Here is a 552,294-nt window from a genome sequence, read left to right as displayed (position 1 = left end):
CTCCCCTTTTTGGCACTCTGTCCTGCACACTCTACCAACCCCGGCCTCTCTCAACTTCCAAGTCATTCTCCTCAGTTTCAGGAGGTCCCTAGGCTCTGCCTGGGTTTCCTCTCTCCTGCAGTTATAGCCAGGAAACTTTCTTCAGGCAGTAAGTCTGGGCAATCAGAAGACTTACTTCATTTGTTACCACTCTCGCAGATATCACTGTCTTTTGCAACCTCCTATCCAATGACTAAAAATCATTGTTTCATATATTTTCTCTGGGTTTGTCATTTTTTTCAATTGTAATGGTAAATCTAACCTCTTATCCTGGCCAAAAGTAGAAGTCTGAACTCACTTTTAATCAAAGAGTACTGCTAGAAACGAGTGTCCCTGGCGGCTCAGTTGTAAAGAAGCCACCTGCCAATGCAGGAGATGCAGCTTCAATCCTTGGGTTGGAAATATCCTCCTAGAAAGGAAATGGCAACCCACTCCAGTCTTCCTGCCTGGGAAATTCCATGGGCGGAGGAACTTGGGGGGCTACAGGCCATGGGGTAGCAAAAGAGTCAGATACAACTTAGCTACCAAACAACAACTGCTAGAAACACCTTCTAAAAATGATTTCTCTATTTGTCATAGGAATGTTTTTATATTTTATATTTCTCTGCTCCAGATTATAAGGATCCATATGAAAAACTAATTTTAGAATATAATGCAGGAAACATTTACCTGAAAATATTATTTTTCTTCTAAATCATGACTAAGGAGATTAATATAAAAGACCCACTTTTCTTTCTAAGTATCAACTAAGAGATATTTAGTCAAATTTATACCTTAACTGTAGCATCTGTTTTGTATTTTATGGACTATTTTGTTTCAGTGCTATTTCCCCCTTGGTTACATCTATACTAGTTTGCATTTTCTTCGGGCTTTTGTGCCTTTTACTTACATTTGTGTTTTATTATTCTATTAAACACTTTCCCATAAGTTGCCTCAAGTATTTTATGGAAAGACCAGAATACAAAGAAGTAAGCCAAAAATTAAAATAATAGGCTTATATGTGTTGTACCTTGGAAGCATAAGCATGAACAAAGTGGTCTAGATGAATTCTTTATATTAACTTTTCTCCATTGGAGAATAAGACTCAATGAGTTGGTGAAGAGGATAAATGAGGTTGGAAAAAGAGACAAGAAATCTCCAGAGCTTAAGTGCTGTCCACTGAGGAGGGTTCTAGATCAAATGTCATTGTGTAGACCAGTGATATTTGGGGTATTAGAAGGAAAGTGGATGCCTCAGGTTGTGGTTTGGAGAGTGATAAATATACTGAAAAAGAGAAATTAGAGCTGAAGGAAAGGCTTGTTTTTTTCCACAGTTGTTGTAAAGAAAGAACTCTGATCGTCTGTGTTTGATGATACATGTTGTGATACTTGTGTGTGTGTGTGATGCCTGTGGGTATATAACTGTGTCCATCAAAATCTATAAGTTTCAAAGAGGACCAGTAACATTATATCACTTTGAGTCTCTTTGATAAGGATTTAAATAGATCTGTTATGAGAGGAATATAATGTTTTATTAAAATGATTTTTCTGAGTAAACACAATGTAGATAATTTTATGGTGAGTATGAAGACATACCATAAATCATGAAGGTGGTATGTAAAGAACTGAACTTTGAAAAAACTGAACTTGGGAGTTCTTCTCCCAAGTTAATGTTTTATATAGAACACTAGTATTTACAGCACACACTTCTCTGTAGAACTGCTTAATTTTGATCAATACAAATATTTATTTTTATTTACTGTTATTATTTACCATTTTGGTGATGAATTTTAACTACTCTTTGTTGAATGGATTCTGAGACTAGAGTGTTGTAACTTGCTTAGAATAAGAGCTGAGAGCAATAGAGCAATATCAAGACATTATTCACGTTAGGTTGAACTGTATGAAATTGCCAGTCAAAACCTGTCAAATTCAGCAATTCCTATGGTTTAACTTGTAAATCAGTGTTAGGTTTATCTGTTGTGTGTGACACACTACACCCAAACTCTGTGGTTTAAAACAACGACCCTTTCATTATGTTTAGTGATTCTTGGGCTGACTAGGGTTGGCTGCATGGGTTTGGGTTCTGCTGCTTCTTCATGGGTTTGGGTCGGTTGTTGATTAGATTGGAACGTTCACTGTGATTCACCCACATGCCTGACAATTACTGTTGGCTGTCAGCTGGGAACTAGCTGTGGAGGTCAAAGACAACTTTGGCCTTTGCTTTATGTATGGGTTTCTGATACTGGGTTTGGAAGTCCTAGACTTATTGTTTCCATTGCATTCTCTTGGTCAAGGTCAGTCCACAAGGCCAGCCCATGGTTGAGGGTTGGAGGTAGCACCAGGTCCTAATATGTGTGGGAACCTGTATCTACAGAGTGAAGAGGAAATATTGCAGACTGTCTTTGGAGACAAGCTACCACCAAAAAACATTTCTCCAATGAATATAAAAAAGACACGTCAGGGCAATTTTACTCAAAGAAGGACACCATATGTTAAGTGAGTTGTATAACTGTGGATGCTGTTAATTCTTTAGCATGTGCCAAGAAAAATTGTAATGACCAAAAAGGATACTGTGATATGATGAAAATGTCCAAAATCTTTGATGCATAATAAAAAAGGAATAATAAGATGTGTACCCAAATAGCCATAACTCCAGAAAACTGATGCATGGGTAAAGATAGAACTGAGAGGCGAAAACCACTGACTCTGGCCAGGAGAGACAGAAGGACTCAAGCATGACTCCATGAAGAAGGTACTATTTGAAGTGCATCATGAATCAATGGATAAGATGTAGACAAGTCACTGTAAGGAAGGGCAGGGACATTCAAAGTGAAGGGGAAAGGCCTTGTTCATGAAAAAGAGCATTGAAAGGGACCAACAGGATCAGCCCAGCGGTTTAGGAGATTGACACCTCATGTTTGCTTGACATTTTCTCTTTTCTTTTGTATGTGTGTGTATGTGTGCTCAGTCGTGTCTAACTTTTTGCGACATGACTGTGCACACAGACACACACACACAAAGGCATAAACAGAAAATACCAAGCGAACATGAGGTGTCAACCTTCTAAAGCACTGAACAAAGTCCAAACTTCCACGACAGCATTTAAGGCCTCCCACAATTTGTTACAACTCATGTTTCCAACTGCAATTTTTACTGTAATTTTTTTACACTGTCCCATGTTTCTGCCAAATAGATTAACAAAAACAGAATAAGAATTGTGTGTAAAATTTGAAAACATCATAAAAAGCTGAATATTGTGTCTATATGTATATACAGGCTTCCCTGATGGTTCAGTGGTCAAGAATCTTCCTGCCAATGCAGGAAACATAGGTTTGATCCCTGGGTTGAGAAGATCCCCTGGAGAAGGAAGCGGCAACCCAATCCAGTTTTCTTGCCTTGGAAATCCCATGGACAGAGGAGCTTGGCTAGATACAGTCCATGGGGTTTCAAAGAGTTGGATGTGACTTTATATGCATATACACATAGAGTGATGAAAAGAGATCTCAGTGTAACATTGACAGTGGTATTATGGATAATTTTATTTTATTTATACCATATCCATTTTCCAAATTAGAATGTATTACACTTATAGTCAAAAAAGTTATTTTCTAGTGTGTTAACCATGGTGAGTAACTCTTCAAACAGCAAGTAAAAATAGCATCCTACCTGAACTTGAGACTTGGAATTCTCAAAGACCTATAAATATTTAGGGCTCTGTGATCCAGACATGGAGTGAGACAGCTGGTTTGGCTTTCTGAGTGTTTGAGTAATTGCTCTGAAGAGAATAAAAAGGAGAGGAAAGTACTTGAACAACCTTTCACCACTAACTTCCTCTGGAATTTCTAAATAAAGCTTGGAGGGAGGGAAGGTGACATGAAAAGCCTGCACACCGTCACTCCACACTCTCACAGGGATTGGGGAAGGATTCAATCAGAATTGCTTGGCCACACTAAAGTGAAATATTGAGGTTTAAACATCAGAGTACCATGATGATTTCAACAGCTATCCAGGAAACCACAGGTAGGTGCCTTATGCAAATTTTGACTTTATGCCTCAAGAATCATTTGTTCACTCTTTTCCAGTCTGGCATAATTTGCTACTATGGAATCTAATAATACTTAAGCAGATAAAGAAGGATTTAAGGAAATCCTGGGAAAGAAGAAATCTGCCATTTTATTAAATTACTGTGTTTGAGCAAATGAATTTACTAATTCATTTGATTTCCTCAGAAATTTTCAACCAAGTAGCTCTACAATAGTGTCTACATCTTTGATATAAGAAAATTATTCTGCTTTACATCTCTTCCAGTTTCACCCTTGCTAAGCAAACTCTGCTTTTTGGCCTTTCTTCCAGCCATGCAAAGGAGACATGGGTGCTACTAGGATTTATCTGAATAACAGTAGTCCTAATTTTTCAAGCTCTCCAAACAAGTAAAGGAACTTTTGGAGTCTTAAAAGAGTTTTTATAGCTTTATCAGGAAGAGAATGGAGAAACATGATTAATGGTAACAGAAATTCTAGAGGACTATATCTTTCTTTTTCCTGTTTCCTTTTGAAGAAATATATTTTCATGATCTTCCCTGTAGCTCAGACAGTAAAGAATCTGCTTGCAATGCAGGAGACCCAGGTTCGATCCCTGGGTCAGGAAGATCCTTCGGAGAAGGGAACAGCAATCCACTCTAGGATTCTTGCCTGAAGAATCCCATGGACAAAGGAGCTTGGTGAGCTACAGTCCATGGGGTCGCAAAGAATCAGACACAACAGAGCAATAACACTACTAATACTACTACCTTCAGGATCTAAGGATAATGATAGCATAAACCAGCATATTTCTTTTTAGTCAATAAATGACGTCAACATTAATGACATGTCTGGGGAATAAGAACCTAAGTTTTCTTTTGGCAGTGGTCCCATTGCTTCCAGAATTAGGGTGCCTATTTTTCAGGCTGATCAAAGCTGGGGAACAAATCCCTATTTGATGTGTCTGGCACATTTTTAATGGTACCTTTGTAAAAACAACTGATAAGTAATATTTGTTGAGAATTTATGGCATGTCTATCCAGGATTAAGGATCTTCCCTGTAGTTTGGAGGGTAAAGAATCTGCCTGCAATGCAGGAGACCCAGGTTCGATCCCTGGCTCGGGAAGATCCTCTGGAGAAGGGAATGACAATCCACTCCAGTATTCTTGCCTGGAGAATCCCATAGACAGAGGAACCTGGCGGGCTATAGTCCACTGGGTCGCAAAGAGTTGGACACCACTGAGCAACCAGCACTACTACTACTATCCTGGACTGAGTGCTCTCCATGAATTATTTTATCTAACATCCACATTAATCCAGCTAAGTACTGTTATCTGGCCAATAGAAAAACTGAACTGGAATACTTGAGTAGTTTCCCTAAATTCAGTAACTGATAGAGCTATGGTTGACGATGGCTGGTCTGATTCTGGAATTGGCACTGTTGCTCTCTGTACTGTGTTACTGTTAATTCATGCACATGAAATAGACAACTACAGGCTTAGACATCTTTGAAAGACAGATTGAAAGTAACCTTAAAAAGGAAATTTGTCTTAGGTACTCAGTGTGTTATGGGAAGCACGAAGGGCTGATAATACTGTTCACATAAGTTTTTGTTGTGTGCTTTCTGAAGAGAAAAGAATCCCAGCTTACTAATGCTAAATATCCAAGATTATTCAATGGACACTTGACTTCCTTCTGTTGACATTAAAAGAAACTTATGAGTTACTGTGTTGAAACGGCCATCTGTCATCATGAGTGAATTCCTTGAGTGCATGTTTGACTGTTATGTATATTCGTACTTTTTGAATTTGGAAACTGAAAGAAAGAGATTAAAAGTCATCAAGAAAGCAAATGTAAAAGAAAAACGAACAGTTTTGAAAGGCAAAATGAGTGCTTTATAGTGTTCTGTACTAGTGAGAATACGAATTAAAGCTGCCCAAAGAGACCTGGCCTGACACCAAATTGGTGCCATTGCACCAAACAAGCAAAAAAGGCAATAAGATACAGATGGTAAAAACCTAATTAATAAGCATTTAGCGGAAACTGATCACTTTGGAAAAGAGAATCTTAGCCCCAATTTTCGAGTGGTAAGCCAAATAATGACCCCCCCCTCCCAAAAAAAGAGTTCATGTTCTAATATTTGGAACCTATGAATATGGTATTTATATGGTAAAAATGCTTTTGCAGATGTAGTTAATGGTCTTGAGATGGGGGGGATTATCCTAGACTTCAGAAGTGGGTCCAAAGTAATCAGAAAGCTCCCTATAAGAGGGAAACAGGAAGAACAGAGTCATTACTTAAAATTTTTAAATTAATTTCATCTTAGTTTCTTTCTCTCCTAAATTCTTAAAATGGATACTAAGTTCTTTTTAAAATTAATTTCATCTTAGTTTCTTTTTCTTCCCTAATTTCTTAAAATAGATACTAAGTTCTTTTCTCCCTTTTGATTTTTTATTACTTTCTTTCTTTAATAATGAAGTCATCTAAGAATATATATATATGAATGTATATATATATATATGTATGTATGTTTATGCTTTCCCCTGACTCAGTGTTTGTTATTTCTATAGATTTTGGTAGAATATCTTTTTCATTCCTTTCTAGATAGATTGGTTATCTTTTCACTTTTGATTTCTGTTTGATCCAATAATTATCTAGTAGCAACAGTCTTAATTTCTAAGAAATTCCAAATTTTTGTTCATTCTATTGTTAATATTAAGCATTGTCTTAGAAGTTCTAGATAATGCAAAGCAACAAGAATGTAAAATAACTGGTTTCAAAAAGATGAGATCAAGCTATCTGCTTTTGCTGATGATATTTGAAACCCTATTTGAAACTCAAATGAATTTGAGTAAAACCACAAAAATAACAAGCAGTAATGGCAAAATAGCTGGATACAAGATATATATTCAAATATCAATAACTTTTCTTTATCTTAATAATGTGTAAGTGTGCTCAGTCATGTCCGACTCTTTGCAACCCAGTGGACTGTAGCCTGCCAGGCTCCTCTGTCCTTGGGATTTCCCAGGCAAGAATACTGGATTGGGTTGCCATTTCCTTCTCCAGGGAATCTTCCAGACCCAGGGATTACGCTTGCGCCTTCTGCATTGGCAGGCTGATTCTTTATCACTTGAGCCATCAGGGAAGCCTATTTTAATAATAAGGACCTAGAAACCACATCCCAATTGCAAAGAAAAAAACCCCACTAATTCTGGATTATTCTTGATGAATGGAGGTAGATTGCTAAACAGCATGAAAAGGGGAGCTTGACATGGACCTTGTTAAGATTCTAAAGCTTTTAAAATAAAAATGGAGCAGTAATAATCAGAATTTAAAAGGGGAAAGAAAGTTACACCAAACTAGCTTTCATTTTTTTGAAGCCTGTAAATAAAAGGAGTACAATAAATGTGATGAAATCAGAATTTTGGCAAGGGTTTGAGAAAGTTTCTTTAATTATTCGGGGAGGATGTGGAACACTTAGGATAACTGCTTAAATGACTACACAATGTGCTCAGGGTGAAAGGAGCAGTACCTAGAGGAATTCTCACACATGGAAGAATCTCATCTGTGATAGACACATGGATGTATTTCAATCAGTTGTGTGTGAAAAGAAATTTGTCACTAACGCGAAAGGGTAAATCAACATGGATTCAAGATTTTCCATCTGATAATATCTCCCTCATTGGAATTCAGATGGTTTCTGTGAATAGGAGATGAGAGGGAGTTACAATAAGCAGAAGAGAATTATACGGAATCCTTCAACACTCTAACATATCTGGACGTATCCTCGCCAGCATGTTGTATATCTACACATGGCTGCAGACAAATTAGTGAAGGCGTCTACCTTCGTGCGAAGTAGCGTGACACTGACTCCAGCTTCGTGGTTCAGACCTGAGATGAGGCTGAAGCTGAAGCAGGAAGTAACGAATATGTTGATTTCCAGAATAAGGATTTAAAAAGATCCTGATCATCATCATGGAAAAAGTTAGGTAAAAGTTAATAGTAAGTAACATAAAGCCCTATTCCAGCCCATACTGGTCAGAACATAATTGAGACATTTAAAAAATAAATTCTTTCCACCTTTCATTGTAAAATTTGCTGTTGTTCAGTTGCTCAGTTGCGTCTGACTCTTTGTGACCCCGTGGACTGCAGCATGCCAGGCTTCCCTGTCCTTCACCATCTCCTGGAGCTTGTTCAAATTCATGTCCATTGAGTCGGTGATGCCATCCAACCATCTTGTCCTCTGTCATTCCCTTCTTCTCCTGCCTTCAATCTTTCCCAGCATCAGGGTCTTTTTCAATGAGTTGGCTCTTCACATGAGGTGGCCAAAGTATTGGACCTTCAGCTTCAACATCAGTCCTTCCAATGAATATTCAGGGTTGATTTCCTTTAGGATTGATAGCTTTGATCTCCTTGCTGTCCAAGGGACTCTCAAGTGTTCTCCAACACCACAGTTCAAAAGCATCAATTCTTCAGCACTCAGCATTCTTTATGGTCCAACTTTCATATCCATATATGACTACTGAAAAAACCATAGTTTTGACTACGTGGACCCTTGTTGGCAAAGTAATGTCTCTGCTTTTTAATATGCTGTCTAGGTTGGTCATAGCTTTTCTTACAAGGAACAAGCATCTTTTAATTTCATGGCTGCAGTCACCATCTGCAGAGATTTTTGAGCCCAGAAAATAAAGTCTGTCTCTGTTTCCACTATTTCCCTATCTATTTGTCATGAAGTGATGGGACCAGATGTCATGATCTTAGTTTTTTGAATGTTGAGTTTTTAAACCAACTTTTTCACTCTGGTTTCTCTTCAGATCATATAAATCATTGTAAAAGGGGAAGTAATAAAAATGATGCCAATTTCGGGGAAATCACTCAAGTTGGAGATGATGACTAAAGAAATTGGGATATTTAGATTATGAAGAGGGGACTTAGAGATATGAAATGTGCCATCAAATATTTGAAGTACTATTAAAAGGAATGGCAAAATAATAAAAAGAATAAAGTGTTTTTAACTCAGAGGTTGTACTGTTACAGACTTCAGGATTCCTTTTAAACTTGAGATTCTAGGAAATCTACAGTATGACTTTATAATAAACCAGGAAGAGTAGGTTTGGAATGCCCAGGATCTTATATCAAAGCTAAACAACAGAACAGAGCTCAGACTGCTGGGGTCAGTGCCAAAAAGTCTTCCTGTAGTGGTAATTCTAAGGAGGGCATCCAGAGGACAAGCCAAAGGGTTAGTTAACAAACAGGAAAGCTGGACAAACGTCACAGTGATGAGAAGACAGAACTCAAAGAAAATGATGGCAAAGGCAACCAAAAAAGCCAAAAAATCAGGAAGCCATAATCAGAGGGACTGAAATGTACAAGAGAAGTAAAGTAATAGAGCTGATGGTTAAAGTAATGACAAAACAACAAAGCAAGAGTCAGGTGAAGACAAGGACTACTTTTTGTTTTGTGCTGCGTGCTCAGTCCTGTTTGACTCTTTGCAATCCCATAGACCATAGCCCACCAAACTTCTCTGTCCATGGAATTTTCCAGGCAAGAATACCGAAGTGGGTTGCCAGTTCCTTCTCCCGGGGTTCTTCCTGACCCAGGGATTGAACCCATGTCTCCTGAATCAGCAGGGAGATTCTTTACCACTGCACTACCTGGCAAGGATTCAGTTCAGTTCATTTCAGTCGCTCAGTCGTGTCTGACTCTTTGTGACTCCATGGACTGCAGCACACCAGGCCTCCCTGTCTACCACCAACTCCCAGAACTTACTCAAACTCATGTTCATAGAGTCAGTGATGTCATCTAACCATCTCATCCTCTATCATCCCCTTCTCCGCCTGCCTTCAATCTTGCCCAGCATCAGGGTCTTTTGAAATGAGTCAGTTCTTCGCATCAGGTGACCAAAGTACTGGAGTTTCAGCTTCAACATCAGTCCTTCCAATGAATATGCAGGACTGATTTCCTTTAGGATGGACTGGTTGGATCTCCTTGCCGTCCAAAGGGACTCTCAAGAGTCTTCTCCAACACCACAGTTCAAAAGCATCAATTCTTTGGTGCTCAGCTTTCTTTATAGTCCAACTCTCACATCCATACATGACCACTGAAAAAACCATAGCTTTGACTATGTGGACCTGTTTTGGCAAAGTAATGTCTCTGCTTTTTAATATGCTGTCTAGGTTGGTCATAGCTTTTCTTCCAAGGATAAAGCATCTTTTAATTTTATGGCTGAAGTCACCAGCTGCAGTGATTTTGGATCCTCAAAAAAATAAAGTCTCTCACTGTTTTCATTGTTTCCCCATCTATTTTCCATGAAGTGATGGAACTGGATGCCATGATCTTAGTTTTCTGAATGTTGAGTTTTAAGCCAACTTTTTCACTCTCCTCTTTCACTTTCATCAAGAGGCTCTTTAGTTGAAGTTAAATCTTATGACATACCACACTAAGGATGATTTGTGAATGGCACAGAGTAAACACTCAGTAAATGTGAAGTATTTTTAATTGCAACTTTGCCCTGATCCGTTGAACTGGAATCAAATATTTAAAATGGCCAGAACATGCTAAATCAGGACCAGGTTATGGTGGATCTTCAACATCAACCCTACGAGTGTGAACGTTATTCTGCAGGTAAAAGGAAAGACAAAATTATTTGAACTAGGATGTGTCTTGGGAAACTTACTCACTGAGCATTGTGAAAACCAGATGAAAAAGAGGCAGAGTCATTAAGTAAGACTTCTTGCAAAAATATAAAGGAAGTAACGAGGGCCTTAACTAGGGGGTGGTGGGTTGGGAGTGGGGAATATAAGACAGCCTGGAGGAGGAATCTAAGGTCCCATTGCCTAACTACATTACAGATGTGGCTATATATAGAGTCAACATGATCAACAAAAAGATATACCATAATGTAGCTACCCTAATCCAGGATATAACAGAGCAGGTTGAGAATAACCAACCCCATTAAACACTTCACTCAAGCTGATCTCAAACCAAAGGAGACTCTTTTAAAGACTATGAAGTCTCAAGTACTTGAGACGCCAAAGTGGATTTCAGGAGAGTCAAGAGAATGATGCTTGATAACAGTGATTGGAGGAATAAATGAGAGGTAAGGAGATCAAACCAGTCAATCCTAAAGGAAATCAACCATGAACATTCATTGGAAGGACTGTTCCTAAAGCTCCAATACTTTGACGAACCACATGCAAAGAGCCAACTCATTGGAAAAGACCCTTATGTGGGAAAGACTGAAGGCAAAAGGAGAAGGGAGTGGCAAAGGATGAAATGATTAGATAGCATCACTGACTCAATGCACATGAATCCTAGCAGACTCTAGGAGATAGTGGAGGACAGAGGAGCCTGGTGTGCTACAGTCCATGGGGTTGCAAAGAGTAAGACAAGACTTAGCAACTGAACAACAGCAACAAGGAAGTGGAGATGGCAAGTATGTTTTCCAGCAGTCCCCAACCTTTCTGGCACCAGGGACCAGTTTTGTGGAAGACAATTTCTCCATGGACAGGGGTTTCAGTATGATTCAAGTACATTATATTTATTGTATACTTTATTTCTATCATTATTACCTCAGCTCCATCTCAAATCATCAGGCATTAGATCCCAGAAGTTGGGGACCCCTGCTTTAACCTTTTAGAAAGTTTGTTTATGAAAATCTCATTTAAAGATCTCAGAGCCAATACCATCTATTGTGTTTTCATTTCTCTTGATTTAAAAAACTAAGATTGAATTGCTGGGCCATAGAACAGGTATACATTTAACTTTATAAGAAACTGGCAAGCTGTTTCCAAAGTGGGGGTACCATTTCACCCAGCCACCACCAAAATAGAAGAGCTCCTCTTGCTCCCATCCTTGTCAACACTTAGTACTCTTGGTCTTTTTATTTTTAACCATTATAGTAGGTAATGGGAGTGTCGTATCATGGTGATTTTGCTTAGCAGGTCAGAGAAGAGACTTTGAGATGTCTAGTTATCATTAATATATACTCTTTTATAAACTGGTTTCCCCCCCCCACCGCCCAGTCTTCTGCCCATTTAAAAAATCAGGTTGTTTGAATGACAGTGATGGTGGTAATGATAATGACGATGATAGTGATGTTCTGTCAGTGTTCTTTATATAACTTAGAAACAAGTCTTTTCTCATTATATATGTATTTCAGATATTTTCTCCCAGTCTGTGGTTTATATTTTTGTTTTATTATTAGTGTTTCACTGAAAAAAAGAAGTTCTTAACATTTATAAATTACAAATATAAATCTTATATTATGGTTAAGTCTTCTGGAGTTCTAAGAAATCCCTGTGTACCAGAAAATCATGATGACTTCTTATTTTTTTTCCTAGAAGTTTTATAGTGTTACATTTCTAGTTTAGTCCCATCATGTATTTCAAATTAATATTTGTGTATCACATAATGTGAAAGTTTAGATTCATTTTTTCCACACAAATAGCCTATATTACAGCATTATTTGCTGACTTTTCTTTTTCCACTGAATTATCTTGGTGCTTTGTCAAAATCATTTAACTTTTAAAACTGTATGTGTATTTTTATTCTCTCTATGTAGTTCTATTGATCTATTTCTCTCTACTTTTGTCAATACCTCACTACTTTTATTACTACAGCTTTTAAATAAGTTGATAGGTTCAGTCAGTTTGTGTAAGAGATGAAATTTTATTCATCTTTTTAGAGTATATTCGAGGTCCTTTGGATTCACACATAAATTTTAGATTTTGCATATCAGTCTCTTCAAAAAACCAACAACCAAAAAGCTGCTTAGAATTTAAATTGAATAGCCTTGGATCTATACATCAATCTGAGAGGGACTGACATCCTAATAATATTGAGTCTTCCAATCCACATGTTCATAGACATAAAAATGTTTAAAAAATCAAATCCAGCAACATGTAGGAAAAAATCTATCTGTTTCTCCATTTAGTTTTGTCAATTTTTGTTTCATATATTTTGAAATTTTGTTATTAGGGATATAAGCATTTAGGATCATTCTTGATGAATTGAACCTTTTCTCATCAAATAACTTCATCCTTGATTCCCTGTCTTGAAGACTCTTTGATGTTAATAGCAGACTGATGTGACTATATCACACTTAATTTTTTATTGCATATTGTTCTACCCTTTTTTGGGGAGTGGTGATTTTGCTGTTTTTTTTTTTTTTTTAAATTATGTTTTCAATGGAGAAATAACATCATCTATTTACAAAGTAGCTCTTGAAAAGTACAAGTACAGATACTATAAAACAAAGCAAACTGAAGTCATGAGACACTACATACATCATGCAAAAGCAACAGTCTGACCTCCAGGTTATGAAAACTAGAATTAAAAAGTCATTACACCTAAAAGGTCCAAGTTCCCAGCTCTAGTGGCTCAGATGGTAAATATCTACCCACAGTGAAGGAGACCCAGGTTTGATTCCTGGGTCTGGAAGATCCCCTGGAGAAGGGAATGGCTACCCACTCCAATATTCTTGCCTGGAGAATCTCCTCATGGACAGAGGAGCCTGGTGGGCAATACAGTCCATGGGGTTGCAAAGAGTCAGACACAACTGAGCAACTAACACACGCAGAGACGGTCCAAGTTCCCAGCTTGGTAAGACCTGGGTACAGACACGTGAAACGTTTAACAAATTGAATTCTTCTTCCCCAATGTGTAAGCAAAATTACAAAACTAAATCTGTGCCTGGCAATTTCAATCTAACTCTGAAGCCACACGAAACATACAGACATCTTGTAGACTTTACCTGTTACTTAGTCTGATCATCTTTTCTTCTTAAATGTTGGGAGGAAGGGCAAGGTGACTGTGCAGAGCAAAGATATGGGAAGTAGAAATACTGTATACTAGACATTACAAAGCGTGTTGAAAAGAAAGTCTCAATTAACGCATAGTCTAAGGGGGAAAAGATTACACTCCAACTCTGGAAAATTAATTTAGAAGGATAGAGGAAGAGTTGAAGTACTATTATTATTGTGTAGCAACTGCTGCACTATTTCAAAAAATTGCTGCCTTTAAATAAAACCTCAAGCTATATTAGTATTTATAATTGACATCTGGACTGGGTTTATGTTTGCTGCATTGTTTTGGGAATTGGCAATACAAACTGGCATAAAAATTTTTTATTCTGATGATACACTTCTATGTATTTTTTTATTTAGATGTTCATATTGATGGATTTTCATTTTTTCTTGAAGAATTTCCTTTACCATTGGTCTTCAGATTGGGTGGCATTATACATGGTGTACTGTTACGCTTCAGAGAAAGGATAAAAGTACATCTAGTTCAGTCCCTCTGAGGTAGCTGTAACCTTTAAAAATGAAGTGTCAAACCTAGGGTATATATTTGACACTGAATTTTCATCTCTCTACCCTTTTATTTTCAAATTGTTTTTATATTTAGAATATATCCCTTCTAAACTGTACATTGTTCTAACTAGGTCTTGTTTCCTCATGAGTCTTCAATCTCCAGTTTTTAACTATATTAGTTCAATTATAGTTGATGCAATTATTGACATGATTGGGTTTAAATTAATATCATCTCACTCTCTGTTTTTTATTTGTTCCCTTGGTTTGTGGGGTCTTTTTTCTTCTATCTTTCCTTCAGTTGAGAATTGTTTAGAATTTCATTCTATCTCTTCCATTTATGTTTTTAACTATCTCTTTATATTATTATATTTAGAGCTTTCTCTTCTATCTATAATTAATACTATACTATTTGATATATATGTAAGACCCTTATAACAGCACAATTTCAATTTTATCTCTTCCTATCACTTGTGCTATTATTGTCATACATTTCACAATGTATGTTTAAAGCCCCAAAATATGTTCTAAACCTGAAATACACCATTGTTATTTTTAAGAAATTAAGAAGAGAAAGATGACTTTTGTATTTACCCAGATATTTACAATTTCTGGTTCTCTGCCTTCCTTCCTTTCAATTAAGATTTCCATTTTTTATCATTTCCTTTCAGGATGAAAGGCTTCCTTTGAAATTTCTTGTAAAGCCGAGGTGCTGAAAACATTTTTAATCTGCTTTTGATTATCTAAAGTTGCTTTCTTTTTTACATTATTTAAAATTTTTATTGTGATAAAATATACAAAAAGCTTGCCATTTTAACTACCTTAAGAGTATAGTTCAAAGGTATTGATCGCATTCATAATTGAAGCTATCACCACCATGTATTTCCAAACACTTTCATTATCCCAAAAAACACTGTAGCCAAGAATTACGCAAAAACTTCTAGCCACAGGTACCTTTTAATCTACTTTCTGTCCCTATAAATTTGTCTATTATAGATATTTCATACAAATAGGACCATGCATATCTGTCTTTTTTGTCTGGATTATTTCACTTAATATGTCTTCAAGGTTCATCCATGTTGAATAAACATGGATCAGAATTTCATTCCTTTTTATGGCTGAACAATATTTCATTGTATGTATATGATCACTTTTCTTTATCCATTCATCTGTTGGTAGACACTTGAGAAGTTTGTAACTTTTGGCTATTATAAGTAATGCTACAATTAGTATTGATGTGTTGGTATTAGTTGCTCAGTTGTGTCTGAAAGTTGTGTGCTCCAAGTGTCCGACGCCATGGACTGTAGACTGCTAGGTTCTTCTGTCTATGGGTTTTCCCAGGCAAGAATACTAAAGTGGGTTGCCATTTCCTTCTCCACGGGATCTTCCTGACCCAAGGATCAAACTAGGGTCTGCTGCATTGCAGGCAGATTCTTTACCATCTGAGCCACCAGAAGTATTGGTGTATAAATGTTTATTTGAGTCCCTCTTTGAGGTAAGAATGGAATTGCTGGATCATAGCTTATGTTTAGCTTTCTGAAGAAAGATTAAGCTATTTTTTCATAGCAGCTGCAACATATTGCATTCTCACTATCAATATACAAGTGTTCCATTTTCTCCATATTCTCATCATGTGCTATTTTCCTTTAAAAGAAATGATCACCGTCCTAGTAGTTGTGCTGTGCGACCTCACGGTGGTTTTCATTTGCATTTCCCTAATGACGAATGGTGTTGAAAATCTTTTTGTGTGTTTATTGGCCACTTATATATCTTTCTGGGTCGTTTGTTCATTTAAAAATTGGATTGCTTTTTTGTCGTTGTATTGTAGGAGCTTTTACCTATTCTGGATATTAAACCTATCATACACATAATGTGAAAATATTTTCTCCCATTTTGTAGGTTGGTTTTTCACTTTGTTAATCATGCTGTCTGATACACAGAAGTTTTTTTTTTTTTAATTTTGATTAAGTGCAATTTATCTATTTTTGTTGTTGTTATAGCTAAGAATATATTGTCAAATCCAAGTTCATGAAGATTCGCTTTTATATTTTCTCCTAAGAGTTTTACAGTTCTACTTCTTATATTTAGTCATTGATCCATTTTGATTTAATTTTTGTATGTGTGTGAGGCAGGGTTTCAACTTCATTTTTTTATGTATGGTAATTCAGTTGTCCCAACATCATTTGTTGAAGAAACTATTGTTTCTCTATTGAACAGACCTGGCATCTTTATCAAAAACCAATTGACCAGAGGTGTATTGGTGTATTTATGGGCTCTCAATTCTATTCCATTTGTTAATAAGTCTATCCTTATGCCAGTATCATTCTCTTTCAATTACTGTAGCTTTGTAGTCAGTTTGGAAATTAGAAAAGTGTGAAGCATCAGATTTTATTCTTTTATTCAAGATTAGTTTAGCTATTCAGGACCACTTGCAATTCTATATGAACTGGACAATCAGTTTTCCCATTTCTGTAAAAAAAAATCTGTTGGATTTTTTACACAAATTATTTTAAATCTGTTGCTTTCATTTTTGTTATTTAGAATAACTTCCTGAATGTAAAATCCTTAATTGATGTTTTTTTTCCCCCCCTGGTAACATTTTAAAGATGCCATTCAATTGACTTCTATCCTTTCTCAAATTTTCAGACTTCTTCCCCATGTGCTGTTCTTAATCACTCAATTGTGTCAGACTCTTTGAGACCCCATAGTCTGCAACTTGCCAGGCTCCTCTGTCCATGGGGATTCTCCAGGCAAGAATACTGGAGTGGGTTGCCATGCCCTCCTCCAGGTTATCTTACCAACCCAGGGATAGAACCCAGGTCTCCCACATTACAGGCAGATTCTTTATTGTCTGAGCCACCAGGGAAGTCCATAAAATATGGGGGAAAATCTCTTTTGTTCAAATATTAAATTTTTAACTGATTTTTTCATTATTTGAAAAAAAAATTGCTTCTTTTGTTGGGGAGCACAGGCTCTAGGCACACAGGCCTGAGTAGTAGTGGTGCATGGGCTTAGTCGCCCTGCAGCATGTGTAATCTTCTTGGGCCAGGGATTGAGCCCATGTGCCCTGCACTGGCAGGTGGATTCTTATCTACTGTACCACTAGGTAAGTCCTGAAAATGTTAAACTTTTGCATTGTTTCTTACATTGTTTCTCTTACACAGAATCTTTACTCTTCACTGAGAAATCATTCCCATTATCAGCATGCACACATACTTTAGTATCTTTCAATATTAAAACAGCATATATATACACATATATTTAAAATTCTCCTTCCCGACACTTCCCCATACAACAATGGCTCCATTTCTCTGCTCTCTTAACAGCAAAATTCCCTAAAAGAGTAGTCTGTTTTTGCTATTTCCACTTTCTCACCTTCTATTGTCTTTTAACTCACTCCAGTGAGGCCTCTGTACCCAGCCTCTCACATACTGCTCTCCTCATAGTCATCAGTGAGTGACCTGCAAGCTGCCAAATACAAATGTCAGTTCTTGTCCACCTTGACTTTTTGGCACTCCCTTTCTCCTAGAAATACTCTCTCCTTAAGATTCCAGATCCTATGCTTTACTAGTTTTCCTCCTCCCTCACTAGACACTCCCTCTCCATGTCTTTGATGTTAATGTTAATTGCTTAGTCATGTCCAACTCTTTGTGACTCCATGGACTGTAGCCCATGGGGCTCCTCTGTCCATGGGATTCTCCAGGCAAGGATACTGGAGTGGGTTGCCATTTCCTTCTCCAGGGGATCTTCCTGACCCAGGGATCTAACTGCATTGCAGGCAGATTCTTTACTGTCTGCGCTACTAGGGAAGCCCCCATGTCTTTGATGGTTCCTCATTATCTATCCAATTTCTAATTATTGAAGGGGTCCAACACTACTCAGTCCTAAGCTTCTCTTTTCTTTGCTTCTCTCAGTATACATGTATACATAAAGATAGATACATCTCTACATGTATCTTTTTCTTTCTCCCCCTTCACTTCTCCCCTCCTGAAGTCATTCCCAGAAGCAAGAGTTGGCCTGCACAGCCTCCGGAGTGCCAGCCCCTCACTACTGCCCAAATCAGCCCCGCAGCAACCCTGCCCAGTGTCTTAGACCTGAGGCGTGGTGGGACCACACAAGGTGCATGCAGAGCATCTTTCTGGGTTCTCAGGCTCACCTCTGGACATGGACTCTGGGAAAAGGCACTGTGGCCAAGAGGGCAGTAAGTGCCTGTTGGTCAGACTCTCCAAGGAGGTTGCTCTGTCATCTTCACCTCCCCGTCTTAGGATGAAACCCGATGGCTGGTTCTTTAGGTTTGTTTCTCTGTCTGTCTCTCTCTCAGTCTCCCAACAATGCAGCAGAGAGAAAGTAATCTCCCATGGTCTCTCATCTTCCCACACTGGCCCAGACCAGGCCTCCAAGGTCGAAGGCAGAAGTAGTGGCCCTCAGGCCTGCTTTTGGACTTCAGAGACTTTGCATTTCCTCAAGTGAGCAGGAGCGCCAGCACCAGGGAGAGGAGAGGACAAAGGATGCAGGCTTGGGTTCCAGCCAAGCCAAGTGCAGACCAGCAGCTAAAAGAATGTCCCCAAACAGCTGGGGGATGGGGTAAGGGCAGGGGCCAGGCAGGTAGCCAAGAGGAGCGGGTAGCAGAGAGCAGCTAGTAAAGACCACAGAGGCCTTGAGGTTGGCGTGCTCGAGGCCCTAGCTGAAGGTGATGAGAAAGTATATGACCTTGCGGATTTTGGCCAAGTCAGACAAGTGCTCCCTGAACTCCTGGGCCTTGACCTCTTTCCAATCGGTGGCCTAGTAGTCTTCCTTGCACCAGAAGATGGCAGGGGTGTCCAGCAGCTGCTGCATCATGAGGTTGGTGAGGTTCGGTGTCCAGTTCTGGGAGGTGCCCCTGATGGTGACTTTACCCAGCTTGTCCAGCACGACATCCCACTGCTCAAACTGTAGCCTCTGCTACTGGATGAAGTTCACGCGATACTTGAACTCGGCTGGTCTCAGCAGCTTCTTGCCGTCCTGACGCTTCTTCCTGCTTCTGTCCTCGTGCAGCGCACCTGGAGAGAAGCTTCTCTTGATACCCTTACTTCCTAGCAGTCTCAATTAGTTCTCTGTCTTTAAATCCTCTGAGTTGGGAAGATTCCCTGGAGGAGGGCATGGCAACCCACTTCAGTATTCTTGCCTGGAGAATCCTATGGACAGAGGAACCTGGTGGGCTATAGGGTCTCAAAGAGTGGGATGCGACTGAAAGTGACTTAGCAGCATCGTATTCTCAAACTTACAACTATTATATCTGTCATAATAGTTATAATACCCTGCTTGATACCCTTACTTCCTAGCCATCTCAATTAGTCCTCTGGCTTTAAATCCCATCTATGGTCTAATGACTCTCAAATGTGTAACTATTATATCTATTGTCTAAACCACTTTCCTGAGCTCCAGACTCTAGCAAACAGCTGTACTACCTAGTTGCTATGTCCACTTGGCTATTTAACAACCACCTCAAATTGGACATATCCAAAATAGATTCATTTCCTGACTACCTCCCAATTTTCCTCTTTCCTGACATCCCCAAACCTGTTTCTCTCTTAGCAGTTCACAATTTAATCATATTCCATTATCTACCCTGGAAATCATCGTTGGTCTTCCTGTGTATCACGTATGATAAAGCTGGTCCATTAGCATACTCTGTTGGCTTTGTTCGCCAGAGCCTCAATCTGATCACCTTCATCTCTATCACTCTATCCAAGCCACTGTCATCTCACACCTGAACTACTGTAGAAATAGCTTCTTTGATAGTTCTCCTTACTTCAACATTCGTTTCCTTTAAAAATCTATTTCCCTATCAGCAGTCAAAATTCGGAGTAAATTGGCTCACATCACACCCTCTCTTAAAGCCTTCCAATTGCTTCCAGTGCATTTGGAATAAAGTCGTAGTTATGCTGTTAAGGTTCCAAATAATCTGACTCAGTGGCTTCCTCAGCTCTTCCTCCTGACCACTCTACTTCAGCCGTTTTTATCTCCTTAAACTGTGTCAAGCTCGTTTCCACCTTGGCTGTTTGTATGTCCTCTTTGTTCAGCTTGGAACACTCTTCCTTTGGGTCATGTCATAGTTTGTTTTCTCACTTCATTCCAAACTGTCTAAGTCTGGCCTCCTGTGAGCGGCCTTTTCAACGCTCTCTATCTGAAGTAGGTCTTCACACAACAGTACATAGTTCCTCTAACCCTCTGTCCTGCTTATTCTTCATTGCACTTAGTGCTTCCTGGAAATGATACATTTATTGTTTACTTTTGTGCTCTCTCACTAGAATATCAGCTCCTTGCAAATAGGAGCATTGTCTTATTGCTGTATCTCTGGACCCAAAAATAAATGCTCAATAAAGATTTGTTGATTGTATGACTATATTATATATAATTCACCCATTTTTGGTCTAATTATCTACTCACCAATTATGATGAGAAAATAGAATATAAATATCAGAAAAACAAACAACCCAATCAAAAAGTGGGAAAAAGACCTAAACAGACAGTTCTCCAAAGAAGACATACAGATGACTAACAAGCACATGAAAAGTCTCAACATTGCTCATTATTAGAGAAATGCACATCAAAACTACAATGAGATATCACCTCACACAAGTCAGAATGGCCATCATCAAAAAGCCTACAAACAATAAGTCCTGGAGACAGTGTGGAGAAGAGGGAACTCTCTTGCACTGTTGATAGGAATGTAAATTGATACAGCTACTACAGAGGATGGTAGGAAGAGTCCTTAAAAAACTAGGAATAAAACCACCATATGACCCAGCAATCCCACTCCTAGGCATATACCCTGAGGAAACCAAAATTGAAAAAGACACATGTATCCCATTGTTCATTGCAGCACTATTTACAAGCGCTAGACGAAACATGGATGAAACCTAGATGTCTATCGACAGATGAACAGATAAAGAAGTTGTGGTACATATACACAATGGAATATTACTCAGCCTTAGAAAGGAACGCATTTGAGTCAGTTCTGATGAAGTGGATGAACCTAGAACCTATTATACAGAGTGAAGTGAGTCAGAAAGAGAAAGATAAATATCATATTCTAATGCATATTAGAATTCTAATGCATATTCTAATGCGTATTCCATATATATATATATGGAATCTACAAAAATGGTACTGCAGAATTTATTTGCAGGGCAGCAATGGAGAAACAGACATAGAGAATAGACTTATGGACATGGGGAGAGGGGAGGAGAGGGTGAGATATATGGAGAGAATAATATGGACACTTACATTACCATATGTAAAATAGATAGCCAATGGGAATTTGCTGTATGGCCCAGGAAACTCAAACAGGGGCTCTGTATCAATCTAGAGGGGTGGGATGGGGCAGGAGATGGGAGGGAGGTTCAAAAAGAAGGGGATATATGTATACCTATGGCTCAACATGATTTATGTTGAGGTTTCACAGAAAACAAACAAAAATCTGCAATTATCCTTCAATAAAAAAATAAAGAAAAATGAAAGAAAAAAATTCATGTCCATTGAGATTCAGAGATATGAATAGTCATTAACTTTATATATCAAGAAATTGTTAAACATTAACTAAGGGTCAAGTATTTTCATCCCTTTTTCTGTGCCCTGGATCTTGGCCACTCTTGCATCCACCTGTGACCCTCTCTAAATTCAGTATCTTTAAATGTTTCCCTGTCATTTACTCAACTTGTACCTGGCACTGAGAATGGAATCAGACGAGAATATTTTTTGGTAATATAGCAAGGACATCACTTCATCGTTACTCGCTAGTGATTATTTCTCCTAATTTATTTGGACCCATGGGCTTCCCTGGTAGCTCAGACGGTACAGAATTCTCCTGCAACACGGGAGACCTGGGTTCGATCCCTGAGTTGGTCAGATCCCCTGGAGGAGGGCATGGCAACCCACTCCAGTATTCGTGCCTGGAGAATCCCCATGGACAGAAGAGCCTGGTGGGCTACAGTCCATGAGGTTACAAAGAGTCAGACACAACTGAATGACTAAGCACAGCTCAGCACAATTGGACCCATAGAATGTGAGGAGGCAACTGGAGAAGCTCAGACACTATGAAGCTGAATTTGGAATGTTGACTAAAGAAATGCTAGGGCCATAAAGGCAGAAGAGGGCATTCCTGACACAGGTAAAATCTTTTCATGCATGCTCAGTTTTCAGCTGTGTTTCCCAACTATGTCTCTTCCTGTGAGTACAACTCTTTGCAACTACCTCTAGTCAGAAAGAGAAATATAAATATATACTGATGCATATATATGGAATCTAGAAAGATGGTACCAATGAATTTATTTGCAGGGCAGCAGTGGAGAAACAGACATAGAGAACAGACTTATGGACATGGGGAGAGGGGAGGAGAGGGTGAGATATATGGAGAGAATAACATGGAAAACTACATTACCATATGTGAAATAGATCACCAATGGGAATTTGCTGTATGGCTCAGGATACTCTGTATCAACCTAGAAGGGTGGGATGGGGCAGGAGATGGGAGGGAGGTTCAGAAGGGAGGGGATATATGTATACCTATGGCTGATTCATGTTGAGGTTTGACAGAAAACAGCAAAATTCTGTAAAGCAATTATGCTTTGATTAAAAAAATAAGTAAATAAAAAAATAAAATATAAAGGAGCTTTCAAATATCTCCACTGTTGCCATACAGGGTTTTGTTGCATTTATATTCTTAGTTGCTCAACAGTATTGGGAAATATCTTGAAGAACCAACTGATGTACCCTAAGGAATAACTGTGAATTCTTTTTTGCTTTCTGTAGAGAATGCTAATTTCAAGTAGAACTTCCATGAACTTCTTATTTGGCTCTTTGCCCTTCAGATGAAAGGACATAGGGATTCTTTGCTTCTTCAGTTCATGCTGAACTTCTTGTTTTTAGAAATGCTGAACTCATCCTGAAGCCTACCCACTGAGAATTACTTATGTATTACAAAACTTCTAGATCTTACTAAATAAGACTTATTCAGTCTACCCAGTGTGAAAACTCCCTATAGCAGGGATATATTTTACTTACTTTGCATAGTTTTGAATTTAATTTAATTTATTATTTTAAAACTTTCTGTGGTTGTGAATTACTTTTTGCCTCTGTGCCTGTTAATATACTCCACAGTGTTAATTATTAACATTATAAAAGTAAGCATTAGGTTCTAAATATAAATGTCTGATTCACTATAGCTTTTGTGGTATTAATTTTCTTTCCTATGTAAACTATACAGTAGTATCTATGGATATTCTTTTTTTCAGTGTGGCTAATTGGATTTGCACAGTATCATTCCAAAGCTTTTCCATGGGTCTACAGATGAAACTTACATAGTTTAAGAGTTTATATGATTTCACATCATAGCCCCTGTGTTGAAAACATTCTAGCTTTTGAGTCATAATGGTATGTGTGCACCATAATATACCTGTATTTCCCCCTAAAGTTTGATACTTAAATTGGTTATAACTTTTATATATTCTAATTAATATCAAAATAAAATATTATGCATAAATTTTAATCAATAGTTCTTATCATTTATATAGAAGATATTAATAAACTAGAAGTTAAGGGAAATGTCTTAATACATATTACCAAATTGTTTTTCAGAGCAGCTCTACTAAATTAGAATTCTACTAAGATTAGATAAGAGGGCTTATCTCATACTGTTACCAGGACTGTCATTAAAATTTTTTTTTTGGTAAATGTTATCAACAGCAATTATGTCTTATTGTTTTTTTTTTTTTTTGGTCTTATTGTTATTTTATTTTGATTTTTGTATTTTTAGGATACATAATCATTATTATTTTAGTTTTCTTTATAAGTGGTATTGTTATTTTGCCCATCTAGGTATTACAAACTTTTAAAAAATGGATTTTATGATAGCTCTTTTTATCAAAGATATTAACCTTTTTATATTTTTTATACAAATGTATTTCTAGTCAATCTTTATCATATGTACAGTATTACTCCCTTTCATAAAATAAAACACTATATCTCAGTGGATATAGTTGTTACTGGAAGAATAAAATCAGTCTTTTTACTTCTCTCAAATGGAAAATTCTTAATTAAGAAGTTAACTGAGTTTTTATAAACCAGATTAATTTTAAACTGATTCGTATTCTTGACTGGGAAATTCCATGGACAGAGAAGCTAGCGGGCTGTCGTCCTGGGGCCGTAGAGAGTCGAACGTAACTGAGATAGCAGGGCACTGTGGCACAGACAGTAACAGGGACATTGCTCTCCGATGGGTTCTTTTCTTCTCCCACTCAGGCACAAGGAGCCCGTTTTTTTAATTTAAACTTTTTATTTTGTATTGTGCTATGCTGTGCTTAGTCGCTCAGTCGTGTCCGACTCTTTGCGACCCCATGGACCATAGTATCGGGGTACAGCCAATTCACAATATTGTGATAATTTTAGATGAACAGTGAAGGGACTCGGCTGTACACACACACACGACCATTCTCCCCAAACTCCCCCCCCATCTCGGCAGAAGGAGCCCAGTTAGAAAGAGGTTGAGAATGAGGGGGTTTCAGACTGAAAGAAAGCAATTAACTTCCTCCTGCGAAATAATGTGCAATATGAATTCCAAAGTGAAATATACACATAACAAATTTTAAGTCAGTTAAGACTATATTTCTAGTTCTCCTGAATGGTTCACCCAGTAGTCTCTGAGAGTTAGCATTTTACTTTGAATAAATGTGTGCATATGTGAGTTTAGCTGAATACTTACTATATATTAATGAGAATAAACAGATGTCTGAGTCACATAGGCCAGGAAAATCTTGAAAGGGCTAAATTTGGAGTTCCCGCCTAGTTCTCATTCCATCTGGCTTATTGCATGGGGCTCTGTGTGTCAACAGCTATCACTGATTGTCTACTAAGGCATCCTGGGAATAGCTCAATTAAAAAAAAAATTATGGTTACAGTTTCCATTTTCCTTAAAGAAAAAATTCCCTGGTGAAGGTTAGAAGAAGATATTTTTCGAGAGAGCTAAAATGTGGAACTAAGAATTACTGAGTTTTGCCCATGGATGGCATCCCTCTTGCTTTCTGTTTTCCCTAAGCCTTGGAGAAAGTCATATTTAGCATACAGCATTATGCTTTCTCCCTAAGTTCACCACTTCAGTAAAATTTCCAACCCTTGTGGTAGTGTCGTGGAGGATGAGAACCTGAGGTAGTAAAGGGAAACGCAGCCCACTCCAAATAGTCCTTCTGTGGTTAACGTTCAGAGAGCAAACAGCATCCTGTTGAGGCTGGTCTTTAACAACATGAATGTGGTCCAAGCAGAAGCAAAGACATCAGGGTTCTTGCTGACTAATGTTTCCCCAGGAAAGCCTTCATTAAGGAAAATCTGTTCCCCTGCATGTGCTGGTGAGAGGTCACACTTGAGTGATGAGAGAGCAGTTTGTGAGGCTGATAGAGACACTTGGGGTATGTTTGTGCATAGAAAAAGCCTTAATGTGTGTACAGAATTCTCAAGAAATGGTTAACAGAGCAAAAAGTAAGGGTGAGGGAAAGGAAGTCTCTTCCGCTTTTCCATATGTATCTTCTACATTGCTTGTAATTTTTTTTACAATAAGTATTTACTACTTTGGCAATTCAGAAACACATAGTAAATTTAAAATTTTATTTCCTGACCCACCTCCCAGAATATTGGAAATAAAAGCAAAAATAAACAAATGGGACCTAATGAAACTTAAAAGCTTTTGCACAACAAAGGAAACTATAAGCAAGGTGAAAAGACAGCCTTCAGATTGGGAGAAAATAATAGCAAATGAAGAAACAGACAAAGGATTAATCTCAAAAATATACAGTAACTCTTGCAGCTCAATTCCAGAAAAATAAATGACCCAATCAAAAAATGGGCCAAAGAACTAAACAGACATTTCTCCAAAGAAGACATACAGATGGCTAACAAACACATGAAAAGATGCTCAACATCACTCATTATCAGGAAAATGCAAATTAAAACCATAATGAGGTACCATTACACGCCAGTCAGGATGGCTGCTATCAAAATGCCTACAAGTAATAAATGCTGGAGAGGGTGTGAAGAAAAGGGAACCCTCTTACACTGTTGGTGGGAATGCAAACTAGTACAGCCGCTATGGAGAACAGTGTGGAGATTTCTTAAAAAACTGGAAATAGAACTGCCATATGACCCAGCAATCCCACTCCTGGGCATATACACCGAGGAAACCAGAATTGAAAGAGACACATGCACCCCAATGTTCATCGCAGCATTGTTTATAATAGCCAGGACATTGAAGCAACCTAGATGCCCATCAGCAGACGAATGGATAAGGAAGCTGTGGTACATATACACCATGGAATATTACTCGGCCATTAAAAAGAATTCATTTGAATCAGTTCTACTGAGATGGATGAAATTGGAGCCCATTATACAGAGTGAAGTAAGCCAGGAAGATAAAGACCAATATAGTATACTAATGCATATATATGGAATTTAGAAAGATGGTAATGATAACCCTATATGCAAGACAGAAAAAGAGACACAGATGTATAGAACAGACTTTTGGAACTGTGGAAGAAGGCGAGGGTGGGATGATCTGAGAGAACAGCATTGAAGCATGTATATTATCAAACGTGAAACAGATCGGCAGTCCAGGTTGGATGCATGAGACAAGTGCTCTGGGCTGGTGCACTGGGAAGACCCAGAGGGATGGGATGGGGAGGGAGGCGGGAGGGGGGATCGGGATGGGGAATACATGTAAATCCATGGCTGATTCATGTCAATGTATGGCAAAAACCACTACAATATTGTAAAGTAATTAGCCTCCAACTAATAAAAATAATTGGGAAAAAATAAATAAATTAATTAAAAAAATTTATTTCCCTCAGCTTGTTGTCTTCTTTTTAAACTTGCTTTTTATTTACAAAAGTCTTTTGTTTGTTATCTTTATTTTGTGATTTCTTGCGTTGCATTTAAGCCTTCCCTATTCACTGACCAATTAGTATATATTTATGTTTCTGTGACCAACTCTCTGCCTATGGAGAATAACTACAATAAAAACACCATCTGGAGTGTGTCAAGCCATGTATTTGAAAACACTATTAGTACAGAAGGACAAAATGAGGAAGATTTTAAGAAATAAACACTTGTGATGATAATTGATAGGTTTTGGTTGTGCTCCAGTGATCATAGGGCCCTAAAGTCCTGTGAGAAGCTAATGCTCCCCCATGGGAGTATTATGTTAAGGGCAGCCTCAGAAAGTTCTTTGTCACACAAATCGGGGCCCTCCTTGGGAAAAAACTTCTCACTTGCCCAAGTTCCACTTAGAAAGTTGGAACTTAGGGCACTCAGTCTACTGGTAACTGTTTATTATCTACAGCAGAACTCAGAAGTCAGCATAAGAACATGAGAAAAACAACTCTGTTCTAACTATACGCTCTGCAGAGGGACCTTCTATTTCATATGTTTCATTGCAAAATTTATGAGGCTTTCCACATCTGGGAGCAGACTTTTTCCTGCTACTGCTATAACCTTTCCTGTCCTGCTTCTCTTGCCTTCTGTCTTCCTTTCCACAGTTTCCTTTCCATGTTGTTTTGTTGGTTGTTTTTAAATGTGGTGTCCTTTATTCCCTCTCATGTCCAACCCTCTATCCCCAAGTCATTCTTTCCTTTCTGATTTTCTCCCCATGCCCTGTTTTTATTCTGATTCTTTTTCTTTGAAGGTCTTAAAGATTTCTGTTTGAAACAAAGATAGATTTGCAGACAAATCATAGGAGAGAGAGCAATGTTCCTCTGAGGATACATTTCCATATGGAGGAAAAGTAAGGGAGATGGGGAGATTATGCTTTGTACATGTTATGGTCATTTTCTCAGTCAGAGAAATGGTCAGGTTCTCAATCAGAGAACCTTGTACTGTAAGCTCTGCTTGAGTTTCAGTTGTCTCATTTTCACTATCAGCTATACCAAAATAAGTCCTAGCATCATCCTCAGTGACATCACTGATCTCCAGACTACCACCTGCCAGAAATGCCAGTATTTCAGAGTTCTCTGTGTTGAGTGCCTCCTCATTTTTCATCCATCTACTGCTTGCAGTGGGAAGTCCTGAAGAAGCACATGGCAACACTGCACTCTAACCAATGACTCTAAGCAAGAAAGTTGTCTCAAAAATACCAAGTTTGATGCAATCTCAAGATCTGGAAGAATTTTTAATTCAGCTTCATCACTATACTTTGGTGGCCCCCCACTGTCAACTATGCAGTGATAGATTCCCGCATCTCCTTCAGTTGCATTACTGATAACTAGTGTTCCGCTTGAAAGTTTAATAACTCTGTCATCCAGAAGAGGCTGTCTGTGCTGTTCCCACTTCACAAATGGGACCAAATCAGCATTAATCTCACAATTCAGAATTGTACTCTTTCCAACTAAAAAAGATTATTCTGATTCTTATCCACTGATTCCTCATCACCATCATCCTCTCTCTATTTACATAAATTCCCAATATTCTAATTTTACTGTCAGTGTTTATATTATTGTGTGTGTGTGTGTGCATGCTCAGTTGCTTAGTCATGCCCAATTCTTTGCGCCCCTATGGACTGTAGCCCATTAGGCTCCTCCATTCATGGAATTTTCCAAGCAAGAATACTGGAACAGATTGCCATGTCCTCCTCCTGGGGATCTGGCTGACTCAGGGATCAAACCTGAGACTCTTGCATCTCCTTCACTGGCAGGTGGATTCTTTACCACTGAGTCATTCGTATATATTGTTGGGCTCTGGCTAAAATCAAATCTCCTTGGTTATTGTTCAACTGTAGGCTTGGCTAGAGCAGGCACTTTTCACCATCACTTGAAAGCACTTGGAATCATCTGTTAGCTAGAAAGCAGTCCCAGGACCCACTCCCAGTAGCATAGTTGAACTTCCTCCATTCATTATCTGAATGTTCTGATGTTTATTTATATTTATGAAAACTTCTTGTTCTGAAAAATACACCTAGTCCCCCATGGGAACTGACAGCCCTAGCTGATGATTAGTTTGTTCTGCCTGATAATGCTCAAAGTAGAATCATATTTGAAATTTATTGAGTAGTTAGAGTTTGTACCTAAATGATCAAGACATCACTAATTAATCAAAACAGTCCTTGGTTTAAAAAAGCAAAGTCTCTTCTTTAGCCATTTCATTATTTGGCTAGTTTTCCCATGCAAGCTACTCGTCTGTGTGTGCATACACCCAAGTCAACACAGTTTTTACCTTCTTTGCTTTATACACATCAAGGGCTTCCATAAATTGTCTCTGATGGATTTCTGATCCTCATCACATTGTGCTTCTTACTCTAAATGTAACAATGATGGACTTTATAAGGAAAAAAAGCCCTCTATTTCCATCCATCCTCCCTTCCTCAAGATATCATTTTGTCTTTATCTGTGAAACTCAAATAAAACTCTGCCTTCCTGCTCCTCACTTTGAAACCAATCTTAGCACCTTGATGTAACCGAATGGCACATGAACTATTCACTGAGAAAGACTCTGGGGCTTGACAATTGAGACATCTATCTAACTTTTGTTTCACCCTTGTTCTCCTCTTTTCCTTCCCTCCATTTGGGCTTCCCTGGTGGCTCAGATGGTAAAGAATCTGACTGCAATGCAGGAGACCCAGGTTTAATCCCTGGGTTGGGGAGATCCCCTAGAGAAGGGAATAGCAACTCACTCCAGTATTCTTGCCTGGAGAATCCCATGGACAGAGGAAACTGGTGGGATATAGTCCATGGGGTCACAAAGAATTGGACAGTCCTGAGTGACTTCCACTTTCCCTCCATTCAATCTGAATATTTCTTTGCCCAAGAGGAGGCTTTTGATTGGCATTTTCTTTCCTATTTCCTAAACCAGATCTCAAGCCAGAGACTTCAGAGTTAAATTTGGTCCACATATATGTTTTATTAGTTTCATATGGAATGTTTTAAAAACTTGAGCCAACACTTCATACATTTCACAGAGAGATTTGAATTTCTGATGTCTCTTAAAAATTAGACGGTCTCGACACACTGGGCTGCTGTTTTCATGTGTCTAAATAGAGGCTGCAACCTTAGCTCTCACCGCTATCCTTTTCTTGACTTAGGAAACTTCACTCACTTACATCATCTGTCTTGCCGCCGTCAGCATTGCTTGGCTCCTGGATTAAAGCCGTTAAGGCGGTATGCTGGCTGTGCTTGAGAGACACCTTAAAAAAAGATTATTTAATTCACAGGCGGAGAGTGTTTTAAAGAAACACTTTGGACTTGCCCGGTGATACAGTGGATAATAATCTGCCTGCCAATGCAGAGGACACAGGTTCAAGCCCTGGTCCAAGAAGATTCCACATGCCACTAAGAAACCAAGCCCACATGTTGCAAATTCTGGAGCTTGTGCATATAGAATCTGTGCTCCACAACAAGAGAAGCCGCCTCAACGAGAAGCCCAAGCACCACCACTACAGAGTAGCCCCTGCTCACCACAGCTAGAAAAAACCCTCGTGCAGCAATGAAGATACAGCATAACCGAAAATAAAATAAATAAATTAAAAAACATTTATATTAAAATATATATTAAAAAATATTCAACAGATAAGAATCTGCTATGTGTCAGTCAAGTTTTGGTGGTGGGGGTAAAAACAATGAATAAGACAGAAACATTTCTATTCTAGTACAAGGCGCCAACAGACAACTAAACACAGTAACAAGTTACTTTCGAGTAATGATCAGTATATGAAATAATATCTTACATTTATAATTTCATGTAATGATAAGGACAGGAAAGAAACAAAACAAGGTGATAGGATAGAGCATAGTGATGAGGTGGATGGTGGGGCAGCGGGTATTGTAGCTTTGATACTAAGAGAAAGTATCTGAGTGATGATAAACTGGGAGCTGAATATAACATTTAGGGGAGCATCGGCTTCATGAAGTTTGGAAAGGAATATTCTAAGCAGAGGAAACAACAAGTACAAAAACCTTGAGGTGGATGTGAGTTGGACATATTCAAAGGATTTAAGGTTTGAGTGGGTGGGGCTTCAAGAGCAAGAGGAGACGTTGGAGAGGTGAATGGACACCAGATCTTGTAGAGCCTTGGTATCCACAGTGAGGAGTCTGGTCTGATTTCAAGTGCATTGGGAAATTATTGGACATTATTAAGTGTGTGAGCGGCGTAATCAGATTTTCTCCTAAGGAGTAATGTCTTACAGTTTGCAACAGTTGTTGATATTTTTAACTTTTTTTCAGTTGTGAAATATAGCATATATAGAAAAGAATACACAAAACACACATATAGAGTTTAGTGCATAATTATAAAGCAAAGGTCATGTATCTACCATGCAGGCAAGAAATAGAATGCTGCCGATTCCCAGAAGTACCCCAGCACACGGTCCTTCCATGTTTCTCTCCCCTCCAGGCTAACCACAACCCTGAGAGTACTTGTTGCTGCTCAGCAACAGAGTCATGTCCAGTTCTTTGCAACCCCATAGACTGCAGCACGGCAAGTTGCTCTGCCCTTCACTACCTCCCAGAGTTTGCTCAAATTCATGTCTATTGAGTTGGTGATGCTATCTAGCCATCTCATCCTCTGCCACCCCCTTCTCCTTTTGCCTGCAATTTTTCCCAGAATCAGGGTCTTCTGCAAGTGGCCAAGTATTGGAAATTTTCTTTATAGTTTTACCTCTTAGCAATGCACCTCTGTACAATATAGTCTAATGCCAATAAACATTTTGTATAAATACCATTTGATTTCCGCCTTAAGATGGTCAATAAAAATGTCCTCACAGAATTTCTTTCCCAACCAAAAATGAGGAAAATCATTTTTAAAACAGTGGCTTTTGTCACTCACAACAATCAAACAAGGATATAGCCTAAAGTAGGACATTTCAAAAAATGACAACCAAGGGAAAGAAGATAAAATTCTCTAGCAAAATACAAAAACAGAACAAGTCTTAGTTTCTAATACCAATTCTGCCCTCACAAATCTTTCAGTGAGTAGGAAAAATTCTCAGAATACTTACTAATACCTCTAAATATGTAGAGAAATAAAGAGTTGAATATCTTTATCTTTTTCTCTTTTGATTAAGAAATTGTGGCTATAGCTGCTGGGGATGAATGTGTTTAATGGGAAAATGAACATTCAGCACAGAGAAGGCAATGGCACCCCACTCCAGTACTCTTGCCTGGAAAGTCCCATGGTCCGAGGAGCCTGGTGGGCTGCGGTCCATGGGGTCACTAAGAGTTGGACACGACTGAGCGACTTCACTTTCACTTTTCACTTCCATGCATTGGAGAAGGAAATGGCACCCCACTTCAGTGTTCTTGCCTGGGGAATCCCAGGGATGGCGGAGCCTGGTGGGCTGCCGTCTATGGGGTCGCACAGTCGGTCACGACTGAAGCGACTTAGCAGCAGCAGCAGCAGAAGAAGAACATTCAGCAACTATGAGCTTCATGGCTCTTCCCCAGTCCCAGAGGATAAAAGTGGATTAATGCAAGTCAACTGTGTTCATCTCATTCCCCTTAGCAGGGATATGTTTAAGCGTGGACATTTGATATCACCCTAACCAGTAAGATGCAATGGAGAGTTAGGCAATGGAGGAATTATTTATACCAATGATCAAAGAGCCAAGAAGCCATATAAGATGGTGGGACATCCTAGAAGTTACTAACAGCAGAAAGCCACTATTGACTGTATGCTGGGGGCTAAAGAGAGGAAGTGATGGTATTATAGCCCAGAAGTCAGGGCTTTTTGGCAGAAACTAGAACAAGGGTATGGGGTCGTGAGGTGGAAGTTGTCCACTGGGAGGCTGGAGATGCAGACGTTACTGAGGCTCACACACAGGAAGGGTAAACACCCTGGCTTCGCTCTTTTTCCTGCCTTGTGGGCAGCTGCCAATGCAGACAGCAGGCTGCCAGGGGCCCCCCGGAAGGATATCCTGCAGGAATCAGTCCCTCTGTGATACAAAGCAAACAGGGGAAACTAAGACTCAGATTTAAGGATGAACTTCATGAAGAGGATGAGAAAAAGGGGAGAATCATGGATGAATTCCAAGTTTGGGGCTTCCGAGTGTGAGGAAGTGCCATTTTTCTAAGAGGTGGAACATTGAAGAAGTAGCAGTTTGAGGAACTAAACTCAGAAGGTTTGATTTGCCCATATGAAACTTAAGCTGTCTGTTAAATAGCTAAGTAAGTGGGTTCTTGCCCGTTCAATCACATCAGATGTTTACTCTGGACTGGGGAGAAAGCAAAGAGAAAAGGGATAAGAGAAGAGAAAGAGGGGGAAGCAGGAGAAAGAGGAGAAGGAGAGGGAGAGAGCTGTCTGTATTCTCGGGCAGGATACCCAAGGCTTGATTTCTAGCTGTTTACAGAAAAGTGGCTAAAAATGGGAGCACAGGCATCTTAACAAAATAACCTTATTTCCCAGAGCCAAGGGGTGGAATCAGGAGAGGCCTGAAGGGACCATATTGTAAAGAATTGTGGTGTCTCAGCATTATGTGAGTGGACAAATGATCAGATCTAAATAGTCTCTCCTCCCCACACAGTCTCTGCAAATGACGGCACTTCACACACCTGAGATTATGGGGTTTGGAGGGAAGTTACCCAGCAAGGATTAAGGCTAAGTTGTCTGCCACCCAAAACATATGAAGATACAAAAACAGATGTTTAGTTGTATCAGAATTCATGTCTTGCCCTCATGAGACAGTTTGTGGAATGTAAAACTCGCTTACAATGCAATTTCCAAAGACTGGTTTATTCAGTGCAGCTTAACCCATTGGTTGAGCTTGAATAAGATGGTCCAGAACATGAGCCCTTCAAAATCTCCCCCTAGTGGAAAATAAAAGAACAAGCCATACTGATCACCCAGTCTCAACCACTAAATACACCTGCAGGCAAAACTGTGTCCCAAAGACACATACTTGTTCTTGGAAACAGTATAACCTAGTTCCATATTTTAAGAAGAAGCATTTTCCTGACATGTAAGAGAATCTGTACACATCTCTGCCTACAAAAGGAACAGTCCTTCACACATGAAGAAAAGGTATTAGTTGTATCCACTGGCTAGCCATTGTGTTCATCCTCTGGTTTCTAATCTGTTTCAAATTTACCTATCAAAGAGCTGGTAGAAACTGTGAAGTTACAGTTTTCACCACTTTAGGCCCAAGTAGCATTTCCAGGCAAGGCCCAATTGCACTCCATGAGCTGAAGGGAGGAAAAAAGCATTTATTAGTCCTGTGCTTGCAACACCCCAAGTGGTGAATTGGGAGGTATTCGCTCCTCTGGTTACATGCATATGCATACAATTTTGCTAGCTCTCCCAGGTCAATGTCAAAATGAAGCAGAAGGAAAAGAAAAAGAGGAAGAGAAGAAGGGGGGATAAGGAGAAGTTAAACACTGTTTTGGTTTCCATCCTTTCATTTTAAAGCTATGAAAATGAAATTTTGGAAAGCTAAAGATTCCAGAATTTTACAGTCTAATCTCCCTGAGGCTATGATGTAGGCATACTGACAGTCTGCTACCTTTTTACTTTTAATATAAAAAATTGTTTCAGCAATGACTGTTTTGATAATCCAAACTACATACTAAGATTTAGCATGAATTTTTATTAGACAACAAAAGACACTAACCATGTCTTTTGTCTTTTTTTTTTTAACTATATATATATATATGTTTTTTAAAATTCTTAAAAGTACAAACTCTCATCTTCTACTTTTTCTTAGCAAGGAAAACTGGAGCTGGAATTAAATGCATGTATGAGTTGTAACATTAAAATGTTGATGAATCAGCACAGTTTGGGGGCACTTCTTTATATGCTGAACTGATTAAATGACTTCCAGCCATGCTTGCTGTTTAAAACTGTGAATATAGGAATGAAGAGCCATAAACATAAAATAAACTAGAATAGCAGTTAGGATTGCGATAATAGTATGTTCCTAAATACTCTGGCCATGTGTGCAGGCAATATAATCAGCTATCTAATTTTAAAGTTTAATTAGCTGAGTTAAAGCAAACTGTTGATTCTGCACTGCTACAGCAAAATGAGTCAGCCCATATGTTCTCTGTCTCTAGAATATGAGCATGTAAACAGATGTCTACAAGGGGGAAAACTCACAGATGAATGAAAATGAATTTTGGCAGTGACACATTAACATAATTGGCAGTCACTTGGGAAAATATTGACAATGGTAAGTTTTGAGCTCTTCAAAAGAGTAACTTGATCTATCTCAAACTGCAACTGTGGTTGCATAGTGGAGAAGCTTCCTGAACAAGACAGATTTTCTTTTCTTTTTTTAGGTTTACTAATCCAGTGGTCATGTATGGATGTGAGAGTTGGACTGTGAAGAAAGCTGAGAGCCGAAGAATTGATGCTTTTGAACTGTGGTGTTGGAGAAGACTCTTGAGAGTCCCTTGGACTGCAAGGAGATCCAACCAGTCCATCCTAAAGATCAGTCCTGGGTGTTTATTGGAAGGACCGATGCTGAAGCTGAAACTCCAGTACTTTGGCCACCTCATGCGAAGAGTTGACTCATTGGAAAAGACCCTGATGCTGGGAGAGATTGGGGGCAGGAGGAGAAGGCGATGACAGAGGATGAGATGGCTAGATGGCATCACCAACTTGATGGGCATGAGTTTGAGTAAACTCAGGGAGTTGGTGATGGACAGGGAGGCCTGGCGTGCTGTGACTCATGGGGTCACAGAGTCGGACACGACTGAGCGACTGAACTGAACTGAACTGAATACTTTTTAAAAATTTATTGAAGTCTAGTTAGTTTGGGCTTCCCTGGTGGCTCAGTGGTAAAGAATCTGCCTTCCAAGCAGGAGATGCAGGTTCGATTCCTGGGTCAGCAAGATCCCCTGGAGAAGGAAATGGCAACCGATGCCAGTATTCTTGCCTGGAAAATCCCATGGACTGAGAAGCCTGGAGGGTGGGCTACAGTCCATGGGGTTGCAAAGAATCTGACATGACTTAGTGACTAAACAGCAAAGGTAACATACATAATTGATTTACAATGGTGTGCTAATTTCTGCTACATGGCAAAGTGATTCAATTATACCTATATATGTATACATATATATACTTTCCTTTTTATCTTCTTTTCCATCATTGTTTCTCACAGGGTATTAAATGTAGTTCCCTGTGCTATATACAGTAGGACCTTGTTGTTTATCCATCTCATGTGTAATAGCTTGCTACTACTAACCCCAAACTCTCAATCCATTCTCCCCGCCCCCCTCTTGGCAATTACAAATGTGTTCTCTATGTCTGTGAGTCTATTTCATAGATAGTTCCACTTGTGTCCTATTTTGGATTCCTAGATAGATTTTAAATTGGGCCTTTGTGGATGGGAAAAAGATAATATATGGAAGCAAATTTTTCTAGGAATGTGTCCAAAGTAAATGACTATAGATGTGTGTGGTTTTCACATTCTTGCCATATATTTCTTTTTCTTAGCAGCAATTGTGCATGAGTACTGACATTATTGAATTTTCACGCAGCAAGGAAAAAAAGGGTTCTGTTAACCTAAGAGCTAGGAAGCTTATCTATCAAAATCCTGCATGCAGACTGTGCCATCTGTCTTGATGGGCTCTGAATCAGGACACTTCACACAATGCAGAGGGCCTGCTCCAAGGACGGTGGGTGACAGGGAGACAAACAGCAGTGGCCGCACACGGAGCTTACATTCCTAAGACATCAGTGCCAGCACAAGCTCTTTCTACAGTTGCATTGGAGACAAGTGGGAGATGACAGGATGCCCAGAATAGCGGTGCTGCTTACCTAGGTATTTGTGTCAAACTGCTGCAGGAGAACTGTCTGTTTAGTTTCAGTGGAACTCTTGCTAAACTTCAGTTATCAGAGGCACACATTATTCTGATGGGACCACAATGTCTGCCTCTTGCGATCGAGTTATCATCTTGGGCTGGTAACTTAGATACTAAAGGAGAAAACTCTTTCCTTTTACTAGGCAAACATTTTTGAGCGTTTGCTATGTGTCAAGCCTTATACAAGTCACAGGGAATACAGTAATCTCTGAGATATCATAGGTCCTGCTCCCAGTTTAGTAGAAAAGACAGACACATATGAACAGATGAGTTACAACACAATGAAGTCTATACTATAAATGGGAACAACGTGCTCTGCTGGTCCCATAAAGAAGCTGATGAGCTTTGCCTGGGGCAGCTAGGAAAGGCTTTACCAAAGAGCTGATATTTGCACAGGATTTAAAGCGTAAGTGTGCATTTTCTAGATAGAAAAGTAAAAGGAAAGGTGTTATAACCAGCTTCCAAATCACATTGACCTGAAAAGTCATGAGATACTCTGGAAAGGGCGAAGTGTTCTATGATTAACCTCTCAGGTTAATGGGTGAGGTGGAAAATGGGGGAATGAAAGAGGTTCAGAAAGGAAATGTCAGGAAAAGGGGATTCTAGAAGAAAGCTGGGACTGAGTTGAGTTGCAAAGTGTCTTGTACATCAGGCTGCGATGCTTGATTATTTATCCCTTGTGGGTAGTAGGAAACCAACAATTATCTGAAGGATGAAACACAAGTGACTAGATTTATGTTTCAGGATGCAAATTCAGACTATGATGCAGAAAATGAAGCAGAATGAAAGCGATTTTGATGGTATGGAGCTGTGAGGACTTATGTTGTTGTTTTAGTCACTAAGTTGTGTCTGACTCTCTTGCAACTACATGGACTGTGGCCCACCAGACTCCTCCATCCATGGGATTCTCCAGGCAAGAATACTGGAATGGGTCGCCATTTCCTTCTCTGGGGATCTTCCCAATTCAGGGATGGAACCCAGGGGTCGAACCCATGTCTCTTGTATTGGAAGGTGGATTCTTCATTGCTGAACCACTGGTATGGAGCTGTAAGGGCTGGAGTTAAGCAAATGGTGACAAGAACAAAGAAACCATCGTACCTGAGAAAGTTGGTGGAGGTAGTTGCAAAGAGTTGTACTCACAGGAAGAGACATAGTTGGGAAACACAGCTGAAAACTGAGCATGCATGAAAAGATTTTACCTATGTCAAGAATACACTCTTCTGCCTTTATGGCCCTAGCATTTCTTTAGTCGACATTCCAAATTCAGCTTCATAGTGTCTGAGCTTCTCCAGTTGCCTCCTCACATTCTACAGGTCCAGTTGTGCTGTGCTGTGCTTAGTCATTCAGTCATGTCTGACTCTTTGTAACCTCATGGACTGTAGCCCACCAGGCTCTTCTGTCCATGGGGATTCTCCAGGCAAGAATACTGGAATGGGTTGCCATGCCCTCCTCCAGGGGATCTGACCAACTCAGGGATCGAACCCAGGTCTCCCGTGTTGCAGGAGAATTCTGTACCGTCTGAGCTACCAGGGAAGCCCATGGGTCCAAATAAATTAGGAGAAATAATCACTAGCGAGTAACGATGAAGTGATGTCCTTGCTATATTACCAAAAAATATTCTCGTCTGATTCCATTCTCAGTGCCAGGTACAAGTTGAGTAAATGACAGGGAAACATTTAAAGATACTGAATTTAGAGAGGGTCACAGGTGGATGCAAGAGTGGCCAAGATCCAGGGCACAGAAAAAGGGATGAAAATACTTGACCCTTAGTTAATGTTTAACAATTTCTTGATATATAAAGTTAATGACTATTCATATCTCTGAATCTCAATGGACATGAATTTTTTTCTTTCATTTTTCTTAATTTATTTTTTTATTGAAGGGTAATTACAGATTTTTGTTTGTTTTCTGTGAAACCTCAACATAAATCATGTTGAGCCATAGGTATACATATATCCCCTTCTTTTTGAACCTCCCTCCCATCTCCTGCCCCATCCCACCCCTCTAGATTGATACAGAGCCCCTGTTTGAGTTTCCTGGGCCATACAGCAAATTCCCATTGGCTATCTATTTTACATATGGTAATGTAAGTGTCCATATTATTCTCTCCATATATCTTACCCTCTCTTCCCCTCTCCCCATGTCCATAAGTCTATTCTCTATGTCTGTTTCTCCATTGCTGCCCTGCAAATAAATTCTGCAGTACCATTTTTGTAGATACGCATTAGAATACGCATTAGATTCTAATATGCATTAGAATACGATATTTATCTTTCTCTTTCTGACTCACTTCACTCTGTATAATAGGTTCTAGGTTCATCCACTTCATCAGAACTGACTCAAATGCGTTCCTTTCTAAGGCTGAGTAATATTCCATTGTGTATATGTACCACAACTTCTTTATCTGTTCATCTGTCGATAGACATCTAGGTTGCTTCCATGTTCTAGCGCTTGTAAATAGTGCTGCAGTGAACAATGGGATACATGTGTCTTTTTCAATTTTGGTTTCCTCAGGGTATATGCCTAAGAAGTGGGATTGCTGGGTCATATGGTGGTTTTATTCCTAGTTTTTTAAGGACACTTCATACCATCCTCCGTAGTAGCTGTATCAATTTACATTCCTATCAACAGTGCAAAAGAGTTCCCTCTTCTCCACACTGTCTCCAGCATTTATTGTTTGTAGGCTTTTTGATGATGGCCATTCTGACTGGTGTGAGGTGATATCTCATTGTAGTTTTGATATGCATTTCTCTAATAATGAGCAATGTTGAGCATCTTTTCATGTGCTTGTTAGCCATCTGTATGTTTTTGGACAACTGTCTGTTTAGGTCTTTTTCCCACTTTTTGATTGGGTTGTTTGCTTTTCTGGCATTGAATTGTATGAGCTGCTTGTATATTTTGGAAATTAATCCTTTGTCAGTTGTTTCATTTGCTATTATTTTTTCCCATTCTGAGGGTTGTTTTTTTCCACCTTGCTTGTAGTTTCCTTTGCTGTGCAAAAGCTTTTAAGTTTAATCGGGTCCCACTTGTTTACTCTTGTTTTTATTTCTGTTACTCTAGGTGGTAAGTCATAGAGGATCCTGCTTTGATTTATAATATCGAGTGTTCTGCCTATGTTTTCCTCTAAGAATTTTACAGTTTCTGGTCTTACTTTTAAGTCTTTAATCCATTTTGAGTTTATCTTTGTGTATGATGTTAGGAAGCATTCTAATTTCATTCTTTTACATCTAGCTGTCCAGTTTTCCAGGCACCATTTATTGGAGAGGCTGTCTTTGCCCCATTGTATATTCTTGCCCTCTTTGTCAAAAATAAGGTACCTATAGGTGCATGGGTTTATTTCTGGGATTTCTATCTTGTTCCATTGGTCTATATTTCTGTTTTTGTGCCAGTACCATACTGTCTTGATCACTGTAGCTTTGTAGTATAATCTGAAGTCAGGAAAGTGATTCCTCTAGCTCCACTCTTCCTTCTCAAGCTGCTTTGGCTATTTGGGGGTCTTTTATGTTTCCATATGAATTGTGAAATTTTTTTGTTCTAGTTCTGTGAAAAATGCCATTGGTAATTTGATAGAGATCACATTAAATCTGTAGATTGCATTTCATAGTATAGTCATTTTCACAATATTGATTCTTCCTACCCAGGAACATGGAATATCTCTCTGTCTGTTTATGTTGTCTTTGATTTCTTTCATTAGTGTCTTATAATTTTCTGTGCACAGTTCTTTCGTCTCCTTAGGTAAGTTTATTCCTATATATTTAATTCTTTTAGTTGCAATGGTGAACAGGATTGATTCCTTAATTTCTCTTACTGATTTTTCATTTTTTGTATATAGAAATGAAAGTGATTTCTGTATATTGATTTTGCATCCTGCAACTTTGCTAAAATCACTGATTAGCTCTAGTAATTTTCTGATACTATCTTTAGGGTTTTCTTTATACAGTATCATGTCATCTGCAAACAGTGAGAGCTTTACTTTTTCTTTTCTGATCTGGATTCCTTTTATTTATTTTTCTTCTCTGATGACTGTAGCTATGACTTCCAGAACTGTGTTGAATAATAGTGGTGAAAGTGGACACCCTTGTCTTGTTCCTGCTCTTAGGGGGAATGCTTTCAGTTTTTCACCATTGAGAATGTTTGCTGTGGGCTTATCATATATAGTCTTTATGATGTTGAGGTAGATTCCTTCTACGCCCATTTTTTGAAGAGTTTTAATCATAAATGGGTGCTGAATTTTGTCAAAGGCTTTTTCTGCATCTATTGAGATTATCATATGAGTTTTATCTTTCAATTTGTTAATATAGTGTATCACATTGATTGATTTGCACAATCACATTGATGTTGAAGAATCCTTGCATTCCTGGAGTAAACCCAACTTGATCATGGTGTATGAGCTTTTTGATGTGTTGCTGAATTCTGTTTGCTAAAATTTTGTTGAGGATTTTTGCATTTATGTTCATCAGTGACATTGGCCTGTAGTTTTCTTTTTTATGTTGTCTTTGTCTTGTTTTGGTATCAGGGTGATGGTGTCCTTGTAGAATGAGTTTGGAAGTGTTCCTTCCTCTGCAATTTTTTGAAAGAGTTTTAGAAGGCTAGGCATTAGCTCTTCTCTAAATGTTTGATAGACTTCTCCTGTGAAGCCTTCTTGTCCTGGGCTTTTGTTTTTTGGGAGATTTTTGAACACAGCTTCACTTTCAGTGGTTGTAATTGGGTTGTTCACAGTTTATATTTCTTCCTGGTTCAGGCTTGGAAGATTGAACTTTTCTAAGAATCTGTCCATTTCTTCCAGGTTATCTCAATGGACATGAATTCGAACAAACTCTGGGAGAAAGTGAAGGACAGGAAAGCCTGGTGTACTGCAGTCCATGGAGGTCACAAAGAGTTGGATATGACTTACTGACTGAATAACAACAACATCATACCACTGAATACTTGCTATTGTTGCAACTTATGGACAAAGGGGTAAATCTCATAGGAATAGTTTTTATAAAAGGAATTTACTGGCTATATTTACTTAGCTTTGCCATTGGTTTTCTCAGTTTCATACCAGGAAATGTCTGTGTTAGTCATCTTCCCAACAGATACTAAATTCCTGATAAGTATAATCCCTCTGTAGTACACACAATATTGAACCATTACAGACTTTGAAATTAGTCCCATATCTAGCACTTACTCATGTATTTCTTTGGAAAACTTTCTTAAATTATCTGAATCTCAGCTTCTTCTTAGTTGACTTGCTATGATAAATTAATAAGTCAATGTATATAAGGCATACAGCATAATGCCTTGTACATAAAAACAATAAATTGTCAACATCACTAGTTCATGGAGTTCTAGTTCACAATGCTGGATTGCAAGAAAGTTTTCAGAATTCACTGAGAAAATGTATTTTAAGTCCATAGCACAAAATACTTAGAAAAATAAGTGGATTTTTTTTCACCCACAAATTTGAGCTCTTGAGTATAAAAATGTATTTTACATGATGTCTGTCTCCACCACTATGCAGAGTGCATGTTGGGGGAAGTTGTCAAGAGATGTGATTGAGGGTTTGACCCAGGCATTGGAGGCTCCCTATCCTTGCCCTTGGAATGCGTGTTCCACTTGCCTTTGCCACCTCCAGATGCTCCCTCAAGGATACAGCCTTGAGATAATAATGTGCTGATGAGATCATTTGGACTACATATGTGACTGAACTCAGTTAAGTCCTCTACATAAACTTTTTAAAATTCTGGTTGTGGGTATGGAGATCTACTCAATTTGTGGCTGCCTAAGAGTTGGACTGTGAGGAAAGCTGAGCGCCGAAGAATTGATGCTTTTGAACTGTGGTGTTGGAGAAGACTCTGGAGAGTCCCTTGGACTGCAAGAAGATCCAACCAGTCCATCCTAAAGGAGATCAGTCCTGGGTGTTCATTGGAGGGACTGATGCTGAAGCTGAAGCTCCAATACTTTGGCCACCTCATATGAAGAGTTGACTCATTGGAAAAGACCCTGATGCTGGGAGGGGTTGGGGCAGGAGGAGAAGGGGACAACAGAGGATGAGATGGCTGGATGGCATCACCGACTCGATGGGCATGAGTTTGAGTAAACTCCGGGAGTTGGTGATGGACAGGGAAGCCTGGCGTGCTGCGATTCATTGGGTTGCAAAGAGTCGGACACGACTGAACGACTGAACTGAACTGAACTGAAGATATGTCTTCTGTGTGAATTCTGTTGTTTATCAAATCTCCCGCCTAAAACCTGGAGGGATCTACCTCCTTCTTAGGTCTCTACTTGTGCTCTCAGAGGACAGGAATACTGAGTACCAAAACCAGTTTCAGGTTACACCTGGGAAGCACCCCCAGGAGGTTGCAAAGCCACAGTGTGATGACTTGAGTTAAATTTAGAAATTGCAGAGAGCTCACTTCAAAGCATGAACATATTTTAACCACATTATTTTTAGGCCTTTCTATGCTATCTTGTGCATAGAGTCCCATTGAGAAGATATCTGAGAAGTATGTTGTTAGTGGCATGTAGTGCTGAAGCATGCATCTATTAAAGGAATCTTAATGTGAGCTTGAGCCTAGTCAAGATTGTGAGATTGGAGGCAAGTTGTCCAACAATCTCTGTGGTCAGATATGCACTGCCTGAGGTATTTTCCTTCTGTTACATCCAACTAGCAATTTATGTCTTTATTCTGCATGAGTAGAGATGTGTGAAGGTAGTACCAATAAACTTTTAAAGCTCAGTACCTTAAAACAACAAAGAGTAATTCCTTGCTCATGTTTCAAATCCATTTGGGGACAGTGAGGTGGGGATGGATTTAATGCATTCTAGTCACTCAGGGACTCAGGTTGATGGAACAGCCACTATCTTTCTTACAATTATCTATCACCATGCACAAGGAAAGAGTAAGATCTGGAGGGTCTCACTGTGAAAACCAAGAAGTCCAACCCAGAAGTCACCCAGTCCATTTTTCTTATAACTCATTCTGCAGAACTAGTCATGTGGTTTTCTTCCTAACAATAAAGGGCATAGATGTATGAGCCCATCATGAGCCTAGAATGGGGAAGAAATGGGAATATTTGGCAAATAGCTCTAATGACCATCACTATCATTTGGCCTGAAATAGAATTGATTGCCTTGGAATAATGAGCAAGTTTTGCCAATTATAAGACTCTATCTCTTCAAGTCATTTGTATGATTCTGTATGTTCCTTACATTGATTAAACAAACAGACTTCTGAAAGACAGAGAGAAATGAGCCTCCATCCCTCACCTCAGATGAGCTTTCTCAATGCTCCATTAATGTTGACATATTGCAAAGAACTCACAGTATCTCCCCAAGGAACAATTCTGCAGGTAACAAACTTGAAAATAAAATATTGTCTGCTATGCATTGACTGAATATGATACATAAAGAAAAAAATTCTGATTACTCTAACTATTTTTCATTGTTACTAACACCTACTTCTCAATGGTTTCCACAGCTTTTCATATTCCTAAAAATTAATTTTATGAAGGCTAAGATCTTTCTAAGTAGATTCTCTTAGAATCCCAAATGGCCAGAACAAAACAAACAGAACACAGTGCAGGTACCAGAAGTATGAGAAAAGCAGCAGTGCTGTAGAAGCAACCTGTTAGTTCACTAGGAAGAGGAAGGCTGTGTTTATAGCAACTACTTGGAAAATGCACGAGTGCTGACCTTGAGACTTCAGACTTCAGTGTTTGCTGCTCAGTTATGTAAAAACAGCTAATGATTTGTACTTCCCATTCCCCTCTCATTTCAGTATAGAAACAGAATATTTGCTAGTAGAATAACTATTAGTTACAGTCACTTGGAAGTTTTGTCAAATTATGTTGAAATAACATTTTGTAAGGAGAATTAATGGCCTTGGGAACATAGTGATTTACAATAAGCAACTCAGTAATTTCCTAAATTCTCAATATAATACCAAGGAAGAGGGCTGGCCCACTTTAGCTGTCCAATATCTGTGTTCCTTTTAGCAGTTCAATCCAAATGGGCATGGATCCAGTGAAGTCATATCAGATCAAGGTCATTGTCATGAGTGTACTTGATCACTGGGTATCTCGTGACTTTCTTGTAAGATAATTTGATATCACTGACATGTTCTACTTGTATGAGGACATCTTTCCCAGAGCACCTCAGATCTTATGGCTCTAAAAAAATTATGATAATGTTTTCATTACTTCTAATTTTAGTGATTTGGTAAAGTGGTCTAATCTGGTGTGGACTTTTGGGGATATGTGGACAAAGTTTTTATTGAACTATAATATTTGTGAATGGAATGTCTTGCAATTCCATTGAGAAGAAAAATGTTCAGTTGTTGTCATCATGGTGTTTTGTTAATTTTTTGAAACTCGCATGTTACTTAGATACTTTTTTTTTTAAACCTACACAGCACATAATTTATTGAGGCTAAGGAAGCATAGGTTGGGAGAGTGTGATGAATATGCCATCAACATGGGCTTTCCTGGTGGCTGAGAGGCAAAGAACCCACCTGCCAGTGTAAGAGACAAAGCTCAGGTTCCTGGATGGGGCAGATGCCCTGGAGGAGGAAATGGCAACCTGTTCCTGCATTCTCGCCTAGAAAATTCAATGGATACAGGGAGCCTGGCTGGCTACGTCCATGGGGTCACAAAAAACCAGACACAGCTTAGCGACTACACATGTGTACAAAGAGAATAGACCACAAATGTGCAGCTAAATTATACATAATCTTATTTTTGATGTATCAGATATTCAGGAATGTTTTTAGCACCCTTTGCTTTTAAAAATGTGCCTTCAACAAAGGAAACTATAAGCAAGGTGAAAAGACAACCCTCAGATTGGGACAAAATAATAGCAAATGAAGCAACAGACAAAGGATTAATCTCAAAAATATATAAGCAAGACTTGCAGTGCAATTCCAGAAAAATAAATGACCCAATCAAAAAATGGGCCAAAGAACTAAACAGACATTTCTCCAAAGAAGACATACAGATGGCTAACAAACACATGAAAAGATGCTCAATATCACCAATTATCAGAGAAATGCAAATCAAAACCACAATGAGGTACCATTACACGCCAGTCAGGATGGCTGCTATCCAAAAGTCTATAAGCAATAAATGTTGGAGAGGGTGTGGAGAAAAGGGAACCCTCTTACACTGTTGGTGGGAATGCAAACTAGTACAGCTGCTATGGAGAACAGTGTGGAGATTCCTTCAAAAACTGGAAATAGAACTGCCATATGACCCAGCAATCCCACTTCTGGGCATACACACTGAGGAAACCAGATCTGAAAGAGACACGTGCACCCCAATGTTCATCGCAGCACTGTTTATAATAGCCAGGACATGGAAGCAACCTAGATGCCCATCAGCAAACAAATGGATAAGGAAGCTGTGGTACATATACACCATGGAATATTACTCGGCCATTAAAAAGAATTCATTTGAATCAGTTCTACTGAGATGGATGAAACTGGAGCACATTATACAGAGTGAAGTAAGCCAGAAAGATAAAGACCAATATAGTATACTAATGCATATATATGGAATTTAGAAAGATGATAACGATAACCCTATATGCAAAACAGAAAAAGAGACACAGATGTACAGAACAGACTTTTGGACTCTATGGGAGAAGGCGAGGGTGGGATGTTTCGAGAGAACAGCATCGAAACATGTATATCATCAAAACAGATCACCAGCCCAGGCTGGATGCATGAGAGAAGTGCTCGGGCCTGGGGCACTGGGAAGACCCAGAGGGATCGTGTGGAGAGGGAGGTGGGAGGGGGGATTGGGATGGGGAATACATGTAAATCCATGGCTGATTCATGTCAATGTATGGCAAAAACCACTACAATATTGTAAAGTAATTAGCCTCCAACTAATAAAAATAAATGAAACAAAATAATAACAAAAAAATAATAATAAATGGGGAAAAAAAAACCCTAAAAAAAAAAAAAGAATCCATCCACCAGTGCAGGAGACCTGGGTTTGATCCCTGGTCTGGGAAGATTCCGCATGCTTCAGGGCAACTAGGCCTGTGCGCCACAGTTACTGAGCCTGCATGTCCTAGAGCCCCTTCTCCGCAACAGGAGGTGCCACCAAAGTGAGAAGCCCGTGGACCACAAGTAGAGAGCAGGCCGCTCACCAACGCTGGAGAAGGCCTGTGCAGAGCAACGAAGACCCAGCACAGCCAAAAATAAATAAAAACTTTTTAAAAAGAAAAAAAAATTGTGCCTTAATTCAGTCACTTGACTTTAAAACATTGCTCTTATTTTTGTTATCTTTGATGCTCTGACCCTAAATTGTATATTATGATGCAATCTATCAGCAGCAGTCACAGCATATATTTTTTTCAATAGCATAAACCAAAGAGTTAATCAAATATAGTTCAGCACTACAGTTGTGTGCTAAAGGCATTTTAATCACACAATTTCTAAGGCCCAAATTGTCAAGGGCTGCCACATGTTTTCTATTTCAGTTTGGAGTAAATTTGCACTTTTAATTATATGGATCATTTGGGGGCCTTGTTCTTCTATGTTTTGCTTTATTAATAAACTTACAGATAAAGAATTTTTAAGTGTCAAAGATTATATTCAACCAGTCTAGTTTATAATGGAGCCAGTAAGATATGGTAACTGGTTCAAAGGAGAATTGGAAGAGTAGACACATATACAGATAATCAAAACACTGAGATGAATTTGTTAAACTGATGCGGAACTGGTTAATGGCTAAAGTCAATCATCAGCAGACAATCATCCTGCCAGTCACATACATTACTATGGTTTTTCTACAACTTAGAGGATATTTTTCAAAATAAATATTTGCCTCTTTTGTTAAATACACAATTAAAATTCTGAGTTAGTACATATGTTCAAATTTACAAATGACAATTTCAGTGGAAAGCATATTTTATAAATGCCACAAACCAGGCAACATGAATATCTCTCTAAAGAAACGAACAAGTTCAAAAGCATAAGGAAATGTCAGTTCTTTTCCTTTCCATTTTCTAGGGGACTGTAGATGCTTTCATGCAAAAGATAGCACTGAGGGACACTCAGGTACTAACTACCATCGGAGTTTGGTTAGTATAGTGGTCACTGTATCACTTCCTCCAGACACCCTCCTGATCCCTTTTGTGGATATGAAGGCTAAATATAACCAAGTTCAAGGTTGGTAAAATTCAGATAAATAAGAGAAAGCAAATAAAAATAGAAAACAGACCACACAGGAAGATAGAGTGAAAGAAAAGAAACAGAAGGGAGAAAATATGTCCAAGAAGATAAATACTGCTATTATAGTGATGGCAACTGAATAGGAAAACAAGAAATTTTTGACCCATTATGTGTTAAGATTTAAGTGATAATATAATTGTCATAAGAAAAACTCCAAGGACTTGCTAATGTGTATTAAATAATAGTAGGCTATCTATATAAAAATGGTTTTGTAATAAGTTAGTAACTGACATTTACTAAATAAACTTCTAATATGAATGAATTAGAATAAATTTATTAATAACCTAGCTTCTTATAAAACAGAAGTAAAAGTTATATTTGTAGCAGATTTGCTTGGGGGATATTCTGCTTTTTAACATGTTTAGAACTAGTTAAATAAGCAAAAAATAATAATCCTTAAACAAAATCAGGTTAATAAAAGAAAAACTGACAAATAGACCAAATATATTTCAAATATAATTCCATTCTGAAAGAAATTTAGAGTACAAAAATAAAATATTAAGATAAACTTTGAGGTTCTCAGATTGATTTTAAAAAATGTAATGACAGATTTTATATCTTGTAAATATTGCATTAAACATTAACAATATAATTTAACTGGAGAAATTAGTTCTTTATGATCTATCTTTGGTTTTATATTTTGATATTGCTTTCATCTTAATAGTTCTTCAAAACATACATTGCTACAGATGAGATGCAAAAATGAGCCCTCCTGGGTGGAAGAGAAAGGATAATAATTCTTGGGATTTTTGTCATGACTCACACCCTGCAGTCTCAAAATGCTTTTATAGGATTACAATACTCACCTGTGAAATACACCAACTGTACTGCACATGACATCTATGTTATTAGAGGGAATTTGTGAAAAGACAACACAACGCCCAATTTACATATGACACATGAACCTACCCTCCTACTGTGAGATTTGCTTTTTCCCCTTCACATCTGATTGAATGTCAGACTACATTCTCCCTCTTGGAATCAGAATCCCACCCTCTCTGGAGTTGCTCTATACAAACTGGGTTATCTAAACTGAGTTATCAACAGTTCATCAAAGTGTCAGTCACTCAGTTGTGTCTGACTCACTGCAACGCCATGGACTGTAGCCCACTAGGGTCCTCTGTCCATGGGATTTTCCAGGCAAGAATACTGGAGTGGGTTGCCATGTCCTCCTCCAGGGGATCTTCCCAACCCAGGGATCAAACCTGGGTCTCCTGCATTGAAGACAGATTCTTTATAATGTGACCCATCAGGGAAGCCCATAATGAGATAATTCCTGGTTTTTCTATTGGTAGAAATTGTGATGAGGTAATTCTGATTCTGTCTTAATCATTTACCAATTCACAGAGTATCAGAGGCCTAGATATCCAAGAGTCCTGAGGTCTGGAATACAACACAAATATTGAGCTTCTAGAAGGAAGCTTGAGGGACTCTAAGAGAAGTGATGGGTTAATCCACAAGGATAATTCCATAAATATTGCATTTAAACAATATATGTAAAGGAAACAGACTAAGACTGACAATGACGATTATAAAGATGGCATTACTATTTTAAAAGTGGTATGCTTTAGAAACAGCAGTGGAACAATTAATAAAGACAAAAACCACTAATCTTATCACTCACATTTTAAATAAATGAAATCACTTAGTTCTTTCGACAATCATTAAACCCTATATTGCAAAAAGGCTGCCTTGTCTTATATTCTACTGTTCATCCTGTCTTTCCTTGTCTCTCCTCAGCTCACTCTTTCCTCTTTCCTCTTTCACGTTTCACTCCCTATTCTTTTCTCCTCTCTCCCTGCTTCTTCACCCTTTTCTCTGAAACACAAATGTTTTCTCCCATTTGGTTTTGAGGATGTTGTCGAGTATCTTTGTAAGAGGTTAACATGCAGCAGGTGGTCTACTAGCCCCACCCCTGTCACAGCAACAAGCTTCATTCCTGGGGGTGGGGGGCTTCCTCCTACAGAAGGAGGATTCAAATGTCAGCAGCTCTCACAAAGCATATCTTCATCAAATCTGAAGCACTACTATTTCCCCAACTGCCTTAGCTCAGTATGCACCCCCATCCTTAATTTGGGGCACCAATGGTACTTTCCAAATTAACAGGACCCATTGGAACACAGGTAACTTCATGAGATACACATTCAGCTGAAAAGAATATATCTGTTCAGTGTGACCTGCCCTTGAATTCTTACCGATATTCTTGTCTTTTCTTATTTTCTCTCTGCCTTATGATGAGGATACATTCTGTCTGTTTTCTCAGTCCTACTGGTGCATTTGGAATGGCCATTTCTTTCAGAGTAAAACTGGTTCAAGTCCTGATTCCATTACCCATCATGTGTGACCTCAGGTAAGTTACCTTAATGGTACCTAGTTCCTGCAGCTGTAGGGGATTCAATGAGTTCGTACTTGGAAAGTTTTCTGGGTCCAGAATCAATATTCTCTATGGCATTTCACTTCTGATATTGCTGCTAATTAGCTATGAGACCATGAGCAATACTAGCAACCATCCCATGACCCAATTTCATTATCAGTAAAGTCCTTTCCAATTGCAGTGCAAACTGCAAAGCAGTTCATTCATTCAACAGACGTGGATGGAGCAAGTCAGGCACTATGAAGAGCATAGTAAACAAGACAAAAATTGCCCCTGCCTCCCCAAAACTTTTGATCTGATGGGAGAGATTAGGCTACCTGTGTGAAGAGCAGAGCCTATGATTTGGGGAACAACCTTAGTCCAAGGAAGTTTTCCCTGAGGAAATGATATTTAATCTGAGAACTGTAGGTTGAGTAATGTTTAGAACAATAAAATGGCTCTAGATAGAAAGAGCAGTAAATAAAAAGGCTCTGAGATGAAAGGCACTTGGGATATCCTGAGAACTGAAAGAAAGCTAGCAAAGAGGGAGCAGAGTGAGAATGAGGAGGAGTGGAAGGGAGTGAAGCTGGATCCTAGGGACCATTAGTCCTGGAAGCCACCCCACATCAGTAGGAAAAGCAGGAAGTTTACTGTTTAGTTGTACCCTCTGGAGAAGTCTTCAACCCTCGCCTTTCAGGTCATTGGTCCTACCCACTCCAGTATTCTTGCCTGGAGAATCCCAGGGACAGAGGAGCCTGGTGGGCTGCTGTCTATGGGGTCGCACAGAGTCGGACACAACTGAAGCGACTTAGCAGCAGTAGCAGCAGAATTCTAGAAACACCATTGCCAGAGAGGTGGGCAGAGGACAGGTCTGGAGGATTTCAAATTATTGTGGTCTTTACCCTAAGAGCAATGAGCAGTATTAAAGTATTTTAAACAGGAGTATAAAGTGATCAGGTTTTCACTTTAAAATCAATTAACTGCCCTGTAAAGTTTAGGTTGGAGTTGTTCATTCACTACGTCATGTCCAACTCTTTGCAACCCCATGACTACAGCATGCCAGGCTCCCCTATCCTTCACTATCTCCCGGAGCTTTCTCAAACTCTTGTCCATTGACTTAATGATGCCATCCAACCATCTCATCTTCTGTCACCCCTCCTCCTGCCCTCAATCTTTCCCAGCATCAGGATCTTTTCGAATGAATCAGCCCTTTGCATCATGTGGCCAAAGTATTGGAGCTTCAGCTTCATCATGAGTCCTTCCAATGAATAGTCAGGGTTGATTTCCTTTAGGATTGACTGGTTTGATCTCCTTGCTGTCCAGGGGACACTGAAGGAGACCTAAGACCAATTAGCAGTACTGCAAGTAAAAGATGATAGAGGTAGACACGAGGTGGTGGCTGTAAAACTGAGGAGAAGTAGATGGATTACAGATGGATGTATTCAGGAGATTAAAAAAAATTGGGGGTGGAAGATAAGGGATAGAGATGATTTTTAAATATTTTCTGAAACTCCTACAAATACTTATGCTCTGTGAAATTATTCACATTAATTCAACAAACATCTTTTGAGTACTTACTGTGTCTAAGGCGTAGTTCTACCAGAGTACAGTGGTATTATGTTAAACTTAAGGGTAGCAGCCACTGACCTAATTTGAGTTCAATATCAGAAATATCGGTCACCAAGGAATAACATTAAGGAGTTCCATAACCTAGGGCCAGAAGAAGGAAGTAATTTTATTATACCAGTTTGACTGAGGATTAGTGTGGCAAGCAGAAGATGGATGGCTTGTACCAGATAGCTTCTGCTGCACACAGATTCTAAAAATAAAACATGCCTTCTTAAAATAAAAATTTTAAAAAGGCCAGTGACTTCAACTTTTGTCTCATTAATACCCAGATCTAATCAAAATGAGTTAGTCATATGTTGGACTGACTGATGACTGGTTTCAGTTTGGACAGTTTTCATCTTAGTGAGCAAGACTCAGAAGCATTTTATTTGGTGAAAACTGTTAAGCTAAATGGGAGCTTCCCTGGCTTCCCTGGTTCAGACAGTAAAGAATCTGCCTGCAATGCAGGAAACCTCTGTTTGATCCCTGGGTTCAGGAGAGCCCCTCAAGAAGGGAATGGCTACCCACTGAAGTATTCTTGCCTGGAGAATTTTATAACAGAAGAGTCTAGTGGGTCTACAGTCTAAAGAGCCCAGAGTCCATGGGGTCACAAAGAGTCAAACACAACTGAGAGACTAACACACACACATCAAACTAAATATTAATTGTTAATAAGGCAGATTAAAGTAAATATCTCTAACATCTGACTAATCAAATGGAAATCAAAACTTCCAAGTATAAACCAAGCATAATAGCTTGACCCTCTGCTGGGTTTCTAAATGGCCCTCTGTGATCTTCCAGTTGAACCTGTTGCTTTTAAGCTCATTCCAGCAGGCCGATTGGTCTCTTCTAGGGATAAGGCTATATATACAGAGCTCAGGTGCTGGCAGGTTGAGCATTTGACAGCAGCAGTAACTAGATCAACCATGGTCAATGGGAGCCCACATAAGCCCTGCACATCAGCCTTCATCAGTATCAACGTGTCTACTACAAGAGTCCATTGTGCTAGCACAAGAATGATTGGAGACAACAGGATGACGTCAGATGGCTAAGTCATTCTGTCTCCTTGGTAATTTAGTGCCTCTGGGCATTGATATGTGATACAAAGATCTTCACATGTTATGTCCACTTCTTTAGGTCATCCACATGTCTCTTCTCCAGACTTTCTTATCCCTGATCTTCAAGAATTTCTTTTCATAGGCACTTTATATATGCAGCTAATCCACTCACCACTACCCATGAGTCTAAGTATATTCTCATTTTAGGCCACTTTTAAGAAAGAAGAGTTTGCATTCTATAAAGCTCTGCTTGTTGGGAGGACTTACCCTCATGACTGAATTCTGGAGCCAGTCCTCAATAGGATTGTAGTATTCAGCAGTCTTTTTTTTTTTTTTAGCTTGCACTTACACATTGAGTCAACCTATCCATAAACTAAGTTTGGTCTTTTTTGTCCTCCATCAGCTTGTTATAAAGGGATGCCCTGCCCCTCCACTTCCATGGCTATAGATGTAAGGTGAGGGCGAGGGCCCATGAAAGTGCTTAGTGAGAGGTGGGTCTGGGATACTTACTTCTATAGCTTCCTTGTGCCTTCCAGCCAGTGCTATGCCTGCTTCCAGGTACTCCATCTCTATCTTACAGTGACTTGTTGCTGGGCATCCTTGATCTTGGGCTTCCTTGGCGGCTCCAACAGTAAAGAATCTGCCTGCAATATAGGAGACCCAGGTTCGATCCCTGGGTCAGAAAGATCCCCTGAAGAAGGGAATGGCAACCCATTCCAGTATTCTTGCCTAAAGAATTCCATGGACAGAGGAGCTTTGGCCTACAGTTCATGGGGTTGCAAAGAGTTGGACACAACTGAGCAATTAACACTTTCATACGTGATCTTATGACTTTGTAGGTCTGACAAAAGTCAACTTATGAGAAGCAACTCTAGCCAGATGGTTACTTATTGCCTCATGATCAAAGTTTTCCTTTTCCATGTGCCTGGTAGCTTACCAAGAGCTGCTGTCTGAATGATGTGTAATTCTCCCCTGCTCAAGGCATGATTTTGCTTTAGAACCCTGTGTGCTCAGTCACTCAGCTGTGTTCGACTCTGTGACCCCATGGACTCTCTGTACATGGGATTTGGGGATTTTCCAGGAAAAAATATTGGTGTGGATTGCCATTTCCTCCTCCAGGGGATCTTCCTAACACAATGATCAATCCAGCATCTCCTGAATCTCCTGCATTGGCACGTGAATTCTTTACCACTAAGCCACCTGGAAAGCCCCAAAAGATTAGGAATATCCAACCAGGTGAAGAACCAGAACCAGCTGAAGTACTTGCTGAGGGTGAGCAAGAATACTGGAGTGGGTTGCCATTTCTTACTCCAGGGGATCTTCCCAATCCAAGGACCGAACCTTCATCTCCTGTGTCTACTGCAATGGCAGGTGGATTCCTTACCACTAGTGCCACCTGGGAAGCCCCTAGGGAGGCTCATTAAGATTCTCCTAGCTTTAGTGGAATAACTTATCAGACGATCAGACCATAAGTCATATTTTACAACTATCTTTTTCAAACTGAAAGATGCACAAAAGAGGTGAGCTTTTATTATTATTATTATTATTAGATGGGTGCTGGGAGGGACTTGGGGCAGGAGGAGAAGGGGACAGCAGAGGGTGAGATGGCTGGATGGCATCACTGACTCGATGGGCATGAGTTTGAGTAAACTCCGGGAGTTGGTGATGGACAGGGAGGCCTGGTGTGCTGCGATTCATGGGGTCGCAAAGAGTCGGACACAACTGAGCGGCTGAACTGAACTGAACTGAAAACAGATTTCATATTTTATATTTGCATAGGAGCTGGCCACTTTATAATTGGTCATCTTTCAATGGGTAGTCTCAATTAGCACTGAATTTTAATATTTGCACAAATTCATCTTACATAGGTGTCTAATATGTTTATCTCTTCCAAACTCCCCTTTCTAGTCCCATCACTTATTACCAACACCACCACTATCACCATTATACATATTTTCTAAAAGAGATCTGAAAGTATGGTTGTACCTTGATTTTATGCTTCAGCAATTAGAAACTGATTTGTCATTTTTATTTAACATAGCAATTGTCATGACAATTTGATGTTACTGGTTAGGTGGTGTTCATTTCTTTGCATATGTCTGGCATGAAGGTTGCTATGACAGCAGAACAAGGAGCAGAAACCATGAATTCTTAACAGATTGCTGATGCTTATGAAAAAGGGCTTATGGGGCAAACTTTTAGGAAAAGCTCATAGGTTTGATTATGTAAATTGTTGGGTATTTGTAGGAATATAGGCCATGACTATATTACAGAGATATGAAGGCAGTAATCAGTCTGTCATGACCGGTTGAATACCCTTAGCTCTATTCTAGGCTTATGATTTCAAAGTTATTTTGTACAATTTGATGGAATTTCAGTGATTCACTAGTGATTGATCCTTTTTCATGTGGGTCATCAGGATCTCCCTAAGTATTCTTTGAGGATTCTAACACTATGAAATGACAAGAGGAATTTTATTGTGAGTAGGTTTCAAAAAAAGATAATTATTCTAGTGAAGTAGGAATACAGAAAAGAATACCTAAAAAACACAGCAGAAAAAGGAGTTTCTTATTTTATGATGACTCTGAGATTATATTCTGGGCTGATTTCCATATCAGTTAGAATATGAAAAGATGTGTATAATTTGAAGAAAACATGATTTCTCCATAGAAATAAATGGGTTTGGGCCCAAGACTGTTCATTTATAAGGCAGGCCACTTGATTTCTCAAAAAACTACTTTATGTCCTTTTCATGTCACTTAGACTTCACATTCATGTCTCCCTTTTTCCATCAATTACTAATAATAAAAATATGCATTTACTAGATACTGTAAAGTGTGTATGGTAATTAGATATCTTATTTTGATCAGTAGTATCATGGTTCTTAAAATAAATTTTACTTGGTGATCAGGTGTCCCTGGGAAATATTCCAAGGGCATCAAAATTCTGTCATTGACTTCCTATAGAAAACTATGAAGTTTTTACCTTCTATAGTGACTGGCACACGCTGGAAAAAAAAAAAAACAAAACACAAAATAAAAAATTGATGAATGACTGTTCAAATTGTGAGAGTTATTACTATGATACTGAAGCCACCGCAGGGTTTCCCTGGTGGTTCAGTGGTAAAGAATCTGCCTTCTAGTGAAGGCGACATGGGTTCGATCCTTGGTCTGGGATGATTCCACATGCCGCAGAGCAGCTGGGTCCATGGACCACAACTTTTGACACAAGTATTCCACTTGTGCCCTAGACCCCAGGAGCAGCAACTACTGAAGCCCGAGAGTCCTAGAGCCCATGCCGCACAGCAAGAAAAGCCGCCGCAATGAGACGCCGGCGCGCTGCAACCAGAGAGTCGCCTGCACACTGCGGCTGGAGTGGCCTCCGTTCGCCGCCACTATGGGAAAGCCCACACGGTAAGGAAGACCCAGCACAGCAAGCAAAAAGAAAGAAAGAAATAATAAAGTCACTACCAAAGTTATTTTAGCACCTGGTAGCTGCTTATTACTGACTGCAGAAGATCAAGTTTGTAATCTGCTGGCAGACATGATATATGGTTTATGGATAACAAAGTAAAGAGATGCTCCATGATTTTTATATCATACCCTAAGATAAAATAATTTCTAACATAGCTGGACACATAATCATCAGTGCTAAAATAGAATTATTTAAATATAGATAAGTCGTGGTACACTGATATTTTCTGATAATGAAATAAAGTGTCATTAGATTTAATTTTAAAACGCTGTTCCTTGAGGAAGGGCACTGAGGAAATGTCACTATAAATTGTAATGAGCAGATAAATAATTGTGGGCATTCTGAAGAGTCTGGTTAGATGTTTTCAAGGTCAATAGTGATTAAATACATTGTTTGCTGTTGTTGATTTAATGACGTCTAAGGTCATATTAAAACTTGCTACTTTCAATATTCTTTATACAAGAAAATACCTCTTAAAAATCTGTGAGAAATATGTAACCAATGTTGTATTTACTCCCTGGGCTTCCAGCTCACAATGACTATCCTCTGTGACTATGACTCTACCTACCCTAGAGATTCTGGATCCTTCTAGATGACATGGAATTAATGCTGATGAGCATGATGCTCTGGAGTCAGACAGACCTCCCAACTCAACCAGTTACTAGTTGTATGACACCCAAATTACTTGGTTACACTAAATCTTTATTATCTGAAGATAATAATCTGGGAATAATAATTGGACCTACCTAAGAGGATTATTGTGGAGATTAAATGAGATAATACAAATTACATGCTTTATGGGCTTCCTTGGTGGCTCAGATGGTAAAGAATCTGTCTGCAATGCAGGACACCTGGGTTTGATCTGTGGCTAGGGAAGATCCCCTGAAGAATGGAATGGCAACCCACTCCAGTATTCTTGCCTGGAGAATTCCACAGACAGAGGAGCCTGGAAGGCTATAGCCCATGAGGTCGCAAAGAGTTGGACATGATGGAGTGATGAACACACGCATGCTCTATATGCAGTAAATCTCAATAAATAGGAACAATTGTGATCGACATGGTTGATGGCATTGGCTCCTGATGTGTAGAGTTAAGGTACAGCTCACTTTAAATATCAGAGATCTTTTTGTAAACTGTCTCGCCTTGAGCCTTGATTATTAGGAAATAGCATTATAGGCCCATTCCTACAGCCTAAGTGTTCAGACTATACCCTCCATGCAGTTACACACACACACACACACACACACACACATATGTTCCAACAGAAATGAAATAGGAAAGAGAGAATTCTCCATGCAAAATAATAGAACCATGGATGAATAAACGGACGGACCTTGATGCAGTGTTAATAAAGAAACGAGGACCCTGCCCTCTACCTTCTCACTCACTCAGGAGAGCGGAGGTCCTGCCCTCTCACAGAAGATGTCAACCTGCTCTTCCACAGAGCAAAGGAGAAGAGCCTAAAGCCAGGTAGATACTAAACCTCAATGGTACCTAGCTAGTGGGTCCACCTACCAACCAAGCAGACACGCAGAAGTCTGGAAAAAGAAGATGAAGACAGTATAAATAGAGGTAGTGTTGGCAGAAAACGAAGAGAAGTTGCAGCAATTGTTGTTCAGGAAATTAAGATCCTGGCCACAGTGGTCCTTGTACATAAGAGGCAAGCCTGATTCCAATATTCATTAATCAGGAAATCCTGAAAGGACACACTGAAGAAATGCATCAAGTACTTAAGGCTTGTACCAGCGGAGGGATCCTAAAAGAAAAGTAGTCAAAGGAGCCAGAATTGGCTACTGGTAAGAAGGAGAAGATTTGAGAAGAGACTGTTCCTTCAGATCAATTTGTAAATACCTCACTGCTAAGCCTTTGGTAGATGTCAAGTGCATCTACCTTCCGCACACGCACACGCGCACACACACACACACACACACACACACACACACACATTATTTTGCTTGTCATTTCAGAGGATTTATAGAAATCTGGAGACTCCCTCTCCTCCAGTAGATCAGGGTTTGGATGCTGAATCCCTGCTCTTCTGGGACATAAAATGTCTTAGATTTAGTCATTGCTCCCTAGAAACTCACTGTTTCTCATTTTTATATTCTTTACTTTTTTCCATCCTTACTCTGCTTAAGAAATAAATTGTGCAGGATGTTTCCCTAACTGTAATAATAAACCAATGAAAGAACATAAGAAAAACCTTTTTTCTGACTTATTGTGCATGGCCTTCCAGTGGTACATTAGCCAGCGGTAATAATAGCTCAGTGCTCTTTCAGTCAGGATTGGCTTTTCATCTAAAAACTAATTACCACATTGCAAGGGAATAGGTGAATATAAGAACAAAGACAGCAGACAGGCTGAACAGCACCAAATAGTGTGCAAGGAAGGCCGCAGAGTGATACAGAGAGAATTGCAAAAGATAAAGCTTTAAATTTAATTAGAAGATGTGGGAAAGGTTTTTATCATATTCATTAAAGTAAAAGATTCAACACCACCTTGTTATGATTTCTCATATTAAAAATGTGATTCATCACCAGTCGTTTGTGAGGAATACACTAAGAACTAAACTGTTAAACCAAAAAAAAAATAATGACTCAAACCAGTCATAGCATGACATGGCTAATCTTCTGTGTGTTAGGGCTTCTGGTGTGTTTGTTTGGGTGGGCTGGCTAATTTTTCAAGAAAATGTAGGCTCACACATGACCAGTACCAGCTGGCTATAGATCAGGTGTCAGATTACCTGGGAATAACTTTTTAAAGTATACCTAGATGCTTGGGACCCTGTACTCCAATTAAACTAGAACCACTACAGGTAGGGCCTACATTGGCTATGTTTATTGACAATGCCTTAGGCTATTCTAAAGAGTAGCCAGTTATTGACATACATGTATTTATTCTTTTTTAAGGTCTTTTCCCATTTAGGTTATTATAGAATATTGAGCAGCGCTCCCTGTGCTATAGCACAGTAGGTCCTTGTTGGTTATCTATATTATTTTATTTAGAAAGGATTTTATTGGAGTATAACTGCTTTACAGTATTGTGTTAGTTTCTGCTGTACAAGCAAGTGAATCAGAAATATGCAGACACATGTCCCCTCCCTCTTGGACTTTCCTTCCTCCTCACCCCACTTCCCACCCATCTAGATCATCACAGATCTCCCAGTGCTATAAGCATCTTCCCACCAGCTATCTACTTTACACACAGTCGAGTATATTATCTGTTTGAAATTTAGCGGTGTCTACATGTCAGTCCCAATCTGTCCCTCTCCCCTGCCTTCCCCCCAATAACCATAAATCCATTCTCTAAATCTGTGAGTCCACTTCTGTTTTATAAATAAGCTCATTTGTAACATCTTTTTTAGATTCACATATACTTGATATTATATATTTGTCTTTTTCTGTCTGACTTACATTGCTCTTTGCTGTACACCTAGAATTAATACAACATTGTTAACCGACTATTCTCCAATATAAAATAAAATTTTAAAATAATAAATAAATGCTTTTTAAAAAGAAATGATTGAAAAAAAAAAGAAATGATCGTAATTAACTATGACAGTAGCAGAAATTAGCCTGTAGTCTAAATGGTGTTAATTCAGAAATAATTATAGTGAATTATAAGGATTTTCAACTGAATATAAACATGAATGTCTCCAAAAATAGCATAGCCTCACTATTCAGCAAAATGTTCATTTATTAACAAAGTAGACATCTTTCTGTGTTGTTGCTGTTGTTGTTTTCACACTTGTGATGGATGACATAGCTGCCAGGAATTTTTTAAAAGTTATTTAGTTTTGGCTGCGCTGAGTCTTCCTTGTATACAGGCTTTCTCTAGTTGTGGTGAGCCAGGGCGACTCATCAGTGTTATGCACAAGCTTCTCATTGCAGTGGCTTCGCTTGTGGAGGAACACAGGTTCTAGGCATGCAGGCTTTAATCGTCGTTGCTCCCAGGCTCTAGAGCACAGACTCAGTAGTTGTGTTCCACAGGGTCCATTGCTCCGAGTCATGAAGAATCCTCTCGGATTAGGGATCTATCAAACCTGTGTGCCCTGTATCAGCAAGCAGATTCTTAACCACTGGACCACCAGGGAAGTCCCAAGGAAATATTTTAAATGGTAATAATACAAATTTTTTAAGTTAAAACTGTGCATAGCTTAAAGAAAAAAAAAACAAACCAAAAACAAAGGAGTAGAGTTGAGACCCTACTGCAGATCTGCATCAACTTTGGATTTGAAGGCAATCATTTTAATGGTGTCTCTGATTGAAGTCATTGTTTGCCCTTTAGGGAAAATTGTTGTTTTCTCTTTGCTAAGTCATGTCAGAAACTCTTTTTGAGTCCAGGGACCATAACCTGCTAGGCTCCTCTGTCCTTGGAATTTCCCAGGCAAGAATACTGGAGTGGGTTGCTATTTCCTGCTCCAGGGGATTTTCCCTGGATAGAACCTCTGTCTTCTGTATCTCCTGCATTGCAGGCAGATTCTTTACCAGTGACAGGAAAAATGGTGAAAGCTAAATCTAAACATTCCTTGCTTTCGCAATAATTTGAAGATAGATTATTGTCAGTGCTACATCTGCTTTCCTTCTCAGCTTGTCAACTGACGTTGTTTGAGCTTTTCTTTATAGATTCTGCCTCAAAAACATCCCATAGGTTAATCATTCGTCTTGCATATTTGATGTCTAATACAATTAATGGAAAAGGTGTTTTTGTTCAATTTATCATCTTAGAAATATGTCCTGTTATAAAGGCTATTTTTAAACAAAGAGTGTAGTTGAGAGCCTATATGAAGAAATCAGTCTATTTGCAGATAAACAAAGTTTAATCTACTTCAGACAAGTCTCAAACCTTATCTGCATGGGGTTAGATTTTGCAGTTGAAAATGACCTACGAATGACTTGGTATGCAAACAACTCTTGACTTTCTTAGTTTTCTCCCCTCTTCTTTGATTCTATCTACATCCTAGTATAGGCCTCCTTGGTGGCTCAGTGGTAAAGAAAAGTGAAAAGTGAAAGTGAAGTTGCTCAGTCGTGTCCAACTCTTTGGGACCCCATGGACTGTAGCCTACCGGACTTCTCCATCCATAGAATTTTCCAGGCAAGAGTACTGGAGTGGGTTGCCATTCCTTCTCCAGGGGATCTTCCTGACCCAGGGATTGAACCCAGGTCTCTAGCATTGCAGACAGACGCTTTTACTGTCTGAGCCACCAGAGAAGCCCTCAGTGGTAAAGAATCTGCCCCCAGTGCGGGAGATGCAGGAGACACTGGTTTGATCCCTGAGTAGGGAAGATCTCCTGGAGGAGGAAATGGTAATCCACTCCAGTATTCTGGAGTGAACAAAGGAGCCTGGCAGGCTACAGTCTTTGGGGTTGCAGAGAGTCAGACGTGACTTAGTGACTGAACAACACCGTAGTATATTCTTGCTATAGGGTCTGTTTTCTACCATTTTTCATGTCACACATTTAGAAAAATTAATTGTGCTCAATCCTTAGTATTTAGTATCTATTTCCCTTAAATTAGTTTTCCTGTTAGTGCTTCATCTGTTTTCCTTCTCAGCTTATGTCAACTGATGTTGTTTGAGCTTTTCTTTAGATTCTGCCTCAAAAACATCCCATGGGTTAATCGTTCATCTTTGCATACTTGATGTCTAATAGAATTAATGGAAAAGATGTTTTTGTTCAATTTGTGAAGAACAAAGGAATCTATGCTTTAGAGATGTTCAATGATTTGTTCAAATGAAAAATAAAGTTTTAAACTAGAAAGAAGCTATTGTTCCCTACAGCAGCAGTCAGCAAATGAACTAGCAGTTTGCAGTGAACTAAGTTTATAGTCTGAGATTGATAACATTGATAATACATGTAAATGGAGTGTGAATGAAGCATCCCCCTAAGGAGAGGTGTTGTGATGCAAAAAGCATGGGTCTGAGAGTTGTGTGATTTGAATTTGAATTCTAGTCTGTTGCTTGCTAGTTTTGTGGCTTTGGGCAAATTCTTAATCTTTCTGGGTGCACTTGCTTGAAAGAGTGAATGGAAATAGTTCTCCAAGTGAAGGCAGAAGGTCTGGGCTCAAGCTATGTCTCTTCTTGCAGGCTTCGTGACTTAGATCAAGTTACTTAACCTCTCTGAGCCTACTGAGGATAATACCAATCTTCCCTCACTAGGTTGTTGTGAGAAAATAAAGGAAAAAATAAAGAAGGGAACAGGAATTTAGTAAATGTTTGGGGTTATTTTAAAGCATATAGCTTTGTGGCAAATGCAGAATAATAAAAAAACAGGTTTGGAGTCATGGAGAACTGGACAGCTGTATAACTTCTAGTCAATTACCTAACTTCTCTGAATCTGTCATGAGTATAAATAAAGGTATTTTATATATATATATATATATATATATATGTATGTATGTATGTATATATACCACTAAGGAAGTTCCCTACTGGCTCAGTGGTAAGTAACATGCCTGCAAATGCAGGAAACTCAATTTCCATCCCTGGGTCAGCAACATCCCCCAGAGAAGGAAATGATAATCCACTCCAGTATTCTTGCCTGGGAAATCCCATGGACAGAGGAGCCTGGCAGGCTACATTACATGGGAGTCTCAAAGAGTTGGACAACTCCCAGTAACTAAACAACAACAACAACATACAGATCATTACCATTATCCTTGGTCTCAGGTATGTGTGGGAATGAATGAGGTCAAATTAAGAGCATATTTCACAAGCTATTGCCTTCACCTACTTGTTTCTTATAGATCTACCCTTTATGAAGGCAGAGACACTATCTACTCCCCCATTTTGCCCACATACTATTAGGCAAGGCTATAGGACTTCTCATCACTGGCCTGTAAACAGAAGTGACATGTTGTTATGACCACTGAGCTTCTCCTAATGAATACACCCATCTTTTTTTTTGCCTACAAGCTTTCTGGAAGTAAAAGTGAATTTCTAGAAGCACTATCAAATATATCCACTTATCAAGAGGCATCCAGCAGATCCCACTGCCACTTCTTAAGCATCTGCTACCTCCCACCAAAGGTGTCTATAGTTACCTGCAACACACTTCTGCTATATATTGTCACCCTGTTTATTTAACTTATATGCAGAGTACATCATGAGAAATGCTGGGCTAGATGAAGCACAAGCTGGAATCAAGATTGCCAGGAGAAATATCAATAACCTCAGATATGCAGATGACACCACCCTTATGGCAGAAAGTGAAGAGGAACTAAAGAGCCTCTTGATGAAAGTGAAAGAGGAGAGTGAAAAAGTTAGCTTAAAGCTCAACATTCAGAAAACTAAGATCGTGGCATCCGGTCCAATCACTTCATGGGAAATAGATGGGGAAATAGTGGAAACAGTGACAGACTTTATTTTGGGGGTCTCCAAAATCACTGCACATGGTAACTGCAGCCATGAAATTAAAAGATGCTTACTCTTGGAAGAAAAGTTAGGACCAACCTAGACAGCATATTAAAAAGCAGAGACATTAATTTGCCAGCAAAGGTCCACATGGTCAAAGCTATGGTTTTTCCAGTAGTCTTGTATGGATGTGAGAGTTGGACTATAAAGAAAGCTGAGTGCCAAAGAATTGATGCTTTTGAACCATGGTGTTGGAGGAGACTCTTGAGAGTCCCTCAGACTGCAAGGAGATCCAACCAGTCCATCCTAAAGGAAATCAGTCCTGAATATTCATTGGAAGGACTGATGCTGAAGCTGAAACTCCAATACTTTGGCCACCTGATGCGAAGAACTAACTCAATTGAAAAGACCCTGATGCTGGGAAAGATTGAAGGCAGGAAGAGAAGGGGACCAAAGGATGAGATGGTTGGATGGCATCACCGACTCAATGGACCTGAGTTTGGGTAAACTCCGGGAGTTGGTGATGGACAGGGAGGGCTGGCATGCTGCAGTCCATGGGGTCGCAGAGGCGGACACAACTGAGCAACTGAACTGAACTGAACTGACATACTTCTCGGGCTTCCCTGGTGGCTCAGATGGTAAAGAATCTGTCTGCATCACGGGAGACCCCAGTTCAATCCCTGGGTGGAGAAGATCCCCTGGAGAAGCAAATGACTATCCACTCCAGTATTCTTGCCTGGAGAATTCCGTGGACAGAGTAGCCCATGAGGTTGCAAAGAGTCTACACTACTGAGTGACTAACACTTTCACTCACTTCACGTATTTCTCACTCAATGTACTAAAACTATTTGTCAGATGGTGTTAAATAGGAGATATATCTCTCTCCCTCATTTATGTTACACTGCATTAGAAGAGTAGCAATACTTTCTGGTTTTAGTGGAAATGCTCTTTTAGGGCATACTCTGTCTTACTCTCACCTGACTCTCTATCTCCCTGACTCAGACAGGGTCCAAATCACTAAGATGGCAGAGTACGAGGTGCACTCATCTTCTCCGGCTAGAATACCAAAATCACAACTAGCTGCTGAACAACCATCAGGGAATGTTGGAACCCACCAGAAAAAGACACCTGCACATCCAAGGACAAAGGAGAAGCTGCAACAAGAGTCCATGAGCAAGGCATAAATCTAAGTCTCCCAAGGAGTGAGCAAACTCTTCTCTCCTCTTTTCTGACAACAAAGGCTTTGATATTGGGTTAGGCACATGACCTAGTTCCTTCTTTAGTTAGTTGTTTCCTGGGGGGATACTGAGAACCTTCATGAAAATAGATTTGCCCAAATTTATCACCACAGCTGAACTGCTTAAGTGGAGGTACTTAGCGTCAAACGTGACTATCCATTCATGCACATAGAGCATCATGTATGTAAAGTATTTAATGGAGTATTGGGAAACAGAAATTTAATAAAGGGTGGTATCGCTCGTGTCAGAGGGAGTTAAAAGCAGTTATTTTTGCTTAGTCACTCAGTCGTGTCTGACTCTTTGCGACGCCATGGACTGTAGCCTGCCAAGCTTCTCTGACCATGGGGATTTTCCCGGCAAGAATACTGGAGTGGATCACCATTTCCTTCTCCAAGAGGATCTTCCTGACCCAGGGATTGAATCTTCATCTCCTGCAAGTCTCTGTATTGCAGGAGGATTCTTTACTGCTGAGCCATCACCTGCATGGTAAATTTCATTTTCTTGTTTCTAAGTTTTAGAGGCTTTTTTTTCCTCCTCTTTATCTTTATTGTATTCTTTTGTTTCATTGCTGTCAGAGAGTTTGAATAGCTTTTATTCTTATGCAGAGAACTGCAGCCTTTCCTGACTACTGGGTTGGATTTATTTTTACATCTGATAGCATATACGTCAAAGAAGATGATCTCAGAATGTCTCACATCCGGTTCAATTCACCTACTAAGATTTTAAACTTTCTTCTTTTAAAATATTGCTAAGCACAATTGTTAGGGGATTTACTTTCAGTTTTCATCAGATCCAACTCTTCAGACTTTTTGAATTTCAGGAATCAAGGGAACTTCTCAAAACAATTAGATTTTTAAGGCTACAAAAATTTGCAAGGGTTTTGATCTTTCTTTCAAGATGCTTGTCAAGGGGTGTGGTGTGTAGAACTGATTTATTGCTACTAGAAATGAATTGTTTAATTTCCTTTAAATATTATGAAAGGGAACTTTTTCTGATGCTTTTAAGTGATAAAAATCTAAAAACAATATGTCCAGTATAATAAGGATTTGAAGTTACTTTTCCCCCTGTTGAGAGAGTAAACAACTCCATTAACAAGGTGCTGATAAATTAAACTATTAACACCAGTGAAATCTGAAACCCAGTAAGAAAAATGAAATGTTATTTTCCTGGTATTTTTCTGGGTTTCTTTGGTGATTTGAAATTTTATTGCAAAACGAAAGCCTTAATAATAGCATTTTAGAAATAGAAGAAAATATCTTTAACCAAAACATCTATTATATATAAAAGAAGAAGTGGAAGCCCAGAGAATTTACATTACCCAAAGATACAAAGCTGGTTAATGAAAGACTTGATTTCATAGTTTCTTTTTAATGGTATAAAAAAGGCTGTTTACAATAGGCATTGGTTTGTGTTGTAAATATTTATGTCCAGGCAAAATATAAGCAAAAATTTTACAAATATTGCACACGTTACTATCAATCCACACTAAGCCCAGTCTACTTTTTTTGGTCACCATTTGTTACAGCTCCAAAATCCTCTCCTGTTGCCACAGATAAGAAAGGAAAAGAAAAGTGAAAAATACAGTATTAAAACCTGCGTTTATGAGAGAAGTGCTGGGACTCTGTCCAGGAAGTAAAAAAGACATCCTTTTTGTAGAGACTCCATAAGGTCTTGTGCTGTTGATTTGATAGATTTAGTGTTTCACACTATCAAACGAAGAGCATTTGAGTTCATTTCTTCATGTCATCGACAAGTTGCACTTTTTACAGCAGCAGAAACTTTGATCTCCTTACCAAATATGGATATCCAGTTAAAACCTGAAAGGATCCAAGACTAAGGTAAGGAACAAGCTTTACTGATAAAACTGGAATGTTACAATGATTATAACAAGTGTGATGATGTTTATTTGAGTACATTGTTTCCCAGAGATAGAGATCTATGAATCCTTCTCTTGATATGCCCTTCTCCAAATGAACTGAGTAGTTCCTTAGCATCCAATGCATATTTTTTTCTATTATAGAATGCTGTATCAGACGCCTCTTGTGTGCCACTTCAAACACTTCCAGCCTCACCTCTTATTCCAGCCACTGTTGCAGGCTACCTTTCCAATATCTGCCCTAGCCAATTTTGCACAGAAGCAAACTGATAGTTTTCCCTGTGTTGTCTCTTACTTCCTGCTTTGCCTGGAGCTTCTCAGATGAGGAACACCTATGGAAACCTGCTCAATACTTGTATCAGTCAGGGTTCAATCAGGGCAGCAGAGTCCTTAGGAGGTTCTACAGATATTTATAAAAGCAGAGACATCATTTGGTCAACAAAGGTCTGTATAGTTAAAGCTATGGTTTTTCCAGTAGTCACGTAAAGATGTAAGAGCTGGACCATAAAGAAGGCTGAGCACTGAAGAATCGATGCTTTCAAACTGTGGGGCTGGAAAAGACTCTTGAGAGTCCCTTGGACTGCAAGGAGATCAAATCAGTCAATCCTAAAGGAAATCAACCTTGAATATTCATTGGAAGGGCTGATGCTGAAGTCCTACTACTTTGGCCAACTGATACAGAGAGTCAACTCATTGGAAAAGACCTTGATGCTGAGAAAGATTGAGGGCAGGCAAAGGGGGCGACAGAGGATGAGATGGTTGGATGGCATCATCAACTCAATGGATGTGAGTTTGAGCAAGCTTAGGGAGATAGTGAAGGACAGAGAACCCTGGTGTACTGCAGTCCATAGGGTCACAAAGAGTTGGACACTATGAAGTGACTGGACAACAACAGCACAACAATATTTGTTCCAAGGATTTGACCTTATACAATGGTAGATGCTGGTTTTCTGTCATTGTAAGACTGTCGCCTTCAAGTCAGTGGTATTGTTCTACTGTTCTCTTTCTTCCTCACTATTCTGTGAGATCAACAGAGGCAAGATCTTCATCATGTGTTTGATATACTCATTAATGCATCCCCCCACCAAGAAAGGTATCTGGTAAATGAATAGTTGTTACATATATTAAAATGCTTGAATCGATAAACTGGTCTAAAGATCACAATTTAGGGTGGAAATAAACACTACCTTAACAAATGTGTAAACAAGTGGTTTTCCCAACAATAAAAGCTGGAAATGCTCTCCCTTGATGTTTTAAGAAATTATCTGAGAAAAAAAGAGAACCTAGTAAAATTTTCTGGATTTTTGGAAGACATATAGTTCTTCCTAATAAAAGAAATTTAAAACCAACCAAAATAAACAGCATAAAAAATGTAAGGCTGTGTCCGCTAGAAAATCAGCCCTGTTTTTCCACATGGACCAATGCTAGATGGTGTAAAAGAGAAAACGAGTCCAAACACAAAGGATCACTGACCATCAGGGAGGGACACAGAATTGGTCCAGACTGCCCAAACAGACGTCATTCTAGTGTATTTTTCTGCCAGAAAGGCAAAATGAAAACTAAACTTGGTTAGGAAGGAAGTAGAAAACCATGGTGTTCTTGATAGGTTGCTTGAATTGTTCTGCTTTCTCTCCAAAACAAAAGCTTAGTCACCGAGTACCAGGTTCAGTTCAGTTCACTTCACTTCAGTCACTCAGTCGTGTCCGACTCTTTGTGACCCCATGAATCGCAGCACGCCAGGCCTCCCTGTCCATCACCAACTCCCGGAGTTTACTCAAACTCATGCCCATCGAGTCGGTGATGCCATCCAGCCATCTCATCCTCTGTCGTCCCCTTCTCCTCCTGCTCCCAGCCCCTCCCAGCATCAGGGTCTTGTCCAATGAGTTCGCATCTGTTCGCATCAGGTGGCCAAAGTACTGGAGTTTCAGCTTCAGCATCAGTCCTTCCAATGAACACCCAGGACTGATCTCCTTTAGGATGGAGTGGTTGGATCTCCTCGCAGTCCAAGGGACTCTCAAGAGTCTTCTCCAACACCACGGTTCAAAAGCATCAATTTTTTGGTGCTCAGCTTTCTTCACAGTCCAACTCTCACATCCATACATGACCACTGGAAAAACCATAGCCTTGGCTAGACTGACCTTTGTTGGCAAAGTAATATCTCTGCTTTTTAATATGCTGTCTAGGTTGGCCATAACTTTCCTTCCAAGGAGTAAGCATCTTTTTATTTCATGGCTGCAATCACCATCTGCAGTGATTTTGGAGCCCAGAAAAATAAAGTCTGACATTGTTTCCACTGTCTCCCCATCTATTTCCCATGAAGTAATGGGACCAGATACCATGATCTTAGTTTTCTGAATGTTGAGCTAGCTTTAAGCCAACATTTTCACTCTCCTCTTTGACTTTCATCAAGAGGCTTTTTAGTTCCTCTTCACTTTCTGCCATAAGGGTGGTGTCATCTGCATATCTGAGGTTATTGATATTTCTCCTGGCAATCTTGATTCCGGTTTGTGCTTCTTCCAGTCCAGCATTTCTCATGATGTACTCTGCATATAAGTTAAATAAGCAGGGTGACAATATACAGCCTTGACGTACTCCTTTTCCTATTTGGAACCAGTCTGTTGTTCCATGTCCAGTTCTAACTGTTGCTTCAATATGCCAGCAAATTTGGAAAAGTCAGCAGTGGCCACAGAACTGGAAAAGGTCAGTTTTCATTCCAATTCCAAAGAAAGGCAATGCCAAAGAATGCTCAAACTACTGCACAATTGCACTCATCTCACATGCTAGTAAAGTAATGCTCAAAATTCTCCAAGCTAGGCTTCAGCAATACGTGAACCGAGAACTTCCAGATGTTCAAGCTGGTTTTAGGAAAGGCAGAGGAACCAGAGATCAAATTGCCAACATCTGCTGGATCATCGAAAAAGCAAGAGAGTTCCAGAAAAACATCTATTTGTGCTTTATTGACTATGCCAAAGCCTTTGACTGTGTGGATCACAATAAACTGTGGAAAATTCTGAAAGAGATGGGAATACCAGACCACCTGACCTGCCTCTTGAGAAACCTATATGCAGGTCAGGAGTAGCAGGTTACTAGGTAACATTTTCCAGGCCTTGTGGTATGATCAGCAGAGAGGTGTGCTTGGCTAGAGGATAAGTCTTCAGATATGGACAGACCTGATTATTCCAGTCTCTCCCATCAATATGCTGGCACACCCTCTCTGGATAAGGATCATATATAATGCCTCATTTATGATGAATTTGAAGCAGCTTTACCTTGAATTGGGATCATCAGGAAAGAGTCTTAGAGCTTGCTGTATCTGATATGAACTTGGCCTTTGGGCATAGACATGACCACGGCTGAAGATTTCCTAGATGATAAAGAAGAGAAAGAGAATATGAAAGAGGAGAAATTTTACTTCTATTGAGTTCTTTCTAGGTGCCAGGAACCATGCTAAAATCTTAACTTGTATTATTTCATAATGTTCTCTATGAGGTGAATATGGTATTAAACTCAGTTTACAGATGAGGGACGAAGAGCCTGGAATGATGAAGGAAGTTTTCTAAGGTGACACAATAATAATTATGGATCAGAGATTCAAGCACAAGCAGTCTAATTTCAAAACCTCTTTACTTAAATATTTATCTTTTCTAATATTAAAAGTTTAAGAAGTTAAACTAAAATATACATCTGTTGATAAAGCAAATACCTATATGTCACCCTTCCCAGTGAATTTGGAAAATTTTAGGCTTCTATTTCATCATATATCTTTTGTGTCCCCTCGTCTCTCTCCTCCATTTTTAGGACCCCAGTTACATGTATGTAAGACCATCTGATATTATCCCACAGTTCCTGATACTTTGTTTTCTAAAATCACTTTATCTCTCTTCTTTAGTCTAGATAATTTTTATTAACTTTTAAGAGAATTTACTAATTTTTCTGCAGTGATCTATCTGCTGTTAAACACGTCCAATGAAATTTTAACTTCAAACATCACACTTTTCAGTTCTAGAAATTCTAACAATTCTCGAAATTGTTCTTGGTTTTGTTTTAAAGTTCATTTGTGATTAGTCCAACTTATATGCCTCTCTTTCTGTCTTCCTCTTTCTTTTTTTTTTTTACTGATAGTTGAGCTAGCAGTCAATTGAGCTGAATTTTAAGATGCACTTGGTTCACTTTTTGGACTTAATTGGGCAGATCCCTGAACTCTAATTACCACAAGGATGCTAAAGAATGCTAAGGACTACACTTTCACCCCCGCAACACCCACTTGTGTTCTCAGCACAATTTCAGAGTAGGGTTATAGAGAATTATCAGATCTAGCAATTTACTTTGTATATGGGACTTTTCTAGATGTCATCCTGTTTCATTAATGCATTTTGTTATTTAAGGAAAAGGCTCAGCTGATTTATCTTTATTTGTTCTGTTTCTCTAGCCATGACAGGCCAGTTCCTCCATCCATTTAGACATAGAACAGGCACCTCTCTACCCAGGTATATAGGCAACCACAGCTCCCAGATCAGATAAATGTGGCACATATTGCTCTGTAATTTAGTTCTTTTTTTAAAGATTTTTTTTCAATGTAGGCCATTTTTAAAGTCTTTACTGAATTTGTTGCACTATTGTTTCTGTTTTATATTGTTTTGTTTTTTGGCTGAGAAGCCTGTGGGATCTTAACTCCCCAACCGGGGATCAAACCCATACCCCCTGCATTGGAAGGTGAAGTCTTAACCACTGAACCACCAGGGAAGTCCCTGTAATTTAGTTCTTATGGGCTTCCTTATGTCCTTCTCTCTTGCTTGTTGTTGTTTAGTTGCCAAGTCGTGTCTGACTCTCCTTGAACCCATGAACTGCAACATGCCAGGCTTCCCTGTCCTTCACTATCTCCCTGAGTTTGCAAACTCATGTCTAGCTCCATAAAAAAGTGTGATTTTTAAAATTTTACTTGGGTGTTTTTCCTAGTTGTTACTAGGTTCAAAGTTCTTTCCCATCTAACTACAATCTAACTGGAAGTGGAAATCTCCTTAGAAAGTTTCCTAACACTACCTTCCCAGCAACTACTACAGATTACTCTTAGCCGGAATTTGGGATTAAATCCATTTGCCATCTCAGATCCCTGTGTGAAATTTGACACTACAATTCAGAACATCCCAAGGCACTGATATCAATAAGTACTGAAAATTTCTCAAATAAAATTTTTATCCTATGAACTAATTGAGGCATCGGTTTATTTGTATATACTCAATCTTGTTTCAGAAAGTATATGATATTAATATGGTGGTAATTGCTACCATTTATTGAATGTACAAGTCAGGTACTACAATAAATTTCTTTGTATATTTTTAAGTTTATGTAATCCTTATAACAATTGTTAGAATAATGCATTTGTAATAACTATAATGTAAAATATATTATGCTATTTTATATGATTATAGTATTATTATAACCATTTTTTACAGATGAGAAAAAAATTTTAACAGATTTCAGTGAAATTTCATAGACCACACAGAGTTCAGATTTTAGCTTCAGTCTGTTTTAATCACCATGATATTCTAGCTCTTTAAACTCTGGTCATTACAGTCATGTTTGTCCCAGATCACTTTTTCACGGCTTAAACACCAGTCTTCTAGCTGCTGGAACCATCAACCATTGAGGGCTCAAAACTGCATCTCTCCCTAGATACTGTCTTGCTCAGATTATGCCCTTTAGGGAGCAACCAACAGCCAATGACGATCCCCTTGCCTTTAATTCACTAGATTTCTGAAGGTCTATCCCAGCTCGACAACTCATAAAATAGATTGAGGCCTCAGTTGCAATCTCATTCCTGGTCATTTCTACTTCTGTCCAGTCCTGACTTTTCACTTTCTTGTATCTACTGAAAACACTCCTCAGTAAACCCTATGCAGAAGTCTGTTATAGATAGAATGTTTGTCCTCAAAATTCATATGTTGAAACCATAACGCCCAATGAGGTAGTATTTGCAGATAGGAACTTTGGGAGATAATTAGATTTAGATAAGGTCATGAAGGTAGGGCCCTCATGATGGGATTAGTGTCCTTTTAAGAGGAGGCACCAGAGAGCTTGCTTTCTTTCTCTATCATGCAAAGTCATGGTTAGAAAATGGCCATCTGCAAGCCAGGGAGAGAGCTCTCATCAAAAGCCGACATACTGTCACCCTGATCTTGGACTTCCAAACTCCAAAAGTGTGAGGAAATAAATTTCATGCCCTGCCCTCTTGCTCCTTTGTAAAAAATCACTGCTGTCCTCTCTCTCCTTTCGTTAAAAACAAACAAACAAACAAAACTTTATGATGTAATATCCTATATATACAAAGGATATTATGTAACTCTTACTTAGCTTGTAAAGAAAATAATAAAATATGCACCTATCATTCCATTACCCAAACTTAGAACTTTAACATCACAGATGTCATTGAAGTTACCTCTTTGTTCCTTCCTAATTCTATTGATTTCACTCATCCTTATCTAGTCAACCACTATCTTGAGGCTTCTGTTTACTTATAAGCTTTCTACGGTTTCCCCACAAAGTAAACAATATATATTTTTGTTTTTGAAATTCATAAAAGTTGATTCTTATTCACAGATTCCTATCACACTGAATGAATCACGATCAGCATAACTTTGCTGGAATGTGGGTGCCACAAGAGCAAGGACCTTCACCTATTTATTCAACGATGTATCCAAAGTGACTACAATAGGGTCTGGCAGATGGGAGGAGCTCATTCATTTGTAAACTGAGTGAATGAAAATCTGAGACTTCGTTATCGTTACCATCTTTCTAAATTTCATATATATGCATTAGTATACTGTATTGGTGTTTATCTTTCTGGCTTACTTCACTCTGTATAATGGGCTCCAGTTTCATCCATCTCATTAGAACTGATTCAAATGTATTCTTTTTAATGGCTGAGTAATATTCCATTGTGTATATGTACCACAGCTTTCTTATCCATTCGTCTGCTGATGGGCCTCTAGGTTGCTTCCATGTCCTGGCTATTATAAGCAGTGCTGCAATGAACATTGGGGTACACGTGTCTCTTTCAGTTCTGATTTCCTCGGTGTATATGCCCAGGAGTGGGATTGCTGGGTCATATGGCAGTTCTATTTCCAGTTTTTTAAGGAATCTCCACACTGAGACAAGTGCTCAGGGCTGGTGCACTGGGATGACCCAGAGGGACGGGATGGGGAGGGAGGTGGGAGGGGGGTTCAGGATGGGGAACACATGTAAATCCATGGCTGATTAATGTCAATGTATGGCAAAAACCACTACAATATTGTAAAGTAATTAGCCTCCAACTAATAAAAATAAATGAAAAATAAAATAAAATAAACTATTGAACTCTTTAAAAAAAAAAAAAAAGAAAATCTGAGACTTCTCAATAACGCTTGTCCTCCTCACATCTGAAGTTTGGTGGTTAAGTGTAGCTGCTTAACTGATAGACTGGTGATTGTCAGGTACTATTCTTTGTAGCTTTCTATCCCACCTGACATAGATATTTCACTGGCCGAGGCATGAGCAAAGCTATTGTAAAAAAACAAAACACCCATTTCAATAAGTGTTGGTTTCCTTCCTGCTTATCTTACTGCCTCATTATAATTATCCCAAGACAGAAATAATTCTGCAATACAATGAATTTTGCCCCAGTCATAAAAGTTCTAGGATAAGACAAAAAGGTGGATTTCCTTCCTTTTGCTGCTAAATCCCGGGTTCTTCTTGCAAGAATGCTTATTTTGCATTATTTTCTCACTAGTTACTAGAATTGTTACGGTTTTGTGATATATATGCCATTTTTCTCAGTACCATCATTGGCATACTGTATGTATTTTTTATATTTACACTGTATCATTTCCTTGAATCAAATATTTTACTTATACAGAGATCTTCAGAAATTATTTATTTTTTGTTTATGTGTGTTTTGTTTGTTTATTATTACCTTATTTGTTTATTATACATATATCTTTTCTTCTCTATTCCTGGCTTGGAATCTTCTTTGGAATCACACAAATCCTGTGTGATTAAACCTCCAAGATAGGGAATGTTACTAACATTCCTTAAAACGTTTAGTCTTAAAGACATTTAGATGCAATGCAAAGTTCTTTCATGAGAGGAAGAGTTGTGCAGTGGAAGAGAGAATGTTGTTTTGTGATTACAGCAAGTCTTTGAAATAGAAAATTGCTAGTGTTTCTGCAATGTTGCCATGGACAACATTCATTAACAAGGCATTCCCCTACATTCTGTCTGACAATACTGGAAATTCCCTGAGGAATTTCCAAGGAAGCTGAGTGTGATATAAAGGAAAAGAAAACTGAAACCACAGAGCATAATATATGGGGCAAGTACTCAATGAAGTAGAACTGTGCCATTTTCTAAACATCAGCATGTGTTTGGGAGACATCACATGGCTGATTCACGTCAATGTATGGCAAAAACCACTACACTATTGTAAAGTAATTAGCTTCCAACTAATAAACAACAACAAAAAAAAAAAAAAGGGAAAAAAAAAAGAGAGACATCACAGCATTCACTCTTGGACACAAAAATACAGATGGGACACAAGCACCATTGTTCTCAGTGTTGCTTTTTCTTAGTCTATATTTAATGAACAAGTATCTATTGAATACCCATATATGCTTAGCACTGCTTGGGATATTGCAGGGTTTCTGAAGAATAATCTATACAGACCCTGCCCTTTAAGAGCCAACAGTCGAGGAGGAGGAATAAAATTAACACAGTTAAGCCACAAGGCAAAGCAAGTTGGTACTTAATTACTATAAGTGCTAAATGATGAGGTACAGACTGTTGGTACTGTAAAATTAATTGGGAAGGGATACATTGATTGGGAAGGGACAAGGGATGAGCCCCGAGAGTTCCAGTATGTTGTATTTCCCATCTGAGTGGTGTTCTTTTTTACAAATACTTGTTAAACTGTACACATATGTTTTATTTACTTCTGTTTATAATTCACAATAAAATAATAGAGGAGAGAGAAGAAATGAGCTGGATAAATCCTGGAAAAATTGAGACCAAAAACTGTGGAGAAAATAGGACCTAAGGTGAGTTTCAGAACTGGTCCAGAGGAGACCGCAGATGATACAAATCAGATGTAGCAGGGTTGTCAGAGGGTGGGAGAGCAGGTGGGGTGCAGTGAGAAAGGTGGGTGACAGGAGTGGACCTGGGGTTTGAAGGGAGGGTGGGTAGATGGGGAGGTGCAGTAGCTAAAATAAAACTGAACAGTTTGAGGGGTTAGGGGGTTGAAGAAGGACCTTGAAATGGAGGCAGAGGAGTTTGGCCTCCGATGCAGTAGAACATCAATACAATACAGGTTTTAAACTAGATGACATACTGATAACAGAGGATTTTAAGGAAAATTAGTATAGCTGTGGTATGCCTTTTGCGTTAAAATGGGACAGAAGCTGGAATGAGGAAGGGCAGCAGAAATCAAACCATGTGCCTGATGGAGGCCATTTGTCAGCCTCACTGGAGAGAAAGAAGTAGATGTGAGAAATGCTACAGAAGAGGAATGTGAATGACTGGGTAACCGACAGGATAGGGGAATGAGCGGGACAAATTAACCCCATATTTTATAAGCCTGTGGGAATAATGATGTCAATGATAGAATAACCGGCTGAAGAAATTGATTAAGAAAAGAAGGTAATTTGGGTCTTTTAGATGTAGGAATTGAGGCAACAATGACAATTAGGTGGTAGCAATATCCTGCTGCTGCTGCTAAGTCGCTTCAGTCGTGTCCGACTCTGTGCGACCCCATAGATGGCAGCCCACCAGGCTCCTCTGTCCCTGGGATTCTCCAGGCAAGAACACTGGAACGGGTTGCCACTTCCTTCTCCAGTGCATGCATGCCTGCTAAGTTGCTTCAGTCATGTCCGATTCTGTGCAACCCCATGGACAGCAGTCCAGCAGGCCCCTCTGTCCACAGGATTCTCTAGGCAAGAGTACTGGAGTGGGTTGCCATTTCCTTTTCTGTAGCAATAAGGGGACAGAGCAAAAGCACATAGAGAAATATTGATGAGCATTGTCCAGTATAAGCTACCACCACCAGAAATGAATCCTTATCATGTGTTGTATGACATATATTATAAAGTACCTAAACAATGCTTCTCTCACAACAAAGACAAGGCTTAAGGTCACGGTAGTTTCCCCTCCTGGAATGGAGTAGCCAAACCTTTCAGTATTCCTGCCCTATTACCTTTCTGACATGTCTGTGAGTACCTTAGTTTGAAGGCAAGACCTGTGTATTTTATTGGAGGGAAAAGCAGACATTCCAGTTGATGGTGATTTCTGTGCAAAATAATAGTCCTTACCACTTTTTAATTCTTTTCTATTTTATGTCTTTTTAACAAATTTGGAGAATTCTAGTATAGAAAATGCAAATATATAAAACTCCAAAGGACAGACAGAACCAAGGAGGCAGATTTTGATTCAATTATTAAAAGCACTTTCTAAAAATATAAACTACCCATAAATGGAAAAATGCTAAATATATTCTGTCTTTGGGAAATATTTTAGCAAAAGCTTCACTCTCTGTAGCGATTTTATATAAAGGATTTTTACTTTGAGTCAGTGATTAGACTAAAAGACATCCACAACACTTTATTACTTATTTTCTTCTTCTAATATATTGAGGGTAGGTGAGGAACGGTTTGGATAATATCAGTGAATTTGTTCATTTATTCTTGCAAGCAGTTTTTGTACTTTTCCTATGAGACAGGTGCTATGCCCGGCACTGGGGATGCAACAGTGAAATAGACACTGGCCCTGACCTCAGTGAGCTGACAGTCTAATAGTCTAGTAAGAGGTATAGTGAACAGAGTGCTACAGGTTATCATAGAAGTAAATACTTGGAATTCCGGAAATACAGAACTAATTCTTGAGAGATCAAAGAAGACTTTGTGGAGTAAAGAATATATTATTTGAAACATCACATATTATATCAAGTCAGATTATTGAAGATGGAAGAGGTTTAAGTTACTTCCATGAGTCTGCATGCTAAGTTGCTTCAGTTGAGTCTGACTCTTTGCAACTCTATGGACTGTAGCCCACCAGGATCCTCTGTCCATGGGAATTTCCAGGCAAGAATACTGGAGTCAGTTGCCATTCCCTTCTCCAGGGGATCTTCCCGACTCAGAGATCGAATCCACATCTCTTATGTCTCCTTCACTGACAGGTTCTTTACCACTAACACCACCTACTTGCTCAATATTCACTGTTTAAACACAATAATTCAGTTGTAAAGCCTATTGGCAGAAAATAAAGCCTAGAGGAACAAATTTCAACATGACAGTATGAACTGCTATCCCAGAAATGTACTTTGGCTTTCCAGAAAACCCAAATCTGATTAAGACTGAAGTATTTTAAACTATAAATAAAATCCCTGTGTCATGGAGACAGTGAAGTATTTCCTCCACCTGAACATTTCCTGTCTCGGCCACTAGACTGGATTGTTCCATTCTCCCAAGAAGCAGGATGAGGAAGAAGGGCAGGGGAGGTAGTTGCAGCACAAACCAAAAATGAAAGATATCAAGTTCTTGGCGTTTCAACTGCAAATGACCAGTTATAATATACAAGGATTAAATTATTTCCTGGGCATTTTCTCTCCCCAGAGGAAAGAGTTTAAAATTTTTCTGGGTTAAGGAAAGTGTTTGAATGGAGATGGGAAACAAGATTATTAAGATATTGTTCAAAATCTCTAGGAAAATTTCCCAGACCCCACTTCCTCTTGTTGTTTAGTCGCTAAGTTGTGTCCGACACTTTTGTGACATGTAGCAGCTGGCAGGCTACAGTTCATGGGATTTTCCAGGCAAGAATACTGGGGTGGGTTGCCATTTCCTACTCTAGGAGATCTTTCCAACCCAAGGATGGAACCTGTGTCTTCTGCATTGCAGACAGATTCTTTACCACCGAGCCACTGGGGAAATTTTCCACTGGGAAATTTTTTTCTATTCTTTATAGGCCCTAGCACAGTCCTTAAAGGAGGCAGGAGAATCTAAAACTATTCCAGTTCTTTTGAAAAACAAAAATGCAAAATGCTGTGAGAAAAGATGAAAGCGTTAGTCGCTCAGTCATGTCTGACTCTTTGTTACCTATGGACTATACGACGCCAGGTTCCTCTAGTCCATGGAATTCTCCAGGCAATAGTACTGGAATGGGTTGTCATTTCCCTCTCCAAGGGATCTTTCCAACCCAGGATTCAAACCTGGGTCTCCTGCATTGCAGGGAGATTCTTTACCACTTGAGCCACCAGGGAAGCCAGAAAACAGATGGGTCAGAGATCAATAGTTTTCTTTGAATCCTTTAAAGAAATAAAGTACAGCAGAAAAATGCAAAATGAGGGAAGTCAGTTCAAGGAGAGAAGGAACTAGAGTAATATATATTGATAATTTACTGTGTGCCAGGCATTATAATAGGAACAGCATATAACTGCCCAAATCCTTTCAGCAACTCTGTAAAGTAGATTAAGGACCTTTTTGCAGATTAGCCTACAAAGCCTGAGGAGATCAAGTGGTAAGACAAGGTTTAAATTCAGGTTTACCTGATAATAGAATCAAGGTTTTCTTGTAAATGAACGTTAAAGACGAGAATAATAATGAGAATAATAGATGTCTTGAGATCAAAGTTGTGGGATTAGCAATGCCAAAAAGTTATTTATAATACAGTCATAATAATAGCAGCAGTCAGAAAGGAATATGAGGTTAAGGACGTGGTAAGTCAGGGGAGAAAAAGGGGGGAGAAAAGCTAGTATTCTTGATGTCTACCATGTGTCAGGCGCTAAACTAGGCTTTAACCCATTTAACATTCATTTAACCCATTTAAGGGACTAGATCTGATAGAGTGCCTGAAGAACTATGGACAGAGGTTCATGACGTACAGGAGATAGGGATCAAGACCATTCCCAAGAAAAAGAAACGCAAAAAATCAAAATGGCTGTCTGAGGAGGCCTTACAAATAGCTGTGAAAAGAAAAGAAGTGAAAAGCAAAGGAGAAAAGGAAAGATATACCCATTTGAATGCAGAGTTCCAAAGAACAGCAAGGAGAGATAAGAAAGCCTTCCTCAGTGATCAGTGCAAAAAAATAGAGGAAAATAATAGAATGGGAAAGACTCATTTTCTTCAAGAAAATGAGAAATACCAAGGGAACATTTCATGCAAAGATGAGCTCAATAAAGGACAGAAATGGTATGGACCTAACAGAAGCAGAAGATATTAAGAAGAGGTGGCAAGAATACACAGAAGAACTATACAAAAAAGATCTTCATGACCCAGATAATCACAATGGTGTGATCACTGACCTAGAGCCAGACATCCTGGAATGTGAAGTCAGGTCGGCCTTAGGAAGCATCACTACAAACAAAGCAGGTGGAGGTGATGGAAATCCAGTTGAGCTATTTCAAATCCTGAAAGATGATGCTGTGAAAGTGCTGCCTTCAATATGCCAGCCAATTTGGAAAACTCAGTGGTGGCCACGGGACTGGAAAAGGTCAGTTTTCATTCCAATCCTAAAGAAAGGCAATGCCAAAGAATGCTCAAACTACTGCACAATTGCACTCATCTCACACACTAGTAAAGTAATGCTCAAAATTCTCCAAGCCAGGCTTCAGCAATACATGAACCATGAACTTCCAGATATTCTAACCTGCTTTAGAAAAGGCAGAGGAACCAGAGATCAAATTGCCAATATCTGCTGGATCATCGAAAAAGCAAGAGAGTTCCAGAAAAACATCTATTTCTGTGTTATTGACTATGCCAAAACCTTTGACTGTGTGGATCACAACAAACTGTGGAAAATTCTTCAAGAGGTGGGAATACCAGACCACCTGACCTGCCTCTTGAGAAATCTGTATGCAGGTCAAAAAGCAACGGTTAGAACTGGACATGGAACAACAGACTGGTGCCAAATAGGAAAAGGATTATGTCAAGGCTATATATTGTCACCCTGATTATTTAACTTAAATGCAGAATAAATCATGTGAAATGCTGGGCTGATGAAGCACAAGCTGGAATCAAGATCACTGGGAGAAATATCAATAACCTCAGATATGCAGATGATATCACCCTTATGGCAGAAACCAAAGCAGAACTAAAGGGCTTCTTGATGAAAGTGAAAGAAGAGAGTGAAAAAGTTGGTTTAAAGCTCAACATTCAGAAAACTAAGATTATGGCATCCGGTCCCACCACTTCATGGCAAATAGATGGGAAAACAGTGGAAACAGTGACAGACTTTATTTTGGGGGGCTCCAAAATCACTGCAGATGGTGACTGCAGCCATGAAATTAGAAGATGCTTACTCCTTGGAAGGAAAGTTATGAACAACCTAGACAGCATTTTAAAAAGCAGAGACATTATTTTGCCAACAAAGTTCTATCTAGTCAAAGCTATGGTTTTCCCAGTAGTCATGTATGGATGTGAGAGGTGGACTGAGCCAAAGAATGGATGCTTTTGAACTGTGGTGTTGGAGAAGACTCTTGAGTGTCCCTGGGACTGCAAGGAGATCCAACCAGTTCATCCTAAAGGAAATCAGTCCTGAATATTCATTGGAAGGACTGATACTAAAGCTGAAACTCCAATACTTTGGCCACTTGATGCAAAGAACTGACTCATTTGAGAAGATCCGTATGCTGGGAAAGATTGAAGGCGGGAGGAGAAGGAGATGACAGAGGATGAGGTGGTTAGAAAGCATCACTAACTCAATGAACATGAGTTTGAGTAAACTCCGGGAGTTGGTGATGGACAGGGAGGCCTGGCATGCTATAGTCTATGGGGTGGCAAAGAGTCAGACATGACTGAGCTATTGAACTGAACTGAACCCAGCAGCAAGAATCTCAGTGAACAATTATTCTGTGCAGATCTTGTTGGGGTAATAGTTTTAGAAGATATTTACATATGAAGCATTTGTATAGCTGAGTCCCTTTGTTGTTCACCCAAAACTATCACAACATTGTTAATTGATTATACCCAGATACAAAATTTAAAAAAAATATTTTTTAATTCTATGAATTAAAAAACAGCATGTCTATATACAAAATATTAAAGACAAGGCTCCATTTTAGTGTAACTGTACCAAACAGTAATAGCTAATACTAACTGAATGCTTATTATCTGTAAGGTATTATTAATTCATTTAATGCTCAAGAAAATTTTTTGAGGTGAGTATAATGATTATCCACAGTTAATGACTGAGAAACTTGGATTCAGAGAATGCATATCATTTGCTTAACATCAGACAGTTGTGGAGCAATGGAGCTAGGATATGTGTGTAAGCAACTGGCTTCAGTGTCTAGATGCATTACTGATGACCACAGGTCCTTTTACTCATTCATTCAAGTATTGAGTATCTACTGTGTTCACAGGCCTTCATTAGGCCCTCTAAAGAATACAGTAAAGCACAAGATATATTCTCTACTCTAGCTTACAATTTAAACTATATTATAGGTTTAGTTTACCGTTAAAAGATGTGTGTGTGTGCATGTAATCATTCTCATGTCTGAAATTTCCATTGTTGTGATTACCTAAGGCCATTTTAATGATGTTCATGAGATAAAACTCACGTAGGTCACAATATAAAGCTGAATAAAACAGTTACAGCAACTGAGATACGCTGAATTATTTATTTTGGACCTATTCAATATGATTTTATAAAAAGAATCATGTCAATTATAATAAATGGTTAAACATTTGCCTATAGTTATAAGCAAACATATTAGCGAATAGACACTTAAAAAATAATATTTCCTAAACAGTATAAAACAGTAGTAAATAAAACAATGAGGATGTAGCCAGATCCACCAATCTAGCTGCTTGTAATTATAATATACTTAAGGGCTTTGTGTACATATTAACTAATTCATTTAAAATGAGTTTTGAAGAATCACTGAGAACTGGGATTAATGCAAATTATTAGAAACAATAGCACAGCTTCCTAAAAAAGAAAGAAAAAAATCTTTGGTAGTTGCTAAGTTACATTCTTCCATGGATGGTGTTATATTCGGGCTATGTCTTTGAAAACAAAAGTAAATATAAGCAGCTAACCAGGATGGAACATGAACAAACTAGATCTTTAAAAACATGGGTCTAATGATAACCTAATGGCTTCAATATTTTCCATAAAAAAGAGAAAGGGAAATTCTTTTCTGTTCCTGGGTGAGAAGAAGAGAAAGGGAAATTCTCTTCTGTTCCTGGGTGCAGAAGAAATACACTGAAGTCTTGAATAGAAAAATGAAGCTACCGGGCCTTGTGCAAAAAGACTAAGATTGTAGCTTCAATTGTAGCTTCAATAAGAAATACTTTGGTAAGCGGTAACGAGTGCTCAGCAAATTTACAGAACATAAATTTACAGTGAGAACGACTGCATAACTGGGAAACTTCTTTAGAATTTAGCTGCCAGAACAGAACAGCAGCAGCAGGATTTTTTTTTAGGGTTTCCAGGCTTGGGGCAGAAGTCAGGTGGTATTGTGCTCAGTCGTGTCCGACTCTACTACCCCATGGACTGCAGCCCTTCAGTTTCCTCTGTCCATTGAATTTTTCAGGCAAGAATTCTGGATGGGTTGCCATTTCCTTGTCCATCCTCAGGTAGGGTGGGTTCATGGTAAAGAGGCAGAGGAGTTGCATGAGCTATTGAGTCTATTTTAAATGATTAATGACAGATTGAGTGTGACAAGTAAAGAGAAAAAGAGTAGAATGCAATACAATGAGGGGAGCCATAGAAACCTGGCAGATGCTATGAAGTCAAACAAAAATTCTCTTACCTTTTAGTCTTTTCCCAGATCAAACCTAGAAGTCAAATATGTTTCCTCTAGTACAAAAACTTACCAGTGCCTTCAGATATCAGACTAAATTCCTACCACTTTTACTATAGTTGTAATGAGCTTATCAAAATAGGAATCTATATAAAACTCAATAAAAAACTTTGATATATAAATAGAGAATCTAGCAAAATTGCAGAAATGATTTGGTTAAGGTTCCATACCAAAAGCACCAAAGTAAAAAAGAAAACAACAAAAAAAACTGTGAAAGAAAGTGAAAATTTTCTCTAATTATAAAGAAAACTGTCTCAGTATGTCATTTTTCCTCTCAAGTCTGGCAGATGGAGGCTGATCTCTAAAGTCAAATAAACTCTGCTTAAGTTCCAATAACACCCTATGCTAGAAACAGGGAATGTTGGCCAGTTTCTTCACTTCTTCAAGCATCAGTAACCTCATAGGAGTTTACAAGTCAATGTCTATAGAGCATGTTAAGCTTAGTAAATATGTTACTTTACTTTATTCCTGTTTTAATCTGGCAAAAGAAATTTGATTATAAACTATTCTAGTCATTAAAAAATCAATCACAAGTCCTGCTACACAATTAACAATTTTTTAATTTTAAAATTATGAATTACAAGGTAAAAGAATGGAGGAGATGCTGCTCACCAAACTTAGTAATAAGATAGTTCCTCATAAGACTTTTCTTGTATACTTTGCATGAATTTGGATGGGAAAATTCACAATATAAGAAAATAAAGCCATTCCAGTGGCAGGCTTAGTAAACAGGATATTTTAAGGATAAAACTCAGATATGAAAGTCTAATTTTCTTTCTTTTTTAACTCCTTCATTCTGCCAGGTGATAAAAGAACAGTTTAGTCAGAGCCAGGGAAACTTAGAAACTTTGGTTTAAATCCCAACAACTCACTGTTTTTTTGTTTTTTCAAATATTCCTTAGAATAACACCAAATATTTGAGAAAAAATGTACAGGTTATACCTCCTTTAATCTATTCTTCTGATGAATAGCATTCTAGAATTTTCTAAAGTTATATCAGCCTTGAATTCTTGAGATAGTCTGACTTGATCATAATGTATGTAATATTTATTTAGAATTCTTAAATTTATATTCATAAGTAAAGTTGGCCTGCAATTTTTTTCTTTTATAATCCTTGTCTGGTTGCTATCTTGATTATATTGAAGCCACAGAGTATGATAAGCAATATGCCCTCTTTTTTCTATTTTCTGAAAGAGATTTAAAAAGATTAGAATAAACTTTTCTTTGCAAATTTTGTAGAACACATCAATAAAACTATCTGAGATTTAATGTTTCCTTTATGGGAAGATGTACAGTTTCTTTGTCAGTGTTCTTAGTAGGTTGTTGAACTACTTCTAAAAGTTTGTATATTTTTTTCTAAATTTTCAAACTTATTGGCATAAAATTAATCAAAATTATGTTTTATAAATTTCCCTGAATATGAAAATATTTTCTTTCTCCACTGATAACATTGTTTATTTGTGCCATCTTTAATCTTCTTTATCAACCTTGCTGGCAGTTTGTGTATTTTAGTAGTCTTTTCAAAGAACCAAAGACTTTGTAAATCCTATTATATTTTATATTTTTTAAAACATTAATTTGTTTTTAACTTTTATTCCTCCTTCAATTTTTTTCTAAGCTTGCAAGTACAGCTCATTTATTCCTTCCTAATATAAACATTTAAGGTTACATTTTTTTCTAAAAACTACTTTTGCCGGTTCACTCATTATTTTATATGTAATAATTTTGATATTTTTAGTTATAAATATTTGTAATATACAATTTAACTTCTCCTTTCCAAGTATATGAAATTTTTTTTGCATGTCTTTCATTGTTTACTTTTTATTTTAAATTATGTTTAGAGAACATGCTTTGTATAAGAACAATTTGAAATTTGTCAAGCTTTGCCACAAGACTCAGATTGTAGTCAGTTTTTGTAAATAAGCACTGATAAGTATTTAAACAGATATGTCTAGCAAATTTAGACTTTTTGTATTAAAGTTAAGGCTATTTTACCTTCTAGTGAAGGAAGACAGAACTAGATAAATAGACAGGTAAGATATATGGTACAGCAGATAACAGTGTCCTAAGCAGAACTACAAAGCTGAGACGTCTTCCCAGGCAGCGTTAGTGGAAGTGAAACTCTCGCTGTTTGCAGATGACATGATCCTCTACATAGAAAACCCTAAAGACTCTTCCAGAAAATTACTAGAGCTAATTAGCGAATATAGTAAAGTTGCAGGATATAAAATTAGCACACAAAAATCCCTTGCATTCCTATACACTAACAATGAGAAAACAGAAAGAGAGATTAAGGAAACAATGCCATTTACTATTGCAACAAAAAGAATAAAATACTTAGGAGTATATCTACCTAAAGAAACAAAAGACCTATACATAGAAAACTATAAAACACTGATGAAAGAAATCAAAGAGGACACAAACAGATGGAGAAACATACCGTGTTCATGGATTGGAAGAATCAATATTGTCAAAATGGCTATACTACCCAAAGCAATCTATAGATTCATTGCAATCCCTATCAAGCTACCAACGGTATTTTTCACAGAACTAGACCAAAGAATTTCACAATTTGTATGGAAATACAAAAAACCTCGAATAGCCAAAGTAATCTTGAGAAAGAAGAATGGAACTGGAGGAATCAACCTGCCTGACTTCAGACTCTACTACAAAGCCACAGTCATCAAGGCAGTATGGTACTGGCACAAAGACAGAATTATAGATCAATGGAACAGAATAGAAAGCCCAGAGATAAATCCACGAACCTACGGACACCTTATCTTCGACAAAGGAGGCAAGGATATACAGTGGAAAAAAGACAACCTCTTTAACAAGTGGTGCTGGGAAAACTGGTCAACCACTTGTAAAAGAATGAAACTAGAACACTTTCTAACACCATACACAAAAATAAACTCAAAATGGATTAAAGCTCTAAATGTAAGACCAGAAACTATAAAACTCCTAGAGAAGAACATAGGCAAAACACTCTCTGACATAAATCACATCAAGATCCTCTATGACCCACCTCCCAGAATATTGGAAATAAAAGCAAAACTAAACAAATGGGACCTAATGAAACTTAAAAGCTTTTGCACTACAAAGGAAACTATCAGCAAGGTGAAAAGACAGCCTTCAGATTGGGAGAAAATAATAGCAAATGAAGAAACAGACAAAGGATTAATCTCAAAAATACACAAGCAACTCTTGCAGCTCAATTCCAGAAAAATAAATGACCCAATCAAAAAATGGGCCAAAGAACTAAACAGACATTTCTCCAAAGAAGACATACAGATGGCTAACAAACACATGAAAAGATGCTCAATATCACCAATTATCAGAGAAATGCAAATCAAAACCACAATGAGGTACCATTACATGCCAGTCAGGATGGCTGCTATCCAAAAGTCTACAAGCAATAAATGTTGGAGAGGGTGTGGAGAAAAGGGAACCCTCTTACACTGTTGGTGGGAATGCAAACTAGTACAGCCACTATGGAGAACAGTGTGGAGATTTCTTAAAAAACTGGAAATAGAACTGCCACATGACCCAGCAATACCACTTCTGGGCATACACACCAAGGAAACCAGATCTGAAAGAGACACATGCACCCCAATGTTCATTGCAGCACTGTTTATAATAGCCAGGACATGGAAGCAACCTAGATGCCCATCAGCAGACGAATGGATAAGGAAGCTGTGGTACATATACACAATGGAATATTACTCAGCCATTAAAAAGAATTCATTTGAATCAGTTCTAATGAGATGGATGAAACTGGAGCACATTATACAGAGTGAAGTAAGCCAGAAAGATAAAGAACACTACAGCATACTAACACATATATATGGAATCTAGAAAGATGGTAATGATAACCCTATATGCAAAACAGAAAAAGAGACACAGATGTACAGAACAGACTTTTGGACTCTGTGGGAGAAGTCGAGGGTGGGATGTTTCGAGAGAACAGCATTGAAACGTGTATATTATCTATGGTGAAATAGATCACCAGCCCAGGTTGGGTGCATGAGACAGTGCTCTGGCCTGGTGCACTGGGAAGACCCAGAGGGATCAGGTAGAGAGGGAGGGGGGAGGGGGGATCGGGATGGGGAATACATGTAACTCCATGGCTGATTCATGTCAATGTATGACAAAAACCACTACAATATTGTAAAGTAATTAGCCTCCAACTAATAAAAATAAATGAAAAAAATGTATTTGTTGGATAAAAGACAACGTGAAGAGCATAGGGAACTATATTCAATATCCTGTACTAAACCATAATGGAAAAGAATGTGTAAAAGGAAATCACTTTGCTATACAGCAGAAACTAACACAACACTGTAAATCAACTATAATTTAATAAAATAAAATTTAAAAAATTAAAAAAAAAAAAAAAAAAGAACCTGCCTGCCCATGCAGGAGACATAAGAGACAAAGTTTCCATCCCTGGGTCGCGAAGATCCCCTAGAGAAGGAAATGGCAACCCACTCCAGTGTTCTTGCCTGGAGAATTCCACGGACAGAGGAGCCTGGCAGGCTACAGTCCACAGGGTTGCAGAGAGTCGGACTCAGAAGTGACTGAGCACACACACAAGGGAATAGCAGTGTAAAGGGTAGCCTCACTGGGGAGACAACCTGAGGAAGGAGAGGATGCCAGCTCTCCCAGTTTCTGAGGGAAGAAGGGCCTTTCAGGGAGATCAAACAACCAGGGTGGGAGATTAGAATCTGCTTGGTATGTACAAAGAACAACCCAGATCCCCTGTGGCTAAGGCAGCTTGAGTGAGGCCTGGAGGGGGAGGGGGGGGCTAGGAGGTCAAGGAGGCAGGGTGGGACCAGGTTATTTTGGATTTGTAGGCTGCTCTAAGGATTTTGCCTTTTATGTTGAGAGAGCCAGGAAGCCCGTGGAGAACTGCGAGAATTGTGATTTAAATAGGACTGATTTAACTTTTTAAAAGCTCCCTCTGTTGAGGTAGTGGTCAGAGGCTTGATGAAAGAAAAATGAGAAAGCCACATTTACTTCACTTAGTTTCAGCTGTTGAATTTAGTAAGGGAATATTAATCAATATTTGTGGAATGCTAAATGATTGCTTAAGCTTTTCCCTGGAGACGAAGAACCAGATACATCAGAGCTTAACCTAATATACATGTGAGAGATGTTAACTCTCCCAGTGTCATGTAGGGTGCCCCATCTTAGCCAACATGTTTCATCATGACTAATGAGGTGAGAAAGTATGTAGTCAAAATACACAAATTGTTGAAACAAGGCTCAGATAAAAAAATAAATAGCTCTATAAATAAACAAATGTTGAGTTTTTTTTTTAATGTTGAGTTTTAACTGATCTTTCATAAGTATTTAAACAAAGGTATAAAAAAAGTTGTAGTCTTTTAGAAACAACTTTTTAATAATAGGGCCACATTGGCATAGTTAATGGCAAGTGGTAGGTAAATATGACAGGAGCAGGGAGAGAATAAACCCAAATTTAATGGGATATATATTTATATTAATAATGCTATATGGAAACTCATCAGATTTAGCAATCGTCCACTTCTATCTTCAACTCCTCTGGCAGAAAAAAATAAAAGAGCTCTAAAACATTTTAATTGTTGAAGGGAGGGAAATAAAGAGTATGGCTGGCAATGATTTAAAATGAGGGAAACACAATGCATCATTTTGTTTTGGTGGTTTTGAATGAAAGGACCTGTCATATTTTGCATTAAATCTCTAAGTGAACCACATCGCTATCAAGAATGTGGGGTGAGCTGGGTGTGCAGTAGGAGTCAAATTACAAAGGAAAATCTCCATTCTCTTCAGAGAACCTCTTGAAGTTTTAGATAACCCCTTTCTCAACCCTCACATCTTCTTCCAACCAAAGGTGGAGGCATAGGGGAAAGTGGAAGGTTTCCTTGGTAGAAGTCATCTTAGTCGCTCTTCAGTACTCAAGACTGTCTCATGGGAGGTTGGAGACTGAGGGCAAATCACACCCTGTGTCTCGTTCCCTCTCCACAGGCCTTCCTGAACCCATGAGGATAAGCAGGACACTTGGGTTTACGTAAGTCTCAAGAAGAATCTTGAAAGAGACACATCACAACAAAGTAAATCATAGCATCAATTATATGTATTTTTAAGAAACCTGGAGATTTTTTTCAGCACTGCCTCTCTTTACTCCCACCCCTTCTCTTGGAGTCATTAGCATTTTTGGCCTCTAGAAAGGTAGGGAAATGACAAAGCCCTGCTCAGGGCGGTGATTGTCATTAAGCATAGCCTGAGGGGAGCTTCCCTGGTGGCTCAGATGATAAAGAATCTGCCTACAATGCAGGAGACATGGGTTTGATCCCTGGGTCAGGAAGATCCCCTGGAGGTTCATCCTAAAGGAGATCAGTCCTGGGTGTTCTTTGGAAGGACTGATGCTGAAGCTGAAACTCCAATACTTTGGCTACCTCATGCGAAGAGTTGACTCATTGGAAAAGACCTTGATGCTGGGAGGGATTGGGGGCAGGAGGAGAAGGGGGACAACAGAGGATGAGATGGCTGGATGGCATCACTGACTCGATGGACGTAAGTTTGAGTAAACTCCGGGAGTTGGTGATGGACAGGGAGGCCTGGTGTGCTGCGATTCATGGGGTCGCAAAGAGTCGGACACGACTGAGTGATTGAACTGACTGACCCCCTCCAGTATTCCTCCCTGGAGAATTCCATGAACAAAGGACCCTGGCGGGCTATAGTCTACGGGGTCACAAAGAGTTGCATACAACTTAGCGACTGAACAGCAACAACAGCCTGGATATAATATGCTAATGAAGAATATGAGTTCTGGTTTGATGCAACAGTTTTGGATTCTCTTCTATACCGTGTGGGCTTGAACAAATCACTTAATATCTCTGAGCTCTAGTTACCTTAGAAGTTAGTTCAGGATAATGTTGCCTATCTCATGGGGGTTATTTGAGAGTATTAAATAAGAGTATTCTGTAAAGATTGAAGTATTCTGTAAAGATTACAAATGGTCAAGAAATGGTAGATGTTGATATTATTGTTACTAGGACATTTTATTTATTCAATACAAGTTATTAATCAATTATTAATTCGGAAATTATACTCACTGGACTCATTTTAAATTTTGACTCCAAAGCTCAAATGGCTCAAAACTCTGAGAATTCTATCTCATTTCCATGGTTATTTCATTCTCCCTCTCTCCAATTTTGCTATCAAATAACATTCTCCCTTCTGAAATCTCAAATATCTCCCCCTGCTACACACACACTCACACTCGCACTCAACTGATATGCACACTCAGACCTTAGTTCATAAGACAATATGTACATGCTTAGTCGCTCAGTCTAACAAAAACAATAAATGCAATTAAAGTTACCCTTCTTATTGTTTCCAAATCCACTCACCTGCCTATACACCTATTCATAAACTTTGTGCATGCTTAGTCATTAGGACATGTCTGACTCTTTGTGACCCCATGGACTGTAGCCAACCAGGCTCCACTGTCCATGTAATTTCCCAGGCAAGAATGCTGGAGGGGGTTGCCATTTCCTCTTCCAGGGGATCTTCCTGACCCAGGGATTAAACTCGCATCTCCTGTATCTCCTGCGTTGGCAGCCAATTCTTTACCACTTAGACATCTGAGAAGCCATTCATGAACTTTACCTTCCTCCCACTTTTAGTGGAAGAAGTGTTCCTGCTCCTTGGGTGACCCTCTCTGAGTTTGGAGCCCATCCTCTCTGGTCTTCTGAGGACCTCATTCTTGTCTCCTGCATTGGCTACACTTCCTCTAAGAGGATTTCCAGTGCTGGAGTGTCCGAGGCCTCTTTTCTTCTCTACATTATCCACCTGAATGTGTTCACCCAGTCTCATGGCTTTATATATCATCTATGCTCTAGTGACTAACCCCCAGTGTTTCTCATCTCACTAAACATTACCAACACCCACCTCGTTTCTCAGGCTCCAAACCTAAGAGCCCACATCAGATCTGTCTACAAGTCCTGTATAGTTTACCAGCTACCTCCAAATATATCTTAAGTCTAAGAACTTCTTATACCTTCCATTGCTATCACTGGGGTCAAACCACTGTCATTTATCTCTAAATCAGAGCTTTTCAGTCTCAGCACTACTAACATTTTGATCAAATATTTCTTTGTCTTGGGGGCTGTCCTGTGCATTGGAGGCTGTTTAGCAGCATCCTTGGCCTCTACCTACTACACTGCGGTAGCACTCCAGCCCCGTAGCTGTGAAAACCAAAAATCTCTCCAGCACTGCCAAATGCTCTTTGAGGGCTTGGGGATACAAAATCACTCCCAACTGAGACCATTGTTCTATTACTGACAGCACTCTCTTCACTAGACTCCCAGCTCCACCATCGTCCTTCTAAAATCTACACCACACACAGCAGCCAGAGGAATATTATTAAGGTCACAAATCATATTATATCCAGCCCTGGTTCAGTACAGTTCAGTGGCTTCCTCTGTACTTAGAAATCAGCTCGAGCTCTGATGTCATCTTCTTTGGCTCTCACCATCAGTCACTGATCTAAAGTCACTCTGGACTTCTTACTGTCCCTCAAACTTGCCAAGTTAATTCCCATCTCAGGGTCTTTGCCTGTGATGTTTCCTGCTTGAAACTCTCTTCTTATAGATCATATATGGTTATATCTCATCATTCAAGCCATGTCTCAAATGTCTTCTCCTGTTTTCCCTGAACCCCCGATGAAAGAAGTCCCCTAACACTGCCTTTTAGGGCTTCCCTGGTGGCTCAGAGGTGAAGAATCTACCCGCAGTGCAGGAGATGCAAGTTGGATCCCTGGGTCAGGAAGATCCCCTGGAGAAGGAAATGGCAACCCACTCCAGTATTCTTGCCTGGGAAATCCCATGGACAGAGGAGCCTGGTGAGTTACAATCTAGTCAGTCAGTCAGTTCAGTCACTCAGTCGTTTTCGACTCTTTGCGACCCCATGGACTGCAGCACGCCAGGCTTCCCTGTCCATCACCAACTCCCAGAGCTTATTCAAACTCATGTCCATTGAGTCGGTGATGCCATCCAACCATATCATCCTCTGTCATCCCCTTCTCCTCCTGCCTTCAATCTTTCCCAGCATCAGGGTCTTTGCCAGTGAGTCAGTTCTTCACATCAGGTGGCCAAAGTATTGGAGTTTCAGCTTCAGCATCAGTCTTCCAATGAATATTCAGGACTGGTTTCCTTTAGGATGGACTGGTTTGATCTCCTTGCAGTCCAAAGGACTCTCAAGAGTTTTCTCCAATACTACAGTTCAAAAGCATCAATTCTTCAGTGCTCACCTTTTTTTATGGTCCAACTCTCACAACCCATACATGACTACTGGAAAAACCATAGCTTTGACTATACAGACCTTTGTCGGCAGAGATGGCTACAGTCCACGGGAGTTGTAAAAAGTTGGACACAACTAAACAACAACAAAAGCTGCTCCCCACTAAATTACTCCATTTTATTTTCCTTTTCAGTACCAGAATTATACTGTTCATTTATTTTCACCTATTTATTGACTGCTAGCTGAATGTCAGTTCCATGACAGGAGGAACTTTTTTTGGTCTTGCTCACTTCTATGTCCTTAATTTCTTGAAAAGTACCTGACTAAAATAAGCTTTTGGAAAATATTAACTATCAAATTGTTAACTAACTGACTGATTAAATACACGCATGATCCAGGTACTGGGCTTTGGGCTTTGACTAGAAAAATGAAAAATGAGTCACAGTTCCTGCCTTCAAGGAGCTTGGTCCAATGGGAGTGTCAGAGAAATAAAATAATTGCAATACAGAATAGTATAACAGGAAGAAGTTCAAGGATTGTAACAGAATTAATGTCAGAAGCATTTAACTCAGACCTGAGGCAGCCAGAGAATACTTCCCAGAGAGGGTGGCATGAAAGAATGAATTGAAAAGGATGAGTCAAAATGAGCTATGTGAGCAGGTATTGTGGACTAAATAGTGTCCTGCCAGGATTTTATTTGGTAATGCCATACCCCCTGGAGCTCTGCATGTGATTGTATTTAGAGTTAGGGCCTTTAAAGGGGTAATTAAGTCAAGGCCATTAGGTAGAGCCATTAATCCAATCTTAACTGATGTCCTGCTAAGAAAGAAAAGAAAACGTGGACACTCAGAAAGACACCAGGGACGCGTGAGAACAGAGGGAAGATTACGTGAGACCACAATGAGAAGACGGCCGTCTGCAAGTCAAGGAGAGGGACTTCAAAAGAAACAGCCCTGCCGACACCGTGATCTCTGACTTTCAGCCTCTGAAACTGTGATAAAATGTATTCCTGTTGTTCAGGTCACCCAGTCTATGGTACTTGATTATGACTACCTTAGCAAACTGATCCTGTGGGGCTCGGGAAGAAAAGCCCCAGGGGAAGAAAAGCATCTGGGTGTGGAATGGAAGCTAGGTGGCTGCAAGAGGCTGGAGACATAAGCCGGGTGAGTTCTTGGAGCCTAGCTGAGGCACTTGAGCTCCATGGGGGAGGGTCTTGTGAGCACTGAAAAGCCTAGGCAGCCAAATAAGATTTGCCTCTAAGAGAACTTAGATGGTGCCATAATAAAATTTACTAGAGCAATCCTGGAGACCCTAAGAGCAACAGCTGGGCATATGGCTCTGGAATCCAACAGACCAATGTGCCGATCCTGGCTCTGCCACTTAAAAGTCTTGTAAACTTGGGAAATTCCTTCTCTCCCTTTTCTTCTATTTCCTCACGTGTAATTTTAGGCATAATCATTTTTATCCGGTGGGGTGATATGAGGATTAAATAGCTTATACAAAACACTTGGCAGAGTACCAAGTGTAAACATGAATTGTTACTAGTTATTAAAATGTCTAAGGAAATCACAGTAAAATGGAAAAAAAGGGACAAACTTGAGCAGTCTTCAAGATAAGATACTCTGGAAAATTTGGCAGTTATTTTTATGTTTGGGATAAGGAAGATTAAATCAAAAAGAGCTTTAATTTGGGGAGATTTGGATTGCAGTGTCATTCACCTAAATGGGGAACATAAGAGAAGAAGAAGAGAGGGGAAGAGAATAAATTTAATTGGGGGATATATTGAGTCTGAGGGATCCCTGGTATATTTAAGAAGAGTTGTGGATAGTTGAACATAGGGACTTAGGATCAGGAAAGAGCCTTCATCTAAAGATGTAGATTAGATTGACAAGACTATCCATCCAGAGAAAGAACACAGAATGAGAGCAGATATACAGGGTAGTTAGAACTCCAGAGACCCATCCATAGACATAAGATGCAGTAGGATAGGAGGCTAGAAAGGAACCAGAAAGATATGAGAAAAAGAAAGAGGCCAAAGGAAAAAAGAAGTTTTAAAAAGAGAGTTGTCAACAGTACAAAAGCCAAAGAGAAATCAAATGAAGTAAGGACTGAGATACACTCTGGTCAGCGTCCTGCCTGGACACCAGACATGACTTGGGAAAGGATGGTTTTGTGGAAGGACAGGGGTACAAACTTCACTGTAATGGGGCAAGAGAACAAATGGGAGGCTAGGAAGTGAATACTGTGAGCTTTCTGGAGGAAAAGAGAGAAAACTACCTGCAAAAGGAAATTCCTTTTGCTTCCTCTTCCCTCACAATTCCCTATTTTCCATCACCCGAACTTCCCTTTCATCCAGAGATTCTTATTTAATATAATTTTATTTATTTATTTTATTTTGTCTATGCTGGGCAGGGTATAGGCTCAATAGTTGTGGCACACAAGCTTAGTTTCTCTGCAGCATGTGGGATCTTCCCAGATCAGGGATTGAACCCATGTCTCCTGCATTGGCAGGTGGATTATTTATCACTGAGTCACCAGGGAAGCCCTATCCAGAGGTTCTTAACCTTGGGTCCATAAGACCCCTTCAGGTGGGTTATGAATAGAATTTAAGGGGCCTATATATTTAAAAAGGAAAAAAAAATTATGACTTTAATTTTACTAGCCTGAAATTTAGCATTTTCATCAACTATGAATGTAGGCAAAAACTACAAAAGATTAGCAGTGCCTGTGACAGTCAAAAATATATTTTCATATCATATTACAATTGTCACAGATTTCTTAAAATATCATTTACACTCATAATTTTAAGAAATTATGGTAGTTATCAAACCTACTGCTAAATCTTAATAATAAATTGTTTAAGCCTATTTTGAAAACTGTATTTATATGTAATTAGTTTCCTTTGTAATCTTACGTGTTTTTTATGTTCTTTAAAAACATTTTTCCAAGAAGGGATCTGCAGTCTTCCTCAGGTGTCAAAGAATTTTTGGTACTAAAAAGTTAAGACTGCTCTTTGCCACATCTACTGTGAGAACGAGACTTTTCTCAGCAATCAGACTGTCGACCTTCCAGAAAAATGTCGATGTTACTCTGAAGGGACGGACAGTTATTGTGAAGGGCCCCAGAGGCACCCTGTGGAGGGACTTCAATCACATCAGTGTAGAACTGAGTCTCTTTGGAAAGAAAAAGAAGAGGCTCCAGGTTGACAAATGGTGGAGAAACAGAAAGGAATTGGCAACTGTCCACATGATCTGTAGTGATGTACAGAACATGATCAAGGGTGTTACACTGGGTTTCCATTACAAGATGAGGGCTGTGTATGCCCACTTCCCCATCAACTTTTTTATTCAAGAGAATGGTTCTCTTGTTGAGATCAAATTTTGGGGATGAAAAATACATCTGCAGGATTCGGATGACTCCAGGGGTTGCTTGTTCAGTATCTCAAGTCCAGGAAGATGAATTGATTCTTGAAGGAAATGTCATTGAACTTGTGTCAAATTCAGGTGCTTTGATTCAGCAAGCCACCACAGTTAAAAACAAGGATTTCAGAAAATTTTTGGATGGCATCTATGTTTCTTAAAAAGGAACAATTCAGCAAGCTGACTAATAAGATCTGGGTGGTCCGGCTGCAGAAACAGCAAGATGCCAGATTGTTCTAAGGACTCCATTGTGGTATTTTAAAGAGGCAATAAAAACATCTTCGATTTTTTTAAAAAAAGTCAAGCCTTCCTGCTAGTCCATCACAGAAGCCATCTACTGCTCCATTATCCTGTTTTTGGATTCTATATGCTGCTGCCCTTTTTTCAGAAAGCCACAATTGTCCTAAATGTTCATCCAGGGAAAATAGCCATTTGCCTCTATGCACTTTTCTATTGATTCAACTAACTATTGGTCCTTTAACTTTTCACCTGGTTATTGAAAACCACCGTCTTGGAAAAGGCAAAATTGATTCAAGGGTTTAATCACTTATTTGCTTACCACCAACAAACATTTTTGAGTACAAGGTACTATGTTACATACTTGGAGATGCAGTGCTGGTACACTCTTAGTTTGGGGAGTGGTCAAAAGACAAGAGAGATAGACCTTTTACATACACAGTTACAAGACAACATGGCGATTGCTTTATGTAGATCATGGAACATTTTATGGTATAAGATCCCAGAGGAAGGCTTCACACAAGAGATGACATTGACAATAAAGAGAATGCTGTTAAAAGACTGAGTTTGCAAAAACTATGGAAATAATGTTTGTGAAGCTGTTACTCCATTTTCCAGAAATCTTTGAAACATTAAACATAATGAAATAAGAGTGATTTCATTTCTATTTTAATATGTACATTTAATTATCATACTTGATTAGAGTTGAGAAAAAAAGGAGGAAAAGATTGAATATTTCAAACATCCTCCTTCCTTTTAAGGATATGTGTATATATATAGAAAGAGAGGAAAATATATTCATAACCATTACAAATGAAAGCAGCAGGAAAATATTAAGAAAGCATTTTGATATGAAGAATTGTCAGTTTTTCATAGATGAGTGCATGACACCTGCTGGCCATATTATATAATTTCCCTCTCCAAAGGAATGGAGAGTAATAAAGTTGATTAACACTGCTTCCCTGCTTAGGGTTCATATATTAGATTTCCTCTAATCATCCTTAATCAGCAAGTGGAAGATTTTTTTGGAATGGTGAATCTAGTCCTTTTTTTGTTTTGTTTTGTTTTTGTCTTGAGCTCAGGAATGTTTAAAAATTTTGTTTAATTCAATGTCTTTCACTATAAGTTAACTGAAATTTGGAGAAAAGTAATCCTACTCGGGGCTTCCCAGGTGGCTCAGAGGTAAAGAATCCTCCTTCCAAGCAAGAGATATAAGTTTGATCCCGGGGTCAGGAAGATCCCCTGGAGGAGGAAATGGCAACACACTCCAGTATTCTTGCCTGGGAAATCTCATGGACAGAGGAGCCTGGCGGGCTATAGTCCATGGGGTCACAAAGAGTCAGACATGACTTGGCGACCAAGCAGCAGCGATCTGCACTTGAGATCACACACAAGTGGGTTGGCCAGCTAACACTAGCACCGTGGTTTCTGTTCTCCTACATTCCCAGACTAGGCAAACTATTCCAAGGCAAGGTTCAGGTTGTTAACTTCTCTGTCTCTTGTTAGTTGACTCAACTCTTCATGAAGTTTACTATTTATGAAATTATTAAGACATTGTATGTGTCCAATGTCTTTTAATTTTTTAAAAAGTCTGGTTTATTGAGGTAAAATTTACATAAAATTCACCAATTTTAAGTTTGTTGTTTTGTGAGTTTTGATAAGTGTACATAGTACCATTAACACCATCACCATCAAGATCTAGAATATTTTTATCATCCCCCAAATTGTCCTCATGCTCTTTTATAGTCAACCTCTTTGCTACTCCCAGGCTCTGGCACCCAGCGATCTGTTTTCTATCTCTACAGTTTGCCTCTTCCAGAATACTCAGGCATGGAATTACTAGGTTACATGGTAACTGCACATTTATTTCATTAAAAAAAAAACCAAACCTGACTTTTGCTTTATAAAAGTGGTTTTACATGTATTTCTTTACTTTATCCTTATTTTAGCTTTATTCTAGTCAGGTCCCAAAGACAAGACTTTGTTGTATATTTGTTGTAGAAATCTTTTGTACAAAATATAACTTGAGTTCCATGTGTGACAAAAATGCAACAAGAAGCCTCTTTTTACACAGTGTCACGAAATAGCATTTTTAGAAGAGTGGAGAGTTGCATAAAGGAAAGAATACGGCCTTAGAATCATCTGAGGTCTGTCACTTTGACTTTCTGCATAACTTTTCTTTATTAGGCAAATTAACTAACCTCCCCGAACAACAGCTATTGAATCCTGAAAGGTGAGTGAGACAGGTATTTAAGTTGCAGGCTGTTACAAAGATGCATAAGTTCATGTTCATCATAGACATTGCTGTTACTGCCTTTAGATCAACAACTTTTGCTGCAAGCTACATTCTTGAAAACAGATGGTATCACACAATATATATTTTAGGTTTCATCAGGAATTAATGTGTTTCTTCAGGAGCTATAAAAATGTCACCCAGAGACAAATGAGCTTCCTTTGGCTCTAGTGTCTGTGGCATGTGAGTTTTAAAATACTGTTATTCTAATGTTTTGGAGCTTCTCTTGTGGCTCAGATGATAAAGAGTCCGCCTGCACTGTGGGAGACCTGAGGTTTGACCCCTGAGTTGGGAAAACCCCTGGAGAAAGGAATGGCTACCCACACTAGTATTCTTGCTTGGAGAATCCCATGAACAGAGGAACCTGGCAAGCTACAATCCATGGGGTCACAAAGAGTTGAACACGACTGACAGACTAACAGATACACATTCTTATGCTTTACAGATTAGCATTTTGTACTTAATTAAGATCATGTCTTTTATATGTCACTGAGAAATGTTAATGTCACATAAATTATGATGATAATAACAATGTGTTATAACTTACATAATATGATTTACCTAGGCAAGGGCCCATTTTAACTTCATAACTTTTTAAGGATTGGTTTTTTCTCTATAGCTCCACCTAGGAAGATATTCTTAATTAAACACATTGACAGTAGGTTTTTTTAACTGCTATTTTAAGACTGTTTTCACCCAGTTTACTGGCAGGTATTTAATCTGCTTAAAAAAAAAAAAAAAAAAAAGTTACTCAGTTAATTAGGTTGCACTGACATCTGCTGGTAAGACAGAAAATTTCATTAAAATCATGTTTCATTAATTTCAAAGGAACCAGATAGTTTACTTTAGTCTTTAAAACTTGTATTTGCATTTTGGGTTTAACAAGTTAATGGCTGTATATCTGATTCATACTGCAATTTGACTCAAGTGATTTTTCAAGCTGCTGCAAATTTTGAGGGAATCTTCCTAAAGGACGTAGCAACAGATGCTTAGTTATGAAGTAAAATATCTTTTAAGTCATAAATTCTCCCAGTCAGTGTTTGCCACTGAACAATTACATCATCAACTTCTTTTTCATCCCATCATCACGATGATTTCTTTTGATCTGAAAGCAGTACAACAGTAGTGATGTTTATTAAGTTAGTTTTCGCTTTGAGAAAGAATTCCTATGGTGTAGGGAAGGTTGTAAGCTACAGCAGAGCTAAACTTTAGGGGATTTGTTTTCTTGTCAGGAAGTATAACATGATTCCTTTAAAACATACCAATTCAACAATGATTCAGGGTTGCAGAATTTTACAAATGGAAAGAAAATTTCTAATCACTTAATTCACCCATGTCTTTCGTAGATGTGGAAACTGAGCCCCAGATAAATTTACGTAATTCATGACCTATATGAGTCATATTCATGACTATATGTGAAAAGTGTTTCTTAATTCTCTCATTCCAGGATTCTTTCCTATATAAATTGTCTTGACTAGTTGTTTATTGATTGTTGAAACCAAAAATGCTTGAACATACACAAATATGATTATTTGAAAATTTGTACTTAATTTTCTCTAACTAGACATGTATTATGAAAATACATACTGTATTATGTAATATTGTTTTGTAGTTCTTCACAAATATATATTTATTCATAACTTCTTCCTAGAAACTGAAGCTCCACTGTCTAATTCTTCAGATGTGAAAAAAGAAAAAGGCAAGTGGATCAAAAAAAAAAAAAAGAATCAAAAATAAACCTTAATCATGGAAACTTCTGGCTCTTTGATCAGATTTGGGGTCACACAACTATGCAGCAGATGTCTTCAATTCTGTTCAGTTCAGTCGCTCAGTCATGTCCAACTCTTTGCGACCCAATGGACTGCAGCATGCCAGGTCTCCCTGTCCATCACCAACTCCCAGACCTTACTCAAACTCATGTCCTTTGAGGCAGTGATGCCATCCAACCATCTCATCCTCTGTCATCCCCTTCTCCTCCCGCCTTCAATCTTTCCCAGCATCAGGGTCTTTTCAAATGAGTCAGTTCTTCGCATCAGGTGGCCAAAGTATTAGAGTTTCAGCTTCAGCATCAGTCTCTAACAATGAATATTCAGGACTGATTTCCTTTAGGATGGACCGGTTGGAACTCCTTGCAGTCCAAGGGACTCTCAAGAGTCTTCTCCAACACCACAGTTCAAAAGCATCAATTCTTTGGCACTCAGCTTTCTTTATAGTCCAACTCTCACATCCATACATGACTACTGGAAAAACATAGCTTTGACTATGGGGACCTTTGCTGTCAAAGTACTGTCTCTGCTTTTTAATATGCTGTCTAGGTTGGTCCTAACTTTTCTTCCAAGGAGCAAGCGTCTTTTAGTTTCATGGCTGCAGTCACCATGTGCAGTGATTTTGGAGTCCCCCAAAATAAAGTCTGTCACTGTTTCCATTGCTTCCCCATCTATTTTCCATGAAGTGATGGGCCCAGATGCCATAATCTTAGTTTACTGAATGTTGAATTTTAAGCCAAATTTTTCACTTTCCTCTTTCAATTTCAAGAGGCTCTTTAGTTCTTCTTCAGTTTCTGCCATAAGGGTGGTGTCATCTGCATATCTGAGGTTATTGATATTTCTCCCAGCAATCTTGATTCCAGCTGGTGCTTCATCCAGTCCAGTATTTCTCATGATGTACTCTGCAATATAAGTTAAATAAGCAGGGTGACAATATATGGCCTTGATGTACTCCTTTTCCTATTTGGAACCAGTCTGTTGTTCCATGTCCAGTTCTAATCATTGTTTCCTGACCTGCATACAGATTTCTCAGGAGGCAGATCAGGTGGTTCGGTATTCCCGTCTCTTTAAGAATTTTCCAGTTTGTTGCAATCCACACAGTCAAAGGCTTTGGCATGGTCAATAAAGCAGAACTAGATGTTTTTCTGGAACTCTCTAATATAAACATGTTTCCCCCCTTAAGTTTGATCTATAGGCACTGTTATATAAAATTTTAGCAATGCAACTTCCATTGTCATAAAAGTGTCATGTATAAAAATCACCAATCAAATATTCTATAATATGAGGCCATGCACATTTTTCCCTCAACTTCAACACTACTGACATTTGGGGGTGGCTAATTCTTGTGGGGGGAGGGCTGCAGCATCCTTCTTACATCCCAGTAGGCTGCTTCCATTTGTAACAACCAAATGTGTCTTCAGACACTGCTAATGACCCCCATGGGGGAAATGAGCCCAAGTGAAGAACCACTGCTGTAAATTAAAGCTGTTTCCTTCAGATTTATCTTTTTAAACTACTTAAAAGCATTCCGGTCAAAAATATGATCCTTTTTATTTCCGAGTAAAAGAAATGTTCACATGTGAAATAAGAAAGAGCCTCATGTCATCTCTAGTTTAAATACTTCATTTAAATACTTTATTCTGAACCAGAGCTAATGAAATGGGTTCCTTAAATTGTTTTTGATGCTTGCATATTTATTTTTGCTTTTTTATGCTCTAAGGTATAATTTTGACACTGCTAGTCCTACACAGTGTGGTCTTTGAAACCAAAAGCCATTGTTGAGATTCTAGGGCAGGTGTTTTCAGCCTCATTCAGCAGATGAGGAAATTTAGTGGATCCAGGACTCAGTGCACACTTCCAATGAATCAAATGTTCTTTGTGTTTCAGCCACAATAGGTATATTTTTTAAATATTGCAGAGTGAAATCAGAAAGAGAAAAACACATATCTTACATAAATGCATATATGTGGAATCTAGAAAAATGGTAGAGATGAACCTATTTACAAAGCAGAAACAGAGACACGGGCAAAGAGAACTAATGTTTGGACACCAAGAGGAAAGAAGGTGGGTGGGATGAATTGGAAGATTGGGATTGACGTATATACTCCACTGTGTATAAAGTGGACGGTTAATGAGAACCTACTGTGAAGAACAGGGAACTCTATTTGATACTCTGTGGAGACCTAAATGGGAAGGAAACCCCAAAAAAGCAAGGCTATATGTACATGTATAGCTGATTCACTTTGTTGTACAATAGAAATTAATACAACACTGTTAAGCAACTATACTCCAATAAAAATTAAAAAAAAAAGAAGGTACAGGCTTGAAATGTGCAGAGGTGGAGGTTTATTATTTTTTCTCCCAGAGAGAAAGAACGAAAGGATAATAAAAGTAAGAAACTAAAAAAAAAAAAAATTGGGTTTTGTATTGACAGAACCTTCATGAAAGGAGAAGAGGTGGAAGGGGAGAAAGTTGGGGGAACCCTAGCAAAAAAACAAAAACTGGCTTAAGAAATAGCATGGGGGAGAGGATGATCAAATCTCACCATCCAAGTCCTCCTGGGGACCAATGGGATTTGGCACCTTTCTCTTCCTCATCCATGACAGCATTGTCCTCTACTTCATCCCCCCTTCTTGCCACTCCTTCTACCTCCTACCCTGCCCACTGCCACCACATGTATGCATGTAGGTGTGTGTGTGTAGGCCTGTGTGCATGTGCACACAACACACACACACATACACATACTCACTTATCCACTCCAGACTTTGTGGTCAAAGCCCTTGGTATTTTTAAGAGGAACCAGTGTGTTTTTGTTGTTGTTGTTGCTTCTAAGTTTTTGATTCCTGGGACCAGCGAAGAGCCAGCAATTCATTGCCTATACTCCATCCTGGGAGCAAAGAATTTTTGGAAGCACTTCAGAAGATTCCCAAAGTTTATACTGTCCTGGAATCTTTCATCCGACAGTTGATTGCCTGTTTTTCAGCCTTCTCAACATGGAGTTCTTAACATAGCCCAAGTCTTTGCAAATTCTTCAACATTTGAGTATTTTGTGCATGGAAAATGAAATTAAGAATATTTTAAATAATATGCAATGTTGGGAAGTCTGATGAGAAACAGGTGCTCTTGAATGCAGAAATACTGTAGCTATGGGAATGCTTCTGGGGGCATATATATGTATTAAAAACCCTAAAATACAACTACTAAATGGATCCAGGCATTGGACGTTTTAGACTTGATTTTAAAGAAATCATTATAGGTATGCTCAAAGGTATTTGTTCAAGGCAAGGATGCTTGCCCAAATGTTGTTAGAATAATAAGATATTATCTAACAGAATAGCAATATCATTGATTATATAAACTATGGTTTATCCATCCAATGAAATATCAAACAAATCATGCTATTAAAACATATGTCTAGAAAAGTCAGAATAGACACAAAAATGTTTAGTGATTGTTAACGTGGTAGGCTTTTAATTTCTTCTTTATACCATTCTGAATATGCCAAAATTGCTAGAATGAGTATGTACTATCTTAATATGAAGAAGGGTGTTTGAAACAAAGAAAATGAGATGAAAACTGCCGTGGTTATGAACACTGTTATGTAGAAACAATTTCCCGAATATCTCACCTGGTGGATTCAGGGGCCTTTCTGGTAACATAGAATTAACTGCCCTTATTGTCAATGATGGGCTTCCCTGGTGGCTCAGTGGTAAAGAATCCACCTGCAATGCAGGAGATGCAGGTTCAATCCCTGGGTCAGGAAGATTCCCTGGAGGAGGAAGAGTCCATGAGGTCCTAAAAGTCAGACAAGACTAAGCATACACTCATTGTCCATACACATCCCAACAGCTTTCCTTTATTTTTAAATGGGCAAGTCTCTGTGCTTATATTTATACAAGCTATCTCCTTTATTCCTTAAAACAAACCCCTATGTAGATATTATTCTCACTTTTGCAGATGAGGAAACTGAAGCTCCAAGAGGTTAAGTAAGTATGAGATACAGGAAGGCTTTGAGCCCAAGTACTCTACTGGCATACTTAAGCTCTAAACTATGTTGCTTTTCTTATGTAGTTTAAAGCCTGAGCATTGTCTTTGCTCCAGATCATCTGGAGTAAGAATAAGAGGCATGAAGGGAAAATTGTACATGTGTGCTAAGTCGCTTCAGTCATGTCCGACTCTTTGTGATCCTATGGACTGTAGCCTGCTAGGCTCCTCTGTCCATGGGATTCTCCAGGCAAGAATACTGGAGTGGGTTGCCATTTCCTTCTCCAGGGGATCTTCCCGACACAGGAATAGAATCTGTGTCTCTTGTGTCTCCTGCATCGGCAGGCGGGTTCTTTACCACTAGTGCCACCTGTGTAGAAGTTTTGTCCCAATCAATGCAAGAGTCTTTGTAATACAGATTGAACTTCACTTTGTTTTCATATATGCTCTACAACGTCTGAAAAATATATGAGCAAATTGAGTGATGCTGAAGAATAGATGTTTAAGAATAGAAGATGAAAAAATCTGAGAATATTTTCCCACTGGAAAATTTTCTCATGGGGAATGTAGCAGATATCCCTACCTTACTCTAAGCAATATGAGAATATTTGGAAATTTGTGTGAATACAGACAAAAAAAAGCATAAGTCTGCTTAATTAACAAAAACATCTGGGTGGTAAAAGTTTATTTTATTTATCTGTCAATCTCAAGAGGCAAAAAAAAAAAATCACTACCAAGGTTTGACAAAGCAGATAATTAACACTATAGACTTTTAGTGAGGCTTCAAGTTCTACTGGTTTTCTCAGATGGCATTAACACACATACACATGCCCATGGAAAGGAACAATATACACTGAGCTAACTGTACAAGAGATCTCATTGTTGGAACGTTAACCACAATTATTTTCATAGCTGTGCCATTTTGAGACCATTATGGAATATGGGAGAAGGAGGGGGAATAAGAAGAGGAGAATGTGGTAGAAAGAAGCTTAATTAAGTATTCCTTTCCACCAGTAGTGAATTAAGGACCAAACACAGTGTGGAACAGATACTAATTCATGTAACAGAGAGTGGGCAACTTAATAATGAACTGATGCAGGCTCCCTGTGGAATTTCTCTGCTACGACTCAGGTCTTTTATTTTTTTCTACATCTATGTAATTCAAATTTCATCATGATCTCTGAATCTTTTGGCAGCAGGGGCTCGGAGGGGGAATTCAGAATCCAAGAGACTGACTCTGTGTATAACACACACAACATTTTAGTATCCATGAGATAACTGATGCTTTTATAACAATAAAGATCATCAGATAGTAAGGGTTTTAATTTCTGCCTGGTCTTACTGAATCACTCTGTCAGAAGAGTTACTTTACGCATGTTTCTTAAACAATACATCTTTTATATAAAATCTAGAAGTTAATGTACAATCTCAAAGTCAGATTCAGTGCCAAAATGTAGGACCTGAATCTAGTAACACATTAACTCCTTGCTGCATAGAAGTTGCATATAAGAAATACAGGCTGCACTTTTATGTGATCCATGCAGTAAATGTTCAGAAAAGTCAAGCAAACAACTAGACATCATTCAGCTACTAAAGTTAACCCAACCAGTCACAACAGACTTAACCACAGAAAGCGCTGATGGTTGCATCAAAACCATGCTGGGACGAGCTAGTCCTGGAAAGGGCTGGTTGGACGAACCAGAAGAGAAACCCTGATAGTCACAAAATCTCCACTTGTTTTTATATGGGATTGAGACTATTCTCTCCTCACATGGCTTTACCCTACACCACAGTCTTTTGAGAAAGAGGCATTTCAGGCTTCAGATGAAAATAATCATCCTTGAATGAAAAAGCTGAAAAATACTTCTCTGGAGATTTTGATCCTGGAAACGGCTTGCTAAAGGTTCTTAAGAAAAGTGCCAGGAGTCAAAAAACAAAATTGTAGAGCATTATCACGACACTGTAAATCAACTTCAATTTAAAACAAACTGTCGAACAGTCTGAGCATGTAAACAATAAAATTGTTGACCAAGGAATTATATCCATGAAGGAAGACTTATCACAAGACCTATCTGGATAATATCAGCTTCTCGGGTTTTGAAGCACATGTAAATTGTACATCCTAGAAGCCCCATGCATTCTTCCCCTTTGTAGAGACTTCTGGAGTAGAAAAAAAGTTTGTGATGTTGCTTAAAAATAAATAAATAAAAAGACCAACCAGAGCACGAAGAAGCTACTCAAATAACAAGCAGTTCTGAGGTTTGTTTTTGTGTCTGCTTCACTTTCATATTTTACTTTTGTGATTGGCGTATGGAAAACCAAACTGAGAAATCATAATGTTGGAGTATTTTAAGGGCATGCTGTCGTAGATGTTAACAAGCTTGTTTATACAATAAGACCTCTGCAGAAAGTGCTCAGCTCGATGCCACATTCCAGAATAGCCACCGGTAGTTTCCTTTTCTAAATTGGCTATGTTTACAGGTTTCACAAATACCCCTGAAGTCTTCCCAGTGTGCTTGGCGATGATAAAATTCATGGCAATGTCATCACAGTTCTGCGTCTCATCTAACAAAGCATGGACAGTTGCAGGCTGCCTCTGAAAGAGTTCCAGGTATTTGCTGTGGAAGAACGAGGCTCCAATCAGGACCAGGGAGTAATGATCACCATTTCCAAACCCTGGTGTCTGCAGTTCAAAACCTCCATAGCTGTAGATACCAGAGGAGGTAGACACATGCTTTCTGGGAACAAATCCTACAATTTGATCAGGAAATTGCTGAAAATATAAAAAAAAATAATAATTCAGTGTGGCATTTCTTTAGAGCTAAGATGGTGAAAAAGGCAATGATTTATTACAGAAATAATTAAACTGATTTGTCAGTGTTATTTTATTCCTGGCTTCTACATCTCAATTTCCTTTAACTCCAGGCAACTTCATAAATCTATGTCCTGGTAAGTTTAAAGTTCAAATTCCATCATGACCCAAATCTCTTTAAAAAATTTCTGACCTCTCAAATAGTCTCCCAGCGCACACATTATCTGATATTAATAAATTCTAGTCACCAAAGAGTCTGGTTTTCAGAGTTTACTGTAAAAGAAGTTGACTATATGAACAATGCTTATTACAGGAGATTAAGAATATGTGATTATTTTGAAAAACTGTTTTAATCTCTTAGGAGTAAATAAAATTATGGATGTACATGTATCATTTTACTGCTTTTGCATGTTGATTTCAATGTTTTTGAAAGTCACTGTTGGTTTTAAACAATGTTTTGTTTTTATCCCTTTTCTTTTTTAAAAAAAAATACACACACACACATATATATACAGTTGACCCTTAAACAATGCAGGAGTTAAGGGTGCCAACTGACAGTATAATGGAAAATTCATGTATAACTTTATAGTCAGCCTTCAATATCCATGGTTCTGCATCTACAGATTCAACCAACCACGCATCATGTAGTAATATGGTAGGTATTTATTGAAAATATCTGAGTGTAAGTGGACCTGTATGCTTCAAGCTTGTGTTGTTCAAAGGTCAATATGTATAGGTGTGTGTGTATACACACACCTATACATATATATATATATGTATATAGTCGCTTCACTTGTGTCTGACTCTTTGCAACCCTATGGACCATAGCCCGCTGGCTCTTTTGCCCATGGGATTTTCCCAGCAAGAATACGGGAATGGGTTGTTATTTCCTCCTCCAGGGGATCTTCCTGACCCAGGGACCAAATTGGTGTCTCCTGCGTCTTCTATACTGCAGGTGGATTCTTTATTGCTTAGCCACGGGGGAAGTCATATATATATACATATATATATCTCTCTCTATATATAAAGAGATGTGTCAGGATCTATGAAGAAAGGATGGTATTAAAGCAATAATAGTAGGATAAGAATGACTAAAAATAAAACAAAAATCAGCAAAGAAAAGCAGTGAGTCATGGAAAAGAAATATGAACTGAAAAAGGTTTAGTTCAATCTCATAAATACCTCGAGTTTCACTCATTTACTAACAGACACTAAACTAGGGACACACACACACACACAAATCAGTCTGGATTTAATCCCATGTCAAAGAAAGCACAATCTAGGGAGAGTATGATACAGATACGTGAGCTAGGAATCACCACACTGTTGAGAAAGCTGTAAATGCAGCTGAGTAATTCTCAGGACAGCGCTGAGGACAGAGCAACAGGTGTGTTGCTGGGAGGTGAAGGGGAACATCAGGGGCTTGGGAGGATAAACGCTGGGAGGCCTCAGAGACGAGGCACCACTTACATAATCTAGGAGGATGACGGAGATTTCACAGATGGCTAGAGCAGGAAAAGGAAAAGCACTGCAAATGGAGGTCGTGGTTAAGTGCAAAGGCACAGACGTGTGTCCGTTCTAATCCTGCTTGTCTCCGTGCCCCAAATCTCCACACTCCATAGGGCACCAATGGGACCAAACTCTAGGAGTCAGATTATCTTGGGCAATGGATTGAAACTGTTCTTGATAGTTTTATGGATGAAACTTAAAATCATATTTATCCATCTTTAATCATGGTTTACTTGGATTGTTCTAATTAACCGTAGTTCTCATATTTCCCCAAACCTGACATTTTCAGAAAATTGATTTTTTCACCTGAAATAGAAATCTCACAGCTGGAGTATTACATTAGAAATTTTGGCCTGGGAAGCTTTTATTTATGGGGCTGGAAAAATTGCTGATATGGAAAAAATGTGTTGATCAGTACGCTAGGCATGAAGCTGAAAACTGAAGTTTTGAAAATGCTGGTATCTGTAGAGTACTGTGGCCGCTTACCATTAATACCTAATGTTGTCACATCTCAAGTTGCTAATCAAGGAGAGTTACTACAGTGCAAATTAGACCATTTATTGGGTAGCACAGTGTTTAGTTACTGTACAGGCTTCAGAGTATTTGTATGCAGTTCTGCTTTCAGGTACTTATAGTGAAACATGTAAAAGCTGGCTACTATGAACAAATATTCAACAGGAAAAAGGTGTTTTTATAGAATACCAGGCAATTAATGCCTATTTATACCAGCTGGGATTTAAGGGGGGAAAAATCTGCCACCACAATGGTGCATGTATAATTATTATTAATATTAGTTTTTAAACAATGGTCTCAGAATTAAATTTTGTGGATGTAATCAATTATTTCTTTCAAAGGAAGCTCTATGCAGCATTAATACAGAAGTACACTTCTCATTTGAGATACAGGTCTATGGCCTTGTGGAAAAGTGTCTCGTGATTTTAGTCTTTGCTCTGTTCTATACCAGAGCATTTCCTTACTGTTCTTTGGAAGGCAATTCTAGCTCTTCTCCCCAGTATACCAAATATAAATCAAGTATAGATAAAAGGTACCATAACTGTCAGTTAGCTTAACTGAGCTCAGGAAATCTGATTACTTTATGACAAAGTAATCTCCTTTTTAGATAAATACTGTCTATACTAATCTGGGTAACCCCCACATTAAACCATGTTTCTCTGGTTAAACACTAGATCAGACTTAATACTGATGATTTCATAAAGCAAGTAGCAACATTACCTGCCACACAGAAAAAGCGAAAACAAGGTCCTGGGCGCTAATTAGCAAGTCATCATCTACCATTAACACCGCTGAAATGAAAGAAAAAAAATTTAAATCAAACAGTTTGGAAGTAAAGACAGAAGTTGTAAGACACAGTGGTGTCTTTATAGATCATTCAGATGTTGTATTTTCTGAATGAAATCAGTAAATAAAAAATGTATTCTTAAAGATTTATCTAGAAGAAAAAGTTTTTACTTGAACTATAATTGATTTTATAATTTCCAAAGGGGGAGATTATCATGTAGTTATCATCCATTATCCTAGAAACTAATGAACCTATAAATAAATAAAACCAAGGTTCTTTTAAGCAAATTACAAGTTCATGTAACTGCTATGAGTGGGAGGAAAAGAAGGTGGCAAAACACATCAAGCATAAGTTAAATAGCATTTTACTAACTTCTGCGATGCAATAAGATGTAATCATAGCATGTCTTCTTTTACAATATTAATTAACCTCTTTATCACTGTTGCAGGATATATGTGATTTCTTCCCTAGGAGACTGCTTCTTGATATCTGGGAAACTGCCTCTTAAGCTTTTCAAAATGCTTTCTCATGATTAAATTTCCCTATTTTCTCCAGACAATTAAGGTAAGTAGGAGGCCCCAAAGCCACACACGAGTCCCCAGTTCTGGTTAACTGCAGCCCTGTCAGACTAAAAACCCAGCTGCAACTCACCTTTGGTTTCCAGTTCAGGAAAGACCTGGAGTCGATTTCTCATCCTGTTTGTGGTCTGTGCTTTGAAGTTCACAGGGACAGGGTGAGGCCCTAGGGAGTTCCATAACTCCTCTGGTCCCTTCTCCCCAACATTGTTCCATACCACAATCACTTTGTGCAGATATGGTACTGCCTGATAATGATTTAAAAGTCTCAATAAGAGATCTGTTCTGTTGTACGTCTGCATTATGAGAGTAAAGGAATCCTGGGTGGGCTTGCCCTGAGATTTTATTTCCCTACGCAAAGTGAGCATCTTGTCTTCTTTGATATTAGGGAGTAAAGTGGTTAAAGCCCCAGCTACCAGCAGTAACACAAGGATGACCACCAAAGACAGACGAAGCAGGCGAATTCCCATCACTCTTCCTGGGAGCTTGCAGATGTGGCAACACCTGGGGTGGAAATGGAAGTAAAATGCAGAATCTTAGCATTCTTACTAGTTACCATGGTTTTGCCTCTGCTTTTTTAAGGAGAGAAAGGTGAATCACCTTTTAGTTATTCAAGTTCAGTTCCTCCTGCCTTTTTGATTTGGCATAAGACATCAGTCCTGGGTGTTCACTGGAAGGACTGATGCTGAAACTGAAACTCCAACACTTTGGCCACCTGATGCGAAGAGCTGACTCACTGGAAAAGACCCTGATGCTGGGAGGGATTGGGGGCAGGAGGAGCAGGGGACGACAGAGGATGAGATGGCTGGATGGCATCACCGACTTGATGAATTTGAGTTTGAGTAAACTCCGGGAGTTGGTGATGGACAGGGAGGCCTGGCGTGCTGCGATTCATGGGGTCACAAAGAGTCGGACACGACTGAGCGACTGAGCGACTGAACTGACTGAAGACAAAAAAAGTGCAGTGAATAAACCTTCCCTTCCCTGACTGCTTTGCAGTTGCAGACCAAAGAACATCTATACACAGGAAGAATTAAGCAGCATATTTTAAAATTTGCCCTCATTTCGCTACTAAAAATTTGGAACTGAGATTATTTTTTAAAATTGGATTATATTTCCCTTTTGTTGTTGTTGTTGTTTAGTCACTCAGTCATATCTGACTCTTTTGTGATCCCATGGACTGTAGCCCACCAGGCTCCTCTGTTCATGGGATTTCCCAGGCAAGAATACTGCAGTGGATTGCCATTTCCTTCTCCAGGAGATCTTCCCAAGCCAGGGGTCAAACCCACATCTACACTGGCAGGCAGATTCTTTACCACTGAGCCACCTGGGAAGCCCTATATTTCTCTTAGTAACTATAATTAGTATACATTTCTCTTAGTAGTATACTAATTATTTAAATGGCTTCATTGAGATATCACTGACACATAAAATTATATATATTTAAGGTGTACAACTTATTCTAAAATATATATACACACACATATATATATACACACACACACATATATATATATAAACACTTCCGTATACTAAATTTAAACTTAACTTTTGGCAGCAAACTTGTTTCCAAATGAAATTATATGCAGAATGCTAATATATGAATCAGATAACAGTGGTAGGAGCAGCAGCAGCAAACAATTATAATGGTTTATTACTTACTAGATCCTGTACTCTGTGCTTTGCATGCCATCGTATTTGCTTATTTACTCAATAAATTAAATAATTACTGAGCACTATTTTAGCAATGAATAAGAGAGACGATGTCTCTGCTGTTCGTAGCAGAGGAAACAATAGGGAGAGATAAAGTAAATAAAGTCAAAGTTAATTTAGGATAGTGGTAATGAAGAGAATACATCAGAAGGACACCTTGGGGTTTCAGTTGGGCACTTGTAGCTAGGCCATCATTCTGGAGACATTAGATTCCAAACGAAATCTCACTTCACTATCCAAATGATGGGCAACTACTCTTCTGTTTTTCACTGAGGAAACTTGGCAACAGTTCCCCTGATCTTGTTTCACGTTGTGAGGTGTGCGGTGCCACCGTAGAAATAGTTTTTCTCTATATAGGTCAACAAGGACATAGAGAGGTCATATAGACCATGCCTTTAACATCTTTTAAAGCTCACAAGAGCAGGGACTGGAGAATTCTAAAGACGGAAGGAGAACATACTCCATACCGTGCTAGTGCATTGAGTGCTCGGCAAGCAAAGGAAGAACTTATTCATAAGGACAAGGGAATGGTCAATGTCACTCAGCGACTCTCACTTTTCAAAAGCCCAGATTTGAAAAGCAATGTTCCCTTGTAGTAATCTTTTCAGAGAGCTTTCAAGGATATTCTCTCCTGGACTTTGTCTGCAACATGTTCTGTTAAGAAAAGCAATTTTGTGTTTCCCCTTTCATCATGGCCTCACTCTAAGAAATGAATAAAATGGATTATTTTTTAGGTAACCTCAGCTTTACTATGATTATTTGTCAAGGATGGCCACTTTAAGGCTTGAGAGTACAAATGTCTTCATTGTATATAACCTCTCCCTAAAACAATACATACTGTTAATGTGATAAACCAAACAGAAACCATTATAAATTAATAGTCTTGATTCAAAGACCTTAATAATCCTTCTAACGCTGAATCAAAAGCAAGTCTCATTAAACATATTTTCAGTTCTGCATAAAAATGGCTGGTTATAAGCACTCAGAGTTAAGATTCATCTGACAACCACTTTAAAGTGTACCCTGATTGAGATCTTAATGTTCATTTTCTACAGCAGAGTAGGAATAACATATTCTAGAATTTATATAGCAGTGTCTCTAGTCTATAAAGCAGATTCTGGTAACTACCTGCCAGTTTAGTGGAGAAAGAGTAATGAAGATTCATCTATATAGCCTACTATAAATAGACACTGTCAAAGAGAATTCATGAATGACTGTTTCACTTTTACCAATAATATACTTTTAAGTGGGAGTTTTCCTCCATATCCATCATAGAAATTTCCTCTGTCAGATAGCTTCTAACCCCCTATTTTCCTTCTATCAAAAATGTTTTGAGAGTTATGAATAATTTATATCCTTGGAAAGACAATGCAAATATTTCATGCAGTTATACAGACCAATAAAGTTATGTAAAATGTGTAGTCTGTATAGAAGAGTAAGAACTATATAGATTGCAGTGCAAGTGGCATCTCTGTACTTTGAGAACAGATGAAGTCTGGGACTTTATTGTAGATGCACTGGAAACAGCCTTAGAACAGATTGGACAGTGATGACTTCATATAGCTATTTGGATTTCAGTGTATAGCTTTCTTCTGTTCATTGTCTAGAGAAGAATGTATCATCTAAGAGGTCACAGCTTTGAGTTTTAAATGGGGAATATGAGAAAGAATACACCTGGATAAACTCCATCTTAGAAAGAATCAAGAATTAAAATGATTTAACTTAAAAGTATATCTGTAAACCTCCCTGGTGGTCCAGTGGTTAAGAATCTGCCTACCAATGCAGGTGACACAGGTTCGATCCCTGGTCGCGGAAGATCCCACATGCCGGGGAACAACTAAGCCCACTCACCACAATTACTGAGCCTGTGCTGTAGAGCCCGGGAGCCACAGCTACTGAAACTCGAGTGCCCTAGAGCCCGTGCTCCACAACCAGAGAAGCGATGGCAATGAGAAGCCCCTGCACCACAGCTAGAGAGCAGCCCCCACTCACTGCAACTAGAGAAAGCCCCTGCCCAGCAGTGAAGACTCAGGGCAGCCAAAAATAATAAATAAAATTTAAAATGACATCTGTCTGTATTTTTTGAAACCCTGCTTCATTCCAAAAAGGACCTAGATCCCTGATGGCACAGTCCGTGACTCTTTCCACCGTGTTGTGGTAAATTCTGCAAGGATGCGTCATAAACTAGTCTATGAGACTGTCACTAAGGTACCTGTATGATAATATAAATACTAATATTGGTATGTTGATTTTTTTTACAACTTTATTAACATTTATTTCACATATCATAAGCTTCACCCATATAAAGTACACAGCTCAGTAGCTTTCAGTATCTACACAGAATTGTGCAACCAAATCTAATTTTATAACATTTTTAACACTCTGAAAAGAAACCCAAGACCTACTCATTAGCAGTCACCTCTCACCCCCATTTCCCCTCATTCTCTACCCCAGCATCCAGCAAACACTGATCCACTTTCATCTCCATAGTTTGCCTATTCTGGACATTTCCTAAAAAGAGATCATACAATATATGGCCTATGTGTCTGGCTTTTTTCACTTAGCATAAATGTTTTCAAGGTTCACCCATGTCATAGTATATATCCACACTTAATTCTTTTTTTATTGCCAAATAACATTCTATTGTACAGATATACCACAATTTGTTTGTGTTAACAGTTGCTGGACATTTGGGTTGCTTCCACGTTTTGCTATTATGAATACTGCTGTTACACATAATCATGTACATGTTTTTTTGTGAACATATGTTTTCATTTCTTTTGCGCATGTACCTGGGAGAGGAATGGCTGGGTCATTATATAAGAATTTTTAAATATTTGAAAAGTGAGGTAGCTTTTAGAAAACCATTATTTGAAATTTTAAGAAATTTTCTTAAATGTGGACATAAGACAGAGTAGGAAAGTAAATAATACAATGAAACAACAAATTCTCTAGTGTTTGTCTTTAAATGAATGAGGCAATCTGAATTTTCAAAGACCTGCTATTGAGTTATTTACTACATCTTCTACCAGAGTTCCTCAGGAAGAACACTACTGAATGATGAATTCTTTACTGCAGGCTAGTTCCTTGGGATTGAAAAGCAACAATTATCCAGACAAAAGCTGAAAACAAATAGCCAGAGCATAGCATGAACAAAGACTAATTTAGCCAGAGCATGGCATGAATGAAGATTAGTTATGTCCTCTGACTCACGAGATAGAAAAGCAATGAGCAGCGTCACGTCATACACTGAGAAGCTGTCATTTTCATTTTAATGCCACAGATGGTGGAAGAACAGTAACTATTCTGCCATTTCACTATGAGATTTGCCTCATATTGTACAGATTGTTTTCTCCTCTGGCTCATCCTCCAAAATACGCACTTGCCAAAAAAACTGATGATTATAGCATACAGATGCTCAGAAAGGGGCCCTTCACTGCCACGAGATAAAAACAGTCCAAGGTGGAACACAGAGGCTAATTTAGAACCTGGGGTTCCCTTTTGTGAACATGAAAGAATTAGAAGACATCAGCGTACACCTGACGAGCAGTTTCTGGCCAGGCTTACAGCATGCGGGCGATACACATTGTTCCAACTGAGGCAAAGGCACATGTGGCACCCAATTCCAAAAGGACTTTGGTCTCACGGTCCCTAGGGCCAGCAGGCTGACCATGACTCCACACGTTGTACATGCTCTTTTCCACTACAAAACCCGTTCTCCCCACGCCCCAGACCCCTACACCCTGCCCTTCTGCATCCCCTCCTCTGTGAGCGTTGCTCTCACGACTCCCCACCCTCAGTGATCCTGGGGACGGGGAAAGCGGTGCTATCAGCCTTTGTTTCCAGGTGTTACAGCTCTTGACTGAGCCTCCTTTGTGATTCCGACTGTATTGAGGGCCCTTTTTGTCAGGCTCTGCAATTCAGAACAGTGCCTGGCCATTTTTTGAGCAAGGTTCACAATTCTCTATGGTTGAAAAAAGCGAGGGAATCTATATTTAAACAGCCTTAAACTTCACAACGGGACTTCCCTGGTGGCTCGGTGGTAAAGAATCCAACTGCTAAAGCAGGAGATGCAGGGGTTCAGTCCCTCGGTTGGGAAGATCCCCTGGAGAAGGAAATGGCAACCCACTCCCATGTTCCTGTCTGAGAAATCCCACGGACAGAGGAACCTGGTAGTCTGCAGTCCATGGGGTCGCAAAGAGTCAGACACAATGACTAAATAACAACAACAAACTTCACAATGACTAAGAAATGCCTGAAATTTAAAAAAAAAAACTCAAATTAAACGCAAATTAAGATCGAGTCAAGACTTAAGAAACCATTCCTTCTATAAAAGACCTGGGTTATCCCCCATCTGGGGACCAGGGCATGACATGTAATCTAAAGCTCAGGCCACACAAATCACCTTTCTACTTTAAGTTCTGTGGCCAAAACTACTTTATAGATGTCCTAGAACTCTGATTTTTTCAAAGACATTCTTCATTAAAATGCTTTTGAACATCCCTATTTCTATGGAAGTTCTTGGAGAATAAGCTGAATTGCCTTGGAAGAAAAGCATCACTTATTAGATAATATCATCCTTGTAAATTCTGGTAACAATAACCAGAAGCTGTATCCTTAATCTGGCAGCATACATGGCTTAAACAAAGAGACAATAAGATCTTGGATAGCTGAGAAATGAAAGTTTAATTTTTGTTTAGGAACTGAAAAAAACCTAGAGAGACTTCAGGACAATTGACAGAAATAGAAAACTAAGTCAGAACACCACATGTCAGTTCATTATTGCTTAGAGTAAGCCTCTTCCATTAGTTTTAAGCAGCACACACTAGAATTTATTTCATTGAAAAATCCAGAATGCCAGAAATAGTACATGAAAGGTTACTGTTCTTTATGAGTCTTTTCCAGGTGCTAGAGAGTATTCTAAGAAGAGCTTTCACCTTTGTATTTCCCCCTATTCAGGAAATTCATTCTTTTCAGTGTATTTTATAAATGCCATTCAGCTTTCTCATTTTCAACCAATGATATCCTCACCTTCCTAAATGATTTTCCCTCAGTTTTCCTTTTAAGGAACCCATCTATTTATTTTTTATGGTTCTTCTTCTTTTTAAGAAACGCCTTTCTTAATACATAAGCTATATTTTTTTAAAGTCTTTATTGAATTTGTTAAAATATTGCTTCTGTTTTATGTTTTGGGTTTTTGGACATGAGGCATGTGGGATCTTAGCTCCTTGACCAGGGATTGAACCTGTGTTCCCTGTATTGGAAGACAAAATTTTAATCACTGGACCACCAGAGAAGTCCCTAATTCCCATCAGGGAGTCTTAACTCTCATTACTTTTTTCACCAGTCCAAATAATCAAAATAAGTTATTTTGTGTTAATGATATTATTTATATAGGAATAAGAAAGGCAGGAATATGAATAGACTTAAAGTAATAAATAATAAAAGGATCCACATAGTATCACAGATTTACCTTGTGGTTTCACTGTGTTTACAACCAACTGTACAGTGATCTGAACAGATGATTTAGATGCCTACAATCTGGATCTACTGTGTCATGAACTGGCTCTTAGGGTTAAAGTGATTCATCTTTTTTTATCAACAGTAGAACTGACTACAACATATATAGGATCACTGATAGCCAATCTAAGTTCTGTCATTTAGAAGGCTTAAGATTGACCTTTCCTGCCCTTTTGAGTCTAGCGTTCTGAAACAAAATTGCTAAAACATATTGGTAAATAGCTGCATTTACTATAATATCACATTTGAAAAATAAAAGTTGCTGCCACAGGTCATTTCTCATTGCAAGCTGTAAGAAAAAATTTCTGTATTGATCACATTAAAAAGCAAGTCCTCCTCCTGGCAGCCAGGTTGAATGAGTCATTCCCTTACAGGTATATCAGGTTCAAATGAACTCTAAAAAACATGTGTGTGTGTGTGTGTGCGTGCGCACATGCATGTTCATTTGCTAGGCAGTGTCTGATTCTTTGCAATCCCATGGACTGTACTGGGATTTCCAAGACAAGAATACTGGAGTGGGTTGCCATTTCCTCCTACAGGGGATCTTCCTGACCCAGCGATTGAAACCGGGTCTCCTACATTGCAGGAGGATTCTTTACCACTGAGCTACCTAGGAAGCCCATAAAACACAGATAGCAGACACCAAGTACCTGTGTCTCCACTTTCCTCCCCAGTCTTGCCCTGTTATCAGGAGCAAAGGCTGCTTGTCAGTCCTGGCATTTTTGTCCCCTGCTAAGGCATCCTGTACAAAGCATCAAATTGCTTCTCAATACCTCTTCAGGCAGCTACTCTCAATTAACTAGATTTGCTTTCTCATCATTGATTAAAGAGGAAATAGCATATAAATATTATGTAGAAAGTCTTCTTAAAACACTGCCTCCAAAAAAAAAAAAAACACTGCCTCCATCAATCCAGCCATTTGTTACTGAGGCAGAGGCCCTCTCTACCCTCAAAGTGCACAGGTCTCAATTATGCTAGATGAAAGTTTCTTCCAGTCTTGCATCTTCCTCTTGGAATTGCTAATTAACTGTAGCTATCATGATGATAATTATGATGATGATGTTTGAATATGATCAAACTTATGGACATATATCAGAGCAGGAGAAGGAATGGTCTTATTCCTAAGAGAAACATCCACTACTTATAAGGATCCAAGGAGTCAATGCATCCTAAGAAGAAAGCCTAGAAATAGAAAAGCATTTTTAGCTCAGTACAGTGTCATGCAAAATTAGTTCAAGAAATGGGTCAAAAAGAAACCAAGTCTATCTACAAATACATTATTTTTACCATTCCAGAATATTGAAGCTTTTCATTTGCACTCCTCTCTGTTTTAGTCACAGGAAAGTGAAGGGGAGGCAAGATTGCTGGGCGACAGATCCTTGGAATGTTCTACAGAATCCTCTTACTTTTTACACAATACTGGTCTTCAGCAATAAACTCACATTCCAAAATCGTTTCTCAAAGAGAAACAAATTTTATATGTACAGATTATAATTTGTACAGAGCTTTAGATATCAGAACTAAAATCAATGCAATCCGAATTCAGGTGAGCTTCCTAACTTTATTAGAGGAAGGTCAGAATATCCATGGTAGTCCACAAACAAACATTCCTAGGTGCTTACCCAGCCCAGCACTGTCAGACACTAGGGTTGATAGTGAGTAAGACCTCCAATTCCTGCCCTCACAGAACTTACCAGTAGTAACAAAAGTTGTCAGACCTCTTTCCTCTGTGTGTTACCTAACATCTCAAATCTTTAGAGCCACGCGAATTAAAACACATCCACCCCATTTCGTAGATGGGATAGCTGAGCCTGAGAATATTAAATGATGTTTCCTGAGCCACAGAAAGAGTGGAGGGTCTGAACAAACTCCCGCCTCCCCTGTGACCCACCTGGTATTTTCAGCGTTTTCCATGTAGTCTCTGGTTTCAGCTTTGTTCTAGTTTACAGGAATAAACTTTTTACTGACTTTATGTTATAGTCTGGAATACTATTTCAATGGATACGATCTAAGACAGGCAATACGGTATTTTCTAACAGATCCTGGCTCAAGTAAAAACTCTTTATTTCCAAGGAAACAAAAGTACCTCTATAGGAAACATTTTTTTCTCAGATAAAAATATTGGTACTTCACCTATGATCATAGCAGCATTATTCACAAGAGCCAAAAGGTGGAAGCAACCCAATGTCCATTGACCGATAAATGGATAAAAAAATGTGGTATAGACATACAATGAAATATTATTCAGCCTTTAAAATGAAGGAAATTCTGGCACATGTTACAGCATGGATGAACCTTGAGGACATCATGCGCAGTGAAATAAGCCAGTACAAAAGGACAAATACTATGTGATTTCACTTACATGAGGAATCTAGAATAGTCAAATTCAAAGAAACAGAAAAACAGAAGGGTGGCTGCTGGGGACCCGGGGAACAGAGAAATGGAGAGTTGTTTAATGGTTGTAGAGTTTCAGTTTTGCAGGATGAAAACATTCTTGAGATTGACTGCTCAACAAAGTCAATACACTTAACACTACTGAGCTACACACTTAAAAGTGGCTACAATTTTTAAAAAGTAAAAAGAAAATAGTGGTACTTACCTCATTATGGTAAAGTTTTAATTTTTGAAAAATTTTTCCTTATGGCTTCAGTAATTGATAGCAACAGGCTCTCTTGGCACTATTAAGGGAAATCAAAGAATTTCCTGTGATGTTTTTGTCAATCAGGAGGAATTAAAAAAACATGCTTTAATGCCATGGCCCATAGACTTTGAGTTATTTTTAGAACTTAAAATTTTCTATACTGTGTTCTAAAAATCACATGTAGGCGACTAGGTAGATGACATCCTCCTGAGGATAGCTATAGCTATCCTATAGCTAACATTGCTCTATTTTTGTTTTCATCTTTCCCTTAAATATCCAGAAACAATAAATCCATATCATCCTGATGATCTAATGTTTACTCATTTGAAACCAGAACATATATGCCATGCAGAAAGGCCTCCAGACGCAACAACCTGCACTTGTATTCAATTTCTAGCTTTTAAGTGTCTGTAGTTTTATCTATCATCAAAACTCTTTTTTCACTTAAGGTTCATATGGCATTCAATTTGAAGTACTAAAAGAAAAACATAGGGTTTAAAATAGAGTTGCAGGCAAAGGTCAGGATTAATTACTTTACTGAGGAATGACAGATGACATCCTTCCTATTCCTTACTATTGCCCAAAGGGAGTCAGAACTTTGGCTGGAGATGACCTTCTGCCCCTTACTCCTCTTGGCCGTCATTTCTCACAGTCCTCAATTACAAGTCTAAGAAGTTAGAGCTTTCCCCCCCTATATAGTCCACACAGTTAACCTAATACAATTAATTAGTCAATGATCTAAACAGCTATATAAAAGTTCAGGGCAGAAAATCATTCGTTAGTTTAAAAATGTTCATGAATATATCTACCTATTTTATAAATCTTATAAACTCATAATATATGAAGGAATTCAGAGCTGATTAGGCTTACAAGATACTGCATCTATAATGACCACCTGAATAGAGCTGAAGAATCATTTTTGATTTTTCAAACTCATATTCTTTCATGATACAGTTACTGAAGGGACAAAGGAGTGGCTCAGCCTGTATCTAGACTCATCAGGTGACACTTGTTCCTCCTCTCTATACCAAAAGCACCTCTTGTGCACATCTTGGCATCACATAGTTCTAAAATCCTGGACTGATTTGCCCTGTCCTCACATCTGCTTCCTCTTCCCATAAAATTCCTCCATGAACTTTAATTCTCTGATTAGCACAGAGCTTAGCACATAGTAGACACATTAAATGACCATTGAATGAATGAAAGAAAGTAACTATAACTATGATATGACAAGATATATTGGTTAACATATATGGGACAAACATCATTTCAAGATGACAAAACAAGCCAGACGTCATTTTCCACTCATAGAACTTCTCCTGATTTAGTGTCCAATTTATATTCCTAAATTGGAAATTTATATAAACCATTATATTTCTAAGAAATATTTACAACTTAAGTTGGTAATTATGCCATCAAAGAATGTGAAGTGGCATTGCCATTTTTTGAAAGAAGTTCTTTGCAGGAATAGCTATCTTACATTTTTGGGGGTAAGCAGTGTAGGAATTTAGGAGTTCCAGAACCAATGTAAGTGAAATTAAATTTCAGTTTCTCCAGCTTATTTCAAAACTATTTGAAAAATGGTGTCACAGACTTCTCCATAAACCAACTGAACAATTTTTCATCTGTAGCAATACAGTCAAAATGAAGAATTTATTTTCAAAGGCAGAATACAAAAACACAGGGTCAAATTGCAGCTGACCTTGATGAGTTAAGATAATGCTGGAAACGAGTTGCTGAAATTTAGTTATTTCCATACATCTGAACCACCCTCCCCCCCAAGCCCTGTCCCCAGTTACATCATATTGAAATAAAGCAGCTTTGGAGGAAAAACTCAACTGCAGTCGAAATATTTATAATATTTAAATATTAACCTAATTTGTACCCATTTAACCTTTCTCCAGCAGTGCAGTTGAGCAAAATTTAGTCTCTGGCTAATATAAAAGCTTCCTAAAAATATAAATAAATGCTACTAAGTGAAAATATTTCTATGCTTTTCTGTTTAAAATAATGAAATATAGGCCAAGAAAGGCAAAGACAAAATACTCTGTCCAGAACTTAATTTCTGGAATCGAGCTGTTTTTACACAGCAGTTTTAATTAACATGAACATTTTTTTAAAAATTGTAGAATACATACATTATATTTTCAAAAATAAAAACACAGAATTACTACCCCACAAACTCATAAAGTTCCAAGAAAGAGAGCAAAACAGATATACTCTCATTGTAAAAAATTTTTTTAACCAGAGAGCATTTTGCTATTTCCTTACCTCTCGTGCAGAAAAGACTGCAGTGAGACCTAGGCAATTTATTTGCTTGAAGCTTGGTTATCATAAAACGCAAGAGGCGTCTCGCTTGCTCATTTTTTGCTTTTTCTCCAAACCCAGCAGTTTGCATTCACCCGGCGTCATTCGCTGGATTGATAACCTGGATGAAACGCTGTCCACAAAGAGAGAGCCTAAAGCTGGGGACAGTACCGGGTGGCCGCCCCTCCCTTTCAGTGATGCTCCACTTCCTGTTAGATTAAAAGGCTGTTCCCAAGAAGCTCGGTTTTGTAGTTTCTAGCTCACTTCCAAAAGCTAGTCTTCCCCATTTCTCCCTCAACGTAATAACTTTTAATCATTCAGGTGATGGACCACCTGACCTTACCCAAAAAGACACCGAAGAGGAGTTCCGGCGACCATAGGGCCCAGGACTGGTCCGCAGGCTCGCTTCTCCGCGCTCCGCAGCCCTCGTGTCCCACCAGCGAGTCAATTTTCCTTGCGCTTCCCAGAAATGGGCAATGGGGTTCTCACAAGAATCAGAGTCGCGGCTCCGGCCTCTGGGATGACCTGGAAGTAAAGGGGACGTGTACGAACTCGAGTTTGGGGTTAACAACGGATTGAGATGGTCCTGGAATCAGTCAATGCTTTAACCAAATCTCAATTCCAACACGGTCTCGTAGGCACTCCTTTCAAAAAGAGCTCTTTTAAATACATTTAACATTCTTTCGGAAGGTATTTGCCTCCTGCGTGACGTACAGAAAGGTCAGGCGCTGTTTGGAGGCGCGGGGCTGGGTGGATTACTGGATTTGGGTACCCATAGAGTTCACCCAGCAAAACCATCATCATTTGCGCTTCCTATCATTTGCGCTTCCTGCTGACTGGATTCTCAAGCACTGCTACCGAACAAACCGGGATTTGATGCTAATAGATACGGGCAATGGCGAAAGGGCAGGCGCAGGATGCCAGCGCATCCGGGAACAGCAGTAGTCGGAGTGAACGTGAGCGGGCTCTCAACCTTCTGGCCAGCCCACTCCATGGGTGGCCACCTCAGGATTTTCTTCCTGAGTACAGGTGGCGGGACTTCACTCCAAGTCGGCCCTTTAGACCACCTTCAGGATACCACCTCTCTTTGGCCACTGTAAAACTCGCAACTCCGCCCTCGTCGTAAGCCCCGCCCCACTGCGCAAGTCCCGCCCTCGGCCCCGCCTTCCCCCTTTCCCGTCCCAGGACGCGTTGCGCGGCCCGGGCCGGAAGTCGCCCGGTTCTCGGGTGTGTGTCTAGTCTGTCTGGAAGCGGCGCGCGGCCCGGGATAGGCGCTGGGGATTCCCATCTGAAGCGTCACCTGTATCACTACCATCTCCCACGGAGCCACTACGAGAGGGGAGTAGACCCGGCCCTTCGCCGGGCAGAGAAGATGTTGCCTCTGTCCATCAAGGACGATGAATACAAACCACCCAAGTTCAATCTGTTCCGCAAGATCTCAGGCTGGTTTAGGTGCGGGGAACTGTGTTTGCGGGAAGTGGGTGTCCGGCACGAGGGGAGAAGGCCCAAATCTAAAGATAGCCCGAGGTCCAGGGAGGGAGCGACTGGGACACCCTCGTTCGTGTGAGGAAAGGAACGTGTGGACTGGGAGGGTCTTGAAAGGGGACCCAGCCTCCGGATCCGGCACTCCTTTGACTTTCCCCGCTCTTCCCCACTTGTATCATGTCTAGGTCTATCCTGTCGGACAAGACGTCTCGGAACCTGTTTTTCTTCCTGTGCCTGAACCTCTCTTTCGCTTTTGTTGAACTACTCTACGGCATCTGGAGCAACTGGTAACCAAAGGGGGAAAGGGTTGGGGCGGAAGCAGGGGGTGGGGGAGACGAAGTTCTGTTTAGTGCCACGTAGCTCCTCACCCGGAGGCTCAGGTCTTGCCTTTGCCACCACCTATGCTGCTCAGTTTCTTTTTCATATCCACACCCGTCTGGCACGGTTACATTTCTTCAGAGCCGAGGCCATCAGGTGCAGCAGTTAAGATTTAGGTCCCCGCCTCCTTCGCCAAGCACCCCCTCCCCCGCCCCCGACTCCTTCAAACCAGGGTGACAGGTCCCCTCCTCATTTTGACAGATGGAGAGAGTCTTTTGTTTTTGCACACCTTAGCTTTGCCCACTTTCTTGGAATTGGGAGAAATCCTTTTCTTCGCGTTCTGTGGGGTAGTGGTATTAGGAATTGACCATTGAAATTGTGGGAGGGAATACCCGAGATCTTATAGTTAATTTGATACTAGGTCTTGAAACGAGGGAGAGGTTTATAAAGGGGATATCTGGAGAAACATGTTTCATTCTCTTTACTTTTATGCTGAATCTCTCAAGATTTTCTTCTGGTCTTGACTGTGCTAAAAGATCCCACATAGTTTTCTAAAAGCTTTTCGTCTCTTGAGTCGGTGGGTTTTGGTGTCACCTTTGGTTCTTTTTGTTTTTGTTTTTAACTGCTTTGGGAAGAGGTCTATCCAGTTTAACTCCGTGGAAATGCAGCAATGTTATCCAGGTGTTTGCAATTGAATGCTTAAGGTCTTGTAAAATTGTTGAGCTAAGGAAAAGATCATCTCACTTCTAGGTGTATTGATTCTTCTTTAAATATACTTGTCTTATAATAGCCAACACTTCAAAATTTTATGTAAAATTTCAGTTTTTTCTTGGATTCCTTGTAATAGATCTTGGACCCCAAGTTTAAGAACCTATGCCATCTATGCTTTATTTTCTATTAATTTAATAAACTAAATCTCTGTCCTTTAAGGTCCATTTTCAGAGAGAATTGGTGTTTTTCGGTCTTTATTGAGATTGAACAATGACATTAGGTGATACCACCACTTTTTGTGACATGTATATTTTTATATGAAAAGGTAGACTTTTAAATTCAAATGTCAACTCAGTTTTATCAGAACTGCTCAGCAGATTATGCCGGTTATTGGTTTAGTCACCACTTAAGTGTAAAAGGCATATTGAAACATAATAAAATCTCAATGTATGTAATAATCGTTTTTAATCATTTGGGGATCAGATATATGTGTCCTGTAATATTAATACCCTTTGATATGTTGTGCATGTTAAAAGCATTATATTGTCTTAGTTTGTCTTGAAATAATCATACTTTATTATAAATATGTAATATTACATATAATATACAATATAATAAATATGTTCTATTACATATAAATATGCAATATTTATGTTTTACATTTTCCTCTTCCTAATTATGTTATATTGTGTTATATTGTGGCGTACGTGTTGACTGTTGTCAAGGCTCTATATCTTGGTTTGCCTGTGTACAGTTTTGCTATAGTTATGTTATATTACAATACATTTCACTGTGACCTTCCATTGCATAAATTACTAAGTGAGATGTCTTGTTCAAGTGATTCATATTTGAAGTACCTAAACCACCTGTCTATGAAAAGTTAGGTATATAGTAATTCTTTAGATCTGTAGAGATCTGTTGAGGAAATCACTAAGATCATTGTTTTCTAAGCGATTAATCAGTATTCATCAGGCTATAAAGAAAACATCCATGGTGCATGGCTTGTTCTGCCTTCAGGTGGCTTGTTCTTTTGACTTTAGGCCTCTTCTCCAGTTTCCTCCCTTTCTTTGTGTTAAATCTTTGCAGTCTAGCTCTGAACTACTGCCTGTCATGCCTAGATTAATTAGCAGGTACTATGTTAACCTCTATGTCCACAATCATTTATTTTCCCCCAGTGCTAATTTCTATCCGTTGATTGGGAGTACAGATGTGTTCCTATTGAAGCCTTGGTGGCCTTAGAAGTTGCTTGGGCCTTTTCATAATCTGACTTTTTGTCTTACTTTAGACACCACAAATTTGGAGCCCCTTTGTAGACTGATTAGCAGTTTCTTTACATGATGAAATTATCTCTGTTCCTGAAGGTTCAATTAGATTTTAAGTTCCTTGAGTAAATTCCTTACCAGAACTTGTTTTCTGTTTTTGTCATAGGCATTTCTGTGTTCCTTTGTGTTCTGTAAAAGTAGTTTCAAGATGTTGTGAGATGTCAAGAGTTTTTTCCATTATGGAATTAAAAGATAGATAAAACACACTTTCTCTTCATGAATAAAGGTTCATAGAAACATTTGACCTCATTGGAATGAATGTTAAATAGTTTTGGTTCTGATTCAGCACCTTCATTTTAAATAAGAACTTAATTATAGTTGATTTGTATTTTTGATGATGAGACTGTGTCATCAGTGAATAGCTAAGCTCTTTGTATATTTTCCCTTATTAAATATCTAGTACTTTTTACCTTTCCACTAGAATGTAAATGTAAAGTGGAGTCTTTTCTATCTTATTCAGGCACCTTAGTACATGGCACATAATATGTTTAATACATGTTTGCTGAATGAAAGAACAAAGGAATAATTAATGTATGGATTTAGTCTACCAATACTAAACCTGCTAATTACCCTGTTTGGGGCAGGGTTGTGGGGAAGGACATTAAGCCCCTTCTTTCTCTATTATTGGTAGCAAAATGGTAGGAATACCATATGTGATCTTTTCTTCTGTGGTTCTTTTCTTTCTAGCTTTTTATTTTCATTTACTTATTTATTGTTGAGTAATCTTGAGGTAGTATAGTATATATAACAATGTGGTTTTGTACCATCTAGGATTAAATTCTTTCTTCAGTTTTAAGAAAACCCCAAATTAGTGATTGCCTGAGCAAAATAAAGCTTTATTTCCAAAATGGCTGTTACAGTTCCAGCCATCCCTAGCAGCAGAATATCCAGAATGGAGACAAAAAGATAAAAAGTATGTACAGTGTCTTTTAAGGAGACTTATTTGGACACTAGCACACAACACTCTTCACCAGTATTTCAGTGGCTAAACCTTTATCACATTGTTCATGTCTAGTTGTAAATGTCATGTTTTTTCCAGTCAACCAGATGTTCTGAAAGTCATGAATTTTTTACCAATGATGAAAGGAAATATGTAGGCTCAGAAAGTGGGACCTCTTCTACAGGTGGAATAGTATAAAAGGCCCAGGGAGTTTTCTACTTTCCAGAGTAGTAGAAGAGCTTAGAAGCATCAGTTACCCAAGTATTTTCTACTATACAGTGATTTTTTTCCCCCTAGTATCTTAATATAGTTTGCTTTTTTTTTGTTTTAATGCTCTTCTATTTTATGTTTACCTCACTGTTAGAATTTTTAATTTTCAATGATATTTTCTACCAAAGCTGTTAACAACCATTTTCCTCTTAGGCATAGAGGAAACTCATTTAACTCTAAAGATAAATGTCTTTGTATTAGCAAAGTAATTACTTGTTCAAGAAATGTTTTAGGCCCTACTAGTGACTGTTTCTGTCTTACTTCTGTATAATATGTCACAGCATATGTTTGTAAAGTAATTCCTTGGTAAAGAAAATGCTTCCACTAGTAACATTTTTTCTATGGCATTAAAGATTTAAATATCTTGAATTTTTATTGGCTTTTCCCTTCTGAAAAGACATTACTTACCAGGTTACAGTGATGACTTCTTTTGCTTTTGTCTTTTTTTTTTTTTAACTTTAAAAACATAGATTCCTATTCCATTTTGTTGAGAATTCTACCTTACAGGAAGGGGTTATATGGAATGTAGTGGAGTTGTGGGTTTTTCACCATAACTCTCATTAGTTTAACAACTTACACAAATATCAGGATTCTAAGGATTTTCTATTTTCTTGCTAATTAATTGATAGTAAATAGTTTCTCCCTTTCCATCTCATGGAACTCAAGTTGATGATTCCCTGTGTTCGATTTCAAGTTAATATCTAACAGCCACTATAAATATACTGTTAGTTTAGTTACCTGTAGACCTTTAAATTTTTTATTATGGAAAATGTATGTAAAAGTAGAGAGTTCAGTGGACCTCATGTCTCCATCACCCACCTTTAATGTTTATTAACATGTGGCCTATTTTGTTTTCATCTGTTATATCTGTCACCATTGAATTGTTTTAATGCAGATACCAGTTACAGTATGATTTCTTGCATATTAGTAACTACTTCAATTGGGTCTGAAAGAACAGAGTCCCCGTTTTTATAATCCAATGCTATTCTTCAACTTCCTGGTAGCTCAGCTGGTAAAGAATCCACCTGCAATGTAGGAGACCCCAGTTCCGTTCCTGGGTTGGAAGATCCGCTGGAGAAGAGAGAGGTTACCCACTCCAGTATTCTTGGACTTCCCTAGTGGCTCAGATGGTAAAGAATCCACCTGCATTGCGGGAGACCTGGATTCAGTCCCTGGGTTGGGAAGATTCCCTGGAGAAGGGAATGGCTACCTACTCCAGTATTCTGGCCTGGAGAATTCCATGGACAGAGGAGCCTGGTGGGTTACAGTCCATGGGGTTGCAAAGAGTTGGACACACTGAGCGACTTTCACTTCACTTCAGTGCTGTTCTTACCTATAAAAATATATAATTTATTAATGTCAAATGTCCAGTGAGTGAGTGTTCATATGTCCCTTATTGCCTCATAAATTCTGTTTGAAGTTGGTTTTACAAATCAGAATTTAAAATCTATGGTATTTGACTGATATGTCTGTTAAGTCTCAGTTTATCGGTTCTTTCTTCCTTTGTCTTTTTCTTCAATAGACCTTAGATAAAATCCCTTTCATAAGTTTCTTTGGCCAGATGTTCTGTTCACATTTGTTATATTTTGCTTTAGTGATCATATTTCCATTTTTATATCCTAAGAAGTTTTCTTTATTAAAATACCTGTAGAACGTGGTCACTTAAAAAAAGTTTAAAAATATATTTTAATATTTAGTGTTTAAAGATCAGAGCCAAAAACAGGTATGGTGCTTTTAGCAACCAGCTTTTTTAATCAAGTTGCATTTTGTGTGTAAATCATAGCGACTTAAGAATTCTCTCTGCTACCTTTATTTTCTAAGGATTTTGTCCCAGGTAGTTTAAGTGATAATCCATAATCAGAAACATTTGCTGGTTGAAGATGGGCAGTAAAATTGACATTCCTTATGAACACTGTTTTGATATATGATAGGTGAGCAGAGAACTAGAAGCAGACTTATTTCACATGAGTTTTCCTACGTAGATGCAACTAAGTAATTTTTAAATCATGCAGGGTTCACACGCTTATAATCACAATGCTATAAGAGAACATCACTATGGCTGATTCATATCAATGTATGACAAAACCCACTGAAATGTTGTGAAGTAATTAGCCTCCAACTAATAAAAAAATTAAAAAAAAAAAAAAAAAAAGAGAACATCATGTTCTGCCACCTCAAAAGAGGGAGTATTTTTTTCAGGTAGAATCATATTTTATGAAATGTTGGGGGAAAAAAAACATTTTAATGACAAATTTATTTAACGTTTAAATAAAATTAAAATATCATTTTGATGAGTATTAAAATTGCCACACTACATTTAATCATTAGAAAGGAATCTGATTCCTCTAGTATACAGAAGAGGTTTATCATTTTTTTCCCACTATTGAGGCAGTCTTTGGTGTCTATAATATAAATAAATCTGTTATAAAAGAGATGGTGTATATTAATTTTCTAGGGCAGCTGTAACAAAGTACCACAGGCTGGGTGACTTAAACAACAAAAATTTGTTGTCTTGTAGTTCTGGAGCCTAAAAGTCAGAGATTAAGGCATTGTCAGGATTGGTTCCTTCTGAGGTCGATGAGGTCCGTTGCTTTGCTGGCAGTCTTTTGTGTTCCTTGACTTGTTGAAACATCACCTGATCTCTGCCTTATCTTTACTTGGCGATCTCCCTGTGTACATGTCTGTCTTCAGATATCCCTTTTTATAAGGAGAGCATACATAATGGATTTGGGCCCACCTGACTGACTTAATCTCTACGAATTATGTCTGCAGTGACCCTATTTCCAAATAAAGTCACATTCTGAGTTACTGGAGATGAAAGACTTCAACTTAGAAATTTGGGGGAGAATACAGTTCAACCCATAACAAGATTTTAGTAACTATATATGTAGATCAATAAGTCAGTGAATTTTAAAGCTTTTATTTATTTAACATAAATACCTTGCCTTCTTCTATAACTAATTTATAGTCATTTAGAATAAAAGTCATATATACAATAAAACCCTCCAATTAAGAAATAAAAACATTTAAAACTGTATACAGAGAGGAAAAATAAACCTGTTAAATATGTGAAGTGAAGTCAAGTCGCTCAGTTGTGTCTGACTCTTTGCGACCCCATGGATTGTAGCCTACCAGGCTCCTCCCATGGGATTTTCCAGGCAAGAGTACTGGATTGGGTTGCCATTTCCTTCTCCAGAGGATCTTCCCGTCCCAGGGATCGAACCCAGGTCTCCCGCTTTGTAGGCAGATGCTTTACCATCTGAGCCACCAGGAAGTTAAATATGTAGACTACTGTTGTTACTGAAATTGACTTTTGAATTTAGTTATAAAATATCATGAAATCAAGGCACAGTGGGTAAAAATTCTCATTGTCAACTGTATTGTTTTATCAGAATAGAGAGTTTTTGAAACCAAATTTTAAAAATAGCCTACTATATCCTATCAGAACATAGAAAACAAAATTATAAAGTCTTTATTGGTTTTATAACACATTACAAAGATTTTCTTCAAATGGGTCTTCATACCTCAAAATTTAAATTATTATTTTTAGTGTTAGTTCAAGTGTGTAGTTTTAAGTGATCTGTTCAAGGAAAAATCTTAAAATAATAAATCTGAGAGGCTTACTTGATTGGCAAGAGCCTTACTTTTTCCTCCTCAGGTATTGATTTTCTCATTCAGCCTTTTCATTTATTTGTTCACTCATTCTCGTTCTGCTTTGAGTTGGGTTTCAGATGAGTGTAGATAGTACTTAAAACTATTTTATGCATCTCTATATATTTGAATAAAATATACAAGTTTCATGATAAAATTTAAGACATTTTTCAAAATGATTTTTGAGGAACTTGTAAATTTTTGTTCTTTTCTGTGTGTTGAGTAATATGCTTTACTTCAGTTTCTAAGTTTATAATTATCCTAAATTACAAGGAAATTTAAAAACTGCTTTTTCTACTTCAGTGAAGAAGGTTTTTGACTTTTAGTTTGTAGCAGTTAGAACTGAAGAAAGCTCTGACATATATCCAAATATTAAGAGCTATGGATCATGCTGGGACTACTAGATATGAATACTACTATTAATACTACTAGGTATTACTAATAATGCAGTAATTTATTAATAATAATAGAAATAAGGGGAATATCCATGTGGGTTTAGTGTGACAAGCACTGTGTTATGTTTCATAACTATAATTCAATTATAACACTTACGACACTTTTTACTGTTACCTGTTTAAATGGTGCTAAACTGAGGTCCTAAGTAGTTAAGCAAGCTGACAGTCACAGAACTAGTAAACAGTAGAGCTGGAATTTGAACCCAGATAACTCTGACTTCAAAAGTAGTGCTCTTAGCCATTCTGATACTTCTTATTTTTAAAGATTGAACTGCTGATGTGCTTGCTTTCAGAATTTTTCTGTTGACCTGTCTTAAAGTTCCCTGACGATGCTCAGCTCTGTCCAGTCTGTGGTTAAGCCAGTTGGAAGAATTCTTCATCTCTGACACCTTATTTTTTGTTAATTTTTTTTTTTTGGTACTTCCATTTTGCTGAAATTTCTTACTGATTCATGCATTTTTCCCCCACCTTTCCCATAGATCCTTTATTACTTATAGTTCTGATAGTTCCTATGTCTGAGTCAATATTGTTGTCTGGTTCTGCTAACTGCATTATCTCTTCATGAGTTATTTTTCATCCTGTTATTTGTGTTTCTTGAGATTTTTGATCAAAGGCTGGATGTTATGAGTAAAGAGCAGTAGATATTGAGGTACTGAGTAGGAATTGAGTAGGTATTGAGTAGGAATAGGTATGTGTCCTCTGTCAGTCTATTGGCCTTTCACTTCCAGTATTCTTCATATGCATGTGTCGCAGAAGCTCTCTCTTTGTGCTCATGATGCCAAGCTATAGATGGTCATTGACCGGTACTCTGTGTGAGGTTTGAGGTGAGGGCAGAGGGGCATTTATTATCTTGACAAAGCCTCAGTCTTGGGCACGCACTTTGAGCCTGGGCCTAGAGGGTGTGCTTTTCACTTGATTGTTTTTGTTTTTACATTTTTACTCTTCCCTTCATGACTGTGAAAGTCTGTCACGTATATGAGGGTAGTCTTGGGTGAGAGTGAGTTTCTTGCTAGCAGAACATCTGCTGTGTGTTGATACAGAGTCCTCTGCCCAAAAGGATTTCCTGCCCTACCCTCCTCTTTCAGTGTCTTTCTTAAAAGCATGTATAATATGAATCTTTAACATCACAAATAATATGTCACTTCATGTATAAGAACTTTATAATAATACACTTCCATTTCATTCTATCTTTTGTGCTTTAACTGTCATACATTTCTCTTTTATGTAAACCCCACACTATAGTGTTCTTTTCACTTTATACCTGAGGTTAATAAATAAATCTTTCCTCTTGACAGCAGATAGTAAATATTTTAGGCTTTAAGGGTCATAAAATCTCTGTCACAGTTTCTTGATTCTACTGTTATAGCACAGAAATAGCCATAGACAATATATAAACAAATGGGCATAACTGTGTTTCAGCAAAACTTTATTTACCAAAATAGATAGCCTGTGGCCTATAGCTTGTCGACCTTGCCTTAGATTGCCAGATATCTTTTTAAAAAATAGCTTTATTGAGATACAATTCAAATACCTTAAAATTCTCCCATTTATGTTGTACTGGTGAATGGCTTTTAATGTATTTATAGAGTTGTAAAATCATCACAGCAATCCATTTTGGAACACTTATTATTCCAGAAGGAAACTTTAAAGCCCTAGCTATCACCCTCCAATTCCCTTGTCCCCTGATCTGTCCCAGTTCTATGTGATCACTAATCTATTTTCTGTCTCTATGTATTTGCCTGTTCTGAACATTTCATATAAATAGAATCATTTGCATATGATCCTTTGTGATGCTTTATTTCACTTAGCATAATGGCTTCCAGGGTTATCCATGTTCTGCATGTATCAGTATTTCATGTATTTTTATTGTCAAATAATATTTCAGCAATGTGAAAGAATTCTAGTTTCTCCACCAACACTTGTAGTTATTGGACTTTTTTTCCTTAATTTATTACTTTTAATTGAAGGATGATCACAATATTGCGTTAATTTCTGCCATCCATCCACATGAATCAGCCATAGGTATACATGGACTTTTTTATTCTGGTCATCATAGTGGATGTGAAGTTGTTACTTATCATTTTGATTTGCGTTTAATGATGTTGAGTAACTTTCCTAGTGCTGATGGCCATTTGTATGTCTTCTTTGGAGAAATGCCTATTCAGATCCTTTATTCATTTTTTAAAAGTGGATATTTTCTGTCTTTGAAGAGTTTTAAGAATTCTTCATATATTCTGGATACAAGCCTTTTGTCAGGTATATGATAGGCAGATATTTTCTCCCACTTGTACATTGTCATTTCACTTTCTTGATACTGTCCTTTGAAGCATGAAAGTTTTAAAATTTCAATGATGTTCAGTCTGTGTTCTTTTTTTCTTTTATTGCTTATGCTTCTGATATCATATTTAAGAAATCATTGCCTAAGAAATCATTAAGGTTGTGAATGCTTTAGCTCAGAGTTCTCCAACCCCTGGACTTGTCCTAGGCCATGGGCTGTGAAACCAGGCTCAGAGCAGGAGATGAGTGGCTCCCTATTGCTCCTCTTTGCTCACATTACTGCCTGAATCTTCTCTCCCATTGCTCTCATTACCACCTGAACCATGCCTACCCCTTTCCCACTTGTGGAAAAATTGTCTTCCATGAAACCAGTCCCTGGTGCCAAAAAGGTTGAGACTGCTAGTTTAGCTTTTATGTTTAGGTCTTTGATCCATTTTAGGTTAATTATTGTGTATAATATGAAGAAAGGGTCAGAAATAATTATTTTTGCATGTGGACATCCAGTTGTTTCAGCATCATTTGCTGGATACTCTAAATTCTATTCCATTGATCTGTGTATTTATTCTTATCCTAGTACCATATTGTTTTTATTACTGTAGCTTTATAAGTTTTGAAATTGGGAAGTGTGAGTTCTCCAACATGGCTTTTCTCTTTCAGTATTATTTTGGCTATTCTAGATTTCCTGCTTTTCCATGTGAATTTTAAGATCAACTTGTCAGTTTCTCCAAAGAGGTCAGCGGGGATTTTAATAGAGAATAAATTGAATCTGTGGATCAACTGGGGACGTATTGCCAGTTGGCGAAGTATTGCCATCTTAACAGTATTGTCTTACCCATGCTACTGCTGCTGCTGCTAAGTCGCTTCAGTCGTGTCCTACTCTGCGACCCCATAGACAGCAGCCCACCAGGCTCCTCTGTCCACGGGATTCTCTAGGCAAGAATACTGGAGTGGGTTACCATTTCCTTTTCCATGTCTTATCCATAAACATGGATATCTTTCCATTTATTTAGGTCTTCTTTATTTTGTTTAAACAATATTTATAGTTTCCAGAGTATAGCTTTTACACTTTTTTTTTTTGCTAAATTTATTCTTTAGCATTTTTTTTTCTTTAGCATTTTTTGATGCTATTATAAATGGGAATTTTTAAATTTGCATTTTGTGCATCACTAATGCTTAAAATATAATTCATTTTTGTATAATGATCTTGTAGCCTTCAACGTTCCCAAATTGATTTATTAGTTCTAACAGTTTTTAAATTGTCCTTAAGATTTTGCATATGTAAAATCATGCCACCTGCAAATAGAGATAGTTTGTACTCCTTCCCTTCCAGTCTAGGTGCTTTTTATTTCATTGCCTGCCTTGTTATACTTTCTAGTACAATGTTAAATAGAAGTGATGAGGGGACATTTTTTTCTTGTACCTGATCTGTGAGGAAAGCATTCTTGGGGCTTCCTGGATGGCTCAGTGGTAAAGAGTCCACCTGCAATGCAAGAGACACAGGAGATGTGGGTTCGATCCCTGGGGCAGGAAGATCCCCTGGAGGCGGAAATGGCAACCCACCCCCTGAAAAAATCCCGCAGACAGAGGAGCCTTACAGGTTATAGTCCAAAGGGTCCCATATAGTTGAACATGACTGAGCACACACTCACACATTCAATCTTTGGCCATTATAATGATGCTGATGTTAGCTGTGGGTTTTTTGTAGATGCTATTTATCAGTTCAGGAAGTTCCCTCTACTGCAAGTTTGTTGAATGTTTTCATCATAAAAATGTTGGATTTTGTCAGATACTTTCCTGCATCTCTTAAGATGATAGTGTGGTTTTTGTCTCTTTTCCATTGATATGATGTATTATGTTGATTGATTTTCATGTAGTTAACCAACCTTGCATTGTTGGGATTGTGGGTTGTGGGTTGTGGTCTGTACTCTCTTTTTTTTTTGGTGAATTTGATTTGCTAGTGTTTTGTTGAAGATTCTTGTGTGTGTGTGTGTGTTTGCAAAAACTACTGGTTTCTAGTTTCCTGTGATGTCTTTTGTCTGATTTGGGGATCAGTAATACTTACACAATAAATTGGGAAGTATTCCTTCATTTTGTTTTTTTGGAAGAGTTTGTAAGGAATTGATATTTATTGTTCTTTAAATATTTAGTAGGATTTACCAGTGAAGCCATCTGGGCCTAGGCTTTTTTTTGTTGTTGAAAGTTTTAAAAGCATTAGTTTAATCTGCTTACTTGCTATAAATCTGTTTAGACTTTTTTTGACTCAGTTTTGCTAGATTGTTTAGGAGTTTGTATATATCATCTCAGTTACCTAATTTGTTGGCTTATATTTAGTTGTTCATAGTAATTTCTTATAATCTTTATTTCCCCTAAAGTTGGTAATAGTGTGTCACTTTCACTGCTTATTTTGGTAATAATGAGCCCTTTCTCTTTATTCTTGGTCACTTTAGTTAAAGGTTGTGAATTTTACTGATATTTTCAAAGAATCAACTTTAGTTTATTGTTTTATCCTCCTTTTTTCTGTTTTAAAGGTACCTTTTCTGTTTTAAAGTTATTTTGAAAAGTATCTTTTAAAGGTACTAAAAGTTAGAAAAGTTATGTTTAATATTTCTCCACATGTTTATCATTTTCAGTGATCTTTATCATACAAATCTAAGTTTCCATGTGGTATCATATTTGTACTTAAATAACTTTTTATTGTAGTTCAGATCTGCTAGCAATGAATTCTCTTAGTTTTGGTTGTCTGAAAAAGTCTGTTTTGCCTTCATTTTTGAAAGATATTTTACACAATATAGAATTTTAGTTGACATATTTTTTGTTTTTCAATTCTTTAAAGATATTACTTCATTGCATTCTGCCTTGAGTAGTTTCTGATGCAAAATATGCTATTAATCTTTAGCTTTGCTTTTATGTATCCAGTTTTTCTTTCATTTCTTTTTTTTTTTTTTGACTGTTTTCAGAATTTTCTCTTTCTGTTTGGTATTCAGTGATTTGTGAGTTACATAGGCTTTTGCCTTGCTAGGATCTCATTAAGCTTCTTGGATATGGAATTTTTGTTGTTGTTGGTTTGTTTGTTTATTCCATTAATTTTGGAAAACTCTAATCATTTTCTCTTTAAATACTTTTTCTACCTTATTCTTCCCTTTCCATAACTGAGAATCCAAATACATGTATTTTAGTCTGTCTGATCCTTTGACAGATTTTGAATTTTCTCTTTTTTTTCCATTCCTTTTCTTCTTTGTGTTTTACTCTGGATAATGTGGTTTGATCTCACTGATTTTTTTTCCCTGTGTCCTGTCTGCTCAGAAGTCTGTGTATATTATTTTTAATCTTCAATATTATGATATTTAAATTTTTTTTATCATTTCCATTTGATTATTTTCTAGTTTCTATTTCTGATCATAAATTTTCCCCAGCTTTGTAACACATCCTTTAACATATTGATCACATTTTTTAGTTCCTATTACAATATAATCTCTGGGACCTTTCAGATTCTGCTTCTTTTGACTGTTTTAGCTTTTGACAGTAGGTCTTATTACTTTTTTTTCCTTGATCTTGTTAATATGCCTTATAAATATTTATTAAGTGCTATATGTTATATTTAAAAGAACAATAGAGACTGAGGTTAGTAGTTTTATGACCAGAGGTGTGCACATCTTTTTTTTTTCTTTCTTTGGTCAGGCCATTATTAGTGTGGGGGTTTTGAACCCATCTGGTCAATAGTTGAGCTGGGCTATTGTGTTTTGGTATTACTAGTTACCATTCTCAGGTTTCAGCAAGCCTTGCATACCTGCGCCGTGAGGGAGGAGTCTCTGTTTTCTTTCTTGGCTCTCAGAGGTAGATCGCTGTTGTCTTTGCTTCAGGCAAGGCTTCGGTTGGAGATGAGCTTCCCTGGTGGCTCAGAGGGTAAAGCGTCTGCCTGCAATGCTGGAGACCCAGGTTCAATCCCTGGGTTGGGAAGATCCCCTGGAGAAGGAAATGGCAACCCACTCCAGTATTCTTCCCTGGAGAATCCCACAGACGGAGGAGCCTGGTAGGCTACAGTCCATGGGGTCGCAAAGAGTCGGATGCGACTGACTTCACTTCACTTTGGCTGGAGAAGTGGGGGGGGGATGGGTATATGTTTCTCCTTTCGCAGCCTCAGTATTGGGCAGGCCCTTTACCCCTGAGTATAGGAGTGAGTGTTTCAGTGTTCCTGCCCCATTTCTTGTCCCTCTTGCCAGAGTTGTATCAAAAAAAGAAGAAAGGGCCTTGCTCCTATTCTAACCACAGACCTTTGCTTTGTATCAGTGTAAGATCTTGAGCCCAAGCTGGCTTCAGCCTTGCCCCCAGTAACAAATGGCTGTTTTTTCTGTTTCTCTTTCAGTGACCTTTCAGTCGACCTTTGCTAGTCACCAGAGGGTGGGCATATTCCTGCCTTTATTTCAGTAGCAGCTGGGCTTTTCCTTGGGTAGGGGGTTGTGAGGGTGTCTTCTTAGACACTTAAAAATTATCTTAGATATTTTAAAATAAATTATATGTCAGTGTTGTCCTTTTATAAGATTAGTTCCTGATAAGCAGAGGCTGAATCTTAGATTTTTAGAGGATGACTGCTATTTGATTATTATTGTAATATGCCAATGTGTTTGTTCTTTTCCAGCTTAGGTTTGATTTCCGACTCTTTTCACATGTTTTTCGATAGCACTGCCATTTTGGCTGGATTGGCAGCATCTGTTATTTCAAAATGGAGAGATAATGATGCTTTCTCTTATGGGTAAGACTTTTTAAAAACATTTTTATTGAAGTATAAGAAATACAGAAAATAATACATAAATCTCAAGCTCACTTAATTTTCACAGTTGAACACTCTTATGTAATTTGAACCCTTGAAACCCCCTCAGGTCTCCTTCTAGTTCTTTCACACTCACCTTCCACTTTCCTGACTTGGGCTAGTTTTGCCTGTTTTTGGACAGCATATAATTAGAATCTATAATATGTAAATTTTTTGCATCTAAGTTCTTTTGCATCTTGATTTTACCAGAGAATTTCAGGTGAGATTGTTACTAGATAGGGGACTTTCCCAGCTCTTAACCTTTTCTTTCTTTTTTTTTTTTTTTTTTTTTGAGAGAAGAGGAGGAAAAAGAAAAAGTTTCAGAATATGATCATGCTTCTTTATTTTTCATTTTTGGTTGATATTTTGTTTACTTATTGTTTTCAGCTCTGCCTTTATGTAGAATACTTCTCTTACTTTTGCTGAATTCAGACGATTAATCAAATATTAGGAAAGTGTTTTTATGCTGAAGGGACTTGCTCTGAACATCTGGTCTCACTTCTGAGCCTAGTAACCTTAGAGTCAGAGCTTTCTTTATGCCATCTCTGACTGGGGGGAACAATGGGGTTTCCATTATTTGATTTACTCTGCCTGAGTGTTTTCTTTCTTTCTTTTTTTTTTTTTTTGAGTCCAGAACATTTTACAATGTAATTATATATATGTATTGGCAGCACTGGGAACTAACATCTGCTTGTCTCTCTTCCACCTACTTTGTTGTTTCTATTCCCCCCTCACCTGCTTGTTTGATCAGTTGCCCTAGGTGTTTTCCCCTCTTTTTTTTGAGTGCTGTCTCACATTCTTGCCTTTCTTTGCTACCTTTCCTGTTTTCATTCCATCTCTCATTCTTGTCCCCATCCTCCTCCTCATTCTCTCCCCTTTATTTCTCCTAAACCCCCTTCTCTCCTTTTCTGTTCTTTCTAGTTACTTGGGTCTGTGTTCAGGTTTTTTCTCTTCCTCTCCCTTCTACTCTCACTCTTTCTCCTTCCCTCACATCTTTTCTCTTATTTTTTCCTTTCTTCTACTCTGTCCCTCTGTACTATACCACTGTACCCCTCAGGTTCGTTCTTTCTTCCCCACCCCTTATCCGCTTCAGCTGCAGGTTTTTTCCCCTCAGGCTCTCTGTCCTTCTTTCACAGGTTCTCTTCCCTGAGAACTCCCTTTCTTGTGCAGCTTCTCATTCTCCCTCTCCCATGCACATCCACCTTCTTACATGAACTGTCTCTTGTGTCTCTTCTACTTGTAGTCCTCCCCGCTTCCTCTTTCTTTCCGCTTTGCTTTTGTTCTTGAGTAAGCACATACTGCTTGCATGAGCTCTTGTTCTCTTCAAATGTTTATTGAGGATCCACTATGATTTGAATACTGTGTTACTTCTAATGATATCAAAATGAATAAGGTATGACTTCTGCCTCAGAGGAACTTGTAGTCTGATGGGGAAACAGTTCTGTAAAAATACTGTATTAACTAAACATTGTGTGACAAGTGCTAAAAGAGAGATATGTGAAATTCTGTGACAGAACTTTCTGATCTGGGATGTAATCCAGGTGATGTGGTTACTTATAAAGTTATAAAAAGTGAGACAAAAAACAAATTATATTGTTTTTATAGTATAGAGCAAGAGATCCTGTATACAAATCCAAACAGCTTGAAAACTCAGAAAAGAACCTATTTCATGGCACTAGATAATTAAAGATTTTAAAGTATATTTTTAATTATTAAAGAAAGGTTGTATGTGAAATTATCATTTTGTGTTGGAAAATTAGTAATTCATACATATTTTATATAAAAAATCAAATTAGAATATCTTATTAAGCAACATTTCTGGATAGACAGTAACTAAAAATTCTTAATTCTTAGGGTATCCTGTTTTCTATTTAGAATACATAATCTCCTGGTATAAGATGGTTTTTAGAAATGGCTTTGAATACCTTTAGTACCATAGCAGGTTTTACTAATTCCACTTTAACTAAAATATATGAGAGTAATATTCTTGTCACCTTTTAATTTGTTTATCCTGTCTTCTTCTTCTTTGCTCTTTTTTTCTTTTGAGAAGGGAAAAATTAGTGAATAAAAGCTGATGTAACATTTGAAACTGTTAGTAATTGCTATAGTAGTAAGTAGCAACAGTAGAAATATACTGCTGTTTGCCAGTGTATCAAAAAGTCACTGAATAGGCTAAGCCAGTGATGAATCCCCAGATCTCCAATTCAGTATGATCACAGTAGCAGACTGAGTCCAATAGAAGAAACAATAGGAGGAATCTCAGAGGCAGCAAAAGCTTTTCAGTATTTTTTATGTGATGTCACCCTTGTGTCTTGTCACACTCCTAATTTTGAAATAGTAAAGCCAGAATAAAAGTAATACATATCTGATAGATAGGTGGATGCATATGTACATGCTAATATACATATGTACATATACTTGTATATTTTTTGCTTTGGCTAAGGAATACAGGTGTGATCATTCTTAAATAGGTAATACTACATTAATGGATCATACATTTTAATTCCCAGACAGTCTGTTCAAGTAAACACAGTCATTTGAAAAAGCAAGTGTGTCTGGACTTTACAAGTTTTTCTTTTAATCCAGCAATCAAGTTTAGCAAATATATTAAACCTAAATAAATCACTTTAGCCCAACTATTTATCAGAATTTATGGAACACCTATTAAGCATTAGGGACAAAGAGATACCTGAAAACTGGTCTTGCCTTTGATCTTGAAATCTAGTGGAACTCAAGGACAAAAGGCTTTCAATCATGCATTAGCTATGAGATTAGAAGAGTGGGTTAAACGAAAGTGCTTTTTTATTTTGGAGAAGTAACACTGCTGATACAGATAAACTCCTAAGTGTGGATTGTGGAAAGCAGGCAGTAAATTCTTTAAATTTAATAATAAAAAAAAGTATATGCTTTGACAAATAATATATTAATTCACTTATGTGTATTAGAAGGTAGACATATGCTTTATTTCTAAGTATAGATACATATATACTACTTTGAAATGTGCTTTACAGGGCAAACTCTAGCATAACTGTATGGGATATATTTTAAAGAGTTTGTTCTATTTACTTTAAAAATATTTTTGCAGTAAAAATTGTGTTATCTAGAAATTAACATAGAAAGCTTGAAAAAATCATATTTTTGATGCTCATATTACATTGTTTAAGGGCCAGAGTGATTAACTGCTGTTAGCACCCTTTGAATAATGTCTGAACATGTTAAACTGCAAAGTTAAAGTTGTTTCTAATAACTTTAACTAAGCCAAATATAGCTCATGAAAAAATAAAATCTTTCCCCAATGCTTCACACAGGTAGGAAGCAGAAAGTTTCAGAAGTCCATGGAACAAAAGACAGGTATTTTAAAAACAGTTTAATTCAAATTATGTGAAACTAGAATTGATTCTAAAATTTAGGATATCGAAGATTTTTTCTTAAATTTATTCATCTTTAGAAGAAGAGTGATAGAAATATAAATCTCAAGTTGTCTCTGGGATAATTCAGAACTAATTTTATTTTTCCTTCGGATCAAAGCTCTGCTTGCCAGAGATTTGAAAGCTGAAAGATACAAAGCAAAAAGCATAAGGAGTCCTTAGAAAAGAAGGAATTAATAAGTTACAAATGCCCTTTTTCAAGCTCTCTTCCTCAACTTTTTATCTTTGTATCCTTCCTTCTTTGCCCACTTATCTGGTCCTATTCTTTCTTCTCCAGTTGCAGCTTGAGATTTACATTTCTCTGAAACGTCTCTCTAAAACTCCTTACTCTATAAAGGTCTTTTGGTTGGGTTGTAGATATCTCTGTATTTTATGGCATTCTTCTTTAAACATAACTCATAGTAATTAAATTTATTTTCTCAATTTTATGAAATGTACAATAAAAATACTATACTATAAACACTGGGACTTGGTTTGCTACATATAACTGTATAGTATGGCTTAGTACCTCTGAATATATGTAAATTTATGATTTGGTTTTCTTTTAAAGAAATAACTTAATTCAGTTGTTTACTTTGCTCTTCTCTAGGTATGTTAGAGCGGAGGTTCTGGCTGGCTTTGTCAATGGCCTGTTTTTGATCTTCACTGCTTTTTTTATTTTCTCAGAAGGAGTTGAGGTATAGTAGATAATAACTAGAGCCAGTAAATTACATTTCTGTAATGAAAATGTTTACTAACTAAAGATACATGTAATAGAGTTATTTTTTTCACACTATCATTGAGTATTTACTGAGGCCAGTCTTGGGTTGCATAAAGTATTATGTGTATACAAGAGGAACTTATAAAATAATTGGAAAGTTATATGTGAAACTACTTGAAATTGAAAACAAGTAGTAGTGCTTTGTAAGCTGTGAATGATGTTTTGACACTGAAAAGTAAACACACAACAACCCTGGTGGTGAGTTCTGTTGGAAATAGTTCTTAACATAGAATCTGAGGATTTTGCCAATGAATCTTCAGTATTTCGATGTTTAAGACAAATAAAAATTTAAAAGTTAATCAACTTAAAATTATTTATAGTATTTTAAGATTCCAAAGAAGGATGGTTTTAGTCCAAATATTCATGTCTTTAAGTGTACTTACTTAAAAATAATAATTGTTATCTTTTCTGAAATATGTGAGCAATGGTTTTATTTCTGTTAACTGCTTTGGCAGACAATTTTGGAGTGGTTTTAATTCTGAAAATAAAAAAATTTTTTAAATTGCTTTTTATCAGTTGATTAGTCAGAAAATATATCAATACAGTTTGTTTGTATTCTGTGTTTTCTAGAGAGCATTAGCCCCTCCAGATGTGCATCATGAGAGACTGCTTCTTGTTTCAATTCTTGGGTTTGTGGTAAACCTAGTAGGAATATTTGTTTTCAAGCATGGAGGTCATGGACATTCTCATGGCTCTGGTATGATGGTTAGAACCCTTTGTTTCTTCATTTCTGGTTTCTGTCATAATTATTCATTTTTGAAAATTGATGATTTTTTAAAGTCTAACTCTATATTGATTTTTAATAACAAGAACAATATGTTAATTGACTCATGTTAATGTCTTCCTGAACCTTCTTCAACCCTTTTGTGACTTCTCAGAGTTATAGTATCAGTTTGGTGTGGCTACTTCAAGACCTCTGTAGCTCATCTGTTTAGTATGATAACATTTATATAAGGCAAATACCAAAACAACAACACGAATTTAGATATTAAAAAATCATAGTGTATGGGGGTATGAAATTTATAATACAATCTGTCTTTGTGATCCTTCCACCTGGTGTCCATCAGTGTACCTTCTCTTGTTCACAGACACATAAAACTGCATGGTGTGGGTTACTGTGGTTTATTTAAACAGTCTTCTATGGATTGTCATGCTTCCATAGGAAGCATATCTTTATGAACACATGCAAACGTTTCTCCAGAGCTGTGCTGTCCTATATAGTAGTTGTTAGTCAGATGTGACTATTTAAGTTTAAATTATGGTTAATGAAATTTAATAAAATTAAGAATTCAGTTAATGACATTTCAAGTGCTCTTTACCATATTGGATAGCAAATATAGACAATTTCCATCATCACAGAAAGTTCTCTGAATTGAAAGTTTCTCAAATATGAATAGAATTGCTGGAACACAGGATATATAATATTTAGTTTCAATGGACGTTAGCAGCTTGCCCTCCAAATAACTCATTTATATTTACCCCAGCATAAAATGTAAGTACAAGGATTCTTTCACCCGTATCAGAACTTACTATTATGGGTTTAAAACCATTTTGCTGATATTTTGATAAAAATGATATCTCATTTTATTTGTTATTTTCTGGACTAGTAGTGAGGTTGAAAATCTTTTTGTATGTTTTTGCCATCATTCAGATTTTTTCCTCTTCTGGAATTGTCCCTGCCCTCCTTAATACCCCATTTTTCTATTGTCTTATTATTAATCCATTTACAAGCTTTTGTTTATGTATTTTTTTATGCTAATTCTTTGTTTTATGTGTTGCAGATATCTTTTCCTAGTCTGTGGCTTGTCTGTTTAAACTTTTATTTAGGGGTTTTTAATTTGGATATAGTCTAGTTTCTTTCTTTTTTTGGTCTTATATACACTGTGGTGTGTTTTCTGCTTTTTTTTTTAAGGAGTTCCTATCCCTGAGTCATAAAAATATTCTTATTATTTAATACCATGAAAATTTTGGTTTTTGTCCCAACTGCGTTGGTCCTTCATCTATATATATTTTTGTGATGAAGAGTTAGGACTTTTTTTCTCAGTGTGAATAAGCAGTTTTCCAACACCATTTATTAATTTGTTCTTTACCTCACTGATATAAAAGGACACATTTAGCCTAAATTACCTTAAATATCAGATTATTTTTGGCCTTTTCAGAATCACATGGGACTAATTGCTGTAAACTTTATGTTTTAACATCTGGAAGGGTTAGTCTCATCTTTCTCTCTTTTTTTTTTCCTTCCAGAGTTGTTTGGGCCTGTCTTGCTCATTTTGTATTTTTAATCACCTCGTCAGGTTTTATGAAAAATCTTTTTGTGATTTGATTGGGAATGCATTGCCTTTATAATTAATTCTGGAGAATTAACATCTTAAATTTTGAGTCCTCTATTAAATTGTCTTAGTCACTTTGGTTCATTTTTAGGTATTTGAAAAGTTTTTCCTATTAAGAATGAAAACTATTTTTCCTGTTTGTCTTAATTACATAGCCAGAATCTCTATCACAGTGTTTAGAAATAGTTATAGCTTATATCATTGTGTCAACCTGTATAATCACCTGGGTAACTTTTAAAGAAACACTGATGCCCTGATTTAATCCCAGAATATTTACATCAGAATCTCTGGAGGAAGAGACCCCAACATCAGCATGTTTTTAATCTCTCCAGTCAACTTTAATGTGCAATAAAGGTTCAGAACCACTGCATTTAAAAAATGCTACTGAAGTTTTACCAATGAGTCTGGTGTTTGTGGTCTGTTTCTGATAAAACTGTTTTACCAAGTTAAGAATATTTTTTTTCCCTGCATCTATTGAAGTAATCATTTTTTTTCCTGCTTTAGTTAATTTAAAGTTGGTAATTATGTTAAGATTTTTCTCATGAGAAACCGTCTTTTAATTTGAGAGTTAAAACTTAGGTCTGTGATCCATTTTATGTCAATTTTTGTATATGGTATGAAGTATAGTCCAATATCATTTTCTTGTATATAAATGTGTGGCTGTCTGAACAGAATTTTTTTAAAGGATTGTTTTTCCCCATTGAATTGTCTTGGCACCCTTGTCAATAATCAATTGAGAGTTTAGTTCTGGACTCTCAATTCTATTTCGTGAATCTGTATGTCTGTCCTTATACCATTACTATGCAGTTTTGATTAATGCCGCTTTTGGGTATGTTTTGAAATTAAAACGTTTGAATTGACCAACTTTATTCTTTTTTAAGGTTACTTTGGCTATCCTGGGTCCCTTCTTGCATTTCCATTTAAACTTTAGGATCAGTTTGTCAATTTCTGCCCAAAAAGGGCAGCTGGGGCTTTGATAGAAATTGTATTGAATCTTTAGATCAGTTTGGGAATTATTGTCATCTTAACATCTTAAGTCTCCTGATCCATGAACATGGGATGCCCTTCCATTTATTTTTAGCTTCTTTAGTTTCTTACAACGGTGTTTGGTAGTTGTTAGAGTAACTGTGTCACACTTCTTTTGTTAACTTTACCAGTAGGGTTTTTGTTTTTTTTTGGCTGCCACTGTAAGTAGGATTGTTTTCTTAGTTTCTTATTTGGATTGCTCATTGCTAGTATAGGAATATAGCTCATATTTGTATATTGATATTGTGTCCTGCCACATTGTTGAAGTAGTTCATTATCCTAACAGGCTTTTAGTGGAGTGTTTAGAAGTTTCTATATACAAGCATACCTTATTTTATTGAGCTTTGCAGACTCTGCATTTTTTACAGATTGGAGGTTTGTGGCAGCCTTGCATCAAACAATCTAAATGACCTGGCTAGATCCTACAGTTAAATAGAAGTAGTGAGAGTGGACATTCTTTTCTTTCTCCTGATTTTAGGGTGAAAGCATTCAGTATTTCATCATTAAATATGATTTTAGCTGTGTTAGCTATTTTTCAGAAATGCTCCTTATCAGATTGAGGAAGTTTTCTTTTTATTCCTAGTTCAGTTTTCATCATGAAAGGGTATTGGATTTTTTAAATGATTTTTTTCTTCATTTTTAAAGATAATCATTTGGTTCTTTTATTCTATTCATATAGTGTATTAAATTGCTTGGTTTTCAGATATTAAACCACCTTTGCATTCTTAGGATAAATCCCATTTGGCCATGGTTTGTAATCCTTTTGACATATTACTGGATTTGGTTTGCTAGTGTTTTGTTGAAGACTTGTGTGTTTATAGAATACTTTTGTATTTCCCTGGTAGTTCAGATGGTAAAGAGTCTGCCTGCAATGCAGGAGACCTCGGTTCGATTCCTGGGTTGAGAATATCCCCTGGAGAAGGAAATGGCAACCCACTGCAGTTTTCTTGCCTGGAAAATCCCATGGAGGCAGGAACCTGGCGGTCCATGGGATCACAGAGAGTCAGACAAAACTGAGCGACTAACGCTTTCCACACTTGTTGTGTTGGTATTCCTGAGGGATATTTGTCTGCAGTTTTCTTTTAGTATCGTTGGCTGGTGCTGATATCAGGGTAACACTGGCCTTGTATAATGAGTTGGAAAGCATTCCCTTCTCTTCTCTTTTTTGGGAGGCATAGTTGAGGGATATCTAATGAAGTACTGATTCTTTCTAAATGTTTGGCAGAATTTGCTTGTGAAGACCAAGTGTTTCATTGTTGACAGTTTTAAAATTACTAATTCAGTTCTTTTGCTTGTTATAGGTCTATTTGATTTCTGTTTCCTAATGAGTCATTTCAGCAGTTTGTGTGTTTCTAGGAATTTGTCTGTTTCATATAAATGACTTATTAATTATTTTAGATATGTATTAAAAAGTATGTCTTTTCTTTTTCTCAAAGTCAGCAGTGGTTTTAGTAATTTTTACCTTTTTTTTCTTTTTCGTGGTCAGTCTAATTATTTTTTCCTTTTGGTTTTTCTCTATTGCTTTTCTTATCTTTATTTCATTTTATTTCTGCTGTAATGTTTATTATACACTCTTTTCCTTGCTTTTGGATTTAGTTTTTTTCTTTTTCTAATATTTTAAGGTGGAAGATTAGATTATTGATTTGAATTTTTTTTTTTCCCTTTTAGCAGAGGCTTAATAGCTATACATATTTGTCTAAGCATTGCTATAAGTTTGGATATGTCATGTTTTCAGTTTTGTTTATCTCAAAGTATTTTTAAATTTTCCTTGTGATTTCTTCTTTGACCCATTAGTTATTTAGTGGTATCCTTTTTGATTTTCTCATATTTGTGAATTTCCCTAATTTTCTTCAGTTTTTGGTTTCTGATTTAATTCCACTGGGATAAGATGACATACCTGTTATTATTTCAAGTTTTAAAAATGTTTGTTGAGTCTTGTTTCTTATTTTAATGACCTAGCATTTGTCTATTCTAGAGATTCTTCCATGTGCATGTGAGAAGAATGTGTATTCTGCTGTTGTTGGGTGGGATATTCTATAGCTGTCTGTTGGGTATAGTTTGTTCATAGTTGTTCAGTCTTCTTTTGCTTTGTGATCTTCCACCTACTTGTCTATCCATTATTGAAAGTAGGGTATTGAAGTCTTCAAGTAATATTGTAAGTTTTCCAGTTAATTTTTTTAGTTTTTGCTTCATGTATTTTGGAGCTGTGTTGTTCAGTTCATTTATTTCTATAGTCATGGATATCTTCCTGAGGCATAGAATTTGCTAATAACATGTTCTTTTTTTCTCACAGTAATTTCTGGCTTATAGTATTATGATAGCCACTCTGACTCTCTCTGTCTCTGTCTTTTTTAACTGCTTGCATGGCATTGGTATATTTTTCTGTCATTTTACTTGCAACTTATTTATGTCTTTGAATCTACAGTTTGCCCCTTATAGACAGAATATAGCTGAATCATTGTTTTTAGTCCATTTTTTACAGTCTCTGACTTTTGACTAGAGGTTTCAAAAAATTTACATTTCATTTAATTACTACTATGGTAGAATTTACATCTGCCATTTTGATATTTGTTGTCTGAATCTTTTGTCCTTTTTGTTACTCTGATCCTTGATTTTTGTCTTTTAAATTAAATAGATATTTTCTAGTATACCTTTTTAATTCTCTTGTTTCTTTTACTGTATATTATTTTAGTTCTTTTCTTAATTGTTGCCCTGGGGATTATAAACATCATCTTAGTTTAAAACAGATTAATAATAATTTAATAATTCAGATTAATAGTAATTTAATAATATACAAAAACTTTGCTCAGATATACCTCTGTTCCCCAGCTCCCTTATTTATACTACTGTTGTCAGACAAATTACATGTTTTTATGTTATAAGCCCATCAGTACAGTTTTGTAATTATTGCTTTATGCAATTGTCTTCTAAAACATATGGGAGAAGAAACAAGTTGCAAATTAAAAAATACATTTGTCTTCTCTTGCAAGATTACTGTTAACCTGGTGCTCTTTATTTCTTTATGTGGATTTAAATTACTATTTAGTGTCATTTCATTTCATTTGTAGGAAATACTTTTGTTTATGTGGAAGTGTCTGATTGTTCCTTTATGTTTAAAGGAGACTTTAGTTGAATTTAGAATTCTTGATTGAGTCTTCTTCTATTTTAAATTTGTTATCCCATTGTCTTTTGACCTCCCTGACTTTTGTTGTGAAGTCAGCATATAATCTTACTCAAGATCTCTTGTACATAAGTCCTTTTTATCTTGCTATACAATTTTCAAGATTTCTCTTTGATGTTCATTGATTTGACTATGATGTCTTTAGATATGGTTCTGTTTGAGTTTATTCTACTTGAAGTTTCCTGAACTTCTTGAATGTGTAGATAATATTTTTTGTCAAATTTGGGGAGTTTCCATCTATTATTTCTTCAAGTATTTTTTATATTTCTTTTGCTCCCTCTTTTCTCTTTGGGACTTTATTTATAATTAATTTGGTAGACTTGATGTTTTCATAGGTCTCTTAAGATTCCTTTTTCTTGATTTTCTTTTTTCCACCTGTTTTTCAGAGTATATAATCTCTATTGATCTATCTTCAAGGTTACTGTTATTGCAGCCCAAAACTGTGGTTGAGCCCTTGTAAAGTGGATGTTTTATTTCAGTTATATGTTTTTTTAATTCCAGAGTTTCTGTTTGGTTCTTTATTATAACTTCTATCTCTTTATTAATATTCTCTACTTGATGAGTAATCATTATTGTACTTTGATTCTTTAGACGTGATTTCCTTCTTTGACCATGTTTGTAGTAGCTGGTCAAAGTTTTTGTCTATAAAGTCAAAAATCTGAGTCCCCTTCAGGAACATTTTCTGTTGGCTGGTTTTTCTCCTATGTATATGGCATATTTTTCTCTTTCTTTGAATATCTTACTAATTGTTTATTGAATACTGGACCTTTAATAATAAAGTGACATTCAATATCAGTTCAGTCACTTAGTTGTGTCCAACTCTTTGTGACCCTGTGGACTGCAGCATGCCAGGCCTCCCTGTCCATCACCAACTCCTGGAGTTTACTCAAACTCATATCCATTGAGTCAGTGATGCCATCCAACTATCTCATCCTCTGTTGTCCCCTTCTCCAAAATGACATTGGTATCAGATTAATTCACCCTCTCCTCTCAAAGTTTGTTGTTCCTGATACTATTATAGTTATTTATCCTATTGCATGACTTCCTTGTATTGATTCATGTCCTGCAATGTATGTCCATTGAATTCTTGAAGCTGAGCTCTGAATCTGATAGTTACCATGTTGAGAATAAAGATTTTTTTCCAGGGAACTGCCAAGTTTAGGCAAAATATTGAGTGTGACCTGCACATGTTGCTTTTAACAGAGCCTCAGAAGAAATCCGATCTCTTCAGTGTCTGCAAAGCTGCTGACTTTTGGCTAATTTCAGTTGAGCTTAGGCAGGAAGTGGAATGGAACTAACCCCAAGTTAAAACATCAAGACTCTGCTGTCTTACTGAGATTTGGTAGCTTCTTGGGTAGATGATTTTCAGTTCCTTTTGTGGTTTTGGTTAATTATCAGACTTTTGAAAGTTTTTAGTTGTGTTTCCCATATTTTTGTTGTTTTAGGAGAGCTAGCTTGCCAACAACCTCTGTCTACCATTCTGGAAGTTGATCTCCCTATTCATAATTTTTCATATAATGCACTGCTAAGTTTGATTTTAGGGTATTTAGGATTTTTGTAAATAAGTGATATTTTTGAATTAGGTAGCATCCAGTCATTTTCTATACTTGGAAATAGTTTGTAGAAGATGTTTCTATGATGGTGAGGTAGTTCTTAGGTCTGCTATGGAGAAATGATTCCCCATTATTTTGTGCCTTTTTTCCTCTAAGGATTCTACCTGCTTTAATTTTACTGGTCCTTTTACCAAATACAGCCGTTTCCCTGCCTCTGCCTTAATGCAAACCATATGCATATATTATTTTGTTAGTATTATATGTATGATAGTACTGGGCGAAGTTTTGGCCAAGATTTTTGTCCTTGTTCACTGTTTTATCCCCAGTGCCTGGGATGGTACTGTAACATAATGTGTTCCAACTAAGTACTTCTTTTTTTTTTTTTTTATTTATTTTTTCAGTGGGTTTCTGAATGAATGAGCAACATTATCTAATCTCTTTAAATCCCTCTGTGTACTTCTCACTTATTTTTATCACCAGTAGAGTCTGCCACTTCTTACTGTGCTTTTATTTCCTTCCTGAACTCTATACTAAGAACTCAGTATTGTTTTAATGAATCTGTGGGGCTTTCTAGATGGCCCAGTGGTGAAGAATCCGCCTGCCAATGCAGGAGATGTCAGAGACATGGGTTTGATCCCTGGGTCAGGAAGATCCCCTGGAATAGGAAATGGCAACCCACTCCAGTGTTCTTGCCTGGAAAATCCCATGGACAGAGGAGCCCCGCAGACTACAGTCCATGGGGTCACAAAGAGTTGGACACAACTGAGCGACTGAGCATCGTCATTTTAGAACTTTCTACAAATAAATGTTTATTGAACTGAATCTGGTTTTAGCGCTAATTCTTTTCACTAATGTCAGAATTATTGTAACCATTAAGTAATACATTTTTACATACCTTTTGTTCTTACACACTTTGTTTTCAGGCCATGGACACAGCCATTCTCTCTTTAATGGTGCTCTGGATCAGACGCATGGCCATGCAGACCACTGCCACAGTCATGAATTGAAACATGGTGCTGCACATAGCCATGATCATGCTCATGGACATGGACACTTTCACTCTCATGGTGAGTACAGCCAAAATACTTTCAAATGGACAGTTTCTTAAACAGAAAGGGCATAGATTAATTTTTCAAGTTGAAATAATCTGTTAAAAATATTGCAGTCAAGTTCCTTTCTAATAAATTGGACTAAATGGTTTCTAAGACTAGTTTATTTTCAGTATAAAATGAAATTAACTTGGCATAAGGCAGTGAATGTGTGAGTTTATCATAATAAAATGCCACTATTTTAAATGAGTGTCAGTGAATGGGGAGCTATTGCATTTCAGCAGTTTTTTTTTTTTTTTTAAATTATGATAAGGCCTTTTGTGCCATATCTAGGCTTATAGAAATATAATAGTTTTCAATTTTCCACATTTTTATTGTAATTTTAACAGATATCACCGGATATTTATCTCCAGTTCCCTTAGAAGTCTTTATATGTTAACTTATATAGTATTGGATACTAAGTTATAAGGTATTTATCAACTTACTTAACATTTTATTTTAAAATTATGTTTAGTTTATTCACAAAATTTTAGAATATTAATAGAAGCTGCTTGGGTGATACAGTTTGATTAATCTTTAAATAAGTTATATGCTTAAAGATTGTCTGTACTTGCCAGAAAGATAGAATCCTAAAGCTTTCAATCTGAAAAGATGAAGTGGGCTTTAGGGATTGAGTACTAAGCCCCTAATATTTTCAGTCTCTAATATTTGCTATACTTTTGTAACTATTTATTACACTGGTCCGCTTTAACACCTTGCTTTTCTAAGCTCTTTGCTCACATGCATCACAAAATAATTTTGATAAAAACTGTATATTCACATTCTTAAGATGATTTCTAAAAAAAAATTTATTGTTTAATTGCAGAGAATATAATGTGATACTTTTATTTTAGAATGAAACTTATGTATTACTTTATTGAACATAGTCAGTGGACTCTAAATAACTTAGTTATTTGAGACCCACCATCACTTTTAAAAATATTTAAACAATTGTTAATTTTATAACATCCTTTCTCCTTGAATTTTTATTTCTATTCCACTTCCTTTCTAGAATTTTATAAAGTGGAGTATACTTGTGTTAAGGCTTTAATTGGTCATCTGTTATATTTCTTGGCAATATAAAAGATATATTAATTAAAATCTTTTATCTTTTAGGAACTTAAGACAGCATTTAAACATTTCAAATGGAATTATTATAGCTTTTACTAGTATAAAGTCAATTAAAATAATTATGTTTTGATTTTTGATATATATGTAATCATTAAAAAACAGCATTGTATTTGAAATACGTATCTTAATGAGATGATTGAAACTCTTTTTCTCAATTAGTTTATGGATAAATAACTTATTAGCATAAAACAGGTTTTGATATCAATCCTGTTCCTGTTTTCCATCTTTATAATGTAAGTTCTAAGAAACCTTAAATCGAAGGAATTCTGTTACAGCAGTTTCTGTCAATTCTTTGATTACCTTCAGAATTACATTCCAACAGTTATATAGGTTTCATCAAATATTTTTGATGATCTATTAATTGGTAGTTTTATTAGCTAATCTCTGCTTTTTATTAAAAGCAAAGAATTAGAAACTGTGCTACTTATAAAAAGATTTGCCAGCCAATCTTTAGAGTCACTCCCACCAACACTTACCATTGACCCCTTGTTTGTTGTCCTAGAATCTTTCTAATACTCTGGGGAATACACTGTGATAAGCTTTCAGATAGTTGAAAAGTAGCCTTTCTTTGGGAAAAGAAAAGATGTGGAAATGACTAAGACACAAAGAAATTCTAGTAACTAGTAAATAGAAATGCCAGGCCTCAAACAGGGAATCTTGACTTCAAAATCTGCTGTTAACTATTATTCTACCTTCAGTATTTTATAAGCCAGTCTGAGAATGCAAAAGTAATAGGGCCATTATTCCATTTTGCCTGTGAGAACCATTATAGTCTCACTGTGCAGTTCTGTGAACTTTGTATTTATTGGAATGCTGCACTGTGAGTGAAGTGTCACAGGTTTTTTGTTTAAGTGCACCTATCTTAGTGACTTAAACAGCAAAAGTTTATGTCTTGGATTGATTAGGTAGAGGGTAGGGGCTTTGTTCCTCATGGCCATTCAGGAATCCAGGCTCTTCCCATCTTTAGGTAACCCTTGGATTCCACCAGTGGATTATCTGCATCTAGCTGGAGATAGAGTATATAGAAGATCATGTATAGAAGATCTTATGAACTGAGCCTGGAAATAATTTACATCTTGTATTTTCTTTGTTTACGACTCAGTCACATACACCACCTAACTCAAGTGATCCCTAACTCAGGGAGCCTGGGAAATCTAGTTAAGTTGTTTATCAGAGAGGAAGAAGAAATGGGTCTAGTAAGGAGGTAGCCAATATCTGCCACAGAAAACAAATTTTATATCCAAAAGGATTGTCAGATTTTACATAGGTGGGAGTTATTTTATATAACTGTTATATTAGTGTAACTGAATATACGTTTTAAAATAATTATGTCAAAAATGACTGTCGAATCTCTTCAGCGACTGATACTGGGAAAACTGGACAGCTTCATGTAGATCAGTGAGTTAGATGACACTGTCACTCCAACATAAAACTAAACTCAAAGTGGCTTAAAGACTTAAGTATAGGACATGACACCACAAAACTCCTAGAAGAGAACACAGGCAAAGCATTCTCTGACATAAATCGTACCAGTTTTTCTTAGGTCAGACTCCCAGGGCAATAGAAATAAAGACAAAAATAAACAAATGGGACCTAATCAAACTTACAAGCTTTTGCACAGCAAAGGAGACCATAAACAAACTGAAAAGACAACCTACTGACTGGAAGAAAATATTTGAAAATGATGCTACCAAAAAGGGCTCAATTTCCAAAATACAGACAGCTCATACGACTTAATAACATAGAAACAAACAACCCAGTCAAAAAATAGACAAAAGGTCTAAATAGACATTTCTCCAAAGAAGATATACAGATGGCTAATAAGCACATGAAAAGATGCTTAACATCTCTAATTATTAGAGAAATGCAAGTCAAAACTACAACGAGGTACCACCTAACACCAGTCAGAATGATCATCATGAAAAAGTATACAAATAACAAATGCTAAAGAGGATGTGGAGAAAAGGGAACCCTCCTACATTGCTGGCAGGAATGTGAATTGGTGCAGCCACTGTGGCAAATAGTATGGAGGTTCCTTGAAAAACTAAAAATAGAGTTGCCATATGATCTAGCAGTCCCACTCTTGGGCATATATCTGGAGAATGTTGTTGTTCAGTCCTGCAGTTGTGTCCGACTCTGACCCCATGGACTGCAGCATGCTAGGCCTCCCTGTCCCTTATCATCTCCCGGAGTATAACTAATTCAAAAAGATGCACCCCAGCGTTCACAGCAGCAGTATTTACAATAGCCAAGACATGCAAGCAACCTAAATGTCTATCAGTAGATGAATAAATAAAAAAGATATGGTATATATGCACAATGGAATACTATTCAGCCATAAGAGAGAATGAAATGATGCCATTTGCAGCAACGTGAATGGATTTAGGGATTGTCATAATTAAGTCAGAAAGAGGATGATAAATACAATATGGTATTTATCACTTGTATGATAAATCTAAAATATGGGATTAGCAGATACAAACTACTATATATAAAATAAATGAGGTCCTACTGTATGGCACAGGAATATCTTATAATAAACCATAATAGAAAAGAAAAAAAAATGACTGTCTTTATCTGGACTAACTATGTATAGACAGAAATCTCATGCCCTGAACAGGAGACTGATTTTTAGAACAGTTACACTTTCAGCTCTCAGGATTTTTAAGATGACTACATTTTTCTCCCCATGCAGCAGTACCATATTTAGACCAAAATCATTGCATAACCTTATGCTTTTATAATTCTTCTGGCATTGTCACATTGTTCCATCAAAGCTGTAATAAACAAGGGTAGGTCCACTCTTTGTTACTGTGGGCCAAGAACTAGGACTCTGTTAGTCTTAATCAGAAAGCGCATCAGTCGTCCTGATGCTCCCTTGTGACAAATACTGCTGATCATTTACATTGTTACCTGTATTTTTGCTTCGACATTAATGTTGATTAGTGATCTTCCAACTATTTAGTATAAAAATTGCAGTATATTTGTTATTTCTTCATCAAAAAGGCAAAATGAAAAAGTATTTTTATCTCTTCTGTATAAAAATCTTACCCCATTCATCTAGAAGCTATTGGGAAACTGTTTGCCATAGTCCAGTTTTCCTGGAAAATGTCCTGGTTTCATTTCTTGGTCTTCTTATAATATCAAAGGGTAGTTTTGTTTTTTCTGAATTTTCCAACTGTAAAATTGATGTAGCAAACTCTGTAAAGTATGCTATGGATATTAGAAAATTCATAATGTTTTTAATTTACTGGGTTTTTTTAACCAAATTGCCTAACATAATAATTTCCTAAATACTCTGTACTATTGATGCATTTTGAAATTTCCTATGTCTATCTTCATTTAATTACCATATTAAATTTTAAAAATAATTTTGTAGGTCTGATGTGGCTATGTAATCATGCATCCTTCACGATACATTTGAATGAAAAGTACTCTGAATTGCAAAAATTGAATCAGGAATTGAAGACATGTTTTAAAATAATTTAACTTAACTCTCTACAGATGGCCCCTCCTTAAAAGAAACAACAGGACCCAGTAGACAGATTTTACAAGGTATGGCAAGCTATTTGTATATTTCTCAGTTTTATGCAACTGACTTCATAGTTTTGAGCTAGCTGTCGTTTTCCTTTAAGAAAAATGTATAACATAGTATTTGTGTTTAAAATGTTAGCCTTCCTAATTGATTTTTTAATATGTACTATTAGGTATGTTAGCAGATGTTCTTTTAACTGTCACCGAGCTATTTTCTTAACATTTAATAAGAAGATTAAAATATTCAGAAACTAGACTGCTTAAATATATATACTCATGCCATTGACTCTAGTAACACCATAATAGTATGTTTGCCTTTGTAGAACTGTTAAATAATTTTTCTAAAAATAATATTCAGTATGAATTTATGTTGTAGGAAAATTGAGTGCTAAAAATGTAATGCATCCAAATTCAAAAAATGTGTAACACCAAGAGTGAATCCAAATATGAACTATGAACTTTGGGTCATAATGATATGTCATTTTTAACAAATGCACTATTCTGGTGGGGGATGTTGATAATGAGAGGGACTGTGCCTGAGTTGGAACAGTGGATATAAGTGAAATCTCTGTTATCTGCCACTTATTTTGCTGTGAACCTAAAACTGCTCTTAAAAGTAATGTCATATTTTCAAAAAATGTGATGCAAAGAGAGATCTTTTGCATATACGTAAGCATCAAATGGTTAAACGTAAACAGGAGCTTACAGGTTATGTAAAATGATACATTACAAAATTTTACAAGCTAGAGAAGATCTGTCTTGTCCACGAACAATGGCAGTTTCTTTTTTGGGATGTGAACTGATCTTTGGCTCTGGATTTCTATATAGGTTTCATTGTCAAAGTTCCTAATTTCCAGCTGCCCATCTTCCTGCCTTTATTAATTTTTAAAAATATTTATTTATTTATTTTTGGCTGCATCGGGTCTTAGTTGTGGCATGCAGGGTCTTTTCTTGAGGCACTCGGGCTTCTCTAGTTGAGGTGTGTGGGCTTAGTTGCCCTGAGGCATGTGGGAACTTAGTTCCAGACCGGGGATCAAGCCCACATCCTCTGCATTGAAAGGCAGTTTCTTAACCACTGGACCACCAGGGAGGTCCTCTTTGTTAACTTTTGACCACAATTGGACTTTCTCACTGGCTTGTGATCCTATTTCTACTATGCTTATTTTTATTTTCTCCACTATTTTTTTGATATAGCTCTTGCTTTTTATCTTTTCCCTGGGACTATATTCCTTCATCCTGAAGAGTTCATTTTAGGGGGCTTAAATGTGCCTTCTAGTCACCAGTTTTCCTTTTGTGAAATATAAAGAATTGTTTTAGGGCAGCATTTGTTGAAATAACTTATAATCATGCATATGTAATACTATACATTTAGTCTTGATAATGAGTTAAGTTTTAGTTATGGAAATCATCACAAACTGAGAAAAGGGAGGTCAGATTTGCCTTCCTAATTAATTATCTTTTATATAAGCTGTTGTAAAAATGAACTGATATTTTCTGAGTGTCCATTAATGGTGGCTGAAGCAGCCCATAGGATAACTGCCAGATTCAAACACTTTTCCACATAGATACTCACGGGTGAAAACCAAGTTTACTGAATTTTTCAGTTATTTGCTGCATTTTCAGTATGACTTCTGGCTTTTGTATGAGTTAAACATATTAGTTTAGATTTCTTTCTTTAGTAACTTTCTTCTTGAAAACGTTACTGGAAAGTAAGAAGGACATATTTAGTTAAGGACATTTGCTAGTAAAACTGGTTTTTAGGTTAGCAAATAAGATGTAGCCAGGGACTTGCCAATTAAAGGAAAATCAAGAGCAAAGCATTCTTTTCTTTCTCCTTTCAGTGGTTAGAGCTGTTTTCAATTCGGATCCTACCAGAACATTGATTAAAGAATATATAAAGATTTAAAGTCTTTATCATATCACTTCAGAGTTTTGCAGGTTAGGGACCCTCATCCACTTCCATGTGTATTCCTTAAGTTTTATTTTTAAAACTTAAAGTGATCCCAAGACTTGTTAATCTATTTAATTGTTCACTAGTTAAAATTTTCTTAAATAATGTATACTAAACTGAATATTTTGACTTTTTAAATTGTTTTCCTGTCAAATATCAGTTATTAAATGTTCATACATATAGGTTCGTGGGCAGTTAAGAGTATTAGTATCTTACCATTGTAATATTTTTGGAGAAGGGAATGGCAACCCACTCCAGTATTCTTGCCTGGAGAATCCCACAGACAGGAGCCTGGCGGGCTACAGTCTACAGGGTCGCAAAGTGCTGGACATGACTGAGCAATCATCACTTTCACTTTCAGTGTAATAGTTAATTGTTAAAAGTTAAAAATATATTTATATCTTCTTTAAAATATTCAGACTGTTACTTTCTCTTTTTTTTTTTTTTTTTCTTTTTTTTTAAAAAATATGGAACGCTTCACGAATTTGCGTGTCATCCTTGCGCAGGGGCCATGCTAATCTTCTCTGTATCGTTCCAATTTTAGTATATGTGCTGCCGAAGCGAGCACAGACTGTTACTTTCTTTCATATCAGGTTTGAGTTTAGTATGTAACTTTAGTTAACAATACCTTCAGGATAATTAGTTTACCAGCTTATTAGTAGAGTTATGGTCCATAGGAAAATCTTAGTCTCAAAAGGTAATAATTTTAATTACCAGCAGAGGGCTCTGTGTGTACATATGTTTGTAGTTATAAACAGTGTTTTCTTTGATACTTTCAGCCTAATGCAATTTTCTCCTAACAAATTATTAAGTTAACTTCTGGACTCAACCATAAATGAATGTGCACAAAATTTTTTTTTTTAATCAAGTATTTCTTCACTTCTTCATTTATATTATAGCAAAATATTAAGGATCATGAAGAGCAAGTATAACTTACAAGTCAAATATTTTAACTCCTCCTGTTTTTTAAAAAGAAAGATTATTTTAATTCCCAGAGGTACTGTTACTTCTTTACTAAACAGTGAATCAGCATTCATACTGATTTACAAATTGGTATTTAGTTTTTTAATATATAAAACCAAGAATATAGTTTTAAGAAAAATTTACATTTTTAGTTGAACAGAAAATGTGATTTTGATTCTTATTATGCTTTATTTCTAGGTGTATTTTTACACATTCTAGCAGATACACTTGGGAGTATTGGTGTAATTGCCTCTGCCATCATGATGCAGAATTTTGGTCTGATGATAGCAGATCCTATTTGTTCAATCCTGATAGCCATGCTCATAGTTATAAGGTAAGTGTTGGTATGTTACTTTCAGATATTAAAATGAGAGGTGATAAATATCTTACTTAAATTACAGATCTAAATTATTATTATGTTGGGGGTTTTTTGGTCTTCAACAGATTTCTACATAGATTGTTTCTCTTTTCATCTTACTTTTTTTTGTGTTACCTCAAGTTTGATATTTCTTTTTTGTATTTAGTGATTGATCTTCTGTAAATCAAATCAGTAGTAATTTTCTTTAATCCAGCACTGTATTTGTAGAGTAGAACATTAGAAATATAAAATGTATTAATGTTAGAATATTATTCCTTTGACATCTGCATTTTGTACTATCAAGTGTAAAAGAATACTAAAATCTCTTCTAGAACTAGCTTTAATTTATAAATTCACATTATTGTTGTAGAAGTCTTGTAAAAATGCTTACTGAAGTATATTTATGTCCTCTCTCTATCGAGATTATAAATTCTTGAGGAAGGATCTGTCTTTTAGCTCTTTGGCTCTCTATTGCCTGTCATGGTACCAATGTTTATGTAAAAGTGTGATTGTGTATAAATTCTCAATAAGTCTTGTCTGAATTAGAGGATAGTTACTGTCTTTTAAATTTATGTCAATTTATTATTTTAATTTTTATCAGAAAAATGAAACAGTTGTGCCTTTATTTCCCAGTCTTATTTGTATAGATATGTCTTGATTGGACTGATTTTGTCTAGTTTATCCATATGATTTTACTGTTAGTAAAGCTGTCCTTGTAATGATAACAAAGACCTGTTAGCGGGTAGACTATGATGGTTTTTATAGCTTGTAGTTGAATAGAATAGACTTAAAAATTACAATGAAATTATAATCTTATAACTTAGTCATAAATGGAGATTTTTAAGTTTTTTCATAAAAGATAGGATATACATTTTAAACATGCAGCTTATTTTTAAATTTTATTTAAATTATTTGTACTAGGAAGCATCTCTGCTGTGTAAAAATCTTGTATAAAGTTTGAATCTCTTTTCTTCATCTTTGGCAATTTTACTATACTTTCTTGAAAGTTCTTCAGCTTAGATATCACATATTCTATGAAACTTAGCTTCTGATAGATTTGGTTTCTCACATCTATTCCTCTTTATTTACATGTTCAGTGTTCATTTTATTTTGTGTTATAATTCTTGGTTGCTTCTAATACTTCTTAGAGTTGGATCTTAATCTCAACTTTTCTTTGTCTCCAATTTTATATCCTAATTCTATCCTATGTTGCTTGGAAGAGGTTGGCCTATCTGTCTCCTTCTAATTTATTTTCTACACCGTGTCCAAAGTGATCTTTCTTTAATAAAGATTAAGGTACATGGAAAAATTATCTTGCTTTGACTCTTTCCTTGGCTTTCTTGCCCTCAGGATAGTCTGATTCCTTAGTAGGCCTTGAAGTTGGGATTCATTTATCTCTTTAGTCTTTCTCTCACTCTGCCTCAATTTATATCTGTTCTCCAGCCACAGTAAGTAACTGTCAGTTTCCTGGAAACATGTTACGAGCTCTCTGGATTCTGGGGCTTTCTCATCTTTCCTCTCTGCAAAATAAACTGACCTTATATTGAGTGCCCTTCTCACTTTCCATTCACCCTCACAAATGCATAGATCTTTCAGGTTAAATGGCACTTCCTTGAAGAAGCCTTTCTTGATTCCCTGCATCCCAGGAGGGGTTAGGTAAAGCTGTAGCACCACATGCTACTCCTCTTGCAGCATTTACTTAGAGCCTGTCTTATCTTCTCCTTTAAGCTCCATGAGGGCAAACTGTGTGTTCATGGTTGTAAAGTCAGCACCTAACTTTGCCAGGTAAAACTTGATACATTTTTTTATTTGAATCAAAATAAATTTGTGTTGTTCTCAGTCTCAGAGAATGACTTTCTCTAATCCTAAATGGGTAATTCTTACTTAGTTCTAATCCCATTCAGTTGTTCCACCAGAAATATGAACAAATAAATAAATAAACACACACAAGACAAGAAAACCTTTTTTTGTTGTTGTTGAAATATAATACGTTTTAAGCTATACAAATTATTTTCAGCAAATATTTATTAAGTAAGTACCTCTTACCAGGGTAGTGAAAGGACAAGATACTGTTTTGATCTTACATTATAGCAGAAGAGAGAGACACAAATTAATCAATAAACCAATATCAAGTAGTTATTGTGCAGAGAGTTAATATGGGGTTGTAGAGACTGAGATACCACTTTTTTTTCTTTTTGTAAATTAATTTATTTTTTGGAGGCTAATTACTTTATAGTATTGTAGTGTTTTTTGCCATGCACTGACATGAATCAGTCATGGGTGTACATGTGTCCCCCATCCTGAACCCGCATTCCACCTCCCTCCCCATCCCAGCCCTCAGGGTTGTCCCAGTGCACCAGCCCTGAATGCCCTGTCTCATGCATTGAACCTAGATTGGCGATCTATTTCACATATGGTAATATACGTGTTTCAATGCTATCTCTCAAATCATCCCACCCTCGCCTTCTCCCACAGAGTCCAAAAGTCTGTTCTTTACATCTGGGTCTCTTTTGCTATCTTGCATAAAGGGGTCATCGTTACCATCTTTCTAAATTCCATATATATGTGTTAATATACTGTATTGGTGTTTTTCTTTCTGACTTACTTCACTCTGTATAATGGGCTCCAGTTTCATCCATCTCATTAGAACTGATTCAAAAGCATTCTTTTTAATAGCTGAGTAATATTCCATTGTGTATATGTACCACAGCTTTCTTATCCATTCATCTGCTGATGGACATCTAGGTTGTTTCCATGTCCTAGCTGTTGTAAACAGTGAACATTGGGGTACACGTATCTCTTTCAATTCTGGTTTCCTTGGGGTGTACGACCCAGGATTGCTGGGTCATATGGCAGTTCTATTTCCAGCTTTTTAAGGAATCTCCACACTGTTCTCCATAGTGGCTGTTCTAGTTTGCATTTCTACCAACAGTGTAAGAGGGTTCCCTTAAGTTTAATTAGGTCCCATTTGTTTATTTTTGCTTTTATTTCCATTACTCTGGGAGGTGGGTCATAGAGGATCCTGCTGTGATTTATGTCAGAGAGTGTTTTGCCTATGGTTTCATCTAGGAGTTTTATAGTTTCTGGTCTTACATTTAGATCTTTAATCCATTTTGAGTTTATTTTTGTGTACGGTGTTAGAAAGTATTCTAGTTTCATTCTTTTACAAGTGGTTGACCAGTTTTGCGGGCACCACTTGTTGAAGAGATTGTTTTTTCTCCATTGTATATTCTTGCCTCCTTTGTCAAAGATAAGGTGTCCATAGGTGCGTGGCTTTATCTCTGGGCTTTTTGTTTTGTTCCATTGATCTATATTTCTGTCTTTGTGCCAGTATCTTATTGTCTTGATGACTGTAGCTTTGTACTTATAGTCTGAAGTCAGGCAGTTTGATTCTTCCAGTTCCATTCTTCTTTTCAAGATTGCTTTGGCTATTTGAGGCTTTTTGTATTTCCATACAAATTGTGAAATTATTTGTTCTAGTTCTCTGAAAAATACTGTTGGTAGCTTGATAGGGATTGCATTGAATCTATAGATTGCTTTGGTTAGTATACTCATTTTCAGTATATTGTTTCTTCTGATCCGTGAACATGGTATATTTCTCCATCTATTTGTGTCATCTTTGATTTCTTTTATCAGTGTTTTATAGTTGTCTATATATAGGTCTTTTGTTTCTTTAGGTAGATTTATTCCTAAGTATTTTATTTTTTTCGTTGCAATGGTGAATGGAATTGTTTCCTTAATTTCTCTTTTTGTTTTCTCATTGTTAGTGTATAGGAATGCAAGGGATTTCTGTGTGTTAATTTTAAGTCCTGAAACTTTACTGTATTCATTCATAGCTCTAGTAATTTTCTAGTGGTGTCTTTAGGGTTTTCTATGTAGAGGATCATGTCATCTGCAAACAGTGAGAGTTTTACTTCTTCTTTTCCAATCTGGATTCCTTTCATTCCTTTTTCTTCTCTGATTGCTGTGGCTAAAACTTTGAAAACTGTGTTGAATAGTAGTGGTGAGAGTGGGCATCCTTGTCTTGTTCCTGACTTAGGGGAAATGCTTTCACTTTTTCACCATTGAGGATGTTTCCTGTGGTTTTATCATATATGGCTTTTATTATGTTGAGGTATGTACCTTCTATGCCTGCTTTCTGGAGGGTTTTTATCATAAATGGATGTTGAATTTTGTCAAAGGCTTTCTCTGCATCTATTGAGATAACCATATGATTTTTATCTTTAAATTTGTTAATGTAATGTATCACATTGATTGATTTGTGAGTATTGAAGAATTCTTGCATCCCTGGGATAAAGCCCACTTGGTTATGATGTATGATCTTTTTAATATGTTGTTGGAGTCTGCTAGAATTTTGTTGAGGATTTTTTTCATCTATGTTCATCAGTGATATTAGCCTGTAGTTTTCTTTTTTTGTGGCATCTTTATCTGGTTTTGGTATTAGGGTGATGGTGGCCTCACAGAATGAGTTTGGAAGTTTACTTTCCTCTGCAGTTTTCTGGAAGAGTTTGAGTAGGATAGGTGTTAGCTCTTCTCTAAATTTTGGGTAGAATTCACCTGTGAAGCCATCTGGTCCTGGGCTTTTGTTTGTTGGAGGATTTTTGATTACAGTTTCGATTTCTGTGCTTGTGATGGATCTGTTAAGATTTTCTATTCTTCCTGGTTCAGTTTTGGAAGGTTATACTTTTCTAAGAATTCGTCCATTTCTTCCAAGTTGTCCATTTTTTGGGCATATAGTTGCTGATAGTAGTCTCTTATGATCCTTTGTATTTCTGTGTTGTTTGTTGTGAGTTCTCCATTTTCATTTCTAATTTTGTTGATTTGAGACTCCCCCCCCCCCTTTTTTTTTTTTGATGAGTCTGGCTAATGTTTTTTTTTTTACTTTATTTATTTTCTCAAAAACCAGCTTTTAGTTTTGTTGATTTTTTGCTATAGTCTCCTTTGTTTCTTTTTCATTTATTTCTGCCCTAATTTTTATGATTTCTTTCCTTCTACTAACCCCAAGGTTCTTCATTTCTTCTTTTTCTAGTTGCTTTAGGTTTAAAGTTAGGTTATATGACTTTTCTCTTGTTTCTTGAGGTAAGCTTGTATTGCTATGAACCTTCTGTTTAGCACTGCTTTTACTGAATCCCACAGGTTTTGTGTTGTTGTGTTTTCATTTTCATTTGTTTCTATACATATTTTGATTTCTTTTTTGATTTCTTCTGTGATTTGTTGGTTATTCAGAAGTGTGTTGTTTAGCCTCCATAAGTTTGTATTTCTAATAGTTCTTTTCCTGTAGTTGACATCTAATCTTAGCACATTGTGATCAGAAAAGATGCTTGAAATGATTTCAGTTTTTTCTAATTTATCAAGGCTGGATTTATGGCCCAGGATGTGATCTGTCCTGGAGAATGTTCGTTGTACACTTGAGAAAAAGGTGAAATTCATTGTTTTGGGGTGAAATGTCCTGTAGATATCAATTAGGTCTGACTGGTCCATTGTATCATTTAAAGTTTGTGTTTCCTTGCTAATTTTCTGTTTGGTTGATCTATCCATAAGTGTGAGTGGGGTATTACAGTCTCCTACTATTGTTGTGTTACTGTTAATTTCCCCTTTCATGCTTGTTAGCATTTGCCTTCCATATTGTGGTGCTCCTGTGTTGGTTCATATATATTTATAATTGTTATGTCTTCTTGGATTGATCCTTTGATCATTATGTAGTGTCCTTCTTTCTCTCTTTTCACGGCCTTTATTTCAAAGTCTATTTTATCTGATATGAGTATTGCTACTCCTGCTTTCTTTTGGTCTCCATTTGCGTGGAGTATCTTTTTTAAGCCCTTCACTTTCAGTCTGTGTGTGTCCCTTGTTTTGAGGTGGGTCTTGTGTAGACAGCATATATAGGGGTCTTGTTTTTGTATCCATTCAGCCAGTCTTTTTCCTTTGGTTGGGGCATTCAACCGATTTACATTTAAGGTAATTATTGATAAGTATGATCCCTTTGCCATTTACTTTGTTGTTTTGGGTTTGAGTTTATAAACCTTTTCTGTGTTTCCTGTCTGGAGCTTATCCTTTAGCATTTGTTGTAGAGCTGGTTTGGTGGTGCTGAGTTCTCTGAGCTTTTGCTTGTCTGTAAAGTTTTTGATTTCTCCTTCATATTTCTTTTAGGTTTTTCTCTTTAATCACTTTTAGTATGTCCTGCCATTCCCTTCTGGCCTGAAGAGTTGCTATTGATAGATCAGCTGTTATCCTTATGGGAATCCTCTTATGTGTCATTTTTTGCTTTTCCCTTGCTGCTTTTAATATTTGCTCTTTGTGTTTGATCTTTATTAATTTGATTAATATGTGTCTTGGGCTGTTTTGCCTTGGGTTTATCCTGTTTGGGACTCTCTGGGTTTCTTGGACTTGGGTGGCTATTTCCTTTCTCATTTTAAGGGAAGTTTTCAACTATTATATCCTCAAGTATTTTCTGTGGCCTTTCTTTTTGTCTTCTTCTGGAACTCCTATGATTCGGGTGTTGGGGCATTTACCATTGTCCCAGAGGTCTCTGAGGTTGTCCTCATTTCTTTTAATTCTTTTTTCTTTTTTCCTCTCTGCTTCATTTATTTCCACCATTCTACCATCCACTTCACTTATCCTATCTTTTGCCTCAGTTATTCTACTGTTGGTTCCCTCCAGGGTGCCTTTGATCTCAGTTATTGCATTATTCATTATTGATTGACTCTTTTTTATTTCTTCTAGGTCCTTGTTGAACATTTCTTGCATCTTCTCAATTCTTGTATCTAGTCTATTTATCTGTAACTCCATTTTGTTTTCAAGATTTTGGATCATCTTTATGATCATTATACTGAATTCTTTTTCAGGTAGACTCCCTATCTCCTCCTCTTTTGTTTGGTTTGGTGGGCATTTATCATGTTCCTTCACCTGCTGAATATTTCTCTGCCTTTCCATCTTGTTTATATTGCTGTGTTTGGCGCAGCCTTTCTGTATGCTGGGAGTTTGTGCTTCCTCTTTATTGTGGAGGTTGCCTCCTGAGGGTGGGGTTGGACTAGTGGCTTGTCAACGTTTCCTGGTTAGGGAAGCTTGTGTCGGTGTTCTGGTTGGTGGAGCTGGATCTCTTCTCTCTGAAGTGCAATGAAGTGTCCAGTAGTGAGTTTTGAGGTGTCTGTGGGCTTGGTGTGACTTTGGGCAGCCTGTATTTTAAGGCTCAGGGCTATGTTCCTGCGTTTCTGGAGAATTAGTGTGGTTTGTCTTAGTCTGGAACTTCTTGGCTCTTGGGTGGAGCTTGGTTTCAGTGCAGGTATGAAGGCTTTTGGGTGAGCTCTTGTTGATTAATGTTCCCTGGGGTCAGGAGTTTTCTGGTGTTCTCAAGTTTTGGATTTAAGCCTCCTGCCTCTGACTTTCAGTCTTATTCTTACAGTAGCCTCAAGACTTCTCCATCCATACAGCACAGATGATAGAACATCTAAAGATTCTCCACAGTGAGGGATACCCAGAGAGGTTTGCAGAGTTACATGGAGAAGAGAAGAGGGAGGAGGGAGATAGAGGTGACCAGGAGGAGAAGCTGCTGCTGCTGCTTAGTCACTTCAGTCGTTTCCGACTCTGTGCGACCCCATAGATGGCAGCCCACCAGGCTCCGCCGTCCCTGGGATTCTCCAGGCAAGAACACTGGAGTGGGTTGTGATTACCTTCTCCAAGGAGGAGAAGAGGGGGAGTCAAAAGGGGAGAGAACAATCTAGCCAGTAATCAGTTCCCTAAGTGTTCTCCACAGCTTGGAATACCCAGAGAGATTCACAGAGTTAAGCGGAGAAGAGAATCAGGAGGAAGGAGATAGAGGTGACCTGGGGGAGAAAAGGGAGAGTCAAAAGAGGAGAGAGCAATCAAGCCAGTAATCACACCCCTAAGCAAAAATGGGTACTGAAGATTAGATTCTTAAAGGTGCAAAATTGGTAACAAATACCAAAAAGCAAAGAGTAAAAATCTAGAATAGAGGTTACACTCTGAAAAATACAATATTAAAAATAGAAAACAAAATCAATCATAAAAATTATAAAAAAATGTATGTATGAAATTTACTTTAAAAATAGGGCCTTTTTTTTTGCAAGGTAATAGTAGGTTCTAAAAATGAAACTTAAAGGAGTAATAAAGAACTTAAAAATTTAAAAATTTTGAAAACTAAAAAAGATATCTAGGAATTTCTCTGGAGCTGTTGAGGTCAGTGTGGGGTCCATTCAGTTTCGGATAGTTCCTTGTTCCAGCTTATACTTCTCAAGGTCTATAGGCCCCCTCCAATGCTTAGTCAGTGCTAACTACAGGCTTTTAATCTGTTGCACCTGTCACTTCCAGAGTAGTTCCCTCTTCTTTGTTTATTTTCGCTTTCTCTGGTTGCAAGTCTCTTCAGTGTCTAATTTCCGCCCTGTCACAATGGGGCAAACGTGGTCACTTATTTAGGCTCACTTGTTCAGTTGTGCTGTAGGGATGGAGGAACTCTACAAACAAACATCACTGGCGTGTGTGGGGAGCGCGCGGTGTCTGGGTCACACTGGGTTTGCCCCCGCCCATGGTGTGTGTGCTTTCCTGGTCTACACTGCTCAGGCTCCAGGTTGCTCTGCAGGGGAACTCTCCAAAACTGGCCCTGGGTTTCATGCACTTCCTGGATCTAAGCTGCTCAGGTTCAGGTTCTCAGGTACTCCATAAAGGCACGGACTCGGTTGGGCTTGCATTTTGTACCCTTCCCAGGTCCGAGCAGCTCAGGCAACCAGGTGCTTGGTGAGCACACTGTCCTAGGTGGGCTATGCTTCTTAATCACCTCCCCGGTCCTGGCTGCTAGGTTTCCCAGGTGTGCCTCAAGAGTGCCATCTCAGGTGTGCCGTGTGTTTCCTCTGGGGGGCTGATCTCTGGCTGCTCCCGCTCCGGGCAAAGGTCAACCCTCCAGGATCCCAGGAAGACTTGGTTAGCAACTGGGAGTCTGCTCACAGTTTGGTGGAGGATGCCATCTCTGGGGCCGAGATTGCCCCTCATCGTCTGGCTCTGGCTGTTGCCCACCTGGCTCTCTGTCTCCAGCAGGAGGCTGGACTGGTCTGCAGCCGGCTAGCTCTTTGGTATTCGCTCAATCCCTTGTCTGTGAGCAGGTCAGGTTTTGCCTTAGGTTAGAGCTTTTTGTGGGAAAGTTCTCTCTCTCTCTCTTTATTTTCTCTCTCTCTGGCTATCCCACATTTGGGTTGCTATCTCAGGTTAGCTCCCTCAGATTGTCCTCAGGGCATTCAGGCCTAGTCCTTACTAAGCATGCAACCCGTACCTCCCTGTTTAGCCCAACTCTCTGGTGGCAAACGCGTTTCTGGGCTACTTCTCCACTGGGAGTTGAGGTTGGGCACGTATTCTGTGTTTTTTTCTTCCCCCTCCCTGTTTTGATGCCCTCTGAGATTCCAAAACTCCCCACAGACCTGCCGGTGAGAGGGTTTCCTGATGTTTGGAAACCTCCTCCTTCACGACTTGCTCCCTGGGACGGATCTCCGTCCCTAACTCTTTTGTCTCTCCTTTTGTCTTTTATGTTTTGTCCTACCTCCTTCTGAAGAGAATAGGCTGCCTTTCTGGGTGCCTGGTGTCCTCCTCCATCATTCAGAAGTTGTTTTGTGGAAGTTGCTCAGCAGTCAAATGATCTTTTGATGAATTTGTGGGGGAGAAAGTGGTCTCCTCGTCCTGTTTCTCCGCCATCTTAGGACTGCCCCTTCGAGATACCACTTTAGATTGAGTCATAAGGGAAGACTTCTGAAGAGGAAGGGTTTTGAGTCAGAATGTCTAAGAGGGCACTCTAGCCTAAGGAACAGCTACTGTAAAAGCCCTGTAGTGAAAAGAATGTTAGCACTGAAAGGAGGTTGGTATGGCAGAAGTATAGGGAATAAGGGGAGAGTGCTTTGAAATAAAGCTGGGGGAACAGGCCTGGGAAATCAGCCAGGGTTAGGAGTTTGTATTTTTATTTCAGGTGGAGGAGGAAACCATAAGGGGTGGCATTATTTGATTTGTATCATTAAAAACGATTTTGGGAAAAAAAAGATTTTGGCTGCTGTGAAGATAATAGGATTAAAGGGGGAAAGGAGGGCACATAGGCAGATTGGCTAGAAAGCTGTTATAGTGGAACAAATAAGAGGCCTGGGTTCCTTGGTCTAAGGTACTAATAATTGAGGAGGTGGAAAGACTAGCTAAAGTTAGAAAATGCTTTGGGCCTAGAGCTGATTAGATTTTTCTCATAGCTACAAATGTTTAGGTGAAGGTTTGAGTGAAAGAGGGGAGATTAAGGATGCTTCCCAGAGTTTTTACGTGAGCAGCTGAGTGAATGCAGGTGCCGCTACTGAAAGAGGGAAAACTAGGGGAAGAGTTTATCTGTTTCAAAGGCATTGCTGAGGGAAGTTCTGTTTTGGTTGTTGCTAGATTTGAGATCTCTCATTAGATATTTATATGGAGATCTCAGGTAGGTGGTGCAAGCAAAAGTACAGAATTCTTGGGGGCACTCAGCTGAATATAAAGGATTGGAAATACTGGGTTGGCCAAAAAAGTTCATTTGCGGTTTTTTCCCCGAATGAACTTTTTGGCCAAACCAGTAGTTCACATATAAAGTCATGGAGTGGCCTTTATGTGGCATGAATACCACAATTCCTACCACTTCCATTTTCCTGGAAAGCCACCGTCTTTTCTGCTGAACCCAGTTTAGCTTCAGGGAGTACTGCTTTAGGCAGCCAAAACCAATCAACTACAGTTGGCTTTCAAGATGAACCTATAAAACCTATGTGTCCTTGTGTAAGTCCTACTGACCTGTTTATAAAACTTTTTGTCAGTAGTTTACAAAAATACATATTTATATAATTTGATTCTTTTTCATTTTGTTATTCTTTTACTTGTTCTTTTCTTCTGTTAGCAAAAGTAATACATGTTGGTTGGTAAAAATTCAAATGTTACTGAAATGTACAACTTGTCTATTGAAATACCCTCTTAATCCCACCACTTGGAGATAAAGCAGACAACTTTACCCTATCTTTAAATCATTTGACTAATGTTTTAGTGCCAGCTGTGTGCTCGTTGATGAACAATGTAGCAGATACCTTACCCTGGTGAAGCTTATGTTCTAAGGAGGGTAGAGTCAGTAAAGCAGATGAACACGCAGGCAGATAATGTAACGTCACATGATGATAAATTCTGTGAAGTAGGTGAAGGGGCTATGTTTTAGAAGGACTTGGAAAGTCTTCTGCATGAGGTGACATTTGAGCAGAGACCTTAATACTGCAGGAGAGGAACTTGGGACTGGTCAGACGAACATTCCAGATAGAGGGAACCTGAAGTAAACACACTAAGATGGGAGCATGCCTGGCATGTAAGAAACGGTGACAGGGGAGGGCGGTGAGGAGGGTAGAGAGTGGCAGGTTCAGGTCAGTTCAGTTCAGTCCTCAGTTATGTCCGACTCTTTGTGACCCTGTGGACTGCAGCATGCCAGGCTTCCTTGTCCATCCCCAACTCCTGGAGCTTGCTCAAATTCATGTCCATTGAGTCAGTGATGCCATCCTACCACCTCATCCTCTGTCGTCCCCTTCTCCTCCTGCCTTCAGTGTTTCCCAGTATCAGGGTGGTAAGTAGGTATATCTAGAGTTGGGGGAAGGGAGTGAGGTAGAAGATAGAAATTTGGGTGTCCTCCGTTTATGTATGGTATTTAAAGCCATGAGATTGGATGGGTTTGCCCAGAGAATGAGTACAGATAGAGAGAGGAAGCCTGAGGACTGAGCCCTAGGGGAGATGGGGAACAGGAGGCAACTCCAGCAGAGGAGAGTAAAGTGGAGTGGCCAGTGAGGCAGGAAGAAAGTCATGAGCATGCCTTGCTATAGGAGCCATGTAAAGAAAGTTTTTAAACAAGAAGGAATGATTAACCCTGTTAAATGTTGTGGGGCTGATAATTGGTAACTTAGATAAGATGCCCAGAAGAGTGATGAAAATGAAAGCCTGATCAGAGTAGCTTTAAGGGAGCTTGGCAGAGAAGAAACAGAGATAACTGTAGTCAACTGCTTTTCAAAGTTCTTTACTGTAAAGGGGAGCAGTGTGACTGCTGGCAACACTGAAGTCTCACTGTGAGATCACTAAATCTCACTGTGAGATTTGTGGTCATGAATTTAAAGTGAAAACAACCAGCAGTTGTATGTTGGGTTTTGTTTTTTTTTTTCCCCCTACTCTTGTTTAGCTACTTGGTGAAAAGTATGGAGTAGGCAGAGAATTGGATTTAAAAGGTTTTGGGTTTCGTTGGATGAGTACTGACAGAGTGAGAAAGGAGCGAGGCAGGGTGGGAAACTTAAGATTTAAAGGTAATACTAGATTCTTAACGTAAAAGTGATAGGAGTGGACTGGATTGGAGTTCTGAGAAGTGTTAGGGAGGATGGATTAGGGGAAGAAATCCAGAAGTAGGAAGGTTTGTGAGATGCTTGAAACTAAGATCTTAAGATCTAGGGTCTGATCTTAGGGGTGGATTCAGCAAAAGATCATCATATTAAGCCAAATGTTGGAATGCATTGTTCACATGGATGTTTAATAGAATAACGAAAAGGATAGAGGTGGAAAGAGAATAATCCCGTTGCTAAACTCTTTAGTGTCTGAAGAGGAGCTATAAAGAATTGTATATCTATTAATTAGGATGGGTAGAGGGTGGGGGTTCCCTGGTGGCTCAGATGGTAAAGTATTTGCCTGAAGTACAGGAGACCTGGGTTCGATTCCTGGGTTGGGAATATCCCCTGGAGAAGGGAATGGCTACCCACTCTAGAATTCTTGCCTGGAGAATTCCATGGACAGAGGAGCCTGGAAGGCTACAGTCTGTAGGGTTGCAAAGAGTTGGACACAGCTGAGCAGACAAACTAAGAGAGAAAGAGAAAGGGTGGAATAAGCTGATGGTGTGAGCTGTGATGGGGTGTGTAAGAGGAACAGTTGTAGTGATAAGTGAGGAGGACATTTACCTCCCCACAAGCCTTGGTAGTGCAGGGAGTGTGGAAGAGAAAATGCTGTGGGGAAAATTGTCCTCAGGCGATAGCCATTTTTCAGGTAGAGCAGCAACATGCTGTGGCTATTCAGAGGAGAGACTGACGATTTAGTGGAAATCCCATGTTTAAAAGTAGTTTTTTTTTTTAATTTTGAAAGTACTTATGTTGATAACTTGGTAAAAATATAAAAAAGAATAAGGAAAATAATTATCTATAGTTCCATTAGCCAAGAGAACCATAAAAAAGCTACATAAATCTGTAGCTTGATGTTTGATTCACTTAAAAAGGGGCACCTGTGCATTATGGGAAAAAATATATAAACAGGATGCAGAAAAAAAGCTTTGTTACTGGTGTGGTATTTCTGAAGCCTTGCTGGAGTTTTTGTTTTTTTATTTTTTTTCTCAAAATCAGTTTTCTGCAGCTAACAAAAGTTATTACCTCGTGGTGCTCTGTGACTTTCACTGTAATCATTTGTAAATACAAAGAAAAGCTTTTTTAATAAAATTGTCTTTTTGTTAGATGCAAAAGTGTTTCATATAATATGTTTATTTATTATCATATAGAAGAAAAAATCGCCCAACTTCTAGAAGCAAACTGAGGTATAGTCCTTAGAAATGACAAGTAATGGCATAAATTGAGGTCTGCAATGGAAAGATTATGCAATAATGAATTAAATTTATAAATTCCAAATTCTCACTGATTATCTAGATGATTAGCATTGTACATGAATACAGGATTTGGATCAGATACTAATTTTGATAAACCTTGTTGATCTTGTGGTTAAATAGGTAATTATTTGTAGCCTATATTAAATTTAATAAGCATTTTTTTAAAACAAGTAAGTATCTACCATATCCTCAAATAGTTTAATATATTTGAGAAATTACGGATTTTTTTTCAAGAATGGTTTTGGGTGTTGCCTAACAAGTTCCTTTGCGGTTTGTCTTTCAAGTGGTTATAGTTTGTGAACCATACTTTTGGAGGCTAAGATAAAGGTAAACAGTTCCCCAAGATTCTCACTTGGGGTTAGTGCCATTTGTACAATTGAACATATGGGGATATTACCGCATAGTACTTGTATTTTTAACTACATGTAAAACCAGTAGAGCCTTTATGAATGCTGGCTGATCTAACAATTTTTCTCATGCAGCATTCTTGCAGAGAATTCCCTAATGCCCTGAAGCATCCATTTGTCTGTAATTATTATTAATAACTTCTCACCTACACATCTAGGAAAGTACTGGATATGAAGTATGTTGTCATTTAGTTGCTAAGTTATGTTGGACTCTTGGTGATCCCATGGACTGTAGCCCACCAGGCTCCTCTGTCTATGGGATTACTCAGGCAAGAATACTGGAGTGGGTTGCCATTTCCTTCTCCAGGGGATCTTCCTGACCCAGGGCTCAAACCCAAGTCTCCTGCATTGCAGGCAGATGCTGTACCACTGAGTCACCAGGGAAGCCCTGTACTACACTCGATGGAATTGAAAATAGTCACTCAAATCATTTTGTGTGTTCAGTGGTTCAGAGGAGAAATCCTAATTAAGAAAGGCTGGTAGACAGTCTTAGAAATACTAGAAGGAATAGAGCAAGTATGATAATGTGTTAATGATCATAAACCAATAACATTAGACAAGAGAAAGTATTTGAGAGTGCAGAACTAGGAAGAAGAGATTATTCTTTTATGTAAAATATATTTAAACCTCCTAAGAATCAGTGGAAACACTGGCAGTTTAGTAAAGTTACAGATGCAAAATTAATGTACAAAGTTAGTACCCTTGGTGTGTGCTCAGTCATATCTAACTTTTTGTGGCCGCATAGACTGTAGCCCACCAGGCTCCTCTGTCCATAGGATTTTCCAGGCAAGAATACTGGAGTGGGTTGCCATTTCCTATTCCAGAGGGTCTTTCCAACCCAGGGATATATATATAAGCAAAATCCAGTTGAATGATACAATTAAAGAGAAGACACCTTTTCAATAGCAATAATAAAGACAATCTAGAGATAAAATGTATAAAACTTGTAGAAGAAAAATTTTAAACGCTTCTGAAAAACACCAAGGTAGGCCTTCAGAATCTTTTTTTGTTCAGTTATGATGTTTTTGAAGAGTTAACATTATAAACATGTCAATTCTTATGTTATTTATAAATCTTAACCTATTCTAATAGAAATACCAACAGATTAAACACAGAGTTCCAAAAAATAACCAGAAGAGACAAGAAGGCCTTCAATGAACGGTGCTTAATAATAGAAGAAAACAACAAAAGGAGAAAGACTAGAGATCTCTTCAGGAAAATTGGAAACATCAAGGGAACATTCCACCCAAAGATGGGCAAAATAAAGGATAAAAATGGTAGAGACCTAGCTGACAAGATCAAGAAAAGATGGAAAGAATACACGGAAGAACTGTATAAAAAAGGTGTTAGTGAACCAGATTGCTATGATGGTGTGGTTAGTCTTCCTAAGTCAGACATTCTGGAGTGCGAAGTAGGTGGGCTGTAAGAAACACTGCTGTTAATAAAGCTAGTGGATGCAATAAAATTCCAGCAGAACTATTCAAATCCCTAAAGGATGATGCTATCAAGGTTTTGCATTCATTATGTCAGCAAATCTGGAAGACCCAGCAGTGGCCACAGGACTGGAAAAGGTCAATCTTCATCCCAATTTCCAAGGAGAGTAGTACCAAAGAATGTGCTAACCATCAGGCAGTAGCATTCATCTCTCATGCTAGTAAGGTCATGCTTAAAATCTTGCATGCTAGGCTTCAGCATTATGTGACCAAGAACTGCTGGGTTTAGAAAAGGCAGAGGAACCAGAGGTCAAATTGCCAACATTTGCTAGATTATAGAGAAAGCAAGAGAATTTCAGAAAACCATCTATCTCTGTTTCATCAATTCTGCTAAAGCGTTTGACTGAGTGGATCATGACAAACTGTGGAAAGCTCTTAGAAAGATTGAAATACCAGACCATCTTACCTGTCTCCTAAGAAACCTGTATGCGGGTCAAGAAGAGCAGTTTCCTGTATGGAACAAGTGATTGCTTCAAAATCAAGAAAGGAGTATGACAGGGCTGTCTGCTGTCACCATTTGTTTAACCTATATGCTGAGCACATCATGAGAAATAACAGGCTGGATGAGTTATAAGCTGAAATCACAATAGGCAGGAGAATCATCAGTAACCTCAGATATGCAGATGATGCCACTCTAATGGCAGAAAGCTAAGAGGAACTAAAGAGCCTCTTGATGAGGGTGAAGGAGGAGAGTGAAAGAGCTGGCTTAAGACTAAATACTAAAAAAAACTAAGATCATGGCATCCGGCCCCATTATTGCTTGGCAAATAGAAAGGGAAAAGGTGGAAGTAGTGATATTTCCTCTTCTTGGGCTCCCAAATCACTGCAGATGCTGACTGCACCCATGAAAACAGAAGACGATTGCTTCTTGGCAGGAAAGCGGTGACAAACCTAGACAGTGTATTAAAAAGCAGAGACATTACCCTGCCGACAAAGGTCCGTATAGTCAAGGCTATGGTCATCCCACTGGTTGCGAGAGCTGGACTGTGAAGAAGACAGAATGCCAAAAAATCAATGCCCTCAAACCGTGGTGCTGAAGAAGACTCCTGAAAGTCTCTCGGATAGCAAGGAAATCAAACCAGTCAATCTTAAGGAAGATCAACCCAGAATATTCACTGGAAGGACTGATGCTGAAGCTGAAGCTCCAGGATTTTTGTCATCTGATATGAACAGATGACTCATTGGAAAACTCCCTGTTGCTGGGAAAGATTGAAGGCAGAAGGAGAAGAGAGTGTCAGAAGATGAGATGGCTGGACGGCATCACCAATGCAATGAACACAAACTTGGGCAAACTCTGGGAGGTGGTGAGGGACAGGGAGGCCTGGCGTGCTGCAGTCCATGGGGTCACAAAGAGTTGGACACAACTTAGGTGACTGAACAACAGCAACAACAAGTTGATGTTTTTGAAGAGTCAAAAAATTCTCTTTAGAGAGGAGGTAATAAAAGTTGATTTTAAAGTTTATAAGGAAAAACGAAGAAGCAGGAGGAATAGCCAAGAAAACCTTGGAAAAGATATAAAGTCCTTATAATTAAAATAGTGAGATGGAGCAGATTAGAATTACAGAATTAGATTTATCTGCAGATAGAAATTTTATAGGGATAAAGGCAGCATTTTGAGTCAGTGGGGAAAAGATGGGCTTTTTTTAAATAACTGGATAATGATGTGGAAAAGACAAATTGTTACTGTACTTCATACTCTATACCAGATAAATCCAAATGGATTGAAGTTCTAAGAGTAAAACACAAACTCAACATCTGAACTCCTTTTACAGCATGAGTGTGTTAGGGGAATAGCTATGGCTCAAAATCTAGAATCGGTGAGAGAAAAGATTGATGAATTGAGTTACATTTAGAAAGAAAAAAGAACTTTGGCATAGAAAAATGAGCACCATGAGGGAGGTCAAAAAGCATAATAAACTGGGATACATATTTGCCACTTAGATCATAAAGGACTATTCTCCTTAATATAGACAGAGCTCTTAAATTAAAAAATTAAAAACCTGAAAGAAAAATGAGCAAAAGTATAAGTTCATTTAGTTCAGAGGAAAAGAAATACAAATGACTTTTAAATGGGTAGAAGTAGTTTAGCCTCACTCATAAAAAAAGAAATGTAAACTAAAACTTCATTGTAATGTCACTTCTCTCCAATCAGATGAATAATTATTCAGAAACTTTTTATAAATAATATTTGGCAAGGGCATAGGTAAAATAAGTATTCTGATACATTGCTGATAGAAATGAGAGTGGTACTATCTCTGTGGAGAGAACTTTAACAAATATCTATCATAATGTATGTTTACCTTTGATTAAGCAATCCTACTTCTGGGAATGTATCCTAAAGATAAATTGGCAAAAATCTATAAAGATTTATTTTAAGGCCATTCTTTGTGGCTTTATGTGCTTGGGTTGGAAAGAATACAAATGTACATTAGTAAGGGAATTCTCTGCATCCCCTAAAAAAGGGAGGGGGGCTTCCCTGGTGGCTCAAGACAGTAAAGAATCTCTGAAATGCGGGAGACCTGGGTTGGGGAGATCCCTGGAGGAGGGTATGGCAACCCACTCCAGTATTCTTGCCTAAAGAATCCCCATGGATAGAGGAGTCTGGCAGGCTACAGTCCTTATGGTTGCAAGAAGTCGGACATGAATGAGTGACTAAGCACAGCACATACACTTACAAAAGAATAGGGGGGCCAGGGAAGTAAGATCAGCAAGATGGCAGCATAGGAAGCCCTAGATTATCTTTCCTCCATGCAGACTTAACTGAGCAAACTGCAAGATAGCCCTGTGAGAAATCCAGAAGCTAGTTACAAGGTTTCTGCACACTAGGCTAATGAAAAACTAACCACATGGAAGCTTGATTGGAAATTCATGGCACTCCCTACTTTCCTGCACGTGGTAGACTGAAGAAACCCACAATCCCCATATTCTTCCAGGGCAGGGAAAGGAGTTTAATACAAACTGACTTTTAGCAGGGTTGCCTGAGAGGGTTGCCTTGCCCGTATTCAAGTACTGACCAAAATGGGTGCCTGCTTAGGTTGCTGTTGATACTGTTCAGTTGTTAAATCATGCTGACTCTCTGCGACACCATGGACTGTACCCCACCAGGCTGTCTGTCTGTGGTATTTACCAGGCAAGACTACTGGAGTGGGCTGCTATTTCCTTCTCCAGGGATCTTCCTGATCCAAGGAGCGAACCCAATCTGCTGGGCAAGCGTTTAGCACTGAGCTGCCTGGGAAGATGGGGCTACAGTACCACAGACAGACACCAGGTGGAACCCCAGGACTGTGACTTACTACAAGTCCAGGCGGCAGCAGTATTACAGATGGACGCCAGGAGGCGCTCCTGAGTAGGAACCAGCTTACTTTTCAAATAGATTGCATGCACGAGCTCAGAGAGGGCACACACCAGAAAACACTTGAAAATTCAGGATCTCCAGCCAGATTATGCAGAGAAAGTCCTCCCTGCATGAAATCTGACCACAAAGTCTGGAGAGTTGACTGATTCTTCAGATGCTGAAATCCCGACATGAAAAATAAGACATATAAAGAAACAGCCGACCATGTAAACAATTAGATATCTAGAAACCAGACTCAAGAAAAGGAGACATATGAATTGCCAGGTAAAGAATTCAAAATTACTGTCATAAAGATGCCCAGATTTTAAAAAAAATGCCCAGATAATTTTAAAAAAGCACAGGTAGACACTAAACAAAATCAGGAAAATGATGCATGAACAAAATGGGAATATCATCAAAGGGACAGAAATGGACAAGAGCCAAACAAAAGAAGAAACAAAAATTTTACTGGAGGGCCTCAGCAGCAGATGTGACCAGGCAAAAGATAGAATCAGTGAATTTGAAGGCAGGACTTAAAAAGTTATTGAGGCAGAAGAACATAAAAAAGAAGCCCAAAAAAGGGGGGGATCCTGGAGGATTTACAGATAAGCGGAATAACATATGCATTGTGGATTGTGGGTCCCAGAAAGTAAAGGAAAAAAGGGGCACAATACCTGTTTAAAGAAACTGTGGCTGAAACTTTCCCACATCTGAGAAGAAAAGAGGATATAGAAACTCAAGAAATGTAAAGAACTTCAACTAGGATAAATATAAAAATAAAGAAGCCCGCACTGAGACACACCATAATCAAACTGTCAGAGGTTACATACAAAGTAAGAATCTTAAAAGCAGAAAGAGAAAAGCAACTTGTCACATGCAATGATAACCACAAAGGAAATATTTATAGAAAATATGCAAAGGGAAATGAGAAGGAAATCAAAACATGTCACTACAAAAAAATTAATGAAACACAAAGGAAGGCAGCAAAAGAGGGGAAAGAGGTGAAAAACTAAAGGTAGAAAACTGAACAAAATGATAATATTAAGTCCTTTCATGCCAGTAATTACTTTATATGTAAAGGGATTAAGCATATCAATTCAAAGGCATTGACTGGCTGAATGAATGGATTTTTTTAAAAAACAAGATTCATCTTTATTCTGCCTACAAGAGATTTACTATAGATACAAGGACTCAAAGAGACTAAAAGTGAAAAAGTAGGAAAAGATACTTTACAGGAGTCTAAAGAGAGCAGGGTAGCCATACTTAATATTAGCCAAAACAGACGACCAAAACTGTCACAAGAGACAAAGAAGGAAATTATAAGGATAAAAAGGTCAGTTCACCAGGAAGATACAACATTTGTAAGTACATATGCTGCTAACATGAGATCTCATGAATATATAAATCGAACACTGATGAAGAGGTGAGAAGAAATAATAGCTAGTAACATAATAATAGTAAGAAACTTCAGTACCTTAAGGCAACTAGGAAATAAACCAATCAATCATTTAGAGGCTCAGTAAGCAGAGAAGACTTGAACACTATGGACCAGTTGGGACTAACAGGTTGTTGTGGGCCTAACCTAACTACAGCAGCATACACATTATTCTCAAGTGTATGTGGAACATTCTTCTGAAAAGATGATGCATCATGTCACAAAAGAGGTCCTAAAAAGTGTATGACATTGAAACTATATGAAATATTTTCTCTAACCACAGTGGAATGAAACTGGAAATCAATAGCAAAAGGAAAGCAAGAGCATTTAAAAATATGTGGAAATTAACACAGTCTGTAACAACCAATGGGTCAAAGAATAAATCACAAGAAAATTCAGAAAATATATGGAGACAAATGAAAACAAAGACACAACATACCAAAGTATATGTAATTTAGCAAAACCAGTGCAAAGAGGGAAGTTCATAGCTATAAACACATACACTGAAAAAATTGAAAGATCTCAAGTCAACAATCTAACCTTACAACCTTACAACCCAAGGAACTAGAAAAAGAAGAACAAACTAAATTCAAAGTCAGGAAAAGGAAGGAAACAATAAGGTTAGAGCAGAGATAAATGAAATAGAGAATAGAAAAGAGAATAGAAAAATAATAGGAAAAAGTCAACAACACCTAGAGTTGATTTTTTGAAAAGAGCAAGAAAATTGACAAAACTTTGCTAAACCAACTAAGAAAAAGAAAAAGACTCAGTTATCTAAAATAAGAAACGAAAGAGGAGATATTACAACTGATATCACAGAGATAGAAAGAATTGTAGGAGATTGCTGTGGATAATTATATGCCAACAAATTGGATAACCTATAAGAAATTGCTAAATTTCTAGAAGCATGCAACCTACCAAGGCTGAATCATGAAGAAATTTTAAAAATCTGAACAAACCTGTTACTAGTGAGAAAATTAAAGCAGTAATCAAAAACCTTTCAACAAAGAAAAGCCCATGATCAGATGGTATCACTGGTGAATTCTACCAAGAATTTAAAGAAATATTAGCACCAGTTCTTTTCACACTCTTCCAAAGATTTGAGGAGAAAAGAAGGCTCCCAAACTCATGAGGCCAAAGTTAACCTGATACCAATATCAGATAAAGACACAACAAGAAAACTATTGACCAGTATCCTTGATGAGTGTTGACTTAAAAATCCTAAGCAAAACAGTAGGCAAATCAAATTCAACAGCACATAAAAAGGATCATACATCATGACTAGGGGAGATTTATAGTTGGAAAATAAGGTACATGAGAATAGTACATGAGAATCAGTACTATACACCACATGAGTAGAATGAAGGAAGAAAGGATGTGATCTCAAAACAATGCAGAAAAGTAACAAAAGTCAACACCTTTTCATGATTGAAAACACTCAACAAACCAAGAATAGAAGGAAATTACCTCAACATAGTAACAGCCATATAGGAGAAACCACACCTAGGGAAAGACTGAAAACTTTTCCTCTAATATCATGAACAAGGCAAGGATGCCAGTTTTCCCACTGCTATTCACCAAAGTACTGAAAGTTCTAGCCAGAGCAATCAGACAAGAAAAGTTATAAATAAAGGACATACAAATTGGAAATGAAGAATTACAATTATTCCTGTTCAGTTCATCCCAACCTCTCCTGTAGATAAGTTCTTCAATACCAATTTTCTAGATTCCATAGTGAAGTGAAAGTTGCTCAGTTGTGTCCAACTCTTTGCAACCCCATGGACTGTCCAGTCTATGAAATTCTCCAGCCCAGAATACTGTAGTGGGTAGCCTTTCCCTTCTCCAGGGGATCTTTCCAACCCAGGGATCAAACCCAGGTCTCCTGCATTGCAGGTGATTCTTTACCAGCTGAGCCACAAGGGAAGCCCAGATTCCATATGTATGCATTAATATATGATATTTGTTTTTGTGTTGCTGACTTCACTCTGTTTGACAGACTCTAGTTCATCCACATCACTACAAATGACCCAATTTCATTCTTTTTTATGGCTGAATAATATTCCATTGTATTTATGTACCACATCTCCTCTATTCATTCATCTGTCGATGGACATTTAGGTTGCTTCCATGTCCTGGCTGCTGACACAACTTGTAAAGCAATTATACTTCAATTTAAAAATTAATTAAAATACAAGGGATTATCGTAAGAAATTATCCCTGTTCACACATGACATGATCTTACATGTAGAAAGTCCTAAAGATTATACACACACACATATACAAACTGTTAGAACTAATAAAGAGTTCAGCAAAGTTGCAAAATCAACCCTCAAAACCCCAGTTGTATTCTTAAACACTAACAAGAGCCAATCAGAAGAAATTTTAAAAACAATCCCATTTAGCATAGCACCAGAAAGCATAAAATACTTAAGAATAACTCCACCAAGGAGGTGAAAGATCTGTACATTGAAAACTATAAAATACTGCTAAAAGAAATCAAAGCAGATATAAATAAATGAAAAGATGTCTCATGCTTGTGGATCAGAAGACTTTAGTATTAAAATGTATATGCTGCCCAAAGTGATCTGCAGATTCAAAATCCTAATGGCATCTTTTTGCAGAAATAGATTTTTTAAAAACCCTAAAATTTGTGTGCAATATGAAGAAACTGAATAGCCAAAACAATCTCAAGAGAGAAGAACAAAATTGGAGGCCTCCCACTCCCTGATTTCAAAATGTACAACAAAGCAACAGTGATTGAGATGGTGTGGTCCTGGCATAAAGACAGAGATGGAGAGCAGTAAGCTGAATAGAGAGCCCAGTAATAAATGTTTGCATATAAATAGCCGAATGATTTTTAATAAGGGTGCCTAGACTACACAATGGGGATAAAGCAGTCTTTTCAACAAATGGTTTTAGAAAAACTGGATACCAACATGCAAAAAAATGAAATTGGACCTTTACACCACAATAAAAATTAACTCAAAATGGATTAAAGACTTTAAACATATGATTTAAAACTATTAAAACCCTAGGCAAAAACACAGAGAAGTTTTAGGATATTGGTTTTTGGAGTGATTTTTTTTTTTTTTTCGATAGAAACCAAAGAAGACAGGTAACAAAATAAAAAATAGACAAATTGGACTTTACCAAACTTAAGAACTTCTGCTCATCGAAAGAAACAGCCGGCAGAGTAATTTTTGGAATGTCTAAAAAGTCAGTTTATGGAATTGAAGCAAACAATTGCAAATCATATATCTTGTAAAATGTTAATATTCAGAATATATAAGAAGGTCTACAACTGAACAACAAAAACAAAATAAACTAATTTAAAAAGAAGCAAAGGATTTTAATAGACATTTCTCTGAAGATTTACATCTGCCAATAAGCACATGAAAAGATGCTCAACATTGCTAATAACTAGGGAAATGCAAATCCAACGACAAGACATTGCCTCACACCCATCAGGATGCCGTGCGGTGCTCACTCAGTCCTGTCCGACTCTTTGTGACCCCATGGACAGAGGAACCTGGTGGGCTGCAGTCCACGGGGATTCTCCAAGCACAAATACTAGAGTGAGTTGCCATGCCCTCCTTTAGAGGATCTTCCCAACCCAGGGATTCAACCCAGGTCTCCCACATTGCAGGCAGATTCTTTACCTTCTGGGCCACCAGGGAAACCCATGAATACTGGAGTGGGTAGCCTATCCCTTGTCCAGGGGATCCTCCTGACCCAGGAATCAAACTGGGGTCTCCTGCATTGCAGGTGGATTATTTACCAGTTGAGCTACCAGGGAAGCCCACTCAATCAGGGTGTCCCCTATCAAAAGAATAAGTAATACCGGTAGGTAAGGATGTGGAGAATTTGGAGCCTTTGTTTACTTTTGGAAGGAATGTAAAATGGTGCAGCCATTGTGGAAATTAGTATCCATGTTCCTCAGAAAGTTAAAAGTAGAGTTATCATATAACCTAGCAATTCCATTTCTGGGTACATGTCAAAAGAACTCAGACGAGGATTGTGAAGAGATACTCATATACCTGTGTTCATTGCAGCATTATTCACAATAGATAACAGGTAGAAGTAACCCACATCTCCCATCAACAGATGAATGGATAAAGAAAATGTGGTTTATACATATAGTATAATATTAATGCAGCCTTTAAAAAGAAGGAAATTCTGTCATATACTTCATCATGAAACTTCAGGACATTATACTAAACTAAATAAGCCAGTCCCAAAGAGCAAATGTTGTATGAGTCTAATCATATTGACATATATAAAGTAGTCAGAAATATGGAAACAGAGTAGAAGGATGTTGCCAAGGGCTGGGAGCAGGAGGGATGGGAAATTTAGTGTTTAATGGGTAAAGAGTTTTAGCATTGCAACATGAAAAAAGTTCTAGAGATCTTCTGTACAACAATGCTACTTGACACTACTGAATTATACATTTTTAAATGGTTAGGCTGATACATTTAGTGTTATATGTTTTTTTACTGTAACAAAAAAGAATAAGGAAGATTTCTATATGATTCAGTTCAGTTCAGTCTCTCAGTTGTGTCTGACTCTTTGTGACCCCATGGACTGCAGCACGCCAGGCTTCGCTGTCCATCACCAACTCCTGGAGCTTGCTCAATTTGTGTTCATCAAGTAGGTGATGCCATCCAACCATGTCATCCTCTGCTGTCCCCTTCTCCTCCCGCTTTCAATCTTTCCCAGCATCAGGGTCTTTTCAGATGAGTCAGTTCTTCGCATCAGGTGGCTAAAGTATTGGAGTTTCAGCTTCCATATCAGTCCTTCTAGTGAATATTCATGGCTGATTTCCTTTAGGATGGACTGGTTGGATCTCCTTGCAGTCCAAGAGACTCTCAAGAGTCTTCTCCAACACCACAGTTCAAAAGCATCAATTCTTCAGTGCTCAGCTTTCTTTGTAGTCCAACTCACACCCATACACAACTACTGGAAAAACCATAGCTTTGACTAGATGGATCTTTGTTGGTAATGTCTGCTTTTTAATATGCTGTCTAGGTTTGTCTTAGCTTTTCTTCCAAAGAGCAAGTGTCTTTTAATTTCAAGGCTGCAGTCACCATCTGCAGTGATTTTGGAGCCCCGAGAGATAAAGTCTCTCACTGTTTCCATTGTTTCCCCATCTGTTTGCCATGAAGTGATCGGACCAGGTGTCATGATCTTAGTTTTCTGAATGCTGAATTTTAAGTCAGCTTTTTCAGTCTCCTCTTTCACTTTCAATCAAGAGGCTCTTTAGTTCTTCTTTGCTTTCTGCCATAAGGGTCGTGTCTTCTGCGTATCTGAGTTATTGATATTTCTCCCAGCAATCTTGATTCCAGCCTGTGTTTCATCCAGCCTGGCATTTTGCATGATGTACTCTGCATATAAGTTAAATAAGCAGTGTGCCAATATACAGCCTTGACATACTCCTTTCCCGATTTGGAACCAGTCTGTTGTTCCATGTCCAGTTCTAGTTGTTGGTTCTTGACCTGCATACAGTTTTCTCAAGAGGTGGGTCAGGTGGTCTGGTATTCCCATTTCTTTAAGAATTTTCCAGTTTGTTGTGATCCACACAGTCAAACACTTTGGCATAGTCAATAAAGCAGAAGTAGTTGTTTTTCTGGAACTCTTGCTTTTTCAATGATCCAACGGATGTTGGTAATTTGATCCCTGGTTCCTCTGCCTTTTCTAAATCCAGCTTGAACAGGTGGAATTTCACAGTTCACATACTATTGAAGCCTGGCTTGGAGAATTTTGAGCATTACATTGCTAGCATGTGAGATGAGTACAGTTGTGCGGTAGTTTGAACATTCTTTGGCATTGCCTTTCTTTGGGATTGGAATGAAACCTGACTTTTTCTAGTCCTGTGGCCACTGCTGTGTTTTCCAAATTTGCTGGCATATTGAGTGCAGCACTTTCACAGCATCATCATTTAGGATTTCAAATAGGTCAACGGGAATTCTGTCACCTCCACTAGTTTTGGTAATGAGGCATTATTTTCAAGCTATATTGTTAAGAAAACAAAATAGCATTTGATATGTAGCACTTGATATATAGGAGTGCAGCATAAGACAGGTTAAAAAGTAGTACTTTATCTTTTCCGTAAGGAAAGATGTATATATAATCTGCATGTTCAAAGAACAAATTGAAAACAAATATAATAGATATAGTTACCTCTAGACTGAGGAAGGGATTAGAAATGAGACATATGTTTAATATACTTTTGACTTTGGAATCATAGACATTTTTAGCCTTTAAAAAAGTAAATTTTAAAAGGTTGAAAGTACGTTGAGTTTTTTCAACTCTTAATTTATACCTACCAAAAGAAAAAATATTACTCCCTTTTGATTATACATTTTCAATGTTCATAGTTAATTTACATGTAATTACTTTGAAATTCTCCACCACTAGGTACAGCCTGCACTTAAGTTAGTCTGTTCTCTTGCTTAATTTATCCTTTGAAAACATGATTTCTACTCCTACCTCAGCAGCTAAATATTTTAAAGTAGTCAGCCTCCAGTGTAGCAGTGTAGCAATTAGAAATCTACTTTGAGATATTTAACAAAAAAATATACTCTCACCGTGATATTTTCGGTTTAATTTGGATAAGCAAATAAGGGTCCTTTTTCCTTTGCTTTTCATTTCCTATGTTAGATTTGCTTCCCACGGACATCTGACTTTGAAAGTTATCATTGAGTATGGGCACAGAGCAGAAAGTAAGTGTTAGGGTTTGCTTCTGTTCAACTTTTGACTGTACCAGTCACCTCTCAGATGGCAGAAAACTTTCATATTTTTTTACTGTTCATCTTTTCCTGAGCTTTTAAATTTCTTTTTATGATCCAGGCCTTCAACACTTTGAAGGCCAGCTTCTCCTAAAGTCAGAGCTCTCCTTTAGGTAAAGTTGCCTTGGGAGTCCTCACAGAGCCATCTTGATGACTTAATTAGAAGTCTTAGTAGCAGTTAAGAGTGTTTACTTTTGAGCAAAGCTGCCTAAGTTCAAATCCTGTTTCGACCTTTTATCTCTGTGACCTTGGGCAAGTCACTTAACCTCAGTTTTTCATCTTGAAAATGGAAATGACAGTTAGTTTACCTCATAACTTTTTATATGTGGACTAAGTAGATTAAGATATACCAAGTCTAGACCAAACCTGCCACTTGGCAGGCATTGTGTAAGTGTTAACTGCTTAACCTGGAAGTAGACAGACACAGTTTAGCTCAGATTACTAATAGCCTTATTGAACCTAGGTATTGATCAGCACCCTGGTCCCATTCCTCTTAGATTTTTCTCACTGATCTTAAGGCCTTTTTGTTTTGAGTTAAAACCTGTAATTGCTGAAGCCATTTAATGATAAGTCGGTTTTGATAGTATTAATATATAAATATTTCTTGCCATCTCATCTGGTTTTTGAAATAAAGTCCTGTTTCTTCACCATTTTTTAAAATGCAGATTTCTTGAAAGAGCTTCATCTCCTGCCTTTGTCCATGGTAGCGTAGCCACCGCTCCCAGTGGGTCACAGAGGGAGTAGAGAGGTGCCTCCCGTTCTCATTAGCTTTTAAATGCAAATGTTACCATATTTAATACGAATAATAAGGTTTATTCTAGTCTTCTCTCAAGACTGTATCTTGTGGTGTTCTTTGCCCTCTTACTTCTTTTCCATTGTCTCTCCCCATTTCCCTCCCTCTTGAGAGGATATTAGCATGAGTTCTCATTCATTTTTCATACTTATTTGCACCTTTGTGCTTCATGGATACATATGTTATCACTTTTATTTTCTGTTTATATTGTTGGTGCGATTTTAGTTTTTTATTCATGAGAATATTCTTTTTCAAGAGAATGAAAAGCCTTTATTAAGATAACAAGTTGCATATTAAGAGTTGGGAATGTGGATTGCTCCTGCCTGAGTATAATTAATTCTTTGTCACCTATACTTGAATAGAGGATAAGATACTTCTGCTCCTATTTATTAGAGATTCTTTTGGGGGAATGATTCTTTTAAGGGCCTTTTTACTGCTTTGTTATTTAGCTGTTATTGTGAAGTGTTGAAAGTCATATCAAACAAGGGCTGTTCGACATTTTAATAATCTTCCACTAGTGTTTGAAATTTTACAATAGACTGTACATTCAGCAGACGTGTGTCCTGCACTTACTATATTCCATGCACTGTGCGCAGCCCTGGGAATAAAAAGAATACAACCTGGTCTCTGACCCCAGAGGTCTCGGTCATCATGAGACACGGCAGTGTAGAGAAGAAAGCTTTAGTGTTTGAGTTATTACCTCCAATTCTGCTGCTTACCAATATGTAACAAAGAGCGAGTTGTCTTAATCTCTCTGAGATGATTTTCTCTTCCATAAAATGAGGGAGTTGGTCTAAATAAGCTCTTATGATCTTGTCTGTATCTCTTATTCCAATATTTTCTTAAAGTTACTTAAATTGTTGTGAGGATCAAATTGGAAAAAAACTTATTAAAGTACTTTAAGTACTTTATTAATAGTACTTAAATAAACTATTAAGTGTTGTTTAAACAAAGACATTATTATCTGCTAATTTGACGTTATTTACAAATGCTTTTGGTCCAAAGACTAAGTTCCAGAACTTCAGAGAAAAGAGTGACTTTTTCATGACTTTGGCTCCAAGCTCTAGGGGTATTTTAGGATATCATACTATCTCTGTTATTGAGTAAAATAGGTACTCTGTAAATATGCACTGATTTAAACAATAGATTTCAGAAACTCAGTATAATTATAAGGTAAATCACAATCCCTGTGGTTTTAGTTTTCTGTTCTGTATTAGGCTTATGAAATTCTGGGCTTATAGGTAATTATTTTTTACAGTGGAATAATTGTATTTGTGCAAATATGACTGTATATTTATAGCTTATCAACAGGATCACCATGCCTAAATGTAGAATACATTGCTTTTCAGGGTCAATTTTCTTTGGCTTTTTTTGTCCACTAAACATTTTTGAGTATATGACATATGCTAGAAAATACTTCAAATTTATAGGCTCTTTTATAAAGTTACAGCTGTCTTTATGTTTGTGGATTATAAAAACCACTGATAATATGCAGGAAGACTTAGTCCATTAGCCAGTTCAAAAAAGTTGAATCAGTAATTATGTTTTAATTATTATCAATATGTATTTGTTTTCAGATTTAAGTGATGGTTTCAACTCTCTGGAATTCTTTATTGTTAAGGATTATGATTATTGCTAGTCTGATTGTTCTTCAAGTTTTCATAATGTATAGCCTTTTCTTTTCTTTGGTTGATTTATAATTATTGCTAGACAATTTTATTTACTGTTGAAATGGTGAGACTTTCACTAAATGCTTTTGAAGTAAAATTTTCATTTGCAGAGTTACTGGCAATAAAGAATAATAGTTAACTGTTGCTTATTTAATCTGCTATCATTTAAACTTTCATATTAATTGTAAATTTCTGATTATATGACTGTAAATTTGACTTAGCTTTTGAGGAATAAAAATATTACTATGTTTTACTGGTAAACTCATGTACCTAATGAGTCATTCTTTTTATATATGCTAGGAAAATGGTATTTCATTGTTAAAGCTAGAATTGAGTTAGTCAACCAGAAGTGAACCTCTAATTGTTTCCAAATGCTTACTTTTTGGGTTTGGATACAGCTCTAAGTCTTAGCTCAGTCAGGAATTTGCTAAGTTTGTCTTTTTCCCCATATCCTTTCATTATGGCTAGATAGATCCATGCTAAAATCTGTTTTATGATTCTCTATTACAGTAGCTAATCAGAAAAATATGGGCACAAACTTCTGAGCTAAACACAATTTTAAAAAACAAAAATAGAGTTTCTGTAGGTTTCTTTTACATTTTTGTAACCTTTGAGATTATTATAGAAATTGACTTTGATTTTAAATTGCTTATCACCACACTTGATTTAGCAAGTACTTTTTTCTCCCCACCCCAGTTTCATGACCTAGTTATAGCTCCTACAGCTGAAATTCTTAACAGTGTTTTAATATTATTATTGGAGAAAATTAGCCTGATGTTTCCATGTGCTTTGGTGAAATGCTTGCTGCTCTTGAATGTAGCATTTTATTAAAATTCTACCTAAGTAGACAACCATTTGAAATTTTATAGTGTAGCAAAGTCAGTAAAAACCTCATTGGTACACTCTCTATATATTATTTTCTTGTATCAGTTATATCTTTCATTTAATTATTTTAAAATAGATGCTGGCTTCTAATATTAATTTTATTAAAGTATTTGTCTACATTATGATTTTTGAATTGTGTTAAAATGGGGGATATCTGTTAAATACTGTGTTATCTGTGATCATGGAGCTTCACCAGTTGTAGAATCCTCAAACTAAGGGCCACATGTGAAAGTAAATTTTAGGAGAAAAAGGGAAGTACTAGTTGTTGTTCATTGTTGTTTTTACAAAAAGAGTAGCAGACTTTGAGAGGCAACACCATGGATTATACACATAAACATTTGAACAAAGATTTGGATACATTTGTAGATGGTTGTTCTTGGTGACTTATTCAGTTCAGTTCAGTCGCTCAGTCGTGTCTGACTCTTTGCAACCCCGTGGACTGTAGCACGCCAGGCCTCCCTGTCCATCACCAACTTCCAGAGTTTATTCAGAAACTCATGTCCATTGAGTCAGTGATGCCATCCAGCCTTCTCATCCTCTGTCGTCCCCTTCTCCTCCCGCCTTCGATCTTTCCCAGCATCAGGGTCTTTTCCATTGAGATAGTTCTTCGCATCAGGTGGCTAAAGTGTTGGAGTTTCAGCTTCAACATCAGTCCTTCCAATGAACACTCAGGACTGATCTCCTTTAGGATGGACTGGTTGGATCTCCTTGCAGTCCAAGGGACTCTCAAAAGTCTTCTCCAACACCACAGTTCAAAAGCATCAATTCTTCAGCACTCAGCTTTCTTTATAGTCCAACTCTCACATCCATACATGACTACTGGAAAAACCATAGCCTTGACTAGACGGACCTTTGTTGGCAAAGTAATGTCTCTGCTTTTTAATAATGCTGTCTAGGTTGGTCATAACTTTTCTTCCAAGGAGTAAGTGTCTTTTTATTTCATGACTGCAGTCACCATCTACAGTGATTTTGGAGCCTAAGAAAATAAAGTCTGTCACTGTTTCCCCATGTATTTGGTGACTTATTAGGAGACTATATTAAAGAAATGTCTTTACTGTTTTAAAATTGATTTCCTTAAGGATTAATCTAGATTGGACTTAACTCTCTTGTATTAATTGTGCTTTAGCTCTTTTGGGGGAAACTCTTAAACTAGCCTTAGGTATACTAAGACAAAGATTTTAAAAGTTTTTTGCAAGATTATATTTTACAACTATTGCTTAAGTAATATCACTGCTCATATTGCATGCCTTTTGTGACAGTAAAATCCATATTCTCTTCTATTCCTTTCTTCCCCACATTGTTTTGAAGGGTATTTTTTTTTTTTTATTAATTTTTGGCTGCACCTGGAGTTTGTTGCCTCTGTGCAGGCTTTCTCTAGCGTGGTAGGCTTTCACTATAGTGGCTTCTCTTGCTGTGGAGCACAGGCTCTAGGGGCATGGGCTTCAGTAGTTGTGACGCATGGGCTTAAGTTGCTCTGAAGCACGTGGAATCTTCCTGGATCAGGGGTCAAACCCATGTTCTCTGCATTGGCAGGCAGATCCTTATCTGCTGTACCATCAGGGAAGTCGGAAAGATGTATTTTTTTATTTTTAAAGGTATGTTTAAGAGTAAGTTATCAACATACTAATTAAAAAACCATTTGCCAAAAGTTCTGGGAAATGAAAACGGATACAGGCTTTTAATCTATAGTTGTTTTGTGTTCATGTGTGTCTTTTTCCAAATGGTGGGTCAATCTAATAAATGTTTGTTGTGTAGTTTCCATTGATCTCTACAGGCTTTTTCAATACTGTTGAGTTCCTTTGAAGTAAGGCATTGTGAATTATTTATCTTTTTATTTCTGGTGCCTAGCACATGCCTGGCACATGGTAGATAAGCAGTAAATGTTTGTAGACTTGAACTGTTCAAAATTGATTTTGGAGTCAGAAGACCTGTTATTATTCTAGCTCTCCCTTTCACTAGCTTTAACCTTAAGCAAGTTACTTTGGTGCACTAGGTCTCCATTTCCACAACTCTAGAGTAAGATTCCATCTGATGCCAAGCAAACCATGTAGTAACTTATTGCTTATTTGTATTGATTGCATAATAAAATCTATTTGCAGACTTACCTAATTAGTAACGGATTAGATTGGTTTGCAAAAGTATGTCTCAATTGATGATACTGGCCTATTGTTGCTTCTTGGTATACAAGGCAACTTATATTTCATTTCCAAATATATTCTCTCTCTAGTATTCCTTGTACTTTGATCATTTTTTTTCTTACTGAATGAAAATAAAGATGGGAGAAATTACCTAGAAATTTAATCTATTCCCTTATTTTATAGATGAGAAAACTGATGTTCTGGAAGGTTATACTATTTGTCTAAAGCTGTTTAATGGCAGAGTTAGAACCCGGTCATATGATTTACACTTGAGTGATTTTTCCGTATCAGGTATCTCCAGGCATTATTAGCAGTTTCTTGAGATAAAGACTGAAGAAGAAATTATCAAAATGGCTAAATTTAGTGGGCACATGGAAAAAAATACTATTATCTTATTCTCAAACGGTTATTCTGGGGGAACTACTTTTGTGCCTCATTTCCTGAGAAGCACAATAAGGAAAGTAGGAAAACAAAAATTGTTTAAGTTAGAGATATAAAAGCATTTAGTTATGGATCCTTTCTTTTTCCTGAGAAATGAGGATGGAGAGAGGAAAGAAGAATGGCATGATTGAATTATGCCTTGTTATTCTACTATGATGTTTTTCTTTGCCTTTTTGGTAAATCCAGGGAGCCTTCACCTTTTCAATAACAGCACAGTGGATAGAAACAGATATTACTGTTCAGGTTGAATGAAGGGATAACCACTGTTCTTTCACTGTCAAAATCCTTAACCCCAATTCTAGTTGCTTTCCACCCATTTTTCCTCCAGCCTTACTATAGGTATCACAAATTTTTTATAAGAACACAGAGAAGAATTACATAGAGTTTGGAGGACATTTTGGGATCAGGGAATATCCCCTACAAGGGGTGACACTTGAGATTTTAAAGAAGGACTAGAAGCCAGATTAAAGGACAGTTTAGGGACATCTAGAGAGGTTACAGCATGAGACAAAGCATGAAAGGAAGAAACAGCAGAAAGTGAAGTACAAATATGTTTATGTTTTAGAGAGCTTAAAATGTGAAGCAAGAATGATAGGAGGTGAAGCTAGAGTTTACATTTAATTCCCCAGGCAGTTCAGTTCAGTCGCTCAGTCGTGTCCGACTCTGCGACCCCATGGACTGCAGCACACCAGTCAGTAGGATTTTCCTCTTTTTTTTTTTTTTTTTGAGGGAAAGATAGAGTCAGGTTCTGATTTTAATTAGATTGGTCTAATAGCTTTATACAGAATGGTTCTGTTATCGATGGTAAGATAACAACTTACACAAAATAGCATAGCTAAAATGATGCACATTATTATCTTTGCCTTGGCTCCGGAACTTGAGCGTGGCTGACTGGGCTCTCCGGCTCGGGCTCCCTCACACGGTGACAGTCACGGCGTCAGCCAGGGCTGCGGTCATTCTAATGCTCGTCGGGGGAGAATCTACTTCCAGTCTCACTGAAGTGCTTGTTGACAGTGTTGAGTTTCTTGGGGGCTCTTGGCCTGAGGGTCTCGTTTCCTCTCCAGAAGCATCTCTCAGCTCCCCTTGCCTTGGGCCTCTGCCCAGGGCAGCTCACAGTGTGGCAGCTTTGAACAAGTGAGAGAGCAAGAGAGGAGGGTGGAGAAGATGGAAGCCAGCGTCTTTTGCCTTAGAAGCATCACTTTTGCCGTGCTTGATGCATTAGGAGCAAGTCACTGGATCCAGACCACACTCAAGGGGAGGGGATGACACAAGAGCCCGCACACTAGGGAGGCAGGCGTCACTGGGATCCGTCTTTGAAGCTACCTGTCACAGTGGACTTAAGACAGTAAGACTAGAGGCAGAGGGACCACTTAGGAGGCTATTTGAGAATCCAAGTGAAATGATACAGAGATTATTGTAGACGTATGTAATAGAATGAAGGAGGGGGGTGGAGGCAAGAAATGCTTAGCAGGTTAAGTCATGAGAACTTGGTGATTTAGAGCATGAAGGTTTTAAGGGAGAAGAAGCAATTAAAGGTGGCATTTAATTGTTTTTGGCTAGCAAATCACTATCTGACTGAAGAATATTTTCACTTGAATGTGTCTTCAACTCCTGTCCATGTTGAGCTTTTATATGCATTACTGCTGTTATCTCCACACTTTTAGTTTTCTAAACTTGCCCTTGGTGTTTCTTCCCTGGACTCCACTTTCTCAGTAACTCAATATCTCTCAGTGTCTGTTTAATTTTCCTATTTGTCTCTGTTCCTACTTTTACCCTGCTTACCCAGCTACTTACCTCTGTACACAGAGTGTGGGAACAATTTCTTAATTTCTTCTCTGAGGCCTTTCTTTCTTTAATCTGGATTCTAAAACATCTAATAGCTAGATACATTTATCTTTCATTTAACCAACAGGTATTGAGGGCCCACTTTGTGACCAGCACTTTACTGGGCCTCCTTGGGAATATAATAGCAAGACAAGCATTGTCCGTATTCCTTTGATCATTAATATCCTCTCTTCCCTTTCTTTCTGTCAAAAATAACACTAATCCTTTAAGTTATCCACTTCACCTTCTACCTTCCTTAAAACGTGTATGTTTTATTTTGTTTTCTCTTTATCTCCTATAGCTTTGGGGTTTCTGGGGTTTCCCAAGTGGCTCAGTTGTAAAGAGTCCACCTGCAAACACAGGAGACCCCAGTTTGATCCCTGGGTCGGGAAGATCCCCTGGAGGAGGAAATGGCTACTCACTCCAGTATTCTTGCCTAAAGAATTCCATGCACAGAGGAGCCTGGCGGGCTACAGTCCATGGAGTTGCAAAGAGTTGGACAACACTGAGCGTGCACACATACCTTTAGCTAGAATCAGGAGGGGTTTTACTCTAGAAACATTGAAATTCTGTAAGTTTAAAGCAAAGCACTGGCTTCAGCTATTAAGTGTAATGAAGCTATTCCTGACCTTGCCTTTCAATCAGCATCAAGCATTAGAGCGGTGAGTGTCTGCTCACTCCAGTGACTTACTGGACTGCCCCTGGAGGGCTTTCTAAAAATATTGATACTTCACCTTTTCCTCAGAGATTCTCATTCAGTTTGTTAGGAATGAAAACAAACCACACTCTTCAGGTGAATTTGATGTGTAGCTAGTTTAGAAAACTGTTGCATTAGAGTCACCCTCACCGTTATTACATTTAACCATCTAAATAGCCTAAAGCTATAATTTCCAAATACCAGTTACAGACTAATTACATCAATTCATACAGACTTTTGGGCCCTGTCACTAGAGGTGCTGACTCTTTACTAGATCTGTGGTAATATCCAGGCTTCTATTTTTTTTTTTTTTAATAATCAAAGAAGATTGATACGTAATCGGGTTGGAAAAACATTCGATGAATGAACCTAATATACTGTATTAATTTTTTTTTGTATTTTCCTTAACAGAACTGTTCAGATAAATGCATGTAAATGTTTAATAAATGTTAAGGACCAGTTAGCCATGATATGCTTTATAGATTACCTTGGAAGATTCTAGCCATTTGAAGTCATATTTTAAATGGCGGTTGAATGACTGCTGTGTTTAGATTTTTAGATGCTCCAGTACTATTCAGTAGTATAATATTAGTATTATATTAACATTGCATGCACTGAAATATTGCATTTAACTCTTTTTTCATACACAGATATATTTCATTTAACTCTTCTACTTTTACTTTAAATAATAACTTTTTTGTCCCATGAAAAATTTGGAGCAGTGACTGGATTCTTTTTCCTCATATTATTCTGATAAATCTTTGTTATATTCTACTGTCAGGAGGTATATTATTACTTTCTTGCAAGATGGGATGGTCAGAATGTGGCTCTAATAAGTTTGTTGTCTTCCTTTTCTATAGTGTTATTCCTCTCTTAAGAGAGTCTGTTGGAATATTAATGCAGAGAACTCCTCCGCTTTTGGAAAATACTTTACCTCAGTGCTATCAGAGGGTAAGTTTCAGTGCTTCCAAACCATTGGGTTTTAGTTGTTTCCAAGTTGTTGGGGGTTTCTTTTATAAATATGGGTAGCATGTGTATATAATTTAGTATTTCTTCCAAGATTAAAAGCTGACCATGAATGCCACTTAAACCAGAATAAAATCATTGGAAAATATTGAGCTTCACTAAAGAAATGTGGTAGAAATTGTCCTCATCTAGTCTAGAAATCCAGCAGCTCTTTTAAAATATAAATATGAGTAGCAGATGGTATAAGCATTTCTTCAACATGTATTTTGTAAGCCCCCCATCTTTTATGCCATATATTCTTCTAAGGTCCTAGGGGTGTAATGGTAAACAAGATAGAGTCTATCAAAGTATTTATGGTCTGGCGGGGAAACACAGGCACTAAACAAGAAATAAATGAGGAAATATCAGTGATGATTACTCTAATAGAAATGAAACAAAGTGAGGTGGCAGACATGGATGGCTACATCAGATTTACTGAGGATGTCATATTCAAGGAAGCTGAAGTCTTATTGATTAGAAGGAACCAGACATATGAAAATCTTGGAGAAGAGTGTTCGAAGCAAAGGAAAATGCTAATGCAATAAGTTCTATGGCTGGAACTAATTTAGTGTATTTGAAAAACAGTGAGGAAAAGCCGTTGTGGCTGAAGCATAATAGACAAAGGGAAGAGTGGCTGGAAAGGCTGGAGAGAATGGCAGGGGGCAGATCATTCAGAAGTGTTGGTCTTACTAAGATGTTTAGATTTAATTCTGATTCTGTGGGAAGCATTAGAAAGCTTTTATGCAGGGAGAGTGTCACAAAACTTAAATTTTAAATGCTTATTCTGCTTGCTATTAGAGAATAAACTCTAGGAAGAATGAAAGCAAAGAAGACCAGTTAAGAAGCTGTTATCATTTAATTTGAGAAGTTATGGCTTGGACTACAGTGGTAGCAATGACAGTGGAGCTAAGTAGATATTTTGGATAAGTTTTTAGAGATAGATTGTGTTAGCAGAGGGGAGAGAAAGCGTTGAATTACAACTAGCTAGATCCTAATACTGTTTGTTGAGGTTGATGCAGGTGTGAGGGTAGAAAATCCTCCCATATCAAGAGTTCTATTCTGGATATGTTAAGACTGAAATGCCTACTATACTTCTAAGCGAAATGTCACTGAAGTGCTGGGATGTGCAAATCTGGAATTTTAGGGACTGATTAGAACTAGGAGGAGTTTTGATTCATCAACTTATAAATAGCCTTTAAAACATTAGGATTGTGTGAGATTACATGGGAGGATTCAGCTCTATTCTTTAGCTCAAGTTTCAACTCCAGATTTAGTGCATAGGTAGAAAGGGAGCTGGAAAACCCAGAAGAAGTTGAAGAAGGAGGAAGTAATCAACTGTGCCAAATATTTCTGTGAGGCAATTGTAATGGAAACAAAGAAGTGACCATTGATTGGCATCATGAATGGCATTAATGGCCTTGATAAAAACATTTTCAGTAGATTTAGTGAAAGCTTGATATAGTAGATTAGGGTGGAAATGAATGGGGGAAGTAGAGATAGTGGTTACAGTCAGTTCTTTTAAGAAGTGTTGTTAAAGGGAGTAGAGAAACGAGCTGAAAGCTTGGCTATGGATATAGTAAGAAGGGAGAGGGAATTTGTTAAAACAGCATCCCATAGAGCATTCCCCAGTAATGGAGATGTTCAATAATCTACCTTGTCCAGTTTGGAAGTCACAAGGAACCTGTGGCTGTTGAGCATTTGAAGCTTAATAATTTTGAGCTAGTGCAACTAATTTTTTAATTTCATTACATTTTCATATATTTAGTCACATGTGTTGAGTGACTTATGTATTGCACAGTGCAGTTTGGGAGCATGTGTGTTGCTAATGGGAACATGTCAACTGAGAGGAAGACATTGATGATATGGTAGTGAAGCAAGTTAATTTAATGAAGGAATGAAGTTCTTGAGAAGGTGAGAAGGGATAGGATCCAAAGCATTATGGAGGAATTAATTGTAGATAGGAGCCAGGGGTACTGTATCCTGCAAGGGAAGGCAGAGAATGCTGAAATAGGCGGGGGTTGACTGGTAGATTTGGTGGGTCAGAAGAGCTTCTCTGTGTGCTTCTATTTTCTCTTTGACCTACAGAGCAGTGTAATCATACAGAGACATGAGAAGACCAGAGGCAAAAAGAGAAGGTGTAGAATAGTTCTTTTTGAGATAGGGAAAGTGAAATGCTGCCCATTTGACTTTTGTGGTTTTATGATTTTAAGGGAGGACCAGTCAGCATAATTGTGGAAGAGAAAGGGGCAATTTAGTGAATGCCTACTCTAAGCTGGCCCCTATACTAAGTGATGTACATATATTGTTTCTGTTCTTCAAATTAACCAAATGGGCTAAGTTTCCTATTCCTTTCCCTAGGAAAATTGAGTAAAATTGAGGCTCAGAAGATTTAAATAACTCATCTAAGGTCACAGATGGTAGCGGCTGAATCAGGATTCTAATCCATATAATTCTGGCTTTAGAAGCTCCTCCTCTTTTTGTTGCACCACACTGTCAGAGCAAGAAGAGCAACATAGACTTTCATCTGTAACTACACTTTCTGCACATTTTTAGTTTGAGGAAAGTTAATGCCAGTTTCTATAAGAGCCATTCCTTAACTTATGCTTTAGAATAACTGCAAGAATGTACTTGCACTGCTGTTTCAATGGAGGTAGAAGAAATCTCTTCAGTCACCATGTTGTTTCACTAGCAGTACACCATTCATGAGGATAGTCTTTAGAAAAATGTGGAGGATATCAACTTCAAACCCTCTGTCATCAGAGTCCTGAAAGAGGAAGAGAAAGTCCATCTTGCCCTGTTTCCCCAGTAAAAGCAGGTTTTTTTTGTTTTTTTTTTTTTAAATGGGCACAGTGGGTATTGTCTCAATTTCCCACCAGGAGTCTTGGAGCTCATAGAAGGTAATCCTACATGCATCAGATTCTGATAAAAATAAATATTTTGATAAAAAGTTCAACCTTTTCTTAGTTAACATCCCAAATAGATTACTTAAGAATCAGAGAATCTCAGAATTTGAAAAGATCGTATTATTCACTTGGTCCAGACTTCTATCTGTTGCAAGAATCTCCTCTGCAACATTTAGTTGGTCATGCAGCTTCTTGACCATTTCCAGGAACCAGTGGTTAATCTCTTCACAGAGTAACCTCTTTCTCTTTTAAGTTGATCTAATTGTTATAAAGATCTTTTTACATTGAGCCTCTTTTAACTTCTGAGTTCTGATCTTAGTTCATTTCTTCCAGATCTACTATCTACAGAGATACTGAACAATAGCAGTAGTTGGGCATCTTTGTAAAGATTTTTCTGATCTTCAGTGGAATACATCTAATGTTTTTTTTCCTTAAGTGTTTTCTATACATTTTTGGTAGATAGCTTTTAGTAAGTTAAGGAAGTGTCCTTCTAAGCATAAATATGGGTTGAATTTTATTAAGTAATTGCAGTTCTTTTATTAAAATGATTGTGTGATTTTTCTCCTTTGCTTCGTTAATTGAAGAGTAACAGTAATAGAATTTCTGATATTTATTGTTTCCTTCTTGGGATAAACCTAACTTAGTCATGATACCTTAGTTTTTTTTCTATACTGTTGGATTTAGCTTACTTAATTCATAAGAGAATTCAGCTTATATGTTACTGTCTTTATCTGGTTGGGGATCAAGATTATTTTTACCTATATGAGATAGCACCTCTTTTTTATTTTCTGGCAAATCTAAGAGTTAAGTTACTTGAAAGTTTTCTCTCTGGGACTTGGCAGGGTTAGGGGAGCTTTATGAAAGAGAACTTTTATTACCTTTTCAGTTTTTAATGGTCCTTTCATATTTTCTTTTTTTTTTTTTTCCCCTTATATTACGGGATTTTCTGTATTTTCTGAAATAATTTCCCCAAATTTATTCATTTTTATATAGTTTTTTCAAATTGTGTTTTTTGTTGTTTTTCTGATTTTATTATTTATTTATTTTTTCCAGCTTTAGTGAGGTAAAATTGATAAATTAAAATTATATATGTTTAAAGTGTACAATTTGATGTTTTGATATACATGTACATTGTGAAATGACCACCACAAAAATAGGGAACACTTCACAAGTTTGCATGTCATTCTTGCACAAGGGCCAAGTTAATCTTCTCTGTATCATTCTAATTTTAGTATATGTGCTGCCAAAGCAAACACAAAATTGAGCGTTTATTCATTTTATATACATACATATACTGTTTACTGAGCACTTACTTGCAGGCCAGGCTTAGATGCTTAGAGTTTTAGGTATTCAGGATATAACCATGAAACTCAAAAATAAATCCCTGCTCTTATTGAGCTTGAGTTCTGTCAGAGTAGACAGGAAATAAGCAATTTAAATAACATAAGTAATGTGCCGTGTGTCATTAGCTGCTGAAAAGTAAAACAAAGCGGAGAAATGTAAAAATGAAAACGTTGTTTTAGCTAGGATAACAGTGGAAAGGCTTCCTGAGAAGTTGGTGTTTGAGTAAGGGCCCACGTAAAGCAGAGCAGTCCTTACTGTGGAAGGAGGCACACTCTAAGCAGAGGGAATCGCAAACGCCCTGAGACGGGCGTGTTTCAGACTCTTCAGAGTGGTGAGGATGCTGCTACAGCTGGGGAAGAGGAAGCAAGGGGAGGAGGAGGAGATGACCTAAGAGTGGTAAATAACAAGCGGCCACATCCCATGGGTCCATGAGTATTGTGGAAGCACTGGTTTTGGTTCAGAGTAAGATGGGAATCTACTGAGGATTTTGAGCAGAATGAAAGCATCTGACTTAAAGCAACAGAACCGCACTTGGGCTCCTATTTTGAGGCTAGATGAAGAGGTGCAAGGCTAGCAATAGGGAGACCACTTACTTAATCAAACTAGAGTGGCTTTAACTGGACTGATAGCAGTAGAGATGGTGAAAAGTATTAGGATTCTACTCGGTTATAATATTGTATCCTCATATGTTGATACATTCATATATTATAGTGTTCCCTTTTATGTTTTTCTAAATCTGTTATTGGTAGTTGTTTTCCTTTTTCATTTTGTACTTTGTTTAGTTACATATTTATTTTTTTAACTCCATCAGTTTGTCCTGTCACTGGTTCTCAACCTCAGGGTGAGGAACACGTAGGGAGCCATTGGAAAGACTTAGAGCCATCCCTCCCGTTTTTAGTTGTCACATGAGTTGGGGAAGGGTATATGTTGGCATTTAGTTTTCTGGGTCCTGGGAGTGCAAAGATCCTGTAGTTTCTGACAGTTGTACACAATGAAGACTCATCCTGTCTAAAATATGCCCCCACTGTGTATAAAACACTGACTCTCTAGCTCATTGATTTTTTTCAAAGAAGTAGTGTTTTGACATTGAGAATTCCATGATTTCCACATTTCTGCTTCCCATCCTTTATTTCTTTTCTTTTTATTTCTTAAGTTGACTTTGTTGTTCTTTTCCTAATTTCTTAGCTCATTTGTATTTATATTTATCCTCTGATCGATGTATGGTTGACTCTTGAACAACACAGGTTTGAACTGCACGTTCTACTTATACATGGATTTTTTTTCCCCCTAGTGGTAAATTCCACAGTACTGTATGGTCCATGGTTGGTTGCATCCCCAGATTCTTGACTGAGCGGCAGGCTGGTGTCCCTTCCCCTGCACTCTTCTCCGGTCAGCTGTATTTGAAAATGTAAATTTCCCCTGGGCACTCTCTCAGCTGTGCCCTGCAAATTTTGATATGTGTTCATTTATATTTCCTGAACACCTGTCATAGTACCAGCATGTAGTAAGTACTCAGTAGGTGTTTGTCAATCAGTTTGAACCCAGCCCACCAGCCCACGTTCTTCCTTAGAGGGTACACTCCATGTTTACTGATGTGTTGTGTAATGATTTATGTTGCATCCACTTATATTTGATTTCACGTTAATATCTGCTCTTCATATTTTAGGTGCAGCAGTTGCAAGGCGTTTACAGTTTACAAGAACAGCATTTCTGGACCTTATGTTCTGATGTTTATGTTGGGACCTTGAAATTAGTAGTAGCACCTGATGCGGATGCCAGGTGGATTTTAAGCCAAACGCATAACATTTTTACTCAGGTATGATATTTTTACTAACCTCTTTTAAGGGTCTAGGAATTTATTGTATCTACTAGTTTTAAAAATATTTACTACTTAACATATTAAATATATATATATTCTATACTGTGAGGTATATATAAAAGATTTTTTCAATCACAGAGTCAAATTTGGGAGATCCTTGCTTTTGTGAATACTCTTAATGAAGATAGTCCTGTTTATTCATTATTGAGCTGATTTGAGCTCCTTATGAAAAAGTAGATTCTCCCTTACTGACACTCCTTATAAGACATGTTATATGCTGTTTGAAGCTAGGAATTCTAAGATAGTATTTGGAATAAGGATAATGCCTGGTAAGTCACTTTAACTTAAAGCAAACTCTCTTTTAACATTTTTGTCGATAGCAAAGCCACTGCTCCTTCTTTGTGATTTAATGACTTAAGATGCTCTTGAGTTTTTCTTAATTCTGTATATGGAATCATGAATTAGTCAGTTCATGGCTGCAACCAAATTATAACAGGTAATGTTTATGCCATCATGAGTTGACATAGTGACTGATAAACTAAAAGTGATTACTAGGTTATTCTGAACCTACTGGCAAAATAAGAACATCATGTCAAGAATATCTGAGGAGAGAGAGACCACAGATCTTTTTTGGAGGGGGCTGGTTCTGGTTTGCTGGAAATACTTGGCAGAAAATGTAGATGTTGACACTGCTGCCAAATTTATCTAACACATAAATCTAATGTGGAAACTGATTCCATGCCATAAAAATCTGTGCTTAAAAACTGACCCAGGCCTCCTAATGTGATGCAGTGGGAAGTATACATGACCTGTGTAGTACTTTTGCCAGAAACGGTTAATGTAAATCCAGTCACTAATAAACAACCAGACAAACCCAGCTTGTGGCCTGTCACCCTGGACTCTTAAAAAGTGTCATGAAAGGAATAAAAGGAACGATAGCGGCTTTTTCTAAATTAGAGGAGACTTCACAATTAAATGGCAGCCTGTGGTGCCTGACTGGACCTTAAACCGGGGAGAAACATCACAAAGGAAATTGCTGGGTAATCAGGAAATTGAAATATGGATACATAATAGTTCACATAATTATGTAGGTGTTAAACTTCTTGGGTGTGATACGGTACTGTGGCTGGAGAAGAAAACTCATGTTCTGAGGAGATACATGCCGAAGGATTTAGTGGCAGAGCGTCAGGATGTCTAACTTTCCAATGCTTCAGCAAAAGAGAAAAGGATTACAAATAAATACACATACAGAAATAAAAAGCAAATATGGCAAAATGTTGGCGATTGGTTTATATAGGTGATGGGTAGATAGGTATTTATTGCGCTATTCTTTTGTCTTTAAGTCTTTTTCAAACTAAAAAGTTAAAAAATAAAACTTCGCTGGCTCCTCATTACCACCAGGATAGAGCCCAAACTTTCTAGCATGACCCAGTTCACTTTTCAAGCCTCTCTCCTGCTATTCACTGCCATGTACTTCATACTCCAGCCCCACTAGACTCTACTTATCTGTGTGAGACAAAAATCCTACTCTAATGTAAAGGTCCGATTCAATTGTTACTTTCTCTCTAAAGCCTTAAAAGACCCTTCTAAGCCTCATATACAAATGAGAGAAAGAGAGAGGGACAGATGGACAGTTTAAATTCAGGACCTTAGCATAAATTAAATGATCTCTCTTGTCTAATAAAAGAGAGATGTATGGTTATGTTCCTTTGGAATAATTAATGAAATGGTCCTATAATGTAGGCAACAGCAAGACTTACTCTACTGCAAAACAGTATACTAGTATCATTTGTTTATCCTAGACTTTTAAGAACCAAGTCTTTTCTTAGCAGGTGCTGTAAGAAACCTATACTATTGTGAGTTTCATAATGCAGCATGTAAAAACCTTCACAGTAAGTCAGAATCCTTCTCACACCTCCTCCCTTTTTCAGAGGCAAAAAGGAGAGCATGGCTGGCCTTCAGTAGCTTTCAACAACCTTGCTTTCCACTGCCGTTTCTAGATCATGATTCTTTCCTTCAGTCTATCGATTTTCTCCTAGTTATACCATGTCCTTCCACCCTCACAGCATGAGCGTCTGTCCAGCTCTAGAATACCTCATGCTGTCCTAAAACTTTGGCACTTAAGTCACAGTTCTTCCTCTGAGAAAGGAGTGTGATTTACTGGTTTAGAAATGCACAAGCAGTGGTGTCTGTGCTAAGAACTGCTGAAGTTGTAATTGAAGTGTGTGGAGGGAGGTTCTTTTGGTAACCGTAGAAATCTTGGCTTTGAAAATGGCTGAAATTGAGTTTACTCAGCTGCTTCTTTGGTTTTGGAAGCTGTGTTTGGGTTTTGAAAATTTTCAGCTCTAAAACATATTTAAGCCTTTTTATCAGCTAAGGTCAAACCAGCTTGATTTCATTCCTTGCAGAGACCAGGGACTGTCTTAGGCTTGCAGTGAAAATGGTTCAACACATTTTCCCCAGTGAGGAGAGTGAAGTCACCCTACTCATAACTTTCATTCCACACATTTAATGATTGTAAGTTGATGTGTGATAATTATTTTGGTTCTGAAATATGTGAAATTGAAGGATTTTTTAAAAATTATTTTCCTTTTCTGCTTATGCCCTCATCACACATATTCATTATGCTATGAGTATATCCTAGGGCTTGCAGTAACATTTTCAATTCTTAAATTGAAATTTAAGTTTTTTACATTTTTAAAAAATTTAAATTACATCTTAATCATAGATTTTACTTACCAAAAGTAATAAAACTCAGATTGTTTCATTTTTTAGAAAAAAATTACACTAATGCTTTAAGTACTTTTCTTGTAGAAAGACTTTAAATACTGGTGGCCTTAGGTCCAAAAGACCAAAAGAAGAATTTTCTCAATACCTGGTACTTCTATGATATTTTAAAGTATTTTTCTTAGAGCTGATCTTAAATTGATTAAAATTTTTTTTAAGTTGTTCTTGTTAAAATTTGTATGGAGATAACTTTGAGGTTAACATTAAATTTGAGAACTATAACTTTTTGTTTTGTTTATAAATCTGTAAACTTTGTGACTCTTTTGGAACTGTACATTAAGCATGTCTTTTTATTTTCATTTTCCATAGTTATCACTTAATCATGAATGGTTAAGGCAGCTGGGTTGCTGTCATAAATGTAGAATAACACAAGTGAATTGGTAGAAGTCTCTTCAGTATTTATATTTCTTTGGGATTATTAGTTAAGTGATAATCCAGTTTTAAACTACAGGGTTTTTGTTGACATTGAAAAAGTCCATTCTCCTCACTGCATGCACTAACTTTTTAAAAATGATGTATCTTTTGGGAATTGATGAACTAGAAAACATTATTTACATTTAGTATTTGAACAGGATGTGGACGTGGGAAACTGGATGAGGAAAGCAGTTTATCGTTTTATGTTTCTTGTTTTGAACTGGCTGATATTATCTGTTAATTTTTTAGACACTTTTGTTTAGAAATAATGTTAGAAGAAAAATCTAGAACATGCTTGGGCTCATAACCCTCCTCAGCTCCACAAAGCAGAAAAGACAATTTAACTTAATGCATGTTATTTACTCTTCAGTAGAACTTCTATCTTGATATCTTCCATTTTTTCTCTTCTGGCCTGTTTCTGCCTGTTAAGTCCTAACTCCTCGGCTTCCTGCTTCAGCCTTCTGTGCTCTAGTCTCTAGGCTCAAAATAGAAGTTAACACTGATACCCAGGAGGAACCTGAAGAGCCTCCTCACTAGCCCAGTTGAGAGTTCCCCAAGATTCAGAACCTCCCACCTCCACCACTCTCCTGCATGCATAATCCCTTCAGTGTTTCTGACAGCAGACATCACCCCACTTGTTGTGTCCTGGGAGGTGAGAGTAGAAAGGAGGAAAAGGCTATCCAGTCTTCCAGGTGGTGAGCTCTTTTTCCACCCTTTCCTGTTTGGGGGTGGGGAGGGGGGTTAATCTTTTGTAAGTGTTGGTTGTTTTTCATTAATCCACAGGGTTTAAGTGCTCATTTGTTGATGATGGTGGATATAACAACAGCATCAGCAGCTGGCCTTATTGAGAGCCCTCCACATGCCAGGCACTGTGATGGGTGCCTAATTCATCAGTCTATCCTTACAAGACAGGTGGGGTATTAGCCCCAGTTTATAGAAAAAGGAGCCCAGACCCACGTGATTGTTCATGACTTGTAATTTCATCATTTTCAGTCACTGTTTCATGAATTCTGAGATGATTTTGTTTTCACATGAGAGACTAAGGCAGTTTTTCAAAAATTCATTTTTATGGGGTAAAGATTAATGCTTTCAGTCAAAAACTAAAGTAGAAAGTTTGTGTAGTTTTTGAGAATTGGTAGAGAAGTACAAGCAATCATTAATTTTCTGTAGCCATATTGTTTATTTTTCTAAATTTTCTTAAAAGCATAGGTGTTTAAAATAACTGTCTTTCCCATTTTAAAAAGTTTTAACTGATTTTTTTTATGGTTTGTACATGATTCTCAGGATATAAGATACAAGTACTCTATGGTTTTCACTTTTTTGAAGGACAGCCCTCAGCAGGCCTCTGAGTGCTAGTGTCATCCCGATAGTAGAATATTTAAGGGAACCAAGCACCGTTTTGATCTCCTGGAGTATTTGTCATGGGAATAAACTGTATAGGAAACCTAGTTTGTGTTCAGCAAGTAGATGACATACTATAGGAGTCTTTGAAAATTTCACTTTTTCTCTCTACTTTGAAGGAAATTGAGAAGGGAAAATGGGAAACTGGAAGACCTAAAGCTGTGCCCATCCAGCCAGACGGATGAAACACATCACTTTTCTGTTAGACAGAGCTTTTGTATGAAGCAGTGGGCCCTTAGGGGAAAAATACCAGCTTGAGTAATTAACTCATGATTATGCAAAGATCAATTTACCTAGCCTCTTTGTTTTTCTCCCTTTTTTTTTTATTGCCTTGGGCTACCTCATTTCTTATTACCATCTTCACTGTATTTGGGCCAGGATTTAGGAAAGTGGCAGAGATAATAATGGGAGACCAACTAATTTTGTCCATTTAACTTTCATTAACAAGTTTGTTGAAAAGAAATTAAGCCAGTTTATTTGGGCAATAAAGAGTTGGATACAACTTGACCACTGAAGAACAACTTGAGGTTAGATATGCAAGAAATTTGCAAAAGGGTTTCCTAAGTACAGTTATTTTGGGGCCCATCTGGGTTGAGTAAATCAAATATAATCAATCATAATTTGTTTTTTATAGCATGTAAAATCTTTCTCATATGTTCACACATGATCCTTATAGTAGTGCCTGTTATGTAACAAGGGTTTATTAAATGTCAAATACTGAATGAATACACACAGTTTTGTGAGATAGGTAGGATTGATATTTATCCACAATTCTAAAATTAGAAAAACTGAGATTTTCTTTCAGTTTTTAGCTTAAAATCATAAGATATTAAGTTCTATCTTTTTTCTGCCACAGACCTCTTTAAGGAGTGCATGCTATTAAATGCATTTTCAGAGAACTTTAACTTTACCACAGCAAGGGTTTTTTTTTCCTTTTTAATGAGACAAAAAAGCTAACATGTTTTCTGTGCTGGAAAGGCACTGGGGTCTTATCGGGCTTTTTATTTCATTAGAGCAGCTCCTGCCTCTTTGGGCATTCATAGTGTTGGGCACAGCCCTCCAACTTGAATGCTAGGGGGAAAGAAAGCCATGCTAGAAGCAATGCTTTGAAGAGCCCAGAAATTCCTATGAAAAGGTAGCATTATTATTTTATCCCCCACTCTGGATTTTCCTTTCTTTTAAATGTTCTAATTTACTTTTCATTCTGTGTTACTGACAAAGTGCTTATTGTAACTGATTGCATGCTTTAATGTTTTTCAAATTGTTTATTTGAAAGAAGGAAATTAGTAGAATTTCACTTCATCCAGCTGTTAATCACTTACTGTGTGGTGGGCACTACTTGAGGTTCTGGGAGTCAGCAGTGAAAAAATAGACAATCTTTTTATTTCAGAGAGAGTCCATTATCAATGGAGAGTGACAATAAACAGTATCACAGCAAAGAAGTTTTATGATATATTAGCAAGTAATAAGTGTTATAGATAAGGAGAGCAGAGTAGGGAGACCAGAGGTGCTGAGGCATTTACCGTTTCTTGCACCAAGCTTTGTTTTTTGTTTTTTTTTTCTTTATGGATGGATAGATATATAGATAGATGATATCTATCTCATCGTCTCATCTGACATACTATATATGCTTGATTTTTTATCATCTCCCCTCCTTATTAGTTCCCAATAGCTTATAAACTCCATGAGCACAAGGTATTTTATACCTGTTTTGTTGGCTATTGTATTCCCAGGGCATAGAACAGTACCAGGAATTCTAAGAGATGCACAAAACTATTTGTTGGATGAATGAATTGACTGCATTTGATATAGGGTGGTCAGAGTAATCCTCACTGACATCTGAGTAGAGATGTGACAAGAGAGGGAATATGTCACGCGGCAGTCTTTAGGACCATTGTTCCAGGCAGAAGAGCCAGTTGTGGCTGGAATAGAGTGACCAAAGGGAGAAGAGTACGAAGTAAAACAAGAGAGGGAATCAGGGACCAGATCATGGGAGGGCTTTAAAGGGCACTGTAAGGACTCAGACCTAAGGACTAAGGGAGATTAAACTGTTGTTGGGTTTGGGTGACAGAGTGGCAGCACCGTAGTTGCTCTGCTGGAAACAGACCAAAGCAGTGCAAAGCTAAAAGAGTGAAAACTAGATCGCAGGCCGTTACAGAGTACAGGTAAGAGATGATAGAGACTCAGGCCAGGGGATAGCCGTGGAGGTTCCGTAAAGTGATCAGAGCAGTTGCAACACTGAGGGAGAACTTGAGCTGGAGAAGATACCTGATCAGCAGGTTTGAGGGGAGGAGATAGTGATCAGCTTAGCTGTGTTTCGGTGCTTTCAGATGTTCATGAGTAGAACTGTCAAGTATATGGTGGGTAGGTTTCAGCCTACAAACAATGTGAGAATGTAGACAGTACTGAAAGTCTGAATATTGGGTAAGACCATGTAGGGGGGGGGTATCAAAAAAGAAGGGATCTGAGGATTGAGTCTTTGGGTATTTGAGTGTTTAGTGTTCAAAGACAGGAGGCAGAACCCACAAAGGAGACTGAGAAAGACTGATAAGTGAGGTAAAAGGGCAATCAGTGAGTACTCTGGAAGCTAAGAGTGGGAAAAGTGTTTCAGCAGGAGGAACTGATCCCCTGTGTCCTTGCTGCTAGGCGAGTTACTAAGATGAGGACTGAGAATTGAGCACTGGTCTGAGCAATTTAGGGGAAGTGGTTGGCCGCAAAAGTTTGGTTGAAACGGTTTCAAGAGAGAAGAGAGTAAAGGAATTGTAGACAGCAAATACAGAAAAATTGATAACAGAAGAGATGGGGGCAATTTTGAGAGCAGTGTCCTTGAATAGCAAGTTTATATCCAAAATTGAAGGGATGAGTTGGAGTGTAAAGGAATGAATAACTAATACATGGTTTTACTTATTTCAGTGTTTACAAATCATTTATCATAGGAAGATTTAGATGGCATTGACTTCTGGTTTTAATAGCCAACTCGTCAATCACTGTGGTGTTCTCTCTAGGAGAATACAGGTAGATGGGTAACCTCATTTTTCCAAAATTCACTTGGGCAAGGCATGTAATTAGTAGCACAGCTTTCTTTTGTAGAGCTATATGGAGAATCTTTCTGTTTGTTTTTGTAACTTATTAACATACTTGTTTCTAAAATAAAATCATTGGCACTTTATGATGAAAAATAGAGAATTCTTTCCCAAAGACAGAAGAGAAAAATAATTCTTCCCTTTTTCAAAAAGAAAGAAAAAATTTTTTTTTCCTACTACTTTTCAGAAATATATAGTCTGTAATAGTTTGTTTAATTTTCTCATTTTTTTTTTTTTTAACTTTTCAGGCCGGAGTGAGACAGCTTTATGTACAGATTGACTTTGCGGCCATGTAATGAGTGAAAAGAAACTATGCTTTTTGGGGGGACCTAATTTTTCTGGTACTGTACAATCCTAAACATTGTACCTAGCTTTCTGAAAAGAGAAATCGTCACTACAACTCCCCAGCGCCAAGTAGACCAGGTGGAGTCCACCGTTTGTGCTCTGCCGGGAGTTTACAACCAAGGGGTCAGAAGTAAGAGGACCTCTCCTGGACTTCTGGTCTTGTCTTTGTGCTCTTCTCACCAAACCATTTTGATTTCTGAGGTTTCTAGTTTGGTTCCAGGGTAATGTTTTCTTGGTGTTGTTTCCTTTTTTTTTTTTTTCATTTCAAATGCCCTCACTCCCACCCCTCATCCTAGCCAGTAAGAAATTCAGACTGTGGGTCTCTAATCATCTGGAATGTCTTCACTGAAGCTGCTGGAAACCACTGCTTTCATTCCCACAAAACCAGTGTTATTTTAAAAAAGAAAAAAAAAAAAGAAATGGAAATCTGTTTTATATGTAATGTCACAGTTGTTGACGTTTTTCAATATAATCATATGTTTGTGAAATTGTTTGTACCTTGCAAACTTATGAACCAAACCGTATTGGGTTTTCAAAGTGCCTTTGTATCAGAAAATGTATTTGCCAGCATAGAAATGTTCCATCAGAGGTCATGTGTATTTTTTTTTAATGGGTATTCTGTATTCTGTACAAAATAAGACTCTTGTTAGTAACATATACAGATGTCTTTTTGTGTACTTCAAGCATAGGTTTAGATACAGAAAAATTTGCCTTTTATTGCTCTCTCATCAAAAAATAAAAGGTGTTATTTTGCTTTTTAAATCAAATTCAGTTATTAAATTATTTTGTGGACTGTGTTTTCAAAACTTTGCAGATGCTTCTGTTATACAGACAGGTGTTTTGACTTATGACATCTGCTGAATTTCAAATTTCTAAAAAGCTACTGTGTCTATGATAAACTTTCCTGTATCTCTTTGCTGTTTTTAAAGATTCTCTTAATGAAAGGGAAAAGCATGTAGAATGAAAGCAGAAAAGGTTGTGACAATGTTATTTTGCTTTTTCGTTTTTCAAATGCCAAGTCCTATAATTTGTTTTCCTATGCAAGCATTGCAAAAATACAGTTGCTTTCAGGAATCCTAAAATGGCATTTTACTGAGTTTGAAGTATTGAAGGTATGGAGTAAATGTGCTAATGTAGAACTCCTAACACAAGTATCTTGGAAGTTCGTAAATAAGTTGATTTCTAGGTTCTTGTTTATTTGAAAAATAAAATTGCAATTTGAGATAAGTGCTTGAACACTCTACTTAAATGTTCTCTGTGTTTTATGAAGAAATTGATCTGCATAGATATTTTCCCACTGTACTTCATTTTCTCGTAATGTACATTCCTTTTTAACTGAAAGGGAAAAATTTAAAAAAAATTTTTGGTGGGGGGAACCCTGCAGGATGGAAATGAATGTTTAGAATGAAGATAAGTAATAAGCACTTTTTCACTGATGTGGCAGAAATCACTGTTGGTTTTGTCTTAAGTTTCAGAGTACCTATTACCCTATTTCTGACCTACAATTTATGAAATATACTGTAAACTACAGACTACTTGCTTCATGCTTTTCTAAACCACTGCAGATTGCCGTGAACTATTGATAGTCTCCTTTTTCTGCAGATTATGTAGTATTTTCAAAGTATTTTTACATACTGCCAGGCAGTTCTGAAGCTAAAAATTCCTGTCAACAGAATACTTTCAAGTGAAACAATTGTTAAGATGTTTCAAGAGGGTAATAAAAGGAAATGTTCTGATAACGGTACTGCTTTTTCACTGTAAGTTTAAGTAGTCACTTGGAAGTTTGCATCCACTGCCAAGCCTGAGATACTCTGTAGGTTTTGGCATGTTGTAGAAAGTGACAGGTCTGCATGAAGGCAGGGACTTCGATGTGTGCCTTTAAAACCTAATTATGTGAAACTGTACTGATACTTCGCATACAGAGGTAATATTTGCATTGGCCTGTAAAATTTACCAGTGCACACTGAAGATCCAGTTCTGCCTTTCACTGAGTCCTCCATTCCAAGTGAAGTTTTCTGTCAAAATAAGTTTTACACTCTCAGTACACAAGTGCATGAGTGTGGTTTTTTAGGACATTTGACCAAGATGAAACTCTTTATTTTGCACCTGTTATAAGAGATCTCCAATTCATATCATTTAGCAGGTTGGCATTAACATTTATGATTTAATTAAATGTTCTTAAACCTGTGTGTACAACAGGAAAACAATTTTTTTTCTCAGTCTTAGGAAATACTTTTGTCTTCTCAGTGTTCTTGGCACAGATGTACTGCTAAAGTAGATAATTTCACTGAGAAATACTACTTGATTATTCTTATAAAATACATTTAGAATGTCTCTATTGGGGATTCTAATGTTGGGCTAATTTGGGGGAAAAACATCTGGGATATAATTTTGCTAATATTTTAAGAACCAAAATATACTCTGGAGAACAAATTTGTATTGCTCAGGGAATGTTTACCTTGCCAAGTAAACTTCCCCAAATAGAAATATACCTAGACTAGTTTTGTGTTTTTACATCTAAGAATACATTGACCGAGATGAAGGGCTTAACCTGTTCACAGCTCCCTTGTTTTGCTGGCTCCTTGTGCGCTTTGTTGAGAGGCAGTATCTAGTTTATCTGTGGCTCAGTGTTCCCATACATCCCCACAGCCTCTTCTGCAGAGACATGAGGAAGTTTAAACAGATGTAACTGGCATTTCCCTTATACCTGGAACGCTCCAGCATTCTTCAAAGCCTGTTTGTATACACCAGTAGCCAAAATACTGTGACTTTTGTGCACCTTTGTTAAACAGCCAAATCACTGACTCCAGATGCAGTTGATCAGAGTTCTAATATATTTTTTAACCTCCTACGGAATAATCAACTTAATAGATATTATTAATATGGTAGCATCCTCTAACATAATTCTGGGGCTTAAGAATAAAAATAATTCATCGCTGAACATAGAATTTTAGAATTTTACATCCAAGGAGACTGTCTGTAGAAGCAGTCTTGTTCTACCTCTCGTTTTACAGATGAGAAAACTGAAGCCCAGAAATGCTGTCATTTGCTCAAGGTCACAGAGATAATTATAATGGCAAAGTCAAGAAAAGAATCCAGGTTTTCTGACTCCAAGTCAAGAGTTCTTTCTACTCTTCTGTACTGTGTCTCCAGTGTAATAATATTTGCCTTTATGTAAATGTGATGAAGAAGCATTTTTAAATAAAAAGACATTGACCTCCATTTTTGGTACATTAAGGCACTTTATAAATGGAGTTTTACTGTATTATTTTTCATAGCTAATTATGAGGTTTAGAATATTATTTCCATAGTATTCTTTATGAAAGATATAATTAATTTTTTACTCTTTTTTACTTTTCTACTCTTGTGTAACCAGTTCCTGATTTTTTTTTAAATAGTGACATCTCTGTATTGGATACTTTTAACTTGTGAATAAATTTTTCTGTTTATTGCCCAAGACTAAATCCAATTTAAGGCCTGCTTAGTTTATTTTGATTATGTTCTGTGAATTGATACTTTTTAGAAACAAAGCTAATTCACAGGTCATATCATTTCATTCTTGTTACTTTAAGTTTTCAGTCACTGGAGGGATCTTGAATTCTTAACATTATTCTCAGAGCCACACAAAATTGGGCATTAAATATTGTATAGAACAAAACAAAAATTTCAACAGGGTAGAATTTTGAAGTCTTACAGAGAATCCCAAATGTTAAATTGCGACTTTCAACTCTTCATTAAAAGCATTACCTTGAGAAAGTTAAACTTTGCTTTTCTTTTTGTCACTGTCTTGAAAACAAATTATTTTCCAGTTCACAAGAACTTTGGCAAAAAAAAAAAAAAGAAATGATTTTACTCTTTGAAGAACATTCAATAAAAGTTTTATTCAGAGAAGAAGATTGTTTGAAGACATGATCCCCCAAAAGTCTTCATGATCTAGATCTCTACCACAGAATCAAGACAATGAAAAAATGTATTAAAAAAATTTTTGCAGATATGGTTTTATTTACTGTAAATCAATGTGTCTTTGATGAAGGTGTCTTTGGTTTATGTTTAACCATTTCCTAGCTACAAATTATACAGAAAGAACACCCTTTTATTAAGTATTTATGTATCAGGCTCTTTGTATGGCCTTTTTCATGTTATCACATGTAAAATCCTTATATTTTCATTTAAAAAAAAGAATATTGCATGATATTGATTGATAGACCTTTTTCAAATATATTTTATCTTCTGATTCTCCTAATATGCTTATGAGGAAGAAATTCATGACTCCATTTTACAGATGAGGAAGCTGTTTTGAGAGAATGTAAATGAACTGACTGGGGAATGGCCAGTAGTAGAGTACTGATTCCAGATCAAGTACTTTTTGGTGACAACTACTCTGTTTTTTGTATGTCATTCTGTAGTGATTTAAAGATCCAGGAAGTAATATCAGGCTTAAATACACTGTCCTATAAAATTATGAGGCTTCCCAGGTGGCTCAGTGGTAAAAAAAATCCGCCTGCCTGCTTGCAGGAGACGCAGGTTTGATCCCTGGGTTGGGAAATTCCCTGGGGAAGGAACTGGCAACCCACTCCAGCATTTTTGCCTGGGAAATCGCATGGACAGAGGAGCCTGGTGGGCTACAGACCATGGGGCCGCAGAGTTGGACACGACTGAGCGACTAAGCACAGCACATAACGTTTGTTTAGACTCAGTCCTTCTTTGGATCCTCTCCTATGCTTACTACCTTTGCCATTTAACTTAAACTCTGCAGACTAAAATGAACAATCAGAGCTCCTTTAAGCACTTTTAAGACCATTTTTTCAAAAAATGTAAAATGTTTTCTTGATACAGAGTTAGCTGCTTAAAAGGGACTGACTCAAGTGTCAGTGCCAGTGTGAGTGAAGAGAAACACCTCCTGGCCAAGAGACATTAAATTAATTGGTAGGAAGTTGTCTTCTAAGAAGTACAGATGATTTTGCACTTCAAGAGAGGGATGTGTACAATTTGATTTACATTACATTTTATAGACTTTATAGCTCTTCAAGAGGAAGAAATATATTTCATAATTAGTATTAATCTATGCTTAAACTTAATATTTAACTGTGAACTCTTCCCATGGCTTTGAAAAGTTTAATATTTGTAACTTTGATCATGGTGGAAAGTCTGTAAAAAAAAGAATGTCTTTGTCTCATACATCCTATTACCAGCAAATTTAGCATGAATTTACACTTACATGCTCAGTAAATGTTTGGTTAACCAGTGAGTAACTATTGTAGTCAGCAGTGGATACACAAGTAAGGTAAAACCAGTAATTTACTGTTTATTACAGAAGACATCTTAGCTTTTCTCTGGCATTTTTGCACAGATAAGTGACTTTGTACTCACTATGGCCATTTTTTTTAAGTCACCCTGTAAGCTACTCCTTCGTTTTAATACAGGAGCAGTGGGAACGCAGAGATGGTTCCGTTTTGCACACTGTGTTCAGACAGCAAGTTGGTAGAACTGGGACAGTGGAACCTGGATCACCTGAGTTTTTATATTTTCTGTATTTTGAATGAGAAACCATAGTCTCTCTTTTTATAGGAAATTGCCATATTCCTATTATCCAATACTTTAAGGGCCTGTGTATACCATTCTATTTCATTTATCCCAGATGCATTTTCATCCAAAACTCTTTCAAAGGTCTATCTTGAAAGTGCTTCTATACAAGCAACACTACATGTATTCATTAAGTGATTTAAATATTCCTAAGTTAGTTTATATCTTCTCTTTTTCCCCTCTAATTAATAAATTTTAGTAGAGCTTCTATTTCTTATTTTCTGTCTCTTTTCATTACTGCTGCCAATGTAAAACTTCTCTTTCACTGGCAAAAAAAAAAAAAGAAAAATCTTTGTTTTGAATGTTAGTATTTGAATTTTATGTATGTCAATTACACTCAGTATTCCGTTTTGAACTAGACATATCCTGTCAAGAGCTTGTCATGTAGTCTCATCACTTCCTCTAACAGTAACAAATTTAGTGATATATCTGCCCAAGTGATATTTTGCCCCAACATTTGTGAGTCTGATCAACAAACAGAATGAGTCTTTTGTATCAGAAATACTGTGAATGAAAAGCTGCCAAATCCCTTCTTGGTATATTTTAAATACTTTTATTTTAAATACAACACTTTACCTCCCGGTCTCTAATGGTTTAAACATATGGCCACGTTTGATTTGGGTTTGATTCCTTTGGTGAAGAGTACACCATCAAAACATTTCTAAATAAACATTTGAGCACAAGGCTAGGTTGGAATGTCAAAGACTATATTGTAATTTGGTTTGAATATAGAGTGAGCAATTATGATTTGCCTAAGAACAACATAACAAATTCCAAATGTGTATTTCACTTTTTTCTACTTGAAGACATTCATGTATTTTGTTTAACCTCAGATGTATTTAAAAAGAATAATAAGTGATTGTTATCAAAATTCTTCCAATAAAATTTCTGTTAAAAAGTTTTCACCTGAATTGTCTATTCGTTTGATGAAGCTCCAATACTTTGGCCACCTGATGTGGAGTTGACTCACTGGAAAAGACCCTGATGCTGGGAAAGATTGAGGGCAGGAGGAGAAGGAGACAACGGAGGATGACATAGTTGCATGGCATCATCAACTCAATGGACATGAGTTTGGGCAAACTCTGAGAGATGAAGGACAGGGAAGCCTGGTGTGCTGCAACCCAAGGGGTTGCAAAGAGTCGGACACGACTAAGTGACTAAACAACAACAACCTGAATTGTCTATTAGTTTGATGAACAGAAAAGACCACTGTGAATCTTAAGTTACTGGAACAGATCCTGGAGGACTTATGGAATGTAAGGGGAAGAATGATTTTTAGGGCCCAGGAACAGCAAAACTGATCAGGAGAGAGGAGATGGTAGGAGACTTGGAAATATCTCAACACTGAAGATCCTCACTGTCAATCGTCCTACTCATTATTTTACCTCATAGACAAATCTCAAAGTATCTCCAGATATTTAACCTCAAAGTATTGTCTCACCTTGTTCTCTATCATCTCAGCTCACAGGAAATGAAGACCACAAATATCCATTATCCTTCCAAATTTTTTCCTCTATAATCAGAAGAAATTCTTTTTTAAAATAACTTCTTCGCAAAACCCGAGATCCCACTCATCCCATCTTCTCAAACATACTCTTATCAAAGCAGTCTCTTCCTTACCATCAACCTGTGCTATAGCATGAGGGGTTTATCCTCAGTGTGTGTGTGGTCAGCTATCTCACGTGTGGCCTACATGCACTTCTTGCTAACTGTAGCGCTTAGTAATACGGCTTCACTCCTCCCTCCCTAGTTTGTAGAGTTAATCAAAAGCCATCAGTGGCTTACTTCTTGTCACGCCATGGCAGAACTACCAGCATCTCTAATTTTACTTTTCCCACTCAAATCTCTTTTCAACTCCCATTTCTGTTCAGAATTCCTTCAAGAATTCTTAGAAATCTAAATATTGCCTTTGCCACCTCCCATTTCCTGAATCCCCTACCAAAAAGTCCTGCTCATTTACTGGAAATCTTTTAAACTCACCTTTCCATTCCCACTGCCCTGCCTAGTACTTCATTGCTGTGTGCAGTCACAATGTGGAATTGTCTGACTTCTCACCTGTTCAATGCCCAACTGTAGCCACCTCCATCTCAGCACTCACCCTCACACACCCTCAACACAACACAAAAACAATTCTGGCCTTAGCCAGGAAGTACAAGGAATTTCTGCTGAATCAGACTCCTATCTAAGTTCTTTTCAAACATTTCCCCTATCCTGGTTTCCTGACTACCTTCTGCTGGCCCTTTTGCATAGAGGACTTTGACCTCCTAGAGCTGAAGCACCTGCCCTGCCTTTCCTGTGCTCTTGAATCAGCCTCTGGCCTAAGGGAAGTCTACAGTGGTTAACAGTTCACTACCCAGTCTTTGAGTTTTTGCTTCCTTCCCCCAGAAGCCAACTTGTGTTATATTAACGAAGTAAGCTTCCCAGTTTCCACTTTTAATTCCTTCAGCTCAGGAATCTTGAGTGGCTCTCTTAAATGCTCATCAAATACAAATTCCTCTGAATAATTTCAGCAACTTGTGATACTTTTCTTTCCCTCCTTATTCAATCTCATTACTCATGATACGGAATAAGCAAACCTTGCATTACTCTAGACAATGGAAACAGCAAAGAAAGGGAGAAGAAGCAAGCAGGTTTAACAGATTAGACAGAAAGACAGTAATTTACTATTTTTCATTGTGCATGAAAAAGAGAAAAAGACAACACTAACAGGCTTCTAGCTCATTCAAATACTCTGTCAGCTCATCCAGCTCTACTACACTTTAAAGATAATTTACCATGAAGTTCAGGCTTTAATAAAATCCTATAACCAACAGGAGTAATAATAGTATGACAATAGTCATCTGGCACAGTTTAAGCAATCAAAATTTATTGAAAAAATGGATGGATTATGCTTTTAGTATGAAGTTTAGCACCTCTTTGAAAAATAGTTCTATATGGATTGCCAAAGTGAACTGTATTCTTTGTAGGGCATTCACTGCTAAAGCCAGAAGAAAAACAAAATAATATGAAAACAAAAGCATTCCCCAAAATATTTCCTGACTTTAGGAGGTCAGGAAAGCATAGGTACAGTTTCAGAGCAATTAGAACCCTGCCATTTGACCTGGACTTTTGAAAACATTGCAACTGCTTCTAAAACTATAATAAGGTCTATCTGATTAGCCATTAGGGTGTTTTTCTACTCTAAGCATTGTTAGATCAGATTGTTGTTCAAGTTCACAGGGGTTATCTGTCCCGAATGTGCATCATACTACTTCCCCTTGAGCAATAATTTGTACACAGTTCATATTGATTTCCTCAGAACTTCAAAACAAGACAAAGTCACTACATTTGTAGTTAAATCAGAACAAAGACTTCCCATTGGCTTGCAAAGAAAACCTGGTAGTGGTGGCCACCAACTAAGGAAACCCTCAAGAACTACAACTGAGAGAAGATTTTTCTGTTTGATAAGAGTTATGATTTCAAAAGGGTAGTGTATGCCCCTGTTGCTGTTTTCCTCTGTCCGCCTCTGCACATGGGTCAGAATGTAAGCCCAATCATGAAAGAGTCACAGAGCAACAGAGTAAACAGAACTCCAAGTTTCTGAACAGAGCACCAAAAAAAAAAAAAAAAGGAACCTAGGGAACCAGGAAGTAGTGAGATCATGAAGAGGAGCTCAGGAAAGCAACCTTGAAAAGTCGATTATCAACCCCAAGTTTCACACTCAGTAAGGCTTGTATCTGATCCTTCCTACCTGGCATACCAAAAGACCTTCAGGACTAAATTATCCAACTGCCTAGGTCCCAGCCTGGGTCATAGAAACTTGAGATAAATCAAAAAAGAACAGCAGTCCTTGAAAAACCCAACTGACACTGGAACCTCAGCCCATAGAAGGTGGACTAGTAATTGCATCCTGCACCTAACCAGGCTCCTTGCCTGCTAAAACACAAACCACAGAATCTAAACAAGAACCAGAATCTCATAATATTCAAAATGTTTAAGCTACAATCCAAACTGGCAAAGTGCCACGAAAATTTCAACATCCAGATGAAAAACAATCAACAGATACCAAGGCTGAGATGATACCAAAGTTGGAATTGTTGGACAAAGACTTTAAAGCAACTATTACAAAAATGCTTATCCAAGTAATCACTTATCTTGCAACACATGTTAAAACAGAAAACTGAAGATATAAAAGGAACCAAATGGAAATTTTAAAACAGTATCCAAAATTAAAACATACAAAATCAAGTCAACAGTAGAATGGAGAAGACAGAGGTCAGTGAACTTGAAAATATATCAATAAAAATAATCCATACTAAATAACAGAGAAAATAGATTGAAAAAAAAAAAAACAGAGCTCAGAGACCTGTCGGACAATAAGAAATGTCTTAACACTTTTCTTATCAGATGCCCAGAAGGAGAGGACTCTACATACAATGAGGAAGCACGAAATGCTGAAAAAAATATTTGAAGAAACAATGGCCGGTAACTTCCCAAATTTGGTGACATAAACCTAAGATACAGGAAGCTGAGCAAATGCCCAAAAGATAAATGCTAAAATATCCACATGAAATGCAACATGATCAGATAATTACAATAAAAAAATCACAAGCTTTACATAAATGTTAACAAGTTCATTCTAACACTCATATAGAAAGGCAAAGGAACTAAACTAGATACAATTTTGAAAAAAGAGAAAACTAGAGGAGTTAACACTAGCTGTTAAGATTTACCATAAAGCTAGAGAAATCAAGACAGTGTGCTATTACAGAAGAGAAAGAGACAGACCGACAGAATAGCAGAGTTCAGAAATAGATCCACACAAATATGGTCCACACAGTTATGGCAAACTGATTCTGACAACGATACAGAAACGATTCAATAATGATAGTCTTTTTAAACAAACAGTGTTGAAGCAATTGAGTATCTCCATGCAAAAAAAGAAAAAAAACAGAACTTTCATCTAAAACTCACACTTCATATAAAAATCAACAAAATATACTACAGATAAGTGTAAACTACAAAACTGTAAAAAACTTTAGAAGAAAACATAGGATTAAAATCTACATGTCCTTAAGTTTGCTTATTGGTTCTTATACAATGTAACAGAGACATGATCAAGAAAAAGTTAACAAACTGGATTTCATCTAAATGAAAAACTTGTGCTTTGCAAAGACATAGTTAAGGGAATAAAAGGACAAGCTACAGATTAGGAGAAAATATTTACAAATCACAATCTGACCAAGAACTTATATCCAGGACGCATGTGTGCTAAGTCGCTTCAGTCATGTCGGATTCTTTGCGACACTATGGACTGCAGCCTACCAGGCTCCTCTGTCTATGAAATTTCCCAGGCAAGAATGCTACCGTGGGTTACCATGCCCTCCTCCAGGTTATCTTCCTGACCCAGGGATCGAATCTGTGTCTCTTATGTTTTCTGCATTGGCAGGCAGGTTCTTTACCACTAGTGCCACCTGGAAAGCCCTATATCCAAAATAGATAAATAATCAAAATTTAACCATAAGAAAATTCAAATTAAAAATGGGCAGAAGGCATGAACAGATGTTTCATTAAGCAGGGTATAAAAATGGTAAATAAATACATGAAAAGATGTTCAACATCATTAACCACTAGGAAAATGCAAATTAAAATTATGATGATATATCACAACACACCTACCAGGAGAGCTAAAATAAAAAACTGTCAATATGAAGTGCTGACAAAGATACACAGCAATGGGAACTCTTACATTGCTTGCAAGAAAGCAAAATGACACAGCCACTCTGGAAATCATTTTGGCAGTTTTTTATAAACTTAAATGTACATTTTACCATATGATGCAGCAATTACACTGCTGGGTGTCTACTCTAGAGAAATAAAAATCTACATTCATACAAATACCAGTGTGTGAATATTTTAACAACTATATGTATAACTGCAAAAATTGAAAAAACCCATCTCTTTCAAATAGTGAATGGAAAAACAAGAGTGTGTCTATATGAGACTACTACTTACTAATGAAAAAAAATGAACTTCTGATACATGCAATAACTTGGATGAATCTTAAAACAGCATTTTATTGAAAGAAGCCAGTCTCATTTACATGATATTCTCAAAAGGACAGAACTACAAAGATCAGATCAATGGTTGCCAGGCATTATAGGTGGGTAGAAAGGGTGAACATAAAGGGACAGAGTGAAGGAGTTTTTGTGAGAGATAGAACTATTCTGTGTCTAGATTATGAAAGTAGTTTCACTGTATAATAGTTTAAAATAGCATTAATTTCATTTATTAAGGTTAAATTACACAAAGATTAGATTTAGCAAAGTAAGCAAATAAAAACACAGGCACTCAATTCAATTTCAAATAAATATTTTCTTAGGTGTCCCAAGTATTGAATGGAACATAAACATATTTTAAAAAATTGTTTATCTGAAATTCAGCTTAAATGCATCACCCTATTTTATCTGGAAATCCTAACAGAAAAATGCACAGATCCTGAATCTATATAACTTAATGGATTTTGGTAAGTATTTATACCCATACAATCAACACCACAGCAAGATACAGAACCTTTCCATGACCACAGTGCCTTTCTGTCTCCTCATCATCGTCACTCTTCACTCTCTTTCTTCTACTCACTCTTACTCTCCAAAACCACTGTTTTCTTTTCAAGCACTGCTTTGCCTGTTGCTATAATTCATATAAATGGAAGTGTACTCTTTTATGTCTGGTTTCTTTCACCTATTATTTAAATTCCCTCAGGTTTTTTCTATCAATGGCTCATTCTGTTTTACGGTAAAGTAATATTCCATTGCAAAACATACTACAATTTTTAAGTTCATTCTCCTGTAAAGGACACATGGCTTGGTTCCAGTTTGGGGCTATGAATAAATAAAGATACAAAGTTACAAACATTCTCGGACTACTTTTTGTCAGTAGGTTTTCATTTCTTTTCAGTTAATACATAGGACTGGTTTTGAAAGTTCATGGGGCAGTTGTATGTTTAATTTATAAGAAACTGCTAATTAGTTTCCAAAGTAGTTGTGCCAATTTATATACCTACCAATAATGAGATTTTCAGTTATTACATACCCTGGCAACTTTTACCACTATTAGCCCTTAAAATTTTTGACATTCTATTGGCTTTTCTTTACTGTTGGTCCATTTTCTATTTCACCAGTTTCTGCTCTTATGTAAAGTATTTGCTTCCTTCTCAGTCAGTTCAGTCACTCAGTTGTGTCCAACTCTTTATGACCCCATGGACTGTAGCACGCCAGGCTTCCCTGTCCATCACCAACTCCTGGAGCCCACTCAAACTCATGTCCATCGAGTCAGTGATGCCACCCGACCATCTCATCCTCTGTCATTCCCTTCTCCTCCCACCTTCAATCTTTCCCAGCATCAGGGTCTTTTCAAATGAGTCAGTTCTTCGCATCAGGTGGCCAAAGTACTATAGTTTCAGCTTCAAGATTAGTCCTTCCAATGAATATTCAGGACTGACTTCCTTTAGGATGGATCTCCTTGCAGTCCAAGGGACTCTCAAGAGTTTTCTCCAACACCACAGTTTAAAAGCATCAGTTCTTTGGCACTCAGCTTTCTTTATGGTCCAACTCTCATATCCACACATGACTACTGGAAAAACCATAGCTTTGTTGGTAATGTCTCTGCTTTTTAATATGCTGTCTAGGTTGGTCATAGCTTTTCTTCCAAGGAGTAAGCATCTTTTAATTTCATGGCTGCAGTCATCACCTGCAGTGATTTTGGAGCCCAAATATAGAGTCTCTCACTGTTTTCACTGTTTCCCCATCTATTTGCCATGAAGTGATGGAACCAGATGCCATGATCTTACTCTTCTGAATGTTGAGTTTTAAGCCAACTTTTTCACTCTCCTCTTTCACTTTCAAGAGGCTGTTTAGTTCTTCTTTGCTTTCTGCCATTAAGGGTGGGGTCATCTGAGTATCTGAGGTTATTGATATTTCTCCCAGCATTCTTCATTCCAGCTTGTGCTTCATCCAGCCTTGCATTTCACACGATGTACTCTGCAAATAAGTTAAATAAGCAGGGTGACAATATACAGCCTTGACATACCCCTTTCCCGATTTGGAACCAGTCTGTTGTTCCATGTCCAATTCTAACTGCTGCTTCTTGACCTGAAAACAGATTTCTCAGGAGGCAGGTCAGGGGTTCTGGTATTCCCATTTCTTTAAGAATTTTCCAGTTTGTTGTGATTCATACAGTCAAAGGCTTTGGTGTACTCAATAAAGCAGATGTTTTTCTGGAACTCTTGTGCTTTATCAATGATAAAATGGATGTTGGCAATTTGATCTCTGGTTCCTCTGCCTTTTCTAAATCCAGCTTGAACAGGTAGAATTTCAGTTGACATGCTGTTAAGCCTGGCTTGGAGAGTTTTGAGCATTACTTTGCTAGTGTGTGAGATGAGTGCAATTGTGCAGTAGTTTGAGCATTCTTTGGCATTGCCTTTCTTTGGGATTGGAATGAAAACTGACCTTTTCCAGTCCTGTGGCCACTGCTGAGTTTTCCAAATTTGCTGGCATATTGAGTGCAGCACTTTCACAGCATCATCTTTTAGGATTTCTAGCTCAACTGGAATTCCATCACCTCCACTAGCTTTGTTCGTAGTGATGTTTCCTAGGGCTCATTTGATTTTGCATTCCAGGATGCTTCCTTCTAATTACTTAAAATTTAATACAGTCTGCTTTTCCAGCTTTCTAAAATGAAATTGGATCACTGATTTAAAAACTTTCTTCTTTTCTAAACAAGGCAGTTTCTAAACACTACTTTATCTGCATCCCACAAATTTTCACATTTTGTTTATGTTTTTTACTCAGTTAAAAATATACTGTTTTATCTCCAATATTTGGGACTTTTATAGATATCTTTTTGCCAGCATTTTTAATTTAATTCCATTGTGGTCAATGGCCAAACATATGGTCTACTTTTATAAATGTTTCACGTGTGCTTGAAAATATCTATCCTACCACTCTTGACTGTAGTGACCTAACAATTTGACCTAAATTGTTGGTGTTGTTCAAATCAGTACTTCTACTGATATTGTTTACTTCTATCAGTTGCTGGGAGAAGATTGTTAAAATCCCCAACTTTGATTGTGGATTTGTCTGCATCTTCCTTCAGTTTTGTCAATTTTTGCCTCATGTATTTTCAAGCTGGTATTCAGTGCATACACCTGGGGCATTGTCTTCTTGATGAACTGCCCCTTTTCTTTATGAATAAAAGTGTATCTCCAATATACTCCTTAAGTCTATTTTGTCTTATACTAATACAGCCACTTGTTTTCTTATGCTTACTGTTTGTATTGTTTATTTTTTCCCTATTCTTCTACTTTCATCCAGAGTCTAGACAAAATTTAGTTGAGCCTTTGAAAAAAATCTAGTCCTTTTAGTTGGACTACTTAGTTTACAACTGTGATACCAATAAGCAATTATTGGTTTGGCTGGATTTAAGTCTTCCATTTCACTATTTGTTCTTTGTCCTATGTTTTTTAATATTTATTTCCTCCTTTCCTGTCCTCTTTTGGTTAATTATATGTCTTCCAGTATTCAATTTTAATTCCTCTCATTTTTTTTTTAACTTCTGCCAAGTGTGTGTGTGTGTTTGTAGTAGTTGCCAAAGGATTACAATACATATCCTTAACACTACCTACAGTTATTATTCTACTACTTCAAATAAAATGTAATAATCCTGCAACTGTATAATTCCCTTTCCCCCTGCAACTTGTGTTATTGTTTGCACATATTTTATAGCCAAATATATGCCACAATACTATGTTAAATTGTCAGTTGTCTTTTAAAAGTGAAAGTTGCTCATTGTGTCCTACTCTTTGCAACCCCATGGACTATACAGTCCATGGAATTCTCCAAGCCAGGATACTGGAGTGGGTAGCCATTCCCTTCTCCAGGGGATCTTCCCAATCCAGGGATCGAACCCAGGACTCCCGCATTGCAGGTGGATTCTTTACCAGCTGAACCACCAGGGAAGCCCAAGAATACTGGATCTTCCCAAGCCAGGAATCGAACTGGGATCTTCTGCACTGCAGACAGATTCTTTACCAACTGAGCTATCAGAGAAGCCCAATAGCTTTTAAAAACATAAAGCAAAGAAAACCTGATAGTCATTTACACTTATATTTATTATTTCCTTCCTTTCGGCTGATGTCATTTGCCTTCAACCCAAAACACTTCCCTCAGCTTTCCTTGTAGTGTGGGTCTGCTGGTGACTAATTCTGCTTTCATGAAGATTGTTGTATTTGTATTTTTCTGTCCTATTTGTTTTCTGTTCTGCTTCTGGGGACCCAGTCACATATATGTTGAACTGCTTGATACTGCCCCACATGGCATTGAGGCTCTGTGCTCTTTTATTCTTCCCTCCAACCTTTTTTCCTCAGAAAATTTCTATTCATCATCTGCACTCTGTTGTTAACTTCAACCATTTGGGGTTTTCTGTTTGTTTCCATTACTCTGCTAAGAGTACTCATTTAGATTAATTCACTACAACCACTTTTCCTTTTCATCCTTGAACACAGTTCTGAGCTGCTTTGACATCCTTGTTGGCTAATTCCAATATCTGGGTTGGTGGGATCTCTTTTTACTGTGTGTTTTTCTCTTTTTGACCTTAAGTCATATTTTCCTATTTCATTGCATGCCTCATAATATTTTATAGCATTTGAGGCATTGTTGATAGATTGATTCATTTTGTTATCATGCTCTGGAAGTGATAAGCTTTATTCTAGCAGGCAGGTAATTATTGGCTAGTCACCTTGATTTTACGGAGGCTTGATTTCACATTATGTTAAAGATTCTGTCTTTAGTTTTAGCACAAATCCTTAGTCCTAGGCACAGCCTTTACTGCTAATATACAGCCATTCTAGGGATTTGATGCAAAGCCTAAGGTACAAGCTTTCTAACTTGTTGGGATTCAAACTCTTGAGTTCTCGTGCAACAGAGAGCAACAATCTGCTCAGCTTTTTCAGCCTCCCAGCTAAAGCTTTCCACCTGATTCACTGGAGTCTTCCCTGCACATGCACAATGCCAGAGTTAGCCAAAGATTTAAGAGGAAATCACATGCAGATTGGAAATCTCCTCCTTAGTGCCACCTTCATTTCTAGAATTTCCTCCTTCAATTTACAGCTCCTCCAGCAGCAGCCAATTCCAACAGCTCAAGTCATTAAGACTGCAACTTTCTCTTCCATTCTAGCTGCCCACTCACTAGACTGACTGGTAAATACCCTGAGGAAAAAGTCATGTAAGTATAGTTCTTTTACTACTTCTGGTCACTCCTTGGTGCCTTTAGACAGTTATTTATTATATTTTCCCAGGGTTTATCATTGGGAGGGTTTGTACATTACAAGCTATTCCACCACTACCCAAACCAGAAGGCCTTCATTTTATAATTCTTCACTGTTTAATGCCTTAGAAAAAAAAAAATACAGAACTGTTACTTAAATGTCCTTGGCTCTCTCTTGCATCTGACAGATTCAAAGTAGAACGTTTTACATATATTAAGATATCTTTTATCTCAAATGAAATAACTCAAAATAATCTCCTATTAATTGTTGCTCCCAGAAAGTAGGGAAGTACTTGCTCAACTTCTAGTGAATCTACTGAGCAAAGAGGTCAGAAAAACTGATTAGGCCATGGAAACACAGTTGCCTGACCTTGAACAATATAGGGGTTAGGGCAACTGACCTTTCATGCAGTTGAAAACATCCATGGTTCCATATCCCTGGATTCAACCAACTGCAGCTTCAACCAACCAGACTGTGCAGTACTTAGTACGTATTTTGTGGACCCACACAGTTCAAACCTGTGTTGTTCAAGGGTCAACTGAAATCAGAGTTAGACCAACTAAACTACCATGGAGCAATGCTATTTCTATTATGAACTGACAAAAAGTATAAGACTTCATAGTCATGAAACATAATAAATGGAGTGTGATTTACAACTAGGAAGAAGAATGTGGCTACTCGCATACATATGGAGGCACATTAACTGTTAAGTGATATGACAAATCTTGACCAATCTATTGTTGTCTTCAGGCTTAAATTTTTAAAAATTTTATTTTGTAGTCAGCAAATTTTCCATTTTTCAGCTTGGATGTGAAAGATGCTATTTAAAACCAAACAGCAACTGTACATGGCTGGCTGAACATTTATAATTCAACAATTATATAACCTCCAAAATACAGCAAAATATGAGGCACATAATTAGGATGTCAGCTAAACAAGACAAGGCAATGCAGAAGGATGTCATTCTGTGGCATGTGCTCAGCTGAGCCCTAAGGAGGTGGGACTGTTGGCTGGTGACACATTCTTCTCATCTCTGTTTATATGCGTGAATACCACAGTGCTGTCAGGACAATATATCTCACAGTCAGGACATCAGACTTTTTAAGAAAGAAGAAAGTTCTATCTTGTATAAACTGATTTCATAAACAAACATTGCTTTTAAATGATTCTGTCTATGGATATCTAGCTGTAAGTTCTCCAGTTTGGTCTGTTCCATGTATGTTCATCCTGAAAAACTGCCAAAATAGCAGCAACAACCGATGATATCACAGGGTAAAAACTCATTGACACAGGAAACCAAGCACTGTTGGAATATCTTTCTTCTTGGTCACTCAATTTATATTTATTAGGTAAACCAAAAGACCTGTTTGATTTGTTACACAAATACGTGTATGTGTATATATGACTGAAATTAACATCTCGCAATAGAAAATGCCTGTATTCAGAGTCCACCAGTGCTTTGGGATTCTGAGCTATTTTCTGGTATGGTAAACAGACTTAGCATCTCCATCTCCAGTGGATGCAAGCTGCCTCCTGTGATAATCAAGGAATGCAATGGTCCTCCCAAGTCCACAGTAGACATCTGCTGCAAAGTGCCTGCTGCAATTTTCTGGTCCTCTGCTCCAACCCTGGCTAAGCCAACACAGAGCGTCTCCTCGGTGACTGCTATTAAAAGAAAAACAAAGATGCCATCATTCAATTTAGTAAATGCATTATCCTGAATCCACTCAAACTAACACTAGTACCAAAAATACATTTAAAGAAGTCACAAATAAATCCCAAATATATTAAATATCCTTTAGTCACTCATTATAGACATACTATCTGCTGATTTATCTAAGGCTTTTCTAAATTATTTGCACTACCTAACATTTAAAGTAAAGTAGTACTTCCTAACTTTACCATTTCAGAATTCCAAAGGCTTACTTTAGTTTAAATTTTTAGGATTTGATGAATAATTACCTGTACGCATACTCTATCACATAGCATTTGTCTTTAACTAGGTTCTGAGTGGACAGTGTTTATTACATGCTTATACTGTAAATAAAATGTTTGAGATATCCTCACATTGATCAAGATATACTGGAAAAACCAGAAGATTATGAGATAAATACATAGATTTGAGCCTGTGCTTGACCACTCAGCTATATGACAAACCTTCAGTTTCTTCTTTTTTATGGGAAAACTAGCCTTCATAAATGGTGGTTTAAGGACTAAGATAATAGATATGAAGTACTTAGTAAACTACACAGCCCTGAAGAAATAATAGGCATTATGACATTACTTATGCTTTTAAGTTTGAAATAACATACATTGGTGAACTTCATTATTCATTCCAGTGTGTCTGCTCTTCAGCAGACCCTCTTGTGATTTTCTTTAGTTGGAAAAGCTGTCCTGATTGAAAAATGACCAAAATGGGGCAAATGATTTCTCCAAGGACAAGCAGGAATGTAAGGAACTCTGTACAAAGGTATGGGTATAGAGCACCCCTGCATGTTATTTTTTTCATGATTTAACAAGGCCTACTGAGGCCAATGGTTATTAAAGAATCTCTTTGTGTATCTTTTCTATTAAGAAATATGTGTTCAAAGCCAGTCAGCACCCTGTAACAGAATATAATGACAGATTTATTTAAGAACCTTTCAATAAAAATCTATTGACAATGAACATTTTATTATATAGCATATCTACTGTGTCTAGATATTAAGAATGCAAGGGTAAATTCTCTTGTCTTTATCCTGAAAAAAACAACTATACCTGGTCTCAGCGTTGAGAATGAGAAAAAGCAGAATAAGTATACTTTTGCAGGATAGAGCTCACTATAGACTTGGGCTAAAATGGAGGTTCTGTATTTCACCAAAATATTTATACTAACCTATTTATATAAAATCTGATTTATAGTTAATTTGTAAAAAAAAAAAATCCTTTATTTCTAGAATATTAATATTACTAGAAAGAAATCCATTACTTTTCTTTCAGTAGAACTTTCAGCCTAAGAGATTTAAGGAAAGATGAAAAAAATGAATGCAAACATACTGGTCCTCACTTTAGTGGTGTTGGTGATGCCTGCGTGTGTTTCAGGTGTTACATACTCATCTCAGTGCAGCATGAGGGGAATATGAGAGCCCTTTTAAGATTCCTGAGTACCTGGTTCTTCTCCTCGTATTCGCTGATTCTGAACAATCTCCAGAAGTTGCTGGGCTGCTTGGTTGACACTCATATACCGAGGAGGTTCATAGATCTTTCTTCCCCTGTAAGTGTAAAACTAGATGCCACTGTTCTTAGCCATGAAATTACATAATACATTTTTAATGTAATTATTCCCCCAGGTATACTCAATTACCACATTCTATGTTCTGTTTGAAGCTGCCACTTGTTACTCACTTTAAGTATATCATTTACCTTTAGTTTCTTAAGCTTTCTTCATTGTCCTATTTCAAATGCTCTCTCATCTCACTGAAATGTTGGCAGAAATAAGTCCAGCAACTTAAAGATAAATGCTTAAATCAAAGTTACTCTTATTCAAAGTGGTACTTTAGGCAAAAATAATTCAAAATAAGTGGAAATTTGTTCTATACTCTAATCAGATTTTATAGGGTTCATTTTTATTCCCATGTTTAAACCACATATTCCTCTTTTCATATCTTCCTCTAAGAAAAGTAAACTACAGCAATAAATATTTCAAAGTCTTGGAGGCTAAGATATGTTTACTTCCACATGCCTCAAAAGCCTATCAAATGTGTTCAATGGTCAAAATAAAAATATTGCTTTTGCAGTTTACAAAAAAATTCATATAGATTATTTTGTTGACTCTCAAAACAATTCTGTAACTCAGCCCTAAGAGAAATATGATGCAAGCCATAAATGTAATTTAAAATTTTCAATAGTATCCACAAAAACAAAAGTAAAAAAAAGAGACAAAATTAATTTTAATAATGTATTTATTTAGCCAAATATATCCAGAATGTTATATTTCAACATTTATTCCTATAAAAATTATTATACATCATTTTTGTACGAAGTTTTTGAAATCTGGAATGTATTCTATATTTTAGCACATCTTAATTCAAGTGTTAAATTTTCATTGGAAATACTTGATCCGTATTTAGATCATAAAATTTCATAAAATTCATGGTTGTAAAAGTAGATTTACATGTTCAATTGTTCTAAATATACTTAAATGCTATCTAGTTACTTAGTTGAGTATTAGTTTTAAATTAATTAAAACTAAATTATAGATTCCATTCCTCAGTTACATTAGTCATATGTATTTAAAGCTCTCATTAGTTATATGTGAGTAGCGGCTACTGTATGGGAAACTGCGTCTGTAAGTAAAAAGGGGTTCTTTCCCCCAATATACAATTGAAGACAATACGGCTCAGAGATGGAAGTAACTTTCCCGAGAGCACATGACCAGAGTCCGACTCACGACTCAAACCCATGTTTTCTGACTCTCGATGAACTCATTCCACATGTATTTACTGAGTGCCTATTAGGTGCCAACCACTGTTCTCAACACTGAGCCCTGAGATTTACTGCTATTTCCATTCTGTCATACTGCTTAACATTTCATAAGATTGAAAGTGTTAAATTTTGCACTGTTACTGAAAACTGATTTTCAACAATCTTTAGAACTTATGCCATTTAAGTAGAATTTGTAGTCCATGGAATTAAAATAGAATTAAGCATTCTCAGAACATGAACTTACCTGATTAGATTTTCCACAGACTGCTCCTTTACTTTGATATCTGTAGGAAGCAAAAAAAGATAGTTCTCTTTTAATTAAGTACTTTACCCAAAATCCTACATGTAAACTTCAGCTGAAACACCTAAATTTTTGGTAAATATTTTTCTCAAGTCTCTAAAATGCTAATTTGAGAGTTTTTGACAATTTTCCCTCACACTTGTATCTGGCCACATTTTTAAGGAAATATAAAGAAGAATGGAAGCTTGTGGTTGTATAAAGATCATTAGTTAGAAAACAAACATGAGGTTGGCCCTGAGACCATCCTGAACGGATTGAATTTCCTCTTGGAAAAGAAGACACAGGAAAGAGTTAGATAAATATTGGCATATACACTCTCTAACAGCTAATCAAAATCTTTTGTGTTCATTTCCATTAGCTGGTAACTGCACAGACCCAACTGGAAAGTTCTTGTTATGTTCCTATTCTTACCTATTTTTCAGGTACTAGAATATACATTTCAATGCATGTAATGTAAATATAAGAAAATTCTTACCACATGTTGAAGAGACTCACTTTTGTGTGAATGGTAAGACATGCCAGTAACTTATGAAACATTTTAATACCAAATATTCATACTTTATTGGGGATTTCCCAAGCATGGACTGGTAGCCACAACAGCCAAAACACATATAGCCCTTGTTCTTATAAAGCTTGATGATGAAAGCATCACAAAGATTTGATTCTTTATGCTTTGTAATCACTGATGCTCAGCTAAACAATCTGGTAGAAGGTGAAAAAGTAGAATCACTCTACATCCTCACAGGAACTCAGTACACAACAGCAAGAGCAACAGCTGCTTCCTGCTCTACATGCTAAAAACAAATGGTTAGGCCAAAGTTTGTTTCTGCAAAAATAAATACACTGTAACTGAGTGGTCTTTTTGATAGGCTTCAACAACTTTCTCAAGTGATTATAAACTTTATAAAAGTTTTTCTTACAAAGGATACTAAGCATTTGCTTGGAAAATGCTCTAGAGACAATCCCTTACATATATTTCTAAATGTTCTTAGAACCAGCAATGAATATATTTTTCAGGTTTGAAATTCATTATTTAGGTATTTTCATTGTATGGCACATATAGGAAATATGTATACCTGTTACTGAAATATGGCCTGCAATACAATTAATGATATAAACATCAACTTAGATCTCCTTTACCTAATAGTTGTAATCATTTTTAAAAAGTAAACATTTATTAATGCATTCACCTTGAGCTTCTGAAATGTTATTTGTGATAGTTAAGTTTTTAATATTTTCAATTTTTTCACTTTTTAAATGATATGTTCTATAGAATTTTATTTTAAAAATGAAGAGGGCTGGGGAGAATTTTTATGGGCAAATGCTTCTTCACTAAATGTAAGTCTGTATTAGTGAATAAATTCAAGCCAGACTCATCTTACCTTGTATTTACACAGGCCATATTTATTCTTTTCTACTTTCTAGAATGTAAGCTGCTTCTATTCATTTTAGTACCAGCACCTAGCATAATGTAAAGTACCTAGCAGATACACCATAAATTCTACTGAATAAATTTGTTCACGTGGCTCTACTATGACAGCTCAACTTAAACTATCTACCTATTAAGTAGAGTAGAAGTCCAAACTCCTTCAGAGAGCCTTTACAGACTTCCTCCCAAAGGCTCTTTGTCCTTTGAGATAGTCATACAATTAATGCTATATTTTGTTAATCTCCAGTTACATCATATATATCAGTCTTGCCTTTCCAAGTAAATTTTAAGTTCTCTATGGTTTCTTATCATGACATAGTCTCACTAATCCTTACAGGGTATGGCCCATAAGAGCAGGCGTTCAATAAATACATACTAATTAAAAATAATGAGAACTCCAGGTGATTAAATGATGAGATCTATGGTTTGCGAAGTCAGAATCATGATATCTTATACTTCACACCTTGTTCCTGTTTTTGTTAATGGAGCAAGGAAGATATATTGTTTAACCTTGTTTGTCTTTTCCCAGGAAAGCCAAGAAAAGAGACAGCAGCTCTTAGAGAAAGTTCAAGAGCCAAAGCTCTGGGTTGTCCTTCCTGCCTCTGCATACAATAGAACTTAATTGTTCTCTCAGCTTTCAGGTACACAGCACATTAGTTCCAACTAGATTCCAAAATCCTGAGAGCAGGACCCAGGTCTAATACTTCCTTGGTATTCCAGAAGAACCTAGCTCCACAATGGGCATAAATACTTAATAAATACTGTGAGCTGAATTTCTAACTGCCCTTTCAAAGCTCCCAAAAGATAATTCCAATTGTTCCCCCTTTCCTCCATTTTTTTCATGATACATGAAGATGTTATCACAGGTAGCTTGCCTCTTAAGACTACTTTTATCCCCATTCTGTTTTAAAAACTTCTCAGTTCTGTTGTGTAAACACACACACACACACACTTCATATCTGAGCTCCAATGAATCCCTATTTTTCATCCCTCAGTTGCATGTATTTCTACCTCTGCCTTTAATAACAGCTTTTTTAAACGCTTGTACCTCTTGCCTCATTCTCCTTTGACTTTCTGGCCTTAATTGGCTCTAAGTTTAAGATAACATGATGGATACCTTTAGTGGCATATTCCACATGAATTAACAAGAACCACAAAATAAGTTCTGCCAATAAGAAGTACTAAAGAGGGAGACTGGTAGCTTTCCACATGGAAAATCCAAACACAAAACTATAAAGCTAATTAGCTAATAATGAATTACTAAATTACACTGATAATTAACTAAAATAAGAAAGCATTATCACACCAGTAAATTGTGGGATTCAGGCATAAGCCAAAAAAATACCAGAGAAGCATGCATGGCCTGATCTAGATCTAGAACTAATTAGGTGTCACTCTTACTGGAGTAAAAAAGAAATGTAATCTAGCTGGAACTGAATGAACTAGCAAGAGTTAAAGATTTTCTGTGCCAATGGGTAAATAAGATTAAGTCTGAAACTAAAAGTAAACTTCAACCAATTAACTTCTATTACATATCTGTTGGACAGCTACACTGTGCTACACTTCTAGATGTTAGAAAGAGAGGAGTCAGTAAGACAAAGTCCCTGCTCTTATGAAGTAAAGAAGAAAACCAACAAGTTAATATAACAATTCAGATGAATGGTAAGACAAGAAGTTACACAAGGTAATGGGAAAGAAAATCACTGGGGAATACAGGGTGTACATTAAATTAGGTAGAATTTTACTTTAGATCAGGAGTCAGTAAACATTTCTGTAAAGAACCAGGTAGTAAATATTTTAGGTTCTGAAGGCCACAAGGTCTCTGTCAAAAACTACTTACTGCTGCCATTGTAGCATGAAACAGACACAGATAATACATAAATGAAGTAGCGTGGCTGTGTTCCAATTAAACTTTATGAAACAGGTGGTAGCCTAGATTTGATCCAGCGGTGCTAGTTTGCTAACCTCTGCTCTACAGAATTTCCAAATTCTACTCTATAAGAAATGCTAAACATTAGTAAAACTTTTCTACAGTCTTCTCTTTTAAAAGAGACATTCTGATAATGTACAAATTATATATTATTGAATAATAGAGAACTTTGTACATGAGACAACCTAAATGTCTTTGGCAAATAGGAATCTCTTCTAATGTTCTGAATATCTATACTTACTACAGAGGTCAAAATTAGGGGTTCTTTCTTTGCCCTGATTCTGTGCTACATGGCAGACATTCTTCTATGGATAACTTAACGCAAAGTGGAACCAAAACAGTGCAATTCAGCGTACGGTCCAGGGACTGACGCCAATACGTGAGCATTTTGTTCCCAACAAATGATAAAAAAAAACAAACTACAAGAGTGTGAATCAGTGTTTACAAACATAGTAATTTGACTTCAACACAAAAGACTAGAAACCTTAAAGTAAATAAATGTATTTATTTTTATGTATATTTATTTTATATATGTGTATGTGCATACACATACACACATATATACTGATCTAAACACTTCCAAAAGACAAGAAAAAGGTTATTCCTATTTGATAAAAAAGAAGGCAAAGGTATGGACTGTTCAAAATACTCTCTAGCTAGTATAGAGTAGCACTCAGATTTTGTCTTCTGATGTCAAGCAGAAGTGTCACTTCAAAGTTATCAAAGATGACAGTTGCTTCTCTTCTGTTGACCAGCCACAGATTAAAGTTCTGATTACAGTATTTTTACAACACATACTGTAGAGAAGGAACTGACAGTGAATGTGAATCAGTATAATTCCAGTACCTCTGCTGGCAAATGCAGTAGCTGAAACTCCTGAAGCTCTATCAGTACCATCATCTTTGTACACAAAGACAGGGACCCCAACTCTTTCCACACTAGGTAGGAAATAACAATTTGGCAGCATAATACAGTGAAAAGAGCTGAGAATTACAGGCTCTGTAGATTCTACCAATTCTGCAACCAATAAGCTGGGTGACAGTGGGAAAATGATCCAATGTCTCTGGGCCTCAATTTCATTGAAGACTGATCTCCAGAGTCTCTCTCAGATCTATAATTCTGTGATTCTGATAGCATCACGACTGCAGTATTCAAAGGACACCTCAAGAAAGATAGGATGGAACTCGCTAAGAGTAAATGTTCAGTATAAGTCTTCTGAGTTGCTGTAAATTGATGAGGACGGGCTCTTAATGAACAAATGGGTAAAAGATGGAATGCTGGAGAGGATCTAATAGGGCAGAAGTAGGAAGCAGCAAGAACTGTGTTATATATGCAGGAATAGACAAGTTGTATTTGGAATGAAAATTCACTTCTCCACAAGAGTATGGGGGAGGGCACACCATGCACAGAGTAGCTAGACTGTATCACACAGAACAGTTTTACCTTCATACAAAATCAAAACAAGAACAATAGGACAACTCCATACTGTGACCCTAGTGAAACTGCAGAGCACTTACCTAGTAGGCATAAAGTGTGCATGCCATTTTGTCTGTTCTTCTTCACTCTGTCAAAGAAGCTTTCTGGTTTCCAAGTGTCCGTCCAGAAAACGATAGACACTGTCTCTCCAAACTTATACAACTAGAAAAAATAAAAACATTAATTAATGATATAACAATTCACTAACTACTGTCTCATAGATAACAATCGAAATAAAAAGTGAGACCCAAACTTGAGATGGACTGGGGATCAAATCTGTCATCAAAAAAAGGTAATAAAAATTCCCTTTGCTCCAGAGCAACTGGTGTCATTCTGATGCCCTTCCGGTAGGAGGCTTCTAGTATTTCTGTATTCAGTACAGGAACATATGTAACTAGTTCATGATTTAGCTAGGTAGCTGCTAAAAATACTAAAATACAGAGAACCCAGAAGGAAGCAAAAAAAAAAAAAAAAAAAGACTTGTGAGCAGTCAGAGCAGTGTTCACATGGTTCCTATTACTCTCATTTTATGGAGTCCACCAAGGCTCAGAAAGATGAACTGGCTTGCCTAAGGTCACACAGCCAGTTAGTAGAAAGGAACTCAAACCTGGGTCTGAGGAAGAGTTCCTTTCCACCATGCCAGCTCAGTAAAATTCATACACTGCATACTCACTGTGGTCATATCTCAAAACCTACGCCCTTACTTTCCCCACTGTTTATTCCCCGACTCTAGAGTTCAACGATAAGGGCCTTTTCCCAAACCTCCTCCTTTCCCCCCACGGTGGCCCATCTACTCCACATGACCATCACACAACTAAGAAGTGTCTTTGTTCCAACTTGCTTCCAGGCTAGCCGCACATCTCACTTAAGTGAATCCAACTCCAAATCTTACGTTGAGAAAATCTAGTTTTGAACTTTGGTTCTGCAACTTGTTAGCTGGGTGACATTACTCTTTCTTTCCAAGTCTTAATCTCTATAACAGCATGCCCTTCCTACCCACAGAGTTGTGTGAACCAAATAACATGTAAAAAGTTATTCAAACTGTGAATGATATTCTTATATTAATTCCTATCTAGGTATTGCACAATGGACTTTATTTTTTTCAAAGACTTAATATATTGCGAAACCTAATACTAAAGCTGTTACATAAAGATCTGAACTATTCAATGTAAAGAGTGCCTAAAAGAATGTTTAACACAGCCGGAAAGCACTAAATGCTGAAAATCACACCTAGTCTCTGCCACAAGTTAGCTGTTTGGTTGAAATAGCTGTATGACTTCATGAGATTACCTAACTTTTCTAAGCCTGAAGGTCTTCATTTGAACAATGCTGCTGCAAGAGGCATATTCAAGGTCCCCCATCTCTACATGCCTAAAGAAGCTCAACCTTTCTTGACGTTTATACATGGAGGGCTTAAAAGCTATCACTCATACTCATAATGATGACTCTGAGCTACAAAGAGAAGGTTCATGTCACCGTATTCCTCACATGGCCAGAACCTCCAACCTACTTACCAATAGGCTTTATTGCCAAAGTCCATTTGAAAATTGCCTAAAGAGGATTTCCTCATCAAAGCCATGCTATTCAAGGGCAGTCAAATTCACAGATTAGTTTACAAAGACCCATGTAACTCTCAGAATGAAATCATAAACCCTCCAGTCACACCTAATATGATTTCTCTGTAAAAAAAAAATGTAGAGTTCCAATGTGAGATCTTTGGAATACATTCAGGTAAGCTACAAGGAATAAGCCTTGCTCTCTTGGGGGTTTCTGTCATTGCTATTGTTCCATGAGAGGCAAACGTATCTAACAAATATTTACTATGAATCATCCGCGACGTGCCAGGCATTACATTATGCACGGGTATAAAGTGAGAAGCAGAGCTCCAGCCCTCAGGAAATATGCAGTCTCACTTATACCTCACCCAGCAAGCAAACGCTGTGGAGCTGTGGCTCTGGTTCCTACTACCAGGATGATCATGGTGACTAGCTGGGTGACTTTCAGGAGGAACTCCCCCGCCAATTCGATATAATAATTATAAACCTAACAATCTGTTTTGTTAAGGATTAAATGATATACTGTAGGTAGTGCCCAGTGCCATAGTAAAGACTCAGTAAATGTTAGGGATGTGGTAATCTAACAATGATAATGTTTATAAAGAAGATGCTCTAAAATGTGTTACACTATAATCCAACTGCTTTCCTTACTGGAATGAGCTCAAAAATATTACCAAATATTTGAAACTATGCTTATGACTTAATCTGACAAGTTCAATCGTTTATATTTTGAAAAGGATTTTTGGCATCTCTGATCAGATTTTGAAATATTAACATTACTCTATTTAAAAAAACCTTAAGGTAAAACCATTAAAGCAAAGTACATATGTCACCATAAATAAATAAACAAGTTTTCAATATTTTAAGAGTCACGGAAATATAGTCATGGACATAAATTCCTCATTCAAAAAGCAAGGAACAGTTCATTTAAAAGAGCATTGAGATGCTAGTCACATGTAATCACTAGCTGAAACACTTTGTGTAAAAGCTTCTCTGAACTGTCTAATTTGGGGGATTAAAGAAAACCTCACATAAGCACTGCTTTCTAGGACCCTGATTTATAGACTGTAACCATTTCCATGGCTGTGGTACAAACTTCTTCAATGAATTCTGGAACATTATGCAAACAGTTTCACCATTTAGATGTCAGTACCTCAAAGAACAGAAGGACCAGTCCCTTTGTGTTTCACAATTCAAGGACTTACCAGTAAAGTACAGGAGGAAACTGGAACAAAATCACATAGTTGACGAGAACTGAGGTTGCCGAGACCTGTGTACCTACCACCCTAAAAATGTAAGCATTTGTGCTTATGATCATTTCCCTTCAAACCATTCCTGATGCAGGTCTACACTGAAAGATTATAAAAGAAGCACTTTTCAAAACCAGTAGGCAAATACAGGCTTTTTTTATTTTAACCTAGAGTAAGTTACAGGGAAAGCAGTTTATCTAACTTGATACTGAATCATGATTTTTTTTAATCTATTGAAGATAAAAACTCAATTCAAAATGAAATATTTAATCATATATAAGGCACTAGTTAAGAGTGAAAAGATGCACAAGAAAGACAAATCTGAGGTAATAAACAATAATAAAAAAATAGATATAGATTAAAAGAGTTTAGTGTTTCCCCCACCTAGAGAGCACCTGAAGGTAACTTTTGAATAGACAGAATATAAGGTGGACCTTAGAGGATGGGTAAGATTTAGCCTAGGGAAGCTGAACATGCAGAATGAGATGATATGAACAAAGCAACAGAGGCGGGAAATATTGGGCAATACTGAGAGTGACATTAAGCAACTGTCTAGAAATAAGTACTGCCTGACTTGCCTCTAACAAGTATGTCTAATTCCTGACATCTTACTATGTACCAATTCCTGTCAATTCTTGCTCTCTATAGTTTACCCAGATACTATTCATTTCTTTTTTCTCTACCTTAGTTTGAGTTCTCAATACCACTTGCCTGAATGACCTTAATAGTCTTATTGTTCATCTCACTGCTGATATTTCCTTTCTTTCAGGAGCACAGATGCTTTGTAAGCTCCATTTTATAATTAGATTTTAATGCTTTGGTATTTTATATTCAAGGGCTTCCCTGGTGGCTCAGATGGTAAAGAATCTACTTGCATTGCAAGAGACCTGGGTTCAGTTCCATGGGTCGGGAAGATCCCCTGGAGAAGGAAATGGCAGCCCACTCCAGTGTTCTTGCCTGGAAAATCCCATGGACAGAGGAGCCTGAAGGGCTACCATCCATGGGGTCACAAAGAGTTAGACATAACTGAGAATGCACACACACTTTATATTCAAATGAAAATATTTTGTGATTTTTAAGTTAAAAAGTATCTTTCTTGGATATGGAAAAATTAGAAAATTTAACTTGCTAAGAACTTTAGCAAGCCCTACATATACCATTTTATATATGTATAGCCTAACCAGATCACTTAAACTTGTGATGTAAAAGAAAGCTGACCCAGCAGGGCTGTCCAAAAATGTACCACGAAACCATTTAATCAAGAGTTACTAGTTTTCTTTTTTATATAGAATACTTATTTTAGTTTTTAATCTTCACATGCATTTTGCTTAACACTGATAATAACACTGATTTTTGCTAACAGTAAGAAAGATTATACACATGGCTACATAAGCAGGTACACAGATAAAGTTGAATGACTATGTAGACAGAAGAGCTGTAAGATTTATATTTTCACATATAAATAAGAGAACCCACACATAAATTAAGTGAAAGAATCACAATTTAAAGCATACAATTCCAAAGACAAGATCCAACTTGGGGTGGGGGGCAAGCGGGGTGGGGGGGGAATAAATAAATAAGCAATTCAACTCAGCAAATATTTGTTGCACATTGATTATATGCATGACACTGCAATAAAGTCGCAAGGAAGATGTGAAGATGAGCAAATTAAGGAGTTTATAATATGGTGAGCACACAAACATACACAAGTAACTGAACTCTCTTATAGGATGGAGATTTACCAGGACTGTTTGAATAGAGGAATGGCATAATCAGATCTACAATTTAAGCAGAAAACTATAAACTGTAAGAGAATAATGGTAAGATGGCTATTAAAACAGTGACTTAAAAAAAGGAAATGAAAAGGAAGGGGAAAAAATTTAATATACTCATGATTTAACAGGTGGTCAAAAATAATTCCGAAGTGACTAAAAGAAGGGAGAACTTACTGGATAAAGTTTTCTAAGGTTTTCTAAGGTTACAATAGTAATGCAGAGCTCTGATACCGTTATTATCTAATTTGGTGTTCTTTGTACTCATTAAGTTTTACCATTTCTACAACAGTGCCTGGACAACAATGAAACCAATTTAATGCTTCTGGAAACTAACAATAAGAACTACTACAAGGTCAAAAATGCTGACTATCACAATGACTGTTATTTTAAAAAAGGAAGGAAATGAGTTCTTACTTTTTGAAAGTAATATATATATTTTCCAAAGTAGAAAGGTATTATATAAACAGAGGAACATATGGCAATAATCAAGGTCACTCATGCAACAGTCAGAGAAAGTGGAAGCATTTCATAATGATGAGAAAATTATACAACCTTTTCCCTGAAGTCAGCCACAACTGATAAGGCAGTTTTTATGCAGATATCATTGCTACCTGGTTTCATCAAACCGTTTTATTTACATTTCCTTTAAATATCTCAAAATTATTTCAGTCACCAAACTTTTACAAGAATTAATACATTCTATAACACAGATCGCTAATAATAAATTCTAGTATTTATTTATAAATAAATACTAGGCCAAAAAAAAGCATTTTAGTATTATATAATTCTTTTATTTAGTTTGTCAGATTCAGGAGAAGGTACACATAATAAGTGCTAAGTAAAAAGACTGAAAGAAAATATACCAAAACGATAACTGTGGTTACCTTTAGAAGGTGAGACAATGGACACTTTTATTTTCTTCTTTATACTTACTGTATTTTTCCAATTTTTTATGAGTATATATGTCATTTATTATCAAGAAAATAATTACAAAATGACTCTTCAAAAGCAGAAACAATAATAAATAAAAGCAATTCTGATTTTGCATGATTACACTGCTAAATGTTTAACTTGAAGATTTCAAGAAAAGGACTTGTTCCTCCTGTATTTTGTATACTGAGAAAAATCCTTGATTTTTCATTACCAGGAATGTTTAAATATAACCACCATGTCTGGCTCTTGATAAATAAATAGATTTTTCTTTGACTAGAAAAATCCTCAGAATACAAATAATGTTACAAGTATCTGTTGCCTAGGTATTTCAAACAACATGATTTTAAAGTACACATGTTCGTAACTAACATTTTAATTGTGAAAAATCTCAAAGTTAACTCAGTGAAAATCTACGTAACCTCTGCCTAAAGTTGGCAAACAGGGACTTCACTGGTGGTCCAGGGGTTAAGACCCTGCCGTGCAATGCATGAGACACAAGTTCAATTCCTGGTAGGGGAACTAAGATCCCACATACTAAGGAGCAACTAAGTCTGCACACTGCAACTAGAGAGAAGCCTGCATGATACCACTAAGACCTGGCCCAGCCAAATAAATGAAAAAACATTTTATAATAAAGAAATAAGTTGGAAAACAGGCCAACTTTTTAGCTTTCAAATATATAGGATATTAGAACTTATATACCCCACCTATATATAGTGACTATATATATATATATATATATCTCGACTATTCCCCACCCTGTCCATGCAGTCTAAGCCCCCATCATCTCTCCTCTAAAGGAATACAATAAGCTTACTGATTTCCTCACTTCTAGTCTTGCCTGGTAGCAGTTCTATCTCCACATGCCAGCTAGAGATATCTTTTTAAAACACTTATCAGATCAAGTTATTTGCTCTGCTTAAATCCCTCTAGGGGATTTAAGGCAGTTAGCCTATATCACTTAGAATAAAATCCAAACTCCTGATAGTGTATTAGACAGCCTAGTGATCCAAGTCCACCCACCTATCCAGCCCCTCTGCCTGCTACTTTACAGCAAGGCTTCCTTCATGTCCTTTAAGAAGCCAAGCTCACTTCCATTTTAGGGTCTTTGTTCCAACTTTGGGATATGGTTGTCCCTTCCTCATTCCTATCTAATCTTAAATGTTACCACCCTGAGAGACCTCTCCTGTCTATCCAATGACAGTAGTGATCTAGTCACTCTCTGATCGAGCAGTCTTCTTGAATGTCTCATACTTAGCACTACCTGATATTTATTTTGTTATCGCTTCTCTTTCCTACTAGAATGTAAGTTCTTTGAGAGCAGAGACCTTCTTGGTCAGGTTTATTACCATATCCAAAGAAACTCAGTAGGCAAACAATAAGAAAGTAAAAGTCACCCAGTCAAGTCCAACTGTTTGTGACCCCACAGACTGTAGCCCACCAGGCTCTTCTGTCCCTGGAATTCTCTAGGCAAGAATACTGGAGTAGGTTGTCATTTTATCCTCCATGGGATCTTCCCAACACAGGGATTGAACCCAGGTCTCCTGCATTGCAGGCCAATTCTTCACCATCTGAACTACCAGGGAAATCCAATAAGAAGGCAAACAGTATTTGCTGAATAAACAGATAACTATTCCTCTTAACGATGTCTAACTTGGCAACCTCTAATATACTTTTCATTTAACAACAACAAAAATTTCATTAGGTATATGCGGATTGTGGTAAAGAACTGTATTTATGGCATACTGTAATAAAACACATAGCAACTGTCTGTGTGTGTGAGCAGAAGTGTTAGTCTATGCAACTACTTACCTTCATTGATACTAATAATTAAGAGTCTCCTGTTGGTTAATGAACTACAAAGTTAATAAAAAATACTTGATGGTCGATTCTGGGCTCTCTACGCTGCTTTTAAAAACAACAAAAAAGAATTCATTTGAATCAGTTCTAATGAGATGGATGAAACTGGAGCCCATTACACAGAGTGAAGTAAGCCAGAAAGATAAAGACCAATACAGTATACTAATGCATATATACGGAATTTAAAAAGATGGTAATGATAACCCTACATGCAAAACAGAAAAAGAGACACAGATGTACAGAACAGACTTTTAGACTCTGTGGGAGAAGGCGAGGGTGGGATGTTCCGAGAGAATAGCACTGAAACAAGTATACCATCAAGGGTGAAACAGATCACCAGCCCAGGTTGGATGCATGAGACAAGTGCTCAGGGCTGGTGCACTGGGAAGACCCAGAGGGATGGGGTGGAGAGGGAGGCGGGAGGGGGGATCCGGATGGGGAACACATGTAAATCCATGGCTGATTCATGTCAATGTATGGCAAAAACCACTACAATACTGTAAAGTAATTAGCCTCCAACTAATAAAAATAAATGGAAAAAAAATTAAAAAAAAAAAACAACAACAAAAAAGACAGTTTGAAAGGATAATAAGTAATAGTTTAAAAATACTGTACCCATTTTCAGGTAAGGAATTTCACACTACTCGTCCTTAACCTAAGGTAAAGATGTTGGAAAGTACATATGGTCCAGGTCTGTCACCTTACCCAAAGTAGCACTTATCTTCAATAACTTGATGGCTGTTTTTGAATTCATAGGAAAGCTGTTTTCACAGAGATGACAGAATGCCTTTCGAAAGTGGTGCCCACTTCCCTTTTAGGAAATTGAGCAAGAGAGCACAGCAAGGTAACATTCTACATTTAGCAAGCATTTTTCTGGGAACTAAGATCGACTTTTCCAACTCTACCATACTAAAAGAATGACAGTACAGTTTTTAACTTTCTAAGAAATGTTTTATCTGTGTTGGTGATTCTCAAGGTGTGGTGCCTATAACCAGTAGCTTCCGCATCACCTGAGAATTTGTTAGAAGTGCAAATTCTCAGACCCTTACCCCCAGATATATACTGTATCAGAAAATCTAAAGGGAATGCCCAGCAAACTCTTTAATAGTCCCTCTAGGTAACTCTGATGAACACTAAAGATGGAGGACCACTGGTACAGGTTACTTTCTTTTCCATAAATGCTAGTCAAAATAGTAAAGAGAAAAAGACCAGCTATTATAAGGAAGGAGACTTGGCCAGAATTTTTACATTCTGCAGGATACTGATAGACATTTATTTTAAAATTTAAGCATGCCATGAATATGATTATTTTTCCATGTTTTTTATCTTAGAAAACTATACAAAGGCATCAATACTTAAGGCATCAATCCCTTCTTCTCCTGGGCTATGAATAACTTGCATGGTATAAGAATTATACTTTCATAGAGATTTCATAAATACATAAGCCAGAAAACAGAAAGCTACCTTCTGTTTTTCACACAAGTAGTAAGTCATTTCATATCCAGATTAGAGAACAGAACTAAGATGAGGAAACAATACTTTGTGGCTGCTTAGAGAAATCCCATGTAAAACTGAAAGTTACATTAAAAAAATATGTAAATATGGATATGATCTTGAGGGCTTATATGTATAGAAACTTCAATTCTCTTAGTAAATTCCTTCTCAAATACCTTCATTCATTTTAAACATAAGAAAAATAACTCTGCACTTCTTTATCAATGTAGAGGATCAGAGGGACAAGTCTACCTTTAGCCAGTCTGGATAACAGATTTAAAAGACAAGGATCTTTTTAAAAATTTAGGCTTAAAAACTCTAAATAATAGATTATCATAAGATAATTTAGAGCAAAATATGATGGAAAGGGACTAACTAACCTTCTTCAGATATAAAAACAAAACCAATATGAAAAAATATAGTCAATTAACCTAAGATTCACATTTTTGTCTAACACATGATAATTTTTGCCCTCTCTTTTTTCCTTTCTCCTAGCAGTCATTCTTAAATGATTGAAAGGCAGCGTTGTCCAGAGGAAAGCATATTAGATTGAGAATCACTCAAGAATCTGAGCACCAAGAATTCAATTTACTCCAACACAGAAATGTTCAGAGAGAATTTTAAGTGTTAAAAAAAAAAGACTTGAATTGGCAAGGCTTTTTTAAGTATGCAGTTTATTAGAAGACAAAACAGACAGCAAAGTTCTTTGCCCATTTGGACACAGTTATAGCCAAAAGCAAGTAATGAATACTGAAAGGTAAATCATTTATACTTTTTCTCTGGTTCTTCAGAACCAATGGCAATATTTCTGGGATGACTAGCCAGGACTGGTCAATTAAAGTGAGCTACTCTTCCTAGGTAATACAAAAAATATAGGTCCCTCTAAAGCCCCAGAGACAGCACTGAGTTCCAAGGGTAATGTAGCTTCTTGCTGTAAACAGCTATTTTTTTTAAACGGATGAATTATTAGATAGAATTTTATTGACCCTCAGAATAAAAGAAAAAGTGTTTTCTGAGATTTCCCATATATACAGCTAGCACTGAATTCAGAGGCTAGGTGATCCACTGGCTGTGAGCCGTCTCCTTGTGCCTAATAATTAGCAGCTCTTATTCTATGTGGGAATGCATCGGGGACATCTAACTAGTGTGTAGAAAATTTTAAACTGCAGTATCAGAATAATCATGCCAGTACTTCATAACTGACAGTGGTTTTTACCCATGGGCTTCACTAAAGCATACAAGTATTAATTAAGTTTTATATGATTATATTTCCTTTAAAATAAATGTGCAGAAAGGATCAAGCTATCTTTATACTTCCCAAGATACTGGAAATACATAAATGATTCCCCAAAGAATAACTACTATTTTTTCTTTTATTTGATTTTGAGAATATTCCACATATATGACCAAAATATTTAAGACTTCATGAAAATAAAATGTCCGTTTCATATTCAGAGAGGAAACCAACCAATATAGGCCAACAGTTCTCAGCTCATGTTGTCCCTTACTTTGCAAAGTTACTTTAAATTATGTATTCCAGGAAGATGTATTTCACAGTTTGTAAGGTGCAAATTCTCTTTCCTATTATATCTGAAATAGGAATGTGTCTTAGCAATCAATGGAGTCTTAAAACTACTATTGGCCATAAGCGGTCACAACTGTCAAGGATTACACACATGTGAACATCAGAACCCAAATTTCAAACACAAATTTCAAGTTTGAAATAGAAAATCTTAAACGCAGCTACAGAGCACTCCTTTAACTCCTCAGAACCAAAATTTCTGAGTTAAATACAACTAACAACATCAGTACTGCCAAGTTGGCTTAAAAGCCTAATATCACTGGCATTTAGCTCTTTTATGTATTATTTTAAGAAATGCTCCATCATAGTGCTCTTGACCACACAGAAAACAATACCGAGTGGAAAAACATGGCCCTCAGCAATGCAAAGTTATTTGGAATAATGTAAAAAGGTTTTAGGAATACTTAACCAATTGAGTTATATTCCCTTTTTTGTATGTACCAATTGGATATAGAATTAAAATCTTTCATTAGATAAATTTCAATGATCTATTCTAAGGGGGAGGGGGAAAAGTCTAAGGTATAGGAAAATTAGTATAAAATATCTAGTATTAAAAAACTTAATACACAGTCTTATATAAGATAATATTGTCTTATAACTCATGAAATATAATAAAATCTATGGGAATTTGCAAAAAACAAAAACATTTTTGCTAAATACCACTAAGAAAACCATTCTTTTGTAGTATTACCTGCAAACCGCAGCAGCCTACAGCATTCATTATGGACGCATTGTGTATAACTCTGTAAGGAATCCCCAGTTTTGTTGCTCTCAGAATAAGAGCACTGTGTGTTGTAGCCCTGTAGTGAAAAAAGATCAGGTTGGGTTAAACTAACAAAGACTGACTTTTTAAGGCAGTCAATCTACAACATTTTATGAGCACAAACGGTCAAGAAGAATCAGTCAAGGACACTGTTCTCCCTCAAATATTTCAAAGCACCTGCTTAAGCTGTCATCTGGGAATTCTGGCAAGTGTATAAATTTACACAGGCCCTGTACAATGTTAAATTATGCCTTTAACACTCTTAAAGCAGCCTTGGCAGCTACAGAAAAAAAGCAACTTTTAACTTGCTCTTTTTATTCTGTTAATAACTGCAAAAGACATCTGTGGAATATTACTCAGCAACTGAACTTGAGAAGCAATTCTCAAATATTTTGACCTCTAATCTCTTATAATTTCTGTGACAAAGTTTCAAATTATAGCACAACTAGTTAGTTAGTTAGTTACTTAGTTCAGTCGCTCAGTCGTGTCCGACTCTGTGACCCCATGAATCGCAGCATGCCAGGCCTCCCTGTCCATCACAAACTCCCGCAGTTTACTCAAACTCATGCCCATCGAGTCGGTGATGCCATCCAGCCATCTCATCCTCTGTCATCCCCTTCTCCTCCTGCCCCCAATCCCTCCCAGCATCAGGGTCTTTTCCAATGAGTCAACTCTTCGCATGAGGTGGCCAAAGTATTGGAGTTTCAGCTTCAGCATCAGTCCTTCCAATGAACACCCAGGACTGATCTCCTTTAGGATGGACTGGTTGGATCTCCTTGCAGTCCAAGGGACTCTCAAGAGTCTTCTCCAACACCACAGTTCAAAAGCATCAATTTTTTGGCACTCAGCTTTCTTCACAGTCCAACTCTCACATCCATACATGACCACTGGAAAAACCATTACCTTGACTAGATGGACCTTTGTTGGCAAAGTAATGTCTCTTCTTTTTAATATGCTATCTAGGTTGGTCATAACTTTCCTTCCAAGGAGTAAGCGACTTGTAATTTCATGGCCGCAATCATCATCTGTAGTGATTTTGGAGTCCAAAAAGATAAAGTCTGACACTGCTTCCACTGTAACTTCTGCTCTATTTTGAAGGCTTTGTTTCTCAGGGTAAAGGGAGAATACATGTAAACATAAATATGGATACTGTGAAACCTAACCCCAAATCAATTTAGAACTGCATTATTAACAGCTTGTTTCCCCCTTGATGAGAACTCCAGGCCCAACTGGGGAAAGCAACATTAGCATGTTTGAGAAACTACATACAAACAAGCAGAACCTGTCAACTGGTCAACGCATACCAAGTAGCAAGATCAAGGGCTTTTACCCCATGAGGCAGTCAGAAACAGATTAACAAATGCCCACCAGGGAAGTCTGTTTTTAATCACACACATAAAATGAAACAACAGCTACTAAAAAAATAATCATTAATTTGACTTAGAATAAGCTTAAAAAAAAATATTAATGCCTGTTGTAAAGAATGTTTTTAATATCCCTTCCAAACAGGATTTCACTAGTTAACACTAAGATAAGGGAAAATGAAATTAGTTACTTGGTGAGTTATTTAAATAGATGAGCAGAAAGAAAAACTGGTTTAGAATTATTCTCTTTTTCACAAGTTCATTTAAAATGACCAGATGTGGTTGGTATACTATGAAGATTTAATGACCTGGCAAAGTGATTTGATTTTGTGAAACTGCTATAAATGTGATTAAATGAGCTTCTCAGATTTCTGCTATGAAAAACTGTGATAAAACTGTTATTTTATTACCACAATTACCTAGATTATATTGCATTATATTGCTACATTTAAAAAAAAAGAAAAAAACTGGTATGAACTACACATTTAACACCCTCATACCAGGCATTCCTCAGTCTGTGGCTCATGAAAATATTTCATTATAGTAGACTGAGAAAGGCTCTGTGTGTGTGTGTGTGTGTGTATGTGTGTTTGTGGGTGCATGCATGCATATGTGCAGTGCTGTGTGTAAAGACAAATTTATTACTATTTCTGGGCATGTGTGGCTCTAACCAAAATCAATTTGAATATATAAGGCTGAGATTGTTCATTTTACATTTTACTTTATAATAACATTAATTTGCAGAATGGAAACAATCAAATTACTCACATTAAGGTACATAGGAGACAGGCAAAGAAGGTATATTTGTGTGTGTGTGTGTGTGTGTATGTCCATGTGTGCACGTGCATGCCATGAAGGAAATGGACACAACATAAAGATAAAAAATTATGTGTTCATTTATTATAAAATACATATAGTTACGGAGCACATTAAAATACAGAATGGAATAAAAACAGAACTATCTTCAGGAAGAATCTGTTTAATGACGACTTTGTTCAACTGCTCTTTACAGGGATAGAAAGCTTAACACTGTCATCTCTCACACGACTGAGTCAGATCTACTGGTGCAGTATATTTAAAGTCATTTACATTCTTTATGTGATTAACTTCCACATTCCTTTAAACAACCTAAAGAAAGGGCAAAGATGAGAACTACACCAACTGACTTAACTGACTTTCAAGTACCTTCTTCATGAATTTAAGATTGCTGGAGATGGATGGTGCCGATAGATGCACAATGATGTGAATGTTCTTAGTGCTACTGAACTGTACACTCAAAAATGGTTAAAATGATAAATTTTATAAATTTTTAAATATTTGAAATTTTTAAAAAATTACAAAAAATAATTCAAGATTGAGTAAACAATTTCCCCTTCTTTTTGAGTTTTTTATTTGAATAAGTTGAAAGGGGCTTAAACTTAAACACAGTACATTTTTTGGTCATATATAAAGAAGCATTTCAGTGCCCTGTTACATTTTGTATTCCATTCCTGGTTTATCTATTTAATTAATTTAAATTCAAATTTTTCAAGGCCCAATTACAATTTATACCTTCCTTATCATCTTATCTTCAGTGACTAATATATCTGAATAGTAATCCAGTGGGTAAATGAAAAACAACTACAGTACAGTAAATACACATAAATATGAATGCAATGTTATATATGACTAGTCACTGACATAAGGAAAATTAATTCGCTAGAAGTTTAAAAAAAAAAAGCATTTATTCCTGAATAAAATATGGGAAGATTCTTAGAAGAGGTGGCATCTAAGTTGGGTCTCAAAGAATCTATTATTTTAATAAATAGAAACTGGGAAGAACAGTCTGTTTTAAGGAAAAAGCATGAGAAAGAAACAGAAAATGAATAATGCGAAACATTTACAAAATAGCTTGGTTCTACCACAGTCAAAAAGAGGAGCAGCCAATGGAAAAAGTAGATAAACTGTTAAAAGGTTTAAGGCCATGAAGTCACTGAAGGATTGTTGAGTAGCACGGCAGTACTTTCTCTGCGCCTCAGGTTTTTTCATTTACACTGAAATTTCCCTTTCTCCCCAACTCCCCTCCATCCTACCTCACAATCTTCAACTGTTAAACCAGACCTTCTCCCAGCACCAACTCCTCCATAAAGTCTTTAAAGTACACAGACTACAGACTATCCTTGTCTTCTACTCAACATTTCAGCAGTACATCAAAGCTGACCACTCTTTCTTTTCTAAAACATTCTCTTTCCTTGGCTTCTGCTTTAGCACAACTCTAACAGTTTTCATCTTCCTCTGCTCTTGAGAGACCATGAAATGCCAGTATCCTAGGGACTGACCCATCCTAGGTCTTCTTTTCCTGCTCTTATTCTTTCCTACAGTAATTCCACCCATTCCTCTGGTTTTAAACATCTAGATATGGATGGCTTTAAAAGTCATATAACCAGGATGGATTCTCCCCTGAGCTCCATTAGCAGGTATCATGAAAGTTCAAACATTTCCAGGATCAATTCCTGTTTCCCCCAGCCCTCTTCCTTGCTGGTTTTCATCATTTCAAAAAATGGCAGCATCAACTACTCAGTTACTAAAGCCAGAATACTTGAAGACTTACTTCTTTCCTATCCTCATCTATTACATACATCTGAGCATTTTTCCTTCTAAATTTTCCTCAATTTGTCTTTTTTCTCTCTTGCACCAGGGCTACTTTGCCTCCCTAAAGTCTGTTCACCCACAAATTTAGTGATCTTTTAAGAATGTCAATGAGATTGTGATTATTTGCTGCTTATTTTTATTATTTTATTATTAGTTTCAGCAGAGATAAAATTATTTTGTAAAACTGCTATAAAAGTGTCTAAATGTTTACTTTCAATTTCTGTACTTATCTTATCATGGACTGGTAAGTTTATAGGCTGGTAATGGTCTGCAAATCTCACTTCAAGTAGCATTGGTTTCCCGGACTTTGTCAGTGACTGGATACCATTTGCAACCAAATAATAATGATACATAATCTCCGAAACCTCATATTGATATAAATTATTTTCTTTTTGACAGACACATGTACATGTAACTCCATTGCTTTGAAAAATATCCTTGGTGGTGGGCTCAAAGTGACTTAATTGTCCTTATGTTTCTTAAATCTGTGACATAAATTTTGGGTCACCAGCTGGAGAAAAAGAATTGTTCTATTTGGCTTGACATTAGAGATTGATGATGCTTGACAAGACAAGTACAAGCCCATCTTTGTAATGGGCAAGAACAGAGCTCCCAGTGGATATAAGAAATTGAAATCTGAGGCTTCATAAATGATAAATTCAAGGCAAGTAAAGTGATAGCAATATCACTAAATAGCATATGATTAAAACGGGGTGGGGGGGAGTTTAAGACAAAGCAAGCAGAAGACACTTGCACTTACCTGCAAAATAAATGGCATGTATGACTCTTGATAATGCAATATACTTATTTAATAACAACATACTACTTTGTTATTTGATGTCCTAAGTGACTTTTTAAACAAAAGCAGAAGCAACAACATAAACTTGACACCTGATAACCAATGTAAGTGATACATGATGACATCTTTCCCAAGTAAATTTTCTTCATTAATCTCAAAGATAACCAAAGTTTAAACTATAAAATTTTAGACAGAGCCTACATAGTCTCCTATCAGCACCTGGAAGACAAAGTTCTAAATATAATAATTCTTAATGATTAAACAAATAAATAAATTAAAAGTCAAAGTATCTGCTTTGACTTACCCAAATGGATCACCAACTACAAGGAATGCAACATCACTGATATCAGCATCCTTTAAAATATTATCTGCCTCCTGTTCCACTTCTTCTCTATCAGCAAGAATCAATTTTCTCTCATAAAACTCTTCCTATAGATTTAAATTCAATATAAAAATGAGACAGCAGGTGACCATTTCAACACACACACACAAACACACATACACACTCTCTCACACAAAACAATCTTTGTCTGTGGCTGGTGCAAATCCTGGCAACCATCCAAACACCAATCTCTGAATACAATTCATCAATGAGCTAGCACGCTGTATCATGTTGCAATTAAACTCTGTCTTTGGGGCTATCTTAATATCCCAAGAGGAGGTAGACCTCCTAACATCTGAGGCTTTTTGCATTTTAAATTAACCTCTAAATTTGGGTCTAATAGACCAGGCCAAACATTGTAGTTTAAATAGAAAATATGTATGCATGAGCCTTACTTGCTTCAGAAACATAATACTACAGAATAAATATGTTAAACAATAATATATGTTTATTTAACTTATGTTTACCATACATATATGGTAGTTGGGTTTTATTGAATTTTCCTTGGGAAAATCTATGGGACCCTGGTGAAAATAAAAGATAATCTCAATGAGAAATAGTAGAAAATTGTGATTTAGTTGTTTACAAAACCAGCAATCATTCCTACATAATTGCAGGAAAGACTCATTTAAAACTGTGCTTCCTAGTTTCTGGTTAAAAAAAAAAAAGGCAGAGTTTCAGGAGAAAAAAAAGAATGCTAAATATATAGGAAATTTCCATACAAACTGCTTGTGAACAAATCCCCAGAAGTTCAATTCCAAAGCATAAACCCAAGAGGCTGACCTTACCTAGAATGGCAGCATGTAAGAGTGAGCTACTGGTCATGGGGTAGTGGTTACAACCTATTATGCAAGATCACGAATCTTATAACTGATTTCCTGTGGAGTAATATATAACTCAAATATAGTAAAAGTGGATGCATAGATAAATAATACTATTTCTTACATGCTAATAAATTTATTTTAGTCATAAGGATTATATCATAATTCAAAAGTTATGATTGCTATAATGGAAAAGTGTCAGCTACTCAGTAATATTTGTCAAGCAAATGAACAAATCATGAAGCATTTGAAGATAAAGGCTAAATAGTTCCAAGTGATAATTATTTCCTAATACTTAACTATAGTCAGTTTCTCAATTGTGAAAAAAAGATCCTTTCCTTTTCATTGCACATCTTCTTAGAGATAATGTTCCAGAAGTTCCCAATGGCAATGTTTTCATGGATGAAAAATGTTTTATTTTCCCTCTTATCACACATCTTTTCTTAATCATTCATTTTATATACCTTATTTTAATTTTGTGAGCCCAGTAAACTTAATCGTTGTAGAACATTTATAGTCACATATGTAAGAGAACACACATATGATTACTGAAAGCTGAAAGAAATGATGTTCTTTTCTGAACTTCTAAAATTTCTTAAAGATCAAGTAATCACATGTTACTAGCTTAATGCTGGCAGTAATCTGATCCAATATTTTATAAATGACTTAACAACAGAAAACCCATTCTCTCCTCAAGACTTCTATCATGTTCACTCCATATTTATCACTTATCCTAACTCAGGAAATATTTCATTATCTAATGGAGACAACAGAATATTAAAAAAAAAAATCCTCAAAGAGAAATACACACTAATACCTCAATATAATCAAATGGTTTATCCTCTTTAAAAAGAATGCTTAAAAAAGGGAAGAAACTGCTAAAGCAGAAATAGACAGGTACTACATTATTTTTAACATAACCACTTATTTATATATTTGTTCATTCACTCATGTTAAAAATATTTCTTGTGTACAACCTCCATGCCAAGCTCTACGCATTATGTTGGAAACAGTGTGGACATACCCAACCGCTACCCTGAGGAGCATAATATCTAGTGTCATATTCTTTTCCATCATGGCTTATCAAAGGATATTGACTACAGTTCACTTACTGCAGTACAGTGACCTTACTGTTTATCCATTTTCTATCCCAAACTCTCAAACCATGCTTCCCTCACTTTCCATCCCCCTTCCAGGACCAGATCTTGACCCTATAAGTAATAACTGTTCAAATGTTTTTTTGGGGAAAATACTTTAAAAATCATAGTAACCAAAGTTAACATTTAGCTAGCACTTAAATTTGCAAAGCAGTTTCGAATACACTAATAAATGATACAATCTTAACAGTCTTCCAACTGGTTATTATCTCCATTTGACAAATGAAGGAACTGAGATGTGGAGATGTTTAGAAACGTCTATTAACTCCTATTTCTGAACACTTTTGTGCCAGCCACTATGCTAAAATCCTGTAAGGCAGGCATTTCTGTCCTCTTTTTACAAAGTAAGAAACAAAAGTTACAGGGCTTGTCTAAGGTCAAATGTGACAGAATAAAGACATAAAACCAGGCCCAGTTCTTTAAAACTACTGACTTGTTATTTGTCTATATTCTCTAAGAAGATTTTAAGTTCATTCTAAATGCCCCTGATCACTAATTAGAAAGGAATATTTCTATCATCTTGAGCTTGGAGACTGTGGCTCCATCCTATTAAATTGAAGCCAACAAATCAAAGCTGGTCATTAGACACAACTTTCATTTTAAAATATGGCTAATTCAAGTAGCAGTCCTTCTTCAGGTTTTAAAGTAACCGTGAGACCTTCAGAATTCCCTGGGCTGTTAATCTGAGAGGCCAGAAGACTGGAAATTCTCTAGGTCACCTTTTTCTTTGGAAGAATTGATAGACCACACAATCCTAAAATCTTCTCCCTCCTCCTGTAATATATCCATCAGGTTTTGCATCTTAATCTACATTCTATTTGAAACTTGACGATGAACCTGAATCTGACCCCTCTTTAAAAATTTACTGAGCCTTTAACCAAACCCAGCTAACTGTATGATATACTAGCAAATTCTATGGTTACCAAGTTCTTGGCTCACTCAACACATTCAAGTGTATGGGTATAAGCCTGACTGGGAACCGTCTATTTAAAGGTTAGATCTCTCTGGATATGACACAGACAGAAAGGTGATTACCATTCCCTATGGAAATACTTCAAAGGGGGAAGCCTTCAGTTTGGTCCCTGAATACATAACCAACTCATTAAGGCTGTGTTAGCACCTCATTAGCACTCAACTCAGAAAGGATTTCTTGGCTATCTCATGAAATAAGGGATTCTGATGACTATCCCCAGGAGTGCAAAATAACTTTCCTTTCCTATTTAATGGAGAAAGCTACACAATTAGACTTGTAAGAAAAAGCACCTTTTCATTTTCCAAGTCACATGGTTAATGTATGATTGCCATGTGATGTACTCAGATTCTTCATGAGAAGGGGATGTTTTAAAGGGTTTGAACCAGGAGACCTGAAAAATTCGATTCAGCTTAGTGTAAAAAAAAAAAAAAAATCAGCTGTTAAATATCCGTCTTCCCAGGAGGCTGGAAAGCCTTAAGCACTTACCAGAACTTCTTTCCCTACAGTCAGGACTGACGTATAGGCTTCCAGATACACTCGACTACAGCGTCTGACAACTTCCAGGCCCTTGACTGTGATGTCCTTAGCATCTCCCAGGCCCAAACCAATCATGTAAAACATCTCAAACAACAGGGGGGAGGGTGACTGCAGGACGAAATGAATATGAAAATCAAGTGTCAGCTACACCGAGGATACCTAAAATCTAGTAATGAAAACGGAAACCAAAATAACACAAGGAGAGACGGCATGTCAGCGGGAGATTTAAGAACTTCCAGCCTTATAAATAAGGACTGGAGTGTTTTTAAATAGCCCCACCCGCTTTCCCTCTTATTACACAACGCTAGGAGCAGACAATTACCAGCTGAGAAAACGACAGTTGAATCCGTGTCCTCCCCAAATTCCTATCTGCCTCCGTTCCCCAGAAGTAGCTGCCCAAGCGGAGGATTTACCGGGAGAAAGGAGCCACACCGCCGGCCTCACCTACGATGCCGCAAAGCGCCTCCGCTTTACGGCATTTCACGACTAGCTGGAAGGGGTGACTTCTGTAGGCTCCGGGCTGGGGCACCCGCACGTCCCACCGCTGCTAAGGTTGACCCGCAGGGTGCTGGGGCTGGGAGGCGAAAGTTCACCCGGTCAGGGGAGTCCAACCAGTCTCCCAGCATGGCCTTTGGGAAGGGACGAGGCCTGCCCACGATCCCCTAATTTTATAAACATCCCAGCCTGGAACCAGGTAAGTGCAAGAGCTTTTCGCCAGCGAAGAAAGACAGCCGCGAGGTTGGACCAAGGAGCCCCACGCCTTCCTTCTCTCCTCCAGAAACACCAGAGGGTGGCGGGTGGAGGGGGGTTTCCTTAGTCTGCCCCGAGATAGCCCAAATGCACACATTCCCATCCTCGCCTTTTCATTCGGCTGTAATTTAACCAGCTGCTTTCCTGTCGAGCTGTCATTTGGGCAAAACTGGTGATGAATGTTGTTTCTAATTTCCCAGCGGGGCCATGATTCCTCGGATTTGTCCCCGAAACCTTATTCTGGAGTGCCCCAAGGGGTGTGTGACTGGAATCTGCCTCAGTCATCGTCAGAGTCGGGAAGCCCAAAACCCCCCTGTGCCCCGAGAAGTGACCTTTAAGAATGCTCACGGATTTCAGACCTCGCCACAACGCTTCCACAGGGGGAATTCTTAAAGTGGTTGGTTAAATGTAGTTGCAATGCCGAGATCATTTGTTATGACTGAATATGGTCTTCCTAAGGTCACTAATGACCTCATCCAAGTTAAAAAGACAATTTCCATTGCATATCTCAGCAGGCAATGTTGATTATTCATATTTTCATTGTGCTTCTCTGGCAATGCTTTTTTGTTCAATTCTGCTTCCTTTAGCCTTGGCTATCTTTTCTCTCTGAATTTCATCCAGGCTTTGGCCTTCTCATTCTGTACATCTTAATGATTGGTTCTATCCACTGTCACTGTTAGATTCATTCCTCATATAATAAACAAAAGTAAATTCACTCATAGATGTAAGTGGAAAACTTCAAATTTCCGAGGGAAAACAGGAGAAAAAGATTTGTGACTTACTTAGGCAAAGATTTCTTAGGTGCAACACCAAAAGTATGATAGAGAAAAGAAAAAAATAAATTGTACTTCAGCAAAATAAAAACAATGGTCTTCAGAAAACATTGAAGTCACACATTGGGAGGAAATATTTTCAAAGCATATATCCAATAAAGGACTTATATTGAGAATATACAAAGAACTCTCAAAACACAATAATAAGTAAACAACTTTTAAAATGGGGAAAAATTAAATATGGACACATCCCCAAAGAAGTTACATGAGTAGCAAATACACATTTGAAAAGATGCCAAACATCATTAGACATTAGGGAAGTTATTAAAAACCATTCCTACTACTGTACACCTATATGGCTACATTAAGAAACAAACAAAATCCTTAATATTCATTACCATGATTTCAGGTTATCTCTTATGTTTTGCAGACTCAAATTTTCACCTCTCATTCAGACCTCTTTCTCAGCATCCTGTATTTAACTTTTTTCTGGAAATCATCTGAGTAACCCAGAGGCATGTCAAATCTAACACATCCAAAGCTGAATCCATCAGCTTTCAACTTGGCTTTTCCCTCTGTATTGTCTGCTTTGATTGGGAGACATTGTCATCTGTAGACTCCTATCGAAGCCAGACACCTGGAAGTCACCTCACATTTTAATCTGACAATCTGCTGGTCTTTCTCAATAGAAACCAAGGCTATCATCACAATCTTGATTCAGGTCCTCATTATGCCACTCCTGCAGCTGGTCACCATGTCTCCTTCACATTCATCCTTCTCTCAGGAGCCAAGGAGATCTCGCTAAGATACAATCTGAAAATGTCACTCCCCTTCTAAATCCTCGCTAAGATACAATCTGAAAATGTCACTCCCCTTCTAAATCCTTTTGAGGCCAAGAGAAAGTCCAGTCTCCTTAACATGTCCCACAAGATCAACCATGATGTGACAGTTGTCTACCTCTGTAGCTTCATCTGTCTCTGCTACTTACCATGAGCTTTTTCTCTAGCTGTCTAGTTCTGTGCCCACAACATGCTACTCTGTGCCTCTCTGCCTTTAGTCAGGTGGCCACCTCAGCATGGAATACCCTTGGCCATTTTCTCCTGCCTAAATCCCTGCTACACATTCTTTAAGACTAAATCAAAGAAGTAGTCCCAGAGATCCTGAAACTAGGTTAGGTATCTCCTTTTTGTTACGGTAACACTGCTTATATATACTTACTGGTCAATTTAGGTGTTTTGTAGTTGTGTATCTTCTTTATCAAACCATAAATTTCATGAAATCAGGGGCTATATTTTATTTATATTCTCATACCTAAGGCATATCACAGTGTCTGGTACATGGTAGGTATTCAATAAATGTTTGTTAAATAGATCATTATTCACTATGAGCTGAGCAATTTCTTTGTTATGATGAATTCTTTTTCAGTCTTTATGAAATGCAGAGAGTGATATTTTGATGATGGTCAAATTATCATCAAATTATCATCAAATTGATGATGGTGAAATTATCAAACATAAACATGGCTTGCTTATGATACTTTAGGAAGTCATTTATGTTGAAAGGCTCATAACATGTCATATATACTTTATATGGTCACTATTAAGTAGGTAAATTTTCCAATGTACTGATCATTTTCTAGCATGTTTCAGTTTTCAGATTTTCCTTGAGTGATTTCAGAGAGCTTCACAGGGAAAGAACATTGCCATAAAGAATAATTAGTAATCCAAAGGAAGGTATACTTTATCTCTTTTCAGTAAATCTGTATTGCAAATGAAGTTATTCTGAGTTGGTAAAGAAATACTGTATTTTGAAATACAGAAGTAATGTCATGTTTTACTTTTCAAAATTTGGTCAAAGGAACTTACTTTCACTATAGAATTCTTAAACACACCTTTCTGCCTGCCTTCATTTCTCAATAGAAGTGTGGATTTGGAGGACTTTTCTGGAGGTAGATAAAGCAAACATGTTATGGCAGTCTTTTTTCTTCCCCACCTTAGCAAATATAAGCAGAAAAAAACTGGTGTCATCTTTTTTTTTTTTGTAGAATGTTTCTGTGTGAATTCATTTCTCTCTTGCCATTTAAAAGGTTTCAAGTATGACTGCATTTCCATCAACAATTTATCATTAAAAGTTTCAAACATATAGAAAAATTAAAACAATTTGACAGTAAATATCCACATAGCCATCTCCTAGATTTTACAGTTTTAACATTTTGCTTTATGTGTTCAATCACATATTTATCCATTCACTTAGCCGTCAACTTATGTTATTATTTTGTTGCGTTTCTACAGGAGTTACATAAGTACACATGTGATTGCATTTTACTGCTCTTCTGTTTCTCTGGCCTCAGGTCCTGGTGTTCTCCACACCACCACCCACAGATATCTGTTTGTTCCTGGCTCCACTTCCTTGAAGTCTTTGCCCAAAATTTACCTCCTCAGTGAGGCCTAACCTGTGTAAAACTGACAGTTTTGGTCACTTCACCTGCTGTTTCCCCCCATAGCACATATTTACCTTCTAACATAACTGTGTAATTTACTAATTTATTATGTTTATTGTCCATGCCATCCTAGACTATAAGCACCAGAAAGTCAAGAATCTTTTGTCCCATTTGGTTTACTAATGTGAAAGAAACACCTAGAACAGTGTTTGGCATGTGTGCTCAGTAGATGCATGTTGAGTGAATGAGTACACATCTACATATAGTAATATATTATAAATACATTATTTGTAAGGGAAGAATTATGCAGAGAGAAGTTTGCATGATAATTCAGAACTCAGATTTTGAAATCCTTCAGACCTCAGTTTGAATTTAGGTGTTTCTGCTCAGTGGTGTTAATGAACCGAACTTGGGTCTGCTTTCCTATGCATAGTAAAGCCAATCTACTGACACTGACTTGTGGTGAAGGAAAGTACAGCATTTATTGCAGGGCACCACCCAAGGGGAGTGGGTAGCTCATATTCAAAGACCCAAACTCCCCAGTGGCTTTCAGGGAAGTGTTTGCTGTTTTTTAAAATTAATTTTATTGGCATTTATATAGGTGCTTAGGAAAGGGGGTTTTAAAGGCATTGTAAGGGAGGAGGCTGCAGGGTATGTGATCAGCTTATGCATAGTTCTCAGATTGGTTGACATCAAGCTGAAGTTTCAAGCATCATCAACCTTTGCATCTCAACAGGTCTAGGGTCTGTGTTCTTGTGGGCATTGTTTTCATCTGGTGGGGGTCTGCATCCTCTAAAGACAACTTAGGAATGTGTGTCAGGCCTTTGTATCTTTTAGAGAACTGGGAGATCAGTGATTCTGCCATGGGAAAGAATCTATAGTAACTGATTACTGGTAGCAATCTATAGTCTAAATTGTTACCAGTTTCCCAACCCAGCTTCTATTCTTTGTTTCTGTACCTTCACATTTCCTAATCATTAACTCTTGAGCCAGTCTTTTGAGACTCAAGGGAAACTGGTTGTGTGTTAGTCACTCAGTTGTGTCCTACTCTTTGCAACCCCATAGACCAGCCCACCAGGCTCCTCTGTCCATGGAATTCTCCAGGCAAGAATACTGGAGTGGTTTGCCATTCCTTTCTCCAGGTATCTTCCTGACCCAGGGATCGAACCCAGGTCTCCCACATCTCAGGCAGGTTCTTTACCATCTGAGCCACCAGGGAAGCGTTTTACTTCAAAGGACGGGGACACAGGGGCTTGTATATGGTTTCAGTAGTGCATTACCTTTCTAAACCTCAGTTGTCTCATCTGTGAAATAGAGATAATAGTACCGTCCTTCATAGGATTATTATGAGGTTAAATGAAAAAATACATATTAAGGGCTTAGCACAGTATCAGGCATTTAGTAAAGACTCAATCAATAATGGCAGATATGGAGTTTGAAATTAATTTTATGGTAATCTACAGTGTCTATCAGATTATGAGAATCAGACTCATCTTCCCCCAAGATTGGTTCTCATTATTTTCCTCATTCACTACAGTTCTCTGAAATCCTGACATAGTTCAAATAGACCTCTAGGTGGACTATGTTATTGATTAACAAGAGTCATCTTAAGCAAACGTTATTATTATTATACTCTGAGGTGCTTTTTCTGAGAAAAACTTTGTTTCTATCATTCTGTCATTGACTTTCACACTGTAGACTTGACTGGCACCAAATAAATGTTGCCTACCAATATGTTAATATTCAAAATACAAGAAAGCTAGCATGCAGATGAACTTTGTTTGTATTCTAGTAAACAAAATCCAATGAGCAGAGAAAATGTTCACTTGGGTTCTAAACAATTAATTTTTTAAAATTTTAGATGCTCAGCAACAATTAAAAAGATAATTGTAGTCCATTCAACAATACAGTACTATATAACAATTAAAAAGATGAACTACTGCTACATAAAACATCCTGGATGAATCTCAGAATCTCAATATGGATGAGTAAAAGAGTACTTTGAAGGTGGTATATAACTTACATACAGCAAAGTCTGCAAAATCTTAAATGTACAATTTGAGAAGTCTGCTCTAAACATTGTTATATCTGTCTTTTGTTGGAAGTAAATGGTATATACCATTTCTCTTGGTATATACCCAAGAATTTGAATACCTGTGTTAATAGGATGCATGTGTTTTTACTACAGTGAAAGTGAAAGTTGCGCAGTTGTGTGCAACTCTTTGTGACTCTATGGACTGTACAGTCCATGGAATTCTCCAGGCCAGAATACTGGAGTGGGTAGCCTTTCCCTTCTCCAGGGGATCTTCCCAGCGGGCAGTTTCTTTACCAGGAGCCACAAGGAAAGCCTTTTTACTACAGTAGATGTTGCCACATCTTGCCAATAATGAATGAGTTCCTATTCCTCCATATCCTTGCCAGTGTTTGGTATGGTGAGTCCTTGAAATTTTAGTTATTGTGTATTGCTATCTCATTATGGTTTCAGTATGCAGTTCCTTGATAATTAAGATATTTATCACCTTATAAGCAATTTTTTTAGTCACTCTTTAATTTCTTTATTTTTTAATATTAGTAAAACTATCTTTTTTGTGTTGGATGAAAGTGGTTTTTTGTTTGTTTACCATATGATTCTGTTTATATAAAATTCTATGAAAGGCAAAAGGTTAGTGGCAGAGAGATCATTGCTGACCAGGGGTCAAGGATGGGAGAAAGGATTGACTGCAGGACGCATGAGGGAACTTTTTAAAGTGATGAAAATAATCTATATCTTAATTGTAATGGTGGTTGTAATTTGTCAAAACTCATCGAATTGTATACTGAAAATTGATCAATTTTATTGTATGTAAATTATACTTCAGTAAAAAGCTGATTAAAAAATTGAAGTAGGTAAAAGTAGTTTGCTCATGAAAAAATAGAAAATGTGCTCTTGAAAGAGAAAGAAGAATATAACATTCTATCACAAATCAAAATAGCAATGATTCAATGGACATGAGTTTGAACAAACTCCGAAAGATAATGAAGAACAGGGAAACCTGGTGTATTGCAGTTCATGGGGTTGCAAAGAGTTGGACATGACTTAGCAACTGAACAACAAGTAGTTCATGTATTTCAATTTCAGTGTTTTAGTAGTACATTTTCCAGTCTCATCTCTTGTGCTGAGCATTAGTCTCTATGAATGTCAAACTTGTTAAGAGGAGCCCCATCCGCAAAGTGCTGTGTTTCTCTTTGCAGTCATTTGCTTATGCTGAACACTTGCCTGGAACAATTTTCTCACTTATCCTCCCCTGAGACTCCAATTTCTTCTCTCCGTCCTCTGGCTAACTCCTATCTATCCTTGAAGAATCAGTTTGGAATTCACTTTGGATGAAAGTGTTTTTGAAGACGATATTAATTGAAGACATTTCTAAGCAAGTTTATTTATTTATTTATTTATTTATTTTTCTTTCTTTTTTTTTTTTCAAATCCATCACAGGGGTGGAGGAACACCCCTCAGCAGACATTTTCCTCAGGCCAGACAGGCTATGTCATCCTGTCTGTAAGGACTTAAACTTATGAGACAGCCTTTCACATGTGGGAGGCCATCTCTGATGCAGAAAAGGCTAGAAAGAGATCTCTTTGTCATCAAGCCTTTGCCAGCTCCTATATAATATATGTGGCAGAGTCAGGCCCATTTGAAAACTTAACAAATGTGCCAGAAAGAAAACCACCACAATTATTTATTTATTTTTAAAGATAACAAACACTATCATTTTTCTAATCTCTTTGCTGTGCTTATACAAAATATTTTTCCAGCTTTATTGAGATATAGTTGACACGTAACATTGTGTAAATATGTGTACAGTAAGTTTACTTTTTTTTAAAAAGCAGAAGTATTTCCCCCCGTCACAATGTTATTTAAGTGCTGAATCTGTACCTGTAAGTAAGCAAAATGATTTACAAATTAAGATACTTTCAGTGGAAATATGTGTGCACCAGCGACTGTGTGTGTCTAAACAATATAGTCGTATCCAGAGAGGATGCCCACGGTCAGGATGCCTATTTACTCCAGCTCTGTTGCCAAGTCATTATGTGAGTTTGGACTGGGTTTGCTATCAGTGAAATAGATATATTTAGCTAGATGATTTCTAAGAAACACTCTAAGATTCAGAAACTTCTGCCTGTGGAAGGAGCAAGTTAGAATGCAAAGAATATTAGACCAGGAATCCACCTGGGATCTTTGCACTTGTAGGCCTTTGTTTCATTGTTCTAAACCCCAGAGAGTCTCTTTGTCTTTGACCTCCTCTTTTCCTACCTTCCCTTCTTTAACAGATTCTGATATGAAGCAGTGAGCAATGCAGTGATTCCATAAGCCTGGAAATTAGCATAATCAGAATATAAATTTTTTAAAGCCACGTAAGTTCTTGTCGTTATTAAATATGTACACTAATAAACTCTGTGGACATTGAGTTATTCAGATCATATGGTCACTTATGTTACTTAGAGGCTGGTTTTTTTCCTGTGGTAAATCTAGAAACCCTTTTAACCAAAATTAAACCCCTGTCTATATCAAGTTGCAGAATTTCCACAAACTTAATTTTCCTGGAGTGGATTTGGTTTTCATTTTCTAAATCCCAGGCAGGCATAGGGCATGATTCATCTTAACCTTATTTCCTTGCATTTTATTTTATTTTATTTGATTTTTTTGCTTGATTTGCATTAAAGTTTTCTGCTGTAACTGAGGAGCATTGTTTCTTTTCAGCAGTTTTCAGCACCTCACTTTCCAAGTTCATTATATTTTCTGAAAATAATGGCTTATTGGTATCCAGACTCAAATAGAATCTACTTTAGTCTTATCTTCACTTCTGGTTATTGCTCCTCTTTGAACATTCATTAAATAATAGGCACTTGATAAAATGCAACAGTAGTATCAAAGATACTGTTTATGTCATGAATACAAATTTCAGAAGCAGTAGAAAGCTGTGATTAAGAACCTGGGCTTAGAAGTCAGACTACTAGACTTGAATTCTGGCCCTCCGTGCTAAAAGTGTGACCTTAGGAACATTCCTGAATCCTTAGCTATATTATGTGTAAAATGCAGACAATAAAGGTAGTTATCTCATAGGACTGTTTTGTGGATTACAGGCAGTGATATTGCATATAAATTGCTCTGAACAGTATCTTGTACTTAGTAATCATTCAGTTCTTAGCTGCCATTATAAATATTTCTACCTTTAGATGTTTTCTGAGGATTAAATGTAGTAATGTATGTAAAGTGTATATCAAAAGGCCTTCAGTGTGGTACATAGTTAACATTAGTTGATATATTACCAAAGATTTTTTCAGATCAGTTGGTTTTTACAAAATTTCTCTGAGTCTAACTAAAGCTGCACTTTGGGACCATTCTCTCCTCTCCCCTCACCCAAAAAGTAAACTTGCCATTAGTATGTTTGTCCTCAGAAAATACGGATTTCTAGGCTAAAACACAAAGCTTTTAAAAATTATAATGTAGCTGAAATGTTATTTATAATGAAAGGAAGCAAATGTGGTATTAATCACTATTAAAAAAAGACAAATGTTTTTCCTTCAATAATGATATGATAACATTTCCTTCCAATTATTTCCTTTCCTAATAATTTTGGTCTATGACCTGTTAAACTCCATCAGTAAGTTGGGGATATTTGAGGGGATTATGGCATTGTGTTGTCTGGGGCCAGTCCTTTTCTTGAAGAAGCTGTAATAATCTTATATAGAAATTACACTCAGAAGTCATACTAATCTTGATCCTTCTTTACTAGCTGAGCCCACATTATTTTATCTCATCTTCTTTGTATATTGGGATTCACTGGTGGCTCAGACAGTAAAGAATCCACCTGCAATGCAGGAGACCTGGGTTTGATCCCTGGGTTGGGAAGATCCCCTGGAGGAGGGCATAGAAACCCACTCCAGTATTCTTGCCTGGAGAATCCCTGTGGACAGAGGAGCCTGGCGGGCTATCGTCCATGGGGTCACAAAGAGTTGGACACGACTGAGCGACTGAGCTTTGTATATTAGTTCCAGTTAATTTGTTTTAACTTTCACAGTCATTCATTGCTTAGTATTGTTACATCCACCTGGAATACTCCTTCTCTATTCCATAGGCATCTTAACTTTTAAACTCTAGTTTAAAATATAGTATGTTTAAAATGTATGCTATAGTTTCTCACCTGAGCTGCAATCTATTTCCTTTCTTCCACTTCTCATTTCCTTTAATGTTTGATTACTATTGCTTATTTCTTTAGTTATGCTGTGGATTTGAAGGGCAAGGGCATTGTTTTACCTGTTTTTATCTTCTCTGTAACATCTGTATCAGTGCTTTGCTTGTACTAGATGCTCAATATTTGTAGAGTGACTTGGTGAGACTGCTGTTAACAAGAGCCATCAAGTAGATGTGCTTAATGGAACTGAGAAGGGAGGGACTAAAAAGAGGGAAGTGATTTGATAAACTATTATAGTGATTTGTGTATGAAATAATAATCTTGAATCTACTCAGTGGCAAAACAAGTTGAGATGCATTAATTATATAAATCAATGTGGATGATCATGTACATAATTAAATGGAGGAAGGGAAGACAAGGATTGATTAAAATCTGATGTCAATCCAAACTGGAACCTGTTTCAATCCAAACTTCTAAACTTACTTTTAGAAGTTTATATCAAATGTCAGGAGAATAAAAGTAAATTCAGACCTAAGTTAATGATATTCTACATTCACTTTAGTAATGTTTAAAACCACAAAGAAATGTATCATTAAAAAACTCTCAGGCTTTCCAGGGTGTCATGACATTTGATTATTTTAAACATGAATTTTTTTGTGAAATTCAACAAAACTAGAATGAGCTATGGGATTTCTCCACCGCTGTTCCCCGCCCCCCCCCCGCCATAACCAGCTGATTATAGGAATAAATAGAGTGAGAGTTGAGACTATTACTCATTTCTGCAAATTACTTGGAATACTTTTATGCCTTTCTCCCCAAAAGCCCTGAGAGTTAGACATACAAATTTCTGGAGCACCACATTTTTGACATATTCTTACATATTCGTGAGTGTCCATCACATGCAGAGATGTACCTTAATTCCTTTCACAACTAATTTGAAGCCCTATAATACCTATTTGACCTTTATTGTCCCTGGTTCAACACAATAAATATTTATCGAGTGTCTTGTATGTAAGGCTATGTGTCCTTTATTGTTAAGGAAAAAGAAAAGCATGAGTTACTATCTATGCCCTCTAGAAATTATATTCAGGTGGGAAAAATAGCATCAGTAGCTGTGTTCCATAGTGATAACATGATAATAGGCAGCAATACATGCTATAATAAAGGTATAGGCAGTGTACAGTGGGAGAAGAGAATGAAAAGGGGATTAATTAAACTGGATAATGCTCTAATAGCTTGATCTAATTCTGTTTTTTTAATAATATCTAGGTCACAGAAGGAAACTCTGGTTGTATGACTGATCACCAGATAACTAGTTTATTTAAATGTCACAGTTTGGAGGGGGGAACTATATTGCAGATGAACTGTTTAGTTGCAGATGAACTTCAGCCTTACAAACATGTTAACTGGATTTTCCAGGTTACCCAGAATACCAGTGTCATAGCAATGGACTAATACTAACTATATTTATCTGTTTCTGACATTCAAAAATCTGGGCATCATTTTGTCAACTTTATTAGTGTTTTGGGAGAGGTAGGGGGTGTGTATTCCTAATTTAGACATTCCTTTTTTCAGATACCAACTTGAAGGTTACTTGATGACCATACAATCAGTACGGGAAAGTGAATATTATTACCTAGATTCTGGGAAAACATAAGGAAATATCAATCTTCCACACAGCATTCAGGTTAATGGGATTCTTGTGAACCCCATTTTTATAAGTTCCCCTTCAGAAATCTGTTTCCTGGACATAAATTTGAATTGGTTGCCCTGTGGGGTTGGTATTCATAAATGAGTGACTCACCTTTTAAGGATTCCAGACAGCTAAGTACACCATCCTTTCAGAGTGTTTTGTTTTTTCCATGAAAACTCTTACAGGATGAATTAAGTTTTGTGGTCTATTTTTATGAAACTGTTTTCATAAAAAAATGAGTACTAGTGACTGCTAGTTTAAAATGTTATAAATATACCTCCACCATTTAGTCATGCCTTCTGCCTACTCAGCAGAAACAGAATGTCCACTTATGTATCTATTTCAGTAGCTAATTCCTGGCTTCCTCAGGAAAAGGAAACCATGGTATGAAAGGGATATTTGGGCCTGATATTATGTATGGCATTCCTCTGTAGAGAATGTATATAAATCGTTGCCTATTTTGTATCTTTTTCAAAGAATAGCAGGCTCAATAGGATTTCCATTGTTAAGGAATGCCCTGTCCTTGTAAGTAGTTTGAGTTGTAATTTAAGTTTTCTCTTTGTAGTGCCATCCCTACCATTGTTTTTGTCTTTCCTACTGGCAGTAAGGTATTCCTCATATTGTTTGTTGAACATGTATCCATCTACCCATTCTCTTAATCTCTTCTCCCAAGTTCACAGAGCCCTAGCTTCATCCATTATATTGGTGATTTAGTCACCAAATTGTGTCTGAGTCTTGCAACCCCATGGACCCCCTTGTAGCCTGCCAGGCTGCTCTGTCCATGGGGTTCTCCAGGCAAGAATACTGGAGTGAGTTGCCATTTCCTTTTCCAGGGGATCTTCCTGACCCAGAGATTGAACCCAGGTCTCCTGCACTGCAGGCAGTTTCTTTACTGACTGAGCTACAAGGGAAACCCATTATCCTCTTCCCTAATTTCAACTACTCCCTCACTTCTGGCTTTTTACCTTCAGCATATTAGAGTGTACCCATATTAAAAATAATCAGAACAATCTTCCTCTAATTTTTACCTCATCTAGCTATTACCCAATACTTCTTCCCCTCACATATCGTGTTTTGAAAAAATATCCAGAGGTCATCTCAGATTCCTCCTTCCTGCTATTTTGTTAATCCTGCTGTTCTTTAATCTGATTTGCATCCCTTCTACAGTGAAACCATGGTTTCTAATGACCTGCATTAAATTCTGCTGCTGGATCTTTGCAGCTTTGTTGATTCTTCCTTGGTCTGTGACACCATTTCTCTTCAAGTTCTATGTTCTCATTCCCTCTACTTTTCAAACGGTGTTTTAGGCGATTCTTTTCTTGGTCTTATTCATTCTTTCTTTGCTCTACAAACTCCAATTTGATACCTTATTCATTCCTGTAATTCCAGAATCGTTAAAGTTATGACCCTCGTGTCTGTATTTTCACTTGCAATAACTTACCCGAACTGCCATCTCGCACGTTCAACCCTATGTCAGCTATACATAGTCGTTTCACAGCATCTCAGTACATACAGAACTGAGCTCTACTCTTCCCACCATGGATGCTTTTCTTCCTGGATTCCATTTAGTGACAAGAAGCACCATCGAGACCAAACCTTGATGCGTCCCTAAGTGCCGACCTCTTCAAAATCAAATAAGTACGTTCCCATTTTACCTCCTTATATCTCTTGTTTCTGACTCCATCTTTCCAATTCCAAAGCTTACTGTTGGCTGCAGTTACCTCATCACTTCTTAACACTGATTCCAATCTCATCTGATATTTAATCTATTTATAACACTTCCAATTTGGTTTTTTTTTTTGAGGGGGGTGGTTGGTTTCTATGTTGTTTTTTTTCTGAAACACATCTTTTACTTTATTCTCCTGCTTGAAATCCTTCTGTGCTTCCCCACTACATTCAAGGTACACTCCCACTTCTTAGCATAGTGTCTGTAAGATATTTTATGTTCTGGGCCCAGTGTTTCTCTCTGGCTGCACCTCTTACCTCTCCTATGTGCAAGTCAACTTTGTACCAGGTCCCAGAGGGCACTCCATTCTTCACCTTCCACACTGTCCTCTTTCTCCTTCTTACCCTGCCCAGCTCTCATACTTCTGATAGCATTTCTTCCAGGCCTCTGCTTTTCTTTCTCACCTACTCTTTTGGCATTGCCATGTGTCCCAAGTCATGTTTCTTTTATCATGCTAATTAATTCTGTTGTAATGGTTTATCTGAGTCTTTCCTAGACCAAAACTCCGGGGCAGCAGGAATTGTGAATTATCTCTGTATCATGCCATCTAGAATGTACCCATGGAATATCCTTAATAAAAGTTTGTTGGGAAAAAAATCTCTGATGTCTGATTTACATCAGAAATAATCACTACTCTTACAATTGCTATTAAATTATTTAATGTATAACAGGCTTATTCTTTAAAAATGGTCAAAATTCCTCTCTGAACCAAAGAACTTAGAGGTTAGAGAAAGTAGCTCAGGAATACAGGTGGCAGTAAATATGTAGAGCCTTTGCAATGAGATTCTAACTCTACCCATGGCCCAAATTTCATAGGTTAAGGGCACAATCTTCCACAAGACTGCCCTCATTTCATTCACCAGCTACAAGCTTATGATTTCCCAGAGCTATCCTCACTTCTCCCGCTCAGGTTTGATTATTCACTAGAAGAATTCACAGAATTCAGGAAAGCACCAAATATAAATTATAGCTTTATTAAGGCACAGAAGATTCAAATCAGAACCAGTCAAAAGAAGAGACTTATAGGGTGATGTCTGGAAGGGCCCGATGTGTGAAGTTTCCGTGTCCTTTCCCTGTGGAGTCAGCTACCCACCTCACGTTGATGTGTGACAATGATTAGTGTATCACTAACCAGGGAAGCACATCTGAGCTTCAGTGTCCAGAGGTTTTATTGGGATTCATTACACAAGTATGACTGACTAAATAACTGGTCATGCATGCATGTGAGCTTAGTTGCTCAGTCGTGTCCAGTTCTTTGCGATCCTATGGACTGTAGCCTGCCAGATTCTTCTGTCCCTGGGATTCTCCAGGCAAGAATACTGGAATGGGTAGCCATGCCCTCCTCCAGGGGATCTTCCCCATCCAGGGATTGAACCCACATCTCCTGCACTGGAAGGAGGATTCTTTACCACTGAGCTACCTGGGAAACCCCAGAAATCATTGGCCATGGGTTGGACTCAATCTCCATCCTTCCTCCCCTCCACATGGGTTGTACTGATACTGTATGACTTAAGGTCCCTGTCTTATAATCTTGTGATTGCTCTAACGTGTCTCTCCCCCATCCTGAATCTCACTAGTATAAACTCTAGAACCCCACCATGAATAACAGAGCCACTCCTATCACTGGAAAAATCCCAAGGCTTTAGAGGCCACCTTACAGGAACTGGGGACAGAAACCAGCTATATTCTCTAGCCAGTAGTCTTAGACCATCTACAATTAAAACATGTCTGGCCACCAGGATTGAAACTTAAATAAAGCCTATATTATATTGGTAGTCTAGAATTTGTATTCATTTGTCTTTTTTAATCATACCAAAAAAGGACCATGGTCTGAAGGAAATGAAAACAGAGTATCGAAGAGGTGTTTGCACTTTTGTGTTTATTGTAACATCATTCATATTAGCCAAGATACGGAAACAACCTGAGCATCCATCAACAAAAGAGAGAAAGAAGATGGAGAGAGAGTGTGTGTGTGTGTGTGTGTGTGTGTGTGCACACACACATGTACATGTATATATGTGCACATACACAATGGAATATTCAGGCATGAGAAGGAAGGAAATCCTGCCATTTGCAATAACATGGATGGACCTTGAAAACATTAAACAAAGTGAAATAAGCCAGACACAAACAAATTCTGCATGGCATCACTTATATGTATAATCTTTTAAAAAGTTGTAAAAAAAAAAGTCGTTTCCAGGGTCTGGGAATGGTGGGAAATAACAGAGAAGTTATAAAAGGTTACAAACTTTCAGCTATGAGATGATGAAGTCTGAGAATCTGATATATAACATGGTGACTATATTTTATAACACTGTATTGTATAATTGAAATTTGCTAAGACAGTGAACTTTAAATGTTCTTAAGTGGGGTGGGGCAAGGAATTTGACATTCATGTACAGTTTAAAAGTCTTAATGGCACTTAAAAAACTGAATTGATAGCATAAATTTCCATTTGGCAAAGTCTGCTAGAGACTGTCCGGACAAGAAAAATTTATCAGAATTAGGAGCTACTTCTGAGTTAGATTATACCAACTTCACTTAGAGAATGTGTTTCAGAAATTGTGCTAATGCAAACATTAAGAGCATATAAAGAGAATAAAACTTGGATGATCCCTCTTATAAAGCTGATGACCTATGAAATCTTGTTAGGTCCTGCATCAAACAAATTAAATTGAATAGATAAAGTAATCTTCCCTAGAAAAGATTTATTTCTTCCATTTGGTATTTCTTACTGATTTAATATTTTTACCATTTATAATACATCAAAATTTTATTTATAAATAGGAATTAAATCCTGATTAAGATTTCCACCTACATTAAATTTACCTTAAGTAACCAGACAATGTTCAATCTATTTTACCAATATTGGCAGTCTTTCTTAAGAGCTGTTAGGCTGGACTGAAATATAACTCATAGGAAGAAATCTGAAAATCTCTCTATGACTTTAACCTCCAAAACTCTGAAAAATCTACAGAGGCTAAAACAGCACGTTGGTTTTAGATAGTGTGAATAAAAATGACTTGTGATTAGAGGATCTCTGTTTCTGCAGAATAATAAAATATTGACTTGCCCTCTTACTGATAACAGCAATAAATGATAGACAAATGAACAACTGAATTGACAAATTTTAAAAATTCACAGGCCAAAAGCAAAATGAATGCAGAAACCCAGGGAACTAAATCAGCACACAAGCTGCCTTTTGCCCCAGAAATTTGTGCAAAAGCATTTGACCCTGAGCTTCCTCCGCACAAATCAGACTGCTGAGGGCAGAGACAAACTCTGTAGCCACCAGGCAGTCTAATAAGAACCCTCTCTTGTCAACAGAGCTGTCCTCAGAGGGCTATACCCTCCGTTTAGGAGTGATCCTAAACGTCAGCTTGTCCCACCAAAGGTAACAGCAAGAAATATAATTAAAAAGTGAACTTTCGCTTAGCTGAGGATTTCAAGCTGTAGATCTCAAGCCAAATATGCCTGCTGTCTGTTTTTGTATAGCCTGTGAGCAAAGCATTATTTTTACATTTTTAAGTGGTTGAAACAAAAAAAAAGAACCATATTTCATGACATGAAAATTATATATGAAATTCAGATTTCAGTCTCTATAAAGTTTTATTGAAACAGCCATGCTCATTCACATATGTATTGTCTGTGGCTACTTTTGCACTGGAATAGCTGAGTTAAGCAATTACAGTAGATACTATGCATGGCCTGCAAAGCCTAAAGTATTTACTATCTGGACCTTTACCAAAAAAATTTCCCAACCCTTTGTTTAGGATTTATTATGATTAGAAATCATTCGTGCTTTTTTCAGGTACAACTCATAACCCATGAGATACTACATAGTCCTTTATGTAAATACTAGACCTAAACAGTGATTTAACGTCAAAGAAATAGAATTCAGTTCTGTCATTTTCTGTGACCACCCTGAGTTTATGAAACTGCAACCTATGAGGTATAATATCTTACTGAATTTTAATCTTCAAAATTGAAATGTAGTCTCATTTATTAACTTAATTTTTTAAACTAAGGAACAAATCAAGAAAATAGTTCCTTATAAAAGGCCCCCAAAGTGCTAACCCTAACCTAAACGCAATTGATAAACTAAAAATTCAAAATTAAAATACCCTGTTCATCCAAAGACATCATTAAGAAAATAAAAAGTGAAGCCACAGATTGAGGGAAGATATTCTCTCTCTCTGTCTATCTATCTATATATCTGGATAAATAAATCCTACAAAGAGATAGAACTCTTTGTTTATACTTTACTGTTACAATATTACCGCAGTACTTCTGACACCAGATGTAGGCAGTTTCCCACAGCACCAGCTCAGTGCTTACAATTTAATTCAATTCTGAAACTAACCAGAGTTAGTACATACACCACAGGTTAAGGGCCCAGTCTCACAAGACTGCCCCCAACTTCAGATGCCAATCACAAGTAGTAGATCCCCAGGTATAACTTGTGTTTGTTTCCAACACCAAACAATTCTCTATTTCTCTTATTTGGTCTCACAAATTTAACTCAGTTCTGGCATTATCTACCTGGAGATAGTGTAAGATCCTACAGGTTAAGAGCTAAGTCCCACAAGACTGCCCCCACTTCAGATGCCAGTCATAAGTCCAGTGTTACATGTGCTGCTGACCAAGTGACTATAGGTTGGAGAATGTCACCACCTTCTCTTTGAGCTTGATCAATTTGCTAGAGTAGCTACCAGATCTATAGAACTACCAGATCACTGGTTTATTATAAAAAGATATAACTCAGTAACAGCCAGATGGAAGAGATGCAGAGGGCAAGACACGTGGAAAGGGTGCTGAGCTTCCATATTCTTGGCTCACTATTCTCCTACCATTGCCACTTGTTCACAAACCCAGAGGCTCTCCCAAGTCCCCTCCTTTTGAGTTTCTGTAGATGCTCCATTGGGCTTCCCTAGTGGCCCAGTGGTAAAGAATCTGCCTGCAATGCAGGAGACCCGGGTTTGATCCCTGAGTCAGGAAGATCCCCTGAAGGAATGCATGGGAACCCACTACAGTATTCTTGCCTGGAGAATCCCATGGGCACGGGAGCCTGGTGGATAACAGTCCAGGGACAGAGGAGCCTGGTGGGCTGCCATCTGTGGGGTTGCCCAGAGTCGGACACGACTGAAGCAACTTGGCAGCGGCAGCAGTGGGGTTGCACAGAGTTGAAAACTACTGAAGTGACTCAGCAGCAGCAGAAACTCCATTAAAGAGGCATGATTAATTAAATCATTGGCCTTTGGTGATTGATCCCACCACAAGCCCCTCTCCCCTCTCCAGCGCTCAGGTGGTAGGACTGAAAGTTCCAATTGCTTAATCATGGTTAGTTTCCCTGGCAATTAGCCCCGATCCTTAGAAGATTTCCAAAAGTCATCTCATTAACATAAATTCAGGTATAGTTGAAAGGGGCTTGTGAATAACTAGACACTCCTTTCACCTTTATGGCTCTGGAGCTATTTCAGCAATCGATGACAAAAGGCCAAATATAGCAAAAGATGCCCCTACAGGTCTTATAAAGGGAATTGCAAGGTTTTACAAGCTATGTGCCGGAACAGTGGGCAGAGATCAATTAATGTATTTCTTACTGTAAAGCCCAGTATCACAGCATTTCCCACAACTTCTGTCTGGCTTGGCTGCTAATCAGGTGTTCCCATGACCCCCTCCTTGCATTGGATCATCTGCTAGAACAACTACAGGACTCAGGAAACACATGTTTACCAGCTTATTGTACAATAAAGGATATGTTAAGGGATACACAAGAACAGCCAGATGAAGTGATGCTTAGAGCATCGCCTGGCAGTGTCCCAAGCACAGGAGCTTCTGTCCCTGTGGACCTGGGGTGACCCACCCTCACAGCACAAAGATGTGTTCTCTTACTCAGAAACTCTCCAAAGCTTATACCATTGGGGTTTTTATGGAGGCTTCAACTTAAAGGAATGATTGATTATTAACTCCATTTCTAAAGCCTCACCAAATCTCCATTTGGATATTTACAGAGGCTCTATATAGGCATGATTGACGATTACATTCAAGAGGAGGGAGTGGAGAGAAGCTGAAATTTCCAAAATTATGACAATCTTTGGTAACCAGTCCCATCTCGAAGCCGCCAAGAGTCACCTTGTTAGAACAAAAGATACTCCTATCACTCAGGAAATTACCAGGTTCTTAGCATCTCTGCATCAGGAACTCTGGTCAAAGACTATTAGAAAAAAATTCTCCTAGCACCCCTATTTACAAGGATTTTAAGAGTTCTGTGTCAAGAACTAGGGGTAGACACCAATATTTATGTATTTTCTTACTATTTCATGCTAGCATTCAAAGATAAGATTATCTAGTTTTAAAAAATGACCTGAATGACACTTCATCAGAGAAGATTTATTGATAGCTGGTATGCATAGGAAAAAGTACTCAGCATAATTAGTTATTAGGGAAATGCTTATTAATATTAACAATGAGACACTTGACACCCATTAGAATGCCTAAAACATTAAAAACTAACACCAAGAAATGTTTGCAAGGATGTGGAGCACTGTAATTCTCTGGTAGAATGTAAAATGGTAAAAGGACTTTGGAGACATGTTTTTCAGTTAAGCATGCAACTATTCTATGACATAACCCACTTAACTCCCAATATTTATCCAAGGGAAATGAATACAAATGCTCACAAAAAGACTTGTACAAGTTTTTGTAGCAGTTTTATTTATATCTGCAACAAATTGGAAACAGCCAAAAGGTCCATCAAACGTCAAATGAATTTTTAAAAATTGTGATAGTCATACAACAGAATACTATATTATAAGCAGCTAAAAATGAACTACTGATCACACAGCAAGATGGGGAACATAAGGAACATATTGATCAAAAGAAGTTAGACACAAAGGAATACATATTGCTGTTATGTAAGTGAAACTAAAAATTGGGCAAACTCATCCATGGTGCCTATGGGGAGTGTAACTTGCCTAGAAAGGTGCTCTATAGAACTTTCTGAGGTGATAACCAGTTGTTGGTTACATGAATTTATACCTTTGTCAAGACCTAATATGACACTTAAGATTGTGCATTTCACTGTATATAAATGTACTAGAAAAAAACGAAATATAAGCACACATATAACTTGCAGTGAAAACATTTTTGAAGCCGATCCAAGCAAATCTCTTGCTAACACTACTTACTGCTGCTGCTGCTAAGTCACTTCAGTCGTGTCCGACCCTGTGTGACCCCACAGATGGCAGCCCACCAGGCTCCCCCGTCCCTGGGATTCTCCAGGCAAGAACACTGGAGTGGGTTGCCATTTCCTTCTCCAATGTGTGAAAGTGAAAAGTGAAAGTGAAGTCGCTCAGTCGTGTCCGACTCTTTGCGACCCCTTGGACTGCAGCCCACCAGGCTCCTCCGTCCATGGGATTTTCCAGGCAAGAGTACTGGAGTGGGGTGCCATTGCCTTCTCTGAACACTGCTTACTAGTACCTCTGTAAATCATTGAACATACTACAGTATTTTTCAAAATGACATTTTATTTTGTAATATTCAATAAAATCTAAAATCATTTCTTTCCCAAATGCAAAGCCACATGTCTGTGCCTTCATGGTAAATTAAAAGCCTATCTTTAAATGAGTTATAAAAAACAAAGAATACAGATCAGACTTCAAATCAAAATCAGGATTGCAGGAGGAGTCTTGCTAAAATCTTGCTACAAGTTAGATATTTTGTTCATTATTTCAGTTACCTTTACTATAATCCTGGTGAAGAAGTCTAAAGTCCATTTCACAGATAAGTGCATTAAGGTTTAGGAAGGCTGAATAGCTAAAAGATACAAAGCTAGTGAGTCTTGGAACCCAGATTTGAGCTTAGTTCAACTGACTCCAAAATGTAAACTCTTCATTTTACCCACTGTTCCAGATTTCGGAAAGGAAAGGATGGGAAAAGCAGCACAGTTAAGACTTGCAGGCTGGAATACAGTAGGGTCCAGTGGGTTTATCATTCCAGTGAGGCCTAAGCATCTTGACTTCTTGGCTACTGCTTCAGATGTCTCTTCCACTCCCTGACCCAGGCCCCCAAGTAATCTCTACAGTTCATCTGTGTCCTTTGGGTACTATGTAAGTCACAGACTGATCAGTAGTTCAGTTACATTTCTACCAATGCAATTCATCACTATTAAAAATAGAGAAGCACCAAAGAGAAGAATGAATGAAAGTTAGTGCAGTACATTCTTCAAAAGCAGGGCAAAGGACTGTGTCCCTATATTGTAAAAAATAGCAGAGAAGAAGAAAAAAACTCAAAGGCAATTGTAAGTATACCAAAACAGGTGTGTTTAGCTTTTAAAAAAAACTATATTCTAATGAAAATATAGGAAAGAAGTATGTTAGTTCCTGGCATTGAAGGAAATAATTGATATTTGTGCAGGTCTTGAAAAGATAGTAAAGAAAATTGTGCCTTATTTTAGTAAAAGTAGAATTATCTGATTAAAAATTTTGAATGCTTTTACATTACTATTACAAAATAAGGCTTAGTAGGATTTCTGGAAATGCTTTGTTCTCAGAGTGAAGCTTGGTCCCCTCTGTGAAATAATTCTGGATTTTAGTCCTAACTTGTCTGATCACTAGCTTTAGCTTTAGACCTAACTTGCCTTAGATATTCTTTTGGAGTTCCAGCAGTTTCATCTACCAAATGAGAAATTTAGACTAGATGCTTAATAATAATAATCACTAACTTTTAAAAATATTGTGTCATAGGCGAGGTACCATGCTAGTTGCTTTGAAGTCAGTTTTCTCATTTAATTGGCACAACAGCCTTATGAGATTCATGTGATAGTCCCTGTCTTATAAATGAGGAAACTAAAAAAAGAGTGTTTAGGTCTGAAATTGAACCTTGATTCCATTTGGCCCAAAGATTTTAACCACTATGTTATCCAACCTGTCTGTGGTCCTTCAGGTTTAATCTACCATCCTATATTCTATTCCTAGTCAGATCAATAAACAGATGTTGAGTTAGCTGTGAATCCTTGAAAACCAGAGGACTTAATTAGTCTCTTAGTTTTCCCTTTATCTCCAATGCCAGCACATTTTAGACCTGACTGAATTCAAGCAAAGAGACAAAACAAATTAATAATCTACTTAAGGAAAGGGATTATATTTTATTTTTTTTCACTCTGCTGCTCATGTCACCTCTTTCCGCTGTATTTAGCACAGTATTCTGCACGATACATATTCCGTAACATTTGAGTCACTATGGGGAGAAAAGGCTCAACAATGATCAATTCTTTTTGGTTAAAAAAAAAAAAATTATACTCAAAGCTTTCATGTAAACCCATCTGTTTAACATAGAGGAACTGATATTAATTAAAAATCTGAGGTTAAGAGTGACCTTTCAGGGAATTCCCTGGGGGTTCAGTGGTTAGGACTCGGGGGTTTCACTGCTATGGGCCCTGGGGTTTGATCCCTGATTGGGGAACTAAGATCCCAGAAGCCACGTGCCGCAGCCGAAAAAAAAAAAAAAAATTAAGAGTGACCTTTCAGATCCCAGGGGTCTAAAACTGGTGCTGATGACAACGATGGATGGAGGAAGAACAGTTGATGCTGCCTACCATGGCACCGGCAAGTGGGAATAAGCACTGGGGAATGGGAATAACAATTCACATATACCTCCTTCCAAGGCCAAGTCTTAGTTTCTCTGCTGGTGAAAACTTCAGAAACTTTTGTCTGTGATTTAGAAACTCTTCCTGCATTATCCCTCCAACTTCCCACTTGATAAGGTGACAAGTTGTTCTTTATTACAGGGGCATTTGCCCTGCCCTGAGCTGTGTTCCTAGATTGTGTTTGTCCTTGTTGCCTTTAAAAAAAACTATCTCTTCCTTTTTTAAAGTAATTTTATTTCATTTACTCTTGTATCTTTTACTTTTAAAAGGGAAATAGGAATGAGGGACAGCTTATTTATGACCGTGTTTGTATATTTGGGGCTGGTAGAAATATTTATTGAATTAAATAAAATCATCCACAATAAAACCATATATGTCATAATTAGCTTGTAAATTAAGTGTAGGTCCTCTGTTGCAATATCAATGTTAAAAAATAAGTATTTTGCCAAATTTTGGCTTTAACTTACAAGTCCAAGGGTCTTTCTCCTGACTGCTGGGAGAAGCCCTTCTGAGAGTAGTTTTAGTCTTGGGGAAGCCCAAATAATTTGTATTTATACTTTTAGTTAAGAAACACACATAAAATTATTATTTTATCAAGTAAATACACCAGACACATTTCTAACAATTGTGAAATTCCATTTTAGCTAACATTTTCATTCTAAGTAATACTTCTTGCTTCATAGAGACAAACTAGAACTTATCTTGATAAACAACTAATGTAAGTTCTGTTTAACTATCATTATGAAAAATTCTGTGTGCCCAGTTCTTATAAATACCCTCTTTATTAAGTGTGCTTTAGTCAACCAAACTTTGTTTGGCCCCTGAACAATGACAAAAATGTATGGCCCCTGAACAAAACTGCACATGTAACAGACTGAGTCTTCTCTGATACCAGAAAAGTTCTGAGGTTGGTTATCAATTATTTTTTAAGTAATATGTAGTCATGAATACAATTGCATTTCTTTGTACAAGAAATTAAATTTTTTTCTAGGAATTTGATTTCCTTATAACTCCTAAAAGTATTACCAGGATTTCCAGTGAAATATCTGATTTGTCATCTGTGACATTAGAGTTAATTTCCATAATGCTGGTGTCTCAACAGCCGTGTCTGCACCTGTTGCCAGGTGGCCGCTTGGTGTGGCTTTCGCCTTGGGGAAGACCCCAGTAATTTGGTAGTGGGGAGGCCCCAGTTGAAGGAAGGGAAAAACATTTTTTTGGAACATTTCAATTATTTTTTCTACTAATATACTGCAATTAGGCTTTTACTTCCTCAGATCCCTTTCACTTTGTAATCCACTGCAGTCTTAAACCCTTCCCTAAATTCCACCGAAACAGATCTTACTGGGGTCACAATGAACTACTAAATGTCAAGTTCTGAGAACAGGTTTCAGCATATGACCCCTCCTAGTGCTTGATACGGAGAAGGCAATGGCACCCCACTCCAGTACTCTTGCCTGGAAAAATCCCATGGACGGAGGAGCCTGGTAGGCTGCAATCCATGGGGTCGCTAAGAGTTGGACACGACTGAAGCGAATTAGCGGCAGCGGCAGCAGTGCTTGATATGTTTGCTCATCTTCTTGATGATTGCTTGCTTTTTGGCTTCTGTGATTCCTTTCTTCTACTTTTCTGATTGCTCGTTGGTATTTACAGCCCTATATTTTCCCATTGATTGTTGGGTGCTGTCTTCCCTTCTGTGCTGGTTAGTTGTATGTAAACTTGGCTAGGCTATAGTATACCGTTATTTAATCAAACACTAATCTAGATGCTGCTATCAATGTGTTTTATAGATATAGTTAACATCTGTAATCAGTTGACTTTAAGGAGATAAAGTGGTTGGGCTTCATCTAGTTAGTTAGAAAGCCTTAAGAACAAAAACTGAGGTGTCCAGCAGAAAAAAAAAAAAAAAAGGAAATTCTGCCTTAAGCTTGTAGCATCTGAGTTTGTAGTCTCCCTGAGTTTCTGAGTTTCCAGCCTGCTGATCTGCCCACCCTAAATATTTCTGACTTGGCTGTCCTTCAGACTTCAGGATGCCAACCCCAACAATCACATGAGCCAGGCCTTGATAGAAATCTGTTTAAAATACGGACACACACACACATGCACACACATCTCCTACTAGTTCTGTGTTTCTGGAGGACTCTGACTGATTACAGATCACTTTATCATTTTGTTTGTCATGTTCCATATGATTCATCCATTTCACTTCTTCTACTATGTCCATAATATGTCTTTGACTCCAGAATATTTATCTCAGGCTCTTGTCTGAATCCCTATTTGTACTTCCGTATAGTAAGCCTCTCTACATTGTTGCCTCAGTCCCATCTAAATCAAACATGTTCAAATAAGAATTTTTTTTTTCTCTCCATGGCAACTCCCTTCTCTCCTTTTTCCATATCTCAATGTAACGCCACCTCTACACCTAATCATCTTATTTAGGAATCTCAGAATTGTTCTTGATTGCTCTTTCTCTCATCAGCCTCTAAACTTGGATAATTTTTTTCCTCCTTGGCAACCCTTGAATCCACTTCTTTATTATTTCTTCTACTGTCTTAGGTTAGAACCTCTAATCACCTCTTGCATGTGTATTTTTCCCTAGTTATCATGACTCTTTTTTTCACTTGATTTTGTTCACCACTGTTTTTCCCTTCTATATCATTATCCACAGATCCACAAAGGTCATTGTTCCTGTCATAACTATTGCATGATCTTATAATTACTTGTTTACATGCCTTGTCCTCCCTTCTAGACTAGGTGTCATTTATCACATTCATGTTGAATGAATGAACATGATGTGCACCATTTTCTTTACAAAAAAAGATCTACTTATTTGCTGCCTATAGCAGAAATTATATTATCCTAGAGAATCAAATTAATGAATCAAATTAGAGTATTGAATCCAGTTTTTTTCTTATTACTAGTGTTGTAGGGATTATGTTTTTTTCCAACACAGGTGTTCTTAACTTGGGATCCACAAGTGGACTTCTAAGGGATGCATAAATTCACTAAAATTTTCTAAGAAACTTTTGGTGTATTTTTCTGTGGCAAATGACTATAGTTTTCATCAAATTCTCAAAAAGGTCTAAGTTGCCTAAATGCATAAGATTCATGGTGCTGAGTAAAAGTGTGTGAGTTTATGTCCCAGCTCCCCTACATACTAGCTGAGGGACTTCAGACAAGTTATTTAACCACTCAGGGTCTTTCACAGCTTTCTCATCATTAAATTGGGATGCAATAATAGTAATGGCCTCATAAGGATGTTGTGAATATTAGCAAGTTGAACCTGATGCTGGGAAAGATTGACAGTGGGAGGAGAAGAGGACGACAGAGGATAAGATAGTTGGATGATATCACGGACTCAATGGACATGAGTTTGAGTAAACTCCAGGAGTTGGTGATGGACCGGGAGGCCTGGTGTGCTGCAGTCCATGGGATCGCAGAGTTGTACACGACTGAACAACTGAACTGAACTGAACTGAATGTATGTAAAGTGCTTGGCACATGTAAGTGGCCATGTGGCTCTTACTATGTGTGTGTGCATGTGTGTGTGTGTGCGTGTGCTAAGTCGCTTGTCATGTCCAACTCTTTACAACCCTATGGACTGTAGCCCGCAAGCTCCTTTGTCCAGTGGGATTCTCCAGGCGAGAATATTGGAGTGGGTTGCCATGCCCGACTCCAGGGGATCTGCCTGACATGGGGATCAAAACTGAGTCTCCTGTGGCTTCTGCATTGTAGGCAGATTTTTTTTCTTTTACCACTGAGCCACCAGTGAAGCCCTGGCTCTTACTTTAAAAAAAAGTGCCTATAAAAATATAACATAAAACAAAATACAGAATTTTAAAGCTATTTTTGTTGAAAATGTAAAATTTAAAGCTCAAACGTTAGGCAAGAGTTGAAAGGTTTGAAAGTTACCCACATAGAAGCAGGAGTTGAAATCACAAAGTAGGAGAGAAAGAATGGGAAAACGTGGGATAAAGAATGAAAAGAAGAGCAAAGAATTTTGAAGCAAACTCATAGTAAAGCAAGCCCATAGTAAGGTGGAAAAAGAGGGAACAGAGCTCATGAAGATGTTAGTGGAGTGTTCAGATCCAATGAAGGAATTTTACTATGAAAGGTACAATTAATCCTTCCTTTAGTTGAGGAAAATAAGGAATAAAGAGACTATCAGATTTTGTGATTAAGCTTCCTACAAACTGGATGGCTTAACACAATTGAAATTTATTCTATCATAGTTTTGGAAGACAAGCCTGAAATCAAGGTATCAGCAGGGCCCTGCTACCTCCAAAGCCTCCCGGGACAAATTCTTCATTGCTGCTTCTAGTTTCTGGTGATTACTGGCAGTCCTGCATGTTGCTGGCTTACCACTGAGTTGTTCTAATTTCTGACTCCTTTGTCACATAGCCACTTTCCCTTCAAGTGTCTGTGTCTCTATGTTGAAATTCCCCTCTTATTAGAACTTCAGTCTTTGGATTTAAGACCTACTCTAATCTAGTATGTTCTAATCTTAGCTTAATTATATCCTCAAAGACCCACTCTATCTTCGAATAAGGTCACATTCAGAGGTTCTGGGTGGGCACAAAATATGGGAGGGGGGGGGGTGGCACCATTCAAATACAAAGAGCTCTGATTACTTCACATAGCCGTGTTTATTTCAGAGAAATGGCAAAGTAGCAAGCTATACTGCAAGGCACTCAGAACTAGGTTAGTGAGTGCTTAAAGTGGAAATGACTTTTTTCCCCTGGAAATTTCTTGCTGAAAGAAAAATAGGATTGTAGTTTCAGGCACGATCTACATTGAGGAAGAGAGACATGGTGATAAATTATATAGAGATAGAATCAGAAATAAAGATATAGACACAGAAACAGATGTAGCTATAAAACTTAAGCATAGTTTTTAGGCGTAAGTGGGGGTGATAGAAGGGAAGGTTATCAAGTCCAGCGGTGGGTGGTTAGCTGGAAAGGAGACAGGACAACTGTTTCTCTGAGATAAGAGGACAGACTATTTTGCAGTTCCAGTAACAGCTTGTGAAACAAACGATTGTTATTAATCACACAATCAAATAGTATGTACTGTTTTTACACTGTTTTGTCTATTTTCACGTTGTAGATATCAGTAATATATTTCTCAAAAAGATTCCTTTTATTTTTTCAAGGCAAATCCTAAAAGAATCATCTGTAATTAAAACTGCATGTAACCAACATAAACATGTTTGACTTGTTTTATAGTTTCCTTACAGAGATATGTTTTCAAGCACATCAGGTTAGAACCTATAATTTCCTGCTATATTAAGAGTAAATATATTTCAAAGTGATTCTTTTAGTAAAAGTACATACATGGTTGGATCCTAGCCAGTAGCACACTGTGTATGTTTATGATGTCATGTGTAGTTCAAAACTCCGATGGTGTTAAAGTGCCATTTCAGGTTCTTCCTTTTTGTGGTTAGATTCAATGTAATATCACTTTTGTGGGAATCTCCCTGAGATAGAAGAGAGCTTAAATAAGTAAAGTTTCCTTATAATGAAATATCTTTGTGGATTCTGGTTTAGTTTTATTCTTTTATGCAAATTGATCAAAAAAATTTATGGAGACTAAATGTATTAAAATTATACATTTATTTATAAAAACCTCTAGCTTTTATTTTACAGATTTGCTCAACTTTTTTAAGTGGTGAAAATTTAATAAAACTATTTCCAATTACAGAATATTTTTATACTGTTTTATACTCTTGTTGGGCTTTATTAAATAACAGTAGATTTAAATAAAAGTCTAACAGAATGGAATAAGTTTCTTGAGAAACTTATTAGCAATAATATATGGTTTATATTTTATAATATTAAGGCTCATAAACGTTGACATTTAGAGTAATAAAAGGACCATAGCAGCCCAGTTGTGTTTTATTTTTTTTCTTTTGGAAGAGGCATTTTTCAGAGAAAGAGAAAAAATGATCCAAAAATGTATATAGAACTGCAAAAGAAACTGAATAGCTGAAGCAATCTTGATAGAAAAGAATGAAGTTGGAGGCATTTTGCTTCCTGATTCTATACTATATTACATAGCTATAGTAATCAGAACAGTGTGCTGTTGGCGCAAAAGTGGACATATACTCAAAAGGAAAAGAATAGAGAGTCCAACTCCATGACAGTGGTCTTGGCAATTATTTGTTGGATTTGACATTAAAAACAAAAGCAATAAAAGCAAAAAATAAACAAATGGGATGAAATCACTAAAAAGCTTATTCACAGCAAAGGAATCTATCAAAAAAATGAAAAGGCAGCCTATTGAATGGGAGAAGATATTTGTAGGTGGTATATCCATAAGAGGTTAATATCCAACATATACAAAGAACTCATACAACTCAACATCAAAAAACCAAAAAAAAAAAAAAACAAAAACCTGATTAAAAAATGACCAGAAAACCTGCATAGACATTTTTTGCAAAGACATACAGATAACTAAAAGACACATGAAAAGATGATCAGCATCACTAATCATCAACAAATACAAGTTAAAGTTATAGCCAGATATCACCTCATACCTGTTAGAATTGCTGCCTTCCAAAAGACAAGAAATAAGTGTCAAGGTCATGGAGAAATGGATACCTTTTTGTATGGTTGGTAGGAATATAAATTGGTATAGTCACTATGGAAAGCAATATGGAAGTTTCTCAAAAAAGTTTTTAATAGAACTAGCATATCATCCAGTAGTTCTACTTCTGTTTTTATCAGAAGAAAAAGAAATTACTAACTTAGAACAATATATGCATCCCTATGGTGGATCAGCGGTAAAGAATCTGCTTGCCAAAGCAGGACACCTGGGTTCGATCCCTGGGTCAGGAAGATCCCCTGGAGAAGAAAATGGCAACCCACTCCATTATTCTTGCCTGAGAAATCCCATGGTAGGTTACAGTCCATGGGGTCATAAGGAGTCAGACACCATTTAGCAACTAAACAACAACAACGTTCATTGCAGCATTCTTTACAATAGCCCAGACCTGGAAATGACCTAAGTGTCCACTGAGAGATGAATGGATAAAGAAAATGTGGCATATATACATCCTGGAATATTATTCATCTCTAAAAAAAGAAATCCTGCCATTTGCAACAACATACATAGATCTTGAGGGCATTGTGCTAAGTGAAATAAATCAGATGAAGAAAGACAAATAATGTATGATCTCATTTATATGTGGAATCTTTTCTGAAGAAAAAAAAAAAAACTAATTGGAAGAAAAGAAGAACTACCAGAGAACAGATTGGTAGTATTAGTGGTTGCCAGAGGTGGGGAGTGGGAAGTGGGTGCAATGTTTAAAGGTGGTCAAAATGTACAAACATCCAGTAAAAGATAAATAAGCTCTAGGGATGGTGTGTACAGCATGATGAGTGTATTTAACAATATTGTATATTTGAAACTTGTTAAGAGAGCCTGGCAAGCAACAGTCCATGTGGTCACAAAGAGTCAGACACAACTGAGTGACTAAGCATAGCACAAGCACACCCTGGTTTGGTGCTTCCCCATTCAAAAAAGAAAAAAAATAACCTCTAAGAGTAACTGTTTAAAGTTATCACAGAAAAAATTATAGTATGATATTTGATGTTCACCAAACTTATTGTGGTAATCATTTCACAATATATACTTTTATCAAATCATTAAGTTATATGTCCTATGTCAAATAGATCTCAATTAAAATAAAACAAAGTAAGATAAGAAGAACTATTTCTTTACTATGGCCATTTGGGTCTCATGGACATCAGCCTAATTAGCTTTCAGAGCAATGTTTTTTGGGGGCCTCTTCCCTCAAGTGAATATCTTAAAATTTCGAGCACTAGATGTTGAGCCCAAACATTCATTTTTCAGGGATGAGCTGGGAGTTATGCGATCCTTCCAGCTGTATGTCACTGTGTCAGGGGTGCAGTTTGTGCAAGGGTGTTTCTCAGTCTCTCTTACCCATTTTTATGTGAGTATTTTCTCTTTTGCCCAGTATGTAGAAGTCATTCGATAGATTTCTGAATTCAGTAGATTTCTAAGAGAGAACTGCTCTATCGGTGGCTGTAGATTTGGTGTGTCCATTGGAGGAGGTGAGTCCAAGAGTCTCCTATGTCACCCTGTTGGACTGAAACTACACTTAATGAATTCTTAAAAAGTCACCATTTTATTTCCTATTTGATTTCTTCAGTGATCCAATGGTTGTTGAGTAGCATATTGTTTAGCTGCCATATGTTTGTGTTTTTGGAATTTTTTTCTTGTAGTTTTATTTCTAATTGCATAGCACTGTGATTGGAGAAGATACTTGATATAAGTTTGATTTTCTTAAATTTACCAAGGCTCCCCTTGTGGCCCTGCATGTGATCAGTCCTGGAGAATGTTCTGTGTACACTTAAGAAGAATGTGTATTCTGCTGCTTTTGGGTGGAATGCTCTATAAATATCAATTAAGTCCAACTTGTCTAAAATGTCATTTAAGGCCTGTGTTTCTTAATTTTCTGTGTAGATGATCTGCCCACTGGTGAAAGTGGGATATTAAAGTCTCCCATCATTATTGTGTTAACTGTCAATTTCTCCCTTTATGTTTGTTAGTATCTGCATTACATATTGAGATACTCCTATGTTGAGAAAATCACCATTTTAAAGATGAGGAAATAGACATTCACATGTTAGATAATCTAAGAAAACCCTCTTAGTAGGTGACGGTACTGGGCTTTGAACCCAGATGGCCTGCTGTGAGTCAGCGCACTTGCTCTGCTCCCAGTTTCTGGAAAGGGCCATTTTGAGACTCATAACCATCTTATTCTTTTTAAAACAACCCAGTGAGAAGAAAAGTTGTCATTTTCAAATTCCAATGAGACTAAGAAGAGAGAGAGAAAAAAGAAGGTCTTTGATCTATGCTTAAGCTGGCACCATTTCAGGCATTTGCTCTAAATATGAGCTAGAGAGAAGTCACTCTTACATTTTCTAACCAAAATGAGCTGCTTATGCTGTCAGCTGCTTTCACAGACACTAGAGGAATCTTTTGTGCTGTCATCTCTCTGAGTACACATTCATCTAAATGAAGATCTGTTTTATGCCTGTGACTTGTTTGTATATGGTATCATGCAGATTCTACTAATTTAGTTTTTCAGAAAACTATTCTTGACCTAATGATACTTAAATGCAATCCTTTTCGGATTACTAAATGATTATATAAATGAGGAAATTGGTGCCTTTTAGCAAAGTTAGTGATGTAGATCATCAGACAATAGTAAGCTGTTGTCTGTGGACACTTGCTCTCCTGATGAAAGTTTTTTAATGACTGTGGCATAAGTCAGAGACAAGAGAGGAACATCTTGAGTAAATGGCAAGTAGTCCATTTCTGTTGGATTGTAGAGTTTCTATTTATCAGTAGTTCTTTTTCCAACTCCTGAGTTTATAGGTCTCAGGTGATGCCTGTGAAATTTCATTTTTAAAGAGTTTCTGGAGGCTGTTGCTGCTGGTCCAAGTACCATGTTTTGAGAATGACTGTGACAGACAATGGGCTTCGCTGGTGGCTCAGACAGCAAAGAATCCGCCTGCAAAGTGTGAGACCGGGGTTCGATCCCTGGGTGGGAAGATCTGCTGGAGAAGGGAATGGCTACCCACTCCAGTATTCTTGCCCAGAGAATTGCATGGACAGAGGAGCCTGGTGGGCTACACTCCTTGGAGTTGCAAAGAGATGGACATGACTGAGCAACTAATACACACACACACACACACACACACCCCAACAGGCAATACGGAAGTAGTGGAAGTAAAGACTTTCTGCACTAGATGCAGACTGTGGAGGAGTTTCAGTACCAAAACAAACATGTACACTCTGTCCTGCACATGGTGGGAGGACTTGGGAAAGTTCAAAGACATGGAGTCACAGTTAAAGCATATTTTTAGAAGGATGATAGTACTTAAAGATCTATATTTGACTATTAGATAACCCCATATGACTGTACAAACTACCTGTCTCTGCATATTCAAAACTAGGCTCTTTCCCCTGACTTTTCTCTCCTTTTATGCTCATTTCTATGTTAATGGCTCCACTATATTTCCACTTGGCCAAACCAGCAACCTGGGCATCATCTTTGACTTCTTTTACCCCTGAAGTTCACAACACTTTGTTACCAAGCCCTGCTATTTAAAAAATATCTTTTAAATCTGATTCTTCATAATTCCTTCTGCCTACATCATCTTCTTGCTTGGACCATTGTAGAAAGTGCCCGACTTGTCTCACATTTCCTAGTCTTTTTCCAGTTCTCATTTCTTTCCATATTCTTCAGCTGTTCTTTTTTAAAATACATATTTGATCATGTCACTCTTTTTTTTTTATGGTTTCCTATTACTTATAGAACAGAGTTTGAACTTTTCATCATAACATACAAATGTTTGTGCTCTGGCTCTTTTCACCTATCTACCTTCATCTTCTGCCACAGTGCCCTAAAAAATAATACACTCCAGTCACACCATATCCACTATTCACCTTTCTTTGAGCATCATACCAGGCTTTTAATGTGCTTGTATATCTACGCCATTCTCTTTGCCTGAGAATTACTTGTTATTTAAGACACAGCTTAAACATCGCAACCTCTCTGAAGCCTTTCTCCTCTTCTAGAAAGGGTTCATTACATCTTCTGTGTTTATCTTATTAAACTTTACACATTTCTACAGTGTCCTTGGGCTTCCTCGATTGCTCAGCAGTAAAGAATCTGCCTGCAATGCAGGAGACATGGTTTAGATCCCTGGGTTGGGAAGATCCCCTGGTGGAGGAAATGACAACCCATTCCAGTATTCTTGCCTGGAGAATCTCGTGGACAGAGGAGCCTGGTGGGCTACAGTCTATGTCACAAAGAGTCGGACACAACTGAGCGCACGTGCATGCGCGTGCGCACACACACACACACACAGAGTGTACCTATTATTTGCATTGTACTCACTTATGTAATTGTCAATCTCCTTCACTAGACTGACACAGGAACCATGTACCCTCAATGAAGAGTTCATTATTTTATGCATGGAGTTCAGTTCAGTTCAGTTGCTCAGTTGTGTCCGACTCTTTGAGACCCCATGAACTGTAGCACACCAGGCCTCCCTCACCAACTCCTGGAGCCTACTAAAACTCATGTCCATTGAGCCGGTGATGCTATCCAACCATCTCATCCTCTGTTATCCACTTCTCCTCCCACCCTCAATCTTTCCCAGCATCAGGGTCTTTTCCAATGAGTCAGCTCTTCACATCAGGTGGCCAAAGTATTGGAATTTCAGCTCCAACATCAGTCCTTCCAATGAACACCCAGGACTGATCTCCTTTACGGTGGACTGGTTTGATCTCCTTGCAGTCCAAGGGACTCTCAAGAGTCTTCTCCAACACCACAGTTCAAAAGCATCAATTGTTTGGCGCTCAGCTTTCTTCACCGTCCAACTCTCACATCCATACATGATCACTGGAAAAACCATAGCCTTGACTAGACGGACCTTTGTTGGCAAAGGAATGTCTCTGCTTTTTAATATGCTGTCTAGGTTGGTCATAACTTTCCTTCCAAGGAGTAAGTGTCTTTTAATTTCATGGCTGCAGTCACCATCTGCAGTGATTTGGGAGCCCCCCAAAATAAAATCAGCCACTGTTTCCACTGTTTCCCCATCTATTTGCCATGAAGTGATGGGACCGGATGCCGTGATCTTAGTTTTCTGAATGTGATGCATGGAGAGTGCTATGTAATACTTTTTGGGTAAATAAAATGAGCGAATTAATGCACAGAGGGATTTAAGGTAATAGTCTAGAAGCAGCAAGGCAAGTTAAAGGGGAGTGGTCCCTTCTTGATGGAGTAATAAAATCTAAAACTCAAGTGATTTTTACACGGGGAAAAACTGAACAGATGAGAAAAACATTGCAGATTAGACCTAGTGATTGACTTCTATGAGCAAGAAAGAAATTGAAACAATACTATAACCTTGAACTGTAGTGACTGGTATAGTGAAATAGAGAAATCCAGAAACGTGTGTAACATCTGTAGTTGCATCTCTTTTTTCCTTTCTGATATTGGTGATGCATGTCTTTTTTTCTAATTTATTACAATTTGAAGTTTATTATCTTTTCAAAGCATTTGTTTTTATTGATTTTATTTTGTTCATTTTCTTTCATTGAAGCCATTATTTTATTTCCTTTCTTCTGTTTACTTTGAGTTCAATTTTTTTTCTTCTCTCCTTGATTTCTTCAGCTGTATCATTGATTTTAGTGTTTTCCTCTTTTTTAATACTACACTTAATGCTATAAATTTCCCTCTAAGTAGCACTTAGAGGAAACAATGTTTCCATTTCATTCAGTGCAAAATATATAAGGTTTTTTTCATGATTTATTCAATGGCCATAATTTTTAGAGGTGTTTTAATTTCCAAATACCTAGAGACTTTTTCCCAGATATCCTCTGCTATTAATTTCTAGTTTAATCAATGGATCAGCTTGCAGTTAGAGGAAAATACTCTATTTTATTTCATTCTTTTAAAATTCATTGGGACTTGTTTTCTGGACCAGAATATGTTCTTTCATGATGAATGTTCCATTGGCACTTGAAAAGATTAGATAATCCTCTGTTGTAGGTAGAGTGTTCTATATATATCAGTTAGGTCAAGTTAATTGATAATGTTGTTTAGGTCTTTCTACACACTTAATGATTTGTTTGTTTGTTTCATTTGCTAGAATATCTAACTATAACTGAATTTGCATATTTTCCCCTCTTTTCTATTAATTTTGGATTGATATATTTTGAAGCTCTTAGATATATATACACATTAAGATTCTTATATCCTCCTGGACAGTTTACTCCTTTGTCATTATGAAATACATCTCTTTATCTCTGGTGTCTTCCTTGTTCTTAAATCTTATTTATTCTTACTTTAACTGAAAATATAGTTTTTCCACTTTTCTTTTTTGAAGAGCAACTAGTGCCACATTTAATTGTCTTTTTAATGTTATCTTCTATTCTTCAGATTCAATAAAGTCATTTTGGTTAAGGTTGACGCAATTACCCACCCCCTAACCTTCTAGAGTTGTTCAAGATGTAAGGCCTCAGGCCTGTCTCCCTCTCCCCTCCGGAACGATTCATTGGTTCTTTTCAGTGGTCATGCAGGACAAAGAACATCAGGGGAGTATCCAGGGATACTGCTGCTGCTAAGTCGCTTCAGTTGTGTCCGACTCTGTGCGACCCCATAGATGGCAGCCCACCAGGCTTCCCTGTCCCTGGGATTCTCCAGGCAAGAACACTGGAGTGGGTTGCCATTTCCTTCTCCATCCAGGGATACTAGATACCACCAAACAGCAAAGAGATATCACCATATATATAGTCTGTTTGAAAGACAAAAACCATTCAACTCAAGGCTAAGAGTTTCCTTTGAAGTATCTTCAGACCCACGGAAGATGGAGGTGAGAGGAGGAACAGGGGCCTCCTATAGCCTATGAATATCACTAGTGCTTTAGAATAGATCCTAGGGTCAGGAAGATCCCCTGAAGGAAATGACAACCCACTCCAGTACTCTTGCCTGGAGAATTCCATGGACAGAGGAGCCTGGCGGGCTACAGTCCTTGAGATCGAAAAGAACTGGACACTACTGTGTGACTAACTTTCACTTTCACTTTCAAATAGATTATTACATCATCAAGGGCTTCCTGGTGGCTTAGTGGTGAGGAATTCACCTGCCCATGCAGGAGACGGGTTCGATCCCTGGGTTGGAAAGATCCCTGGAGAAGGAAATGGCTACCCACTCCAGTATTCTTGCCTGGGAAATCCCATGGACAAAGGAGCCTGGCAGGCTACAGTCCACTGTGTTGTGAAAGAGTCTTTCATGACTTAGCGACTAAACAACAACAGCAAGGAAGTTAGGGAGTGGTTGGGAGTGGAGGGTGTGGGCCTGCTGTTTGAGATACAGTGCCAAGGAAAGGCTCACTGAAAAGGTGACATCTGAGCAGAGACCTGAAGGCAAGAGAGAGTCCGCCCTGAAAGTATCTGAGGAAGAAAGATCCCAGCAGAGTGGACAGTACTAAGGTCCAAGGCAGAACTGCTTGGATATTCAAGGAATAGCAAGGAGGTTAGTCTGGTAGAAAGGGGAGAGAGGCAGGTGATGAGAGGTCAGAGAGATGAGGGCAGGGTTGCTGCAAATCTTATAGGGTTTTACAGGTTATAGTAGGGGTTTAGGGCATTTATTCCCAGTGAGATGCCTTTGGAAGCAAGTTATCCATTTTTAATTCAAATATTCTCAAACCAAATGTCCACAAGTCTTGTGTTACTTAATTATCAATAGACCAATTTCTATTTTGAATTATTTTTTGAAATTAAGTGGATCATGCTATAAGCTTAATAACTTAATCTTAAGAAAGACTTGCTTGGTATTTTGGTGGGGACTCTAGTTGCCAAAGTTCTTAGGACAGCTCAGCCATGTTTAGATTTTTATCGTTCACAATGTTTCACAACATTTCACAATGTTTGGCTGATTTTTTAGCGTATCAGGGCCAATACTTCTGTAAAACTGTGATATGTTATAGATAGTTTTCAAACAGAAGAAAGCCTGTTATAACATTCTAGCCTGTTAGCTAGAATATTTTAGTTTAATTCAATCATTTATTCAGCAAGCATTTACTTTGTACCCATTAAGTTCCAGGAATTGTGTTAGTTGGGAATGCAAAGATATATAAAGGCTCTTTCCTTAAAGAGCTCACAGTCAAATAGGTGAAGCAGGTTCACAAATAAATAATTGTACTATGACATGGCAAGTGCCTAGTACTTAGTAGATGCTGTTAGATACTTGCTAGATTGAGAATGGTAGCACCAAGATGGAAGTATTTATTTTTGTCTGAGGAAATCAGGGACAGAGGAATAATTTACAATCAACCATCAGTTTCATGAATGTAGGACATTGTCTGCCTTATTCACCCCCAGCATCTAGTAAAGAATCAAGCAAATAACGGGTGCTTAGTAAAAGTTTATTGAACAAATGAATGATTGAATGAGGATATGGTTGAACAGGGTCTGAAGAAGGGACAAGGTTAGTTTGGAAGGGAGGTGCACATTGTTGGCAAGGAGTACAGTGCATGTAAAAGATATGGAGACCTGGAAAAGCGTAATTCCATCCCAGTAGTAATTTTAGGTTTCCATTTAAAGTACTCTGCCAAGTCCCACACTTGAGACATGATTGTACATATGCTTATTTATGGAGTGTTTCTTATGAATTTGTACACAACTAGAAACTTCCTAAAACATTAATTAGTCTATACTTATGCAGTCCATGGGGTCACAAAGAGTTGGACATGACTGAGTGACTGAACTAACTAGCTAGTTGAAATAGCTACATTTTTAGTACAAAAAACTTTGTTGCCCAATTTCTTTTTAAAAAAGTATATATTGTATATACTGGCTTCCTAGGTGACTTAGTGGGTAAAGAATTCACCTGCCAGTGCAGGAGACGTGGGTTTGATCCCTGTGTTGGGAAGACCCCCTGGAGGAGGGCATGGCAACCCATTCCAGTATTCCTGCCTGGAGAATCCCATGGACAGAGGAGCCTGGTGGACTACAGCCTGTAGGGTCACAAAGAGTCAGACACAACTGAAGCAACGGAGCACGCATGCATACATGCACACAGTGGTAGGAACAACTCTGAAATCAGAACAGAACAAATGATATTGTCCTAACAGTACAAAGATTGATTCTCTTGGGCAAACTTGGTGGGGAAAAAAAACCCAGAATTTTCCATACAGTAAAATGTACTATTTTATTCATTAGTTGTGCGGTCAAACCTTCATCAAGGTATAACAAGCCCTGGGAGTGATTTCTATAGAATGACAAAAGAAGCAGAATAAAATTCACTTAAAACTGGCTCACACCAGCTCTCCTGCATGTGCTATAAACTGCTAAGATCAAGTCACAAAACATTATTTTGAGGAGAAAGGGTTTAGTGAACCCTAGAAATTGGGTTTGATTTATGCCAGAAAATCTGCCTTTTCACTGCTGAGATTTCCATGGAAGAAAGCCACAGTCTTTTACCAAACGGTTTCTAAGGAAACCCCTTATAGCACAGCATCTGAAAACAATTTGGTTGTTAATGAGAAATGGTTCTCACGACGGTGGGAAAGTGTTGACTGAAAGAAAAGGCTTCTAGATTTGGCAGTTAGTCTGTAAAAAGCGTCTGCTATTCCACAGTTACGTTCCTGAAATTTCTACATAGATTAAATATTTGTAGGTCTTATTTCATAGATGTTCTTACTTGTAAATCTATTCTTTTAGAATAGTTTTTGTGCTAAAAATGTAGATATGTGAACTTGCAAATATATTCAAACAAGTTGCCTCTCAGAATCTGTGCACTCAGGGATTTTTTCCAATCTGTTTTGAAATTCCAGCATGCTGTAATTCGTATATATTTGGCATTGAATTATAAGTATATAAAAATAATTTGCGTAAAAGTCTTCTAAAAGTCCTAAAGTACAGTGAAATATTTATATATTCTTTAAATCCATTTTAAAAATACATTCTGAAATACTCTAAAAGTTGTATTTGTTTTACTTCTTTAAGTTCTTCCTCAAAAGAAAGTATGATATTTTAAGTGATAATCTCATTATAAAAATTTCAAGATTAAATTTTAATATCTGAAAAAGCACTAAACTTTGTAGCTAAAAAAAAAACTAGGCTATACACTCCTTTATCTAAATTGAATTGAATTTAGATTCCAAAATAACTGTACCTATATTTCCTTGAAGACTTTTAAGTTATAAAACAAAAGAAGAAATGCATACCATGATTTCAAACAGATTTTCATCTGTGGCATGATTCAGAAACATGAATGACTATATGACAGATACCCAAAGAGTAACCTCCAGCAGTTTAGAGAAAAGCATTTAGAAATACTCCTTACCCTGGGAGCATTAAAAGCTTGTGAGTCTGTGTAAAAATATGATGCTCAGTTGTTGTCACTTAAAAGCCTAGGGGTGCATCACTTTGCCCATGGCTGCCACCCGTCCATCTGTCCCCTGGTATGTTTTCCGTTTTAGACTTTTGTACCAGGCAGAGCTGCCAAGAGTCTTCTTGTTGTCCTCAGTTGTTTTCCTCATTTGACCCCACCTCCTTTCTCTTTCTTCCCTGGTCTTTGAACTTCTTCCACTTTGGGCAGCTGCTTTCATTTGCAGCTCTGCTTTGGGCAGGGAAAAATTTCTGCCAATGAAAACAGGAAAAATAAGAAAACAAGAGGGACTACAAGTGCTTTGCATGTGTTGCGGCTCTCTGGCAGCCCATTTTGGGGTCTTTCCACTCATTGGGTAGCAGACTAAGAAGTATCCACTGTTGAAGACTAGCTCAAAGTGGCCAGAGACCATCCCACAGGCCTTTCTTTCTCATCTAAGAAAACAAACACAGAAATCGTTTGTATTGAAAAAAGTTGGAAGATGTTATATTTTGTGTTTACTCACCCAGTCCACACTCTGAGAGCATATACTCTCCATCCAGTTTGGTCAGACCTATACAGCTATCAATATTTGTATATTATTTTTGACTGTGACATTTAGAAGGAAGGAAAATTACCTTTTTTTCTCTTCTCCCTTATTCCCTATAATACAGAAACTCAGAGGGCAGAAACTTCTTATTTAACTTTCTCACAGTGGTATATGATAGACAAATATATATATATGAGAGTATTTTGTAAATATTAGTCCATGAAGAGAAAGAATCTGTTTTACTGAATAGGGATACCTTTATTCATGTAACAAACCTCTAATGAATGCACTATTTTGTGATAAGGTGCTAAGCCCTTGGGGATAAAATGATGAATAAGACAAGGGACCCTGTCCTCCAGAAGATCTCAGTCTAGAGGAGGAAAGAAATATGTAGAAGATAAATTATAATACAACTTTATGTAAATGAGCTAACAGTGTTCTTACTGGAACACTTAATTTCTGAAATTGATAGAACTTAGCCAGTTACATGAAAACTCAGAGAAAGTGCTTAGTATAGTCCTTGACAGATTGAAAGCCCTCAAGAGATGTTAACTATATCCATGAACATCTTTACCTTTCCTATTTCCATATTCTCATGCCAATAATGAGTGTGTATTTTTTAGGAGAAATGAAATGTCTGTGTTAACATTCCCTTGTAACTTATGTTCAACCACAGTTCCTAAATAACACATGTGATGATAAATATAAAGATATGAGAAAAATTGTCTATTAGCTAAGAGAACATGGAAGGCTTTTCATTTTACTTCCATATTTCCATTTCAGTATCTTTTCCTTTTTGGAAAATGAGTACTCAACTGTATAATGAAACTTTTTTATTTAAACAAGGGAGGGTTTGGTGGATTTGGCTCTGGATGACCATCTAATGCTGTCATTAAAATTCAGTTAACTTATGAATATTAGGATTTCTTAACTTAGCAGTATTGACATTTTGGGCCAGACAGATTTTTGTTCGGTGGAGCTGACCTGGGAATTATGGGATGTTTGGCAGCATCCCTAGCTTTTACCTCCTCGATGACAGCACCCTTGTCAGTTGTGAGACCCCAAAATGACTCCAGGTACTGTCAAATGTCCTGTGGGGGGCATATCACCCCTAATTGAGAACTGCTTTTGATCATCTGGCCATTGATTTTAAGCCAATGGGACAGTGTAGGCTGACCATGGTACAGCTTTTCTTCCAGTAGGGTAGGTCTTCAGTCAGCCATGCTCCTTCATACATTCAGAGCCTAATACATTCAGTAGCCTCAGAGAGGTACTGGCAAAACCATGATAAGTAAGTTTATGCTTGCCCTGAAGTAGCTCTTGTCTCAAAATTTGTAAATTAGGTTGATTCTTCGGGTTTTGTAAATGTACCAAGTGATTCTTAGTAACACTTTGAAGCAGTGTCCTGAACTTCTTAGTTAGCTGAAATAAATTTCTCAAATCAGGTATTATTATGTGGTATCAAAATACTTCCACAGCAGTGGACAAAGGTCTATAATTTTCTTCAGACTATATATTAGAGACTTTTGTGCATGTAATAAATTGAAATTCATTGCTCAATTTTCCTACCAAGATATTTACTTATTTATTTTTTATGTTAAGTCTTTTTCTTTCAAATCTTTTGTAAATGAACACTTGTGTTATAGATTTGCAGGGTAATAACAGCACCTGTCTTGATACATAGAATTCTTACTGTTTGGACAGCTGTCTACACTGGACATTTGTACAGGCACATTCAATTTTGAAAGAATAATTGTGTGATAAAAAAATCTTATAATTGCATCACTGAAGCTAAACTGTGTTCAGCTCACCATCAAGTACATAAAAACCTTAAAAAGTATCTGCATTTAGTTTATGTTTTCCAATTTCTCCATCTCTTTTTTGTTGTTACTGTCATTGTTGTTCTTTCTCAAGCCTTTATCAAGTGTAGTAGAAAGTCTTTTGAATACATACATGTAAATACTATGTATAATATAATATGCATGTTTTAGAAAATTTATTAATTTTTGCCTAACTAAAAAATTTATGACCTTTTGATTTCACTTGTTAGACTTAGTATGAATAGAATGGTAGATTTCTAATTTATATTCTCTCAAAACTTTGATATATTTCCATATATTTTGGCATCTAGTATTACTGCTAAAATCTAGAAAATTTATTATCTTAGTGATTTAAACATTTTGAATGAGGCTTGAAACTTATAATCCAATTCTGAGAACATAAAGAAATATTATGTTGTAAAAAAAACCAAACAGGAAATTAACATGTGATATACTATTATTAGTTAAAGTACAAATTTTGTTCAAATTTCACAAAACTTTATGCTATTGTCCACTATCTGTTTTCATATCTTACTCAAGACTCCACATTGAGCAGCTTCAGCTGCATGCAACAAATTCTGGTAACTTTTCTTTTCATTTTTATTCTGTTACAAATATTTTCTAATTTTCCTTGTTACAGTTTCTTAGATATACCCATCATTTAAAGTGGACATTTAATTTCCATATATATGGGATTTTTAAAACTATCTTTGATATTAGTTTCTCATTTTGATATTAATTCCTCATTTAAGTGCTTTCTTCTCTGCAATCACCCTCTGTATTTTTTCAGTCTTCTAACTTTATTGAGGCTTTTAATGGCTAAGTCAAATATCTCTCTTGGTAAATGTCACATTGCACTTGAAAATATGTGTTATTTTCAAATGTCTTTTGATAATATTGATTTATGACATAATCCCAAAGTAATAAGGGAGCAGACTCTTGTTTTATGTCCCTGGATATGGTCCAGTGTCTCCTAGTTTATGGTCTATGGGAACTTGTATTTGTATCCTACTATTGTGTGAAAATTGTCTAAATTTTAATTATGTTAAAAAAAATAACAAATGATGCCAAATACTGTAATTAAGCATTATGATTAATTTAAAATCAAGTATAGAGTGACATGCAACATAATACTTAGTATTGCATTTGAGTTGATAAGATGTTAGAATAATATAAATATGTTTAAAATAGCGAAACAGTAATATAAAGAACTACTTTCTAGCATTATAACATCTTCCTGGCATTTATCAAGCAATCTGTATATGCCTAAGTGATTCACCTCTAGTTCATAAATTTATATTAAGAATCTGAATTTTATGGTTCTCTATATGTTACTAGTAAAGAAACATTGAGGATGAACAGTTGTTTTTACTTTTAATTTTCTCTTATCACTGAAGTCTTTTCTATGGAGATTTTAATTTTATAAATCTAGCATTATTTTACACATATACTTACATGAACATATGTGAGCTACTGTTACTGCATGCTTACCAAATACCTGGAGCCATGCTAAGCGTTTAGTCTGAGAACCTCATCCAGAGTTACACAGTGAGCTCCAGAACACGAATCTGAACCTGTACTTCCCTGGCACCTATGCTCTTTTCTTAAACATTACACCACATGGCTCCATTCAGCATTGTACGAGCACTAAAAGAAATGTATATTTCATGCAAAAGAATGAAACTGGGCCCATCTTATACCTTACACAAAAAACCAACGTAATATGGATTAAAGATTTAAATGTAAAGAATTAACTGTAAATCCTGAAAGCATAGAATTCCTAGAAGAAACATAGGGAAAAAGCTTCTTGGCACTGGTATGCACAATGATTTTTTTGGATATGACTCAAAAATCACAGGGAATATATCAAACTAAATTGGGAGTATATCAAACTAAAAATCTATACAGCAAAGGAAACAATCAAAATGAAGAGCCAATCTACAAAATGGGAAAATATATTTGCAAACCATGTATGTGATATGGGATTAGTATCCAAAAACTTATACAAAGTATGAGTTCAAAGTTCAACTATGCATGCAAAGAACTAGTATTCAAAGAACTCATACAACTCAACTGCAAAAAAAAAAAAAAATAGTATCTTGGTATAAAAATGGACAAAGGACCCGAAGAGACATTTTTTCAAAGACACACAAATGACTAACAGGTGTATGAAAAGGTATTCAATATTACTAATCCTCAGAGAAATGCAAATCAAAACCACAATAATACGTCACCTCACAGCTTTTAGGACAGCTATTATCAAAAGTACTAGAGATAAGCATTGGCGAGAATGTGGAGAAAGGGAATCCTTATGTACTGTTACTGGAAATGTAGATTGATAAGAGGCACTATGGAGAGCAATATCGGGGGTTCCTCTAAAAGCTAAAAATAGAACCATCATATGATCCTGCATTCCCACTTCTAGATGAAATGATCTGTCTCTTGAAGAGGTATCTGCACTTCCATATTCATTGCAGCATATTGACAGTAGCCAAATGTGGAAACAACCAGTCTGTCTATGAATGAATGAATTTAAAAAATTGTACATATATATTACATAGTGTGTATACACACACACACACACACACACACACATATAAATATTATTCAGTCATTGAAAAGGAATCCTGCCATTTGTGATGACATGGATAAACCTGAAATGCATTGTTGTTCAGTTGTGTCCGGCTCTTTGTGACCCCATGGACTAAAGCATGCCAGGCTTCCTTGTCCTTCATTATTTCCTGGAGTTTGCTCAAACTCATGTCCATTAAATTGGTGATGCCATGCAACCATCTCACCCTCTGTTGCCCACTTCTCCTCCTGCCTTCAATCTTTCCCAGCATCAGGGTCTTTTCCAATGAGTTGGCTTTTTGCATCAGGTGGCCAGACTATTGGAGCTTCAGCTTCAACAGCAGACCTTCCAATGAATATAGAAGGTTTTATGCTAGGTGAAATGAGCCAGACACAGAAAGACAAATAGTGTATGATCTCACATATACATGGAATCTAAAAAAAATCAAATTCATAGATTCAGAGAATAGACTGGTGGTTGCCAGAACTAGGAAAGAGTAGGGAGATGTTGGTCAAAGGGCACAAACTTTCATTTATAAGATAAAAAAGTTCTGAGGATCCATTGCACATCATGATAGTTATAGTCAATGATACCATAATGGTATACTTGAAATTTGCCAAAGAAGTAACTCTTAAGTGTTCTCACCACACACACAAAACAGGTAACTATGCAAAGTGATGATGTCTGTATTAAATTAACTTGATTATAGTAATCATTCCACCATATATAATATATGAAATCATCACAGTGTACCTATTAAAAAAAATCTTGTTCTACAACCTAAATATATACATTTTTTTGTGTGACTTAATAACTCAATATTAAAACTTAAAGATGAACTCCCCAGGTCAGTAGGTGCCCAATATGGTACTGGAGATCAGTGGAGAAATAACTCCAGAAAGAATGAAGAGACGGAACCAAAGCAAAAACAACACCCAGTTGTGGATGTGACTGGTGATAGAAGAAAGGTCCCATGTTGTAAAGAGCAGTATTGCATAAGAACCTGGAATTTTAGGTCCGTGAATCAAGGCAAATTGGAAGTGGTCAAACAGGAGATGGCAAGAGTGAACGTTGACATTCTAGGAATCAGCGAACTAAGATGAACTGGAATGGGTGAATTTAACTCAGATAACCATTATATCTACTACTGTGGACAGGTCCCTTAGAAGAAACGAAGTAGCCAACATAGTCAACAAAAGTGTCCTAGATATAGTACTTGGATGCTATCTCAAAAATGACAGAATGATCTCTGTTCATTTCCAAGGCAAACCCATTCAATATCACGGTAATCCAAGTCTATGCCCTGACCAGTAACACTGAAGAAGCTGAAGTTGAACCATTCTATGAAGACCTATAAGACCTTTTAGAACTAACACCCCAAAAAGATGTTCGTTTCATTATAGGGCACTGGATTGCAAAAGTAGGAAGTCAAGAAACACCTGGAGTAACAGTAAATGGCCTTGGAGTACAGAATGAAGCAGGGCAAAGGCTAATAGAGTTTTGCCAAGAGAATGCACTGGTCATAGCAAACACCCTCTTCCAACAACACAAGAGAAGATTCTACACATGGACATCACCAGGTGGTCAATACCAAAACCATACTGATTATATTCTTTGCAGCCAAAGATGGAGAAGCTCTATACAGTCAGCAAAAACAAGACTGGGAGCTGACTGTGGCTCAGATCATGAACTCCTTATTGCCAAATTCAGACTTAAATTGGAGAAAGTAGGGGAAACCACTAGACCATTCAGGTATGACCTAAATCAAATCCCTTATGATTATACAGTGAAAGTGAGAAATAGATTTAAGGGACTAAATCTGATAGACAGAGTGCCTGATGAACTATGGACGGAGGTTCGTGACATTGTACAGGAGACAGGGATCAAGACCATTCCCAAGAAAAAGAAATGCAAAGAAGCAAATGGCTGTCTGAGGAGGCCTTACAAATAGCTGTGAAGAGAAGGGAAAAGCAAAGGAGAACAGGAAAGATATACCCATTTGAATGCAGAGTTCTAAAGAATAGAAAGAAGAGATAAGAAAGCCTTCCTCAGTGATCAATGCAAAGAAATAGAGAAAATCAATAGAGTGGGAAAGACTAGAGATCTCTTCAAGAAAATTAGAGATACTGAGGGAATATTTCACGCAAAGTTGGGCTAAATAAAGGACAGAAATGGTATGGACCTAACAGAAGCAGAAGATATTAAGAAGAGGTGGCAAGAATACACAGAAGAACTGTACAAAAAAGATCTTCATGACCCACATAATCACAATGGTGTGATCATCACCTAGAGCCAGACATCCTGGAATGTGAAGTCAACTGGGCCTTAGGAAGCATTTCTACGAACAAAGCTAGTGGAGGTGATGGGAATTCCAGTTGAGCTATTTCAAATCCTAAAAGATGATGCTGTGAAAGTGCTGCACTCAATATGCCAGCAAATTTGGAAAACTCAGCAGTGGCCACAGGACTGGAAAAGGTCAGTTTTCATTCCAATCCCAAAGGAGGGCAGTGCCAAAGAATGCTCAAACTGCTGCACAATTGCACTCATCTCACACGCTAGTAGAGTAATGCTCAAAATTCTCCAAGTGAGTCTTCAACAGTACATGAACCATGAACTTCCAGATGTTCAATCTGGTTTTAGAAAAGGCAGAGGAACCAGAGATCAAATTGCCGACATCCGTTGGATCATCGAAACAGCAAGAGAGTTCTAGAAAAACATCTATTTCTGCTTTATTGACTATGCCAAAGCCTTCGATTGTGTGGATCACAATAAACTGTGGAAAATTCTGAAAGAGATGGGAATGTCAGACCACCTGACCTGCCTCTTGAGAAATCTGTATGCAGGTCAGGAAGCAACAGTTAGAACTAAACATGGATCAACAGACTGGTTCAAAATAGGAAAATGAGTATGTCAAGGCTGTATATTGTCACCCTGCTTATTTAACTTATATGCAGAGTACATCATGAGAAATGCTGGGCTGGATGAAGCAGAAGCTGGAATCAAGATTGCCAAGAGAAATATCAATAACCTCAGATATGCAGAGGACACCACTCTTATGGCAGAAAGTGAAGAACTAAAGAGCCTCTTGATGAAAGTGAAAGAGGAGAGTGAAAAAGTTGGCTAAAAGCTCAACATTCAGAAAACGAAGATCCTGGCATCTGGTCCCATCACTGCATGGCAAATAGATGGGGAAACAGTGGAAACAGTGGCTGATTTTATTTTGGGGGGCTCCAAAATCACTGCAGATGGTGATTGTAGCCATGAAATTAAAAGACACTTACTCCTTGGAAGGAAAGTTATGACCAACCTAGACAGCATATTAAAAAGCAGAGACATTCCTTTGCCAACAAAGGTCCATCTAGTCAAAGCTATGGTTTTTCCAGTAGTCCTGTATGGATGTGAGAGTTGGTGTCCTACTAATAACAGCATTGCTAGGACTTCCCTGGTAGTCCAGTGGTTAAGATTCTGCCCTTCCAACTGCAGGGGGCAGTGGTTCAGTTCCTGGTCAGGGAACTAAGATCCCACATGCTGTGTGGCCAAAATAATAATAATAATAGAACCATTATTATCATCATTTTACTGGTGAGGAAACTGAGACACAGGAGGTTTATTCAGTAATGTCTCTTAGACTCTTTTTTTTTTTCCTTTTTATTTATTTATTTATTTTTATTAGTTGGAGGCTAATTACTTCACAACATTTCAGTGGGTTTTGTCATACATTGATATGAATCAGCCATAGATTTACACGTATTCCCCATCCCGATCCCCCCTCCCACCTCCCTCTCTACCCGATTCCTCCGGGTCTTCCGAGTGCACCAGGCCGGAGCACTTGTCTCATGCATCCCACCTGGGCTGGTGATCTGTTTCACCATAGATAATATACATGCTGTTCTTTCAAAACATCCCACCCTCACCTTCTCCCACAGAGTTCAAAAGTCTGTTCTGTATTTCTGTGTCTCTTTTTCTATTTTGCATATAGGGTTATCGTTACCATCTTTCTAAATTCCATATATATGTGTTAGTATGCTGTAATGTTCTTTATCTTTCTGGCTTACTTCACTCTGTATAAGGGGCTCCAGTTTCATCCATCTCGTTAGGACTGATTCAAATGAATTCTTTTTAATGGCTGAGTAATATTCCATGGTGTATATGTACCACAGCTTCCTTATCCATTCATCTGCTGATGGGCATCTAGGTTGCTTCCATGTCCTGGCTATTATAAACAGTGCTGCGATGAACATTGGGGTGCACGTGTCTCTTTCAGATCTGGTTTCCTCAGTGTGTATGCCCAGAAGTGGGATTGCTGGGTCATATGGCAGTTCTATTTCCAGTTTTTTAAGAAATCTCCACACTGTTTTCCATAGTGGCTGTACTAGTTTGCATTCCCACCAACAGTGTAAGAGGGTTCCCTTTTCTCCACACCCTCTCCAGCATCTATTGCTTGTAGACTTTTGGATAGCAGCCATCCTGACTGGCGTGTAATGGTACCTCATTGTGGTTTTGATTTGCATTTCTCTGATAATGAATGATGTTGAGCATCTTTTCATGTGTTTGTTAGCCATCTGTATGTCTTCTTTGGAGAAATGTCTGTTTAGTTCTTTGGCCCATTTTTTGATTGGGTCATTTATTTTTCTGGAATTGAGCTTCAGGAGTTGCTTGTATGTTTTTGAGATTAATCCTTTGCCTGTTTCTTCATTTGCTATTATTTTCTCCCAATCTGACGGCTGTCTTTTCACCTTACTTATAGTTTCCTTTGTAGTGCAAAAGCTTTTAAGTTTCATTACGTCCCATTTGTTTAGTTTTGCTTTTATTTCCAATATTCTGGGGGGTGGGTCATAGAGGATCTTGCTGTGATTTATGTCGGAGAGTGTTTTGCCTATGTTCTCTCTAGGAGTTTTATAGTTTCTGGTCTTACATTTAGATCTTTAATTCATTTTGAGTTTATTTTTGTGTACGGTGTTAGAAAGTGTTCTAGTTTCATTCTTTTACAAGTGGTTGACCAGCTTTCCCAGCACCACTTGTTAAACAGGTTGTCTTTTTTCCATTGTATATCCTTGCCTCCTTTGTCAAAGATAAGGTGTCCATAGGTGCGTGGATTTATCTCTGGGCTTTCTATTCTGTTCCATTGATCTATATTTCTGTCTTTGTGCCAGTACCATACTGTCTTGATGACTGTGGCTTTGTAGTAGAGTCTGAAGTCAGGCAGGTTGATTCCTCCAGTTCCATTCTTCTTTCTCAAGATTACTTTGGCTATTCGAGGTTTTTTGTATTTCCATACAAATTGTGAAATTATTTGGTCTAGTTCTGTGAAAAATACCGTTGGTAGCTTGATAGGGATTGCATTGAATCTATAGATTGCTTTGGGTAGTATAGCCATTTTGACAATATTGATTCTTCCAATCCATGAACACGGTATGTTTCTCCATCTGTTTGTGTCCTCTTTGATTTCTTTCATCAGTGTTTTATAGTTTTCTATGTATAGGTCTTTTGTTTCTTTAGGTAGATATACTCCTAAGTATTTTATTCTTTTTGTTGCAATGGTGAATGGTATTGTTTCCTTAATTTCTCTTTCTGTGTTTTCATTGTTAGTATATAGGAATGCAAGGGATTTCTGTGTGTTAATTTTATATCCTGCAACTTTACTATATTCATTGATTAGCTCTAGGAATTTTCTGGTAGAGTCTTTAGGGTTTTCTGTGTAGAGGATTATGTCATCTGCAAACAGTGAGAGTTTCACTTCTTCTTTTCCTATCTGGATTCCTTTTACTTCTTTTTCTGCTCTGATTGCTGTGGCCAAAACTTCCAACACTATGTTGAATAGTAGTGGTGAGAGTGGGCACCCTTGTCTTGTTCCTGATTTCAGGGGAAATGCTTTCAATTTTTCACCATTGAGGGTAATGCTTGCTTTGGGTTTGTCATATATAGCTTTTATTATGTTGAGGTATGTTCCTTCTATTCCTGCTTTTTGGAGAGTTTTAATCATAAATGAGTGTTGAATTTTGTCAAAGGCCTTCTCTGCATCTATTGAGATAATCATATGGTTTTTATCTTTCAATTTGTTAATGTGGTGTGTTACATTGATTGATTTGCGGATATTAAAGAATCCTTGCATTCCTGGGATAAAGCCCACTTGGTCATGGTGTATAATTTTTTAAATATGTTGTTGGATTCTGTTTGCTAGAATTTTGTTAAGGATTTTTGCATCTATGTTCATCAGTGATATTGGCCTGTAGTTTTCTTTTTTTGTGGCATCTTTGTCTGGTTTTGGAATTAGGGTGATGGTGGCCTCACAGAATGAGTTTGGAAGCTTACCTTCATCTGCAATTTTCTGGAAGAGTTTGAGTAAGATAGGTGTTAGCTCTTGTCTAAATTTTTGGTAGAATTCAGCTGTGAAGCCATCTGGTCCTGGGCTTTTGTTTGCTGGAAGATTTCTGATTACAGTCTCAATTTCCTTGCTTGTGATGGGTCTGTTAAGATCTTCTATTTCTTCCTGGTTCAGTTTTGGAAAGTTATACTTTTCTAAGAATTTGTCCATTTCTTCCAAGTTGTCCATTTTATTGGCATATAGCTGCTGGTAGTAGTCTCTTATGATCCTTTTTATTTCAGTGTTGCCTGTTGTGATCTCTCCATTTTCATTTCTAATTTTGTTAATTTGGTTCTTCTCTCTTTGTTTCTTAATGAGTCTTGCTAATGGTTTGTCAATTTTGTTTATTTTTTCCACAAACCAGCTTTTAGCTTTGTTGATTTTTGCTATGGTCTCTTTAGTTTCTTTTGCATTTATTTCTGCCCGGATTTTTAAGATTTCTTTCCTTCTGCTAACCCTGGGGTTCTTCATTTCTTCCTTCTCTAATTGCTTTAGGTGTAGAGTTAGGTTACTTATTTGGTTTTTTCTTGTTTCTTGATGTAAGCCTGTCGTCAACATACAGGCTGCCCAAGGTCACACCTAACACATAGACCCATCTCAAAACTCATTACTGGGCACTCCATTGCTCTCCAAAGAGAAGAAATCAAGTTCCACGCACCAGAACACTGACGCAAGCTTCCCTAACCAGGAAACCTTGACAAGCCAATCGTCTAACCCCACCCACTGGGTAAATCCTCCACAATAAAAAGGAACCACAGACCTCCAGAATACAGAAAGCCCACTCCAGACACAGCAATCTAAACAAGATGAAAAGGCAGAGAAATACCCAACAGGTAAAGGAACATGAAAAATGCCCACCAAGTCAAACAAAAGAGGAGGAGATAGGACATCTACCTGAAAAAGAATTTAGAATAATGATAGTAAAAATGATCCAAAATCTTGAAAACAAAATGGAGTTACAGATAAATAGCCTGGGAACAAAGATTGAAAAGATACAAGAAATGTTTAATAAAGACCTAGAAGAAATAAAAAAGTCAATTAAAAATGAATAATGCAATGAATGAGATCAAAAACACTTTGGAGGGAACCAAGAGTAGAATAACAGAAGCAGAAGATAGGATAAGTGAGGTAGAAGATAAAATAGTGGAAATAAATGAAGCAGAGAGGAAAAAAGAAAAAAGGATCAAAAGAAATGAGGACAACCTCAGGGACCTCTGGGACAACATGAAACGCCCCAACATTCGAATCATAGGAGTTCCAGAAGAAGAAGACAAAAAGAAAGGCCATGAGAAAATACTCGAGGAGATAATAGCTGAAAACTTCCCTAAAATGGGGAAGGAAATAGCCACCCAAGTCCAAGAAACCCAGAGAGTCCCAAACAGGATAAACCCAAGGCGAAACACCCCAAGAGACATATTAATCAAATTAACAAAGATCAAACACAAAGAACAAATATTAAAAGCAGCAAGGGAGAAACAACAAATAACACACAAAGGGATTCACATAAGGATAACAGCTGATCTATCAATAGAAACCCTCCAGGCCAGAAGGGAATGGCAGGACGTACTGAAAGTAATGAAAGAGAATAACCTACAACCTAGATTACTGTATCCAGCAAGGATCTCATTCAGATATGAAGGAGAATTCAAAAGCTTTACAGAGAAGCAAAAGCTGAGAGAATTCAGCACCACCAAACCAGCTCTCCAACAAATGCTAAAGGATCTTCTCTAGACAGGAAACACAGAAAGGTTGTATAAACGTGAACCCAAAACAAGGAAGTAAATGGCAACGGGACCACACCTATAAATAATTACCCTAAATGTAAATGGGTTGAATGCCCCAACCAAAAGACAAAGATTGGCTGAATGGATACAAAAACAAGACCCCTATATATGCTGTCTACAAGAGACCCACCTCAAAACAAGAGACACATACAGACTAAAAGTGAAGGGCTGGAAAAAAATATTTCACGCAAACGGAGACCAAAAGAAAGCAGGAGTCGCAATACTCATATCAGATAAAATAGACTTTCAAATAAGGGATGTGAAAAGAGACAAAGAAGGACACTACATAATGATCAAAGGATCAATCCAAGAAGAAGATATAACAATTATAAATATATATGCACTCAACACAGGAGCACCGCAATATGTACGGCAAACACTAATGAGTATGAAAGAGGAAATTAATAGTAACACAATAATAGTGGGAGACCTTAATACCCCACTCACAACTATGGATAGATCAACTAAACAGAAAATTAACAAGGAAACACAAGCCTTAAATGACACAATGGACCAGCTAGACCTAATTGATATCTATAGGACATTTCACCCCAAAACAATCAACTTCACCTTTTTCTCAAGTGCACACGGAACCTTCTCCAGAATAGATCACATCCTGGGCCATAAATCTGGCCTTGGAAAATTCAAAAAAATTGAAATCATTCCAGTCATCTTTTCTGACCACAGTGCAGTAAGATTAGATCTCAATTACAGGAAAAAAATTGTTAAAAATTCAAACATATGGAGTCTAAATAACACGCTTCTGAATAACCAACAAATCATAGAAGAAATCAAAAAAGAAATCAAAATATGTATAGAAATGAATGAAAATGAAAACACAACAACCCAAAACCTATGGGACACTGTAAAAGCAGTGCTAAGGGGAAGGTTCTTAGACTCTTACCCTTTGAAAAAATTACTTCCTTTGAAATTTCACAAGTAGAGCAAAGTGGTACATTGCCACACAGGATATAACACATATATCCCAAAGAGGGTGTCACCACTTTAGGCAAATTTTGGTTCTAGGCAGCCTAGTTCTGATACTCCATTGCTTCTTTCCTGATATGCTCTAAATGTCTTCAGTTCAGTTCAGTTCAATCGTTCAGTCATGTCTGACTCTGTGACCCCATGAACTGCAGCACGCCAGGCCTCCTTGTCCATCACCAAATCCCAGAGTTTACTCAAACTCATGCCCATTGAGTTGGTGATGCCATCCAGCCATCTCATCCTCTGTTGTCCCCTTCTCCTCCTGCCTTCAATCTTTCCCAGCATCAGGGTCTTTTCCAATGAGTCAGCTCTTCACATCAGGTGGCCAAAGTATTGGAGTTTCAGCTTCAACATCAATCCTTCCAATGAGCACCCAGGACTGATCTCCTTTAGGATGGACTGGTTTGATCTCCTTGCAGTCCAAGGGACTCTCAAGAGTCTTCTCCAACACTACAGTTCAAAAGCATGAACTCTTCTGCACTCAGCTTTCTTTATAGTCCAACTCTCACATCCATCTAAATGTCTAAACATCTCTAAATGTCTGTTATAGGATGAATGAATATGAACATTTTCTCTTGGACATATACCTGATTTTTAGGCTAAAAGTAGAAAATACAATCTGCTTTAAAGAAATACATTTTAGGGACTTCTGTGTGGTCCAGTGGTTAAGAATTTGCTTTGCAATACAAGGGACACAGGTTCAATCCCTGGTCAGGGAACTCAGATCCCACATGCCTCAGAGGAGTAAGTCCACTAACCACAACTACTACCAAGCCCTAGTGCCACAACTAGAGAATCCATACACCAGCTACTAAATATCCTGCATGGTCCAAAGAAGATCTCATGTGCCACAACTAAGGCCCAACACAGCCAAATAAATTTTTTAAAAGTAATAATTAAAAAATTATTTTAAAAATACATTTTATAAATGACTTGTCCTTGACAGTCATTTCAGTAATATTCTAAGAAGCAGCTATATATACACCAGAAACTAACACAACATTGTAAATCAACTATATTTCAATAAAATAGATTTTTAAAACTGAGACCTGGTCAAGGAATCAGTACATTTTCAAAAGTAAATCAATTTTCACATCACAGGCCAGAGCAAATGTGTTATTGTCACATCATGTCTGTCATACAGAGACAGCCCTTAAGTTATAAGTACATATGAGCTGTTGAAACCTCAAGGCTTGGTGCCTTAGGAGCCCCGTTCTCTGAGAGCAGTGTGTATAGTATAGCTTTGGAATCAGACTGACCTGAAGTTGCGTCATAGCTTTGTGGCTTATTAGGTACATGACCATGGAATTCCTCAGCTGTGATCAGAAAATGAGAATAATTATGCACAGCTATAGGCTTGTTTTGTGGGTTAAAGAAAAAGTATATATACAGGCTAACATAAAACAGATTGTATTAACATTCTCAGGCATATTAACATTTACATATTAACAAATTATTAACAAATTTTTAAAATTAACAAATGTATTAACATTTGCAGGCATATAGGAAGCAAAGGAAAGAAGGAAGGGAAAAGAGAGGGAAGGAAAAGAAAACTGGCTAAAATTTTAAAAAATTAATTAATATTAAGGGTTCAAACAGTACTCTTAGATTTTATTTTGATGCATTTCTTCAACTGCTTTTCTTGATATTTGCTTTATTCTGAAAGAAGTTCTTATTGCTGACTCTTACCACCTCTATGTTAATATCTTAATGGTTTCCAATTTAACAGAAAAAAAGGGTCAGCTCCTCTCAGAAAAACCCACAAAAGTCTTGGCCTTACCTTGATTAAATTCATATTTGCATGTTTCCAGTCCCCAAACAATTGTTTTAAATAAGTCCAACCTAGATCACATACCTACCTCCAGAATCTGGGATGATTTCAGTTCCATCCAAAGCATGAGGACAAAAGGCACAGGGAACATTGTTCCCTAGAGGAAAAGTGTAGGTTTATTATTAGAAGAAAAGAGAATGAATCTCGGATGGCAGTTTCGGAAAGACATCTACTACATTGGTATTTGGGCTTCCCTGGTGGCTCAGATGGTCACGAATCCACCTGCAGTGTGGGAGACCTGAGTTCAGTCTCTGGGTTGGGAAAAGCCCTTGAAGAAGGGAAAGGGTACCCACTTCAATATTCTTGTCTGGAGAATTCCATGGACAGAGAGGAGCCTGGCAGGCTACAATGGGGTCACAACGAGTTGGACGTGACTGAGTGACTAAGCACATTGTCATTTAATTTATTTTTTATTTATTTATTTTTTTTAGGTGGTATGTGTTTTTTATTCAAATATAGTTGCTTTACAATGTCATATTAGTTTCAGGTATATAGAATAGTGATTCAATACTTTTTTTTTTTTAATTTAATGGCAGTTATTGTATGCATTTTTAGGTCACTTACAAAATCCTGTTAATCCCATTAAGGTAAAAAAAAATTATTGTATTTAACAACTTTACTCAGAAAATATATTTGTATTTCCAGTTTTGAATATTGCAATACAGCCCCCTTCCCTTGCTTCAAGGTGGACATAGTGAGCAAGAATTCCATCACATACTTAAGTGGAACTCTCATCTGACTTTTTGTTTGTGTTTTGTTTTCATTTTCTTGGTTTTGAATCCTTACTTCTTTATTTAACTTTTATGAACCTCAGTTTTCTTGTCATTTTCTAGGGAGTGAGTGAGTAAAAGTCGCTCAGTCGTGTCTGATTCTTTGTGACTCCACGGACTATACAGTCCATGGAATTCTCCAGGCCAGAATACTGGAGTGGGTAGCCGTTCCCTTCTCCAGGGGATCTTCCCAATCCAGAGATGGAGCCCAGGTTCTCCCACATTTCAAGCAGATTCTTTACTTTCTGAGCCACCAGGGAAGGGAGTAACCCAACCAAATTTCTTTACTTTTTTTTTTTTTTTTTAAATTTCTTTACTTTTGACCAAGGTATTGCTACTCCTTATAGGAATATAATCAATTATTTAACTTTGCTTCCTTCCTTTGTTCCAGAAGCCAGAACCTGTTACTTTTTTTTAGTTACTGTTTTTAGTAACTTTTTTTTAGTAACTCTAAAAAAATATTTTTTATCTAAGTTATTTTTGGTTGTTGTTGTTGTTTAGCTGCTAATAACTATATAGAAACCACCACTTCTGGTTTCTCCTTTTTCATTTTGACTCTAGAGAGAAAGACAGAGTACATATAGGTGTTCATTGTAGGCTCCACAGGAACTGAAATAAGGTGCCTGGGCATCTTGGATGTTGTGACTGTGGAGGGAGTCAGTCTAGATCTTTGCAAATAAAGAGGGAGTGACAGAGTTAGGAGAGATTAAGGAAGCTATCTCTCAAATAGATGGGTCATAATACTAAGGAATTCCTTTTTTTGAACTTTATTTATTTAGACTGTCCTGGGTCTTCGTTGCTGTGTGCGATCTTTCTCTCGCTGTGGTGACCTGGTCTGCTTTCTGGCTGTGGTGTGTGGGCTCTCACTGTGGGTGTCTTCTCGTTGCAGAGCATGGGCTGTGGAGCTTGCGGGCTTCAGTAGTTGTGGTGCATGGGCTTAGTTGTCCGTAGCATGTGGAACCTTCCTGGACCAAGGATTGAACCCACGTCCCCTGAGTTGGCAGGCAGATTCTTAACCACTGGGCCACTGGGGAAGTCCACGGAAATCTTAATGCATGGGTAATTGTGCTGAAGGGCAGAGGGTCTGCAAATTGTTCACAACAACCCAACCCTGAGGTATAGATAGGTAGAACTATTGGTTCCATTTTATGCACAAGAAAACTCCAGAACAGAGAGATTAAGTCATGGAGCCAGGATTCAAATTTCCTAATTCATTGTCAAAGTCTAAATTCTCAAAATTGCAAATCTCATCACAAACTTCAGGAATTAAGGTACCTACAATTCTCTTGCTTTCTTGCTATAGATTTCTTATGTTGCAGTCCATGGGGTCACAAATAGTCAGACACGACTGAGCGACTAAACAACAGCAACAAGAAGAAAGCCAAGTCTCTGGATCAAAAATTTATCCTTTTTTTCCAGATCTTACTCAAATCTCAGTTATTGTTTAGCCTCTGGTATCTCTATTAAAATGTATTTGTAGTTGGACAAAGAAATAAAGCTTTACATGAACAGCTTCTATTAGAGCAATAATTATGCTACTGCTAAGTCACTTCATCATGTCCAACTCTGTGCGACCCCATAGACGGCAGCCCAACAGGCTCCACCGTCCCTGGGATCCTTCAGGCAAGAACACTGGAGTGGGTTGCCATTTCCTTCTCCAATGCATGAAAGTGAAAAGTGAAAGTGAATTCACTCAGTCGTGTCTGACTCTTTGCGACCCCATGGACTGCAGCCCACCAGGCTCCTCCAACCATGGGATTTTCCAGGCAAGAGTACTGGAGTGGGTTGCCATTGCCTTCTCCAGCAATAATTATAGTAGTGACCATATTGCAATCATGATGCGAGAGGAATATGGCTATGAGCACTTTATGCTTATTATCTCATCTCATCCTTTCCAGAACCTGATGAGGTAGACTACCATTATTTCTACTGTAAGTATATAATATTGTTATGTAATAAAATTCTTAGAGTACACGTATGGTCATTATACCATATTTATATAATAAAACTACAACTCTGGATATGTGACAAGTTTAACAGATATTTACTTAATGAAAACATGAAGGGATTAATTAGCAATTATCCCGCTGCGGTTTTAGCCCTTCAAGAGTTCCTGGGAAAAGAGGAGCTGTCCTCTATCAGTGCTCTGTCAGAGGTGGTTTCACTTGACTTAGATGGTTTTCTTTCTTTCTTTATTCTTCCAAAATGATTCAGTTTCAGAATTGTTCTTTAATCTTTAATATCTCCATTAAGAAGAGTTTCTATCAAGTGCTTCAAAAGTACACAGTTCGAGGGAGCACTGCTTGTCCCCGGCTGGCTAGTGAAGTGGAGGAGGCAGGCATCTCAGCCAGCCCCTGAATGCTCGCTCAGAAATGCAGGCTGATGGGAAAGCACATGCCAAGAACCCATCTCCTTTCTACCGCATTACTCTCTTTTCACTGGGTTTCTGTGTGTCCTTTGTAGTCCAACCTGCAAGCTACTTTGAGACAAAGATAGATCCATCTCTGGCCAATCTAGGAATAAATTAGTTCCCCTGCTTAAAAAAAAAAAAAAAAGAATAACAGAGAATCTTTAAATATTGAACTTGTGGGTCAAAAATTTGAAATTCCTTTCCTCTTAGATTAAAACCCTTTGACTTTGTCTGAAACCGTTCCATCACATGACAGGTTTTTTTGTTACTGTTGTTGTTTAGTTGCTATCATGTCCAACTCTTTTACTTCTCTGCTAATTTGCCACCTGTGAACTTGGCACCTTTAGGAGATTGTTATGTGGTTGAACAAGGGGTAAGAATGGACCAAGTTGACAAAATGGATAAGTTTAACAAAAATATGGGACCTTCAGTTTGATACTACATTGTTGATGACAGTTATTTAACTCTTCACGGTCCAGTCATAATGAGACAGGATACCACATAAGCAAAGACCACAGAAAGGATTGATGGTAAGTGTCAAGAGGGTGTGGAGGAAGTGGGTTACAACCTCTTTTCCTAACTTGTAGTGTCTTGTCTTGCCTTTTAAGAACACAAAGAAAACTGCATGAAGCCCTGATGTATTCAGGAACACCAGTAACAACAAAAAAATTAGGTTTACTGAAAGCTGCAACACTTTTTCACCTTTTTTCCATTAACAGGGACTTGCCCTCTCCACCAAGTTCTCTTTATTTTCTTCTCAAATGTTATTTCATGTCATTGTGTCAGGCTTAGGCCATTGGAAAAGCCTATGTCCTCTGTAATTAAAGTTTTAAATAACATGCAGTTTACCTTGTGATTAAAAAAAAATTCAGGACCTCCCTGTGGTACAGTGGATAAGAATCCACCTGCCAATGCAGGGGACATAGGTTCAATCCCTGGTCCAGGAAGATTCCACATTCCTCTTGGAAACTAAGCCCATGTACCACAATTGTTGAGCCTGAATGCCGAGAGCCCATGCTTCTCGCAACAAGATAAGCTCACACACAACTAGAATAGCTCCTGCTCGCCACAACTAGAGAAAGCCCAGGTGCAGCAGTGAAGACCCAGCAAAACCAAAAATAAAATGAACAAATAAATTTTTAAGAATCAGCTGCCTTTTCTGAGTGGAAGCCTGTCGAGGATCCTTAATATCCTTCTGTAGAAATTGTGATAAGAGGACAGATAAACTTAAGTAAATCCAGGGTGTAGAGCTCCTTTAAAATGTGAGGACCTTGTCAATGGGTTAAAAAAGAAAAGTTGGTTTTGTTCTAAATATCCTCTCTGGGGCCCATTATGCATAATAAGGGGCCACAGCCCATTTGTAAGGCCTCTGAATGAACTCCATTCATCCGTACTTGGAAATGTTTCTTCAGCCACAAAGAGAAACAATAGTTATAACCTAATTTCTTTGGCACCAATATCAGCAGAGGAAAAACCAAAAGACCATTATGAAAACTCTAGTAACTTCTCTTGGTGATTATATAATTCTGTATTCATTGATCATATTTGTGTATTCAAATTTTTTAAAAAGATTATAAAGCAGTTTGGTAATGCTATAATATCACATTTCATGCATCGAGCAACATCTTAAAAATGGAGTGCTTCAAAGTGATTTGCTTATTATAGTTATTAAAGTTTATAAAAAACAAAACAAAACAAAACACACTAACACGCATCCTAAGGCTTTCAGGGGAAAGCTTTTGTATTTTTAATTACTGTGTTTTAAAATCTGATAAGAATTCAAACTACAATTTTGTTAAGTAAATCCATTCATCCGTTTCCACGTTTACCTGTAAAAGTCAGTGGAAGATAATACATCTGGAAATCGCTGTCGTGGAGCGGTGCCTGTTAATACCATTTCCAAGTGACTGTAGAGTGAACTATCTGAAGCGCAAGTCTGATCTGAGCATGTCATTCCTTGGTCAGTACCCTTTGTGGACTTCCCATTGCCCATGAAGGGAAGGCCCACATTCCACATGACTTTCCGGCTTCTGGCTTTTGCCTACCTGCCTTGTCAGCCTCTCTCATCATTCTTCCCTCAGTGAACTCTCTTTAGTGGGCCTGGCTCTTTCTTCCACATGATGTTGCTTCTGCCTGTTCTTGCCTGAAATGCTCTCCCTCCCAACCCAGTTTCTTTACTTTAATCTGACTAACCTTTACTAACCCTTGAAGTCTAGAGCCCATGCTCTGCAGATTCCCAGTCACTGGACCACCAGGGAAGTCCCTGGAACCAGATTGTGAAGGACTTTCTAAACTGTGCTTTCAAGAGTTTGAAAAGGAAAATGATATCAGCTTTATGTTTTAAAAGTTTGAAGGATGGTTTGAGCCTTCGAAGAATGTTTAACATACCCATGTAAATTAATGGCCACTGAGCTGGGAAAGATTGAAGGCAGGAGGAGAAGGGGACGACAGAGGATGAGATGGTTGGATGGCATCACTGACTCAATGGACATGAGTTTGGGTAAACTCCAGGAGTTGGTGATGGACAGGAAGGCCTGGCGTGCTGCAGTTCATGGGGTTGCGAAGAGTCAGACATGACTGAGCAACTGAACTGAACTGAAACTGAGCTAGGAAATAGCACTCTAGTCCTTTTGATGATCCCATTTTTCATGTCTCCCAAGCCCTGTGAAAAATCACTTGCTCTGATTGCATTCTTGGAGACCCTGCTAATGCATACTGAAAAATTGCCAGCTGTCAGTATTTGGCATTATGTTGTCATTTACTTGGTGAGTGATGTTAAATGTTAAAACTCAAATACCATTGAATTATATAATAATATATAGGGAATTAGTGTTCAGAGTGCACACTCTAGAGAGATCTGGTTTAAAATTCTTGCTATGCCACTTACTAGCTGTAATAGATGTGAAAAACTATTTAGACAACTAACTTAGCAAAATAAACTCCAAATGAGGGATGGGGAGACTGGGGCAAGGTTGGTAGACCGGGGCAAGGTTGGTAGACCATCAAGCAGTTTGCCAAGCATGATATTTCTTCGAATTTGGGAGTCATTTAAAAATCCAAGTGAATCTTGGGCTTCCCTGATGGCTCAGTGGTAAAGAATCTGCCTACCAATGCAGGGGATACGGGTCTGATCCCTGGTCCTGGGATCCCCCAGGTCGCCGAGCAACTAAGCCCGTGTGCCGCAACCTATTAAGCCTGTGCTCTAGAGCCCTGGAACCACAACTTCTGAGCCCACACACTGCAACTACTGAAACCAGATCACCCGAGAGCCTGTTCCCTACAACAAGGAAGCCACCTCGATAAGTCCCTGCACCGCCACTAGAGAGGAGGCCCCGCCTGCGACAGCTAGAGAAAACCCTACGCAGCAATGACTGTGTAGCATAGCCAAAAGTGAACAAATAAAGTTCTTTAAAAAAAATCCAAGTGATTCTGGCCTTCTAACACATTTCTGTTTGTTTTAACGTAAAAAGTATTGTTAAGTTAGGCAAAGGGATTAAGTTGGTTGGTGGTTATTGCCTCAAATTTTCTGCACAGTTATTTCTCCAAAAAAGCACACTATGTTTATCTTACGGCTTGAAGCAACCCCCTGGTACAAAACCATGTGAAAAACAGACTAGGAATTATCAGAAATGTAATGATAAACTCATCAGAGCAGAAGTTCTACATTAATCTTCAGCCACTGATCTAGTGTTCAAGGTGAGTTTTTAAAAAAAATCCAGCTCAATATTGTAAAATTTGTTACAGTTCAGTGTGTTACATCATTCCCCTCTTTCACCATCTCTGAAACCAGATTATTCTGACTTTCCTGGCTTCACCATTTTCCCAGTTACTCTCAGGAAGCACACCAGCTTCTCTCTCTTTCTTGTCCCCCCCTAGATATTTTAGCTAAACATTTTAATCTTTCTCCACAGAATCCACATTAAACATGTAATTATTTTTCTCACTGCCTTTTTTTTTCCCATTAATGTTCTGCTGTCAGCTGTTCTGTTTTTATTATTATTAGTTGTTGCCTGGACCATCACTTGGTTTGTGGACAGGTTTCCTCCATGCATTTTCTTTTGCCTTTCATTTAGTCTATGTATACAGTTCCTTCATTTCTCTCATGATCAAATACAAAATTAAATATTTTCAAGACAGGCCTTTCCCACCATATTATGTTGACCTTCCTTTCCAACCTAATCTTTTCCTACTCTCTACACGGTCCATATACTACGGCCAAACTGAACTGTCCACTCCTCGTGGAGCACTCTCAAGCTTTTTTATCTCCTAACCTCAGCATCAACTATTCCCACTGCGTCCCACTATTGTGTCCATTTTCAGAGCCTGTCTGAAAGGCTTTCTCCACCATAAATCATTAAATGATCATTTCAACTGAAGGTATAGGATTTCTTTCTCCTTTTGTTTATTCATTCATGGAATAAATGTTTATCAACTATCTAATATGTATCAAATGAGAAAAGTCCTGGGAATTTAACAATGACCTGGGACAGAATTGGAACCCACCCTAATGGGGATTTTAACCTAACATAAGAGAAAACTTGATAACTTTTTTCAAGTGTAATGGGTTTTACAATACTCTGTGCAGCATGTTTAAAAGAGTATAACTTAAGCTGAGAGTCAGGTATGGCTTCTCTGAGGTGAGGTACAGAGAGAGATCTGGAAATGAAGATGTAGCTAGGCAGAGTGGGAGGGGATTGAAGAAATTTGGGGACATGACAGTGTTCTAGGCAGAGCAAACAGCACACGCAAAAGCCATGAAGTAGGAATGGGCATGGCATATTTGAAGAACTGAGAAAAGGCCAGTTCGAATAGCCAGATGGATGTAACATGAACCATGGGACAGGGGAAACTGAGACATTAGCTGATTCATATCTGTTCTTAAGTCTTCTTTTGTCTTTATGTCACTTTTTCATATTTCTACCTCACTTAAGAGAGACTCATTCATGGAGCAATGGCTAAAGCTCTGCCTCTTTGCTAGTTCTAGTCATAGTTCAAGTATCATGCGACCTGTACCTTGGAGAGGTAACCTACCATGAGCTGGAGTCTAGTCCTAAGTAGTACAGGTTAAGAATCTCAAGTTGACTCACTAACTAAAACTTGCTTATTAACCAAAGTAATATGGTTTATGCATTATAATAGTGTCAATTTATCCAGTTATTATTTTGAATCAATAGGTTGTATTTGTATCAAAGAGATTTTACTGTACTAGCATACTATATATAGTAATTGCCTTCTGCTCTTCCCTAAGAGCTTATTGGACACCTTCTTACATGAGGGGCTCATCTTCCAGCGTCATAACTTTTTGCCTTTTCATCCTGGTCATGGGATTCTGGTGGCAAGAATACTGGTGTTGTTTGCCATTGCCTCTTCCAGTGGTTCACGTTTTGTCAGAACTCTCCACTGTGACCTTTGCGTCTTGGCTGGCCCTGCACAGCATTGCTCATAGCTTCATTGATTTATGCAAGCCCCTTCCCCAGGACAAGGCTGTGACCCATGAAAGGAACAGACCAGAAGGTGCACCCCTTCCTTGGTAGGGTATGATCCAGAGTTTTCATGTATCACTTCTGCTCATGTACCTTTAGCCAGAGCTTAGTCAATTGGTCACATGTAGCTGGAAAATATACTGGAGCATGTGGTCTGTAGCTGAAACTTGTAAGAATTTACTACTAAAGGAATTGGACTTTTGAAGGACAGCCAACAATCTTAGTCACTGTCCCCTTTTATCAGGAGAGTAAACGTTCTTTGGGCACCTTCATTCCTCCTTTACCTCCCAGCAAATTTCTGCTTACGCCGGAATTGGGTCATATGGTCACCTCTAGAGACAAGGAAGCTGAAGAAACAGGAAACAGGTTTTACATGATTGGCTTTGACCAAAGGCTCCCAACGTTTCTTGGTTCACAGCTCCCTTGGGATCTCAGTAGATATTTTCATGGTGCCAAGTGAAAGTCACTCAGTTGTGTCTGACTCTTTGTGACCCCATGGACTACTTAGTCCATGGAATTCTCCAGTCCATGGAATTCTCCAGGCCAGAATACTGGAGTGGGTAGCCTTTCCCTTTTCTGGGGGATCTTCCCAACCCAGAGATCAAATCCAGGTATCCCGCATTGCAGGCAGATTCTTTATCAGCTGAGCCACCAGGGAAGCCCAAGAATACTGTGATGGGTAACCTACCCCTTTTCGAGCATATCTTCCCAACCCAGGAATTGAACCAGAGTCTCTGCATTGCAGGCGGATTTTTTTACCAACTGAGCTATCAGGGAAGCCTCAAGATATACATAATAGTTCCATTTACAACTTAGTATCCATTTGAATAAATTATGCACATAAGTTGAAAGAACAATAACAGCCATGTGTTATTAACGAGAATTCTGTATTGGGTATTCCATAACTTCTCAAACATTGGAATCACACTGGACATTGCCATTTCTCATTCTACATGCATTTCATGCCATATTTTCTTTTTCAGTCAGCAACCACTGAAAATCCAGTGTTGCAGGGATATGGCATAGTCTAAAGGTATGTGGTAATCTCATGTGAAAACTGCACCTTAAGCTAGTAGTGCATGCTGCCCAACAGATAGGGAGCTCCACTGTGCTTCCCTTGAAAATGAAAATATGCTATGGCCCCCAGTGAGTTTACTCCAGTGTCCTTGGAACCTGGGCATACAGTTTGGGAATCACAGGTTTTAAACTAATCATGACCCAGTATGTGAAGCTGGATATATTGCTCTCCATGCAAGAATCAGTTTTCTTTTAAAGAAAAAGAAAGGATAGTGGAAACTGTTTAGGAAACTAACAATTGCTTCCTCAATCTGCCCCAGCCCGACTATGTACTCTTTTAGAAGAGAGGCTATGACTGCTTTTAACTGCTGTCTTGTGTTTAGCACAGTTTTTCTACTTAGAAGGAGCTCAATGCACATTTATTAAATGAATGGAGAAATAAAGACCATGTGGTTAACAGTATGGTTGATTCTATTAACCACAGAATGCCAGAGTTTAGGAACTTTGTTCCCTATACAATGAGTCTCTATGTGAATTCAAGGGCATGGACTTTGGCTTCCTTATTTCTTAGAGCTCAGAGTCCAATAATGATTTGGCATATTGTGGGTGATAGTGTTGGTTGGATGAATGAGTGCATGTCTCAGTGAGAGCTGATTCTGTCTGCAAAACCATTAAGAAGGCGTTTCATTACACTGATAATGAAAATGCTTATTAGCGAGCCCTCAATATAAATGCCCATGCTGACTGCCAAGAAAGAAAAATAACCACTCCATCTTATCACTATGGATCTAAAGCTTTCTTTTATTACCACAGTCACCACTAGAAAAACTGACAAAAAAGAGAAAAGCAGAACTTTTTTGAGATAGGAGAAGGACTTTTTCTGCAATGGTTTTACATTGTCAGCAGCTAAACTGTTTCACAATTAAGGATCATTACATAAAGACTAGAAAGTGACTTTTTACACAAAAGCCATGAAGCTTTATAAGTATGATAGCTATTTGAGCAAAATTTGTCTTTCTCCTCTTATCTTCTCAGCTCAAATTTATTTTTCTGTATTTTCGTGTTTTTGCAACAGAGGAAGCCATTGATGCTTTTTGCCCTCGATTTCCCTCATACTAAAATGTATAATTCTATGACACTCTGTAGAAGAATGTGCATGCACTGGCATGTTAGAATTATGTCTACATCTAAAAATTGCCTATGGTTATCTTGCGCTTCTAGTAGTATATTTAGAAAGTTATTTATGTATGTGTCTCCATCACTAAATCAAAAGTGTTTTGAGGGTAGGGTCTATGTCCTTTTCATTTTCGATCTGGGGCTTCCCTGGTGGCTTAGGCTGTAAAGAATCCGCCCACAATGCAGGAGACCTGGGTTTAATCCCTGGGTTGGGAAGATCCCTTGGATAAGGGAATGGCAGCCCTTTTTAATTAGAAGAATGTTGTGCTGCTATTTAGTCACTAAGTCAGTCTGACTCTTGCAACTCCACTGTCTATGGGAATTCCCAGGCAAGAATATTGCAGTGGGTTGCCATTTCAGGATCAAACCCACATCTCCTGCATTGGCAGGCAGTTTCTTTACCATTGAACCACCTGGGAAGACGTAATAGAAAAGCATTAGCAAACAAACGAAAGAATAAATAAATAAAATATTCAGAGGAGCCTGGCGGGCTACAGCCCATGGGGCCGCAAAAGAGTCAGATGTGACTTAGTGACTAAACAGCAGTGCAATGTTCCCTTCTAACAAGGGATCTTCCCAACCCAGGGATCGAACCTAGGTCTCCTGCATTACAGGTGGATTCTTTACCACCTGAGCCACCAGGGAAACCCATTTTAAAATATGTTAATTAATTATTTATTTCATAGTAAAAACACAAGATTTGGTATCCAACATTAAAGATAATTATATTTTTCCATTTACAAAGCAATGAAAGTAAGTTCTGATTTCCCTTAGTTTATAGGAATACTGAAGGAATTAAAGTAGAGATGATTTTGGCTCTCACAAAATAAACACACAGTGAGTACTTAACAGAACACTGCAAGGGAACATTTCATGCAAAGATGAGCTCAGTAAAGGACAGAAATGGTATGGACCTAACAGAAGCAGAAGATATTAAGAAGAGGTGGCAAGAATACGCAGAAGAACTATACAAAAAGGATCTTCACGACCCACATAATCACAATGATAGGATTATTCGCCTAGAACCAGACATCCTAGAATGTGAAGTCAAGTGGGCCTTAAGAAGCATCACCATGAACAAAGCTAGTGGAGGTGATGGAATTCCAGTTGAGCTATTTCAAATCCTAAAAGATGATGCTGTCAAAGTGCTGCACTCAATATGCCAGCAAATATGGAAAACTCAGCAGTGGCCACAGGACTGGAAAAGGTCAGTTTTCATTCCAATCCCAAAGAAAGGCAATGCCAAAGAATGCTCAAACCACCACACGATTGCACTCATCTCACACACTAGTAATGTAATGCTCAAAAATCTCCAAGCCAGGCTTCAACAGTACGTGAACTGTGAACTTCCAGGTGTTTAAGCTGGTTTTAGAAAAGGCAGAGGAACCAGGGATCAAATTGCCAACATCTGTTGGATCATCAAAAAAGCAAGAGAGTTCCAGAAAAACATCTGTTTCTGCTTTACTGACTATGCCAAAGCCTTTGACTGTGTGGATAACCACAAACTGTGGAGAATTCTTCAAGAGATAGGAATGTCAGTCCACCTGACCTGCCTCCTGAGAAATCTGTATGCAGGTCAGGAAGCAACAGTTAGAACTGGACATGGAACAACAGACTGGTTCCAACTCAGGAAAGGAGTATGTCAAGGCTGTATATTGTCACCCTGCTTATTTAACTTATATGCAGAATACATCATGAGAAACAGTGGGCTGGATGAAGCACAAGCTGGAATCAAGATTGCTGGGGGAAATATCAATAACCTCAGATATGCAGACGACACCATCCTTATGGCAGAAAGTGAAGAAAAACTAAAAAGAGCCTCTTGATGAAAGTGAAAGAGGAGGGTGAAAAAGTTGGCTTAAAGCTCACATTCGGAAAAGTAAAATCATGGCATCCGGTCCCATCACTTCATGGCAAATAGATGGGAAAACAGTCGAAACAGTGACAGACTTTATTTTGGGGAGCTCCAAAATCACTGCAGATGGTGACTGAAGCCATGAAATTAAAAGACACTTGCTCCTTGGAAGAGAAGTTATAACCAACCTAGACAGCATATTAAAAAGCAGAGACATTACTTTGCCAACAAAGGTCCGTCTAGTCAAGGCTATGGTTTTTCCAGTAGTCATGTATGGATGTGAGAGTTGGACTATAAAGAAAGCTGAGTGCCAAAGAACTGATGCTTTTGAACCATGGTGTTGGAGAAGACTCTTGAGAGTCCTTTGGTCTGCAAGGAGACCCAACCAGTTCATCCTAAAGGAGATCAGTCCTGGGTGTTCATTGGAAGGACTGATGCTGAAGCTGAAACTCCAGTACTTTGGCCACCTCATGCAAAGAGCTGACTCATTTAAAAAGACCCTGATGCTGGGAAAGATTGAGGGCAGGAGGAGAAGGGGAGGACAGAGGATGAGATGGTTGGAAGGCATCACCGACTCAATGGACATGAGTTTGAGTAAACTCTGGGAGTTGGTGATGGACAGGGAGGCCTGGTGTGCTGCGGTTCATGGGGTTGCAAGGAGTCAGACATGACTGAGCGACTGAACTGAACTGAACTGAGCACTTAACTAGATGTAAATCAGTGTCCAGGCATCAGACTCATGTTGTGGTTAATTTTATATTCCTAAACTTATATTTTAAATGCATTTAAAGAAGTTTTTTTCTGAACACAAATGAAATACACGTGCTGGTTGCAAACAATTAAATCCTTAGAAAAATATTTAACAAAAATATCAGAGATGACTTCTGTTGATAGTTCAAAGTAATTCCTACAATTTTTTTCTGTGGATTTATACACGCATAATATTGTCACAGAAACAGTAGTAATATTTTTACAATTTTGAGGGGCAACTGTATAAATGAAATTGAATTATACTGTGCACCCTATTTTGCAATTTCTTTTTTTTTTTCTATGTAATGTATGTAAACTTTCAAGTGTAAAAGATCTTTCAACTAGTAAATATAAATTTCCCTCATTCTGTGTAATTGCTAGATCTTGCATTTAGATATTCATAGAACCCTGTACTCTTACTTTGAATTACTTATTATAGTGGTAATTTGAATTATTATTTATAAAACTGTAGGTTTTTTCCTGTCTCCCTAAGCAAGTTTTACATTCCGTGCCTAACACACAGTATCTGAAACATGCACACATAATGTCAATAGATGCTATGAATGAATGCATGAATGGGTTAACGGTGGGCTTCTGACCCAGGACTCTCTTTACAAAACCTGTTCTCTTGCTGCATTTCATGCCGCCTCCCCTTCGTGGTTTTTGTAAATGTTTTGAGGATTTTCGTATTCTCGTTATTTATGCTTACATTATTTTTAGCTTTGTTTAGTATGTTATATGGAGAAGGAAATGGCAACCCACTCCAGTGTTCTTGCCTGGAGAATCCCAGGGATGGAGGAGCCTGGTGGGCTGCCATCTATGGGGTCGCACAGAGTCGGACACTACTGAAGTGACTTAGCAGCAGCAGCAGCGGTATGTTGTAGGTCAATGTGCAGACAGAGAAATAAGCATTTTAGATATTCAGAAGTGTAGGAATAATAATTACACAGTGACAAACCTAATCGTCATTTTAAACCACTAAAGTCACTGGAGCTTGTGTGTGTGTGCTAAGTCACTTCAGTCCTGTCCAGCTCTTTGTGACCTATGAACTGTAGCCTGCCAGGCTCCTCTGTCCATGGGGTTCTCCAGGCAGGAATACTGGAGTGGGCTGCTGTGCCCTCCTCCAGGGGATCTTCTGGACCGAGAGACTGAACCCGCCTCACTTTCCTCTCCTGCATTGCAACCGGGTTCTTTACCACCAGAGCCACCTGGGAAGCCCCCACTGGAGCTTCCTACTTTTCAGAATTAAAAAGACAATAATAAACATTCACAAAGCAGCTTTCTTTCACTTTTCTGACATATTTCTTGGGCCAGTCTCTTTAGTCATTCAAGAAGAAAGAGTTTCTAAACTAAAATAGTTATATAAATTAACTGATAAATGGCAGAGACTGATAGTTATCTCCCAATAGTAGTTCCCAGAGTTGTAGCAGGTCAGATTTGTGCCCATTTGCAATGGACATTTTATTTCCAGCTTGCAACCAGGCGTGGCCAGCAGCATACAAATGGAAGTGTCTTTTGGCAGTTTTTTAATTGATTAACTAATTAATTATTGGCTGCACTGGGTCTTCGTTGCTGTACGCAGGCTTTCTCTAGTTGCAGAGGGCAGGGGTTAACTAACTCTCTAGTTGCGGTGCACAGGCTTCTCATTGCAGTGACAGAGCACAGTCTCTTAAGTGCACAGGCTTCAGGAGTTGCAGCATGCAGGCTCAATAGTTGTGGCTTTCTGGCTTTAGAGTGCAAGCCCAGCAGTTGGGGCACACAGGCTGCGGCATGTAGAATTTTCCTGGAGCAGGGATAGAACCCATGTGCCCTGGGTTGGCAGGCAGCTTCTTTATCCCCTGCACCACCAGGGAAGTTCCTCTTGTGGCAGTTTTCATGAACATTCTTCAGGAGAGAGCAAGATGTAGGCCTCTTTACTCCTGTCCTTTGAGCCTTTCCCTGTTTGCTGCACTGGAATGTGATGCTGCCCTCTCAGACCATGAGGTTGAAGCCCCGCAGTTCAGAATATCAAGATTAATGACTCCTGAATTCTTGGCAGTTTGGGTCACAATGCCAGTCATGAACCACTTCCTGGATTTTTCTATGAGACAAAAACAAATTTCTCTCTTTATTAAGCTATTGTTTCTGTCATTTACTCACAAAGCTAATCTAAGCTAATACAGATGTTGAATCTGGAATTTCTAAGAAAGTCCCAATTTTATGGCTTGTTATTTGCCATATATAAAGAGCCCCTACCAAAAGCATTTCACCAAAGGAACTATATGTGGCATTACTCCTTATTTATTAAAAAAAAAAATGAGGGCTAGAAAAGTTTCAATTCAGATTCCAGGTCCATTGTGCTTCATAAGGGACTGCAGTTATATGCTAACTGACAAATAATAAAATAGAATACAAGGTCGATAATAGCATGTCCTTATACAGCTCTGTTATTTGTTTCATGATATTAATCTCATCTAATCCCTCAGAACCACTCATAAAGTAGGTGCGTAGATGATAAAACTGAACCCCAGAAAGCGTCATCTGTACCAGGTAACAGGTCTAGAGAGTGGACTAGTTTCCTGGGTTTTAGTTCTTTATGCTTTTTATCATATCATTTATCAATCTTGTCAAACCTCATCATAAAGTTTATTATTTTGCATTTTATTAACCAAGTTTAATAAATGATCTATTTCATCTTCATTGCAGACCATAGAATGTCCTTTCACATCCATATCTGCACAACTGAGAGGGAGCATGAGCATCAGAAAAGATTTTTGTATATTAGTACGGTACTGTTTCTCTCTTCCTCTAGGAAGAAGGAGACATTGGAAGAAAGAGTAAATAAAGATATCTGATCTAAAACACTCTCTTGGTTCAAGAAAACAGTAGTACCAATTACCTATACTCTTGACCTAGCTAATGGGTAAAGATGTATCATTTCCAATTAAAAAAAAAATCAAGGAATCCTTTAATTGACCAAAGCAATATGAGTCTGATTGAAAAATCCACATGCAAAAAGAAAAAAAAGAAAAATCCACATGCATTAAAAAAACCCAGTTGCTGATTGCAGCTTCATAGTTAGGTCAAGCTGAATTTTTTAGTGTGTAGTTTGCATTTGGGTTCATGCCCCAGTGAACTTAAATTTCAGTATTATTCAGTTTCCTGACACAACCTTAGTGAACAATATTTTGCTCCACTTCCTATGTAATTGTTTAGGTAACTGCTCCATATTGCTTTTGCTATAGCCTTAGATTATCAGAAGGATAATCTATGTTTTAAAATAATATGACCTTGACCACTTTCTCCAATGCACTTTAAAAAGAAACCATTTTTGGGGGGTCTCTAATAGTTTCTTTTTTAATTTGTCTGATTTTCTTATTGCATAGTTTGCTCCTTTTTGCTTGTGTGGAATAGGGACTGAATGTTGATTACTGCAAGCTTGGATTCCTTCCAGGCATTAATTCTGGGACAAGTTCTCAGTCTGTTGGCACCAAAACCTACCTCTTGCGCTGTCCTACCCTTTCCTACCCACAATGTGACATAATACCCACTCTTTTCCCAACATGTAATAGGAAGGATGGGAGCTCTTTTAAGAATATCTGTAAATTTAAGCATTCATAGATCTCTGGGTAAATATAAATAAGGCCCAGGGAATTTATTAAGGATAATAAAACTAGTTGCTGTACTATTTTTTTTTAAAGGAGATATTTTAAACCACTTCCTGGCAGTTCCATCATTAGAGTTGCCTCTAACTGAATGTTCTTTAATAGCCAATTCTTATACAACTTCCTTTTCCTTTTTTACAGCGTGTAACATTTTACTTAAATGACTTTTCCTGGTATAAATTACATTTGCTTTTCAGAGGATTGGGAGATGTAACTATTGTAGCCCCCCGCTCTTTTGCTGCATCCCACTATTGATTTGAGAGTTCAGATTCCTAGTGTTTTCACTTTCATATTTCCAAGCTATGATAACCTGAGTGTGGTAAAGCTTTGAAATGAAAGTTTGAAGTCCTGAATGTTACCAAATAAACTTTGACCTATCAGTGACCTCTACATTTTTCATTAGTAAAATATATATGTAATAACTAGTAGCCAATTGGTCTATATGTTTGTTTGGGCTTGTCTAACTAAAATCAGAGAAACAGTAATTAAGTTCTAGTAATTAATGCTAAAAGAATTACAAAAGAAGGGATTTTCATCATTTAATTGGCTTGGATTAAAAAAAAAGGAAGAACTATTCATGTGATAATGTTAGAAAAACATTATCACATGAATAGTTTAAAAAAACCAGCAACCGTTTCACTATTATATTTTTTCCAAAATGTACCTCCAGAATTACAGTGATTTTTCAACAATTCTAAGAAAGTAGGCAAAGTAAAGTCATAATTATATTTAATTTGTTAAAAACCAAAAGTAAAGTATCCTCTTTTATGAACTCTTGATTCTTTCGCTCCCTTGCAGCCCCAACTTCATTAGGCATAAAAACTTCTGCAATTATTTCATAATCCAACAGTTTCTACCTTCTCTGAACTGTTATATACCTCATGTGTCTTATAACACTCATTTTAATCCTTCCTTATATGCAGTGTTGTAATTATTCTCTAGAATTTTTAAAAAATGTTTTCCATACTCTAAAGTGAATATTAACTTTTTGGAAAAAAAACACTGTACGGTATCATTTGCTCTCAAACTTTTATCTATTAACACAGAATAAATTTCAATAGATAAACTATGACTTAACTAGCTCTATAGCTCCTTGGCACTGGAATGTATAAACACAATTGTTGGGGCAATTCATATTAGTCTGTGAAGTAAATAAGAAAGTTATGATCAGTATCTCAAAATACTATTTATACTGTAATAGTATACTATTTCCTTCAAAAACAAATTTTGTCTTGACAAGCGTAACATTCCATATAATCTACTGTAGATCCAAAGCATAAGAATCTTTGAATTATGGAGAGGCAGATAGTAACTAAAGCTTTACAACCTTAATATTTTGCATTTTATAATGTTCTATATTTTTCAAAATGTTTTCATGTATCTCATGGAGGTAGACACAAAACATACTTCAGTGCTACAATATATCATTTAATAATGAATATTAGGTTTTAGTTAAAATTCTTTAAGAGACAATATAGAATGGTGGAAAATTAGAATCAAAATGCCTGAGTTTAAATCCTGGTTCTGATACTTACAAGTTGTGCAACCTTTGTCAAATTATTTAACCTCTCTGTATCTCATCTATAAAATATATATAATTATAATAATTGGTTGTAATAATTGAATTAATACATAAAACACTTAGAATCATGCTTAGAACTTAAATATAATTAAATAAGTATTTTCTTTTCATTACTATTTGGGAAAAATTTTTAATGTTTTATAGGAAGGAGTGACAAAGGATGAGATGGTTGGATGGCATCACCAATTCAGTGGACATGAACTTGGGCAAACTCCAGGGGATGGTGAAGGACAGGGAAGCCTGGCGTGTTATATTCCATGTGATCGCAAAGAGTTGGACATGACTTGGCAACTGAACAAGAACAACATTTCTAAAACAGTTGAATTCAGATTCTTTACTATAAATTTTATATAAAAATAGATCAGCTGTTGTTGATAAAATGATTTCATTTCTCTAACTACAATGTGAGAAACATAGTTTTAAACACAGTGCCTTAAACTTTTCTATAAACTATTCCTCACCAAGCATATGGGACAATTTTTACTATATAGTTCACTTTCTATAGCTGTATAAATGTTTAGTGGAATGTAGTCAAATTTGATCTCTTGTTTTGCTTGCTAAACTGTCTTGGGCAAGATTTTATTTGTCAATTGAAACCTATAGAAGTAAATATATACGTACGTGTGTGTATATATACATACCTATATGTACACATGTGTATATACCATATATATATATATATATACCATCATAGAAAAGATATGAAATCTCTCCAATGCCACACTGTTCCTCCCAAAATTATCCTTATAATCCCATTCTCCAGAGGTTTGTTACATATTCTCCATGGTTTTTATATAAGCATGTGATATGTCCAAATGCATACATACATGATAATTTTTTCCCATAAAATAAGGATTATGCCATTTGTAATAGGCTTTATGGTCTCTTATGTTTTTTTTCTTAATATATCACATACATCTTACTATATTAATCCATATAGATTTACCCTCGTTCTTTCCTTTTCAATTTTTGGTTAAATTCAGAAGCATGTAAAGACATGTACAATTATGTATGTAAATAAATATATGCATAGTGAGCATCCAGACATCCACTTCTCAGCTTGAGAAAAAGAACATTGCCAGTACATTGGAAATCCTATCAGTTCAGTTCAGTTCAGTTACTCAGTTGTGTCCTATTCTTTGCGACCCCATGAACTGCAGCATGCCAGGCCTCTGTGTCCATCACAAACTCCCGGAGTCTACCCAAACCCATGATCATTGAGTCAGTGATGCCTTCCAACCATCTCATCCTCTGTCGTCCGCTTCTCCTCCTGCCCTCAATCTTTCCCAGCATCAGGGTGTTTTCAAATGAGTCAGCTCTTTGCATCAGGTGGCCAAAGTATTGGAGTTTTAGCTTCAACATCAGCCCTTCCAATGAACACCCAGGACTGATCTCCTTTAGGATGGACTGCTTTGATCTCCTTGCAGTCCAAAGGACTCTCAAGAGTCTTCTCCAGCACCATGGTTCAAAAACATCAGTACTTCAGTGCTCAGCTTTCTTTATAGTCCAACTCTCACATCCATACATGACTACTGGAAAAACCATAGCCTTGACTAGACGGACCTTTGTTGGCAAAGTAATGTCTCTGCTCTTTAATATGCTATCTAGGTTGGTCATAACTTTCCTTCCAAGGAGTAAGCGTCTTTTAATTTCATGGCTGCAATCACCATCTGCAGTGATTTTGAAGCCCCCCAAAATAAAGTCAGCCACTGTTTCCACTGTTTTCCCATCTATTTGCCATGAAGTGATGGGACCGGATGCCATGATCTTAGCTTTCTGAATGTTGAGCTGTAAGCCAACTTTTCACTCTCCTCTTTCACTTTCATCAAGAGACTCTTTAGTTCTTCTTCACTTTCTGCCATAAGGATGGTGTCGTCTGCATATCTGAGGTTATTGATATTCTCCCGGCAATATTGATTCCAGCTGTGCTTCCTCCAGCCCAGTGTTTCTCATGATGTACTCTGCATATAAGTTAAATAAGCAGGGTGACAATATACAACCTTGACATACTCCTTTCCTGAGTTGAAACCAGTCTGTTGTTCCATGTCCAGCTCTAACAGTTGCTTCCTGACCTGCATACAGTTTTCTCAAGAGGCATGTCAGGTGGTCTGGTATTCCCATCTCTTTCAGCTTTTTCCACAGTTTATTGTGATCCACACAGTCAAAGGCTTTGGCATAGTCAATAAAGCAGAAATAGATGTTTTTCTGAAATTCTCTTGCTTTTTCGATGATCCAGCAGATGTTGGCAATTTGATCTCTGGTTCCTCTGCCTTTTCTAAAACCAGCTTGAACATCTGGAAGTTCATGGTTCATGTGTTGCTGAAGCCTTACTTGGAGAATTTTAAGCATCACTTTACTAGCGTGTGAGATGAGTGCAATGGTGCGCATTCTTTGGGATTGCCTTTCTTTGGGATTGGAATGAAAACTGACATTTTCCAGTCCTGTGGCCACTGCTGAGTTTTCCAAATTTTCTGGCATATTGAGTGCAGCATTTTGACAGCATCATCTTTCAGGATTTGAAATAGCTCAACTGTAATTCCATCACCTCCACTAGCTTTGTTCATGGTGATGCTTCCTAAGGCCCAGTTGACTTCACATTCCAGGATGTCTGGCTCTAGGTGAGTGGTCACACCATCATGGTTATCTGGGTCATGAAGATCTTTTTTGTACAGTTCTTCTGTGTATTCTTGCCACCTCTTCTTAATATCTTCTGCTTCTGTTAGGTCCGTACCATTTCTGTCCTTTATTTTACCTTTTAAATTTATGCATTATATATCTTTGAGAAGCAAAAAAATCTCTCTTATTGGTAGCCTGTAGATAGAACAGATACTCTGTTATTTGAATTTTTAAAATTTCTAACTTGACTTAGATTTTATTTTGGCCTACTATCTATAGAAAAAAGAAAGTATAACATTTTGAGAAATAGAAAAAAATTTGATTTATAGTTTCTTGAGAATATAATATTCTTGAAGGTAGTTTTTAAAAATGTTTAATATATTTAATGTTTTTAATATGTTAGAAAAGAAGTGTAGTCTCTATTTTTTTTTACCCTCTGCTAATTGTATTCTGTTTGTTATTTAGTTCATATGCATGAAATAACTAAACCTTGGCAAGAGTTTTTAGCTGGGCTCAGCTTTTTGTAAGCCAAAGAGTTTTGAAAGAGGATGGGCATTCTTTAGCTCCAAAATGTTGACTCTGGATTCAGCAGCTACTAAGTAATAATAGACTACCCACTGACTTAAAGGTCAGAATCATAGAATGATTAGAACATCATGATTATGTGAAGAAAAAACATTGCATCATTTAGTGCCAAGTTTGAATTAGATTGTGTTCTGTGACCTACTTTTCTTAGATTCATTTGGTCTCTATGAATAAAACACGTACCAGTAATCTCTGGAAACTACTGGTCATTATTTAAAATTTGAAAGATTAAAGAAATCATATATTATTGAATCTTACCTTCCTGGCAATACTAACGATGGTTAATTTGTCAAAAACTATATGATAAAAAGAATGGGAAGCCCCAGAAGAACATTATAGTGTACAAAAACTAAGACAAATAATTTCACTGGAAGCCTTGATGTAGTCAAGTACTGTAAACTTCACTAGTACTTATACAGGTTACTGGTTATACAGGTTATACTGGTTGTGTTATTTTCTGTGTGTTTACATATACATATATATGCACACAAAACATAATACATATACATAAAATAACAAGTGAATATACAGTTCAAATGCATAAAATGTATCTTTTTAGGATACAATTCAGTGGTTTTTAGTATATTCACAGTTGTACACCCTCACTAGTATTTAATTTCAGAACACTTTCATCACCCCAGAAAGAGACCCTGTACCATTAACAGTCACTCCCCAAAGCTGATTCTCTGATATAAGCCTCTGAATAGACTGACCAAGAAAGAGAGAAGACACAAATGCAGGTTTTAAAGGGATAGGAAGAGGATATCATTATCCTTATTATTATTATTATGAACAACTTTGTCAATAAATCTGAAAATGTAGATGGAATGGACAAATGTCTAGGAAAACATAATTTACTGAAAGTAAAGAAAGAAAAAATACGGAAATCTGAAGAATCTTATAACTGATACAGAAAATGAATCCCTCATTTCTGTCAGTGGTAATATCATTTATCTAATACCAAGCCAGAATTAAAGGGTGAGACTGCCTCCAGCCTGTGTATTGCCTTTGTAGAAATCAGAAAAAGGCACTGTTTCCAAGGGCACATGCCAGGGGACAGGATTTTATGAACTAAGTGTTGGATGTCAGCTCCCATGTGCCCTTGTCAGCTTGGCACACTTACTGAACATGCTGTCCAACTGTATGTGGCAGCCTGGCCTTGGCCTTCTCCCTTTTTTCTCCCTCCCCCACTTAGATTCAGTTAATTTACAAATACTGCCAAGTGCCTCCAAAGTATATCTTGCAACCGCTCTCTTCTTTTCCACTCCTTCCACCTAAGCCTGGCCACCATCATGTCCCACCTTGACTCCTTTCCCCCTCCAATCTATTCTCCATACAGCAGTTGAAGGGATCATCTTAAAACTTAAATAACATCAATCTCCTGCTTAAATTCTTCAGTGGCTTCCCTTTTCATTAAGAAAAGTATCCAGACTCTTTCCTATGAACCACAAGGCTCGGCCTGATCTGATCGTCTATGTTTCTAGCCTCAACTTGGGCACTCATCTCTTTGCCTTCTCTGCTCTAGCCACATTAGTCTTTGTTGTTGCTCAGTCGCTCAGTTGTGTTGACTCTTTATGACCCTGTGGACTGTAGCATGTCAGGCTTCCCTGTTCTCCACTATCTTCCAGAGTTTGCTCAAGTTAAGGTCCATTGAGTCATGATGCTATCTTATTTCACTAGTCTTATTTCAGTTTAATTAGTCTGTAAAGATCTTTCTTGCCTCAGGTTTTTGCATGTGCCAGCCTTCTTTTTTGGGATAGTAGAAATAACTGCTATTTGTTTTGTGCTTGCTACACACGAGAGACTGTTCTAGGTACCTTCTATATGCATACATTTAATCCTCACAACAGCAGTGTGGAACAGGTACTATCGTGTTCCATATTTTACGGATGAGGAAACAAAGACACAGAGAGATTAAATACATTGCCCAAATCCCCACAGTGTGTAACTAATGACACCAGGATGAGCTTTTCCACTGTGTGTAATGGCAGCCCCTTGTCATCCTCTAGGTCCTGGCATATCGACCCTATCCTTGGGGAAGCTGTCTCTGGTTGCCGTATATAAGGTAAGTCTCATTACAGGTCACCATCTCAGCCACTAGTCTGTGTACTTCATAGTACATACTATAACTTACTGTTATGGTTTTTATTGTTTTCCCCTGTCTTTCTCATTAGAATATAAGCTCCACAAGGACAGGAACTTACTATGGAAGCATTAATGTGCTCAATTCTTTAAAATATAAAATAATGAAAGAGAAAACTCTTTCAACATCTAGCACATTGCTTTGCCACAATAAGCACTCAGTACATGCTACCAAAGCAATAAGAATAAGATATCTTTCCTATTCAGATACTTACCTGCAGAAAATAATTAAATCTTTTACAATTTAAAACTAAGTGAAAAAAAATACTACTGAAATTACTCCTCAACCAATTTAGGTGTTTCCAGAAAGAATCCTGCCTATGTTCAACTTACTGTAAGGATAACCAGACAGATAGTAAGGAATGTGTCTAAGTTGTCTTTTCATAAAAAGTCACTGTGAGGTTTTTTCTTATTCTGGACTAGATTCAATGGTGTTAGTAGTAATCGTTATTTCAATTAGTTAGGAAATACATCTAGTATTTTCTTTTTGGTTGAGTGACTTAATTTAATCTGATGTTCAGTCAGATTTCTTATCCAAAGTGGCAGAAACTAACTGACTAGTTGAAGCAAAGGGGATTTATTAAGCGGCAGTCAGGCTCACAGGACGAACAGAAGACTGGAGAATGGGAAGCTTGGACGTAGAAACCAAAAGGTCACTAGAGTTGAAAAGGAGCAGACTCACAGTTACTGCTTTATCACTGGGTGGGCTGATCCGGGTGTCACCTCAATGCTGCCCTTGAACCCTGTCCTTGCATTGCTCATGAAATATAGAATCCCATGATAATGCATTGGATTAACCTCATTCATGTGCCAGGTTGCCCAAGTGTCAGTTCTGACATTTAAACTGCACATAGTTAATTTCCCAGAAGGAAGCTGGAGATGTGAATGCTGGGAAGAAAAAACCAAGAATGTCTTTTATATTTGTGTAGGGGAAACCAAAAGTGTGTGTTTTCATCTTTTATTTTTGGGTTTTAGAGTTTTGTTAAAGACATAGACTTTATCCAAACACAGAGATTAGAACGTTAGAAGGGACTTTATTCTTCCTCTAGCCAAACTCTTATTTTGACATAGGCATTAAACAAGAAAAAAAAAAACAAAAACCCTGTGTACTCTCATTGAATAGCAAAATACATAATGAACATTTGTGAGTAAGTTATGGGTTACATGAGCTTCTCAGAATAAAAAGCCCAGAACGCATCCTTGATCTTGGCAGAAGTAGAGAGAGGTGTTTCATTCAGGTCATGACACAATCATATTTTCAACTACCAATGGCCTCCTCATATGGTTTTCCATATCCATGAGTTTAATTTTGGACATAATGAATTTGAACTCTTAACTCGACATGTCTAAAACCAAACTCATCTCTTCCACACTTGCTACGTCTCGTGTTTTCCCAAACCAAAAACCCTGGACTCAAATATGATTATCCCATACTTCACCCCAGCATGCAGTCATGTCACCAAATTCTGTCCAGTCTTCCTCCAAACTGCTTTTCAAATCTATGACCTTCTCTTCATCCCCTCTTACCAGTGTCTTGGTTCAAATTCCAGACATCTGCATTTCTCACCACTGAACTTATCTGCCAGTTTTCATTAATTTTTCTAGGTCCCACAGGCTTTCTGGTTGAGGCCATGGTCACAGTTCCAGCCATGTATCCCATCGCTTCTTCCCATCTCACCTGAACAACCTGATCTCAGTATATCCTGATTTTTCGTGTGCCTCAGATTTTTATGGTGCTGATTTTTAATTAGTTAATTTTTCTACCTGCTTCTATTACTCCTGTTCTCTTAGTTTGACTGCTAAACTTCTACTCCAGCCTTCCAGACTTTGTTTCATTGAATTCTTCCTGAAGATCTTCCCATGCCAGCCATCACTATCCCCAGCTACCCTCCAGCATTTCCTCTGAACTCCCTAACACTTGTACATGCTTCTCTAGACCGCTTACTTTCATTATCTGTTCATGAGTCTGTTTTTCCTTTCAGATTGGGAGCAGGGACCGTGGCTCATTCACAGTTGTGTTTTCTCACCACATTCATTTAGTGACTGGTATACCATAGGCAGCAAAACATGTTTCTTTAATAAAGGAATGAAGCATGCCTCACTGAATGAAACCCCTGGATGAAAATGAAGCCCTTAGCAGACTCTAGAATTTGATAAAGTACACATTCATCCTGACCCTATTATGCCTGTTACCCCAGTCATGTGGCGTGCATGCACCCAAGGGGAGGAACTTCAGGAAAGCAGCCCTCATCACACCTCAAGTTCTCGGCCCTCTTCTTTCTTGCTCTCCCTAATTCTTGTTACCTTATTTCCTTTATCTAGAATGCAAACTGCCTTTAGCTCCCATTTCTAGCCTCCAGCTTGTCTCAAAGTCTTAGCAATGGTCTTGGTTCAGTTCCAAATCTCAGTGTTTGCCTTTATAGAACTTATTCTAACTTCTCCATGCTTTTCCAAGAGATTACACCACTGCATGATCCTTTGACCCCTGGACCATGCCTCAGTGCTGGCCCTTGTGGTCCACATTGCTTTTGGGACTAAAGATAAGGACATTTTAGGCAATGCCAAAATGAGTATCAGTTTAATTTCAAGGAAAAAAAAAAAAGGAGAGTCATGGGAGAGAGTCCAGAGTGCAACTTGGTCAATTTTATCCAGAAGCACGTCTTTGTTTTAAAGCCACTTTTCATAGTCTTGAGTATACATATCACTTGTGTTCACACACTCACACATTATTCTGTTCGTTTATTCCTTTGAGCACTTACTAAGCTCAATCACTATGTTAGGCTCTGGGATAAAATGATATGAGAACAAAGATATTTTCCCTGCTCTTCATATTGCCCATAATCTGGGAGTAAGAGACAGTGCCATGAATGATAACTGTAAATAATAAAACAAATGTGTCAATATAAATAATCACAGGGACTTCCCTCACGGTCCAGTGGTTAAAACTTTGCCTCCCAATGCAGGGGGTACAGGTTCAATCCCTGGTAGGGGAACTAGGATCCCATATGCCTTGTGGCCAAAAAACCAAAACATAAAAACAGAAACAATATTGTAACAAATTCAATAAAGACTAAAAATATTCCACGTCAAAAAATCTTAAAAACAACAACAACTCTGTGCTTCCAATGCAGGGGGCACAAGTTCAATCCTTGTTCCAAAAAAGAAGATCTCATGTGCTGCTTGGCAGAGACCAAACAAACAAACAAAAAAACAGGTTCAATAGCAGCAGAGGAGAGGAGGTCTGCAATCTTAAACTTGGTAAGCAGTACCTGACTAAACCCTGAAATAATAAATATTTCATGCAATGCTTTCCATAACCTGCCCACTCTATCTTATCCATTTTATTTCTTTATGCAATTATACACTCTAAACTCCAACCATATATGATACTACCATGGAAAATGTCCATCAGGAATTTTAGACAATTTTTTTTGGGGGGAGGGTCATTTTCTCATAGCTAAATGTATACCAAATGCTGCTGTGGCAGCAGCTTGTACATTCTATAGTCTTGTAATCCAAGGTCATGAGGTACAATTGATTTTTTTTAGGGAGGAAATTTGATAAGATACCTTTGTATTAAATATAGTCAACCTTCTACCAGCACTATGCATAATCCCAAATGGCAAATCATCTAAATTTTGTTTTACAGATAATTTTAAAATTGTGCATAGTTAGATTTAGAATGCGTTTTTTGCTTTTCTACTCTACCATCTGTCATAAGAGTGATACTCTATAGGTTTCCCCTTTTTAAAGCTGTCAACATTTAAACTTTTAAATTAATGACAGTGTTGATAGGTTTCTGATGGATTATGAGGAAGGAAACCGTCTAAGAACTAAAATTTGTCTTGCATGAATTACCAAATATATATATATATATATATATATAAATGGCTGTTTTTATTGATCTCATGTGTGCATGTCTGGATACATGTAGTCAAGATGTGAATAACTTGCAGAAAAATAACCTCTTACCAAAGAAGTCTATGGTACATGCAATAGCAGTGTTCACAAGGCTGTCTTAGAACCGACCTTTGGGTGGAGTTATATCACTGCCAACGGTTCAGATGTTGTGGTTTATTCTAACACTTACTGTCACTTTGAACGATTAAAGTTGTTTGATCCAACGTCAGAAGTCTGCATTTCATGAGAATCAAGACAACATATACTCTAGCTGTCTGAGCCAGCAGCATGTGTCAGACCACAGACTGATTGCCAGCCATTTCTTTCCGGTTCCTGTTTTTGTCTGAAAAATGGCAATGTTGGGAATTGAAAAAATAGTTGTAAAAGCCCTTAGATGAGATTCTGTACAATCAAGGTAAAGAAAAGCATATTTTGTCCCGTCCTCAAATATGAAAGTGTATACAGTATTACTTCCTTTCTAAAAGAAATTTAATTATATATGATGAACTGGCACAGTTACTCCCTCTCCCTCATGTTTTCAGCCTTTATCAGAACACTGCCTCTCCCGCCTTGGATGACAAGCACTCTCTAGTTTCCCTTTGCCTGAGATGCTTTCCTTGGTAACTCACTGCCCTGCTATCCCTATGTCCTCATTTTAATCTCATGCTTCACCAAATGCAATCTGACCCTGCTCTCAAAACACTGCTTAATCAAAACTTGCCAATCTCCCAACCCCATTTGCCACCTTCAGGTCATCATTCTGTCCACGTTTTTTTGAAGTCTTCAGCACCACCTAGTTAAGCACTCTTCCCTTGACTATTAAACCTCAGGTATCTTTCAGTCCTCTTTTCCCCCTTTCTCTCTGACTCTCAAATTATATTTGTGCTTAGAGCATTTCTCAAGTTCCTGCCTTTGACACTTTTCTTCCCTTCCTCTATATGATCACTTGACAATCTTATTTTTTTCACAGCATTTTTTTTTTAAAAACCCTGAAAAGAACTTAGAAGCGATAAATGTGCATTATAACAATACAAAGAACGCAATGGACTATACAGTAAAATATTAGTTGTCTTCCCCCCATACATTTTTTTCTGTATATTTATATCTGTCTATATGTGTGTATGTATGTTACTTTTCTGTCTTTAATATATTCATACATATATGTATTTTCATGTCTATTTTGTTATGGAATTTGAATCATATTAAATATTGTTCTACAACTTGCATTTTTTTCTTTACAACAAATCATGAATATCGTTCCTAATTGATGCATATGTGCTGTGCTTAGGTGCTCAGTCATGTCTGATTCTTTACAACCCTATGAACTGTAGCCCACCAGGCTCCTCTGTCCATGAGGATTCTCCAGGCAAGAATACTAGAGTGGATTACCATGACCTCCTCCAGGAGATCTTTCCAACCCAGGGATCAAACTCAGGTCTCCCACATCGCAAGCAGATTCTTTACCATTTGAGCTGCCAGGAAGCCCAATTGATACATATGGAGCTATCTAATCCTTTAAAAGGCTTCAAAGTATTTCACAATATGGAAGTATCATACTTCTGAACTCCATAGGGACATATCCACATGGTTATTCCACCAGCTAATCAAATGCAACAACAACAAAAATTATAATTGTTGTATTAAAAATTACAAAAAATTGTATTAACAGTTGCAATTGTTAATTGTTGTGTATTTCTAAATTGTATTCCATACTTTGGCCAGTAGTGTCATCCTCCTTCTGAATATGTAACTTGAGCACTAGCACTGATATTACCCCAAAGTCACAGACATAAATTTCTCTGCTCACAGAAATATCCCCCTGGGTATTGCCAGAGATGCTTCAGATGCTGCGTACCCCAAATGGACTCTTCATTTAGTGGCACAACTCTACCTCAGAGTTGGTTGTTTCACATCCCATGTCACTGATTTTGTCCAATGTTATTACCTGAATATTTCTTTATTTCATTCTACCTATCCTTCTCTCATCACTATCTGAATAGACTTCACAATCTTTCATCCAACCTGCTTCCACCCAATAGACTCTGCCGTTACCATTCTCTCCTCACACCTACCCACCTTCTCTCCCCTCCTGCCAATCCATTCACCAAGGTTTCATCAACATGCTTCCCAAGTGCTCTTTTCTGATGGGTAGATCTACCAGCTGACACACAACTTAATAGCTTAACTGACTCCCATCTAAAGTTCATGCTCTTTAGCTTGCAATGCAGAGATTTTTATCCCCTGCCCACCTCTCCAATCTCATTTCCCATTAGTTCCCAGTTCCCTGTTGCTTTTGCAAAATACTTAAACACATATGCACACATCCAAACACACACATGGGGGGAGAAGTTTTTTGAGACCTCCACGTACTTAAAAATTTTAATTCCTCTGTGTGAGATAGGCTCTGCACCTCTTTACCTTGAAAACTCCTATTTATTCTCCAAAGTCCTGCTCAACCGCCACCACCATTTGCTCCATGGAGTCTTCCCTCCTTCTCCCCAGACACAATTACTTTTCTTTGTAATTTGTAAACTTTGTTTACACATTATTTTGTAAAATATTATTGCATATTATTTTATTTGTATATATTATTTATCTATTCACTTTATGTCATCCCTAGTTTTTTGACAGTAGGGACAAAATATTAAAATACATTTATATGTTTAAGATCTATCACACTGGGGCACATAGTAAGTACTCAGTAAATTTTTATCAGGGTAAATCATGTAAGGATTTTATTTCTTTGTCTTCCTCAGCATCTACATCCTCAGCATCTACATCCAACCAGATAACACCTCTGTACAGTGTCACCTCCTCAGTTCTGTTGTGTCCGTTTCATCTCTTTGCCTTCCCACAGCCATTTGCATAGTACAGGAACCCACCCGCTTTCCCACATGCATTCAGCAGCGCCTGTTACATATGTGTGACCCAGGGAGTATCACATTATGGAAAACATGGCGCCTGGCCTGGAGATGCCTGTGACAAGTCAGCCGACAGACAAATAAACCCATCACTGAAGTAACTTCACAACTGGTTTTGCCACCATATTCTTCCTTTAATCTTGTGTACCCTTCACAGTTCCATCAGAGTACGCCTCGTAACTCTGAATCATATTACTTTTGAGCTCAAAATCTGGTAGCTTTCTATTTATCACAGAGTAAAGATTCACCATTTAGACGAGCATTCAAGACTCTATGCTTTTTCCATCCTACTCCACATCTCTCCTTTCCTCTCCACTTCCTGATTCTGCCCATTTGTCAGAGATTAATTCAAATTATGTCTTTTCCTTAGAAAAAAGCCTTTGACTATGTAGATCACAACAAACTGTGGAAAATTCTTCAAGAGATGGGAATACCAGACCATCTGACCTGCCTCCTGAGAACTCTGTATGCAGGTCAGGAAGCAACAGTTAGAACTGGACATGGAACAACAGACTGGTTCCAAATATGGAAAGGAGTATGTCAAGGTTGTCTTGTCACCGTGCTTATTTAAATTATATGCAAAGTATATCATGCAAAATGCCAGACTGGATGAAGCACAAGCTGGAATCAAGATTTCCAGGAGCAATATCAATAACCTCCGATATACAGATGACACCACCCTTATGGCAGAAAGCGAAGAAGAACTAAAGAGCCTCTTGATGAAAGTAAAAAAGGAGAGTGAAAAAGTTGGCTTAAAACTCAGTGTTCAGAAAACTAAGATCATGGCATCTGGTTCCATCACTTCATGGCAAATAGATGAGGAAACAATGGAAATAGTGACAGACTTTATTTTGGGGGGGCTCCAAAATCACTGCAGATGGTGACTGCAGCCATGAAATTAAAAGACACATGTTCCTTGGAAGAAAGACTATGACCAACCTAGAAAACATATTAAAAAGCAGAGACTTTACTTTGGCAACAAAGGCCCATCTAGTCAGAGCTCTGGTTTTTCCAGTGGTCATGTATGGATGTGAGAGTTGGAGGCTAAAGAAACCTGAGTGCCGAAGAATTGATGCTTTTGAACTGTGGTGTTGGAGAAGACTCTCGAGAGTCTCTTGGACTGCAAAGATATCCAACCAGTCAATCTTAAAGGAAATCAGTCCTGAATATTTATTGGAAGGACTGATGCTGAAGCTGAAACTCCTATACTTCGGCCACCTGATGTGAAGAACTGACTCATTGGAAAAGACCCTGATGCTGGAAAAGATTAAAGGCAGGAAGAGAAGGGGATGACAGAGGACGAGATGGTTGGAGGGCATCACCGACTCAATGGACATGAGTCTGAGCAAGATTTGGGAGTTGGTGATGGACAGGGAAGCTGGGCGTACTTGCAATCCATGGGGTCACAAAGAGTCGGATATGACTGAGTGACTGAACTGACTGATATCTTTTCCATAAAGTCTTCCAGGATCCTTCTAGGAACAATTAGCATGCCCCTTCTTTTGTTGCAACAGTAATGTGAATCCTTCTTTGTGTTATAATTATTTATTATAAATCTATCCCCATTAATAATGGGACAGTAATAAGATTTGGAAGGTTTTTTTCCTTTCTTGCGTCACAAAATTAATACCAACAGAAATACAGTGGGCTTTTGAATTTGAAGCTTATTTCTTATTCAATTGGAAGATTTTTTCACTCTCCCCGTTTACACAGTTCTCAGTGATATTTCTGCCTATGAACTTTACAGAATCAAATGCCATGAAGGCAAAATTTATATTTTATAAAGGATATGATTATTTTATAAAATAAAGTCACACCAAATTTAGCCAATGATCTAGAAAGGATATTATTGCCTAGAGCTACAGTGAAATCACACAGCAGCAAACCTTCATTAATGAAGAAATTATTGTAGTGTGGTAATCTCAAATGCAAAATAGTATTACAATAGAGTATATGTATCACACTTGCCAAAATGAATTAATATTGCTTACTCTTTTGATTAAAAGATCAAAGATTTTTAATCATGTCTTTGCACATTTTGCACGTGATCCGCTGAATCCAGTAATAAGTGATAACAAATCTATCGTTTATGTAAATGTTCAGAAGCTTGGCAGTAAGGAAGCTTGGATTAGCTATTATGGAGGAATGAAGAGTGCAAATATGTAATCTTTTCACATGCTTGCAGGAAAGGATAATTCTTTTTTATTTTTCCAGTTGAGAGCCCTTTACTGATACAAAAGTGATTTTTATGTTGCTTTTCCATCTTTACTTGATACATTGGCCTACAGGCCAGATTACTGAAAAGAGTCACTGTGAAGCTTAAGTATAAACATGGAGAGCTATGGGTGAATTATATGATAGAGATGAGTTTGCTATGCTTACTACAGTTAAAATTAAATGTTATTCATTAAGATACACTACATTTTTCACTGTTAGAGGTCAAATTTTCTTTCAAGATTTTTTTTTAATTAATGTTTTCTTCTATTTCTATTTTATTTAGAGGCAATTCAGCTGTTGGGAGGAAAAGAACTTGGAGTCCGATTAAACTTTAATGTTAATTCTGGCTCTGGCACTTACTAACACTGTGATTTTGGGCAAAATACCTATATTCTCTTGACTTGAGTTTCCTCATTTGTGAAGCCTGAAAGGATTGTGAGGATTAAATTAGATAAAATATGTAAAGCATCTGGCACAGCACTTGGGGCCTGTGATAGTCCATCACAAGTGACAATAACTAGTATTACCATAAGCAGCAGCACTGGACTGTGTTCCCTAAACTTTATCTTTTTTGTTATTGTGAACTGGGGAATGGAAAAATCTAGGCTCAGAATCTGAATTTTTAGGTCTGGCTTTGCCTGTGTTACCAATCTTTTAGTACTTTATAGTTTGTTACTCTGTCTAGCACCTATGTCATATCGGGTTGTCATGATTATGTAGATAACATTCCCAAGGTCATTTTACTTATGTTTTAAGTTGTAAATATAGTTTATGCAGTGAGGAGTGTGGAAGTATAAATACCCTTTCCTACTCATCTGTAATCCCACCGCTCAGAGAGGATCACTTCTATCTCTTCTCAAACCACACATGTGCATACCTATTTTTGACCAAAATGACATCATATATATGACATGTATTCACCACTATAGTATCATACAGTACAGTTTCACTGCCCTAAAAATGTTCTGTGCTCTGCCTGTTCATATCTCTCCCCCCAACCCCTGAAAACCATCAATAACCACTAATCTTTTCACTGTCTCTGTATTTTTACTTTTTCCAGAATATCATACCATTGAAATAATATAGTATGTAATCCTTATAGACTGACTTATTTCACTTGGAGATATACATTTAAATTTCCTCCATAGCTTTCCAAGGCTTATTAGCTCATTTCCTTTTAGTGCTGAATAGTATTCCGTTGTCTAATGTACCACAGTTTCTTTATCCATCACCTCCTGAAGGACATCTTGGTTGTTTCCAGGTCCTAACAATTATGGGTAAAGCTGCCATAAACATCTATGTGCAGGCTTCTGTGTGGATATAACTTTTCAACTCCTTTGGGTAAATACCAAGGGACTCAATTGCTGGATCATATGGTAAGATTTTATTTAGTTTTGTAAGAAACTGTCAAACTATCTTTCAACGTGAATATACCGTCTTGCACCAGCAATTTTCACCAGCAATAAATGAGAGTTTCTGTCATTCTGTATCCTCACCAGCATTTGGTGGTGCCGGTGCTGTGGATTTGGACTGTTCTAATAGGTGTATAGTGGGCCATTGGAATATTAATTGCAAGGTTTATCATCTAATTTGGGGTTGAGTGAGTTGCTCAGTCGGGTCCGACTCTTTGCGACCCCATGGACTGTAGCCTACCAGGCTCCTCCCTCCATGGGATTCTCCAGGCAAGAATACTGGAGTGGATTGCCATTTCCTTCTCCAGGGGATCTTCCCAACTCAGGGATCGAACCCGGGTCTCCTGCATTGCAGGCAGACGCTTTAACTTCTGAGCCACCAGGGAAGCCCTCTGTTATTCAAATTTTCTTTTATGTCTTTAAGTGGAGCTTTATAATTTTTGCATGTAAATCCTGTATTTTTTTGTGAAATTTCTTTCTGCTTATTTATATTTGTCTACTATCATCAGTAACACAATTTCGTTTGCATTTTCTAAGTTATCTTTTGTGTCTGACAGTTATTGTTTTTATATATTTCTTTTGTTCTGATTATCTTACTGATCTCCAATTATAGATGACATGATATAATCAAAATAATAACTAAATCTCTTCTTATGGAAACTTATACTTCTTATCTGTGTGCATTCTTGAGAACTTCTGAGACTACAGACTCTTCTTTCATCCATCTGGCGTGAATTCAGCTCCATCCGTTTTAGCTGTGATCCTCAAATCTATGGCTGCATTCCATGCTTTTCTCCAGAACTTGAGACTCATTTATTTATTCATTCAACAAATATTTATTGAGCAGTTATTGTGAACTAGACCCTGTTCCAGATATATCTCTGGGATAGTAAAACAACTAATTCCGAAGAAGGAATGTTCTACTTAGAATAGCACTGCTGTTTTGTTATTATAATGTTTAAGTTTTGAAAGATAATGCATTTGATTACAAAGAACTTACAGTTTCTCAAATAGTTTATATTTGTAAAATCATGCCCAACCACATTTAACCAGCATCTTAGAATGTGTTTTGAGGCCCTTAACTGCTTGTTTGATCCTGGAAACATGTGACCCTTTTTCACATGTTTCAATTTCAAATTTCTGGCAAAGCACTCTAAAATGTAATGCTGTTTTATCAAAAGGCTGTATGATGTTAACTGTCATGAGGATTTAATTCAGTGATCACAAATAAATGTGATAAATCTTTTACTTGCATGGTTAACCATGAGATTTTAAGTTCAAGATTAAATTCTATCTTTTGTATTTTTCCACTGGGTTGCTTCGATGGTTCATCTATAGTCAGGTGATTAGCTCAACTTCATACCTCTAACAGCATTATTTTAGAAATAGCATTATTAGTGGGAAAAAAAATCCCAAGAGTTTAGGAAGGAAGAGGTCATCTAAGAAGTTTCTAATAATAGAAAGACAAGTTGTTTATAAGCTACTTTGGTTATTCTGTAAGGAGAGAGAGTCAAAAGACAAAGGTTTAAATTTCAGATCTACAGGGAACATGACTTGGGGGAAAGTTACAGCTTTTCTCTTCAGCTATAAGATGAGAGGAAGTGTATTTGCTCTTCTACTTCAGAGGAATGTCAGGAAAATAAAACATGAAAAACCTTATAATCTCCTTGTTATTGCAGAATGTTAGGAAAGGTCACCAGTTTCAACCTACTTTTCAATGCAAGAGAGCCCATTTTCAGTTTTTCTAACAGGGAGACAGATATCTAGTCTCTGCTGTGTATTACCAAATCAAAAGTTATAAAGGAAGTATAATATTAAGAAAGATAATTATTAATGTGTTTGTGCATGCTCAGTCATTTCTGACTCTTCGTGACCCCATGAACTGTAGCCCGCCAGACTCCTCTATCCATGGGATTTTCCTATAAAGAATACTGGAGTCAGTTGCCATTTCTTTCCCCAGGGGATCTTCCCAACCCAGGAACTGAACTGTCTCCTGTGTCTCCTGCAATGGCAGGCAGATTCTTTACTGCCTAGACACCAGGGAAGCCCACATTAACAAACACTAATGATAAAAGCTGAAATGGAGGAAATCATCTTGATTATAAGTTATTTCTTTATAATAAGATACTTTAAGGGTTCATGGAATTTTCTAATGTCAAATCCTCTGGAGACAAAGCCAAGTGACATAGAAGATACAAATAACATAATATATTTAAATTGAGTCCTAGTTATTGCATGCTTAGAAATATTTCTTTGCCAAATAAAGAGATTGATTTTTTGATGTTTAAAATAATTCTGTTACTTTAGCAAGTATAAAAATTTTCTATTCCAATGTAACTCAGAAGAGAGACAAAGTAAAAGGATTTTGAAAGCAAAGTATTTGCTGTCAGTTGAAGTATCAGAGTTTTGCTTTATGTTCTCAAAATGAAAAAAAAAACAAAACCCACCAAACATTCAAAGTATTATCATGTAGAGAAAATGCTTAAAGTACTAAAGGCATTCATCATGGCAAGGCTCACCATATTGACTGAGTCTATCAGAGAAATGGGAGTACAGAATGTGTAGTATTTGCATCATGGAAACTATTTAAAATGGGAGGCATGAGATGCACAGATTCAGCATCACTAACATCATCCTTCCTAGACATCAATAAATTAATAAAATACGCAGCATGTTGAATGTAAATGAGTTTTTTATGGTATTTCTCCCACAATTGAATAAACAAACAAAAGGCTGTGTTCCACCTAGGTTGTCTCCTTAAAAACATTTATTTTGTATTCCTTAAAACGCTTCTGTGCAAGGAAGATTTGCCTAATTTAGTAACTTGTTTCTACCTCTTGGCTCATATGAAGTACTCCCCTAGTGCTTTCCTTCCTTTTGGTGACCAAAAGTTATCAAATATCATCAGTTGTTAGTGAATAGAGTCTAAATATTATATTTTCTTAAAATTATGCACATTTTCTTTATAGCATTTACTAAAAACCATCCTGCGTTCTTAGAAAAAAAAGTGATGAATCTTTATCATTTCTTAAAATGGTTTCAGAGAAATAAACTGGAAATTTCTTAACTGCCTTTTTCTTTTCAAATGAAATACATCCTGTCTGAAACAGAATCAGCAACAAACTAAAAGCAAGAGCTTCAGGATGACTGAATTTAAAACTATTTTACATTTTTTAAAAAAGGTAGTTCTGAACATATCAGATGATAGACTTCAGTATAATAATAGAAAACCCCCTTCAAGGTGCTGTGGTAAGCCACAATAGCTTTTAAAATACCTGTTGAACAGAAAGCTGTGGCTCAGGGTAGTGGTCAGTGTCTGCGGAATTAGAAGTTCTTAGAGTTTCAGATAATCAAATCATAGAATTGGTGAGAACCAGTATTTCTATATGGCAACTCAGTTTGTAGAATTTTACAGCTGTATGGTGAAGGAAAAATACTTTAATAGACACTTTAAAGAAATTGTGACTGTATATACTTTAGCAGAAACAGTAGGGAACTTAAATTGCATGAAGTTTAGTCCCCTTGGAGTTAGTTCCCTAAGAATGAGACAATGCAGTGACCATAATCATTGAGGAGGTCCAGAGCTGATCCCTGCAGATTTGGGAGCAGCTGCCGTTCCCACACTTCCTTCCAGGCCTCAAATTATCATCGACTCATTAGGGTAAAACTTCCTGCATCCGTGGAAGAAGTAGCAGCCTAGCGGAACTGCGTTTTCTTTGATATGAACCTATTATCAACCAACCAGTGACAGATAAGTATTTTAGCGATCACCACTGCAGAGGAAAATGGAGCATGGCAACCACAGGTGAAGAAAAGCCCTGCAGAAGAAAACAGGACAGAGGAGAACGGCGCCACCATCCCTTGCCCCCACCGAGAAACCTGGTGGGTGACAGTCATGCTTAGGGCCTTACCTTCCTGGTAGTCCACATCCAGATATTCACCAGATACTGACACTGGATGTGTCCACTTTTTTTTCTTTCCGTGCTTTCCTGGCATCAATTCAGCCACCATGATAGCTTGCCTGGCATTTCACAACAGCGTCCTTCCTGGCTGCCAACACTCACTTTATCCAGTCCATTCTCCACATGACAACTAAAATGAACTTTCTAATAATCTTTCAGTAATTTACCATGGGCATCAGCATAACGTCTGGATTCCTCACGTGGCTGTAAAGCCCTTCCTGATCCAAACCTTTCTGTCGAAATATTTCTACAGCTTCACCTCTTTATGAATTTCTGATATTCCGGTTCTCAGGACAAGTGACGTTCTTACCTCAGGATCTTTGCACATTCCCTGCATGATCTGCCTTCTGCTTGTCTTCCCAGGCCATCTCATACCATTGTCAGATCACTCCTCATGGGTCTGCAATGCACTGAGCATGTTTTGACTCACAGCTGCTTGTGTTTTCTCTAGTTTTAATACTCCTCCCTAGCTATCATGTGACTTCAACATGTCATACTCAATAGTGAAAGTCGCTCACTTGTGTCCGACTCTTTGCGATCCCATGGACTAAGCAGTCCATGGAATTCTCCAGGCCAGAATACTGGAGTGGGTAGCCGTTCCCTTCTTCAGGGGATCTTCCCAACCCAGGGTTTGAACCCAGGTCTCCTGCATTGCAGGTGCTTTCTTTACTAGCTGAGCCACCAGGGAAGCTCATTACACCCAATCGTTGTATGGAAAATCAAAATGAGAGTTTACACACATACTTTAAGCACATCTTGAAATATAGATTCAAAAGTTCAAAGCTCTGGGCTTCCCTAGTGGTCCAGTGGTTAAGAGTCCACCTTGCAATGCAAGAGACACTGGTTCAATCCCTGGTCCAGGAAGATCCACATGCTGTGGAGCAACTAAGCCCATGTACCACAGCTACTAAGCCAGTGCCTAGAGCCCATGCTCTGCAACAAAAGTCACATCAGTAAGGAGCCCGTGCACCACAATGGAGAGTAGCCCTTGCTCACTGCAACTAGAGAAAGCCTGAGTGCAGCAGTGAAGACCCACAACCAAATAGATAAATAAATAAATTTTCAAAAAAAGAAAGTTCTAAGAAGCCACAGTGGAAAACTGATATATAGATCACTGAAAGGGAAGCAATAGCAAGACTCTTCTTGAACTGCTTTTCCATAGCTGAGAGGCTGAGCCCGAATTCTTCAGGTAGTGCTGGTAGTTGTGAAAATTTTCCAGTTGATGAATTGCCTATAATGTAAGATGCGTAATGGTCCCTGAACTATGGATGCTTCTAGACCAGTGAGGGAAGCAGAGATGTTCACTGCCAGCTGGGAGGTCTGTTCATTAGCAGTCACTGATCACTGAGCTTCTATCCTGTATCGTGTTCCCCTGCATCATCTCCAGACCTGTATTTCTAACCACGTATCGTAAATTACTACTTGGGGGTCCCATGGGTGTCTCAGAAGACTCTACCCGTCTAGAATAGAATTTGTTATCTTTCCCACAAAATCTGCTGCTTTTCCAACATTCTCTCTCCCAGTTAATGGCACCACCATCTGCTCAGATACCCAAATAAGAGATCCAAATGTTCCTTAATACCTTACACTCTCACCATCCACATGCAGCTTCTCACCCTCTCCTGTTGATACCACTTTCTTAATTTCTTTTTAAGGCTCAAATCCATTTAATTCTCTTTCTCCTCATCACCTCTCCTTCAATGAAAGCTGCACTTATTTCTGAATTCTAACAGATCCCTAACTGATTTCGCTCATTCTGATCTTACCTTATGCTCATTCATTCTCTATAAGACTCTATAGTGATTCTCCAGGGCACTCAGGCTAAATCAGGTGATGAATATTTGTTGAATAAATTATCTTCTCTAATCTTCAAAATAACTTTAGGTTTATTTTTCAGTGTTGTACGCTAAGGCTAAAAGGAGGAGCTCACCTCCTCATCAAATGACCAGTTTTGTCTGGCTCCTGAGGCTGTACTGTTTCTATGTCACACTGACTGTGCTTTCTATCTGAAGATGGCCTTTTCATGTAGACAGTGAAGCCTGCTGGTTCCACAATGGAATTCTGACCATCATATACAAGTAAACAATCACCAGTTCCCATGACACTGTAGTGATTTCTTTACAGATTATCTTGTGCTACAGTAAAAGTGTGATGAACCAGAACTTCAATTATGTAGGCTTTATTTTAAGAGCATGCAGAAGAAAGACATTGTAAACTTTTAGGCAAAGTCACCATATTACCAAAAACAAGCTAATACAAAATTTTAAGAGTACATTCCATGGAATAAGTTGGAATCTCTGCACATTGAACCCTGTTATTTATACTTCTAGAGTATATATAAAGACCATCAAATAGAACTTTTGCCCAGACAGTACTTGGCACATTGTTGATGTTCAGTAAATATTTGTCAAGTAAGTGAATTAATAAAGGGAAAAAGTAAAACCCTCAGCATTCAATTGGAGGAGGCAATGGCACCCCACTCCAGTACTGTTGCCTGGAAAATCCCATGGACGGAGGAGCCTGGTAGGCTGCAGTCCATGGGGTCGCTAAGAGTCGGACACGACTGGGCGACTTCACTGTCACTTTTCACTTTCATGCATTGGAGAAGGAAATGGCAACCCACTCCAGTGTTCCTGCCTGGAGAATCCCAGGGATGGCGGAGCCTGCTGGGCTGCCGTCTATGGGGTCGCACAGAGTTGGACACGACTCAAGCGACTTAGCAGCAGCAGCAGCAGCATCATTCAATGATCCTGAATCATTTGCTTGTGCTTGTCATATTCTTTCTGGTAAAGGAAAATAGTAAACTTGTTTGTTTAAGCTAAGTTTTCCACTACAGAGATCAAAGCTAAAAAGTTTTCGTTTTCTCATTAAACTAGAAAGCTCATTCAATCAGAACAATTTATTTCCTAAATATACTGGTAAAAAACACGATTCAAGTTTTTGAAGTTTCTACCAAAGTTTAATATTATATTTCTATTTATGTTTTTAACTATGAATTTAGCTTTATGAGAAAGAAGATTGACATAATTAGCTGAAATGAAAATTTTGGACTTATAAGCAGTCAAAATATCAGTTATCTCAATCTACATTAATATTTCAGATTCCATTTTTGCTCATCTCTTCCCTAACTCCCTCCACACTTATACACTACTGAGTTACCCAATACATGATAATTTTAACCAAGGTTATCTTAAGATTATATTTGACATATCAAAAGAAAAGGAAAATATATTGATTTTCTGAGTAAAATGTACAATAAATAATTGTTGATTAGTCAGGAAAAAGATATCACTCAATGTCACATACTATAATTCTATGTCTTATTTTTATAATAGAAAGTACACTTATAATATTGTCTTCAATATTTTAGTACATAAAGGTCTAATATGAATTTAAAGAAGTACAATTTAAAGAAATTAAATCTAATCTCTTTAAAAAGAAATCAGACCTTTATTTATATTGTTATTGTTGTTCAGTTGCTAAGTTGTATCCAATTCTTTGCAACCCCATGGACTGCTGCATGCCAGGCTTCCCTGTCCTTCACTATCTCCTGGAGTTTGCTCAGACTCATGTCTATTGAGTTGCTGATAGCATCCAACCACCTCATCCTCTGTTGTCCCCTTCTCCTCTTACCCTCAATCTTTTCCAGCATCAAGGTCTTTTCCATTGAGTCAACTCTTCACATCAGGTGGTCAAAGTACTGAAGCTTCAGCTTTAGCGTCAGTCCTTCCAATGAATAATCAGGGTTGATTTCCTTTAGGATTGACTGGTTTGATCTCCTTGCTGTCCAAGGGACTCACAGGAGTCTTCTCCAGCACCGCAATTCTGGTTATGGTGTCAGATCTGTTTTCAGGTCATGCTACAAATAGGCCAGAAAATCAGGGAGAAGCTGAGCTTGAGTTCCCATTGTAGTGAAATTATGATTTGTGTATGATACCTTGACAGTTTGTAGCATTACTAACTATATACTCCCTGTTTAAAATGTATATCTAACATCTCACTGCTTCTGAGAGAATCTGTATGGGAAATTTATTTTATCATCACCACCGAGAGTTTTCAATGGAAATCAATCCCATTCTGGGGCCTGGTGAAATTTTTTTAGGACTGAGTTTGGATACTTTATCAAAAAAGCATAATATTGGTAAATTTGGAAAATCTGGTAGTGAAGGTGATAATTAGATCAATATTAGATTTTTAAAGGCAATAGAATTTTCAGACCTTCTCTGACAGGACATGTGCTTCTGGGGACTATGATTATGTCTGGTCTGGACATTGACCTTGGCTGGGGGAAGCATCCCATCCTACTTTCTTCTGTTTGGAGGACTCTCTCTTCTTTGATTCTTCAATCACACAGTAGGCCAACCACAATGGGCCTGGCATAGAAGCACTTCTTCCCAGCAGCTTTCACAAGAGGAGGAAGTACCGTGTATCTATGCAAATTTGCTTCTCTGCGTGTGGGCACTCTGCAGGGAGTATCCATCCGTGCTGCTCTCCTCTCTGGGTCTCTGAGGCGCAGGCCTCCTTCCTGCAGTGAAGCGGAGTGGGAATCTCTCTGAAACCACTCTATTTTCCTGCCTTTTTCTTTTTTTCACTCCCAGTGAGACGCACAATAGATCAAACTCATTCTCTTGGTTGGCATGTTCTGCGTCTGACTTCAGTGTGTTTTTTTGTTGTCTCAAGTGAATTATGCACAAAACGACAGCCGCTGCCTGCAACAGATAACCCCCGAAGGGCAGGGTGGTAGAGTCTTGTGGTCAGTCCTTCCTTTCCTGAGCTGCAGTCTTCTCCTTTGAAGGTCTCCTGAGTTCCTAACTGTCAGAGTTCAAGGGAATCGGACCATATTTTGATTTCAATAGGGAAAAACAAAAAATTGGTGTAAAATTCAAAGTACCCATGTAATCATTTATAGAAAAAAGAAATCTCTAAACTTATGTTTCAGAGAATAAAGAAGGAAAGAAGGGGGAAATCCCCTCAACAGTTTCATTTAGAAAAGAAAAAATCACACCTCTGCCACCTCCATGGTGTGAAGTAAAAATTATAATGCAGGAGAAGCTGGTGAATGTATTTTAAGTAGATTGTTAGTGTTCACAGTGTCAAGTACAAGAGCGCTGGACATAACCTACTTACTTACTCTTACTACTGCATGCTTAAATGACTTGCATACACCATACTGCTGCCTCTCAGGTGGCTTTGTGGTTACTGTGGATGATGAACCCCACCCTTTTAGATCAGATAAGGCTAAAATGTGATGACGAAGGGAGGGGGGAAAATAACCCTTATATTTATAAGCCAGTGCTTATAAAGATACATAAGACATCAAACATCTAAAATGAAAATCTATTTATCAGGCTATTTAGTAAGCTTGGAACAATATTTTTAAACAATACTACTGCTTATCAATTTGCCTTTCATGGGGCTAAAATCTTCTGAAGCATCTAAGTTAATAGAAGACTTAACTGATTTTTATTGTGTTTACATTTGAATTTTTAAGACAACCTGAGCTTCAGGTATTTTTTTTTTTTACCAATAAGACTGTACCTCTGTCGTTAAGTTCCCCCTGGAAGGGAAGTCTGAAGCTATCTCTGGCACTAGATCTTTAGGTTCTATCTTTAAAAGTCTCTGGAAGACCCTCTTCTCTGTCCTTAGCAGTGCCATATGACCAGCCTTTATAGCCACTTCCCTATACTGGTCCAGGAAAACTTCTAACGTATGTGATTGCCTCCTGCCTGCTCTCTACACTACTGCTATAGTTATTTTAAATGCAGCACTGATACTTTCACTCTTTTGCTTAGAAACATCTCAACAGTTCATAGCTCACCAGAATGGGTTACCAATGTGGCCAGATATTGATCACAACAGCCTTTGGGGGTACTAATGAACCTGAGTTCATTGCCTCATGCAAGCAGCTGCTTCTGCTGACTCCAGTGTACTATTCAAATATTACCATTTTTTAAACTGAGCCTCTGCTTAAAAGGTTTGGAAGCACTGCATTAAAACAAGTGTTCTGACTCTGGACACCTGAGAACATGAGTCCAGGTTTACTAGATCTCTTACTTTTTCTAGAGAAGCTGGAAATCCAGTTTTTGGTACTGTGATGAGAAGGAGCATGGCTCATGTCCTGTGTGGTATGCTTGTAGAGAATAAAGCAGACTACCATGGAGACCTCCCTGGAAGTCCAGTGGTTATGACTTCATCTTCCAGTGCAGGGAGTGTGGGTTTGATCCCTGGTTGGAGAGCTAAGATCTCACATGCCTCATGGCCAAAAAATCAAAATATAAAAAATTAGCAACACTTTCCAGGTGGTGCTAGTGGTAAAGAACCTGCCTGTCAATACATAAGAGACACAGATTTGATCTTTGGGTCTGGAAGATACCCTGGAGGAGGAACTGGCAACCTACTCCAGTATTCTTGCCTGGAAAATCCATGGACAGAGGAGCCTGGCGGGCTACAGTCCGTGGGGTCGCAAAAGAGTCGGCATGGTCATACACACACACACACACAAAGATTGGAAAGGTAACCCACAGACTGAGAGAAAGTATTTGCAAATCATATGTCTGATAAGGAATTAATATACCGAATACATAAAGGACTTCTACGACTCCTACAACCAACAACAAGAACGACAAACAAGCCGACTTTAAAATGGGAAAAAGACTTGAGTAGACATTTTCCCAAAGATAGCAACTGAACAACAATAACAAAGATAATGCATAAATGGCCAATAAGCACATGAAAATATGCTCAACATCACTAGTCATTAGTGAAACAAAATCATATATATAAGATACCACTTCACACCCATTAGGATAGTTGTTATTAAAACAAAAGAGTAGAAAATAATGGGTGTTGGCAAAAATGTAGAGAAATTGAAACCCTGTGCATTGCTGGTGGAAATACAATATGCTACAACTATATAGTGGTTCCTCAAAAAATTAAACATAGAATTATCATGATTCATTAATTCCAATTTTAGAGATATATCCCAAAGAACTGAAAATAAGCATTATAACAAATATTTGTACACTTAGTTCTTAGCAGCATTGTTCACAATAGCCTATATATATATATATATATACAGGATGATGAAAAAGTTCTGGAGATAGGTAATGGTGATGGTTGCACAATTAAAGTGAATGTACTTACTGCCACTAAACTGTGTATCTTAAAATGGTAAATTTTATGTTATGTATCATCGTTGTTTAGTCGCTAAGTCGTGTCTAACCCTTTGTGACCCCATGGAGTATAGTTCCTCTATTAGTTCCTCTATTTTACCACAATTTTTTAAAAAGCAAATTATTCATTATTGCAATCTTTATTTATGGTTTACATAGGGGTTTTGGTCAGGCTCCTTTTTGTCTTTACCCTAGTTTCTCTTAAATCAATTGTTCTACTCTATACATGCATGTACACACATAAGAATGTGTGTGTGACAGAGAAGGTGTTACAATGGATCACTCAAAGATTGAAATGGGAAGGGCAAGTTAATATTGATATTCATTTCTGAAATCTAAAAAAACTTGTCTTTAGAGAATCTTGTTGCTCCAAAGATGTTTTGTTCTAGCTCTGCTGCTGCTGCTGCTAAGTCACTTCAGTCGTGTCCAACCCTGTGCGATCCCATAGACGACAGCCCACCAGGCTCCCCCGTCCCTGGGATTCTCCAGGCAAGAACACTGGAGTGGGTTGCCATTTCCTTCTCCAGCGCATGAAAGTAAAAAGTGAAAGTGAAGTCACTCAGTCGTGTCCGACTCTTAGTGACCTCATGGACTGCAGCCTACCACGTTCCTCTGTCCATGGGATTTTCCAAGCAAGAGTACTGGAGTGGGGTACTCCATTGCCTTCTCCTGTTCTAGCTCTAGATGTTCTATATATATATTTATATGTGCATATTTATATATATAAAATGATACTGAACATTTTTTCTTAAGTTTATCGGCCAGTTGCATTTGTTCTTTTTTAAACCTTTGTTTCTATTGAGTTATAATTGACAGATAACATTGTATTAATTTCAGGGGTACAGTATGATGATATATATTGAGTGCATATATTGTGCATATAATGCATATATTATGAAATGACCACAACCATAAGTATAGTTAACACCCATCACCATACACTGTTAAATTTTTTTTTTAATCTTGTGATGAGAACTTTTATGATCTACTGTCTTAACAACTTTCAAATATGCAATACAGTCACCATGCAACAATATAGTCACCATGCAGTACATTACATCCCCATGACTTATTTATTATGTCATTGGAAATTTATACCTTTTGACCCTCTTCACCCATTTTGCCCAATGCTACCCACTGCCTCTGGCAACCACTAATCATCTGCTCTCTGCATCTATGAGCTTGGTTTTTTTATTTGTTTGGTTGGTTTGGCTTGGTTTACATGTAAGTGATATCAAATGGAATTTCTCTTTGATAGCTTCTTTCACTTAGCATAATATGCTCAAGGTCCATTTATGTTGTCACAAATGGCAGAATTTCCTTCCTTTAATAGCTGAAGTATATTCTATTGTCTCTCTGTGTGTATACATTTTATCCCACATTTTCTTTATCCATTTATCCACTGATGGAAACTTAGATTATTATCTTATCTTGCCTATTATAAATAATGCTGTAGTGAACATGGGGGTACATATATCTTTTTGTCTTAATATTTTCACTTTGTTTTCTTCAGATAAAGACCCAGAACTGAAATTGCTGGATCATATGGTGGTTATGTTTTAAATTTTTTGAGGAACCTTCATACCGTTCATACCGTTTTCTGTAGTGGCTGCACCAATTTACTTTCCTACCAATAGTGTATAAGGGTTTCTTTTTCTCTACATCCTCTCCAACATTTTTGACTTCTTATCTTTTTTGATAAGAGCCAGTCTAACAAGTGTAAGGTGATATCTCACTGTGGTTTTGATTTGCATTTCGCTGCTGATTACTGGTATTGAGCATTTTTTTTCAGGTACCTGTTGTCTGTCTGTGTCTGCTTTGGAACAATGTCTATTCAGATTGTCTGTCCATTTTTTTTAATGGGTTGTTTCTTTGCTATTGAATTGTATGCCCTATATATTTTGACTACTAACTCCTTATCAGATATATGTTTTGCAAATATTTTCTCCCATTCAGTAGCCTTTTCATTTTGTTGATAGTTTTTTTTTGCTGTGCAGAAGCTTCTTAGTTTGATATAATCCCACTTATTTAGTTTTCCTTTTGTTGCCTTGCTTTTGAGTCAGATTTTTTAAAAAAATTATCACCAAGGTTGATGTCAAGGATCTTATTGCTTTTATTTTAGATGTTTTGAAATATTGGTGTCATGTGGCAATTCTCATGGCGTGGATGTTGTCTATCAGAATCTTAATCAGACAAAAAACAATGCTTCTCATTTTCAGAAGAATATGAGAAGAAAAAAGCCATGATGTCCACCCCTCTTTTCCAATCATATTGCCATCACTCTACTTAAGTCCCATATAAACTCACAACTAAGCTATTATGTTAGCTTCCTGTTTATACTTTTAACTCACTTCGTTCAGTGTATACCATATTGATTTTCTAAAATAGCACGTTTTCTCAGTAGGTGACTTTACTTCCTATTTCACAAAGACTATATCAAGCATGAATGCTCTTAGTTCCTGCCCTCCCCCTCCCCACCTTCTACAAACACAACTTGCCTCTTTTCTCTGTTACAAACCTTGATTCTAATCCAGCCACTTGTGCTCTGGATCTCATTCTCTCCCATCTCCTCTGGGACCTGGATCCATCTGCTGCCTCTTTTCTGTCTTGTATCTTTAACCTTTTCCTCTCCTTTAGCTCCTTACCTTTAACCTATAACCAGACTCAACTCTATCTCAGCATAAAAAAGCAAAGTGCGTTTCTCAAGCTGCCACCCTGCCTTTCTCCTTCTCCTCACCCCCGAGCTTCAGGAAAGCCTGTGCTCTATTTGCTCTGCACACTTGTTTCCCCAATGTATCTCTCTGAAACTGCTCTATAAACATTACCTGTGGTTGCTTAGGTACTAAATCCAGTAGGCAGCTTTCATTATTTTTTATCCTGTCTTCAGCTTTGTCTTCAGTTTGGGCCAAAATCTTTCTTTGTGTAATCATTCTTATAACTCTATAATCATTCCTTCTTACTCTTCCTCTGCCTACCCTCAGCTACTGGTGTATCCCACTGATCAGTTCTTTGTGGTCCCTTCTCTGCCGATGGTCTTCAGGCTGATGGCATCATCATACGCTGAAAACTCCAAAATTCTCTTTTCCTCAGCTTTTCCCTGTTTGCTGAACTCAGTTGCACATAACCCAGCATTTCCACTGAACATGCCTACTTGGATGTGCAGCATATTTTATTATAATACCCTATTTTCCATATCTTGGTAAATAGCACTGCCATCTATCAATTGTCCAGATCAGAAACATGGAGAAGATTCTGTTCTTGCTGTTTATAAATACCTAATCCAATTAGGCATGATGTCCTGTGCATTTTACTAAAGTATGTCTATAAGCTTAGTTTTCTTATTCACTTTATTTGACTAAAATAGTTCTTTAGCTACTCACTAAAGTAAGATGGCACCATATTGACAGTCAAATAAAAATATTAGTTCTTGTTATTAGACTGTCATAGTGAGTTCCAAATCTTTTGTAAAAAACATCTAGAAATTTAGGCCAAAACTGTAGTTCATGAAAAATTAAAATATAACAATGTGATCATACCCTTCACACAATGACACTTGTTATTTTAGATAGCAGCTATCACCAAAAAAAGAAAAAAAAAAAAAACCAGAAAATAACAAGTGTTGGCAAAGATGAAGAGAAACTGGAACTATTGTATAGTATTGGTGGACACATGAAATACAACTATGGAAAACTTTATGGCAGTTCCTCAAAAAATTAAACAGAGAATTACCTTATGACCCAGCAATTCCACTTCTAAGTTCATATACGAAAGAATTGAAAGCAGGGACTAGAACAAATATTTGTACACCCATGTTGATAGCAGTATTATTCACAATAGCCAAAAAGTGGAAACAGCTTAATGTCTATTGACAGATGAACAGATACAGGCTTAATGGAATATTACTCAGACTTAAAAGTGAGTGAAATTCTGACATACAGTACAGTGTTGAAGACACTATGATAAGTGAAATAAGCCAGACACAAAAGGACAAATTATATGATTCCACTTATATGAGGTATCAGGAATAGTCCAATTCAGACAGAGAGTAGAATGGTGCTTGTGGGCTGGGAAGCTATTTTTTAATGGGTATAGAGTTTGAATTTAAGATAATGAAAAAGCTCTGAAGATGTATAATGGTAATGGTTGCATAATAGTATGAATGTACTTAATGCTGCTGGACCATACACTTAAAAAGTCAAATGGTTAAATATTGTTGTATTTTACTACTGTTGTATTCAGCTCAGGCTGCTATAACAAAAATACCACAGGTTGATTGGTTTAAACAATAGACATTTATTTCTCACTGTTCTGGAAGCTAGGATGTTTAAGATTAAGATGGCAGCAAACTCAGTGTCTGTTGAAGTCCTACTTTCATGCCTGTGGATGGTGGCCTTCTTGCTGCATGGCCACATGGCTGAAATGTCATCTCTTTCTTCTTATAAAAGACACTAATCCCATTCACAAGGGCTCCAGCCTCATGTTCCCAAAGCCCCATCTCCAAATACTATCACAACGGGAATTTAGGTTTCAACATACATGAATTTTATGAATTTGAGGGAGCACAAACAATTCAGTCCCATAGAAGCCATTTAAAATTAGAATATATTTATCAGATTTTTTAAAGCCATCCTTCTTGATACATCTTTCTTTAGACTTCCAGAAGCAGAGACTTTTTCCTTAACAAAACACAGTGTGAGAACTAACTGAAGGGAGTGGTTTCTTGCCAGAAGGGATAAGGGAATGGTTCTGAGAGGCAATCAGAGATGTCAAAGTGCGCTCTGAAACTCCTGGGTGAAAAGAAATGGAAAACTGGGTGCCACTAATGGTAAAGAACCCACCTGCCACTGCAGAAGATGTAAGAGACACAGGTTCGATCCCTAGGTCGGGAAGATCCCCTGGAGCAGGGCATGGCAACCCACTCCAGTATTCTTGCCTGGAGAATCTCAAGGACAGATGAGCCTGGTGGGCTTCCATCCGTCGGGTCGCAGAGTCCGGCAGGACTGAAGCGACTTAACGCGTGCGTGCACAGCTGTGAAGGACATCCTCCTACTGGCTCTGTCCCCTTGACTGCAAAGATGCCTTCCTCACTCCTCTACTTGTATCCCTCCAGAGTGTTTCCTAGCTTGAACAAGACCCTTCCTACTTCTGTTAAAGCAAACAATGCACTCCAAAACAAAATAGAACTATACTTAGCAAAAAAAGAAAAAGTTTAAAAATACATGCATTTTTGCAGTCCTTATGAAGCAATCTAAAAGCTGAATAAAAGAGAAAAGCAACTCAAAATTAGAACAAAGACCTTGGGAGCTCTAACGTGAAAATATGTGTATCATTGTTAAGTGCCAAAGTAAATACAGCATGCAAACCCCAAACTGCTTATCTGTGTGGTTTCCATAGTGTCAATATATATGCAAAGTTGGTCTGGCTGCACTGAGAGACATTAAAGGTCATGGAAGTAAAAACAAAAGTCAGACTCTCTCTGTGAACATTTGGCAAGGAAGTGTCAAGTTTCCTCCACACTTTCTCAGTTCTAGAGAAATGAGCGAGGGGTGGCAGTAATGTTCTCCCCTTCCCCCCACTGCCCCCTTCCTCTCTCCTCCAGTCCCAATCCCCCATGAATTACAGCATTATTTTCTTTTGAGTCCCAGGAAATGAAATTCAAATTTACAGTGAAAGGGTACCTAAGGAAAGAGATGACCTGTTCCTTTTAATAAATATTTTCATATTTAATTACATCATAGTTAAAATGAGAAGAGCTTTAAAAACTGACCTGCTTTGCGGGGGGAGAAATAAGATATTCTTCAAAATGCTCTCTCCTTTCAAGTCTAAATAGCTTCAGATAAGTGAATAACAGGAATACCTGCTATAGCAACATAGCATCAGGATGACTGGCATGAATAGGACATCGCCCAGTTTTCACTGGTTGTGCTACAGTTTTTGAGCATAGATTAGGAGGCTCCTGAAATTCTAAGTGGATGTGGTAACAAATTATATCAATTATAAAAGCTACACTCAGTGGGATGGTTTTGCCTTATTATTTTAGAAGTTTAACAGCAGATATATACGGGGATGGTTTTAGGTTCTGTTTGTTCTTTTAGTGGAAAGGAATGGAAATTTAGCAGTGATTTATTCTACAAGCATTTATTGAATGATTACTGTATGCTGGGCACTCTGCTGGGCACAGTTGTGAGTTGTTTGAAACTCACATCTGTTGAGTAACTCCCCTAAGGTCTCACTACTGATAAACAACAGCACAAGTCCATGCTTTGAACTCCTATTCTATGTTACTTCTCAATTACTTCTGTGAAAAAGGCAGGGTTCTGCATTGTATGTCCCTGTATCTTCTTACTCCTTCACGTCTGATTCGCAGCCCCTGTGCGCTAGAACAGTGTCCATCTCATCAGTCCTCTCCTGTGGAGCAAAACGGTCGATAGGTCTTAATGCATGTGCGCTCATTCACTTCAGTCATGTCTGACTCTTTGTAACCCTGTGGTCTGTAGCCCGCCAGGCTCCACTGTCCATGGGATTCTCGAGGCAAGAATACTGGAGTGGGTTGCCATTTCCTTCTCCAGGGGATCTTCCTAACCCAGGAATCGAACCCATTTCTCCTGCGTCTCCCGCACTGCAGGTGGATTCTTGACCCACTGAGCCTTGTGGGAAGCCCATAGGCCTTGACAGCTGGCTCCAAATTCCACACACGTGTTACTGCTGCTACAGGGACCACTACTGCTGCACTTAATAGTGCTGCTTCGGTTACTGTGTTCTGTGTGTGTGCTCAGTTGCTCAGTCATGTCCAACTCTGTGCAGCTCCATGGACTGTAGCCTGCTAGACGTCTCTGTCTGTGGAATTTTCCAGTCAAGAATACCAGAACGGGTTGCCATTCCCTACTCTAGGGGATCTTCCCGACCCAGGGATTGAACCTGCATCTCTTGCACCTCCTGCTTTGACAGGTGGATTCTTTACTTCTGAGCCACCTTTATTACTATACTATTAACAATTGATAATCTTCACTGACTCCTTACTGTGTAACTGGAACTCTGCTAAAAGCTTTGTAAGCCTTCTTTCATTTAATACTTTCAATGGTGGTTGACTGTATATGCTCTTGAACAGGCTGTGTTAGTTAGATCCAATCCTCTGTTCATTAGCTGTGTGACCAAGGGCAAGTTATTTAATGTTCTTGATTCTTGATTTCCTTATCTATAAAACAGAAATAATAAAAAAGTATCTGTCTAGGAGAGTTGTTGAGAAAATTAAGTAATATAATTTAGAGAAGTAACTATGAGACAGTAAGTTCTGTTCCAAGATGGCAGAATAGAAGGACATGCATTCGTCTTCTCCTGCAAGAATATGTGACATGTATTGACTACAAATCATTATTATTAATACAAATGTAATTTCATCCATCTGTAAAATTCCTGCCATGTTCATACAGCCCAGTTATGAGTCCTTTTTGCTTTGGTCTCCCATATTTTTATTCCAGTTCCCTGCCTGGAACTGAAACCTGTTTTGAAACCATTTCAGTTGGCTGGATCTCTGACAGCCTGTTCTCTTTTCCTGGGAACTGGATCTTGTCTCCTATGTCATCAGCCTCTGGATGGGATGCTACATATCACTCCCTGCCAGTGAAGCGACTTGATTTTTAATATTCCCATTGCTATCATATTCCAGGCAAATTAGGTCCCATTAACTTTGTCTTTGACTGAGCTCCAGTTCAACATTCTCCTTCATAAACGCCAATTTGAACTGCTGAACGGTTTTCCCACCTTGCTCAATCCTGCTTCTTGCCCTTCTCTACAAACTGACTTTGAAATCAGTACACCTGGAGGTCAAACTCATCTAAGATATAGTTATAGTTATAAAGGACCAAAGATGAAAATACATAGTCCTGCCCTAAATGAACTTGTGCTGTGCTTAGTCGTTCAGTCATGTCTGACTCTTTGGGATCCTGTGGACTGTAGCCTGCCAGGCTTCTCTGTCTGTGGGGATTATCCAGGCAAGAATACTGGAGTGGGTTGCCATGTCAGCCTCCAGGGGATCTTCCCAACCCAGGGACTGAACCCGTGTCTCCTGCCTTGCGGGCAGATTCTTTACTGTCTAAGCCACCAGGGAAGTCCTTCTCCGGGGATCTTCTTGACCTAGGAATTGTACTGGAGTCTCCTGCATTGCAGGTAGATTCTTTACCAGCTGAGCTACCAGGGAAAAATGAACTTACAATCTTTATAAAATAGAAAAAATGCAAGACATAGCTTATATATCCCCTTGGATTCCACCGATCTTGCCTGCCCTGTGTTCTAGACCTTCAGTTATTTCTCAAAAGCTTCTATAGTATATCTACTCTGTGCCTCGCATGGTTCTGATGTCTGGAGCCAACTCATTGCATAACTAAGAATCCTGACCCTCCACTTTGGTTATCTATCACCTTGTAGCCAGGTAACCAGTCACATGCTCAGAGTCACTGGCTGCTTTTTCCATTTTTGGGGTTCTGATGAATTGAGCTATTTCAAATCCTGAAAGATGATGCTGTGAAAGTGCTGCACTCAATATGCCAGCAAATTTGGAAAACTCAGCAGTGGCCACAGGACTGGAAAAGGTCCATTTTCATTCCAATCCCAAAGAAAGGCAATCCCAAAGAATGTTCAAACTACAGCACAACTGCACTCATCTCACACGCTAGTAAAGTAATGCTCAAAATTCTCCAAGCCAGGCTTCAGCAATACGTGAACTGTGAGCTTCCAGATGTTCAATCTGGTTTTAGAAAAGGCAGAGGAACCAGAGATCAAATTGCCAACATCTGCTGGATCATTGAAAAAGCAAGAGAGTTCCAGAAAAACATCTATTTCTGCTTTATTGACTATGCAAAAGCCTTCCACTGTGTGGATCACAATGAACTGTGGAGAATTCTTCAAGAGATGGGAATACCAGACCACCTGACCTGCCTCTTGAGAAACCTATATGCAAGTCAGGAAGCAACAGTTAGAACTGGACATGGAACAACAGACTGGTTCCAAATAGGAAAAGGAGTACGTCAAGGCTGTATATTGTCACCCTATTTATTTAACTTATATGCAGAGTACATCATGAGAAACGCTGGGCTGGAAGAAGCACAAGCTGGAATCAAGATTGCCAGGAGAAATATCAATAACCTCAGATATGCAGATGACACCATCCTTATGGCAGAAAGTGAAGAGTAACTAAAAAGTCTCTTGATGAAAGTGAAAGAGGAGAGTGAAAAAGTTGGCTTAAAGCTCAACATTCAGAAAACTAAGATCATGGCATCTGGTCCCATCACTTCATGGGAAAACAGTGGAAACAGTGTCAGACTTTATTTTTCTGGGCTCCAAAATCACTGCAGATGGTGATTGCAGCCATGAAACTAAAAGACGCTTACTCCTTGGAAGAAGAGTTATGACCAACCTAAATAGCATATTAAAAAGCAGAGACATTACTTTGCCAACAAAGGTCCGTCTAGTAAAGACTATGGTTTTTCCAGTGGTCATGTATGGATGTGAGAGTTGGACTGTAAAGAAAGCTGAGCGCCAAAGAATTGATGCTTTTGAACTGTGGTGTTGGAGAAGACTCTTGACAGTCCCTTGGACTGCAAGGAGATCCAACCAGTCCATCCTAAAGGACATCAGTCTTGGGTGTTCATTGGAAGGACTGATGCTGAAGCTGAAACTCCCAATACTTTGGCCACCTCATGCGAAGAGTTGACTCATTGGAAAAGACCCTGATGCTGGGAGTGATTGGGGGCAGGAGGAGAAGGGGATGACAGAGGATGCGATGGCTGTATGGCATCACCAACTCGATCGACATGAGTTTGAGTAAACTCCGGGAGTTGGTGATGGACAGGGAGGCCTGGCGTGCTGCGATTCATAGGGTCGCAAAGAGTCAGACACAACTGAGCGACTGAACTGAACTGACTGAGGCTTACAAGAAAATATGGGATAAGTAGAGATTTTCTTTCTGATCATATTTTTCTACACAAACCTCTCTCACCAGAACTTCACCCTCCCCTAACATACACAGCACCCTAGTATGACGAAAATTCTTTTGCCTTCAGGGTTAGCATTTGATCTAGAATTCCGCTTCCACTAACTCTGGAAGAAAAAATTTTTCTTTGAAAAATGAAAGGATAAATCCTTTCATTCCACAATTAGAGATAAGGAGCTTACAACACAAATACCTGAATCAGCTTTAGCTATAAATGAGGAAATCACACTCTTTTTTGTTTTGATGGAGGAGGAGAGTTGGAGAGCAGAAAGGCAATGTGGGTCTTCAGAAGCGGACAGAGCAGCCTGGAGGCAGGCAAGATGACTTTATCCAATTATACAATTTATTCACAGTTCTGCACTGTTCATCTTCATCTGATAACAAGCAAAGAAAAGCTGGGCATAGCAGTCCTGTGGGGACAGACTCAGACAAATTATAATGGAAACTGTGATCAGATAATAAGCTTAAGCAAAGATCTAATCCATGATGGAATATTTATAAAAAGCAGAATGAATTCCATGTGGAATATCAACTGTATTAAACAAGGCAATTATAATCTGATGCTGGATAGTATGGAACTGAATGAATATTATAGTTCAGATTTTGCTGCAGCAAATGTTGTTTCAAAAAAATTCTTTATAGAAGAAAATCTAAACCTGCTCTTGGAATGATAGGCCATTTAGTTAAAATCATATTTGTTACACTTTATTAGCATGGATAGTTATTACATGGATAGTGATAGAGCTGTTATTTGAACTCAAATTCAACATTTCTAACTACTAACTGAACTATACCCAGCACCTTCTGTTAAGAATCACTGTACTACAATGACCTATTTTGCTGAAAAATAAATATTATCGCACCTCTACCTTTCAAAATTTTCAGTTTAAAAATTTAGCATAGCATTCCAAGCTCTTTATAATCCACTTCTAACCTCAATATTGACCCCAGTTATTTCATTTTAGTATCCCATCACATTTGCTTACATTCAGTAAATATGCATTGAGCTAGCCCTGTATTAGGTAAAAAGAATATAAGTACCCTCCAGAGTAACGACAGAATAACTAGGAAGAAATTGCCACAGAAGAGGTTACATATGAGTTGAACCTTAAATATGGGTAGTATTCCAGCAGGAGAATGAGCTAAGGACTCTTAAGGCAGACACAATATGGGTACCCTAGACATGCTTGGCATTTTCCTATTACATTGCCTTTTAAGACAAAAATGGAACCTTGGTACTGGGACAGCATGAGGTGGTATAAAGAAACTAGATTGGAGAACAAGAGACTAGAACTAACCATGCTGGACTAGCCACTTCAAGGCCTTGCTTTCCGTCTTTTCATCTATTGATAAAGAGGGTTTAACTAATACCTATTAAAGACTGCTTCAAGCTGTAATAAACATCATTCTGTGGTTGAGGAACAAGATGTATTCCATTATCTTATGTACAAATGCATGGAGGAAAAACTATTACAAGAGTCATGGTTAACAACTTGGGCTCTGCTACTCACTTGTTTTATGGTCAAGAACAAGATTCTTGACTACCTGATGCTTTGATTTCCTTAGCTGATCATGTAAGGTTGTTGGAAGGGTTGACTCATAATGTAATACTTTGTATTAATGAATATAAAGTACATTGCCTGGCATATATCAAGAGTTCAATGTTAACTGTTTGATATAATTATATGTGCATTCACATGTGTTTGTATGTACACACACACATAGACAAAATACCTGCACTTATATGGGTAGAAATTTCACGTAGTATTCGAACTATGTGGACTTCGAAAATGCAATGAAACAATAAAAATCTGATTTGTATTCTTAAATAGAAGCAATTTTTTTTTCAAATGACAGTGTGCACCTTTAATATAACTTTTACTTTCGTTTTAAAAAGTGAAGAAATTGTACCATTCAATCTGTTCTTTTACTTTCTTATAACTTGGAGAAGTTTATTTTGCTTATAATAATTTACTTTCTAGATAGAAATACCTGTCCAACTATTTATATAACTTTGTATATAAATGACTGATATATATCCATTCAACAGGGTAAATGCAAATAATAGCTGTCATGTGTAAAATTCCTGTGTGCCAGGCAATTTTAAGAGTTTTACTCAGATTGTCTCATGTATCCTCATGACAGTTCTAAGAAGGAGAAATTATTTTTCCTATTTTACAAATGAAGAAAACAAAATGGAGAGAATTAAAAACACTGCCCAGGTCATATGACTAGTAAGTGCAGAGCCAATTCCATCCTAAGCCTTGCCTTTCCAGCCATGCTTCTCTTCCTTCCTTGCTTTGTGAGAGCTTGAAACTGTCTTGAGATCAATTCTTGATCATTAGTTACCAAATATGGCTAGTGATTAAATCTTCTAAGGACCCAAATGTCCATAAACAAAATGTGGTATATCCATGCAATGAAATACTCTTTGGCCATAAGAAGGAATGAAGTACTAATACATGCAACAATTTGGTTGGACCTTAAAACATTATGTTAAGGGAAAGAGGCCAGTCATACAAGATCACAAATTGTATGGTTCCATTTGTATGAAAGTCCAAAATAGGGAAATGTATAGAGTCAAGAATGGTGTGGACGGCAGGACAGTCAGAGAATAGCTAAAGAGTTTCCTTAGAAATGATAAAAGTGGTCTAAGGTTGACAGTGATGATATCTATCTGTGGTGGTCACAGATAGATATGACAGTGGTCATATCTATCTGTGAATATGCTAAAAACCACTGAAATGTATTCTTTAAGTAGGTGAATTCTATGGTAGGTAAATTATATCTCAATAAAACTGCTTTTTAAAAAAGTCCTCTGGGGAACTTTTTAAACAATTCTGGTTCTCAGGTTCTGCCTCACCCTACCTCCAGAAGCCCCACCTCGATAAGATTCCAGTTTGATAAATTTAGATTGGTTCTCTGTTGTAATTTAGTCACTAAGTCCTGTCTGATTCTTTGTGACCACATGGACTGAAGCCCGCCAGGCTACTTTGTCCATGGGATTTTCCAGGCCATAATACTGGAGTGGATTGGCATTTTCTTCTCCAGGGAATCTTTCCGGTCAAATCTGTGTCTCTTGCACACATCTCCTGCATTGCAGGCAGATTCTTAACCATTGAGCCTTTTACATTTTAATGATAGGCTAGTTAAGTGACCAGAAAATACATTTAAGGAATGGACAGTAAACTGAAAGGGATGAAAAACAAGAACTTCCAACCAATGGTTAACCATATTTCATGATTATATATATGTAACTACTTGCATTTCTTGGGGGATTTCTATTCAAATTGGACCTCTGAAAAGACTGCATCTTATTATTCTAAAGTTTCAAATGCATTTCAGTTTCTTTAGAATGTGTTAGGCTTTTGCTGACTAAGCAGCATTACCTCTTAGTAGAGGTCCAATGCTATAATTTGACCCCTCTGGCAAATTAAATACAATTATGCAAATTACCAGGATTTGGGCATAATCTAATTAGTACAATACATATGCAGCAGATAATAATTTCCCTGGCTGAAAACTAGATTGTCTTATTTCATGTTTGAAATATGTTTTAGAAAAACATTCTACTATGTAAGCAAGATTTCATTATCTTATATATACTATTTGCTCAGCTCTGTAATGGACATGTTTAGAAAAATAAAACCAAAAATGGAATCTTCAAGTGATGATGTATTTTTTCAGAAATTCATAATTACCAAACAGGATATTCCATGAAACTAGAAAGAAAATTCAAGTGGAAATGATTGCTTTCCACTAATAAAGTATGTGTAACATTGCTATAACTTTTCTTTTTATATAACTACAATCGGTGTCAAGTATGATTTAATGGAGATAATTCTGTTCATTTAAACGTAAAAGTTTAGGAGTTTAAAACTGACCTGAATTAAATTCATACCAATAAATTCCAGTCACACACTTTCTGAATGGTATTTATAATCATGAGATTGAGTGCACTCTTTTTTAAATATGTGAACCCTATTAGCATTAATCAGTATTACATGTATGCACTGAGCAGAAATCAGGAAAGATTTTTTTTTTTAGAGCTCCTTACTGAGGAAACTAAAGAAATTATCCCTCTTATGTAGAGAAAAAAGAAGCTTTCTTTTTGTTTCTTCCTACAAAAGTGAATTTCATATGTAAGAGAAGTACTGACTAATAGCATTGGATATTGGCCTTTTATGTAGAGGAAATTAATGTACGGGTGTACCAAGGCCTCCAGTGTGCTATTGTCATTTCCAAGTGTGTGAACACAGCCTTCACTCATTTATTCTTAGCTTTTCCAGGAGACTGCCAACAAGCACAGCCAGCTCTCAAGCTGTATTGCGCAAAGATTTGCAGCCCACAAAGATCGGGAGTTTTTTTCAAAGGTAACGTCAAGGTCATAAAAGCCCCTAAACAGCTGTTAGGGAGTTACAACACTTAAGAAAACAGTGGCCTGTGTTAGCTCTTTGTTCTGTTAGCAGAGAAATGCTCAGTTTGGTGGATAAAGAGGAGAAAAAAGTCCTGTTAATTCTATCTTTCTTAATCTACTTATAAACTCGTAGTGACAAGTATATTCCTGAGAAATAAAGCTGCACAAGCAGTGTTTGTGTTGTGAGTATATGTGAAAGCATTAATGAATAAGCATATTTCTAAGTGATGTTACCAGCTATTTTCATTATGCCAGGAGCTTCCCCGCCACGGACCACAGAACCTTGTGATGGGGAGGGTGGCACAGAGTCAGGGCAAATCCGCAGAAGTGGGGTGGGCAATAATCCAGATGGACCTGTAGATTTTAATTGAGTATTATTAAAAATACAAGAACTGAAATGTGACAGGAGAGGGCCCTCAAACATTTTACTCTAGAAACAAAAGTAAATCATCTCATAATTTGGATCTGCTTCAAAAATAATATGGGTGGAACAAGTAGGTGTGTTATAGATGAAACAAGATTGGTCATGAGTTGAGCATTGTTGAAGCCACATAATGAATACATAGAGATTTAGTCTAGCCTTCTTTTTAACTTGGTGGCTTTTGAAATTTTCCCTTATGATAAGCTTGAATATTATTATATTCAAAAAGGTTAGGAACTACTGTGTTATGTTAAATTGTCAAGTGATTTTGATTAAAAAATATTTCACTAGATACTCAAGCAGTCAAGTTGTTGAAAACAAACATTAAAATGGTTTTCTAAAGACTATATAAAAGATATTGTTAATCACTTGTTTACTATAGGGATGCCCAGATCTACTGTTTGTAAACTTAACCTAATCTTTATCTCTCAGCAAAAGTTAAACGGGGAAAACATAGCATGCATACTCCTATAATGAGTTACAGGATATATCGATTGAGAGAAATCTAAAAATTAAAATGCATTTTTCACTGTTTCTTGTTAAGCCCTTTTTTCCTCTCTTCCTCCCTCTCTCTCTTTCTCTCTGTTTTACTCTGATGCAGCTATATTTACCCAAAATTTGAAGATAATGACCTATTTCAAAATTTAAGCGGCAACACAAATTAGAATGCGTCCTTTTGGTCTGTACAATCCGTCTTCAGCAACTGTTCTACTTTTCTTTAGCCTTGGCAAGCTATTCAGAACAACATTTCCTTCTTTTCATTCTGATGCTGGGTGATTGTTTGGTGCTGATACGACATTGGCTTTTCCCATAATTTAGCTAAGAGTGTTTTACACTAGGGAGTTTCAGTGTGTTTAGATTGTAAAACTTTTTCTGAACACTTTTGTAGCAGAACTCTATGTCTCAATAGCTCCAGCAAACTTAACTACTTTTTTTCCTGGATTTTTGTTAAAAGTTGATTCCAGTTTAACTTTAATGGATTACTGTCACTTTGCCTTGAAGATAAATTAACACACGCAAAGAGATGGTCCTTTCCTGTTCTATGTGTTGTTCCTGTGTACAATGTTGGCCTGTTTTATTTAGGTATATGCTGTTCCCTGAGGGTAAGCAACTTCCTGATTAGTCCTTAGGAGCAACTCCTGGAAAACTAATGTAATCCTGCATGTCAGCCACATGTGTTATGCTGGGTTGGGTCAAGACTTATGTGATCATGTGTATGCATGTGCCTTTAGTTATATAAGAGAATTATCACTTATCATAGTGTGGCTTAACATTATTATGTTACAGCAGCTTCCCAAATTCTTATTTCTTCCCTGATATGCATGATGAGCTGGCAAATAGGTTTTAAGATGTAGTTGTAGAAGAACGAGGCAGCCAATAGTAGGAGGTGTTGGCTGAGACACAAATAGTTATTTCAGAAGATTATGGTTGCTGTAGTAATACATTGCTATGATGTTGTACTCTCAGGATATGATTTTCTGCCTTCTACAGAACATTTTAGAAATGACTGCATTTCCAACACAAATATTAGACAAATGCTGTGTTCCTGTAGCATAATGGTCCTTAAACTTTCCTATTCACATGCAGCCTAATAGAATTGTTTTGACTTTTTATTTTATATTGGAGTACAGTTGATTTAACAATGTTGTGATAGTTTCAGCAAAGTGATTCAATTATACATATATGTGTGTATCTATTTTTCAGATTCTTTTCCCACTTAGGCAGCCCAAAAGAATTTTGCGAAAGCATGTGTCCCTCTTGCACATTGTTACAGTGGAAAATTTTTATTGTAAGTGCAAATAGTTACAGAGGATATAATTTCTCTCAGGGAAATATTTTACTTAAAAATTAAAATGTTGTATTCTTTTTTAATAGAAATTAATGTGTTCTAAATACCATAGCAATTTAATATCCCTACCATCCATTTAAAAAGTAAATATTTATGCTTTCTTTATAAGTATGTACATCATTTTTTCCCTTAAACTTATGTTTCCATTCCAGCTCATCCATAAGATATTATTCTAATATATGTTTATGCTTAAGTATCTTTTATTAATATTTTGACAAAAACATTTATATAAATTGAACTTTAAAATTTTAAAAATTTCCCATGAACATGAGGTCCAAACATCTCTGCCATAAGTCACCAGTATAATTATTATTAATATACAGTTGATTTTTAAAAGTTACATGATTTGACTTAACAGTAAGTATAATTTTATTAGAAATGCATCTCAATGAGATAAGTGTGAGGTGAATTAGGCTTTACAACCTTTTTAAAAGTGTGCCCTCTATTGCTTTTGTTTGGAGGATTTTGTTTTGTTTTATAATTAGTTTGTGTATCTATTGATGAATAGTTATTGCTTTTTGCTGGAGTAAGATAGGTTCAGCATCAATAAAATTTCTAGATTTTATTTTTAGAGACGCATTTCCTAAGAAGCCTGAGGCATATACCTAAGTAGATAGCTCTGCAAAGCGGGCTTTTTGTTTTTTAATTGAAAATTTACTTAACCTCTTTTCACTGCTTCTGAGTCATATGCCTTAAATTGCTCTGTATTTTGTTAGAAAATAATTTGGAAAGTTATCAGGGAAAAACTTAATGAGGATTCATACTTGACCATTATTTCCCACTGCTTTTCTTCTAGGACCTCTTAAGTGAGCAACTGAGATCTCAAAAAGTTCACCAAGACCTCCAGGATCCATCATCTTCCTCATCCTGAGTGCTGCTCCTGTTACTGCTGCTTCTCTGACCAGCCAGCCAGGAGGTGGTCAGCAGACAACATACCCAAAGACTGGCTCCTCCAGTTGGAGAAATGACCTTACTTCAAGGTGATTCAGGGAGTGAAGGTCAAGCCCCAGATGAGCTGTTTCTACAGTGGAAGCCCATTATTCAAGCCTTATCTTCATCTGTAAATTGTGAATACTATTCATATCTACTTGATTCAAGGTTCAGCTGAAATGACACCTGTGAAACTTCTTCCCCAGAACCATCTTAGCAAATGTATAAAATGCTGCATAAATATTAGTTGTTCCATATGGAGGATATTTGAATCTCATTCGTCCCAACCCTCTGGTCTCTATCAGGTAAACTGGGTCTGCTGACAGAGCATGAATATTAAGAAACATACAAAAATGCAGCCCACCCATTTGGACCTACTGCTGCATCTTGTTCTCTAACCACTTGGTTTCCTAGCAAAGATCTCATTAACCCACTGAAACCCTTCTTTGATGGGCATTCGGACAGGTACTTCCCTCAGCAGTCTCTCCTTAGATAGCCTTTAATGATATCCCTCATATTCCACACATTATATAGTGTTAGGCAAGAGGCACTCCTATCTTCTTCCTTGCTCTGTTACAGGCTGGGCTGATCCCAGACAACGGCTCAGTGGAAGGTTGATGGGACAAATATGTACCTTATCAGATATCCAATGAAGAAGAGAATTTAAGTAAATAAACCTGTTCGGTAAATACAGTACACAAGACTTCCCTGGTGGTACAGTGGGAAGGAATCCCTTGCCAGTGCAGGGGACCAAGGTTTGATCCCTGGATCGGGAACATCCCCTGGAGAAGGAAATGGCAACCTGCTCCAGCAGTCTTGCCTGGGAAATCCCATGGACAGAGGACCCTGGGGCGCCACAGTCCACGGGGTTGCAAAAGAGTTAGACACGACGTAGTGAGTAAACAACAAAAACAGCTCCACATTAACTGGTACAATGCTAAGAATTTTACAGATGCTCAATTAATATTTGTTGATAAGACCACTAAACATCCTTGCTTTCCTCAAATCTTTGCACATTTGAGTTTGTCTGGGTTCTGAAGTTCATCTCAAAATATTTTCTCTGAATACAAGGAAGCACATTGTGAGGTCTTTTGAAACTGAGAACTTGTCAACCTTTTTTTTTCTTTATATCCATAGACTTCCTAGAACAACTTCTTAAAAAGTCTATAGATAGTCTCTTTTACTTAAAAATTTTATTGTGACAAAATATATATCACATTAAATTTACCACTTTAACCATTTTTAAGTGCACAATTCAGTGGCATTAATTACATTTGCAATGTTGTGTCACTTTTTTTGTCAGCTGAATAGAATTCCTAATATGTTTGTGACAGAGACGGATGAAGTGTTAGCTAAGAAACAATTGTAGTGAGCTTTAAGAACATTTCATAATCACAAAATACTTATCAGAGGACACAAATACGTACAACATATGAATTGAGTAGGTCCTGAGCCCCATCCCATGGAGTTAGGAAATCCCCATAACTGTTGTGCAATGTGCAGCATCAGATCTTCGTTGGAACAGGATCGTCTTATGTCAGGCCAACAAAAACTTGGCATTGATGCATAATTAATGAACTGAGAAATGTATTAATGAGATTTCTCTCTAATTAATGTTTCCCCAATATCTGGCATGAAAGCAAAGCTGCATTAATTAGTAGAGTGGGTGTTTGTCTCTGTGTGTGTATGTGTGATTGTTTGTGGATGTTGTGCATCTGTGGTTATAGTCTGACATATTTCATTTGCAGTGTTTTTCCTTCCTGACTCTTATTCTCCTTCCTCATTTGCGCCCCCTCATCACTCCTTTTGTTTATCTCAGGACTGCCATTATGTTTTTGTGTGTGGATAGGGGGAAGGAGTGACAGATTGAACAATTCCATTTTTAGATGGATGTCAGCATACATGAATTCATCAATATTTCATAATCTAGGTGGTGAAAGCCCCTCCTTTTCTTAGAGCAAAGAGGACATTATGCTCTGTGTGTGCAGCTTAACTACCATTAATGTTAATTAAATCATGCAGGCAAAGCCCCTTTCTTGAGTTGATAACATGCTTTAGTGTACATCATCGTCAATTGTAAGTCAACTCTTAATCATCTTGGGTAGCAGGAGAGATAAATCCCCCTGCTGAGCAAAAGCACCTCATGCAGGGATTATTGGCCAACATTAGGATCTGAACTTAAAATTGTAACTCTTTCCTTTCCTTCGAACTTCTACTATTGTTAGTTAAGTCAAAAATTCCCCCAGGAAATGAACAAATACGAGTGTGTATGTGTTTATAAGCAGTGTGTGGGGTGCAGGGAGAAAGCAGAGATAAAGGAACATTGACGGCTAAGAGGAAGAATATTTTTTTATTCATGTTTTAGGGTTACAAAAGTACTTAATTCATTTTTTCAAAATCTTGTATTTGAATAACATGTCTTTGCAGATATAAAAGATCTTCCATGTGTTCTGATAGTATAATGAAATAGCCACTGCTGAAAAATTTACTCCTTACATGGGGTAAACATTTCTTCACTCCACAGATATTCATGAAATGTCTTATGTGCCAGGTCGTGACTTGCTACAAAGATAATTAAGACTAAGTTTTTGCTATCAAGGAGCTCCCTGATTAGTGGGAGAGACTGACACATAAACAGATACTTAAAACATGTGAGCAAGCAGTTCAGTTCGCTAGAGCTTAAATTCAAGCTAGAGAGTGATGAAAGGCACGGCTGGAAAGCTAGGGGAAGGCCGAAGAGAAAGCCTTGAATTACACATTGTGCTAGTCAGGGCAAGAACTGCTGCCACTACAATGGTTTGAAATGCTGGAAGTGCTGTTCTCACTCTCAGATCAGTTTAGTGCAAGCCATGGCTCTATCCAGGGCATTGAGGCTTCCTCCAGCATCTGCCCCATCTGTCAACAGACTGGAGAAGAGACGAGCGAGTTAGGCCTGGGCCCGCCTCGGGGTGACACACTTCACTTCTCCCCACGGTGATCACACGCCTCAGTTTATGCCTGAATTCCTAGGACAGCAATTAACAGTGCAAGTGTCCTCTTGCACTCCCAATAGTGTCCTAATTTGGGCAATACATTGTATGATCACCCTAACGTCTTCCACCTCCAGGGACCAGAATTCAATCACATCGTCGCACCTAACCTCAAGGGAGGCTGGGAAATCTATGTCAACAAGGGGAAAAGGCAGTGAATTTTGGTGAATGCAAGGCACTCCCCGATGCACATGTCAAAGCATTAGAGAGTTATCCTCTATATCCATTGCCTTTTAAACATTTCCTCCTAAATACTGATATGTCTTTGAAACCTTATTGCTTATCTTAAAAATTCATTTGAATTTTGGATCCTGCTCCATAATATATTTGTGTTTTTCTTTTTAATTAATTAATTATTTTTGTCTGTGCTGGATCTTCATTGCTGCGCTCTGGCTTTCTTTGGCTGCAAGCAGCGGGGGCGCCTTTCGAGTGCACAGGTGCACAGGTATCGAATTGGGGTGGCTTCTCTTGTTGAGAGATACAGGCTCTAGGTGCGTGGGCTTCAGTAGCTGTAGCACTCTGACTCAGCAGCTGTGGCCCATGGACTCAGTTGCTCTGTGGCATGTGGTATCTTCCTGGACCAGGAATCGAACCCGTGTCTCCTGCATTAACAGGCAGATTGTTGTCCACTATACCACCAGGGAAGTCTCCCATGTTTCTCCTAAAATAAGATTAATGTGCTTCTTTCTTCAAAAATCTTCACAGATAAATAATGCTCCAGGAATATTTGCCAAAGTTAGTTGTTATTTTATTGACTCCTAGAAGAGCCATACACCACTGAGACACACACCACTGAATAGTCTTAGACAGAATGACCTGGACAGATTTTCATTTTAAAAAGAACCCTCTGACACCTCTGTTAGTGTAGATTCCCAGTGGCAGATCAGAGAGACCAATCCAGGTTTTTACAGTTATCTGGGTGAAAGATGATAAGCCATCTGATTTAGGTTAGTGCTGGTAGAAATTGTAGGAGATTAATTCAACAGGACTGAACCAAGAAAGAATTTGACTATGTAAAAATTAAATGCTTCAGTAAAAACATAATAAAACTGTGAAGCAAGGGGCAAACTGGGGAAAACATTTGTGACACCTGAATGATATGAAAGATAAGGAGGTTGATATTCCTAATATTCAAAGTGGTCTTATGACTCAATAAGATAAAAAACTTTCTAATAGAAAAAATGGATGCAGCAATTTATCAAAGAATATAATTGCCCTACAAAATGTTAAAACTTCACTAACGATCAAAAAGTAGAAATAAAAAGACAAGAACTACTTTTCGTTACCAGATTAGTAAAGAAATTCTCATCATAGCACATATATATGTTCAAGGTTGGGCTTCCTCAGTGGTTCAGCAATAAAGAATCCGCCTGCAATGAAGGAGACACAGGAGGCACAGATTTGATCCCTGGATGGAGAAGATCCCCTGGAGGAGGAAATGGCAACCCACTCCTGTATTCTTGCCTGGAGAATCTCATGGACAGAGGAGCCTGGTGGGCTGCCGTCCATGGGGTCGAGAAAGAGTCGGATACAAATGAAGCAACTACGCATACACCACACGTACAAGGTATCAGTATCAGTGCTATCCTAACTGTTAAAATTGAAAAAAAGTATTTCTTTCGATGAAAGATTCGTTAAATAAATTACGACATATTCCTATCAATGGAAATTATACAACCATTAAAAAGTGAAAAAAATATTGTGTATATCTATGTTGATTGAAGTAGAAAGACTTCTGTGACCTGTTAAGTAAAAAAACAGAATGTTTCCCAACTCCTTGTGTAACATGCCTCACTTTCTATAAAATTGTCTGTATGTGTGTTCAGGAATGTGCATGTGTGTATATAGAGAGATATCTATAAGGCTGTTCCACAGAATATTAAAACAGTGCTTATTTCTAGGTAGTAGGGTAGGAGATAATTTTTAGTTATTTTTCTCTGTCTTTTTATATCGTTTTTAAATTTAAAAATAAATATTATTGTTTTATAAGTGAATAAAACTTTATTCTTTTTTGGGGAAAAAAACAGCAGGTATTTTATCCCTTGTAGTAAAAAATGAGGATGGCTTGATAATGAGTTGCATATAGAGAGTGAAGGAGAAGTCTTGGTCAAGGAGGACGTCCAGCTTTCTCATTCCTTCATTTTCTGGTATTGGATGAAAGGCAACCTCTTCTTAGTTACCTTTTTCTCCCATTGTCATTCCCTTTTCTGTGTAACTTCTCAGCTCAGATTCTGCCCCTCCTAACTCTGTATGCTGGTCACATTGTTAACCCTTCTAAAATTGTTTGTTTTATTTTAGGATACTCTCTTCATCTACTTTCCATAACTGAGTAGCAGAAGATTAGAAACGAGAGATATCACTGGAAATGACTGGCCTAAATATTCTCAGGTCTTCCCTGGTGGCTCAGACGGTTACGAATCTTCCTGCAATGTAGGAAACCCAGTGTCAATCCCTGGGTCAGGAAGATCCCCTGGAGAAGGGAATGGCTACCCACTCTCATATTCTTGCCTGGAGAATTCCATGGATAGAGGAGTCTGGTGGGCTACAGTCCATGGGATCCCAGAGAGTCGGACATGACTGAATGAGCATGCAAGTGCATAAAAAACAAAAAATAAGAAATGTATTGAGGATCCCAGTTTGGCATCAGAGAAGATGAGTGTATGAATAATGATGTTTAGTAGGGGCCCACTACTGGGTGGCTCTGTTTCATACTATTCAAAGTAGTGGTAAGACCTATGAATAGGGTAACCCAGTGGGTTGCAAAGTTTGGTAAGGAGCAGGAAAGGGTTCATTGTTGACTGCATTATTGCTAGAGCAGGAGGTTGAGTTGTGAAAACAATGGCCAATCTTGGTTAACAATTTAAGAGGAATTGCCAACTCATTCTTTTTCTGTATTGCAGTTTTGCCTTGCAAACCAATTTATTTAAAAGCCAAGTTATGCAGACACAAGCCTAAATGCTGTCTCTGTAAATGTACAGATTAAACATAGACACTCTTCATGGTCAAAAAACATCAAAGATTGACGTCTAGGTGGGTCAGCTTCTTGAATCTTATTCTCTAGGGCCACCACACCCCAGACAGTCTGCTTTTCTTGTCGTCACTGAGATCTTTGCCATTTGAGGCTGATTCATCCCAGCCTTCAAGGGCCAGGGCATTTCTTAGTATGCGTTGAACTCAGGCCAAGCTATTGTTTCACACTATTATTGTTTAAAAGACAACGTGTACTAGAAATGTGAAACAGGAAATGTCTATCTGACCTTATTACCGGAGAAGAAATTTTCCAGAGTCCATACACTGATGTAATTATTTTCATATTTTTAAAAACTGTTTAGTGGCCAAATCTTTGGAAGAATCAATTATCTTTGTTATCGCGGGCATAGCATAAAGCTTATTGTTGTTGTTTAGTCACTAAGTCATGTCCTACTCTTTTGCGATCCCATGGACGGTAGCCTGCCAGGTTCCTCTGTCCATCAGACTTCTCAGGCAAGAATACTGGAGTGGGTTGCCATTTCCTTCTCCAGGGGATCTTTCTGACCCAGGGATCGAACCCATGTCTCCTGCATTGCATACTTTTTTTTTTTTTTTCTTTTTTACCACTGAACCACCTGGGAAGCCCATAAAGCTTATCACTCTTTTAAAGGAATAGAACACTATAACTTCCACAATAATGTTTCATATTATTTTCAAATTAGTTTTTAAGATTGTTCTTTTCTCAGTTTGTGTGTGTTTTGAAGCAAATGTATTTGAATGTGTTAATTTTTATTTTCTTTGGAGGGTGCTTATACAGAAACTTTTCCTCCATCTTCAAAGTCGATGACATATGGCCCATTCCCTTCTGTTCCAGGACTGTTTTGTACAATTTCCTGTAAACAGCAGCAGGCAACTTCAGTTTATTCTGGCTGGTTGGTTCACTATTCTTGCAGTACTTACAATGGACATTTCTCAGGACAGCTAATCTCTTTTTTATTTTGGTCCCATTCTCATCAGCACCAATCCAGTGCTTTGAAATGAACTGAAATGCTGTACTCTGAAAGGATGACGATTAAGCCTTAAACTGGGTCCAGGGATGAGGTGAGGAGGAAAAAGCCCTCATAAATCTGGTACTTTTTTATCCTGAGAAGTGAAAAGCAATAAGCATTACTCTATAAAGAAAGGAAACGATAATTACAAGCTTTTTTCCTGACCATCATACTCTGTCTTTGGTTTAAAGCAAAGCGGAAGCCAGTCAATTATTTAGTCCTCTTGTATATTTAAGGGTAGATTTTTATTTTATATATCTGACACCAAGAAGAAGAGATCTTAATTCAGATATGACCATGTCTTTTTTCTCTTTCATTTATTATAAATAGTTTCATACTGTTGTTTTATATCAGTTTGTATCCATGATCTTTTTTTCATCCTGTGTGTTATGCATCTGATAAACTCCATTTTGTCCCATTTCTTTCAGTTTTTTCTTCTATAGACAATTTTGCAGAATCCCAGGAATTTTTTTTCTCCAGCTAAAATGCTATCACCTGTAGCATTATTTCTCATGTCAATTTGAGCTTCTGTATCCTAGCTTCTTTATCCTAGCATACTCTGTGCAGGTTGAATTCTTAAGTGTAGCTATAGAAAATGAATGATTAGTGTTCAGCCAAGCTCAGTCTATGTCTTCGCATGACCAAAAATAATTAGGTGAAAGTGAAAAACTCAATTAGCTATTGTTTTGTCTGTCTAGTCCCCCAAAATTTACATGAATATTTTGGGAAATTTTCTTAAGTTGAATTCAGAGTGTATATATTTTACGTATGTTGATGGCTAACTTTTTATTATGCAGCTATATAGTCAAAAGTTTTCAGTGAGAAACAGTTTCAATTAAAAAAAAAAGCCATTTCGGAAACAAATGAGGTCAATGGGTGGCTTGTTTTAGAGAGGGAGGGTTGGGAGGACTTTGGAGTAAGAGGAAGTCCTATGTCAGAGGGCTCTGTGCACATTTTCCTGAACCACCTCAGCTGAGCGCAAATGTCATCTGTTATTTTAATTGACTGTAGTAGCTGCATTTTGCCTTTTCTCACATTACATCGTGAAATCAATAACTTATAAGTATGGCAAATCTTTATATTCCACAGCTTCTTCTCCCTTCTCCCCAAGTCGTAACAGGTTCCTTTTCATCCTTTCTCAAGACCTCAAAAGCTACCAGATTATTGTCAAAAAACTAAACACATTTTGAAAGACTATTTGCCATTAGCCAGAGGGGCGGTCCTGAGTCATCCAAATGTTCTCTAGCTGGAAAAGAAGCATGAAAAAATATTCTGCCCACCTCTGTATGTGCTGTAGCATCCAGGTAAATCAGGGACACACATTTATGACACCCAGTGAAGAAATGAAAGTGTAAACAAATGCAATGTATTTCTGTGCCTTCATTTCAAAGGACACAGGGACTTCACTTTTCTTCTCTCCTTCCAGCTTGTGTATTTCAGTTTTGTACTGAATCGTTCCTTGGATTCATAAAATATTAAAGGACTATATAAAGAAAGACTTAGAAATCAAAGGCAAGTCAACTAACATAGCCTCTGTTAGGTGCATTCATAAAGCTGACTCTATCAAAGAACAGTGTTAAATTAATAAGCACTGGTTTCTTACCATGTTCTAATTTTATACTAAATGTAGTGATTGCAAGAACATTGAACAGAAACATTTAAGGATTTTGTCTGGGCAAATATTGACCTTAAAATTCTGATCTCTGACAAAGTCAAGCATATTCTGTGGAAAATTGTGAAGTAAAATTTTGAAAGTAAAGGGAAACTTAAGTGTTTAAATATTTATGAATTGTTTTAATATTTTTAGAGGAAAAAAGTCATGCTATTTATTTTTCAGAATGGTATATGATTACCATACCAAAATCCATAGAATGTGAAAAAGTAAAGTGAAAGTATCAAGAAAGAATCAATTGTTTTTATTCCAAAGATATAGGTAATAAATGAGGATATATTCATAAAATACACTTGGAAGGATAAATAAGGAACTAGAAACTGGTTGCCTTTGAGGAAAAGAATTGAAGACTTAATTGAAGACCCAAAGTCAGGGAGACTTTGCACAGTTTACACTATTATATTTTATTTTTTTTCTTTGTACAGGTGTAGCTTTTTTAAAAAGAAGAATAAGGCTTTACAAATACAAATATTTTACTGTAGATTTCTATTTCTATAAAATTAAAAGTAGGTGCCTGATCAGTAGATTTTGTTGCTGAAACAAACTTGAATTTGCTTGCCTGTCACAAAGCAAAACCAATTTACTGACACCAAGTCCTGTTGAAGGAAAACACAGCATTTATTTGCAAGGCGCTAACCAAGAAAAGGCTTCCTTGATGGCTCAGATGGCAAAGAATCTGCCCACAATGCAGGAGACCCAAGTTTGATCGCTGGGTTGGGAAGAGCCCCTGGAGATGGAAGTAGCAACCCACTGCAGTATTCTTGCCTTGAGAATTCCATGGACAGAGGAGCCTGGTGGGCTAGAGTGCATGAGGTTGCAGAGTTGGACATGACTGAACGACTAATACCAACTAACACCAAAGCTAGAAGAACAGGCAGTTCATGTTCAGAAGATATGACATGCCTGATGACTTTCAGGGAAAAGTTTTTAAAGGCAACATTTAGGGTGAGGGTGCATGACTTCTGATTGATTGGTGGTGAGGTACCAGGGTGATATTTCAGGGATCTTAATCAACTTTTTGGTTCCAGTCAGGCTGGGTTCTACATGCTTGTGGTCAGCCTGTGGTCACTGTCCTCTACCTGTGTTGGGAGGGTGACGGTGTCTTAGTTTCTGCAGAACTACTCAGAGATACACATCAGATTCTTATGTATACTCCTTGTGGAGAAACTAGGATTCTGTTTTATTGCTGAACCATTACTATCACTTTTCTTGCTTAACTGCTTTTTCTTCATTTCTCTCTCACCTCACTTCCCTTGGTAGTAATTGCTTGGGTCTGCTCTTTGGAACTCAAGGAAGGCCTAGAAGACTAAAGCCTTTTTCTGCAAACAAGAAACAGAGGACACAGAGGGACTTTTGTATCCTGGAGGACACTGCAGGGCCCTTCTCAGTTTTGATCTTCCCTTGTGGCTCAGCTGGTAAAGACTCCGACTGCAATGCGGGAGACCTGGGTTCGATCCCTGGGTTGGGAAGATCCCTTGGAGAAGGGAAAGGCTACCAACTCCAGTATTCTGGCCTGGAGAATTCAGTGGACAGTATAACCCATTGGGTCACAAAGAGTCAAACACGACTGAGAGACTTTCACTTTTCTTTGATACTCTTCAGTCCTAAGGGGCATAGGAGTGGGACTAGAAAGGGTATAATGTTTTAGATGGAGAGGTTAATCATAAACTCTGTAGAGGAACTCGGTTTTATGGGGACTCAGTTTCAATTCTACCCTATACCCATAAAGAGGTCAAACTAGTCAATCCTAAGTAAATAAGCCCCAAATATTGGAAGGACTGATGCTGAAACTGAAGCTCCATTACTTTGGCCACCTGATGCGAAGAGTTGACTCAAGACAAAAGGAGAAGGGGACGACAGAAGATGAGGTGGTTAAATAGCATCACGAACTCAATGGACATGAATTTGAGCAAACTGTAGGAGATAGGGAAGGACAGGGGAGACTGGTGTGCTTCATGACTTTGTCGAAACGAGTCAGACAAACTTAGTGACGGAAAAACAACATAACCAGGCTATCCCTTGTTTTGTTTACCTGGTAACATTTGCTGGTTTGTAAACTCTTCAGAATTCCCCAAATATTTTCACTAGCTCTTCTGGTTTTCTTGCCTTACTTAATATGTGATTATCATACTAAACTGCAGTGTTTTTTTTCCTCCCTAATACCACACACAAAATACAAAGTCAGCTGATACAAAGCTTTAGTAGTACCTCGGTTCAGTTCAGTTCAGTCACTCAGTCATGTCCGACTCTTTGTGACCCCATAAATCGCAGCACGCCAGGCCTCCCTGTCCATCACTAACTCCTGGAGTTTACTCAAACTCATGTCTATCAAATTGGTGATGCCATTCAGCCATCTCATCCTCTGTCGTCCCCTTCTCCTCCTGCCCCCAATCCCTCCCAATGACCTCCCATCAGGGTCTTTTCCAATGAGTCAACTCTTCGCATGAGGTGGCCAAAGTATTGGAGTTTCAGCTTCAGCATTAGTCCTTCTAATGAACACCCAGGACTGATCTCCTTTAGGATGGACTGGATGGATCTCCTTGCAGTCCAAGGAACTCTCAAGAGTCTTCTCCAACACCATAGTTCAAAGCATCAATTTTTCGGCACTCAGCTTTCTTCACAGTCCAATAAGGAAGGTCTGTTTGCTACTTTAACCCTTTTCTTTCCTTCATACTGGGCCAAGCTGTAACAGGATTATAAAGCTCGGGCTTTCAGAACAGAGACAATTCTGATACTCTTATGTTCCTCTTGATAGCCATGCAGAGCTCCATCAACATTCTGTTTGATGTTATCCTCCTCTTATCCCACAGGGCCCAAGCCTGAAGATTCAGTAGCTGAGTATGAGGGTAAATTAAAGCACCACTTGAAACTGAATGGAAGGTGTGGACAGGAAGTGGGCCTGCAGGGTATTAGGAGATTTGTCCATCACACTTTACCACAAATTCTCCTATGCTACACTGGTGGCTCAGAAGGTAAAGAATCTGCCTTCAATTCTGGAGACCCAGATTCAATCCCTGGATTGGGAAGATCCCCTGGAAAAGAAAATGGCAAACCACTCCCGTATTTTTGCCTGGAGAATTCCATGGACAGAGAAGCCTGGTGGTCTACAGTGCATGTCACAAAGAGTCGGACATGATCGAACAACTAACTCTTCACTTTACTTCTCCTCTGCTAAGGTGTATCACTGCTTTTCATGCAAAAAGACAACCAGATAAGAAAAACAAACAAGGAAATTGCTCTTAGTATTTGGTGTATTGGACTTATAGACATACCTCGGTTCTCCTTTTTTTGTTTCTGATAGGGCTGAATTTTTCCCAATGGGAGTTATTTGAAATTAACAATATTTCTTCAAAATTGGTTCATTAAATCATTTTATATCAAAGAGGGCTTCATATATAGTGACCGGGTGGGAGTTGGCTGACAGCTGAAATGATGAACAACCCATTCAGTTCTCCCTATTGTGCCTGCTAGAGAATAAAATACCCTAACCAACAAAGAGAGAGGAACTTCACTTACCTTTCTGCATTCTTCCTTCCAAGCTAGTATTTAACCTCAGGAGAGAATTACTTTTACGTGACTGTTTAATATTTAATTGACAATGTAACATGGCCTTGTCATATTTAAAGGCAATGTAACACAGTGGTTAAGAATGAAGACTTGGCGTGAAACTGACCTAAATTCAAATTCTGGCTCTGCCATATACCAAACATGGGGTGCTGGGAAAGTTACTTAACCTCTTTAATCATCACTTTGTTCATTTGTAAACTACATTTTGTTGCAAGGAGTTATTCTTTTTTAAATGCATTAAAGTGCATAGCGCAAACCTATAATATAAAGGCAACTTAGTAAACAGTTATTGTTATAATTCCTAAAAGATTCTTTACACTTAGCAACCACATAGAAATATCAAGGCAAGTACATAACAACTGACACCAGGCCATCTCCTACTCTTCTCCCCTGCCCCTCACTCCTGAACCCACTTCTCTCAAGCAAACCAGCATTCCATGGACACTGCACTTATCAACAACCAATGACATTCAGATTGCTAAATGCAGTGGCCAGTATTTAGTACTCATTTCAGGTAATTAAGATGCATTTGAAATAGTTAATCTTGCATTGCACTGACAGCTCTTTCTCATTTTTATAATTTCTAAACTTTGGGCTGCTCCAGAGTTCAGTCCTCTGACCTTTTCTCTGTCCATAATTGCTCCCCTAATAACTTCATCCATTCTTGCAGCTTGCATATCACATATAAGCTATTGATCCCACATTTATTTCTCCAGTCCAGGCCTTCTGCCTGAGCTCCCAATTTGTAGATACAAGTGACTGCTTGATCTCTACCTGGATGTCTTAAACACTATCTCAAACTCAGCATATCTAAAATGGAATTCCCCAGTCTTTTCACAATCTGCTGTTCTTAAAGCCTTCCGCATTTCAGTAAATGACAACTCCCTCATTCAGTTGCACGGCTACAAACTTTGGAGTCACTCTTGACTCCTCTCCTCCTTTCTCACGCTCATACCCAAATGGTCAAGAAATCCTCTTGACTTAACCTTCAAAATATCTCCAGAACTAACTACATATCAACACTTTCTCTTCTGTAACTCTGGCCTCTCCCACATTTCACTGTGATTATTGTTGAAAATTTCTGAACCAGTCTTCTTTCTTCTACCATCGCATCTCCAGACTTCTGCTCTCTAAGAGCAACCAATTATTCAACTATAATATAATTTACATCCTGTCAATCTTCTGCTCATGGACTTTCCTGGTGGCTCAGACAGTAAAGCATCTGCCTACAATGCGGGAGACCTGGGTTCAATCCCTAGGTCGGGAAGATCTCCTGGAGAAGGAAATGGCAAACCACTCCAGTATTCTTGCCTGGAAAATGCCATGGACAGAGGAGCCTGGTAGGCTACAGTCCATGCGGTCACAAAGAGTCGGACATGTCTGAGCGACTTCACCCACTCAATCTTCTACTTATGCTCCACTGACTTCTAGCCTCACCTAGAATGAAAGGCAGACAAACCCTAACTATACAACATGTCCTCATTTCCTGTACTCTCTGCCTTGCCCCCTGCTCCAGCCACACTGCCCTCCTTGTTTTTCCTTGAATATGCTAGATACCCCCTCAGATGAGGGTTTCTGCATTCATGCCTCTTCCTAGAATGCTCTTCTGTTGGATATTCACATGTCCAGTGTCTCATGTCCTTTAAGTCTTTGTTCAAACGTCTTTTCCAGTGTAGTTATTCTAACCAACTTATTTAAATTTACAGTTTCTCTTTGCTTTGTGCCTTGGCTCCCTTCTTGCTTTATTTTTCTTCATAGTACTTCCACCATTAAAATTATTATATATTTTACTTATTTCTCTCGTTTATTTTGTCTTTTCCACCTAAATGTAGTCTGTAAAGTGAGGGATTATTTTATGACTTGTTTACTGCTCCTGTGCAGTATCTGACATTTAATAGGTACTACTAAATAAAACTAAATCACTACTTAATAAATATTTGTTTTAATGCATGAGGGAATAAACACATTTGAGAAAATGTATTTCCTACCGTATATGGTATAAAAGCGTACTGTGCAGGGATCTGAATTCCGGTTTTGCCTGGGCGTTCTATGAACTGTCTTCACTGTGGACTAGTAGTTCCACCTCTGAGCCTTATTTTCCTAATCTTTAAAACCTATTTAAAAAATAAGATTATTTCAGGGAGTGCAGTCCCCTGTTTGCACAAAAAGGAATTTACTTCCTTCTTATTCCCCACTTCCCCAATATACTCACAATCAAAGGTTTATGTTAATCTTACTTCAGGAAAATTAGATTCCCTATGGAACAGTTTTTTTTTCTTTATAACTGTCACTGAAATAAATTGCCAGTTAGGTAAATACTGTATTTAGAGATGGGAGGCATTAAAGAGACCTTAGCAGAATTAGGATCCACCGTATTTTAGGATGTATGAAAAGGAAAGGGAAGAGACATTAGATGCCTCTCTTTCTGTCCTTGCCCTCATATTAGAGTTCAAGTTAAGGAACAAGAAATGGGAAGGATTTTGCATTTTTCATGTTTATTCAGGCTCATGTGGTTTGCATAGTCGTAACACAATTCAAATGACCATTTTTGAAGTTTTAATGTTCAGTGCCCTTTGTCCCAGCTAGGCAAAATAAATAGCTGATGTTTTGTACTTTGTAAATACATTGCAGTGTGGAAACCAAGGAATGTCCTAAAGCTTTTAAATATTTTAAAGGTATATTTATTGAACTATTGTATAGGTTTCAAGGAGTTTAAAAATTTTTTTACATCCATTAGGATGATAAGACAACATAATAAAATCATATTGGTTCAAATTACCCTGATTCTATTTTCTAATGACTAACTTTAAGGTTTATCTCCTGTGCTGGTTACTTTTTAATAGATTCCCAAAGGATTCTTTTAATTTGGCTGATGTATAGCTTGATCAGGTCCTGAATTGGCATATACTTAAGAAAGGTTGCCTTGAAAACTAGTGCAAATAATTTGTGCAAGTTAAGCTTGGAAAAGCAGAATCTTAAAAATATTAAGCAAAACAAACTTTAGAAGTGACTCATCACATACAAATATTTCACATATTGAGATATTTTAAAGCCTATGTTAAAGGGATTCTAGTTCTAGATCTGCTCTCCTTACATTTCAATCCAAAAAGCATCTTCAGTATAAGCTTTTGATTGGTCTTCTCATGTTTTTTCATACATCTCTCCTGAGCTTGGCATTTATCCTTTTTGCCCCTCCTGTCCTTTACCATTGTTTGCCGTCCTCACAAAGCTTCCTTGTATTTGTGTTCCTACACAAGTTTGTTTGTAAGTTGATGACCTATTTCTGCCCTATACAGTATATATTGAGAGAGAGAGAGAGCGTGCGCAATATAGAATCTCCCCACCACCTCCCAGTGGGGCACTCTAAAAGGTTTCCAGGCATGAGAGTGAGATAACCATTTCTGCATAGTGGTGTAATATCTAGCCTGTCTGGGGCCAGAGAGAGCAATGTGACAAAGTATAAAAACATGTAGGGTAGCATAGATGTGCAAGGAATAGTTGAGTGTTTAAATGACATACTGCTATTTCACAGATTTGCAATATTTTTTATTCTACCAGTAAGGAAACTGAATAGATCAGGCATTCGTATTCTCATCGTTAACTTTGTAACCCAGCAAAAAGAAGTATCTGACAGTTTGTGACACAACAATAAAGTAAGAAAACCCAAAAGCAGTCTTTCAGAGCTCATCATCTAGTGATCATCTCTTCCTCAACTGCTCTCACCTCTCCCTGGAACAATAATACAATAAAACATTTGCATTTCATTGGCATCTATGTGCCAACCTCTATTTTCTCTCCACTCATCTTCCTGACCCTGTCAGTCTGGTCAGGTGCCATTCCCATACATTCCCATAGTATATGTTCTTACCTCTCTCCTAGAATGTATGACACCATTTTCAAGTTTACAGTTCCTTATCTACAACTCCAAAACCCAAAAAGCTCTGAAAACCAAAAGTTTATTTTAAAACTGATGCCAAAACATATTAACAGCAAAATCTGATGTGAACAGACATGAGGCTATTCATAATGTTGTTCTACTAGGGAAATGTTGCTGTATTTGTTTATTCGGAGGCTGTCCCAGGCTCCATCATGATGAAGCCATATCTGGTTATATGTAAGTATTGTCTTACCTTCCTAAAAAATCCACAAATAGTGTTGTTTCTGAGACACTTGTGGCCCAGATTCTTTGGATAAAGACACACGGAGCTGCTTGTTGCCTGATTTCTAGTCTGTGTCCCCTACCAGAGGGTGAGGTCTCTGGCATCAGCCCTGATTCCTTACACCTGCCCGGCACGTTAGTGGGTCTCAACAAATGTTGAACCAATGATTAAGCAAATATTCGTTATCGATTTAGCATATTTAAATGTATCAACTTTCTCTGTTATATTTTATTTATCTATCTACATATTCATTCATCCTTTCACTCATTCACAGAGGAGAGAAAGCTTTATTCATTCACACTGCTCCAGAGAAAGGCAAGATCACTTCAATATGCAGTTCTCTTGGGTTTCTGCCAATTCTCTCTGAATGCGTTTCAGCTCACCCTGCTTCTCTTTCTCCTCAGCTGCTACCCTCTCCTCTCCTGCCCAGCGTTTCAGGTAATTGTAGACTTGGCTTCACAGGTCAAGCCCAGGAACAGAGCAGAGTAGTGGCGGAGCTTGAAGAGGGAGGGACCTGCGTTGGCGGCATCATCTTGTCTGTGCTCTGTTCTTAATTTTTAAAAGTTACTATTTCGAGAAAGAAGAGTGAGAACTAACAGCCCGTTTTGAAAATTTCTTTTTTAAACTGAAAACAAATATTTGGTCAGATTCAAAAATCCGCAACAGAACCAAGAATAATATCATGTTTCCGAGTTTTTAGATTTGTGTTTTATTACCTAGATAAGACTAATGTTATGAATACTAGTGACGCAAAGGTCAAAGGAAACAACCTTCTTTAAAATGTTATGGCAATCTGACTAGTTAAAAAGCTGAAAAAAATGATCATAATGTCGGCAAGGATATAGTGAAATAGACATTCTCAAACAATGCTAGCAGGAGTATGGGTTGTTAGAGTCTTTCTAGAAAACACTTTACAATAAAAATCAAGAAGATTAAATTTACATCAGGGCTTCCTTGGTTGTTCAATGATAACGAATCTGCCTGCCAATGCAGGAGACCTGGGCTCTATCCCTGGTCCAGGAAGATCCCACATGCTGCAGAGCAACTAAACCTGGGTGCCACAACTATTGAGCCTGCGCTCTAGAGTCCGAGAGCCTTCATTATTGAGCCCATGAGCTGCAACTACTGAAGTCTGCATGCCTAGAGACTGTGCTCCGCAACATGAGAAGGCATCTCAGTGAGGAGCCTGCACATTAGGACAAGAAGTAGTCCCCTCTCATCGCTGCAGCTGGAGAAAACCCTGTAGCAAGAAGACCCAGCAGAGCCAAAAAAGAAAGTTTACATCCACAGTAGAAAGAAGGGATAATATTGAGCACATATTATTCAAGAAATTTTGTGTTCTTAAGGCGTATCAGATTTGTTATTTCTTTAGGAGGTTTCAAAATGTGTTTCTTTTTCTGAAAGCAGCCAGTATTTAGTTTTATAAGGCCTGCTTTGTTAATATTTTTTATATGAAAAGCTTTTAAGACTTTGTTTTGTTTAAACATTCTTTTAGAAAGTTATGGTTCCTATTCCATCTTGTCTTAACACATTGTATAAGTATGTGATGGGATAGTTTATAAAGGTCTCATAGATAATATGTTTTGTTGGTTTTGGCTAATAATTACATTAATACAGTACATAATAATTTTTGAACAGCTTATCAAAACAGTGCGGGCAATGCATAGTAAGCTCCACATTATATTAAACAAAGTAAATATAGAAAAACAGAAGGCACTCTATGTACACTAAATATGAAGGGTTTTTAATATGGAAATTAGAGGCGTCCACAATCATTGGAAGGATTGAGAAAGATCAGGGAAATTGGTCCAGTTGGTGGTCGGCTTCGAGAAAACTTTCTTGGAAGATTTTGTGGCTCTTAAGAGTTTCCTGGAAGCTCCCACAAGCTATGCAAGCTTGGAGCCCCAAATCAAGTAATTCGCCAGCAAGCACCATTAGCTATTGTCTATGGGACCAGAGAAGGTAATTTGCAGGAACTCATCCAGAAGCTACTGTGAAGTTCATGTCCACTGTCAGCCCACACATCTATCTGTCATTACCCTCGGAGAGTAATAGCTCCTGTTCCTCACCATTCCAATGTCACATAAATGCCTCTAGCTGGCAGACTCTTACCAGAACCATCTAGGAAGGGGAATTCTGGGAGCAATGCTTCTCAGTTTCTCCTCTGAGAATCAGATCACAGGGGAAAGTGTGATGCCAAATAGACAAGTCATGTTTGTTTTGGTGTTGATGACAACTGCATGATTATTATTATTATTTTTTTTTTTTTACTAACTTTCTATGCTGTCAGCATTGGTTCAATCAAATTCACTGTTACTACTTGACTGAGACCCAAAAATCTCTCAGCAAGCAAGCAAACAAAAGTACAGTTGAATTCATCCTTTACTGTTTGATTTTTTTTAGTATTCAAATGTATTATTATAGTTGGTTTTTTAAAATCAATATCCCAACTATGACAATACAGTTCATTTGATTAATATGTTTCTTAGGTAGAGTGAGTATAAAATTTAATATTTAAACTAGAAAACTTTTAATACTGAAAGGAAATTTCCATTAACAATTATACTGGGACAACAAGCACAAACCTGGATTGTCAAGGACAAATGGAGAGACCTGGTCACTCTTTTTCTTTTTAATTGAGGTATAGTTTATTTACAATATTAGTTTCATGTGTACAAAATAATGATTCAAAATTTATATAGGTTATACTCTATTTAAAGTTGTTATAAAATATTGACTCTATTTCCAATACAACATACAATTGAATTTATCTTTGATCTGTCATGCTGCCTATTCAGGATTATTACTACTTGATTCTTTGTTCCAAAAAGCTGAGGCTCAAGAAGCTGAAACAACACATATAATATTACCATTAATCTTCTTGTGTAAGACGAAATACAAATAAGACAGTGAGATTTTCACTGATCTATTTTCTAGAAGGAATTTTTCTATCCAGGACTTGTACTTAGAAAAGAATCTCAAATATTCTTCATTGTCAACTGTAGAAAAGACAATTTTTGGCAAGGTTTTAATGTAAATTTGCAACCTCCATGTTCTCAATCTCAAATTTAGTAACATAATTTTTTTTTAATGTATTTTGAATACTTAGTGCTTTTCTAATTCTTTCAACTTTATACATATTTTATTTTGGCTCAATGATAACATATACATTGTACATGAATTTGTAGCTTTTTCTATATTTTGAGGAAATTTTGAAAGACTAAAATTCTGCTTTATAAAACAAACTCTCAAGATATGAATAATACCAGAGGGCCTTTCCATAAAACACTCATGGTCTAAACTGAATAAAATGACAAAAATTTTTATTAAAATTGGAATGCCAGTGCACAAATACTATTAAAATGATTAGAATTATGATATAATAGAACATCTATAATTCTACTTACATTATAATTTGTAATTTTGTAAATATTTCTGGCTCAAAAAAGGTATAATATTGTTTTTTATATTATCTAAGTCACTCTCTCCTGATATTCAACTTATTGAATATGTTGTCATTTTATTTCACCTGATAAATTTATCTGATGTTAATTAAAAAGTTTAACTATTTTTATCCATTTACAAGTTATTAGCAACTGTGTATAAAAATAAGTTTTCCCAATCATCATTAATTATTCCAGCATTTCACTTCTGAAACAAGGAATATCCATTTGTATTTCAAATAACATTGAAGTAGATATTAACCAGTGAGGCAGCAAGCTGGAGTGAATAAAATGGACTAAAGAAATAGGCTTAAGGAAAAGAGATATTGGCTACAACTCTATTGCCATCATTTAAACAAGAGTTAGTGAGGTCCTCAGTAAGAAAGAGACCAAAGAAACAGAAAGAAGTGACCATTGCAAAATGTAACAGGGAGGGTTGTGGTTGGATGGCATCACTGATGGGGTGGACTTGAGTTGGAGTAGGCGCCAGGAGTTGGTGATGGACAGGGGAGCCTGGTGTGCTGCAGTCTATGGGGTCGCAGAATCGGACACGACTGAGCGACTGAACTGAACTGAACAGGGAGGGAGACTAGACAGGTTTTGGCAACTGGCTGAATATAAGGGCAAGAGAGATGATCATTTTATTTATTTAAGTTTTTTTTTATGTAGACCATTTTAAAGTTATTGGCTTATTTAATGGGCTGTGTAGGGTTTTGGTTGTGGCACACAGGACCTTTAGCCACAGTGCACAGACATTCTAGCTGTGGCACATGGGCTTAGCTGCTTCACAGCGTATAAAAGGGATCTTAGTCCTTTATCATGGATTGAATCCATGTACCCTGTACTGCAAGGCGAATTCTTAACCACTGGACCACCAGAGAAGTCCCAATATGGACCATTTTTAAAGTCTTTATTGAATATTGTTGCAATATTTCATTCCTGTTTTATGCTTTCGTTTTTGGTCACTAGGCATGTGGAATCAACTCCCTGACCAGTGGTTGAACCCACATCTCCTGCTTGGGAAGGTGAACTTTTAATCACTGGACCACCAGGGAAGTCTCAGATATTTTAGGTAGAAGATAATATAGGGTTCCCAGGTGGTGCTAGTGGTAAAGAATCTTCCTACCAATGCAGGAGACATAAGAGATGCGAGTTTGATCCCTGGGTCAGGAAGATCCCCTGGAGGAGGAAATGGCAACCCACTCCAGTATTCTTGCCTGGAGAATCCCATGGACAGAGAAGCCTGGGGGCTACAGTCATTGGGTTGCAAAGAATTGGACACAACTGAAGTGACTTAGCATGCAATATTGCTGTGAGAGAAAGATGCTGGGGTGGTAATACACAGTACAGAGAAGACCAAAAACAACATTTGAAGAATACCTACCCTGAAAAAGTGTGTAGGAAGGAGTGAGCAGAGAAAGATAGAGGAGGGAAAAAAAAGACAGTCTCACAAAGCCATAGGCAAGAGTTTAAGGAGATAGTGAGTTGCAATATTCATTGTTGCAGAACAGGCTCTGGATTTTCTGACTGGGAAGCATTTTGTGACCTTTAAGAGTAAGGGGCTTCCCAGGTGGCGCTAGTGGTAAAAAATCGGCCTGCCAATTCAAGATACATAAGAGACGTGGGTTTGACCCCTGGGTCAGGAAGATCCCCTTGAGAAAGCAATGGCAACCCACTCCAGTATTCCTGCCTGGAGAATCCCATGGACAGAGATGCCTGGCAGGCTATGGTCCATTGATTTGCAAAGAGATGATTGCAGCTGTAGTGCTGCATTTCTCTTTTACTTTCTTTTAAAATTCCCTATTACTCCTCCATTACTCCTTAACTTTCATTTTCATATATTTTTACAATTTTTTTAATTACAAAAAATTTTTCTCTCTTTTTTGTATTTTTTCTCTTATTTTTTTTAAAGCCCTCTATTACTCCTCTATTTTATTTATTTTATTACTCCTTAATTTTCATTTTCATTTCACTATAACCTTGCAAAAAAAAAAAAGAGGCCCTATTTTTAAACCAAACTTCATATATATTTGTTAAATTTTGTTTTTGTTTTTAATATTGTTTTTTTAAGAGTCTAACCTCTACTCTAGATTTTTAATCTTTGTTTTTCAGTTTTTGATATCAATTTTGGACATTTAAGAATCCAATATTCAGTACCCATTTTTACTCAAGAGTGTGTTGATTACTCTCTCCCACTTTTGGCTCTCCATTTCTCCCTCAGATCACCTCTATTTCCTCCCTCCCCCTTCTCTTCCCAATCCAATTCTGTGAATCCCTGTGGCTGTCTGGGCTACGGAGAACACTTTGGGAACAGAGAACTGCGTAGATCTGTCTCTCTCCTCTTGAGTCCCCCTTTTTCTCCTGCTCATCTCTATTTCCCTCCTCCCTCTCCTCTTCTTCATGTAACTCTGTGAACCTCTCTGGGTGTCCCTCATGGTGGAGAATCTCTTCACCATTAACCTAGAAGTTTTATTATCAGTGCTGTATAGTTGGAGAAGTTTTGAGACTACTGGAAGAATAAGACTGAAATCCAGAGGCAGGAGACTTAAGCCCAAAACCTGAGAACACCAGAAAACTCCTGACTACATGGAACATTAAGTAATAAGAGACCATCCAAAAGTCTCCATAACTACACTGAAACAAACCACCACCCAAGAGCCAATAAGTTCCAGAGCAAGACATACCACGCAAATTCTCCAGCAATGCAGGAACATAGGCATGAGTGTCAACATAAAGGCTGCCCAAAGTCACACCTAACACATAGACCCATCTCAAAACTCACTATTGGACACTCCATTGCACTCCAGAGAGAAGAAATCCAGTTCCACACACCAGAACACCGACGCAAGCTTCCCTAACCAGGAAACCTTGACAAGCCAATCGTCCAACCCCACCCACTGGGTGAAACCTCCACAATAAAAAGGAACCACACACCAACAGAACACAGAAAGGCCACTCCAGACACAGCAATCTAAACAAGATGAAAAGGCAGAGAAATACCCAACAAGTAAAGGAACATGAAAAATGCCCACCAAGTCAAACAAAAGAGGAGGAGATAGGACATCTACCTGAAAAAGAATTTGGAATAATGATAATAAAAATGACCCAAAATCTTGAAAACAAAATGGAGTTACAGATAAATAGCCTGGAGACAAAGATTGAGAAGATGCAAGAAATGTTTAACAAGGACCTAGAAGAAATAAAAAAGAGTCAATTAAAAATGAATAATACAATAAATGAGATCAAAAACACTCTGGATGGAACCAACAGTAGGATAACAGAGGCAGAAGATAGGATAAGTGAGGGAGAAGATAAAATGGTGGAAATAAATGAAGTAGAGAGGGAAAAAGAAAAAAGAATCAAAAGAAATGAGGACAACCTCAGGGACCTCTGGGACAATGTGAAACGCCCCAACATTCGAATCATAGGAGTCCCAGAAGAAGAAGACAAAAAGAAAGGCCATGAGAAAATACTCGAGGAGATAATAGCTGAAAACTTCCCTAAAATGGGGAAGGAAATAATTACACAGGTCCAAGAAACCCAGAGAGTCCCAAACAGGATAAACCCAAGGCAAAACACCCCAAGACACATATTAATCAAATTAACAAAGATCAAACACAAAGAACAAATATTAAAAGCAGCAAGGGAGAAACAACAAATAACACACAAAGGGATTCCCATAAGGATAACAGCTGATCTATCAATATAGATCATATAGATATATATTCCCTTCTTCAGGCCAGAAGGGAATGACAGGACATACTTCAAGTAATGAAAGAGAATAACCTACAAACTAGATTACTGTACCCAGCAAGGATCTCATTCAGATATGAAGGAGAATTCAAAAGCTTTACAGACAAGCAAAAGCTGAGAGAATTCAGCACCACCAAACCAGCTCTTCAACAAATGCTAAAGGATCTTCTCTAGACAGGAAACACAGAAAGGTTGTATAAATGTGAACCCCAAACAACAAAGTAAATGGCAACAGGACCATACCTATCAATAATTACCTTAAAAGTAAATGGGTTGAATGCTCCAAACAAAAGACAAAGATTGGCTGAATGGATACAAAAACAAGACCCCTACATATGCTGTCTACAAGAGACCCACCTCAAAACAAGGGACACATACAGACTAAAAGTGAAGGGCTGGAGAAAAAAATTTCACCCAAACGGATACCAAAAGAAAGCAGGAGTCACAATACTCATATCAGATAAAGACTTTTAAAATAAAGACTGTGAAAAGAGACAAAGAAGAACACTACAGAATGATCAAAGGATCAATCCAAGAAGAAGATAAAATTATAAATATATATGCACCCAACATAGGAGCACCACAATATGTAAGGCAAACGCTAATGAGTATGAAAGAGGAAATTAACAGTAACACAATAATAGTGGGAGACTTTAATACCCCACTCACAACTATGGATAGATCAACTAAACAGAAAATTAACAAGGAAACACAAACTTTAAATGACACAATGGACCAGCTAGACCTGATTGATATCTATAGGACATTTCACCCCAAAACAACCAATTTCACCTTTTTCTCAAGCGCACATGGAACCTTCTCCAGAATAGATCACATCCTGAGCCATAAATCTAGCCTTGGGAAATTCAAAAAAATTGAAATCATTCCAGTCATCTTTTCTGACCACAGTGCAGTAAGATTAGATCTCAATTACAGGAAGAAAAGGTATTAAAAATTCAAACATATGGAGTCTAAATAACACGCTTCTGAATAACCAACAAATCATAGAAGAAATTAAAAAAGAAATCAAAATATGCATAAAAATGAATGAAAATGAAAACACAACAACCCAAAACCTATGGGACAGTGTAAAAGCAGTGCTAAGGGGAAGGTTCATAGCATTACAGGCTTACCTCAAGAAACAAGAAAAAAGTCAAATAAATAACCTAACTCTACACCTAAAGCAACGAGAGAAGGAAGAAATGAAGAACCCCAGGGTTAGTAGAAAGAAAGAAATCTTAAAAATTAGGGCAGAATTAAATGCAGAAGAAACTAAAGAGACCATAGCAAAAATCAACAAAGCTAAAAGCTGGTTTGTTGAAAAAATAAACAAAATTGACAAACCATTAGCAAGACTCATTAAGAAACAAAGGGAGAAGAACCAAATTAACAAAATTAGAAATGAAAATGGAGAGATCACAACAGACAACACTGAAATACAAAGGCTCATAAGAGACTACTACCAGCAGCTATATGCCAATAAAATGGACAACTTGGAAGAAATGGACAAATTCTTAGACAAGTATAACTTTCCAAAACTGAACCAGGAAGAAATAGAAGATCTTAACAGGCCCATCACAAGCAAGGAAATCGAGACTGTAATCAGAAATCTTCCAGCAAACAAAAGCCCAGAACCAGGTGGCTTCACAGCTGAATTCTACCAAAAATTTAGAGAAGAGCTAACACCTATCTTACTCAAACTCTTCCAGAAAATTGCAGATGAAGGTAAACTTCCAAACTCATACTATGAGGCCACCATCACCCTAATTCCAAATCCAGACAAAGATGCCACAAAAAAAGAACACTACAGGCCAATATCACTGATGAACATAGATGCAAAAATCCTTAACAAAATTCTAGCAAACAGAATCCAACAACATATTAAAAAAAATCATACACCATGACCAAGTGGGCTTTATCCCAGGAATGCAAGGATTCTTTAATATCTGCAAATCAATCAATGTAATACACCACATTAACAAATTGAAAGATAAAAACCATATGATTATCTCAACAGATGCAGAAAAAGCCTTTGACAAAATTCAACATCCATTTATGATTAAAACTCTCCAGAAAGCAGGCATAGAAGGAACATACCTCAACATAATATAAGCATATATGACAAACCCACAGCAAACATTATCCTCAATGGTGAAAAATTGAAAGCATTTCCCCTAAAATCAGGAACAAGACAAGGGTGCCCACTCTCACCACTACTATTCAACATAGTTTTGGAAGTTTTGGCCACAGCAATCAGAGCAGAAAAAGAAGTAAAAGGAATCCAGATAGGAAAAGAAGAAGTGAAACTCTCACTGTTTGCAGATGACATGATCCTCTACATAGAAAACCCTAAAGACTCTACCAGAAAATTACTAGAGCTAGTCAACGAACACAGTAAAGTTGCAGGATATAAAATTAACACACAGAAATCCCTTGCATTCCTATACACTAACAATGAGAAAACAGAAAGAGAAATTAAGGAAACAATACCATTCACCACTGCAACAAAAAGAATAAAATACTTAGGAGTATATCTACCTAAAGAAACAAAAGACCTATACTTAGAAAACTATTAAACACTGATGAAAGAAATCAAAGAGGACACAAACAGATGGAGAAATATACAGTGTTCATGGATTGGAAGAATCAATATTGTCAAAATGGCTATACTACCCAAAGCAATCTATAGATTCAATGCACTCCCTATCAAGCTACCAATGGTATTTTTCACAGAACTAGAACAAATAATTTCACAATTTGTATGGAAAAACAAAAAACCTCAAATAGCCAAGGCAATTTTGAGAAAGAAGAATGGAACTGGAGGAATCAACCTGCCTGACTTCAGGCTCTACTACAAAGCCACAGTCATCAAGGCAGTATGGTACTGGCACAAAGACAGAAATATAGATCAATGGAACAGAATAGAAAGCCCAGAGATAAATCCATGAACCTATGGACACCTTATCTTTGACAAAGGAGGCAAGAATATACAATGGAAAAAAGACAACCTCTTTAACAAGTGGTGCTGGGAAAACTGGTCAACCACTTGTAAAAGAATGATACTAGAACACTCTCTAACACACCATACACAAAAATAAACTCAAAATGGATTAAAGATCTAAATGTAAGACCAGAAACTATAAAGCTCCTAGAGGAGAACATAGGCAAAACACTCTCTGACATAAATCACAGCAAGATCCTCTATGACCCACCTCCCAGAATATTGGAAATAAAAGCAAAAATAAACAAATGGGACCTAATGAAACTTAAAAGCTTTTGCACAACAAAGGAAACTATAAGCAAGGTGAAAAGACAGCCCTCAGATTGGGAGAAAATAATCGCAAACGAAGCAACAGACAAAGGATTAATCTCAAAAATATACAAGCAACTCCTGAAGTTCAATTCCAGAAAAATAAATGACCCAATCAAAAAATGGGCCAAAGAACTAAACAGACATTTCTCCAAAGAAGACATACAGATGGCTAACAAACACATGAAAAGATGCTCAACATCACTCATTATCAGAGAAATGCAAATCAAAACCACAATGAGGTACCATTACACGCCAGTCAGGATGGCTGCTATCCAAAAGTCTACAAGCAATAAATGCTGGAGAGGGTGCGGAGAAAAGGGAACCTCTTATACTGTTGGTGGGAATGCAAACTAGTACAGCCGCTATAGAGAACAGTGTGGAGATTCCTTAAAAAACTGGAAATAGAACTGCCATATGACTCAGCAATCCCACTCCTGGGCCTACACACTGAGGGAACTAGATCTGAAAGAGACACGTGCACCCCAATGTTCATCACAGCACTGTTTATAATAGCCAGGACATGGAAGCAACCTAGATGCCCATCAGCAGATGAATGGATAAGGAAGCTGTGGTACATATACACCATGGAATATTACTCAGCCATTAAAAAGAATTCATTTGAATCAGTTCTAATGAGATGGATGAAACTGGAGCCCATTATACAGAGTGAAGTAAGCCAGAAAGATAAAGACCAATACAGTATACTAATGCATATATATGGAATTTAGAAAGATGGTAACGATAACCCTATATGCAAAACAGAAAAAGAGACACAGATGTACAGAACAGACTTTTGGACTCTGTGGGAGAAGGTGAGGGTGGGATGTTGTGAGAGAACAGCATTGAAACATGTATATTATCAAGGGTGAAACAGATCACCAGCCCAGGTTGGATGCATGAGACAAGTGCTCGGGCGTGGTGCACTGGGAAGACCCAGAGGGATTGGGTGGAGAGGGAGGTGGGAGGGGGGATCCGGATGGGGAATACATGTAAATCCATGGCTGATTCATGTCAATGTATGACAAAAACCACTACAATATTGTAAAGTATTAGCTTCCAACTAATAAAAATAAATGAAAAATAAATAAATAAATAAAAGCAAGCAAGCCAAAAAAAAAAAAAAAAACTAAATTTAAAAGGATTAAAGAATGAATGAGAGATAAGAAAATATAACACAGTATTTTTTTCAAAAAGAGTATATAACAAAGCCACTTAAAGATATGGAAATCTCTTAAACGAATATTTCGAAGTTACAGAAGCAAATTTGAGAAAGTTACATACTATGTATCATTCCAACTATGTGACATTCTGGAAAAGGCAAAATCATGAAGACGGTAAAAAGATCAGTTGTTTCCAATGGTCAGAGGGGAGACAGGAATGTATAGGTGGAACACAAAGAATTTTTATGTATGATAGGTGTGATAAGTGTCTGGTATGATACTTTAATAATAAACATATGTCATTATATATTTGCCCAAACTCATAGAATGTAAAACATCAAGTGACTGTAATGTAAACTATGGATTTAAGTGATAATGATGTGTCCGTGTAGGCTCATCCATTGTAACAGATGTACCACTGTGATGTGGGATGTTGTCTAGGGAAGAATTCTCTGCATATGTGGGAGCAAGGGGCACTTGGGTATGCTTTGAACTTCCCACTCAGTTTTCCTGTGAGCCTAAAACTGCTCTAAAAAATAAAGTTTATTTTTTGAAATGAATATATAACCCCTTTTCATTAATATAAGCTTCTGGATTCTATTCATGTATATAACTCTTATTGTACTGTTTTATAGTCCTTACAACTTTCAACAAAATATTGCAATTTATTTTTGTCCCCAATGAAGTAAGTGTTGGTCACTCAGTTGTGTTCAACTCTTTGAGACCCTGTGGACTGTAGCATGCCAGGCTCCTTTGTCCATACAATTCTCCAGAGAAGAATACTGGAGAACTTTCCAACCCAAGGATCAAACCCACGTCTTCAGCATTGTGGGCAGATTCTTTACCATCTGAGCCACCAGGGAAGCCAAATATATGAGATATATGTAGAATTTGTTACATTTCAGAGTGACAGAGTGGTGCTGAATTTTATACCAAGTATTATAAATGCATAAAGAAGTATTAGACCTGTCTTTAAATGCTTATTACATGTTCCTGTTATCTTATTGCTGTGTTAATAAACCACCCCAAAACTTGGTATTTTAAAACAATAATTGTTATATTTCACTTTTCTGGTTGTTAATAGACAGAGCTTGGCACTTCTCAGTTGGGATACTTCAGACAGTTGCAGTCAGTTGACAGCTGAGGTTGGAATCCCGTGAAAGCTCCTTTACTCATGTCTCATTGCTTGGCTGAGATATCTAGAACAGCTGGTGACTGGTGGATCCTTTCTCTCTGTCTTTTCCCCATGTGGCCACTCTCAAGTCTGGCTTGGGCTTCACACCACATGACAATTTAAGGAGCAAGCTTTCCAAGAGACCCAAGCAGAAGCTTCAAGTCCTGGGAGCTAGATGTGGGAAGTAATGCAGCATTACTTTCACTATATTTTATTAGACAAAGCTGTTATAAACCAGTTCGAATTCAATGGAGTAGATACAGAGGAGGAAGAAATTGATGGATGCCAACTTGGAAATAAGCTACAGCAATTTATCTGGGGGATGTTTATAAATATACACATATATAAAAAAAATAATGATTATAATGAATGTTCAAGTATAAAAATAATATGAAAAGATAAGACCTTAGTAATCAAGATGGGAAATAAGATTAATTCCTAGAGGTCTACTCAAAGACATTGCATTTTTCTAGCAAGGTTTCTCAAGAGACTGAGGACATAATGCCTGCACTGATGTTTGAGATGCCTAATCAAGCTAGTGATGCAAAATTATGTGGCCTCCAGATAATTAGTCTAGAGTATCTCTGAACTCACATAGTTCACAATATAAGTTCCAGATTATTTTTGGTCAAGATATCCTCTGTCTTATATTCCTAAGGCTGCCTGTTTTCTGACTGTCTTCTACTCCATTGGCCCCTAAAGTCTACTGTCCTCTACACTTCCAGCAGCATAATGGCAAATCTGCTATTTAATTCTGAATCTGTAGATAATTATCATTTCAGCAAGTTAGAAACCTTTTAACACTTAATGGCCAGGAAAAATCTTGTTTTATTTCCTGTGTGTGTTAGTTACTTAGTCATGTCCAACTCTTTGCGATCCCATGGACTGTAGCCTGCCAGGCTCCTCTATTCATGGAATTCGCCAGACAAGAATACTGGAGTGGGTTGCCATTTCCTTCTCCATTTATTTCCTTTATTTAGTTAATTTTCTTTTCATGTCTTTTCTTCTTTCATTACATTTTGGTAAGATTTTTTATGTCTTTTATTATTTCTCTTTTTTACTCTCCTTTGAAATGATATTTATAAGCAAGGTTAAATATATGTTATTACTTTAATTTGATAAAACATATAATCAACCTCTGCCTTAGAAAGTATTTTGAATGCCTTAGAAACTTTGCCTTTGCTGCACACACAGGCAGAATGGAATGATATTTTAAGATTTCCTGTGACTAGAAAGGTATGGAAAGTTTGACTGATTTATATTGTGTTCTGACTTCCTGAGGCAGTTTTCCTAATGCTATTCCATTTAACTCATATCCTAAAACAAAGCTTGTTAGTTTTTTTTTTTTTTAATGAAAATTTAATCTAGAACTCAGTGTTTCAGTTTTGTTCTTTGTCTCTTAAGCTTAATTTCCATGGAGTTTTATAATAGTAGCAATTTTACAAAATTTCTCCTGTTGGTGGGATGATTCTCAAAGCATTTGAGAAAAGGAATTCCCAGTTTAATTTTCAAAATTACTTTTAAAAATAAATAACTTGATTATTTAGCATATATTTGTTGTTCTATAATTGCTTTCATTTCTGCATCACAAAAGATTTTATTTAAGATTTTAAAAAGATTAATAAAAAGATTTATTTAAGATTTTATCTATTTTTACTTTGCATGTGAGAATCACATTCTTTGCAACAACTGTTTTTTGGGGCAGGAATTTTATAGTTTTACAGGTTTTTTAAAAATATCCCTAAATCTTGTACCATAATGTTCAGCATCCTGTTTGTTAGACTTCTTGATATATCAGTGTTTGTTGTATTCTTTCAGTTTAATTCTATAACTAAGTTTCACTCTCCTTAATCACAATCTATAGAAACAAAATAGACTTTCCTAAGGCTTAATTTTGTCTGAAATAGCGTTACTGGTTATTTGTACATAGGTCTTTATAATTTGAATCTTTCCCCTAATAACTAAAACAGAAATGAGATCATTTAATCTTTCTAAAAAGATCTCTCTGTCATCTCTTTTTTCACGTCTCTTTATTCATACAGTATGGAGGTTCTGACCCTGGAACCAGACTACTTGGGTTCAAATCCTAGTTGTACCACTTACTAACTGTATATTCTTGGGGAAAATTTTCTGTGTCTCAGTTTCCTCAATTTCAAAAGGAGCTCACAATAGTAATAACCGCTTAATAATTAAGGATTGTTGGACTTCCCTTGTGGCTCAGACGTAAAGAATCCGCCTTCAGTTCGGGAGATCTGGGTTCTATTTCTGGGTTGGGAAGATCCCCTGGAGGAGGGCACAGCAACCCACTCCAGTATTCTTGCCTGGAGAATCCCCGTGGACAGAGAAGCCTGACCGGCTACAGTCCATGGGGTCACAAAGAGTTGGACACGACTGAGCGACTAAGCACACACACACAATAGTTGTGTTGTGGGAATTAAATGAACTTGGTCATGAAAGCAATAGAACAATTCTTGCTGCTGCTGCTAAGTTGCTTCAGTCATGTCTGACTCTGTGTGACCCCATAGATAGCAGCCCACCAGGCTCCCCCGTCCCTGGGATTCTCCAGGCAAGAACACTGGAGTGGGTTTCCATTTCCTTCTCCAATGCATGAAAGTGAAAAAGTGAAAGTGAAGTCGCTCAGGCGTGTCCGACTCTTAGCGACCCCATGGACTGCAGCCCACCAGGCTCCTATGTCATGGGATTTTCCAGGCAAGAGTACTGGAGTGGGTTTCCATTGCCTTCTCCAAGAACAATTCTTAGAACATGGTAATTATGCAATAAATGTTAGCTGTTGTTAGCTGTTATAAATAAATGTTAGCAAAAAATGCAATAAATATTGTTGCATTGTTTATTTAGATTTAATAGTTTTCATGTGTGCTAAGTTGTTTCAGTCCTGTCCGATTCTTAGCGACCTTATGGACAGTAGCCTGCCAGGCTCCTCTGTCCATGGGATACTCCAGGCAAGAATAGTGAAGTGGGTTGCCAAGCCCTCTTCCAGGGTATCTTCCCAACCCAGGGATCAAACCAGTGTCTCTCATGTCTACTGCAACTGGCAGATGGGTTCTTTACCACTATGGCCAGATGGGAAGCCCTTAATAGTTTTCATTCTTTGCTAATTGTATCTCCTTTTTTAAAAAAATACTAATTTATTTATTTTTTAATTGAAAGATAATTGCTTTACATAATTTTGTTGTTTTCTGTCAAGCATCAACAAGAATCAGTAGGTATACATATGTCCCCTCCCTCTTGAAACTCCCTCCCATCTCCCTCCCCATCAGATCTCTATAGTTACAGAGTCCCTGTTTGAGTTCCTTGAATCATACCGCAAATTCCCATTGGCTATCTATTTTACATATGGTATTGTAAGTTTCCATGTTACTCTCTCCATCCATCTCATGCTCTCCCTGCTTCCCTCCTGCCGAGTCCATAAGTCTGTTCTCTACATCTGTTTCTCCTTTGCTGCCCTGCAAATAAATTAATCAGTGCTATCTTTCTAGATTCCATATATATGTTAGCATATGATATTTATCTTTCTCTTTCTGACTTACTTCACTCTATATAATAGGCTCTAGGTTTGTTCACCTCATTAGAACTGACTCAAATGCTTCCTTTTATGACTGAGTAATATTCCATTGTATATATATATGTACCACAGCTTCTTTACCCACTCATCTGTTGATGGACATCTAGATTGCTTCCATGTTCTAGCTATTGTAAATAGTGCTGCAATGAACAATGGGGTACATGTGTCTTTCAATTTTGGTTTCTTCTGAGTATATGCCTAGTAGTGAGATTGCTGGGTCACATGGTGGTTTTATTCCTATATTTTTAAGGAATCTCCATACCATCTTCCATAGTGGCTGTATCAATTTACATTCCCACCAGCAATGCAAGAGAGTTCCCTTCTCGTCACACTCCCTCCAGCATTTATTGTTTGTAAACTTTTTAATGATGGCCGTTCTGACTGGTGTGAGGTGGTATCTCATTGTAGTTTTGATTTGCATTTCTCTAATAATGAGCAATATTGAGCATCTTTTCATGTGTTTGTTAGCCATCTGTATGTCTTCTTTAGAGAAATGTCTGTTTAGATCTTCTTAATAGTTTTACTAAATGTCTACTGAAGCAATCACATTTTGAAAATCACATAAGTAGGTAGCTTTCATCAATAAACTTGTTTCTAAACTGATTTCTGGAGATAAAAAAGGAGCTGGTGGGAGGGGGGTGGTGGGAGGGGAGGAAATTTTTGTTTTTCAGTACCCGTATTTAATGCTTTCACTTTTCTTCAGTAAAAGTGAAAAAAGTCTGCTATGGACTAAATGTTTGTATTCTGTTATACGTGGAAGCCTAATCCCCTAGGCTGGAGGAGGGCAGGGCAACCCACTCCAGTATTCTGGCCTGGAGAATCCCCATGGACAGAGGAGCCTGGTGGGCTACAGTCCACGAGGTCGCAAAGAGTCAGACACAACTGAGTGACTAAGCACAGCACAGCACAATCAATCCCCTAGGATATGAGGGTGGAGGCCACATGAATGGGACTAGTGATTTCATAAGCAGAGAGGACACATGCAGAAGTGATAGGATAGAGCAATCTAGGAGCCTGGAGAAGTCAATGAAACCTCTAAGCAACTGACTTTTGCATGAGTTGAGTCTTGAAGGTTGAATAAAACTTACTAGACAAGAAAAATAGGAAAATCATTCCAGAGAGAAATAAGCACATTCAAAGGCATAGAGTCATGGGATTGCCTGGAAGTTTGAAGAACTGTGAGAAGTCCAGGTCATCTGAAGCTTAAAACACACCATAGGTAAAGAAGGCTTAAGATAGTGGAGACATGTTAGGGAAACTTTCTTTTTCCTTGTATGTCAAGTCAAAGAGTTTATATATTATTCTCTGAGAGCCAGAGTAAAAGTTTTTCCAGTAGTGATTTTTTAACAAAAAGATGACATGACCAGGAAGTGAGATAGCTAGAGTCAGAAGGTAGTAGTAGTAATAGTCACTCAGTCTTGTCAGACTCTTTGCAACCCCATGGACTATAGTCCACCAGGCTCCTCTGTCCATGGAATTCTCTAGGAAAGAATACTGGAGTGGGTAGCCATTCCCTTCTCCAGGGGATCTTCCCAGGTCAGAGACTGAACCCTGGTCTCCTGCACTGCAGGCAGATTCTTTACCCTCTGAGACACCAGGATCAGAAAGAGGAAAGTTTAAATGTCAGCTCCAGTACTGTAATAGCCGTGTTCCCTCAAATCAACTATTTAATCTCCCTTAATTTTCTCACTTAGAAATACTAAGGTAATAAAATGCTGCTGCATGTTGTATTAGAGATAATATATTTTAGATGCTTGACATTGTATTTGGTGTATAATTGTTTTGAAAACGTTCTTCTCCCCTTGTTATGCAGAAAGAAATCTCTGAGGGCAGTGAGGAAGAGACACTGCAATAGAACAGGAGTACTAGGACTCATGGGCCGGTGGGGGTGGGGTGGGTAATGCTACTGACCTCCACGGTATAGCCTTTAGCACAGAATTGGGAGTGGTGAAGAAAGGTGAGATTTTAAAGATCTTTCTCTTTTGAGGTAAACATTTTGTGGCTCTTGGAAGTAGGCCAGTGAGAGTAAGAGAAACTGACAATTAAGATGTTTAGTTTAGGAAGCCTGAGACATCTTCCATATTTTAAGCACCATTCTAGGTGCTGTGGATGAATAACATATATTTTCTTCCTTGAGGTTTTCCAAAATCTATCAGTGAGACAGACACCTGTATGAATAGACACAGTATAAAGATTTATATTCTAGGTGGGATTTTTGTAACAGCATCATCTTTTATCCATTTTCCAAGTGGGAAGAATAATTTATTTTGGACGTTTTACTGAACCAATTTTAAATTATGTGAGCATTGTCAGGTCTCAGAATGTATTCTTACTAATTGTAGTCACCACCATGTATTCTCAGCACTAAATTTCCCAGATCAGTTTTTTATCCCTTATGTATAATAGCTCAAACAATGCCAGTACAATTTTTTTTTAAAGTTCGTAATATAATTAGAGCCATCTCATTAAGATTTAAGATAAGCTCCTTGCGTGCAAGGTCTTGTAATCACAAATCTCAGCAAATATCAATTCTTTAAATTACATGATTGTCAAGAACTGGAAAGAACCGTTAAGAAGAATAACAACAACAACAAAAAAAAAAGCTAAAGTATAATGACACATAAAGAAATGAGACATTTCCAGAAAAGCCATTCATTCTTTTCATTATTAATTTTCTACTTCTAGACTGAATAATAAATAGCATTTTCAGTCAAAACTGTACCTTTTAGAACTCCCTGTAGGGTGTTGTTTATTTCATCATGGAACATGTATCCTGAGCATAATTCTTGCTATTAACCCTTTTGAGGCTGCCGGTGGTTTCAGTTTCTTATGTTCTTTTGCCTGGCACCCAGAAAAGTATATCACTTTCTCTAAATTTGTCATCTTTTCTACTATGTTACTGACCCATCTTAACATATCATGTTCTCTTATTCTTTATAGTTAGAATTAAATAAAGAATTCACATTTGGATCTTTTAGCATTCATCAGAACTTCTATTTCTGTTGGAGAGTTTTTAAAGTATGTAATGGAGGAGGTAGAAGAAGAGAGAGATCAGATGATTCATAGTACCCAGGAGAGGAGTTTCCATTAAGAAGAATATAAGGACAGATAACACACAGTAAAAGGAGGAAAGGAGGAAGTGGAGGCCCTAGAAATAAATGTCATAAAGGCACAGAAGTAGAGTGGAAAACGTGTGTATTTCTTTAAGAAGATGAGAGAATTGAAGGATACATGCCAGTGGAAGGATGGAGGTAAGGGACTGGCAGTCAATTGCCATGGAAATCCATAAAGAAAGCAGGCAGAACAATTGTTTTCTCAAAGGAAAAATTTAACCTCTAAAGGGTCAGATGAGGTTTCTGGCAAGAAAGAAAATACTCTGTAAGGATAGATGCTGGCTATATTTAAATAAAAAAGAAAAATTTTGACTTCTAGCTTATTAAGTTCTGTGCTTTTGGAGCACATTGGATTACCTAAACTGCTTCTTCATTTATATCTGCCTGAAGAGATTTGGTGTTTTTCTTCTAATACAAACCAATTCAACAAACATTTATTGAGTGTCTGAATGTGCCAAATAGAAAAGATGAAGAAGATCAGCCTTCAAGAAGCTTACCACTTATGAGTAGAAGCAATGTTGTGGGAGGGGGAATTAGAACAAATGTCCAGGTAGGTAGACGGTTTTAGGGTAAAAACGTAAGAGCGGCATGGAAGAAGTTATGTGAGGATTTGTTCAAAACATATTTCTGGAGCTGACTAAGTCAATTCATACTTAAGTGGAAATCTCCTGAGATAGGGAAAGGCATTTTAGACGTAGGCAAAATCACATTTCTCTCTGCCACTGCCCCTTCCCCCACCACTGCTTTTAAACTACAAGGACTGCTGCGTCATAAATTCCTAGGTTGTGTGAGAAGACAGGAATAGGACTTATTTAGGACTATATTTGTATGGACTTAGGATACTCTAACTAATGAGACGATAATACTGTTCTCCATTATTTATGTGGTGGTGCTTTAGTTGCTAAGTTGTATCCGGCTCTTGCGACCCTATGGACTCCTCCTCTGCCAGGCTCCTTTGATTCTCCGGCAAGAATACTGCAGTGGGTTGCCATTTCTTTCTCCAGGGGATCTTCCCAATCCAGGAATTGAACCTAGGTCTCCTGCATTGCAGGCAGATTCTTTACAGACTGGGCTACGAGGGAAGCCCATTATATACAATTTCTAATTTTTCCAAGATTGTTATTTTGGTGTATGTTTAATGGCAAATATAAAAAAATGTCTTTTCCTTATATTTTTCTCTTTTTTAATGTATGTTAAGAACTTACAGCTAAAAGCCAAATAATAATTATCATAATTATAGCTAACTTTTACTGATGCTGTACTGTATTCTAGGAGCTTTGATAAATCCTCTATGTAGACTATTTCACTGAACCCTCACAACAACCATTTGGGGTGTATACTATTATTGCTCTTATTATTATTATTGATAAATTGAGGCTTAGAGAATTTAGTTAACTTATCACATGGCTAGGAAGTGATTAAGCTAGGACTGCAAGACTGGGCAGTCTGACTATAGAGCCCAAATAAAGTCTTTGTCTTGACATCACGAGGCAGAAAATCTTAGCATATGTCAAAACAGATGTGTTGGTAAGGGCCCTTGCTCCTTGCAGTGTTCTTTAAACCTTGGACTCATTCATTTATTCAGTCAATATTTATTGAGTACCTATTACATGCCAACACTGTGGTAGGCATTGAGGATCAGGGGTGAATACTACAGGAGCTATCTCTGTCTTCATGGAGTTACCACTGTAAATAAGAAAATGGAAACAAGTGACTAAACATAATCAAGTATGATAAGAATTGCAAGAAGGAACTAAAGTAATGTGGCAAGTTTGACAGAAGCCTATCATATGTGGGAATTTGGGAATCCCTCTCTGAAGAAGTGAGAATTATACTGAGATCTGGTGCATAGAAGAACAGAAAAAAATTACCTAGGTAAACTGGAAGAGAAGAGAGTTTCACACAAGGTGATTATCAGGGTGAGGTGGACATACAAATGCCCCATCCAGACGCCCTGTAAGAAGGACTTGATCCTCCAGCCTTCGGCAGTGCTGACAAGCTCTTCAGGCATTGCCTCAGTTGCAGGGAGAATGTGACCCTTGCCCAGGGTTATGTTCTTTCTGTACGTGCAGGCCAACTTTGATGGGCCGTTTCTGTTTCATAGCTGCCTGCACAGTTGGCTGAAGCTGTCAGGCTTGCATCACAGCTTGATTTTTGCCTTCTTCGCAATCCTGCTCCAGCCCCCTCCCTTGCATGGGTGTTGATTCAAGGACACTCCCTAATAAACATCCTGAACACTAAACCCTGCCTGAGTCTACTTCCTGGAGAGCCCAAACTGCATGACAACATAAAAAGCTTTGCCAAATCAAGGCATTCAGAATGACTGTAGTTTAAGTGAGAGACAGAGATGAGCTGTGGTCGAAAAGGTAAACAGGGGTCAGATTCTGAGCTCCTGATGAAGTATGCTAAGGAGTATTTCTAAAGGTATGGCCAACAGGAAGCCATAGCAGGATATTAAGCAGGAATGACATCATTAAATTTGTAGTTCTGAAATTTACAATGCATGGCAGGGGTGCTTTGAATACCAAATTCATATCTTTAAAAAAACAAACAAACAACCTTTTCCTTCTTTCAGATATTAATGGTAAAATAAAGGTACCAAACTGTTTTTCCTATCCTTGAATCATTGCTTTTCATTCCCCTCCCCTTATCAATAAAAGCTACTAAATCTGCTCCATGGTTCATGCAGTCATAATCCTATGAAATATTACATAATATTAGCTTCTTGAAAGACTTCCTCATTGATCAATGCAAAGAAATAGAGGAAAATAATAGAATGGGAATGATTAGAGGTCTCTTCAAAAGAAACTAGAGATACCAAGGGAATATTTCATGCAAAGATGTGCACAAGAACAGAAATGATATGGACCTAACAGAAGCAGAAGATATTAAGAAGACATGGCAAGAATACACAGAAGAACTATACAAAAATGATCCTCATGACCCAGGTAACCATGATGGTGTGATCACTCACCTAGAGCCACACATCCTGGAATGTGAAGTCAAGTGGGCCTTAGGAAGCTTCACTACGAACAAAGCTAGTGGAGGTGATGGAATTCCAGTTGAGCTATTTCAAATCCTGAAAGATGATGCTGTGAAAATGCTGCACTCAATATGCCAACAAATTTGGAAAACTCAGCAGTGGCCACAGGACTGGAAAAGGTCAGCTTTCATTCCAATCCCAAAGAAAGGCAATCCCAAAGAATGCTCAAACTATTGCACAATTGCGGTCATCTCATGCACTGGCAAAGTAATGCTCAGAATTCTCCAAGCCAGGCTTCAACAGTACGTGAACCGTGAACTTCCAGATGCTCAAGCTTGATTTAGAAAAGGCAGAGGAACCAGAGATCAAATTGCCAACATCTGCTGGATCATCAAAAAAGCAAGAGAGTTCAGAAAAGCATTTACTTCTGCTTTATTGACTATGCCAAAGCCTTTGACTGTGTGGATCACAACAAACTCTGGAAAATTCTTAAAGAGATGGGAATATTAGACCACCTGACCTGCATCCTGAGAAATCTGTATGCAGGTCAGGAATTAACAGTTAGAACTGTACATGGAAATACAAACTGGTTCCAAACCAGGAAAGGAGTACGTCAAGGCTGTATGTTGTCACCCTGATTGTTTAACTTATATGCAGAGTACATCATGCAAAATGCCGGGCTGGATGAAGCACAAGCTGGAATCAAGATTGCTGGGAGAAATATCAATAACCTCAGATATGCAGATGACACCACCCTTATGGCAGAAAGTAAAGAAGAACTAAAGAGCCTCTTGATGAAAGTGAAAGAGGAGAGTGAAAAAGTTAGCTTAAAACTCAACATTCAGAAAACTAAGGTCATGGCATCCAGTCCCATCACTTCATGGCAAATAGATGGGGAAACAGTGGAAACAGTGAGAGACTATTTTTTGGGCTCCCAAATCACTGCAGATGGTGATTGCAGCGATGAAATTAAAAGATACTTGATCCTTGGAAGAAAAGCTATGACCAACCTAGATGGCATATTAAAAAGCAGAGACATTACTTTGCCAACAAAGGTCTATCTAGTCAAAGCTGTGGTTTTTCCAGTAGTCATGTATGGATGTGAGAGTTGGATTATAAAGAAAGCTGATCACTGAAGAGTTGATGCTTTTGAACTGTGGTGTTGGAGAAGACTCTTGAGAGTCTCTTGGACTGCAAGGAGATCCAACCAGTCCATCTTAAAGGAAATCAGTCCTGAATTTTTACTGGAAGCATTGATACTGAAGCTGAAACTCCAATACTTGGGCTACCTGATGCGAAGAACCAACTCATTGAAAAAGACTCTGATGTTGGGAAAGATTGAAGGCGGGAGGAGAAGAGGACGACACAGGATGAGATGGTTGGATGGCATCCCTGACTCGATGAGTTTGAGCAAGCTTTGGGAGTTGGTGAAGGACAGGGAGGCCTGGCATGCTGGAGTCCATGGGGTCACAAAGAGTCAGACACGACTGAGCGACTGAACTGAACTGAACTGAAAGACTGTAGGAAATAGTGTTATGTGAGGACTTGGATAGTTATTTGTTCTGTGGCCATGAAGGCAAACTGTTCAGTGTTGCTGGAAAAATTTAAAGTAAGTCACCAGATATGTGACCTCCAGATACAGCATTGCAGAAAGACCTGTCCTCCTGCCAATTATATGTCTGCATTCTGCTTTCTAATTCTGAATTTTCACCTCAATTCCCAGATATGTGTAATATATGGTAGTTATATTATCACAGTTCATGCAAAGAGGAATATCTTGACAGTTAAGATTGGATTTTTTAAAAGAAAGCTTTATTCAGGTAGCTGAGTAGATTTAAAGTATACAATTTTGGTAAGTCTTAACCTATTGCAGTCAAAGTAACGGATATTTCTAGTACCTCAAAACTTTCTTTGTGTCCCTTAGTAATCCCTCCTTCTCTTCCTTTCTCCTTCCTCTTCCTCAGGCTGTAACACTGACCCACTTTCTGTCATACAGATTACATTGCCTAGAATTGTATACAAACACAATCACATGGCATGCACTCCTTTTGTCTGACTTCTTTCACTCAGTATAATTATTTGGAAAACTAGATGTAAAATGTTCAATTAAATAATATTTTATATGTGATCAAACTTGTTACATATAAAAAATTTTGTATTTAATTACATGATAACATGTGCATTGTAAATATTGACAGTGAAAGTGATGTTCAGCTTTTTAAGTATAACTGTTCATTGTGCCTTAGACTAAAACTTTGCTTCTAACCAAAGCTATTTTACTTTGAAGCTATAAAAAAAAGCACCTGATCTGTGGAGCTGACCAGCAAGTCTACATTACGGGAATATAAATAAGACATTTGGTAGAAGACTCTCCTCTCACCAAATTAGGTGGTTAAATAATCTGGAAAACAAAGCTGAAGAGTAGTTGCTATGAGGAGCTGAAGAAGAAGACAGATGGGGCATATGTTGAATTCCTCTAATAGGCTTCGTTAGACTGGAGACTGCCCACCTCAATACACAAGCCCCTGTGTACACACACACTCATTTACACATGCATACACAAACAGCACCACACTTTTTTCTTCCATAAATTGCTTTTAGTCTAGAAAAGAAAGTGAAAGTGCTAGTCTCTCAGTAGTGTCCGATTCTTTGTGGTGACCCTGTAACAACCCACTGTCCATGGGATTCTCCAGGCAAGAATACTGGAGTGGGTAGCCATTCCCTTCTCCAGGGAATTCCTGACCCAGGTATTGAATCCAGGTCTTGTGCACTGTGTGCAGATTCTTTGCCATTTGAGCCACCAGGGAAGCCCTTTAGCCCAGAGTAGTTCAGCAATTGCTCCATATTACCATTTAGTTTTCTTTGTACATCTAAAAGAGGATTAAAACTAAAAACCGTTTAAAAATATCGTTATATCCCCAAATCAGAACTATTTGTGCATGTAAAAACACAAACCCAAGAATATCACAAAATCACATCTTTTAACTTTTTAAAAAAGATTTTTTCACATACAGCACCAACCTATATACATAGGAAGCACTCAGTGTCTGTTTTTCAACTGAACAACATAAAGGATTCTGCTCTGTGACAGCATCTTCCCTGGTGTCAAGTCACCTCATTTTGGCACACCTGAAAAGCCAATGTTTTCACTTCCTTCTGGTAACATATGTTTAATTTGATTGCAATTTTTGTAAAGTTCATTAATATGCTAATATTTTTAATGTGTGTGCCTTTGTGTTGTAATCATTTTCTTTGGTCCCACATGTGTGCTCAGTCACTCAGCTGTGTCTGACTCATTGCCACCTCATGGACTGTAGCCTGCCAGGTTCCTCTGTCCATGGAATTCTCCAGGCAAGAATGCTAGAGTGGGTTGCCATTTCCTACTCTAGGGGATCTTCCCAACCCAAGGGTTGAATCTGCTTCCCTGGCATCTCCTGCATTGGCAGGCATATTCCTTATCACCATGCCACCTGAGAAGCCCCCATCCATATAGCCTACATCTTTTTAATTATTTTGCAGAAAGGAGGGGTGACTATTTTCCATGTCTTGATTGCTGGATTATTATTTTGCATGTTTAACTATCATACCCTAGGGGAGGATGATTTTTGTTTCACATACAGCCTAGTACCATATACCTTATAATAAGTCCCAGTGGATTAAACCTGATCCATATTATCTTTCTGTCAAGTATGATATGTGTACATGTTCCCATTGTTTCTCCATTAAGCATAAGTCATTGTTTCCTTTGTGTTAACTCCCACACATCACAAGAATGGAATCCTGTTATCTTGGACAGTCTGGGAATATTTATGGCAGCTGGGCTTTTTGTACATCTTACAGCATGAGTTGTCTTTTTCTTGTCAATATTTTGTCTAGTTTTCATACTGCGACAATGTTTTTAAAGATCCTTTCTGTATATTTTATCTTGTATCTGATAGTTTTTCATTTTAAAAGCTTTAACTCTTTAGTTCATAAGCCAGAGAACCCCATTTGTCATCAACCTCTGGGTATATGCACCTCCATGGCAAATTCCCATTTATTTGAGAAATATTCAAGTATTCTTGGAAACTCTAGGCTGGAAAATAATAAAAGTGAAAGGAACTTTTGGTTTCTGAATAAACAAGTACGTCATTTGGCTTACCTAAACAGGATATGAGTAGTACTGATTTTATGCTAGGGCCTCTAATACTAATTTTATTTGCAAGCAAAGAAATTGAAAGACAGAAGACTGAAAAGTCAATTCTTCCTGGGATTTCCTGTTAGTGTTTTCTCATAGGTTGTAGCTAAGATATGTTAGAGCTTAGTTTCAAAAAATGATAACAACAGAGGACAGCTTCTAAGTATCAGTTAAACCAAGGTAATGATATAGCTCATGTCAGGTGTTTGATTTTCTTTTTTCTTTCAGTACTTCAAAGAGAGGTCCTACATGACTCTTTCTTTTATGTCAGCCACTGCAGAGGTTCCAGGGCATGTTGACGACTCCTTTCACCTCCTCTATGCAGCTGAAATGGGCTGCAGAAGAGCAACAGCATGCTTCAGGGTTATCCCTTCCAAGTCCACGAGCCTCTTCACTTCTACTGAATTCTTTTCCTTCCTGCTGTACATCCTATTCATATTCAATAACTCCTGATAGAAAAACTGATGTTGGTAGTGTGTATATAAACTGAATTTCCCAGCTTTGCTTGGAACATGGTGCTCACTAGAGAATTGGAAAATCAATTTAAAACAATAAATAGGGAAAACAGAAAAGGTAAACAAAGCGTGGAAGGGTGCGGCTTGTTCTGATGAGTGACTAAGTAGGCAGCTTCCTGTTGTTGTTCAGTCGCTAAGTCCTGTCCAGCTCCGCAACCTCATAGACTGCAGTATGCCAGGCTCCTCTGTCCTCCACTCTCTCCTGGAGTTTGCTTAGGTTCATGTCCATTGAGCGATGCTTTCTAACCATCTCATCCTCTGCTGCCCCCTTCTCCTTGTGCCTTCAATCTCCCAGCTTCAGGGTCTTTTTCAATGAGTCAACTCTTCACATCAGTTGGCCAAAGTATTGGAGTTTCAGCAACAGTCCTTCCAATGAATATTCAGGATTGATTTCCTTTAAGATTGGCTGGTTGGATCTCCTTGCAGTCCAAGGTACTCTCAAGAGTCTTCTCCAACACCACCGTTTAAAAGCATCAATTCTTCGGCGCTCAGCATTCTTTATGGTCCAGCTCACACAATCATACATGACTACTGGAAAAAACATAACTTTTTTGACTATTACAAACTTTCGTTGGCAAAGTGATGCCTCTGCTTTTTAATACACTGCCTAGGTTTGTCATAGCTTTCCTTCCAAGGAGCAAGCGTCTTTTAATTTCATGGCTGCAGTCACCCTCTACAGTGATTTTGGAGTCCAAGAAAAGAAAGGAAAATCTGTCACTGCTTCCATATTTTCCTCTTCTATTTGCCGTGAAGTGATAGGACCTGATGCCATGATCTTAGGTTTTTTAAATATTGAGTTCAAGCCAACTTTTTCACTCTCCTCTTTCACCTTCATTAAGAGAAACAGCTTCCCAAGAGTGCTTTAAGGAATGATTTTTTAAAGCTGTTCTTTCCTATCAGCTCCCAAGTGGAAAGCATGCCAATTTGTTAGAACAAAAGGCTGATAATTAGGTAAATCACAAATACATATGATTTATTTTTAAAATACAAATGGAATTATGTTACTCTACTAATCGTAGGTCTCTGAAACGGGCATTTTCTGCTAAATTTTGAAATAAGCAACTTAAACTCATTCATACCTAGGGAGATCCCTTATCTATAAATTAGATCCATATGCTTGTTAAAATAATGAATTTCTTTCATTAGCTGTCATTTAAATTTATTGTAGGATAACAGCTGTTATGATTTTTAAATATTTAATGTGCTTTAGGTACTCATGAAACCAATAAGTTTGCTGTTGCTCTGTGTCTCTTTCCAAGTTAAATGTACATTCCTGGAGAACAAACCATATTTTACTCTACCATTGCCCTATAGTTCTCAACCCAGTGCTGTGTACTTAATGTTTCATAAATACTAGATTAACTGAGAAGTTGACATAAGCTGCCACGAGATGACAAACCTCAGATATCATATGGCTAAGAATTCATACTCAGTGGAAAGAGCAAGGGGAACCCTGAAATGAACTCCTTGCTCAGGAACATATTAATAACATCACCTTGAGTGAGCTACCTGATTTTTCTGAGCTTCAGTTTGTTTAACAAAATGAAGATAATAATAAGTTAGTTGAGTTTCTTGCAAAGATTAGAGGTAGACGATTTAATATGGCTTGCCTGGGGCTGCCCGCATAGCCCTGAGTTCATGATGTTATTAGTCCCGCTTCAAAAATGAGAAGATTGAGGCGTCACTGTTGAAGTAGCTCTCTCACCATCACACCACCATTAAATGCTAGGGTCTGGTTTCAACCCCAGTTTCGTTTGACTTTGTGTGCAGTACTTGGAGACTCCCTATATTGCTCTTGCACTTAAATAAATATTAGAGGGTTTAAAATGAAGGCAAGGTAACAAACTAGAATATAATCTTTCAAGTTTTTTGACCATGACCCTCAGGAATGCATTGGAAACCCTGAAGACACACAACCACACACAGGAGTGGGGCTTCCCAGGTGGCGCTAGTGTAAAGGACTGCCTGCCAATGCAGGAAACACGAGAAACACAGTTCGATCCCTGGGTCAGGAAGCTCCCCTGGAGGGGGGCATGGCAACCCGCTCCAGTACTCTCTCCCGGAGAATCCCAGGGACAGCGGAGCCTGGCGGGCTACAGTCCTGGGGGTCGCAAAAGCTGGACACGACTGAAGCGCGCTAGCTGCACACCCAACAGCTGAACTGTGCTGCATGTGCTGCACTCAAATATTTTCTACTCCATTTCATGTTTTAAAAATATTCTTGTTAGAGTGAGCCGAGCAGCTTGCTGACGAGGTGTCATGGGGGTGTGCTTGACATGAGACCTCGGGCTCAAGCCGCCTGGCAGCAGGGACCCCTCCCACTCTCCTTTCTCCGCGTGGCCTCAGTTCCTCACCTAGTCATGGTCCTCGCCCTAGTGGTCTTGCTGGGCCATGGAGTTCTGAGCACTGTCCCCCACATGCCCACAGGCTTGGCTTGGCCCTGTGGTCCTGACCGGTGGGCTAGGTAGATCTGGAGACTATGGGATGGCCCCCTGTTGTGAGGAGTCAGGACCTTTCCTAGGGATGCTTGCTTGCCCGGCTTTACACAGGACACGGGGAAACCGAGACAAGAGGAAGAGTGTTTCCTCCAAGGCCGCAAGGAACTTATGGAGAGGCTTGAAACAGCTCCTGTATGAATTCGAAGGTTGCTTCAGGAAAGGGAAAAATTTGAGGGAGATGTGATTACTGGACTTGTGAACAATGGGGAAAATTTCACAGTAAGTGGGAGAAATTCATCTCCTCCAGACCTTGAAACTAGAAAATTAAATTGTACTGCCCAACCTGAAGCAAGAGTACCTGACTGCTATTTTCAAATCCCAGAGAGCTGTTAGAGCTAATGTTTAGAAAGGGATGAAGGATTTATGAGCTCATCCCTTTGGGGGCAGGAAGCATGATGAGGATGGATGTGGGGAATAATATTGCAGAGAAACAAAATGTCTTTCTCAATCATGATGCATAGGCACATCACATTAAAACTGAATTGCCACTGTATTTGATAGTGCTATCCATTAGGTGCTATTCATATAAAGCCTGTCTCCACTAGGCTTAAGTGTGTGGGGACAGGGGACTGGCTTTCTCTCTTAGCCATGTCTTTGTGCTCGTTCAAAATATTTCGAGTACTTTGACCTTTACAAAAAGGAAAGGCTGCCAGTAAACATCCCTGCGTTGTTACTAATTCTGGTCCTGCTAATTTCTGGCTTGTAGACAGAAATAATACTGAGATTTTCTAAGAAGCTGCTAAATTGACCCGCTAAATTGATCTGATGCCTCATCATGATCTACACCTTGAGAAACAGGAGATTGTTATATTTATTTATGTAAGAACTAATGATAGGTATAATGAAAGTGGTAGCAGTGACAATGAGTGAAATAGATGCAATAATTGTTTGGGAAGTAGAATCAACATGTCCCTAACATTGTTTGAGGGGAACAGAGAGTGAGGAGTCTTCCAGGTTGGATGACCTCTTTCACTGCTTAGGGAGCACTGAAGGAAGAGCTCCTTTGATGGAGAATAAAATCTGATTTGTAAATACTGAGTGTGTGATGCCCAGGGACATCTAGTCAGAGTAGTCCAGTAAGCAGTTAGAAGTGTGAGTTGGAGATGAGAGGAATCTGGGCTGGAGATACAGATTCATGCACGTAGATGGCAGTTGATGTTATGACAATGGGCTTGACTGTTATTGGTTAGGAGACCAGTGGAGAAGATGGGTTAAGTGTGGAACTTTGAGGATTAGCTGAAGGAAAGGCAGAGGGAGAAGACAGAGAGAGGAAATTGAGAGATCTCAGAGAGATAGAAGGTAAAGGAGAAAGGTCTTTGCATAATACCCTTCAGTTATCTGTACTCAAGTTATTGTGCATTGTCAGTAGCACCAAGGTGTGGTGGAGTATGGACGGAAGAAGGTGACTGGCTGCATGGTTTGCTGAAGAGTTCTGGAACAAAAGCAAGAGGTAGTCCCAAGATAACCTTCTCCTTGGCTGACAGATTTCTTCCCCTATCAAATGAGAGTGTTGAGCTAGATGATGTCTGTAGTGTTTAATTTGGAGGAGTAGGTGAATGACTGGAGAGTATGAGAAGATAGGAATATTCACCCATTCATTCAGCAAATATTTATTGAGTTTCTATGATGTTCAGTTGCTGTTGTAGTCACAGGGACATGATGATGAGCCAGATAGATTATAAAAGCTGACATTGCAGTGAAGGAAACAGACTATAAACAAGTAAACATGTAAGTTAGTTATAGTCTATTACATTGTCACAGATACCACTAAGAACTATGAAGAAAAATAAAATGCGGAGGAGAAAGATAGAATAATTTGGGCAAACTTCTTTAAGAGGCTGATAGAGCTGAATGAGGTAAGGATGCTTTAGTGTGAAGGGCTTGCTGAAGAGCATTCCTGGAAAGGAGGACAGCAGGTGCAAAGATCTTAGAATGACTTTTTGTTAAAAAGAAAAAAAAAAACATACATCTATATATCACCACCAACATATTTTTGGAAGAATATATAGCAAAATATTTTAAAAAATAAAAAATAAATATGAGGTAGAAATAATAATGTAGTAGAACATTAGAAAAGTATTCTGCTAGGATCCACCTCTTGGCCTTTTCACATATTCTCACATACTCTTAGTCCAGTGCAATTCCCATTTGGGATATTTCACTAATACTGCAGCCAAACAGGCAAGTCAGCCAAGGTCAGAAGTATGTCAGTCAGTGAGTCAATATTTTTAAAAAGAAACTCCCAGAAATCTCATCACCTCAAACTCAGGTCAGAGCACCATGTACTATAACCCTCAACTTTCTAGGATTTCTAAGAGGGCAGAATATCCCCACTAGAGAGCTAAAGCTGATTTTGGCATCACCACCCCACTGTCTCTGCCTCCACCACTGCCTGTCGGATTGCACAATCCCAAGCCTGCTCCGATTTACAAAATTCTATCCACTAGTCTGCATCATACTACTTTTAGTATTTGTCATTTTCGCTTTATCTGACATCAAATAATCCAATCTCTTTAGATAGGCCTCAAACCTAAGATTCACCCTCCTGTTCCTGTCTCCTCCTCCTTGAGCTGAGCCTGAAGCCTACTGAGCATTTTCTTTGCTAGAAACACTATCTGTCCTGGTAGGGTGGGTGCTTACAGAGGTATATATGCTTTTCAGTACTTATCAAACTATACACTTAGATACCACAATTTAAAAATACCTCAAATTGAAACATGATATTCTGTTAGGTACTTTTTGCATAATTGTTTTTTTGCCTTCAAAAAGCCTATAATCTAAAGAAAGTATAATAGCAAACAACAGCAGATAACATCTAAGTGCTAAGTGAAAGGGTGAAATTGTTAGTTGCTCAGTCATGTCTGACTCTTTGAGAACCCATGGACTGTAACCCACCAGGCTCCTCTGTCCATGGGATTCTCCAGGCATGAATACTGGAGTGGGTAGCCATTCCTTTCTCCAGGGGATCTTCCTGGCCCAGGGATTGAACCTGGGTCTCCTGCGTTGTGTGCAGATTCTCTACCGTCTGAATCACCAGGGAAGCCCAAGTCCTAAGTGAACATAGTCCCCAAACAAATCTTATAGGAATTGAATTGTTTAAAAAAAAAAAAAAACAACTTCAGAGAAGAGGGTGTTTGATTTAAGCCTTTTCTCTTAAAGAAAGAGAGAGGAGGAAGATTCTAGGCAAGAGAAATAGTACGAGCAAAGGTGCAGATGTGAGAATGATAAGAACTTTGGGGAGACAGTGAGAAGACCAGCCTGGAATTATTTTGAGAAACAATGAAAAATAATATTGAGAGGGACCCAATTTATCAAGGCTCTTTACTGCCAAGATAAGTTTAGAAAGTATTGTATGGGCAGCAAAGAGCTATCGAAAGTGGTTGAGGAGAAGAAGGATGTAACATGTTTTGTTTTGTTTTTAAAGGAAATCTGCCCTCCACCCAGCATTCCACTGCAGAGTCTTTGGTTTATGTGACTCACAGGTTGAGGCATCGAGTGTTTTCAATTTGGAGCATCCCCAGTGGCTCAGCAGGTAAAGAATCCCCCTGCAATGCAGGAGACACAGGAGACATGGGTTCAATCCCTGGATGGGGAAGATCTCCTGGAGGAGTAAATGGCAACCCACTCCAATATGCTTCCCTGAAAAACCCTATGGACTGAGGAGCCTGGCAGGCTGCAGTCCACGCGGTCCCAGAGAGTCTGACACGACTGAACGACAAAGTACACATGTGTTTTCAATGTATCCTACTTAACAAGGCCTTCTGGGACATTGGTTATGGAAAGATGTTCCCTCTCTGGATAATCAGATTTTCATGCAGCCATGGCCCTGTTTTCATTTCATTCCAGACCTTTTTCTATCTTTATTCTGAATCTATCTTAGTTGTATCTTCACATTCTCTTCTTGACATGAATTTTCCATCCACCTTTAAAATGTGATAGGACTTGTGTCAAGTACCCTTCAGGCTCATCTTGTATTCAAATTACCCTTTCCTAAGGCATTCCCAGGCTTCTCAGGTGGTGCAGTTGGTAAAGAATTCATCTACTAATGCACGAGACACAAGAGACTTGGATTCAATCCCTGGGTTGGGTAGATCCCCTGGAGTAGGAAATGGCAATCCTCTTCACTATTCTTGCCTGGAAAATTCCATGCACAGAGGAGCCTGGTGGGCTACAGTGCTTGGGGTTGCATTTCTGATAGCAGAGAAGGAAGTAACCTCCTCAGTCCTTAGTTTTCTTAACTCTTGACCCCTCCCTTTTTAAAAAGGGCTGTCTCCCTTTTTAAAAAGAATTGTCTTTTTCCTTGGCTCCATTAAAGGCATGATGCTAGTAATTCTTCTCTGTCACTCACTAGTTTTTCTAATATTCCGACATCCTCAAAATAAATCATTTCTCAAGTCTCTGTCATCATCCTTCTCATCTTCTACACTTTCTACCAGGCCATCTTATCCACACCTACATCTTTGACTACCTTCTCTGTGCAGGAGGTTCTGAACATGGATCTTCAACTGACTGATGTTTACTTCATAACAAATGCCCAGCTAGCAAGTCAGATGCCAGCTAGTCCATCATCTGACATGTCCTGAAATAAACCCCGAACACCGTGTTAGTCCTCTACTCAAAATCCTTTAGTGATTCCCATTCACTTGAAGAAATAAGCCAAATGTTTTCCCCCTGAAGTTGAAGCTCTCTGTGTATTGAATCCAATTTACCTCTCCAAGTCTGTCTCTTCCCCCTCTTTCCAGTGCTAGTGATCTGTTCAAACTCAAGTACTTGCTGTTTCCGGGACATTTCTCACACTCTTACTCTCATGCTTTTGTTTATACTGCCTGCCATGATTAGATACTCCAAGTGAAACCCCTTCATTTGACACCATCCAGCTCAAATTTATGTCATACCAGTTCCAAATGAGAGAAATGGGCCTTTTCAACAGATTGGGAAACTCCGCATGTCCTTTGCATACACTTAAGAACCAAGTGCAGTGCCTAGTGCAAACTGAGTTTTCAATCAACGAAGGTAGAAATGTTATCTGAATGTAAATAGACCTTCTGATACATCTCCAACTGACTACCAGCATTTCTTTTAATAGGATAGTTTTCTTAACGTTTAAAATTATTTTTTAAGTTCATGAATATGTTTCCATCGTAAAAATAACATCAAATACTTAATAAAATGCTAAAGGTTTCTTCACCATTTCCAATTTAGTTTTCCAAAAAGGGGATTACCGGCCAGCCACATTCTGTGTATCTACACATATCTGCTTCTGTGTGTTCATGTCCCTATTCCAATACATTTGTAAATGGTGAGTCCACATATGCTCTGTGATAAAAATGCTGAATTTTAAATTTAAAAAGCAGTTTACATATGATATAAAATAATCATAATCAGCATCATTCTTGTAATCATTTTAAATATGCAAGTGTACCCAATAATCCTGTCACATTTATTGGACATTTACTTTGCAAGTCACTATTCTAAGTGCTTCAGGTAATGGAATTCTTACAAACATGAGGTAGCTGCTATTGTTATCCTCTTTACAGAGATGAGGAATTGTAGCCCCATCAAGGTTTGCTAACTTATCTGGAGTCATACTTCTAGCTCACAATGGAAAAAATGGAATTCTGACCCAGGAAGTCTGGCTGCAGCACTTGCACCCTTAGTATTCCACTCTACCTGCCTGATTCCATCCACTGTGGCAGGAAACTACTCACTGCGCATGTCCTTGTTAAGCAACTCAGTGCTTGTAATTATATCCTCATGGCTTCTCCAGCATGGTGGTAGGTGTTCCATCTCTGGGCTCAAGCCTTCCTAACTGATCACACTGTTCAGATGACTACTTGGTATTAGTGCATATCATACTACTCTTCTGACTAAGGAGAGAGGGAGAGAAGGTCAAAATTAAACAACAATTGGCTTATACTGATCCTTACAACCAATATAAGCCCTATAAGAGCAAGACAACATTCCTCTCTTGCCCACCACCATATTCCCCATGCCCGGCAGGTAGTGATCAGGCAACAAATATGTTGAGATGAATCGAATTGTACACAGTTGACCAATGAGCTCTGAGTGTGTTCTCCATACCTAAAATTGAGGGCTAGTTGTGAAAGCCACGGTTGGAAGAAAGGACTGAAGAGAAAGAGCTAAACTGGTCTTTTATTTTCCATGTTTTTATCAAGTGTGTTCCAGGGGGCACAGTGGTAAAGAATTTGCCTGTGAGTACAGGAGACACAAGAGATGTGGGTTTGATCACTGGGTTGGGAAGATACCCTGGAGAAGGAAATGGCAATCCACTCCATTATTCTTGCCTGGAAAATTCCATGGACAGAGGAGCCTGGTGGGCTACAGTCCATGGGGTTGCAAAGAGTCAGACACGACTGAGTGACTGAGCACACTCATACAATAAAAGGGTAAAATAAAGAGGTGTATAATGAAAAATAGCAATCCCCTGCTCCACCTTTCCCATCACCAGTTACTTTGCCAGGGCCATCAATTGAAACTTTTTCTATTTTTAGTTCTTCTTGTGGTTAGCTCATAAATTTAAATTTGTCTGTCATTACTTCTTTATAAACTTCAGACACTATCTTTACCTTCCTGCTGAAAAATATGCAGATTTATAAAATATGATTATGTGGTAGGCCTGGGGTAGTGAGAAGTTAGCCTGCTTCTTGTCTAAGGATGTACCAGAGTTTCTGGTGCATAGTTCTATCAAGGCAATTGTCACACCCTCAGAAATCAATTTTCTTGTTTGTTCCCTCATGAGAAGCTGAGTAATTTGAAGACAACAGTCATATCTCTAATTCTGTGTCCCCCAGACATACCAGGTGCCTTGTAGGGAGCAGAGAAGCTCCTTGCAGCTAGTTATTGAATGAATTAATGGATGACTCATTGATAAAATTACTGAATGAATCAATGGCTGTTGATAAAGTTACTGAAAACTGATGAGTCATAAAAAAAGGAAGATCTCAACAACTCATCATTCAAGAAACAAGTGAGCAAGGTTGAGCAAGTGGTTTCAAGGTTGGCTGACCAAATCTTCCCGTCACCCAAACAGCCAAGACTTGATATGGCCAAACACCATCTTCAGTGAACATGGATACATTGCACCCATTTCTCAGTAATGGGATGAGTTCTCATCATTTCTAAATGAGTAATAAGATGTTTAAGTACAAGATTTATTATTACTATCATGGCATCATTCACAAAAACAGAGAAGTCTCCAGGAAGGAAACCTTAGGAAAGATGAAGGATTAGTTTTGGATAATATGAGACTGCATTGCTAGCTGGGCATCTGAGCTGATGCTGGGAAAGATGAGGGCAAGAGGAGAAGGGGGCAACAGAGGATGAGATGGTAGGATGGCATCACTGACTCCATGGACATGAGTTTGAGCAAACTCTGGGAGGTGGTGAAGGATAAGGAAACCTGGCGTGCTGCGGTCCATGGGGTCACAAAGAGTCAGACATGACTGAGCAACTCAACAGCAACTTTCTCATATTTCATAGTCTAGAATTAGAATCTAAAAATTATTCAAACCTATTAACAATTTTAGAAAGTGCCTGTAAGTTCCTCTCCAAGCTTGATCTTTCTGTTTATTTTCTGTCTCAGTAAATGACATCTTCATTGACTGAGTAATCCACATTGAAACTTGTTTTCTTGACCTCTTGCTTCTCCTGTATGTATATACTCTGTGACCAGGGCCTATTCTATTTTCTTCATGTTCCTTGCATCTCTCTCTCCTACTAGCCCCTTTGTAACTCCCATACATCAGGCAAGTTCTCATCATCTTTTTTTCAAGACTTTGCAATATCCTCCTGCTTCAGTCTCCCTCCATAATCCCTCTGCCAATAATCACTCTGCCTCATGCTACCAGAGTGGTCTTTTGAAAACAAACCTCACAAGGATATTTTTTAAACATACCCAGGTGGTTTGTTGCTCAACAGCTCGCTTAGCCTGAAATAACTTCCACTTCCTTTCTCCCATCCTCTCCTTGGGGAAGGCTATTCTAGAGCTTAACATTGACTTGACTATTTATCCTGATTTGTCCAGAACAATCCCACTTTAACTTGTTGTCTCTGCTTATTTACTGATAACTACCCCTTCAGTTCAGTTCAGTTCAGCCGCTCAGTCATGTCTGACTCTTTGCGACCCCATGAACCACAGCACGCCAGGCCTCCCTGTCCATCATCAATGGCCGGAGTCCACCCAAACCCATGTCCATTGAGTCAGTGATGCCATCCAACCATCTCATCCTCTGTCGTCCCCTTCTCCTGCCCTCAATCTTTCCCAGCATCAGGGTCTTTTCCAATGAGTCAGCTCTTCGCATCAGGTGGCCAAAGTATTGGAGTTTCAGCTTCATCAGTCCTCCCAATGAACACCCAGGACTGATCTCCTTTAGGATGGACTGGTGGGATCTCCTTGCAGTCCAAGGGACTCTCAAGAGTCTTCTCCAACACCACAGTTCAAAAGCATCAATTCTTCGGCACTCAGCTTTCTTTATAGTCCAAATCTCACATCTGTACATGACCACTGGAAAAACCATAACCTTGACGAGACAGACCTTTGTTGACAAAGTAATGTCTCTGCTTTTTAATATGCTGTTTAGGTTGGTCATAACTTTCCCTCCAAGAATTAAGCATCTTTTAATTTCATTGCTGCAATCACCATCTGCAGTGATTTTGGAACCCAGAAAAATAAAGTCAGCCACTGTTTCCCCATCTATTTGGCCATCCTCAAAAGTTTTCCATTATGTAAATTTGTTACGGTTGCCATAACAAAATTCCAGAGATTGAGGTTGCTCAAACAATAAGAATTAGTTTTCTTATAGTTCTGAAAGTTGAAAGTCCAAGATCAAGATGTTGGCAGGTTTGGTTTTTCCTAAGGCCTCTCTGGTTTGCAGATGGCCTCCTCTGCCATCATATGGTCTCCTCTCTGTGAATGTTGATCCCTGATGTCTCGTCCTGTGTCCTAATCTTATAGGAATATCACTCCCACCCTAAGGGCCTCATTTTAACTTAATTACCTCTCTAAAGGCCTCCTCTCCAGCTACAGTCACATTCTGAGTTAAGAATTCAACATATGAATTTTGGAGGAACACCATTCAGTCTGTAGCACCCTGACTGGGTGTTGTAAAGTAACTCTACCTAAAATAAGTCTACTGCAGACCTCTGTCATAGCTCCTAAAGCTAAATAAAAGAGGATGAGGTGGAAATGGTGCTAAAAGTCAGGGAGGGCAGTAGTATTATATCTCTCTGGCAATTCCTGATGCATCCCAATAGCCAAGGGACATGGAGAGCAGGATTGAGGGAGAGGATTGATAAGAGATAGGTAATTAAAAGTTGATATTCAGGATTGAACTCTAGTCCTTGGTGGTGGATGGAGAGTTAGACAAGGAAAGTGAGACACAAGTACAAAATTTCAGGGAATGCTAAAGTTCAGAAGCTCCCTGCACCCAGGCGTACTTCTAGGTATACCAGATATGCAGGCTGTCCGCATCGAGACTCAGTCCCAGGCTTCACGTTGACAGTTGGATTGGTGCTCCTAGTCAATACTACCTGCCTTAGTTGATTTTGGAATGAAGAGTAATTCTTACCTCTGGGGATCAAGAATCAGCATAGTCAGAGGTTGCTACTAATTCTAGGAAATTCAAGTCTGTTGAATTACTTAAAAATATAAGTGGTACTTTCCACACCATAGAAAGTAATCATGTTTACCACATTGAAATATATCAATATATAATAATTCCATAAAAGCTAAGCTCTTCCTTCCAAGATTCAGTGAAAGTCAAAACATTATTTCAGTGAAATTTTGCTCAGAGAAGTGAGAACAATTGCTTTATTCTTTGTGAACTCTAAATGTTATCAGTGATATGATTAGATGATTTTGTGGTTTTACATTTTGGGGAGAATAAATGAGTGAAAGTCACTCAGTCGTGTCTGACTCTTTGTGACCCCATGGACTATACAGTCCATGGATTTCTCCAGGCCAGGATACTGGAGTGGGTAGCCGTTCCCTTCTCCAGGGAATCTTCCCAACCCAGGGATTGAACCCAGGTCTCTTGCATTGCAGGTGGATTCTTTACCAGCTGAGCTACCAGGGAAGCCCTTTTATAATTAAGGTTTATAACAAACAATATACCTTGGATTTGTTTTAAAATCACCCAGTTTATGTAATGGACATTATGTCTTTTGACTCCCTCAATGGATAAGGCTTATGAGAGGCAGAGGCCAAATTCTTGTTACAGAAGCTCAGGGGGCCTGATCCTCTCTTCCTCCATGCCCTGGCATCAGAGTTGCTGTTCTGTGACCGTGGTTTCATTCAGCCCCTGTGGCCTCCAGCTCCATATCACAGAAACCGTTTAGACCTTCTTTGTAGCCAGCATCCAAGGGTAGCCAGTCCATACATCTCCTGTGGCATATTGTCAGCTGCGATTTCTGCTGTCTAAGCTTCTTTGGCTGATTTTTAAAAATTGAGGTATAATCAGCATATAACAATGTATTGGTTCAGATGTATATCATGATTCATGATCACCATGATAAGTCTAGTTAATATCCACTACCTTGCATAGTTACCAGAAAAAAAAAGTTTTTCCTCTGATGAGAACTTTTAAGATCTACTCCTTCCTTAGCAACTTTCAAATATGCAATGCAGTTTCGTTAGCTATAGTCACCATACTGCACATTACATCCCCGTGACATCTATTTTGTGAGGTTTTTATTTTTTTGAGCCCTTTCCCTCATTTCTCCTACATCCCAGTCTCTGGCAACCACTAATCTGTTCTCTGTATCTGTAAGCTTGGGTGTTTTGTTTTCCTATTTTATTTTTTTGATTGCACACATAAAGGAGATAATACAGTATTTATCTCTGTGTGATTTATCTCATTTACCATAATACCTTTGAGGTCCACTTCTGATGTTGAAAATAGCAAAATTTCCTTCTCTTTTATGACTGAATAACATTCCTATAAATATGTATACATAAACTGCATTTTCTTTATTCATTTGTCCCTTGATGGAAATTAAATTGTTTCTATGTCTTGGCTATTGCAAATAATGCTGCAATTAGCATGGGGATGCACATATCTTTTTTATTTAGTGTTTTTGGTTTTTTAAGATAAATACCAGAAGTGGAGTTGCTGAGTGAACCTTCATACTGTCCTCCACAGTGGCTGCACCAATTTATATTCTCATCAACAGTACACAAGTCTTCTCTTCTCTCAACATTATTGTCAACACTTTTCATTTGTTGTCTTTTTGATAATAGCCATTTTCATAGGTATGAGGTACCATCTCACTGTGGTCTTGATTTACATTTCTCTAATGATTAGTGCTTTTGAGCATTTTTCATGTACTCATTGGTCATCTGTATGTCTTCTTTGGAAAAATGTCTACTCAGGTGTTCTGTCCATTTTTTAATTGGTTTGTTTCTTTGCTACTGAGTTGTATGAATTCTTTATGTATTTGGGATATTAAGATCCTATCAGACATATAATTTGCAAGAATGTTCTCCAATTCAGTAGGTTGCCTCTTCATTTTGTTGATAGTTCATCATTGTATTTCAAGTGAATTTTTTAAATACTTAATTTAGTAGAGTTAGTTTCTTAATACTTAATTTAGTTAGTTTATAAACAACACTTAATACAGTATTTTCTTTTATCTTAATAATTTTAAAAATTACTGACTGTAGTCTGGGGGTTTCATCATAATTATGTGTCATTAATTGATTATAAAAAAGAAATATTGTTAAAAGGGAGAGCATTTATTAATCCAAGCTCTTAACCCTATGTACAGCTAGAGGCTGTACAATGGTAAATGCTTCCTTAATGACAGCTGTAAGATGCACATTGCGTTTTCATCATCAAGACATGATTTATGTTTTGTTCGGGTGTAGAGTTTATACTTTAATTGATATTGCCAAATATAGGTTTCACTATTAAATAACCAAATATTTAATCAATTGGAATGCTTTAGCCCTTAAATACAGGACAAACAGGAACACATTAGACAGTTGTCATAGTTGCCACAGGATGACTTTCTTAATTCAAAAAGTCTGGATATTACAGCAAATTTTGAGAAAGTGCATTCAAGTGCCCATGACCACAGTGTTTGTATTTAGCCCTTCAGTGAATCGTATTTTACCCATAGCACTTATTGAATGCCTGCCGTGTGCTGACCTCTGGATGAAGGGCTAGGTACAAAGATGAATAAGACTCCTCGTACAATGCCTGGCAGTGGCAAAAGACCCTCGATTAATGCTTTTTGAATTAATGACATAATCCCTGCCTCTAAGATCTCTATTCTGTGGGGAAAATGGACACCTAATTGTGCCGTTCCATGCTGTGTCAGTGCCCAAAACTGTGTTTGAGTGAGAGTGGGTGTGCAGAGGAACTGCTGACACGTTTCAGACGTCTTCCTGAGTTCTTATCATGGTGTCGCAGTCACACTGTCCTGTCCAATGACACCTCCTGGCTCTCAGAGTCGTTATTCAGCCCTCTTTTTCCAGGCTCTCCTGGTTAAGCTTGTGACACTGTGCTTGAACTCCTATTAATAGGCCCAGTCAGCCCCTCAGCAGATTGCATCTTAACATCAAACAGTCAGATTCCCCAACAATGACTTCTTGGCGCAATGCCAATCCTCAAGCATCAAAGCCATGTTCCTTGCAAATCAGCTCCACGTGATGATAAATAAAGGCATCGGGATTCCAAACCAATTATCCCCTGGTGAAAGGCATATCCCTCAAGGGCACACTGGACTTTATTTAAAAAACAGTAACATCGCTGGTGCTAGCCCTGAAATGTCAACAACGGACACAACAAGCTGATGAGAGCAATAACAAGAAAAGGGTGTATAGCTCATGTCCCCACCTTGCATCAATTTTATTGAGAAATTCAAGAAAAAACCTGTCTAGGCACACTTTAAAAGCTCTGGCTTGAGCCCCCACCAGGAAAACTACTGGAACCCCATCTTGCCTGGAACTGAATAATGGAGTAGATGCATGTGCGTTTAAATTCAGATCTCAGCACCGGTGTTAGCTGTGTGATCTGAGGAAAAGCATTCTCTAAGTCTCAATCTCCATATCTGTAAAATGAGGGATAGTAAGATCTACCTTAAGTCTGTTTTATGGATACAATAGCATATCAAGAGCCCAATAATATTAATGCTAACTAGTACTACTACATCAAGCATATTCTAAGCACTTTACAAGCAGCATTTTAGTCCTCATATCAACCCTAGGAGGTTTGTTTAGTCACAATACATGACAAAATGGAAACTTAGATTAATTACCCAATGTCCCAGATAGTGGGGCTTCCCATGTGACGCTAGTGGTAAAGAACCTGCCTGCTAGAGCAGGAGACATAAGAGACACAGATTCTATCCCTGGGTCTGGAAGAACCCCTGGAAGAGGGCATGCACCTCACTCCAGTATTCCTGCCTGGAGTACCCTATAGGCCGAGGAGCCTGATGGGCTACAGTTCACAGGGTCACAAAGAGTTGGACACAACTGAAGTGATTTAGCAAGCACGCATACCCTCCAGATAGTGAGAGAGAGAGAGGGAGAGGATTCAAACTCAGGCTGGCTGCCTCCTATGATCAAGCTCTTAACCCACCCTAGTGATGCTTCCCTCTGCCAGCCATCAAGGTCCTCCTCTTTGCTGTTGCTCCCATGACTCCCTGTGTCCCTCTGTTGACCTCACCAGGACAGGACAGTCATCATCATTGTATTTACCAGATTCACTGGACTATCTTGCCTCATGAGTCAAATTCTTATAGTAGATATGCAACAAAGGACCTCCTTAGGGACCTTCGTTGAAGTCACTCAGTTTGAAACACAATATTATTTTTGACCCAAATAACACAGTACTTCCCAAGCATTACCAGCTAAATCATTAACTAAGCATATTGCTGGTAAAGAATCTGCCTGCAGTGTGGGAGACCTGGATTTGATCCCTGGGTTGGGAAGATCCCCTGGAGAAGGGAACGGCTACCCACTCCAGTATTCTGACCTAGAGAATTCCATGGACTGTATAGTCCATGGGGTCGCAAAGAGTCGGACACAACTGAGTGAATTTCACTTTCATTTTCACGCATATTGCAAAAAAACCCGCTGGCTTTGGAGGTTCTGGAAACTTGTATTTAAGCCTCAGATCAGGGATTATGAGTTGTGTAAATTTAATCAGGTGCTTAATCTCTCTGAGCCTCTTCTATTCTGAGTTAGTATATGTGGCTGGCTATGCTCTTGTTTTTCCTACAAACACATTTGCTCTCTCCTCTGCTTTCTCTAAGGATTTGCTGTCTCCTACTAACTGCACTGCCAGGGCTCTCTTGCCATCTGGCCTTTGTTTCAGTAGATCGAAGGTGGGAAGAAGGATAAAGATTATTCTGCCTTCTTTCACAGCTTCCATACTATATCTTTGGCATCAGCTGGGTGACCTGTCTTCCTGGGCTCTTAGTGTTGCATGGGGCTCTGGTAACATTGTTTTCATCTTTTAGCCCTTAGGTCTTAGGGGAAATAATGGATTTCTCCTCTTGCTAGTCTCTGATTGCCTCAACATCGCTTTTGCTCTATAACTTGTCTACAACCTCTATAAATAGTCCCTTCATTAAATTCTTTTCATTGAATCTTCTCAGGAAATTCTGTTCTTTTTTTTTTTTTGCTCCAAACCTGATGGGTACAGTATACAAAAAGATTTGAAAACTATGAAACACTATCTATAAAAAATGTCATCAAATTAGTGCTGTTTATTATTATTTAGCCACATTTTCACCATCAACAATATATTCTGAAGTTTGTAAAACTTACCTGACTCATCAAAACATAGTTCCAGCCCAGAAATTAAAAACTGAGACTCATATGATCAACATAATCAGGGTTATATTGATTGAGGTGCACCGGGATCTAATTTGCTTCCTTTTTATTTTATTTCAATTAAAAAAAAAAAGTTTTGGCCACACAGGGCCGCACGTGGGATCTTAGTTCCCTGACCAGAGATCAGACTTTCATCCCTTGCACTGGCAGGCCAGAGTCTTAAACACTGGACCACAGGGAAGTCCCTGCTTCCTCTTTAACAGTTATCAAAATGAAAAGGTTTCCAATCATAATTAAACGCTCCATCCTCAAGGAATGGATGCCTAAAAGTAGAATAAGTAGGTACTGTTTTTGTACAGATGTAAATATATGTGTCTACACACATATATATATACATAAATTGGCCTTTTTTAATGCAGGTACTATGGCAATTGCTCCCAAAGGCAGTTATAACATTGACTCATTTTATTTCTGCTCTAAGTATCTTATTTTGGAAGCTGGAATTTAGAAGCATTATGGAATTTATTTGAACATTAACAATTTTACATAAAAATGCCAGTCTATTTACATATACTTTTATAAAATAATGGTTTTTTAAGAGAATACAGTTTTTCTCAATACATTTTAAGAAGTTATGCTTTTTGCATATATATTTGAACTCAGTTTTTATGCTCTGAGAAGTGAACTTCTGAATGACTCAAGGAAAAACAAAATGAATTCTCATTTTTGTTGGTCTCAACAAACATATTTTTAAAGTTCTAATAATTATTTATTATATTCTTCAATCTATTTATATGAGTAAGTATATTATGATTCTTTGGTCACAAGCAACAGAAGTCAATTTAGGCATATTTAAGTAAAAGGGAATTTTACTGGAAGAATATAAGTGGTAATTCAGTTAAGCTTGGGGATCTAGATGGCAAGAAAGAATGGGTGATTTCTTCAGGGCTCCACCATCAGAAAGTCTTGGTTACAAATGTTTTCTGACCTTGAGTCACCCTGATCAAGATTCAAATTGCAGGAGAATCAGCCTGGCCTGGCTCAGGTCCCAGGCACACTGGTTGGCCAAGGGAGCTGGGATGGTTGATTGGCAGTCCCCACATGTGGAATGAAGTGGGTGGTTTGCCAAAGGAAAAGTGGCATGCTAGAATCTGGGGAAAGGGGATGAAACTCTAAGCCAGCAAAAAGAACATCTTCCACTGTAAAAATCTTTGGAGCATTTTATGACATATTAAGATATTAGATGTATTAGGTGTATTTTCTTCCTTAAGATAACTTTCCCAATTTGGACACTGGGACATTAAGGGTGCTGAAGTTGAACTCCAGTATTTGCCCATCTGATGAAAAGAGCCACCTCTTTGGAAAAGACCCTGATGTTGAGAAAGATAGAAAGCAACAGAAGAAAGAGGAGGCAGAGGATGAGCTAGTTAGATAGCATCACCAACTCAATGGATATGAATTTGAGCAAACTCCAGGAGATGGTGGAAGACAGAGGAGCCTGGCGTGCTACAGCTCATGGATTTGCAAAAAGTCAGCTTAGCAACTGAACAACAATAATGACATTAAGAATATGACATGGACCTAGAGTTAAAAGGAGGCCACAGAGATGGTTCTTGAAATTTTCATAGAAACTAGTGTCTTTAATGGGTCTGCCTTCCTGAGGAGTGTGCAGCAGGAATCTCTTTTCCTGTACCTTCCTCAGTGACTCAGTTAACACATCTTCAATGCTGCTGCTGCTGCTAAGTCGCTTCAGTCGTGTCTGACTCTGTGCGACCCCACAGACGGCAGCCCACCAGGCTCCCCCGTCCCTGGGATTCTCCAGGGAAGAATACTGGAGTGGGTTGCCATCTCCTTCTCCAATGCATGGGGTAGCAAAGACTTCCTGGTCGCAGTGAGAACGAAACAACATTGACAGCAGCAAAGATCTGTTTTGCATTTCAGGAACTTTTCAGTTGACAAAACAAATAGGAGAGAAGTCTTTAAAAAATAGTCATAAACTTTAGGGTAAATGTACTATGCAGACCCATGGTTTTTCAAATCCGTGTCTTCTCCATGAAATTCTGGAATGAATATAAACTATTTGCTAATGAGGGCATGGATAATGTCCACATTATTTGGGTCCATTTTCTGTGCCAAATAAGCCTTTGATATATGATTTTGAAATAAATGGAGCAATGACTGAATGAATACACATATTATTAATAAAAGATCTCATGACTAACCATTGTTTGTAGAAAACTTTTCTAAAAATGAACAGTTTTTATTTTGAGAGCATGCAGAACTTCTAAAAACTTTGGAGGAAAAGAAAATATATTTCAACTATTTCCTCTTTTCAATTTAGATTGATCAGTTTCAACTATTTCTAAGGTGCTATATAATTTACTTATTTATTATGTTTGTCATCTATCTCCCCTTCTTAGAAGGTGGAATGCCCGGGGATAGAGAACTTTGACTTGTTTACTGCTGGCCTTCTATTCAATAAATATTTTTAATGCATTAATACTACATTATTTAGTGATTATATTGATGGTTAATTTGATGTCTGCTCTACAAGAATGGGGCTTCCCAGGTGACACTAGTGGTAAAGAACCCACTTGCCAGTGAAGGAGACATAGGAGATTATGGTTTGATCTCTGGGCCGGAAAGATGTCCCGGAGGAAAGCATGGTTACTCACTATAATATTCTTGCCTGGAGAATCCCGTGGACAGAGGAGCTTGGGAGACTACAGTCCATAGGGTTGCAAAGAGTAGGACACGACTGAAGTGACTGACCATGCACCTACTAGAATATAATCTCCACAAGGGCAGGAATCTTTTTCTACCTTATTTGTGATATATATCCCAAGTACCTTGGACTGGACACGGTCCTTTTTTTTTCTCTTTCTCTTTTTTGACCATGCCTTTTGGCTTGCAGGACCTTAATTCCCTGACCAGGGATTGAACCCAGACCCAAGGCAGTAAAAGCACTGCATCCTGTTAACAGCTGGACTATCAGGAAATCCCCAGACATGGTACACTTTTGGTCTTAAATAAATATTTGATGAATGGATGAATGAGTGAATACAATATTTTTAAAAAGTCATCCTATTTCTAGTGTTAGTTGCTCAATCATGTTCAACTCTTTGGGACTCCAGGGACTGTGGCCCACCAGGCTCCTCTGTCCATGGAATTCTCCAGGCAAGAATCCTGGAGTGGGAAGCCATTCCCTTTTCCAGGGGATCTTCTCACCACCTTTCAATTACAGAAACATTTTTAGAAGTTATTTAGAATGCTGCTAAATTGAAGCTTTAACATAACATTTCCTTACTGAAGATAGGTTTTTAGAAAAAAATAAGATATAATTGACATATAACACTTTGTAAGTTTAAGTGTACAGTGTGTTGGCTTGGTTCATTTGTATATTGCAACATGCTTGCTTACCACAGTAGTGTTAGCTAACACCTTTATCACGTCACATAATTATCATTTCTTTTTTTGTGGTGAGAACATTTAAGATCTAGTCTCTTAGCAACTCTGAGGTTTATAATACAGTATTGCTAACTATAATCACTATGCTGTGATTAGGTTTCCAAGACTTTCATCTTCATGTTGCCAGTTTGTATTCTTTAACAACTCCTCAATTCCTCCACCCACCAGGTCCTGGTGACCATCATTCTACTCTTCATGTATACAAGTTCAGCTAAAGATAACCTTTAAAAAGATGGGACACACAGTTTTGAAAGCATTAATCCACTGTGGCCTCCTTTGGCTGACAAGGCAATAGAACTATTCTCTTCTACTTTACTCCCCCAAAGAATATCTACTATAGGACAACATTCTCTGCTATTTGCAGAATTTGCACAAGATTTGAGCTATGTTAGAACTTATTCCCACCCCTAATTCCAAGAACAATTCCAAGAGGCTGGCTGAGCTTATCTTTTCAAGTTAATAGTTCAAAAAGCTATTTACAATATTTAATAAAACTTTAAAGGTTTCCTCTAAAACTTCATTTTAATCTAGTACCTGCTTAAGCTTAATCCTAATTGAAAATAAAAGTCAGTGGTGCTCACATTCCAAGATTAGTTAATGCTGAGGATTATACATTTATTTGGCTGAGGAAAATACAGAAGGTATTAGAGTCAGAACAAAGAAAATCATTCTCCACCAACTAGCTTCTTTTTCTGTCACCATAGGCAAAAATACCACCTAAGTATTATTTGGGGCCTTGCTTCTTAGTAGTTAACAAAAGACTGGTTTTTGGGCTCTTCCTAGGATGCCCAGAACATCTAACACCAGTGTTAAAATTGGGAATAATTTTCTCCTTCGAAGAATATCTACTTCAGAGAAAAAAGAAAGGAATATTATCAGACTTTTTTGTTATAGCTGTAGTCATTTTATAAGCAAGAAATCCAAAATAAAGCTTTTTTTTTAATGTTACCTAATTATTAGAACATTATATACCTTTGTGAATGAATTTTAGTATTGAAAAAACTGACAGATCTTGTTTGAAACACACTTGTATTGTTTCAGTGTATATATGACTATGTGATATAGGTTAGAGGTTTTACTCACTTGCACAACTGGCAGTTATTGACACCTTCTGTGTGCCAGGGTTTGTGCCAGAGAGACCACAATAAATAGCGTGAGAAAGTTTCTTGCCTCAAAGAGATTACAATCTAGTAGGAATACCCATTATGCAAAATTACTACACAAAGATTCAATCAGTTGTGACTTAATATATGCTAAAAATTAAAATACAAGTGAAATGCTAACATGTAACATGGGGTCTTGACCCAGTCAAGAAAGTCAAGGAAGATGTCCTGAGATGAGACACTCCCAAAGGATAAGAAGGAGTTAGCCTGGTGCAGGGGGTTGGGGGGGTGGGGGGGATGGTGGCTGGTTGGAAAGAATATTTCTTGCAACAAAAACAGCGTGTGTGAAGGCCTTGAGGTGTGCAGGAGCAGACACATTTCCAGAAGCAAAGAAGTCCCCTTTGGCTGAGGAATAAAAAGTTGGGAGGGAGAAAACACAGAAATGGAGAGTTTGGCAAAGGGCCTTGGAAGCCTTGTTAAATATTTGGACTTCATTCTAAGGAAAAGAAGAAGCCTTTGAAGGATTTGTTTTTAAAACACAATTACATTTCCAAAAACTCTTTCTGTTGGAGGACTGACACTGCCCAACTTTAAGACTTACTTCCCTGGTGGCTCAGAAGTGAAGAATCTGTCTGCAATGCAGAAGATGCAGGTTCGATCCCTGGGTTGGGAAGATCCCCTGGAGGAAGAAATGGCAACTCATGCCAGTGTTCTTGCCTGGAGAATCCCATGGGCAGGGACAGAGGAGTCCGGCAGGTTACAGTCCATGGGGTTGCAATAAAGTCAGACACCACTTAGTGATTAAATAACAACAACAACAATATAAAGTTATAGTGATCAAGATAGTGTGGTATTGGCAAGGGAATAGACAAATAGATCGATGAGACAGAATAAAGAGTCCAGAAATGGGCCCACACAAATACAGCCAACTGATACATGACAAAGTAGTAAAGGTAATACAATGGAGCAAAGACAGTCTTTTTAACAAATGGTGCTGGAACAACCAGACATCCACATGCAAAGTAATCAATCAAGACACAGACCTCACTCTCTTCACAGCAATTAACTTGAAATAGATCATAGACACAAATTTTAAGTTCAAAACTATAAAACTCTTAGAAGATAACATGGAGAAAATCTAGGTGACTTTTTAGATACAATGGCTTCTTTAGATACAACACCAAAGGCAAGAGAAAACATTGATAAGCTAGACTTCATTAAAATTAAAAGTTTTTGACACTGTCAAGGGAATGAGGAGATAAGCCACAGACTAGGACAAAAATTTTCAAAAGACAATTCTAATAAAGGCCAATTATCCAAAATATGGGCTTCCCTTGTGGCTTAGCTGGTAAATAATCTGCCTCCAATGTGGGAGACCTGGGTTGGATCCCTGGGTTGGGAATATCCCCTGGAGAAGGGAAAGTCTACCCACTCCAGTGTTCTGCCCTGGAGAATTCCATTGACTCTATAGTCCATGGGGTCTCAAAGAGTCAGACACGACTGAGCAACTTTCATTTCATTTCATCCAAAATGTACAAAGAACTCTTTTTTTTTTTCCCCATTTATTTTTATTAGTTGGAGGCTAATTACTTTACAGTATTGTAGTGGTTCTTGCCATACGTTGACATGAATCAGCCATGGATTTACATGTATTCCCCATCCTGATCCCCCCTCCCACCTCCCTCTCCACCTGATCCCTCTGGGTCTTCCCAGTGCACCAGCCCTGAGCACTTGTCTCATGCATCCAACTTGGGCTGGTGATCTGGCTCACCCTTGATAATATACATGTTTTGATGCTGTTCTCTCACAACATCCCACCCTCACCTTCTCCCACAGAGTCCAAAAGTCTGTTCTGTACATCTGTGTCTATTTTTCTGTTTTGCATATAGGGTTATCGTTACCATCTTTCTAAATTCCATATATATGCATTAATATACTGTATTGGTCTTTATTTTCTGGCTTGCTTCACTCTGTATAATGGGCTCCAGTTTCATCCATCTCATTAGAACTGATTCAAATGAATTCTTTATAATGGCTGAGTAGTATTCCATGGTGTATATGTACCACAGCTTCCTTATCCATTTGTCTGCTGATGGGCATCTAGGTTGCTTCCATGTCCTGGCTATTATAAACAGTGCTGTGATGAACACTGGGGTGCACATGTTTCTTTCTGATCTGGTTTCCCTGGTGTGTATGCCCAGAAGTGGGATTGCTGAGTCATATGGCAGTTCTATTTCCAGTTTTTTAAGAAATCTCCACACTGTTCTCCATAGCGGCTATACTAGTTTGCATTCCCACCAACAGTGTAAGAGGGTTCCCTTTTCTCCACACCCTCTCCAGCATTTATTGCTTGTAGACTTTTGGATAGCAGCCATCCTGACTGGCGTGTAATGGTACCTCATTGTGGTTTTGATTTGCATTTCTCTGATAATGAATGATGTTGAGCATCTTTTCATGTGTTTGTTAGCCATCTGTATGTCTTCTTTGGAGAAATGTCTGTTTAGTTCTTTGGCCCATTTTTTGATTGGGTCATTTATTTTTCTGGAATTGAGCTTCAGGAGTTGCTTGTATATTTTTGAGATTAATCCTTTGTCTGTTGCTTCATTTGCTATTATTTTCTCCCAACCTGAGGGCTGTCTTTTCACCTTGCTTATAGTTTCCTTTGTTGTGCAAAAGCTTTTAAGCTTCATTAGGTCCCATTTGTTTATTTTTGCTTTTATTTCCAATATTCTGGGAGGTGGGTCATAGAGGATCTTGCTGTGATTTATGTCAGAGAGTGTTTTGCCTATGTTCTCCTCTAGGAGTTTTATAGTTTCTGGTCTTACATTTAGATCTTTAATCCATTTTGAGTTTATTTTTGTGTATGGTGTTAGAAAGTGTTCTAGTTTCATTCTTTTACAAGTGGTTGACCAGTTTTCCCAGCACCACTTGTTAAAGAGGTTGTCTTTTTTCCATTGTATATTTTTGCCTCCTTTGTCAAAGATAAGGCCTCCATAGGTTCTCTGGGCTTTCTATTCTGCTCCATTGATCTATATTTCTGTCTTTGTGCCAGTACCATACTGTCCTGATGACTGTGGCTTTGTAATAGAGTCTGAAGTCAGGCAGGTTGATTCCTCCAGTTCCATTCTTCTTTCTCAAGATTACTTTGGCTATTTGAGGTTTTTTGTATTTCCATACAAATTGTGAAATTATTTGTTCTAGTTCTGTGAAAAATACTGTTGGTAGCTTGATATCTACCAACCATTGAATCTATAGATTGCTTTGGGTAGAATAGCCATTTTGACAATATTGATTCTTCCAATCCATGAACACAGTATATTTCTCCATCTGTTTGTGTCCTCTTTGATTTCTTTCATCAGTGTTTTATAGTTTTCTAAGTATAGGTCTTTTGTTTCTTTAGGTAGATATACTCCTAAGTATTTTATTCTTTTTCTTGCAATGGTGAATGGTATTGTTTCCTTAATTTCTCTTTCTGTTTTCTCATTGTTAGTGTATAGGAATGCAAGGGATTTCTGTGTGTTAATTTTATATCCTGCAACTTTACTATATTCGTTGATTAGCTCTAGTAATTTTCTGGTAGAGTCTTTAGGGTTTTCTATGTAGAGGATCATGTCATCTGCAAACAGCGAGAGTTTCACTTCTTCTTTTCCTATCTGGATTCCTTTTACTTCTTTTTCTGCTCTGATTGCTGTGCCCAAAATTTCCAACACTATGTTGAATAGTAGTGGTGAGAGTGGGCACCCTTGTCTTGTTCCTGATTTCAGGGGAAATGCTTTCAATTTTTCACCATTGGGGATAATGCTTGCTGTGGGTTTGTCATATATAGCTTTTATTATGTTGAGGTATGTTCCTTCTATGCCTGCTTTCTGGAGAGTTTTAATCATAAATGGATGTTGAATTTTGTCAAAGGCTTTTTCTGCATCTATTGAGATAATCATATGGTTTTTATCTTTCAATTTGTTAATGTGGTGTATTACATTGATTGATTTGCAGATATTAAAGAATCCTTGCATTCCTGGGATAAAGCCCACTTGGTCATGATGTATGATTTTTTTAATATGTTGTTGGATTCTGTTTGCTAGAATTTTGTTAAGGATTTTTGCATCTATGTTCATCAGTGATATTGGCCTGTAGTTTTCTTTTTTTGTGGCATCTTTGTCTGGTTTTGGAATTAGGGTGATGTTGGTCTCATAGTATGAGTTTGGAAGTTTACCTTCATCTGCAATTTTCTGGAAGAGTTTGAGTAAGATAGGTGTTAGCTCTTGTCTAAATTTTTGGTAGAATTCAGCTGTGAAGCCATCTGGTCCTGGGCTTTTGTTTGCTGGAAGATTTCTGATTACAGTCTCAATTTCCTTGCTTGTGATGGGTCTGTTAAGATCTTCTATTTCTTCCTGGTTCAGTTTTGGAAAGTTATACTTTTCTAAGAATTTGTGCATTTCTTCCAAGTTGTCCATTTTATTGGCATAGAGCTGCTGGTAGTAGTCTCTTATGATCCTTTTTATTTCAGTGTTGCCTGTTGTGATCTCTCCATTTTCATTTCTAATTTTGTTAATTTGGTTTTTCTCTCTTTGTTTCTTAATGAGTCTTGCTAATGGTTTGTCAATTTTGTTTATTTTTTCAAAAAACCAGCTTTTAGCTTTGTTGATTTTTGCTATGGTCTCTTTAGTTTCTTTTGCATTTATTTCTGCCCTAATGTTTAAGATTTCTTTCCTTCTACTAACCCTGGGGTTCTTCATTTCTTCCTTCTCTCATTGCTTTAGGTGTAGAGTTAGGTTATTTATTTGACTTTTTTCTTGTTTCTTGAGGTAAGCCTGTAATGCTATGAACCTTCCCCTTAGCACTGCTTTTACAGTGTCCCATAGGTTTTGGGTTGTTGTGTTTTCATTTTCATTTGTTTATAGGCATATTTTGATTTCTTTTTTAATTTCTTCTATGATTTGTTGGTTATTTAGAAGCGTGTTATTTAGCCTCCATGTGTTTGAATTTTTAACACTTTTTTTCCTGCAATTGGGGTCTAATCTTACTGCACTGTGGTCAGAAAAGATGACTGGAATGATTTCAATTTTTTTGAATTTCCCAAGGCTAGATTTATGGCTCAGGATGTGATCTATTCTGGAGAAGGTTCCGTGTGCACTTGAGAAAAAGGTGAAATTGATTGTTTTGTGGTGAAATGTCCTATAGATATCAGTTAGGTCTAGCTGGTCCATTGTGTCATTCAAACTTTGTGTTTCCTTGTTAATTTTCTGTTTAGTTGATCTATCCATAGTTGTGAGTGGGGTATTAAAGTCTCCCACTATTATTGTGTTACTGTTAATTTCCTCTTTCATACTCATTAGCGTTTGCCTTACATATTGCGGTGCTCCTATGTTGGGTGCATATATATTTATAATTGTTATATCTTCTTCTTGGATTGATCCTTTGATCATTATGTAGTGTCCTTCTTTGTCTCTTTTCACAGTCTTTATTTTAAAGTCTATTTTATCTGATATGAGTATTGCGACTCCTGCTTTCTTTTGGTCTCCGTTTGGGTGAAATATTTTTTTCCAGCCCTTCACTTTCAGTCTGTATGTGTCCCTTGTTTTGAGGTGGGTCTCTTGTAGACAGCATATATAGGGGTCTTGTTTTTGTATCCATTCAGCCAGTCTTTGTCTTTTTGTTGGGGGCATTCAACCCAAGTACATTTAAGGTAATTATTGATAGGTATGGTCTCGTTGCCATTTACTTTGTTGTTTGGGGTTCACGTTTATACAACATTTCTGTGTTTCTTGTCTAGAGAAGATCCTTTAGCATTTGTTGAAGAGCTGGTTTGGTGGTGCTGAATTCTCTCAGCTTTTGCTTGTCTGTAAAGCTTTTGAATTCTCCTTCATATCTGAATGAGATCCTTGCTGGGTACAGTAATCTAGGTTGCAGGTTATTCTCTTTCATTACTTGAAGTATGTCCTGTCATTGCCTTCTGGCCTGAAGAAGGGAATATATATCTATATGATCTATATTGATAGATCAGCTGTTATCCTTATGGGAATCCCTTTGTGTGTTATTTGTTGTTTCTCCCTTGCTGCTTCTAATATTTGTTCTTTGTGTTTGATCTTTGTTAATTTGATTAATATGTGTCTTGGGGTGTTTTGCCTTGGGTTTATCCTGTTTGGGACTCTCTGTGTTTCTTGGACCTGTGTAACTATTTCCTTCCCCATTTTAGGGAAGTTTTCAGCTATTATCTCCTCGAGTATTTTCTCACGGCCTTTCTTTTTGTCTTTTTCTTCTGGGACTCCTATGATTCGAATGTTGGGGCGTTTCACATTGTCCCAGAGGTCCCTGAGGTTGTCCTCATTTCTTTTGATTATTTTTTCTTTTTTCCTCTTTGCTTCATTTATTTCCACCATTTTATCTTCTACCTCACTTATCCTATCTTCTGCCTCTGTTATCCTACTGTTGGTTCCATCCAGAGTGTTTTTGATCTCATTTATTGTATTATTCATTTTTAATTGACTCTTTTTTTATTTCTTCTAGGTCCTTGTTAAACATTTCTTGCATCTTCTCAATCTTTGTCTCCAGTCTATTTATCTGTAACTCCATTTTGTTTTCAAGATTTTGGGTCATTTTTATTACCATTATTCTAAATTCTTTTCAGGTAGATTCCCTATCTCCTCATCTTTTGTTTGACTTGGTGGGCATTTTTCATGTTCCTTTACTTGTTGGGTATTTCTCTGCCTTTTCATCTTGTTTAGATTGCTGCGTCTGGAGTGGCCTTTCTGTATTCTGTTGGTGTGTGGTTCCTTTTTATTGTGGAGGTTTCTCCCAGTGGGTGGGGGTGGAAGATTGGCTTGTCAAGGTTTCCTGGTTAGGGAAACTTGTATCGGTGTTCTGGTGCATGGAACTGGATTTCTTCTCTCTGGAGTGCAATGGAGTGTCCAATAGTGAGTTTTGAGATAGGTCAATGTGTTAGGTGTGATTTTGGGCAGCCTGTATGCTGACGCTCAGGGCTATGTTCCTGTGTTGCTGGAGAATTTGTGTGGTATGTCTTGCTCTGGAACTTATTGGCTCTTGGGTGGTGGTTGGTTTCAGTGTAGGCATGGAGGCTTTTGGATGGTCTCTTATTACTTAATGTTCCGTGTAGTCAGAAGTTTTCTGGTGTTCTCAGGTTTTGGGCTGAAGTCTCCTGCCTCTGGATTTCAGTCTTATTCTTCCAGTAGTCTCAAGACTTCTCCAACTATACAGCACTGATAATAAAACTTCTAGGTTAATGGTGAAAAGATTCTCCACCGTGAGGAACACCCAGAGAGGTTCAGAGTTACATGAAGAGGAGAGGAAGGAAGGAGATAGAGACAAGCAGGAGGAGAAAAAGGGGGACTCAAGAGGAGAGAGACAGATGTACGCAGTTCTCTGTCCCAAAGTGTTCTCCATAGCCCAGACAGCCACAGAGATTCACAGAATTGGATTGGGAAGAGAAGGGGGAGGGAGGAAATAGAGGTGATCTGAGGGAGAAAATGGAGAGCCAAAAGTGGGAGAGAGTAATCAACACACTCCTGAGTAAAAATGGGTACTGAATATTGGATTCTTAAATTTCCATAATTGATATCAAATACTGAAAAACAAAGATTAAAAATCTAGAGTAGAGGTTAGACTCTTAAAAATATAATATTAAAAACAAAAACAAAAGCAAAATTTAACAAATATATATGAAGTTTGGTTTAAAATAGGGCCTCTTTTTTTTGCAAGGTTATAGTGAAATAAAAATGAAAATTAAGGAATAATAGAGGACTTTAAGAGAAAAAAAGGGAAAAAATTTTTTTAATTAAAAAAATAGTAAAAATATATGAAAATGAAAGTTAAGGAGTAATGGAGGAGTAATAGCAAATTTTAAAAGAAAATAAAGGGAAAAACTTAAAAAAAAGAAAAGAAAAAAAAATTTTTTTTTTAATTAAACAGACAAAAAAAAAGTTAAAATATATCTAGGAATTTCTCTGGAGCTGCTGTGGTCAGTGTGGGTTCTGTTCAGTTTCAGATAGCTCCTCCAGCTTACACTTGTTGATATCTATTGGCCCCTTCCGGTGTAGTCAGTGTTACCTACATGGATTTTTATCTGTTGCACCGGTCACTTCTGAAGTGGTTCTCTTTGTTTATTTGGCTTCTGTTTGCTGGTCTCTTTAGTGTCTAATTTCCACCCTGACACAGGCGGGTGGAGGTGGTCTCTTGTTTAGGTTCGCTGGTTCAGTTGTGCTGTGGGGAGGGAGGGAGGCACTGCAGACAAATGTCACTGGCGTGTGTGGGGAGCACTTGCAGTGTTCCAGCCACACTGGGTTTGCCCCGCTCACGGGTGTGTGCCTTCCACATCTACACTGCTCAGGCTCCAGGCTGCTCTATAGGGAGCGGGCCCTGCGTTGCGTGCAGTTCCTGTTTTCAGGTATTCCACAAAAGCGCGGACTCGGTTGGGCCTGCGTTTTGTGCCTTCCCCTGCCTGAGCAGCTCAGGCAGCCAGGAGCTTGACGGGCTCACTCTCCCCGGGTGCGGTGCGCCTTCTCCCCTCCGTGGCCCCAGCCTCAGTTTCCTCGCGTGCCAGTCGGGTGCGTGCACCTTCTGTCTGTTCTTGGGAGCTGGCCTCTAGTCGCGACCCTCCTGGTGGATGTCGACCATCCAGAATCTCAGGAAGTCTTTGGTTAGAAACTGGAGGCCTGTTTGCAGTTTGGTAGGGGGTGCCATCTCTGGGGCTGAGTTTGCCCCTTTCCCCTCCCTCCTGCCTCCTGCCTCCAGTGGGTGATGGGCCGGTCCACAGCCGGCTAGCTCTTCTCTGGGAGTGCTCAGTTCTTCCCTTGTTCTGCGAACGGGCCTACAGTGTGTTCAGGCCAGTTAATTTTCTCTCTCTCTCACGCTATCCCACAGTTTAAGTTGCTATCTCACGTTAGCTCCCTCCAATTGCCCTCAGGGCACTCAGGCCCGGCCCTTACCCTAAGCAATGCCACCTGCTCCTCTCCGTTCCGCCCCCACTTGCTGGTGGCAGATGCAGGCGTCTGGGGTACTTTTCTGCTGGGAGTTGCTTTTAGGCATGTAATCTGTGGGTTTTATTTATTTTTCCTCCCAGTTAGGTTGCCCTCCGAGATTCGAAAACTTCCCCCAGACCCGCCAGTGAGAGGGTTTCCTGGTGTTTGGAAACTTCCTTTATTACGACTCCCTTCCTGGGATGGGTCTCTGTCCCTAGCTCTTTTGTCTCTCTTTTTATCTTTGATATTTTGTCCTACCACCTTTCGAAGGTGATGGGCTGCTTTTGTGGGCACCTGATGTCTTCTGCTAGCAGTCAGAAGTTGTTTTGTGAAATTTGCTCAGCGTTCAAATGTTCTTTTGATGAATTTGTAGGGGACAAAGTGGTCTCCCTGTCCTATTCCTCTGCCATCTTAGCTCCTCCCCCCCTACAAAGAACTCTTAAAACCCAGTGATACGAAAATGAACAACTCACCTGAAAAATGGGTCTGGGTCAAAGACCTGAACAGACATCTCACCAAAAAAGACATACAGATGGCAAGTAAGCATGTGAAAAGATATTTAACATCATTTATCATTAGAGAATTGTAGGTCAAAACAACAGTGAGATAATTCTGTACATATTTTAGAATGACCAAAATCCAAAATGTTGATGAGAATGTGAGGCAATAGGAACTCTCATTCGTTGCTGGTGAGAATGCAAAAACAATTTGGTAGTTTCTTACAAAACTAAACTTACTTTTACCATGTAATCCAAAAATTGTGCTCCTTGGTACTTATCCAAATGAACTGTTACTGCTGCTGCTAAGTCGCTTCAGTTGTGTCTGACTCTGTGCGACCCCATAGATGTCCACATAAAAATATGCACACAGATATCTGTAGGAGATTTATTTATAATTGCCAAAAATTTGGAAGCAACCAGAATGTCCCTAAATTGGTGAATGGATAAATTACTGGTACTTCCAAACAATGGATATTATTCAGCACTAAAAATATATGAGCAACCAAGCCCTTAAAAGTAAAGGAAGAATCTCAAACTCATATTACTAAGTCAAAGAAGCCAATCTGAAAAGGCTACACACTGTATGATCTCAACTTTATGACATTCTGGAGAAGGCAAAATTATGAATACAGTTAAAAAAACTAGTGGAGAGTTTCCCTGGTGGCTCAGTGGTAAAGAATCTGGCTGCCAATGCAGGAGACAGGGGTTCAATCCCTGATGGGAAGATCCCACGTGCCGTGGAGCAACAAAGCCCGTGCACCATACCCGCTGAACCAGCGCCCACTGAATCCTGCTTGCCCTAGAGCCCACACTGTGCAGCAAGAGAAGCCACAGCAATGAGAAGCCCATGCAGTACAACAAACAGCAGCCCCCAGCTTGCTGCAACTAGAGAAAGCTCACACACAGAAACACAACCCAGCACAGCCAAAATAAATAAATAAAATCATTTATAAAAAAATAAAAGCTAATGATTATCAGGGATTGGTAGGTAGGGGGTGATGAAAGGAGGAATATAGAGGACTTACAGCGGTGAAACTACCCTATATGATACTGTGCGCGTGTGCATGCATGCTGTCACTTCAGGGGTGTCTGACTCTGCAAACCTATGGGCTGCAACCTGCCAGGCTCCTCTCTCCATAGGATTCTTCAGCCAAGAGTATCGCAGTGTGTTGCCCGGCCCTCCTCCAGAGGATCTTCCTGACCCAGAGATCAAGACCAATACAGTATACTAACGCATATATATGGAATTTAGAAAGATGGTAACGAACCCACCTTTCTTATGTCTCCTGCATTGGCAGGTGGGTTCTCTACCACTAGCTCCACCGGGGAAGCCCATGTCATACTATAATGGTGGAGGTATCTTTATATATAATTGTCAATACCGGAGAAAGTACAACACCAAGAGTGAATCTTAATGTAAACTATGGACTTGGGTGATGATGATATGTCAACGTTGGTTCATCGGTTGTAAAAATTCTATTCTGGTGGGAGATGTTGATAGCAAGGGAGGTTGTATGTGTGCCAGAATGAGGGGTGTATGGAAACTCCTTGCACCACTCACTCAATTTTGCTGTGAATTTGACTGCTCTAAAAAAAATAAAAAATTTTAAATAAAAAAATGAAATTGCCAAGTAAAAGATAAAAAAAAAAAAAAAAAAAATAGGCTCTGTCTGGGTCTTCAGTGGAGAATGGACTGGAGATGAGCCAGAGTGGAAGCTGAAGAAGTGTGACAGTGATCCAGCAAAAGGTGATGACAGCTTGACTCCGGGGTGACGCTAGAGCAAGAGAGGAGTGGACGACTCAAGATGTGTTTTGGTGATGGGATGCCAGAACTCGCTGAGGGATTGGATCTGATGGAAAATGCAATGAACCACCAAGGATGACACTAGCTAACTAGTGGGACTATTTATTAAGAACCGAGGATGGGAGGGAGTTGGGGGTGGCTGAGGAGCGCAGGGGGTTTTTGAAGACAAAGGAAACTAAGTTCCTTTGTAAGAAAGGGTTTCTGACTAAACAGCAACATTTAGTTACATTGAGTCTGAGATATTCAGTTGGAGACCCGGAGTAGGTTATCTTTGCTCGTTTTTACTTTGCAGCAACAGAAGTTTCACTAGCTAATGGCAGTTTCTCAAAACTGACCTTTCCGGATTTGGATTTTTAACATCTTATTTGCATAACTGAAGGGCCCATTTTTCTGGTTTTTCAAGAATAAAAGAAAAAGCTGACTCATATATTTGTTGTTGTTCAGTCGCTAAGTCAAGTCCGACTCTGCAACTCAAATACGTACTGTCAAATACTCCAGAAAATTGCTTGCAGTTTTGAAATGAGTTCTTCCTGCTCTGTTTCCATTTCTGCAGAGGTTTCAGTGATTTGAGGCCAAGTTTCAGACAGCTCAGGCTCTAGTAGTCTCTTCAAGAAGTAAATCTCTCACAGCGTGGGTACATGAGGACACAAGCTTAGCTGGGGATATGGAATCACACACTGATGACAAGACTTACTGTTTATTTCTCAGCCATCCCTACTAGACTGTGAATATGCTATAGCCAGGGATTTGATATCCTTAGCATTAGCGTATATACAATATTGGATATTTATGTATTCAGTTAGCATATAGGCCAACTTTGAGCCCCTGGGTTTTTCATTTACAGATTCAAGGCTGTATTACCTGAAGTCACATCAGTGATTAAAAACTATAACCAAACAACCTGTTTTTTGTTTGTTTGTTTTAAATTTTTTAAATTATGAAAGTATAATAACACATTTACAGGAGACTCAGAAAGTACAGAACAAAGTTACAAAAGTTCCACTATATAATCTGTTGCTTTTTATATGCAAAAAACAACTAGTTAAGATCAATTTCTTTCACTGGATTGACTAAATTTAGTAATTTAGTAGTAATTTAGCAGAAACCCTTTCTTACAAGGGTGATACCAGGTCAGGTCAGTGTTAGGTGCAGTTAAAGGTTTAGAGGTTCTGATGCTTTCTTTTTGGCCTTTTATGAGAATTGTTTTCTTTTTTTCAAATCAGAAAATGTTCACTTTCTTAAAAAAAAAAAGCTTGTTTGGTGTTTAAGGAGAAATATCACTATTTTTTTGTTGTTGTTGTTCATTCACTCAATAAAATTATGAGTGACTGCTGTCTCTGAAATGCTTCTGGGCCCATTAACAAAAAATTTCACTTTTAGAGTTTACACTCTGGTAGGAGGAGACATGCAAATCACGTGCATGGTGTTAATTGAAATACTATAAAGAAAAAAGGCAGCACAACGTTTAGGCTTAAAAAGAAAAAATAAGTAGTTTAAGAAGATGAAGTGTAGTGAAAATTGTGCATTTGTAGATAGAGGACAATCTGACTTCTCTGAGGAAACAACGTTTGATCTAAGATCTGAATGAAGTGAGGATGGGAGCTGTCTGAGGACAGTAAGGACATTCCAGGAAGAACAGCAAGTGCAAAAGTCAAGAGTTGAGGGATTGGCACATAATTAATTTCTAATGTATGTAAATAGCAAGCTTTAATTGTTTTCCTTTTTATTACTTGGTTTGCATTCATATCTAAGTATAAACATACATATACTTATGTATGTCTAATATATAAATAACATATAATAACGTATAAATATTTAAATTACCTAAAATAATACACTTTTATTTCAAATAAGGAGGACACCAGGAGAGTAATTACCACATAATCTTCCCGAATTCCTCAGTTTTCAGCAATTTGAATTTAATGATAGGGAGAAAACTCCAGTGGTTGAAAATCCTTGCCTCAATTGTGGAAACATACACAAGTCATTTTTTTATCTATTTATCCTTTTGTCTCTCTGTTCAATTATCAACTTCTCTCCCACCACAGAAAAGAGATTTTTAAAATTATAAACAATGCAACATATAAGAATTAGGATGGACCGAGGGTGAAATAACCTGTGAAGACAGTATACTAAGCCATCTGAGTCTAAACAATGCTTAAGGGCTCTGGGTACTACATGTTAAGATCCCTTAAGCTCTTGAGAGGCATTTGTTTACCTCACATATATGAGAGCTGATTTTCTCCCATTTCTTTAATTCAGTCAAAGCCACCTCCTGAACAATACCTGGCTACCCTCATTCTTGTAATTTACACAATTTTAAAGAATTTAGGATGAATTTACTTTTAAAATGTTTTCTCGGGCGCCCCGTCCACGCACGCGGCGACCCCGCCCCCCCGCGCGGCGCCGGGGGAGCTGGGAGGGGCTCCGCCCGCGTCCGCGCCATCGAGCCCCGGGCGGCGGCTAGGCCCTCGGTGGATGGTTCTCCTCGCCCGGCGACTCTGCGTGCTGCCGGCGATGGAGGGCGTGCGCTGGGCCTTTCCCTGCGGCACGTGGCTGCCCAGCCGCGCCGAATGGCTACTAGCGGTGCGATCGATCCAGCCCGAGGAGAAGGAGCGCATCGGCCAGTTCGTCTTCGCCCGGGACGCTAAGGCCGCCCTGGCTGGTCGTCTGATGATGAGGAAATTAGTTGCAGAGAAATTGAATATACCTTGGAATAATATTCGTGTGCAAAGAACTGCAAAAGGAAAACCAGTTCTTGCAAAAGACTCACTGAATCCTTACCCCAATTTCAACTTTAACATCTCTCATCAAGGAGACTATGCTGTACTTGCTGCAGAATCTGAGCTACAAGTTGGAATTGATATAATGAAGACTAGTTTTCCAGGTCGTGGTTCGATTCCAGAATTTTTTCATATTATGAAAAGAAAGTTTACCAACAAAGAATGGGAAACAATCAGAAGCTTTAAGAATGAATGGACTCAGCTGGATATGTTTTATAGGAATTGGGCACTGAAAGAAAGCTTTATAAAAGCAATAGGTGTTGGATTAGGATTTGAATTGCAACGGCTTGAATTCGATATATCCCCGTTAAACCTGGATATAGGCGAAGTTTATAAAGAAACACGTTTGTTTTTGGATGGAGAAGAAGAAAAAGAATGGGCTTTTGAGGAAAGCAAAATAGATGAGCACCATTTTGTTGCAGTAGCTCTTAGGAAACCCAATGGATCTATACATCAGAATGTTACATCTCAAGATGATTCTAAAGCAACCCAGAGGCAGTTTACTATTCTCACCTTTAATGATTTAATATCGTCTGCAGTTCCTATGACCCCTGAAGATCCTTCGTTTTGGGACTGTTTTTGCTTTACAGAAGAGATTTCCATAAGAAATGGTACAAAGTCATGATATGATTTTCTGAGTAACAGGGAAGTGAAAACTGTAGTCTTCTGTATTCACTAAAAAATAAATGCCTGTGACTATCAAAAAAAAAAAAAATGTTTTCTCATTTAGATGTCTCACTAATCTAATTCAGCCTTTTCTAGGTAAGAAGGATCAATGTGATTTTGCAATGCTGATATTAACAAATTTTCAGGAAATATATTATTTGTAATTTATGTAAATAAAATTTACATCACTATGCAAAACTTACTGGGCAGACTTTTCTCAAAGTGAGAGGGTATAATTAAGATGGTTTGACTTAAAATATATAGACAAAAACTTGGAGTGTCCCAGGATACCTCAGAAAGGAAGGTTAGCATCCTTCAATGAAGTTAAAACAATGGAACAAAAAGAGACTAAAGTTACTGTCTCTAGGAACAGGAACCACAGACAGAGGCAACATGGAAACCTTTTTTTGAAATTCTTCAATTAAAAAATTTTTTTACTAGACTATATTTCAGAGTAGAATTGAACGGAATGTATAGAGATCACCCAAGTGTGCTCTATCTCCCTGTGCGTAGCCTCTCCCACTATCAACATCCTCCGGTTGAGTGGTACCTTTGCTACAACTGTACCTGAACTGACTCATCGTTATCAACCATAGCTCAGAGTTTACATTAGGGCTTACTTTTGATGTTGGACATTCTATAGGTTTGGACAATTGTTTAATGTATGACATATATTCATCATTATAGCACCATGTAGAAGAGTTTCACTGCCTTAAAACTCCTCTGTGTTCTGCCTGTCTAGCCCTCCCACCCCGTTAAACCCCAACAACTCCTGATCTTTGACTGTCACCATAACTTTCCAGAATGTCATGTGGTTAGGATCACATAGCAATTCTATTCTCTATTCTCTTAGTGATAATGCATTTTAGCTTCCTTCATGTCTTTTCATGGGCCAATAGTTCTATATCACTTAATTTAATTTGAAACTGAAATAAAAAATCAAAATAACACTGATTTATAATCTAACCATTTTCAAATGATCCATTCCATGTGACATAATTCAGGGTTAATCTGAGACACTTTTATTCAGTAACTCATCATCAATATTTATTGAGCATCTCTGTGTCAGGCACTATGCTAGGTACTAGTATATATATGGCAGTAAAAGAGATAGACAAAATATTTGTCTTAATGGAACTTACATTCCAGTTGGAGGCTCAGACAATAAATAAGTAAGCAATATAGAATAAAAAATACTCATTGAGTTTTTCTCTTTTTCCTTCCTTTCATTTCTTTCTTTTTTCCTTCATCTCTTCAATATTTTCATTATTTTTCAAGCATTGGTAAGGAGATAAAAGTCTATAATTTATCATCTGACCCTGCTATAGACTCTGTGAGGCCTCTGGCAACTCACTTTTCTCCCTAGGCATTTTCCCTGGCCTGTAAAATGAGAATGGCAATCCCTGCTTACTACTTAGATGGGAGGAACAAACAGAAGTTGTTACTTTGCTTTAAAAGAACAGTAATACCTTCAATTTGCCAGCCAGAGTTGTGAAATTAAAATGCCTTTGTATTTATTATCAATTTAAAATTCATATTTATGTACACACAATTCAGTTCAATCTTCTTAAAAATAAATACATAAATGTGGCAGCAATCACTGTTTTTTCCTCTTCATGGCCTAGTTTGTTGCACAATGCAGAGCAAGATGCTGTCTTTATGTTTCATCTCAACAATGCACAATGAAGAGAGAAAATCATAGTCTAGAGCGTCCTTAATTACCTCTGCAATTCATGTGAATAATTGGATCTTTTTGAGGCTTGTGAAAATGACATAATAAAAGAAAATACAAATGTAAAAGACAGCTAATTTCAAACCTGTAAGGCGAATTTGGGAAATTTTAAAAACAGAGTTGCATAATATATTTGTTGGTGAATCTGCCTTTATTTTGTTTCTAAAATAGCTGGAGAAATGATTCATGAGAAAGATCAACTGTTGGGTGGATTTTCAAAGCTGGAAACTTCTTTGATTTTGTTTATAAGAAGCAAAATTCCTTCTGAAATTTTTATTTACTGTGAAGTTATATGTATTTATATAAATATATATTGCTGCTGTTTTTCAGTCACTCAGTCATGTCCAACTATTTGCAGCCCCATGGACTGCAGCATGCCAGGCTTCCCTGTCCTTCACTAACTCCCAGAGTTTGTTCATATCCATTGAGTCAACGATGCCATCCAACCATCTCATCATCCCCTTCCCCCCCTACCCTTCCTGCCCTCAATTTTTCCCAATATCAGGGTCTGTTCCAATGAGTTAGCTCTTCGCATCAGGTGGCCAAAGTATTGGAGCTTCACCTTCGGCATCAGTCCTTTCAATGAACATTCAGAGTTGATTTCCTTTAGGATTGACTGGTTTGATCTCTTTGTTGTCCAAGAGTCTCTCAGAGTCTTCTCTAGCACCACAGTTTGAAAGCATCAATTCTTTGGCACTCAGCCTTATATAGATATATATAACAAGGTATATATATATAACTTAAATATAAATATATATAAAGAAAGAGTCATTTTTGTTGCTCTTCATTTAAAAATTTCATTCTGAATACTTAGATGTTGCTTACATGTTACTTTACAGATGTGTAATCCTTCAATCAGACAGAGATTACTCTCCTTCAGGAGAAGGCAGTCTTACTGAATGTTAGCGCACCTTCTTTGCATTTCTGATGTCTCTCAAGATCCTCCAGACTCGTCGAGTTAAGCAACCCACCAGTCACATGTTTGCCAAGAGCTTCTTCCTGCATTTATACCCTATGCCCTGGCTGCCCAGTGCTCTTCCCACCACTGGCCAAGCAAGGTTCTATGCAGACGGAGGAGAGGCCCAGCCAGGCTTTGCAGCTGAAGTCCTAAACTGGAAGAATACAGGTAGTAGTGGAAGAAGATTATTTTGGGGGACCCAGGACTCAAGAAGGCAAGTAATGAAGTGCTAGTGGTGGAAAGGACCTTAGAGGTCCAGAGAGGGGTTGAGTCTTGCCTTAGGCCCCCGACTGAGTCCCCTGAATTGGTCCCATGATGCCTACTTCAGAACTCCTCTCACTGGGCCTCCTGTTCTCAGGGCAGAGCTCTTCTTAGGCCTTCCCGATGCTGGGAAGGATACACTGGTATCCGAAGCCAGCATCTCAGACAGGCCAATCCTGGCCACCCAGAGCAACAACTCAAGGCCATATTATCCTGCCTTCATGCTCAGCATGTTACTTATTGCTTTCTGATATTTTATTTACTTATTTCTTTGCTATTAGTCTTCAGCATAGGAATATAAACTGCATGGTACCAGGGAACTTATCTGTCTTTCTCAAGGCTGCAGTGCCTGTTCCTAGAAGAATGTCTGTTAACAATAGGTGCTCGGTTACTAATTATCGAATAAATAAAAGAAGGCCCAGGGACTTCCCTGGTGGTCCAGTGGCTAAGACTTCATGCTTTCAACGCACAAAGTGGGGGGTCTGGATAGGAGTCTTGGTAGGAAAACTAGATCCCACATGCCGCAACTAAGACCTGATGCAGCCAAATAAATAATAAAAGGTGAAATAAATAAATATTTATAAATAAATAAATGAAGATCTATTTTTATCTCTGTGACTCCAGAATTGCTTTAGTTTAGTTTCTGATTGGTACTTAATCATCAGTGGCTTGGAACATCACAGCTCTTAGCTTTTCCTGGTATGCATTTATTGACCTATAAACATAGACATGGGGTGTTTCTTTAAGGGATTCTCTGTTAGCCTTTTGTAATGTAAGGAACCCTTCCCTCCCATGGAGACTACCTGTCCACCCTCAATACAGAGAACAAACAGATCTTAGACATTTAGAAAAACAATTCTGATGGTAGTGAAGCAGTTAGGTGGAAGGTGTTATAAACAGGAGGTAAGAATCTAACAATGACATTCGAAGGATGATGAAGAAATGAATTCAGATGCCCGATCAGAGGATGACAGGCTTCCCTGGTGGCTCATATGGTAAAGAAACTGCCTGCAATGTGGGAGATGTGGGTTTGATCCCTGGGTTGGGAAGATCCCCTGGAGAAGAAAATGGCAACCCACTCCAGTATTCTTACCTGCTACTGCTGCTAAGTCACTTCAGTCGTGTCCGACTCTGTGCGACCCCATCCCTGGGATTCTCTAGGCAGGAACACTGGAGTGGGTTGCCATTTCCTTCTCCAATGCATAAAAGTGAAAAGTGAAAGTGAAGTCACTCACTCATGTCTGACTCTTCGTGACCCTGTGGACTGCAGCCTACCAGGCTCCTCCGTCCATGGGATTTTCCAGGCGAGAGTACTGGAGTGGGGTGCCATTCTTACCTGGAGAATTCCAATTCCTTGGACAGAGGAGCCTGGCAGGCTATAGTCCACAGGGTTGCAAAGAGTCAGACATGACTGAGTGATCAGCATTTTCACTTTCAAAGACAATAGTCTTCACAGTAAATTTCGCATAGTGGGTGAGAGAAAGGGAGCAGTCAGAATGTACTCAATATTCTACCTTGTCTAATGAGATGAATGCTTGCTATTAACTGATATGCATGACACAGAGTAAGTTGAGTTGTTCTGAAAAAAAGAATGGTGAGAATGAGATGGTCGGGCCTTGGATATTTTTATGTTGAGGTGGGAATGAGCCATTCAAAAAGAGGTTTCCAATAAATATTTGAGACTCGAATCTATAGCTTAGGAGAAAGGGAGACTAGAAATGTACAGTTCAGAATTTTCTACATGTGATAGATCAAGCCAGCCTTAGAAGTAGATGAGAATAAAACAAAAAAGTATGAATGAATAAGATGGTAGACCAAGGATATAACACTTGAGGAGGCAATAGGCACAGTAGGGGAAAACTGGGACTTTGGACACATTACTCAATCTTTCTTTGCCTCAGTTCCTCCATCTGTAAAATGGGTTGTTTAATAGAACAAAATGCTTATTTAGTACAGTGCCTGGAACATAATACAGATCATAAAATTATTTCCTATTTTGGGGGATAAGCATATTCCAGGTGGTATTAGTGGTAAAGAACCTGCCTGACAATTCAGGAGATGTAAGAGACCCACAGTTTTGATTTATGTGCCATGAAGATCCCCTGGAGAAGGAAATGGCAACCTGCTCCAGTATTCTTGCCTGGAAGATCCCATGGACAGAAGAGCCTGGCGGGCTACAGTCCATGGGATCACAAAGTTGGACACAACTGAAGTAACTTAGCACACAGCACTATTTAAGGTAATATAGAAAAAGAGAAGGCAGTTAAGAGTTCTGGGAAAGAGAAATCTGAGTCAGAAGAGAACAAGAGACAGCAGCGCTGTAAAAGTAGAGAGTTTCAACGAGGGGGAGTCAACCGGGCCAAACGTTATAGTAAGTTCCCATCAGTGGGGATTCCTGAGAGGCCTTTGTCTCTGTTGGTTAAAGAGTCACTTGTGTTCTTAGAAAGGGTAAGCTCAGGAGAATGACTGCAGCAGAAGTCTTACTGCTAGCACTTAAGAGCAAATAAAAAATGACTTCTCTTCAGAGATAGTAAATTGAACACTTTCACTTCCTCCCTCTCCTGACACTTCACTGACATTATAGTAAAGGGATTTTTTTTTTTTCTTCTCATAAACAAAGAGAAAGAAACGACAAGAGATGACAATAACAGAATTCTGGAAACTGAAAACCAGAGAATGGATGCTAATTTACTTAGTACAATTAAGAAAACTGAAAACTAAGCCTGCCATAGGGGAAGCTCCCAAAGAAGTTGAATTATGGTATAGAACCCCAGAAAAACCCAGAACTGGGGATTTTAGGTATCTCTGAAAGGGGGGTTGAAAGTTAAGATGAAAACAAAAAGTTCTGCTTTAGAAGCAGTTCAGTTCAGTTCAGTTCAGTTGCTCAGTCATGTCCCACTCTTTGCAACCCCATGGACTGCAGCATGCCTGGCCTCCCTGTCCATCACCAACTCCCAGACCTTGCTCAAACTCATGTCCATCAAGTCGGTGATGCCATCCAACTATCTCATCCTCTGTTGACTTTTCTCCTCCTGCCTTCAATGTTTCCCAGCATCAGGGTCTTTTACAATGGGTTGGTTCTTCACATCAGGTGACCAAAATATTGGAGTTTCAGCTTCAGCATCAGTCCTTCCAATGAATATTCAGGACTGATTTCCTTTAAGATGGACTAGTTGGATCTTCTTGCAGTTCAATGGACTCTCAAGCGTCTTCTCCAACACCACAGTTCAAAAGCATCAATTATTTGGCACTCAGCTCTCAAATCCATACATGACTACTGGGAAAATCTTAGCTTTGACTAGATGAACCTTTGTTTTGCAAAGTAATGTCTCTGCTTTTTAACATGCTTTTCTTCCAAGGAGCAAGCATCTTTTAATTTCATGGCTGCAGTCACCATCTGCAGTCATTTTGGAGCCCCGCAAAATAAATTCTCTCACTGTTTCCATTGTTTCCCCATCTATTTGCTATGAAGTGATGGGACCAGATGTCATGATCTTAGTTTTCTGAATGTTGAGTTTTAAGCCAACTTTTTCACTCTCTTCTTTCATTTTCAATGAAGAGGCTCTTTAGTTCTTCTTTGCTTTCTGCCATAAGGGTGGTGTCATCTGCATATCTGAGGTTATTGATATTTCTCCCGGCAATCTTGATTCCAGCTTGTGCTTCCTCCAGCCCAGCATTTCTCATGATGTATTCTGCATATAAGTTAATTAAGCAGGGTGACAATATACAGCCTTGATGTACTCCTTTCCCTATTTGGAACCAGTCTGTTGTTCTATGTCCAGTTCTAACTGCTTCTTCTTGACCTGCATACAGATTTCTCAGAAGGCAGGTCAGGTAGTCTGGTATTCCCATGTCTTTATGAATTTTCCACATTTTGTTGTGATCCACACAGTCAAAGGCTTTGGTGGGGTCAATAAAGCAGAGTAGATGCTTTTCTGGAACTCTCTTGCTTTTTCAATGATCCAACAGATGTTGGCAATCTGATTTCTGGTTCCCCTGCCTTCTCTAAATTCAGCTTGAACATCTGGAAATTCACGGTTCACGTACTGTGGAAGCCTGGTTTGGAGAATTTTGAACATTACTTTTCAAGCATGTGAGATGAATGCAATTGTGCGGTAGTTTGAACATTCTTTGGCATTGACCTTCTTTGGGATTGGAATGAAAACTGACCTTTTCCAGAAGCAGTTAGACTCCTATAAATCTACTATATATATGTATAGACCCTGGTTCGATCCCTGGGTCGGGAAGATCTCCTGGAGAAGGAAACGGCAACTCACTCCATTCTTGTCTAGAGAATCCCGTGGACAGAGGAGTCTGGCAGGCTACAGTCCATAAGGTGAAAGAGTCACATACAACTTAGTGACTAAACCAACTAGCAAATGCATAACTAATATATTAAAAAATAAAAGCTGAAAAGAAACTTAAAGAAAAAAAGAAGCATTTATTATCACCTCATCACCTCGCACTGCCTCACCATGACTTTCCCTAACCCTACATAACCAGAATGACTGTCTCTTCACTCTTGGGGCAGAAGCTGTGGGGTATTTTATTGAAGTATAGTTGATTTATAATGTTGCATTAGTTTTAGGTGTACAGCAAAGTTATTGTCATTCATACACATGTATTCATTCATTTTCAGCTCATTTGCTCAAATAGGTCATCAGACTAGGGAGTAGAGTTTCCTCTGCTCTAGAGGAGATCCTTGTTGTTACCAAATGACCTTGAGCAAGGAACACTACAGTACAGATGGATGGATGAAGTCTCTGCTGAACAGTGAGATACCCCAGGTCCATTCTCTGTTTATTTTTTCAGGATGCTGCAACCAAGTTTATGTATTCTGGGAAAGAGGGTGAAAGACTTTTTCCTCTCAATAAATATGTACCCCAGGAGAAAAAAGCCTAAAGCTACTGACAGGGTCTCCCAGTGAAACAGCTCAGCCGGGTTATCTTCCAGTACTGTCCACCACTTAGCAAGCTCAGCTCATCCACACAGTGCCCTCATAGTCTTGGTATGTGTCTAAAATCTTAACAAGGAAAAATGGTACCCTGAGCATTTCTCTCTATTTCTCTTCTCTTTCCATGTAATGTCTACAATATAGTGTGGATGCTAAGAGCAAGAAAAAGCAAGCACCAGGAAGAAGCCATAGTCTTTTTATGACCTAGCCTCGGAAATCACTCACCATCATTTGTACCTCATTCTGGTTAAAAGGGGCACCAGGTTCAGTTGAAGGCAACAGAGACTGCACCCTTGGTGGGGAGGTATAAATTGTTACATTGTGGGAAGGCCTTGTGGGGTGGGACAGGACAAAAGGATAAACACAGCAGACACACAAAGGATAGGGAGTGAGGATGGGATCACAACTCTTAGCGACAACACTGGATGCTAGAAGGTGATGGAACAGTGCTTAAACATTATCAAACAAAACAGCTTTTGATGCAGAATTTTATACTCGGCCAAGCTCTGACTAAAGAGTTAAGACAGAATATTTGTGTATATTCAACTTCTGAAGGATTTTATCTTCCATATACCTTTAACCAGGAAACTCCTGGCAGCTGTGCTCCATCAATATGAAGGCATAAAGAATGAAGCAGAGCCCGGAATGGAGGCCCCAAACACGAGAGAAGTGGAGGACAACCCGGGACAATAATCATGTAGCAGTTGAGGCTAGAGAGAAGAATAGAGGACTCAGGAGTGATGTTCCCAGGAATCTGCTGTATTTTCTCAGGTGTTTGAATGCCCTGAGAGTAAGGGAACGAATTAGTAATAAGCATATAAGTGACTGAACAAAGAAAATGACAATATTTAAGTCTAGGTAAAAGCAAAAGGTATACTTGAAAGTAAACATATCATAGTACGTACATGACTAAGCTGTGAGTAAAATTTGCATAGTCTCAGTAATATAAAAATTAATATTTGATCTGTGTTTTGGAGACAGGAAACTGGAAGGGGGTTGGGGGAGCAGTGTGTTTGAGAGCTAAATCCTAATATTCAAAAGATAAAGTCAACACACAATTATTAAAATGGAAAAAAATCCAAAAATCAACATAAGTACATTAGTAGAAAACATGGAAGCAAATTGTTTGTAAATTTAGTTGCTAAGTCAAGTCCGACTCTTAGCAGTCCCATAGACTAGCCCTCCAGGCTCCTCTGTCCATAGGATTTCCAGGCAAGAATGCTGGAGTGGGTTGCCATTTCCTTTTCCAGGGGATCTTCCAGACCTAGAGACGGAATCCTTGTCTCCTGTGTGTCCTGCATTGGCAGGTGGATTCTTTACCGCTGACGCCACCAGGCGAGGGCATGGAAGCAAATACACAAAGGAAAAGTGAAAGAGGTAAAAGTAGTTATCACCGAGGAGAAAGAATGGGGAGCGGGGAGAATTATTTCATAAATTACTAACTTTTTTTTGTCTGTTTCTGTTTTTTTTTGGGTGGGGGAGGGCTGATCCACGCCTCATGCAGGATCTTCCCAGACCAGGGATTGAAACAACACCACCTGAAGTGGAAACACAGTGTCTTAACTATTGGACCACCAAGGAAGTCCTTAAATTAACAACTTTTATAGAAATACTTCATTTGAAAATTACATCCACATCTTGATTAAAATAAAAACTGCTGTCTAAAAAAATCACGAACAGAAATTTCTGTCAAAACATGAAGGTTTGTACATGTTTTCTCCTTTTTTCAATCCTACTAGATGCAGTAAAATAAACTTATTAGGACAAAGAGAATGGAAGAAGAAACAAGAGCAAGGTAGGAGCTTACAAAATTGGAGACAGCAGGCCCTCATTGAGAAAAAGAGTACAGAATCAGATTTGAAAATGAATAGAATAAAAGACATCACAACAAACTGCTAATTTTAAAAAGCCAGCAGACATCATGACATCAGAAAAATAGCAGTGTTTTTATTAACTGCCTTAGGAATTTTTTGTACTTTTTTTTTTTTTTTTACATCTTTGGCTATATTGCCTTCCATCTACTCTTTGTGTGATAAAATGTTAAACCTATCATTGGAATAGAAATGCAATTTAGTCTTCCCTCTAGCATACTGCTCAAAGAAAGTTTTTAAATTGATGAGTTAGAAGAACTTCTTTTAGCTTCAACATTACTGTTGGTAGTGTCATATAAGCTTTTAGGACTGTTGCCAAATTTAGGAAAGTAGTTGCCTATTTTTTCATATATAAACTGTAGGACTTCAAAACATTTCAAGTTTTCTTGTGTTTTGACTAATTGCAAATATACTTAGATGGAGATGATCATAAACCATTTGTTGTTAGTATCTTTATGTCACAGTAACATATCTTGAACTTTATAACATTTTTGTCCATGTTAGTTGTTTTGTGTGTCAAGTCAGCAGGAAACTTACCTTTTTCTAGTCTTTATGACTATTGACTCTTCATTATATGGATTATCAACAATCTGAAAACATATTCATTGCTTCTATTCAAAACATGTATATTCTTTTTAATAACATATTATGGTCTTGGTATGATCTGAAAAATTTTTCGATACCACTTTTTTCTCAGCATCAGAAAAATTTCTGTTTATTTAATTGCCCATTTTATTGTTTTTGTTTCATATTCTATTAAATTTTCATATGAATTTTCTCTTAATCCTTCAATAAATAAATGTATAGGTGACAGAATAAAGTATCTTTTATATATGCCCAAGTGAGGAGTCTGTAATTTCTCTGATATTTTATTGAAATAGTCCTAAACTTATTTCCAAATTGCAATAGTTATTTATACCCTACAAATACTGGATATATACACAAATTCCGATCAATCTTTTTTGGGTGAATTCCATCAAAAGTGGAAAAAAGTATATGATGTGTTTAGTAATTATATATACTTAGTCATCACGTATATTCTGGAAAGAAGAGAACTTCTGTTTTCATGAGGGATCAGTGAGAATCAAACGCTCTGGTTACATGTTACACATGACATCTGGAAAGTATTTCCCCAGACTAGCTTCTAGCTTAGAGTCCTGTGACACTGGCCTTGCATTTCATATCATGACAGCATGAGTAGTCATGGAGGGCAGTAGAAATTCTGAAAATCAGTTCTACACTGGGGTAGCTAGTAATAACTTGGAAGTAACTGTGATCTCGCTCAAATACGTGCCTGCTATGTCACTTTGCTCGTGTCCAACTCTTTGCGACCCTATGGACTGTAGCCCGCCAGGCTCCTCTGTCCAGGGGATTCTCCAGGCAAGTACACTGGAGTGGGTTGCCATGCCCTCCTCCAGGGGATCTTCCCAACCCATGTATTGAACCCACATCTCTTATGTCTCCAGCACTGGGCATCAGCAGGTGTGTTCTTTACCACTAGCCATCTGGGAAGCCCCTATTTCACTCACATATCCTTCTACTTTCAATCTAAATGTAGACCCCCGTCTTTACTCAAACTAAATGCAGCTCAACTTCCCCTTAGCCAGATCCCAAAAATGCCTATGTAACCCAAAAAGCACCCCTACACATCAGGAAATGAAACAGATGAGACTTCCTAATGGAAAGAAACAAGAAACAGCCATGGGTAAAATGGCTTACTTTTCATATTTATACAACCATGTGGACATATTGCTAGAACTCATTCCAAGGAAGCAGGACCTTGGAATCAGGACAGGAAAGTTTGAGCTATGTTCAAGGTTAATTGCCTCTGACAATAGCAATTCAATTTTGGAAAACAAATTAATGTGTGTAAATGTCTTGTCAGACTAGAGAAAGTTGAACCTTGTGCTAGAAGCAGGGCAATTCTAGAGGCAAGTTAAATCACCACTGTGGGTACATACGTGCTAAGTTGCTTCAGTCATGGCAGACTCTTTGTGACCCCATGGACTGTAGCCCACCAGGCTCCTCTGTCCAAGGGATTCTCCAGGCAAGAATACTGGAGTGGGTTGCCATGTCCTCCTCCAGGGGATCTTGCCAACCCAAGGATTGAACCCAGTTCTCTTACATTTCCTGCATTTGCAGGCAGGTTCTTTACCACTAGCGCCACCTGGGAAGCCCAAATTACCACTACAGATACTCAAATAATGTGAGGACATGGAAGCTATAGGTATTTCTGAAAATTGGTGTAAATGATGATCTGAAAATAAGAGGAGTGAGTGCGAAACATCTACTAGAGAAAAGATGCTCTATATATCACCTCCCACCCGCCTCTCTCCAGCCCTGCTAGACTTATTGCTTTCAACTTCTCATTCATTTTCCTTTTAGGTTTTTAAATAAAATTACTTCTTAAATCAAATTAAAATTAGCAGCCATATCTCCAGCCCACCATTTCCAACTTGTATGACAGGACAAGTACCAATACCCCCATTTCAGCAGATGACTGCAAGTTTCCTGGAGTCTAAATCAGAGAGTCTTTGGGACATGTGGCGGAGCTAAGAGTATGTGTGTAGATATCCCCATTATTGTGATTCAGTTCAAATCTAAATACTGAGTACTAAGAGTCCCCCTACTTCTCTCCCCTGCCCTTCCTTGATTCACCTGGGAAAATGCTAGAAAGCAGACAAGAGATTTTGGAATTCCCCTCTGGTGAAATTGACCAGCTTAGAAATAGAGATCTCCAGGTGCTTACATTTGGGATCCTCCAACAAAAGAACACAGCCTGATCACCCAGCATGTTTCCATTAACAAACTCCCCACAAAGAGTTTAAATCAGCTTTCAGTGACTCTGTCTGAAATATGAATAGGTAGCCAGAGATTACCTGACAGTGGGAAAACCTCTGACACAAAGGGCTAAGATCAAAACAAACAGGAAAATGAGAAATAAAGAAAATAGGAAAAATGCCATCAACAGCACAGGGTTATATAAAACTGAAATACTCATAAAAGAAAAAGAGAGCATTTAGAATTAAAGGCCTGATAAAAAGCAAGGGAAATATTAACTGAAGAGTTAAAAGATTAAGTTGAGAAAACTCCTAGAAACTAGAAAACAAGGCAAACATGTAAAAAAATAGAAAATGTTCTTGTTTAGTCACTTAGTCGTGTCCGACTCTTTGCAACTCCATGGACTGCAGCACTCCAGGCTTCCCTGTCCTTCATTATCTCCTGGAGTTTGCTCAAACTCATGTCCATTAAGTCAGCGATGCCATCCAACCATCTCATCCTCTATTGCCCCCTTTCCTTCCCTCATTCTTTCTCAGCTTCGGGGTCTTTTTCAATGAGCTGGCTCTTCACATCAAGTGGCCAAAGTACTGAAGTTTAAATATGAGAAAATTAAAAGATCAGCCCAAATGGGCCATAACCTGAAGAGTGGAAGTTCTAGAAAGAGAGAATAGAGAAAATAAAGCTATCCAAAAAATAATTTCAGATGATTTTCCAGGAAAACACTTGGAAAATCAAAGTATATTGTTGTATAATTCTGGAAAACTATGGAGAAAGAGAAGATTCTAAAAACAACCAAAGAAGACAAAATGTAGTCATGTGAGGTTTTGATCAGAATAGCTTTAAACATTTTACCAGTAGTACTAGAAATTAAAAGACAAGGGAATAATGCCTTCAAAATTCTCAGGGAAAATTACTTACAATCTCTTGTTCTGTATTCAGCCAAAATATTAGTCCTGTGTAAAAGTAGAATTTTTTAAATTGCAGGCATGCAAGAATTTAGAAAGCTTATAGCACAAGCACATTTCTTAAGGGTAAGTAAATTCATACTTCTTCAACATAGCAGAAAACCTACAGATACTGTATAAAATTGATAATCAAGAAGTGGAGGTATAAAATAGTGGACTTAGAGAGCTCATATAGCCACTAGGAGAAAGATCAATAAGGTTCTAAAGTGGTTGGAAAGATTAGAGGGTCATGGAGGAGGACTGATGCTCTTCCCTGTGAGTTTTCTAATATTTTTTAAAAAAGCATGTGCATGTATTAATTTTATTAAAATAATTTTATTTTACAATCAAAAAGGAAAGTGAATGGAAAGATGGAAACTGAGGTAAGAAAAGCAATGAATCTTATAGAGATAGAAGTGGTGGGAGGGTGAAACATTTACTGTAACACTCTTTACACACATGACGCTCTTTAATCCTCACACTCCTGAAAGAAATACCATTACACCATTTTAGAGATGAGGAAACTAAGGCTCCAGGAAGTTAAAGGAATTTGCCCAAAGTCACACAGCTAGAAACTGGCAGAATTAAGGCTGAACCCAAGTCTGTCTGGTTCCAAAGCTCAGTCATATTCTATTACATCGTTCTGAATGTTGGCAAACAGAAGAGAAAGATACTGGGACCTAGTATGAAGGGAAGACAGTAAGTTTTGAGTAGAGGAAACACATGAATATTAAGGTAAGTTGAAAGTAAAGAGTCATCAGAGGGCAATAATTGAAAGTACAGAAGAGAGAAGGAATAATTTATCCAAGTTTTAGAACGTTGGGCTTCCCATCATTGGTAAAGAATCTGCCTTCCAATGCAGGAGGCATGAGAGATGCGGGTTCAATCCCTGGGTCAGGAAGATCCCTTGGAGTAGAAAATGGCTACTCACTCCAGTATTCTTGCCTGGAAAAGTCCATGGACATAGGAGCCTGGCAGACTATAATCCATGGGACCAAAAAGAGTTGCACACAACTAAAAACACACATACTGATGGCCTATGCAGGAGTTTACCTTAGAAAATTTGGGGAAAGCAGCATGGTGATATAGGCAGGAGTAGAGTTGTGGAAAGGAGGTAAGTGTGGGTGAAACTGTTATTAAGCTGGAATTTATAAGTCGGATACTCTGTTTCTCCATGAAGTAAGAGTTTAGTTATTCTCCTATGACCAAATGAATAAAGAAAGGGTTGGATCCTCGCAGGAGACCAGGGGGAAGAGTGAAGTTGGAAAATGGCTGGAGCCTTTAGGAAAGAGAGTAGGGTTGCCAGATTTAGCAAATAAAAATACCACTCACTCAGTGAAATCTGAACTGTTTCAATATATGTCTCAAATATTGCATGGTATTTTATCCAGCAACCCTTAGAGACATTAAAGCATGCTTGTGCTTAGTCGCTCAGTCATATCCAACTCTTTTCAACCCCATGGACTGTAGCCCACCAGGCTCCTCTGTCTATGGGGATTCTCCAAGCAAGATTACTGGAGTGTACTGCCATGCCCTACTCCAGGGGATCTTCCCAACCCAGGAACTGAACCCAGGTCTCCCAAAGCATGCATAAAGAACAGCAAAGCTGCTTTGAAATAAGAAGTCCGCAATGGATCCACCTCAATGTGATGGGCATCAGATGGTAAGCTCAGTGTGCGGGGAGGAAGGTAGGAACACTGGGCTTATCTTCCAGGAAACAGTTGAAAGGGAGCTGGGCTAACAGCCAGGAGATAGCTTGAGGGCGCAGTTCTTGGGGCCTCTCATGAGAGTGACGGGAAGAGACATATGTGGGAATCAAACTGGCAGGGAAGCCTTTGCTGCAAATCACTGTGACTGCTTTCTAATTTTACCTGAGTGCTCTCCTACATTTTATATCTCATAGCTGTGCACTAAGGATGAATATTGCTAAGTAATCATCTGCAAAGTATTTGAGCTCTTCTAAATATTGAATCAGTATTGAATGTTGTCCTCCAACAGTATTCACGAATAAAGGACTGACTTCCCCCACATAATTCTTTGACATGGTTGAGGTTTATTGTGGTGGTTTGGAGTAGTGGTTAAGAAATCAGCAGCTTGTCTATGGTCAACACCCACGCTAACCAAGTTGCTTAATTTGTTTGGGACTCAGTTTCCTTCTTTGTAAAATTAGGATTTTAATAGTACCTAACCTGGAACTTCCCTATGGTCCAATGGTTAAGACAGTGCTTCCAATGCAGGGGATTTGAGTTCCATCTCTGGTTGGCAATTAAGATCCCACATGCAGCATGGCACAGCCCCCCCCGCCGCCCCCCCCCCCCCAAAAAAAACCCAAATCCAAGCAAAGAAAAACACAGTACCTAATTTGTGTAGGATCATGGTAAGCAAAGGTAAGGTAAGGATAAATGTGTTAATATGTGTGAGGCTTGATGGTCATGCACATGCTTTTAAAGGACTTTCATTGTCAGACAGTTGTATACATACAGAACCCCTTTAACTGTTTACTGAAGGCATTTGACATGGCATCTGTAATATTTGAGTTTTCAAACCTAGCTTGGCAAGTCATTAGCTCGAAAATACAGTGGTTTAAACGGCCTGACATTTCCTTCATCAACAAAATGACCGACAACATTTGCTTCACAGAGCAGTAGTGTTAAATTGGATAATCTACCACATGCCTGATATAGTCTGGGTGTGGCATTTACTTTAATTCTTTTCCCTTTAAAGAACTCATAAATTAGTGGATGGGGTGAAGTTTGCCAAGTCCACACATTATGTTGTGCTGAGCAGACTCAATATATCATCCCTTTTAAGAGAAATACATCCTCAAACCCAATCAGAATGTATTCTAGAGGACCGTTATCTTGGTTTCTCTGTCTTATGAATTTACTGTTGTTGAGTTTGAGGGTGTGTGCTGGGCCCAAGGCTGTTGATGAGAGCTTTTGGTGCAACTGTATACTAACTGTCATTTGATTTTTTTTTGTTTTTCCTTTGCAAAGTCATAAGATCCCTGAAGCCAGGAGTTGTTTATTCATTCAACCTCCTTCTGAGTCATTCAGGTACAGGGTGTGTCTGTACTGTGTTAATTGAAACTGCACAACGGAGACCTTTTGCGTTCACATCTGGCTGGATGGGAAGCCAGTGAGACCAGAGACTGGGTGGAAACCGTCTTGCAAAGCTACAAGAAGGGCAGGGCAGAAGGGCCCTCAGTTTACCACTCAGGCGGAGCTGACCAAGGCCGACTCTCAGTCTCAAGTTCTGAAGCAGCATGCAAGCGAAAGGAAACAGTGGGCGAGTTGTGAGCATTGAGGCTCGGGGCCTCCGAGGTAGAAAGACAGACAAGGGCGCCGGCCTCAGGCTGGGCAGCTGCCGGTCCTAGGCTGGTCCGCGCCGGGCAGCCCTTCCTCTTTGGAAACTCCTGAGCTGCCCAAGCTGTTTAAACTCTCGGGCCTCGGCAGCTGCCCACCTCCTCACAGACCTCACCACTGGCTTGAATCTGGGACACAAGGCCTGATTTTGCGCCCAGTTGAGGGGAACCCCCGCACAACACCTCGCCCCGAGCTGGCCCATTTCACTGTGCGCCCCGCGAAAGCCACTTTCTGCCCCACCAGACCGCAAGTTTCGAGGCGGCAGAAGGATGAGGGTGAGGGAGGGAGGTGAGCTGAAGTGGAGGAACCTCCCAGGCCATTCTTCTACCCGGGCTGCATGTCTCCTCCATCCTTCTGGCACCCCTTCCCAGCATCTCGTCCCCAGGAACACGACCGGGACTCGCGGGGTCGCGGAGCCGGTTTCCCCCTGTCTCCGCAGGAGTCCCTGGGGTCGGGGTGGGGGTGGAGGCCTGGAGTGCCCGGCCACAATCTTCGGACTCCGATCCCCCACGGGCTGCGGGGTTAGGGGACCAGACAGGCGCACTAGATTCGCCAGGCCGTCCTCTGTCTCCTAAGACTCTTGAGAAAAGTTTCCAAAAGCGCGTCCCCTCCCTTCTTTTCTGAGGCTGGGGAGTACAGTCTCCACCGCCAGGGAGCGGCGGATTGCAGGGCTAGGGCCGTGATTTATATATTTAGAGTCCAGGGGGCACCAGGCTCCACCCCCTTTCTTTCTTTTTTTTTTCCCCCTTCTTTTTTTGCTTCCCTTGGGGAGGAGGGGTTCTTTTTTTGTCTGTGTGTTTCTGCGGCAGATCTTTCCTGGACAGTGTCTCAGCTGCACAGATCCGGCGCCCCCCAGGCGCGGGCGGAGGGGCGTGGGGGTTTGAGGCAAGCACTCCTCCTCATCGCTTCCTAAAGAAGCCACTCAGCCTCAGCGGGGCGCTCGGCGACTTCAGCTGACCGGTCTGCCCGGCCACGGCAAGAGCGTTGGCTGGCCATTGGAGTGTGCGGCTGCGGAGGGAGGGGACCCCGACTCGAGTAAATTGAGAGCTCGACGCAGCCAGTCCGGGGCAGCAGCAAGATGCCGAGCGCGCAGTGCAGACCCGGAGCTCCGCGAACGCAGCTGCGTCCCGCCTGAGCCAGGTAGGGAGTGCGCGCTGGGCAGGCGCGGACCCCGGCGCGCGGGGGAGCATCGCGTCCGGAGGTCTTCAGAGGCAGAAACAAAATTTTCAAACCGGAGCGAAGCAAAGCAAACACTTAAACCATGCATCTCTGAGTGCTGAGAACAAGCATCTCTGGGCTACTCAGGCGCCCAGCCGGATCGGATTGTTCTGGGCGCACTAAAAAGTTTGGAAAAGGGTTTAGTCCTCTTTGTAGAACCATCTGGGGTTGGGGGATAGAGGAAGCTGCGGTGGGTCTGCGGAGTGGGAGGGAAGGCGCTTATTTTGGGAACTCCTATAGACAAAGACTGCGGGAGATGAGATAAGGGCTTAAACTTGCCCTGCGAGCGAGCCGGGTGTGGAATTAGATGGGGGGAAGCGCGGAGCTCCTGGGCGCCGAGCAGCCTCTGCTGTCCCGGGAATCGCTGTAGTCTTGAGAATTCCACTTTAATCGCATTTGCTATGTTACCCTGAAACATTTAAACAACTTACGGGGAGACTTCTGCTTACACGTGCCATGTTTCATTCCCTCCACATTTTGTAGTTCTCTGAGACGAGGAGCGTCTTGGGGGAGGGCAGTAAATAAAACTGGCTTAGCAACGAACCGCCAGACTTCTGTTTGTATGAGTTTCTGGAGAGTAATTTTGCATTCGGAATTTGAAATGCAGTGGCGTGTATTTTTAGCATTTGTAATTTAATTTCTCTTTTTTGTATGCGTGTTTTGGCTATATCCACAGTAACTTAAAAAATACTCCTTTTGCAATCAATGGGTGTACGAAACTTCTGGGATTTATTGCAATAGCTTATGAATGATTTTTACTGAGTACTTTTATAGTTTCTTGCACTGACTTGCGCGGAAAAAAAAAAAAAAGAAGAAGAAGAAGAATGAAAAGGCAGTTGCTTCACGGAGGCGCTAAAGCTTTCCTGTTTACCGCAAGGCCAGGGCGGGCTTGGCTGCCCACACGGTGCTGCGCCTTCGGACCCTAAGCACACCTGCTCCTAGAGATTATTAATAGAGCCTAAAAAGTGACTTACGCTGTCAAATGATTTTCGTGCAGATCTAACTTCTTGCATGGCAATTAGGAGGTGGTGTTAGCTGGGTAGTGCCGGAGCACAGAGGTGTGCGTCTCACATTGGCGGTTTGGTCTCTTGAAGGTGCGACCAGGAGCCAGCGGTGAGCCCGCTGCGAAGCCGGTGAAGGCTTTAGAGAGTCTTTCTATTGGAGCTGGAAACCCGTTGGGGGTGGGGGCAGCGCTGGGCGAGGTGGAGGGGTGTGTGTGTGTGTGTGTTGAGGAGGCAGGAGTGGAAGTAAACGGGGCTCACGCCTCCAGTTTTCCCATTTCCATTTGAGTGGATGTAAGCATAGAGGACGTTTTCGTCTTGCCGAGTCGGAGTTTTCAGTTTGGGTAAATCCCCCCCCCCCTTCTTTCTCTCTCTCCCCCTTCTTCCTTTTTTCCCCCCAAGAAATGAGAGGTTGATGTTTTTCGAAAAATCCTTTTCCCTGCGCTCTCCCCAAGTTTCCTTTAAACAAATCAACAACAAGAAAATTGGAGCAATGCCTTCGCTAGAATGAATTACGCCAGTGTACTGTGGCTTTTTTCCTGACTCTCTGCTCTTTGTAATTTGTTTAAGGCTGTGGTTTCCGAGGCCCTCTCCAGCCAAAAAAAACCCTCACAAAAAAGCCTGGATCTCTCTGCCTGAACCACCCCGGCTCTGTGAAGCCTCGCTCCGCCTCGCCCTCTAGCGTTCATCCGGAGAAGCGCCGCCCCGGGTGTCTGCGGACAGTGCGCATCATGGGGTCCACCCGCATCCCGCTGGTCAAGGCCCTCCACAGCCCTGTCTCCGACTATGTCAACTACGACATCATCGTCCGGCATTATAACTACACGGGAAAGCTGAAGATCAGCGCGGACAAGGACAACGGCATTAAACTGATCTCAGTGGTGTTCATTCTCATCTGCTGCTTTATCATCCTAGAGAACATCTTTGTTTTGCTGACCATCTGGAAAACCAAGAAGTTCCACCGACCCATGTACTATTTTATCGGCAACCTGGCCCTCTCAGACCTGTTGGCGGGAGTGGCCTACACAGCCAACCTGCTCTTGTCTGGGGCCACCACCTACAAGCTAACCCCCGCCCAGTGGTTTCTGCGGGAAGGGAGTATGTTTGTGGCCCTTTCGGCCTCCGTGTTCAGCCTCCTGGCCATCGCCATCGAGCGCTACATCACCATGCTGAAGATGAAACTCCACAATGGGAGCAACCGGTTCCGCTCCTTCCTGCTCATCAGTGCCTGCTGGGTCATCTCCCTCATCCTGGGGGGCCTGCCCATCATGGGCTGGAACTGCATCAGCACGCTGCCCAGCTGCTCCACTGTGCTGCCGCTCTACCACAAGCATTACATCCTCTTCTGCACCACCGTCTTCACTCTGCTCCTGCTCTCCATTGTCATCCTCTACTGCAGGATCTACTCCTTGGTCAGGACTCGCAGCCGCCGCCTGACCTTCCGCAAGAACACGTCCAAGGCCAGCCGCAGCTCCGAGAAGTCGCTGGCACTGCTCAAGACCGTGATTATCGTCCTGGGCGTCTTCATCGCCTGCTGGGCGCCGCTCTTCATCCTGCTTCTGCTCGACGTGGGCTGCAAGGTCAAGACCTGTGACATCCTCTTCAGGACGGAGTACTTCCTGGTGTTGGCTGTGCTCAACTCCGGCACCAACCCCATCATTTACACTTTGTCCAACAAGGAGATGCGTCGGGCCTTCGTCCGGATCATGTCCTGCTGCAAGTGCCCCAGCAGAGACTCCGCGGGCAAATTCACACGGCCCATCATCGCGGGCATGGAGTTCAGCCGCAGTAAGTCAGACAACTCCTCCCACCCCCAGAAGGACGATGGCGACAACCCAGAGACCATTATGTCTTCTGGAAACGTCAACTCTTCTTCCTAAAAGTGAAAACTGCCGACCCATGGGGAGTGTTCTTAAATGGTCACCCACCACCCCAGTGTTGGGGAGAAAAAATCACAACCAACCAACTCTCTGTGCCTCCACTGAGGCCAGGGGGGAGCTGTCCGGAGCCAGAGGGAGGGAGGAGGAGCGCAGAACAGTCTGGCAGGGCCTGGTGTTGGTGGGGTAGACTTATTCCTGTGAACAATGCACTGGGAAGGGTGGAGATCGGGTCCTCGCCTGGAATCTGTTTCCTCCCCTTGCCGGAGCTTTGATTTTGCACTGAGCCAAAGGTCTAGCATTGTCAAGCTCCTGAAGGGTTCGTTTGGCCCCTCCTCAAAGACTAATGTCCCCGTGTGAAAGCATCTCTGACGGGAGCTTTGAGGAGATGTTTTCTTTCACTTTAATTTCCAACGCAAGTGAGTGTGTGCACTTCTGCTTTGCTGGGTATGCTCTACATACCTACTAGGCTAGGTATCCCACCCTCCCTTCCCCTTCGCACCCCTCCTCAGAATACCCTTACTTTATGTTTTAACTACCTGGCATTCAGAGCTGGGGGTGTGGCATGGTCCATTTCTTGAGCATGTGTAGCAGGTAGGCTGCATCCAGCAGGTAGACTGTGGTGGAGATGGTTTGGAGCTGGAAAGCAATTTTACTTGCTGAGGCCAAAGTTTCCACGTAAGCTGGATGAGTGTTTTTTAATTTAGTTGCAGTCACTTTAAAAAAACAACAACAACAAAAACCTTTGCAATGAAATGTGTTGCAGTATCGTATCCATTGTGGCTGAAATCTGCATAAGGAAGTCCAATTTATTTAAATGACATCAGCCAGTATCCTTAGTGTCATAGGAGAAACAAGCGAAAGAAGGTGAAAACTGACTCGGGGTTGGGGGGTGACTTTGTAAACCAAGAGAGTTTTTTTTTTAACGAGTTTATCTAACAATACAACATCTATCTTTGGCACTTTTGTTGATGTTTCTTTCAGAGTGTTGTGGGAATCATTTCAACCAACAGGATGGCTGTATTTTGTTGTGTTAAAAGTACTTTTTGTAATCTTTGAATGTATTTGTTTCAGCATTTTATTGGATTTTCCTAACCTGTGTTAACACCATTGAATGTGTATTTCTTCAGAAAATACCATCCTCTTGTGCCCTTAAAGCATTACTTTAACTGATAGGGAACATGACAAGTTTTTCAGTACATTAAATAGTTAATTGAAGATGTGTATAAATGTCACAAAGAATAAAAATATATTGGTATCTGTTTAGTATGGTTTCCAGTGCAATTAAATCAAGAAATGTCTTTTTAAAAAAAAAATAGTATTTAATAGGTTTCTGACAATGTGGATTGTTTTGCACATAGCTTTATCAACTTTTAAACATTAATAAACTGATTTTTTAAAGATTCTTTGGTGAAGAGCATTTTTAAAAAATAATTAGTAAGACATTCTATTTGACTATGTGCCTCTTTAGAATTAAAGTTAAAGGCAAATTTCTGTTATTCTTCATGGGATTTTATCTTGATAAACTAGAAAGAGTGGAAAAAAAAAGTGTGGTTTGTTTAGAAACCACTCTTTTTCAGGAAGAGAAACTTCAATAAGTTAACATTGAAGAGTAGTAAAGAATGAGATGAAAACCACCAACCTCTAAATACCACATTGACGAGTAAATGTAATTGTTTGAGTTAAATGACATTCAAGCCAAACTAAATTAAGTATCAGTGGTCCAGGGGTTAAAACTTGCCTTCCAATGCAGGGAGTGTGAGTTCGATCCCTAGTCGGGAAGCAAAGATCCCACAAGCCTCTTGGCCGAAAAACAGAAAACAGAAACAATAGAGTAATAAATCTGTCTAAAAACATGCGTTTTAAAATAAATGATGTACAACAACGTCATTGTAAATCTAAGTTAAATTATGACACTTTGATCAGTTCACACCCATCCACAGAAGTTTACATTCTTGGCTTGCCCAAACCAGCATGCTTGGGAGGTGGCCGTATGGCTTTGGGAGATTCTGTTAAATTACTTATTTCTTTCAGAAGATTGTCTTGGCTTCTCCCAGTCTACCAGCTGAACAATATACAACTATTCAATAGCGATAAAACAACAAGGTGTAGAATCTTGGCTGAATAGCATACACTTTTTATCTGAAAAATTTTGATTCATACTGTCTGAAAGCTTTACCATCCATAGTCATTAATTTTTCCAACTATAAAATGGCAAGCCTCACAGAATTTTTAATTCTTGTTTTGATATTATTGTCATCTTCATTGGGGATTATATCAAAGTATTTTGACATGTTTGGCTCTTCAGTGCTATTGTTAGCTTTCAGAATTTGTGCTTTCAAGTGTCATTGAATATGCACAGGACACAGTTGGGACATGAAGATAAAACCTCACCTAATAGAGTAGATGTCATTTCTGGGTAAGGTTAACTGTGGGAAACAGAAGCGTGTTCACTAAGGAAACCTTAGGTCACAACCTCCAGTTTCCTGAGGGAAATGCCAAAAATGCTCTGAAGACAAAAGACTGGAAACAAACTGGAATGTCTCTATCCATCTGTCTGCTGAAGCGGAAGGAATGAGTTCATGTTACACTCACTTCCCAGACCTTTCAGTACAGAATCAAACATAATGGAAAACCGTGTCCATTTTGGGTTTCTATGGAAGATAAAGTGGTTGTACCCTTGGACTTATCTTTTTAAGCACAGCAGTGACTCAAACGATGTGGGGAAGTGGAGGTGGAGTGGGGGAGCTCATTAGTGACAGGGAGCCCAGTCGCGCTTGCCCACCTGTGAGCACATTCCTCAGTGATTTAAAGTGCTTTCTTCCTGGAAATTCCAGACAGTGAAGCTCATGCCAAGACAACTGGGTAGTCATGGATTGTGGTTTCCCTGGTAGATGTGGGTCAGATCCCTAGTTCTAGCTAAGGGCAATGGCTAAGATGAAGGAGTTCTTGGCTGCATCGCAACCAGAAGTATCTGGTTTTAATTCAGTATATTTTGAGAACTGAGGATGAAAAAACAGAAAGAAAATAAAGGAAACTTCAGTACCTGTATGCTTACACTAAAATAAACTCCATTAAGTTTTGATTAAAAAAAAAATGTAGAGTTTTTAAGAGGAGGAAAACAGACAACCAGAACAATTCTTTATGGCTCATAAATATTCCAGGGAAGATCTCCTGGAGAAGGAAATGGCAACCCACTCCAGTATTCTTGCCTGGAAAATCCCATGGATGGAGGAGCCTGGTAGGCTACAGTCCTTGGGGTTGCAAAGAGTCGGACATGACTGAGCAACTTCGCTTCACTTCATAAATATTCAGGAAAATTACAAAATGACATCAAATAATGCTTTCTTCCTCACAACTTTAAGTGTGATTATAATTTTACAGAATATTCAAATAAAAATCTTACAAAAGCCAATACTTGTTCTTCCTTTGTAGTCTCTTAATAAGTAGAAAATTTTAATTCTGTAAAAAAGTTGATTTAGTGATGTTATAAATTCAAAAGTGTACAAGGATAGGAGTTTTGCATTTATGCTAATTAGATATTATATTCTATTGTAATAATATCAGCACTAGAGTTATGATAATGGGGTCTTTATTTTTTTTCCCTAATGTAAAAAGAGTTCTAAAGATTTTAATGGCGTTTATTTTCAAATTGGATTAATTTCCCTTTGGTACATGGTGTATGTTAAAAATATATCCAGTGCAATACTTTTCCTAGTGCTTTTAACCTAGTCTACAGGTTTTGCATGATTTTGACTCTTCATGCCTCCATATCCCACTGAGATCTGTTAGATTTTCTAGGCAACTACAAATGTAGCTCTTTGTGGGAAATACCACTCTGAAATAGCACCTTCAGAAAGATTACAGACTCTGTTGGGGAAATCATACAAAGTGAGGACTTGAATCAATTCAAGTAATTCTAAATATTAGCAATTCCTTTTTCAGCTGAGAAACAAAGGATGATATTTGAATAACACATTAAAAAATACTCTACTTACAAATCTATTAAAGATTTGATCTTGTAAATAGTCACTGGTTTAAAAACATTAATCTCAGATTAGGGAACATTATTTACCCATACCCATAGTATTTGCAATAGTGAGTTTCTATAATCTCAGTATAGTGTTCAATTATTATTATTATTTTTTGAATACTGATTGCTCCATTCTCTTCTGGAAAAAATGTTTTCTGTGGACATTTAACTAATTGAATTCGATTGATCTCATTCATTTCCCAACACATGAGATCAAACTAGATATGTCTATGCTTTCTCAAAATAGGTTGTAAAGATCTTGAGGGAGGAATCACAAATAACCAAAAAAAAACCTTTATAGGAGCTATTATTCTTTCCCTCTGGACACAGTGAGCTCTTGATGATGAGAAATCATAATAAATTGTGTAATTTCCTCCAGTCTTCCTTCCTGCTTTTTTGATGTGTGCTTGGTCACAAGGAAAGGGACTTAAAATATTTTTTGATATACACCATTGCCTTCACTGCAGTTCTAACTGAAACTCCAGACTACTCAAGCAAGCATGACTTTCTTGAGTAACTGAAAGTCTTTAGATTGTCTGCAGAGAAAAAGAATTTTTAACCAGTGGTCAAAGAGCTAGGAAAGATAAGAGGAAGATAACACTGAGAGATGGTTAGGGTTATACCTGTATTTAATTCAGCCTTTTCACAATCCTTGACAAGAGCCAGGACCTAGAGCAAACTTGGTTCATGTTAAAGATATCTGCTCTAATACCGCCTATCTCTTACTCCTCCTGCTTTCTGCTCAGATTCTTCAGACTCTCAAGGGATTCCTGTTTTTTTCCATACTCTCTTTGAGGATTGAAGGATTTACAAATCAGATTTAACTCTAGGTATAATCATTAGCAAAAGCCAAGTATAAACTGCAAATTTGAAGGAACAGGAATTGCTGCATTTGTTTTATTGAACCACTGGCATGTGCCCAACCAGCTTCTGTATTAATTAATAATGGATAAACACCTTGTGATAAAGTCACAGAATGGAATATTATTCAGCAATTTAAAAAAGAACTATTACTGCTATTTGCAACAATCTGTGCAAATCTCAAAACCACTACATTGAGCAAAAGAAGCCAGCCACAAAAGAGAACATACTGCATGATTCCATTTATGTGAAATTTAAGAACAGACAAAACTAATCAATGGAGGTAGAAGTCATCAGAACAGTGGTGCTTGGGGGAGGAGGACAAACTGAAAAGGAATGTGAGGACACTTTCTAGGTTGTTAGCAGTGTTCTCTTTATTAATTTTTTAAGGTGTTGGTTACTTGGTGCATGCATTTGTCTAAGCTTATCCAACCATACTTTTAAGATCTGTGGAATTAAAAAAAGAGTCACCATGGTAAACTTCTACTTTTGAGTATGAGGGCGATGCGGCTGGCACTTTGTGAAATTATGGAGCAAGTTTTCAAAGAGTTCAGTAGATGTGGCAAAAGACCCAAAATGTTCCACAGAAGCAACACATGCTTTTTTAGTATCCTCCAAGGCCCCAGAACCAAAACATTAAAATGCTAAGTAACTGTGACCTGATGATACTCTCTTTGCTTCTATAGGATGAGAATTTAGCCTGGTATTGGTATTTGTAATCTCTGAAGAATTTCTGTGTCTTGAAAGAGTCTAGGGTTATAACTGAAACTCTCACAATGAAAGTTTATTAACAGTCAGATTTCAGTCTTAGGTGTATATGGTGCATTGTAAACCACCTAATGAAGAATGGACTTTTACACAAAGGCAAGGATTCTGAAACATGTTAGTAGTGGTGACAGACAAAGTGAAGTGTGCCAAACCACCTGACCAAACCTGTAAAAGATAGTCAGTCACATAACACTTGTCTTGGGTGCAAGATCTGCATTGTTAGAAGTATTGGTAGTAGGCAGAGACACAAAAGAAATAGATAATATCATGTGCTCTCTCCCTCTCTCTCTCTATATATATATACATACACACACACACATATATATATATATACACACACACGTATGTATTATTAAAGCATAGTTGATTTAAAGGAAATCAACCCTGAATACTCATTGGAAGGACTGATGCTGAAGCTGAAGCTCCAGTGCTTTGGTCACCTGATGCAAAGAGCTGACTCACTGGAAAAGACCCTGACACTAGGAAAGATTGAAAGCAGGAGGAGAAGGAGACAACAGAGGATGAGATGGTTGGATGGCATCACTGACTCAATGGATACAAATTTAAGCAAGCTCCAGGAGATGCTGAAGGACAGGGAAGCCTGGTGTGCCGCAGTCCATGGGATCGCAGAGTCAGACACGACTTAGCAACTGAACAACAAATGTTCTCTCTCTCTCTCTACATATATATATGTATTATTAAAGTGTAATTAATTTACAATGTTGTGTTCATTTCTGCTGCACAGCCAAGTGATTCAGTTATACATATATATAGAGAGAGACATTAAACAAATTTATTTAAAAATAAAAAGGATATTGAATAGAGTTCCCTGTGCTATATAATAGGACCTAGTTGTTTATCCAGTAAGGTCATGTCTTTGAGGGCTTTATAAGCTTGTTGCATAGTTAGCTTGTTCTCCTGTGCTGAGAGCTGCCTGAGGACTCTTTCCTTCACCCGCTCTGGGAGTAGCGGGGCAGATGCTTCAGGCACTGCAGTGCTCCTGGGCCAGGCTGATCTGATACATAGAAGAATGGGAATAGGGAAGAAGGGACGTGCTTCCAGTGCTGACTGGAGTGGGCAAGGTAAGTCGTTGCTTATCTACTTCCCTAGAGCTCTAATCCTATTATTGCTCACTTTTCTGCTGCTTTGTTGGAACCAGGGCAGAAAGAACAACCCTAGAGGAAGCACTGGTGGGGCTCCTGCTTCCTGGTCCCACCCTTCTTGACGGGTGCACCCACCCATGCACCCATCGCTTCAACAAGAATGCTGTGTGCCATGGGTACCAGGTGAATGATGAACAAGGTCCCTTCCTTCATAGAGCTTACAGGAGCCATTGCTCCAACTATAATGCTTCAGTGGTTCCTTCTCTTTGGGAGAAGAGATACAGCTGATACAAGCAAGAAACAGTTCTTCTTTCCAAGAGTTTTCCAATGTTGTATACTTCCCTGAATGTATTCAGTTTTCAAGTAGTGTTAAAATAATTTCATTTGATAAATATAATCAATGTTGGCAGATTTGGCCATTGGCTTTTATTTCACCAACATCTCTAAATAACTTAAAACTAAAAAATGGGGAATTAACTTAGATTCTGACTAGAGAGAAGTCCTTTATGTTATTGGACTCTGCTATAAATATCAGTATTGGTATTCAATTTTTAATTCCAGTTTTTCTGAGATATATTTGACATAGCACTATAAATTTAAGGTGTAGAACATAAGAATTTGATTTACATATGTCATGAAATAAGTAGCAGAGTAAGTTTAGAGAACATTCATCATTTCATGTAGATATAAAATTAAAGACAGAAAAAAATTCCTTATGATGAGAAATCTTAGGACTTCCTTTCTTAACAACTTTCCTATGTAACATACAGCAGTGTTAATTATATTCATCATGTTGTACATTACATCCCTTGTATTCAGTTTTTCAAATTGTTCTAGGTTCCATGTGAAATCAAAGCATTCAACATTATTTTTAGTTTCTATCTCACTTCTCTTCATGCTTTTTTTCTAGAACCCTGCTGTGACCTCTGTTGGGTGGAGGCACTTGGGTGAAATGGGCAAATGAAGACTACATTTGAATAAGTCTTAGGTGGTATGTTTATTTAACCTGGATGCAAAAGAGAAAAATGCATAACTCAAGAGGAAACATGACGCACATCCTTAATTATCAATATTGTGAGCAAATTCATCTAAAGTGAACAATCTCAAATCCTCTCAAGGACTAGAGAAAGAACCCTAAGTAGGTCTTTTGTGTGCTGTATGCTTCGATGACTACAGATGCCAGGGAGCTGGGGCTCGCTCTCAAGGACTCCAGATCCCAATATTACACACCAATCCCACCGCACCTGCCAGTAGCTCAGATGCCTACTCACCATGACCGGATCTACCCCTCAAAGAACTGGCAGGACTGGGTGGTGTCATTCTTTTGTAAAAAGGAAAGCATCTTTCTAATTTCAGTATTTCTTTTGTGCCTGTCTAGACACTTCAGAGAAAAACAAATTTAAGTCACCAGTAAAAATGTTCTAAAATAAGAGAAGAGTGGTGCTAAATCACTTGAAAGGTATTAACTATTATATGCCTCGAGAGTCTTCACTCACTCAACTTCTGCAGGTTTTTGCGGCACCAGAAATAGTGGTTAGGTCTCACATGCTGTTCTGCTTCAGCTAGTTTCAGTGGCCATCTGCAGAAATAGTTCTTGGTTTCTCTTCCTTGTCTAGATGCTGGTTAGGGCAGCGTTTAGAAAAACACGGATTTTCATATTCCCCATTCATACATGTAGTGCACATTTAGGGTATTAAAGAATTATCTAGATTATTCAATGTATAAAATCCTTTACTTCAGTTATCTGAGTATTTTCTGTCAATACTGTCCCCAACTAAATTATTATACTATCATAAGCACTATAGTAGGAGTTGCAAAATTACAAGGGATTTAGAAGACATACCTCGAGGACCTCTAATTTAAAGGGACAAAATGACCCCTATAACAGCAAAGTTTGAAAAGCAGTTTTATATACATGATCTCATTTTATATATTCATTTTATCAGGTTTTACTTTTTAAAATTATGCTTATACAGTGTTTTTTGCATAATCAGCTATTTTTGAATTATGATCCTAAGTAGCCAAAATTGAAATGGGTTGAAGTAATTTAAATATTTGTAGGTTATTTGTGTCAAATAGATTTTCATTCTCTTCTCACTTTCTAGAAAATTCAATACAAGCAGTTTAGTTACTGGACTTGTTAGCGAGGAAAAGTAAAAGAGATGTCTGGGAAAAAAAAAAAAAAAAGAGAGATGTCTGGATTATACTACCCTTCCCTTAAACGTGTTCTACAGGGATGAAGACACTAGAGTGTAAATTTGAAGTATGTGTTAATACCTAACCCACACAGCAACTAATTCCTAGATTGCCTAAGTACACATCAGTAAAGGGAAAAAATATTGTTTAATCTTCTGTTTGTCTTCTCAAAAAAAAAAAAAAAAAAAGGAATGAATTAACTAACTTCTCCCTAAAGAAAAAAAAAGTTGGAATAAATGTGTTAACACAATGTTCAACACTGGAAACCTAAAGTATTTTTAAATCAAGGAATGGACGTATGCTTTTCTTCATGCTTTACAATAGACTTCCCTGATTCATAGAAAGGTGGCGTTTTGCAAGTGCTATATGATTTTATCAGAGTCTTAAAAGAAATATTTATACATAATTTTGCCTAATAGAATAAACCTATGGAGAACTTGGAGAAATTAAACACTGGGGAAAAAAACCAAAAAACAAAGTACACAAGAGATGAATTTCACTGAAAAACCACTAAATAACTGAATGTCGATTCCTTCCCTGGTGAGGACAGTTTTCAGGCCGCCACAACTGCCCTGCATCATGTCACGGTTGAGTCTGGCATCGCGGGTGAAATTATTAGGTGGTTTGCAGAATTTTGACTCATACAGAATTGTGTGCCAGTGTTACCACAGTAAATTCACTTTAGATTTTGTATTTCATTATCAATTAAGAATGCACTGGTAACTAGCAGGGAACTTCCATTTGGAACAAAGTAATCAGAACATATTCTTATTGTTGAAAGCGCTTTAACTTCCTCCCTATTTCCATTTAAATATATCTGAAGGAAAAAGAACAATTTATACTTCGTACAAAAGAAGTCTAAGATATCAGGGATTTCCATAGTTTCTGCATTATAAGCTCCACTCTGTGTGTCATTCCATGAAATTTTCTGTAATTTAGAGGGGGTCCACAGTTTTAACCCTTACTTCAGAGGCTGTAACACGCTGCCTAAAGCAAATACAAATTGGCAGCATCATTTCCCTTGCTCAAGTTTTTTTCCGGCAAACTTAAGAAGGGGTATAAATTGAGGGTGTAACTTTGTTTCCTGTATTTTGAACCAGGAGGATATCCCTGGGATTGGTGGCTGCCTACTTGAATAACATTTTCCATGAACACTATTCATCATATCTCATGACTTTCACTAGGAAGCATTAGCAGCCACTCGAAACACAGTTATGCTTTTCACTTAATCTATAAAGAGACTGAAGAGGCCTTGGCCAAGTTAAGTAAAGGATAACAAAGCATAAGTTCTTTAATGGGATATATGCTACTAAGATAAAAGTTTAAGTGTACTAGAGCCCATTCCCGCAAGCAAGACCTGATTCCAGGGCTGGCACTCAGGCTGATGACTGTCACACACTGGGAAATAGCGCTACAGAGAAACAAACCTAATTTCACCGAAATGAGTCAGGTATGGGTTTGGGGAATGTGAGGATCTGTCTGTTAAATTTTGCTAAGATCAGGATCTTTATGATTTATAGTATTCTCCATGGAATTGGGCTTGTCTTTATGGAAGAGAATTGTAGGACCTAGAAAGCATTTAGTTTTGTGAAACTCTATTTGAATTCCTTAAGTAGGGTGAAATATTCCTTTATATTGTCGAAAAGTCTCCATATGCTGCAGGGTTGGGGGCACTGAGTGCAGCATTGCATGAATCCGACCTTTTGAAGGAGGTCTCCATTATCTTCATTACCTCCACCATAGTTTGGCCTCAGGTCAAACAACAGGGAGGGAACTCAGTCCCGCCCATCAACAGAAAATTGGATTAAAGATTTACTGAGCATGACCCGCCCATCAGAACAAGACCCATTTCCCCCCCTCAATCATTCTCTCCTGTCAGGAAGCTTCCAAAAGCTTCTTATCCTTATCCATCAGAGGGCCAACAGAACAAAACCCACAGTCACAGAAAACTAATCAAACTGGTCACATGGACCACAGCCTTGTCTAATTCAATGAAACTATGAGCCGTGTCATGTAGGGCCTCCTAAGACAGACAGGTCATGGAGGAGAATTCTGACAAAACGTGGTCCACTGGAGAAGGGAATGGCAAACCACTTCAGTATTCTTGCTTTGAGAACCCCATGAACAGTACGAAAAGGAAAAAAGATAGAACACTGAAAGATGAACTCCCCAGGTCAGTAGGTGCCCAATATGCTACTGGAGATCACTGGAGAAATAACTCCAGAGAGAATGAAGGGATGGAGCCAAAGCAATGACAACACCTTGCTGTGGATGTGACTGGTGATGGAAGTAAAGTCTGATGCTGTAAAGAGCAATAGTGCATAGGAACCTGGAATGTTAGGTCCATGAATCAAGGCAAATTGGAAGTGGTCAAAAAGGAGATGGCAAGAGTGAACATCGACATTTTAGGAATCAGTGAACTAAAATGGACTGGAATGGGTGAATTTAACTCAGATGACCATTATATCTACTACTGTGGGAAAGAATCCCTTAGAAGAAATTGAGTAGCCATCATAGTAAACAAACGACTCCAAAATGCAGTACTTGGATGCAAACTCAAAAATAACAGAATGATCTCTGTTCAATTCCAAGGCAAACCATTCAATATCACAGTAATCCAAGTCTATGCCCCAACCAGTAATGCTGAAGAAGCTGAAGTTGAATGGTTCTATGAAGACCTACAAGACCTTCTAGAACTAACAGCCAAAAAATACATCCTTTTCATTATAGAGGACTGGAATGCAAAAGTAGGAAGTCAAGAAACACCTGGAGTAACAGGCAAATTTGGCCTTGGAGTACAGAATGAAGCAGGGAAAAGGCTAACAGAGGTTTTGCCCAGAGAACACACTGGTCATAGCAAACACCTTCTTCCCACAACGCAAGAGAAGATTCTACACATGGACATCACCAGATGGTCAATACCGAAATCAGATTGATTTTATTCTTTGCAGCCAAAGATGGAGAATCTCTATATAGTCAGCAAAAACAAGACCGGTAGCCGACTGTGGCCCAGATCATGAACTCCTCATTGCCAAATTCAGACTTAAATTGAAGAAAGTAGGGAAAACCACTAGACCATTCAGGTATGACCTAAATCGAATCCCTTACGATAATACAGTGTAAGTGACAAATAGATTCAAGGGATTAGATCTGATAGACAGAGTGCCTGACGAATTATGGACAGAGGTTTGTGACATTGTACAGGAGGTAGTGATCAAGACCATTCCCAAGAAAAGAAATGTACAAAGGCAAAATGGCTGTCTGAGGAGGCCTTAAAAATAGCTGAGCAAACAAGAGAAGTGAAAGGCAAAGGAGAAAAGGAAACATTCCCATTTGAATGCAGCGTTCCAAAGAATAGCAAGGAGAGATAAGAAAGCCTTCCTCAGGGATCAATGCAGAGAAATAGAGGAAAATAACAGAATGGGAAAGACTAGAGATCTCTTCAAGAAAATTAGAGATATCAAGGGAACATTTTGTGCAAAGATGGGCACAATGAAGAACAGAAATGTTATGGAAATAACAGAAGCAGAAGATATTAAGAAGAGGTGGCAAGAACACACAGAAGAACTATACAAAAATAGATCTTCAAGACTCAGATAACCATGATGGTGTGATCACTCACCTAGAGCCAAATATCCTTGAATGAAGTCAAGTGGGCATTGGGAAGGATCACTATGAACAAAGCTAGTGGAGGTGATGGAATTCCAGTTGTGCTACTTCAAATCCTAAAAGATGATGCTGTGAAAGTGTTGCACTTAGTATGCCAGCAAATTTGGAAAACTCAGCAATGGCCATAGGATGGGAAAAGGTCAGTTTTCATTCCAATCCCAAAGAAAGGCAATGCCAAAGAATGCTCACACTACTACAATCGCAGTCATCTCACACACTAGCCAAGTAATGCTCAAAATTCTCCAAGCCCGGCTTTAAAAGTATGTGAACTGTGAGGTTCCAGATGTTCAAGCTGGATTTAGAAAAGGTAGAGAAACCAGGGATCAAATTGTCAACATCCATCCGATCATTGAAAAAGCAAGAGAGTTCCAGAAAAACATCGACTTTATTGACTATGCTTTATTGACTATGCCAAATTGACTATATTGCCTATTGAAAATTCTTAAAGAGATGGGAATATCAGGCCACTTGACCTGCCTCCTGAGAAATCTGTATGCAGGTCAAGAAGCAACAGTTATATCTGGACTTGAAACAACAGACTGGATCCAAACTGAGAGAGGAGTACATCAAGGCTGTTTATTGTCACCCTGCTTGTTTAACTTATATGCAGAGTACAACATGCAAAATGCCAGGCTGGATAAAGCATAAGGTGTTATGAAGATTGCTGGGAGAAATATCAGTAACCTCAGATATGCAGATGACTTCATCATTATGGCAGAAGACAAAGAAGTACTAAAGAGCCTCTTGATGACAGTGAAAGAGGAGAGTGAGAAAGTTGGCTTAAAACTCAACATTCAGAAAACTAAGATCATGGCATCTGGTCCCATCACTTCATGGCAAATAGATGGGGAAACAATGAAAACAGTAAGAGACTTTATTTTGGGGGGCTCCAAAAATCACTGCAGATGGTGACTACAGCTATGAAATTAAAAGACACTTGCTCCTGGGAAGAAAAGCTATGACCAACCTAGACCACATATTAAAAAGCAGAGACATTACTTTGCCAAAAAAGGTCCACATACATAGTCAAAGCTATGGTTTCTCCAGTAGTCATGTATGGATGTGAGAGTTGGACTATAAAGAAAGCTGAGCATTGAAGAATTGATGCTTTTGAACTGTGGTATTGGAGAAGACTCTTGAGAGTCCCTTGGACTGCTAGGAGATCCAAGCAGTCATTGGAAGGACTGATGCTGAGTCTAAAATTCCAATATTTTGGCCACCTGATGCGAAGAACTGACTCATTTGAAAAGACCCTGATGCTGGGAAAAATTGAAGGTGGGAGGAGAAGGGGTCAACAGAGGATGAGATGGTTGGATAGCATCACTGACTCGATGGACATGAGTTTGAGTAGTCTCAGGGAATTGGTGAGGGACAGGGAAGCCTGGTGTGATGCAGTCCATGGGGTGACAAAGAGTTGGGCACGACTGAGTGACTGAACTCCATATGGTGTTTGGCTAATTAACCTGATATCTTACAAAAGGACATTTTATATACCATGAATGGCAGAGCAGAGCAGTTGAAAAACCATTTCAGTAATGAATCAGTGCTTCCAGCCTGGTCTTCATTCCTTCTCAGTGCTGTAAAGACCACTAACCTGTTTGCCAGCACTAAGCTTGCCAGCATCCTTCCATCATTTGGCTTTCAGGAGTCGCTAGCACAGGGGTCTTAATAGATCAGCTTCATGATCAGATGCTAAGGTAGCCACTTAGATCCTGAGGCCTTGCATCCTGGCTGCTGAGTGGCCTACAGAATGTTTCCTAGTCTATTTAGATCTTCGAGTCAGTGATGGCTCTCAAATGCCTCTGGGAAGCAAGAAGAAGACTACTGGAATGATGTGAGTCGGGTAAGACTGAGACCAACTTGAGAAGAAAGTCCCTCTCATCATCCAGTGCCCATCAGTCATGGGCATTGGATGCTACAGTACTTTCCAAATGTTGGCTCTCTCTATCCTCCCTTTCCAAAATTACTTTAAAATTTGGAAGCTTTAGAAAGTGTATGAGTAAGTCTGACTTTCCCATTTTTCTGCTTGCTACACGCAATAATCCTATGAAAAACAATCGTATCCACTACCTGTTCCCTTAGGTTGAAGAATCTTAAGCTAATGAGGTGGCTCAGTGGTAAAGAATCAGCCTGCCAATGTAAGAGACACAGGAGATGTGGGTTCCATCACTGGGTTGGGAAAATCCCCTGGAGGAGGGCATGGCAGCCCACGCCAGTATTCTTGCCTGGAGAACCCCATGGACAGGGGAGCCTGATGGGCTATAGTCTATAGGATCACAAAGAGTTGGACATGACCAAGTGACTGAGAATGTGCACACATGCACAATCTCCAAGAAGGTGGGCTATGCTTTTCTATTACCAAGAGAAACCAAGAGAACTTCTTCAGGCTTCCCAGACTCGTAATCAAAGATCTGTTGAGTTGGAAGGGACCTTAGAGATTCACATGTCCAAGGGTCTTATTTTAGAGATTAGTGACTTGCTCCTGGTTCCTAATCATTTCTCTTTTCCTTATACTACTAAATATTTGGAAATCATAGTCTTTTTAGCAAGACCCATGACTGAAAGAGAAATACTTGTGTTGCTGATTGTATTTCCCATTTTGCGCATCTAGCTTTATTTCTTTTAGATCCTGCCAGGTTTTCTTTAGACCCTTCTGCCATTGGCACTTGCTAATTTTTGCAACTGGGATAAGTAGAGTGCAAGTGTCTGAAATGACAATGATTTTGCTTCTGCAGCACTGCAAATGAATGTCTGTTGAACTTAGAGGGAATCTCAGATCAAAGCAGATGGGTGTATCAAACGTTAATGTAGATGTTAGTGCTTGACCAAAGAATTCACCAGAGGGTAAAACCTCATGCTGTAATTTAAAAAATGGTGGAGTCTTTTGTGGTTTAAAAGGTCACTGGAAACCCAAGAAAGAACTTATTTTATGCAGTTTGGTCTCTTTTGTTCTTTATTTTGATTACACTAAGCTCAAGAGTTCTTTTGACATTCAAAGATGCTATTATAGTTAAATCTCTGATTTCTGTTATGATTTCCCTTTTCCTTTCCTTTTATTTTTCTGGGATTGCATTCTGGTTTCACACACAGCCTCTTCTACTTGCCTGTGATTTCTTTTGTCCAGATAATTATTAACATTTCAATTTAGACACAGCAGCTGCCACAAAATTGGTGTTACATTCTTAGCAGAAGGATCATTTTTGTGGTAGGTAGGGATTATTTTTGCAGTGGTCACAGCCATCTGGTCATGGAAAAGAACACCAGGATCTTCCTTGTAATATAAAAAAGGGGGTGGAAATGTCATTGAAGTTTCTTCTATGTGAAGAGATTTCCTTCCACATTGAGAAGTCACAGTAGTCAGTTTGACCTATGCTTGAATTCTGTCCACACCACACACAGGTGTGTGACCCTGGAGAAGTTATTCAACCTGTCAAATGACCCTGCAGTTATTCAAACTGCAAACTTTATCTATCAAATCTTGATGATAATGACAACTTCAAAAGGCTATAGTGAAAATTAAATAGGATCATGTTAATAATGTCTGGCACAAAATAAGTACTAGTCAATTTTTGTTTATTTCTTCATTCATTTAACATCTTTATGGGGCACTCACTTATGGTTTCCCTTGTGGCTCAGCTGGTAAAGAATCTGCCTGCAATGCTGGAGACCTGGGTTTGATTCCTGTGTTGGAAAGATCCCCTGGAGAAGGGAAAGGCTACCCACTCGAGTATTCTGGCCTGGAGAATTCCAGGGACTGTATAGTCCATGACGCCACAAAGAGTCGGACACGACTCAGTGACTTTCACTTTCACTATTATGCTCCAGACACTGCCAACACATCGAGAAAATAGACAAAATCATTACCTACAGACAGTTCCCTTTCCACTCTCTTTCCTTGTCAGTCATTTGATCCTCCTGAGTCAAGCCAGGACACTTAGGGTGAATACTCTTCTTTCAAGGAATTCATTCCTTTGGAAGTCCTATCAGTCAACAAATGCATTTTGTGCTTACATTGCCTTTCACAGGAAACCAAACAAAGAACATATGATGGAATTGCAAAATTCGGCATACAGTGCAGCTTGGGTGTGCAGAAAAATGACCTTTATTGTCTGTACTGCTTTGGCTTCCTTCCCAAGCTCTCACCTCCTGACCAGAGCGAGGAATAACAGTAAACACACACCCAGGTTAAAATGTAGTCCCATTCACCTAGAGATGATGAAAGTCAGACAGAGAAAGACAAATACCATAGGATAGCACATGTATGTGGAAACTAAAAAAGTGACACTGATTTATTTACAAATAGAAATAGACTCAAAGACATAAAAAATAAACTTAAGGTTATCAAAGGGGGAAGGGGGGCAGGGAGGGAGGGATAAATTAGGAGGTGGGGGTTAATATATACACACTACTATTATATAAAACAAATAAACAACAAGGACCTACTGAATATCACAGGGAACTATACTCAACATCTTATAATAATCTATAATTATTTCAGAAAAGAATCTGAAAAAGAATATATATGTGTATGTATATGTATAATTGAGTCACTTTGCTGTATACTTGAAAATAACACAGCATTGTAAATCAACTATACTTCAATTAAAAAAAAGACTTTTTTTTTTAATGTAGTCACATACAATATTGGATATTGTCTTGCTCCCCTTGGCTGATAATGGCCAGGCTCACAGATCCCCTCTCCCTCCCTAGCTTGTTTAGAGCAGGGGACTGGGCTGAGGTCCTGCAACCTCAGGTGGTGGGAGGAGGCGATGTCCTCAGGCACAGTTGCCTGTCCCCTGGCTCTGCAGGCTGTTGTCCCATCCCTTGGTGCTGCTGGCCCTGTGGGTGTTTGTGGCCGGCTTGGGTGGGTGTGACCTGTGGTTGATCTCCTCCTGGTCAAAGTCTGGAGTGAGCTGTAGCTGACCTGCTCTCATTTCAGTTTCCCTGCTGCTAGAGGGCCCTTTGAAGTCTAGCTGACTTTTGCCTGCCTCTGAGGAGCAGAGGGGCTTGAGGTTTCTACATCTCTCCATCTCTCTGGCTGGCTGTGCTGCACAGATGGGGGCAGGCTGGGTCCCCGCGCTTGTCTGGGGACTTGTCACATGCAGGACTGCCTCATTCAGAGTCCGTAGGGGGGTCTGTTCAAGGGGAACCTCTGCTCAGCCTTCAGAAGTAACTAACCTTGTTTTCCCTGCCTGAGCCAATCTCAGAAGAACTGGGGAAGGGGAGATGAAGACCACTTTGGCCATTTCACTCCTCTCTCCTCCTCCCTTGCTACTTCCCACAACTACCCACATCAGCAAAGGCCAGATATCTTCTTTCCTGACTTCATTCACCTGACAAACAGGTTAAATTTTTTTTTTTTTTCTTATTGTGGTAGATCTCTATGATCTGAAACCTCCATGCCTGGTGGTTAAACTACTCAGGCCTCACAAAGGAGTAGAGTGAATTCCTTTTTAAGAGGCTTGCATAACCCTATGTTTTTGAATGACAGAAACAGAACATGACTCTTTGTCTTGTTCTCCTTGTATAGTAAGTTCTAATCTTCCTTCTGGGCACAACATTACCTCAGGCAGACCAGTCAGTGCAAAGATTTCTACTCAGGAGGATAAAAAGAGAAAAGCTCTTCAAAAAAAAAAAAAATGTAAAAGTTTACCCTTGTTACAGAACCATGACTTGGCTGTGAAGGAACCCATTATTTATTGGCTTTGTGGTTCAGGTGACTGGCCCGCATCCAGATGCTGGTGGTCCTGCGAAGGCAGCTCATACACTGATTTGGAGTCAGCAGCAAATTACATGCTTCTAAGTCATACTTCTCCTCCATCCAGCTGAGTCTCTCTTCTTCCTCTTCATTATCCTCTTCTTGCTATTGGCGTTTTTCTCTTTACTCTCATACTGGACACACTTCCAGGAATGCACACCCTTTCTCTTGTCCATGTGTCCGCACTGACAGCCTTCAGCTCTTCTTCTAGATGTTTCTCTTTTGCCCGTCTATGTGTGTGAACACTGATTCCTTAACGTGTGGATAATCGTTGCTATAACTTCTCGAGTATCTTTCACTTAGCAGAGGTGAGAACGTTCCTTTTGTTTGGCTCCTCATTTAATCCTTAACGTCCCGTTGTGAGCAGGAGGAAAGAGAGACTCAGAGGTTAAAACATTTTTGTTCCAGACAGTAGAACCATGCTTTCTCTAGTTCTCCATTTTATCCAAAACTACTTTCCAGGCAGATCTCAAATAATCTCTGCCTTTTTAAAGCTTCATACATTTTGGCAGATTTATTTTCTTTGTGTTCTCATAGAGATCTATTTAAATCTCTTTTATAGCATGTATTATAGTCTGGCTTGCTTGATATTTAATTGTATGAATTTATCCTCTACCATATTATAAATATTTGAAGGCAAGGATTAGCTTTTACTCATCCATCTCTGGCTCCCAGAACATAATAATATAGTAGCATTGAACATAATGAACATGTTAATACTTTCTAAAAACTCAAATATTAGGTGAAAAAAAAAAATAGATCATCCATTCATTTGTTAAACATTATGTAGTACTTACTCCGTGTTACTTACTATTAAACAAATGACAAATAAATGATAAGCATGATTAGAAATTATCTCTGTCCTTGAAAAAACCTCATTTATTGGGCAAGGCAGACTATTAAATAATCAACTCAATAAATTGAAATAAGGAAAAAAAACACTGCTGAAACAATAACTGGAAGAGCTAGACCCTGAACCCAGATTTCAATGGCCTCAAAACCCGCTCCACTAAGGCAAACTGCTTTGAAAAAAATATTTAGGCTTTTAGGTGAAGATTTTATATAAATTGAATTATCCTACAATAACTCTGAAATGAAACTCAAAAATTATCTTATGATAACTAGCCTAAAAATCATTACAGCTGGCCCTCCCTATCCATGGGATCTGTGTAAACCACAGATAGAAAATATTTGGAAAAAAAAAAAAAATTTCTAGGAAGTTCCAAAAACCGAAACTTGAATTTGCTACACACTGGTGACTATTTATTTACATAGCATTTACCTTGTATGTACAACTACCTAGTATTTACATTGTATCTGGTACTATAAGTAATTCAGAGATGATTTAAAGTATAGTGGAGAATGTGGATTGGTTATATGCAAATACTACACTATCTTCTTTAAGGCACTTGAGCATCTGTGGATTTTGGTATCTGTGGGGGAGTCCTGGAACCAATCTCCTGTGTATACCAAGGGCTAACTGTACTTTGAAGGGAAGAATGGGGAACTCCTTTTCAGAGATGATTAATCGTTGATGCAATTCTGTTAGAAGTGCTTACTAATGGTCTGATGACTGCTTATTTTGCTCTTGGTGTTGGTAAAGAGGGCAGTACAAGTCAGGAAATGAACTCACAAAACTGCTAACAGTGGAGATCTCCATATTATTTTGGTTCCATCGGGCTTTTGTTTTTTTCTCTGGGCTAATTCAACCACTTCCTCTTCCATCCTTCTGTTTTGTCCTTGAAGGCCAAATTACTTTTCCCTTTTCTGTTATGGTTATTATTAATTTTTAAAATCATGCTTAATTTCCCATTTTTAGCATTTTTTACCGCTCTTATTTTTTCCTTTTCTTTATGTTTTCTTGCTTCTTTTCTTATATCCTCACTCACATACTCTGCCCATTAAGTTATTGAAAATAAGATACACTGAAATCCTAATCTCTAAAATCCTGGCTACCACAAGAAGGGCCCTTTGAAGTTTGCTTTCAACCTCTGTTCCTGGATAGCCAACTCACTCACCAATTAAAATTGTGCTGTTACAGCATTTGGAGGTGGTGTGTGGATCCCTGCCAGCATATTTTTTATTCTCTGAGGTTTTGCTAAAACTAATGGATGGCTCAATAAAAAGAAAAAACAAAACAAAAACCTGATTAGGCATTCATTCTAGAAAAAACAAGTGAATGAGGGTGTGTATGTGTGTGTCTTTGGGATTGAGAAGAAGGATGGATTCTATCTAAAAATGCATAGTTATTTGCTATGAGTTCCTTCTTAGCATCCTCTTGAATCTCGGAAGAATTTAGTATCAGATCAAAATGATGACTCAGAGTGGTTAAGTGAATGACATCTTAAATATTAGGGAAGGGAGGGAAATACAAGGAGAGCTTTCAAAAAGAGTGTATACACTAAAACTGAAGCATATTTCATCTCTTTCCTCTCCCACTGCCATTCCTTTTCCCCTCCAATTTCTGTAATTGGCTTGTTCTTAAGGGAAACGAGGAAGATTCCTAATGAGCTCCCTTTCTCAGAACAAAGAAAGATCTCCAGGTTCCTGTTTCAGAGGAAGGGGTTGGGGGTGCAGAGCCTTTATGGCTTGGGAGAAGTCAAGGCTAGTTCCTCAAGTTTCTCTGTTATTTTGAGATACACAATTCTTTGTCCTCAAGCTGCTGTGCCCTTTCAGGAAAAGTCACTCCTAGTGATGTCAGAGGCACTTGGAAGAAATAAGTGGTTACTGATGGGCGTGAGGTGTTAATGAAGACCAACTTCAATGTGTAATGTTTCTTCACTGTTAAATTTTAAGAAATGTTAAGAAAATTTTAAGAAATGATTTGTATAAACAGGGATGTTGGTGAGTCACATAACATCTGTATCCATGAGTTTTGTGTCCATGTTATTTAACAACAGGGTCCCTGCAAAACTGCAAGTACATTTAGAGCCATCTATGATGTACAACCTGAGGTGACAAACAGTGGTGTGTGTATCTGGCTGAGACTGTTTACTTTCTCTCTTTTTTAAAAAATAACTTTATTTGTTTATTTATTTGGCGGTGCCATTTATCTGCTGCATGTGGGGTCTTTCAGTTGCAGCATGCAGGTTCTGATCCCCTGACCAGGGATTGAACCTGTGTCCCCCACATTGGGAGCCTGGAATCTTAGCCATTGGACCAGCAGGGAAGTCCCTTACTCTATTTTTAATTGAAGTATAGTTGATTACAATATTATATAAGTTATGAGTGTATAGTATAATATCACAATTTTTAAAGATTATCCTTTTAAGACTCTACAAAGAATTGAGCAGAGAAGAGGTATGTTCAGTGGAGATCTGCTTTTGGCACCCTCAGCAATCCTCTGCTTTACTTGCTTTGAGAGCTGCCAGAACTGATGGCTGGGTGGGAGGGAGAACGCAGTAAATATGCCGAGCTTCACAAAGAAGCAATCATCAATCCCCTTGGAAAAGGGCTTGCACTCTGAGTCATGTTTCGAGCTGTGACCGAAGTTTAGGTTCCTTTACCAGGCCCAGTCCTGCCTTCTTAACCAGAAAATGGACTTTTGGATTGAAGTGGAGGAACACAAGTTGACTGGTAGGGGTAATCAGAGTCAGACAATCACTGGGAAATCAGTAATCAGAAGCAAACAGGGATGCAGAGCAGATACAAGGGAGCAAATAAAAAACAATTTAGCCTCTCCGTGTGTTTTCTTGTACTTTTTTTTTTCCTTTTCAATTCAAGTTTTATTCAAAGGACTTAAGGGACCAGAAGTCACTTCCCAAAAGAAAATTTAGACTTATGAAAAAAGTATTCTTTTCCTGTAAGTCAAATAAGCATAATCATTTCAGGAAAATAACTCCCTGGGAACCATGGCAAAATAGCATCATATTAGGAAGATCAGCCAATAGGGTGGTCCAAAAACCTACTGGACAAATCAGGAAACATGGTTCTAGTGGTTTCTCTGGGCTTCTCTTTTCTGGCAGGGATTACAAACACTCCCTCTCTTTAAAATGTCACCTTCAGGGATGTGTTGCCAGCCTTTTCAGTTGTAATCTCCAAAGGAAAACAGGGAAACAATAGAAACTGTGGGATGCCAATATTCAGATAAAGCTCAACTTCTAAAGAGAGAAATAGAACACAGATTTCTAGCAATTTTACCAATATGCCCGTCAGTGTCAGCAGCCTTCACTGAATCATGCGGTTCTCAACATTTAGGAGGGAGGCCAGCTCTATAAGAGGAAACTAAATTTATAGAAAACAGAGGTTTAAAAAAAATTTCCAAAACCAAAACCTCTGCTGTTATTTTGTTGCCAGGATAACTTTTCCTGATTGGAATAAGACTCCTGCTAAGGCAGGAGATCCTAGAGATGTGGGTTCAATCCCTGGGTTGGGAAGATCCCCTGCAGAAGGAAATGGCAACCCACTCCAGTATTCTTGTCTGGAAAATTCCATGGACAGAGGGGCCTGGTGGGCTACAGTTCCTAGAGTCGCAACGAGTCTGTCATGACTGAGCACACACACACACACACAATGTTGCTTTGCTTCTGAAATTGGTTGTTAGTAACATACCAAGGCCAGGAGATATTTAGCTTCTTTGGGGCATTCCAAACTCAGCCCCAAAGCAATGACACATGTTACAAAGAGCAGAGCGAAGTCACACTAATGCAGAAGAAGGAAAGAACTCCCAAACCTTACGTCTGATACAAGTATAATTTGCAACCTGAGAAAAGAGGAACCACAAAACTTGTATGTAAATAATAGGGTTTACCAGGGACTTGATACTGGCCCTAAAATGAACTTCTAGTTATTTTTTTTATTTACAAAAATAATGGATATGGAAAACTCAATAACTACTGATAAAAATTTTGAAATGAAAACATTACCTTCATTTTCAATACTCAGAGCTAACTTTATATCTAGATCATAATAATCACTCAATATATGCTAGCCATTTAAAGATATATAAATGTTTCCATACATATGTATCTATTGACCTACATTTAAAAAACCTGCATCTATTGCTAAACAATGTATTAGGACTATTTTCTCATGTCTATAAACACATTTTATAGTTATATTTTATATACTTTGTCTTACCACAAATGTCTGTATGCTTTACAATGTAACAAGATAGAGTGTAGACCAATTTGTCTATATCTGGAAACCAAGAGACCTTATCTGTAAATGCAATGAAATCCCCTCTAGTCAGGAAAGAGATGGTAAAACCAACAGAATCTCAAAGGAAAAAAATTTGTCAGAGATTGAACGTGTGGACTAAAGAAAGGAAGATCCATTTTGAGCCCAGACAAGAGAGAGGAGCCCCTCCCTTCCTTGTTACAGGACCCCTCCCTCTTCTCCTTCCCCTCCCTCCCTTCTTTGTCGCCCCAGAGTGCTCTTGCTGACTCGGTCACTCCAGGATTTCCTGATTAAAATGAAGAAACGCAGCTGATTAAGCCAATGAGTTCAGATTGAGATCTCTCACCTTTCGACCTTTAGCCCCACCCTCTGTTTACCAATCTTAGAGTTGGCACAGATGGCTCTAAATGGAAGAAAAAAGAGAAGGCAAAAAAGCAAAGTGACTTGTGCCCTCGGCTACCAGCTTTGAAAGCCACACCTTGCTCTCTCTTCCTGTGTAGTGATGAGAAGCAGAGCCTTGGGCCATTATATTGATGGTTTAAGGTAGGAAGAGAGCTGCAAGTGCGAGCATATTATTTACCCTGAAGGCAGTTATATTTTATTCAGAGAATATAAGGCATCATTTCAGAACTTCTTTATTGTCTCTTCATCAAATCATTACTTCTGCTCATATCTTTCCCCATCTTCTTTTCTCCTGGTACTGCTGTTCTTAGTAAATCTCTCTAGTCTCTCCAATTCTGCCCTGGGACCCACTGCCTCTGCCCACGAGACTTTGACTCTATTTCTTCTCTTACCCTTTCTCTTCCCTCAACATGCAAACATCCTATAGTAGCTACCAAATGAAAAAGCAAGCACAAATTAAAAACACACAAAAATCCTCTTTGAACTGTGATCTCCTTCTAGCTACTACCCCCACATATTTTTCTGTTTCCTTTGCCAGTAAAACTCAAAAATGTTTGGTTAATATTCTGTCTCTCCTGCTTGAGCTTCATTTTATCGTTCAGACACTCTAATCTGGCCTCTGTCTCCACTGGCCACTAGAAGAGCTTTGGTCATAGTTAATGATGACTTCCACGCTGACCAGGCAGTGGGCGTGCTGTGTGTTATATGTTCAGCCTCTCAGCATCATTCCACGTGCTGAACCATTCCGTTCGTCTTAATTTTAGTAACACTTTCTCTTTTCCTCTTTTTTTCTTTGTGTCATTTATTTATTTATTTAAATGGAAGTATAGTTGATGTTCAACATTATGTTAGTTTCAGGTGTACCAAATAGTGATTTGACATTTGCATACATTATGAAATGATCATCATGATAAGTCAAGTATCCACTTATACAAAAATATTACAATATTATTTACCATATCCTTATGCTATGTATTACATCCCCGTGGCTTACTTATTTTATAATTGGAGGTTTGTGCCTCTTACTCCCCTTCACCTATTTTGCACCTTCCACCCCTACCTGCTGGGTTTTTTTCTACCATACTGACTGCTCCTTCTCCATCTCTTTCACCAACTCTCTAGCTAGCTTTTAATAGTTTGACTTAGGGCTAGGTCTTGACTCCTTTTTATTTTACTCTCCGCTTTTTCTCCCCAGTGAGCCCATCCATGGTCTAAATTATCATCTACTTGCTGATGACTTCTGTTATGGAGACTGTGGTTCACCACCCAGATATTCCCTTCAGGACTAAGGCACTCATTTCCCTAGCTGAGCTGTTGGCAGCCTGCAGTTCATTTCCTCCTTGAGTATTGTCCTCAGCCCAAGATTATACCCTTTTCCCCAGGACGCCTGCATCCAATGACGGTTGAAGCAAGGGGACAAAGGCCATCAGTTCAGGCCAACTCTGAAGGGCCACGCTAGTTGCAGAGCTCCCTACAGAATCGGCAGAGCTCTCTGTTACAGCTTATCACAGTTCAACTTCTCCTTCTGCCCAGTCATGCTTCCCCTACTCCCTGACCAACGTGGTTTCCAAGAGCATTTCTGTGGTAGACACTGTGATGTACCACCCAATGTTCCTTCAAGAACAGAGGATTGCATGTACTTGTATAAGTTCCCTTCAGGGCAGCTTGCATCTAGTCACTAATCAACATGGGAAAAACTGGCTCGACCCTCTTACCCCAGCTTGGGATAGCACCGAAGGATCGGCTTAATTCAGGAGCTCCCTAGGGAAATGCAGGGCCTCAACATTGCAGGGAACAGAGTCTGTGATGATACCCAGAGACCCAGGGACTGTTATCCTGGTGGCCCCACCATTAGAGCAGAGATTTATAAGAGCTGGGGAACAAACAATTTCCTGGCTAAATTCCAGGGCCAGGAGATCCACTAGGTCTCCAGGCCCACCCATTCATTTCTCAAATCTCCCAGTAGATTGACACACCAACAATTAAAGGCATATTGAGTCATTGGCCTGTGGAGAAAGAAATATCACAGTAAAGAAAGCCAAGTGGAAACCTCTGAAATTGCCTCAGACCTCACCAACAAAAATAGCAAACAAAGGAAAATTGCATCTTGGGAATGGGAGGAGGGCAGAGATTCATGCTACCAGTAAAGACCTAAAGGATGCAGGGGTGATAGTCATTGTTCACCATCACATCTTCATTTAAATCACCAGGGTAGTTCCTGCAAAAGCTAGATGTTTCTGGGAATGATTGCAGAAAACCACAAGCTCATACAAGGTTACCCTAATTGCAGCTACTAGGCTGGATGAGGTTTTATTGCTAGATAAAGAAGACAAAATAGGACAATAAGGCCTTAGGTAAATGGTATATGGCAATGGATTTAGAAAATATGCTTTTTAAAAGTGCATGGGGCTAGAAGTCTTGGGTTTTTTGGTGATGGGGTTAGTTTCCAGGTTGTCTTTGGCCAATCATTCTAACTCAGAGTCCTTCCCTTTGGCACACGCATGCTCAGCCAAGATGGATGCCAGCGAGGCTTCTGGGAGGGGGTTGGACACAGGGTGTCACCTTTTGACCTTTCCTGAATTCTTCTGGTTGGTGGCAGTTTATTAGTTCCATGTTCCTTACCAGGACCTCCTGTCATAAAACAACTCATACAAATGGTTACTATGGTGCGTGGCCAGGGTGGGCGGTTTCAGTCAGTGTGCTTCCCCTAACAAGATGACGAAGGTTTGTAAATCCCATCAAAAGAGTTAGAATTGTCTTCTAAATGCCATGGAAAGCTATTGGAGGTTGTCAAGAATTAGAGTGAAGGTAGATTTGCTTTTATTTAAAAATAGAGAAAGCATAGAGTGGTAATTAGAAGTATCGACTCTGAAACCAAGATGGCTGTGTTCAAATCCTGACCTGTAGTTTACTAGCTATGTGACTGTGGGCAAACTTACCATGCCTCAGCTTCTTTATTTCTAAAATGCAGAAACTGGGAATTCCCTAGTGGCTAAGACTCAACACTCTTAATGCAAGGGGCCCAGGTTGCATGCTACAACTGAGACCTGGTGTAGCCAAAGAAAGAAATAAATGTGTTCTTTTTTTTAATAAAATCAAAATCAAAACTTAATAAAAGCAGAAACTAGCAGTACCATGGGGCATCCCTGGTGGCTCAGATGGTAAAGAGTCTGCCTGCAGTGTAGGAGACCTTGGTTCGCTCCCTGGGTGGGGAAGATCCTCTGGAGAAGTAAATGGCAACCCACTCCAGTATTCTTGCCTGGAGAATTCCACAGACAGAGGAGCCTGGCAGTCTCCAGTCCACAGGGTCGCACAGAGTTTGACACAACTGAGTGACTAACACACACAACAGTACCTGCCTCAGAGTGTTATTAAAACCATTAAGTTAGTTATTATTTGAAAGCACTTAAAATGGTACTTGGTATATAGTAATGCACACATTTGTTTTTTCAATGAATAAACAAAGATTAATAGATGTCTTTGGGACTTTGAAGGTGGCACAATGGAAAAGAATCCACCTGCCAATTCAGGAGACGAGAGTTCAAACCTGAGTTGGGAAAATCCCCTGGAGGAGAAATGGCAACCTACTCCAGTATTCTTGCCTGAAGAAGCCCATGGAAGAAGGAGCCTAGCGGGGTACAGTCCATAGGATTGCAAAAAGCCTGACAAGACAGACCATGCACACGCACAACAGATGTCTTTACTCATATATCAATATAAATACATCATAAAATAAAGGCAGAATGCAATAGCGAAAACACATTTTTCTTTTAGCGAAGTCTTTTTGCTTTCTTCTTGATTCCTTCTTTTTCTTTCTCGACTCACACTACTAACTTGTCCTGCCTAAGGTAACATGTGTGAGCAATTCACTGTTTCCTACCACACCATCCTAAAGAGGCACACTTTGGATTTATGGACATATACATAAACATGGCATGCTTTTGCCTTTGTCTTGCAGGAACTAAATCATATTATATACATGTTGTTCTCAACCAACACTATCTTGTAGAAATCCCTGTAAGATAACTGGTACAAGTATAATTCATCATATTATTCACTCTATCATGGTCCAGGGAGACAGATGCATCATAAATCATTCTGCTATTCCCTAATTGATGGACATTCATTTGTTCCTGATCCATTTACTATTATTAACACTGCCTCAGTAAGTATTATTGTTGCAACCTCCTGACATCCTGAGGCTTTCATTTCTGTGAGACAGATTCCTAGGAATGGTTTTGCTAGACTAAAGTTCAGTCACTCAATCATGCCCGACTCTTTGTGACCCCATGAAACGCAGCACACCAGGCCTCCCTGTCCATCACCAACTCCCAGAGTCCACCCAAACCCATGTCCATTGAGTCAGTGATGCCATCCAACCATTTCACCCTCTGTCATCCCCTTCTCCTCCTGCTCTCAATCTTTCCCAGCATCAGGGTCTTTTCAAATTAGTCAGCTCTTTGCATCAGGTGGCCAAAGTATTGGAGTTTCAGCTTCTTTAGTTCTTCTCCACTTTCTGTCATAAGGGTGGTGTCATCTGCCTATCTGAGGTTATTGATATTTCTTCCAGCAATCTTGATTCCAGCTTGTGCTTCATCCAACCCAGAATTTCCCATGATGTACTCTGCATATAAGTTAAGTAAGCAGGGTGACAATATACAGCCTTGACATTCTCCTTTTCCTATTTGGAACCAGTCTGTTGTTCCATGTCCAGTTCTAACTGTTGCCTCTTGACCTGCATACAGATTTCTCAGGAGGCAGGTCAGGTGGTCTGATAGCCCCACCTCTTTAAGAATTTTCTGGAGTTTGTTGTGATCCACACAGACAAAGGCTTTGGCATAGTCAGTAAAGCAGTAATAGATGTTTTTCTGGAACTCTTGCTTTTTTGATGATCCAGTGGATGTTGGCAATTTGATCTCTGGTTCCTCTGCCTTTTCTAAAACCAGCTTGAACATCTGGAAGTTGATGGTTCACGTATTACTAAAGCCTGGCTTGGAGTATTTTGAGCATTCCTTTGCTAGCATATGAGATGAGTGCAGTTGTGCTGTAGTTTGAGCATTCTTTGGCATTGCCTTTCTTTGGGATTGGAATGAAAACTGACCTTTTCCAGTCCTGTGGCCACTGCTGAGTTTTCCAAATTTTCTGGCATATTGAGTGCAGCACTTTCACAGCATCATCTTTTAGGATTTGAAATAGCAAAACTGGAATTTAATCACCTCCACTAGCTTTGTTCGTAGTTATGTTTCCTAAGGCCCACTTGACTTCTCATTCCAGGATGTCTGGCTCTACATGAGATCAGAGCCATCACACCATTGTGATTATCTGGATCATGAAGATCTTTTTTGTATAGTTCTTCTGTGTATTCTTGCCACCTCTTCTTAATATCTTCTGTTTCTGTTAGGTCCATACTATTTCTGTCCTTTATTGTGCCCATCTTTGCCTGAAATGTTCCCTTGGCATCTCTAATTTTCTTGAACAAATCTCTAGTCTTTCCCATTCTATTGTTTTCCTCTATTTCTTTGCATTGATCTCTGAGGAAGGCTTTCTTATCTCGCCTTGCTATTCTTTGGAACTCTGCATGCAAATGGGTATATCTTTCCTTTTTTCCTTTGCCTTTTGATTCTCTTCTATTCAAAGCTATTTATAAGGCCTCCTCGGACAACCATTTTGCCTTTTTTGCATTTCTTTTCCTTGGGGATGGTCTTGATCACTGCCTCCTGTACAATGTCACAAACCTCCATCCATTGTTCTTCAGTCACTCTGTCTATCAGATCTAGTCCCTTGAATCTGTTTGTCACTTTCATTGTATAATCATAAGGGATTTGATATAGGTCATACCTGAATGGTCTAGTGGTTTTCCCTACTTTCTTCAATTTAAGTATGAATTTAACAATAAGGAGTTCATGGTCTTTGCCACAGTCAGCTCCCGGTCTTGTTTTTGCTGCCTGTATAGAGCTTCTCCATCTTTGGCTGCAAAGAATATAATCAATCAATCTGATTTTGGTATTGACCATCTTGTGATGTTCATTTGTAGAGTCTTCTCTTGTGTTGTGGGAAAAGGGTGTTTTCTATGACCGGTGCATTCTGTTGGCAGAATTCTATTAGCCTTTGCCCTGCTTCATTCTGTACTCCAAGGCCAAACTTGCCTGTTACTCCAGGAGTGTCTTGACTTACTACTTTTGCATTCCAGTCCCCTATAATGAAAAGGACATCTTTTCTGGGTGTTCGTTCTAGAAGGTCTTGTAGGTCTTCACAGAACCATTCAACTTCAGCTTCTTCAGTATTACTGGTTGGGGCATTGACTTGGTTTACTGTGATACTGAGTGGTTTTTTTTGGAATTGAACAGAGATCATTCTGTTGTTTTTGAGATTGCATCCAAGTACTGTAATTCAGAGTCTTTCGTTGACTATGAGGGCTACTCTATTTCTTCTAAGGGAGTCTTGCCCACAGTAGTAGATATAATGGTCATCTGAGTTAAATATTCACCCATTCCAGTCCATTTTCATTCACTGATTCCTAAAATGTTGATGCTCACTCTTGCCATCTTCTGTTTGACCACTTCCTACTTACCTTGACTCATGGACCTAACATCCCAGGTTCCTATGCAATATTGCTTTTACAGCATCAGACTTTGCTTCTGTCACCAGTCACATCCACAACTGGGTGTTGTTTTTGCTTTGGCTCCATCTCTTCATTCTTTCTGGAGTTATTTCTCCACTGATCTCCAGTAGCATATCGGCACCTACCAATCTGGGAAGTTCATCTTTCAGTGTCCTATCTGTTTGCCTTTTCATACTGTTCACAGGGTTCTCAAGGCAAGAATACTGAAGTGGTTTGCCATTCCCTTCTCCAGTGGATGGCATTTTGTCAGAACTCTCCACCATGACCCATCTGTCTTGGGTGGCCCTACACAGCATGGCTCATAGTTTCATTGAGTTAGACAAGGCTGTGGTCCATGTGATCAGATTGATTAGTTTCCTGTGATTGTGGTTTTTCAGTCTGTCTGTCCTCTGATGGAGGAGGGTAAGAGGCTTATGGAAGCTTCCTGATGGGAGAGACTGACTGAGGGGGAAATTGGGTCTTGTTCTGATGGTTGGGGCCAAGTCAGTAAATCTTTAATTCAATTTTCTGTTGATGGATGGGGCTGTGTTCCCTCCCTGTTATTTCAGTTCAGTTCAGTTCGGTTCATTTGTGTCTGACTCTTTGCCTTGGACTGCAGCATGACAGACCTCCCTGTCTATCACCAACTCCTGGAGTTTACTCAAACTCATGTCCATTGAGCCCGTGATGCCATCCAACCATCTCATCCTCTGTCGTCCCCATTCCTCCTGCCCTCAATCTTTCTCAGCATCAGGGTCTTTTCAAATGAGTCAGCTCTTTGCATCAGGGGCCAAAGTATTGGAGTTTCAACTTCAACATCAGTCCTTCCAATGAACACTCAGAACTGATCTCCTTTAGGATGGACTGGTTGGATCTCCTTGCAGTCCAAGGGACTCTCAAGAGTCTTCTCCAACACCACAGTTCAAAAGCATCAATTCTTCAGCACTCAGCTTTCTTTATAGTCCAACTCTCACATGCATACATGACTGACTACTGGAAAAACCATAGCCTTGACTAGATGGACCTTTATTGACAAAGTAATGTCTCTGCTTTTTAATATGCTGTCTAGGCTGGTCATAACTTTCCTGCCAAGGAGTAAGTGGCTTTTAATTTCGTGGCTGCAGTCACCATCTGCAGTGATTTTGGAGCCCCCCAAAATAAAAAATCAGTTATCCAGCTCTGTTAATTACCTGGGGCCAAACTATGGTGGAGGTAATGAAGACAATGGTGACCTCCTTCTAAAGGTCCCATGCATGCACTGCTGCACTCAGTGCCCCCCGCCCTGCAGCCGGCCACCGCCAACCGACACCTCTGCCGGAGACTCCTGGGCACTTATGGGCAAGTCTGGGTCAGCCTCTTGTGGGGTCACTGCTCTTTTCTCCTGCGTCCTGGTGCACACAAAGTTCTGTTTGTACCTGCCAAGCGTTTGTTTCCCACTTCTGTGTAAGTTCTGGTGGCTCTATGGTGGGGTTGATGGCGACCTCCTCCAAGGGGGCTTATGCCATACCCAGGTCTGCTGCACCCAGAGCCCATGCCCCTGTGGCAGTCCACTGCTGACCCGTACCTGCAGAGGAGGCAGTGTAGAGTCTACACTCCTGTAATCTCAGTTGGTCAGTCTCCTAATCTTTTTGAGCATCTCTGGTCCCTTTAATCTTGCCTCAGGTGTTTTCTTGGCTGCTCCTCCCCTGATTAGTAACAGTTCTTGTCTGTCCTTTCCGATCTCAGGGAAGGTCATGAAGGCTGGAGTCTTGCCCACAAGGAATGGGGGACAAAAAGGACCCCAGTGCCTGGGAGCCCCACAGGGCCCCACTCAGTTTCAACATCCCAGTGGATTTATTATTGTAATTCTACAGTAAGTCTTGAGATCAGGTAATATATTTGTTCTCTCTTTGCGTGAAGTTTCTCTTGGTTATCCAATATGCATTTGCACATGAATTTTCAAGACAAAAAAAATCTTTTCAGATTTTGACTGGAATTGCATTCTATCCATTAATCAAACTGTATTTTGAAGTAGTTTGTCTTATTTCTGCTGTAATTTGTCAGAACTCATCCTTGAGACTAGCTGGGCTACTTCTTTTTTCATATAATGTGGGTTACTTGATGTATCTTTAACAGCTTTTTCCATTGGGAAGATTTTCCCTCTCCACTATCTTTCAAGGGCAACTCCAACTGTAGCTATAATGCAACTGCTATTTATTTTTAGCTTGCACACATAACCACGACCAACTGTTGACAAAGGAAGCTCAGGTTTTTTCATCCTCCCTCAGCTGATGGGAGATCCCTAATAAGGTTATACATGTGAGCTGAAGCAGGAACACTTGTGAACTCTACAGAGTGACAATGCTGTGAGCTCATGCCCTCTGGTCACACTCTGGCTTGATCACTGATGAACCATTTTGACAGACTGCCGCTGGTCTGGCCCCAATTTATGATTTCGGGAGCCCCATGACTGACATTTCCAATGTAGTTAGGTGTCAACCATTTGGCCCAATGACAAGGTTGCTGGCACCGTAACTTTGACCTATTGAAGCGCTCTTTACTGCTCTGAGCCCTATTCAAAGCTAGGGGTATTCCTAGGTGTATAATGTACTGCCCCCAGAACCCAAAGACGCCTACTGTGCCCCCAGAACCTAAAGAAGGCACTATACCTCCTCCTTTGTGGTAGAAGGTACAAGATGTGTCTTTTACTTTGGAGGGGATAGTCCAGAACACTCCTGACCACTGGAGCTATGAAAATGTCACTGAAGTGTCAGGTCCTTAAAACTTTTTTTTAAAATATTTTAAATTGTAGACTGAAGTTATTGGGATTATATATATATATATATACATACACACACATATATTCATTTATATATACATACGCCTATGTACACATACATATATATATATGTACATATACACCATATATATACATTTATTCATTTCTGGCTGTGCTGGGTCTTCACTGCTGCGTGTGGGCTTTTCCCTAGTTGCAGTGAGGGGGCTCCTGTTTGTTGTGGTGCAAGGCTTCTCATCGCAGTGGTGTCCCTTGAGCACAGGCTCTAGGCGTGTAGACTGCAGTAGTTGCAACACATGGGATCAGTAGTGGTGGTGCATGGCACTGCAGCATGTGAGATCCTCCAGGCCAGGGGTCGAACCCATTTCCCCTAGATTGGCAGGAGGGTTTCTAATCACTGGACCACCTGGGAAGTCCCTTGAATCTTCATAGTGTGTATTTATCTTCCATGTGTCTTATGAAGTCTTCTAGCATACTCTTTGGGCTTCCCTAGTGGCTCAGAGGAGAAGGCAATGGCACCCCACTCCAGTAGTCTTGCCTGGAAAATCCCATGGACAGAGGAGATTGGTAGGCTGCAGTCCATGGGGTCGAGAAGAGTTGGACACGACTGAGTGACTTCACTTTCCCTTTTCACTTTCATGCACTGGAGAAGGAAATGGCAACCCACTCCAGTGTTCTTGCCTGGAGAATCCCAGGGACGGTGGAGCCTGGTGGGCTGCCGTCTATGGGGTCGCACAGAGTCGGACACGACTGAAGCGACTTAGCAGCAGCAGTGTCTCAGAAGGTAAAGAACCTGCCTGCAATTCAGGAGACTTGGGTTCAATCCCTGGGTTGGGAAGATCCGCTGGAGAGGGCGTGGTAATGCACTCTAGGATTCTTGCCTGGAGAAGCCTGGTGAGCTACAGTCCATGGGGTTCAAGCAGTCCTCCTGGGTTCCCCTCACCCTACTGCTCTTCGTCCAGAATTCCTTTCCAATAAAATCCATCGCTTTGTCAGCACATGTGTCTCCTCAGACAATTCGTTTCCAAGTGTGAGACAGGAGTCCACTTTTGGGCCCTGGGAGGAGCTCCCCTTCCTGTAACCATCTGGTCCCTGCCACACTCTCCATAGACACTCAGTCACACCGAGCTCGTTTCTTCAATGAAAGATCTGTTCTGGTCATGCTGTTCCCTTGCCTCTTCTTCAGGTCACCTCACGGCTGGCTCTGTCACATTTTTCAAATCTCAGTGTAATGAGGGACCTTCTCTGACCATCAATGTATGAGGTCTCTTCTATGCGTCTCTCCCATAACATTCCATTCATCTTTTTAAATTGCATTTAATGCAAACTGTACTTATTTTTGTTGAGTATTTGCTAACTGTTTATCTACCTCCTCTGTGGAGTGGAAGCTCCACGGGGGCTCCATGTATCTCCACAGAGTGCAGTGCTTGGTTAACTGTGGGTTTTCAGATGCATTTGTTGAAGAAATAAATAAAGTAGTGAATGACAATACTGAAAGGTAAGCAAGAGCTTGAATCTAGTATCAGATAGACAAGAGTCTGACTTAATCCTCTGATTTTAAGAGACTTGTGAACCTGCATCTATAAAAGGGAGATAATAATAGTATCTACCTCAGAGAGTTGTTGTGAGGATTAAATGAGATAACCGATCTACCAGCACACTGTGAGCCCTCAAGGCCTCAGAGCTGACATTGTCATCATCATTGTCATCTCTCTCAGCATCACAGGTCACTGTCCAACCTGGGTTGACAGCCCTTGGGTCGGATCCCATCCCTGTTTTAACCAGCTCAGGTTGGCAGTGAGGGAAAGCCTGTGGGGATACCTTCTAGCTGAGCCTATGGGTGGGCCAGGTACATGGCATTAGGCCATGAGTCATGCTCAAAGCCAGCAGTATTTCCCATAGAACCTCTCCCCACCCCTCCCTGGCGTGTCTCATCAGCCTTTCCCCCAGTCTCTTCCCTGTCTTCATATTGGCCGAATGTAGCCAGTCCCTTGTGTGGCTCCATTTCTGCCACTGGAAAGCATCTTTGGGAATGTAAAGGATTCTGCCCCCTCAGTGAAGAGGCTCGGCTTAGCAGAGACAGGTATTTGATGTTTTGCTGAGATAGGTTAACCAGACTTCTAAGGAAACTCATAGTGGCTTAATCATACTGCAGAGCAATTACCTCTTGTTTTCTCTTCTTCCTGGGCCAACAGGAAACCCTGACTACTCCACCCTTCCCAGTGGTTATCGGCAGCAAACACTGATGTGGATTCATAGGTAGGGTAAGTACAGAAGACAGGTGAAAAAGAACATGCCAGGAGGGGTTAAAGTATCTCCATCAGTGGAAAGCATTGGAAATTGGAAAATAAAAGAGAAAGAGTAGGAAGCCTTGCTTGCTTTATGTTTATTCAAAGTGAGAGAACTGAAGCTGTTGCTTCTCTAGGGATAAGATGGAGAAAACTTCCTGGAAAAGTACCGAATTATCCAGGCTCATGTTTGCCAACTCCTAAATAACTTCCTGTCTCCAGCCCTCCTGAACTAACTTGTAGTTATCTGAGCATTTGTTTCCTTCAGTGTGTGATGCTGTTCTCTCTTCCAGGAATGACTTTTTAAAATTCCCTGTTGCCCTAATGACCTCAAGTACTCCTGCCTCTTGTAACTGTTTCATTATTAACTTCAACCTCCAGTACAGTGACTGACGCACTCACTATCTATAGGCATCTTGTAAATTGCTTGTTGAATGAATGATGGATATTCAGAAGTTTCTTGATGCATACAGAGACTGTGCTAAGTCAATTCAGTCATGTCTGACTCTTTGCCACCCTATGGACTATAGCCCACCAGGCTTCTCTGTCCATGGGATTTCCCAGAGAAGAATACTGGAGTGCGTTGCCATTTCCTTCTCCAGGGGATCGTCCCACTCAGGGATCAAACTTGTGTCCCTTACATCTCCTGCATTGGCAAGCAGGTTCTTCACCACCAGTGCCACCTGGGAAGCCTGAAGAAAAAAGTGGGATCCTCTGGACCAGCTACCCTGTCAGTCACCTGGTGTCTCCAAAGTGCAGCAGGTGCTCAAAGTGTGCTCAGAGTCACTCAGTCGTGTCTGGCTCTTTGCAACCCCACAGACTATAGCCTGCCAGGCTCCTCTGTCCATGGAATTCTCCAGGCAAGAATACTGGAGTGGGTAGCCATTCCCTTCTCCAAGGGATCCTCTCATCCCAGGGACTGAATCAAAGTCTCCTGCATTGCAGACAGATTCTTTACCATCTGAGCCACCAGGGAAGCAACAGTGGGGTTGAGTCTTGAGAATTAATTATCCCAGAAAGTGATATAAGCTAAGAAAGGAAATATGTCAGACAAAAGGTTAGACATAGTCTTGGAGGATAATTGCATTCAGGGTGACAGAGGAGAGCTTGAGCTGGCAGAGGCTTGGGCAGGGACTTGGGGAGCAGGGTGGCAGTGACTGGAGATTGTGCTCTGCCCGAGAGTCTGGCAGAGGATAAGAAGGTGGGACTGACATTCAGCCCTCTTTCAGTTGGTCAAGAGGTCAAGCTGTGTGCCACAGAGGGAGGGCTGTGACAACTCTGAGGATGGGGCATCTTTTCTAAAGGACCCCTTGGAGTAGCTGAGTTTTTGTGATTTGCACTAAGTCCCAAGTTAGCCTTGGCCTTGGAAGGGCCACAGTTTGGTACTTTTAATGCTGATGTTATAAAAGGTAAAAAAAACAAAAACCCTTGCCCCTTTTCAGATAAGTGTCCCACCAGAAACAATATGGGACCACAGACTCTCCTGGCTGTTTTCTTTTTCTCTGTGTTATTGAGGGATGAAGAGTTACTTGGTGGGTGAAGAAAAAGGGACAGATTCTCCGTAGTGAGCTAGGTGATGGCATTCCACAAAGCTTTTTCTCTCATCCCTCTGTCATGGGTAGGTGTTAAAAGCGTTATGTGAAGAAGCTCTTGGACTCTCATTGGAGATCATTAAAAGGAGCACAGATTGTCATCTTTTCTAAGATGGTTTCCATAAGGCTAGGTTGTGGAAACCTAGGCTTAGGTTTCCATAAGTCATGGTTTCCATGACTTTAAAGGGATACGCTGACCACTTCATATCTCTTACAACCTTGTGTTGTTATCTGATTCTAAGATTTCAAATTTACATGTACTGAATATTCATATATTCATCAGCTTTGATTATTCTGGGGCAGAGTATGTATATTGGTTGGGTTAGTGACCCATTCATGATCACTTTTGATTTCAAGTTCTTATTAAGATAATCACAGACTCTGCTTAATTAATCCCTTTCTTGACATTATTGCTCTTGGTGTTTATTCCTACATGGGAGTTAATGCAAGGATGCTTTTCTCCTGCAAAACAGTGTTTCCCCTGCCTTTTCCTCTCACTGCCATTTCAGGGGGAAAAAGGAAGGCAAATAAGACCTTTATATTTGACTGAAGGGGTTGTTGTTTATGAGAGGCATATGATGCAGTAGAGAGAAGACAGAAGAGGTAGGTGTCATTCATTCACCAAATATTTATTGGGAGCAACTATTACAGTACTAAGGAGAAGGAAATGGCAACCCACTCCAGTATTCTTGCCTGGAGAATCCCCATGGACAGAGGAGCCTGGCGGGCTACAGTCCACAGCATCACAAAGAGTCAGACACAACAGAGCAACTAAGCACATTTCGGTACTAGGCTAGGTGCCTTGGTTTCAAATCCTATTAACAGCTCAGCCTCTTACTAGCTATGTGACCTAGCCTAACTAACCATCCAGTTTTCCCAGGACTGTCCTGTTTTGGGCTTCCCAGGTGGTGCAGTGGTAAAAAATCAGCCTGCCTATGCAAGAGACACAGGAGACATGGGTTCAACCCCTGGGTTGGGAAGATCCCCTGGAGAAAGAAATGGTAACCCACTCCAGTTTTCTTGCCTGGAGAATGCCATGGATAGAGTAGCCTGGCCAGCTACAGTTCATAGGGTTGCAGAGTCAGACATGACTGAGCTTGCATGCATGTTCCAGTTTGAGTGCTGGAAGTCCTGCACGCTAGGAAACCTCTTAATCCTGGGTACCCTGGGACAGTTGGTCATCCTGACTAAGTCACTTGCACTTATCTGTAAAATAGGGAAGTTGATTCTTTTTTACATCATGACTTTGGTGTGAGGGTCAAATGAGATAATGCAAAAGATGTTTGTAAATTGTTAGCTGTCATATAAACATAAAGTACTGCTTTACCTCACGAAAACAAGAAAAATTTCTAGTAAACTACTTAACCCTCACCTAAGACAGCTAAAGAGAGAAGAACAAAAACCTAAAGTTAGTGGAAGGGAAGAAGTCATAAGACAGAAATTAATGAAATAGAGATGGAGAAAGCAACAGAAAAGATCAGTGAAACTAAAAACTGGTTCTTTGAAAAGATAAGCAAAATTGATAAACCTTTCAGTCAAACTCATCAACAAAAAAAGAAGGAATAAAAATAGAAATGAAAAAAGAGAAGTTGCAACTGAAATCACAGAAAAGCAAAAGATCATAAGAGGCTACTACAAGTATGCTTTTTTTCATCCCAGGTACTTGTAGCAAAGGACTTGGATCTAGAACTGGATTGTCACACTAGGGATGAGGCAAGATCTGAGGGCAGGGGGCACCCCAGACTCATCAGGTACTGGGATAAGTTTCCATCTGACCAGGAAGTTTGGTGCCCGAGGGCTATAGCAATACTACATCAGAGTCCTGTAGGCAAACTGTAAAGAAGCCCAAACAAAGTTGCGATGGGTTCTGGTTGTTTTCCAGGGCATCCGTCCACAAGTAGGTTTCAGGCAACAGCCATGGGGCAAGGAGTTTGGAAATCTCCCCATGGGAGGAAATTGGCCAGAGTTGCCCAGGTGGTCTAGTAGAGGGACCTGGGGTATTGGGTGAGTACCTACAACATGAACAGGACCAAAGGGGCACCAAAGTGAGCCCTATTATCTGACGAAGATCCAAAGCTGGGGAGGGACCCAGGAAAGTGAGGATGACTCATAGGCTGGGGTCACAGAGTGTGGGACTGAGGCTGGAGTTAGAAGGAATATGGACTTTGCTGTTCCGCTGGGAACAGAGTTCTTCATAATTTTACCATCTTTTCACAGAGTTTGATATTTCAGACTAGCTAACCTACATACTCCCAACTCTGTCCTTATTCATACTACTCTCTATTTTTTATAGTCTTCTCATCACCTTTGAGCTTATTTTTTTTTTTTAATTTTATTTATTTATTTATTTGGCTGCTCTGGGTCTTAGTTGTAGCATGTGGGATCTAGCTCCCTGACCAGGGGTCGAACCTGGGCCTCCTGCACTGGGAGCTCAGAGTCTTAGCCACTGGACCACCAGGGAAGTCCCTACCTTTGAGCTTATTTTTTTAAAATAAACATGGGTCATTAAGATAAGCATTTTTAATTTTAATTAATTTAATTTTAATTTAATTTTAATTAATTAATTTTGGCTTCCCTGGGTCTTTGTTGTGGCACAAGGGTGTTTCTAGTTGTGGCACTCAGACTTAATTTCAGCATACAAACTCTTAGCTGTGGCATGTGGGATCTAGTTCCTTCACCAGCAATTGAACTTGGGTCCCCTACATTGGAAGCACAGAGTCAGCCACTGGAGAACCAGGTGAGTACCAGAGCTGATTTTTTTTTTTTTAATGATATTCAACACATTTTCAATAAGTGCTTGTACCAGATCTTGGGATTGGTTAACAAGCACCTGCCACATGCTGTGTCATGGGCATTGAGTCCCTGTGAGGCAGGTGTTATTCCGTCCACTTTACTTAAAGGGAAATGAGGTTCAGAGAGGTTAGCTAACAAGTTTGCACTGTACATCTGGACATTGGCATCTGAACTCAGTTCTGCTTTACTCAAAGCCATGGTCAATTCCACTGTAGGATCTGGCATCTTAACTTGAGCCCTCAGTGGTACATTTAATTCATGCACCACTCCTTCATCCCTTCTCACTTTGGATTACTGGTCTATTTTAGAAGCATCATCTTGTCTCTCTCCCTTTCCTAACCCATCATGACTGCGAGCTTCTCACTCTGACCCAAATCACCATTGGTTTGGAAAATACCTTGAGTTAGTGTTGCTCACATCCTGGGTCTTCGAACTGTTTGCTATGGGTCCACAAAGATAAAGTACTTGCTGCAGAACTGTTTGTTATGGGTCCACAAAGATGAAGTACTTGGGCCAGAATGTAAATCAGCTACATCACTAAACACACTGTTTAGTTCAATTGACACTTTCAAAATTTTTCCTAAAGCAAGACTTTCTTGATGAACTGAGAAGTGCCTGGGGTTTACTTTCTGGCACAAGTCCCTTATCTCATGGCGGATCAGTAAAAACAGTGGGAACACAGACACTGATCCAGAAGTTGGCCCTGGTCCAAAGACAACACTTTGAGTAACGCTGCTGCAGTTAACATCATGTCTCCTTCTCCCTCACTGCTGTCAACTTTGGATTATTGCAACAGTCCCGGATGGTCTCTGGCCGTTTCCAAATCTGTTTGTGACACTCACCTACTTAAAACCCTTCAGTAGCTCCCACCATCTGCTGATAAAGTCCAAACTCCTCTCCAAATTCCAGTCCAAAAGTTCTCTGTGACCTGGCAAGCTGGAGTACTCTGGCCAGCTTCCTCTCTCTTCCTTCCTTGCTCCTTGGGCTCCAGCTTTATTGGCTGGTCTGCAGTTCCCCTGGCTCAGTGGTAAAAATCTGTCTGCCCGTGCGGGGGACACGGGTTCGATCGCTGGGTCTGGAAGATCCCCTGGAGAAGGGCATGGCAACCCCTTCCAGTATTCATGCCTGGGAAATCCCATGGACAGAGGAACCTGGAGGGCTACAGTCCATAGCATCGAAAGGAGTTGAACAGAACTGAGCAACTGCGTATATACACTGAAGTCCCCCAGACGGGCCATGTGCTCACCTCACCCTTTTGTCTGTGTTGCTCTGTCCACCTCTGTTGTTGTCCCTTCCCCTCTTTTCCTTGCCACACAGGCACACATTTTCTCCTTGACAATAGCCACAAGTAACTTCAAAGACCATATGGGATCAGATAGATTATTGTTTCAACTTTGGGATTTGAATAGGTGGAGAAGGTAGGGACAGCAGGAGATGCTGAGCATGCAGGATGGATTAGGGAGATGTCCTAGAAGGCTGTGGTGATAATTGCCTGAGAGTCTGAGAGTCGGGCAAGGAAAATAAGGAAATGGAATGGAGACAGGGCTTCCAGCAAAACTGTAGGTGCTCACTGAGGATACCTCACAGGAAGAGGGGTTATATTTTGCAAACAGGTAGTGTGACATGTTTAACAAAGACAGTTCCTACAGAGAAAGTCCCCTGGGTGTTCTGAAAGTGGCCACACAACTCAGGAGGACTTCTTTTCTTTGGCCATCAGAAGTATTCATAACTCTGAAAGGCTTTAAGGCAAGGAATGGCTCCTGGCAGCTGGGGGAATGGTGATGAGTTTGGCAGGCTGGTAGAGGAAGCGGTTACTGTACTCAGCCCCTCATTCTATGCCCCTGGACCATGGTAGCTGTGGACGGCAAGGATTCAAGAGTTGAAGAGACCTGGGTGAGGGCCACTTCCAGGAGGCTAAGATTTATGAAAATCTGCAAAATGCCTCCTATAAGGAAACATGATATAAAAGGATTAACTGCCTAGCAGGTGTTTTAGTCTGATGCTGGTTCTAGAAGGACACGAACAGGAGTATGCCCATTTCATGTTATCCGTATGCTCTATGAAGATTAACTCCTTCATCCTCATTGCCTGCTTGTGATGATTGCTATCCTTTTCTTTCAGCCTAGGAACTGAGACAAAGTGGGGCATGAGAGGCCTTGCCCGAGGCTATGCAGCTGGTAGAGGCAGACATCGGGGCTATGCTGACCAGCTCAAGGGCAGGCTTCCTCTTTCGGGGAAGGAGATGCCCTGGGCCACTGTCAAGATAGCTGGCACTGACTAAAAAGAGCTGCTCGAAGCCCCAAACCTCAGGAAGACAAAAATCCAGCAAAACAGACCAATTGTGGGTCCAATCAATGAGAATGTGTGGTAAGGCAGGGAGCAGCGAGGTTGAAGCTTGCCTTCCAGAGCTCTCTGACAGCCACAAAAAAACGGTCCAATGAATGGTGCTGATGATCTCGTAAGGGAATGCGTAAGCAACTTTTATATGAATGCAGAAATGGTTGCTTCCCTGTCTATCACCAGCTCCTGGAGCTTGCTCAAACTCATGTCCACCGAGTCGGTGATGCCATCCAACCATCTCATCCTCTGTTGTCCCCTTCTCCTTGTCTTCAATCTTTCCCAGCATCAGAGTCTTTTCCAATGAGTCAGTTCTTTGCATCAGGTGGCCAAAGTATTGGAGCTTCAGCTTCAGCATCAGTCCTTCCAATGAATGTTCAGGACTGATTTCCTTTAGGATGGACTGGTTGGATCTCCTTGCAGTCCAAGGGACTCTTGAGAGTCTTCTCCAACACCACAGTTCAAAAGCACCAGATCAGCTTTCTTTATGGTCCAACTCTCACATCCATACATGACTACTGGAAAAACCATAGCTTTGACTAGACGGACCTTTGTTGGCAAAGTAATGTCTCTGCTTTTTAATATACTCTCTATGGTTGTCATAGCTTTTTGTTCAAGGAGCAAGTGTCTTTAAGTAAAATATTAATAAAACCAAATATTCTGAAGCAGATGCTATCATTGTTATTAGCAGGTGAAGTAACTCACTCAGGGTTACCCAGCTTGTTCAGGCTGAGGCAAAGATGTGTATCCAGGTTGTCTGAGTCTCGAGGTTATGAAGAATCCCATGATACATCCCCTTAGTACCTGGAGGAGATAATGAAATTTTAGCTCAGCTTTAATTTTTCATGTATTTCTGGACTTCCTTTGTGGCATGGTAGACAAGAATCTGCCTACCAATGCAGGGGACACCAATTCGATCCCCGGTCCAGGAAGATTCCTCATGTCATGGAGCAACCAAGACCATATACCACAACTACTGAGCCCAAGTCTAGAGCCTGTGCTCCACGACAAGAGAAGCCACCGCAATAAGAACCCTGTGCATTGCAATAAGAGTAGCCCCTGTTCACCACAACTAGAGAAAGCTTTTGCAAAACAAACACAACGAAGACCCAGCTCAGCCAAAAATAAATAAAAAGAAGACAACAAAAAATATTTCTTTCATGATATTCTCAAAAAGGCTTTTTTTCTAAACCACCCTATCTCTTATTAGTCCTCATTAAGGAGGCATAGTTTTTGAGTTGGAAGAAATCAAAAGCTGGGTAGGGCATTGTACAGGGTACCATTACACACCCACACCCACACACACTCACTAAGTAACAGACCTCTTTGCTTCCCTCAGAGAATTTACAAATAGCTGAGACATGAAAACTCATGGAGCAGAAAATAAGCACAAACTAAGTAGTATAGAGTCTGTGAGTCTTGGGAGGTCAGAGGGGGAAATACACTTCAGTCTGCTGTGATTGAGGAAGGAAGAGGTGACATTGAATCTGGGCCCTCAAGAATGAGCAGGATTGCAAAACAATGGATGTGCCTTGGAGGGAGGAGTCAATGTGGAGGAATGACTCAAGAAAAAATAGTTGGAGGTGGGAAAGCCCAAGGACTTCCCCAGTAGCTCAGCAGTAAAGAATCCACCTGCCAATGCAGGAGACATAGGAGACCCAGGTTTGATCCCTGAGTCGGGAAGATCCACTGGAGAAGGACATGGCAGTCCTCTCCAGTATTCTTGCCTAGAGAATCCCATGGACAGAGGATCCTGGCAGGCTACAGTCCAGGGGGTCTCAAAGGTTTGGACAGGGCTAAGCATTTGAGCAGCAGCAAGCAGAGATCCTAATCTGCCTTAAGAGACTGTGCAAATGCACGGATAAGCCCCGAATAAGACAGAGTGGTGAGTGCTCTGGGAAGGCCTGCTCCACCTAAAGGCATTTTGGATTAAAACAAAATAACAAAAGCAAACACCGCTCTAGGCAAACACATCTCTGCTGACCAGATTCGCCCAAGGGCAGCTGGTTTGAGCCTGCTTTCTGATGTAAGCGAAAGCGTTCCTGGCTACTGTGATAGAGGACATAACTCATCAAGAGATAGGGGAATTATTTGTACTAATAATTCTGTCCGTTCCTCAAAGCTGTGTGTAGCAGGCGGGTCAGTTGTGGGATGCTCAGGGTTTCACTTTCTAAGGGCTAGGCTGGTGGTTTTACTGTTGTTAGGACACTACCGCCACCTAGCGGCTACTGGGGCCAGCACCGACAAAAAGCAACAGGTTTGCTTTCTATATATGGTGCTTTCCTCTTCAAATGTTTGTCCTGTGACTCATGCTAAAAAACATCCAGATAAGCTACATAATCCTTTAATAGTGTAAGCTTTCACTCATGGTGAAGGTTGTTATTGCCATATAATCAATACTGTGATAATGAGGCTTGTGATTATTTATTTGGTGTCTGGTCAGTAAGTTTTCTCTGCCACTGATGTGTGCATGTATGAATGGTATCTCTTAGGCATAGCAGTAGAAGTTCAACAAATGAATGATCTGCTCTGTTGAAGGGATTATATTTGAGGACTCATGAAAAAAACACTGAAGAAAGAATCAAGAGATTTATGTATAATTGTTAGTTGCATGGCTTTGAGCCACTGGGGTTGAAAAGGCTCAGCAGTTCTCTTAACCCAATCGCATGGTGGGGACTGGGGTGGGGGGACATGCTTGGAGGAATTTCAGGGATTTGAAAGCCCTGAAGGATCTTCATCTTGGGAGGGGGTGGTTAGAGTGAGTAGAAGAGGGACAAGGTGAGATCCTGCCTGTTCCAACTAGAACAGCGCCACTATAAAAAAAATATTGTTAAAAATAGGTGATCCAAAGACATTATTCAAAATCCAAGAGGTACAAAAGAATATGCAATCAAAAGTCTCCTTACTACCCTGTCTCTATTCCCCACATTGTAGGAAACCAAGGTCACTATTTCTTATCCTTCTTTCTAAAGATTACCCACCCCTGCCCCTGTTGTCTCACCTCCTTTCTTTCTTTTTCATTTTTACTAGTTTTTTTCTTTTTATTCTGGCCGCACTGCACAGCATGCAGGATCTTAGTTCAGGAATCTTAGACCAGGGATGGAACCATGACTCCTGAATTGGAATCGTGGAGTCTTAACCACTGGATCTCCTGGAAAGTTCTTCACTTCCTTTCTTTCACTAACACAAATAGCGATACAACATTCACACTGTTCCTTGAAGCTGCTTATCTATTTTATATGTTGGATTTTCATGCAAAATTTCACTTATATTTCCTGAAACTGAGACTATCTATCCATAAAATATTTAACTAGCTTATCCATAAATCTTCTTTTTCACTAGGGCATTTCTTGATGCTTAAACCTATATTTTTGATTTGCTACAAAATGAATGATTCATAGACTTGTAGCTGTGCAGAGACCAAGAAATCACTTGAACATGCTCTTGGTGTCAGGCCTCTGAGAGACAAGAGGAAAGAGAGCTCCAGGAAAGTGCCTGGTTCGGCGCTTTCAGTTCTAAGGATGTTTGACTGCTGTGACCACAGTGGTGATACACAGTTAGCAAGGCATGGGGGGAGCAGAACAAAGACGCTGCTCAGACTCTGGGAACATCACCAGTAGTAACAGCAATCTGAAGGATTGAGAAGGACAGAGCCAAGGGAGGACCAGTCAGTGCAGGAATCTTGCTAAGGTTAAGTTAACAGGAGATGAACTCCTCATTCCATAGATCAATAAAGTCTCTTCTTCTTTCACATGGAATCAGATTCTCCTTAGAGAATGGCTCTCAATCCTTATTGTGTGTGGGAATCACCTGGGAGCTTGCTTCATGCCCATAGTCAGGATCTACCTGCAGGGATTCTGATTTAACCTGCAGGGCATGGAGCCTATGGTCCGGTATATTTGAAAAGCTCCCTACCTAGGATAGCAGTCCCTAACCTTCTTGGCACCAGAGACAAGTTTAGTGAGAGACAATTTTTCCACAGACTGGTGAGGTATTGGGAAGTTTGGGGATAATTCAAGTGCTTTACTGTGCACTTTATTTCTATTACTATTTCATCAGCTCTACTTCACACCATCAGGCATCAGATCCCGGAAATCGGGGACCCCTGGCGGAGGTGATTCTAGAGGCAGCCAGGTAACAACAGAGCTGTGGACTATCCCTGAAGGCCAGTGAATCAGTTCCTTCCTCCTCCAACAGGTGGTTGCTCTGGGCAAATGGCCAGATTCCTTCTTGAATTCCTTCCCTTCCTCTCCTCTTTTTTTTTTTTTTTAAATTAAGTACACTCCATATTTTATTCATATTTTGTTAGTTTTTTTTCCCTGATGTCCTTTTTCTTTCTTTCTTTTTTTTTAAAATTATGAAAGTATGATAACACATTTACAGGAGTCTTGGAAAATACAGGACAAAGTTACATATAGTTTCACTATGTATTATAATGATTTTTTAAAATAAATTAAGATTTCTAGTTGGAATGTCAGTATCTAACTCTTAAAAATTAATAGAATGAATATATAGAAAAGTAGGATATAGTAGACCTGAAAATCACCAATTCAATGTAATTAAGATTTATACAATTTTCACATAAGAGTAGGATACAACCACTCAAGTTCCCATAGACTATAAAGTAGGAGACACTTCACCCTCTCCTCTTTCGATAGCATTGCCACTGTCCTGTCTGCTGTTTTTTGATACGAATCAGTCTCCTGGCCATATAAAATCCCTTGCTTAGATTTGGCTACAGAAGACTTTACCCGAGTGCTCTCGTAACTGAGTCCAAGCTCAGTCAGCTCGTCCCTTGACAGGTCAGTTAACCTGAGAGACAAGGTGTTGAGGCAGGGAATGTGACTTTATTCAGAACGCTAGCTGACTGAGAAGACTGCTGTTGACTGAGAAGACAGCAGACTAAAGTCTCAAAATAATCTGTCTTCTCAGGGGTCTAGATGCCAGGTTCTTTTATAGGACAGAGAGGGGGAGGAGTTGAGGAAGTGAAGACCATTACATTGCAAATATCTTCTGGAATGGCTGACCTCAGGGAGCTGCTATGCTGTGTTGAGTCGCTCTATCGTGTCCAACTCTTTGTGATCCCATGGGCTGTAGCCGGCCAGGCTTCTCTGTCCATGGAATTCTCCAGGCAAGAATGCTGGAGTGGGTTGCCATGCCCTCCTCCAGAGGGTCTTCCCAACCCAGGGATCAAACCCAGGTCTCCTGCATTGGTGGGCTGGTTCTTCACCAGCTGAGCTACAAGGGAAGCCCAGCTTCAGGGAGGGGATATGTTAATTTCTTCAGGCAGAAGGATAGGGTTCCATGAGGCAGGTCATTACGTATGAGTGTTGTTGTTCAGTCTCTAAATCAGTCTTGTCTGACTCTTTGTGACCCCATGGACTGCAGCACACTAGGCTTCCCTGTCCTTCACTGTCTCCCAGAGTTTGATCAAACTCCTGTCCACTGAGTCCAATGATGCCATCCAACCATTTCATCCTCTATTGCCTTCTTCTCTTTCTGCCCTCAATCTTTCCCAGCATCAGGGTCCTTTTTAATGAGTCGGCTTTTCCCATCAGGTGGCCAAAGTATTGGAGCTTTAGCCTCAGCATCAGTCCTTCCAGTGAATATTCAGGGTTGGTTTCCTTGAGTATTGACTGGTTTGATCTCCTTGCAGTCCAAGGGACTCTCAAGAATCTTCTCCAGCATCACAATTTGATAGCAATCTTTGATGCTCAACCTTCTTTACAGTTCAATGATCACATCTGTATACACGACTACTGGGAAAACCAGGGGCTTCCCTTGTAGCTCAGTTGGGAAAGAATTTGCCTGCAATGCAGGAGACTCAGTTTCGATTTCTGAGTTGGGAAGATTCCCAGGAGAAGGAAATGGCAACCCACTTCAGTATTCTTGCCTGGAGCATCTCATGGACAGAGGAGCCTGGTGGGCTATAGTTCATGGGGTCGCAAGAGTCAGACATGAATTAGTGACTAAATCATCACCACTGGAAAAACCATAGCTTGACCACACTGACTTTTGTTGACAAAGTGTTGTCTCTGCTTTTTATGTATGATTATTACAACAAAAAGAGTGAAAAACAAAGTTTAAAATCAAAGAAACACATCCAGTTTGGAGTCAAAATTGGTGCTTCCCTGTGACACTCTGGCCCATCAAGTTCTAGGTCAGTGTTTCCTAACAGCATTGGCACTACCTGGGAAATCCTTAGAAAGTTAAACTCTTCAGCCCATTCCAGACCTACTGAATCAGAAACTGAGGTGTTTTTGAAACTGTTTACCTCAGACTGGGACTTGAATCCATGTGCTGAGACTCAAATCTAGCCAGAACCTATGGTACCTGGTTTCAGGACCTAACGAAGCTCAGGTTCTCAATGTCTCATTGCAGGAAGAATTCAGTGGGAGAGTGATAGGTAAGAAGTGGATTTATTTAGATTTGGAGAGAAGCACATTCCACAGACAGAGTGTGGGCCATTGCAGAGGGTGAGGTGGCTGAGAAAATGGCGTGTTAGTTTTTATAGGCTGGGTAATTTCATATGCTAATGGGTGGGAGGATTATCCTATTTTTGGGAAGGGGCGGAGGTTTCCAGGATTTGGGCCACCGCTCACTCTTTGGTCTTTTGACAGTGCCTTGGAACTGTCATGACACCTCTGGGTGTCGTTTCGCTTGCTGGTTGAGGATCAAGGTCTAATCTTGTCAGCCATCTTGGTACCATTTGATTCTAATTGGTTTATGTTGTGTCCTTGGGATATGTCATTCTTTCAAAAGTTGTGCCCCTTTCCCACCTGTTACATTTTGACAATATCAGCAATCTGTGCTTTGACAAGCCCTCCAGGTCACTGTGATCTATCTCAAACTTGAGAGCCACTCTTCTAGGGCCAGTTCTGACCAGGACAGGGAATTATTTTGGTAACCCTGGACTTCTAGCTGGTGGTGTTTAGAGTTAATTGTGGGGCTATGACTGTTTTGGAAAAAACCATAGCCTTGACCAGATGGACCTTTGTTGGCAAAGTAATGTCTCTGCCTTTTAATATGCTATCTAGGCTGGTCATAACTTTCCTTCCAAGGAGTAAGTGTCTTTTAATTTCATGGCTGCAGTCACCATCCACAGTGATTTTGGAGCCCAAAAAAATGAAGTCTGACACTGTTTCCACTGTCTCCCCACCTATTTCCCATGAGGTGATGGGACCAGATGCCATGATCTTAGTTTTCTGAATGTTAAGCTTTAAGCCAACTTTTTCACTCTCCTCTTTCACTTTCATCAAGAGGCTTTTCTGTTCTTCTTCACTTTCTGCCGTAAGGGTGGTGGCATCTGCATATCTGAGGTTATTAATATTTCTCCCGGCAATCTTGATTCCAGCTTGTGCTTCTTCCAGCCCAGCGTTTCTCATGATGTACTCTGCATATAAGTTAAATAAGCAGGGTGACAATATACAGCCTTGACGTACTCTTTTTCCTATTTGGAACCAGTCTGTTGTTCCATGTCCAGTTCTAACTGTTGCTTCCTGACCTGCATACAGGTTTCTCAAGAGACAGGTCAGGTGGTCTGGCATTCCCATCTCTTTCAGAATTTTCCACAGTTTGTTGTGATCCACACAGTGGAAGGCTTTTGCATAGTCAATAAAGCAGAAATAGATGTTTTTCTGGAACTCTCTTGCTTTTTCAATGATCCAGCGGATATTGGCAATTTGATCTCTAGTTCCTCGGCCTTTTCTAAAACCAGCTTGAACATCTGGAAGTTCTCAGTTCACGTATTGCTGAAGCCTGGCTTGGAGAATTTTGCAAGCCTCCCTTGGACTGCAAGGAGATCCAACCAGTCCATCCTAAAGGAGATCAGTCCTGGGTGTTCATTGGAAGGACTGATGCTGAAGCTGAAACTCTAGTACTTTGGCCACCTCATGCGAAGAGTTGACTCGTTGGAAAAGACCCTGATGCTGGGAGGGATTTGGGGCAGGAGGAGAAGGGGACGACAGAGGATGCGATGGCTGGATGGCATCACCGACTTGATGGGCATGAGTTTGAGTAAACTCCAGGAGTTTGTGATGGACAGGGAGGCCTGGCATGCTGCGATTCATGGGGTCGCAAAGAGTCAGACACGACTGAGTGACTGAACTGAACTGACTGTTTTGGGCTTCCTCAGTGGCTCAGTGGTAAAGAATTTGCCTGTAATGCAGGATCTGCAGGAGACATAGGTTCGATGCATGGGTGGGGAAGATCCCGTGGAGAAGGAAATGGCAACCCACTCCAGTATTCTTGCCTGGAAAATCCTATGGACAGTGGAGCCTGGCGGGCTACAGTCCAGAGGGTTGCAGAGTCGGACACAACTTAAAGTGACTGAGCATGAACATTGGCTGTTCTATCTTGAGCCCTGATGTTGTCATCAAAAGCTCAGCCTCTCTCTCCATTGACACCAAATCAAATCCTGGAAACAGAGTTTTGGGTGAAGTAGAAAAGAATAGCTCTGTTACTTTTCCAGGCAAAGGGAGACACATTAGGCTTCTGCCTTGAAAACCCACATGTCTCAACTCCAGAGAACTTGATGAGGGTTTTTAGAACAGTGGGTCAAAGGTGGGGATCCTGACAAGATTAGAGTGGGAGCAGGGCTTGCACTCCCATATCTCAGGTGGTCACTCTCCTAATCTTGATGAGCTTCCCTGTTCTGTTTAATCTTGTGTCAGGTGATTTCTTGACTGCTCCTCCCTTGAATCTGCCTTTTGGAACTCAGGGAAGGTCATGGAAGCTGGAGTCTTGCCTACGAGAAATGGGGGACAGAAAGGCCTCCATGCCCTGGAGCCCCACAGGCCCCTGCCCGATTTCTGTGTTCATCTTGGGCACCCACAGGCTAGGCCTGCTGCGGTCTTCCTCTCAAACCCCCATCACTTCCATCCTGCGTTGGTGCTGGAGCGTCCACCCGGCTTCTTCCTCTGTTTCTCCGCCTCGGCTCTTCACAAGGCTGAGCTCTTTCCAAGTTCAGTCCATGAATCTGAATCCCTGCCACCTCTTCCCTCACTAACTCCTGACCCTCTGAGAGACCTCTCAAATTCCCCTGAGACAGAAATAGGTTTTGCTTAAGAGGGCTTCCTGGAAGAGTTTATCTTTATAGTCTGTGACCACTCATGAAAGACTGCCCAGCAGAACTGATTCTCCTGTTGTTGGTCTGCTGATGACTCATTTGGTGCCCCGAAGCCTGCTTTCTTACCTTATTGGTGCCTACTTTTTCTCTACAGAGATACATAAGTATCAGATGTGGTTATCAAGTTATGGAGACTGATCTGTGTTTTTCCGATCCTGGACTTTGAGCATTCCAGAGCTTTGTCCTTCAAAATACTCAGCTGGGGAAGCTACCTATTTATTCTAACAAAGTCGGGTTGTTCAGAATATGCCAGGAAGTGCTCTCCTGGATCTGGTGCAATCCTGAGTCTGATGTTTGTGTTCCTCCATCATCCGGTTTCATCTTTCACCACCATCTCCCAAGTGCCTGTTGCCCCAACCACAGGACTATTTATTTCTTGAACTCACCCTGCACTTTCACATTGCTGTGATTTTGTAATTCTTACTCCATTTGGAATGTTCCTTCCATTCCTTTATTTGCATATTGATCCTAGTTGTCCCCCAACTACCAGATAAATGCTGCTTTCCCTGTTCCTCCAACCAAACTAATGACTCAGTCTTTCCTTACACTTCATGGTATTTCACTTTTTCAGGTAAAAAAACACCAACCTGTGTAAGTACTGCCTTAATGTGTAAGTTTCCTGACTTCTGGGACCATGGAAACCATCCATTCCCCCTTCAGTGCCCAAGAGAGTAAGAAACAAGAGCTCTCCATAACACAGCTCCGTAAGGAACCACATGAGAAAGTCCATCTATTAACTTTAATAAAGATGCTATTTTACCCTGTCTGATCACATACCTTCATCACCAGAACTTGAACCAAAGAACTCTGGGCAATTTTGCATAATCACATACTTCAAAGGATAAAGATTGAATACATTTTAGAAATAATAAAAATAGCATATGTTCTTGCATGCTAGCAGCTGGAACCACATATGTACTACTACTCAATCTCAAAGAAGGCTCAAACTACTGCACAATTGCACTCATCTTACACGCTAGTAAGGTAATGCTCAAAATTCTCCAAGCCAGGCTTCAGCAATACGTGAACTGAGAACTTCCAGATGTTCAAGCTGGTTTTAGAAAAGGCAGAGGAACCAGAGATCAAATTGCCAATATCCGCTGGATCATCAAAAAAGCAAGAGAGTTTCAGAAAAACATCTATTTCTGCTTTATTGACTATACCAAAGCCTTCGACTGTGTGGATCACAATATACTGTGGAAAATTCTGAAGGAGATGAGAATACCAGACCACCTGACCTGTCTCTTGAGAAACCTGTATGCAGGTCAGGAAGCAACAGTTAGAACTGGACATGGAACAACAGACTGGTTCCAAATAGGAAAAGAAGGCTGTATATTGTCACCCTGCTTATTTAACTTATATGCAGAGTACATCATGAGAAACGCTGGGCTGGAAGAAGCACAAGCTGGAATCAAGATTGCCGGGAGAAATATTAATAACCTCAGATATGCAGATGCCACCACCCTTATGGCAGAGAGTGAAGAGGAACAGAAAAGCCTCTTGATGAAAGTGAAAGAGGAGAGTGAAAAAGTTGGCTTAAAGCTTAACATTCAGAAAACTAAGATCATGGCATCTGGTCCCATCACCTCATGGGAAATAGGTGGGGAGACAGTGGAAACAGTGTCAGACTTCATTTTTTTGGGCTCCAAAATCACTGTGGATGGTGACTGCAGCCATGAAATTAAAAGACACTTACTCCTTGGAAGGAAAGTTATGACCAGCCTAGATAGCATATTAAAAGGCAGAGACATTACTTTGCCAACAAAGGTCCATCTGGTCAAGGCTATGGCTTTTCCAGTGGTCATGTGTGGATGTGAGAGTTGAACTGTGAAGAAAGCCGAGTGCTGAAAAATTGATGCTTTTGAACTATGGCGTTGGAGAAGACTGTTGAGAGTCCCTTGGACTGCAAGGAGATCCAACCAGTCCATCCTAAAGGAGATAAGTCCTGGGTGTTCGTTGAAAGGAGTGATGCTGAAGCTGAAACTCCAATACTTTGGCCACCTCAGGTGAAGAGTTGACTCATTGGAAAAGACCCTGATGCTGGGAGTGATTGGGGGCAGGAGGAGAAGGGGACGACAGACGATGAGATGGCTGGATGGCATCACCGACTCGATGGGCATGAGTTTGAGTAAACTCCAGGAGTTTGTGATGGACAGGGAGGCCTGGCGTGCTGCGATTCATGGGGTTGCAAAGAGTTGGACATGACTGAGCGACTGAGCTCACTAACTGAACTGACTGACTTAGAAACTACATTGAAGGGCATAGCATTCCTTTTGGTTGTTAAAAACCCTTCCTTTTTCTTGACATGTCTTCTGTAATATTACCACTGTTTGTCTTTTTAAGGAGTTTGAGTGCCCGAGACAGAGAAATGGTACAAAGTCTAGCACCATCTCGGAAAATACAGACAGATGACCTCAAGTTTCTTTACATTATTGAGTCTCTGTGCTTTCAATTTTTTGACCACCAAAAGGAGGAATCGCATTTAATGAGCCTGGTGACAGAAGTAGCTCTGGGAAATGCAATGCAGTTGAAATTTTATGCTTCAGTTGGAACGGAGTACCCGATGCCACCCTTGGGAGTTTTCTTTGTGGTATTTGGTCTTTTCTCTTTTTGTGGGTTGTCTCTCATGAGCATATTTTCATTCCCCTGTTTTTCTTCCCGGAATCTAAATCAGTCTTGAGTCATGCTTGCTGTGTTTGGATTTCCAGCCGAGTCCGCCACACTTAGACTTGTAATTCTGCCATGGTGGAGAGTCGTCCCTTCTCCACCCTCCAATGACTATGGTACCTACATCAGAACCCTCCAACTCTCCTCCCTGATATATGACTCACTATTTCCTATCTTGGTGCTGTCTTCCTTTTTCCTCTCTTGTACACCAGAGAGAATATTGTCCTTTCTTTATTGGAAAAGCTCAATCTCTCTTTACCTATTCCCGGACTGATTGAAAATCCACTTCTTCCAGGAACACTCCTCTGATAAATTCCAACTCATTTGGATCAATTCCTTATTATCTATTGTTTGAAATTTTATACATTCAATTTAGAAGATTTATTTTACAATTCCTTTTGTTGTAATCATTCTGAGGTGCTTTTATCTTCTCAGAGTTATTAGATCAGGCAAAAAGATGAATTAAGCTCTGATTCCTTGTGTCCCATGGAGCTCCTTAACCCCCGCCACCCCAGTTTGTTATGCTGAAGTAGCAAATCTTTATAGTTCAGAATCGCTGAGAGGGAGGGACTAGAGGTTGACACTATTTAATTTTTTAATCTCTCCCTCTCCTTTTTAATTTATTCATTTACTTGGCTGCGTGGAGGCTTAGTCATAACACGCAGGATCTTTGATCTTCACTGTGCCATGTGCCATCTTTAGTTGCAGCATGTGAACCCTTAGTGACGGCACATGGGATTTAGTTCCCTGAGCAGACCTCCTGCGCTGGGAGCATGGAGTCTTAGCCAGTGGACCACTAGGGAAGTCCAGACACTGTTTTAAGAAAGAGGTGACCATGCGACGTGGAAGATGAGTGTACTCCAAAGTTAGGAAGAGTGGTTGGTGGTGGGAAGTTCTGGGAATGTCATGGACTTGTATCAGCACCCCAGGAGTTAGTGGGACTACTGATGAGGACAAGTGGCAGCCAGTGTTGACCTGGGGGCCTACAGAAGATGATCTCAGCCTGAAGGAGCTGATTTAGTCAGATTTAAAGACAAAAAAAAAGTGTGCAACAATTTCTTGCACCGGAGTATAGTGGACTAATTCATGGATGCTCCATGTGAGTTCCCTGAAGATGAGAACCACAACATTTCATCCTCCCAGAATCATACTGATCTGTTTATAAGCTAGTGGATTAACTCACTGAACTTATTTACGGGAACTAGCACATCATTATCTATAATCATAATTGCCATCAGTACAGATTGGTGATCAAAAGACAGATAATAGGAAAGAAAGAAAATGTACTTTGAAAATCATAATTTTTTTTTCAACCCATCGCACCAAACCCCAAACCACAGTTGAATTCTCACAATACTTGATCTCTTCCAAATAAGCTCAGAATGTTGTGTCAGTTGTCCTGTAAGTCAGGAATTCACTAATAAATGTTTATTGAAAGAAATACTGAAATATTTATTGCAAAGATTGGTCTAGATTTCTTCATGGAGCTTTCATTCATTCTAACAGGATTTGAGGGTGAGAGATCAAAAAGAAAACTAAAACTAAAACCCCAACACCAAAACCATAACAAATAAGTAAATTATATGATATGTTACAGAGCATCATTTAGGGCAGGTATGTGGGCTTCCCGGTGGCTCAGTGGTAAGGAACCTGCCTGCCAATGCAGGAGACCAGGGTTCGATCCCTGGGTTGGGCAGATCCCCTGGAGAAGGAAATGGCAACCCACTCCAGTATTCTTGCCTGGGGAATCCCATGGACAGAGGAACCTGGTGGGCTACAGTCCATGGGGCTGCAAAAGAGTTGGACACGACTTAGCGACCAAACAACAACATTAGGGCAGGTGTGTGTGGCGGGGTTGGGAATGCTGGGGGGATTTTAAGTGGGGTGGTTTGTTAGTATTATCCCTGTGCTTATCTGAGAAAAGAGTGCTCTGGAATGAGAGAAAAGCCAGTGCAAGGGCTAGAGGTAGGAGCATGTTTGATGTATTCTAGAAACCAGTGTGGTTTCTAGAGGCCAGTGTGGTTGCTACTGGGTGAGCTAGATGAGGGGGTGACGAACAGGAAGTGGAGAGGGCAATCATGTCAGCCCTACAGGCTGTTGTAAGAACTTTGGCTTCTTTCTAAGAGGCGTGAGACCTACTGGAGAGCCCTGAACAGTCATGTGACATGATCTGACCAATGTTTAGAGGGACCACTCTGGCTGTGGTGTTGAGAATAGTTGGGTGAGGAAGTGAGTGTAGGTGGGGAGCAAGGTGGGGACCAGTAAGGAGCATGAGCATTAAATCCAGGCTGGAAAAAAAAAAAAAATCCAGGCTGGAGGTGATGGTGATTTGGAGTATGGTGATAATGATGGAAATGGGAGAAGTTCTAAGTTTCTGGATATATTTTAAAAGGGGAGTCAAAAGGATTTCTAGTTAGATCAGATGTGGGGCATGAGAGAAAGAGAGGAATCTAGGATGAATTCAACTTTTAGTGATTGGAAGGATGGAGAGGTCTTCAGCTGAGATGAAGAGGTCTGTGGGGAGGACAGGTCTGCTGGGGATAGGGGCCAGTGAGTGGTTGATATTTCAGGAGGTCAGATTTGGATAAATGATGTTTCCAATGTTCTTCTAATTCTGGATAGTTCTGTGATACTTGTTTGCCTATATAAATTGAAATGAATGAAATTCCATGAAATTCCAAGTGCTTGCCACATTCTGAGCCCTTCAGGGAGCTTCAGGGAGCTCCCCTCACATATGCTGCCTCAGGGACAGAATGGAGAGGGGCTGGGAACCCTGGCCATTGACTGTGGACTAGCCCATGAGATTCGCAGGTGCAAGAACTCTATCCAGTGGGAGCAGCCCTCACTGGGGACACCAACCCGTTCATGTTGTCTCCGTGTGGAAGTCTGATGCAAGGGAGAAGGGAGGGAGAGGTGGCTCAGGAGCAGCAGAGGAAAGAAGCAAAGGAGGAGGGAGAAGCTTATTCCTGAAGAGGTGACCAGAGGGAGATGCAGAACTGCCTGCTTCTGAGGCAAAGATGCATAAGCAGGTGACCAGGATTGGCTTTGAGTTGCAAATCAGGAGGGAACCTTCATTGGTTTCCTTTTGGACTCTTCAAGGGGAACCCCATTGCTATCTAATGCTATGATACTTTCTTGCGTTCCTTTGTGTATTTACAGTGTTAAAGTCGAACACTACAAGTAACCGAAAATGTAGGTTATTTGCAACAGGTAAATGCCTAAGTGATACATTATGAAACAGTAACCTAGCATATATGAAGATGACCTGGGAAATTAAACAGAGATCAGTTCAGTTCAGTCGATCAGTTGGGTCAAACTATTTGTGACCCATGGACTGCAGCACGGCAGGCTTCCCTGTCCGTTACCAACTCCCAGAGCTTACACAAATTCATGTCCATTGAGTCAGTGATGCCATCCAACCATCTCTTCCTCTGTCATCCCCATCTGCTTCTGCCCTCAATCTTTTCCAGCATCACAGTCTTTTCAAATGAGTTAGCTCTTTGCATCAGGTGGCCAAAATACTGGAGTTTCAGCTTCAGCATCAGTCCTCCCAGTGAATATTCAGGATTGATTTACTTTAGGATGAACTGGTTGGATCTCCTTGCAGTCCAAGGGACTCTCAAGAGTCTTCTCCAACACCACAGTTCAAAAGCATCAATTCTTCAGTGATCAGCTTTCTTTATAGTCCAACTCTCACATCCATACATGACCACTGGAAAAACCATAGACTTGACTAGACGGACTTTTGTTGACAAAGTAATGTCTCTGCTTTTTAATATGCTATCTAGGTTGGTCATAAATTTTCTTCCAAGGAGCAAGCATCTTTTAATTTCATGGCTGCAGTTATCATCTGCAGTGATTTTGGAGCCCCCCAAAATAAAGTCTGTCACGGTTTCCATTGTTTCCCCATCTATTTGCCATGAAGTGATGGGACTGGATGCAATGAGCTTAGATTTCTGAATGTTGAGTTTTAAGCCAACTTTTTCACTCTCCTCTTTCACTTTCATCAAGAGGCTCTTTAGTTCTTTGCTTTCTGCCATAAGGGTGGTGTCATCTGCATACCTGAGGTTACTGATATTTCTCCTGGCAATCTTGAATCCAGCTTATGGTTCGTCAAGCCCAGCATTTCTCATGATGTACTCTGCATATAAGTTAAACAATCAGAGTGACAATATACAGCCTCGACATACTTCTTTCCTGACTTGGAATGAGTCTGTTGTTCTGTGTCCAGTTCTAACTGTTGCTTCTTGACCTGCACACAGATTTTTCAGGAGGCAGGTCAGGTAGTATGGTGTTCTCATCTCTTGAAGAATTTTCCACAGTTTGTTGTGATCCACACAGTCAAAGGCTTTGGAGTAGTCAATAAAGCAGAAGTAGGTAATTTTTTGGAACTGTCTTGTTTTTTTTTTGACAATCCAATGGATGTTGGCAATTTGATATCTGCTTCCTCTGCCTTTTCTAAATCCAGCTTGAACATCTGGAACTTCAGGTTCACATACGGTTGAAGCCTGGCTTGGAGAATTTTGAGCATTTCTTTACTAGCGTGTGAGATGAGTGCAATTATGCGGTAGTTTGAGCATTCTTTGGGATTGGAATGAAAACTGACCTTTTCCAGTCCTGTGGTCACTGCTCAGTTTTCCAAACTGGCTGGCATATTGACTGCGGCACTTTCACAGCATCATCTTTTAGGATTTGAAATAGCACAACTGGAGTTCCATCACCTCCATGAGCTTTGTTTGTAGTGATGCTTCCTAAGGCCCACTTGACTTTGCATTTCAGAATGTGTGGCTCTAGGTGAGTGATCACACCATCCTGATTAATTGGGTCATGAAGATCTTTTTTGTAGAGTTCTTCTGTGTATTCTTACCACTTCTGTGTATTTTTGCCACCTCTTCTTAATATCTTCTGCTTCTGTTAGGTCCATACTATTTCTGTCCTTTATTGTGCCCATCTTTGCATGAAATGCTCCCTTGGTATCTCTGATTTTCTTGAAGAGATCTCTAGACTTTCCCATTCTATTGTTTTCCTCTATTTCTTTGCACTGATCACTGAGGAAGGCTTTCTTATCTCTCCTTACTATTCTTTGGAACTCTGCATGCAAATGGATATCTTTCCTTTTCTCCTTTGCCTTTAGCTTCTCTTCTTTTCTCAGATATTTGTAAGGCCTATTCAGATAACCATTTTGTCTTTTTGCATTTCTTTTTCTTGGGGATGGTCTTGATCCCTGCCTTCTGTACAATGTCACAAACCTTCATCCATAGTTCTTCAAGCACTCTGTCTATAAGATCTAATCCCTTGAATCTATTTCTCACTTCCACTGTATAATCGTAAAGGATTCAATTTAGGTCATACTTGAATGGTCTAGTGGTTTTCCCTACTTTCTTCAATTTAAGTCTGAATTTGGCAATAAGGAGTTCATGATCTGAGCCACAGTCAGCTCCTGGTCTTGTTTTTGCTGACTATATAGAGCTTCTCCATCTTTGGCTGCAAAGAATATAATCAGTCTGATTTTGGTATTGACCACCTGGTGATGTTCATGTGTAGAGTCTTCTCTTGTGCTGTTGGAAGAGGGTGTTTGCTATGACCAGTGTGTTCTCTGGGCAAAACTCTGTTAGCCTTTTCCCTGCTTAATTCTGTACACCAAGGCCAAATTTGCCTGTTATTCCAGGTATCTCTTGACTTCCTACTTTTGCATTCCAGTCCCCTATAATGAAAAGGACATCTTTTCTGGGTGTTAGTTCTAGATGGACTTGTAGGTCTTCATAGAACCATTCAACTTCAGCTTCTTCAGCATTACTAGTTGGGGCATAGACTTGGATTACTGTGATATTGAATGGTTTGCCTTGGAATTGAACAGAGATCATTCTGTTGTTTTTGAGATTGCATCCAAGTACTGCATTTCAGACTCTTTTGTTGACTATGATGGCTACTCCATTTTTCCTAAGGGATTCTTGCCCACAGTAATAGATATATTGTTCATCTGAGTTAAATTCACCCATTTCAGTCCATTTTAGTTCACTGATTCCTAAAATGTTGATGTTCACTCTTGCCATCTCCTATTTGACCACTTCCAATTTGCCTTGATTCATGGACCTAACATCCAAGGTTCCTATGCAATATTGCTCTTTACAGCATCAGGCCTTGCTTCCATCACCAGTCACATCCACAACTGGGTGTTGTTTTTGCTTTGGCTCTGTCTCTTCATTCTTTCTGGAGTTATTTCTCCACTGATCACCAGTAGCATATTGGGCACCTACCAACCTTGGGAGTTCATCTTTTGGTGTCCTATCTTTTGACTTTTCATACTGTTCATGGGGTTCTCAGGGCAAGAATACTGAAGTGGTTTGCCATTCCCTTCTCCAGAGGACCACGTTTTGTCAGAACTCTCCACCATGACCTGTCCATCTTGGGTGGCCCTACACGGCATGTCTCATAGTTTCATTGAGTTAGACAAGGCCGTGGTCCATGTGATCAGATTGGTAAACAGAGATAGTGAGTTTAAACTTTGCTTTCCAAAGAGAACAAGTATGATTCACAAATATAAAGATTATAAAGAAACACACCTCAGAGTTTCTTAATACCTTCACCCACAAATATTTCACTCAGTACCATATGTGAGGCACTGACCTGTCCTGGGGAGAAGCCAGATTGGCCCTGTCACAAGGATGTTGATGAGTCCTGGTTTTGTGCCTCTCGGTTAGATCATCCTGTCTCTCTTTCTTCTAGACAGTACACAGGTCCAGCCTCCCTTCCTCCCTACCATTTCCACAGTTTCTTCCTGGTTTCCTCATCCAGTAACTTCTTTCCCTTTATCCTGATAACTTTCTCCACCTTTAGCTCCAGGTCTCTCTAATTGCTTTCAACTGTAAGAATCCTTTCCCTGGTGGCTCAGACTGTAGAGAATTTGCCTGCAATGCAGAAGATCTGGGTTTGATCCGTTGGTCGGGAAGATCCACTCCAGTATTGTTTCTGGGAGAATTCCATGGACAGAGAAGCCTGGTGCGTTGCAGTCCATGGGGTCACAAAGAGTCGAACACGACTGAGAGACTAACATTTTCACTTTCACTTTGGGGTTTAACCAGAAGGTGGGTCAGCCGTTAAGAATCCACCTACAATGCAGGAGATGCAGATCTGATCCCCTAGTCGGGAAGATCCTCTGGGGAAGAGAATGGCAGCCCACTCCAGTAGTCTTGCCTGGGAAATCCCATGGACAGAGGAGCCTGGTGGGCTATAGTCCATGGGATCGCAAAAGAGTTGGACACAACTCAGCTAGTAAACAGCAAAAGTGCCTATATAATTCCTCAGAATGGACTCAATACTAACTAATTGTAAAATGAGCATATCATTTATTTTCTCTTCTTCATATCTTTAGAAAGAATGAAGTTAGTTATCACAGAAATAAAGTGGAAGCCATTTGAAAAAGCTAAGCCTGGGTGTCATGAAACTTACTACTCAAAACTTTCAGTGGCCATGTCAGCCCTGGCCATGGCCTGTTCTAAAAAAGCTGGTTGTGTGTCTTTCTATACACAGGAATTGTGTTTTTCCTCCTTTTTTTTTTTTCAAGGCAGACAGTCTTATTAATTTCTGTTCTCATATTCCCTCTGTGCCTGGCATGCAATAGGCCCATAATAAATGACTCCAGAGTATAATTTGAAGACAGTGGGATGAGTGGTTCATGTTGAACATTATCAAGTTTAAACTTGTAGGTTTGGAAATCGATTTGAGCCCTTGAGTAGCAACTTCCAAAAAAGAAAACATTTTTTTATCTTATAAAGTTTTAGGCAGCTGATAATACTCACAGAGGAAACCACGATTCAGTTTCAGGAAGCAGAAAAGGAAGATAAGATACAATTTGAGTATAATGAGTCCGGATGGGTGGACCTGACGTTAAAGCTTCTGATGTCAAGACCACTCTGACTCATAAACTGCTCCTTTGAATAACATCCTTCCAATTCCCAATCCTTAGCCACTTAAACATATTCCACCTTGATGTCCTCTTTCTCGGACCAACTCCTCGACCTTGAGATGCTTGTTGAGAACTTATAGGGGATTCTACTCCTCAAATTTGCCAAAACTGGTTGTAAGGCATCCTCCCACAACGTCAAAAGAGACTCAAACATATTCTGGTTGGCATTCCAGTCTCCAAATTGCTGCCCAATCATGTTCTAAGAGGGAAGTGAAAATTATACAGTGAGCCAAAAAATAGAAAATAAAATCAAGAAAATAAGTCAGATACTTGCATACTTTCATATCCAGCCTCCTCCTCAGCAAAGAACCATGTTTTGTTACATCATAAATATCCCACTTCCTGATCATCAGAGAGCTTCCACTTCTTGTTATCTTTCCCACAACTGTCAGTTCCTGAGAGCTTTGCAGGAGTGTGCAACTATAAAGCAAGGCAATTTGAGAATTATTTCTAGATATATTTGGACAAAGATAAAAAAAAAAAAGAAAAGAATTAGCAGGGTAGATGACTGAGGTTGGGAGGGAGAGCTTGAGTGAGCTATAGAGACCTAGTCTTTATTTCTTCATAAGCCTAGAAACAGGGATCATTCATTCATTCAACATCATTGTCGTTACTCAGTTGCTCAGTCGTGTCTGACTAACCCAAGGACTGCAACACGCCAGGCTTCCCTGTCCTTCACCATCTCCCGCAAATAGCTCAAAATCATGTCTATTGAGTTGATGGTGCCATCCAGCCATCTTGTCCTCTGTCATCCCCTTCTCCTTCTGCCTTCAATCTTTCACAGCATCAGGGTCTTTTCCAATGAATTGACTCTTTGCATCAAGTGGCCAAAGTATTGGAGCTTCAGCTTTGGCATCAGTCCTTCCAGTGAATATTCTGGGTTGATTTCCTTTAGGACTGACCGATTTGACCTCCTTGCTGTCCAAGGGACTCCCAAGAGTCTTTTCCAGCACCACACTTCAAAAGCCTCAATTCTTCAGTCTTCAGCCTTTTTTATGGTCCAACTCTCACATCTGTACATGACTACTGGAAAAACCACAGCTTTGACTATACAGACCTTTGTCAGCAAAGTGATTTCTCTGCTTTTTAATACACTGTCTAAACATTATTGAGCTCCCAACTATTGCCAAGGGCTGCTCTAGGTACTAGAGATACATCACTGAGAAAAACAACACAAAGCAAAATTCCTTGGCCCCATTGTATTTACATTCTAGTAGTGGAAAATCCTCCTGTTATTTTTTCTCCCTCATGAGCCAGAGACAAACTTGTGAGGAAGGAAGAGAAGATGGTTTCTGCTTCTGTCACCTTTTCCTCTCTACTCAAGAGGTCCCAGGGCCTTATGATTTTCATAGACACCTCATCCTGTAAATAAAGACAGAAGATGAGAAGGTAATTCTCTCCTTTTGCAGTTTCAAAAGAGAATGTGGAAAAGGCAGGACTAATTCTTAGAGGGATAAACTCAAGTCATCATTTCTCATCAAAGCCAAGAGCTTCTCCCCTGCTTCTGTGGAGGATGTTACCCCTGTGTTCCATCAGGGAGCTAGGTTCAAGATCCGAGGTTTATCCTTGGTTTCCTTCTCTTTTTGCCTCCCAGTCCAATCATCGGTGGAGATCTGTGGCAACCACATCCCATATCTCCCTCACTCTCCCCTCCCACCCTCACCGGGCGCCTCCTTTCTCACTCGAACTCAAGTAACAATCTTCTAACGCCCATCTCTCTCCTCTCAGACTCATCCTCTGCCATGTTGTTAGGTTTGCTATCCAAGAACCATCTTTTTAGGGGATTTCCCTGGCACTTCAGTGGTTGAGACTTCACCGTCTAGTGCAGGGGATGTTGGTTCCATCCCTGGTTGGGAAGCTAAGATCCCACATGCCTCATGGCCAAAAAATCAGAACATAAACAACACAAGCAATATTGTAGTAAATTCCATAAAGACTTTAAAAATGATCATCAAAAAAAAAGGTAAAAAAGCAAGCAATCTTAAAAAAAAAAGAATAGCTTTAGTCACGCCACTTACCTTTCCAAAGTCTTCACTGTCTCCCTACTTTATAGATATGCTTATGCTTTTACAGTTCTACTCTAAATATCATTTTAAAAGTTTTTTTCTCCAACTCGAATGTTTTATTTATCCTAAGCTCTTGTCAGAGGGGACGACCTTGTATCCTTCCCAACATACCTCTCATGCTTTCTTTTTTTTCTTTTTGGCTATGCTGTGAGGCTTGTGTAATCTCAGTTCCCTGACCAAGGATTGAACGCTAACCATTAGGCTACCAGGGAACCTGCTGTCAGTTTTATTGTTGTTGTTGTTTGTCTTGCTTTTTTTTTTCCTCATGCTTTCTAACAACTAAGCCTTTGTTCCCATTCTTCCTTCCGTTTGGAATTCCCCATTCCCATGGATGCTACACATTGATTAAGATGAAGTCCCAATGCCACTTCCTTCCTGAAGTCGCTTCTGACCCCCTTTGTTTCCCTCTCATGGAGGCTATCACCCCATGCCTTTTGTTTTTCCTTTCTCCTACTAATCATCAGGTCCTCGAGCAGAGTTCACAACTGCTCCTTCTTTGTGTTCTTCCCATTGCTTTGTAAGTGGCAGGTGCTTTGCAAATATTTTCTGGATTATGGAATCACGAGTATTTGAAGCACCTGGGTGGGTTGGAGGGATTGTATTTTTTGTCAAGAGGGCTTTAGAGGTCATGTTTGTTGGACTTGGGGTCAGTCACGTCTGAAATATTTCCAATGGGAAATGAGGCAAAAAGGTCTGCGTCCATGGAGATAAGGGGACAATCCCTTGCTGTAATCCTCATTTACGTAGAGGAACTGGAAAATAAAAGGTACTGAGTAATGTTACCTAACATTTCCCCTGGAGTTTGCCAAGAGAACAGGGGACACAGAGAGCTCCTGTTTACTGTGTCTATAACATGCGGTGTGGACCCACTTGGTTCTTTACATAAAATGATAACAATAACACTTCTTGGGTGGTTACTATATCAGGCACTGTTCTCAGCTTTTTTCACCTGTGTTAACTCATTTTATTCTCATATAAACACCATTAATTAAGTGTTATTGTTATGAAGAAATTGAGGAACAGAGAGGGTAAATAACTTGTTCAAAGTCACACAGCTGGTGGGAAGCCATTCTGAACACAGGAATCTGAGGCCAATGAGCAGCTCTTAAATTCCACTGCTGTGATGGTGTCCATTTAATCCTTGCCACCTCTTTTAAGGCAGTTGGTATTGCCTTTATTTGACAGGTGAGAAAGTGAAGTCTTTGTGAGGTTAAACAAATTTCCCATAGATGTACATGCAATAAATGACTGACCTGGGACCCCAGTTCAGTTTTATCAACTGCCACTGAGGTTCCATTTTTTTTTTCCAGTGCATCTGGCAATGAGACATAAACCTCTTTCCAAAAAGAGCCATGAAGACTGGACGAATTATTTCAGGCTGATGCCTGGCAAATAATTCTCTAGAACTAGGCAAAAAGGTTTCTTCCAGAAGACATCATCACACCCTCTTCTTTCATGCTTATTATAGCAATGATGATTCAAGGGCAGCAGATTTCCTGGAAATGAGTGTCCAGTTTAGGGCTAGTGGCATGACATGTATGATCCGCTCACTGAGTGGCCTCACTGGCTATGAATCTCCAGGAAATACCCTGAGAGTTGATCACAGTTGCTCAGACAAAGATGTTCTTTTTCCCAGGTTTTTACGCATGTTCCCAGAGGACTTCAGAAAGTCGATTTGATTCATGCATCAAGCTGGGAAATGCTCTGTGACTTCTGGCCCATTACATCTTCATCTGCTGATAATGTGTCCCGGATGAGATTATGCTTCTCTGGGCAGCACTTTTGTGCAGGCTGGATTTCTATGGGCATTACAGCCAGTGGCAATGTCATTTATGTGCATAACTGTCCATTACTCACCATAGAATTAATGAAATGACTTCTTTTATTCATTCAGCATCTTGAGAATTATTTTTAAGCATCAATTCTCGTCTGTTGGGAAGGCTTAAGCATGACTCTGATTAAAGGTGGTAGATAAAGTCGCTGCCTTCTTAGCCACCCTCCAGTTCCCAGGGATCTGTAAGAGCCTAGAGGCAAAGAAAATGAACCTAATTCTCAACTGTCTTGGATGGCAGGGGCAGAAATAGAGTCACTATATGATTCAGTGTGTCCCGAGTTCAATGCTGACCAAGAAATATATCTTGAGAGCCAGATGTAACAAGAAAGGATGATTGTGGCAGAAGGCAGTGTTTTTAAGGTATACTTAGGCTGACCTTTTGGGGATGCAATGAACAGTGGGAAGGTGTGTAGTGATACATTTTAAGATAGGCATGCATCTGAAATTTGGGCTGGCTGAACAAGCTGGATTAAAATTATTTTGCAATATTGAATGGTGGGTTAAAGAAATCTATATGGCTGGTTTTTGTGGTTACTTTTTATTTTATTAAACAACTTTTTAAACCATTTAAAAATTTTTATTTATTTATATTTTTGGTTGTGCTGGGTCTTCCTTGCTGTGTAGGCTTTCTCTAGTTGTGGTGACCAGGGGCTACTCCTCATTGTGGTGCATGGACTTCTCACTGCAGTGGCTTCTCCTTACAGAGCACAGGTCCTGGGCACTCGGGCTTCAGTTTTTGCAGCATGCCAGCTCTGTAGTTGTGGTGTGCAGGCTTAGTTTCTGCTCAATATGTGGAAACTTCCTGGACGAGGGAGTGAACCTGTGTCCCCTGCAGATTCTTAACCACTGGACCACCAGTGACTTTTAAAATTAATACCCAGGCTGATTCATGTCAATGTATGACAAGACCCACTGTGGTATTGTAAAGTGATTAGCCTCCAACTAATAAAAATAAATGAAAAAAAATAAAATTAATACCCAAAGGGCAGCTCCTTTAAGTGAGATGAATTACTCCAACCTTCCCATGTTCTCACCTGGAGGTAGATCTCTCACTCTCTTCCTTTGATACCTTGAAGATTTTCTGAGGTTGGAGTTGGTGGAAAGATACATGTGAGGTACATTTGGCTTCTCTATTGCATCTTTGGCAACAAGGGTGGATGGCTAGTGGATGGACCAGAGCAATATTTGGGAGCAATCTGACTAGATAAGACTCCTCATTTTGGTTTCTTCCTCCCCACCTCACCTCAGGTTTTTTAACCAAAAGGTTCTAGGATGTCAGAAGGTGTAGATTTGAGAAGATCTGAAATGATGAATGAAGTGAAGTGAAGTCGCTCAGTCATGTCCGACTCTTTGCAACCCCATGGACTGTAGCTGACCAGGCTACCCGGTCCATGGGATTTTCCAGGCATGAATACTGGAGTGGGTTGCCGTTTCCTTCTCCAGGGGATCTTCCCGACCCAGGGATCAAACCTGGGTCTCCCGCATTGTAGGCAGACACCTACAATGATAGGCATAGATAATTCTTTAAATTCTCCTTGCCTTTTGGAGGACATTTTACCAAAAGGGGCAGAACTCTGGTGCTGGTAGTGAGCTAGTAAAGGATACTCAGGCCAAGGTTATGCTTGTGAGAGGGAGGGGCTGGTGTTTTTAATTTAACGCACTGGAAACAGTCCCTAGGTGTCAAGGATGTGATTTTGTGTGACTGGTTGTGCTGCAGGAAAGAGGGTGGGGGGACTTCCCTGGCAGACCCAGTGGTTAAGCTGAGCTGCCAAGGCAGGGGGCACAGGCTTGATCGCTAGTCGGGGAACTAAGAGGCCACATTGTGGCACAGCAGTCAAAAAAAGAAAAAGAAAAAGCAAAGAGAGTGAGGCTGGAGAGATGTTTATATCTCAGGGAGTCCCTGGGATGGCCACCAAGTGTGTGTTGATTTGCAAAAGAAAAAATTTAAGAGGCAGCCATAGAAAAGTGAAAGGTTTATTCAGGGAGATATGCGCTCTATAGACAGAGTGTGGGCCATCTCAGAGGGTGAGAGACCCCAGGGTACGGGGTTATCAGTTTTTATAGGGCTGGGTAATTTCATAGGCTAATAAGTGGGAGGATTATTGCAACTATGTTGGGAAAGGGGTGGGGATTTCCAAGAATTGAGCCACCACCCACTTTTTGACCTTTTATGTTTGGCTTTGGAACTGGGGGTTCTCTGATAGCTCAGTTGGTAAAGAAGCCGTCTGCAATGCAGGAGACCCTGGTTCGATTCCTGGGTCAGGAAGATGAGCTGGAGAGGGGATAGGCTCCCACCCCAGTATTCTTGGGCTTCCCCTGTGGCTCAGCTGGTAAAGATTCCGTGTGCAATGCGGGAGACCTTGGTTCCATCGCTGGGTTGGGAAGATCCCCTGGAGGAGGGCATGGCAACCCACTCCAGCATCCTTGCCTGGAGAATTCCATGAACTTGTACAGTTCATGGGGTCACAGAGTCGGACACAACTGAGCAACTTGGAACTGTCATGGTGCTTGCGGGTATGTCATTCAGTTTGCTGATATGTTACAATGAGCTCAGGCTCAAGATCTAGTGGAAGTCCATTCATTCAACATCTTGGGCTTCATTTCAGCTCACTTCAATTCAGTCGCTCAGTCATGTCCAACTTTTGCGACTCCATGGACTGCAGCACTCCAGGCCTCCCTGTCAGTCACCAACTCCCAGAACTTACTCAAGCTCATGTCCATTGAGTTGGTGATGCCATTCAACCATCTCATGCTCTGTCATCCCCTGCTCCTCCCAATCTTTCCCAGCATCAGGGGCTTTTCAAATGAGTCAGTTCTTCACATCAGGTGGCCAAAATACTGGAGTTTCAGCTTCAGCATCAGTCCTTCCAATGAATATTCAGGACTGATTTCCTTTAGGATGGACTGGTTGGATCTCCTTGAGAGTCCAAGGGACTCTCAAGAGTCTTCTCCAACACCACAGTTCAAAACCATCATTTCTTTGGTGCTCAGTTTTTTTTTTTTTTTTATAGTCCAACTGTTACATACAGGAAAAACCATATTGGAAAACCCATAGCTTTGACTAGACAAACCTTTGCTGGTAAAGTAATGTCTCTGCTTTTTAATATGCTGTCTAAGTTGGTCATAGCTTTTCTTCCAAGGAGCAAGCATCTTTTAATTTCATGGCTGCAGCCACCATCTGCAGTGATTTTGGAGCCCCCAAAAATAAAGTCTGTCACTGTTTCCATTGTTTCCCATCTATCTGCCATGAAGTGATGGGACTGGATGCAATGAGCTTAGATTTCTGAATGTTGAGTTTTAAGCCAACTTTTTCACTCTCCTCTTTCACTTTCATCAAGAGGCTCTTTAGTTCTTCTTTGCTTTCTGCCATAAGGGTGGTGTCATCTGCGTATCTGAGGTTATTGATATTTCTCTCAGCAATCTTGATTCCAGTTTGTGCTTGGCATTTCACATGATGTACTCTGCATATAAGATAAACAAGCAAGGTGACGCTATACAGCCTTGATGTACTCCTTTCCTGATTTGGAGCCAGTCTTTTGTTCCATGTCCAGTTCTAACTGTTGCTTCTTGACCTGCATACAGATTTCTCATGAGGCAGGTAAGGTGGTCTGGCATTCCCATCTCTTTAAGAGTTTTCCATAGAAAACTAATCAAACTGACCACATGGATCACAGCCTTGTGTAACTCAATGAAACTATGAGCCATGCCCTATAGGGTCACCCAAGACGGACGGGTCATTGTGGAAGTTCTGACAAAATGTGGCCCACTGGAGAAGAGAATGGCAAACCACTCTAGTATTCTTGCCTTGAGAACCCCATGAACAGTATGAAAAGGAAAAAAGATAGGACATTGAAAGATGAACTCCCCAGGTCGGTAGGTGCCCAATATGCTACTGGTGATCAGTGGAGAAATAACTCCAGAAAGAATGAAGAGTTGGAGTCAAAGTAAAAACAACACCCAGTTGTGGATGTGACCAGTGATGGAAGCAAGGCTCGATGCTGTAAAGAGCAATATTGCATAGGAACCTGGGATGTTAGGTCCATGAATCAAGGCAAATTGGAAGTGGTCAAATAGGAGATGGCAAGAGTGAACATCAACATTTTAGGAATCAGTGAACTAAAATGGACTGGAATGGGTGAATTCAACTCAGATGAACAATATATCTATTACTGTGGGCAAGAATCCCTTAGGAAAAATGGAGTAGCCATCATAGTCAACAAAAGAGTCTGAAATGCAGTACTTGGAGGCAATCTCAAAAACGACAGAATGATCTCTGTTCAATTCCAAGGCAAACCATTCAATATCACAGTAATCCAAGTCTATGCCCCAACTAGTAATGCTGAAAAAGCTGAAGTTGAATGGTTCTATGAAGACCTACAAGACCATCTAGAACTAACACCCAGAAAAGATGTCCTTTTCATTATAGGGGACTAGAATGCAAAAGTAGGAAGTCAAGAGATACCTGGAATAACAGGCAAATTTGGCCTTGGAGTACAAAATGAAGCAGGGAAAAGGCTAACAGAGTTTTGCCCAGAGAACACACTGGTCATAGCAAACACCCTCTTCCAACAACACAAGAGAAGACTCTACACATAGACATCAACAGGTGGTCAATACCAAAATCAGGCTGATTATATTCTTTGCAGCCAAAGATGGAGAAGCTCTATATAGTCAGCAAAAACAAGACCAGGAGCTGACTGTGGCTCAGATCATGAACTCCTTATTGCCAAATTCAGACTTAAATTGAAGAAAGTAGGGAAAACCACTAGACCATTCAAGTATGACCTAAATTGAATCCCTTATGATTATACAATGGAAGTGAGAAATAGATTCAAGGGATTAGATCTGATAGACAGAATGCTTGAAGAACTATGGATGGAGGTTTGTGACATTGTACAGGAGGCAGGGATCAAAACCATCCCCAGGAAAAAGAAATGCAAAAAGACAAAATGGTTATCTGAATAGGCCTTACAAATATCTGAGAAAAGAAGAGAAGCTAAAGGCAAAGGAGAAAAGGAAAGATATACCCATTTGCATGCAGAGTTCCAAAGAATAGCAAGGAGAGATAAGAAAGCCTTCCTCAGTGATCAGTGCAAAGAAATAGAGGAAAACAATAGAATGAAAAAGTCTAGAGATCTCTTCAAGAAAATCAGAGATACCAAGGGAACATTTCATGCAAAGATGGGTTCAATAAAGGACAGAAATGGTATGGACCTAACAGAAGCAGAAGATATTAAGAAGAGGTGGCAAGAATACACAGAAGAACTGTACAAAAAAGATCTTCATGACCCAGATAATCACGATGATATAATCACTCACCTAGAGCTAGACATCCTGGAATGAGTTGTCAAGTGGGCCTTAGGAAGCATCACTACAAACAAAGCTAGTGGAGGCGATAGGATTTCAGTTGAGCTATTTCAAATCCTAAAAGATGATGCTGTGAAAGTGCTACACTCAATATGCCAGCACATTTGGAAAACTCAGCCACAGGACTGGAAAAGGTCAGTTTTCATTACAATCCCAAAGAAAGGAAATGCCAAAGAATGTTCAAACAACCGCACAATTGCACTTATCTCACATGCTAGCAAAGTAATGCTCAAAATTCTCCAAGCCAGACTTCAACAGTATATGAACTGTGAACTTCCAGATGTTCAAGCTGGATTTAGAAAAGGCAGAGAAACTAGAGATCAAATTGTCAACATCCTTTGGATCACTGAAAAAGCAAGAGTTCCAGAAAAACATCTACTTCTGCTTTATTGACTACACCAAAGTCTTTGACTACGTGGATCACAATCTTGGACTTAGTTGCTCTAATCAGTTTATACATGTCCTGGGGCTATATCATTCATTCAAAGGTGGTGCCCTGTCAAGTCCTGTCTCAGTTGTAGCATGGAGTTTGGAGCTGAAAGAACTTGCCTTAGAACATGAAGTGATGAGGATATTTAATAACATGGAAGATACCAGTGTCTGTTGTCTCCATGGAAGTCCCAGGCTGAGTAGGAGTCTCTCTCCTGGGGCAGATACTCCAAGATATGATAATGGCAGAGGCAGGGAGGAACTGGGCCCTGCCCAGATAAAAGATAAAGAGACCACATATTTCTGATTCTTCAGGTCAAGGAGAACTTCCTGACTACACATGCGGAAAGACTCGTTGGGGGCTAAAAAGGGAGGTGGTACCAGTTCATGCATAGTAGGTGGAATCAGCCTTCTCATAGGCCTCTGTACTAGGATCCGTCTCAGCTAGGAGGTATACCTGTACACAGGGGAGGACCTTGAGTTATACCAAATATGGACTCAGGGCCAAGCAAAGCAAGATGACTGGCCAGAGGAAACCGGGAAGAAATGCCCCATTTAAATGATTTTGTTGTTGTTCAGTTGCTCAATCAGATTTGACTCTTTGTGAACCCATGGACTGCAACAGGCCAGGCTTCCCCGTCCTTCACCATCTCTTGGAAAACTCATGTCCATTGATTCAGTGATGCCATCCAACCATCTCATCCTCTGTTTTCACCTTGTTCTCCTGCCTTCAGTCTTTCCCAGCATCAGAAACACAGTGAAAGTCACTCAGTTGTGTCCGACTCTTTGCAACCCCATGGACTATGGAATTCTCCAGGCCAGAATACTGGAGTGAGTAGCCTTTCCCTTCTCCAGGGGATCTTCCTCACTCCAGGAATCCAACTGGAGTTGGATTCTTTACCAACTGAGCTATCAGGGGAGCCCAGGGTCCCAACATCGGGGTCTTTTCTAATGAGTCGGCTCTTTGCATCTGGCAGCCAAAGTACTGGAGCTTCAGCTTCAGCCTAAAAGCACAGCTCGCTCTCTCAGCCCACCTATATTTGTCTATTCACAGATACTTTCTTCCTCCTAATAAATTCTACTTGTTTCACTACTTTTCTTCTCTTTGTTGAAATTTATTTCTACAAAGCAGACAAGCCAGGGCCTTGTCACTGGCCACTTGCCTGGTGGTCTGTGGCTAGGACTCAGTACCCACTGCCGTGGCCTGACTTCACTCCGGTTAGGGAACCGAGACTCTGCTTCAAGCTGCTGCAGGCTGAGGCCACTTGAGATCAAGGTCACCAGCAGGACCTTGGGTCTGACTTACTTGGTCAGTTGCAGGGACCTCCCTCCTCCCCACCGCCCCGCCTAACCCTGCTTTTCCTTTGTGTTTCCTACTGTTGTTTCTGGCTTTGGCGGCTGCGCTAGGTCCTCAGTGATGTAGATGGCAAGGAGTTGTTACCAAATGTAAATTTGTGTGTTTGACGCACAGTGAGGCCAAACAACTGTTGTCATTTCGGCAGTGAAAGGTTTATTGCAGGGCCGTGGAGAGAGAGACAGGTGGTTCATGTCCCCCAAACCCCAACTCCTTGAAAAGTTTCAGCAAAGCATTTTTAAAGTCAAGGTGAGGGAGGAGTCGCAGGGTGTGAGATCAGCTCCTCCACAGATTATCTGATGGGCTGATGGTGAGGTCACAGGGAGGTCATTACTAATCCTTAGGTGCCAGCAATTCTGGGAGCTATGTGCTCATGACCATCAAGTAGTTAATTTCTTCCACTTGGTGGTGGTTTTTAGCATCTGCAAAACTCAGGAAATAGGCATGAAATTCTTTGATCTGAGTACTTTGGAGAGGAGCTACAGCAGAGGATATGGGGGAAGGGTCTGTCCCTGGCAAGGCCCCCCAAGGTCCTGCTCAGTTAGGAGTACAAGAGGTTTAGTGAGGGGGTGATGTCTGTGAGAAATAAAAGGGAGAAGAAGCAGGCTTGGGCTGGGAAAGCCCCAGACTGCTAAAGAGATTTGACCGTG

General features: G+C 38.6%; 5 protein-coding genes, 1 long non-coding RNA gene, 3 other non-coding genes and 2 pseudogenes across 23 annotated transcripts; 5 read left to right on the top strand and 6 right to left on the bottom strand.

Annotated features, from left to right (window-relative positions):
- Window positions 1-94,336: 94,336 nt before the first annotated feature.
- Window positions 94,337-97,407, top strand: LOC122676752 (annotated as a pseudogene).
- Window positions 97,408-105,805: 8,398 nt separating this feature from the next.
- On the bottom strand, window positions 105,806-124,627 carry EXTL2 (exostosin like glycosyltransferase 2). 4 transcript variants are annotated; one of them, XM_043877862.1, is made up of 6 exons: window positions 124,403-124,627; window positions 123,856-124,037; window positions 121,164-121,267; window positions 111,408-111,835; window positions 110,690-110,760; window positions 105,806-107,908 (listed from the first exon to the last, which is right to left on the bottom strand). In XM_043877862.1, exons 3-6 carry the CDS (start codon window positions 121,166-121,168, stop codon window positions 107,420-107,422), a joined length of 993 nt encoding a protein of 330 aa, XP_043733797.1. In that variant the 5' UTR covers window positions 121,169-121,267; window positions 123,856-124,037; window positions 124,403-124,627; the 3' UTR covers window positions 105,806-107,419. The 4 variants fall into 4 exon arrangements, with proteins under 4 accessions (XP_043733797.1, XP_043733798.1, XP_043733795.1 ...); XM_043877863.1 differs by having other exon boundaries at window positions 124,486-124,624; XM_043877860.1 differs by having other exon boundaries at window positions 123,856-124,627.
- Window positions 124,628-124,703: 76 nt separating this feature from the next.
- Window positions 124,704-218,195, top strand: SLC30A7 (solute carrier family 30 member 7). The gene is made up of 11 exons (XM_043875974.1): window positions 124,704-124,964; window positions 125,183-125,284; window positions 139,578-139,691; window positions 143,766-143,853; window positions 144,507-144,633; window positions 152,953-153,096; window positions 157,753-157,803; window positions 160,895-161,030; window positions 197,471-197,561; window positions 203,529-203,678; window positions 211,615-218,195. Exons 1-11 carry the CDS (start codon window positions 124,885-124,887, stop codon window positions 211,660-211,662), a joined length of 1,131 nt encoding a protein of 376 aa, XP_043731909.1. The 5' UTR covers window positions 124,704-124,884; the 3' UTR covers window positions 211,663-218,195.
- LOC122678420 lies at window positions 160,195-160,301 on the bottom strand. Its single transcript, XR_006336095.1, has one exon. It is a non-coding gene; the product is annotated as a U6 spliceosomal RNA (small nuclear RNA).
- Window positions 201,668-201,774, bottom strand: LOC122678489. The gene has a single exon (XR_006336158.1). It is a non-coding gene; the product is annotated as a U6 spliceosomal RNA (small nuclear RNA).
- An 11,724-nt stretch (window positions 218,196-229,919) lies between the features above and the next one.
- DPH5 (diphthamide biosynthesis 5) lies at window positions 229,920-258,622 on the bottom strand. Of its 3 annotated transcripts, none has more exons than XM_043876030.1 (8): window positions 258,490-258,622; window positions 258,026-258,184; window positions 254,511-254,635; window positions 249,341-249,449; window positions 238,241-238,361; window positions 233,308-233,347; window positions 231,747-231,850; window positions 229,920-230,264 (listed from the first exon to the last, which is right to left on the bottom strand). In XM_043876030.1, the coding sequence occupies exons 2-8, from the start codon at window positions 258,158-258,160 to the stop codon at window positions 230,041-230,043; spliced, it is 858 nt and encodes a 285-aa protein (XP_043731965.1). In that variant the 5' UTR covers window positions 258,161-258,184; window positions 258,490-258,622; the 3' UTR covers window positions 229,920-230,040. The 3 variants fall into 3 exon arrangements, with proteins under 3 accessions (XP_043731965.1, XP_043731963.1, XP_043731964.1); XM_043876028.1 differs by having other exon boundaries at window positions 258,399-258,540; XM_043876029.1 differs by having other exon boundaries at window positions 258,026-258,242; window positions 258,399-258,513.
- An 11-nt stretch (window positions 258,623-258,633) lies between these two features.
- LOC122676600 lies at window positions 258,634-382,334 on the top strand. 10 transcript variants are annotated; one of them, XR_006335614.1, is made up of 7 exons: window positions 258,660-258,770; window positions 316,769-316,801; window positions 323,747-323,796; window positions 337,998-338,053; window positions 341,262-341,388; window positions 373,983-374,075; window positions 377,186-382,334. It is a non-coding gene; the product is annotated as an uncharacterized LOC122676600 (long non-coding RNA). The 10 variants fall into 10 exon arrangements; XR_006335609.1 differs by lacking the exons at window positions 316,769-316,801; window positions 323,747-323,796 and adding an exon at window positions 266,348-266,431 and having other exon boundaries at window positions 258,634-258,770; XR_006335612.1 differs by lacking the exon at window positions 316,769-316,801 and having other exon boundaries at window positions 258,652-258,770.
- Window positions 265,606-265,753, bottom strand: LOC122678605. Its single transcript, XR_006336255.1, has one exon. It is a non-coding gene; the product is annotated as a small nucleolar RNA SNORA12 (small nucleolar RNA).
- Window positions 382,335-394,087: 11,753 nt separating the features above from the next.
- Window positions 394,088-394,298, bottom strand: LOC122676903 (annotated as a pseudogene).
- A 62,210-nt stretch (window positions 394,299-456,508) lies between these two features.
- On the top strand, window positions 456,509-457,604 carry LOC122677124 (L-aminoadipate-semialdehyde dehydrogenase-phosphopantetheinyl transferase-like). The gene has a single exon (XM_043876967.1). It carries the CDS (start codon window positions 456,607-456,609, stop codon window positions 457,534-457,536), a length of 930 nt encoding a protein of 309 aa, XP_043732902.1. The 5' UTR covers window positions 456,509-456,606; the 3' UTR covers window positions 457,537-457,604.
- A 17,616-nt stretch (window positions 457,605-475,220) lies between these two features.
- On the top strand, window positions 475,221-479,942 carry S1PR1 (sphingosine-1-phosphate receptor 1). Its single transcript, XM_043877336.1, has 2 exons — window positions 475,221-475,583; window positions 477,233-479,942. Exon 2 carries the CDS (start codon window positions 477,394-477,396, stop codon window positions 478,540-478,542), a length of 1,149 nt encoding a protein of 382 aa, XP_043733271.1. The 5' UTR covers window positions 475,221-475,583; window positions 477,233-477,393; the 3' UTR covers window positions 478,543-479,942.
- Window positions 479,943-552,294: the final 72,352 nt, after the last annotated feature.

This window comes from Cervus elaphus, chromosome 20 (assembly GCF_910594005.1).
Source record: "Cervus elaphus chromosome 20, mCerEla1.1, whole genome shotgun sequence".
NCBI classification, from domain to species: Eukaryota; Metazoa; Chordata; class Mammalia; order Artiodactyla; family Cervidae; genus Cervus; species Cervus elaphus.
The sequence above is the reverse complement of the archived record's forward strand: the minus strand, read 5'-3'. Positions and strand labels throughout refer to the sequence as shown.

Coding starts and splice junctions, on each gene's coding strand:
- EXTL2 (XM_043877860.1), bottom strand. Junction 110,761..111,407: donor TCCTGAACTGGAAACCAAAG/GTGAGTTGCAGC, acceptor CTTTCATTTCAG/CGGTGTTAATGGTAGATGAT. Junction 107,909..110,689: donor TCGCTTTTTCTGTGTGGCAG/GTAATGTTGCTA, acceptor TTATATTTTCAG/CAATTTCCTGATCAAATTGT.
- SLC30A7 (XM_043875974.1), top strand. CDS start 124,885: ATGTTGCCTCTGTCCATCAAGGACGATGAATACAAACCACCCAAGTTC. Junction 139,692..143,765: donor AATGATGCTTTCTCTTATGG/GTAAGACTTTTT, acceptor GCTCTTCTCTAG/GTATGTTAGAGCGGAGGTTC. Junction 144,634..152,952: donor TGGACATTCTCATGGCTCTG/GTATGATGGTTA, acceptor CTTTGTTTTCAG/GCCATGGACACAGCCATTCT.
- DPH5 (XM_043876030.1), bottom strand. CDS start 258,160: ATGTTTTACATGATTGGTTTGGGCCTGGGAGATGCTAAGGACATCACA. Junction 254,636..258,025: donor CTGTAGGGAAAGAAGTTCTG/GTAAGTGCTTAA, acceptor TTAAATCTATAG/GAAGAGTTTTATGAGAGAAA. Junction 230,265..231,746: donor AATACGAGGAGAAGAACCAG/GTACTCAGGAAT, acceptor TTCTTTTAATAG/CAGTCACCGAGGAGACGCTC.
- LOC122677124 (XM_043876967.1), top strand. CDS start 456,607: ATGGTTCTCCTCGCCCGGCGACTCTGCGTGCTGCCGGCGATGGAGGGC.
- S1PR1 (XM_043877336.1), top strand. CDS start 477,394: ATGGGGTCCACCCGCATCCCGCTGGTCAAGGCCCTCCACAGCCCTGTC.